Raw genomic sequence first — 576,716 nt, 5'->3', positions numbered from 1 at the left:
TTTTTTTAGATGAGTCTCCCATGCCGAGGTCTATCGTGTGCCATGCAGAGTTGCTGCCATATAAAGCATTTTAGATCTGTTCATTTAGATGTGTTATTTCTGAGATTACGTAAGTGTTATGATGGTGTGCCATTAGGAAACAGCTGCCTATGTGGCTCTAATGCCTGTGGTATGACATGATTTGCCTAATCGTGCAGAACAAAACCGGGAATGTGTACTCAGGAATTAAAAAAGAGAAGTTGATTTCTAAATCTCTCTCTCTCTCTTTTTCTTTCTCTCTCTCACTCATCAGCTTCATCTGCATACACATATACAGACAGCCCAGGTGAACTGTCACTTTTAGTTATACTCAGTCTCTCTTCCCCTCTGGCCTTTAGTTGCGTTCACACCTGGCCATAATAAGTGCTCACTACACTGTTTGATAGCTCAGGTTAGTGCAGTTATGGGATGGTATACAGTAGCCTATTAAAACAGCTGGGGTTCTTTGATATTAATATCTCGCTTTATTAAAACTGACTGGGACAACCTCATTACGATCGATGGCTGGGTCTATACAGTACACAACATATCATACACAGACACATTTACAGGCTGTTCAGTCTGCTTTAAAAAAATAAAAATAAATAAGGTCAATATACTGTACATGCGTTAGATAGACTTATTTGGTCATTGCGATAATTACTGGGACAGTACCCTTTGTAAGGTACACCTTTGTACCTAAAGGGTGCATATAAGTACTTTAAATAAGCATATTGGTACTTAAAAAGTGCATATTGTTATACATATAAGGGTACAGCTTTTTAAAGGGTACAGTCCCAGTGACAGCTTCTGTTTCTTTATTTCTGAAAGTGTACGTGCACACAATACAAAACGGTCATACCGATGTAAAGCACATATAAATGTTTTTAAATACAAATCGTAGCTTAGAATGCAAATAAGCTTGGATGCATAGCTCTTAAATGAAAGAAATGTCTAACATGTGTCAGAATCTTTCTAAATCCCAGGCTTTTGAAATACGGACGTTTAAGTGGATGACTAAAGGGGCATAACTAATTCACATGCACTTAGCCAGGCCCAAAAAGGTTTGAATCAAGAGAAGGATTACAGCTGGTACGCGCTGATCCAAATATTTGAATTATTTAAGTAAGAGGAATCTTCATTAATATATTATTGTATATGCCTTGGTGCAGGCCAGTGAGGGAGAGAGAGAGAGAGTACGAAGAGAGAGAGAGGTTTGATTATTTGACATTGCAGCTGTGAATATACAGTACAGTGAAGACGAGTATAAGAGAGTAATTAGCAATGAATACTTTTATCTCCTCCACTGTGTATATTCTGTCATGAGACACATAAAGCATAAACCTATCCTTACTTGACTCTTCTCTGCTGCAGACACTGCATTCATCTCCTGCTGGACAACAGAGAGAAAGAAGAGAGAGAGACATCGAGTGGATTTAGAGACAAAGCCATGCAAGAAAATAAGATGTCTCTTTAAAGGGGCCATGGCATGAAAATCTGAATTTTTCCATGTTTAAGTGATATGATTGGGTCCCCAGTGCTTCTATCAACCTAAACAATGTGAAAAAGATCAACCTAGTTAGTTAGTTTTGGTAAATCATTCTCTACAAGCACATCAAAAAATAGATCGTTGAAATTTGGCTCTCCTTATGATGTCATAAGGAGCTCTTATTATAATAATAATAATACCACCTCGTATTATGCACTATCCAACCACAGCACTGCCATTTAGTGCAGAAAAACTAAACTGCAATTTTTTGCACACACCTACAAAGTGGCAATTTTAACATGCTATAATAAATTATTTATATGGTATTTTGAGCTAAAACTTCACGTGTGTGCTCTGGGGACACCAAAGATTTATTTGACATCTTAAAAAAGTCTTGTGCCATGGCCCCTTTAAGATAGGCCATTTGGTGACATGTTCTAAAAATAAGTATAAATGTATATGCAACCCTGTCCAGGCTAAAGTCTAATAATCTAAATATGAGAAGACCAAGCATCAAGCAATCAAGTGCTTGATTCAACTTATTGTTTTCTATCTTTGACATGGCCTTACTTAGATAATATTTAACAAATGGAGGTTATATTTTTACAGAATGTCATTTATATCATGTAGGACGATTTGATTTACGTTAACACTTTGAGTTTAAGAACAGAAGATGTTTTTTCTCCACCATCTGCTGTTTACATGTGGGGTGTAACTGGAGTGTGAACAAAAACTACAGCTTTAACAGAACAGATGTGACACTTGGTAAATATAAGAACAAACAAAAATAGCGAGCACAATAAATACCTTAAAGGTGTTTATGATGCATGTATGAACTTTAGCCCAGGTTTGACAACATTTCATTACCTGTACGATTCACAAATTATTGATTGATGTTAAAAACAACTGTCCTTCTGAGGATTTATCAAACTCTTTGATAAACTTTTTACCAGTTTCCTCTTTGACCTGTAATGTAATAACAGCAGCATTGAAAACAATTAAAGGGACACTCAACTTTTTTTTGAAAATATGCTCATTTTCCAGCTTCCCTAAAGTTAAACATTTTATTTTTACAGTTTTGGAATCCATTCAGCTATTTTCCGGGTCTGGCGCTACCACTTTTAGCATAGCTTAGCATAATCCATTGAATCTGATTAGACCATTAGCACAAAAAATAACCAAAGAGTTTCGATATTTTTCCTATCTAAAACTTGATTCTTCTGTAGTTACATCGTGTACTAAGACTGACAGAAAATTAAACGTTGGGGTTTTTTAGGCAGATATGTCTACCACATATGGCAAAAAAATACATTTCTCTGGCCCAAAATATATTTTAAATATATTCCAAATACATTTTGTAGAATGTAATGCTCAATTGAATATATTTTTGAATTGTAATATATATTTAATTTTAAGCTTCATATATCAAACATATATTTTAAAATGTATTTCAAGGCCAAGCAAATACATGTCTAATTTTACATCCCATATGGCAAAAATTTATTTTTTGCCTAAATATAATTTAAATATATGCTAAATACATGCTAAATAAGTTAATTTTATAAAGAATATTTTTGAAGTTGAAATGTATTTCATTTTAACATTTTTTAAAACCTTTTTTAAAACAGGTTCGTAACATAAACAAAGTTTTTCTTCCAATGCGAATATATGAATATATGAAGGAAATTTTTTTTTTAATGTTTTAAAATGTATTTACTTTTAAAATATATTTCAAAATATACAAAAAATGGCCAAAAAATATATCAGTAAAAAATAAATTTTTAATATATTCCAAAATATATTTCAGCAAATATATTTTTTGGCCATTTTTTGTATATTTTGTTATATATTTAAAAATATATATTTTTTGCCATATGGGACTATACTCTCATTCTAGCGTAAAAAGTCAAGGACTTTGCCGTCGTAACATGGCTGCAGCAGGCGTAGTGATATTACGCACTGCCCGAAAATAGTCCCCTTGGTTACTTTCAATAGCAGGGGACTATTTTCAGGCGCTGCGTAATATCATTGAGCCTGCTGCAGCCATGTTACGGCAGCAAAGTCCTTGATTATTACTCCAGAATGAAATATAGTTCCTAGACATATCGGCTTAGAAAAGCGCAACTTTTAATTTTCCGTCAGTCTTAGTACACAATGTAACTACAGAAGAGTCAAGTTTTAAATAGGACAAATATCGAAACTCTTTGGTCATTTTTGAGCGCGATGCTAATGGTCTAATTCAGGAGTGGGGACCCTGGGTCCTGGAGGGCCACTGTCCTGCAGAGTTTAGTTCCAACCCTAATCAAACACACCTGAAAAATCTAATTAAAGTCTTCAGGACTACTTCGTAGTTAATTTCAGGTGTGTTTGATTAGGGTTGGAACTAAACTACGCAGGACAGTGGCCCTCCAGGACCAGGGTTCCCCACCCCTGGTCTAATTAGATTGTGCTTAGCTATGCTGAAAATGGTACCACCAGACCTGGAGATCAGCTCAATGGATTCCAAAACGGTAAAAATCGGATGTTTGACTCTAGGAGAGCTGCAAAAAGAACCTATTTCCAAAAAAAGTGGAGTGTCCCTTTAACAACACAACTGTTTGCCATTCACAATTTAAAAAGAGAACTGATCTGGCTCACAGTTGACCGCCTTTTTAATTCAATCATTGAATCTGACAGATCCTCGCCAAGCGTTCACTGTTGGCACCCTTCAGAATCTCAGCTAACATCAGCTGGGTGCTCCCTACCGTATCATTAAATACAGAGTCTCCAGCTTACCTGACGTACACTGTTTTGCATGCTGTTGCGGCAAGGAAAGACTTCAGAAATCAACAGGATAAACTTTAGAAAAAGCGATTTTGTACTGTATATCAAATATCCCGAGGAAGTCATGCTGAACAGAGATGGGATCACAAGAAAGTTGAAGTAAGTGAAAAGGATGCTAACATATGGCTGCTGCATTCAGGTGTGATGGGACACTTCTGTCAGTATGATTTATGAAAACCAAAAATGTATATGTTTAAATGATCCGATCCGACTGTGTGTTGGACTGTGTGGATAAAAGCGAGAGAGTAAGTTTGAAGGATAGAAAGATGAAACGGCCTATGTAAGTAGCATAGATAATCATAAGGCTTTCTGACCTCAGCCTACACACCGTCATACAGTAACTATAAAACAACAAGTTTTCATACGTTCTGTTTCATTTTATAAAACATATTAGTGGTAAATGATGAATTGTGATACCATGGCTAAGAGCCACATCTGCTCAATGACCTGCTGTAGGCCACTTAATAGTGTGTATGCTTCATTAAATAACCCAAGCGTTACACCGTATAGATATACGAAAGCGAAAACCTTGAGGAGAGATGTATGTGCGTGTTGCACGCCTGCTTACGCTGTAACATCCACACAAACACACTGTACAGCTGTTTGGACTCACGGCGAGTGTAATTACAGTGAATAAAACAGAGCTCATCGATCAAAAGGAGTTTACAGTCACGGACGCTCACTTAGTGCACAACCTGCAATATCTTGGCTTTTAGCATACTGGAGCGTAAACACACATCAGAACAGATGTGCCAGCACTGGCTTTGATTTGAGAATTCCGACTGCTGTTCACTTTCAGTTCAGTCGCCTCTTTTCGCACCCCTGCATTGGATTGACACGCTCCATATGGCCATATGTGTATCAGAACTGGTCTTGTGCCGGCGAAAGGCAACAGAGAAATGAGACACTCGCAGTCCAGCCCTCGGTGCCTGCTGCTAGGCTTTGGGTCGTGATCTGGACGCCGTTCCTGCACATGCATGGTGGGCTGCAAAGTGAATCAGAAATTCACAGCAAACAACTCGGGCGAACACACACACGAGAGCCCGGTATCAGTGCAACTGCCCGAGGGCCGGAAGGGAAGGTATGGCAAGGTCACACCAAGAGAGAATTCTGGTATAAAATACTAAAGCGACTGAGGACATGTGAGACTTTCTGTTTGAAATAGACACTACCATACAGTCACGTAATTTTGGGATACCTGGATGACCCACAGCCCTAGATTTGATAAAATGGAGCATCATGCATGGGATATTGTATCCTATGATGCAGTGCACTCAACCAATGTTATGTTTCAAACAGTGAAGGCGATAGTGAGGCAAATGTCAGTTACAGATTGCTTTAATGGAGGTTAAATGAAGACAGATGTACCAAGGAGAGAAATGATAACAACATTGAAGTAATTAGGTTTTACACTGTCTAATTATGACCACAGTTATCTCTCAGATAGCAAGAGGGAAGAGGAGACTAACCAGGCAAAGACTCTGTGAGTATGAATGTGTATCTGGGTACTGGATGTCAAGCTGAATGCATAATTCAGGTGTACCACCTCCTATTATGATAGGGAAGCAACATGCAGGTCAACACAGACTGAAACATGACGGAAAAGTAATATAGTGAGAAAATCACAGCCTGACAGGCCAAAGTTTGTTTGCGTGTGCAGACTTATATGTCAAGGGAATCTGATGTGGATGACATCCAGTGTTTAAGGTGAAGGTTGACTGGGTGAGTGCATGCAGAGGAAAAAATCACTTAAATTCAAGTTTGTACATTCAGAGGAGTTTTGGAGCAAAACAAACTATTAAATTCATGTCATTTCTCTAAGATCCAGACCAACACGGTTACCATGGCAGCAGTTGCAAATGTAATATTACATTTGTGCTAGACTGCTCTTTTCTGACATAGCACAATATGGTTTTACACAGGTGCTACATGGCAAATGGTTCCCCATATGATTACCAGCCAGTGAACCACTTTTAGTGCTAATTAGCCCTGTTTGTTTTTTGAGTACGATTAAAATGCTTGGTAAACTTGATAAACTGCATGATGATCAATATAGCATGTGACTTTTACAATTACATTTGCACATATGTGCATTTGCACTCTAAAAAAAAAAAGCTGGGTCTGGGTTATTTTTAACCCAGCGCTGGGTTAAAACGGGACAAACACAGTTCCTTTTTTAAATTAATCCAGAAAATTTTTATATTTGACCCAGCATTGCAGGTTAAATTAAATCACAGCCCAACAGGTTGGGTTCCTCCCGTTTTGACCCCAATGCTTGACAAACCCATGACCTTTCGAGCTGATAATGCAATAATACTTTCATTATCAGATGTGGCCGGTGACTTCCTTTTTCGAGGGCGCTCGATGCGAAGTTCGTCATAACATGTATGTACCCCATCCATCATGTGTGTGGTTCCTTTTTTCAAAATATGTGTTCTGCGTGTCGAATGATCCTATGTGCATCACGTGTCTTGTCAAAATAAGTGTCACATGACGCAACAAACATATATTTCGAAAACGCAAGCAACAAACATGACACTCTGAACCAGGTGTGCCTCATAAGTCTTGAAAAGTGAAGCCGCTGGCTTTTGATCGCCCCCTGGTGGCTGGCTGCAGTACAAGTTATAAACCCAGCCCTCTCCATTCAAAGAAATGGGACTCTGACCTAGAAAAAAAAAATTATTTACACTTCCAATAAAAATTTCCGAAAGATGGTTTTGGTCCTTGTAGGTAGTTGTTATCACGCTGATATACTGTATGTTCAATTGTTCATTTTTGTGATAAGTTTCATTTTAGCTAGTAATTTGATGCTATAGAAACGGGGTGTGTCATTATGATTGGCGTGGTTGAATTGGTAGGGGCAAGCGTTTGGGCGAAAGTTTAATACCAGGGCTCCGCCTCCTGCCCCACAGATGATTCCTTTAGTGCATGCCTTGGCTCCAAACTGATGTTTTTACGGAACATGGCGGCGACCATGGTCGGACATTTTTAGCTTCAATTCAATACAATGGAAGGAGGCGACGTCGCATCATCCATCTTTTTTTACAGTCCGAACACTTATTTTGAATTAGCGCCCCCCGGATGAGCAGTCACGAGCTGTTTATTATACATAATCTGGCTTTTTGTAAGCATGCACATGTGTGAATATCCACAAGAGAGTCTGTAAGTTCATGTGTAAACAATTTAAACTGCTGTTGGCACCTTCCAATGAGTTGTCCTCTAGAAAATATAAACATGTTTTATGCCTTTATTAATAGTGTGAAATAACGCTCACTTTCCTTTCTTGCTCTCTCCCTCTCTCTCCCCCTTGCACTGATAAAAACAGTGTTGAATTATTATAATGTAAATGCACTGTAGAGACCAAGACACGGCTGCAGTTCACAGGACAACAGGTAATTATCTCAAAAAAATTTTGTCCTTGCATAGTCCTTGCCCCTTCAAAAACCTTAGGTGCCACACATACATAAAACATACAAATGCCCTACAAATTTAAAATAATCTTTTAAACATAGGCTATAGCTCAAGTCGTGACTTTCCAAAACAGGTCATCTGTAATTGGATTAACATCCTTAGTTTGTCCTGGAACAACATAAAAAAATTGTTAAATAAAATAAGGTCTAAATCTAACACCCCCCCTCTGCTATGTAAACATGCCTCTAAAATCCAATTAATAGGATAAAGTTTGATTTCAATAATTGATTATTATCTTTTACATGACCTTCCTCAGTCAATATTAAAGATATAAAGGTTATATTTGCACAGAATGTCCTTTACATAGGATGATTTTATGTAGCAAACAATCAATCGCAAAAATACTTTAGCTGGGTTTTTAACCCATGTTTAACATATTTATTTACTATTCATATATTCATTCTTGATAAGGATAAAAGCTAAACCCAACCATAAAATCATGCAATCTTGTTCAAAGTGCTGTTTGTCCAATTCGACAAATCACGGTAAGCTACCGCAAATTCATGCTTTGTGACATACTACATTTGCAGATGAAATCTCATTGACCTTTCTGAGGTGCCAAAACAACAAGCCGCTTGACAGTTTGGTTAGGCAGTGCGTATGACTCATGAGTTTTTCAGTTTAATGCTGTATCGTGCCTCTCCGATAGCATTCAGAGTTCACTGGCACCGGAGAGAAACTCGCATCCCCGGAGTCCAGAAAAGCAGCTTCCTCAGCAGTCTGCCCCATCTCTCTCTATATTCATTATCCCCCTTTTCCTGGCAATTAGGCCTGATCTCTCACCTCTGCAGACTTCCACGTTATCCTATGCTCTGTGACAGAAGAGCTGAGAAGAAAACTCTTCGCACAGCATGGCTTTTTGCGTAGCGGCATGCGAGGGTTAAGCTGTTGTGATGCACTTACAAATGTGGCATTTTTTTTAGCTTTTGGGTGTTTTGCATGTTCAAACTAAATCTATCCATCCATTCATCCATCTATCCATCCAACCTTGGCAATGCTGAACGGGACTCCCACAAACCAGATAACACAATGTTTAAAAGTGCAGCAGTCGTTGAAGTTCACCAAATGACTCATATTTTACCAAAGGATGGATTGTATAATTTGGCTGAGGAAAGTGAAGACACGAACCCATCTGTTGAAAAGGTTGAGATTTCAGCTTCTGACTCGGATGTAAGCAAAGCCGATCTACAAAACGTTCATTACAAGGCAAAAGTTTGAGCAATGGTCATTGAAAGGTTAACAAAAGGTCAACGACCCGTCAAGCTGATCACAGAGCTGCCAAGATTGTTAGCCGTGTCCATTTAATACAGGGTGCAATGGTGAAATGTCAATTCAAGGTCGAGGTAATTAATACATACAAATCTATGTCATTAAATTTTATGCACGGTGGCCCTGTATGAACTTCTTGAAAATACTAAAATCCCTCATAGTTCTTTAAAATCCCAGTAATACTCCGTACATGAAAGCGTGCCCACTCCTGGTCTTGTGTCTCTAGAGTCCAAACCTAATATTTTTTTCTACACTTATAATGGGAACCCATGAGACTAACTTTAAGGAGTAAATAATATTACCAGTTCCCAATACATTAGGCAGAATATGATAAAATACTGAGCTCGTTTTACACTCATAGATTGTTCATGAATCTGCCATAACACTTTGAAATGTAATTTGTGAGAATTGGTAGAAAACTGTGTTAAGTTTAAATCAATCTGACAGTAAGGAAGAAGAGACTGTGCTTATAACCAGTGAAGGACTTGGAGAGAGGTTTTTTTGCTTGGTCTTTCATATTCTACAGACAGCGCATACTTTTTTATTAAACGTAGAAATATATAATTTTAAACACACTTGCACAAACGGAGAAATTATGTTTCTATACATTTTAAAGAAAAATTTGTTGCATATGCACATCTGATGCCATGATGCTAGGATGGTATTGATGGTTGCCATGGTGTTGATATGCAGCTGCTAGGGTCTTCTTGACAGTAGTGCATTGCATTGCTAGGCAGTTGTTCTGTCCTCCACATTTACTTAAACGGTGCATCTTTTTTTGTCATTTTATTTATTGGTTTCTCAAATGTTTTCTGTTTTTTAAACCATTTTCACTTGGGTTTAGGGTTAGATTTGAGATTTGCTTAAGGAGGTTATTTAATATGCAGGTTTCTCCATGTTTTTGTCTATTTTTAAGCCATGGTCGCTTGGAGTTGGGGTTAGAGTTGGGGTTTGGGTGAAGATGTCATTTTTTGTAACAAAAAGTTGTTCTAACCCTAAACACAAGGGACAATGCTAAAAAAAAGCAAAAAATTGAGAAACCAATAAATAAAAAGACAAAAAAAGATGCGCCGTTTAAGTGAATGGGGAGGACTGGCGTATATGCACGCTAAATTTGAATTTGGCGTATATATTGCACGATTTTTACAATTCACTGTAAAAACTGTTACTTAGATCTAACTCAATAAAATTAAGGCAACATTTTCCAACTAATTTTTGTAAGTTTATTGAACTAACTGATGTTTTGAGTAAGGACAACTTAATAATATGTATTAATATGGATTTCAATGAATGCAAAAATATTAAGTAGCATTTTAAGAAAAAGCAAATAAATTAAGTACAACCAATGTCAAAAATATCAGCATATTATACACAGACTTATTTAAAATAGGTACATTTTAAATGAAAAAAATACTAGTTAATGTCTTCTGATTTATTAATTAATTTGATTATTATTATATTATTTATGGTTTGTTGTTGTTCTTTTATTCCGTGAGATGAGGGCACGAAACGTTTATTCCATCAACGCACCCACTCAGTTTCATTTGGGCAGCTTTAAAGCACAACATACTTACAAGCACCAGTCTTCTGAACAATGGTAACTACAAAACTCAAAAGAAGAAACAGAAACTCTTCCAAATCTCGAAGATAAATGAACATTAAACACAGTCTTTCTTTTTGGTTTAAAACACATAAAATGGAGTTTAAATTCAAATTATATTCTCCAAATGCAGTCCCGTGCAAAGCATGATAACAAAATTATTAAATTAATTTCCTTCTTACAAATTTAAGTGGATTATACATGATACAATGAAGTTAAATTTACTCAATGATGTGTTCATTTAGAATTAGTCAAATTATTCAAACTATTCTGTCATTTTAACTCATATTTTGATTAAAAAAGATAAATTAAAAAATTGTAACACAGTTTACTCATTTTATTTAGTTAAATCTACTAAGGTGCAGAAACACTTTTTACAGTGCTATTTATACGCAACCCCCTGAGACTGGGTTGCGTTGTTAGGATGTTCGGGGTCACTTGCTTAAAATAAAAGTGACCAAGCTTCTGATCTAAATGATACACTGTAAAAAGTGACAAGTTGGATTAACTTTAAAAATACTTCAATTGGTAACACTTACAAAATAAAACATTTTTTAACTTTAAATTTTACTTTAAGTGACAATTTTAAGTTGATCCAACTTTTCACTTTTTACAGTGTATTAGCAATGCTTGGGTCCCATCTTTCCCAAGTTTTCCCTGTTTTTCCTGCAAAAAGAAAAATGAACAACTTGATTTATAATAGAACATCACTCTCCAAAAAGCACAATTTGAGGTATAATTTACACCCGAGGGACAATGTTGCATCTATAGCACAATGGTGCAGAAGAAAGGTAACACTTAAGCTTATGGTTTGTTTCAATCCCAAGTATAGACAATAATAATAATAATAGTGATGCATTAGTGATGCCAAAATAACAGGTCTGTTCACCTGAAGTGCTTTTAAATTCAAATGGTGAATTCAACAAGACTCCTAAGAGCTTTTTTAAAAAGGCAGAAAGTACAAATTGGACTTTGAAGTGAAAACGAACATCTGACGTCCCCACTGACTTGGTGTTCTGGTGTGTGACCAGTTTCTAAATATCTTCATCAACACTTTTAAACACTAATGTGAGTGTTCCTGCACCTCCGAGAGACAAACAATATTGTGTATCAGTTGAGCAGATCCCTGTGGGAGAACAGACAGAGGCGGCACGAATCCTCCACTCACGCAATGTTGTTTTGTCGTTCATCTCATGCATGTCTCATGCGTGTCTCGTGCTTTCTAATTGTTTTTCAACTTTTATTTCTTTACATCAATTTATCTGTGTAATTACTAAATAAGTACCTGTCCATTTATGATATATTACCTGCAGAGATCCGAAAGGATTTGTTTGAATTTTCTGTAACAATACAAATTGGATAATTCGTATTAATTCGAACGACCACATATGTTTTTGCATAAAAACATTGAGGTTAGTAACATTGGGGTTAGGGATGGGTTTCACTATTGTTTTTTTATAACCATATGTTTTTATACGATTAATTTTGTATGAATTAGCAACAATCTTAACTGCATTACACTAAAACTCATAACAAAAGTCTACGGGTGACAGTGGATGTACATCTGGATGTTATCATTTAATCAAAATAAATTAAGATGTACACTACGATTATCCCACAGCCTCGTGATAGCTGCTCACTGGAGATATACCAAAACACAGACAGAAAGAGACCAACGGGGACAGGGAACAATTTATATCTACAGTATCACTGGTCGACCTATACCTGCCCCCCCTCCTCAAGGGGAGAGAGAGAGAGAAAGGATGAGTGAACATTATCCTCTTTACTCCGGATTAAAACGGCCTTGTATTTGACCCTACTACACTGAATTGTGTGATTGTGATGTGGCAGGTGCTTGTGTCAGATGATACTGAAAAGGACATTAACCCACTTCACCCTACACAGAGACATATAGGACACAGGGACATTAACACTCTCACCTTACACAGACACAGAGATTTACGGCTTTATACTGAAGCCACTTGCCTCAGCAAAGAAGAACCTCTGTTGCCGTGGTGGCAGATTTAAAGTATTGGATATAGCCAGACAAATTTGTCTTAACCTGAACAATATCACAATAAACTTCAAATAAAAGATCTATAAGAAACTGTATATGTTATTGATATGAGCATTTTTAATTTTCTGTATATTCTCTTTCTCTCTCAAATGTGTATACCTGTAATTTTCTTAATTGAATGCGATTAACTGTTAAATGTCTCAATAAACTTTTAATAAATCATCTTTTGTAAGTATTTGTGTTTCTTGTTGATATATACTTTCAATTTTTATGTTTATTGGGAAATTATCTGTCTGCCTGTATACAGCGATCTGTCTGCCTGTATCTATCATACAGCGATCACGCTGTTCTAACCAAGGTCACATGTACCCCATCCAGGCCCAGCTCTGGAAAAACACACCCATGTGCAAGCAATAGATCTATCTATCTACTGTGAAAAAAAAATCAACTGTCAAATCAACATACATTTTTATGCTACTTTAACTTAAATAATTAAAAACGTGTTTTTTGTCAACTATTCACAGGTTAAATGGACACTCCACTTTTTTTGAAAAAATGCTCATTTTTCAGCTCCCCTAGAATTAAACATTTGATTCTAACCATTTTGGAATCCATTCAGCTGATCTCTGGGTCTGGCGCTAGCACTTTTAGCATAGCTTAGCATAATCCATTGAATCTGATTAGACCATTAGCATTCCTCTAAAAAATAACCAAAGACTTACAATATTTTTCCTATTAAAAACTTGACTCTTTTGTAGTTATATCGTGTACTAAGCTTGACGGAAATTAAAAGTTGCGATTTTCTAGGCAGATATTACGCAGCAGCCAAAATAGCCCCCTTACACTGCGTTTACACCAGCCGCGTTTGCGGCGTCAAAATCGCGTCTACCATGCTTAGTTTGCCGCTTGAACAGTTTGAATGCATTCGCGAAAGGCTAAATCCACTTCTTGTGGGAGGGGCAAGTGCTATGCGGTTGTCTGTTTGCAAGATGGTTGATGTTGATTGTGCATTTATCGAGAGAGTTACCGGTTTGTATTTGGTCACCTTACTATAGGGGGAAAATAAACGCTGTAGGTTGATAAACGTCACGTGACTCAAAAGTGAAATGTGTATTTACCACTTACCAGGTTGCCCAATGTCCTCACTGACACTCTTCCAAGCGAGGTCCTTTTTATTCCTGTCTCTAAAGAAATAAGAACTTGTGTCGTATAGCTCCGAGTGACTGCTCACGGACAATCAAGCGTTCCTTCATGTTGAATGAGTGACTCCGGGCGGGGCTGCCGCCACAGCACCAAGCAGGCTCATGATTGGTTAACACGGCGCAAAAATCCACCAAAGTTCAAATTTTTCAACTCGGGCATCAGCCACAACCTCGCGTCAAACGCAAAATTCACAAAAAGCACCATTCGCTTGTACCATGCCAGACGCTCAATTTGCGGCATTCACGCAAACTAGACGCACGAATGAGGCGGAATTGTGTCTACTGCGCCGCGCTAAATTCTTTATTCGCACCGCGAGACCTCCAGACGCGCGTCAATGCATCTTCACATTGACTTAACATTGAAATCGCTTGACGCCTCTACCGCGACTGGTGTAAACGCAGCATTAGAATCTTTCAATAGCAGTGGACTATTTCCGGGCACTGCGTAATGTCATTGCGCCTCCTGCTATCATGTTACATCAGCAAATTCCTTGAATATTACGCCAGAATGAGAGTATAGTTCCTAGCCAGTTCTGTCTAGAAAATCGCAACTTTTAATTTTCCGTCTGTCTTAGCACACGATGTAACAGAAGAGTCAAGTTTTAAATAGGAAAAATATCAAAACTCTGGTTATTTTTGAGTGCAATGCTAATGGTCTAATCAGATTCAATGAATTGTGCTAAGCTATGCTATAAGTGCTAGTGCCAAACCCGGAGATCGGCTGAATGGATTCCAAAACGGTAAAAATCAAATGTTTAACTCTAGGGGAGTTGAAAAATGAGCATATTTTGAAAAAAAGTGGAGAGTCCATTTAAAATAGTATGTTGAATTGACTTGCATATTTTATCTACACTCTAAAAAACAAACGGTGCTATATAGCACCAAAACAATTGCTTTGGATCGTAACGATAGAAGAACCATTTTTAGTGCCATATAGCACCGGTGAAGAACCAGTGAAGCACCAGTGAAGCACCAGTGAAGCACCTGTGTAGAACCATATAGTGCTATGTAGAACCATATGTGGTGCTATATGGCCCCTATATGGTTCTACACTGGTGCTTCACTGGTGCTTCACTGGTGCTTCACTGGTGCTTCACTGGTTCTTCACCGGTGCTATATGGCACTTAAATGGTTCTTCTATCGTTACGATCCAAAGCAATTGTTTTGGTGCTATATAGCACCGTTTGTTTTTTTAGAGTGTATCTATCTATGTCTGACTGTCATTTAATAGAAAACAGTTCTTGTAAACATCCTAAATCCACTGGGATGGATGACATACAATAGCTTGCTCATATTGCCATTAGACACAATCATACACGTATTATAAAACATATTAATCAGCCAAAAACAAATGACCTACATTTCCCTACATCACTCAATAACACAACATTATACTGTTGAAATATTAAGTGGACAATTTAACTCAAGACTTTATCTTGGAAAACAAGATCTCCATAACAAGGATATATTGCTCCTCCTATCTGTCCGTCGTCAGAGGAGCAGACAGGTAACGCAACATCAGTTTCTCTCTGATAGGAAACTAAACATCGACTCCAAACGACATCAATTATATTTTCATCACAAACCGACGAAGAGAAAGACGAGTCTTGGAGAATGCAGAGGCAAATTTGGGATTTAAGGGAGGCGGTGAGAATAATCTCTCTCTCACCGTGTTTTCTTTCCTCTTCCACCCTTGCCGACACCTCCCTCCAGCAGTGATCTTACCGACTCATGAAGAGACAGGACCGGGTGATTCGTTAACGACTTGAACATCTTCGACATCGAAACGCAGTAACTACACAAAACATTTTACGGCGCTGTCATTTGCGTATTAAGTGCCATGCGTACCCGCACGCGCTGTTTCCTGTAACATCGACCGTTATTATAAAACTTTACTTAGTGTTTTAACGGCTATTTTAACGGTTCACGTGACCGCGATAAGTCCTCATTGAAGCCTACACGAAACATTTCGGCTTTAAATTAACAGGAGTCGTCTGTCTTTAAAAAAAATCTTCTCCTCGGGAGCTTGGGAATTGTACTGATTTCCATGTCGGCGATGTTGTTTTTCATATTAATCGATACCTGAGACCTGGGGCGAAGAGTTGGAAATTTTGTGGGTTTTGTGCGGACAGCCTCACATCAAAGATAACTGAAACATATGAAACTTTTATCACACATGACTCGGATTATTGAAGATGAGACGCTTGTTTTGACGACCACAGTGGAGTAAAGTGCAGAGCACCATCACCGCACCTTCAGGATGTTCAAGCGAGGTAAGATCAACCAGATTTTGCCGTTTATCAGGTTTATGTGTGTTTTCCTTGGTGCTCTGTAGCCGTGAAGCTGAAAGTAGGTTACATTTCTATTCGTTGCGCTAGTGACTGTTTGAGGCGCATCTCTCTTTATTACTCCTCGTGATATTTTTATGTCACGTTATCTTGGGTTTATCTGGCTCCTTAAGTTGTGGCGAGCTTTGCGCCAATGAAATATTCATACACGGCACGCAATATTATCCTTAAAAATAGCCAAGCGATGCCGCACTGCAGCTGACGACCCGGAGCTTGCTGCGCGTGCCTTAACTAGTACAATTAAAAACAGTTCAAGCCAGTTAGTAATAATCGTTTAATAAACTATAAAGGTGTTGTAAAGACAATAAGAGAGTATGGAAACAGTGTTTGTGAACTCTTAATCATGTTTCTCTATAAAAAATAAGATATATACGAAATTATAAATGCTTTTTGATCTGTTTTATTGACGTCTATATCATATGTCAAGCTTTGTTTTGCTCTAAGCCCAGCATAAAAGCTGCACTTTGCAATGTATTATTTGAAGCATTTACTGGTAGTAGATAGATTTTAAAATAAACCTTGTGCAAAACAATTCAAGAAACATCCAGGTCATGCAGATTGATCGATATGTGTGTAGATGACTGTGTCCAGACGGGGGCGCTATTTTACCTCCAGTGGCAGTGTGTCACAATGCTTTTAGGAATGTAATGTTTATAAAGTTGTTACATTAAAAACTTTATAAATATTTTATCATGCCAATTAATTATTAATTAGATTTTTTGCATATTTTTGCGCTACGATGTATTCATATTTAAATATTGTGTTAGCCTATATTCATACTTAACAGTTATTTTTTACCTGTAACATTTTTACCAATGCTCAGTGCGCAGCTTCAAACAAGCCGTCATTTACTGTTCATTACAAAAGAATGTGTGGGTTTGAATTGAGGGAAGAGATAGGATGGAGAGAGAAAGATAGTAAGAAGAAAGCAAGAGAGAGTGGGGTTGTTTGTTTGCTAAAAGGCATTCTGCATAAGCTTTGCCACCAAGCCCCTCCTCAATGCGAACACACAATAACAGACAGTACAATGATAAGGAGTTATGAGTGTTTATTGTTGCCTCTGCTAGCAGCAGGAGTTTGTGCTTACAGCCCGGGGGTACAGAACGGGGTCTGGAACGCATAATAATTCTGTTTATGGGAAAGCTGTGTGTCGCAAATAGCATGTGGTTTGAAACACACTGGATGTGAATGTGACTTTTGATTGTGACACACAGTGTAATAAACTAATTTTGGTTCCTCAAAAAACTTTAAAGGTTCATAAAGAACCATTTAATTATTACTTTTACCTTTTGTGCAGCTTAATGTTAAGTGGATGGAACCACAAAGTCCGACAAAGGACATTTTAGGAATGTTTATCTTTAATAGTGTAGGCCAACAACATTTGGGATGGTGTTCGGAATGACTACATACAAATTCTGCGTTTAATCTCGTATGCAATATCACATGCTGACTGTGATCAATCATGCTATAATTCGGTACTATGGCACCCCCTGCTTGGGTGATAATGATTTTTTGCAATAGTTATATAATATTAAAAAAATTTGTTCGAAGAACTTTGTGGAAAGAGCTGTCTATTTGACATGTGGGTGGAGGGTTTGAAAAACATGGTATTACCATTGTACCATGTGAAAAAACATGGATTTTTGGAAGTCAGACAGAGATGTCAAGTGTAGATGAGATGATTCAATAAAATGAAGACTTCTGGTCTGCTGGCAGGCGATGTTGCCACAGGAACCCGCTGGCTGCTGTAATGAGCCTGTGTCTTTTCTGCCTATGTCTGCCATACCCTCTCTTAACCCCAGATTGCTGGAGGTACTCTGCAATATGGCCCCTACTATTTCCATTATCAGTCCACCTGTACAAGAGCCTGAGAAAAGAATAGAGGTAGCGAAGATTAAATAAAGGCACACGCATGCACACGCGCGCACACACAGACAATTGGCTACTGGCTGAAGCACAGGCAGGAAACAGGAGGCTACTTACCATACAAAGTGCTACTGGCTGGGCAGCGGCCCGGTGCGGCTCGTTGGCCCATTTTAATAGCTCGTTCACTTGAAAGCTTGTTTAGTCAGAGATCTCACACACAGCCAGGCACACAAAGTAAGAAATCGAGCCACATACACCCCCACCTGTGGCGTCGAAAATCATCCTTGCCAGATCACAAACTTAATCGCCCACACTTAATGATGATTCAGTGTTCTTGTGATGTGAATATTGCCTTTCTCGCTCAATAATTCAAGAGCATGTAGGTTTGTAGGTGTTTATGGCTAAAGGCATACAGGCAGTAGATGTTGCATGTGGCAAACCATTAGCGTGTGAGGAATGTGCAATGTGTTTATTTAGATAAGCTATAAGTGATCAACTTGCATAACATTAAAGGCTGTTAGTGGTTATTTAACAGGTTATCTGCAGCTAAGTGCCTTTATGTGACCGGCGCCTAATGGGCCGTATCTGCAGAGCCTTGCGAAAAGTATATGATCGCAAGTTTATAAAGATTGAGTTTTTTGCTGTAGCTCAGCTGGTAGTGCCCACAGTGCTCTCATAAAATATATAGGTTGAATGGAAGAGGTGTAACCTAACCAATAGAGTGAAACCTAAAAATATTTTTTACACTTTATATATTTGGCAGACGCTTTAATTCAATGCAATCCAATGACCTTTGTGGTGCTCACGCAATGCTTTACCAAGTTAACTCTTTCCCCGCAGGCATTTTTGAAAATGTTGCCAGCCAGCGCCAGCATGTTTTATGATTTTCACAAAAGTTTTATGCCTTCCAGAAAATGTTCTTCTTTTTATATATATATATATATATATATATATATAAACATGCAATATATCAAATGAATGAACAGACCCTCTGCTTTCAAACAAACCATTTCATCCTACCTTCATTTTTATCACCTCTCATATATGGGTAGGTTTCTTCAAAAATACAAAATTTTGAGCAAAAATCTGAAATAATTGCATTTTTGTGAAGGACTTTTGATAAAGATCAGATTCAGAGCGATGATCAAAACATACACAGAGTTTGAACTGTTTGACCTAAGGGGTTGCTTCCAGGTATGATAAGGTGAAGCACCAGTGAAGCACCTGTGTAGAACCAAATAGGGGCCATATAGCACCACATATGGTTCTACATAGCACTATATGGTTCTACACAGGTTTACCGGTGCTATATGGCACTAAAAACGGTTCTTCTGTGATTACAAGCAAAGAACCACTTTTGGTGCTATATAGCACCGTTTTTTTTTTTTTAGAGTGTTGGGTAAGATCGCCACCTGGTGGACAATAGTGGAAAAATGTATTGCCGGAAAAACTTGTCATTGGCAGGGAAGCGTTTTCTCTTAAAAGTTAACATGATAATGATGATATGTGTGTTTTAGTTTTATGTATAAGGAGACATTACATGGCAGGAGCGATAAATAGTTGTCTTGATACCCATATTGAAAAATCGCTAAATGTTAAACTTGCTGACAAACAGGTAGGGATGCACCGATACCAATACTGGTATCGGGTATCGGCCTCGATACCACATTTTCTAAAGTACACGTACTCGTTAAAAGTCCCCCGATACCTGGAATCGATACCACGGTCTGAGAAATGTCTACACTCTAAAAAAACAAACGATGCTATATAGCACCAAAACTGTTGCTTTGGATCGTAACCATAGAAGAACCATTTTTAGTGCCATATAGCACCGGTGAAGCACCTGTGTAGCACCTGTGTAGAACCATATAGGGGCCATATAGCACCACTATAGCACCACATATGGTTCTACAAAGCACTATATGGTTCTACACAGGTGCTTCACTGGTGCTTCACCGGTGCTATATGGCACTAAAAATGGTTCTTCTATGGTTACGATCCAAAGCAACAGTTTTGGTGCTATATAGCACCGTTTGTTTTTAGAGTGTATGTTTGAGCGGCGTGTAAGGGGTTAATGCCTCTTGTGTTGTCCAAAGAGGCAGAGTTTACAACAAACTGGAAAACTAGTCCTTTGTTTTTTGTTAAATTATATGACTGAAGCTGTTACCTGTAAATTTAAATCTTGTTTTTTTATTAAGTACTCGGTATTGGTATCGGCAAGTACAGAAATGCAAGTACTCGTACTCGTATTCCAAAAAAGTGGTATCGGTGCATCCCTACAAACAGGTGTAGCTCTGTTCATTTTTGTATACATCATTTTGAAGGTTTTTGTAAGAGAGGATGTGAAAATAACAAAATGATTGAAAATTTTGTGTCACATATCACACTTTTTTACTTAAGGGAGGGGTTCTAGCAGACCAATCACAATGCTTGTGGTCTGCATAGAATTAACGCACATTTTTTAGGAGGTGCGCCATCATGATACCATGTAGGGTACACATCTAGTTCCTACACTCGACGCAAAGTATAAACTGGGCTTTACGTGTTATATACACAGGATTAGGGGTGTCACAATTCTCCAAATCCTCGATTACATTTTCGAGTCTAAGGTTTCGATTCGATTCTCAATTTTTATAATTTTTTAAGCACAGTAAAATGAAATGCTATGCCATTTTAGACTAGATTTTTATGAAATATAATATCTGACCCGGAGATGCCCTGCCATGTTTGTCGTGCTGCCAGTGGAAAAATATGGTACACGCACATACCTGATAAAAAAACTTCTTGTTAGTTGAACATTCCTGTCATTAAAACACTTTGCACCTAAAAACTCGCTTTTATTGCCGTCAGACGAGATTGTAAGACTATACCTCAATAATTCATGTTTAGATGCTGTTTTCATAACTCTTAAGCAACTGAAATAGGTTGTCGTGAAACTTAAACAGATCTCAGTTCAGAGAAACGACCGGTCCTGGCACAGACACGTTCTGCTGTGCACGCGTGCGTCCTCTGATTGAGTTCAGCTGAAGGTGGGAGGCGCTTGCTGTTTTTTGTTTCCCATGTAAAGAGCAGCTCGCGTGGTGTCTCCTACATCTGCCATGCTATCTTTTAACTGGCTGTAGCTAGCTAAGTTAGAGGAGGTTGACTCGCAGTACTCAACACGTGTTTTTTTCCGCTTGGCAAGCGGACCGGATGTGACATGGGGGTGTGGCAGCATTGACGATTCCATTTTTTTATTCAAAGTTCAAGGCTGGGAATTAATTCAGATTGATTTCGATTTAAAATCGAAATCGTGACACCCTTACACAGGATGTGTGAAAGAGACCTAACTACACAATGACTGAGAAGAATATGAAATGTCAGGAAAGGGCAGAGTTATAACCCTATTTGCACATACATCACGTTATCTTTGAATCTGCTTTCATTCATAGTTCATTCATCTCATTGCTGGGTAATTACCTAAAGGTCTGTTCACGTAACATTTGTACAATCCTAAAAATAGATCCATCCAAGTGTGACCTCTTGTCATACACACGATTAACCCAAACTGTAAGCAAACATTTGGCTTTTTCTCCCTCTTTGGAGTGTTAATTAAATTTCAAGGGGCGGTCATTAGCCAATGATAATGAGAAGTCAACAAGAGAAAAAACAGAAACAATAATCTTTCGACAGAGGTTTGCCATGTCACAGCCAACTGAGAGATTAATGATGTATTAAAGGAAAAAAGAGGCTGACTCGTGCGGGAAAAGGTCATCCGTGACGTACGCTCCCTTTAGAAACGCTGGGGTTCTGTTTGTGCTTGTCAGAGAGTTGTCTACCTACCCGCGGTCTGCTGTTTGTACAGCGGAGACGAGAACTTCCTGCATGAGATTTACATTTGATTAACTTGAAGTTAACTAGGTGAAGGACTGGCGTAGAAATGAAAGTAGAGGGATTCTAATTCTTACGTCTTTGCTTGTGGGCGTGGATGTTTTTGAGTCACTCTTAAAAATAAAAATGATTCACGGTGCCGAAGAAGAACATTTATTGGCTTAATGGTTCAATAAAGAACCTTTTACATCTGAAGAACTTTCTGGTTCAAAAAAGGATCTTTGTGGTGAAAAAAATGGAAAGATCGAAATGGTTCTTTGAAGAACAAAAATAGTTCTTCTGTGGCATCGATGCAAAAAAAATAAAGTAAAAGAATATACACACAAGCATATGATGTAGATTAATATTTTAAACTAATGTTGTAGACTTTGTATGGTATAAAATTGTCAAAAAGTAATCTAACCTTGTGCTTTTAAAACATTTGGGAGCTATTCAGAAAGGATTTAAGGTTTCAGCATTTGCCTACCTCAACTGATAATGGTGGCAGACTTTAATATCTATCGAACATCACTGGATCATTTTGGTCCCTCTGAAGTCGTCCCGCTTCCTTTTAATGAAGGTAAAATACAGAATGTGCTCGTTTGAACTGCACCATCTAAAGTGAATACTTTGTCCACAGGCTCTTAAATGATTCACAGCATTAAGAAAAGATGAGAGCTTCGCCTTGATCCTGACAGTTAAAAATTGAGCTCTCATTATTACACACTGTTAAAAGACAGAACAAGGACGTATTTTTTTACCTTTCCTGCCAGACGTTCGTATCTCGTCTGGTGGCGGGAGACGGGAAACTACACACCTCGAACATCAAGGTCCTTTGACAGGAGCCGCTCGGATCTCTGATTCAACATGGCAGATTTCGATCGCCTTGAGAGGTGACGAAAGGCTCGTTCAAAGCCGTTTCTGGCTCTCTACAAAATTAGCTGAAAATCACAGCTCGGGGTGTAATGTGAAAGGATGTTCTTGGTGGCTGTCGTGTCATGGGGCGCTGTGAGTGTTGGATATGTTTAATTTCGGGTGACAGGATAAAGAAGGCACTGTCCCTTTCCTCGGCTTCTATTTCCACACTGACCTCTCTTGCACATGTCAGACCTTCGCTGATTTGGTTTGGGACGGAGATAACACATAACCAACAGAGATGTTAAAAAGCATACCATGCCTTGGGGAGGGCAATATTTAGGGCATCTTCCTTTAGTGAAGCCTCACATACCCTTTATCCACCAGCAAAGTGCTCACTTGGTGAGGAGATACTTGCGATAACTTACATAAGTGGTTCCTGGTTCAAGATTGGTAGGTTTAAGGGGCTTTTGATGATGTGCCATTTTTATTTGAGCACCACAAGTAATTTTGGGCACCATAAAAGAATATGAGGTTGAGCCGTCGACCAGACCCATCTGATGTTACTACTAATAAAATTGATCTTTGGGGGTCCCAATAGTGCATGGGCCCTTAAAATTGTCCTACCTTCTCCCCCTTAGTGACGCCTTAGCCAGAATTATCTTTGCTTTGGTAGAAATGAATTGGACAGGACCTGATTGAGCCCCACTGTTTGTAAAAAATGAGTTAGAAAGGTGGTCTTTGAAATAAATGGTAGCAAGATGAAGACGAATCAATAAAAAATAAAGTGCATGCATGTTGATTTTCTTTTATATAAAAATAACATATTAAACCAAGTTGTGGCAAGGGGCCTGATCTCTAAAGGGAATGAAATAATGAAAAATAAAAATGCACACACACAAACAAACACGAAGGCTCAAGTTTAACAATACAAACCTCTCTCTGAGTCACCCATAGTAGTATACTATAATACAGGACTTCAGATTATTTGTCCCTTGAATACATACTATGGTAGGGGCCATAAATCTGGTGTGCATGGACTAATAGGATTTGTTGTGAAGGATGCCAGATTGCAATTTTGACCTCCTGCCTTTAAATGTAAATTGCAGTGTTTTAAAAAGCTGCTGTGACGTTGCAAAGACAGTTACGTAAGATTATGGCCCTGTTTAGCCTTTTTAGTAAACCAAACTTTAGTGCAACATAAAGTAGATATTCAGTGCACTACTGTAGGTTATAAGTAATTCAGAGGGATTTGCCAGGCGTGTTTCAAGCAGAACAATACTGGCATTCGACAAAGTCACTGGGGGTGTGCGTGCAGCATAATATAGTAGATAAAACACATAGGCTGTGTTCGAAATAACCCCCCATACCCTCATTCACTATTTCCTATTTTAGTTCACTATTATAGTCCACTTGAATGAGTGAATAAAAATATGTTCATATTAATCAGTGTCTTGTTGACTAAAATATAGCATCGTTTTGAAATATGTCTGCAGCTCTTAGCAACTTTTTTGGTGGGCTTGAAAATATTTTGACCCAGCGGGGTTAATTGTAATGCTAGTGTAATTCTTCCTGTTGTTTTAAATAGGCTACACACGAATGATTGCTGGCTGCCAACAAAATAAATGTGCCGGTCTAATCAAAAATCGTTTGTCACATTTATTTATGTTCATATCTTTAATATTGATTGAATAAGGTCATGTCAAAGATTAAAATCATAATGAAATGAATGGCTAAAATCAGACTTTGATGCTCATTATCTCATATTTAGACATATTTAGACATTTGTTTCCATTTATAATTAACTTATTGTTAGAAAAGGGCTGAATGAATGAATACAGTGTAGATACCTGTTTATTATAGACAGATATATAAACAATATCCACTTCAAGTATATAGACAAAATAGTATTGAAATATTTGTCTGCAAACTGAATTTTTAGCAAGTGTTACAACTTACCCCCTGCCTGTTACAATTAACCCCACCTATGGGGTAAGTTGTAACGTTTACACTTCTGTCACGTTTGGTGTAATTGTCCAAGAATGGTAAGAAATAGAAACAAACTTCAAATGTTCATTTGTATCAGAGATGTGTGTGTTGCTTGTGTAAAAATATAATTAACCAAACTCAAAAAATTTTTTTTATGATTGAGCCAAAACCAAAAAGCGTTAGTTTGTGCCCTGCTCTCCCATACTTAGGAGTGCACCAGCAAATGGAGAACCTTAATTCTAACAGATTTGCTGCAGAACTCCAAAGTTTTGTACAATAAATTGTTTACAGTTTCTTTCTTTGCAGATATAAACGGCTTGTTTATTTGTTCTGTTTGGAGCGATCATTCTGTATAAAATTTTCCTTGTTTTTTTTCCCCATGTTGAGTAAGACGCTCACATACAAATATCTCTGTAGAAAAGGAGGGCTGAAGAAAACTAAAGTAAGTATGGTAGATAAAGGGGTATCAGCCATTTCAGGCGTTGCTCTGCTAATTTAAAGAGTGTTTCTGTTGAGACGGTTTCGCACTAGGACAGAGAGAGAGAGAGAGAGAGAGAGAGAGAGAGAGAGAGAGAGAGAGAGAGAGAGAGAGAGAGAGAGAGAGAAACCAACAGCGAAGATTACAGAATGTAAACTAATACAATACTGTATAGCGGTACACAATTATAATTTAGCTTTAAGCCAATGAGCCATTTTTTATCTCATATATGAATAACAAATAACATTAATTCTCATCACGATGCACCAACTTTAAACATGCCAAAGTACAAATTATATTTAAGAGCTTAAATTTCAGTTCCTCACGCAACGCTTTATATTTTTAGAGACAACAATTCCTTCAACACAAGGTCCCTGATCCTGGTGTTCTCAATCACAATCTATGCGTTGGCACAGGGACTTCATGCACTGTTGACGATTGATGTTGCAACACCTAGATGAGTCCATCTAAGAGTTCTCACTGTCTCATTAAAACAGAGTAGAGCTGATGTTTACAAATGGGATACCATAGACATAGCCTTGTCTGTTGATAAAGATGTAGGGCTTTTGTCTAAGATAGCGAGAACAATGGAGAGGTTGTGCGTGCAATCTACACGAGCGTGTATGTGCGTGAGAATAATTGTGTGTCACTGTTACAGCAGCCCTTAGGGGACGGCAAGGCACATGCTGCTAGAAAGGCCTTGGGGATAGATGCTCCAAATGTCAGCTAAAACACGCAATTCTGCACCAGACAGATGCAACATGCACAACACCAGGAATCACAACTGCGAGTAAAAAACATGAGGTGGGGGTTGATTCAAGTGTAAACCTAAGATTAATTGTAGATGATATAGAACATAAATACTGGCGAGAGAGGGATAAAGAGTTGAGGAGAATAATATGCAGGGACTTACAATAATGCTGCGTTTACACCAACCGCAGTAGATGTGGCAAGTGAGACGTTTAGCGCGGCACGGAAGACGCGTTTCCGCCTCATTCGCGCGTCTAGTTCGCGCGGATGATGGCGCGAATTGAGCAAATGCCGCGAATGGTGCTTTTTGTGCATTTTGCATTTGACGCGAATTTGCTGCTGACGCCCAAGTTGAAAATTTTTAACTTTGGCGGATTTTCGCACCGCGTTAACCAATCAGGAGCCTGCTTGCTGGTGTGGCGGCAGCCCTGCCCGGAGTCACTCATTCAGCATGAAGGCTTGATATTGTCCGTGAGCAGTCACCCGGAGCTATACGACAAAAGTTCTTATTTCTATAGAGACAGGAATAAAAAGGACCTTGCTTGGAAGAGTGTCAGTGAGGACATTGGGCAACCTGGTAAGACAAATAAAAGTTTTCTCAGGTTATGGTGTGCTGAAATTGCCTTAAGGAAACACCTTAGAAGACCTTGTTAGGTACTTAACAGATAAAATCAATGTTTAATTATTTACTAATTAATATGAGATGGATTAAACAAAAACCAGCGGTATGGACGACGAGCGCTTCCTGCACCGTTGTGGAAATGAGAGATAGTTAAGGGGACCCAGGAGACCTTGTGTCCTCTCAACCGCTCTCTGACCTTGGCTATCGATTCCCTCGTCTTCGCCAGCCCTCCTTTAGCTGTCAGCGTAACTTTATATCCCTTTAATGGCCGTTTCACCTGCGGCCATGGTACATTCCAAACACAAAATATGAGGTTGTGTGCGTTTTAGATTGTATTCAGACACGAAGGCCCAACATTTGCGGTGTGGGGTATCTGCCCAAGCCCAAGGCCCACTATTTACAGTACAAAGTCTTTACTTTCATTGGTTAAATTGGAAATGCATGTATGAACAGAGCGGTATTTGAGAACAAGCATTGAATGACACAACGCTGCATTGATTTTATGCTTTAGTGGTATCCGAATGACATTATTGACCCTCTTTCAGGCACTTTTAACTCACTCTCGAAGGCATTCACAGGTCGTATGGCTTGTACGTGACATAAGACGGCATTTCTTTGCCTTTTTAAATGAGCATCTAGCTTCATTAGTATTACTGTGGATAATCTATGTTCAGGAGGCTTTTATCGAGGAGTTGTTTATTGATTGAGTCATTAACGTGATCGATCAGGTTGGTTTGTAGTGCTTACAACCTCAAGCATTCACCAGATTTGGTCACACTCACGTTCGAAAATCTCTGCGCGTCTCCCTGCCTCTTTCTCAGTTTCTCAATTTCTCTCACACTCTCTGTTCCTGTTGAATTATTAAAGCATGTTTTGATTGCCAGAATGATTGGGAATGTAAGGCTGAAACTTCCAACAGCTTTTCTGCTTCCTCTGCCTCCCTCCTGTAGTCTCATCCTCGCATTAACATTGCCTTCAGATGAACCCTCTTTCTATTACTTTCTATTTTGTCTCAAAGGGATAGATGAAAATTCTGTCATCATTTAGGCTACTCACTTTCAAGCTGATTAATTAATTTCTTTTTTCTGCTGAACACAAAGTAAGAAACTGTATTTGAAGCACCACTAACATCCTGGAAGTTAATGGTGCTTTTGTTTCCTGCTTGATTACAAATATATTTGTGTTCAGAATGTACACCCACCTAAAGGATTATTAGGAACACCATACTAATACTGTGTTTGACCCCCTCACGCCTTCAGAACTGCCTTAATTCTATCTGGCATTGATTCAATAAGGTGCTGAAAGCATTCTTTAGAAATGTTGGCCCATATTGATAGGATAGCATCTTGCAGTTGATGGAGATTTGTGGGATGCACATCCAGGGCATGAAGCTCCTGTTCCACCACATCCCAAAGATGCTCTATTGGGTTGAGATCTGGTGACTGTGGGGGCCATTTTAGTACAGTGAACTCATTGTCATGTTCAAGAAACCAATTTGAAATGATTCGAGCTTGGTGACATGGTGCATTATCCTGCTGGAAGTAGCCATCAGAGGATGGGTACATGGTGGTCATAAAGGGATGGACATGGTCTGAAACAATGCTCAGGTAGGCCGTGGCATTTAAACAATGCCCAGTTGGCACTAAGGGGCCTAAAGTGTGCCAAGAATACATCCCCCACACCATTACACCACCACCATCAGCCTGCACAGTGGTAACAAGGCATGATGGAGCCATGTTCTCATTCTGTTTACACCAAATTCTGACTCTGCCATCTGAATGTCTCAACAGAAATTGAGACTCATCAGACCAGGCAACATTTTTCCAGTCTTCAACTGTCCAATTTTGGTGAGCTTGTGCAAATTGTAGCTTCTTTTTCCTATTTGTAGTGGAGATGAGTGGTACCCGGTGGGGTCTTCTGCTGTTTTAGCCCATCCGCCTCAAGGTTGTGCGTGTTGTGGCTTCACAAATGCTTTGCTGCATACCTCGTTGTAACGAGTGGTTGTTTCAGTCAAAGCTGCTCTTCTATCAGCTCAAATCAGTCTGCCCATTCTCCTCTGACCTCTAGCATCAACAAGGCATTTTCGCCAACAGGACTGATGCATACTGGATGTTTTTCCCTTTTCACACCATTCTATGTAAACCCTAGAAATGGTTGTGCGTGAAAATCCCAGTAACTAAGCAGATTGTAAAATACTCAGACCGGCCTGTCTGGCACCAACAACCATGCTACGTTCAAAATTGCCTAAACCACCTTTCTTTCTCATTCTGACATTCAGTTTGGAGTTCAGGAGATTGTCTTGACCAGGACCACACCCCTAAATGCATTGAAGCAACTTGATTAGATAATTGCATTAATGAGAAATTGAAAAGGTGTTCCTAATAATCCTTTAGGTGAGTGTATGTCATGACAGTAAGATCACAATATGTCAAGTGTGAGTAGAAACAGGCATGCAAAATGTAATTTGTTGTAATGTTGTGAAAAATATGACTGAAACATGTTCGTGACAGGTTTTGAGAGACTCACACCGTAGTACACGATTCATCCTCGTTTTGTTTTTTGGTGTATTTGCAGAATCCATCTAAGTAAAGAATTTTCTTTTCTGCTGACGTAACCAGCGAGCAAATGCGGGAAGCTAACAGCAATGATAGAAGAGTGAACTGAAGCTTTCAGCACGTCTGCTAGTTTATGTTTCTTCAACTCGGGAGATTCGGTTTTACGAGACTAAAGATAGCTCTCCCATGAAAATACTCCCCCGTGTCTGTAACTCCAGCACTGTGTGTGTATTTTAACAACATAAAGCAGCGCACACTTGGCATCAGAGCGGTTGCTTACATAATGCACTGCATTAACTCTACATCTGCCTCTGGAGCTTTGAGTCCGCACAAGATTTAGACTCAACTATATTGACTGTATGGAGCGTAAGGAGTTTGATTGAAACACATCACCTGCTTTTCTTCAAGTGAAGGCATGTTTAGTCGTGTGTTTGTGTACGAAAGAGTAGGTCAGTGAGAATAAAGCCTTAAGGCCTGCAGATAATACAGCACACTGTGTACCTACTTGCTTACTGACCACAGAGATTTCTTTCAATAATCTAGTTGTGTATGTGCGTACATGGTTAGAGACTGTCTTTTGGTGCTTCAGGAAGGTCATTGACTCTACAAACGAATCATGACTAAACTGCCAATATTAAACTCTTAGACCGAGACCTCGCCACCAAATGATCTGGATTTAGGGTCCTGAAAATACTACAAGATCCTTTTATATGGCCATGACCTTTGTCCACATTATGGAGAAAATAAAAATATAACTTCTCTGATGCAGTCGGCAGGCAGATTCTTTCCGAGTAATTCTGGCAGGAGAAACATTCAGTAGCATCTTGGCAGTAGTCGGTTATTATTAAAAATGTTCCAGACATCATGATTGACCAATGAATGACGCATTTCTTTCTGGCTAAGATTAATGAATATGAGCTTGAAATAGATATTGGCCTGCAGACCGAAGTGCTAAATGGAGATGCAGTATAACAGTAATGCTTTATGGAGAAATTAAAGTTTTTTTATTTAATCCATTTGTGGCTTTCAGGGGCTTTAGAAAATGACCGATGTTCTGATTTGGAGTAATTTCCATCATGCACATATACGTTTTTTGGAGCGATTGCTTTATTTCAGCATTGGGAGCGAATGTAACCTTATTGAGAGATTAGGGACGGCACCCCCATTTTAACACCTGTGCTCCTTTCCTTCTCATTGTTTTAATTCAAATGACACTGAAAACTAGCTGATAAATAAGGAAAGGATGCTAAATTAAAAATTATTTAAAATAATCTTTTCAAAGTCAGCTCACGCTGTATACACCCTATAAATGCTGGGTTATTTTTAGTGCTGGGCAAAGATTAATATAATAATCGCATACAAAATAAAAGTGAGTTTTTGCATTATATATGAGTGTGTGCTGTGTGTAATTCATGTATGCATTTACGAAACATATACATGTGTTTATATATTTATTTAGATTTGTATATATTCTATATAGACGGTGTCATCGGACACACGTGCGCTGACGCGATACACGTCTGGATCCGAACTTTACTTCCGGTTTCGTTTATTTTAATGGTCTGACTAGTTGCTAAACTGATCTCTTGAACAAATGCCTCATTGAAAATAACAAATGTTTTGGTTTCCTAGGTAATCTATGTGTTGTTTTTTGCTTGTTATATAAATAAACTATGTTTAAAGAACTTTGTTGTTATTTATTCTTAGCGGAGTTTACCGGAAGTTACGTGCGGACCACGACAGCCACTTATTTATGTTGTTACTGCTGAAACCGTCTATAACACATAAATCACTATAATGTTCTGAAAAACCCAAAAACTGCTCCTGTATATCTCAGTGATAGAGCATTGCATTAACAGGGCAAAAGGTCATGGCTTCACATACTGATTGAAAAATATTTAGCTTTTAATGCACCGTAAGTCACTTTGGATAAAAGCATCTGCCATAAGCATAAGTGTGAAACCAAAATGCTAATATACAGTATATAAAACCATAAAGTAGGAAAGGGTTTTGTATTGAACCAACCAAAAAATATATTTTCATTGATTACGACACGGCTAAAGATCCGGTGAATCTTAATTCACACCTCTGTAATAAATTGATATTCATCTGATTTTGCAGAGACACGTTGCTTTTATACTGTATTGAGTCGATGAGGCGACTGAACATCTGATAACGCGTACCCTTTCAGTCTGGAAGGAGAGATGTCACGTATGACATTTCTGCGCGATCTTAAGTAAGATACACAGCATAATTTATTTTCAGTTATGGACAGGTGATTTGGCTGTTATCAGATGGTTTGTTTGTGCCAGGTGTGAGCCAGCTTTCGCAGTTCTCACTTAGCTCTGAAGAGACAGATGGTCTTGTGGGTTGCCAAATCTCTGCACATTATCAGATGTGTCTGTGTGAGTACAGGATGAACTCATATTTATGTGTTGGACGGTATCTGTTTGGAAACTCCCTGAGGTATTTTTTACCTACTTTGGAAAGGATTTGGGATATTAAGCAGCTTAAGACAAGATGACAAGGATCTGACTCACTCCTGTCTTATCAGATTTGTTTGTTGTTTTTTACGGACATTGTCCCACACCATTTATACTATAGATGATACCTTGAATCATGTAGATTAGAATTTTTGCTTGGCAAACTGTAATAATCAATGGAAAAATGTACATATCTAAACGAATAGAGAGACCTGTGATGATCCCTGCGGAAAATAACAGCCAAAACTAGCCTAGACAAGCTTGACCCGCTATAAATTGGTCAAAACACCTTTGAAAACAGACTGTTTAGTTTAGGACCAGAGTTAAATGAAATATCAAGCAAACACCTAGCAACCATGCAAAACTCCCTAGGAACCATCTAGAAATCACACACAACAGCATATCATCATAGACGTGAAAAATATATTTTTTAGATATAAAAAAGTCGGCAGACTACAGCTCCACAAACCAACAAAAAAATGTCAAGAAATATTGTAGTCCTCCATTTTTGAAATCAGGTCCATTACCCTGCTGAAAAAATAGGGTGACCATACGTGCCATTCTTCCCGGACGCATCCCGTCCAGGATTTTGTGTTCGTCTTCTGGAAGTCGTTTTTGTCGACCGCGTACGTCATAGAGGATTATTATTATTATTACAGAAAAGCAACCGTTACATTTTAAGGTAAGAATGAAACTACAATTGTATATCTTATGTTTTTAACTGAATAGCGTATGCGGTCAACAAATACGACTTCCGGAAGACGCACCGAAATCCTGGACGGGATGCGTCCGGGAAGAATGGCACGTATGGTCACCCTAGAAAAAAACAGCATCAAACCAGCATGGCCCATCATGGGAATTATGCTGGTCTATGCTGGTTTAGCTGGTGGTCACCAGCATACCAGCACCAAAACACAACATATGCTGGTATGACCAGCATGGGATGCTGGTGCTAATGCTGGTTTAGCTGGTGCTAATGCTGGTTTGGTGCTGGTTTAGCTGGTGCTAATGCTGGTGCTGATGCTGGTTTAGCTGGTGTTCACTAGCAAACCAGCACCAAAACACAACATATGCTGGTATGACCAGCATGGGATGCTGGTGCTAATGCTGGTTTAGCTGGTGCTAATGCTGGTTTGGTGCTGGTTTAGCTGGTGCTAATGCTGGTGCTGATGCTGGTTTAGCTGGTGTTCACTAGCAAACCAGCACCAAAACACAACATATGCTGGTCTTGCTGGTATTGGTTTTTTCAGTAGGGCAGTCATACAAGATCAGGAAAGAAAACCTATAATATTCCAAATCAATCCATTGGTCATGTGACTTGCAATTGGGATTGTTATGGGTATTTAAGAGATATCTTTCCTTGTCTTATTTGTAAGCTGAAGAGCTGGATCTCCGAAAAGATCAAAGGAAGATCTTTACAGAGCCCGTTTACCATGAAGCTGCAGTGTCCCAAATTATAATTTTTTTGTATTGTACATTTTTCGAGCTTCAAAATATCTTAAATTATGTCAATCATTGGCCTGTCATAAAAAGTGAAAAAGGTCCACAGGTAAATATTACCAGCAGCAAGCGAGCAGATACGTGTGCGAGAGCCACAGAAAAAAACATCTGCGTACTTGTTTGTGTATCGGTGACGGTGACAATAAGAGGCCATCATTTCCCATAGTGCCTCAGCTTGCTTCTATCATTTACTCTGGTGCGGCGAGAGTAAGAGGTGAGTCTCATATCAACAGCTGTGCACAACCCAGATAACACAACACAGAAATGTCAATGCAAATTCATCAGAGACTGCTCTATTATACCATACAGATGTTCAAAAACCTATTTCAGGCCCGTACATGTGCACAAACACACACAAGGCTCCAGAGACACCGGACAATAATTGGAAAAAGAAAGTATGAAGGCCAAACCTTCATTCATTCTATTCTGTTAAATTCTTCTTGTTTGAGTAAGCAAACATTCCTTGTAATGGATGCTGTAGCTTACAGAGTCAGTCTTAAGATTACATAAAAATCAGCAGAGAGGAACAGCTACTGAAACAAACACGCTGAGTTCATTATTGTCCATGGACAAGAGGAAAGGAAGATAAAATGTATGAGAATGTGATGGAGACGTGGTTAGGGAGAGTGAACAATAGACAGAAGAAGAGAAAATGCTTCTAGGAATTAATGTCGTCAATTTGTTAACAGCCTGATCAATAAACCTCAATGTGTCTTGTAACGGCATCACCTTAGATGTTAAAACCTAAAACTAAAAAGCCAAGCTTTAACCTCTAACCGTCTTAGGGGCGAAGTATAGTCTATTTTTACATGTATGCCCACCTCCAGATTTTTTAAAACCCCATGTACATTGTATGAGTAGGTCGCACATGTGCCTACAGGAAAATGTAGTATGTAGCCCAGGAGAATGCATTGCATTTTGTCGCAGTACGTATGCGTTGAATGTCTGTGTACAAGTCAAACTATACATTGCAAGGCTGTGCATTCGACCGTGCATGTACGTTCACGGTAATACAGTTAGATATCCACATAAATGAGTTAGGCCATTAAGTAAGGGTATACGACAAAAAAGTATAAACATAACTCTTAAAAACTTCTTGAAACGTCAAACATTTCATCCTCGGAAGCGATTTCTCTGCTGAGGTCATTGTTTTGTTTATCAGTCTACAGTATGCTCGATGCCCCAGTTGGCTGCAGTGTTAAGAGTGCAAGTATGTGCTAAAATGTATAATGTGGTTTTTCACTAAAGCATTCGGGTCAAAGCTTGCAGGGCATGTTTACCTCATGGGCATTCAGAGCAATAAAACCAACAGCCCTAGAGGTCTTCGATCTTCAATAGAGTAGTCATACATGTATTGATCTGTTGGCTGATGATGTCCTCTGTGACTTCATCAACCCTACAACTGATCGGTTTATGCTTATTTGTGCAGGATTGCTAGGATAGGTGGCAGCTAACTTAAAACACTGTAAAAATCCATTTTTACAAGGTCTTTGGACATAAATGTGTGTTGGCAGTGTGTGAACGCAACAACTCTAGAATGAATATAAATCCACCCTCCTTCTTTTTTAATCCCCATTAACTTTTTCCTCGCCATTGAGGAGTCAATTAACAGAAAACGCTTCCCTGCCAATGACGAGTTTTTCCGGCAATCCGTATTTCCGCTATTATCAACCAGGTGGTGCTCTTACCCAACTTATAAAACCCGGGAACAACCCCTTAGGTCAAACAGTTCAAACTCCATGTATGTTTTTAATCATCATTCTGAATCTGATCTCTATCAAAAGTCCTTTATAAAAATATCTCAAAAAAGCAGTCTAATTAGACATGCTGTTTTGATTCTCCTGTTAATGTGATGTCACATTGATAAATCCCCACCCACAGCCACTGATTGACTGGTTAATTTTCCTTAAAAGCTTTTGTTTATTTGCACATTGTAGCGCTAATAGGCTCACTGTCTGTTGGTAAGGGAGTGAGGAGCTATAGCTCATTTGCATATAAAGGTACGCACATGAAAACCACACTTTTTTCTTCCACCCAAATAGGGGCATTTTAGACATGCTGTAACAAACAATCTGTACGGTATTTTGAGCTGAAACTTCACATTTTACGCAGAAAATGTACTGCATCTTGTAAAAATGTGCACCAAATAGTTATTATGCAAAGTTCAATGAAAAATATGCACTCGATAACCTTTGTTTGGCATTGCTATGTTCATTGTATATATTTACAGCTGTCACTGTGATCCATATTACAATAGTATAAGATCTCAGCAAAATTACACATTATCCTAGATAGCAGTGAAAGTAGATGGAAAGCAAATTAACAATCAAGACTAAATTATGTGGGCTGCTACTTCTGGTTTCATATTAGGGAATCTGAGAAAAACCATTTTCTCTTGAGAAAATCTTTACTCAAGAATCTGAGCTCAACTTGCATTCAAGTTGATACTTCAATGCACAAAACTCAGTTTAGTCCCCTGAGCTCTGAAAGAGCAATATGTTCTTTCTATGGATGAGTGCCACAATCCAGTTAATAATCAACGGCGGACATGATACGAGTTGCCTATAGAATCTTGATACTATAAAAGCTTGCATGTTTGAAAGAAAGCTGATACCAAATGATTACCAAGAGAATGACCTGACCAATTTATAAGAAGTCCTGAAGATATTCAGATGTGGCCCACGTCGCACAATACATAGGGTCCATATACAGACGTCTGAAAGTTCTGGATAGAGAATCCAGAGGTGAGGCGGAGAGGGGACATGTAAATCTGCTTTGCTTTATGCCGGATGAGGCAGGTCTCTTTGAATAATGCAGAGACAGGCTGAGCCCTCTGGTCTTTCATGGAAAGGCATGGTGGGATGTGATTAAAGATTTATACCCTCTGGTTCTCTGGAGTGAGTCCACTTTGTGGTCGAACTTGGCTAAGGTCCTTTGTACCCCTGTCAGTGGGGTCATACAGTATATAAAGAAAACAAAAAGCATAGAAGTTCAGAATACTACAGATATAAATGAATTAAATAACCAATTGTATCAGTGCTTCCCATGAAATAAAGAACGATTCTAGATAGAAACTCTTGATATATCCCAGAAAAAAACATTTTGATGTGTTGAGTTTTCAGAAGTAGGGATGCATAACGATTAATCGCGATTAATCTATAGCAGAATAAAATATTTTGTTTACATTATATATATATATGTGTGTGAACTGTCTATAATAAATTTGTATAGATAAATGCACACACATGCATGTATATATTTAAGAAATGTTTACATGTGTATATACATTTGTATATTGTGTATAATTTATATTATATATAAATACTTAAATATATATTTTTCTTAAAAATTATACATGCATGTGTGCATATATATACATAATTATTATACAAAGTTCACACACACATATATGATGTAAAAAAAAACTTTTATTTTGTTATAGATTAATCGCGATTAATCGTTATGCCAGAAGTTCTCAGTTATGTCTCATTCATGTTCAACTCAAAGGACTTTTAATAGTGTTTTGCCAATACCACATCTCAGATAAGTTGATCTTTTAGAAAGAACCTATAATCTTAAAAATTAAGGTTCCTAAAAGGATCTTAATCAGATTCTATGATTCTCTAAAGCAGTGGTTCTTAAACCTTTTCAGCGTGCGGCCACCCCTTGTGTACGGTACATTCCTTCACACACACCCAAAGAAAATGTGTGACATAACACTCGTACCGTGGGTTCACACCAGCCACGTTTGAGGCGTCAAATTCCCGTCTACCGTGTCTAGTTTGCCTCTTGAACATTTTGAAAGCGGGAAAGCAGCGCGTGAAATTCTAGTTATCGAGACATTCATGGGGAAATTTGCGTCATGGGAGGGGCTTCTGCGACTCCGCTCGCTTCCTGTAATCACGTCACTACTAGAGCAAGCTCCTGATTGGTTAATGCGGCGCATTATTCCGCGAAAGTTCAAATTTTCAACTTGCGCGTTTCCCGCGGCAACGCTCAGTTCGCGCCATTCAGGCGAACTAGACACGCGATTAAGGCGGAATCACATCTACCGCGCCGTGCTTAACACCTCATTCTCGTCGCAAGACCTTCATGCACGTGTCAACGCTTCTTTACATTGACTTAACATTAAAATCACTTGCGCTTGACGCCTCTACTGCAGCTGGTCTGAACGCAGCATTAAACTTAAAAATTTAAGTAAACAAAACACATTATATACAGTGTTGCTGTTGGTTAGTAGCCTTATTCTTCTGAGGTTTCGTTACACAGAATTTATGAGAGATTATTGTATTTTGTAAAATGTCATAAAACTTGGGCCTCCTGGCACCATTTCGCGGCCCCCAGTTTGAGAACCACTGCTCTAAAGAACCTTTAACATCTGAAGAACCTCACAAAAGTTTCTTTGTGGTGAAAAATGGTTTTACAGACTATAAAAAGATGAGAAACAAATTGTTCTTATAAAAACATTTGACTATATAAGGAACCAGACATGGTTCTTCTATGGCATCATCACAAAGAACCTTTTTTAGAACCATTATTTTAAGGGTGGATTCTGCAGTGTATAACTATTATAGTAACTATTTTTCACCCGTCACTTGCGACTCCCATCCAAGGCTGAGGGCACCTGACAGCACCGCACTCCGCTCCTCTATCTCAGCTTCACATTCATCCAGCGGACAGATTTAGGGCCGAGTACCAGCACCGTACGTCCTCCTGAAATAACACTATGCCCTTTTCACAAAGTATTTTCCTCCTCTACCATTACTGGAGTCCTGCCTCCAAACACACACGCACACCCTGCAATGGATGCAATAACTACTAGTAGATACCTCTAGACTGGACAGATATTGTGACTGGAGGTGAGAAAGAGCAAGGATAGCTTGGTAAGGTTAGATTTGGTATCGATCAGCCTTCTCAGTCTGAGACTTTTCACCACGCTTGAGTTAATTGAGGACGAAGCAAACGGAGCATGGTGCCGTCACCAGCTGCACCGCACTAATGGAAGGGGAGCTGATCTTGTCAGGGCTTTTCTCCATGTGTCTTAAGCACAGAATACCGAACAGCTAGTTAGGAATGCCTTGTGCACGCACGCAAATTGAAACTAATTTTTTTTTAGAGTATCGTTTTCAAGTTACCCTTAACCCAAGTAATAGTAGATCTGACTCTTTTGTTTCATAACTACCTATATACAACCAGAGATGCATTGCAACATTTGATAAAAGGATCACTATGAATGATTTACAGCCTTGTAGAGGCTCAAGGTTTCAAGATTGATGTGACATTAAATGAACAGATGCATTTCGAGGAGTGTGTAACAGACTTTAACGGAAAAAGACGAACTGTATCATTCTGCAATAGAGTCTCATTTTTGTGATGGAGGATTCGATCCCGGGCGGATGAGTATTATCAGTCATTTGTCTGTAATTCAGACCTTGCTCTTATCAAATGTCAAATACGGTATAAATAATCCAAGCCCAGTACATCTGCCATTTTTTTATTTGGCATTCTTAATCATAGACCCTGACGGATGATCCATTGTGTCTTTGTAGCCTTGATAAATTCAGACTTTACTGCACTTTAGGATCACTCACTTAACCAGTTAAATGTCCTCTTTATCACCCAACAAAGACTCAGACTTTTAATTTATGTCAAATATTGCCCATATAACATTTTATATTTATGTTGGTGCATTTGGCAGATGCTTTTATCCAAATTAAAGTGTCCTTATAAAAGGCATATAAAAGATCTTAGAATGGGCCTGTGATTAAAGTTTAAGATTACTGGCTTACTTAATCCCATAAAGTTCACAGATCTTTCCTATCTGAGTAAAAAAATCCAGTATACATTTTTTGAAGCGATTTTGTTTTAGACAGCTTGATTTAGTCTAAGGCAGGGGTGGGGAACCCTGGTCCTGGAGGGCCATTGTCCTGCAGAGTTTATTTCCAACCCTAATTAAACACACCTGAAAAATCTAATTAAAGTCTTCAGGATCACTTGGAAATGAAATGCAGGGGTGTTTGATTAGGGTTGGAAGTAAACTCTGCAGGACAGTGGCCCTCCAGGACCCAGATTCCCCACTCCTGGTCTAAGGGATTATATGCATAATCATTTTCTATTCAAATTTTATTTATTATTGTTAAAGGGATAGTTCACCCAAAAATGAAAATTATGTCATCATTTACACACCCTCATGTTGTTACAAACCCCCATCAATTTCTTTGTTCTGATAAACACGAAGGAAGATACTGTTAGAAATGTTTGAAACCAAACTGTTTGTGGACCCCATTAACTTCCATAATAGGAAAAAAGAATACTATAGAAGTAAATGGGGTCCACCAACGGGTTGGTTACAAACATTTCTCAAAATATCTTCTTTTGTGTTCATCAGAACAAAGACATTTTGTCAGGTTTGTAACAACATGAGAGTGAGTAAATGATGACAGAATTTTCCTTTTTGGGTTAACTACCCCTTTAAAGGGACACTCCACTTTTTTTGGAAATATGCTCATTTTCCAGCTCCCTAGAGTAAACATTTGATTTTTACCATTTTGGAATCCATTCAGCCGGTCTCCGGGTCTGGCGGTTCCACTTTTAGCATAGCTTAGCATAATCCCTTGAATCTGATTAGACCATTAGCATCGCGCAAAAAAATAACCAAAGAGTTAAGATATTTTTCCTATTAAAAACTTGGCTCTTCTGTAGTTACATTGTATACTAAGACCGACAGAAAATTAAAAGTTGTGATTTTCTTGGCAGATAAGGCTAGGAACTATACTCTCAAACTGGCGTAATAATCAAAGACTTTGTTGCCATAACATGGCTGCAGGAGGCGCAAGGATATTACTCTTGGTTATTTTTGAGCATGATGCTAATGGTATAATCAGATTCAATAGATTATGCTAAGCTATGCTAAAAATGGTAGTGCCAGACCAGGACATCGGCTGAATGGAGTTAAAAACGGTAAAAATTAAATTTTTAACTCTAGGGAGCCTGAAAATGAGTATATTTTTTTAAAAAGTGGAGTGTCCCTTTAAGCCGATAGCAGTAATATTGCTAAAAGTTATTCCATTATATATTTTACTATAAAAACGGGCTAAGATGCTTTACATTTACAATAAAAATGCATTTGCTGACACGAGTTAACAATGAGCCATATATTTTTTTTGCATTTATTGAGTAAGGTAAATAAGCCCCTTCAGTGTGATACAAGACCCTCCGCTTCGCACACTGTCGGGGCTTATTTCCCGATAATTACCGGCTGCCTCTACATTATCCCACTTATTACACGGCTACTTGCCACATAAAAAAAAAAACTGGACATGAATATGAATTTGAAACATTTTATTGGCATATTTGTTTTAAATTAAAATTTTTATCCTTCCGCTAAACTTTGCACAGATGCATAAAATGATCGTAATACCTTATTAAGATCCTCTGCTTCATACTTGTCTGTCTCCATTTTTTTCTCTTTTAACCAGTCTTTGAGAAGTTTTAATGCCCATTCTGTATTTTTTGTGTGTTGGCTTCGTAGCTGTCATGCTCTATTTTGTCAAGTTCAGTCTCAGTAAGCTCTCTGTGTCTTGTCGTTGTTCGTTGGTTGTCCAGTGTTTGTCACAAGATGGCGCCAAACAGTAATCTTTATTGGCGCGGAGCGATTTTAATCGTACATGTAGTACCGGCTATGCGTTATTACTTTGGAGCGGTTATTATTTGAAAAGATCGAACCTGCAAATGTCTCAACTGACCAATCAGAATCAAGCATTCCAGAGAGCCGTGTAATAATCTTTGTTAATGTTTGTTAATTCCAATACCGTTGTTCATATTAGTTTATTGTGCATTAACTAGATTAAATGCTAAAATTAACACAAACTAATATTAATAAATAGGGGTGTAACGGTACGCAAAAATCACGGTTCGGTGCGAACCCCGGTTTTGAAGCCACGGTTCGGTTCATTTTCGGTACAGTAAGGGAGAAATGCAAACATTAAACTGCAGGTTGTTTATTACTTTAAACTTTTTTTTACAATTTGTTTACACTTTTTTAAACACTTTATTAAAGTATAAAATATATATAAAATGAAAAAATAATAAATAAAATACTACTGCAAAGTTATTTTTTACATTATTTTATAACAGAAGGTAACTCTTATCTTAACCTTCTCTTAAACTTTTTCTACTAAAACCTTGAACTAACAAATTCAATTCCTGAATACATTTATGAACTATTAGCCTACATTTTTGCCACTAAAAATTTTCTGTTTTGATTTATTTTGGATTGTTTAACTCACAGAATTGAATTGGCTATGTACCATCTCTGTATAAAAATAATATTACTGCTCTATGTGTAACTGCATAGCAAGCAACATGATGATATACTTATTATACACTCATTTTGAGATTAGTGAGCTGCATACATAGCCATCTTTGATCTTTTGCACGTTTCTCCTAATCTTTGCTTGTGTCATCAATGTAAGCTGTGACTTTACTTACGAACCCCTCCGCAGCTGAGTAACAGCTGAGTAAGCCCGGGTTACAGCTCTTCTCTGTCCCGACCAGCTGATCGCATTGTGACAATGATATGATTGACGTGATATGCAGATGAAAAATCTGATCACGCATTCCTTATTCTTGCTGTCACAGAAAGCGCGTCTCACGAATGCGTAGCAACGAAAGACGTGCATCCTCTCACGCACTTTTGAAAGAACAAAGCAGCGCGTTGACACGCGTTTAACATGCGCTTTTAGATACGACACGTAAACGTTTACATCAATAATCAAACGGATATACAACTAAGTAAATAAAAATCTTTCTGCGGGCCGAATTATGTTATATGTTTGACAGAAGACTTGCGCTGAACGCGGAGACTTCCGCCACTTAATATGTTCGTGCGGAAACGCACGTATTATGTTCCGCACAGGCGCACACAAAATACTTTCGGTGCACGTGCGCACCGTGCCGAAAGCCCTGAACCGAAACGGTCCGGTTCGAATACACGAACCGTTACACCCCTATTAATAAATACTATAGACATTTGTTAGTAATGTATTAACTAATGTTAACAAATACAACCTTATTGTAAAGTGTTACCAAAACATGTTTTTATATAAAAACTCCCCTTTAAATAAATAAAGAATTTAGAATAGAATTTTTTTGGAATCCTCAAATAGGTTTGTCCCTCTTTAAATATGTCATAGTTTCGTCTTAATATACAGTTTGTACAGTATTGTATACCATCATTACAGTAACTTACTCTTTGTTGATTAGATTCAAAATTGTAGCACTTTTAGATTGTGACTAAAATGTAAAGGTGTTGTAAATAAAATGTATTATTATTAATATTAAAATTGTAATGTACCATATTGTCTGAGCAACAGGTAGTTGTACTGATATTTTTCGGTTATCAGTTCCTTGTCACGTCTCTATGCCTCTGGCTCTCTGTCAGTCTAATTTCAATACAATTATATAAGATTTAATAGAACTGTACGCACTCTGACCCACTTTGACACGGCTATGCATGACTGCTACATTTCCCATATAACGCTGTCTGGTGCCAGCTGGGCTGCTGGGTGTCATACGGATAGAAGAGGACCGATAGCGGTAACACTGATGTTTGAAGATCGCTCAAAGAAAGAGAGACATTGAGAGTAAATTGCCGGTTTTCATCTCAGAAAGCTCAAGACCAAACATCAGAGGCACAAATGTCTTGTGAAGGCCCTTAGAATAACATATAAAAGCCCAAACTGTGACATTGTACGCTGGCATTCAGCTTTTGAATTTTGTGCGTTTAGACTTCCTACAGCTATTCAACTTTAGCTTGTGCTTTTTCATCCCAAAAGCCCCTGTATCCAACCGTGCGCTAAAGAGGGTGAAACAGCACTGCGTTTGAAAGATCTGTTTTAAGTCATTGTTATTCATTTAGGGCTAACCACACGCAAATGATCTGCATTAAGGAATGTGCTTTATTCACAAAAATTAGCATAGTTAATATTAAACTATTGCCACATGTGAAAATCTGGCGGGAAGTGGGAAGAATGAGGATGGAGGATATGAGCTTTACAATAGTAGAGGCGTTATATTCAAACACACTGTGCTGTCAAGCACACTTACCCATTTAAAGAGCCAATCCTGTAGTGATGCCGTACAGGTCTCAGTAAAGTACACCAGGTCACACAGTCAGCAGCATGCTTCACAACCTTGCACTCAATACCGCCAGCCTGCGAGATTGTGCAATGCAAATTGAGTTCAGCACAGGTTTTTGGGCATGTTGGCGTTTTGCATAATTTCTGTAGGGAATCAGGTGCTAAAACAACAAGTGGAGAGAATAAACAATGCTATCAGCAGGGGCAAAGAAAGAAACAGGTATGACATCTGTCCGATGAGTCACACACACAATAATGATCATGGGAATGAGACAGAGGACAGTCAGGGGTTTTATTCAACAAAAAAAAAAAAATTGACAATGGTAAAAAAGAGATTACCGCACAAATGACTGCAGCTGGTATTTCCATATCTCTCTATATATACACACACATGTATATACATCTACTAAAACGGCTATTTTTCACAAAATCAATTACAGACTCACACACCTGGACACACAAACATGCCAAATCTGCTCCCCGCTGTGATATATAAAAACATCCTGATCACCGATGCAAAGCTCCTATAGGCCTATAGTCCTTCTCAGTGAGCTTCCCCACAGTGAGAGTTTCAGGTTTTCCTCTATTACACCCCACGCTTAGTGCAATCATCCTGGCATTCAGCAGTGAGCCGGAGCACAGGGTCGGCTACTCCAGCAGTGCAGGGCCAGGAGGGTAAAAACTGCAGCACAGAGGTGCTCAAAATAACCATCTGCCAGAAAATCCAATTGAGGGTGTCTGGGATTGGGTGATGTACTAAAATATTATATGTACGAATTTTAAACAGATCGGATTTGGCTAATTTAAGCCTGATTGTTTATTTGAGTCGGCTGTAACGCAAGAGTTGTAAATAGAGAGATTATGACTCAATAATTGTAAATGACTCAGAGGGACACAAAAAAATCCTCTGAGCCTTAAAAGTGTCCTTTGTTGTTTGTATTAAACAAGCAAACATTAAGCTATGATCAAGCTACTCTGCACCTGTCTCTTATTATTATTGTCATATAGGATTAGTCAAGGCAACAACATTAGCTCTGATAGGGTGCCAGCACTCTTTTCAATCCTAAATAAAGCGCCCCATTCTGAGTCATCTCTCACCCCAGCAAATATATTCATACGCAAGTATTTAGCAGCTAAGCTGTTCTTGCACTGTAAAGGCTTAATTTGTCTTTATTTAATTAAATTCATCATTAAATTATTAATTTGAACTATTATGAGAAATTTAAACAAGTCTAATATAGTCCAAAAAGACTATGAAGTCCCCTATAGTGCAAAAGATAACTTAAGCAGCATGCACACTGCCAACGACCAGCAACGGCAGAGCGACGCAATCTTATTCATTTGAATGGAAGCTTGGCGACTTCCGCCAACATGAGTGACTGTGGTTGTCAGGAAGTGGGCGTGTCCAGAAATGCGACAAAGTTGAAAAAATTTTAACTTTATGCAAATGATGAGAGACTGAGAGATGAGAGTTTATATCATCTGTCTCTCGTCAGTTACCGACAGGGCGGTTACTCAGGGTTCCCAAGGGTCCTTGAAATCCTTGAAAGTTTGTGAATCTGGGGGAAAAAAATTCAAGGCCCTGGGAAGTTTTTGAAAATTTACATACATAGATACAGGTCGTTCAAAGTGTTTGAATCTATTTTATGCAAGAAGTTTTCTGGGACAAAATTCCATATTATTCCCTGTGTAGTGTAGGATAATATCATAAAAAATTCTAGACTTTTAAGCACTGTTCGCTTTAAATGCTTATATCTTCTGTATGCGACTGTTGATTCATACCAAAATGCTTTTTTGGATAGTTGTGTTGAAATGAAAAAGTCTTGGGTTACGCATGTAACTGTTGTTCCCTGAGAAGGGAACCAGACGCTGCGTCTCCCTTGCCATACTTCCTGCGTCCCTGTAACGCCATCTTTGGCAATATTTCAGATAGCGATATACTTCCTGGCTCATGCGTCACCCTGTCTTTGTCGTTAAGCCTCACCATTGGTTGAATTTGATATACACATTCAGACACACTTACCCCTGGAGGCGTCCCCAAAGTATCACCACAGTGACGCATCGCGAGTTTCCTTGAAAGGGAACTGTAACAATGTATCTTAAAAGGTAACACAATGTAACCTTGCTCTCACTTGAAATGTGTCCCCACATTTAGTCCTTGAATTTGACGGTATTGGACCTGGAAAGTCCTTGAAGGTCCTTGAATTTGTAGTTAACTAAGGTAAGGATACCCTGTTACTTAACCAGAAATAGGAATGCCTCCTAACGCCCTCATTGTAACAGACAGGTGACACACAACGACAAAGTCGCTGGCAGTGTGCATGTATCCTACATTGCAAAACAAGCTTAGTTCAGAAGCCACTTGCCAGACATAACAATGTCAAAAAAATGGTCAAAAATGGCTTTATGCTGTCACAAGGGTAGTACCCTTTCAAATATTAGGTCCTAATATTTACCATTTTGGTATAGATATTTGGTACCAAACTGTACTTTTGAGGTACTTATAGGCACTCTTGATACCATTATGTACCTCGAAGATACTACTATGACCTTTTTAGATGCAAAGGTGTACTTTTAGAAAGGGTAACGCCCCAGTCACAGCTTTCTGAAAGTATATAAGTGGACCTGAGGGGAAAAAATGAAATGGTAAAATGTGTATAATATGAGCCATTTCTAAAATGTCAAGTGAAACTTTGTAGAAGTAATGCTGTTCATATTAAACTGTACCTACAGTGTGTGTAGAGAGAGAGGAGAAAGAGAATATAAATTACAGGCCTTCTGTGTTATATTAGCAGTTTTGTCCTTTTCACTAGTGATAACCCTCTTTAAACGGAGAAGACATGGGTTTGAACAGTGGGGAGAGCTAATTACAGGTCTGTGTAAAATGAGACCCGCTGAGACTATACGCCCCCTCCCCTTTACAATCACAGTGATTCTCTTTTTTTTACTTACCTTTTACTCACCATCTTCTTTTCATTCCTCCGCTCAGCCTCTTCCTTCTCTTCCAGGTTTTGCGAAACCGTCGACAGAGTCTCCCAGAATAGAAAAGCCATTTCTTACATATAAAGCTCAAGTAATACATTGTGAAAATCGCAGGCAGGCAGATTTGGATTAACCTCGGCTTTCCGTACATCAAAAGAAAAATGCAGTCTCCTAGCAGTCGCGTTGGAGTTATGTGCCAGAAAGAAGGGGAAGAAAACATATTTCAGAGCCATTTTTTGCATTAAATTGCTTTTCCGGTTGATTTTCGAGAATCAAGCTGCTTTTCATGGCGCTACCAAAGATGTGCAGTCACAGGCCAAAAGTTCAGCAACCTCATCAAAAGCACGAGTTGTTTTCTGAAACGGCACATTCACCGCGAGTCACGCTCACGTGTGTGTGTGTGGATGAGTCAGGCTCCAACAATATAAAAGAAAAGATGGCAGACAGACAGACAATAGATCTAAGTTTGAGGGATCTTTTGCTGTAAAAACAGAATATAAGTCAAAGCTGCAAAAAGCTGTACAAAGAGTACGAAAATAAGACTGGATCATTTAAGGCTGCAGAGAAACAGGCAGAAATAACAGTGTGGGAGTAGCTGTATTATTTGCAACATTAGAGATGTGCATATCCTCAACTTCATTACAAAGTATGTGGGTGTTAAGTGTACAATCTTATCTGACCCGGACTGCTAAAACAGACTCCCACTACCACTGAAAGTGTATAGTTGTGTGTGTGTGTAAGAGAGATTTGTAAGAGGGATAGAGCTGTTACTCCTGTGAATATAACACTCAAATAGAGCTAATAATACATTTTAACTATATATTTTGAACCCTTTTGAAAATGTTAAATGTGTATCCAAATATTTATATATTTAGCCTAAAATCGCTTAAAAGGGTACTTTTTAATAATAGGAACCATAATTTCAACCATGCAGCAAAACCTTGTACAATATGCAAGAATTGAAATACAGCAAATAGCAAAAGTAAAATAAGGTTTACTCTAAAGAGGTCTACAATATGTAATCTATATAGGGTTCTGCGCTACCCAGTTTTCAACAGTAATATTAAGTGTGCCATTCTGTTGACCTAAATGAGCATCCTCAAGGGTTGTGGATGTCACTGCTGTCCATGGTCCTGAAATCTAGATATACAAAAAGCAGGGCATTAGGAAACTCTGGAGCTGTCCTTGGTGCTGAAATGCTTTATTACATTCAGTGTGCAGTATAATGGACTGTTAACACCAAGGATAATAACTTAGTATAACGTTTAAAAAAAAATATTCTAGTAGAAGAAAGAGAATTATAGCGGTGAAGATACAAATGAACAATGTGATCATTTTCAAAGCGTTTTTTTCCAACTCATTAATGATAAAACATTAGCCAATCAATATCCCTACGAATTCAAAGAGCTTACGCATTAAAAATGGGAAAGCGCAGCGTGTTAGCTTAGTATCAGCATAACATTATCTGTTGGTGTGTCTGTTGGTGTGAGGGATAATGTAATTATCATTAAAGCTACCTTAGTTATCGTTTTTGTGTGAACAGACCTTAAAATAATGACAAGTTATACCGTACTGTGCAAAAGTCTTGTTATTTTAGAAGTTAAAATGTCCATCCATATTTATTTCTCAATCTATTTCATCAAGATACAAACAGAAAAAACAGGAAATATGTACAAAAAAAATTCAGGACTGTCTTCTTCAGGCATCGTCGGTGTTTAGTGTGAACTCTCTTGGTACTAAACACATCTTGAGCATTTTTGAGCAGAATAAAGTAAAAATAAAAATTTTTTTATTATTAGAAATTAGGATTTAATTTTATTTAGGTTTAAGAGATCCTGCAGTTTTCTGCTACTGCTTTAAGTAAAAGGGGAGTTTACCCTAAAAACGTGACACATCAGTTTACATTTTTATACAGTTTTTAATACTATATACACATTTCTTGTGTTTTCTGGTTGTATTCTATTAAAGAGACTGAGAAACAATTATATATGATCACTATTAGGGCTGTCACATGATTAAATAATCATCTCATCTCGATTGTTTGATCTCATTGCGATGATTTCAGATCACCACAATGATTGCACATCTCTCTAAAAAACACAAGGCGGAGCTGTAGCGCCTGTATAAACTAGACTAAGGTATTAGATGGCGTTCCTTAACTGACAGTGTAATGCGATACATTGCAAAACCATTCAATACAGTGGAAAAACAGCTTTTAAAGAAATTCTGCAAAACTTTGATACGGAGTATGAACTATTATCATTAAATAATTACTTTTAAATATGTGTTATGTGTATTAATATTCACTGCTAGGTAAACCTTGCTAAAATGTAATTTAAATAATCACAACAATGTGTGAAAATGATTTCATGAACAAACAAAATGTATGAGAATTAAATGTCAAAGCAATAAAACAATTAACCGTAAACCAATAAAACAATTAATCGTAAACAGGACCCCCAATGTGGGGGTTCAGGGGTCAACTGTGGACCATGGCTGAACATTGCAACCAACCCACATTATTTAATATTCACAAAAATCGTAATGAAGCGGAAGTCATTTCCGAAGCAAATTTAATTAGCAAAAATATATTTTTTGTCAAAAAAAGCAACACTATTTATTTTAGGAAGTTAACTTATGTATTTTGCAATTATACAGAAGTTGACTCTGCCTGTTATTCTTGGATAGAAAAAAATCCTCAAAACATTGAAGTGCTTTTCCCCCAAATAATTTTTCTCACTAATATTCTATATTATAATATTTAATAAAATAATTCTAATATGCATTTAAGATTCTTTTGGAGTGTTTAACTGTATTATGTATGTATATCATGCCAGTTTAATATGCCCTCAAACTAGCATACTAGACACTGTTCAGGTTGCATAACCAGAAGAAAATTGAATCTGCTCAAAATTCTTTACCTAGCAGCTTATGCAATTTTCCTCTCCACAGTCACCTTTAGTTTGCTCACTGCAGGGTACCTACAGGAAAAATGTGCCTGTACTAAAAATCACATTGCTATTAATAAAACTAAATTAAATATTTCGAAACCGAATAGTGATGATTGACAGACTATGACTTACAGCTGACCCTGCACGTGCTGCATCTACACCTGAGTCCCCTGCCATCCAACCCACAAAAAAAGCCCGTTGTGTAAATCATGTAGCCACACACAGGCAAATGAGTCTGTTAGGGAAAGAGCGCACACTAGTTAGGCCGAGTATTGAGTGGGTCCCATTGGGAAAAGGGGGGGGCCGGCTTTTTATTCCGTGTGACAGGCACACTGTGGCAGGGCTGCCCGGGGGCAGCTGCGCTGCTATCGACAGACACATTACGGATCAGAAACGAACGGAAAGAAGCCATTAGGGAGAACCAGAGGCCTAGAGAGAAAAAGCCATGGGAACCATTGCTGTAATGATGGGGTGGAGAACGAAAACACAGACAACAGCAGCTGAGATAAACGGAAAAAACTAATTCAGATGTTGAAGATGAGAGGATGAGATTAGAAAAGTGGGATAGGGTGAGTAGATGTGAGAAACAAGAGAGATTTGGTGGGAGTGAGCGCAGTAGGAGAGCCATTTAAGAGCTCTTGTAACTTTAGTGGACTATGTAAATATAAAAAGCCATTGTGCGGTAAACCTGTGTGCTGTGGGTAATATACCGGTTTAATTCACAAGGCATGGGACACAATTTGTATTGAATGTCCCTAACTGTACACCCCATGTTGTGTACAGTAGATTTACAGGGTTAATCTATCTTTTTGTCCCTAATTCTGATCTATAAACTGTAACTTGCCCTTGGCTCCACTGTGGCATCCCTTGGTATTTAAACAAGCAAAATTGTAAGGTTGAGCGGCTGAACAGGTGCATTTAGCCAGTAGCTAAGGTATACTAACTATATTCACAGCCTGACCTACTTCTGTCCATTTTTCAGATGGAAAAAGTATTTGGAACAGAAGCAAAAGTTTTTTTTTACTTTAAAGCCATTAGAGTGGGACACATGCTGTGTGTATATGTGCGTGCCTCATCTGTGAATTCCTGAAGCCCAGTGCTGGGACCCGAACAGGGGATTATGGGTAACGTGAGTTGCCAATGCTGTCATGAAAGGACATAACATGTCGCTTGCTGAGCACGCAAGAGTCTGTATCTTTAGAACAGATGTTTGTTTAATAAGGGCTTAGCTTCTATAAACACATTCTCTGCCCTCAAATGAGGTCTATGGAGTGAATTGCATTTGGACTGATGTGTGTACTGCTTCCAATGCTGGGTGTTTATCTCACCCCGGTTCCAATAAGAAGAGCAGAAAGAGAGGAAAAGGTAAAATCTATGTGTTTGGAGAGAAAGATAAGAGAGAAACGGGACAACAGAGAGCTGAATACTCTGAATCACATGGACTATCTGTCTGCTAAGCGTCTAGACTAGTCCTTGATGTAACGTTAATGAATTTTGTGGCAATGTTTGGACTTTGATATAAACTGATTTTGGAAGCACACATTAAAATTAAGTATTCCATGGCCCTCCAGCTAAATTGGCATTTGATGAAATTGTATTATTATGAGACAAATAAACAGACAAAATTAAAAATTCATTTAGTGGCCCAATGTTTTTCCAACTTATTTCTTTCTTCAGTGGAGCGCAGAAAATAAGCTTTCATTCATATTTACGCATATTCTTGCCCAGTGCCCACACATTTGATGTGTTAAATCTGAATTGAAGCTGCAAAGCTACATGCTACTTCAAAGGACTTAACACCGCTCATATACTTTTATGACACTTAATTGTCTTTCAAAACATGACAGCCATTGGTCATATGCTTTCATTAAATGAAAAAATGCAACATTGTTGAAAACACAAAAACATTTTTGAAATGACATGACACTGTAAAATGTCCTTCCATGTATTCGAGCTGTAGCCCCATGTTTAGTGAATGTGAAAGTGACGATGCATTGAACTATGATGCTAATGGGTGATTCTCACAAATCCAGATTAAGAAGGTGTCCAGCATCAGATTTTTTAAAAAGCCCTTAAAGCCAATTTTTTTGCACAAATAAGATTAAGGTCTGAACTTACTATAATCATTATTTTTAGAGGATTAATATATATATATATATATATATATATATATATATATATATATATATATATATATATATATATATATATATATATATATATATATATATAATTTATATTTTTAAATATATTATTTACATTTTTTAGATTATCATTACCGCAACATGATATTACATTAAATATATGCATTTACAAACTCATGTTTCGGTAATGAGAACTAAAAACAAATTTTTTACTTTTATCTGGAGAGAAATAAGAACTGCTTACCTGGTAGCCATCTTGAGTGTCACAGTCAATTATGTCCCTTCAAACTAATTTAAAAAAAAAATGTAAGCTCCTTGAGGGCTCAAACAATGATTGAAAATTGTTGTGGAGGATGAGAAAATTGGTTCTGGACACATTTATATTCCTTATTATTGTCTCTACATTTACCAATGATCACCAAATACCACATGTTTCTTTACTGTAAATGTTTATAGGATAACATGCACTGAAGCTTTTTATTTTTTAGATTTTTATAATTATAAATATTTCCATGTCAAAGAACCCAAATCCAGTCATGGACATTATGCGGTAATGAAAAATTTTCAATTAAATGTGGAAAATACAACAAAATTGGTTTGTATGATGTCATTTGAAATCATGTGCAAAATAGTACATGTAGAGAACTGTTTGCTTCTTATTTTGATAGCATTTACTTTAGCATTTTTTATCAAAATGTTTCATGACACCTCATAAGTCTAATTTCGCGAGAATCACCCTAATATGGGGAATACAAGTTCGTCCCACTTCCTTCCCATTACCACCTGTTCTTCTAGCATCTCGTAAATTCAAAATACACTCCGCAAGAATCCTTCATCATAATTTAGTGAAGCACTAAAGAAATGCAGTCAATACATTTACAAACATTGTTGACCCCACCTAAATCTCAATGACTCTCCCATAAAACTCCACTTGTTTAGCCAACTCGAACTGTCCTTGAACTCCAAAGCTCATCACCAAAATACCCCCCCCCCTTCCATTCATTCCGCACAGCTCAAAAAAGATATCTCAGAGGTGATTGTAGACATGAATCCCTACTTTTACCCTCCAAAGGGACCTCATTATGCAGCCATTGCGCACATCTCCTGTTCCATGTCTAATCTGGGCCACTGCAGCTCGACTCCAGGCTCTCATGTTTCACGTTCCCGAGTCTTTTTTGCAAGTTTCTGACAAAATGTGACTGGTTTCAGTTGTATCCCAGCTCTGCAAGGAACAGAGATGAATGGATTAAATTCTGCACGAGTATAAATGCAATTTCTATTTGTGTCTATACTGATTCCATGTGCAGTAAACAAGCTGCACTTTTGAATTCACTCTTGAGTATGGAATTAAATAAATGAATAAATTAAATAATTTCATCCGAATAAATACATTTGGAAATGCAGGAAACGTTTGCTGTAGAGGATATTGCAACACAGCTCTTTCTTTCTCTCTCACTCTCTTTCCGAAAAATAGACAGTGACCCACTTAAGCATGTGTGATGAGTGGTTTTCAAATGTACTTTAAATACACACACACACTCACACACAAAATAACATACAGTAATGCATACAAATTCAGATGGAGTATACATGCATGGCACACACATTTGTTTTCATGCAATCTCTCCTCTAAAAACCTCCTTTGTATATTTTTAGATTTTCATTAAAAGCGTTAGTTCAGCCAAGAAAGAAAACTTCTGCTATTATTTACCCACCCTTATGTTGTTTCAAACCCATATGCTCTTGTTTTTAACTGTGGAACACTGCAGAACTTGATGCTCAATTCCGATATTCTTGACAACCCGCTTACATCATCTTTTAAAAGAGACTCATATGCGGTATTACCATTTATACTAATTGGTGAAAAAATTAAAGGTAGACATACTGACCCAGAACAGCTTAAAGTTTCCATAACACAAGTACTGTTTCTGCGTATCTGATGTTAATCTAGGAGTACCTATGGAGTAATATTACATCCTTCATATCCTCTGAAGAGTCTAGTTTTATCAGATTTATAAAAGACAGATCAGCTTTACCCATTCTTTCCGATAACGTATGAAAAAATTCGGAAGGAGTTACGAGCTGCGGGAGGAGCGAGTCACGAGTCAACACTTTACACAACACTGAATGGATAACTAATGATTCACTACATGTTCATTTTTACATTATATGCACTTAGGCGATGATTTCCAACATAACACAGAAGTCTTTTTTACAGCATACAACTCATGACCCGGTTGAGACTTTTCAATAAAATCCAGTGTTACACAAACACATGCAAAACTCCGCTGCTATCCCTGGTAAACAAACTATATCCATTGTTTCCATAATGCTGGCTTACTTCTGCTTACATCCAAAAACACACTTCTTCTTTCGTGCCATTGTTGAGTCTTGATAAAACAAAGCTGTCACATGAAGTAATGCCTGTGACTTCTACCGTCCTCGCTTCTCGCTCTCCCGCTGATTGACGTGTGATGTGGGCATGCTTTTCCGAGGGAAATGCCCATACAAAATAAATGATACGTGTGGCTTACCCCTGAAATGTCAGCTGGACCTGTATTTTAAAATAAAACATTACGAAACTTGTACGAATCCTGACGAAGTGCTTTTTTGACACTTTGCCTATGTTTAGCATGACGAAACAACTCTATAACTGTGTTAATAAGTCAGAATGCTTGAAATAGCATTGACCCCCCAAACCACAGAGAATATAAAATGTTACGATTTGCAATGGACACAGACGAAATTATTATACAATATTTAAATGCAAGTTTATAGCACTTTAATTATGTAACAAGACCATATTTAGTACATTTACTATATTTTTTATAGCATTTTTACAAATAAGGGCATCCCCAAAGGGAGGCTTTGCTCAGGTTTGTCAGATTTTGCTCACTTTGGGGTACAAATATGTTCACAAAATATACTTACGTAGATACACACCCACCCACACCTCTTTTAATCTCAAAATTAAGTGTTGTGATTGATAGTACCATTTAATAAAAAGATAAATAGCTTCAGACAGCTTGAGGTTTATTTGGCCACAATTTCAGCAGGACGCTTCTTTTGTCAGTTTGATGTGTGTTAACGTCTGTTCGCTGTCTTATTTGTATGTGTTTGTTTTGTGGCTTTATAGAACATGACACATGTCTCCGAAATGCAGAGGTAGGCAAAGACCTGACACCCAGTCAGACTGCCATTTGTATAAAGGAGACACACACACACACACATACATACACACACACGCACGCACATGCACACAATCTTTCAGTCTCAAAATTAAGTGCTGTGATTGATAGAGGCTTTTAGAAAAACGGGCAGATCGCTTCAGAAGGCTTGAGCTTTATTGGACCTCAATTTAAGCAGGACGTTTCTTTTGTCAGTTTGATGTGTGTTAACGTCTGTTTGCCGTCTTGTTTATATGTGCGTTCGATTTGTGGTTTTATAGAACATGGCACATGTCTCCGAAATGCAAAGGTACGCCCTCAAAAATAAAGGTGCCAGATGATGCCATAGAAGAACCATTTCTGGCTGTGTGGTTCCATAAGGAACTTTTAACTATCTGTTGCACATTAGGTTCTTTGTTGTGGAAAAGATTCTAATACCATAAAAAGACTATAAAATGGTTCTTTTTTAGAACCTTTAGAAACCAAAAATGCCATCTTATATGGCATCACTGTGTAGCACCTTTATTTTTGTATGCAAATACGTTTGTGGAACAATAATGAAGCTCTAAATAAAGTTCACTCACTTATAAAGTTAACTTGCATTTCATGCAAAAAAGGATATGGTGACTAGGACTGCACAATATATAGTTCTATCATCGACAGCGCACATCACAGAACATGAATACCATCATGCAACAATTTTCCTCATGTTTCCAGACCTAAGAAATGCAAGGAAGTGAATTCTTCTCAAACAGAGATGTTAAGTCATCTGGTGAAGTCATCTAGTATTTCTCATACTGCCATATCAAACTCATATAGTAAGTAAAGGACAACAGTTTTAATTTTTGGCTGAACTGTTCCTTTAAGGCGGCAGCAGAAAAATTCTGCACATCAATATACTGGAACACAGTTCCCTGTCGACTTGATAATGTGCAGATGACAGATCAATATCTGTCTCCACTACTCTGAATCCAACAAATTGGCTTGTGTTTCATGTACAAGAGCTTTGATTATACTTCTAATTAAAGTAAGTTAATCAGCGTACAGGGACACGACGACCCGGCGCGATTGTAATTCTGTAGCACACGTTTCTCTGGACGGGTATCTCCAGCAATTAAATCAATGTCATCTCCGCTTTATGCTGCTCCATCCGGACAGCTATCGAGTTCATCCATGAAAAAAACCTTAATGCAAACAGGCAGAAACTGACATCACCAGCCAAATAAAAAAAGGCAAGGCGTAATAACGAAGCGCAAGATGTGAAGTTATTAAAAAGACAGGTGGTACAGTCAAGCATTAGTTATGTCTAAATTACGCCATGAAAAGTAGGAGGGAGGCAGGAAACTCTATTGTGTGACTTTAACAAGACAAGCAAAGAAAAAATGTGAATGAAAAAGGCTAAAATTTGCCAACCCACTGACAGCGCTTAGACAGGGACTTCCTTTTGTGCGACTCGTCGTTGCGATCAAAGCGCTAATTGTCAAAAAGCTATTTAAGTCATTTAATCTAATCTGTCATGTTTTCTTACGGTTTGTCACAGGAAGAATGCACATGACAGTCAATCAATTTCGCGAAACACTCGTCGTACGTAGTGACCCCCTAGGATATCACTGGTCCTTTGTTTCGTTACTTCGTCATTTATCATTCTTCTCTCTGTGCGTGAGCGTTTAGTTCATTTTGGTAGTTTTTGTTCCATTCATCCAGAATGTACAGAGCGGAGGAGTGATTTTTTTATGTTATTTTAATCTAATACAGAGACGAAGTGAGCAATCTCTCTTTCTTTCATTATGTGACTCAGAGGTGTTGCATGAGATCCACTCATGTCTTTGGCACCTTCAAATCTGGTAATATGCTCACAGGAAGTGAGTGTCTAATGTCATGAATGTCTAAATCATGAGCCGTGAAAGGGCTTCAGTACCTACGCCTCAAATAAGCACAGCCTCCAAACTCACTTGTTGATCTTATATAAACCTCTATTTTGGGTATAAACTTGTTGGTTGGTATACCAAATAAGGACCATTATTAACTAACAAAAATATAGGTTGGACATGAAATCACGTCAAAACTTTTTGTGTTATTTTTGGAAAACCCTTTCGAGTATTAAAGGGGACAGAGAATGAAAAACCATTTTTACCTTGTCTTTGTTGAATAATGGTAGTCTACCCACATTCACAAACATACAAAAAGTGCTAGACATGCTGAACATTTCAGTTTCATAGAAATTCCTCTTTTAGAAATGTCAGCCAGAAAACGGCCCAATCTGAAAAACTGATGCTTATGACATCACAGGCATCTCACTGCCCCTCCACTTTAAAATAATTGGCTACATTTTTTGAGTGGCAGCAAAGTCAGCTAATCAGTAATGAGATTGCAAGTTAAGCCAGTAGGGGGAGCCAAATAGGTGCAAAACCACTTGTTTAAAATCAAATCCCCCACCCTAATAGAGCTATCTGAGAGAGGTTATTAGGAAGCTTCTTAGGCATTACAGACCCAAACAAAAACATTTTTGTCTACATGTCACATCACAGAACAAGGATAAATTAATATGGTACACTTTAAAAACTGGTTCAAAAAGGGACGAACCCAGCCGTCGGGTCAAATTAACCCAGAGTATGTTTATATTTTACCCAACAACCCAGCATTTTGGGTTAAAACAACACAGCATAATTGCACCCAAACAGATTAGATTAGTCTCATTTTGTCCCAGCACTAGGTTGATAATAACCCAGCAATTCCTAAAGCGTACATGAAGATTGTGTACTCTACAAAGTGCTGTATTGTTTCAACCCATAGTTGGGTAAAGTATACCCAACCATGGTTGGGTCAAATATATGTTTTTTTTTTGCACAATATATGTGTGTTTACTTATTTTGTTTATGCAAATACACACACATGCATGTATGAATTTAAGAAACAATTACATGTGTGTGTGTGTGTGTGTGTGTGTGTGTACCTGGTAATTATCACGTTGTGGGGACCAATTGTCCCCACAAAGATAGGAATACCAGTGTTTTTGTGACCTTGTGGGGACATTTTGATGTCCCCATGAGGAAACAAGCTTATAAATCAAACAGAATGATGTTTCTTGAAAATGTGAAGTAGTAGAAGGGTTTCTGTGATGGTTGGGATTAGGGAATGGGGTAGGTAAGGGGAATAGAATATACAGTTTGTATGGTATAAAATGCATTACGTCTATGGAATGTCCCCACAAAACATGGAAACCAGAATGTGTGTGTGTGTGTGTGTGTGTGTGTGTGTGTGTGTGTGTGCGTCTGTATATATAAATACACACACACACAAAATATAGATATACTGTAGATATAGATTTTTAGCAATTTCATATTATATATAAATAAAAAAGATACATAAATAACATTTTTCCTTAATGTTTATATGCATGTGTGTATTAATATATACATAATAATTACAAACAATCGCGATTAATCTTTTGACAGCCCATGTCAAATATGGGCAAAGCCAACTGTTGGTTTATAAATAAACCAATGCTTAATTCCACAATTTTTAGAGTGTATAAACAAACTCAACCGTTAGGTTAAATTAATCTACAATGCTTGGTTAAAACTTTTGGGTTTATCCATATTTGACCCAACTATGGGTTTAAACTACCCAGTACAGCTTCATTGAAACCCAGCGGTTGGGTTTGTCCATATTTTAGTCTTATCATTATACCATGGTACAGTATATCTGATACCATTACCATACCATGGTACACAGTGGTACTTTTTAGATAATAAAAAATCCTCCTCACTCTTACTTTTTTCTTATTCAATATTTCACTCAAAAATGTCATACTCCAAAAGTGAAATGGGTTGCAAATATAATTTCATGGTGGCTTTAAGGACAGGATTGGCCAAGGGCATTGAAACATTTTGTAAAGTCGAGGGGCAACTCATAAAAGCTCTGGACTTTAAAAATACACTAATTATTTATGTGGGGGATAAACAGAAAAAATAAAAATATTTTTTTTTTTTGAGTGATTGCAATGCCTGGATGCATTTACATTTATTTATTTAGTAAACACTGTTATCCAAAGCGACTTACAGATGAGAAAGCATTTATCATTTTTTCAATGAGCTAGCATAAAGTGCAGTTTACAAGTAGTACTCTCTAAAAATGCAGGGTTGGGTCAGAAATTAACATTTTCTAGGTTAATTAAACCAAATGTTGGGTTTGTCCATATTTTATCCAATCATGGTTTTAAACAACAAAGGTTTATAGAGTAGTAATACATTCTTCACATCTCCAAAGAGTCTTTAGTTTTATCAGATTTATTGCAACACAATTAAAACATTATCCCACTATCTATGGTTAACTTACGATTCACTACACGTTTGTGTCGTTTACATCAGTGGTTCTCAAACTTGTTCAGCGTGCGTTGAATTTATATTCAATTATATATTAAATATAAATTGATATTTTATTAAGAGATAACTATCATTTCAAAAATGGCTTAAATACACACAAAACTGTATCCGCACTGCTGTGGCAGGCCATATTTTGTCCCATATTTCAGAGTCAAAAAGGCAACCTAAGGCGTGAGTTTGTCCCAGAAATACTCTGTTGCACGCTTAACTGCTTTTTTGAAACTTTGCATTGTTCAGCATAAGAATTACAACTCTATAACTGTGTTAATAAGTCAGAATGCAAAAAATAGCATACCCCCCTTTAAAATTTATCAGCGCCATTGCTTTCAAGTCTCAAGATACACACCAGTAATGTTTTATTGTAAGATATGTTTGTAAAAACCGCCTAAATGTCCTAAAAAAGCCTACTCCTGGCTTAATCTAAACCCTTTCCAGAAAACTTACACTGAAAGTTGATAAAAACTGCCTTAATCTTGTTTTCTCTCTCAGACTAACACGCTTTCTAACAGACTGTAACAGAAACTTGGCAGTACTGTGCAAAATTACACTAAAGCTCTGACAAATGACACCAAGCAGAGAAACAAAGAGGAAAGAGAGAGTTAGAGCTGCTGAAATATTTTTATGCGTTGTACATTCAGCATCTGGCTAGCTTTAATCATATTATCTAAATGTACTCAGAAATTCAATCTCTCTATCTACACACAACCCATTATGCACCTTTCCAGCCTGTCCAAATCACTTAGAGTTCATTTATTACTACGATTTGTCGAAAAGGCTTTTTCAAAATCAATTATCCATTTAGCCCGTACCCTTATTTGAATAAAGACTTGTTAGATGTAGTTTTGAGTTTAAATGCAGCTAAGAAATTATAATGCATGTTAATAAATGCTAAAAGGCCTGATCTATTAGACACCAGGCGGTGCTGGATACTGTAGTGACACCCCTCTTAAACAGACTAATACTTTAGCCCTAAACATCAGTTTGTGCTATTAGTTTTACCATAATGACCAGACTTACTAAGCAATTGCAATAATGGGCGATACTGTTACTGTCATTAAGGTTCTGGGCTGCATACTAAATAGTTGTAAGGTTAAACCCTACAAAGGACAATCTGTGAACAATCTACTGCCTGTTATAATACTGCATTCAAGTCATGTATAAAAAAAATGAATTTTGTTTCAACCAAATTACTGTGAACATCCTTTTCCATTGTGATTTCCCAACTACTGTACTTTTTTTTATAAATGCACAAAACAAACATTGCTGTTTGCTAACTGTTGTGTCAACAGGATGTGTTATTGTAGAGAAAACTCTTTGCTCTAAGAGCGTGGGCAACATAGATCAGGCTGTTGCAACATCTTAAAAAACTGTAGTGAAAAATGAGGAACTCTTCTGCCTGCTGATGAATGAGCGAGCCGGTATTATTGAGGTCCTGCTCCACTGTTCCCCTCCGAAGAACGCAAGCTTGTGTTCCCAGCACAGCGGATCATTGGTAAATTTAATTACCTTTCGGAGAGCTCTTCAATCACACGGATTAGTGTGTGTGTGATTGTGTATGAGAGAGAGTAAGAGAAATGACAGAAAGTGAACTGTATAGTATATTTTTAGATGTATGTGTGTTTGAGTGTGGAGGAGGCAGTGCAAAAAACTCATTGCTCTAATAAAATCGCCCTATTTGTGACACACTGCAAAATTCCCAGAGGCTCTCCGTATGATACACAGTCGCTGTGATTGTGAGTGTGAAGGATTTACTTAAAGGGGACACGTCACAATAATTTTTTAAGATGTAAAATAATTCTTTGGTGTCCCCAGAATACTCATTTAAAGTTTAAGCTCAAAATACCATATAGATAATTTATTATAACATATTAAAATTTACACTTTGTAGTAGGGGCGTCCTCGACTAAGGATTTACATATTCGAATTTTTCCATAGTCGACCAATAGTCGAATCATCTATGTTTGTGTGCATGGGTTGGGAGGGGGCCAGACCAGGTAAAAATTGGTAACTTTTATTTTCTTTCACAAGCAGCACACATAAACAACTGTCTGATAAAGTGACCAAAACTGTCTTTCAAGTAATAAACGAAGACAAAACTGACGATGCATTTATATATATATTTTTTAAGGTAAAATGTAAGGCAACATTTGTTTAATTATTCCTCATAACATTTTAAAGCCACGATCTACAGAACATCACACAAAAATACATTTTGATAACTAAACCTAAAAAAATAACAAAGGTGATCCTGCCTTGGAAACTCCGGCTACAATTCAGTGTTTTTATTTAATTTGGAGATAGCGCGTCAAAGCAGTCATGACCAAAAAAACCCGACAAATGAGAAATGACAAATAATTTGTGATTGTGACTGTAAATGATAAAAACTAATCTTTATATACAATTCATTAAACTTTAATTTATAACAAGAAAAACACTGAAATTAATGATTTTATAGACACTATGCATTATTATTTAGCACAGAAATACCTGCTTGCTTGCTTTGACTTTGATCATCTCTGTATTAACTTTAGATACAGAAAGACCGGATGATATTATTTATTTCAGGAATCTCTTTGCTATCATTTGAAAGTGAACACCGACTGACCATAATATTAAATCACAAGAAAGACATTCGTGTCAGGCAGAAATAGGTTCGGTGCAGATACTAGTTTCGGTTTCATCGCCGAAATAAAAAAGACGGCTTACCTGTTTTGTAGTTTAACTTTAAGATATAAAGATAAGATACAATATAACCACTCTGTTTTAAATACATTTTAAAAACTTATACTCGTCGAAAAACATCCGTTTTTTAATGTTTAGTTTGATGAACTCCTAAATATGAGACGCAGAGCACCTAGCCCGTTCGGCTAAATTACATGCGCAAGCATGGCCAGCACGCAATAGCCCAACATCGATACAACGAAAAGCTATCCAAAATTTACATACTTAAATTAGATTGGAATTTACGTTTATAATAAATACAATTTTTTTTAATAAAATAAGGTCAGAAGTAACAAAGTGCAGAACAAATATGCAAAATGCCTCAAGTGCGCGGAAACAAAACACAAGCCAAATAGTTAAATCAGATAACCCAAAGTGATTTATAAATAAAATAAAATATAGAAATTATTAAAAGAACGAAAGTCATAGTTTAATTTGCCAGCTTTGTCTTTTAAATGTCGAAACAAAGAGGCAAGGCTTTATTAACATAGAGACCTCTTATGGACGTGAAGCCCGGTCACAGGGGTTGTTGGATTTATTAACGCATTTTAAAAATATTTATTGAAAGATGCTACTTCACATATTATTTGCAGCATTATCATAATATGCAGTATATTAATATACTGTGAGAAAGCTGTTATATGTGAAATCAGATAATGTGTGCACCCATACGGCCAAAATTGAATGATCCTCATTTCATAACACATCTGCAACGATTCGACTATGAGATTGGTAGTCGAATCAGGCTTGTCCTATCGATGCATCGAATCTTCGACTATTCGGGGTCACCCCTACTTTGTAGGTGTGAGCAAAAATGTGGCGTTTTGGGTGTGTCCTTTAAAATGCAAATGAGCTGATGAAATGCAAACACTGATCACAATGATAGTGGTTTGATGCAATTCAAACTCAACTGTGGTGTCAATTATTTTTTCTTTCTCTCTCTCTGCACTTAATGGCAGTGCTGTGGTTGGATAGTGCAGATTAAGGGGCAGTATTATAATAAGAGCTCCTTATGACATCACAAGGAGAACCACATTTCAATTACTACATTTTTCATATGCTTGCAGAGAATTGTATACCAAAACTAAGTTACTGGTTTGTTCTTTGTCACATTTTCTAGGTTGATAGAAGTACTGGGGAGTCAATCATAGCACTTAAACATGGAAAAAGTCAGATTTTCATGCCATGGCCCCTTTGGCAAGGCAAGTTTATCTGTAAAGCCTGGGGTCACTGGTGTTAGGTCAATGTAATATCTCTGCCTGAAAGACCATCTTCAACCTAAGGTCTTTTACTGGTGGTTTGGCTGGTCTCCCATACTGAACCCGTAATAGCATCAAACCCCCAGTCTGAGCAGTGCAAACCAGGATAGATGCCAATCAAGACCAGGATGATATTGATTAAGCACTTGATCTTGATTAAAAGCCCATCATTTATGCACCCTAATGCCATCACGGATGTATATAACTATTTTTTTAGCCAAACACAATCAGAGTTATTTATATTGAATAATATCCTGGCTCTTGCTATGCAATGGCATTAAATAGTTAGTGTTTTTTTAAGCACACGTTAAACGTCAGTAGGCTATGCAAGATGACCACTGTAGTTTCCCACAAGATTATAAGAGACTGTGGCACTGATGGCGTGGCACTAATTAGCATATTTGTGCCTTCATCACGCCGTGTTTGGATTTGGTCTAATATAACGCCCCAATATAATCCAACCAGCTACTTTGACTGCTGTTAAAATCCTGATTTATAAACGCAACATCGTCTGATATACTGTACATTATGAGGTGATTTTGGGTATATTATGTGTTTGTCTCATTCATCAATGTGTTGTTGGTTATGAGCGCTTTTTTATTTCTAATGCGAGTGATAGTTTGATTGTAGAATGCATATAGCGCAGACAATTCGGCGCATATGTAAAAAAGTACACTGTTGCTGTTACACATAGTTACAACTACAGAACATGTGCTTGCATACCGCACTATAGGGAGGGAGAGAGCTTGCACACAGATTCACACAAGCACACAGAGAACGGTGGGAAAACACTGCTAACCTTTCGTTCAGTCATGATTCTCTGTCAGTAACATCTGTGACTGTTGATGTTTATGTGAAAAAGTAAGTACACGGAGGAACGCACATTGAAAACACTGCTTTTAATTATTTCACTCATTGTCATGTGAGAGAGGCGCTGTCAAGATGCTGAGAGAGAGAGAACGAGAGAGAGAGAGAGAGAGAGAGGGAGAACAATTAATTAAGCCGTTTTAAATATAATACTGGCGGCCAGTGTTGATTCTGTGGCGGGCCGCCACAAATAAATCAATGTATGGGAAACTCGCTATGGATCTCGTGAGTCATTCACCTAGGGGGACTTGGTGCATGACTTAATTAGAGGACTAATTAATAAAATCAATAATAATCTGTTAATAAGTTTGTTGTCAACGAATGTCATTATCAATTAGTCGGTCTGTGACTTTTTATAAAGGCTTAAAATATCAAAATTAAAGATTATATGTGACCTGGACCACAAAAAAGTCGCACAGGTATATTTATAGCAATACCCAACAATACACTTTATGGGGCAATTTTTTATGCCAAAAATAATTAGGATGATTTCAAAATCAATTTCAAAAAAACTTATGACCCGTTTTTCAGGGTCACATATTAGTAAAACTCAATATGTGGCTTTCGCACAACACATGAATATCCAGATTTAGGGTTTTATTTAGCTTTAATAAGTAAAATATGTAATTAAATATATGATTAGGTTTTTGTCCGATTAATCAGGAAAAAGATATAATCATCCGATTAATTTGTTAATCATTATCAGCATAATTCAGCGGCCCTAAAGGTGAGTACATTTTGAGGTAATTTTCGGTGAACTATTCCTAGGCAGCATTAGATATTTTGGTGTCTGTCTTTTAACTCTTCACCAGCTTTTAAAAAAAAAAAAACTTGCCAGCCAACCCCAGTATTTTTTATGATTTTCACAAAAATGCCTTCCAGAAAATGTTCTTCTTTAAATATATAAACAAACAATATATCACATAAAAGAACAGACCCTCTGCTTAAAAAAAAAGGTTTCATCCTTCTTTTATTTGTTCTCTTTTTATTAACTCTCAAATATGGGTAGGTTTCTTCAGAAATACCAAATTTTGAGCAAAAAGCTGAGATAATTGCATTTTTGTGCAGGACTTTTAACTCTTTCACCGCCAGCGTTTTTAAAAAATGTTGCCAGCCAGCGCCAGCGTTTTTCATGATTTTCACCAAAGTTTAATGCCTTCCAGAAAATGTTCTTCTTTAAATATATAAACATACAATATACCAAATGAAAGAACAGACCCTCTGCTTTCAAACAAAAAAAACCCGTTTCATCCTACCTTTAGTGGTTCTTTTGTAATCAGCTTTTGAATATGGGTAGGTTTCTGCAAAAACACCACATTTTGAGCAAAAAGCAGAGATAATTCCATTTTTGTGACGGACTTTTCATAGAGATCCCATTCAGAGCGATCTTTAAAACAGACACGGACATGCAGCCGCTTGCCATAGGGCAATACTTCCGGGTTTAAAAAGTTGCGGAAGGGCGCCACCTGGTGGATAATAGCGGTATTGCGCTACTCTGTTCCCTTTGTTTTCCTGTCTCTTTCTTCAGATGTTTGTTTCAGATCAGCTTTATAAATACAGCTGTGAAAGAGCAGAAACAGCTGGCGATCGTTTGCTGCTCCACTTTCCCGTTTTTTTAGGATTAGGAATCGCTATCGGAAGAAGTCAGATGCGCCATTTAACGACAGTGAAAGTAGCAATATAAGAGCTTCATGTGAAATACAGACTAAAATTTAAGCCATTATTCACTGATCATCTACTCTGCCAGGGCTCACAAATCTCATTTGCCCTTGTGTTAGATTAAAAAATGGCACCGTTAGGCACACCGCACCAGGTTGGACTTTATTTACTCCAAATGCCGACGGTAATCTCGCATCACATGAGTGATTGCTAGACGTCAAGGTTAAATATACACAACCACAAGCGTTATTTGTCTTAATGTGCACGGGAACCTCTGGCCCAGTGTTTAAACTACTGATTTGACAGCTTTTGTAACTCTAAGCCAGGATGACTTAGTAGACCTGTACTGTAAACACAAAACAATTTGTTTTTTCTTATGCGTTTGCTGCCTGTTTTTTTGACTCCCGGCTCCGCCGTTTGCCCCATGTCCCCGAGCTTTGCTGTGAAAGCATTCTGGTGTGAAATGGCCAACAGGAGAGACGGATTAATCCAGCATCTCTTCTCAGGTACTGTCGAGAGAATGGTGGCTACAGTGCTTTCCTGCAGTGCGCTCAAACTGTTGTATTTTATATTGTTTGGCATCCCGGGGATCTTTTTGATTTTACGATTTTTTACCTTATATTGCGGAATGATCTCAGGATTTGTTTGCTATTGATAAATGAAGCGGTTAGACACTGAAATGTACAATAGCAACGTGTGCATCTAAAACAAGCCTTTTTATAAAGAAATTTAGAGACGCACAAATGTTTATGAATTCTGCTAATAGAATTTAATTTTGTTGTTTTGAAAATTACATATTGTACCTTTAAGTAGGACTGAATCGAATAACTTTAATAAATATATATTTTTGTTGACCATGTTATGCTGTTATCTTCACTGATAATGTAGTCATCCTACCTTGTGTGGTATTGACCCCTAAAGCGATTTATATCCATATTTAAACTAAAACTTAGGCACTTCATTATTTTGAAAGAATATTCATGCGTTATATAAATATTTACAAACTAGGGAAGTTACTGTAGGGGCAGCTGAAAGTTGTATATTAATGTAATGCCACGAGACAAGAAATGCGAGTATATCGTATAATTTAGCACAGTGTTGGCAAGCACATAGCAAACCTGTTCCCTTTTTTTGTTTCGTACACAGACGCATTGATAACTTAAGAAATGTTACGCTTCATTAGGAAGCCATTTGTATGCCCTTAGGAACGACATCTCGCAAGGCATTCGTCTCATTAATTCTGACCTCTGCTGTCGCTCATAAAAACAATATTCTCAAGCATTAGTCCCCTGCTCTCATTATAGCCGAACTGACCAATAGGTGAAGAGACGCAGGTAGAGAGCATGAGGAAAGATTACAGTACCTACCGTGTAGGGCAGACCAAGGAGAATCTATACTGATTGTGTTTATAAAAGAGTTTTAAATTATTCACCGGATTATTTCTTTTAAATAAGGTCTAATATCCAATTCTGTTTGACTTTTTCGGATGATATATGCGACCCTGTCTGCTATAGTGATTTTTTGTGATTTACTGTTTTCTATATAAAATCATCCTACATGATGTAGAGTACAAGTAAGATCATGTCAAAGATTAATATCATAATTAGATTATGAGACTTTAACCTGGATTTCACATATTTTTAATGCATACACAATAATTATGCAGAATTATTATACATTATATTTATGTATGAACATTTCTAAATGCTATACTAAAACTATATGATGTACTACCCACACCTTTAACTGTGGTGGTAAAATCACTAAAAAACCTGTTTGCTCTCAAGTAGGCATGGGCCAGTATGACATTTTGGAGGTATATTAACCTTAAGCAAAAATACCACGTGGCGATTCTCACGAAATCCAGATTTAGATGTTCAGCATCAGAATTTTTAAAAAGCTCTTGAAGCCATTTTTTTGCACATATAAGATTAAGGTCTGAACTTACTATAACCATTATTTTTAGATTTAAAAAAATATTTCCTATAGAATTATTTCTATTATTTAGATAATCATTATCAAAAATTATCATTACCGCAACATGATATTACATTAAATATACGCATTTACAAATGTTTCGGTAATGAGAACTAAAAAGTTGTCTAGGTACTATGACAAACAAAATTTTAACTTAACTGGAGAGAAAAAAGAAAAAAGAACTGCTTACCTAGTAGCCATCTTGAGTGTCACAGTCAATTATGTCCCTTCCAACAATTTTTTTAATGAAAATGTTAGTTCCTCAAGGGCTTAAACAATGATTGAAAATTGTTGCGGAGGATGAGAAAATTGGTCTTGGACACATTTATATTCCTTATTATGGTCTCTACATTTTACAATGACCACCAAATACCACATGTTTCTTTACTGTAAATGTTTATAGTATAATATGCACTGAAGCTTTTAATTTTTTAGATTTTTTATTATAAATTTTCCATGTCAAAGAACCCAAATCCAGTCATGGACACGTTGCGGTAATAAACATTTTCCCCCTAAATGTGGAAAAAACAACAAAATTGGTTTGTATGTCGTCATTTGAAATCATGCAAAATAGTACATGAAGAGATGTTTGTAACTGTATGCTTCTTATTTTGACAGCATTTACTTTTTTATCAAAATGTTTTATGACACCTCATAAGTCTAATTTCCCGAGAATCACCCATATGTGTTATTTTCAAATGTCTGCGTATACAAACAACTTTCTAACTGGACACAATTTATTTTTAAGCAACAATCAACATGTTTTCCAGGTAAAAATAAAGCATTTAAATTATAATATAATCTCTAATATATATGTTTTTGTATATATATTAAATGTAAAAATCAAATCAATAACATGACTTAATGATTAAATTAATTTTGTGTAAAAACAGCTTCTTGGAAACGGTATCACCGAAATTGTAGTGGTTTTGAAACCTTGACTCTTTAAAACCTCGGTATACCTTGAAACCGGTAACCGGCCCATACCTAGTGCTTATTGCATTTACTGTATTCAAGACAATAATGTTCGAAAAACACGTAGAGAAAAGACACGTGAATTTCACATGTGCAGAAACATGTGATCACATGTGAAATGTGTTTTTGAAACATTTAAATGTGAAATCCATGTGTTTTACATGGGACTTTCACTCAAGAATTGTCTCACATGTGATTATATTATTGCACATGTGAAATTTAGGTTAAAGACATGAAATCTCTGTGTGCTGTAAGGTATAAATGTCTATGATTGTAAATGCCAGAGGTAAATCTAGTTAAAATTATAATGATATTGAACCAAACCTTCTAAATGTTAAAATAAATGTTAAAAAAGTTACAACAGCTGTCTTAACGTTCTCATACTCAAGTCATCAGACAAGAGAGGATCATGAAACAAGTCTTTCAGAAACGTATATGGCCAAAAAAACATATATGTGCATTACAGTGAGACTCTTAATGTTGCCTAATTTCAAAATCATTAAAATCACAAAATTATTGCCAATAGTATACAGATACTGTAGGCATACTATATGTGTGCATGTAAAAATCTTATCCTATATAGTAGTTATTTATAATAACTTAAATATAATGAACTTATTAGAGGACAAACATACATTTTTGTCCTGTATCATAATGCTAGTCATAATTACTCTTTTCAGACTCCGACATACTGCCACAAATCATCCAAACCCCGTGAGAATTTCCAATTTAGTCTTTAACCTCTAGTTGTTAGAGAAAGACATAAAGATGGAGGATGAAAGAGAGAGAGATTGAGAATATGCATGAGACACAGACAGAGAGAGAGAGTGCACGTGTGATGGAGAGAGGAGAGATATAGAGGGAGGCCATCTGGGAGGAGAAGGCGTAGAGGAACATGTTGTTGAGATGGGTTTATAGCCCTCTGTCTCTGCTCAGTCCGTGCCTGCAAAAACACATCAATTATACAGTGGTGCTTTTAGACAGCTGGACTGTGAAAAAAAAACCCAGATAGCATGAATATAACATAAAAGAGTCGTGTCTCTTAAAAGCTCACTGATCTCTCCTCATCGAACACAACGGAGAGTTATTGCCGCACTTCATGGAGTGAAAGCTTGTGCCGCAGCCTCGACGCGGCATTAAAGATCACATTCATGATGAAAAACTTTTAAAAGCCTTGGTAGGTGTCATCCACTGTAGAAATGTACAGAGGGATCTAAAAGACTGAGGCCGGACTTGCAATCACATAAACACTTCCTACATCAGGAAGGTTTGCCTTGGGAATGAACCAGAAAATCTTCTTGTACATACTGTAGGAGTTCATACAATACAGTATGTTCCTGTAGCTCAATTGGTAGAGCATTGTGTTAGCAGCCCAAAATATTATGGGTTCAATTCCCGTGAACAAAACAGATACCTTGAATGCAGTTTGTCACTTTGGATAAACGCGTCTGCCAAATGCATGAATATAAAATGGTCAAAGTCACAAATTCGCTTATACTTGTGACCTAGAAACATCTTACAATCCTAAAACTTTCTACTTGTTTTTAGGATTAAATGACAAAAACCCCACATTTTCAGACTTTTTACTTTAGGAGCCCACAGCAGGTCGTCTGTCTTGTAACTGAACAGTGTTCACTTTGGTAGGATGACGGTGAAAGCTTTCTTTTAATCCATTAGCGAGGAGTGGTCGGTAAAAGCGTGTGGAGAGTTGGCAGCTGTTTCATTGTTCTTGCCAGCTCAAAGTTGACGTCGCAGTTTAGATGTCTTGGGTTTGGAAATGGAAAGTCCAGTCGCTTTTGTGTGTCATTTATATTTGTCATACTAGGTCATTTTAGTTGACAGGAAGGAACCACTAATGTGTGCTTTAAAGCCTGCCATTATATAAAAGTACTGAAATGCGAATCATCATTAAGGCTAGTGGCAGCTATTGACTTGTTTAAAGACATGCCAACAAGGATTAAACGTTTTGAGCAGAAAGTTAGACATTACTTTTAGACGGCTAGGAAAAAGAGTGTGTATAAAAGTTTGTAATTTAAACAAACAACTTGGAAATATTGAATAAAATGCAAAGCGCTTGAAATCGCAGAAAAGAGAAGGACAGAATCTAAAGCAAAAATTTGGGACGATGATAGTAGATGAGTTGCAATACAATACTGTAACCTCATACAGTAAATAAAGAGATATTCCCAACGGGGCACGGTCTTAGCAACACCAAGTGTACATCATTGTGTATTATAAACGCACTGTATGTCACTTTTGATAACAACATATTTCAGATACATCATGAAAAATACATCAGACAGGTAAGCTCACACTGTATGTGCCAAGTAGCCTGGGGTTTAACTTTCTATGTCAAATGCTTTGGAAACTCCTGACTCCTCCTTACTGGCCTGTACCATAAAACAATCTCCATTCTCTCCCTTGTTTTGTGTCTCTATTTGTTTCTAACTCTGCTTTTCTCTCTCTCTCTCTCTCTCTCTCTCTCTCTCTCTCTCTCTCTCTCTCTCTCTCTCTTGCTCACTTTTTTGTGTGGGAGATAGACAGCAAGTGTCTGTGAGCTTTGTGATTACTGAATCGGCCATCCGTGATATACAACTCCTTCAGCTGTGCCGGCACACACACCAGGGTTTTTCCTGGCTCAAAATGAGCTGGAGGTGGTGCTATCCTGATGCACACATGCATGTGTACCGTGGGAATAAAATTCGGACATACTACTCACCTCGCCTACAGTTTTTCGCCTACTATATACTGTAGTATGGAAATAGCTGATTTGAGACGCACAGTTGGTGACTGAATTATTTCAACCGTTCATTAAAACAAATCAGTTTAAAAGAAAAATTCATTTTCGGGTCATTACTGGTCAAGTTGTGTGACAACACGAATGCGACTGCGATTTTAAAGTTTCATGCAGAAAACTATACTGTAATAATCTGGTGTCTGCAATGATTCACATGCACAACATCCACAAAATATAGCTAATATAGTTTCTAAGATGACTGCATCTGAAGTCTCTGTGGCATCAAGGCACGTCCGAATCAAATAGTTTGGTTTACTTCCTGTCTCTTGAGATACCTTTAATGTTTTGTACTACAATTCTATGCATGGGCAGGCGCAGAGAATGAAGGGATCAAGTTTGAAAAAATAAAATGCCGACCAAGAAAGTGTCTGGAGCCCAAATGTATTATTTACATTAATATTTTCACTTTTTATCCCGTTTTCATTTTCTAGCGAGAAAGTTTTGTTAGCACCTAAGTCAGTGGAGTAATGCCGCAACTACAGTTACACATGACAATCCACAGAGTACAACAACAAATAACCTGTCGATAGCCGGAGAAGGCATAACATTTGGAAAAAACCCTGCACAAATAAAGACACACACAATGCCTGAGTAACCAGGAAGATTCCTTATGTAGAGATGAAAAAGAAAAAAAAGTGTAACATTTGATTTGGTTGCTTTATATGCTTGTCGAATGCAAATTGGACCAAATTGGCAAATGCTGTCAGACTTCTGCCAATGATTCATGCCACTCCATAAACGCACCGTCACGCTCATTTTTACCCAATCCTGAACGCTAAATCAAGACAAATCGGCGTAAATTAACTACTAACCTGCGAGAGGAACAGACGTGCCCGCAGATGGTGCTATTTGGGCCAGGCTTGGGTGAATGCAATCCTTTGTAAATGTCAAGCAGAAATTGTTGGGAGTTTTTCATCAGACATGAAGGGGAGAGAGAGAAAGAGAGAGAAAATTACATAAATAAAACGAGGCAGGTAACAATCAAGGGTGGGAATTGATTTCAGAAGCCCATTCATGCGGAACACCACAGAGAATTTGCACATCAAAACAGAACAGTTTTGATTAGCACGGCGTGCGCACCAACACGTGCACATGCGCGAGCATGCACGCAAAACAAGATTGCAGAGTGATGAGAAATGTTTGTCCCACTGCTGATATCCTGAACCATAATTTAAGGCGGATGGACATTTTGTCTTTCCCTCGGGGAAAATCTAAATGAACACTGACCAAGTATGCTTCAGTTTACAAAAAAATATTGTGTCATCATTGCATAACATTTGTGAAAGTAAACAATTGACTTTTTGAGTTTATTTAATAAAATTTAAATGTAAACAAACTTTTTTTTATAATTAAAATATGGCGACACCTCGATAACTTTAAATCTTATTGTTTTTTTTTTGTGAAAGTTGTCATACATGTTTCATCACAAGACACACAAAACAAAATATTTAGAGGAACCAGAATTGGGAAAAACGAGCTATTTTTCACAAAATTTTCCATTTGGTAATGATAAGCTGTTCTCAGATCAGGGAACCATCATAGAAATATATTAAAACATAGAGACAGAGATCTGTTTGGAGTAAAGTTAGAAATGCACAGGAATCACAACACAAAGCTCTAAATAGAATAAAAGAAGAGATCCTTTCCTCATGAGACATGAGGTATTTTAAGACTTAAAAACTCAAAGTTTTAGACTTTTTTTATAAAGGTGACTAACTTATTCCCTGATGAGGTCTCGCTTGGCTTTATTGATCTGCATCAGATACAGATCTGCCCCTGAGCTTCAATGTTCAAGCCTTTGGCATCTTTTGGCAAGCATTACCTGCTGATTGGTTGCTGCCTGCCTTATGCTCACAAACAGCCTGTGCTGTGATTGGCTGAATTCTCCACCAGTCGCCAGGGTGTTTTCTGCCAATGCTCACTGCTGTTTCTAAAGCTTGATATCTAGAGTAGATATAGATGGAGAGAAAGATAGTAAGCGATCGAGCAAGAGAGAGAGAGAGAGAGAGAGAGAGAGAGAGAGAGAGAGAGAGAGAGAGAGAGAGAGAGAGAGAGAGAGAGAGACATTTCTAGTCCATATGTGTTTACAGAGTGAGGTATTACATAACCAGCACCTAAGGAACTCTTAGCAGTGCTTGTGGGAAAGAATTCTTGCTTTGCAAGACGTAGTGACTGGAGCCGAACCGCTTAATGTCAACAAACTACAAGATAATAGAGAGATAGAGCTCAGTCAATTTTAGTAGAGGTGAGGTGACAGGTCATACATTTCGGAAATTGCCCTGATAATTTTACCTAAAGATTTCAATTAAAATAATGAATTCTAAAAAATAATCAGTATCAAAGATCCACTGAAGTGCCATAAAATGTGCAGTTTGTTTGATTTGACGTAATTTCCACTGAAACGGGAAGTTAAGGGCGATTTATAGTCGTGCGTAGGTCCTACAGCGTAGCTACGGCGTAGGCTATCCGAAGCCTGTGCGTAGCCTGACGCGCACCTCACAAAATTTCTAACAGCGCGTCGGCTCTACGCGGACCGTAAGGGCTGTGATTGGTCCACCAGAACCCCTCCCGTCAGGTAAAAAAAGTGCGTCATAGGTATTTCCGTTTGAGACGGTGAAAACAAAGATGAGCCAAGTTGAGGAGTGATTTAACTCAAACTGAAACATAAGTCGCTGTTTATTTACATCCATCATTGCTGGTCTTCTCAAATTATACACAACAAGTTGCTATTTCTTCTTCGTTTGTGGGTTTACTTGCTTAGCTTCTTCTTCTGTGACGACTTCTGCTGCTACTGTGGTTACACGCGTGATTACTGCCAACCAGCGGTTTTGCGTGTGTTTGCACGTCGACGCGGACGGCGACGCACAAGTATAAATGAAAACCGACGCGGAACCTACGCCGTCGCTGCTACGCCGTAGGACCTACGCACGACTATAAGTCGCCCTTTAGGGCGAGGCATTTAAAGTGGCTCCTCCCCATTTATTTTTCATGCAATTCCAGCATCTATTGCTTTATTTATGACGAGAACTAGTTAATTTATACACAAGTTGATCAACACAATTAATCCATACACAGGTTGGGGAGGGGCAATTTGATATCTCCAATTCACCTACTGTAACTTGCATGTTTTCATGAAATTGGAGTACCCGGAGTAAACCCATGCTGACACAGGGAGAACCAAGGCTTTGAGCCGGTTCACGGAACGAAAACCAGAAACGTTTTATGTTTTGCATGGAACAGAAACTAAACCAGAAACTTTCAAAGAATATATGTTCCAGAATAGAAACGTTTATCTAAAATAATGGTAACCGGTTAATACCGTTATTTTTTTCGTTCTTTGACAAGATTCTGTATAATATGACTTGGTGAAGTTCACTTCCGGTCGTCGTTGACTCATTGGAGGAATTTGAAGCTTGCCACCAGCAAGTAGCCTACTCAAACCCAAGTCTCTAATTCCCAATCATAAGAGGTAAATATTTTAGGCTACCAAGTATCTCAAGGGGCCCTATTTTAACGATCTGAAATGCAAGTGCGAAGCGCAACGAGCAAGTGAGTTTGTGGGCGGATCTTGGGCGCTGTTGCTATTTTCCCGGCGTGAGAAATAACTCTTGCACCGGGCGCAAATCAATAAGGGGTTGGTCTGAAGTAGGTTCATTATTCATAGGTGTGGTTTGGGCGTAACGTCAAATAAACCAATCAGAACGCTATCCAACATTCCCTTTAAACGCAAGGGCGCAAGTTCCATGACTGGTTGCTATTATTATGACGGATTTACCAGGCGTACGCCAGGAGCGGTTCACAGCCGAGGAGACCCACGTTCTTGTAAGAGCAGTCAAAGACAGAGAAGTTGTTTTGTATGGGGATAGGAGAAACCCGCCCAAATCAGCGTAGGTTAAACAGGCGTGAGAGGAAATAGCCACAGTTGTCTCATCAGCTGGCATCACCATCGTTGCGCCAAGCGCTACAATGATGTCAGGAGACGGGGGAATTACAAGCTTGCCAGCATAAATCGGGCACGCCGTGTAACGGGAGGTGGATCTGCGTCCACCCTCACCGCTGAAAGGGTTTTGGGGTTTTGAAATCGGACCCAAGAAACGCAAGCAAGGTCCAACCCCAAAGTACTCTTACAAATCAAGTTCATATACATTAAGGTTTCTTATGAAAACATTTTAATTATTATTTACATAAAATAAACGTAATACAGCCACACAACAAACTTATGAAAATATTTTAATCGTTATTTGCATGAGAATTTTTTAACGCAGCCACACAATAAATAAAAACTATCACCACAATGCTCACCACTATGATTCCCCTTATCTCGTGTATTAATATTTTTAAGTGTAACAATTTATGATTTGCAAAAATAACTGTTGCATCTGTGTAGATTAGATGCAAAGTGTATGCGCGTTGTGCACGCTATACATTATGGTCAAGCATGCGCCCTTAAAATAGCATAATGAACAACGCGCCACTGACTTTAAACTTTTTTTTTCTGGTCAGTGGCGCAATTGTTTTTTGAAACTGCAAAATAGCATCAGGGATGGTTTGCGCCGGAACATGCCTATTTTTTTTCGCTGAACCGCCCAAGTTCATTCCCTAGTTTGCCGACGTGCGTCTGTGGAGGGAAAAACCCGCTGTGCGCCGGTGCAAAATACGAATGATACATGCGTCACTGACAAAGTCAATTGCGCTGGGTGCAAGATAGGGCCCAAGATGTTTGTTTTAATACTAATTAGTGGTGTAACGGATCGCAGTTGATCCATGATCCGTACAGATCACGACCCACGGTTCGGCTCACATGCGATTCGCGGATTAATATGCTAATTGAAATAGAGTGAAAGTCAATCATTTGCATGTGTTTCAAAGGCTTGCAAATGTTAACAATTAAGTGATTTTAAACAATTTAACTGCAAAAAGGCTCTAAAGTGAGCAATTTTCTTTACGCACAGACGCACGTGTGGTTGAATGTGTCCGGTCTAACTCCAATCAAACGATTATCCCTATGCCCTTGAAAGATCAAACTCTTGATGTATAAACTTGAGAGAGAGTTGCATTACTGAGTCTCATACTGTAGTCCATTAAAATACATTTGAAAATACTGAAAAAAAAACGTAATTTTCACTTTATGTGGAGCAACTGTTTATGCTGCATCTTCTTCCCGAATTGAGCGCCGTTTGGAATTCGTCCTCCATCTGTGTGTGTGCGTGTGTTTAAGTGGACTCAACAAATGTAGGCATGTCAGAATTACAGTTATGCCGCTTACATAATGTTGCCTTTTGTAATGTTTGATGACAAGATAGAGACTTGTAAATTAAGTTTAATGTCCTAATGATAAGCCTACTTATTTGTATGCCCCACAGCTGACATGAAAAGTTATTAACCGGTTCGGGAACTTAATTTTTTTGTTCTAACCAGTTCAGAAACGTCAATTTTAGGGTTGAACCGAAAACCGGAAACGTTAAAATACTGTTTCCTCCCCATTTTAAAAGGTGCAGAATGTGATAAAAATCATTGATCCATAATGGCAAAAGTGGCAGACTATACATTTTTAATCCGTATCCTATGAATGGGAATTTTGCCAGGTTTTGGTGCACACTAGTTTAACGATATCCTTATAGTTAACATATTTATACTAAAGATTTTATAATAAACATTCTATATTTTGTTCACGCCGCTAAATGCAATGCATTTTGGGATTGACAACTATAAGGTTACATGACAAAATGAGGTGTCACCAGCTTTTAAAAGAGCATCTCAATCTCTCTCGGTCGCTGAACTGGCAGAAATATGTCCGATTTGGATATGCGGGCGTGATACAATTGAGGTCGAGGGTCACAAATAATATCTGGTTTCAGATTAAGCGCCTCCGGGATGGAGATTAAGACCTCTGGGATTTTGTGGGTTCAGATAAGGGATAATTATTCAGCATATGTTCAGTAAAATCACTGAGGCCCAGCTTTACTTCCCCACCACAGTATTTGCTGCGGTTTACTCGGCTGTCATAGTTGAGCTATTTTACACTGCTGTGTCATCCATACAGTCAAAAACCATATTTTAAATAAGGAATAAGGAACGCTATTATTAATTGGGATTTTTTCCTTAAATCATGCAAGAAATTGTATTTGTTAGCCTGGTTAGGTAAATGCACACATGCGTTCTTCAACAAACAGGTGACTTGTGGTAGGGTAAAATACAGCCAAACCCAACCGCTGGGTTAATTTAACTAAAAATTTCCACATTTGACCCAACCATGGGGTTAAACAACTTTATTTTTTAGATTTATTAACTATATAGCAGCACTAATATTCCTACCTGGTCAAGTTGAGCATCGTAATGCATCTGTATACAACCAAAAAAACAATTGGCTCTTATGACCATTTTAAACGCATTCAAGTGGCCATTTCCTCTCCTTACAATGTCTCTGGTCTCACTCGTGCGGATTTGAGCCGCCCATCTGTGTATGAATATACAGTATGGACCCATTATGTATTCTGCATGTGGATCCATCATCTACTCTACAGAGCCATGATGGAAAAATCACTCGTGAGATACATTTTCAGTGGAGAAAAGATAGAAAAAGACATCGATGGAAGATGCTTGCATTAAAAAAATGGCAAAAGCCTATAGTGAGAGATAAAATGTGTTTTATTAAATTTTTATTACGACTAAGAGTGTCTTCGTGTGACTTGGAAAGCTTTGAGAGAGCCCTCCTTTATAACAGAGCTTGATTGTCCCTCTCACTCTCTCTCTCTCTCTCTCTCTCTCTCTCTCTCTCTCTCTCTCTCTCTCACTCTCTCTCTCTCTCTCTCTCTCTCTCTCTCAGTGTAACAGGTTTTGGTGTGTGAGGTCACACAGGGGGCATCTGAAAAATGATGAGCTGAAAATACCCTTTGGCAAGATATAAAACGGAATATATTGACATTATAGACATATACATGACATTGTGAATTTATTCATGTAGTTTCACTCAGATGATTAAGTCATGGGGAAACATATATTTGAACGCCTTTTTGTATGGTCATAAATGACATCTCTTTAATCTTTACTGATACTGTATGTGACCCTGCCTGTGAAATCCACGCTAAAGTCTCAATCTAATTTTAGGATGAAGTTTGATTTCACATTCATTTCAATCTTTGAAATAAGAAAAGAGTTAATCACAAAATCTAAGAAAACTATCTAAGACCAGCAAACCACCACAGTGTTTTTTTTATAGGAATACAAATATTCAGGGTTCCCACACCTTAGTTAACTTCAAATTCATGGACCTTTCAAGGACTTTCCAGGTCCAATACCCTCAAATTCAATGACTAAATATGTGGACAAGTAAGAGCAAGGTTACACCGAGTTACCTTTTAAGATACATTGTTACAGTTCCCTTTTAGATGGAACTTGCGCTGCGTCACTGCAGTGACATTTTGGGGACGCCTCCAGGGGTAAGTGTGTCTGAATGTGTATATCAAATTCAACCAATGGTGAGGCTTAACGACAAAGAGAAAGTATATCGCTATCTGAAATATTGCCAAAGATGGCGTTACAGGGACGCAGGAAGTAGGCAAGAGAGACTCAGCGTCTCTTTCCCTTCTCAGGGAACAACAGTTACATACATAACACATGAGACGTCTTCATGTGTCAAACACAACTATGCAAAAAAGCATTTTAGTATGAATCAACATTTGTATACGATATAAGCATTTAAAGCGAACAGTTTAGCATGCATGCTTAAAAGGCTAAAAAATTTATAATATTATCCTACACTACACAGGGAATAATATGGATTTTTTTCCAAAATGCTTCTTGCATAAAATAGATTCAAGCACCTTCAATGACCTGTATCTATGTATGTATATTTTCAAAAACTTCCCAGGGCCTTGACTTTCTCGCCCCAGATTCACAAACTTTCAAGGATTTCAAGGACCTGAATATTTCTTACACAATATGAGTAAATCAACTTCACAGTTTGTCAATACAGATAATGAACATGCCTAATGTCGAAACCCACCGTTGTGTTAAGTGGTGCTAAACTGTCGTAGTTCTCAGATTAAATGCTTGTCTTTTAGGTGCTCCCATTGGCCTGTTACTGTGAAGCATTCAATTTAAACAAGCTCCCTAATGAAGCTATGATTGGTTAGATTGATCAAGCGTTCAGTCTTTGAGCTGACCTCTGTTAAATACAGAAAATTGACAAAGCCCGACTTTAGGTGACTAAAACTGCCTGATTTGTGTAAAAGACAGCGTAAAGCCCCCGAGAACGCATTGCAGTCAGGAATGTGATAACCTGTGGTCCACAGGAATCCTTTAATCCTTCAGGTGTAAACACGGTATTGCACAGAAAACAAAAGGATATTAAATGCTGGGCATGGAATCGACCAAAGCAGAGAAAATCGTGACCATCTATAACAGCTGGCCATCAGTAATGCTTAAAATGTTTTGGCGTGGTTGGGGGTCTTTCTTCTATTCTGCCTTTGATTTATTTGATTCTTAGGTCACTCCTTGATCATTTCATTAACTGTTTGATGCAAATACTAACAAAATACCCCATGGAGGCTCAAATCCTGAAGCTGATTACAGTTTGACGGCCACTGCTGTGACAACATGAACACAAAATTACATTTTCTAAAGAAAATTATGATATTGTCGTCTCTAGATACTGTATGACCCAGGTTCCTTTGAGGTAGTGCTGTGGTCTAAGCATGTGTGTGTAATTTGTTAGTCCACAATGAATTAAAATCCCACACGATTCGATTACCTGAGAGGACCAAGATGCCAGCAAAGTCTGGATTGTGTTCAACAAACCAGATGGAAGTGGCAAAGATGGCAAAGAAATTAAAAGAGAGATATAAAGAAAGGATATTACAGAGAGTAAGCCATGCACTCTCGGTGGAAACCCGCTCGAACACAATAAAGCGCTGCAGCGCTTGTCACATTCTCTGTTATGATTACACTTTATTTCCCTGCCATCGATCAACATGAAGTCACATGCTTATCTTGCGTTCAGCTCTATCAACACTGTCATCTTTAAGGGCTATTTTAAGACCTCTATATATCTCAATCGCACCCAGCCCTCACAGCGTGGCTGGTTCTGCTGATAAGAATATATGACAGAACCCGGGATCGAATAAGCGAGCCGTTTGACTTTATTTATGTGTGGACGAGGTCAGGAATTTACAGATATCTGCATGCGTGCCTGTCACATCCACGCGGTTACAAGTGTTTATTGACTGATCAATCAACTACTTAGCGTATGCAGAAATTAGCGCATGACATCGCGATGACCTTTCACATGCTAATAAACTGTGGCGATGACAATCTAATAATCTGCTAGCATGCATGACGGAGCAGGCAGGAACGATGCAGAAAAAGTGTACACTTTGCCGGAGGGGACAGGTTATGAGCGGTGACTAGTACAACCCATCAGTGTGTTTTTAGTGCATCAAGGGAAAAATCTATATAATGCAGATGGCTTACAAGAGTCAAAACACATGAGTCGTTCTTAACCCTGGTGGGCAGAGGGCAGACAACGGTAAAGATAAATAATGCCAGCTTGTTTTCAAATACTAAATACAGGATGAATCACCTAATCTGGTACCATGAATTATAAATACAACATTCATTTTATACCTCTACAGTATACCTACATCAGTAACAACCTTATTTATTTCTATTTCCCTTGATATTATTAAAAACATTTGAAACAAAGGTAATACTGAGAATTGACTTCCTGGAAAAGCTATGAAGGGGAAACTTCTGAGAAATATGTTTTTGTGTGCAATGGTTGACTATTGAAACTAAATTAAAATGTACAGTATGTGTGTGGTTTAAAATAAATAGGACAACTTGTGTACTGCCAATACAACTCACCCACACTCACCAACGGCCAAGACAAACACAAGCAGTGCGGGAGCTGATAAAGTTTTTGTGAAAGCCCTGATCTTTAAAACACACACTCGCATACACACAAGGGAGGGAAATGAGGCAGAAATCTCTTGGCCTGGCATACGGACTCTGGACACAATCCTATCAGCCAGTTCCCTACGCTAAATCCCGCGGTTGAATATTGAAAGTGGGCTGTGGGGGCCGTGACGATGTGGATAATGGTTGCAGACATCCCACCCACGTGGATGCCAGAAGCCTTAGGAGACATGTACAAAACTCACACCCGCTACAACAAATGAGAGTGATGAAGACACGTAGCAGAAAAGCCTGCCATAATATGAGATGCACAGTGAGTGATCTGACTTGACTATGTGTCTTTTACTATGCATATATTCTGTATTAAAGTTTTGTCATATGCGACCCAGTCTGTCAAAACTCAGCTAAAGTTTTTGATGCGTTTTCTACATAAATCATCTTGCGTTATGTCAAAAACATTTTGTGAAAATATAACCTTGACATCTTTATTATTGTCTGAGTAAGGTCATGTCAAGTTTGAAATCAGTCAAACTTTCATGCTTCTGATCTCATGATTAGATTATGGGACTTTAGCCTGGATTTCACAGACATGGTCACATATTTAAACTCATCACGTAGCGATCACAAACTCTTCTATTCAGTCTTATGTTTGTGCATCACATCCTTATACACTCACCTAAAGGATTATTAGGAACACCATACTAATACTGTGTTTGACCCCCTTTCGCCTTCAGAACTGCCTTAATTCTACGTGGCATTGATTCAACAAGGTGCTAAAAGCATTCTTTAGAAATGTTGGCCCATATTGATAGGGTAGCATCTTGCAGTTGATGGAGAATTGTGGGATGCACATCCAGGGCATGAAGTTCCACCACATCCCAAAGATGCTCTATTGGATTGAAATCTGGTGACTGTGGGGGCCATTTTAGTACAGTGAACTCATTGTCATGCTCAAGAAACCAATTTGAAATGATTTGAGCTTTGTGACATTGTGCATTATCCTGCTGGAGGTAGCCATCAGAGGATGGGAACATGGTGGTCATAAAGGGATGGACATGGTCAGAAACAATGCTCAGGTAGTCCGTGGCATTTAAATGATGCCCAATTGGCATGAAGAGGCCTAAAGTGTGCCAAAAAAAACATCCCCCACACCATTACACCACCACCACCAGCCTGCACAGTGGTAACAAGGCATGATGGATCCATGTTCTCATTCTGTTTACGCCAAATTCTAACTCTACCATCATAATGTCTCAACAGAAATCGAGACTCATCAGACCAGGCAACCAGTCTTCAACTGTCCAATTCTAGCCTCTTTTTCCTATTTGTAGTGGAGATAAATGGTACCTGGTGGGGTCTTCTGCTGTTGTAGCCCATCATCCTCAAGGTTGTGCGTGTTGTGACTTCACAAATGCTTTGCTGCATACCTCGGTTGTAACGAGTGGTTATTTCAGTCGAAGTTGCTCTTCCATAAGCTTAAATCAGTCGGCCCATTCTCCTCTGACCTCTAGCATCAACAAGGCATTTTCGCCCACAGGACTGCTACATACTGGATGTTTTTCCCTTTTCACACCATTCTTTATAAACCCTAGAAATGGTTGTGCGTGAAAATCCCAGTAAATGAGCAGATTGTGAAATACTCAGACCGGCCCGTCTGGCACCAACGACCATGCCACGCTCAAAATTGCTTAAATCACCTTTCTTTCTCATTCTGACATTCAGTTTGGAGTTCAGGAGAACCACACCCCTAAATGCATTGAAGCAACTGCCATGTGATTGGTTGATTAGTTAATTGCATTAATGAGAAATTGAACAGGTGTTCCTAATAATCATTTAGGGTGTATTGAGTGTATTTATCATTATTAAATATTGAGTGTCTGAATGTGCTTGAGGACATACCGTAGCTCACTGTTCTCCATACAATGACCTTATAATTACCTATGGCATGATTATAGCAAAGTCATAATAAAACATTCTGGAGGTAGAGGAAGTGACATTGTTTGGTGTGCACGACTAACAGATGTGTCACATCAGTGTGAAAAGCCTCTTTAACACCTATGACTAAATGACATGAAAGAATATAAATTAAAAATCACTGCAGTGCGAAATTTCAGATTTGGTGTGAAAGAGTTCATAGAAATAAACTGTATTAGTGTTGCTAAAACATCTCCATTAATTGTTGTTTATAGTCTTACTGTTGGGATTTGAGCACCCTAATTATAAAATATTTTCAAAACGCACTTAAAAAAATTAAGGTTTTATAGCAGTGCCACAGAGGAACTATTTTTGGTTCTCCAAAGAACCTTTCAAGATAAATGTACACTCTTAAAAATAAAGGAGCATTACAATATCATAGAAGACCCATTTTTTGGCTGAATGGATCCATAAAGGACCTTTAAAGGGATAGTTCACCCAAAAAAGAAAATTCTGTTATCATTTACTCACCCTCTTGTAGTTGTAAACCTGTATACATTTCTTTGTTCTGATGATATTTTGAGAAATGTTTGTAACCAAAACATTTGTGGATCCCATTTACTTACATATAATTTTTTTCCTTCTATGGAAGTGAATGGGGTCAACGAACGGTTTGGTTACAAACATTTCTCAAAATATCTTCCTTTGTGTTCATCAGAACAAAAAAATGTATGCAGGTTTATAACAGAATATACATTTTTGGGTGAACTATCTCTTTAACTCTTTCCTTGCCAGAGTTTTAAAAAAAGTTGCCAGCCAGTGCCAGCATTTTTCATGATTTTCACAAAAGTTCAATGCCTTCCAGAAAATGTTCTTTAAATATATAAACATACAATATATCAAATAAAAGAACAGACCCCCTGCTTCAAACTGTTTTATCCTACTTTCATTATTTCTCTTTTTATCACCTCTCAAATATGGGTAGGTTACTTCAAAAACACCAAATGTTGAGCAAAAAGCTGAGATAATTTCATTTTTTGAAGGCCTTTTGATAGAGATCAGATTCAGAGCGATCCTCAAAACATTCACCGGCATACAGCAGTTTGCCCTAAGGCTATATTTTTCCAGGTTTTATAAGTTGCGTTATTTAATAAGTTGGGGTTTAATAGCAGTATTATGGATTGCCAGAAATACGTCATTGGCAGGGAAGCCCTTTCTCTTAATTGACGAGTTAACTCTTTAATGGCGAGAAAAGAGTTAACATCCGGAAAAAGGTCCTTCAGATAAAGGAAATATAGAAAATGTTCTTTAAAAAACCTTTGACTGTATGGTTCTTAGAGGAACCAAAAATGGTTCTTCTTTCGTTCCATACAGCCTGATACAGACGCTTCCTGAAACCTTGGTATGATAAGGGCTAAAGATTCTATACATCCTATACCCAGACATTATCTAGAAAGCAGTACTGTATATCACTTTTTTCATGGACAGTAAGCAGCGTGATCTAAGAGAACGTTTATAGAGAGAGAATTAACCACCTGACCAAACAAATTCAAAGTAAACATGCATTTCATTACATCTTGTGCACACACACAGTTTTTAACTCCCTCCTGCATTTATAAATTGGGACCCTTGGGCTCTCCATACGTTTAGCATTTACACCTGTAGGACATTGAATATACTCACACACACTCACTCAGTGATATTTAAAAATAACTGAGCTCTGCTATCCATCTTCATTAGCTGGTGGGACTGAGATATGGCGCAGACACTCTCAACAGTTAATAACATGAAAAGCACACCACGGGCCACGGGGAAAAACAGCACGGGAAAGAGAAAGCTATTAATATCCAAACACACACACACATACACAAGCGTAGTATGTACTGCCATGTTCAGCATCCAACACTGCTTTATACACATCATAACAAACATCAAAGGGAGGCTGTGTGACCTTCATCCATGCTTCTCAACATAATGAAGTTGTGTTTGGTAAACAGTGTATACTACTCTGATACCATTTCTTAACAATGCCACAGCACATTTATGTAAGGCTGTCGCTCAGCAGATGTTCATTTCTTATTCAACTTTAATTACTGTTATCACATTCCAATGCAATTCAATCCTGAATACTTCAGGCTTACAAATGAAACACTGAAATGTTTATGCATTCACCTCTGTGTGCAATACATCTAGAGAATTGCATCTTGGGTAACATGGAAATGTTAACCCTAATTGTTATCCGTTCATTTTAGCTACAATTTGAAAAAAGGGAGACTGACCCCGCTGAGATCATGCATCAGACACTGTTTTATCAATTCTTTATTCTGCTTGTTGTCTATCGCCACCATCTCTTTTTCTTCACTTTCTCATTTATATCTCAGTGGGCGAGTGAGGTTTGCTCTGACCACCAGTGTGGGTTGCGAGTTTGTGGTGGCGTTTTTCCCGCTGGTTCATTATGTACGTGCGTGGCAGATCCGCAGATCTGCGGCAGAGGTCTCAGAAATGCTTTCTTAGATTAATCTCCCCTGATGCAGTTCAGTCGAGATTACATCGCGAGCCAGCACACGTTCCAGTACTGAGTCTTTTCCAGCAGTGCTTCTGAAGCAAGCGCACATACAGGGTGGAGGTCTGGTCTTAAAAGATGGGCAAAATTTTGTTTGAAGAATAGAACAGTGCTTTGCAGAGTAAAATTTTGCATGTATGCATTTAGCAGATGCTTTTATCCAAAATTCATTACAGTGCATTCAAGCTATACATTTTATCGGCATGTGTGTTCTCATGGAATTGAACTTGTAACCCTTATGCTGCTAATGCAATGCTTTACCAAATGAGCTCCAGGAACACTCATACTGTAAATTGACACTGGCTAATGTAAATATAAAAACAAATTTGAACAACGTTTAATAGTGCATGTTTAATGGGGCCATTACGCACCATGTGTAGGTTGATGCCTACTTTAGCATGCAATGTTTACTCGATAAGATACCCATTCCGGTAATGGGCAATACTGAAAATTGCTTTGGTAAGAAAGTGTCTACTAAAAACAAGATGTGAATAAATTGCAGGGGTACCGAGAGAATTCTAGCAACTTTCTTTCAGCTCCACCAAACATGAATTTACTTTTTCACAACATCCATTCTGTTAAACAGCAGCAGATCAAACGGTGCATGAAGAGCCAATGCTCCTGCAGCATACCTATAAGTCTATACGTTGCAACATTCAGCACACCTGTATATTGTTTCGTTTTCTTTGCTTGTCTATCGTTTCTTTAGCCGATAAGTTAGCTTAAAAGAATGCCACCTTGAAATGCCCATTACAGGTGATGTAAGCATGTGCCCAGCAGCTGCCGGCAACCCAACCGTAAATGTCACTTGCCCCTCAGTCCTGTGGTGTCGGTCAATGTGAGAGAAAAACAGAAACAGGGGGAAAGAGAGAGAGAGAGAGAGTGCATGTGGGTAACACAAACCAAGGGCATCATAATACCTGCTATCATTATTAAGCACAAAATGAGTCATTACTGCATCGTAATGAGAAAAAATGCTTTAATAACAGAAGGCTATGCAAGTAAGCCCAGATGGATTCTCCAGACTTTTTCCCACGTTTTCCGTTTGGAAGAGACATCTGTGGAATTCTGTGGTATAAATAAGAAATTATACAATGTGTTATATTATTCAGAGTACTCGCTTGTATTGGTGCATAAACGCGTGATGAAATTAGATTTAATAAACAAATATGTAAGGGGTGGGTGATGTAAAGAAATTTGTGAGTGACAGTCATGCCAAATCTGCTGAAATTTTTTAAAAACACAACGATAAACTTGCATTTGATGCATATTTAACACAGCAAGCAATAGCCGTTATTTCGTGGTCTAGTGTAGCTATAGAAGCAGTTATGTTTAACCCACTTCCAGCCAACATACATATGAATTTGGTTACATGTCGTTTTTTCCGAAATAACTTGCGAGGTGTATGATATTCCATAATGTAAGCAAAGTCAACAGCGATTACAAGGTGTTTGGTTTCATTTATTTATTTACACAAATTAGTTTTAGCCTAGACATCTGGGCTGTGTTTGGGCGGCTATCACTGTGCGTTCACACCAGACGCGGTATAGGCAGCAAAAACGCACTGTTCGCACGAAGTTGGACGCTTGAACATTTTGAGTTTACTCTCTTAATCCGCGAGTGAAAGCCGTGCGTGAAATTCTAGTCATTCGAGACATTCACTGGGAAATTTGCGTCATGGGAGGGGCTTCTTCGGTCCCTGTAATCACCTCACTAATAGAGCAAGCTCCTGATTGGTTAAGATGGCACAGACATCTGCCAAAGTTCAGATTTTTCAACTCGCGCGTTTCCCGCGGCAATGCTCAATTTGCGCGGTGCCATTTGTGCGTAGCGCACCACAGGATGCCTATTCACATCTTTGCATTGACTTGTAAATCACTCGTGCTTGTCGCCTCTTCCGCGTCTGGTGTGAACGCCACATTAGACTTCTTTATGCAATGCAAAATTGGGATTCTGTTCTGGGTTGTTGCTTACTTGCAATCACAGTGCACTGTTGCATCACGACAATAAGTCTTACACAGGCAAGCGTCACAAATATATATATGAAAAAACTAGTTTTGGTTACAAAATAGTTATTGGTGAGACTTTGCAGTAGCATTTTTTGTGGGGCATGTTGAAGCTGTGTTGGAAAAACAGCAGGTGCACTTTAAATGGTAAAACTTGCATCAGCGATTCGATATCGCCTCCCACACAAACAGCAACATTTGCCTTACTAGTAAAGCGAGGCACTTATCAAGGAAGTCTTCAAGCCCTGCGGGAGTGAAGAGTGATTTAGCCTTAAAAAAAGAGAACCTGGTGCCTTATCGTTTCACGCTAATCTGATCTCAGGTCTGTGTGCTGCCTCTGTTGTAGACAGGTGAAATACTCAGAGAGGTTTTCTTTGATCGCTCAGGTGAATTGACTGTGACCAGCTAAAGTAAACTCTTACCTAACTTTAACAACTGAATTCATATTATAGAAAGTTTCTAAATTGGCAAGGGGTTGTTGTAATATCAGCTAATTTCTACATCCTTATCTCTTTATTGAGTGTGTGTAGCCTTGAGATGGAAAAACAAAAAACATAATTTGAAAAGAGATGATGAAAAACAGGCAGCAGGAGGGAGGGAGACATCAAGAGATAAAGACATCTAGTCAATGAGAAATGTCAATGACAAATGGTTTGATAATGAAGGCAAACATTTTAGGTAGAAAATTAACATTTTATCAGTAACACAAAGACATTAACATTGAGAGGATCTTTCATCACTATCGCAATAGTTTAATCAGTTTACAAAAGCTGTCTAGGAAACAGAATGAAATATCTGAAAACAACACTTCACGGACTGTCTCCCGGATTATATCTGACATCTCAGATAAACTACACAAATGTTCAGTTATATAATATATCAACATAAACTGATGCTAATACTTTTACGATCATGTCCAGACTAAAGTCTCATAATCTAAGTGAGAGGAGAAGCATCAAAATTCGATTTTAATCATTGATTCTACTTTAAAGCAACACTATGTAGTTTCCATGTAAAAATGACTTACAGCTCCCCCATGTGGTTGAAAAGCGCAACAGTGCCTGGTATCAGACACTCTTCTGCAGGCAGGGGGAGGGGCGGGGCTGTGTTTCCTACCCTCCACCGCCACTTTCAGAGTGTGCTTGTAGCAGCTAGGAGGCTGCTCAGGTTGCAGCAACATTACAATTTGTCCAGTTAAAAGTTGTTCTATCACTGAAATAATTTTAGAGAAATTATTTAAAGGTAAAAAAACTACATAGTGTTGCTTTAATTTCAATATTTGACTCGGCCAATATTAAAGGGGACATGTCACAATAATTTTTTAAGATGTCAAATAAATATTTGTTTTTCCCCAGAGCAAATATATAAAGTTTTAGCTCAAAATACCATATAGATAATTCATTATAGCATGTTAAAATTGCCACTTTGTACGTGTAGGTGCCAGCAAAAATGTGCCATTTTGGGTGTTTACAATGATGGTGGTTTGTTGCAATTCAAACTCAGTTGTGCTGTCAATTATTTTTTTCTCTCTCTCTTTCTCTCTGAACTAAATGGCTGTGCCATGGTTGGATAATGCATATTAAGAGGTGGTATTATTATAATAAGATCCCCTTATGACATCATAAGGAGAGCCAAATTTTAATTTTCAACCTATTTTTTTCATGTGCTTGCAGAGAATGGTTTACCAAAACTAAGTTACTGAGTTGATCTTTTTCACATTTTCTAGGTTGATAGAAGCACTGGGAACCCAATTATAGCACTTGAACATGGAAAAAGTCAGATTTTCATGCCATGGCCCCTTTAAAGATACCAAGGGGATTTTTCACAAACCAATATGTAGGATGTTTTTATGTAGAAAACAAATCACCAAAAATGACTTTAGCTGGGTTTTCAAAGGAAGGGTCACATATTTCACCCTCAACAGATTTGTTTCCTCACCAGAGGACACAATGGCTATGTTAACATGCACAAAATTTTATGAATCCGACTGAATTTAATCGATTGCTGGTTACGACAGTCATTGCAATCTGATTAAAATGTTTGTTTATGTGTACATTCAATATAATCCGAACCAAACGTATGCGCAAGCGCACAGCCATGGTTGCCAGATCTGTATATCAGAACCAGCCCGATAGACATTTAAAACTATCCCAAAAGCATTCCAAAGACTTTTCATAGACTAATGCTGCGTTCCAGGCAGGTTTTTAAACTCGTGAGTTACGACTTCAAAACCACGACTCACGACCCTATGCGTTCCAGGCAGCCTGTAACTCGTGTTTTTACAACCTTCTACCGGTTAAAGTGTACTGGAAAGGCAGTTAAACCCGTGACTTCCCACCCGTGAACTCGAACTAGATCGATGTACTCCCAGTTCACAGTCGTGAGTCATAGTTTTGAAGTCGTGAGTTACGGGTTACAGGTTGCCTGGAACGCAGCATAAATACCAATAACTTATCAACGAAATCCTTCGATCTTTACGCCCACAGAAAAAAAATCATCTTGTGGAAACAGTTTTTGCATCTGATTGAGAAAATATTACGATTCACGCATTTACATGCTCACTTTTCTCCTGATAAACGGATCACAGATCGGACTACACTTTCATTACGAATACTGATTTAGAGTGTTTACATAAAAGGCTTTTGAATTCGATTGAGCGATTACAAACGAGTTATTTGGTCGCATAAACCTACGTACTGGCAGCGTTCCTGAGATCTGTGACCTGCTAAGACAAAACTTACGTACGTACAAACCTTGAAACAAAAATAACCACATGTTTGCTTATACATAAAATTGCCATAAAACCAAATAACCCTGATCTGCTGTTCAGTGCATCTCTACATGGATGGCCAGATGAGCCAACACTAAAGTAATCCCTCAAACTGTCAATAAATATAAATATATTTTATGGCTTGAAAGCTGACCTGAATGATCTTTGGTTACAAATGTTCGACAGTTCAAACTTTACTAAGCAGGTTCTTGAGGCCACAGATTGCGTGATAACATTAGTCTAGTTATTTTATTCATCCTTCTTCTCTCATGCTCTCCGCAAGGCTGTCTCTCTCTACATCAAGCTACGGCACATCACTGAAGATTAGCGTCAAACCCTCAAACGCTGCTCTGCGTCGCCAAAACACGCATATCACATCCTGAAAAACTTCAGTTCGCTCAATTAAAAAAGACAGTCACACATGCAAACACACATATGAAGCACGAGCACACACACGCACAGACACCGCTGTCAGTCATAATGGCATGAAAGCCCCGCCACCCAAATATCTCCTATCCTGAGTTTTTTGAAATGATGACAAACTGACATTTGAAACCTTCAACCCTAAAATCACTCCATCATTCAACACTATCTTTTTCCTTTCTGATATTAGGGTCAGTGTAGCGAAAAGAGAGGGAGAAAGTGTGTGTTGTAAGCTGATAAATGACAGTTTCAGGGCAAACTATTTCACATCGTTTGTAATTGGACTGTGAGCACAATGTAAAATATGGCTTGTGGCAAGAGAGAGATGTTCATGTTTAAAAGCAACTTATATATACAGTGTTTACTCAGAGCTAATGGTCTCACAGTTTGCTGTAATGACTTTTAAGATTGAGGTGTGAAAGATGTTCTCAAAGAAAATGATCCAGAACACGCCGATCTAGAACACAATGGGACACAATGAATAAATCTATGCATTTGTGGTTATTTGTACAAATGGACCGAAAAAGCTTTGTAACGTACTTTTCATTTCAGGCAGTGGCCCTGCAATCATTATAGAGGTATTTTACATCGTAAACCGTTAAAATGCAGTAGACAAAACCTGCTTACATTTCAGTTTATTTTGCTGACGCCTTTATCTTAAATCAAACTATACGTTTTAACTAAATTGTTGTGTAAAATGTGGTGCATGAAACTTTGACTAGCATTATAAGACGATTTCAGGAAACAAAAAGTAATAAAAATTGCTTTACTATAAAAACCATGTCATATCATGCCAGTATGTAATTGTGGCTGTCAAAGGTTGTGATGTTTTGGAAGGGTACTGTTTATCTATTGTTTTTTAAAGCTAATGTTTTTTAAGTAACTGAACATCCATCTCTAAGAGTGCTGAGTTGAAATTAAAGAGCATGTTTATGTGGTTGTGGGAACATCAGGGCCATTTATGACCCTAAACCAGAAACCTGTCATACGGGTATATTTGTAGCAATAGCCAACAATGCATTGTATGGGTCAAAGTGATACATTTTTCTTTTATGCAAAACAAAATGAAGGTTTTATTTGCATATGTTAATTCAGCATTGGTTCTCAACCTTCATTTCAAGGCCCCCCTATTGCCCAAAACAGTATTTGAAGGCCCCCCACTCACTCCATCAATGTTTTAGTTCGAGGTTGGGATGACTAGACAGATGTACATTTATTACAAAAATAAGAACTATATTGATTTGGGTTATTTTATTGTATTTCAATCCCTTATTTAAATAATTTTGAGTCATCTTAAAGGGACACTTCACTTTTTTTGAAAATATGCGTAACAATGCTGCAGCAGGCGCAACAATATTACGCAGTGCCCGAAAATAGTCCCCGTGGTAACTTTTAAAGCAGGGGACTAGTTTCGGGCACTGCGTAATATCATTGCGCCTCCTGCAGCCATGTTACGGCAGCAAAGTCCTTGATTATTACGCCAGAATGACAGAAAGTATAGGTCCTAGCCAAATCGGCCTAGAAAATCACAACTTCTAATTTTCTGTCGGTCTTAGTACACAATAGAATTACAGAGTCAAGTGTTAAATAGGAAAAAAATGAAACGCTTTGGTCATTTTTGAGCGCGATGCTAATGGTCTAATCTGATTCAATGGATTGTGCTAAGCTATGCTAAAAGTGGTACCACCAGACCTGGAGATCAGCTGAATGGATTCCAAAGCAGTAAAAATCAAAATGTTTAACTTTAGGGGAGCTGGAAAATGAGCCTATTTTCAAAAACAAGTGGAGTGTCCCTTTAAGACCCCCTTGTCAATCTGTTGAGGCCCCCCGTGGACCCCGCCCTCTGGTTGATAAAACACTTGTTTATAGGAATGCACAATTATACTTGGGCGCAATTGTTACGTCGAACTTAGAGGCAGCGTGTTAAGAAGCTTCCTAAGGGACACTTCGGGGAACACACTTAGGAACATAAACAACTTTGGTAAGATATATCTTTTCGAGTCTTCTTAGCGTGCTAAGAGTGAGCATTATCGGGGAACCGGGCCCTGTGCTTTCTTTAACTGTCCTTATTAGCGAGCAGATTTACATTTCTGGCGCGTTTTTCATCTTTTCAATGTTGTGCCATGCTACAAAATTTTCCAAACGTGAATTCAATAATGTCATTCAGTGCATCAGAGTCAAAATGATGTAGTGAAGCGTAATTTTGAAGGAGCTGGTGGAGTATTGGTAAAAGTCTTAATGAGCAGAGATTTCACGTCAAGTCGGGAATATACTGACACTGTTGGGATCTGCACAAAGCAGATCAGCACTTGGCAGACTGAAGCGATCCGAAGTTCGAGTACTTGAATTACTGGCCTTGTTTGTTTTGGAATCTATAGGCATAAAAATGAGTGAAAGAAGGCACATTGTTCAGGCATTTCCATCATTCTTTCTATCTGTTTGTAAAGAATCAATCCCCATATACTTTTATTATATGGACAATAGTGGCCTGAAAAACTGAACCTTTGGTCTTTGGAGATACAAAAAATAAACAGTTTGCCAAAATTTTTATGTGAACTATCGCTTTAAAGCTGATTTCAAAGCACATGCATTGATGCAAGCGAATGTTCACATATAGACATATAGCCGCATTAATGACTTTTAGCCTGATAGATGATCATCCCTTTACTGGCATCCCTGTCTTTCTTTCCCATAATCTTCTAAGCTTTCCGTCTCTTTCTCTGTCCATCTCTCCCACTCGTTCTCTCCCCAGCACACCAGTCTCGTATTTTTCTTGTCCTGCTTTCTTTCTCTTTTCTGTCCTTTGGCTCTGTCATCGGTATAATCTTCACTCAGACAGCGGGCAGGCCATTAAAATCAACTCAAGCTCTGTCATTGCTTTGCTCACTTCCTGTCTCTCTTCTTACTTGTTTCCTTGTCAGCTACCATGACAGCGGCTGAAAATATTTTGGCGCAAATACGCACTTACACACACTCATGTTTCATGCATACACACGCGCGCACACATTTTGAGGGCCTGTGGATGGAAGCGCATGCACACAGACTCTTACTGTCAAATGGTTAAACCGGCTCTGAAATATTCTCAATTACCGGCTTCACGAATGGGAGGAGGGAACTGAACTCATGAAGGCACTAACTGTTCATTTAATTTCAATTAAAACCAACTTATATAAAGATTCACACACAAACACTACCATGTGAGCTGAAAAACATACAATTACTGTTGATTAAAGAGAAAACTCTTACTGAGGCAAAATTGATCAATTTCACACCAAGTGAGTACAGAGAAACATATGCAGCAGGAGAGAGAGAGAGAGAGAGAGAGAGAGAGAGAGAGAGAGAGAGAGAGAGAGAGAGAAAAAACTTTGGTTCAGTTTTTTAAATAGATTAGTTGGACTGGATAATGAAGCAATAGCAGTCAAAAGCTAGCTGTCTGTCACTGGTGCGGTTCCCTTTAAAAAAGTACACTTTGTGCCTAAAGAGTTCCTATTGGTACCTCAGAGGTACTTAGGGGTACGAAAGCTTGCATTTCAGTTCCACAAAGGTACATATTAGTAGGTACAAAGGTACATATTATGCACATCAGTACAAAATGTATATGTATCTGTACCTAAATAAAACATATTAGGATGTTTTTAAAAGGTACCGCCCCAGTGAGAGCTAGGGACCATTTTTAGTATCCACCTTATTTTTTGATGTAAATGTGGGCACCGCCATCTTTGAGCTTCTTTGTGTAAGACTTTGGTGAGCCACTAAAGCTAATCATAGTCGTATTGAAGTGTGCCGTTTTGACCGGCTTTTTAATGTTATTTTAATGTTATTATTATGAAATCCAGAAAGACTGGCATAGTTTGTGCAGTTAGGGGTTGCCATAATAACAAAACCAGACTCTGTTTTAACAACAACAACAAAAAACAAACACAAGAGCTGAATGTGTATGTGTATATGCAATGTAGGTGCACCCATGATCTGTATCAGCACATCCATCTGGTAAAACATTTCATAGAAACTGCCGGTAAACAGTAAATACAATAATTGTTTAAAAACAACTAATATTATGCTGATAAAAATATGCTGATTTGGTTTATTTATTCTGCTACTATATTATTTTTGCAAAAATGTGATTACAGTACAGAATATATGACATAAACTGCTTATTAGTTAATGTTTATAATAGTTCTTAATGTGTTTGCACAGAATTTTGTTATGTTTTAAATGAAAAAGCAAATCATTTCTTCATATCTCCATCTAGTGCGTAAGAAGCGCTGTAATAATATTTTTTATTAAACAAAAGCAATACTGAATATATGTAATAGTTTAATATGCTTATTATGGTTTGTTCAATTAACCTACAATGTGATAAATGAGAAAAATTCTGCTGTCGGACCGCGTGAAGCTTGATGTTTTGCCATAAAAACTTAAATAAGTCAATTAAAAATTGCAGTTCAAAACCTCACACCAGAGGGAAAGTTGTGACATTTTAAGCCATCGCCTGAAAAGGTTAAAATCACAAAATCCTGGTGTATTTGATGTACAAACACTCGACTGACTTTCCCATTGTAAAAACACTTGTATACATCTGTGCTTTTATATTTGCGCATTAAAGACCCGTCACCCCCGAGCAACATGAAATGATTGAATATATCAGGTCACTGCTTAATTTAAACACCCCTATTGGGTCATACATGGCAGGTGTAGTAAATATTTACCACTGTTCAAATCATGTGTGCTCCCATGACACTACCGGCTGGCTATTGAAATGGACGTCTCGCACAAAAAGGGAAATATGTCAAATCTCTTACTTCAGTGTTCGAAAATAAGGTGGAAAGGGGTGTTCAAACTTTGACTGGTAGTGTGTTAGTTTGTGAAACAGTGCTATGTATTTATTCATCTGAGGACATGGTAAATTGCACATTTTCCCCTACTTTAAATGTGAACTGGGTATATATATCAAATCTGAATGACATTGTCTTAATCTCTGCTTCTAAGTGTTTAAAATGCCATATAATTCAGCATGATAAAAATGTAATATTAATCTGGCTTCAGTATATTCACTAATAATTTTGTATCACTATCAAAGTAATTTTATTATAGCCTATTTCCATTACTTATTTTGTATCCATGCCATTTCTTTTAGTGTGAATGACCTGTGTTAAAATAACATGAGCTAATACCTGTAGCTTCTTATCTTAATCATTCCCTGGAATTATAACCGACCCCATTATAGTCATACTGCACAGAAAGAATAGCTGGCCGCCATTATTAATGTGCACCGTGATGCCACAAGATTCAGCAGCGACACTACAAAGACCTAATAAAATCTGAGTGGCAATTAAAAACGAATTAAAACACTTGACAATCAGGAAAATCTTAAATTGCGTTATGGTGAGCTATAACAGAGAACATTTGTGCTCTCTAGGCACTTCTAAAATTAAGTTGTGACTAGTCTAAAGTAATGACGAGGGATATTTCTTATACTGTAATATATGTTATCTCATTTAGTAGCTCAAGTGAGAAAGTGACACAGGAAGAAAAAAACAAACTGATCATTTAAGACTTTGGATAAAAGCATTGGCAAAGCCATGCAAAATAACTAGGACAGAGAAGCTGACCACCCTCCCTCCAACACACATTGAACATATGGAGATATTAATGTGAATCTCAACACGCTCTCAGATGCTAACTAGGAGCTTTAATTAGCGTCTGGATGGAATTTGCCATCATCCAAATGACCCAATTACTTCTTATAAAGAGCATGTTTGATTTTTTTATTTCTAAGCTCAGAGGATGTGCAAGAAGAGAGACTGATACCAGTAATGCATTGCAACACATTTTGCAATATACAGTAGCATTGTTCTTCAAAAAACATTTTAGTCAATGGGTCTTAAAAGAACCACTTTTAAAAATTAAGGTGTTTCATGATGCCATAGAACCATTTCGGGATAAAAAGTTCCATAAAGAACCTTTAACGTCCGAAGAACCTTACAGTTTCACAAACAGTTCTTTGTGGTGAATATGGGTTCTTCAAGAACCACCAAAAATGGTTCCTCTATGACATCATTTATCACCTTTATTTTCAATAGTGTACAGTATTTCTTTCCAAATTATGTCACACACAGACACAGAGAATCACATGCAAAGTTGTAAAGTAAATGTAAAGTTAAATGCATTGTAAATGCATAACAAATACTGATCATGTAAACAGACAGAAAATGAGAGAGTGAGAAACACTAGAAATCAGAATGGATAAAAGAGGAGATTGTGCCAGTCAGAGCGATTTTACAGCTGGTTGGATCTATCCTTACGTACACCTACACATCTGTCTGCGCTCCACACTTTAGAAAAAAGATGAAAGATACCTGGAATTCAGTGAACCATTGTTCCTGAAAATCCAGTGTGTGTCTGTTATTAAAATGCATTTCTTCTGTTATTAAGGATTAATGCGAATGTTTTGAGTATTGTTCCTATATTGATATTCTATGCAGTACAATACTGTAGATGTTATTTATGTCAGATTAAATTTTAAAGCACAGATGGGTGATTCTCGCAAAATTAGACTTATGAGGTGTCATGAAACATTTTGATACAAAAAGTAAATGCTATCAAATTAAGAAGCATACAGGTACAAACATCTCTTCATGTACTATTTTGCACATGATTTCAAATGACATCATACAAACCAATTTTGTTGTTTTTTCCACGTTTAAGGGAAAAATTGTCATTACCGCAATGTGTACATGACTGGATTTGGATTCTTTGACATGGAAATATTTATAATTAAAAAATCTAAAAAATTTAAAGATTCAGTGCATGTTTTACTATAAACAGTTACAGTAAAGAAACATGTGGTATTTGGTGATCATTGGTAAATGTAGAGACAATAATAAGGAATATAAATGTGTCCAAGACCAATTTTCTCATCCTCTGCAACAATTTTCAATTATCGTTTAAGCCCTCAAGGAGCTTACATTTTCAAAAAAAAAAAAAATTGGTTGGAAGGGACATAATTGACTGTGACACTTAAGATTGCTTAGCAGTTCTTATTTTTTCTCTCCAGATAAGGTTAAAATTTTGTTTAAAACTTTTTAGTTCTCATTACCGAAACATGAGTTTGTAAATGCATATATTTAATGTAATATCATGTTGCGGTAATGATAATTTTGATAATGATAATCTAAGACATGTAAATAATTTTATAGGAAATATTTGTTAAATCCTCTAAAAATAATGTTTATAGTAAATTCAGACCTTAATCTTATATGTGCAAAAAATTGGCTTCAAGGGCTTTTTAAAAATTCTGATGCTGGACACCTTCTAAATCTGGATTACGTGAGAATTACCCAGATAGGAATAAATCGCCTTAAGCATTTTGAAAATCCAATAGAACTAATACATCTACATCTGCAAACCAGGATATAATAAGAGCTTTATATCAAAACGGATTATAAAAGGTTATGCACATATTTCAGAGAGATTCAGTTATCTGAATCATTAAATTGTTTCTGTATGAACTTAATTTTTTTAACTGACATAAGATAAACATTCAAGCTCTTTCAGAATAATATTATACAGTGGGACGATCGACATCTAAAGATAATAAAATCCACCACAGCTATAAACCGAAGCAACATTAACGTAGCCAAACACATACATCAGGCTCTCGGTGCACATACTGGACATATGAAGAATTACTGCCACATCCATCAAATTACAAAGTGTCTAACTATTAACCTTCAGACAGATGTTCAGCCCACGGTACCTCCTCATCCATTACCACGCTTGTCCTCTCTCAAACAGAGAAAAGAAAAGAAAAACCTCACATACACAGACAGTCGATGGACATGGATCAGCCACATGACAGTTTTAATGAAGGTCAAATGTAGAGACTAAAAAGCAGAAATAGTGAAGAAAATCACTCATTTCCCAAAGAGACTTGACACAGTCTCTCAAGGAGCTCTCTTAGGTGCAATTGCGGTCACTTCATTCAGTTATAAAACACTCCAATTACACAAACCACAAGGCTGGAGGGTCCTTATGGTTGGCGGACATCAGTGTGATGGACCGCTTGCTGTGTTTGGACAGCTTTGCTGGTTGAGAGTGGTCATCGCTAGATGAGACTTTCATAAGAGTGCCAATGGCTTTCAATCAAAGACTGGACAGATGTCCAATAGTGACCAACATATGTTCACATCTACTAAAGGTCACTATCGTCTCACTCTTATTTATATTTATTCCGATTCCAAGGGATTGAACGTTAGAGACTCCGCTGTAAGACATCTAGCCTATATTATGTATATCTATGGGAGTACCAACACTGTAAAAAATTACTCTGGAGGGTGTTAAATTTAACCCATGAAAATTAGTTATAATTTAATTAAGTATATAAGCTAGCAAGTAAAATAAAAAATAATGGGTATATTCTACCTTCACTATCCAATTTTTAACAGTAATAACTGCAATACTAAAAAAATAAGTAACATATACCCCAAAATATTGGCCTTAGCACCGCAAAGTGCGCATGAATCAACATCCAGGCGGGACTCGAGTCACCATTTTTTCATATCATATCGGCGGGAGAACTGCGGTTTGTTGACAGGTAAGTTTTTATTTAACTTGTTGATATCATCATGAATGGAAATGTTAAGTTGGTTAACTGTAAAATCTACCAGAAGTTTAGTCATTTGCGTGCTTCTCTGTCTCTGTTGTTGACAGATTGATAGGTTAGAATATGTCAGTCAGGTTAGCTTTGAATGAAACATCGCCCAGTTCTTGCACCTGCGAATACGAATAAATATCCATATTTATGATTAAAATATTAACTTCCATTATTATTATTTACATGTCTGAATCTCGTGAACAGCGGAGCTGCTCAATATGAGTGGTTGAACTTGAGCAAGCCACGTGACGAGAGAGAGCAGCGGATCAGACGGGAGGGCGTCGAGCAGACAAACAAACAACGGTAAAGCTGTCGATGCTAGATAATTACTGTAAAAGTTTTCTTGCATTTATCTGTTAATATATTGAGTTTTGTTTTAGAAGGGATCCATTTATGAAGCCATTTTATTATTATTATTATTATTATTATTATCATTTACGGATATATACTTAACGTTGCCTTTCGCTTTTTAATGTCTGTTCAAAAAAGTATTTCGGAGTTCATATGTTATATATGAGACTTGTATATGAAGTTGAATCACTTAAAATTGAATGTAAGTACTTCTTGTTAGTGTTCAATGTTTTATGCACGTGTACTGTGAGTTATAGCATAATATGAAGTTGTATTTTTGCACTTAATAAGTTTTAAATGAAGTTGAAATGTTTGTTTGTATCGATATAGCATGCTAGTCTACTGAGGTAAATGAGATCAGTTTTTCCTCTCATATTATTGTCTTCTTTAATTTTCTAATGATAACGTGAAGAACAGTATTTAGGAATCTTGCTTTTAATGGTTTTTTAACATCTCATGAAGCCTTGGTTTATTTTGTTTTATGAAATAATATGTTCAAGAAGCTTTATGTAAAACTATGATATGTTGTATTTCACTTGAAATGTATTGGGGTTATTATACGTCCAATAATTAGTTTTAAATGTTTACAGAATGTTATTTGGTCAATAAAGCAAGCAATTTATGCAATCTTGTGCATGACTATTTTCTTATTCAACCCTCTCTGAATAAGTAATATGTAATGTTTCTTAATGGCTTATCATTATTAATAATAATTTAATAGATCTGTGCCTTAATACCAATAGGGTTAATGTTATTCATTTTTTTATAAGTAATTAGTTATGAAAAAATAGGTAGACCTTACCTAATTTTTTTTACTTTATCATAGTAATTAAATTTAGGTACTTTTTAATCAAATATATAGGATATAATTTACTCAAACAAAGTGAGTGCAAATTGTTACAACAATTTTTTTGAGTAAATTCTATAGGTTGTTTTTTACAGTGAATCTTTGCTGCGTAAAACCGAAAAATATACGAAATATAGAATATAAATATAGAAAATATACGAATCTACTTTAAACAAGTTTTGCCGATGGTTTGTGCAAAATTTGGCAGGTACTACTACTGAAAAATGTAATTCGACAGATTATTCGGAACGTAATTGTTGAAATTGTCAAGACCAAAAGGAAATCTTTATTTTTTCTTCGGATGGCATGGGTTTGATCTCTTTTCTTAGAGCATTCTTGTGATCTGCTGTCACACGCAGACAAATTCATGGCTGATGGTTCTTGACACGGGTTTCACAAACAATGTGTACTTCTGAAGAGTCTATTCCAGACGGCTTAACATCCCGCTGTGTGTCTAACTAGGATTTGATTTTAAAGGACAGTACTGTATGTGTCCCTTTCCCCAAGGATATTTAACTGCAAGCATAATCTGAAAACCAGGAACCTTAAAGGTAATGTGCGTGTTATAATAACTAGCCTAATATACAGAGAACTAAAAATAGGCTATTCGTACAAGAGCATCTGTTCATCCAGCCAATAGCAGAAGGGGGAGTTTTTGGGAAAACACAGACAGTTCATTTTTAAAGGCATTGGTGATGTTAGATATTCAGACATTGCACTCTGTACCCTAAAAGCATACAGTATAGTAGAATTTATTATCGTTCACTTTAAGGGTTGAAAAAAATGATACCTGCCTGCAGGTCCTTCCACCTCACTTTACAACCACTCGTTTTGCCACACTTTTGTCTCAGTCCCCTGTTGATGTACTACAGTGACATTTACCTTCACATTCCCAGCATCATTTTTCAAACGTACACGATCTCCCCCTGGCGTATCTCCGTTTTCACCCAGCCAAATGGACATACATACTGTACTGTATAGTATATAGCCTGCTTAGTGTAGCTGTGCGAAATTTTCCTTTTCCTTTAAATGTCACATTTTCGACAAGCAAAACAAACAGCGTGAGGCAAATACCAACACTATCCTCTCTGTAAACCCAAAATCTGGAATACATTGTGAAGTCTGTATTTTTTAAATGTTACTTTCTCCTATAAATAAATTATACTTTGGGGCAGGACTGCTTTGTTTGGCTGACCAGTGGCAGATGGGATGGAGCGAAAAAGTTGGTAGGAGAAACTTGTCTGGTTCACATCCCTGCTCACATCTCACAGCTGGAAAATTCCATTAGCTTTTCACCATCAAAAACATTTCATTTTCCAAACGAAAGAGCAATAGAAAGATAAAAGCATGAACATTTCCTTAAACTTATCCATATACGTGGCACCTACAGAATGCCAAGTAATTGGACACAGCTGAACCGTAAGCTCATCCTAGCAGAATTAAGGCTGAATCATTGGACTCTGTATTCAGGTCAGCTTTTTCCCCAAACCACTGACACTCCTGTACCTCCCCTACAGCCATAAAAAAAGAATAGGCTTCAATCTCTTCCAAGTTCTTTTAGAAAAGAAAGATGGGTGGACAGGCAAATGTGGGGGCCGTGTCTGGCATGATGCAGTGGCGTCCCCGGCTTTGATTTTGGCATGTGGCGTAGGGTGGGATTGCCCTGAGACGCAGAGGATTCATGGGGATAAGTGGCTATCTCAAAGGCCCAGATACCTTATGCTAAAACGAGAGCCTGGCAACAGTCTGAATCACAGATCAGCATGAGAGAACAAGTGAAACAGAAAATACTGTTTGTGTAGAGTTGACTCCATCTGAACACATTATGTATCCAAAATGTTTAAATGGCGTTAAAAACACAAAATTGCAATGGGCAATACAGAAAAACATACATTTTTATAATTTTTGCCATCTTGATAGCTTTAATATCATCTTTAGATTTTTTTAATTATAGTAAGTATTTAGATCAAACTGCATTGCTGTATTGCTACAGAACAGTTAGGGACTAGTTATAATAGTTGTCTGCTTTGTTGTTTTTTAAAAATGAGCATACTTATATGAACTAACAAGGAACAATATGTCTACATCATTTACAGTATAAATTTTAGTCCATATTAATTTCAGCATTTACTACTAAATTTTTAAAATCAAAAAGTTGTAACTGTTAACACTAGTTAATGGACAATGAACTAACCTGAACAATTCTATTGGTGCTCATGTATAGCTTATGGATAGAGCATTGCATCATGATTAATTTTTAGGAAACATTCATACTGATTAAAATGTATACGTTGTAATGCCATGTAGATCGCATTAGATAAAAGCATATCTACATGACATTAATGTAAATGTTTTGGCAACAATTAACATTAACAAAAAATATAGCTGCAAGCAGCAATGGCGGGCCCTTGCACGTTTTTTTATCGCTATATGGTGCCTCCGAGAAAACGATGCATGGTGGACAAGTGCATCAAGTGGGTAAATATCAGTGGGCTATTTAATGTTGTTATTGACCCATTTGGGTACTGTAGGTAAAACAAACCCAACATTTTAGACAAACGGGGGCACTAGTGAGCGACTTAAAGGCTCTCTAAGTGAATCTGCGAGACGTTAGTTATTGTTGACGTTTGAAACTGTTTTCAAACAGACGGAGCGTAGCTAACTCCTCCCCCTCCCTTCCGTGCTTTCATGAACACGCCCAACCCCCACCCCCAAATCCTTTTTGTCGTTTATTGGCTGGAATACTTTGTTTTATTTTGTGATGCTAGGTTTGGCCATTTGTTGATATTGCCGTTTGTGAAGCCTGGGCTGTCTACAGAGATCGGGTTTTTTTACAGTTTGATCAGCGGACAGGCAGCAAGCAGATAGTGAGGAGCTGTTTCCGGTATGTAACAAAAATGTTTTAATGGTCTAAAACGCTTCAATTCGCTTAGAGCACCTTTAAGAGGCACACCTATGTCTCACCTGTTTGTCCACAGGTACCAGTCGACAACTCTTATATGTGTGCCAAGTTTGAAGTTAATCAAAGCACGCCAAGAGCCTTAAATATGCCTAAAATAAAACTAAATTTTGACGCGTCGCCATGGCAACAGCGTTCAAGATATCAAAAATCAAGTCCAATGTCTCAACATCATGTTGACCACGTTTTGGTGTTAATCGCATGAACCTCTAGGAGGAGTATTTAAAAGTTCACAGCATGTAACTGTTAGCCTTAAAGGAGCATTTCACCTGTAGAAACATTAATCTTTATTGAAAGTGTGTCATATTTGTAGTCGAAATGTAACATACATTTAGAATTTGGTGCCTATTTGACCGAGAAAAGGGGTGTTTGTAGTCTCACTCCCTCAACAAAGACATTGCACTTCCTTCTTTCAATGATGCAAAATGATGATTTTTACATCATTGAAAGAAGGAAGTGCAACATTGAAATCTGTATTTCTCCTGTCTCAGCGGCAACTGAGGAAATGATGCATGACCATTCAAAAACATGACTGGGGTTCTAACTATACAAAGCTTAATGCAAATGGGTGAAGTGTCCCTTTAAATATGCTGGAAAATGAAAGTAAAGTTTGACACGTCGTCATGGGAACATCATTCAAGATATCAAAAATCCTTTTGCAATTTAGCATCTACAATGTCTTGGCATCATGTTGACCACTTCTGGAGTCATTCACATTAATTCCCTAGAAGGAGTATTTAAAGGTTCACTGCATGCAACTGTAAGGCTTACATATGCCTTTAAAATGAAAGTAAAGTTTGACGCATTGCCATGGGAACAACGTTCAAGATATCAAACATCCCTTCTCAATTTATCATCTACAATGTCTGAGCATCATGTTGACCACTTTTGGTGTCAATCGCATGAATATTCTAGGAGGAGTATTTAAACGGACATCGCATGGAACTGTCAAAAAAATTACTGACAAAAGTGACTGACACACTTTCTGGCGCCTGGTGGTGGCGCTATATCCAGGAGTCACAATAGGCACATCGATGCGATCAGAAACTTCAGACGAACAAACAATCTTATTGTGTGGCATCACAATAAGCATTTTTTTGCCTTAGATATTAGACACTTCCTGTTTCTCTGATTTCGCCATAAATTTGTTGCCTTGCCATGGCAGCACCGTTGAAGATATCAAACAGTCCAATGTCTCGGCCTCATGTTCACCACGTTTGGTGTCAATCGCATAAATCCCCTAGGAGGAGTATTTAAAAGTTCACTGCATGCATTTTTTAAACAATCCAAAATGGCCGACTTCCTGTTGGGCGGAGCTAAACTGTTTGAGGGCGAAAGTTGTTCGGGTCGATGAGATCTATATGCGCACTAACTCCCTAACGCCACCTCGGTCAAAAATAAGACATTGACCGAATGTTCTCGGCATGTATTACCATACGATCATCAAAACTTGTTTTAAATCTGATGAATCACGGCCTCTGGCCATTGACGTCAGGGTACGGAAGATGAATTGGATGGCCGATAATACGCATACATCAGATTTTAATTAATGAGTTGCTTGAGTTTTTCCCTGGTTAAAGGACATTTATCGAATATATTACACTGTAAAAAGTAAAAGTTGAATCAATAAAAAAAAAACTCAATTAGTAACCTAAAAATTAGACATTTTTCAACCTACATTTTATCACTTTAAAGTTGAAAATGTTTGAATATTTTAGGTGTTACCAATTAAGTTAATCCAACTTTCACTTTTTACAGTGTAGGATATTGACATAATGTTTTAGTGATTTACGTTTATTCATAAAGGACAGTGAAGACTAGATAGACAAACATTAAGCAAAATAACATCATTCTGTTGGAATATTATTACATGATAAAAGTTTAAAATAGCATGTGGGAAAAAGCATTTTTGACGTATTCACAGTAAATATTTGATATATGGCCAAGCCATAACACAAAATGAGTTTTTGATATTCTGTCAAATAGCTTGACCCTGCTTCTGTCATTTTTGCCCAGACTGACTTCAGTTCAGTGTGTGTGTGTAAACAGCGAGTGATAGATGAAGGCTACAGCGAGAGCTCTGTCCTGATTAGCAGTGTTTCAGCTTTGTGAAGTTAATGAATAGACATTACAGCAGAATCAATGGCGTCGCTCACGCAGCCTCCATATGAACAGGACTAATGAAAAGGGATTACACCCTTCAAACCAAGGTCTCTCTCTGTCTTCATCTTTTCAACCTGCTCTGATTTTCTGTCTCTCCCATCTCTATTTGATTTACCTGTTACCTACTTACATCTCCCTTAAAAAAGAGGCAAGAAAACAGATCAATTCTAACCCTATTATAATCAAACTTTCAGATCAGCTACGGTGATACCAAAGCCTAAAAAGCATTACCAGGCCAATAGGCACTGTACATCAGAACCTCAGGGTTTGGCTTGGCCACAAAAAAATGTGCTGAAAATCTATACAGTGTGCTAGCATGCTGAAGGTTCGATATTCATAATAGCCTTTTCATTTCATTATTTGTGCACTGAATCTATTTTCTTGTGTTTAATGAGGTGAATGTGAAGACGAGGACAAGGGTGCGTGTGTGTTGCGCCACTGGTCTGACCGATGTTTGGAAAGACTTAAGCATAAGCCTGTCAGTGCTCTTGGGTTTTTTCAATCCTTGGCAATTTATGACCAGAAGTTCACATAATCCAGCTCTGCGTACAAACACCAGTGGCCTGTTTTCACCGACGGTCCATCTTGGCTTGACATAATCAGCATTTGTATCTGTCCTAACAGGCTGGAGTTAAGCATCACAGCTTTACACGGTATGTTAGATTTGGCTCACTGTTATTACTTGGCCTTAGCTCTAAAAATACGAAGCATTGCTTCTTAAAAACCATTCAGGCATCACAACGTGTCATTTCTGTAAAACCCTTTAGTTTTGAAATTTTCTGTCGCAACTGACACCTCACAAATCAATCTGAGCGTAGCTGACCTGGGGGTTCCCCCTTGATTGGCCTAATAGCATGAACGCGCAAACCACCCGTGCGTCCCAAACTGCCTACTTCCATAGTATATAGTATGCAAAGAGTACGAGAAGTAGTGCTTTCTGCCTACTATATAGTATGGAAGTATGCGGTTTGGGACACAGGGCATGTCTTCAGGACTAAACCTGATGGGTCAAACGTTCATTACATTCCCCTTCATTCATCGCGTCAAGGCTGTCTGTTGTGATGTGTTCATCGCGTGAGTTCATATCGCGATGACGATGAAAATTCGATGTATCGTTCAGCCCTAACACTTACTATCTTTTTTGTTCAAAGAGCACCTATTACTTTGCTATAAAACAAATTTTTTTTGTATTTTTACAATTATGATAATGACCATTGTGTCCACGTCAACAGGAAGAGGAAGTAAACTATATTGCCTACAATCCTTGTGTTCATTGTAGTCCAAGTAAAGAGATTTAAGTTACAGATGATAACTCATGTCATCAAACAAATGTTTTTGAAGTTAAACATACAGTTCAAATGTGCTATTAAATTATTGAAATATTTACTTAAAATCTCAGGGGGTACTTCAAGTAAATAATTTAAAGCGGAATTGAACCCTAGACATTTAAGCCTGTTATCACAGGTAATTTATGTCCATTTTGCATTTTACATGAAATTTTTTTTTGCACGATTTCGATTTTTAGATTGATAGTGTGTTGAAGCCGAATTTTCGTAACGGTCTTTTATGGACTCAATTAACCAGAATGCAGTGCGCGAAATCTGAGTCATTAGCTCCACCCATTAACCATTGTCCGATGCAGTCTTCAGGTTTGTTGGCCGGATGACGTCAAGGTTTCGCGAGAGCAGTTTAAAAGCAAACTCCTCTGTATGATTTCGCGAATCACTCTCGCAGTACTTCGACGTCATCCGGCTGTCGATTCTTGTGGCGCCGCATGAAGTTGAACAAGCCTAAAAACTTCTTTTACCGCTCAACCTGCTCTCAAATCAACTTAAGTCAACTTGAAGTTAGCCGGCAGACTAACCCAACCAACGAGTAATTCCGCATTTTACCGTCTCTGAAGGGGAAACTACCAAAACCCTTGATAAAAGGTGACTTGAATCTGTGCAGTATGTGTATATAAGGACAACAAATTCAGGCCACCGGGAGTTTTTATTGTTTACATCAACGCGACTCTTTACTCAAAGAGATAACTCGAAAATTTGAATATGCAGCCGGCACTTTCGCTAGGAAGATTTCGAGTACTGTTTTCAACCCAGTTTTCGCGCGGACTCAGGTAATGTAAAATTGTAAAAAAATCTAAAACATAATTTGGCTTAGTTGTTGCTTGTTTTGTGTAACTGCTTGTTTCTGCATAATTAAGGGCGTGGCCTTGAGTGAAGGGTGAACTGCCACTGCTGTCACTAGAATCGAACTGGGCGTTGTTTCAGCAACCAGCCACCTTAGCTTCACTCACATCCCGCCTCTTTACCCATTTTCGGTTTTTCACGAGTGATGCGCTGTGACGCACAGCCAAGATGGTGACGGCAGGCACCGCCTACTTTTAGCTTCAAAAAAGCTCTTCACAGACCTATGGGTGACGTCAAAGACACTACATATTTATTTACAGTCTATGATATTACCTCAGAGGTACATATCTATACCTAAATGGTACATTTTAGGACCTTTTAAAAGGGTAGCATCCCAGTGACAGCTTGTGTTATAGCTTCCGACAATGTGGGATTCAAACCTGTGACCGCTGCACTGATATCACTGATAAGCTCTATCAGTTAACATTATCAGTTTTTATTACAATTAAAATCAGTACTGCTTTATGTTTTCATCCATAGCAACTAATTCCTCCATCTATTTAACTTTTTTGATTATTCAAATCACCCACTAAATGCACACATTGCAACTACTGTAGAAGACAGTTCTTGTTTTGGACATTTTGTCACTGTTAAGATGTAATTTAGCCCACTCATTTGACATTATTTTGACAGCAACATATGTCTCCAGTCTGCGAGCATAAAACCAGCAAATTTTAGAGCTAAAATTTATGCTGACAGCTTTCGCAATTAATGGCTAATCATACAAAGTGAGGATTGGTATAAGCTTGACTAAAGCATCAAATCACTGTCGATTGCGTGTATTTAAATCACTTCAATTGCAACTTTGTTTTTGCAATGCGTAAAATAAATAACGCAATAGTACGAGAACACTTGCCGTAAGCACATAACACAACACAATAATAAGGAAACAGGCAGTGTTTCACTTCCTGCTGACAGGGGCAGGAAATTGAGTTTGTTCAGAACAAAAGGAGAGAGAGGGAGAGAGGGAAACAGTGAGTTTCAGTGTTGCTACTCATTAATACGGACAGTCAGCGCTCATAAGCGTTGTCATTGATATGCATGCGATCGTCTCATCCATCTGCAGTGGCACGAGGCTGCTGCGCTATTCACTCAGACCTTAGAAAGAAATTAAAGGAGCCTTTATATTTGATCTGTCTCACTGCTGAAAGGAAGGAAAGACACGCGGTGACAGACGAGTGCTGAGGGTCCCTGACACGTCGCCGACGTCGGCCTTTCAATTAGTATCTCAGCAACAAGACATCGGCTGTCTCGCAGGGAGAAAGTCAAGCTGAAACACAGCTCATAATAATACAAAATTCACTCGCTTTCATTCAAAATAACACCCATATGAGAAAAACAAAATAGCCTGCCTTTAAAACGAAACAGCCTCACCCAACAATAAAGGTTGCATTCACTTTAATGGAAAATAAAAGGCAGCCCATAAATGCCATTTCGATTGCTTTGTGCGATTATATAGTAATAGCGAGATATGGGCTATTTTTGTAATTACAGTGGGGGGAGGCGTACAGCTATAAATACCTATGATACACATTCTTATGGTAGCAATGCTTAAAAAAGGCCTATGTTTCTTGCACTTTAAAACCTACCGGTCTCTCTCTTGTAATGTAAGGGCTACTACTGGGACCCAGCTCACATGGTGCTTTAAATGAGATAAGACATGAGGGCAAAATCGTATAGTTTAACAAAGTGGAAAATGTGTCCACTAGTGGTACGGTTTTTGCTTAGCATGCACAGGGACCCAGGTTCAAATCTTGACCCGATATAATTTTCCAATAAACCCTGCAAAATTGCACCGAACCAGCCAGTGATGACCATGCATTTTCATTGTGGGAAAAAGAGCACCTTCGTCATGATGATAACACACTTGGACAGCCAACTGTTAACCAATGAGAATTTCACACATAAGGGAATAGGCGGGCCTTAAAGGAATACTGTAGTTCAACATAAAATGAAATTTCTCTCATAATTTGTTTGGCCTCATGCCATCTTAGGTGTATATGACTTCCTTTTTCAGGTAAATGCAAACACATCATTTTATATTAAAATGCCATCATGTTATCTTTATGTGGGGTCAACATAATGAAGCTCCAAAAACCACATACAGTACCTTGTGAAAAGTGAAAAGTTAGATTAACTTAAAACATTACTTCAATCGGTAACATCTAAAAAAAATTATGAATGTAAATGCTTCACTTAAAGCAGTTATCACTTAAACATACAAGTTGTTTTTTAGATGTTGTTTTGTTGTATTTTTTTTAGAAATTACAGTACGACCGGCAGCTGTTTGCCAGTAACTTACTGTAGATTTAAATTAATGTTATTTTCTGGAAACAGTTTGTTCAAAGTTAAATTTAACATTTAACATTAACAAGTCTTTGTCTTTAAAGAATAAAACTATGAAATAACAGCCCCACAGCATGCAAAAGCATGCAAAGCATTCTGGGAACCAGAAATCCTCATCAACCCTTTTTTTCCTTCAGATTTTGGTTCCCAGAATGCTTTGCATGAGGCCCTATTTTAATAATCTAAGCACATTGTCTAAAAGCAAACGGCGCATGGTCTAAATGGGGATGTCTTATTCCACTTTTGCTAATTTAATGGCGGAAAAAATGGTTTGTGTGCCAAGTACATGGTCTAAAAGGGTTGTTCCCATTCTCGTGATGAGTAATGGGTGTGTTTTGGGCGTAACGTGCAATAAACCAATGAGAGTCTCAGCTCTCATCCCCTTTAAAAGTTGCACTCACACATTGCCGATTTCCTATTTAGATGGCAGAATTTGCAAACTAAAATACTAAGCGGAGGAAGAAGACCACCAGTTAAAGATTGATATTAAAAAATAGCGTTGTTTTCATTTGTATTTAAATTTGTTATTTTTTGGTATTAAAACCTTTAAAAGCTGTTTACTTTCAGTCTTGGAAGTAAAATTGGCAGGCTTTTAATTGATGTAAATGTATGGATTGCCTATGGTCTGTGTTATCTCAAAAAATATTTTACAATTATGGAAGAAAACGTTTGTACTCTAAAAATACTTTATTTGAAAAATATTTAAACATTTAAAAATAGATGCAATATTTGCATTTGTTTAAAGCATAATTTTTTTTACTTACTAGGCTACAGGTGAAGCTGCTCTTTACGCCTTCTTACGTCTTATTTATGTCCAAGACTCAATAATAATATTTAACATTTTAATCCTTTGATTTTTCATATTTTCAAATGTTTGTGTGCTGCTGCGCATCCATGCGTGTGATAAGCAAATCCGCGTTGTCGTCCAGTTCATAGGTGTATATTACTAACACCTCATAAAATAACAAAAACAGTATTGCGACTTTAGACCAAGTTTTTTGTTGGTCAATGGCATAGACAATTTTAGTTGCCTCAAAATAGCAACGCGCCAACAATGCACTTGAACACACCTCGTTTTCAGACCATAACGCCTATGGGGGCAGAATTGGGCGCAAATGCAGTTGCTATTTAAACAACGTTTTGCTTAACGTGAAAATGATAATTGCGCAGGGTTAAAAAACTAGCAAAAGACACTTGCGTCGCACATTGCGCTGCATTGCGCCGGGTGTATGATAGGGCCCTTATTGTTCATTTAACTTTGAACACACTTTTACCAGTAAATTACATAATATTTAAATCTACAGTAAGTTACTGGCAAACAGCTGCCAGGAATACTGTAATTTCAAAAGAATTTTTAACGGTGTTAAAAAAATTTGACCAGGAGTTTAGCGCAGTAAGTTCCCAGCACAAAATGTTACATTTAAAAAGTCAAATGGCCGTCCAAACAAAGCCCAGATGTCTAGGCTAGACATGTAGCCAAATTCAAGTTTATTTAGGCTAAATGTTGGTTACTCATAGCAGCACTACACAGGATCTATACCTGTAGTTAAAATAGACGGCGAAAACGCGACTATTTCTTACTGGGTTATATACTAATATGGTGGAATACATTAGGTAGATAAGAAACATGTAAACATTTTGTGAGTGACATGCGTGATGCAACAAAACTAGATTGCTTCCATTATAATCAACAAAGCTTTTGGTAATCAATAGTCAATCTTGCAGTGTAAGTGCGAGAAAAAAAGCGCTGAGGGAGTGAAACAGACAGCAGATAAAAATAGAACAGTTTCAAATGGACAGACAGCAATAAATGCTGAAACTGTCTCCTTCTCATCTGTATTCTGTTAGACAGGTCTGGTATGCCGAGTGTTGTTGATAGTCCAGAGCTGTTTACTCAATCCATTAGTGGTTAGCATTGGACAGTTTGCCTCTTTTGGTACTGTATATACTGTAGTAGTACATAAAAACTAAGTATATTACACAAAACCTATGGTGCATGCAATTATAATACTACTGTAGATGTTTTCCCGGTGACCTAAATGGCTAAATTCAAACCATAGTGTACTTCATTGCATTGAGATGAACAGGAAGGCTTACAGCTAGCTTTCTCCACGAATTACAGATCCGCTTGTGCCGTCTGGCCCACAATTACACCCCAACTGTATAGAAAACAGCAGTACCCTTATGTAATATTTCAATCTTCCTGTCATCTTCTTCCTCTCTCTCACCCTCCATCTCCCTCTGTCAGTCTGTTGTCTTTTTATCTCTGTATGAATCTTTTCTCTTTTGTCATTCTGCACAACATTAGTCTCAGCGTGTACGTGTCCACTTTCTCCACTTCATTTATTCATTCTGTCACCGCTGCCTACACTTCACTCCAGCTGTCATTTTCTCGCGGCTCTCTTATACGAATCCCATGCTGTGTAAAAAACACAGTGTAGCTCGAGGTGTAACTTGGTATAATGACGGATGTTCTCGGGTGAATCAGGGATACAAACTATAATAAACAAAGTTAATTACGTGTGCAACTTTCTGCTGTACGTACTGTACTTGACCGCCCCCCCCAAAAAAATTAAATGCTACATTTAAAGGCCATTGGTTGAGCTAGTGTAGTGGGACTTCTAATCTGGTAACTTGCTAAATAAAATATATGCAATACTGATAATGCTTTAATAGATCTGTTGAGGCAGATTGTGTGTGGGACAATGTGTAGCTTTGCATATATTAAAACATATATTGCATATATTAGTCTCAGTTGTCTAATATTATGACTGTGACATAAATTATCCTCAGTGGAAATTAACGGAAATATTCTCAGTGATGGATGGTTGGGACCTGTCTGGTAAGGGCCAAAGTGCCTGATCTTACTAATGAGAAGAAGAGACATCATAATATGTTTAATGTACTTATCATTATCTGCTAGCTATAATAGACTCTGTGTGTGCGTGCATGTGAAAGAGTGAGGGAGAGAGAGAAAGAAAGAGACAAAGAAAAACTGAGAACTGGAAACAAGAGATGAGACCGGAACCTTTTGCTCCGCCTCCCGGAATGTAAAAGGATTTCTGCAGCCGCCGTAATGTGATAAGAAAATCAAAGAGGGTCATTATGAAAAATGAGAATAAAGGACAATGAAAACAAAATTAGATGTGGTTGAGAAGAGAGAGAGGACTAAAGATTTGTATGTAGTTGTGTGTAGTAGCAACGGGCGCAAATGTACAAAAAACAATAGTACATATAGTTGTGGACAAAAAAAACTGTCACCCTTGGTAAATATGGGCAAAGAAAGATGTGAAAATAAGTCTACAATGTTTCTCCTTTTAAACTTTAATAAAAAAATATTTTTCATGGATAAAAATATTTGAAAGTGAAAGGATATGCACTGCCTTTTACGATATGTATTTGACACTTTTATCTAAACCAAATTACAGCACTGTAAAAAATACTTTGCTGCCTTAAATTTTTTTGTTGAATCAACCTAGATTTACAAGTCATTTCAACTTACTATTATTTATCTTGATGAGTTGTTATAACTACAGGTGAGTTGTTATAACTTATAAAATTAAGTTGACTTTTCTCTTATTTTATAAGTTGTGACAACTCATCTCAGTTGACATGACTTGTAAATCTGAGTTGATTCAACAAAAAATTTTAAGGCAGCAAAGTATTTTTTACAGTGAGTGCATTTGGGATAAACATCAGCCAACATGTATCCCAAATTTATCGGGCCATGAATTCCCCCGGAATCGACCTTGTTATTGTTAGCCCCACGCTCTGAGTTAGAGAAATACTATAAAACATCCTTATAAGATAACTAATTGAGCCAGAGATAAATTATATAATGGATTCCTTAAACAAGGAATGAAAAATTTGCGACAAGGACACACTAATATGACCAATTCTGTGATGTTAAAAGCACTTTTTATGCTTCCTTCACCACATGGCACATCTTTCACTTTGATTGGATACAACACACTAGTTTCACACCCACCAACGAACGTGAGATAAAATTAACATTTAGCACTTTGACCTGATTGTTATCGAGCGCAACCTTCAATTACGACGTTACCTTAGGAGGCATTCGAATCGTAAATTAATTATTCAATGCATAAAGTACGACATTTCAGCAAATCAATCCGACTTGAGCCTTTATTGCTAGTAAAATAATGATCTTCGCCCAGAGGTTAAAAGAAAACCGTTTCTAATCGTTCTAAAAAAGCCAATAGCAACGTTTCCAGCCAAAAGATGTCACGATGTTGGTAAGGCCGTGTCAGGTTGTCCTTAATCAGGGCTCTGTTTAACCTTCCTGTAACCCGGAGAACTGATACTTAAATGCATTTTCATTCGTAAGTGCAGCCCCGGGGAGAAAAGTCAGAGGACGTGCTTTGACCTTTTATTTAAGTGTTAATGTAACGCTTCTAAATGGCCGTATTCATGCTTGCCGGTTCTTCCCGGGAATCATGTGCATGTGTGTGCGTGCACAACGCTTACAGAGGGAGAGAGAGAGAGAGCGAGAGAGAAAGAGAGAGAGAGCAAAATAGATAAGCAGACATGCTGTCTAGAAGAGTTATTCAGACTCAATATAGCATGGTAATACGGCCTGCTTTGGCTCCAGTCCATTTTCATAATCAAATCAAGAGAATCCTATCAGACAAATTCAATTCCTAGTTGCAGCAATGGAGCTTTGTATTCACCATTCATTTTCAGAAGAATACACTTCATTTCACTGGCCAAAGACTGTAATTTTTGTTGACATTGTTGGAACATTGTTATAAAGACTTTGCAAATTGAACGCTTGGGATAGAAGCGTGTCACAGAAACAGTCCGATGTCAAACAAAAAAGCAAACATTTAAACGGGAAGGATTACATATGTATCTGGGTGCCGTTTCAAGCTGTATCACTGTGGGCGTCGGGCTGCGATGTTGAAAGCTCGATTGAAAAGGTCATCTGTCAAGTGTGTGTATACTAAGGAGCACAGGGTTAAATCAACACAAGTATGCATTGTTGATTCATGTACAAACATGTGTTGAGTTGAATCAAGTTTTATGGTAATATAGCAAAAAAAATTCCCAGTCGGATACTGGATGAGACAATACTACAGTATCTATATGATCTGATTTGATGCTCCTTCTTGCGACAGAAGCTGTGCCAGAAATGTACACTGAGCTTTCCAACCAGTTTGAATATTGTGCACCCTGTCTTTGAATTATCATACACTGTTTTAATTAAAGGGGCCATGTCACAAGACTTTTTTAAGATGTTAAATAAATCTTTGTTGTCCCCAGAGTACACATGTGAAGTTTTAGCTCAAAATACCACATAGATAATTTATTATAACATGTTAAAATTGACACTTTGTAGAGCAAAATTGTGGCGTTTTGGGTGTGTCCTTTAAAATGCAAATGACCTAATAAAATTCAAACACTGATCGCAATGGTGGTGGTTTGTTGCAATTGAAACTCAATTGTGCTGTGAATTATTTTCTGTCTTTCTCTCTGCACTAAATGGCTGTGCTGTGGTTGGATAGTGCAGATTAAGGGGCGGTATTATTATAATAAGATCTCCTTAGGGGCCAGTCACACCAATAGCGTTTATGGCAGTTGCAGGCGCCTTTTTTGAATGATATTCTATGGGCAGGGCGCGTTTGCGCGCTGTTTATGCGCGCCGAGCGCCTTGCGGTTTTTTGCCGCCTGCCGCGGACGCGTTTTTGAAGGAGCGCTGAGAGCGGAGAAGCGCCAGACGTCATTCGTGTCTTTCCATTGTCCAATCGAATGAGGGGAGAGGCGGGCCTTACGTTGTGGCGAGGGAAGTTTACAGTTGCTTTGAAGAACCGGACTCCACTCGCTCACTCTCTCCTGCGTGTTTGTGCACCTCTCATCCTCAAACAAGGTCAGAGCAAGCGTCCTCTTTTTAAAGTTTCTGCTGATATGACAGTTAACAGCAAAAGACCGCTCACGCTTCAATATTTGATTGACAAGACAGCTGACTCGGTGGTTGCTTAGCAATATGAAAAGCCGCGTCGCACTGCTCTTTTTTTTTAAAAAGGCAGTGCGTCGCGCCTTGCGTTTGCAAGCGTTTAAAGCGCTTTTGGTGTGACTGAAGCCTTATGACATCATAAGGAGAGCCAAATTTAAATTAACCTATTTTTTCACGTGCTTGCAGAGAATGGTTTACCAAAACTAAGTTACTGGGATGTTCTTTTTCACATTTTCTAGGTAGATGGAAGCACTGGGAACCCAATTATAGCACTTGAACATGGAAAAAGTCAGATGTTCATGCCATGGCCCCTTTAAGATTATTGTGACATGATGCTTTGACTGTAAGCATTTATTTGCTAAGATAGTTATTGTGCATCGCAAGTTCGCCGGTTATCCCAAAATTACAGCGCTAAAAATTTTGGTCAGTATTGCCCAGCTCTAATTTACAATAAACATAATAACTAATATATTTACTTTAACAACAAAAGACCTTTAAAACCATTAAAAAGTAATTCTCCATGTGTGGGTCATAACCTAAAAATAGGTCACGGGTGTGTTATGATGGGTTCACTGACAGCGGGGTAAAAAAAACTGCAACTGCAAATGAAATATAACCATATAATTGTGCACAGTTAGGATAGCAAATTAAAAAGCATCATTAATGTCTAAAACGTTCTGTAAGAGAAAAATACTTGACTTTTAAAATCTTTTAAAGGCTGCATGTCCAATGAAATGCAATATTTCATCTGCCACCAAATTAGGCAGACTGAAAGCCATGAAAATTTTGCAAGATAAACTAAAATATAAATCAGACTGATAAATAGGGCTTCAGTGGTACATAACAGTCTTCTGTTATGCATTTATAAAATAACATTTAAGAATTCAGTCTATGTCATGATCCCTATACTGTAGTTTTCCTAACTATGTAAAGGATGTTTTTGTTTCTTTTGCATAGATTGTAATCTTGGTACTAAATAAAATGTGGGAACCAGTGCTGTTTTACATCATAACTCATCACATGAACCCAAGTTTACAGTCTCAGTCAATATCAATCTCTTTGCAAACGGTGCATCCTTAATGAATCACACTTTCCGTCTTTTCCTCAAAATTTTCTGCAATGTGGTACACCTCTAAATCTCACTTTCTCATTCCCATTTCATTTCAACATCAAAGACCTAAATCAACAGTGAGCCAGCATAACTTTTTTCTTACACCGCAGTGCCCTTCATTTCAACCTCGTCCGTATCACATTCTTATTCCCTTCTCTTTAGCCATCAGACATGCGTGTTTTTTTTCGATAGTGGTTTTAATTTGTTTTAAATGAAAGGCTTATAGTTTACATGCACACAAAACTGATTGTGTGATCTTTAACAACATTAATTGTCTTTTGTAAATGTTTAACCTTGAATGTGGGATCTATTTAATGTATAGCGATGGTTATAGGTGGATGTTGAGACTGAGGTTAGATCTTAAATTATCAGCTCTTTAATTCCTATACTGGTAGAGTACAACACTACCAACATCAAGGCCATGGTAAATTTATGCTAATCTAAGTTGGTCTTGGCAACCAATTCGACATCACAGATTCGATTCCCAGTGAACACACATTATCTGCCAAATGTATAAATGTAAACAAACAAATCTCATTCTGCTATCTTTGCTCTTTTTTCCATAGGCTGTGGTCTGGAGTTTCTCCTGGTGCTGTGTGGTTTAGAGTTGACCCAGACGTGTCCACGTGACTGTATCTGCTACGACTCTCCCAGCACGGTGAGCTGCCAGGCTCACAACTTCCTGGTGGTTCCAGAGGAAATCCCGGCCCAGAGCGAGCGCGTCTTTTTGCAGAACAACAAGATCCAGCGACTGCTCCAGGGCCATTTCAGTCCGACCACCGTCATGCTTTGGCTGTACTCCAACAATATCTCGTACATCCAGCCTTCCACGTTCATGGGCTTCACCCGACTGGAGGAGCTCGACCTGGGAGACAACCGTCACCTCCGGTCTTTGGCTTCTGACACTTTTCAGGGCCTAACCCGACTCCATGCCCTACATCTCTACCACTGTGGCCTAATCAGTCTGCCTGCTGGCATATTCGAGGGGCTTCATAATCTGCAGTACCTCTATTTACAGGTATTTGTCGCATTTTAAAAGTTTTTCGCTCTAAATTGGGGTTACGGATCTCGTATCTTATGATTGTTCAGTAATTGTTTGTTCTGCTGTATATGACTTTGTGTAAATATACAGTACTGTGCAAAAGTCTAAGGCCTCCATGCTGGTTGTTTTTGCAATGTTATAGTGATCATATATAATTGTTTCTCAGTCTCTTTAATAAAATACATCCAAAAAATACAGGAAATGTGTATATAGTATTAAAAACTGTATAAAAATGTAAACTGATGTGTCAAGTTTTTAAGGTAAACTCCCCTTGCACTTGAGCAATAGCAGGAAACTGCAGGATCTCTTAAACCTAAATAAAATTAAATCCTAATTTTAATAATTTAAATACAAATTTTTGTCTTTTTACTTCATTCTGCTCAAAAACGTTCAAGATGTGTTTAGTGCCAAGAGAGGTCACACTAAACACTGACCATGCCTTAAAAAGACATTTAGTCCTGAAAAAAAATTTGGGGATCTCTTAAACCTACATACAATTAAATTCTAATGTGTTTAATGTTAAGAGAGGTCACACTAAACACCGATGATGCCATGTGAAAAAGTAGTACACTTCCATAGTGTACTTAAAATGCTTTATTTTCGCACACTTCTTTTGTACTTAATATACTAAAAATTCATCTTTAGTACTTCTTAAGATGTTATTAAGATCATCTAAGTGTACTTCACTGTGCTCTTTTGAGACACCATAAATATGAACTAAAATGTGCTTAAAATTTATTTATAAAATGTATTTCAGTGCCACTTGTAGTAAACTTGAACTCATCTTTGTATGAAAGTTGAGTTCAAGTTTAATACAAGTGTTAACTAAATACATTTTTTAATACAGAGATAAGGGGCCCTATTTTAAAGATCTGAAACTCCAGTGCGAAGCGCAAAGCGCAAGTGACTTTGTGGGCGGATCTTGGGCGTTGTTGCTATTTTCTCGGCGGGAGAAATAACTCTTGCGCCAGGCGCAAATCAATAAGGGGTTGGTCTGAAGTAGGTTCATTATTCATAGGTGTGGTTTGCACGTAACGTCAAATAAACCAATCAGAACATCATCCAATATTCCCTTTAAACGCAAGTGCGCAAGTTCCATGGCGGGTTGCTATTATTGTGACGGATTTACCAGGCGCACGCCAGGAGCGGTTCACAGCCAAGTAGACTGACGTTCTTGTAAGAGCAGTCAAAGACAGAGAAGTTGTTTTGTATGGGGATGGGAGATATCCGCCCAAATAAGCATCGGTTAAACGTGGGAGGAAATAGCCGCAATTGTCTCATCAGCTGGCATCCCCATCGTTGCACCAAGTGCTACAATGATGTCAGGAGACGGAGGAATCCCAAGCTTGCCAGCATAAATTGGGCACGCCGTGTAACGGGACTTGGATCTGCCTCTACACAGGACCTGACAGCTAAAAGCCAAGAAACGCAAACAGTCCAACCCCAAAGTACACTTACAAATCAAGTTCATATACATTAAGGTTTCTTATGAAAACATTTTAATTATTATTTACATAAAATAAACGTAATACAGCCACACAACAAACTTCTGAAAATACTTTAATCGTTATTTGCATGATTATTTTTTAACGCAGCCACACAAAATAAATAAAAACTATCACCACAATGCTCACCACAATGATTTCCCTTATCTCATGGGTTAATATTTTTATTGATGATTTGCAAAAATAACTGTTGCATCTGTGTAGATTAGATAAGCAAAGTGTGTGCGCTTCCTCCTTTTTTGCGCTGAACCGCCCAGGGAGCTCAAGTTCATTCCCTAGTTTGCCGACGTGCGTCTGTGGAGGGAAAAACCCACTGTGCGCTGGTGCAAAATACAAATGATACATGCGTCACTTACAAAGTCAATTGCGCTGGGTGCAAGATAGGGCCCACTATGTTAAAAGTCAATTTTAGTTCATATTTATGGTGTCTCAAAATAGCACAGTAAAGTACACTTAGATAATCTTAAGAACATCTTAAGAAGTACTAAAGATGAATTTTTAGTATATTAAGTACAAAATTAGTGTGCGAAAATAAAGCACTTTAAGTACACTATGGAAGTGTACTACTTTTTCACCCGGGTTAAGAAGACTTTTAGTCCTGATTTTTTCTTTTTACATATTTTTTCTCTATTTTTGTTTGTATCTTAAAATAGTTTGTCAAATATATATGGATGGACATTAAAACTTATAAAACAACAAGTGGTGGCGGCCTAAGACTTTTGCACAGTACTGTATATCATTTTTGGGTGCTCTTTGCCCAAATTGAGTGTGAATTTATAAAACGCTTGTCGCACTGACACAAAAACTAACTAGATACAAAACCATTTTGATGACAGCAAAAAGTGCCCTCTTGTATGGATATAATTTTTTTTTACTGTCTGTGCTCCCAGTTTCTACTGTTGCTTGGAAATTGTCAAGTGAACCCTGATAAGATCTGTTCAAAACGTTCAATGACTTCTGCGGTCCTGGCAGAAAAAAAGTCTCGCTTCAGTAAAAAGATGACCAGACCCAATATTTCGTTCTAATGGAAATGTCAAAAAGGAAACTTACTCCGTGTATGACGAACACTAGAGTGTATGAAACTCTTTTTGACATGAATTTGATTAATGGATTGGATTTGAGAAATGTAGATGAAAGAAAGAGTTAAAGCTAATATCTCTGATGTAGTATCTAATGTATGAAGTCAACTTAAAACTGCCTTTATGAAGAGGGCAAAGCAACATTTGCATGATTAGATAAACTTATACATGTTTTTCTGTAGCTGTTCTTGACTGTTGGCGTTTCTTCACCTTATGCAGAACAACCAGCTGGAGTTTCTTGAGGATGACATGTTCATTGATCTCCTCAATCTCAGCCACTTATTCCTGCATGGAAATCGGTTGTGGAGTCTTCACCAGAACACGTTCCGTGGCCTCGGGGCTTTAGATCGCCTGCTGCTTCATCAAAACCGCCTCCAGTGGGTTCACAAACAGGCTTTCCACGACCTGCGTCGCTTGACAACCCTCTACCTGTTCAACAACTCTTTACCTGAGCTGCCAGCCGAAAGCTTGGCACAGCTGCCGGCGCTGGAGTACCTGCGTCTCAACGACAACCCCTGGGAGTGCGACTGCAAGGCGGTGCCGCTCTGGGATTGGCTACGGCGCTTCCGCGGCTCCACCTCCACATTAGTATGCGTGGCCCCTCCCGAGCTGGAGGGGAAGGACCTCAAGCGGCTGACGAAAGAGGAGCTGCCTTCCTGTACAGGCTCAGAATCGCTTCATCAGAGCAAATCCAGCAACCAGGGGGATGTGGGAGTGTCACTGAAGAAAGATCACCATCATCGTCGATCACACAATCATCATCAGCCTCACCTGCCACATCAAGACCAGCACTACCCCACGCCCCCATCGCCGCTCCCCCGACCCCCGAAATCGGGCCGAAACAGAAACTGCACAAGGCACCGCAAAGGAAACAGTCAGAATGAGGTTTACAACATTAAGGAGTTAGCCAATAAGGAGTCGGACGACCAGTACGACACATCAAAACCGAGACGAAAGAACAAGTGCATCCCACGGACCTCAATGGGGCCCCCTAGCGGTGTGCAAAGAGCAAGCAGCGGGGCGGCATCCCTCTTGGCACCTTGTTTCATCATCAGCCCTTATTGCTTATTGGTGTCTCTCCTTGCCCTTATTTTCCGCTGAGCTCGTGGAAATCTCCCGTAATGGTTTTATCGAAAACTCAGTCCTCTGTGTACTCTGGCTCCTACACTTCAATGTACGAATGTGTGTGTGTGTGTACGTACGTGTGTGTACATGTGTGCGGTACTTTGCCGAGCCCCTACCGAGGGACAGCGGACTTACGTGAAGTTGCGGGGCTGGAATTAAACCAGAGGTGAAAACAAACTCTGAGACAGTAACTCAACAAATTTTGCACCTGGTTGAAAATCGTGGGCCTGTCTTTTTAATAGTCGTTGCTCTTGATAGATTAACCTGATCTATTAAACCAGGGCATATAATAACCATCTGTACATTACGTTCTTCATTACGCCTCTGCAAAAATCATTAGTTGCCCACTGGGTCAAGTTCACCACCATTAAAACATCCCAGCCTTGCCATTGACTTGCACCCAGACTGCATCCCATGTTTTCAGAGGATGGCGAGGGGGGTATGAAGCAGTTTTTGTGAAATTTAAATGCAAGCTAAGCGCGAAAGAGAAGGATTGTGTTAGTTGTGTTAAAGGATGATTTTTATCCTTAAGGCGAAATTTCATAATTATTCTTTTGTTTGCAATACTCACACATTAGATTATTCTGCTGCAGTATGCTGGCGTACTTTAATGTCGAAATAAGAAGGGTTTGCCAAAGGATTATGGGATGGATCTTGGTTTGTTTGTGTGTGTATGTATGTGTGTCTGTATGTTTATTTGTTAATTGTACCCTGAAGATAGTGTTTTGAATAAAAAAGCAGAGGGCAGATGTTATTAAGACATGGAAAGGTCACGCTTGTGCAACTGTAATATGTTTTCTAGCATTCCAAACAGAATAGCGTTTTTTCTAACAACACATTAAAATCTGCACATGATTAAGTAAAAAATGGAAATATTGAAAGATAGGAAGATAGAGGTTTGGCTGTGAAGTTACATAATGTCCACCCCTTACCTTCTCTGATCCCCTCTGCTATTGAGCCATAAAAATATACTATAGCAGAAAGAGATTATCAATGAAAAGAAACAGAGCCCCCTTTTGGACAGGTGGGGCAATTGCACCTTCCCCAACTCTGAACTGGAAATATTATGACATATCTGTCTATTGTGAAGATTTATTTGTTTGCGAATACTTTCAAAAAAACTGTATTTTAACATCTATAGGGGAGGAGGGAGTTTTGTATTCATGTAATATTTCTTTTGACATTATTTGTCAGCAACTACAATTGTGCACCGTGCTAACATCATTGCTGTCTTCCTCAGTCCGTCCTTAAATTTACTTCCTCCCCTTTTTCATCCAACTTTCTGTGTAATAAAACAACACCAGACTCGGAAGCTGTTTCTAAAGAACATTAAAGAGAAATGTGGTCTCACTGGCTGTGTTTGTGAACGCCTCAGTTTTCTTCTTTATGCAAATGCGCGGCATCTGAGGGAAAAAAGTGTAATGAGGTATTGAGATCCGATGATGTTTAGGCAGGGAAATTATTATACAAGAGCTTTTAGTTTCCTGGGCTCAATACAGTTACCCCCAAAACATTGCATTATAAATCACATCGGGTTGATTTACATTTGCCTGTTTTTCCACAGACAACGGAAATCGCCAGACTGATATATACTTTAAGCATAATCCCTTTAGGGATCCCTATTTTTTACCAGCCTGAAATACACAAAGATATCTATTGTACAGTGGTTAATGGCATCGCATTAGATAAGCATCTAGAAAGTGACACTATTTCAGCTTTGACACTAAAGGTCACGATGACCGTTAATGAATCTTGTGTGGAAAAATTCAATTTCCTACTTTCCCCCTTGGCTCTGGATGAAAAGTGATATGAGAGTTGGGAAAAAATATTTTGTTTTCCCATGCTTTTTAAACCGATAGATATCTAGGAAAAAAAATATATTTCTGTTAAATATCTGCCTATACAGGAACTTGTCTTTCTTTTCTTTTTTTCCATTTAAAACCTAACCTTCCCTTTTATAAAAGTATCTATAGACCTTTAGAATCAATTATTCCATACAAAATCTGCTTTCCGGGTTAAGGCATGTGTTTAATTACATGCAAGCTTTCTGAATATTAAAATGAAGAAGGACAATGGAGGTGAAGGAGCGGCCTGAAGAGGTGATGACTCTTCATAAAAATGAGTGCAAGTTGGCAGAAGCGAGGGAGTAAAGAAAAAGAGGAGCGTGGAGAAATTAAAGGGATCTCTGGTTTCTTCCATCTACCTATTGAATCGCTCCCTACCCCTATGCCCCCCCTTCAAGGTCCCTGGCTCCCAGATCAATCATAAATCTAATGTCGCCTGTTCCCCTAAAACTCTTACTTTCTATAATCCTTTCATCCGGCTTATTTACTAATTCAAGAATCCAAGGACACCTGGTCGCATGACGGGGTCTGACAAGAGAAGAGAGGAACAAAACAGACAGAAAAGAAAAATGAAAGACTACGGGAGAAGGTGGCGTACAGTATGGGTGACATTACAGCACCTCCTACAGGTCTGCTATATTTGTACTAGTACGACACCATCAAAAAACATCATGCTAGAATCAAATGCCTGTGGGTGATTCTAACAAAATCCAGATTTAGATTGTGCCCAGCATCAGAATTTTTAAAAAGCCCTTGAAGCCATTTTTTTGCACATATAAGATTAAGGTCTGAATTTACTATAACCATTATTTTTAGAGGATTTAAAAAATATTTCCTTTAGAAGTATTTAAATTTTTTAGATTATCATTATCAAAAATTATCATTACCGCAACATGATATAACATTAAATATATGCATTTACAAACTTGTGTTTCGGTAATGAAACTAAAAAGTTGTCTAGGTATTTAAAAAAAAAAAAGGTTGGTTCCTTGAGGGCTTAAACAATGATTGAAAATTGTTGCGGAGGATGAGAAAATTGGTCTTGGACACATTTATATTCCTTATTATTGTCTCTACATTTACCAATGATCACCAAATACCACATGTTTCTTTACTGTAAATGTTTATAGTATAACAATGCCTGAAGCGTTTTATTTTTCAGATTTTTTGATTATAAATATTTCCATGTCAAAGAACCCAAATTCAGTCATAGACACGTTGCGGTAATGAAAATTTTCCCTAAAATGTGGGAAAAAAACAACAAAATTGGTTTGTATGATGTCATTTGAAATCATGTGCAAAATAGTACATCCCTCATGGTGGGTCTTCTGCAATTTTTTCATAAAAAATGTTCAATGTTCCACCAGATTCTTCTTAGATCTATGAACTGTTATCACTTAACTAATATCCCTCTCCTAACACCAGCACAGTAGTGTTTAGGCGTTTATGAGAACACCCATGCTGGGAACCCAGACGTGTCACCTAAGAGACTCTTCAACATTCCCATCGCTCCTTTCTCTGACAAGAGCTCTGTGACTCCAGATTTGAGCGTCTGACTCCAGAATGCTCAATCTGATCCTCTTTTAGTACTCTAAATCCACTCTGCTGTCAAGTCAAAAGCTTAACTCAGAGACAAAGGGGGAAGAACAAAGTAAAAACGAGAGACTATATTTTAGGCAGCATGTTTATAAGACACTTGTTGTGTGCAGGCACTGATGCAATGCAACAAAGACAGAGAAACAAAACTTGAAATATTTATTATTTGCATGCATGTTGCTGACTGTTTTAGAAGGTTGGACCATCTTTGGCGCACATGAGCATCATACTGTATGCAAGATCTTCAACCATTTACAGACACTTTGCATAAGTCACCCAGCTGTCCCTTTAATCCACAGAAAGGATGAAGAATGGCCCATATCAGCATTCTCATTGCTATTCATATATCACAGGGAACGGTATTACCATACTGATTAAAGCACAGCTCAAAGAATCCCAAAGTTTTCCGTAGCGATATGGATATTACAATTAACAGAGTAATCAGCAATATTCCATCTGTTCCGAAGCCTCTTGAAACCTCTCTGTCTGTATCATAACCTGCCCAAAGGCTCAGCGGTTAGCAGACTGTTTCTGTGTTTTGAATCAAAACCAAAAATTTGATGTTGCCCAAAGCGGGAGGCTCTCAGCACAGAAACAACATCGGTTTGATTTAACAAAACTGAATACAGAATACAATACACAACATATGAAGAGCTCAGATGCAAAAGCTGCGTCAAAAATGAAATAATTAGTATCCGAATGCTATCGGCACATATTATTCGTTCATCAGATACTTTCACTCACACTAATCTCACAGAAAAAAGTGATATAGTCTCAAAATTTTATTAACTTGTTCCTGTCCATGGCACGAAATTCAGCCTTGAGCACGAATGTCTTTTTTTGTCTCACTCTATGAATAGTTTTTCGTGTCGGTGGCACAACTTTCTTTTTTGTAGCATTTTATGTATTGTTTTCTCATAGTTCTCATTGTCGCTTGGGGTTGGGGTTAGAATCACTTCCTGTTACATTTTTAGACACCCAAACCCCAACTCTAACCCCAACTTCAAGCGAGAATAGTTTTAAAAGCGGAAGAAAAACATGTAGAAACCAATACATAAAAGTACATACTATCCCAAACCCCAAATCTAACCCAACCCCAAGCAACAATGATAGAAAAATAGAAAAAAAATGAGAAAACAATACACAAAATGACGCAAAAAAAGTTGTGCCACAGACATGAAAAACTATTTATAGAAATTCATGAAAAGACATTCGAGCTCAAGGCTGAATTTCGTGTCATGAACACAAATAAATGAATCAAATTTTTTGTGACTATAACACGACTTTCCATGAGATCATGTGGCTTTCACTTCAAATCCGCTTAATCCCACCCTTAGGGCATTCAAAAATGCCTGTTTGTCCATTAAACCCATGACGATTTTTCAGCAAAGTCCTCTAAGTGCACAGAAGCAGAATTTAATAAACTAAGGTTTTTTTAAATGAGGTTTACTGAAAATATTAGGATATTGACTTTTTTGTGAAGTGGAGATGTATGCATACTTCGTTTTTGAGGCGAAAGGCAGTCAAATTAGTTTTTTAATTATTTCACTTACTGACTAATAATCTTTTTATTATCATTAAAAAGAAATTTCTGAACCTAAACATTAACATGCCCATTCACAAAAAACTGAAGCACTTAGAGAGATTTGGATTTGAGCTTTTTTTACGAATACCAAGATTTTTTTAAAGGAAAAAGATGACTAAGAAAAAAATTAAACCTAAAACTTGTAAGCGTATTTTGTTATTCCTCTACCGAATGTACCGTATGTTTTTACTGTATATCTCCAAACATTTTTTTTTGGTATATGAAGTATATGAAAAATACAAATGAAAACAACTGGACAGGCACATCAAGGGACTCTTAAAGATGACAAACCACCACACACTCAAGTATTACAGCAAATTATAATTCATTTTTCATTTCTAACCTACTTTTCTACTGCAGAAACACTGGACTGACATTTTACAGTACTGTATCTTTAGACATACATCTTGCATGAAAGGCAATCCACACAAACATGAGGTTTTAAACTTTCTACACATTCTTCATCTTTTCCCAAAAAAAAGCAATGCAATGAGGAGAACAAACGTCTCCAATTGGATGAGTCACGTTGAATAAACGAAACGTTTCAAGTATTCAGTTCACGTCTGAGTAAAATGGAATGCGTGATTAAAATGAGCTCATTAGCCAAGAGTCCGAACCGTTTCTCAAATCCGCAGATGATAAAAGAAGCGCTCCTAATTAGCCGACAACTGATAACATTACATCCATTCATATCGTTACAAAGAAGTAAAAAATCTGTATCTCTTTAAAGAAAAATGTAGGAATGAGAATGCATGACCTCTTTCTTCACATCGCTTCTTTGAAGAACTACAGACTTTTTACTCATGCAGATAAAAGTCAAAGTTAAATCTAGTCAAAAGTTGCAGCTCAAGAACAATTAAACAGCTAACTGGTTACATGGGGAAATAAACAGATTATAAAACATACATTTATTGAAATCAATTTGGAGAATTAGGCGCACTGTTAGAAAATGTTTTTTTAATTAGTAAAGTTCGAAAGCCTCCTGACATTTAAAAATCAATTCACTCTAAATTCTGTTAGGTTATAAAAAACTGCATTGCCAACCCAGCATAGGTTTATTTATTAACCTAGCATGTGTTCCGTCCAATATATCAAATATATACAGTGATATTACACACTGCCCGTAAATAGTCCCCTTGGTTACTTTCAATAGCAGGGAACTATTTTCGGGCAGTGCATAATATCACTACGCCTGCTGCAGCCATGTTACATCAGCAAAGTCCTTGATTATTACGCCAGTTTGAGAGTATAGTTCCTAGCCATATCTGCCTAGAAAATCACAACTTTTAATTTTTAGTCAGTCTTAGTAAACGATGTAACTACAGAAGAGTCAAGTTTTAAATAGAAAAAAATATCCAAACTCTTTGGTTATTTTTTAGCGCGATGCTAATGGTCTAACCAGATTCAATGGATTGTGCTAAGCTATGCTAAAAGTGGTAGCGCCAGACCCTGAGATCAGCTGAATAGATTCCAAAAGGTTAAAAATCAAATGTTTAACGAACATATTTTCAAAAAAAAGTGAAATATATCGCCTGGCAGTGAACTTTGAGCTTTATCCTTTTACAGGTATTATTTATGCTATTAATTTATGCTATTATAGCAACATTACACACAAACTAGGGTTTAAAAAATGGGATCAGATAGAACGTGACCTTTAACATATTAGCCAAAGATTGTGTTACTTTTTGTGTTTTGGTGATGTTGTGCCTGAGAGGAGAGGCCAAGTTTAAATGTTGTGTTTACAAACAGTATCTCAATTCTACATACTGCACCTTTCAAATATATTTTTTTTTCTAAAAATAATTTAATAATTGAGTAATTTATGTGTTGTAAGCATTATCTAAACCACTCAAACATTTTAATTTTGTGCAATGTATAATGATTCCAAGTCCTTAATTTTTTATTTTAATTGCGTAGAGGCTTTTGAATGCATATTCAGTGTTACATTAAAGTTAAGCACTTCACAACAATGACCATCAGATGAGTGTCTATACATCATCACATGTGCAAATCCATGAATGTTTCAGAGACAGACAACGATGTGAGAATGAACAGAAAGGGTGAGAGAAGAATCGAGAAGCGTTTTATTTTTAATGTGTGAAGAGCTCACACTGTACTCAGACTTTGCAGAAAGCTGTTGATAAGACAAACTAACATTTTAAAGACTGCTGACCATTTGTCATTTCTGTCCCTTTAACAGCACCTAATTAAATAGAGGTAACACTTCATGTTTAAAGCACTGGTTCAAACAAAAGTTCACACAAAAATTCAAACAATGTCATAATTTACTCATCCTACAGTAATGACTTTCTTTCCTAACTAAAATTTTAATCTGTTACTGACACAAAGTTATTGTATGGCTTAAGACTTGGAATGTAGGGCATGAGTCATGTGGACCATTTTTATGATTCTTTAATGATGCCTTCATGTAATATTGGAGCTTGATGGGCTCATTTCTCATCTTCAATTTATGAAAAAATATGGTCAGGATATTATTCCAAAAATTCACTTTTCTGTTTCACACAAGAAGGAAAGTTAAATGGGTTTGGAATGACATGAGAGGGAGTAAATTATGACCTTTTTGAGAAGGGGGGGGGGTGAAAATGTCCATTTCTATTTATAAGACACTAAAAATAAACAGCAAAAAAGCAGCCCATAAAAAGCACAAAGAGCAGAAACAATTTAGATATATACAGTACTCACACATACAGTATATCTGCAACAAATACATAAAAAGACCAGTAAAATAAAAATAGCACAACTAGTGGAAATCTAAACCGGGGATGTAAATGCATCACAACCACACATTATAGCAGACAGACATACATCAAAAATGTAATGCAATACACTTATGAACCTTTAAAACTACATGCATGGATGTTCATCTTCACTTTACAGCTCTCTCATCTCTTTGAGACAGTTCTCTCGAGATCACTATCATCAGTACGATGCATCACTGATGTATGTTTTATGTCAGTGATCTGCCTATGAAAACTGTGTTAAACACAGAGATACATGCTGCGTTTACACCAGCCACGGTAGAGGCGGCCAAAACGCGTTTTTCGCACGTAGTTGAATGCTTGAACATTTGAGTTCACTCTCTTCATTCGCGCGTGAAAGCCGCGGGTGAAATTCTAGTCATTCAAGAAATTCACTCGGAAATTCGCGTCACGGGAGGGGCTTCTGCGACTCTGCTGAGACGCCGCCACTCCACTCGCTTCCTGTAATAACGTCACTACTACAGCAAGATCCTGATTGGTTAACGCGGCGTGGAAATCCGCCGAAGTTCCTATTTTTTCAACTCACGCGTTTACCGCGGCAAAGCTCAATTCGCGCGGAACGCCCCATCAACGCCGCGCTTACCGCGTCGCAGGATAATAATCCGCATGTATTCGCATCTTTGCATTGACTTAGCATGTAAATCACCCGCGCTTGCCGCCTCTACCGTGGCTGGTGTTAATGCAGCATTAGTCTGTTCCAATAGCAAGGGACCATTTTCGGGCACTTCATAATATCATTGCGCATCCTGCAGCCATGTTACGGCAACAAAGTCCTTGATTATGACGCCAGAATGAGAGTGTAGTTCCTATATCTGTGTAGCAACTTTTAATTTTCCATCGGTCTTAGTACACGATGTAACTACAGAACAGTCAAGTTTTAAATAGGAAATATATTGAAACTCTTTGGTTATACTTGATATACTCTTTAATCAGATTCAATGGATTATGCTAAACTATGCTAAAAGTGGTAGCGCCAGATCCGAAGATCAGCTGAATGAATTCCAAACCAATAAGAATCAAATTTTTAAATCTAGGGGAGCTGAAAAATGAGCATATTTAAAAAAAAGTGGAGTGTCCCTTTAAGTTGCTTTGGATATATCATCTCCTGAATGGTTAAAGCTAAATGTAAAGGTTCACAAGCGGCCAGCTGACTTGGGTAAAGGTGTAAGAAGGCAGAGGTCATTTTAGGCAAAACCCAGCTCACAGCTAAACCGAGAGCAATGTGCAGTTGGATGAATATATACAACAATTTCTGTAATCTGAGCCTCAGGCGACACGCCCACAGAGCACCCACGGACCCTTTGCAAACTTTCTAATGCATATTGCAAACAAAAATGGCACATAGTATGTGAAAACTTTGGGACTCAGTGTGCATTAGCTCCTAAAAACAAAGCTGACAAGTTACCATGTTAATAAAATGAAAAATAAGCACGGTTCCCACACCTTAGTTAACTTCAAATTCAAGGACCTTTCAAGGGCTTTCCAGGTCCAATACCCTCAAATTCAAGTACTAAATGTGGGGACACATTCCAAGTGAGAGCAAGGTTACATCGTGTTACCTTTTAAGATACATTATTAAAGATTCCTTTCGAGGGAACTCACGCTGCGTCACTGCGGTGACACTTTGGGGACGCCTCCAATGGTAAGTGCATCTGAATGTGTATATCAAATTCAACCAATGGCGAGGCTTAACGACAAAGACAGGGTGACGCGGGAGCCAGGAAGTATATCGCTATCTGAAATATTGCCAAAGACGGTGTTACAGGGACGCAGGAAGTATGGCAAGGGAGAAGCAGCGTCTCGTTCCCTTCTCAGGACGTTTTTATGTGTCAAACACAAATATGCAAAAAATCTTTTTGTCTCAAATTTTTATGATACTATCCTATACTACACAGGGAATTACATTTTTTTCCAGAAAACTTCTTGCATAAAATAGATTCAAGCCCCCCCCCCCCAAGGATTTCAAGGACCCGTGGGAACACGGTTTCAAATACATGGTCACATAAACAGGAAGCTACTGTTCATACCTGCAGTTCTTGTATTTGTACACATGACCCTTTGCCATTGTCTCTTTCCATTAATGTGTTTAAAGCATGAATCAGAAACCGAGCAGTATTTACAGGGTGTTTTATGTGCCATGTTAACTGCCACACGGCCGCACCTTTCTTCAGACATTATATGCATATGTGACATCACAAGCATACAGATTAGCATACAGACAGCAAAGATGAACAAACGAAGGCTGAGCGAAACAGAACAAAACGTTTCCTCTGCGTGAAGGCCCGAGGGCAGAGACGGTTGCCTTGACAGGCCTCCATCACGTCAGACAGCGGCAAGCGCAAAACCGATCAGTCTCGTCAAATTTACTTCCAAGCGTGTATTTGTGCAGAGAACTGGAGGGCTCCAATGTGACGTAAACACAGCAGGGGTGGTAGACGCGTGTGACAGCTCTCTGAGAAACTAACCTGCAAACCTTTCAACTGACAGCAAATTATAATACTCTCTGGCAAAAGCAGAATTTGAGGTTATGAGACCTCGTTGAGGGCCAGGGGCCACCATATTTTTTTGGATTTATTTAAATTTCAAATTTAAATTGACTTAAATCTTGATTTATTTCAGTCTTGAAGACAGACAGAGCAGACTGGTTGTAAAACTTTTCTCTCGTTTTCCTAAGAACTGCAGGCAACAGCACATAGGCGTCACACAGAGGCAGAAATTATGCGAACAGCCACGCTCGCACAACAATTTTCTTCCGACAAGCCAGGCCAAAACCTTAGGCCATCAACTTCTTTTACTCGCAAAAAGATCCACGTAAAATCGACATAAAATCATGCTGGAATATGTAAAGGCCTCAATCTCAAGGAAGCAGGGCCGGACCCTTGAGAGAAGCTAATCCTCTTTACGCGGCTTCATCGCCTGAGCCAGATTCATTCTGAACATTTCAGACAGACTGGTACTGTGACTCATCATCCCAAGCTGAGGGAGGTACAGGCGTTTAAAAGAAGAGCCTGCAGCGGAGGGCGTGAACGCATTCTGTGGAACAGCCGTCAGGACAGCAGCTGATCGCTTCAAGCAGATAGAGGATGCTTGTTAATTTTCTAAGGATATTTTCCTCAGAGATTTGATTATTTTTTTATTTTTAGCTTTTTATAATGTGAGAAATGCCCACAGGGAAACTCATAAAGGAGGTTGTGTTATATCTAGACAGTTTTTGCTAGACAGCAATGACATTTGACTGAAAGCAAATGGAGACTTTTGCTCCATTTCCTCCAAGTTTCTTGCTTCTCGGGCTTTCAGAAGAGATTAAAATGATGTTTTAAACTGTGCTCAGCTCAGATTAAACCTAGCTATGACATTCACTTTTTAATTTAGCTTTATATTATTAGGCTACTGTATAGAAATATTTAAAGAGCATGATATAATGATATTGGCTGAATGCTCTTCGCACGTCCTATACGTTTATCAGATACTTTTAATCCACTAAATCTCTGGCTATTCAGAAATAAAAAAATTTGGGGGACAGGATCTGTTAAACGCCAAGACAGTTTTTTGGTTAAATGAGGTTCACTTGATATTGACCGAATATTTTAGCATTTTACCTTTTATTCAGAAAGGTCAGTGAAGAGTGACTGGAAGCTAATGTACTTAGAGGGTTTTGCAATGAAAGACAAATTTTTACTAATAAAGTGAGATTTGTGAAAACACAATAAAATGTCTGGGTTACTTTTAAGGCCCAATTTTGAGTTGTTGTTATGCAACCATGGGTTATAATAAGCAGTTGTTTTAAAACAACCCAGCATTGGGCAAAAAAAAAGGATCACTTACAAGAAAACATGTCAGACACACAGAGGGTTTTGCATCTGAGCTCTTCATTTGTCTCATTCGTGTCCATTTCTCCTATGGACTATTAAGAGAAACAAACTCCTACAGCAAAGATTTCAATAAAGTCTCCCGAGCTACAGTATGTACACGAATTTGGGCAATAACAATTCATCTACTTGTCCATCATCCCTAGGTCTGTCACACTTCACGTTAAATATTCAACACACATAGTATCCATGTCTCAAACTTTCTGTCATACATTTGCCTTGCTGTAATTGACAAAGTCTATTGGTCCATTTCCATACTCTGTTTCTACATCACGCACTCTCAGTTCTGTCTATCATGCTGTCAAGTTCATTCGCTGCTGTCATCTACTACTCGCACGAGAGTCAAAGACTCTTGAGAACTGCACAGGTGAGGACAGGTAGAGTTATCGCGAACCATCACTCTTCTTGTGCTTTTGGTGATATGTAATGGCAGCTTTGGCACATCAGCATTCCCCAATCAGACTAATTTAATTAGATAGCTATACACTCACCTAAAGGATAGCTAGGAACACCTGTTCATTTTCTCATTAATGCAAATATCTAATCAACCAATCACATGGCAGTTGCTTCAGTGCATTTAGGGGTGTGGTCCTGGTCAAGACAATCTCCTGAACTCCAAAATGAATGTCAGAATGGGAAAGAAAGGTGATTAAAGCAATTTTGAGCGTGGCATGGTTGTTGGTGCCAGTTGGGCCTGTCTGAGTATTTCACAATCAAAAAACATCCAGTATGCGGCAGACCTGTGGGCGAAAATGCTGTGTTGATGCTAGAGGTCAGAGGAGAATGGACCGACTGATTCAAGCTGATACAAGAGCAACTTTGCTGAAATAACCACTCGTTACAACCGAGGTATGCAGCAAAGCATTTGTGAAGCCACAACATGCACAACCTTGAGGCGGATGGGCTAAAACAGCAGAAGACCCCACCGGGTACCACTCATCTCCACTACAAATAGGAAAAAGAGGCTACAATTTGCACGAGCTCACCAAAATTGGACAGTTGAAGACTGGAAAAATGTTTCCTGGTCTGGCGAAAACAGAATGAGAACATGGATCCATCATACCTTGTTACCACTATGCAGGCTAGTGGTGGTGGTGGTGTAATGGTGTGGGGGATGTTTTCTTGGCACACTTTAGGCCCCTTAGTGCCAATCGGGCATTGTTTAAATGCCATGGCCTACCTGAGCATTGTTTTTGACCATGACCACCATGTACCCATCCTCTGATGGCTACTTCCAGCAGGATAATGCACCATGTCACAAAGCATGACATGACAATGAGTTTACTGCATTAAAATGGCCCCCACAGTCACCAGATCTTAACCCGATAGAGTATCTTTGGGATGTGGTGGAATGGGAGCTTTGTGCCCTGGATGTGCATCCCATAAATCTCCATCAATTGCAAGATGCTATCTTATCAATATGGGCCAACTTTCAGCACCTTGTTGAATCAATACCACATAGAATTAAGGCAGTTCTGAAGGCGAAAGGGGGTCAAACACAGTATTAGTATATGGTGTTCCTAATAGCCTTTAGGTGAGTGTACATTACTATATGTGATGCATTATAAAGTTAAGCATTGTGACGCAATTAAAACACAAATCATGTGAAATTTTGAGATAAGAGCTGAAAACACACTGAAATTTTCAGGGTATGTGAGTGGTGCGCAGTTTTGTGATTTTGCCTGGAGCGAGAAAAACAGAGTATGTGTGTGCTAGCTGAATATAACACGTGTTAATTGCCTGTAATGCAATTGTACGTCAAAAATTCAGTACATGCTACTGTAAGCATAAGCATTTTGAAAAAATTAAAGAACAGTGTGAAATAGTATTTGCAAGAAATGACCACAAATACTAAACATTTCATAAAATGTAATGAAATTCTGGGGGCAATCAGAGATTTGATGAGTAATTTAAAAAGACTTTATCAAGATAAACATGTCATGTCACATAAGGAAATTAGTCCAAGTATGTGATGTGCAAGTCTATTCAAATTATTTGAATCATATAATCATACTAATGACCCTCACAAAAAATTGCACAAACATGATTTCACGCAATCTTGACTCAGTTTTTACCCATCAGACTAAACGACATGGTGCTGCAGACAAAAATGCTTCAGGTCTTAGTAAATCAAAAGGCATCAGACGAAAAACATCAGATGAAACCACCTCGGACCAAAAGAATCGTTTTACACTAAACGGCCTCAGACAAAAAGCATCAGGCAAATGGCCGAGTCCAACCTTAAACATTTATAATAGTAAAAAAACTAAAGTGACATTTAAAGTAAAGCTCTAGGTAGAAAACAAAACTAAAATATTACCCTTTTTTAACTTTCTGTCAAAAGATTGAAAATATCAACTGACTGACCTGTCCCCACATCCCCATTCTCAGTACGCTCAGATTTTTTAAACTGGCTTCAGAGCGCAATGTTCATCTTTAAAAAACTCATTGAAGCATCCAAAAGATTCTGCGAGCAGCAGGAGGGGTTTCTCAACCAAGAGCCACACTGAACAAAGATGTCTTCATAGCAATGAAAAGCCAAAGAGACTCCCTCGCCTGCCTGTTCCAAAGGGTGCTGCATCAATGACAGAATCTACAGAGTTTCAATGAAGTCGGGGAGTTTGTGCGCTCGACTTCAGTCAGATCCACAGTCAGGACATAATTCAATGGAGCAAAAATACGCCGTTCAAAACAGCGAACTTAGAGAGAAATAAAGAACTTACAAATCACTACCGAAGACAAAAGACATTCTGATATTTCGCCAGAGCCTTTATCTGCGTACTACATGTAACTAGACACATTAGCTGTGTTACAAAGCTATGTAAACTGTATACATAGGCAACTGTCTTTTAAAGGGTACACGACCAGTGGCGGCCAGTGACTTCTTTTTTCGTGGGCGCTTGATGCGAATGTAGCCCGTCATGTGTGTGCTTCCTTATTTTAAAATATGTGTTCTGTGCGTCGAGTTCGTGTATGTGCATCACGTGTTTTGTCAAAATAAGTGCCTGCTGCAGACGCATCTAAAGGGTTTATGATAAAAGAGACGCTCGTGCTTGCCAGATACTCGCATAATCTCATACGTAATCAGAGTTTACTGTTAACGGAGTGTCTTGTGTGTATTTTGTGACATAAACGGTTTTGACGCGTGTGCAGCAGGCACTTATTTTGACAAAACACGTGATGCACATGGTTCACATGACGCAACAAACACATATTTTGAAAACGCAAGCAACACACATGACATGCCGAACACTTATTTTGAATTTGCGCCCCTCTGAAGAGCATTCACGAGCCGCCACTGTACGCGACTATAAACACATGCATTGCCTAATAGATTAGTGCAATGGGATTGGCTATATGACTGTGAAATTAAAGACAGTACAAATATCATAATTGTAATAATCTCGGAGGCCGGCATGTTGTTTACATCATGATATATGACGTCAAATGGTTGCAATCAAAACCCATTCGATTAACGCAACAACGAAGCAGACTGATCCCACGTAAAGTCGTGTAGTCACGAAAATTTTTATTAATTTATTCGTGTCCATGCCACGAAATGTAGATTTTTTCGTGCCTTGAGCACAATTTCTCATTGTTTTTTCCTATTTTCTTACCATTGTTGCTTGGGGTTAGAATCACTTTCTCTTATCCAACTTATATCCAAAAATATATATTTGTTGGCTTTGTATAGTAAAAGTCAGAGAAGTCACCTGTCAATATGGATGTCCACTGAGACAAAACACTTTGTACCATACACAACAATGACAAACTGTTCCTTTAAATAAAAAAACTCTTATTTGTATTGTATTGAATTATGTGGCATTTATTAATATTCTGCTAGTGGATCAAAATGAAAGAAAGGCTTTAGAAAATTATTTAATCTTTCTAGACTATAGAATATAATTACTGGCTGTGGTTTCTGACACTCAATTTTTAAATCCATGTTTGGATTCACTGCATAAATGAGAAACAACCCGAGCGGAGTCAATGCTGAATCAGGCCATTTGAGGAAAATAGCGACAATAAACATGTCAGTGTGATGATAATTCATAAAGCTCACTGTTATCAGGACCCACACACAGAGACATACTCACACTAATTTCCCATAAGCCTGTTTTGTATGCCTATTACATTAACTTATGCATGCACATGTTTACATCTTGAATGACGTTTTGAAATTGTGAGATTTTTAATTGAAATTGATCAGATCCCCGGATTGATCCTTATTAGAAAAAACAAAGTCCACATAAAATTAATGGGATATAAAATGGACTTTTCTCTGGAAATTAATACTGTAGGTCATTACACCTAAAGCCCCTTTGAGCAGAAAAGCCTGTGGCTATTACTTTCAGTTCAACTCAAAGTTTAGCATCGATGAAGCAACGATTTAATATGTTGCCCATTTTACACTTGGACTTAGTAGCCAATCAAAACGCATACACAAACCAAAACGAAACAAATGTCAGACCTGACACTTATCAACAAAAGACCTCATTATTTTCACCAACAGACGTTCGTTTGACATTTGTGATTGCTACCTACAGTATAATGAAATGAATGAACTCGTCTCTATGGTAACAATCAGTCACTAGTGATAAATGCATAAGAAAAGGGATGGCAGGCTGTCAAAAGAGAATCCAATTAAAAGCGGTTCAGGAACAGAGAGCTTGGCTTCTACATTACAAGCTCATATGAAGTTGCGCAGCAGATGTCAAATGATCAGTACAACCTGCATTAATATTATAGATATAGATTTCGTACATAACAGGATTGGGGCCCCATATACTTCAAGGGGGCACTAAGAGTGCTTAATTTCTATATTGTTTAAGTGCTAAATATTGTATTTCTCCTTTGTAGTATGACATCATGGAAGCTCAATGCACTAAAGAAATTATATACGCTGTTGTTTAATACAGTGAATCTCAACCTGTTTGATGCTTTGACTTTAATGCCCTCTACAACAAAGTTTGAAGTCCCACCTTTCAAAATTTCTGCCTAGTAAAATACCATAAGATGTTTTGTCTTATTTGAAATCATTTTGGGTAATCTTGAGGCCACCTTTGGAAGGCCGTCTACTGGACCCTGGCCCACTGATTGAGGAACACTGATATACCGTAATAATAGAATACTAAATGTGATCATTTAAATTGTATTTCAAACTGAAAATCTCATCAATTCTGGACATAACAAGAGTATCGCTACCCTCACAAACAATGGGACACAAGAGATTAAAAATGTGGAACAGTAATTTTCCAATCTAACACTGCATCCAAGTGTTGGCAACTCACACACATAACCAAACAAACAAACAAACAAACACGCACACACACTATGGAGGAGTGATTTGGCTCATGACCTCGTCTTGGCCTTGGCAGTTTTGACTGTCAGCCTGTTTGGAGTCTCACTTTTAAAGGAAGTGGCACAGCAGTAAATGCAGACATGAGTGCCAATGACCCTCAGGCCACAGTAGAGTCTTCGGAGAAAACAGGGAGAGCATGAGTGTCTTTCTTTCTATAATGGTTCATCTGTCATTCACATAACAACATTACTATAAAAGTCATAACATCGCTATAAAAGTCATTACGCTACTTCAGGGTTTATGCAGAGGCATTTTTTATACAAGCAACAAGACGCTGTGTCATATTGTGAATATAGTCACAGCTGAAAAAAGTTGGTAGGCAAAGTGTGTGCACTACTTCATTCATGTTTTATGAAACAGTAATCACAAAATAAACCAGGTTTACCAGAGTCATTAAGGGGCGGTTTCCCGGACCAAGATTAGCTTAATCCGGGACTAGGTCTTAGTTTAATTAGGAAATATAACTAGTTTTAACAAACATGCCTTTCTAAAAACATTACCTGTGTTCATTTTGAGGTAAAACAAAGGGCACTGATGTATTTTAAGATATGTCAGTGCAAGTGGTTTTCAGTTTGGAGAGCTCTTAAAAGTGTTTAAGTCTAGGACTAGTCTAATCCCTGTCCGGGAAACCGCCCCTAAATGATTAGATTTGGATGTTACTAGGGCAGAGATGATCAACCTATTTTAGGCCAGGGATCCCCACCTTATTATGCTACGTACACACCAAACGCGGGGCATCGCATTACTCGCTTTAGATTACTTGTGGGATTAAACTTTGTGTCATGCGAATTTTTTGCTCGAGTTGAATATTTTCATGCCCAAGACATGTTTTAGGCGAATAGTGCGAGTTTTCGCTTCAAACGTGGAGCCCATATCGCGTCATTCGCATCGGCCCACGCGAGGACGTGTCTGATCGCGTCTTTGCATTGACTTTGTATGTAATCTACTCACGCAAATCGTTGAACTCGCATCTGTGAACCCACAGTTATGCTACGTACACACCAAACACGGGGCATCGCGTTACTTGCTCTAGATCAGTAATTCTCAAAGTGTGGTCCGCGGACCACTAGTGGTCCGCCAAACCCCCCCAGTGGTCCGCCAAAAGATGACCTAAACTAGGCAAGTGTTTATACAATCGTCACTTATTTATGTAGATTTTTAATGCACTTGCGAAATTGTGATATCAGTTCTTGCCTTTCTGTTTTAATAACGTAAAAATGGATTGGTTGGCTAAACCAAAGAGGAGTCAAAAGAAAAGATCAAGCGTCAACTAACAAACAACTAAAATCCACAGATCTATTAGTTTTGAAATGTAATAGTTTTTGTTCATGTGTAAAGTCCCTGTAATTTCAGTGATTTTGGACATTAAGGGGAAAAAATTTTTTCAGTATTTTATTGTTACCATAGTAACAACCATAGACTTCATATACCCACCACCTCAGTTTTAAACTAATGGCTCTTTGGAATGACATTAAGTGGGACCTAGGCTGTTACAGTATGTTTAATTGCAGTTTTGTTTTTCACATGTGCAGTTTGTTGTTCATATTAAGCTGCAACTCATTTCACATTTACTTTTTCAGATGAAATAAAATTCATATAATAATTTCTGAACGTAGCATTGCATTTGTTTTGAAAAAAAATAGTTTTTGACATGAAACAGTTGCATATTAAACTTAGCTTATCCTTGCTATTTTGTTGTTTTTTGGGGGGAGTGTTAGAGTGGGATTTTGTTAGGTGGTCCTCAGAAAAAAATTGGAAGATAAAGTGGTCCTTGGGTTGAAAAAGTTTGAGAAACACTGCTCTAGATTACTCGCGGGATTAAACTCCGTGTCATGCGAATTTTTCGCTCAAGTTGAATATTTTCAGCTTGGGCAAAGACGCGTTTAAGGCGAATAGGGTAGCGCATTTGCCGCGAAAACACACGCTATTCGCCTCAAACAGGTCTTCGCCTAAGTTGAAAATATTAAACTTGAGCAAAATATTTGCATGACACAGTTAAATCCCGCAAGTAATCTAGAGCGAGTAACGCAATGCCCCGCGTTTGGTGTGTACGTAGTATTATAATGCTTACAATATAAAGATATTAAAAAATCATTCTTGTTATGCAAACAGTTAACTAGATAACTTTTTTAAACAAAACAAAAACTGGATGACCCCCTAAAGTACCACCACAGATCACTTAGTAAGGATGGATACAGTAGATAGATGGATGCAAGTAAGGAAGAAAGCAAAAATGAAGTAAGTAAGGAAAGAAAGAAAGAAAAAAGGGCCAAGGGGCTCTAAAGGCATCCAAGTTCAATTACCCAACCTTTATATAATAAAAATAGCTTATCTAAACATACTAAACACTATAACGTTAAACTTAAAATGTATATACACCAGTTTAAAGCAGTAGATGAAGTGTTGTGAGTGGATTAATTGAAAGAATACAGATGCAGTCAGAGGTCAGAGAGATAGAGGTGACCTCAAACTCCTGATAAGCACAGCTTCATTAAGATAAGAGCCAGCATGACTGCCTGTGATCAGCGCCCATGACTCCAGCGATAACCACTGCTTTTCTGTCTGCAGCAGTGAAGAGAGGCTGGTAAAACACTTCAAACTTCAGCGTAAGCTCCCAAAGAGCTTGTAATCTCTGAATGACATGAAGTTAAGTTTCTGAACGTCATAGTAGTATACTACTTTCAGAGCGAAGAACAAAATGAAGCTGTGGTATAGTATGGAAAATTCATGGTACTGAATGATAACCATATTACTACATTCAAAAACATTTCACCCTTTTGATATCGCTTACTGTATTGTTTCATTATTCATTAGACCTTCACGAAACAGATGAAGAGCAATCCACAACCATACATAAGCATTTAACTCTTCAAAGCTTTTTTTCATAAAACACAATAAAAACCTGTAAGCAATATATCTATTTTCTTCATGTTTTGACAATTTAACCAAATCTAATTGTCTTTCATCCTTTACCACCAGTAATTTTGGCGTTTTCTTTCAAAAGTGAAAAATGCTTCTTGTTTTTCTTTCATTGGGTGTAAATAAGGTCATGTTTAATTAGACACGTTTCTTTTGCAATGATGCTCAGCACATCAGAGCGAGAGAGAAGCTTCCAGAACGGGTCATGGCGAGCAGGAAACACTGCGGATATGAAAGAAGAGGTTTATTAAGAAAGCGGTAGGCAAGCAGTGATTTAAGAAGATCAGAGGGAAGCCTTGGATGTGTGTGAAATTCGCTTGACACGCTGAAATGACTTGTTCATTTTTAGTAGTGTGTTGGCAGATGCCTGAGCCTGTGTTCTGAGTGTGTGACAGCGAGAGAGAGAGAGAGAGAGAGAGAGAGAGAGAGAGAGAGAGAGAGAGAGAGAGAGAGAGAGAGAGAGAGAGAGAGAGAGAGAGAGAGAAAGAGAGAGAGAGTGCGCGTGTGTGTGCGCGTGTGTGTTAAAGCTCATTTTAGCCACTCCGATGGAAAGCAGTCATCATCAAAACACAGATTATTTTAAAAACCATTATCACTGTCATGTAATAAACTATGACTGCATTTTTTCAGAAACTACAGATATGAATATACCAAAGTATATCACAACAAGCTATTAAATTCAAACAGGAATACATTTTAAAATGCCATCCAAACACACGCCATGCAGTCTTTTCTAGGCTGTTTTATATAACAAATGTCGACACTGCATTACAATAATGTTGCACTTAGTCAATGCATTAACATGAACTAACAATAAACTATAACACTTATTAATATTAAGTTATGTTAATATCAGCATGATTAAAAATCAAAAGTTGCAACTGTAAACATTAGTTAATGCACAGCAAAGTAACATGAACAACTGTAGCATTACAAACATAAACATAGATTAAAGGGATAGTTCACCCAAAAATGAAAATTCTGACACCATTTACTCACTTTTATGTTGTTACAAACCTGTTTAAATTTCTATTTTCTTTTTTCCTACAATGGAAGTGAATGGGGCTCATGATCGGTTTGGTTACAAACATTCCTCCAAATATCTTCCTTTGTGTTCATCAGAGCAAAGAAATGTATAAAGGTTTCAAATGAGTAAATGATAATTCATTTTTGTGTAAACTATCCCTTTAATAAATGAGGAACAAATGTGCACATTAGTAGTTTCGTGCTAGCTATTACATTTACATATAGTAGCAATTACATCCTTGCTGTAAAGTGTTAGTGAAGTTTACACTCGGCATGAGTATTATGGTTTGCAACACAGCCTTAGTGCATATACTACTAATACAACACAGAAAAAAACACAAACCTTCATTAAAAACTTATTGGATATTTCTATTCATCTGCTTCACAACTCTTTCAAGAGCAACAGCAATGAAACCACATGATCTCACAGCATCTGACAGCAGACAGAATCTGTACAATAGATAATCTGCCTTAAACCTCAGCATATCAATCTTCTTGCCTTATATAAAACTTAAATTCATTGAAGATGAATAATAAATGAGTAAAGGATTGCAATAAATTACAGTTCTGAATCAAGTTACACTAAACGGAAAGAATTGCAGTTTTACTGTACTGTGGCACAGATATCGACATAGACTAATATTTTACTAGTGCATGCTGAATACCATTCCATGTGGAGAATTAGATCATGCGTGTTAAGTAAATATGAGAATTAATGCTTGTTACTAAACAACAGCCCTGTGAACCAAAACACACACTTTAAGCAGATGTTGTTGCCCTGCTAATTCATGAATATTTACTGTATACAAACATGTAAGCGATACAACTAAAGACAACAAATACATCTAGGAAGGTATTTTGTGCAGATATTTTTTTAATCATTTTAAAGATGTACATGCTGTTCTTCAGTTTGTAACGAGAACTTTCATTTACATGTATTTAACGCCCTAAAATAGTCTTCCTAGTTAACGCCTGAAGGAAGGTATTCTACTATGATCATCACAATCTCTCGGTTTCATCAGTTATCAGGGCAGAAAATAAGATACAAAGATGTGGGTATATTTTTCACCGTACTGTATAAGAAAAATTACCTATACTAAAAGAATCATAAGTGTGGCTACAACAACTATACACACTGTAATACATCTAAAGAATGGTTTTAGTACCTAATAGGTAAATATTGGTACCAAAGAGCACATATGAGTTCCTTAAATGTACATATAAGTACAACATATATACATATTCAGCCTGATCTGAATATGGTACATATTAGGACCTTTTAAATAACGATTTCTGGTTCCCAGAATGCTTTGTGTGAGACTGTTTTATAGTTTTATTCTGTAAAGACAAAGACTTGTTAATGGTTATTTAACTCTGAACAAAACTGTTGCCAGTAAATAACATATTTTTAAATCTACAGTAAGTTACTGGCAAACAGCTGCATAACTACAGGAAATTTTTTACAGTGTACAGCATGTTCCAATCAGTGGTGTACCAGAGACAGTTCACCCAAAAAAGAAAATGTTGTCATCATTTAATCTTAAAGGGATGGTTCACCCAAAAATCATTTACTCACTCTTATGCTATTACAAACCTATATCTTTATTCGAGATATTTTGAGAAATGTTTGTAACTAAACCGTTCGTGGACCCCATTTACTCCCTAGTATTCTTTTTTCCTACTATGGAAGTGAATGGGGTCCACGAATGTAATTCAGACCTTTCATGACTTACTTTAAGTATTGATATTAAGTAGTGATATTACACACTGCACGAGAATAGTCCCCTTGGTTACTTTCAATAGTAGGGGACTATTTTCGGGCAGTGCGTAATATCACTACGCCTGCTACAGCCATGTTACAGCAACAAAGTCCTTGATTATTAAGCCAGAATGAGAGTATAGTCCTAGCCATATCTGCCTAGAAAAATCGCAACTTTTAAATTTCCGTCGGTCTTAGTACACGATGTAACTACAGAAGTTTTAAATAGGAAAAATATTGAATTTCTTTGGGGTTTTTTGTGTGATGCTAATGGTCTAATCAGATTCAATGGATTATGCTAAGCTATGCTAAAAGTGCTAGTGCCAGACCAGGAGATCAGCTGAATGGATTCCAAAACGGTAATAAAAGCACGTTTTTAAGGTGCAAAGTACTGACAGATGTTCATCTGACAGGAAGTTTAATTTGATCAGGTATGTGCGTGTACCATATTTTTCCACTGGCAGCACGACTAACATGGCAGGGCATCTTCGGGTTCAAGGTCAGATATTATATTTCATAAAAGTCTAGTCTAAAAAATGGCATAGCAACATGTTCTTAAAAAAAGTAAAAACCGAGAACCGAATTGAATCGTGATCTTAGAATCGAAAATGTAATCGAATCGAGGATTTGGAGAATTGTGACACCCCTAGTCAGAAATACTAATACAAGTTCTACCTACTAGTGAACTACTGTTTTTCTGTAGACATGTGGTAGCTCAAATAGATGGAAATGAAATGACATGAGGGTTAGTAAATATTTACAGAAATGTAATTCTGTGCTAACAAATCTTTTACAGCTCAAATTATTCAGTTGCCAAGTGTTCATGTATAGCTCAAGCGTTAAAAGCGCAAAGGTCATGGGTTAGATTCCCACATAGCATGAATGCACTGCGAGTTACTTTGGATAAAAGGGTCTGCCAAATGCATCAATGTTATTCTGCAGCATTCAAGGAGCTTTGATGTTTTATTAAATGACTTTAGAGAAAAAACTATTTACAGTTCAGCCAACATAATACAGCTTTGTATTATCGTCAAGCTGTTATAATCAAGTTACACTGCGTGGGGCCTTAGCTGAATTTACAAACTACTGTACTTTAACATGTCAACATCACAATTATAATTATCTCATGAAAGGCCATAACATGAATGTTTTTACAGCAAAAAATCAACACTGCTGCTTCGGATTTATTTATAAATGTATTTAATTACGACCCGAACACACCAACGTACCGCTTAAAAATCCGAAGTGGTTGAAAGCACTTAGACTTTAACAACACACATCGCTAAAACAGGCACGTTGAAAATGAAGTGGGAAATGTAAATATGTTTGCCAAGATATGAATCACAGTTCAAGGTTAACCACACACAACCACAATCTATTTCAAATGCAAAGTGAATAGGAGAGATTTGTGGGTAACACGAACCCTTCAGGCAACAAACACATTTAGAGCTACTTTAGTCAACCGACCCAGAGAAACGGGAATTGTTGGAGTGCAGCACTTCAATAAATTCAGGAAATGTTTCTTTCCACTGTGGGGAAAAAACATGCATTTATTCTCAATAATTACCAAACACAATTAAATGTTAATCTTAAAAGGCAATTATGCTGCTGGCTGCTCTTGTTAAGTTGAAATCAGCTTAATGTAGTGTTTTCAAAACACTGTTTAATAACCGTATAACCATACATCTCAAACAGCACAATGCACGATAATAAAGATTTTTCTTAGCGTTTGCAAGTCGCATTTCTCATTGCTAAGATTCTAAGCGGCGCATTCGCAATAACAGATGCCTCGGGTGGTCCTCAAAAACAATGCTGCTACATGGCAGACAAAACAATTAAAATAATGACATTTATGTAAGAGGCCAAGGCTTCCTTCCATGCATTAGAAATGTTAAACAGCCCTGTGTTTAGAGAAGGAGCAGAGGCAACCGAGGCAAATGTGAGATCACGGTTCGTTGTGCAATTACATCACAGAGGGACACTTTGATTTCCATTCGGATTATTAAGATTTTCTTTTCTGTTTTTATTAGAATTTATTTAATTCATTGGGAAGGACGCCTAAGAATAAACTTGCATAAAAACACATGCTTATATATGTGACACACCATCTTAATCTTAATTAAATAAAAAGCACTTTCCCTTTATATGGACTGACAGCCCTCTGGGATAGTAAATATGTAAAGTAAAATGTAAAGAGATAGTAAAATGTAAAAAAAACCCTACGGCTGAAAACTCTTTCTGTACGGCAGTTAGCACATGAGATAACTAAGCCCTGGCGCTCCATAGATTCAAGCCTGGTCAGCTCTGTTTTCCGATCCTATTCCAAGCACCCTATCTTTAGCTATTTTCTGTCAATTTCTAATACATAAAAGTCAACACATTCTCAGTTCGTAACTATTTTACAACATTAGTTTTAGAGGTGGGGCTTCATTATTGCATTTTTTACACTGTGAGAAAACTGATAAAAATTGGTCCTTAGCTGTCACTGTGGCACTACGCTTTCAAAAAGTACACCTTTGCACCTAAAAAGGTCATATTAGTAACTCAGAGGTACATTTTGCTACCAAAGAGCGCTCAAAGGTACAGTACATATTGGTTCCTGTTTAAAAGGTACTGTCTCAGTGACGGGTTGGGGCCATGTTATGTTATGGCGCTTTTCCATTGCATAGTACCCCACGGTTTAGTTTAGTTTGGGTCGGGTCAGCTTACTTTTGGGAGCTTTTCCATTGGGTGCAGTACGTAGTAACCGATACTTTTTTTCGTACCACCTCGGTTGGGGTTCCAAGCGACCCGAGCTGATACCAAACGTGACGCGAAAACACTGTAGATCACTGATTGGTCTGAGAGAATGGTCACGTCATCGCTATAATGTAAATATTAGCTTTAGCTTACTGCTAGCTTGTGCTGTCTCAAGCAAACATGTTGTTATCTGTGTTCTGCTATAAGTTTCCAAACACCCTTTTAGCGATGAAAAACATCCGCATGTTGAGAATCCGGAACACCATAACAGTTTTTTCCAGACTTGCAGTTTGTGGCGGCACATTCGCGACGTGCACGTCCGCATTATATATGCTTAAATGCAACTTGAATGAGGCTCAGCGGAGCACCGTCGACTGACGCCACGGGTCAGGTGTTTGTACAGAAACTGTTATGTGAGACAGAGGTAGTTATAAACGCGATGTGCAAACATCTATTTGTGGTGGCCAATTTTAATTTTGTGGCAGACTGAGAAATAAATACATGTATGGAAATGTACAACAACGTTCTCACGTGTATGATGTTACAGCAGTAGGCAGCGTAAATATAACGACACGCCTATAATCCCTCCCACTCCGAAGTGATACTAAACTCGATGGAAAAGCTAACCACGCCAAAGTGAGGTGAGCTGACCCGACCCAAACTAAACTAAACCGTGGGGTACTATGCAATGGAAAAGCGCCATTACTGTTTAATAATTAAAGGATTTAAAGGGACACTCCACTTTTTTTGAAAATATACTCATATTCCAGCTCCCCTCGAGTTAAACATTAGATTTTTACCGTTTGGAACCCATTCAGCTGATCCTTGATAACTTTCAATAGCAGGGGACTATTTTCAGGCACTGCGTAATATCATTGCACCTCCTACAGCAATGTTACGGCAGCAAAGATCCTTGATTATTACGCCAGAATGAGAGTATAGTTCCTATCCGTATCTGCCTAGAAAATCAAAACTTTTAATTGTCCATCGGTCTTAGTACACGAAGTAACTACAGAAGTGTCAAGTTTTAAATAGGAAAAATATTAAAACTTGTTGGTCATGTTTTAGCGCGATGCTAATGGTCCAATCAGATTCAATGGATTAGGCTAAGCTATGCTAAAAGTGGTACCACCAGACCCGGAGATCAGCTGAATGGATTCCAAAACATTAAAAACAAATGTTTAACTCTAGAGGAGCTGGAAAATTAGAATATTTTAAAAAAAAGTAGAGTTTCCCTTCAATACAAGTCACATACTATGAATACATAGACACAACTGCGAGATCAGGCTGTATTAGCAATAAGGTAGCAAAAAAGTAAAATAATAATATTCATACAAACAGTAAAAATACTGATTCAACTCCTGTAAATGTTTGTGTGCACCCCTAAGGATCAAAAACAAAATTTTAGTAATGATGTCACAGAAAAAAACCTTTTCTTTCTTGTGACGCTACATTTACACGCACACACATACCACTAGCACAGTGGTTCTCAAACTTTTTCAGGGTGGGGCCCCTCTTGTGGATTGTGCATTCCTTCGCGCGCCCCCCCCCCCCCAAAGAAAATGTATGACAAAAACAGTTCTCAAACTAAACATTTTAATTAAACAAAACACTAAATTACACAGGTAGTGCTGTTAGTAGCCTTATTTTTTTGGTTTAATTACACAGAATTTATGATAAATTAATGTATTTTATAAAAAGTCATAAAACTGGGGCCCCCTGGCACCATCTCGCCCCAGACAGTTTGAGAACCACTGATTTCGCAGACGCTTTTGTCTAAAACGACATACAAATGAGGTAACAATAGAAGCAATTAGAGCAACACAAGAACAGCAATACATACACTCAAAAATATTCTAGGTTTGTTTTTAACCCAGGGCTGGGTATATTGGACAGAACACATTGCTGGGTTTAAATAACCCAAATAATGGGTTGTTTTAACCCAACTGCTGGGTTATTGTTAATCAACCATGTTGAAACCACTCAGCAGTTGGATTAAAACAACCCATTATTTGGGTCATTTTAACCCAGCAATGTGTTCTGTCCAATGGTTACCCAGCCCTGAATTAAAAACAACTCAGCATTTTTAAGAGTGTAAGTGGACTAGAACTGGTCTCATCAAGTCTAACACAGTATACAAATTAGTATTTTCAAGGGTTAGTATTTTTTTCTGTTTTTGACAAAGAATGTAAAAATAAATATAGAAAAAGAAAAGATATTAGCAAATGAGGTGTTGGCGGAAGAGATGTTTTTTAGCCGATTCTTAAAGACTGCTATAGAGTCAGCAGATCTTGTCGCAACCGGCAAATCATTCCACAGATGAGGAACAGAAGGTATGCAACAGATCTCATTTACTCCAAAAAAAAAGCTTGGTGAAAAACAGTAGGCGAAATGTATCCTTCCAGCAAAATCTTGAAGTGTTCATTTTATGGACACTTTACTATCCTGTGAGCCCCCGGGAGAGAAGTTATCCAACAAAGAAAAAGGAGAAGCGTTGTATTATTTAAAAAATGCCAGAAAGCGGTAACGCAGCTCTATTTGAATGCAAATACATATATTTAACAGCTGTTCCTTGTGGTTAAATTGAGCTTGTTTAACATCATTACAGTTAATGATTAACTTGTTATGACGACCTACATCACATGATGCATCAACATCCCAGATGTAGTAGTATGTAAATAGGTGGCTCAATAACGCACTGGAGCCACCGAGCATGGCCCCGACTGCATGGGGACGCGCCCCAGCATTTGAGAGCAGAGAATCCTACCTGTTTTTCCAAGATTTTAACGTGTTTTAATTACTTGCCATTTTTAATCATTCAAATTTGTCTGGGTGGTACATAACACATTTTTCTGTGTTGTGACAAACTGAGAACATGTTTAATATCTGACTTCAAACACTGATGGAAAATAATTTTCAATGCAGTCATACCAAGTGTCATAAAATAACGAAATTTTAAGTTAAAACCAATGAAAAACAGATAAAAATAAAACGACGGTTATAACTCGAAAGGAAATCTGCTCTTTAAAGCGTTCCTCAGATGTTCGTACACAAACATGAGACTTAAAATAAAACGCTATACTTTTCGGCTAAAGGCCTCCTTCACAAACGTCTAATGTGAGCAGCAGAGGGCCGCCCACAAGGAGAAAGCTCAAAGTGTTTTCTGTGTGACATTATAAAACTCCGTGAAATATTCTGAAGCAACGCTAACTCTCCTGTGAATTTGTGAGGTTCTTTATCTCAGCACGCTAGCAGCTAAAAACAGCAGGTGGTTTGAGTTGTTTACCGGCACACGTTTTTGACGCATGACAAATGACCGGTGTCGCACCAGCTCATACGTGACACATTTTGCATGAGTTTGGCGGGTCGTCTCCTCATGTCTCCGGGCACCCGCTCTAATGATGATTTATAAAGCTCATCGCGTCGCGGCCTTGGCCGTGCTTGTGTTTTCTTCATTTATATTCCCCTGTTGTTATTCTCCTCTTTTCTCTTCTACATGGCCTAATTTCACACGTACACACACAAAGAGGCACTTTTACTATATTTAAACGCCTTCAATCGGATGTCTCTGTTAGTATCTCACTTGTGGTTGGATTGTAGAGTATCCTACTTTAGTTTTTGGCATGGTGCTGAGTTTAGAAACATCAGTTGCAGATGATGTGAGCTGTTCAATATCCTTTCTTTTAAAGGAATGTGAGAAGTTAAAGTTTAGGATCTGTGCCATGCTGCCGATTAACACAGTAACTCATCACTCACAGATCACTCATGAAAAAAAAGAGTTTACATAGACTTGCATCCAGCAGTCTATAGCACTATGTTTGGGCCAAGCGTGCCGCACAAGCCCTGAAAAGTGAAGCCAAAACGTATCGATCGCCCCCCAGTGACTGGTCCCAGTATAGGTCATAAACCCCGCCTCCCCATTTTATTCAATGGGACTTGAGACCAACAAAAAAAATTTATTACACTTCAATTATCTTTTTTCCGAGCCTGGTTTCTGTCATTTACTGTAGTTTTTATCACGCTGATGTAAATTCAAATGTTTTGTTTTTAAAATAAGTTTGTGTTTAGTTAGTTATTTAATGATATAAAAACGGTGGTGTCACGTCATGATTGACAGCTGTGATATCGTGTGATATGCGAATTCTGCGAGAGCGAGGGCGGGGTTTTGATTTCGCGGGGTTTTCACTTCCTGCTCACTACTGCGCATGACTGGTCCCGAAATCGCTACTGCGCAGACTCAAGACCCAAGATGTCAGCGCCATATCGGGACACTGGCGGCTTCACTTTTCACCAATGGAAGGGAGCGAACGGGCGTCGTCCATCTTTTTTACAGTCTATGGTTTGAGCTATGAAATACACATTTTTAATACAATCAACTTTTTTTCAAAATTATAGCCTGAAAGAATTCTTACTGCATTGGTGATTCAGTTCCCTTGTATGTAAGTTATATCCGAATTTAATTAATCTCATCTGAACCATCACTAAACCTTTGGATGATTCAATTGAACTTTTTCCATTTAGATATGCAGCAAATACCATCCATGTCAGTAATGCATAACCAGATGTCCTTTCACCTACGCTGTGTCTCTGAAATCACATACTTATTTTTCTTGAACTGGAAACATTGAATAAGTACACTTTTAACATGACTGGTGCTACACAATGCCATAGAAGAACCATGGTTCCATATGGAACCTTTAAAGGTGACATTTCACAAGACTTTTTTTAAGGTATAACATAAATCTTTGGTGTCTGAAGAGTACATATGTGAAGTTTTAGTTCAAAATACCATATAGATAATTTTTGGGTGTGTCCTTTTAAATGCAAATAGGCTTATAAAATGCAAACACTGATCACCATAATGGTAGTTATCTATCAATCAATCAATCAATCAATCAATCAATCAATCAATCAATCCATCCATCCATATATCTATTAATCTTTCTATCAATCAACCAATCTATCTATCTCTGCACTAAATGTCAGTGTCGTAGTTGGATATGGAAGATTAAAGGACGGTAATACTATAAGATCCCCTTTCGACATCACAAGGGGAGCCAAATTTCAATGACCTATTTTTTCACATGCATGCAGAGAATGGTTTACCAAAACTAAGTTCCTGGGTTGTTCATTTTCCCATTTTCTAGGTTTACAGAAGCACTGGGTGCATGTAAATGCATGTAAATTCTGATATAAGCTTCATATTCCTGGTTTAACCCATATATACTGAGGTATGCATAAAAAATTTGAATTGCATGTTACATTTGAAGAGTTTAGATGTATGCCACCTCACTCAAAAATGAGATAATGACTGTAACTGAATGCTTTCGACACATCCTATACGTTCATCAAATACTTTTGCATCAAATCCACTTAATCCTGCCCTGAGGCCATTCAGAATATAATTTTTTGGCAGATTCCATTAAGAGTCAGATAAAAATGCCAATTAACAAGAAATCATGTCAGACGGACTTAGCGGGCTTTGCATCTGAATTCTTCATTAGTTTTTATAGACTTTACATAAATACCATATCTTAACACGTTTTTATTATTATAATAAAATTATAGGACAATATTGTGCTATCGGTTTTATTTGTGTATAAGAACGCATTGAATAGAGAGAAAGAAGAGCAGAATTGAAAAGAGAGAAAAGAAAAATCAATAAATATGGCATTACCGATATCAACACAAAAGCATAAAATGGGAGTTTATTGCGAAATCAATTCACAAATTGCTGCTCTTCATTTCAGCACGGTAAAAAGATTTGTTTATTGTGTGCCTGTGTTTGTGATATAAATAGCCTCTCAATGTTATCACTGTTTTCTGCATGACTTCTCATAGTACTTTAAACAGCACTACACACTCACAAACACACACGCACACACATATAAGGTGCTGAAGACAGCAAGAAGATGATAGGTTTGATTAACTAACAGCCAATTGTGTGTAAGTGAGGATTTACAAGTGAGGTGAATATGCAATGGAGTGTGAGGTTGACAGTCACATGGGCAGAGATCCAGAAAACCTTCATTCCAGTACAATGCCAACCCGCCTTATCAAAACACCACAGATGCGACAATAAACCAACAGAGAAACCAGGGAGACAAAGAAGAGGGGAAAGAGGGAGCATGAAAGGGTTTGGAGAGAGAGAGGGAGAGACACTTTATATCCATCTCATTACAGTAAATGAGAAACACAAACAGGGAGTGTGATGTGAACAGAGCTAATGAGCCCAGAGTGCTGAAGTAATTACATCATAGATGACACATCATCAATAAAACAGACCTGATCCTGGCGCCCACACACACATACACACACGCACACAAACACAGACCTAAACACACAACAGACAAGTTTCTGTAAAAAAAATCTCACTGTACAAACAAGATGAATACTAACTAATAATGAATTAATTGATAGAATGATTGCATTAAATATTCATTATTTACATTTTTGCCCAAAAATAGTCCCTTTGGTTACTTTCAATTTCATGGGACTATTTTCGAGCAGTGCGTAAAATCACTAGGCCTGCTGCAGACATGTTACAACCGCAAAGTCCTTGATTATTACGCCATTTTGAAAGTATAGTCCTAGCCATATCTGCCTAGAAAATCGCATCTTTAAATTTTTAGTCGGTCTTTGTACACAATGTAACTACAGAAGAGTCAAGTTTTAAATGGGAAAATATCGAAACTCTTTGGTTTCGCGATGCTAAGTGATGCTAATGGTCTAATCAGATTCAATGGATTGTGCTAAGCTATGCTGAAAGTGCAAGCGCCAGACCCGGAGATCAGCTGAATGGATTCCAAAACGATAAGAATCAAATGTTTAACTCTACGGGAGCTGGAAAATTGTGGAGTGTACCTTTAAAATATTATATTCATATATGTGTTCTCTGGAAATCAAACTATAAATAATTCCAAAAAACATTAAACTTGAACATATTTATTTTTTGCATAATTTGTGCAATATTTTAGTAACAAATAAAAACATTCCAATATTTTCCAATATATTCAACAATAAATTGCCATTAATGTTCGGCCAAAAATGATATTAAACCCATAATTTACTCACCCCCAAGCTGCATATGTCCATCGTTTTTCAGACAAACACATATCCATATTTAAAACTTTATTAATGAAAATAAATACCTTCCGATAGCGCCGCCATCTTAGTCGCGTCCGCATTCAGGATGAGAGCTTACGCAGCCTACGGAGGCTACTCTGCTGCTGCTCTGTGCCCCGGCCCTCCGAATTTGTCATACGCAACGTCACTAAGAAAAGTGCGTACACTCGTAATACTCTCTCCTGAATGCGGACGCGACTAAGATGGCGGCGCTACCAGAAGGTATTTATTTTTGTTAATAAAGTTTTAAATATGGATATTTCTACAACAACACCGTGCGTTTGGATTTAATGTGTGAAGGATGGACGCACTTTTTTGGACTTGAAGGTCGTGGACTATGGGTGGACCCCGTAACATTACATTTAATCAACTGAAAGATCTAAAACATTTTATAAAATATCCGAAAATGTGTTTGTCTGAAAAACGATGAACATATGCAACTCGGACAGCTTGGGGGTGAGTAAATCATGGGTTTAATATCATTTTTGGGCGAACTATCCCTTTAACTGAAAGAAATTGTGTCCAATTATAAGCCACATCCAACAACGATCCCGATGATTTGAGAAGAGATGCACCTTCTCTCCTCTGTTCTCTGAAAGTAATCACTTTATTGACCACACACCAATGAGCCCAATATTAATGCTGAAACACAAAAGGACTGTTTTCTAAGGAGGCAGATGTGCTGTATTGATCTTCATCGCACGCACCCACATGCCAACAGGAAAGCACACAAAACAACAACAGACGCACACGCTACCACAATCCACAATGGCAAGATGCCAAATGCTGTCAGTGGAATATGACACGCAAAAGGTGCAGTCCCTCCCAATGAAGACGCTCAGATGTGAGGACCATGGAGGGCTTTGCATACTAAATTAATAGTTGTCTACTTTAATTATTATCTTGCATGAACAATGTTGTTTCAAAACTGTCTGCTGCAGACTATCAAAGGATGTTATAAACAATCAGTCGATTACTTTCAACTTTTGGAAGGCACTTTAATACACAGCTACACTGTATTCTGCAGAGACATACAGGATATGCTTGATAAATCATAAAAAGTAATCACTGTACATTCTTTCCTAACAAACTTAACTTTTACTTATATAAATACTTACATAATATGATTGTAGACGTTTTTAGAAGATATATAGGATATCCATCAGCTGTGGCGAGAACTGGTCAATCTATAGGCTACACAAGTTAATCTATACTTTTATATCTATACCAGCTTTAAAGTGACACTCCACTTTTTGTGAAAATATGCTCATTTTCCAGCTCCCCTAGAGTTAAACATGTGATTTTTACCGTTTTGGAATCCAATCACCTGATCTCAGAGTCTGGCGCTAGCACTTTTAGCATAGCTTAGCATAATCCATTGAATCTGATTAGACCATTAGCATCGCGAAAAAATAACCAAAGAGTTTTGATATTTTTCCTAATTAAAACTGTAGTTACATTGTGTACTAAGACTGACGGAAAATTAAAAGGTGTTATTTTCTAGGCAGATATGGCTAGGAACTATACTCTCATTCCTGCGTAATAATCAAGGACTTTGCTGCCATAACATGGCTGCAGCAGGCGTAGTGATATTACGCACTTCCCGAAAATAGTCCTCTTAGTTACTTTCAATACCAGGGGACCATTTTTAGGTGCTGCGTAATATCATTGCAACTTTTAATTTTCCGTCAGTCTTAGTACACGATGTAACTACAGAAGAGTCAAGTTTTAAATAGGAAAAATATCGAAACTCTTTGGTTATTTTGAGCGCTATGCTAATGGTCTAATCAGATTCAATGGATTATGTTAAACTAGGCTAAAAAGGTACCGCCAGAACCAGAGATCAGCTGAATGGATTCCAAAAGTGTAAAAATCAAATGTTTAACTCTAGGGGAGCTGGAAAATTAGCATATTTTCAAAAAATGGTGTCCCTTTAATGAAACAATTTCTCATGCATCATGTTGACAGAGGGCGCTGAAAAATTCAAAGACTGATGTTATATTAAACAACATTAAAATCTGTGTACCCACTAAAATGAAAGATAAATGCAAATGTTTCTCTGACCTCAGTGGTCTATGAAGCTTAACCGAGCAATTTGGATTTCACAACCCAGAAGATAAAATCAGACTGAAATGTATATTTGGACAGAACATGGATCAAGAATTCATTAACATGTGGATTAAGCAAATAAAACCACACAATAAACCTAGTAGAAAACAGTCACAGTGTCTTGTTCAGCATGTGTGTTTGTGTATGTTAATGTTAATCTGCATGTGACTAAAAGTGTTTGTTCAGCTGTTTATAGTTCTTGGCTCTGATTAAAATGAGAACGTTTGAGTCCTAATTCTGTGAATATACAAACTAAAAGCCATTCAATTATGCGATAGTACAACACTGTTTTGCTCCGTCGGGGGCTTTTGACATCTGTTCACTGATGTCATTACAGCGGGCATTGGACAAATTCATTAAAAATTGACTGGAGAAACTTTAATCGTCTTTTATTGTTTTTCCCTCAGTTTATGTAATCTCATTACCAATACTGCTCACAATAGGAGCCCTCCAAAACAAGTGCGTGACTTATCTCTTCACAGCATCTTTACCATACTGTGTGAGAGCGAGTGCAGATTTCTTATTTTTTAGCTTAAGGGACCAAGCTGACTACAATTTGAAGCGATGTCATGCAAGTCAAAGTGTATCATCAGAAAATGAAAGCTGGTAACACAAACTCATGTTCCACTTTAAATCGAAACCATCTACACTTTAGGGCCGCTATAGTAAAATTGTTACCCATTTTAAAAGTTGGAATAAAAAATCTACAATAAACTCAGTTTCAAACTAACTTTGGATTAGATATCAAGACAAAACTTTAAATTAAACATTGGGGGAATAAGTCCCAGTAAGGGATCTCGCACCCCTAGGCGGCCATGTTCGCAATGCCTCTGGGCAATTCAAGTCCTATCTACTAAAATGGGGAAAGACGGACAACTCTAAAATTACATATTTTTGCCAACAATTAAAGGCGGGGTGCACGATTTTTGAAAAACGCTTTGGAAGGGGGAGGCGGGCCGAGTACCAAAACACACTTGTAGCCAATTAGCAGTAAGTGGCGTGTCTACTAACCAACATCGTTGCCTGGGTTCATATGTGTAAGGCGGGTCTATCAAAAGAAGGTCCATATTCTATTGAGCTAGGGGCATGTTTGTTTAGATGATTTCAAATGTCAACATTGGCTTTCAGAGATCGTGCACCCCGCCTTTAAACCTGACATCAACTGTAGTCTATCTTTTGTTTCTTAAGCACAAATTGTGATAAAAACACTTTATTTCAAGGCATCTTGGTTCTGGCTAGAAGGGTTACAGCTATGGCAAATCTCATGAGATGTTGGGTTTAGGGTTAGGTTATGAGCAGTGGCTTCTTTTTCGAGGGCGCACGATGCGAAGATTGTCAAAACATGTATTTAGCCCATCATAAGTGTGGCTCGTCATGTCAAAATATGTGTTCGGCGAGTCATGTGAACCAATCAAGCGTCACGTCAAAAATGTGCCTGCTGCAGATGCTTTGAAGGGGTTTATGATAAAAGAGAAGCTCGCGTTTGCCAGATTCTAGCTTAATCTCATGTGTCGCTTAAAGTTTAGTGCTAAATTTGTGTCTTGCGATTATTTCGTGAACGTCTCTTTAACACATTACACTCCGGGAGAAGGATTAGGATGATAAACAGCGGTACTGGCTTGATAGGTTTGAATTGTTAGGTTTAGGGTTAGGTTTGGCGGTAGGCGATTTTGGCCATAGCTGTATCCCATCTAGCCACAACCATTGTCCCCTATTCATAGTAAGAGGAGTGCTCAATCTTGGTATATCCAGAATCTTAGGCATAAGTGCCTACGTGAAAAACAACAGGTGACATGTGACACTGGACCACAAAACCAATCTTAAGTAGCACGGGTATATTTGTAGCAATAGCCAAAAATAAATTATATGGGTCAAAATTATCGATTTTTTTATGTTTTACATGTCTCATTAAGATATTTTGTACATTTCCTACTGTAAATATATAAATAAAAAAATGTTAGTGGATACAATGCTAAGGAGTTCATTTGGACAACTTTAAAGGCGATTTTCTCAATATTTAGATTTTTTTATTGCAGATTTTTAAATAGTTGTATTTCGGCCAAATATTGTCCTAACAAACCATACATCAATGAAAAGCATCATGTTTATTCAGTTTTCAGTTGATGTATAAATCTCATTTTCACAAAATTGACCCTTATGACTGGTCCCAAGTTACAAATAACATAACTATAGAGGAAAGTTCATTAGCAAATGTATATTCATAAGAAGTGATTTTATTTTAAATACGAATCATATGTCGGTGTAGTGGGCAGTGCTCTAACACGTCACACAAACGTTTCGCCAACCCAAGGTCAATTTCAGCATCCTCAGCATCCTTTGCCGGTCCCATTCCCCTCCCTCAGAGTGTCCCTCAGGTGTGCACAAACATATAAGGAATTTGTTGTAGTTTTCAGGAGCTCTTGGTACATACATACATATGAAATGAGAACAGAAATAACATTTTAAAAGTAAAACTAAGAAAGTAAGTAATAACAGATAAATAAGTAAAATAAAATAAACTCTCCACCCTCTACCTTCTTGTCCTCTCTTTACATTACTCTCTGTCAATTTAACTAAAAGAAGAAGAATAATTTTTCAAAAATACACGTAAACTGTTAACATAGCACGTTCTTGGAATACATCACACCCGACGGCAATACAAAAAAGAGTCATGCAAGACACAAAATGCAAGAATTGACCTACATTTTGTAGCGAATTACCAGCAGCTGTTAAAACGCAAGTATAAAATACAAATCCAATAAATCGTAAGCTGTACTCGATAACCAGATGTGTGATAAGCACCATCCCTCAGGACATCATGAGCCAGCTACAGACAAAATACAACATTAATATTCATATGCAGGCACGAAGTGGAACCAAGCTATAAACAAAATTCAATCTATTCATTTAAAATGAGGATTTTCATAAGTCGTTTCCCTGATAAAAGTTCCAACGATACTATAAAGCTCAGTCTGTGCGCTGTAAAGTGCTATTATAAATAATATTTATGTGCTATATAAGTGTATATAGGTTATATACATGGCATGATATATTCAAGGCCGTAACCACAAAGACAGGCCCAATATTTATTAGTGCTGCAGTGACTTCTTAAACTAGAACTTTTGGATCCACAACTCTCAGTCTGTGGTTACAGTCTTGAATATATTGGTTCACATTATGAACTAAATGGCATTTCCTTCTATTATATTATACATGGCATAACAAGGATCCTCAGGCATTAACACTCTAGATTTTTACCCAGTAAATCATCTGGGTAAATGGTTTTATGGAAATTATTTCTCACAAATATTATGAGGCAGTTTTTTGATCTACAGTACGCAAATGGTTTCATTTTAAATAAAGAATAAATGACTCCGAGATTTTTTTCACAGACAAGCAAACAAGAGAGACAAATTAGTCTCGTAAATCCTATAAATCCTCATAAAGGAGATGCAAAATTGTTAGAAGTTTATACTAATTCCAGGGACATTGAATAAATGCTGTAATTATACTAATGTCCTGGACAAGATCTAATTATCGATGAAGAATCTGCATGAGAGCACAGCTAGGCTTGGAGAACATTATAACTGGGTCTGTATTTAAAAGGTGAATATGTGACAACTGGTCTCAAGACAGTCCCTATTTCCCACTGGAGAAACAGTTGCGTTATTCACTAATGAGGTCCCCTGAGAGCTTGACCAACAGCAGATATATAAACACAAAATGTGCAGCCACAACCAATGAAATAATCCACTTGTATCGTGTTCAAGAGAGGCATAGATTTTAAGATTGAAAATTGTAATGTAGAACAATGTCGCCACCTATTGGAAAAATGTAAGCATGACCCATCAGTGCCTAAAGCCTTTACAAAAGGATATGCACTGACTATTATGCACTCTGTATGCATGCACCACAACAACTAAATCGATTCATAAAAATAGTTTTTCTACTACTTTGAGCGCTTAGGGTTAGCTAAACCATTAGGCTTGGCCTATTTATTACATTTGCTCGACGTTAAATTTAACCATTTAAGACACTACGTTATATTTTATGCAAATCGTTTAGAAACGACGTTTTATATATATAAAAAATATTTAATGATTTATTCGAATATTTAAACTATACTACGTTTCGATATCTTAAAAAATATTTTAAATATAAAATAAAATCGTCTTATATATGCGTAAATAGGCAAACTTGTATTTTGAAAATTGATAAAAGTCTCATCAGGAAGTCACTTTTGCTGCGAAAACCGAAGCATTTGAAGTTTCCTACCTCTCTGCAGTGCTGATAAGTATTTTGGCGGATTGTAAATGGATCTTCCTTGTCCACAGTGGGTTCAGCATGTTGAACAGAAGTGGACGACACTGGGTTCTGAAGGAAGGGAGCGATTCTCTCTCCTAACAGATATAAATGAGATATTCAACACCGCACTGTCACTTATACAGTAAGTATTTAATGCATTGTATAGCTTTTTTTGCTAGATAATTTAAATCTTCCCTGCCTAGAAATAGCAGTAATTACAAATAGGCAAATAAATTAATATTTTTGTAAATATAAACATATAATTGTGTTAAAAAAGGCTGTATGCCCTCGTTGATTAATTTTATATAGTACAAAAAATAAGAAACTCACCTAACTTACCTTTGTGTCAATTGTGTGTTTTAGCCCAGAGGACCTCAACACTTTATCTAAAATCTCTAATAAGTACTCTGTTAAAAAGTCTCCTGAGCGCGCATCTGAGTTTAGAGAGCAAGGTAACCTCAGTTTTAAGGTGAAGGATTACACGGTGGCAGCACTTTATTATACTAAGGTAAGAAATTTGTTATCTACGCAACATTTTATATAAAAATGATATAACGTTAGTCCACTTTTAAGGTGAAGTGCGAAATTTAAAGTTACAATAAGTTTTTAATTACAATTTTAAATGAAGCGACATTGTGATTTTGATGAAATGTGAACGCTGCCGCGATAAAAATATTTTTTATGTGGGCTGAGGTAACATTTACTCAACCAATGGTGTCAGTTTGAGGCGGGGCTATTTTTTGATTGACCAATGGCGTGTGTGGAAACTTGTCATGTATGCCAGTCATGTATGCAATTAAGTTTGGTGGCGCTTGTTCATTTAAATTACATACATTTATGCATTTAGTAGACGACTTATCCAAAGTGATTACGCTTAAAACTTACAAACTTCACCTTTAGGCTCAACCAAGCATGATGTTTATACTTTCCTCTTTTGATGTTTCAGGGCATTTGCCATGCTGATAAGAATACAGAAGAGCTTTCGTTGTGCTACGCAAACCGATCGGCCGCCCTTTTTTATCAGAACTGTTATAAAGTAAGAGTCAGTGTCATATTTATGAAACACAATGGCAATTAATTTTTGTGAGGGAGACGCAAAGGGGTGCACCCTACACAATTGGACCACTAAGCTTCTTTTTCTTATGCTTTTTTAAAGGAATGCCTAGAGGACATACAGCATGCTTTGGAGGCCGGCTACCCAAGCCACCTGCGGGACAAACTGATCACTAGGCAGACCGCTTGCCTGAATCACCTTAGCAAGCTTGAGATGAACTCCAACACTCCAGCCCCAAAAAATCCACCACCACCAAATCAGAAAAGAAGTGATCCTAATACCCTCAGATCACATGGCGTATCTGTTTATTTCAGCCCTGAGAAAGGTCGATACCTGTTGGCCGCGGAAAATAAACCAGCCGGTGAGGTGGTGCTGGTGGACGAGGCTTACTGCTGTGTTCTTATTCCAGGTATTAAATTCAACCCAGAAACCCAAAAGGCAAGAAAGCCGGCGTTTGACACTGAAGACAGACATTGTCATCACTGCCTAAGCCAAACATTAAACTTAACGCCCTGTACGAACTGCAGTTACGCTCGATACTGTGGAGAAAGGTGCCAAAAAGAGGCTTGGCGTCAGTGGCACCAATGGGAGTGCACTGTTGGAGCAGAACTGTTGGTCTTAGGTGTTCTGGAACATCTTGCACTAAGGGCCGCCCTGAGAGCTGGGCTAAAGGAAGTCCAAAGGGCAACGGAAAGTTCTGGCAGTTCTGTCCTTTATAAAGCCGATTCACCAATAAAATTGAACTTTGAAGGCCAGTGTTCCAAAAGCTCAGATCATACAGACTGTTATCACGGCAGCTCATATCTAGGTGTCTACAGTCTTTTACCACACGTGGATAAACATTCACCCAGCTTACGCTTTTTACTGGCAGTCACTACAGCAGTGCTTTATAAGAGGCTGCAAGATGGACCTCCACCGGTCATGTGGGCATCTCGCGAGGATGATGAAGGAACCTGGATGCCTGAGATGAGCATGCTGGGAGCCACATCTCTGAGACATATGATGCAGCTCAGGTGTAATGCACAAGCAGTCACTGCTATTAAAGTTAAAGGTGAGAGGAAAGTCTTATTGTTGTTCACAACGGGTTAACACAGACTGCTGTAATACTGGATGTATATTCTTAATTTTGTGTCAAATTCCACATGGGATTTTAAACCCCTACATCATCCACAGGCTGTCTTTAAGTTCAATTTTAGACATCAACTTGCAGCTGCGTGGACGCCACCAGAAACTTTGTTGCAAATGTGATATTTAAACAATATAAACTATTTAAACTTATTTTAGAGTCTTATTATTCTTTCATCTGTTACAGAAGAGAGTTGCACATCTGTTCAGTCCAGCAAGGAAATCCGCATCGCCACTGCAATCTTTCCTGTCCTTAGCTTGCTTAACCACTCCTGCAGTTCAAACACCAGCATCTCCTTCACTACGGGCATTGAGGCCGACCGGCTCACTCAGTTCTCTGGTTCAGAGGGTGAAGACGACAAGACATTTCATCGCGGTGTGACAGTCACTGTACGTGCTTCGAAAGACATCACAGCGGGCCAGGAGATTCTGCACTGTTATGGTATCAGACAAGTAAAATATAAAATCTAAATGTTTCAATTAAGAATAGCAGCTGTACCTCATGAAGTATTGAACTGTATTCACAGGCCCTCACTGTAGCAGAATGGGAATAAAAGAGCGACAGCGCCTCCTGCTGGACCAGTACTATTTCTCCTGCGAGTGTGATGCTTGTCAGAGAGAGCAGACAGAAAATGAAACCAATGCAGGTGTAAACACAGCGCCGGGGCTAAAGTGTGTGAAATGTGGACATTCTTTACAGGTGACTCATACGTACCGATCTATTCTGTATTATAAGTTTTGCTTGCCAAGGCAATATAAAGTATTATACTAAGTACATCTCAGTTTTCAACAAATATCAAGTTTACGTGTATAACAAAAATATGGCTTGTTGAGGAAATGTGTTACTTTTAAAAACAAATTGGGACTTCATCTGGTTTATGATAAAAATGGCAATAAAAAATAATATCATACAGGGTTCCCATGGTCTTTGAAATCCTTGAAAGTTTGTGAATCTGTTTGAAAAAATCCATATTATTCCCTGTGTAGTGTAGGATAATTTCATAAAATTCTAGACTTTTTAAGCACAAGTGCTAAACTGTTCGCTTTAAATGCTTATATCTTCTGTATGCAAATGTTGATTCATACCAAAATGCTTTTTTGCATAGTTGTGTTTGACACACAAAAACGTCTCGTGCTACATATGTAACTGTTGTTTCCTGAGAAGGGAACGAGACGCTGCCTCTCCCTTGCCATACTTCCCTGTAACGTCGTCTTTGGCAATATTTCAGATAGCAAAATACTTCCTGGCTCCCACGTCACCATGTCTTTGTCGTGAAGCCTCACCATTAGTTGAATTTGATATACACATTCAGACGCACTTACCCCTGGAAGCGTCCCCAAAGTGTCACCACAGTGACGCAGCACGAGTTCCCTCAAAGGGAACTGTAACAATGTATCTTAAAAGGTAACACGATGTAACCTTGCTCTCACTTGAAATGTGTCTACAAATTTAGTCCTTGAATTTGAGGGTATTGGACCTGGAAAGTCCTTAAAAGGTCCTTGAATTTGAAGTTAACAAAGGCGTGGGAACCCTGCTCATAGGCTTGCATACATTAAATGAAAGACCTTAGTGATATCAAGAGACAAAAGGATTACAGAGTTTGGTGCTTTTTTGGTTCCTTTGCCTTGGGGCATTACGCAACACCCTAGCTACCATACTGCAGTACCCCAGCAACCATCCAGAACATCCCACCACCTACATGGCACTACCACTGACAACACCTTTGTGTATGATGATACCATAAATCTTGTGTCATTTCAGTCAAGTTACGTGTGCTCTCGGCCATCTTGCGGTCATCCGATCACCAGCACTGAAGTCCAGAAGAGAATTCAGGGCTTGCAGAACTTGCTGGATCAAGTTTTTGATCTTCTGGAGAGAGACAGATCACGTACTGTCAATATAAATGCTTTGTCTGCTTTATACCTTTACATATATTGCCTATTCCAAATCCACCCCATTCTGCTAGCATGGATGTCCATTAACATATGTTTATGGATAAAAATTTCCTTTCCTTATTTCTCTTGCAGACGATGCCCTAAGGGTCCTTCAATCGGCCTTGTCTCAGGCAGACCTCATTTTGACAGAGACTCATCCTGTACAAGGAGAATTGGCAGATGCAACAGCCCGTGCATATGCAACCATCGGTAAGAACAACAATCCGATGTTTAAAGGGACATTCCACTTTTTTAGAAAATATGATCATTTTCCAGCTCCTCTAGAGTTAAACATCTGATTTTTACAGTTTTGGAATCCATTCAGCTGATCTCCGGGTCTAGCGCTAGGACTTTTAGCATAGCTTAGCACAATCCATTGAATCTGATTAGACCATTAGCATTGCGCAAAATAATAACCAAAGAGTTTTGATATTTTTCCTATTTAAAACTTGACTCTTCTGTAGTTACATCGTGTACTAAGACCGACAGAAAATTAAAAGATGTGATTTTCTAGGCAGATATGGTTACATTCAATAGTAGGGGACTATTTCTAGCAGTGCGTAATATCACTACACCTGCTGTACCCATGTTACATAAGCAAAGTCCTTGATTATTACGCCAGTTTGAGAGTATAGTTCCTAGACATATCTGCCTAGAAAATCGCAACTTTTAATTTTCTGTCGATTATAGTACACGATTTAACTACAGAAGAGTCATTTTTTAAAATAGGAAAAATATCGAAACTCTTTGGTTATTTTTTATCGCGATGCTAATGGTCTAATCAGATTCAATGGATTGTGCTAAGCTATGCTAAAAGTGTTAGCGCCAGACCCGGAGATCAGCTGAATGGATTCCAAACCATAAGAATCAAATGTTTAACTCTAGGGGAAAACGAGCATATTTTCAAAAAAAGTGGAATGTCTCTTTAAATTAATCTTTATGGCATTTTATAGCAACCCTGTATTGCTTCCTGCATCCCAAAAAGATACAGATAATACCTTTATTAATTTTTCCTGACAGGTGAGTGGAATCGGGCTGCATCCTATCTCAAGCGCAGCATCGTTGCCATTACAGCCCAATTCGGAGAGGACAGTATTGAACTAGGACGACAGCTTTTTAAACTGGCACAGCTGCATTTTAATGGGTAAACACTTAACTTTATTTCACCAGTGGATTAACTTATACTTTCATAGTCTTTATAATCAAAAATTATCTTTATAGTGGAGATCGTGGAGCAGCTCTCTCCGTCATCCTCAGGGCCCGCAGGCTTCTCTCTCTCCACTGTGGCCCTCACTGTGAAGAGCTACAAGAATTACAGGAAATGGAGCGCTGCCTACAGTGACTGTTGTGCAAACACAAAATGATGTTTTCAATTAAATAATTTATTCTGTAGTTATAAAGGTAATCAGTTAATAATAGTTTCATCATTTTTATTACAGACTCGGCTTCACATACAAATAAATACTTTTGGCAGTAATGTCTACATTTATCTGAAGGTATCCTTTTTCTATAGTAAACTGAGAGGTTGATTAAATGTTTTGAATCGGGGCTTTGTTCATATTGGCATTTGGCAGTATTAATTATGCAGCATGCCTTTTTGCAATCACTATGTATAAAAGATAATGTATAATGTACAATCACTAAATATATATAAGGCCTTTTGACCTCTAGGGGGCAGTCTTTAATAACTAATAACAGGACTCTGACGTACAGTAACACAACTGTATATTTAGATACCTATATCTTGTGTACTGCTTATAACTGCTTATAAGCAACTGCAAACCTTTCCAAACTTTTTAGTCTAACTCTGTCTATATATCTAAATAGATAAATGTATAGACATAGGCGTATAAATATATAAAGATATATCAATGTATAAGCTTTCCTATGTTGTTCACCTTTGCTCACTACAACCTTTAGTCCTCGTGAACATGGCTTTGTAAATGGCACTTCATTTTTGCACTGACAAAATATTAAATGCTCTCTTAATTGTAAGTCACTTAGGACTCTTGGCTATTAAAGGCTAACTGTAATTCATTCTGTATAACTGCATGGTAGTGTATATATATATATATATATATATATATATATATATATATATATAAGAAATAAGTTAGGCAATAAATACTTATGCATTGTAACAGAAGCAGCTACACTTCAGGAGAAGCTTTTAATAAAGCTGACACTTCATGACTCTACACCCACCTCCACTTGTCTCCATGCATTGGCTCAATAACCCAATAAAGACCAGCGACGTCTATGACATTTTGTGTTGCTAATGGGCTCTCGCACAACAACAGTGCAGCCCAGGGGAGCAGCTCTGCGCCCACAAGAAATTAAATCCGCTGCTTCAAAACGAATGACTGCAGATGTCGAAGTCTGCTCACTCTCCTTGGTTGGACAAGCACTGATCTGTGCTGTTTTTATCCTGTTGGATGTGTTGTTAAAAACGTGTGATTCCAGCTGTTGGTTTGAGCCTCTGGTCAAGGTTCTTGCGTCTGTAAATCTGTTAAATGGTGATGGGATAATGACTGTATATCTCAGGAGAGCAGGTGCCATATGTGTGACCTCATGGTGACATTGAGCAGCATTCAGACTGAAAATAGGCTGATTATCACGGTTGGTTATATATAACTTGGCAATTAAAAATAGAATTGCTTTACAGTTTATAAGGAATGTTTGGTTTACATTACCTTTATGCATTTTATCCAAATTACAATGAATATACAACATTTGCGCTATTAATGCAAGGCTTTACCGATTGAGATTTAAGATTGTTTAAGTAACTTTCAGAATAGAAAAGTTTTACAATAGAAATAACATTTGATACCTTAAGAGATTAGTCATAAACTTTAGGGATTTATCGAAATTCTCTATCAACGCAAATATAAGCTGAATATTAGGCCTACAATCTGTTTGGACTGGAACTATTGGTTCACTTAAAAAGTGAATGAAGTGAATTTTTTTTTAAACATTCCTATCTAATCCTTCCTATCCTACTTCATATGCTTTGTTTGACCTATTGGTCCAATTGTCAAGTCCATTTTGTTTATGGGTCATGTCTTGTCTTATACATATTTGGCATTACATCACAGCAAAATCACAGGTTACATGGGGCTGACCTTAAAAATTTGCTCATTATTAATGTCCTGCTCTTTTGATTTTAGTGCAGGGGTTCTGTATTCAGCAAAAATGCACTTATGAATTAATATCAAAAATGTACTTCCCAGGGGTTCAGATTTATTTTGACAATGTCTACAATGATAAAAGCACAAATGAGCGGTATACAGTGTCATTTATTCCAGCATGCATTGCATCTATAACAGGGGTATTCAAAATTTCTGAGAAAAAGATATGGAGTCAGATTTATTTCACCACTCACAAAACTTAAATTTGAAAACGCCACCGAATGCATGATTTTTTTTATTTTTTATTTATTTTTCTGCCCTTAAATATTAAATATAGACAATTATTTAGGTTTGGATAGATTATAAAAAAATACATTTACAGACTTTTCTTAATTTTAATATATTGTTTTATGATGTTTGAAACCTATTGGGTGTTTCTCGGGAAATTAGACTTTTGAGGTGTCATGAAACATTTTGATAAAAAAGTAAATGCAAAGTAAGAGTATCAAAATAAGCAGCATGCAGTTACAAACATCTCTTCTCATATTATTTTGCACATGATTTTAAATGACATCATACAAACCAATTTTGTTGTTTTTCCACATTTAAGGAGAAAATTTGTATTACCGCAACCTGTCCATGAATGTGTTGGGTTCTTTGACATGAAAATATTTATAATAAATAATAAAAAGTTCAGTGCATGTTATACTATAAACATTTACAGTAAAGAAACATGTGGTATTTGGTGATTGGTAAATGTAGAGACAATAATAAGGAATATAAATGTGTCCAAGACCAATTTTCTCATCCTCCGCAACAATTTTCAATCATTGTTTAAGCCAAAAATACAAAATGTTGGAAGGGACATAATTGACTGTGACACTCAAGATGGCTACCAGGTAAGCAGTTCTTATCTTTTCTCTCCAGATATAAGTTGAAATTTTGTTTGACATAGTACCTAGACAACTTTTTAGTTCTCATTGCCGAAACATAAGTTTCTAACTGCAAATATTTAATGTAATATCATGTTGCGGTAATGATAATTTTTGATAATGATAATCTAATAATGTAGGAAATATTTTTTAAATCCTCTAAAAATAATGGTTATAGTAAGATCAGACCTTAGTCTTACATGTGCAAAAAAATTGGCTTCAAGGGCTTTTTAAACATCCGGATTTCTTGAGAATCACCCTATTTGATTTAAAATTATGTGGAAAAAATGTACATGATAAGCCTCTGCTTTTTTACAATGTCTTGACATGATGTTGTCATAATAACATTTATAAATTTTATTAGCAAACCCAGGTTGTAAATATAATTGCAATATGTGGTTAATAACTAAACTGAGACTGGAAAGCATTTGCTTTGGAAATATTCATGCCTTTGTTAATAATGTAAAACCATCTATCACATCCATACAGATCACTGTAAGCACATCACTGCCGGCAGAATCTTTTGGTCAATTTTCCACCAAGTAATTCCATCAGGTAACCAGACCCGATTACAGTATGTGAACTGTCTGCATGCAGGTTTTATGAAATACAGACTCACAAATAGACTGACAGCAGAGTTATAGGAGAGATTCAGTCAGATATATGTGAGCGAGCGTGTGTGTTTTGCTGATGACGGTGTCTCAGACTGTCAGTGGAGCTGCTGGGAAAATGACAGAGCTGTCTCAACAGCCACAACGTTCAGATGTCAATCATACTCAGCAATCTACAAACCAAGGTCATCACAGGGAAAGAGTGAGCTTGGGTGGAAAGATATATCGCCATGCCAACATAGTTATCAAAGGTTTAGATGAAAAAATTATTGAAAAAACTGTTATTGAATCTGAATTGCTGTTAGATAGTAAATATAACTTTTATAATATATATATATATATATATATATATATATATATATATATATTTGACATTTTTATTATATAGTGAAATCAATGACTGAAATCAAACTTCGATGATCTGGCACTTCCTAAATTCATAATTGGTGTGAATTTTTTTTAACTCAACCCCACTGCGAAGTTAACTTAAACCTGCGAAGACGCTGCCCAACATCAGTCTGACCTTACTGATGCTGTTGTATCTAACCGAGAGCAGATCTTTCATGTGATGTAAAAGTTTAGTTGTATAACTCATTTCTAATGCCTGAGATTTTGAAATTAAATATTGACACGGGTGTAGCTTTCAGGTGCTCATATTGCCATGAAGTGCACCACTGTCAACAAATCCCAACAAAACAACAGTAAAAATCCACAGAATATTGCTGAATAAGTTATCCTCTGTGCTGTATGCAACCGATCTAACATATATCAAATGACTATATACAATACAATCAATAACCACCACCACAATGCCTCAGCTGGTTTTTGTATGCCGGATTAAAGTCATTTCAGTGCAAGGTGATATTAAAGAATAAATGCTGGAAAGATGTAATAGGGTGTCAAGATATGCGGAGGTACTAAATATGAATGCATTGTTCATTATCGCTTTCTTTGACCTAATTTGTCATCTTTTTTTAATCAGGCTTGGTGACACACTATGGCTGATAAAGCAGATTTAACCTCATCTTCATGTGCATAATAAAGTCTTCATTACGTCCACATTAAAGTCATTATTTTAATGTATGAGCCTAACTTACTAATTGAAGGGTCCTAGAGTCATTAAACTTTTATCATACAATTTCTTTTCCAGTGGAGTGGGAGCATGTTAGCTTCATTGAAGACTTCCGACCAGAAGACGATGGATGAGATAGATAGATAGATAGATAGATAGATAGATAGATAGATAGATAGATAGATTTTCCAAAGATTTGTCCATATTCATTGCAGTTCTTAAAAACCACTATGAGCTATTTTAACCATCTCCCTGGGCAAGGGACCAGGCCAGACGAAAGCAATGAAAGAGAGAATTAGAAAGGGGAATCTGAGTCAAGTTTATTTCAAAGGTGATGTAATTTCAGCCGCTGTTTTCTAAAATTGGACATCTAGGAAGGACAAAGCAAATACTCCGAATGCCATGTGCACCCAATACGAAAGATTTCCTATAAAAGAAATGCAAGCAGTAATGTTCTGAGCTGATCTTGCCTTTCAAGGACAATTGTGTTACAGTATGCAATTTAGTATTACTTTATTTAGATGTTTTCTTTAAGGCACCAAAATTATCATTGCATAATTGCATATTCACTTTTTTAATAGTTGCTGGGCACTGTCAGTGTATATCTTTAAAAACTGGAATTATTACCGTATGCCATGTCTATAAAACCAATCACTGACCGTGTTAGGACCATATACAGCCTGGAGCTCTTTCTGATGAGAACATTTTCTTTCTGTGCAAATGCTTGAGTTCTACAGTCACATCATTTGTAATTGAATTTGGGTTTAGATACTTGCCAGGCCTCACATAATTTCCAGCAAGGTCACATCTAGTGATGTAAGTAAGAGCCAGTGTTGTCTTTAGCACCAAAGCGGATCATAATAAGGTTCATAAACTTCCAGTTGAAGGATATTCACCTTTAGAAACCTATTTGTAATGTTAGCAGCGCAAAGGTTATGTGATCGATCCCAGAGAAAACATACAGTATGCTGATAAAATGTAACTTGAATGCATTGTTGCTTTAGATGGAAGTGTTTACCAAATGCATGCATGCAAATTTAATTTTCATTTGAGGAGTTCAGATGCAAACCCCTGTAAGTTGTAATGTTTTCTTGTTAATTAAGTTTTGGGTTTCGGTAATTTCGGCCTTTTATGGCAATAAAAATGTTATTAGTCATTAATTGAAATGCTTTATTTCCACAAAGATCACTTTAGTCATTTAATTGACATTTAACAAATTTGTCTGTCTTTCGCCACAGAACTCCCTAAGTGCATGTAAGCTTGTTTGTCTAAAACCTCCACTTCTAAAAAAAAATCCACTTGGACAAGACATACAGTTGTAATCAATTGCAAAATCACTAAAGATGCGACTATAAGCATTGCAAATAATGAACCACACCCTAGGGGCGCGCTGTGATCTATGTGACTGTCACATTCAGGCTGCATTCAGGTCCAATATATACACTCACCTAAAGGATTATTAGGAACACCATACTAATACGGTGTTTGACCCCCTTTCGCCTTCAGATCTGCCTTAATTCTACGTGGCATTGATTCAACAAGGTGCTAAAAGCATTCTTTAGAAATGTTGGCCCATATTGATAGGATAACATCTTGCAGTTGATTTGTGGGATGCACATCCAGGGCACGAAGCTCCCGTTCCACCACATCCCAAAGATGCTCTATTGGGTTGAGATCTGGTGACTGTGGGGGCCATTTTAGTACAGTGAACTCATTGTCATGTTCAAGAAACCAATTTGAAATGATTCGAGCTTTGTGACATGGTGCATTATCCTGCTGGAAGTAGCCATCAGAGGATGGTTACATGGTGGTCATAAAGGGATGGACAGGGTCAGAAACAATGCTCAGGTAGGCAGTGGCATTTAAATGATGCCCAATTGGCAACAAAGGGGCCAAAAGTTGCCAAGAAAACACCCCCCACACCATTACACTACCAGCCTGCACAGTTGTAACAAGTCATGATGGATCCATGTTCTCATTCTGTTCATGCCAAATTCTGACTCTACCATCTTATGTCTCAACAAAAAATGAGACTCATCAGACCAGACAACATTTTTCCAGTCTTTAACTGTCCAATTTTTGTCAGCTCATGCAAATTGTAGCCTCTTTTTCCTATTTGTAGTGGAGATGATTGGTACCCGGTGAGGTCTTCTGCTGTTGTAGCTCATCCGCCTCAAGGTTGTGCGTGTTGTGGCTTCACAAATGCTCTGCTGCATACCTTGGTTGTAACAAGTGGTTATTTAAGTCAAAGTTGCTCTTCTATCAGCTTGAATCAGTCTGCCCATTCTCCTCTGACCTCCGAACTATTCTTCAAAAAATGATTTTCAAGAAAAAAATTCTTAGTATTTTTGTCTTGTTTTCAGTAAAAATATCTAAAAAATTCTTACATTAAGATGTTTTTTCTTGATGAGCAAAAACGACCCAAGAAAATAAGACAAGTAAAAAACAAGCAAAAAAAATCTGCCAATGGCAATTTTTTTCTTGAATTAAAAAAAGATTTTTTTTTTTGCTTACCCTATTGGCAGATTTTTTTGCTTGTTTTATGCACGATATTTTTGGTCTAAAAACTACACTTATTTTCTTGGGTGATTTTGCTCATCAAGGAAAAGCATCATTATTTAAGAATATTTAGATGTTTTTACTGAAAACAAGACAAAAATACTAAGAATATTTTTCTTTAAAATCATTTTTTGCAGTGCAGTATTCTTATAGTTTTTCAGTGAATGTCTGGCCTGTAAAAACATCGAAAAACTATTTCAAATATTACATAACAGTTGAACAGATCCACTTCAGTTGTTGTAGCGAAAGTCATTTTTACAATGCACAGAAAAAACTTAGTCCCTTTAATATAACATCATGGATACAGAATTTAAAGATCTTAAGCCTTTAATACTAAGGTCAAAGCGGACATAATTTAGTCTGGCCTTTACATTGCATCTTTACACAGAAGCGGGCACAAAACAGTCTCAGGTCAACTGTATAAAGGTCCCCTAACTCTACCTCCTCAAATTGATCAGCTCAATTTTACGATTGAATGAGAAAATCAGTGCCACTTTTTCTAAACACGTTAATGTGCATTTAGATGCCATCTTGGCTATATGTACGTGTTAAAACAAACCGCATGATACCAAGACCTTGCCGTCTGGACACGGCCCACTCCGATACAACTGTGAATGACTAATTAATGTCTTTCTGATAGAGGACACCTTTTTATAAGTATCTGTTACTCTTCGGCCAATAGGCTTGCTTAACACGCAGAGTGACCAAGCAAAGATGGAATCCACCTCCATTATTAATTCACACGGATCGGGAGTAGTGTTTAAGGAGTGTGTCTCTCTGCACTCCTGCAGTGTTTTCCGCTGACCCCTGGTTTGTGCACCAAAGACCCGGCTTGATTTCAGTCTCGTTGGTTTCACAGAAGACATGCAGAGAAGAGAAGCAGAGAATCCTTTGGATCTTTTATGACTTGGAAAGTGATTAGGGTTTTTTTTGTCCGTCTCGGTGAGGCTTGTGATTGACGGGATCGATTTAAATGATGATCGATTTTCCTTCATAAAATCCATCTTCAAAAAGTGGATACAATTTAGCAGTGTATAATGACACATTCACCGATCCATTAGTGGGGATCTATACAATTAATGACCTTGAGATCAAATAATAAGCATGTGCGATTCCTGCTGAGCGTGTGACTGTGATATAAATTACCCTGTTTTGTTTTGATTGATGGAGAGCGCGCACCTGCGCCAGTGCTTTATCAAAGCAAAGCTGTTTATCACAAAGACAGACGATTTAAGTTTACGTGGTGGTCTGATGAATATAAGCCTCCTCACGAAGCCTTACATACATTTGTCTGCGCACACTCTCCCAAGTCCTTCAACTGCTTACCCTCTGCTCAGAGACAGCTCTGAAGGTCTCGCAGCAATGAGAGGGACGGCATTTACCCACAAATCTTTGCCTTTTGGGACATGAGCGGTCCCCTGATGTGAAGCCAATAGGAGCACATTGTGAACGCATGAGCTTTAATCTCCACTGACACATCGTCACTGTAGGTCACTTTCATTGCTGATGCTTTTGTGCGCAAACTCTTCATGGCAGACGTAAACCTCCTGAGAATTTTCTAGAAACTGGCTGACAGTTTAAAGCCTTACAAGGAAGCAAAAAACTAACCAGGCTTAACAATCCTGACAAAAAACTGTCAATTTACAAACCTGCACAATGTGCAATATTGAACAGAACAGTGTATAAATAGCAATCATTGTATAGTGTGGGAATATATTATTTTTATATAAGTGGAAACTTTTGACTACTTGAAAAGTTAGAAAAATAAACGTTCAATACACATGTATATGGATTTTTATATACTGAATAATGGTGTAGTTATAGATTCTGGGTAGGACAGTAATACAATTTACCGCTTTAACGTTAAGAAAAACGTTAAAGGTGTAATGTGGGATTTAGCGACATTTAGTGATTCGATTGGAAATTGCAACCAAGCTCAATTTCGAAAAGCATTGAGAAGCTACAGTAGCTGCCACAAGACAAACATGTTGAAGTCTGAGAAAAAATTGGGACGAAACATGCTTTGTTGAAAATTTTTCTGTTTAGGGCTACTGTAGAAACACGACCGCAACTTCCATGTAAGGAGACCCGCTGTGTATGTAGATAAAAATGGCTCATTCTAAGGTAATAAAAACATAATACTTCATAATTTAAGGGTTTTATACACCACTGATAATATAGTTATTTATATTATATATTTCTAAAAGTTACACATTGCACCTTTAAACTTTCATTAACACTCTTGAAATTATGGACAGAAGAGATAAGACCCCATTATTGAGAAATTGTCATGGTTACAGTCCATAAATCTTGCTGACACATTAAAGATCAGCAAGTTTGTTTCAGTGTAAATCAGCAAATAGCTGACAAAACTGAAACTATTTATAGCAACAAAAAAATACCTGAAACATGGTGCACAAAATAACCAGATTTTCACATAACTCCTGCTGTACACTATGCAAAATTTGTTGTTTTTTCCTACCCATAATTGGGTAAAATATGGACAAACCCAACTGGTGGGTTTTTGTTACACAATTGTGGGTACATATTTAACCCAATTAGGTATTAACTCTTTCCCCCCCAGCGTTTGAAAAGAAAGTGGCCAGCCAGCGCCAGCATTTTTCATGATTTTCACAAAACGTTAATGCCTTTCAGAAATGTTCTTCTTTAAATATATGAACAAACAGTATATCAAATGAAAGAACAGACCCTCTGCTTTCAAAAAAAAAAACCTGTTTCATCCTATCTTCATTAGTTCTCTTTTTATCACCTCTCAAATATGGGTAGGTTTCTTCAAAAACACAAATTTTTGAGCAAAAAGGGTGATAATTACATTTTTGTGAACAACTTTTGATAGAGATCAGATGTAGAGCGATCTTTAAAACATAAACGGAGTTCTTTCTCTTTCACATGAGGTGCTACTTCCGTGTTGTATAAGTTGCGCAAGTGCTGGATAATAGCGTTATTGCAGAAAGCCGGAAATTCTCGTCATTGGCAGGGAAGCGTTTTCTCTTAACTCTTTCACTGCCAGCGTTTTTAAAAAAAAGTTGCCAGCCAGCGCCAGCGTTATTAATGATTTTCACCAAAGTTTAATGCCTTACAGAAAATGTTCTTCTTTAAATATATAAACATAGTATATACCAAATGAAAGAACAGACTCTGCTTTCAAAAAAAAAAAACTTTCATCCTACCTTCAGTGGTTCTTTTGCAATCAGCTTTTGAATATGGGTAGGTTTCTGCAAAAACACCACATTTTGAGCAAAAAGCAGAGATAATTCCATTTTTGTGACGGACTTTTCATAGAGATCCCATTCAGAGCGATCTTTAAAACAGACACGGACATGCAGCCGCTTGCCATAGGGCAATACTTCCGGGTTTAAAAAGTTGCTGGTGGATAATAGCGGTATTGCGGAAAGACGGAAAATCTCGTCATTGGCGGGGAAGCGTTTTCTCTTAATTGACGAGATATCTCGTCAATGGCGGTGAAAGAGTTAATTGAAGAGTTATCTCATCAATGGCGGGCGAAAGAGTTAAACAACCCAAAATTTTTATAGAGTGCACAAACCTCTGATGATACACAATATCTAAAAAAGTAAGTAGTACGCCACAACAATTTTGTCTGTGTTTGTAATTTGTTCGAACACTTTTTTATCACTCAATTATTAACATTTCCTGCAACAGCTAAAACTATGTGAATGTTTTGATAATCGTTCTGAATCTGATCTCTATCAAAATTATCATTATTTCATTATTTTAATTATATATTATTTCAGCATTTTGCTTAAAATTTTGTATTTTTAAAAGTGCAGTGTGTAAATTTTTTGAATTGCAACCAATGGCTCAGTTCACTGCTCACCCTTCGCTTTCACTGCTCACCCCTCGCTTTTGAAATGCATAGAGAAGCTACAGTAGCCACCACCGGACAAACATGTCATCTTTGGAGACAACTTAGTAAAAAAAGTTTGTCCATTACGGGCTTCTGTAAAAAAAAACATGGTGGCACAAAATGGCGACTTCCATGTAAGGGGACCCTCGGTATGTAGACAAAAACGTCTCATTCTAAGGTAATAAAAACATAACGGTTCGTTTTAAAAGGTCTTTATACACCCCCGATAATATAGTTCTGTATATTTTTTATTTTGCATTTCTGTCAAGAGATCCTTCTAAAAATTACACACTGCACCTTTAAAGAAAATGCCAATTTTTAAGAAGAAAGGTTTTTCCCGTTTTGTTTGTTTTAGAGGGTTAGTTCTTTCATTTGATATATTTGTATGTTTATATATTTATAGAAGAAAATTTTCCTGAAAGGCATTTTGTGAAACTTTTGCTGCGGGGCAACTTTTTTTTTAATGCGGGGTTTTGAATTGGGAGGAGAATGGGTTAAATGGCTTATATGGTTCAAAATGTAAGGCCGCTTAGAAATCCCCCGGGAATATTAGATTCACAAGATGCGTGAGGAGAAAAGGCTGAAATCTCGGAAATCCAGGTCATATATAAAATTTTTCAATATAGAGATATTATGCATGCACATATCACGATTTTGGGTAACAAATCAACATCTCTAAAGTTTCATAATGTGATTCCATACTAAACCTAGGTTGCATCATCAGGGATTTATTAAAAAAATCATCATCTAAACTTTCTCCCACACATACTTTGCATTGTTTTGTTTATGAGAAAACTTCATGCTTGACTTACTAATGTTGTCGTGATTCAGTGAGCCTTGTTTAAATCAGCCTAAGGACAAATACAGCAATAAACAGTTAAAGGAAGGTTACCCCCATCACAATCCATCTACCAAACAGTACTTCAAAAAATTTAGTGAAGGCATTATTTTGCCAAACAGCTGAATCTGTATAAATTTAAACCAGCATAAGCGTTTCTATCTAAGCAGATATTTTGAAGGATTTGAGAGAACATGACATAGAGCCCCAGGCGTGGAGGTCTCTGCAGGTGAGACATCGATGTCCTGGTATCATCACTTGCCGTTCAAGACAACAACAAAGTGATGAGTGTGTGCATATCATTTTCAAAACTGCTGACAAGTACAAATAAAAGATAATGGATGCTCAAAATCTCTGCATTTGGTGACACCCTTGTTTACATCAAGCTGGTGGGTCAACGTGATAGCAGTAATACTATAATTACTAAGTTTGGCTATCTGTGCTCGGGTAATTGCGCTGTGTAAACACATTCTGATAGCAGATGTTATGCATGAGCACAGGTGCTCTGTGTATTACCCGTCCCCACAGATGTCCCTGTGTGATTTCCCCATCCTCCGAACAGCCGACAGGACGGCACCTTGAGTTAATGAGAAATAAAAGCCTCTGTTAATGCTTATCAGAGCAAGCAGAAGACTCGCTCAACCATAATCTGCACCCCCAAGCTACACCGTCCACCCACCAACCCTTTTGTCAGGGCCATGGGTGAAAACAAAACACACTTCAGCGTGTGTGCGTGTGTCTGACGGAGGAAACGCAATGGTGTTTTTAGTTGCAGGTGCGTGCTTGAGAAAGGAAACTGTAAAATGCATATAGGCCTACATTTAATATGCCAGTTAAGACCATTGAGGTTTTTTGCATTACGAACGCCCGATAATAATAGAAAAATAAATAACATATTAAAAAATATATTAAGTGATGTTTAGGTCAATTGTGGGGATGGTTTTTGAAATAAGAAAACGCAATACACTTATATTAAATTAACATTAGGCATTAAGCAGATGCTTTTATCCAAAGTGACTTACAAACAATAGATGTATTTTTTGTATCAGATGCTAAAATCTCATAATTTTTTAAAGCTGTATACAGATAAATAATTCAATAGTCTGGATTTGATTGTGCAAATGTATTGCATGAGTGGCTTTCTGAAAGTGTGTTGGTTTGGTTTAGTGCACTTATCGGCACTCTGGGGTGGATGTTGGAAATTTGCGGAAATGAGTGGTAAGGTTTAATGCAGAGAGTGTGTGTTGGTGAGATGGCACTAGCTGATTTAAAGTCAGTGTCGGAGTTGAGTGCAGAATGATCGGATACAGAGCAACGTTACTACTGTAAGTCAGCATGCAAAATGCCATTCACATGCTGCCAATGTACACTTTAAAGAGACAATTGCAGAACAAACACATTGTTGCATAATGTGGAACTAATGCATCTTTTTTTTTTGTAAATGTACATGCAACAAAACTCCCATGAAACTCACAGGTCTCATTTAACCCCAAAATTGAAAGGAGAAATCATATAAAAGTTATAGCTTGCCTTAAAATATATACAAACTTTTTTTAATTTTGCATTGATACATATTGACGTTATTAAAACCTTAAATATCTTAATACTGTAATGAGCCGGCTTGCTTTTCATGTTTTTTTCTACTCCTATAACCCTCTTGTTATATAGCTTTAATAATATATGTTAGTATTTTGTTTGTAATGTACATCAATAAATTATTTGTTCATTGCATTAGACTTTTATATTAGAGAAAATATACATAATAGAGTAACTACAACTACAGAAACTACTGTACAATGAACATTAATAACATGAAGTAAAATGTATTTACTATTTTAAGGGCGGTTTCACATTTGGTTCGATTGCTCCCCCCTCCCCATGCCCCCATGGACTGTGTTCACATATTATTTTTGCATCCGAACCGCGGTACGCTTGCATCATCAGCGCGTTCTCATGTTGCTTGGCAACCGCTGTAAACGAGAAGACGACAAGCGTGATTGACGAACTGCAAGCAGAGAGATGATTTCTGAATGCCAACGGACAGCCCGTTGTCATCGAAACGACTTTAGTATGTTTGGGGCAGACAGACGCAAGTGCGTTTCTGTATTATTTCTTTGAAAACAAAACCCAAGGTTTAAAAAATAAGAACAAAAGTCAAGCAAGCATTCTATGCATTTTGTTGTTAAGGAAAGTGCACGTACACAAATACACACGACTGTTCTGGTGGGACATTCCATATATTACATAATTAACAGCGGTTCACTTCCGCGATTTGGTACGATTGCGCTCACATCAGCAGCGAACCGATCTGGAGTTCACATGAACCGGACCCCAGACCACCCTTTTTAAGCGGACTCGAATACGTTTCGCGGTTCGGAAACGTATTCGAGTTCGGAAGACAGCGTTCACATCATCCAAATGTAGCCTACTGAACTCTGATGTCAATCGAACCCGGGTGCGCACCAAAAGTGCTAATGTGAAAACGCCCTTAGTCACATTTAGGAGAGAAATATGCGTAATTGCGTAAATCCTAAAAAAAAAACTAAAGGTATACTTCAACCAAAAATGAAAATTCAGTCATCTCACTCTCATGTAGGTTTATTATTATTTATAATTATTATTATTTTTATTTAAATTATTATTTATTATTTATGTAGGTTTATGTAGGCCATTGACAAGTTAGCTTGAGAAAACGCTTCCCTGCCAATGACGAGTTTTTCCGGCAATTCGTATTTCCGCTAGTATCAACCAGGTGGCACGCTTTCCCAACTTATAAAACCCGGAAGCAAACCCTTTGGTCAAGCAGTTCAAACTCTGTGTATGTTTTGATCATCGCTCTGAATCTGATCTTTATCAAAAGTCCTTCACAAAAATGCAATTATCTCAAAATTTGGTATTTTTGAGCAAAACTACCCATATTTGAGAGGTAATAAAAACAGAACAAATAAAGGTAGGATGAAATGTTTTTGTTTGGAAGCAATATATATTTAAAGAAGAACATTTTCTGGAAGGCATTAAACTTTTGTGAAATTCATAAAAGGTGGCGCTTTTCTTTTCTGGTCAACAGAATAAAGAAACTCAGTCACACTCTTAGAAAGGATTTAACATCTTTGTGCGTTAAGCACATTATGTGTCATTTTGTGTTGATTTTGTGTTAAAAGTACCACAAAGTGTGTTGTTTCAATAATAACACAGAGATGGGTGGATTCTGTTCCAGAATCAACACTAATGTGTTGTTTTTAACACATTTGTTCTAAGAGTGCAGGTTTACACAACGTGAGGCGGGTAAGTACATTTTTATCACTTTGAAGGTTCTAAAAGTGGCTTAATTTAATATTTTTTGAAAATATATTTATTTATAAACGTATTTCTTCTCTTTTATGGTGACATAGACACAGTAATAAACAGGCTGTCTTGAGTTAATACACATTAGTGGTAGTAGAAAACCACAAGTGACTCTGATTGATTTCAGACAATATAAGCCAAAGCAAGTGGAATTCCCATATAAACTAAACAGCATCTCTCTGTCTTTCTCTCTGCCTAAGGACCTCTGCTAGTATGAGTGACACTTCCCCAGCTGTGATACTCCAGACAGACAGCCTCAAGAATAACGTAATGGACCCGTCCAAGCTGCCCGTTGGAACACGATAGCTCATATCTGTTGCGCACCTCAAACCGGCTTACCATAGGTTGACAAGCACAATTAGGCCACTTTGTCAGGTACCCACTGAATAAAAAAAACATGGTGCATCACTTGATAACAGCTATCACTTAAGGCTCTAGCCTCTGATCAATTCATTATAGATGATCGCGGCGCTCCTTCTGACCAAAACGAAGTCGGTTTGTGTCATTTGAGGGTTCGATTTAAAAATGGTGATTAGTAATGCATTTTGTATGGCTAAAGGGTGGAGGATGGGTTACTGTAATGAAATCCCACAAAATCGAATTATCTCCAAGCGTTAAAAGCTACATGCTCCATTTGAGTGAAGAAAATGACTGAATGCACAGTGCTTGGGTCTGAACCAGAGTAACCTCTGATGGAACAGAATCCTGGAAACTCCATGGATGTCGAAACCCACAGCTTCGGCTTCAGCTAATTCTTTACCATCAAATGCTTTTGGCTGCATTTGTCTGCCAGAATGTGCCTGTAAACTTATGCAGAAATTTGAACAACACACAGCGGTTGAAACTATTCTCCAAAAATAGTGTTTGCATTGTAAAAATTCCTTGTTGCACTTAGATTTTAAAGTTTTATGAATGTGAAGTTACAATTAATTTCCATTTTCTTGACTACTAAAGATTTGCTATAAATGGTAAAAAATAAAGTTGAAATAACTAATTCAACTTTATTTTTGAGCAATTATAGCAACTCATCATAGAAAGTTGAAATTAATTGTAAATTCAAGTTAATTAAACTTAAACATTTAAGCTCAGCAAGGATTTTTTACAGTGTGGGGAGTTGGAGAGACTTGCAATGTGGTGAATAAAAGCTTTATCTGCCAACAGCATTATCCCCATGCACACACAGTTAGCAGGATGTGGTAACATTAGATGCTGCAGACAGGTGTCATTCACAGTACTGATTGGATTGGTTCAGTGCGAACAGATACAGAAGATCAAAAAAATGGTTTTGGGCAAATACAATCAATTGACAAAGTCCATTCAACATACCCTTGAATGACTTCAAAGTAGTTTACCTGAATACAACACAATCTCATGGCAATTTGTATTTGAGATGGCTAATTTGTACGCTTTCATAGGATTTGCTTTATAGCCCCTGTGACGTTGGGTTTAGGTGGAAGGGGGTAGGGGTGAGTTATCGTTTTCTTCTAATACTCAAGATGTTTTTGTAATAATCGGACGATTAACTTAGTACGAAATTTTCCAAAACCTAAAATATATACAAATTTCTGTGAGATCAGATGGGAACATTTAAAGGGGACAGAGAATGAAAAAACATTTTACCTTGTCATTGTTGAATAATGGTAGTCTACCCACATTCACAAACATACAAAAAGTGCTAAACATGCTAAACATCACAGTCTCATAGAAATTCCTCTTTTAGAAATGTCAGCCAGAAAACGGCCCAATCTGAAAAACTGATGCTTATGACATCACAGGCATCTCACTGCCCCTCCACTTTAAAATCATTGGCTACATTTTTTGAGTGGCAGCAAAGTCAGCCAATCAGTAATGAGATTGCAAGTTAAGCCTTTAGGGGGAGCCAAATAGGTGCAAAACCACTTGTTTAAAATCCCCCACCCTAATAGAGCTATCTGAGAGAGGTTTTTAGGAAGCTTCTAAGGCATTACAGACCCAAACAAAAAAAAATTTGTCTACATGTCACATCACAGAACAAGGATAAATACTCCGTTCAATCATTCTATGTCATCTTTAAGTCATTCTTAGTTCAGACACAAAAAAGAAAGTCGTGCTTTTATTTATAGAACTATTTATAGAAATTTGTGCAAGTGACACGAAAAAGACATTTGTACTCAAGGCACTAAAAGCTGCATTTCGTGCCATGGACATGAATAAATGAATCAAATTTTTGTGACTATATAACACTACTTTCCATGAGATTAGTTTGTCTTAGTTACCCATACAGACTACTTTATTAGTTAATCCTAAATTAAATAAACTACAGTATGCTTTATGTTGTTTGTTTAAAGGGGCCATGGCATGAAAATCTGACTTTTTCCATGTTTAAGTGTCTTGATTGGGTCCCCAGTGCTTCTATCAACCTAGAAAATGTGAAAAAGATCAACCCAGTAACTTAGTTTTGGTAAACCATGAAAAATTAGGCCGTTGAAATGTGGCTCTCCTTATGATGTCATAAGGAGCTATTATTATATTATCTGCACTATCCAAACACAGCACTGCCATTTAGTGCAGAAAGAAAGAGAGAGATAATTGACAGCACAACTGAGTTTCAATTTCAACAAACCACAATCATTGTAAACAGTATTTGCACTTCATCCGCTCATTTGCATTTTACAGTACACACCCAAAACGACACATTTTTGCACACACCGACAAAGTGGCAATTTGAACATGCTATAATAAATTATTTATATGGTATTTTGAGCTAAAACTTCACATGTGTGCTCTGGGGACACCAAAGATTTATTTGACATCTTAAAAAAACTCTTGTGACATGGCCCCTTTAAGAAAAAGTGCAAAGTACTTAAAAAAATGTTAGACCAGATTTAGCTAAAAAAAATGCATGTAATATTCAAATTCAAAATTATAATATTTACCTTTGATTTATGTAGCCTAAATATTGCAAATATATAATGTCCTGATTATAAATGTCATTGTTAATGGCTGCATGCTCATGGATTGGTAAAGTGCACACTGATTAGCAGTCTATTCAGACTACCAGTGAGCATGCATTGGTAAACTGTAAACAGGGTTAAGCAATCCATGCGTGAGGTATTCATGTACTAATACTGTAGTCTGAAGGAGTAGTCACAACATATGCTAAGCACATTGTTGGTGACTGCAGACTCGAGAGCAATAAAAACTCTTAACACTGTTAATCTAAGTTTAAATAAATATATTTTTTAAACTTGCAGAACAATAAGATGTGTAATAGTCGACATGTGATGCTTAGATCTTCTGTTGGCCTTAAGCTTTTTTTTGCTTTATGAATTGCAGTTACAAATTTTGCCAAGCAACATAAAATCCCAGTTAAAGTAGATGTTTTGCCCGTAAGCAAAGTTTTTGCTTTGACTGATGATCAGGACAGTCGCTAATGAAGGCCATGTTATGGAGTTTTCATCACAGAAGCAAACATTTTACCAGTGCATAATTTGTTTGAAAAGCTCTTAAATAAATATGAAAAATTGACAATTTCTCTGTCTGCTGCCTTCGACGTCACCGATTATGCAACACACACAAGTAAGGGCCTGCGTTTGCGTGTTTGTGACTCCATCATCAACATTGGACATAATTTTCCTGCAGTCCCAGAAGGAATAGTCACCTACTATTTATGGCGCAGGTAATTCTGCCAAAAACAGCGTCAATGCACTCACCAACTGAAAACTGCCAATGAGATGAATGTGAAATGGCAATTGTTATCTTTCTCCATAGGCGTATATCTGTTTGGAATGTTAAAATTGTATAATAAATACAGTTTCACAGAAATGTAGGAATTATTCAGTTTCAATTGCACATTATGCACCAAACAGTATGCTACTGTATAATCCATTCTAAACATAGCCCATGAGACATAATAGGTCCCTAGGGTTCAACTCATTTAGTTCAGTTTCAGGTGACACCATTGATTGGTCCCATGTAAACGTAGCATTTTGCTAGCAACATTTTGCAATATTTATAATTAGATATTGAATATTTACTCTATTTTAGAATTAGTTTAATGTTTCGACTTTTCTTTAAATAGATTGCAGATAGGTTTATCATAGGTTTATGTTACCATAGCATTTGAATATTACAATTCAACATTATCTGAGCAGTTATTAGGTATTCTTACAAATAAAGGTTCCTAAAAAGGTTCTTTCTCAGGCTGTATGGTCCATAAAGAACCTTCAACATCCACAGAACCATCAAAAGGTTCTTTGTAGCAAAATAAAGGTACCAGATCATACAAATTAAATCTACACAGATTCCTACATACATTAGCTTCATTCCTTCAAGAGTGCTCATGTAATATTGAAAAATGCACGCGTCTCCCCCCCCCCTCCATCTCTTTGAGGGGAGTCGGAAGTGGGCGAGGTTTTGCACACCTCTGGGAGACTGCTGCCGGACAGCGTTTCATCACATTTGTAGCGTAAGCGTCTTCAGGGAAGCTTCAGGACGAGCCGGCGTCACGGACCCGCTTTCCTCGATGGCTGAACCGGATTCTAGAAGCGAAGTGCCTCCGCAATATGAAGAGAATCTGATTGTTCGGCGATCACGTCCGGTTTAACCAAACACCTCACTGGTACCAGTTAAACTTGCTGGTTTTGGGAAGACATTTATTTAGTTCATTATACAATGGAAAGTAGTAGTACACCACGCGTCGGCTCTTTATTTCAAACTTTAAGGTTTTATTTCGCGGTGATCTGCTTGTGCGTTTTATCAGCTTATTCTTATGCATGTCCGTATTCGTGTGTGTGTCAGAACAAATCTGTCACCTGTGTGAACTTTACAGAGATCCAGCTGCCCTTTAATGTGTGTGAAAGTACCCAAAACTTAAGTTTAAAGGGACATAATCTCACCATTTTAACGGAGAGATCTTTTTCAGCCAACAGGACGGATATGGACTTGCGCGCGCTCTCCTTGCAGCACAACAACATACAAGTGATCAAAAGTTGCGCTTTTTGTGGGCTCCCGCGACTTCGTACCTTAGACCTGAGTAACAACTATTTAATAATCGTGTCTTCCGATGCTTTTTACAACTTGGGAGAGTTGCGTAATCTTTACCTGAACAGTACGCTGAATGTTTCGGGTGCCGAACAACTACCCAGCGCGCTTTCGACGGACAGTTTGCGTAATCTGGAGAGACTGGACCTGGCGGGAAACCATCTCAAGACCATCCCACTTTTTGGATTTGGCAACCTTAATTTAAGCACATTGGTGCTGACGAATAATTCCTTCGAGACGCTGGATAACACCAATATAACAAACTTGAACAATCATAAGGAAATACGCGTTTACTTGTCGACGAATCCATTCGAGTGCGACTGCATTCTGCAGACGTTTTACGATTGGTTGAAGAACGACATCCAGTGCGCAGACGCGAGCGGCGTGCTCTGCGCGCAACCAGACAATTTGAAGGGAAAGATCGTGGGGAAACTTGGAAAGGAGCAGCTGGTGTGCGCGAACAAAGATCTGGCGGCTGTTTCCTACGTGTTTCTCGGTATTGTGTTGGCCCTCATTGGAGTTGTGTTCCTCATGGTGTTGTACCTGAACAGAAGAGGCATCAAGAGGTGGCTCAATAACATCAGAGAGGCGTGCCGGGATCAGATGGAGGTCTATCATTACAGATATGAACAGGACTCCGATCCCAGGCTCGCAAACGTAGCCGTTTAAGTGCAACTTGATGACTTCGTCTCCTTGAACTGTTTAGGAGTTTGGATTTCAATACATTGCCAGTTATAGCAAACGCCGGCTCTTTTTTCAAGGTGTCATCAAATAACAATGAACTCTAGTCTATCTCATTGTAAATATGTGAATAAGTCTACAAATCTAACTTAAGGAATAAATAACTAATATACCCATTTATAGGAACAAACATGATGTGTGCACTTAAAATGCTGGATTGTTTTAATCCATGGTGTGGTTATACATAAACAAACACAAACATTGAAATAGGTCCATATTTGAAACAACCCAGCACATGTTTATTAAACCCAATGGTGAGAATTGTCCATATTTTACACATACATGGGTTAAAACAGCCATGCATTTTTTTAAGTGTATATTGTAAAAAAAGTATTAAGTTGATCAGAAAGATCAGTGGGCAGTGAAATACAGGTTGATGTTCAGCTATAGTGAATGTTTAAGTGCATATAGCGTGGATGAATACACATATATGCATTGATTGAATATAAATGTTTATGCCCATATTGTATACAGTGCCAAGTTCAAACAATCTAAATAGATTTACAATAAGACAAAATGAGATTCAACGTTTTTGGCAATGTTGAAATCTATACTGTTAGAAAAAGGTACAAAAGCTGTCACTGGTATGGTAACCTTTAAAACAGTACTAATATTTACCATTTAGATGTCTTTAAAGTACCACTGTCTACCTCTGAGGTACCTTTGAGGTATTAATATGCACATTTTTGATACAAAGATGTCCTTTTTTGAAAAGGTACCACCAAGCGACAGCTTTTGTATCCTTTTGCTGAGTGATTCTGACATACATAAATTCTTTGCATATAAACATCTATAGTGATGCTGCACAGTTACCTTGTAATTACAATATAGAGCAGTGACATAATAATGAAGGAATGATTTGCATCCTCAATAAAGGTCAAGATGTCAAACCATCTGCTCTTTTTGTTTATTTGGAGTCATTATATTTTTCTACCATTACAGTACTATTTTGATCGAACACCATGTTTTTGCTTCCTTGTTTGTAAAGGAAAAATGTTATTTGGAGGTCTATATAAGGTGAAAGAACAGAGATGAATTCTTCATGATGGGAGCCATATTTGTAACTACACAAAAATTTGTTCTCGCACATACATTCACAAAATGTCATTCTGATCGTATTGACGCATTTTCTCACAGAGAGCGTAATATCACTAATACGCCCCTCACCATCTCTCTTTCTCTTTAAATAGCCCGGTATCTTTCCACAATACAGATGATAGTTCAAGACAATTTGCTTCTAAAAAAAGCACAGATGCATGACCGAAGACAAATCTGTGACAATTATAGCCGAGCTGGAATTAATCTCATCACGACCATGACTATAACAGGGCAAGCTAATGTCCTATAAATCTTAGGTTTCACCCCTGAGCATGCTACATTTGCCAAGGTTTAATTACTAGGTTCCTTACCACTGCATGTTTGATTTTGAAGGCAAGGTCGGTCGAGCACTTGGACAACCCCTAATATGAAGCCCACAGGGTTTGAGCAGAAATGAGTCGGTGAACTGTGTGAAATCATTTCCCTTTAGGATCATTTTCAAAGTTGGTAATATATAGATTGAAAAAGTTTGTTTAATAGTGTTTACAGCGCTCGCTATATGATTCATTATTTTCATTAACTGTACATGGTCTCGAAACTATATCGGAAAATTACTGGTGCTGATGCTAAGCAAGAAAGTTTGGTTTATGTGCTGATGGTATTGGTTTAGATAAAAGTATATTTTCTGCATCATTCAGCATCATTCATCTTTTTCATTCTTAAAATAATAGTAAACAATTCTCAATTTTTTTAGAAAACCATTTTATTTTTAAAAGAAAACTACACAGCTGACTAATTTACATTTTAACAAAAATAAATAACCAAAATATCCCAAAAGCGAATACAAGACTTCTTTTTGAAAAAAGATGGTTCTTATTATCATCATAATAACTAACTTCCAGTAAAAACCAACACACGTTCACCAGAGATTGTGTTTCCAGCGTATAGCATAAAAGACGGTGTAGCATACAAGACATAGTAGCATACAAGACGTAGTAGCGTACGAGATGTAGTAGCGGAAGCGCAGAGAGTAATTAAAAATGCCCATCAGGAAATAGAAATCTAAAACATGGATTTAAAAGAAAATTTGGATTGCTTTATTATATTTCAATATTAAACATATATTGAGTTTTTTGGCCTGCGTTTCCACCTTCATCACTATACCACTATATTTCATATGCTAAGTCCTATGCCAGGGGTCTTCATCTTGTCTTCCTCGAGGGCCAGATTTAAAAATTGTAAATATGATGCGGGCCAAACTTTAATCTCTATTTTTACCTTTTATATATTTTTTACTTTTACAGTGTATATATAGTATATATGTTGTTTTTGTTACTTTTTGTTATAGGTCATATATTTAAAAAAAAAAACATGCATTCTCAAAAAACATGCACACTTCTTGTATTCAGTATTTTGCCTTTAAATTACTGAAAACTCAAATTTACTTTTTAAATATTTTGAAAACAATCACAGTTTAACATTGTGGGAGCCAAATGTTAATAGTTCAACTAATATTGCACAAAAAAAGTGCAAGTGTAAATAATCAACATATTTATTTTTGTTTAGCACTATCTGTAATGCAAAGCTCTTAAACTTCTTTCGTTTATAACTGTTTAACTATCATAAATTGTTACATTTCAAGTATTCACAACATATAGACAGTCTACTCCTAATGACCAAATTGCACTTCCTGTTTTCTTTTTATAATATTTTAAAGATATATAGGCTAAACCGCCTTTCCATTGTACACTACATTCTGATGCGGCTGTCAGACGTTACCCCCTAGTGGCAGTCGTAATAAAAGTTGAGTTTAATCGTAAATCCGTGTCAACATGAGAGAAGCTTATTCCAGCGCAAAAGTCTTTAATCTCTGAATATAGACGGTTTCAGCAGTAACAACATAAACAAGCGTCTGTCGCGGTCCGCACGTAACTTCCGGTAAACTCCACTAAGAATAAATAATAACAACAAAGTTCTTTAAACATAGTTTATTTATATAACAAGCACAAAAAACAACACATAGATTACCTAGGAAACCAAAACATTTGTTATTTTCGACGAGGCATTTGTTCAAGAGATCAGTTTAGCAACTAGTCAGACCATTAAAAAAACGAAACCGGAAGTAAAGTTCGGATCCAGACGTGTATCGCGTCAGCGCACGTGCGTCAGATGAAACCGTCTATATTTATACTTAAAAATTTACTTATCAGTAATAAATTATTTTAAATGATTCAAGTGATACTAATTAAGTTAAACAAAAGAAATCATAATTTTCACCTTGCACACAGTGTGTTCATTGTAATACACCGAAATACATCACTTCCGGTCGGCGTGTCACGCGGTGCAGTTGCAAGTTTATTTTTTTTTAATGCATCCAAAGCAGCTCAAATTGGGTCCAATAATGACACACCCGCAGATGGTTGGCACCCCCTTTCAGACTCATCTTCCGGTTTATCGGCCGTCATTTGTCATGAACAGTGGGAAGGTCAAAGTAACCACGCTGATTCTGAATCAGACAAAGATGACCAGCGGCCAGATGAAGATGATTGGAGGGCCGCATGATGACTAGCCCTTTCCTACGCCATATGCCAGAAGCGCACTTTCTCATGAACGCGTGTCAGTCATTACCAGAAGGTTTTTATTTTCGTTGTAATCGTGTTGATATTTTTCTTACAAAATCACATTGATTGCCCTCGGAGGCCTTTATTAACCCCATGATGGATGGACTAATGGGCTTCATTCATTTTTTTTATTAGACATTTTCTAATATAACTCTGATTTTTTTGGTCTGAAAAAAGATAATCATATAGGTGATCAAGGGTGATTAAATCATGGGGTAATTTTTGGGTGAACTATCCCTTTAAGAACGTACAGTACATCCAGGCCCTGACAAAGAAAGAGAGAGACCACTTTCCCACCCCAGTTCTTCTACTTTATCTCATATACACACACACACATTAATCATACACAAAACTCTCTGCATCTCAGCAGTGTTATTCCCTCTCCTCTTGTAAAGAAACAGACCTGTGTCTGAGACTCTGTCGGCCCCCTAAGTCCCTCGAGTGAAATTTTAAATGACTTTCTCCAATTCATGGCTTTCTAAATTGAGGAAACTTTCAAATATTTATGCCGACCAAAGCAAAATGGAAAAATAGCGAGGGATAAAGAAGGAAACGGGTTGAAATAGGCTATTTTCTCTCATAATGGCCAGGCAGTGGTCTTTTGTGTTCCTCTGGTCTTGTGCCAACTCATTTTCTAGTGCTGGGACAACCAACCATTACGATTCTGTATTATCTTATACCACAAGGAACACATTAGCATAATTTCCGCCAAGCAACACCTCAGAGCTATTTTCAGTAGATCCTACAAGTATGAAAGCAACTATTGGGGTTTTCTGACAACCCACGATGTCTGGATACGCCTTTGAATTTCGATTGTGAAGATACATCCCAAAAATGGTTAAAGGTTCTAATTAAGACTCATTAAAATCCTTATCCGATTTTCTTGTGGACAGGTGGTAGCTTTGGGAATTTCTATGACAAACCAGACCTTGTTTTCCTCATTAAATTGCTGTCTTTGAAAGCAAGACTTGACAGACAATAATTAGATTAGCAATTAAGGAACAAAAGTGACTTATGCAACTTCTAAATAAGATACATTAGACAGTTAAGTGATATTGACAACCTAAAGGCTGTTGTCAGTCTGATGTCTTACTAAAGCTCCAATCAAAACAAAATCCAGGTGGCGTTGGAAAAGGTTGAATTCACACTGTCTTTCAATGAACATGATGAATCGAATGCAAGGTTCCAATTATTATTCAGATTTGATTTTTATATCAGCATACTGTACATCACAAGTGCAGCCAGTTAACAGAACAGTTTTCAATATTGCAATAATCATTATGTTGAATGAGATCATTCTTTGTTGCTTAACAAAGAAAATAATACTTAAACATCATTATGGTGACCTCAGCTGACCTGAAAAACCCTTATGATCTGTCTCTCGGTCGCTTATTTTAGTATTATGACACCTTGGTGAGGTTGGGGAGATAAACGATTTTGCTCGGAGGGCAAACACTGTTCTGTTTACATTTCTTCTTCTCTAAGGTCATTACCTCTTGGCCTCATGAGATGAGAGCAGTGTGGGCTTAATTACAGTAAAAGACAGATTGTTTTTATTTCAGAACTCTTTTAATAATACAATGAATCATCGAATGTTAAATTACTCATTTAGTTAATATTTTTATATAAGGTGGTGTGGAGCGTGTTATTTTTCCCTTTGGCGTGTGATTATCCCAGTTTACTTGCAGATTATGACCAGTCGAAACACCTTGAGGCATTCGGTCACTAAATAACTAAATGGACATTTTATTCCTAAAAACTTTGAAAGTTAAAATGAATTACTCTTCAAAGCTGAGCAGTTAACATGAAAGAAGTGATTTTTTATTGTGGGACTACAAATGATGTGTTCATTGTTTGCTCATATAGCATTTTCATTTGAAACTGCCATCTCTGCTTGACATATTTAAATATAACTATTGTAACATAAACAGGAAGAAAATAAGAATAAGAATAAGAAAAGTAGACTGAAGGAAAGGAGAAAAAGAGAGAAAGGACGGAAATGTTTATGGTATTTTATAAATGTAACACCTGAATTAATCAAGCTCTCTAACTGTGTTCAGACATCAAAACCATCTGCAATGTAAGTATTTTTAAATCATTTGTCTTGTATCTCCTGAAGCAGGCAGGCTGTGTCATATATCTGTAAATTTGAATTGACGTAAATCAAAAGCAACTTACCAATTACTGTCACGAGAAAAAATAAACCAAAACAACACTTTTGCATTCTTGAAAATTGTATATAAAGAGTACTTTATCCTCTTTAGTACTTTAACTGTACACACTTAAAATGCTGTTCAACCCACCATGGGTTAAAAAGTGACAAACCCAAATGTTTATATTTGCACCAACAATAAGTAAAAAAAAAAACCAGCACAACCAATGAGTTTGGTTTGTCCCTTTTTGACCCAACACTGGTCAAATACGCCAGCATTTTCTAGGTATATGATTTTCTCACTTTGTATAAAGTTGTATAAAGCATTAAATTATCCCACAGGGAGATTTTGTTATTCTTACAGAAAATAAAGGTGAAAACAAACAGACTAATTAGTTATAGTTAGTTATTAGTGAAGTAAATCAGCCATTAGTGAAATAAAAGCACACTAATGAATGTCTTTTCTCTCAAGACTATACAGACACAAGAGGTATTTTCTTATCTAATGACACCTCTGGAGGAAAAATTAGGCAATATATTTCCCCAAAAAAATGGTTGGTGGAAATGCACAAAGCATTCAGAGTGTTTCCAAATTCTGGAGCAAAGGAGAACGGAGGGGTGATATTCACAACCTTTCATGTATCTTCACTGTGTTATATCTTTTATTGTATGAATTCTTTTCATTGTTGAATGTTTTAAAATATTATCTATGCTTTTTAAGAAAATGTGACAACGTCTTATGTCATCAGACAAGGTGTTAATGGTGAATTGTTATTTCTGTGGTTTCTGTACACCTGCAGGTTTTTGAGATTTCATCCAACAAAACATATAGCACTGCTATCAAGCTGGGTCATAAAAAGAGGGCAACAATGCAGATCACCCGGAACGAGCTCTCTAACAATTCCCTTATTCATCCTCCAGGGTTTTATATTGTTGGTTTTAACTCTATGGCTTATACTAACATCTATGTCATTTTCCTTTCAGTAGTTTATGTGTTTACAGTCATATCCAATGTTTTTCTCATCACCATTATTTTCTATGACCATCGTCTACATGTTCCAAAGTTTATGGCTATTTGTAACCTATCAGTGGTTGATCTCGTGCTCAGCACATCTCTTGTGCCCAGCATGATAAAGATTTACCTTTTTCTGGACAATTTTATACCGTTCAAATTGTGCCTCGTTCAAATGTTCACCTACTATGCTTTTTTAGGCCTCGAAGCCTTTGCTTTATGCGTTCTGGCTTATGATAGGCTGATTGCGATCTGTTTCCCTTTGAGACAGGAGTCTTTAAACACAAACACCAAAATGGCCTATATCATTTGTGGGATTTGGGTTTTTGGCATTGGTATTGCACTGTATGGTCCTATATCCATGACACAATTATCATTTTGTGGCTCTGTTAGGGTCAACAGCTATTTCTGTGATTTTGCTCCTGTTTTTAGGCTCGCCTGCAACGATACGTCACGTCAATGGAGTTTCGCCACTAGCCTAACTATACTCCTTATGTTTTTACCTTTCAGTTTTATTTTCTTGACATATACATGTATACTGATCACTGTATTCAGAATGAAAAGCATCCAGAGCAGATATAAGGCATTGGCTACATGCACAGAACATCTTATATTAGTGGCATTGTTTTTTTCCCTGTGTTGGTTGTTTTTAATCTTGGATTTTTTGGATTTGTTATAAACCCTAATGTAAGGGGGGTGGTCCTGTCCATGACTTCACTTCTTACGCCCTGTGTCAATCCCATTGTCTATTCTCTGAAAACTAAAGAGATTAGAAGCAGAGTTTATTCTTTGTTTACTCAGAGACGGCCTGTTCAAACACTGAAAATTTAAAGATTGTTTGTATTGTTTTGGGGGACACTGTGTCATTTTGCTTTAACGGTTGACCTGCTTGGTTTGAAGTTTCAGTCAACAATTTGTCTTTTCTAACTACTACTGATCTTGAAAATTGTATCTACTTGGTCATTTGCACTAATTTGAAGAATTTTGTTCCTTTGTTTGCCATTTTTTCAATGTATTTATATCATTTCAGTGCTTTTGGTCATTCTCAAAGTTCATAATAATTCTTTTAGATCTGGTTGCAATATAACAAGAATTAAAGAACAGTGCTTTGTGTTACTTTTCATATCTGATAATGAGTTGCAATTAATATGTGTACAATAAATATAAATATTTGTTCTCAGCATTTGGTCAAATAATCTAATATTAAGAGCAACACAGATTTGAATAATTTGCATTGTTATGTACTATTTCAAAAGACCGTCCTGACTATAAAAACTATACTTGCTTTAATCAGTTGTAGTTGTATTTAATAAACAACACAACACTTCTCTCTAGTGGACAATACTTGTAATTACTATAGCTGGTTTTCATTGCTGTCGATGGATGGATGTCTTATTTGTTGCAGGCACAGTCTTATTTAGATATTAACAATTATAGGGGTGGTTTCCTGGACAGGGCTTAAAATCTAGTCCCAGACTAAAATGCTTGTTTGAGCTGTTTTAACAGAACACAGCCTGCACTTATATATTTTAAAATATATCAGTGCTGTTGCTTTGTCTCAAGATGCACACCTGTTTGTTTTTGTAAGGTAGGCCTGTGTTTATAAAAACTCCTGAAATATCCTAAAATAACTACTGCTTAGTCCTGGCATTATCTAAACCCTGTCCAGGAAACCGCTCCATAGAGTTACTTAATTCATCTTAAATTGTTGTAATATTATCACTTGCGAATGTATTGCTCTGTATTTTTTATTATTACTGAGAATAACATTTACAAAACAACTGAAAGAGTCAGCATAATATGCAAGTGTTTAATACGTACATTACATTAATTTTCAACAGAGGATCCTGATAAGCTGTCAAGTTCCACAATGAACAACATAAGCAAAAATGTTTAAATTCATCCCTAATGTTTACGTATATAAAATTTTGCCAGCAACATTAATGTAGTGCCAGAGCCGGCCTTAAGCATCTGGTGGCCCGTTTCAATAACTAATAGGAGGCCCTACCCACATAAAACATAAGCATAATAGAGCAAAAAGCAAGGATTCCTGTTGGTTTGCATCAATGGTATATTATTTTATTACGTGCACTTTTAGCTTCACGAACAGGCAGCTCAAAAGAAATGATCCAACCTTATTTAATTACAACTATACAATTATAGTTGCCTCGCCCTTTCATGGACGCTAAATTCTCTGCTTAATTGATTTGCGCAGTATATTTTCAGCTGTCTGGGCTGACTTTAAAAAAAAACATCTCAAACATCCCCTCAACTTGAATTATTTAACAAAAGCAAACAAGTGTCTGACTGACACTGAACCGAACTTATAAATAAGGATGGGCTCCGCGTTTTTTCAGCACCGTAGACAGCTCACCTGGCGGCGAGCGTAGATTTCACCTAAACCTTATTAGAAATCCACCTTTCTGTGTTTGGGTGCTGAGAATTCCCTGATAAGTTTATCTTTGTCCAGCGATTTTGTCACCTCGTGCTCAATAAAAATCTGAACGAGAGCTGACGGCATCTATGTTCAATAGGCTATTATAAAAACAGTTTACATTGTTATGCGGGAGCAAAACAAAAATAGACGATTTCCAAGCCACTGTAAAAAAAAATCACCCCTCATTTATCTAAAGTTCTTGGTCATTATGTTCATTTAATGGAACATTGTGTGGATGTTGCGTTAGAGGAAAATGCCGTCATGCACAAAATATATTAAAGGCAGTCAGTAAATGCACACAGATGTTATACACATATTTTAAATACAATTAAATACTGCATTAAGGTTAGTATAAAATCCAATAATATTATTTAAAAAAAAACCCATTGAAATCAGTCCCTAAAATAATGTATTATTAAAAACCTGGAATCGCACTTGCACAGACAAGCCTGATGAGAGAGAGCATGGTCGAATTCAAAACTGCGTTTTTGCGCCCTTGAAGAGCACTTCGGGAAGGGAGCCGCTTAAACTTTCACTCCAGATAAAATGAAAATGACGTTGCTTTCATTGCTCTATTCTCCAAGTGTATTTTAGCGGTCACAGTCACGCAATGAGACACAATTGCGCAACTCTCTGCACAGCTCTGATATTTGAAGGGAATAAATAGGGCATATAGCGATGAGTACTTCAAATTGATATTCTCTCCATTTGTGACGGAAAATTTGTCGGAATGAATGCGCACGGGCTAACTACGACAGGTAACACATTTAAGAAATGTCGGTTTTCACAAAAATAAGGCTATTAAGCTCTCGTCTAGTGATCCCGATGCTAAAGAATAATTAAACCTCTAGAATTATCCACATGTGCACGTTTTCTTAGAGTTTTTATGAAGCACTGTGATGCTGCTGTAAACGATTCTACATTGATTTATAAAAATGAAAGAAATTACTTTTAAAAATAATTTAAATGACATATAATAAATATTAATGCAGTTCTATATTTTTTTATAAAATACATTCATTTCATATTAATAATCCGATTTCTACAGGCTAAAGCGCGTATGAACTTCCGAGAGAAAATAAAGAGCAGAAATTAATTGATTTAAAATGAAAGATATGTGATTGCTTAACATCCACAGGCACTGACAATGTGAGCTCCCCCTTGCAGGAATCATAGAGACAGAGCGCCGATATGCAAATTTGAAAACCACGCCCACCGGGGGGGAAAACAATCCAACCGTCTCCATTGACTTTGTATTGCGAGAGGCTGCCTCCTTGTCATTTCTGGCTTATAACAAAAAACAGAATAATGCCTAAAAGCTGCTGTGTGACAATATGTACAGCTAACAAGCCAAAGAACCCAGAAATAAGTTTTTATAAGCTGTCGAGCCGTAAAACCCAGCTTTTAAGGAGAATAAAGTGGATCGCCGACTACGTTTCCCCCTAGTGGACGCAGTTCTACTAATAGAAGTACTATGAAAAGTTGCCTGTTTCCACTTTTGTTTCTTTAAACGCTCGTTTTATGAGGTCGACATCTTAAAAAAAACTTATTTCTGGGTTTTTTGGCTTTTTAGCTGTACACCTTGTCACACAGCAGCTTTTATGTATTATTCTGTTTTTAATTTTAATCTGTAAATAAGTTTTTATAAGCTGTCGACCCCAAAAACGAGCGTTTAAAGACACAAAAATGGAAACAGGCAACTTTTCATAGTAATACTATTAGTAGAACTGCGTCCAATAGGGGGAAACGTAGTCGGCGATCCACTTTATTCTCCTTAAAGACAGGGTTTTACGGCTCGACAGCTTATAAAAACTTATTTCTGGGTTCTTTGGCTTGTTAGCTGTAGATATTGTCACACAGCAGTTTTTAGGCATTATTCTGTTTTTTGTTATAAGCCAGAAATGACAAGGAGGCAGCCTCTCGCAATACAAAGTCAATGGAGACGGTTGGATTGTTTTCCCCCCCGGTGGGCGTGGTTTTCAGGTTATGACGCGCGGCGCTCTGTCTCTATAGCCCCACGTTCAAACATTCTTGCGCCGGGCTGGGGCCCTCCTTTAGGGCGGGGCCCGTTTCAATTGAAACGGTTGAAACATAGCTAAGGCCGCCTCTGTGTAGTGCTTAGTTAACTGAAATAAAACGGCTTGATGACGTATCCAGCCTGCATATGCGACCTCCGGAGGATGCGGCCTTCTGTGACCGTCGGACTCTTAAAAATGTAACACATTACTGGTCCGTTGCACAAATATGTCCGTCTGAAGAGACTGTGCAGAATTAATGTAAGTCCTTGACGCTTTCAACAAAGCGTTTTTAAGACTAGTTTTTAATAAGTTTAAAATATTTGCTTAGAATATAATCACTTAACGTTACTGATATAGCGTATTATAACAGTTTTTCTTATGTTGACACCGTTTCAGCTGACGGTCAGTCAGTTTCATGCGCTTATTTTACTGATTAAAATGGCCTCGACTCCATCGCCGCACAACCGGAGCAGAAGCGAGGATGAAGATGATCCAGTGGATCAAATGATCGCCCGGACCGGCTGCGCAGAGCTGCATTACTCGCTGCAGGAGTGCATGGCAGAGAAACAGGACTGGAGGAAATGTCAGACTCTGGTTCAGAGGTTTAAAGAGTGCATGTCCACCTACCAAAACACTCGCAAAGAGCAGCTGCTTAAACAGAGAGCCTCAAACTCACAATCTGCCTGATGCACAGACTTCTGTACAATACATTTGTAAAGGACATCACTAATATCTCAGCACGTGCATTGTTTTTTAGCAGCACTGTTTGCCATTGAAAAAAACATGGATTTATCATATTGTATCATTGGAATTTCAAAGTTTTGTCTTTTATCTGGGTGTGTATGCTACTTCTTTTAAAAAGCTACCATGCACTAATATGTCATGGGTGAGTAGATTAAAGGGTTAAGCATTGGAGGAAAGGCAGTCTTGTTGTGTTTTGATTCTGTATAACGCTGCAGCTATGCCAGTCACTCAATGTAACTTTCAATGTAATTCTTCTATAAGGACATTCAGCCAATCAAAGCACAGAACTGGCATGGGCATTACCATAACAGAGGGCCATGTCAGATAATAGAAACTATATATGCATCTTGCTTTAAATGGGACATATCATGAAAATCTGACACACTTATACTTTCTGAAGAAAATCTAATCTGCAAAATTACTTGCTGCTCATTTATTTTCAGAGACACATTAGGAGGCGGTTTTCCAGACAGGGATTAGATTAGTTTTAGACTAAAATAAATGTAAGACCTGTCCAAACTGAAAACAACTTGCACTGACATATCTCAAAATACATCAGTGCCCAGTGTTTTGCATCAAAATGCACACAAGTAATGTTTTTAGAAAGGCATGTTTGTTAAAAATAGTTTCCTGATTAAACTAAGGCCTAGTCCTGGGTTAAGATAATCCCTGTCCGGAAAAACAACCCCGAAATGATTTGTATAGTTCCTATTAAAATACATTATATTCATTTCAAAATAAAAGTTTTTCGTTCACATTTGATGGTAAGAAAAGTTTTCAAATACATATATTTTATATACAGTACATAGCATTCTGCAACATATGTACCATCACACAACGATTGATTTGTGACTGCTTAAAAATGAGTGTCGATCACACTAGAAATTAACGATTGTGACCACAGAACTGCAGAATGAAATCCTGCTCATGAACAATGCTGCAATGAATGATATTAACAATGTTAATAAAGCAGCGATTATAGCAAACATTGCACTTTGAGTTACAGTCATATGGTTTTCCCTTAGGGGAAAACAACAGCAACTGATCTGTCATAAGACCTGAATTAATGTAACAAGACGGGTATTAAAAAACTAGAGGATGTTTTACACATGTATAATTCATTTGTGATGAGCTGATTTCCTAACAACAATGACTCTGGTGGCTGAGGGATAAGAGCTGTTCTATCACAAATGCTAGATGATAAATAAAGCAAGCATGTATTATATTTCAGCCCATAAAGATTACAAAAAATAGGTTACAATTACTATAACAAAGAAAAAAACTTTTGTATTCTTGAAAAGATGTTCAGAAACTTTATTTGTTTTGTATAAGTACTTCATCCTGTTTACTACTTTAAGGTGCATTCACTCTATGCACTTAAAATGATGGGTTATTTCAACACACGATTGGGCCAAGTGACAAACACAGCCTTTGGGTTAAATTAAAATGTTGACATTTGCTCCCACAAAAAAAACAACACAACGCAATGGGTTTGTCTTATTTTGACCCAACGCTTGAAAATAACCTGACTTCTGCAGTTTTTAAGTATATGATTTTCTCACTTTGTATAAAGTTGTATGAAGTATTACATGATCCCACAGGGAGTTTTTGTTATTGTTCCAGAAAATAAAGGTGAAAACATACAGACTAATTAGTTATAGTTAGTTATTGGTGAAGTAAATCAGCCATTAGTGAAATAAAAGCACACTAATGAATGTCTTTTCTCTCAAGACTATACAGACACAAGAGGTATTTTCTTTTTTAATGACACCTCTAGAGGAAAAATATTGGCAATATATTTCCCCCAAAAAAAGAACGGTTGGTGGAATTGCACAAAGCATTCAGAGTGTTTCCAAATTCGGGAGCAAAGGAGAACGGAGGGGTGATATTCACAACCTTTCATGTTTCTTCACTGTGTTTTATATATTTTATTGTATAAATTATTTTCATTGTTGAATGTTTTAAAATATTATCTATGCTTTTAAAGAATACTGGACAAATGTAATCAGACAATGTGTTAATAGTGAATTGTTATTTCTGTGGTTTCTGTACACCTGCAGGTTTTCGAAATTTCATCCAACAAAACAAATCGCACTGCTATCAAGCTGGGTCATAAAAAGAGGGCAACAATGCAGAGCACCCGGGGCGAGCTCCCAAACAATTCCCTTATTCATCCTCCAGGGTTTTATGTTGTTGGACTGAACTCTATGGCTTACGCCAACATCTATGTCATTTTCCTTTCAGTAATTTATGTGTTTACAGTCATATCCAATGTTTTTCTCATAACCATTATTTTCTATGACCATCGTCTACATGTTCCAAAGTTTATGGCTATTTTTAACCTGTCAGTGATTGATCTTATGCTTAGCACGTCTCTTGTGCCTGGCATGATAAAGATTTACCTTTTTCTGGACAATTTTATACCATTTAATTTGTGCCTTGTGCAAATGTTCACCTACTATGCTCTTTTAGGCCTCGAAGCCATTGCTTTATGCGTTCTGGCTTATGATAGGCTGATTGCGATCTGTTTCCCTTTGAGACAGGAGTCTTTAAACACAAACACCAAAATGGCCTATATCATTTGTGGGATTTGGGTTTTTGGCATTGGTACTGGACTGTATGGTCCTATATCCATGACACAATTATCATTTTGTGGCTCTGTTAGGGTCAACAGCTATTTCTGTGATTTTGCTCCTGTTTTTAGGCTCGCCTGCAACGATACATCACAGCAATGGAGTTTCGCCACCAGCAAAACTATACTCCTTGTGTTTCTCCCTTTCAGTTTTATTTTCTTGACATATACATGTATACTGATCACTGTATTCAGAATGAAAAGCATCCAAAGCAGATATAAGGCATTGGCTACGTGCACAGAACATCTTATATTAGTGGCATTGTTTTTTTTCCCTGTGTTGGTTGTTTTTAATCTTGGATTTTTTGGAATTGTTATAAACCCTAATGTAAGGGGGGTGGTCCTGTCCATGACTTCACTTCTTATGCCCTGTGTGAATCCCATTGTCTATTCTCTGAAAACTAAAGAGATTAGAAGCAGAGTTTATTCTTTGTTTGCTCAAAGACGGTCTGTTCTACCACTAAAAATGTAAGGTTACATGAAATTGTTTGTATTGTTTTGGGGGACACTGTGTCATTTTGCTTATAATGTTAACCTATATGGTTTGAAGTTTCACTCGATAATTTGCCTTTATTTACTACTACTGTTTTTTAAAATTGTATCTATTTGGTCATTTGCAATACTTCGATTTTTGTTTGCCTTTTTCAATATATCTATGTTGTATGCAGCTACAGTAACTCTTAATAGTGAATTAATCATTTAATTCTTTGCTTTTTTTCTAAAAGTTCATAGTAAATCTTTTCAAATCTGGTTGCAATATAACAAAAAAATGTGTTACTTATCTGAAAATGAGTTGCAATTAATGTGTGTACAATACATTTTGTTTCTCTATGTTTATATTTTTTCTCAGGATTTGGTCAAATAATCTACTTAATGCAACTAAATATAGAAAACAATCTAATATTAAGAACAACAGAGATTTGAATATTTGTATTGCTATGTTCTATTTCAAAATAGTAATAACTATAAAACTATACATGCTTTAATCAGTTGTAGTTGTATTTAATAAACAATACAACACTTCCATCTAGTGGACAATACTTACGCGATAGACTCTGGCTGTTTCTCAAATGGAAGGCTGCATATACTTTGGAGGTCATATATGTAGGCTGCATACAGTACGTCACACAGACTGTCTTATTTCAGAATATTAATAATGATAAAGTTTACTATCAGTTAATTTAAAATTGTTGTAATATTATGACTTACGAATGTAATGTGAATTAAAACTGAAATACACAAGGCTTGATGACGTATGCAGCCCGCATAAGCGACCTATGTGGCCTTTTGTCGAACTCTTAAAAATGAAACACATTTCCGGTCCGTTGCATGAAATATGTCCGTCTGAAGAGATTTTAAAACATTAATGTAAGTACTTGACGCTTTCAACAAAATGTTTCTACGGCTTTTTGCTAAAATATAATCACTTAACGTTACTGATATGTACGAATAGTTTATAATAACAGCTTTTTATGTTGACACCGTTTCAGCTGACGGTCAGTCAGTTTCATGCGCTTATTTTACTGATAAAAAATGTCCTCGACTCCATCGCCGCACAACCGGAGCAGAAGCGAGGATGAAGATGATCCAGTGGATCAGATGATCGCCCGGACCGGCTGCGCGGAACTGCATTACTCGCTGCAGGAGTGCATGGCAGAGAAACAGGACTGGAGGAAATGTCAGACTCTTGTTCAGAGGTTTAAAGAGTGCATGTCCACCTACCAAAACACTCGCAAAGAGCAGCTACTTAAACAGAGAGCCTCAAACTCACAATCTTCATGATGCAAAGATTTCTTTACAGTAAAATTTGAAAGGACATCGCTGATATCTCAGTTTCTTTTCAAATACGTTCATTGTTTTGTAGCAGCACTGGTTGTTATTGCCTAAATTATGTACAATATATTAAAAACATGAATATTTCATAATATATCATTGGAATTTCAAAGTACAGATTAATTTTCGAGCTGGGGTGTATTATACTTCTTTTAAAAAGCTTTGTAAAGGCCACCATAAACTTATCTGTCATGAATAAGTAGATTATAGGGTTAAGCATTGGAGGAAGGGCAGAGGTCAATGAGAGATTAATAATCCTATAGTGTTTGTTTTCACAACTGCTATAAAGCCTATGTCAGACAGACATGCATATAAAGCTCTTTGACAGTCTTGTGATTCTGTATAATGTCGCAGCTATGCAAGTATATAAAAAGACAATAAAGCATCTGTATTCATCACAAACTTTATTTTTGCATACTGACTTTTGGGCACTATACTTTATAGTGTAAAAGTAAGTGATTTTGTCGAGAAAGATTGTTAAGGCACACGATTTACCATATAACAAAACAGTTTTAGTTGGTCATTTAAAAATCTACTTAAAAGAAAAGTTATTTTAGTCATTTTGAGAATTGAATCTGTAATATTTTGTCCCATTAAATTTAGTTTATGAATTAGAAATCTCTTGTTTAGTTGGTACAATCTCAAAAATATACATACAAAAGTTGCCACTGAAGCTGTACCCTTTCAAAAAGTACACATTTGTACGTAAACAGTACATAGTACCTCAAAATAATATATTTGTACCCAATGCATACATATCTTTACTTACATTTTAGGACCTTTTAAAAGGTAGGCTACAGTCCCAGTGACAGACAAAACAAATAGTAAAATAAGCAATAAACAAACCTTGAGGCATTTGGGCTCTAACCTCTCAAAGTTTCAATGTACTAAAGGAGGAACACTGCATTATTTGACAGAAAACTTCACTCACAATCAAAAAGCAAGCTAAACACGTCATACATATTTGAAAAGCTCAGATACAATCAACACAGCAGGTACAATTAAATTAGTATGGTTTATAGGCATTTTTTTTTAGCCTTTTTCAGGAATGCTTAGGGGCCAACTGACTAAATAGGAATTATATTACTGAAAATTTTGTTTAAAATGAATAAACCTTCAAAGCTGAGCAGTTAATATACTGTAAAAGAAGAAATGTGTTTTTTTATTGCGGGTCTTTCCAAATAATGATGGTTATAGATGGTTATGTGTTTTACATCACTGTTTGCTATATAGCGTTATGGTTTTCATTTGAAACTTTGCTTGACATCTTTAAATATAGCTATTGTAAGATAACAAGGAAAAACTAGGTGAAAGACTGAAGGAAAGCAGAAAAAAAGAGAAAGGAAGGAAATGATTATGGTATTTTATAAATTTAACTAACTGTGTTAACACATCAAAATCATCTGCAATGTAAGTCTTTTTAAATCAGTTGTCTTGTATCTCATGAAGCATGCAAGCTGTGTCATATATCTGTAAATTTGAATTGACGTAAATCAAAAGCAACTTACCAATTACTGTCACAAGAAAAAAACACTTCTCATTCTTGAAAAGATGTTCATAACCTTTATTTGTTTTATATTTTCAAGTACTTTATCCTGTTTAGTACTAAGGTGCATTTACTGTATGCACTAAAAATGCTGGGATATTTCAACACACGACTGGGCCAAAAATTGACAAACACCGCTTTTGGGTTAAATTAACCCAAATGGTTACATTTGCCCCTACAATTAAACAATGCAACGCACTGGGTTGGGTTTGTCTCTCTTTGACCCAATGCTGGGTTGAAAATAACCTGACTTTTACAGTTTTTAGGTATGATTTTCTCACTTTGTATAAAGTTGTATAAAGCATTAAATTATCCCACAGGGAGATTTTGTTATTCTTACAGAAAATAAAGGTGAAAACAAACAGACTAATTAGTTATAGTTAGTTATTAGTGAAGTAAATCAGCCATTAGTGAAATAAAAGCACACTAATGAATGTCTTTTCTCTCAAGACTATACAGACACAAGAGGTATTTTCTTTTTTAATGACACCTCCGGAGGAAAAATTAGGCAATATATTTCCCCAAAAATGGTTGGTGGAAAAGCATTCAGAGTGTTTCCAAATTCAGGAGCAAAGGAGAACGGAGGGGTGATATTCACAACCTTTCATGTATCTTCACTATGTGTTATATTGTTTAATTATTTAAATTCGTGAATGTTTTAAAATATTATGTATGCTGTCTAAGAAAATGTGACAAATGTAATCAGACAAGGTGTTAATGGTGAATTGTTATTTCTGTGGTTACTGTACACCTGCAGGTTTTCGAAATTTCATCCAAAAAAAAAACAAATCGCACTGCTATCAAGCTGGGTCATAAAAAGAGGGCAACAATGCAGAGCACCCGAGACGAGCTCCCTAACAATTCCCTTATTCATCCTCCAGGGTTTTATATTGTTGGTTTTAACTCTATGGCTTATACCAACATCTATGTCATTTTCCTTTCTGTAGTTTATGTGTTTACAGTCATATCCAATGTTTTTCTCATAACCATTATTTTCTATGACCATCGTCTACATGTTCCAAAATTCATGGCTATTTGTAACCTATCAGTGGTTGATCTCGTGCTCAGCACGTCTCTTGTGCCCAGCATGATAAAGATTTACCTTTTTCTGGACAATTTTATACCGTTCAAATTGTGCCTCGTTCAAATGTTCACCTACTATGCTATTTTAGGCCTTGAGTCCATTTCTCTATGCGTTCTGGCTTATGATAGGCTGATTGCGATCTGTTTCCCTTTGAGACAGGAGTCTTTAAACACAAACACCAAAATGGCCTATATCATTTGTGGGATTTGGGTTTTTGGCATTGGTATTGCACTGTATGGTCCTATATCCATGACGCAATTATCATTTTGTGCTTCTGTTAGGGTCAACAGCTATTTCTGTGATTTTGCTCCTGTTTTTAGGCTCGCCTGCAATGATACGTCACGTCAATGGAGTTTCGCCACTAGCACAACTATACTCCTTATGTTTTTACCTTTTAGTTTTATTTTCTTGACATATACATGTATACTGATCACTGTATTCAGGATTAAAAGCATCCAGAGCAGATACAAGGCACTGGCTACGTGCACAGAACATCTTATATTAGTGGCATTGTTTTTTTCCCCTGTTTTGGTTGTTTTTAATCTTGGATTTTTTGGATTTGTTATAAACACCAATGTAAGGGTGGTGGTCCTGTCCATGACTTCATGTCTTTCACCCTGTGTGAATCCCATTGTCTATTCTCTGAAAACTAAAGAGATTAGAAGCAGAGTTTATTCTTTGTTTGCTCAAAGACGGTCTGTTCTACCACTGAAAATGTAAAAAATTTTGGGACACTGTGTCATTTTGCTTTTAAGGTTGACCTACTTGGTCTGAAGTTTCAATCAATAATTTGCCTTTAGTAACTACTACTTATCTTTAAAATTGTATCTACTTAGTCATTTGCAATAATTAGATTTTTGTTTCTTTGTTTGCCTTTTTATGTTGTATGCAGCTACAGAAAGTCTTCATAGTGAATGAATCATTTAATTCTCTGCTTTTGGTCATTCTTAAAGTTCATAGTAAATCTTTTCAAATCTGATAGCAATATATTAATAATTTTTGTTACTTTTCTGAGAATTAATTAATGTGTGTACAATAAATTTAGTTTCTCTATGTTTATATTTGTTCTCAGCATTTGGTCAAATAATCTACTTAATACAACTTAATAAAGAAAACTAATATTAAGAACAACAGAGATTTGAATATTTATTTTATAATATTAATCTATAATATTTACACCGTTTTAGCTGACGGTCATTCAGTTTCATGCTCTTATTTTACTGATAAAGAGTGCAGGTCCAGCTACCAAAACACTTGCAAAGAGCAGCTGCTTTAACAGAGAGCCTCAAACTCACAATTGTCTTGACACACAGACATCTGTACAGTAAAATTGTAAAGGACATCACTAATACCTCAGTTTCTTATCAAATACGTGCATTGTTTTGTAGCAGCACTGGTTGTTTTTGCCTAAATTATGTTCAATATATTAAAAACTTGAATATTGGAATTTCAAAGTAGAGATTATACTTCTTTTAAAAAGCTTTATGAAAGCCACCATAAACTCATCTGTCATGAATGTATAGATTAGGGTTAAGCATTAAAGGAAGAGCAGAGGTCAATGAGAGATTAATATATAGGCACATAATCACACTAGAAACTGTTTATGATGACAATGTACCTCCAGAAGGAAAGTCTGTTTATGAAAATGAACAATGTTACTCTGGGAAGTATTCAAGATAAACTTACACCAAAAACTGTAAAATGACTTTTCCTGGGCGTTTATATACTGAATAAAAGAAGATAAATCATGGGTCATATTACTGACACCGTAATTCTACAGAGCCAATCATAGCACAGAACTGGCATGGGCATTACAATAACAGAGGGCCCGATCAGATAATATATGTATTACATATAGGAATCTTGTTTTAAATTTAAAAGTATTTGGAGGATTTGGAAAATGTTGCCTTGCATGGTGTTTATCCTCATTGTTATTCACATGCAGAAAGAGAAGGGCACTTCAAGGGCTCTGCCCTTCGAAGGGAGTATGGCATAGGGATGCTCACTTCTGTTTGGAAAATGGCCCTAAAGTCCCACATAGACCTTCCTACTAAAGGTCTTCTTGGGTCCACTTAGATCTGAAAACCTGAGGTATGACCCGAGCTGGTTCGGTTCTAAAAGTTTCACGTGTGCTTCAGACACAGGTCAGGCCTCGGCTCATTTAAAATGAATGTGTTTTTGCCAAAAAGACATGATAAAACCCTGAACTATCCTGCATGTGTGCATTGAGTCCATTTCCAACCCCTCCTCTGTTTGCCAAGAGCGCTTGCGACACCGTGTAGCTGGCGGTAGGTTAATTTTCGTTGAGACAGACCTGTCAATCAATTTTGAATGCACATTTTAGGGATTACCTTGGTGTGGCCATCAGATAACAAAGAAAAATAAATTAAGCTGTGGGTTAAATTGAATGCGAAGCCAACAGGTTTCTTTCTGTCTGACTGGTGCGTGCAGGGCTGCAGACTGCACACATGTCGGTGCCCTTTACTATGGGTCCAGTCGGGTTAGACTTGGGTCTAATTTTCTTGGGTTTGTCTCGGGTCAGGCCTGTCTTATATAAGATAAAAAACAGATATAATTTGTTAATTAAAATATAAGTATTATGTAGTAGTAGGTTACATCAGTAACTGTAGGTAAAAATCAAATGTAGGCCTACCTATTAGGCCATCTTTAAACTTAACTAGCTATATAGTTGATGTTCGTTTTGTAATATTAATTATATTATACAGTATGGTATTGCCTTTAATATATTTTTCATTGTTTCTTTTATTTGGTTGATTTGTTTGTATTCTTTTTAATTGCTTAATGCTTGGGTCCTTTCTTATATTGTTTTCTCTGTATATTTATCTGTTGAATTAGTATTGTTCCAAATATTTTTTATAACTTTTAAAATTTGTATGTATTATTGCTTTGTGACAATTGTGAAAATGTCGGGTATTTTTTTTATTAAATAAATATTTTAGACTTAATTGATTCTCTCTGTTTTTTCTCTCTGTTGGAGGGTTGGGGGTAGTATTCATCTGTATTCATCACAAACTTTATTTTTGCATACTGACTTTTGGGCACTACTTTACAGGTGGAAAGTAAGTGATTTTGTCGAGGAAGATTGTTAAGGCACACGATTTACCATGTAACAAAACAGTTTTAGTTGGTCATTTAAAAATCTACTTTAAAGAAAAGTTATTTTAGTCATGTTGAGAATGAATCTGTAATATTTTGTCCCATTAAATTTAGTTTATGAATTGGAAATCTCTTGTTTAGTTGGACCACTCTCAAAAATATACATACAAAAGTTGCCACTAGAGCTGTACCCTTTCAAAAATTACACATTTGTACGTAAACAGTACATAGTACCTCAAAATGACGTATTGGTACCCAATCCATACACATCTTTACTTACATTTTAGGACCTTTTAAAAGGTAGGCTAACGTCCCAGTGACAGACAAAACAGTGGAGCTATGACAAAAGAGTTTATTTTCCAACCACAAATCCCACATAATCATTATGCTGAATTTATTACGCAAAACTTTGTTTAAAATGAATAAACCTTCAAAGCTGAGCAGTTAACATAAAAGAAGAAATGTGTTTTTTTTCATTGCAGGATTTTATAAAGTATGATAGATGGTTATGTGTTTCAAATCACTGTTTGCTGTATAGTGTTATGATTTTCATTTGAAACTCTGCTTGACATCTTTAAATATAATTATTGTAAGATAAACAGGAAAAAAACAAACAAGGGAAAAAAGGACTGAAGGACAGGAGAAAAGAGAAAACTGAAGGAAATGATTATGGTATGTTTGAAATTCACATCAAGTAATCAAGATCTCTAACTGTGTTCACACATCAAAAGCATCTGCACTGTAAGTCTTTTTAAATAATTTGTCTTGTATCTCATGAAGCATGCAGGCTGTGTCATATATCTGTAAATTTGAATTGACGTAAATCAAAAGCAACTTACCAATTACTGTCACAAGAAAAAAAAACTTCACATTCTTGAAAAGATGTTCAGAACCTTTATTTGTTTTATATATTCAAGTACTTTATCCTGTTCAGTACTTAAAGGTGCATTCAATCTATGCACTAAAAATGCTGGGTTATTTCAACAAACGACTGGGCCAAAAGACAAACACAGTGTTTGAGTTAAATTAAAATGTTTACATCTGCCCAAACAATAAAAAACCCAACACAACGCTGGGTTGAAAATAACCTGACTTTTACAGTTTTATAAGATTTTCTCACTTTGTATAAAGTTGTATGAAGTTTTACATGATCCCACAGGGAGATTTTGTTATTCTTACAGAAAATAAAGGTGAAAACAAACAGACTAATTAGTTATAGTTAGTTATAATGAAGTTAATCAGCCATTAGTGAAATAAAAGCACACTAATGAATGTCTTTTCTCTCAAGACTATACAGACACAAGAGGTATTTTCTTTTCTAATGACACCTCTGGAGGAAAAAATCGGCAATATATTTCCCAAAAAATGGTTGGTGGAATTGCACAAAGCATTCAGAGTGTTTCCAAATTCTGGAGTAGAGGAGAACGGAGGGGGGATATTCACAACCTTTCATGTATCTTCACTGTGGGTTGTATTTTTATTGTATAAATTCTTTTTATTGTTGAATGTTTTAAAATATTATCTATGCTTTTTAAGAAAATGTGACAAATGTAATCAGACAAGGTGTTAATGGTGAATTGTTATTTCTGTGGTTTCTGTACACCTGCAGGTTTTTGAGATTTCACAAAAACAAATCGCACTGCTATCAAGCTGGATCATAAAAAAGGGCAACAATGCGTAGCACCCGAGACGAGCTCCCTAACAATTCCCTTATTCATCCTCCAGGGTTTTATATTGTTGGTTTTAACTCTATGGCTTACGCCAACATCTATGTCATTTTCCTTTCTGTAGTTTATGTGTTTACAGTCATATCCAATGTTTTTCTCATCACCATTATTTTCTATGACCGTCGTCTACATGTTCCGAAATTCATGGCTATTTGTAACCTATCAGTGGTTGATCTCGTGCTCAGCACATCTCTTGTGCCCAGCATGATAAAAATTTACCTTTTTCTGGACAATTTTGTACCGTTCAAATTGTGCCTCGTGCAAATGTTCACCTACTATGCTATTTTATGCCTCGAGTCCATTTCTCTATGCGTTCTGGCTTATGATAGGCTGATTGCGATCTGTTTCCCTTTGAGACAGGAGTCTTTAAACACAAACACCAAAATGGCCTACATCATTTGTGGGATTTGGGTTTTTGGCATTGGTATTGCACTGTATGGTCCTATATCCATGACGCAATTATCATTTTGTGCTTCTGTTAGGGTCAACAGCTATTTCTGTGATTTTGCTCCTGTTTTTAGGCTTGCTTGCAATGATACGTCACGTCAATGGAGTTTCGCCACTAGCATAACTATGATCCTTGTGTTTCTCCCTTTCAGTTTTATTTTCTTGACATATACATGTATACTGATCACTGTATTCAGAATGAAAAGCATCCAGAGCAGATATAAGGCACTGGCTACGTGCACAGAACATCTTATATTAGTGGCATTGTTTTTTTTCCCTGTGATGGTTGTTTTTAATCTTGGGTTTTTTGGATTTGTTATAAACCCCAATGTAAGGGTGGTGGTCCTGTCCATGACTTCATGTCTTACGCCCTGTGTCAATCCCATTGTCTATTCTCTGAAAACTAAAGAGATTAGAAGCAGAGTTTATTCTTTGTTTACTCAGAGATTGTCTGTTCAACCACTGAAAATGTAAGGTTACATGAAATTGTTTTGTTTTTGGGGACACAGTGTCATTTTGCTTTTAAGGTTGATCTACATGGTTTGAAGTTTGAATCAACTATTTGCATTTACTTACTACTGATTTTTTAAATTGTATCTGCCTTGTCCTTTGCAATAATTAGATGTGAAGAATTTTGTTCCTTTGTTTGCCTTTAATTTAATATATCTATGTTGTATGGAGCTATGTCTTATAGTGGGTTTATAATTTCAGTCTTTGCTTTTGATCATTCTTAAAGTTCATAATAAATCTTTTCAAATCTGGTTGCTATATAACAAGAATCTGTGTTACTTTTTTATATCTGATAATGAGTTGCAATTAATATGTGTACAATGAATTTTTACTCTCTGTGTTTATACATTTGTTTTTGGCATTTGGTCACATAATTAGTACAACTTAATAAAGAAAACAATCTAATATTAAGAAAAACACAGATTTGAATATTTGTATTGTTATGTACTATTTCAAAAGACCGTCCTGACTATAAAACTATACTTGCTTTAATCAGCTGTAGTTGTATTCATTAACCAATACAACACTTCCCTCTAGTGGACAATACTTGTAATTACTAGAGCTGGTTTTTATTGTCGATGATGGACTCGGGCCGTTTCTCAAACGGAAGACTGCATCCTTTAGATGTCGCATTTGTAGGCTGCATACATCTCATGCAGTCTTATTTCAGAATATTAATAACAATTACAAAGTTTACTACTATGCTTCGTTAAAATTAAAACATTTTTTTTTCTTATGTACAGTCGTGCTCAAAATTATTCATACCCTTTGTAAATATGACCAAAGAAGGCTATGAAAATAAAACTGCATCATTAATACTTTTGATCTTTTATTTAAAAAATCTACAAAAATCCAAACTTTTATTGGAGAATAATAATGGGTGAAAATCTCATTATGAGAGAAATATTTTTCAAATCTCTCCAGATCCTTCAGATTCCAGCTCCATGTTGGTGCTTCTTCTCTTCAGTTAATTCCACTCATTTTCTTTAGGGTTTAGGTCAGGGGACTGGGATTGTCATGGCAGAAGCTTCATTTTGTGTTCAGTGACTCATTTTTGTGTTAGTTTTGATGTTTGTTTTGGATCATTGCCCTGAAGGAAGATCCAACTATGGCCCTTTATATGATTTCTAACAGGGACGGTCAGGTTTAGATTTTTTTATTTGCTGGTATTTCATAGAATCTATTTTGCCATGTATCTGATCAAGATGTCCAGGACCTCCGGCAGAGAAATAGGCCCACAATATTAAAGATACAGCAGTATATTTCATTTTACACAAGGGGTACATTTACCCATGTGTGCACCAAACTAATGTTGAGTGTTTGCTGCTAAAAAGGTTTTTTTGCTTCATCTGACTATAGGACATTTGAAAGTAACTGACACTACTGGAACTTGAAATGGGATGGGTTATATGGTCAGATGAAACAAAAACCAGTTACTCAGGTATTGCTATATAAGCAGTTTAAGTGCAAGAGAAACAATCTGTGTTTATCAAAAACTATAATAATACCTTAAAATCATTTGTCTTGTATCTCCTGAAGCAGGCAGGCTGTGTCATATCTGTAAATTTGAATTGACGTAAATCAAAAGCAACTAAATAACTGTCACAAAGAAAAAACACTTTCACATTTTTGAAAAGATGTTCAGAACCTTTATTTGTTTTATATATTCAAGTACTTTATCCTGTTTAGTACTTAAAGGTGCATTCACTGTATGCACTAAAAATGCTGGGTTATTTCAACACACGATTGGGCCAAGGGACAAACACAGCGTTTGAGTTAAATTAACCCAAATGTTTACATCTGCCCAAACAATAAGTATGGGTTGGGTTGGGTTTGTCTCTTTTTGACTCAACGCTGGGTTGAAAATAACCCGATTTTAACAGTTTTTATGATTTTCTCACTTCGTATAAAGTTGTATGAAGCATTAAATTATCCCACAGGGAGATTTTGTTATTCTTACAGAAAATAAAGGTGAAAACAAACACACTAATTAGTTATAGTTAGTTATTAGTGAAGTAAATCAGCCATTAGTGAAATAAAAGCACACTAATGAATGTCTTTTCTCTCAAGACTATACAGACACAAGAGGTATTTTCTTATCTAATGACACCTCTAGAGGAAAAATTAGGCAATATATTTCCCAAAAAATGGTTGGTGGAATTGCACAAAGCATTCAGAGTGTTTCCCAATTCTGGAGGAGAACGGAGGGGTGATATTCACAACCTTTCATGTATCTTTACTGTGATATTATATTTTTTATTGTTTAAATTCTTTTAATTGTTGAATGTTTTAAAATATTATCTATGATTTTTAAGAAAATGTGACAAATGTAAATGTAGTGTTAATAGTGAATTGTTATTTCTGTGGTTTCTTTACACCTGCAGGTTTTTAAGAAAAGAGCATAATAACAATGCAGAGTTCACCGGACGAGCTTCCCAACAATTCCCTTATTCATCCTCCAGGGTTTTATATTGTTGGTCTGAACTCTATGGCTTACACCAACATCTATGTCATTTTCCTTTCAGTAGTTTATGTGTTTACAGTCATGTCCAATGTTTTTCTCATCACCATTATTTTCTATGACCAGCGTCTACATGTTCCAAAGTTTATGGCTATTTGTAACCTATCAGTGGTTGATCTCGTGCTCAGCACTTCTCTTGTGCCCAGCATGATAAAAATTTACCTTTTTCTGGACAATTTTGTACCGTTCAAATTGTGCTTTGTGCAAATGTTCACCTACTGTGCTATTTTAGGCCTAGAAGCCACCTCTTTATGCATTTTGGCTTATGATAGGCTGATTGCGATCTGTTTCCCTTTGAGACAGGAGTCTTTAAACACAAACACCAAAATGGCCTACACTCTAAAAAAACAAACGGTGCTATATAGCACCAAAACAATTGCTTTGGATCGTAACGATAGAAGAACCATTTTAGTGCCATATAGCACCGGTGAAGAACCAGTGAAGCACCAGTGAAGCACCAGTGAAGCACCAGTGTAGAACCATATAGGGGCCATATAGCACCACATATGGTTCTACATAGCACTATATGGTTCTACACAGGTGCTTCACTGGTGCTTCACTGGTTCTTCACCGGTGCTATATGGCACTAAAAATGGTTCTTCTATCGTTACGATCCAAAGCAACTGTTTTGGTGCTATATAGCACCGTTTGTTTTTTAGAGTGTATATCATTTGTGGGATTTGGGTTTTTGGCATTGGTATTCAGCTGTATGGTCCTATATCCATGACGCAATTATCATTTTGTGCTTCTGTTAGGGTCAACAGCTATTTCTGTGATTTTGCTCCTGTTTTTAGGCTCGCCTGCAATGATACGTCACGGCAATGGAAATTTGGCACCAGCATTACTATAATCCTTGAGTTTCTCCCTTTTAGTTTTATTGTCTTGACATATACATGTATACTGATCACTGTATTCAGAATGAAAAGCATCCAGAGCAGATATAAGGCACTGGCTACGTGCACAGAACATCTTATAATAGTGGCATTGTTTTTTTTCCCTGTGTTGGTTGTTTTTAATCTTGGATTTTTTGGAATTGTTATAAACCCCAATGTAAGGGGGGTGGTCCTGTCCATGACTTCACTTCTTACGCCCTGTGTCAATCCCATTGTCTATTCTCTGAAAACTAAAGAGATTAGAAGCAGAGTTTATTCTTTGTTTACTCAGAGACGGTCTGTTCAACCACTGAAAATGTAAAGTAACATGAGATTGTTTCTATTGTTTGGGGGTTTTTTTGGCGGGGGGCCCTGTGTCATTTTGCTTTTAAGGTTGACCTACATGGTTTAAAGTTTCAATCAATAGTTTGCCTTTACTTACTACTACTGGTTTTTAAAATTGTACCTACTTGATTATTTGCAATAATTATATCTGAAGAATTTTGTTACTTTGTTTGCCTTTAATGTAATATATCTATGTTGTATGCAGCTACAGAAGGTCTTCATAGTGAATTGATCATTTCACTCTTTACTTTTGGTCATTCTAAAAGTTTATAGTAAATCTTTTCAAATCTGGTTGCAATATAACAAAAAATGTTGTTACTTATCTGAGAATGAGTTGCAATTAATGTGTGTACAATAAATTTTGTTTCTCTATGTTTATATTTTTTCTCAGGATTTGGTCAAATAATCTACTTAATACAACTAAATAACAATATAGAAAACAATCTGATATTAAGAACAACAGAGATTTGAATATTTGTATTGCTATGTTCTATTTCAAAAGGCCGTAATAACTATAAAACTATACATGCTTTAATCAGTTGTAGTTGTATTTAATAAACAATACAACACTTCCATCTAGTGGACAATACTTATGCGATAGACTCTGGCTGTTTCTCAAATGGAAGGCTGCATACTTTGGAGGTCATATTTGTAGGCTGCACTTCACACAGAAGTCTTATTTCAGAATATTACCAATTATAAAGTTTACTATTAGTTAATCTTAAATTGTTGTTATATTATGACTTGCGAATGTAATGTGAAATAAACCAGGCATATGCGACCTCCAGAGGATGCAGCCTTCTGTCAGAACCCTTAAAAATTCAACACATTTCCAGTAGGGTTATAGGGTTACAATAAAATTTTAAAGGACATCACGGCCATCTCAGATTCTTATCAAAGCACATGCATTGTTAAAAAGCTTTTTAAAAGCCACCATAAACTCATCTGTCATGAATGAATAGATTATAGGGTTAAGCATTGGAGGAAGGGCAGAGGTCAATGAGAGATGAATAATCCTAGTGTTTGTGTTCAAACACGCTCCTAAAGCCTACGTCAGGCAGACATGCATATAAAGCTCTTTGACAGTCTTGTGATTCTGTATAACATCACAGTTATGCAAGTATACAAAAAAACAATAAAGCATACTGGGAACCATATAAGAGTCACAAGGCTAAGAAAGCTCAGTACATAAGTTATTGCTGCAGGCGGATCTAAATATAGGCACATGATCACAATAGAAACTGTTTATGATGACAATGTGTCTGCAGAAGGAAAGTTTGTTTATGAAATTGAACAATGGGCCTATTTAAGATAATCTGACACCCAAAACTGTAAAATTACTTTCCTGGCTGTTTATATACTGAATAAATAAAGATAAATCACAGGTCATATCACTGACACTGGGTGGCAGTCAGGTTGGACTCGGGTCTAATTTTCTCGAGTTAGTCTCGGGTCGGTTCTTTCTTTTTAAATTTTTTTATTTATTTATGCACATCGGGTTTTGGTAAAAAATTATTTGGGTCATTTCAAAAGTACACAAACACAAATATTATATTTGAGGAATGTTTTAATGACAAAATTATTTTACAACATCAAGTCAGCCAGTCTAGCAGGCTATTTTGTGAATTCTCTAAATATATATAACTTTTATAATATATCATAACATTAGTAAACACAGAGATGTAAAGGCAAAAATGTATACTTTTCTGTACTTCCATACTGAAAGGTTAAAGTACAAAGAATAAATCTAGATCTATTTATAGCTTCTCATTTATTCAGTTTCACATTTATTACTACAGAGGTGTTTACTTTGTTTCGTTTATACAGATCTTTTATAGATTGCATGACCTCTTCTGTCTTTAGGGTGTATATGATGGGATTCAACATGGGTGGTATAATCTGTGTCAGGGAAGTATTAATAATACGGGCATCTGGATCAATAGATGTTGAGATAGATTTAACGTTTACGCTTAAAATCGGGAGATAAAATATAGCCACTAATGCAAGATGAGAAGTGCATGTTTTCATGGCTTTTTTACGATCTGCACCATGCGCAAGTTTAAGCAGTGCTGCGGCAATGCACAAATATGAGATGGCAACCAGCAACACTGGCATGCAAATCAAGAGACCAAATGAAATATATGCTAACAAATAATTGATAAAATTACTATTACAGGAGAGGCTAATGACAGGCCCGTGATCACAGAAATAACTATTGACCGCTGTAGATCTACAAAACGACAGCCTGTTGATCAAACCTGCAAGTACAGCAAATAAAGCAAATGAAAAAATCCACATTCCAACTATGATGAATGACATGGTTGATTTGGTTATGATGGCATGATACTTTAGTGGATAACAAATAGCGATCAATCTGTCAAAAGCCAAGGCGAGCAGCGTTAAAGACTGCAGGTTCATGAAATGAAATACAAAAAACATATTTGTCAAGCATTCAATATATGAAATGTACTGATGCTCAAACAAAAACATATCCAGGAGCTTTGGGATCACAGCCGAGCTTCCACACAGATCAGTAAAAGCCAAGTGAAAGACAGCAATGTATTTGGCCGTGTGAAGTCTGCGGGCTAAATAGATGACGCACATAATGAAAGAATTCCCAAAAACAGTCACAGCATAAACCACACACAAGAAGACATAGTAATACTTTGCTTGTGGAAAATTTGAAAAGCCTTTGATGAAGAATGTAGCAGGACGGACAAAGGTGGAATTTGCAGAAGACGCTGACAGGGCGGTCAAGTTGCTCATTGTCACCTGTGACAAAGAATTGATTTTAGAAATGCAAAAAAGTACAATGATTTCATTTCAGGTCATAATGTATATGTCAACACAAATTGCTTGGATATATTGTGAACACTGACCGTAGGATACAACGCAATGTAAACATAAGGTTGTATACGTCAGCATGCACAGACATATGCATACTTTTGTGTTTTGTATTGTTAAATATGTCTAGATTCTATTTTTTAGAGATTGCTACATTTATTTAAGCATATATCTTACATTATGGATGGGATTTATTTATTGTATGTATGTATGTATTTGTATTTTAATAGCTATAAATTCTTGATTTAATACTCTGTAATTTCTGTTTTTTAACTTTACAAGTCTAACCAGGGACAGGGGTTGCAAATTACTCATAGCTATTAACCTGTATGCATGGCATCTACTTTGTATTTTTATAGAGCAATGTTTTATGCATTTTTCCCTGCCAAATAAACATTAAATAAATAAATACAATTAATAATTATAGAAAGGCTGGCACCGTGGCACTGAAAATGAACCATTTGTTCAATACACTGGTAAACAGAACTGGAAATAAACTTTGTTTTATATATATATATATATATATATATATATATATATATATATATATATATATATATATATATATATATATATATAAATGTTTTTCTTACCTAATCACAATATAATGTGACACATACTTATACTTTCAAAAGAAAAAATAAATAAAATATTTGTATAGTCAAAATTAAATTACATAATATTCATTTTAAAATTTAAGTTATTTAAAATTTAAGTTATTGATGGTTTGAAAAGTGTTCAAATACATTTTTTATACAGTACATAACATTCTGCAACATATGATAACACAACTGTTTGCTCTGTGACTGCTAAAAAATAAGTGTTGACGATTAGAACGATTATAACCACAGAACTGCAGAATGAAAGTCTGCTCATGGACAATGCAACAGGCAGTGATCTGTCATAAGACCTGCATTAACAAAACAGAACAGGTATTAATGTATTATAAATGTATTATTCATATGAACTGATTCCCTAACAATGAATCTGGTGGCTGAGGGATAAGAGCTGTACTCTCACAAATGCTAGTAGATGATAAATAAAGCAAGCATGTATTATATTTCAGTCTATAAAGATTACAACAAATAGGTCAAAGTTTCCTGGAAAAGAAATAATGCAGACAAAAAAAAATAATAGTATTTGTTGTGAGGTATACCAGAAAATCAGAAAATCCAGCAGTGGTGTCTTGTATTATCTTGTTTGGATAGAAAAGCACTACAGAATGTTATTCACTATAGATTTGTTAACATCATTTTTAACTCATGAATAGTTTGTTTAGCAAACATTACATCACACAGATGTTGTGGTTAATACATCAAGTTTAAGATAATGAATAATTTAGGCATGGTATACTCACAGAAAGGTGAAGAACAGCACAATAATATCTCGTGGATATTTGCTCTGGTGATGAACTCTTTTATTATATATAGAGAGAGAGAAAGAGAGAGAGAGAGGTGTCAATCTTTCAGCCTAACTGTGACCAACTTAACCAATGACCCACCTCTTCAGAGCAGTTAATTGGGCAATCAAAACAAAGGTTTACATTTAAGTTTGATTCATTGATTTAAAAGGTGCATTGTGTAACTTTTAGAAGGATCTCTTGATATAAATTCAATATATTATACAAAACTATATGATCAGTGGTGTATACAGACATTACAAAATTAATTGTATTGATTTATTATCTTAGAAAAAGACGTTTTTTAACTACATACACTGCAAGTCTCCTATAATGGAAGTCTTTTTTTTACAGTTGCCCTAAACTGACAAACTGTTCTATAGAGCACATATTGTCACTACATTGTGTAAGATTGATGATGACTTGTTTGTCCTGTGGCGGCTACCGTAGCTTCTCTATGCGTTTCGAAAGGCAGGGGGAGCCGTGGACTGAGCCGTTGGTTGCAATTTAAAATCTTACCACTAGATGTAAGTTCAGTTTGGTCTGATTTAGAGGTCTTCACGTGTCCACTTAGATCTGAAAAGCAGAGGTCCGACCCGAGCGGGTTCGGGTCTTAAAGTGTCACGTGTGCCTTGTACACAGGTTGGGTATAATAATAGTGGCATTGGGTCACAGGTTATTTAGAATAAATATGTTTTTGCCGCACGAGACAGCCCAAACAGGTGAACTATTTTCCAACGTTGCCGTGTACTATATAATGTTTACAACGAGAACTACAGATCGGCTGCCAAACCTCCCTTCACATAGCGTTGATTCATGTTCGCCGTCACCCCTCGTCTTTAGGAAACCAAAACATTTGCTATTTTCGACAAGTTATTTGTTCCAGAGTTCAGTTTAGCCATTAGTCAGACCACTCAACAAACAAAGACCGAAAGCGTAACCGCGACAACGCGCATTCATCTGATGAAACTGTCTATATACATATGGGTCCAGTATGCATACATTCTGTACATAATACATTTCTATAAACCAGTGGTTTTCAAACTTTTTTAGGAGCGACCCTAATTTAAAAAAATACAAATTATGCGACCCACACTCTACCCCCCCCCCTTAGTAGCATGAAGCAGGGCGGGGCCGAAAGCCGTCATAGTGGAGTGAGCCCGGTGAAACGTGCACGCGCGCATCTGTATGTATTACCTAATGAGCAGACCCGACGCCAGACACAAATTCACGGATGGGCATTTCATTTTTTCAGGGGGCACAAATGAGATCAACCTCACTGCAATTCATAATATCATTAATTATGAAAATGGGCAAAAAACAAGGAAGAACTGACATACTCAACACAACCGAGGAGTCTTAAAAATTGGACCTAGCCTATACTGAAGCAGTCTAAAAACACGTCGCAGGGCTCGACATCAATGCTTGTCCGCTTATCAGGGACAAGTAACGTTAGATTAAAACGCCAATAACAATCACCAAAACACGCTAATGATTCAACATCCTTTAGTCTCAATGTTGACTGTTTTTGTGGTTTCAGCAGCGAAAATAGTTCAAAGATAACAGCAGAACCATAACGTGTCAGTCTTACTGCAAAACTCAACCGTGTCGTAACGGTGGCGCTTTGCTTAGCAAACAACTAAACATTTCCGCGCTCACTTTCGACAAACCAATCAAATACATTAAAAATATATATTTTGTTAAATCAGACCAAACACATTTTTATTTAGGAGTTTTTATTTCCCCTTGCATCATTTAAAAAATGTCTGTGACCCCGTGCGCAATTTAATCTGCTGTCTATGAATTTAATACAGTAAGCTGCGCACGCACATGGGTCATGTGACACAGTGGTGGAGTATTTTTTTATTTAGTGTATTTAAAAGATATTTTACTGTGCTTTTATTCAAGTGTGTTGTAATTATTATAGTTTTTATAATAAAATTGAATAAATTATTTTAGTAACATTTTTTTGAAATCTTTCTTGGCGACCCAGTTTTTAATTTCCGCGACCCACGAGAGGGTCGCGACCCAGGGTTTGAAAACCACTGCTATAAACTGTCACTTGACCCATGTGTCGATCAAGAAATTTCTGATGAGACAAAGGAGCAACCATGTTACCTTTGGAGACAAGTATATGCTTTAGAAATCTTTGAATAATTCTAGGACAGAGCTCTGTGTTTGGATCTAGGACTGGTTTCTTACGTTGTTGTTCATTTTATTAGATTTATTACATTATACAGCATGGTATTGCCTTTAATGTACTTTTCATTGTTTCTTTTATTTGGTTAATTTGTTTGTATTTCCTTTAATGCCTTTAATGCATTTAGGTCCTTTTTTATATTGTTTTCTCTGTATATTTATATATGAAATAGTATTGTTCCAAATATTTTTTATAACTTTTAATATTTGTGCGTAATATAGCTTCATGACGATTGTGGAAATGTCGGGTATTTTTATATTAAATAAATATTTCAGACTCAATTCTATTCTCTCTGGTTTGGAGGGGTTTGGGTGGGGTAGTATCCCAATAGTTCAAGATTTTGGAAGTGGTTTTTATACCAATGGGGACACCTGACAAAATCTTTGATGTGATTACTTGACAATAAATGGCTGCACTATGGTAGGATACCTCAGCAAGATTGGTATTAGGGATGCTTAACGATTAATCGCGATTAATCGTTAGCAGAATAAAAGTTTTTGTTTACATCATATATGTGTGTGAACTGTGTATAATAACTTTGTATAAATAAATGTACACACATGCATGTATATGTTTTAGAAATGTTTACATGTGTATATACATTTGTATATTTATGTATAATTGATATTATATATAAATATAAATACTTAATATATATTTTTTTTTCTTAAAATTATACATGAATGTGTTCATATTTATATATATACATATTTATTATACACAGTTTACACACATATGTGATGTAAACAAAAACTTTTATTCTGCTAACGATTAATCGCGATTAATTGTTTAGCATCCCTAATTGGTATCATCATATTCAAATTGGTATAATTCTAGAAGTATCCTATCGATAAATACAGTCAGTGGTACTTATAGATACTTCTCAAAATCATTGGTGTATACAGAAGTTTCCTAGTACAGACAAATCTCTTTTCATGGCGTGCATGACGTATTAACAACATTAGTTACTCAGGTTTAGTTTACACGGGTGTTGTTATACAAGCAGTTTAAGCACAAGAAAAACAATCACAAACTATATTTTTGCATACTGACTTTTTGGGCACTACTTTATAGTGTAAAGTGGGAAATTTTGGTGAGAAATATTGTTAAGGCACATATCTGAAATATTTTGTCACATTATATTCAGTTTATGGACTGGAAATCTCTTGGTGATTTAGTTGGTACACTCTCAAAAATAAAGATACAAAAGTTCCCTTTCAAAACGTACTCATTTGTACCTAAACAGTGCATAGTACCTCAAATCTACATATTGGTAGCCAATGCATACATATCTTTACCTAAATCAGTGGTTTTCTTTTTCAGCGTGCGACCCTCCTTGTGTATAGTGAATCCCTTCATGCCCCCTTGAAGAAAATGTATAACATAAAACATTACAAAAGTTAAAATTGCAATTACCAAAACACATTCAATTATTCAATACCATGCTGTTGGTTAGTAGCCTTATTTTTCTGAGATTTATTTACACAGAATTCATGATTAATTCATGAAAATTAATTTATTTTATAAAATGTCATTAAACCACTGACCTAAATGGTACATATTAAGAGCTTTTAAAAGGTAGGCTACCGTCCCAGTGACAGCTTTGACAAAACAGTGTAGCTATGGCAAAAAAAGTTTCATTTTTTATTTTAACAAATCACTTACATCAAATAAAAAAAAACAATTTACTAGGTTTTAGCTTAAGCTTTGTGCTTGCAACACAAACAAAAATACAAAAAAGAAAAATATTATATTACAATATTATTTATATTATAATAAATTTATTTTACAACATCAAGTCAGTCCTGTTCAACAGGCCATTTAGAACTTTCAAGAATATGGATATACAACAAAAACAAAATTTCTTTCATAACATTAGTAAACACAGAAATGTAAAGGAAAAAATATATGCTTTTCTGTACTTCCACAATGAAAGGTTAAAGTACAAAGAATAAATCTAGATCTATTTGTAGCTTCTCATTTATTCAGTTTCACATTTATTACCACAGAGCTGTTTACTTTGTTTCGTTTATACAGATCTTTTATGGACTGCATGACCTCTTCTGTCTTTAGGGTGTATATGATGGGATTCAACATGGGTGGTATAATCTGTGTCAGGGAATTATTAATAATACGTGAATCTAGATCAATAGATGTTGACATAGATTTAATGTTTGCGCTTAAAATCGGGAGATAAAAAATAGCCACTAATGCAAGATGAGAAGTGCATGTTTTCATGGCTTTTTTTCGATCTGCACCATGCGCAATTTTAAGAAGTGCTGCGGCAATGCACAAATATGAGATGGTAACCAGCAACACTGGCATGCACATCAAGAGACCAAACGAAATACATCCCATCAAAAAATTGATCAAATTATTATTACAGGAAAGGCTAATGACAGGACCATGATCACAGAAATAACTATTGACCGCAGTAGATCTACAAAACGACAGCCTGTTGATCAGACCTACAAGTAGAGTAAAAAAAGCAAATGAAAAAATCCACATTCCAACTATGATGAATGACATGGTTGATTTGGTTATGATGGCATGATACTTTAGAGGATAACAAATAGCGATCAATCTGTCAAAAGCCAAGGCGAGCAGCGTAAAAGACTGCAGGTTCATAAAATGAAATACAAAAAACATATTTGCCAAGCATTCAATATATGAAATGTACTGATGCTCAAACAATAACATATCCAGGAGCTTTGGAATCACAGCCGAGCTTCCACACAGATCAGTAAAAGCCAAGTGAAATACGGCAACGTATTTGGCCGTGTGAAGTCTGCGGGCCAAATAGATGACGCACATGATGAAAAAATTCCCAAAAACAGTCACAGCATAAACCACACACAAGAAGACATAGTAATACTTTGCTTGTGGAAAATTTGAAAAGCCTTTGATGAAGAATGTAGCAGGACGGACAAAGGTGGAATTTGCAGATGATGCTGAATAGGAGACCAAGTTGCTCATTGTCTGGTCTTTTATGTCACCTGTGACAAAGAACTGTTTTGAGAAATACAAAAACACACAATGATTTCATTTCAGGTCACATGCATATACACTAAATTAGTACAATTTTGCGGCAAGAATTTATAGCAGGTTGAACCCAAACAAAACAATGTTTTACATACAGTAGCATTCTGCAACATACAGTATAGTATGTGCCATCACACAACTTGGAAACTGTTTGCTTTGTGACTGTTGAAAAAAAGGTTTTTGATCACAGCAGAAATGAACGATTATGAGAACAGAATTGCAGATTGAAAGTCTGCTCATGAACAATGCTGCAATAAATGATATCAACAGTAAGCAGTGATTATAGCAAACATTGTTACAGAGTTAAAGTCATATGGTTCTCAGGGGTAAACAAACAGCCACTGATTAACATACAAGACAGACAGGAATGTTAGACAAATGCATAATTTATATGTGATGAACTGATCCTTTAACAACAATGACTCTGGTAGCTGAGCTACAAATGTTGGAAAGAATGCATTTATTTCAGTCAATAAAAATGATAGAAATTAGGATGGAGTTTCTTGGAAAATAAATAATACAGACAAAAACCAGAAATATATATGATAGTATTTGATTTGAGGTATGCCAGATAATCCGGCCGACAGGAAGGAAAATTTCCGTTTTAAATGCTTTTATCATTCAGGCGCTATACAGAATGTTATTCACTGTTGATTTGTCATCATCAATTTGAGACAAGAATAGTTTCAAACATTACAACACAGATATTAATACATCAAGTTTAACATCATATATACTTTAGGCATGGCATACTCACGGAAAGGTGAAGGACAACACAATTATATGTCGTGGAGATTTGCTCTGGTGTTCTGTACTGTTAAATGATCTTTTCCTGAACTGTTATATACTGCAGAGGTGTCTTTTCAGCATATCATTAACTGTGACAGTCTTAACCGAAGACACACCCCTTTCAAAAACACAGTACACGCAATGACAGTGATCAGCAAATGTAAAATGTTAAAATCCTATAGATTTCGTTTTAGATCCGTTTTGTTTTGTTCTCTGCCCTTCTGCATTTGTCACTATGAAAGTTTGTAAAGTTTTAAATATTGATATTTTTCTTACTGATATTTTCTCTGTGAGATTGATTTCTTCTGTGAAGGATGGGTGAATGGACTTTTTTGGGCTCTTTTATATCAGAAGCACCATTAACTAAAGCTTGGAACAGCCAGTACATTTTCTAGCATAATTCTGTGTTAATCTGAAAAAAAAGTAATCATATACATCGAAGATCGCTTGAGGTTCAGTAAATCATGCGATAATTTTGTTTTTGAGCGAACTAGACCTAAATCTTTTTAAGTAGCCTACTTCTAGAAGCAAGTCCTTCTGTAGGTTATACTTTTACTTAAGTAAAAATCTGTCTTTACAACTTTTACTTGTAATGGAGTCATATTTGAACTGTAGTATCTGTAAGTAATATAGAGTTGTGCATTTTGTCCTCCACTGCACATATGAATTATATGGGTGACTGTGAACTGCATATTTCAAAAATGTCATGCCGTTTTGTTTGTCCACAATGACTACAAAGTAAATTTCATTGTACATGAGAAAGAATTAAAACATTTGTGTATAATATTTAAGTCATTTTTAGTTTAAAGGTCAATGAGGTATATGTTAAAAGTTATCTCATGAAAGTTCTGCAGTGAAAGCAATGCACACAGTATACATTTTCCTTTGACAAATCATTAAATGCCCTAATTTGTAAGCTCCTGCTTAATGAATAAATACAAATATAAGCAATATTTTTACTTTCCATGAGAAAAATTATAGCAAGAATGTATATCTATATTAACAAGGAAAAAAACCACAAAGCAAATTTACTTCCTACTTTCACCAAAGAGGTTTTAGAATTTTGGACTGCTTGCAATACAATCTTTAAATTTTGTGGCTGTACTTTTAAGTAATTTATTCCTACTGAAAAATAGTTTAACATTTTCACAAAAGACACTGAGATATAAACTGCTTCTAGATGACAATATAACTAAATGTTTTTACAAGCTTAAAAAAATGTAAACGTGATAAAAGTCAACAAAGAGCAAAATGAAGAAGGGACATACATTTAGCATGACACCTTTTTAATTCAAAGCCATTAGCTGAAATGTTATTACACAAATTTTTAGTGCTTGTTTATTCTGTCAATCGAATCAAACCTTTTGCACTGATCAGAAATTTTAATTCTTTCTTCTATATTTTATGTTTTCTTCTTTAGTAATTTTCGTTTTGTTTCGTTTATTCAGATCTTTTATGGATCGCTTGACCTCATCTGTCTTTAAAGTGTATATGATGGGAATTAACATTGGTGGCATTATCTGTGCCAGGGAATTATTAATTATCCGGACATTTGGATGGATAGATGAAGTCAATGCAGCTGCAATATTGTTGCTTAAAAGTGGAATATAAAAAATAGCCACCAACAAGAGATGGGAAGTGCAGGTTTTCATGGCTTTGGTCCGGTCAACATTTTGGGAAATCTTAAACAAAACCAGAGTGATGCAAAAATATGAAAGGATGATGAGTACAAGCGGCAAACAAATCAGTAAACCAAAGCACATTCTTCCCATCATTAAATGTATTGAATTATCACTACAACCAAGTCTATGCATAGGGCCGTGATCACAGAAATAACTATTGACCACTGTGGATCCACAAAACGAGAGTCTAGTGACCAAACCTACAAGTACAGCAAAAATAGTCACAGAAAAAATCCACATAAAAGCTATGATCAGACACATGAATCGTTTGGTTATGATGAAATGGTACTTTAGCGGAAAACAAATAGCTATTAGTCTGTCATAAGCCAAGGATAGTAGTGTTAAAGACTGAAGGTTCATAAAATGAAATACAAAAAACATATTTGTCAAGCAGTCTTCAAATGAAATGTATTGATGCTCAAACAGAAACATATCCAGGAGCTTTGGGATCAAAGCCGAGCTTCCACACAGATCAGAAAAAGCCAAGTGAAAGACGGCAATGTATTTGGCTGTGTGAAGTCTGCGGGCCAAATAAATGACACACATGATAAAAGAATTCCCAAATACAGTCACAGCATAAACCAAAGATAAAAACACATAATAGTATTTTGCATGAGGAACATTCAAGAAGCCATTAATAAAAAAAGTTGCAGGACGAACAAAGGTTGAATTTACAGAAGAGTCTGAATGCACTGAAGACATGATACCTGTAAAAAGATCTGTTTAGAGAAATACATTTAGATTTACATTTAGTCATTTAGCAGACGCTTTTGTCAATGATGGAGAAAACACTGTATTTATGCATTTATGAACCAAACAAGCTTGGACATTCTTGATGTAATATTACTAAATAAATAAGTTGACTTATTGGATAAATAATAATAATAACTTTATTTTGTATAGCGCCTTTAAAAGTAATTTCTCAAAGCGCTTTACATAAGCAAAATTGAGATACATAAAATAAGCATAATAATACAAATGACAAAATGCAATATAAACAATAAGTAAAAAGAAGAATAAATTATAACTAACAAAAAATAATTATAATAATGAAGGTAGGATGGTTCATACCTTCTCCAAAGCTCTCACCATGTTATTATTCTGCCAGCTATCAAAGATATTTATATTAGATTATTCTCTTGAGCGTAGACTAGTTCATAGTACAACCCTTCTCCCTAAAGACTTGTGGATGAAAGTGTTACATAATAAAAACTATGTAGTCTTATATATGGGGAAACAAAAGAGATCAAAAATGGGGAACTCAAGCGTAAGTTATTTAATATTGCACACAACAATGCAACAGTTAAACATACATTTTTAGAATCAAAAGTTGTATCTGTTAACATCAGTTAATGCACATTGAACTAACATGAACAATTGTACTGACAAAGATTAATAAATGCTAAAAAAATATAATGCACATTAATTCAATCTAGATAACGCATTATGATGTTAACAAATACAATCTTATTGTAAAGTGTTACAAAGAATAATACTTATGGAGATATTCCCCTAAAAATTACCCCATGACAAACTCACCCTCAAGCCATACTCTAAAATATATATATTTTTCAGACAAAAACAATCAGAGTTATATTAGAAAATGTATAAGTTTTATAAATGGTGCTTCTAATCTGAAGCCTGTGCATCATTCAAAGAAATAATTCACACAGCTCCAGGGGGTTAACAAAGGCCTTCTGCCTGCAGTCGTTGCAATTTTGTAAGAAAAAGATCAATATTTAAAACAAACTAAAATAACTAGTGAAGAGCCCCAAAAATCCGCATTTTAGATTTCTATTTCCTCCTGACTGGTGTTTTGTTTTGCTCTCTCTGCTTCTGCAATTCGTGACTATGTTTGTAAAGTTTTAAATACTGATATTTCTCCTACAAAATTGCAATTGATTGCCATCAGAAGGCTTTTATTAACCTCCTGGAGCCGTGTGAAGCTCTGTGAAGAATGGATGGACTTTTTTGGACTTTAAATCAGAAGCACCATTTACAACCATTACAAAGCTTGAAACAGCCAGGACATTTTTAGTATAACTCTGACTGTGATAGTCTGGAAAAGATTATATACATGGAAGATGGCTTGAGGGTGAGAAAATAATGGAGTCATTTTCATTTTTGGGTAAACTATCTCTTTAAGTACTTCTAAAAGCAAGTAACAGAGTTGTGCACGTTGTCCATATCTGCATAGGGAAGTATTTACAGTATATCTGACTGTGAACTGCATATTTCTAAAATGTCATTGTTAATTGATGATGTGTGTGACATTAGATATATGCCACTAGGTGTCAGTATAATTGTATTGAGACAGGGAATCAGTTGAGCTTCGAACATGAGGTGATGTGTGGTGGCCGTGTCTTTGCTCTACTATAGCTTTAAAATCTCATTTGTGCATGCACATTTAAAATTGGCACTTTGCGGGTTACACTAAGTTACCATTTTTATTCTGCTCTTTTCTCCCTTATTATTAGTGAAGGGCTTATTGCGCCATCAGCCAATCAGCAGCTTGGATGTTATTTTATTGCGATTTTGAATATATTTATTATAACGCTTTTCCAGCATTTACAGTATGGCTATATTCATAGCTAGAACTGGTTAATCTATAAACAGTTAGTCTGTACACAAGTTGGGGAAGCACAATTTGGCATCTCCAGTTTACATAACCTGCATGTCTGTGGCCTATGGGAGGAAACAGGAGTAGGGAGCACGCAGAGTAAACTCACACTGATACAGAGAGAAACTCCAGCCAAGGCTCAAACCGGGGACCTCATGATACTCACTGTCACTGAACCACTGTGTCAGCCCATTTAACATATTAGTGCTCATGGATTCAAATCATGTTCAGTACTTATCTCACATAATCACATTTTATTTTCCACACTGTTTTGTTTGTCCACAAGTGACTACAAAGTAAATTTCATTGTGCATGAGTAAAAATCAAAACATTTGGTTATCTGTTTAAGTTCCTCTTAGTTTAAAGATCAATGAGTAAATTCCTCCAGTGAAAGGAATGCACACAGTATACATTTTCTTTTGACAAAGCATTAAATACCCTCATTTGTTATTCACAGATAAAGCTTAATTAATAAATGCAAATATAAGCAATATTTTACTTTCCATGAGAAAAATTATAGCAAGAATGTATATCTAACAAGGAAAAAAAATCACAAAGCAAATTAACTTACTACTATACTAGGTTTTAGGGCTTTTGCCTGCTTGCAATACAAGATCATAACTGTATAGCTGTACTTTTAAATTATTTATTCATATCACATTAAAAATAAGACACTAAGATATAAACTACATTCAGATGACTATATGACAAAATGGCTTTTAAAGACAAATACATACTTTAAAAATCCTAATGTAGTTGATAAAAGTTAACTATAGGAAAATGAAGCAAGAACATGAATTGTGCATGACACTTTTTTACCTGAAGCCAATAGCTGAAATGTTATTAGACATTTTATTAGTGCTTGTTCATTCTGTCAATCAAATCAAACCTTAAACACTGACCAGAAATCTTAATTCTTTCTTCTATATTTTATGTTTTCTTCTTTAGTAATTTTCACTTTGTTTCGTTTATACAGATCTTTTATGGATTGCATGACCTCTTCTGTCTTTAAAGTGTATATGATGGGATTTAACATTGGTGACATTGTCTGTGTCAGTGAAACGTTAATTATCCCGACATTTGGTGCGACAGATGAAGTCAATAGAGCTGCAATATTATTGCTTAAAATTGGGATATAAAAAATAGCCACCAACAAGAGATGGGAAGTGCAGGTTTTCATGGCTTTGGTCCGGTCAATATTATGGGCAATCTTAAACAAAACCAAAGCGATGCAAAAATATGAAATGATGATGATTACCAGCGGCAAACAAATCAGTAGGCCAAAGCACATCCTTCCCATCATTATATTTAAGGAATTATCATTACAACTAAGTCTATAGATAGGCCTGTGATCACAGAAATAACTATTGACCACAGTGGATCCACAAAACGAGAGTCTAGTGAGCAAACCTACGAGTACAGCAAAAAAAGTCACAGAAAAAATCCACATAACAGCCATGATCAGACACATGAATCGTTTGGTTATGATGGAATGGTACTTTAGAGGAAAACAAATAGCAATCAGTCTGTCATAAGCCAAGGATAGTAGTGTTAAAGACTGCAGGTTCATAAAATGAAATACAAAAAACAAATTTGTCAAGCAGTCTTCAAATAAAATGTACTGGTGCTCAAACAGAAACATATCCAGGAGCTTTGGGATCAAAGCCGAGCTTCCACACATATCAGAAAAAGCCAAGTGAAAGACGGCAACGTATTTGGCCGTGTGAAGTCTGCGGGCTAAATAGATGATACACATGATAAAAGAATTCCCAAAAACAGTCACAGCATAAACCAAAAACAAAAACACATAATAGTACTTTGCATAAGGAACATTCACAAAGCCATTGATGAAAAAAGTTGCAGGACGAACAAAGGTTGAATTTCCAAAGGAGTCTGAATGCACTGAAGACATGATACCTGTAAAAATATCTGTTAAAAGAAATACACTTGCATTTATGAACCAAACAAGCTTGGACATTTTCTTTTGTAATATTACTAAATAAGTTGACTTAAGACAGGATGGTTCATACTCTACCTTCTCCAAAGCTCTCACCATGTTACTATTCTTCCAGCTATCGGAGATATTTATATTTGACTATTCTCTTGAGTGTGGGCTAGTTCATAGTACAACCCCCTCTCCCTAAAGACTTGTGGATGGAAGTGTTATATTATAAAGAATATGAAAATGTAGGGGACATGTGGGATTACAAGACAGATCAAAATGGGGAACTCAAAAAATGTATATGGTAAATGGACTGCATTTATATAGCGCTTTTAACAGACATATGGCCATCCAAAACGCTTTACAATTAGCCTCACATTCACTCACACATTCATACACCGACGGCGGTGTCAGCCATGCAAATTTTTTAAAGGCGCGTCAGTTCTACGCGGACCGCAAGCGCTGTGATTGGTCCACTAGAATCCCTCCCGTCAGGTAAAAAAACTGCGTCAAAGGTATTTCCATTTGCGACGATGAAAACAAAGAATGGCCAAGTTGAGTTGTGATTTAACTCAAACTGCAACAAAAGCCGCTGTTTATTTATTTCCATCATTGCTGGTCTTCTCAAATCATACACAAGTTGCTGTTTCTTCTTCGTTTGTGGGTTAACTTGCCAAGCTTCTTCTTCTTTGACGGTTGCGCTGCTACTGTGTTTACACGTGTGGATACTGCTTACCAGCGGTCTGCGCGCATGTTTGCACGTCGACGCGGATGATGACGCAAATGTATAAATGAAAACCGACGCGGAACCTACGCCGCTGGATCAAAGCCAAACTTCCAGAGAGATCAGAAAAAGCCAAGTGAAAGACAACAATATATTTGGCAGTGTGCCATTTTTATTTTTGGGTGAACAAGTACTTCTTTAGGCTACTTTCACTCAAGTAAAATCTCTTCACAGCTTTTACTTGAAGTGTAGTATCTGTACGTTTACTCAAGTAATAGAGTTGTACACTTTTTCTACCAAGTATTTATATCTGACTGTGAACTTCATATTTCTAAAATGTCATTGTTAATCGATGATGTGTGTGACATTAGATATATGCCACTAGGTGTCAGTATAATTGTATTGAGACAGGGAATCAGTTGAGCTTCAAACATGAGGTGATGTGTGGTGGCCGTGTCTTTGCTCTACTATAGCTTTAAAATCTCATTTGTGCATGCACATTTAAAATTGGCATGTTGCGGGTTACACTAAGTTACCGTTTTTATTCTGCTCTTTTCTCCCTTATTATTAGCGAAGAGCTTATTGGGCTAATCAGCAAATAGGATGTCATTTTATTGCTATTTTTAAATAGATTTATTATTTATTAACATTATTTCAGCATTTACAGTATGGCTATATTCATGGCAAGAACTGGTTAATCTATACATAGTTAGTCTATACACAAGTTGGGGAAGGACAATTTGGCATCTCCAGTTTACATAACCTGCATGTCTGTGGGATATGGGAGGAAACAGGAGTAGGGAGCACCCAGAGTAAACTCACAGTGATACAGAGAGAAACTGCACAGAAAGACCTCCTGACCCAGCCAAGGCTCAAACCGAGGACCTCATGATACTCACTGAGCCACTGTGTCAGCCCATTTAACATATTAGTGCTCATGTATTCAAATCATGTACAGTACTTATCTCACATAATCACATTTTATTTTCCACACTGTTCATACAGTAGTCTGATTTGTTTGTCCAAAAGTGACTACAAAGTAAATTTCATTGTGCTTGAGTAAAAATCTAAACATTTGTTTTTCTGTTTAAGTTCCTCTTAGTTTAAAGATCAATGAGTAAACTTATCCAGTGAAAACAGTGCATACAGTATACAGTTTCCTTTGACAAAGCATTAAATGCCCTCATTTGTAATTCACAGATAAAGCTTTTGCTTAATTAATTAATAAATGTAAATATAAGCAATATTTTACGTTTAATAAGAACAATTATAGCAAGAATGTATATCTAAGAAGGGAAAAAAATCACAAAGCAAATTAACTTACTACTATACTACTAGGTTTTAGGACTTTTGCCTGCTTGCAATACAAGCTCTTAATTCTATAGCTGTACTTTTAAATAATTTATTCATATCACATTAAAAATAAGACACTAAAGTATAAACTACTTTCAGATGACAATATGACAAAATGGCTTTTACAGACAAATACATACTTTAAAAATCCTTATGTAGGTGATACAAGTTAACTATAGGAAAATGAAGCAAGAACATGAATTGTGCATGACACTTTTTTACCTAAAGCCAATAGCTGAACTGTTATTAGACATTTTATTAGTGCTTGTTCACTCTGTCAACCAAATCAAACCTTTTACACTGACCAGAAATCTTAATTCTTTCTTATATATTTTATGTTTTCTTCTTTAGTAATTTTCACTTTGTTTCGTTTATACAGATCTTTTATGGATTGCATGACCTCTTCTGTCTTTAAAGTGTATATGATGGGATTTAACATCGGGGACATTGTCTGTGTCAGGGAAATGTTAATTATCCCGACATTTGGCACAACAGATGAAGTCAATGCAGCTGCAATATTATTGCTTAAAACTGGGATATAAAAAATAGCAACCAACAAGAGATGGGAAGTGCAGGTTTTCATGGCTTTGGTCCGGTCAATATTATGGGCAATCTTAAACAAAACCAGAGCGATGCAAAAATATGAGATGACGATGAGTACCAGTGGCAAACAAATCAGTAGGCCAAAGCACATCCTTCCCATCATTATATTTAAGGAATTATCATTACAAGCTAATCTATAGATAGGCCTGTGATCACAGAAATAACTGTTGACCACAGTGGATCCACAAAACGAGAGTCTAGTGAGCAAACCTACGAGTACAGCAAAAAAAGTCACAGAAAAAATCCACATAACAGCCATGATCAGACACATGGATCGTTTGGTTATGATGGAATGGTACTTTAGAGGAAAACAAATAGCTATTAGTCTGTCATAAGCCAAGGATAATAGTGTTAAAGACTGCAGATTCATAAAATGAAATACATAAAACAAATTTGCCAAGCAGTCTTCAAATGAAATGTATTGATGCTCAAACAGAAACATATCCAGGAGCTTTGGGATCAAAGCCGAGCTTCCACACATATCAGAAAAAGCCAAGTGAAAGACGGCAACGTATTTGCCTGTGTGAAGTCTGCGAGCTAAACAGATGATACACATGATAAAAGAATTCCCAAAAACAGTCACAGCATAAACCAAAGACAAAAACACATAATAGTATTTTGCATGAGGAACATTCACAAAGCCATTGATGAAAAAAGTTGCAGGACGAACAAAGGTTGAATTTCCAAAGGAGTCTGAATGCACTGAAGACATGATACCTGTAAAAAGATCTGTGTAGAGAAATACACTTGCATTCATGAACCAAACAAGCTTGGACATTTTGATGTAATATTAGTAAATAAGACAGGATGGTTCATACTCTACCTTCATCAAAGCTCTCACCATGTTAACATTCTGCCAGCTATCAGAGATATTTATATTAGATTATTCTCTTGAGTGTGGGCTAGTTCAAAGTACAACCCTTCTCCCTAAAGACTTGTGGATGGAAGTGTTATATTATAAAGAATATGAAAAACATAGGGGACATGTGGGGATACAAGAGAGATCAAAATGGGAATTTAAAAATGGGGCGTATAGTTTTCTTATTATGTAAAAAAATGGCAGAAAGAAGTCTAATGTAAATATTAAAGGTGATACTAAGAGTTATGGAGCCCTATCATGCACCTGTATAGGCGCAATGCGTGACGCAAGTGTTTTTTGCTAGTTTCAGCCCGATGCAATTATTATTTTCAAGTCCAGCGTCACATTGTTTAAATAGCAATTGCGCCCATGTGAAACGAGGTGTGTTCAGGCGCATTGTTGACGCATTGCAATTTTGAGGCAACTAAAGCAGACTACGCCATTGACCAACGTAAACCTGGTCTAAAGTCTAAAATCAATTGGTAAATTGTGCAATATTGTTTTCCTTTTTTAAAGAGCGCATTAGTGATATGCATCTATAAACTGGGCGACAACACCTATTTGCTTTTAAAAGGGATGGGAGATGAGACTCTCATTGGTTTATTGCATGTTAACCCCAAAACACAACCATGTCTCATTACGAGAATAGGAACAACCGCTTTAGACTGAACAAATAACACTTGCATCCCCTTATACAAAGCAAAAAAAGAACACCACCTTACTTATTAAGGGCAATCCCTCTCTCCATAAAATATATTTCTGTAAAATGCAAATAACATCCGACACCAGCACTGAACAGTACAGTATCATGCTAATGACACAATATTTTTTTGTAAGGTAAAAAACTGTGTGTTTGTTCATTAAGTGTATTAACAAAGCCCAGAACATACACTGTAAAAAGTGTTTCTGTCCCTTAGTAGATTTAACAAAAATAAATTGAGTAAACTGTATTAAAAAAATTTAATTCTTGTTTTTTTAATCAAAATATGAGTTAAAATAAAATAAAAATTGGAATAAATTGATTAATTCTATATGAACACATTATTGAGTAAATTCAACTTAATTTTATTATCTATAATCGATTTAAATTTGTAAGAAAGAAATTAACTTAATAATTATGTGTTAAAACTAAATGAATTATTTTAGTAAACACAACTAGGCAGTGGACTTGCAGTTCCCAGCATGCTTTGCATGAGACTGCATTTGGAGAGTGAAATTTGAATTTAAACTTTTTTTGTTTTGTTTTTTAACTATAAAGAAAGACTTGTTAGTGTTTAATGTTCATTTATCTTCAATATTTGGAAGAGTTTCTGTTTTTTCTTTGAGTTTTGTAGTTACCATTGTTCAGAAGACTGGTGCTTGTGCATAGACTGCATACTGAAGTATGTTGCGCTTTACAGCTGCCCAATACGAATCTGAGTGGGTGCGTTGTTTGAATAAACGTTTCTAGCCCTCATCTCACGGCATAAAAAACAACAACTAACCATAAATATGTTACCTGTACCAAGAAAAGTAGGTTTATCTAACTGAGTAATACTAGTACAATTAGTTAACTCAACTCAATTTTATTGCATTCATATTAAGTAATGTTAGTGTGTTCAATATACTTAAAAAAGGTTGCAAGTTGACTCAACCTAAAACTTCCCATGCAGTCACTTGCCTCACTTTTTATAAGTTAGATCTAGGTATTACTTTTTACAGTGTAGCAGATGAGAACATTTTTATGTAATTTTAGTTTTGTTATAGAATTTAATTGAATTGAATCATGTTAATACATTGCCCATATACAGCTGAGGGATCAAAAAATTTTTGCCAAAGGTTTTTAAAGTAATTCTTGCAGCTGACAACATAACAAATCAAATATTTGTAGTGAACATAAGTACAGAATATTATTCCTCCTAATACATTTGCTCTTTATTGTCTGTAATATTTTTCACTTTGTTTCGTTTGTACAGATCTTTTATGGATTGCATGACCTCTTCAGTCTTTAGAGTGTATATGATGGGATTCAACATTGGTGGTATTGTCTGGGTCAGGGAATTGTTGATTATCCGGACATTTGGGTTCAAGGATGTTGTAAAGCCAAGAATATGAATGCTTAAATATGGAAGATAAAAAATTGCCACCAGCAAAAGATGTGACGTTAAAGTTTTCATAGCTTTGGTTCGGTCACCTCCATGTGCGATCTTACGCAAGGCCAGAGAAATGCAGGCATATGAGATGATTATGAGTATCAGTGGCAAACAAACCAAGAGACCAAAGGACAATTTTGTAATCAAAACATTTATGGAATTATCATTACAAGCTAATATATAGACAGGGCCGTGATCACAAAAATAACTATTGACTACATTAGTTCTGCAGAAAGAAAGTCTATTCACAAAGCTTACATATACAGAAAAATATGTCACAGAAAAAATCCACATAACCGCTATGACCAGACACATGCTTGTTTTGGTTACGATGGCATGATACCTCAGAGGAAAACAAATAGCGATCAGTCTATCATAAGCCAGAGCGAGTAATGTTAAAGACTGCATGTTCATGAAATGATATATAAAAAACATACTTGTCAAGCAGGATTCATATAAAACATCCTGATGCTCAAACAGAAACATATCTATGAGCTTTGGGATCAAAGCTGAGCTTCCACACATATCAGAAAAAGCCAAGTGAAAGACTGCGATGTATTTGGCCGTGTGAAGTCTGCGAGCCAAATAAATGACACACATGATAAAAGAATTTCCAAAAACAGTAACAGCGTACACCAACGACAAAAACACATAGTAATTTTTTCCATGTGGGATGTTAGAAAAGCCATTAATGAAAAAAGTTGCCGGATGAACAAAGGTTGAATTTACAGAAGAGTCTGACTGCACTGAAGACATGATACCTGTAAAAAGATCTGTTTAGAGAAGTAAACTCAATGACAGAGAAAACACTGTATTTATGCATTTATGAACCAAACAAGCCGTTTGGATGCCATTGCAATATTACAAAAAAAAGTTGACTTATTGTATGAAGGTAGGGGTGGTTCATACCTTCTCCAAAGCTCTCACCATGTTATTATTCTGCCAGCTATCAGAGATATTTATATTAGATTATTCTCTTGAGCACGGGCTAGTTTATAGTACAACCCTTCTCCCTAAAGACTTGTGGATGAAAGTGTTATTTTATAAAGAATATGAAAAACATAGTCCTCTATGTGAGGCTACAAAAGAGATCAAAAATGGGGAACTCAAAAAAATGGGCTTAATGTTTTCATTTTGTGTAAAAACTCACTGGCCACCTGAATGAAAACGTGTTTGTGCCGTCTTTCTGCAGAAATGTATGGCCTTGCTTCGGTCAACATCATAATGCATGCTCCACTGAAACTCATAATATGAGATGAATATGAGTATCAGTGGCAAATCAATTAAGAGACCAAATGTTAATTTTTTTCCAATGTAATGTTAACGGAATTATAATCTATTGAAAGCGTCTGTGATCACAGAGAGTCACGCAGCCCTAAATGTAAACAGAAATGAAGCTATTGGCTGGGCCTAATTATAGAGGATGAACCCCAAAATATCTCTGACACCCGCAAAAGTAAACGTTAATGGTGATACTTAGTTTTAATGTTTCAATACCAATATATTTTTTTAAATGAGACCTGCAGTATTTGTCTAAATACTTGCATCCTATTATACAAAGCACAAACAGAATACTGAACATATTGGGGCGGTTTCCCGGACAAGGATTAGTTTAATCCAGGACTAAGTCTTAGTTTAATTAGCAAATATAACTAGTTTTAACAAACATGCCTTCCTAAAAACATTACCTGTGTGCATTTTGAGGTAAAACAAAGGGTACTGATGTATTTTAAGATATGTCAGTGCAAGTTGTTTTCAGTTTGGAGAGCTCTCAAAAGTGTTTAAGTCTAGGACTAGTCTAATCCCTGTCCGGGAAACCGCCCCATTATGTTTATTCTAAATATCCCCTACTTAATTAGGGCAATCCCCCTGTCCATAAAATATATTTTAATATATTGCCATTACCATCAGACACCAGCACTGTACCACTGTACTAATGGCACAATACTTTTTGTAAGGGAAAAAACTGTGTGTTTGTTCATTAAGTGTATTAACAAAACCCAAATCATAACATGAGCCGATGAAATCTTTTCATGTAATTTTAGTCTTGTAATAGAATTTAATGGAATTGAATCCTGTAAATAAATCGCCCATATACAGTTGATGGATCAAAGTATAAAAAAGCTGGGTAAAAGTTTGCCAAATGTTTTTAAAGTAATTCTTGCAGCTGACAACATAACAAATCAGATATTTGTAGTAAACATACAAGTACAGATTATTATTCATGCAGAAAATGAAAATTAAATAACAAGAATATTGAGAACAAAATGCACCACCAACTTTTTCTTACACATTGCAGAAGATGTTAAACCAGTATTCATCAACCATTTCGCTTCTTAAGTTCCACCTAATACATTTGTTCTTTATTGTCTGTAATATTTTTCACTTTGTTTCGTTTATACAGATCTTTTATAGATTGCATGACCTCTTCTGTCTTTAGAGTGTATATGATGGGATTCAACATTGGTGGTATTGTCTGGGTCAGGGAATTGTTGATTATCTGGACATTTGGGTTCAAGGATGTTGTAAAGCCAAGAATATGAATGCTTAAAAATGGAAGATAAAAAATTGCCACCAGCAAAAGATGTGAAGTTAAAGTTTTCATAGCTTTGGTTCGATCACCTCCACGTGCAATCTTACGCAAAGCCAGAGAAATGCAGGCATATGAGATGATTATGAGTATCAGTGGCAAACAAACCAAGAGACCAAAGGACAATTTTGTAATCAAAACATTTATGGAATTATCATTACAAGCTAATCTATAGATAGGGCCGTGATCACAAAAATAACTATTGACTACATTAGTTCTGCAGAAAGAAAGTCTATTCACCAAACTTACATATACAGAAAAATATGTCACAGAAAAAATCCACATAACCGCTATGACCAGACACATGCTTGTTTTGGTTACGATGGCATGATACCTCAGAGGAAAACAAATAGCGATCAGTCTGTCATAAGCCAGAGCGAGTAATGTTAAAGACTGCATGTTCATGAAATGATATATAAAAAACATACTTGTCAAGCAGGATTCATATAAAACATCCTGATGCTCAAACAGAAACATATCTATGAGCTTTGGGATCAAAGCCGAGCTTCCACAAAGATCAGAAAAAGCCAAGTGAAAGACTGCAATGTATTTGCCCGTGTGAAGTCTGCGAGCCAAATAAATGACACACATGATAAAAGAATTCCCAAAAACAGTCACAGTGTACACCAACGACAAAAATACATAGTAATATTTTCCATGTGGGATGTTAGAAAAGCCATTAATGAAAAAAGTCGCCGGACGAACAAAGGTTGAATTTACAGAAGAGTCTGACTGCACTGAAGACATGATACCTGTGAAAATATCTGTTAAGAGAAGTAAACTCAATGACAGAGAAAACACTGTATTTATGCACTGATGAACCAAACAAGCCGTTTGGATGCCATTGATGCAATATTACAAAAAAAATAAGTTGACTTATTGTATGAAGGTAGGGGTGGTTCATACCTTCTCCAAAGCTCTCACCATGTTATTATTCTGCCAGCTATCAGAGATATTTATATTAGATTATTCTCTTGAGCACGGGCTAGTTTATAGTACAACCCTTCTCCCTAAAGACTTGTGGATGAAAGTGTTATTTTATAAAGAATATGAAAAACATAGTCCTCTATGTGAGGCTACAAAAGAGATCAAAAATGGGGAACTCAAAAAAATGGGCTTAATGTTTCATTTTGTGTAAAAACTCACTGGCCAACTGAATGAAAACGTGTTTGTGCCGTCTTTCTGCAGAAATGTATGGCCTTGCTTCGGTCAACACCATAATGCATGGTCCACTGAAACTCATAATATGAGATGAATATGAGTATCAGCAGCAAACAAATTAAGAGAACAAATGTAAATTCTTTTCCAATATAATGTTAATGTATTTATAATCTATCGAAATTAGGGATGCTTAAAGTATAATTCCGGTATTTAACACTTTGAGTCTCATTTCTGGTTTGTTTTGGATGAACTACAGTGATGGACACAAACATTTTGACAATGGGTCGTGTCTTGAGTTTTTGACTCGTTTAGAAGCGTCTCTTGACTGCTTCAGAATGGAAGTCAATGACCATGCACAAACATGTCATTAAAACAACACTTAACGTTTATTTTCAAAACTGTACTACTCACCGAGTGGTTCGTGGTGTTCGTTGATGATTAAAAACAAATATATTGGCGCAATGTATGATTTCAATCCGTGTTATTTGCTATAGTGGAACAATTTTTTTAGATACCTCACAACCGCGTATATACTTCCGCTCTATATTTGAGTCGGAAGCTTTAGCACACTCCCAACCACTTGATGGCGACAACAACCACTTTGCCATACAAGTACGCTCGGTGTCTAGCGTATAGACAGTAGGGCTGTCAAATTTGAATTCGAATTTCGAATATTCGTCGAATGTAAAAAAAATATGCATATTCGAACGTAAAACTTTGCATTCGAATTTTACCTGTGTCAGGAAGCTCACGCAACGTGATAATGCATAACTGACGCGGATTGTTATACAGAGCGTTAGCGGCTCAGCCAACTATGCGGAGCAAGCCAGCGTTATTCATTTGAAAAATAGCAAGAAAAGACAGTGGGGATTACGAATCGGACAGAATACATATTAAAAGGGCTGTGTGATGCTGCTTTGGTTTTTGGAGCATCAACTGGAATTCAACCGCAAAGTGAAACTAACTGAGATGAATTATTGTCGTCTGCTTCTATAGCCAGTTTTAAAGTTTAAAATAACTGATCAACACAAAAGTGCCATAATACAGCTGCTTGTTTAGCAACATTAAAACATATGTGCATCTAGTCCACACCGCATATGAGAGAGTTGCAATGTAACGCCGCGGTGGCTTTATTTTAACTGACTGGAAACTTGACTTTCACCTGGACATTTGATATGCAAGTTTTTCATCAACATTATCTGCGTGAAATATAAACATGATGATCATCTGCCACCTCGACTGTTTCAGCACGTCCTCTATTAATTATGGAGAGTTTTACGCTTTATTAACGGCTTCACTCAGCGCGTAAGTTAAACATTTCTCTTCTGTACTTTATTACTCGCATATATTTCTACATATTTTCAACCAAGGAACACACAAAATATAATATAAGTTGTTGTGAATAGCGTTTAAGCTTGACAAAATTTAAATGACTAATGATCTTTCCCACTTATTTTGGCTTAAATAAAGATTAATTCGTTTTCATACTTTATTAGAAACACGTTAATTTATCTACTTATATAAAATGCCCTATATTAATATGCATTGTCTATGTATGGCATTCATTTTGTACATTTACAGGTGCACAACTATACTGGTTAATTTTGATTTCATTAGTAGTGTTTATAACATTCGTTTTAACAAAAAATATGCTGTGCATGATTATATTATTGGGGCTTTGTGCTGCGCCCTCTTGTGGGCTTTTAGGAGTATTTTCTCAAAGATAAAGTAGGTCTTTATAATTCGAATATAATTCGAATTTTATTATTTTTCAAGGACGAATTTCGAATGTACTTGTTCAGCCATTTTGACAGCCCTAATAGACAGTCACAATCGAGCTCAACTTCAAACCTAAAGCTGGTCACTGAGCCATTAAATATGTAGGGCTGTTCCGAATAAAAATTTTTGAGCTTCGAAGCTCTAGTAGAAATCAAATTGAATATTTGAAGCTTCGGAAGGAGGGGCTGAACATATTTTTCTCTTTAATAAAGGCAGGAATCTCTCTGTGTGTGTGTCTGTCTACAGTTTTATTATGTGGCGGATGTGTTGCTGCGGACCTAAGGGAGTGTAGTACATTTTTTTCGTGCAATACGGACATGCGACACGTTTAGAATTAATAAACTTTAAAAATACTACAGAACAGTGCAAGCCGGAAGCGGCGTGCCTGTCACGCGTCCTGCGTGAACAGCATTAGTGAAACAAAACACAAGAGCAACACTTTTAATAAGGTAGCCTAACATTTTTTCTAACAAACAAACATTCCCGTATCAGAAATAAGCAGCACAGTAATTACTGACAACATAAAGGGTAGGCTATTTAAATAAAACAACGAAAATAAACGAACGAAGTTCAACAAACTGTAATAAAACGGTAGCATACTTTCAAAATCAAGTTTATTTATAACACTTACAATATCCAATGTGTTTTTTTCATCAGCAGAACAATAAAGAAGATCTTTTGCAGAAACCCCAGTGCTCCGTCATGCAAGTCAACCGATCCGAACACTTTAAGATCTAAAGCATATATATCCAATACAACAGTAATCCCCCATAACTCCGTGTGACATATTGACGTCTTGTGAAGCAAATCAATCAGTTTTTGCAAGAAACTGAACGTTGTTTACAACACTATTAGCATGAATGCCAAAGCAGGAAGCGCGCTTTCCATTCGAGGCGATCACTTCCACTGGTGGCGTTTGGTGGCTGTTGGCTATGGATGTTGGTCTCTCTGCGCCACCTATCGTGCGGGGGCGTGAAGCGCACTTCCTGCTTGGCAAAAGCTCTGCATTAACGCTGTAAAATATTTATATATATATTCGATTCTCAAAACTGAAAATCGAATGTCAACCCACGTAACGAATATTTAAATATTCTGGTCCAGCCCTACAAATATGGGAAAAATTTCTTCTGAGAGAAACCGAGCGAAAAAACTACAACCACATATAAACATACCCTTTTCTGTTTCCCGGCGGCGGAGTGATATATCAGCGAGCAATGAGTCTTCCTAGAAAACTCAATGGAATTTTACAAAATGCCAAATAAAACACGACAGAAACTGTATTTCGCTACACAACTTGTTTTTAATCATCAACGAACACTACGCACCACTCGGTGAGTAGCACAGTTTTGAAAATGAACGTTAAGTGTTGTTTTAATGACATGTTTTTGCATGGCCATTGACTTCCATTCTAAAGCAGTCAAGAGACGCTTCTAAATGAGTCAAAAACTCAAGACACGACCCATTGTCAAAATTTCTGTGTCCATCAATGTAGTTCATCCAAAACAAACCAGAAATGAGACTCAAAGTGTTAAATACCGGAATTATCCTTTAACGATTAATCGCGATTAATTGTTAGCAGAATAAAAGTTTTTGTTTACATCATATATGTGTGTGAACTGTGTATAATAACTTTGTATAAATAAATGTACACACATGCATTTATATGTTTTAGAAATGTTTACATGTGTATATACATTTATATATTTATGTATAATTTATATTATATATAAATATAAATACTTAATATATACATTTTTTTTCTTAAAATTATACATGAATGTGTTCAAATATATATATATATACATATTTATTATACACAGTTTACACACATATTCGATTTAAACAAAAACTTTTATTCTGCTAACGATTAATCGTGATTAATCGTTAAGCATCCCTAATCGAAAGCATATGTGATCACAGAGAGTCACGCAGCCCTAAATGTAAACAGAAATCAAGCTATTGGCTGGGCCTTATTATAGAGGATGAACCCCAAAATATCTCTGACACCCGCAAAAAGTAAATGTTAATGGTGATATTAAGTTTTAATCTTTCAATACAATTTTTTTTAAATGAGGCTGGAGTATTTGTCTAAAGACTTGGATCCCATTACACAAAGCACAAATAGAACACTGAACATATTATGCTTATTCTAAATATCACACTACTTAAGGGCAATCCCTTTTTCCATAAAATATATTTTAGTAAAATGCAATTACCATCCGACACCAGCACTGTACCACTGTACTAATGGCACAATACTTTTTGTTAGGGAAAAAAAATTTGTGTTTGTTCATTAAGTGTGATAACAAAGCCCAGATCATAACATGAGCAGATGAAATCTTTTCATGTAATTTTAGTCTTGTAATAGAATTGAATGGTATTGAATTATGTAAATAAATCGCCCATATACAGTTGATGGATCAAAGTATAAAAAAAAACTGGGTAAAAGTTTGCCAAAGGTTTTTAAAATAATTCTTGCAGCTGACAACATAACAAATCAGATATTTGTAAACATACAAGTACAGATTATTATTCATGCAGATAATGAAAATGAAATAACAAGAATATTGAGAACAAAATGCACCACCAACTTTTTCTTACACATTGCAGAAGATGTTAAACCAGTTTTCATCAACCATTTCGCTTCCTCCTAATACATTTGTTCTTTATTGTCTGTAATATTTTTCACTTTGTTTCGTTTGTACAGATCTTTTATAGATTGCATGACCTCTTCTGTCTTTAGAGTGTATATGATGGGATTCAACATTGGTGGTATTGTCTGGGTCAGGGAATTGTTGATTATCCTGACATTTGGGTTCATGGTTGTTGTAAAACTTAGAATATTAATACTTAAATATGGAAGATAAAAAATTGCCACCAGCAAAAGATGTGAAGTTAAAGTTTTCATGGCTTTGGTTCGGTCACCTCCATGTGAAATCTTACGCAAGGCCAGAGAAATGCAGGCATATGAGATGATTATGAGTATCAGTGGCAAACAAACCAAGAGACCAAAGGTCATTTTTATAAACAAAACATTTATGGAATAATCATTACAAGCTAATTTACAGACTGGGCCGTGATCACAATAATAACTCTCGACTACATTAGTTCTGCAGAAAGAAAGTCTATTCACCAAACTTACATATACAGAAAAATATGTCACAGAAAAAATCCACATAACCGCTATGACCAGACACATGCTTGTTTTGGTTACGATGGCATGATACCTCAGAGGAAAACAAATAGCGATCAGTCTATCATAAGCCAGTGCGAGTAATGTTAAAGACTGCAGGTTCATGAAATGATATATAAAAAACATATTTGTCAAGCAGGATTCATATAAAACATCCTGATGATCAAACAAAAACATATCTATGAGCTTTGGGATCAAAGCCGAGCTTCCACACAGATCAGAAAAAGCCAAGTGAAAGACTGCGATGTATTTGGCTGTGTGAAGTCTCCGAGCCAAATAAATGACACACATGATAAAAGAATTCCCAAAAACAGTAACAGCGTACACCAACGACAAAAACACATAGTAATATTTTCCATGAGGAATATTCACAAAGCCATTGATGAAAAAAGTTGTAGGACGAACAAAGGTTGAATTTACAGAAGAGTCTGACTGCACTGAAGACATGATACCTGTAAAAAGATCTGTTTAGAGAAATAAACTCAATGACGGAGAAAACACTGTATTTATGCACTGATGAACCAAACAAGCTGGACGTCCTTGATGTAATATAAAAAAAAATAAGTTGACTTATTGTATGAAGGTAGGGGTGGTTCATACCTTCTCCAAAGCTCTCACCATGTTATTATTCTGCCAGCTATCAGAGACATTTATATTAGGCTATTCTCTTGCACGTGGACTATAGTACAACCCTTCTCCCTAAAGACTTGTGGATGAAAGTGTTATATTATAAAGAATATGAAAAACATAGTCCTCTATGTAGGGATACAAAAGAGATAAAAAAAATGGGGAACTTAAAGAAATGTGCTTAATGTTTTCTTTTTATGTAAAAACTCACTGGCCACCTGAATGAGAATATGCTTGTGCCGTCTTTCTGCAATTTCCGCAGAAGTCTATGGCATTGCTTTGGTCAACACAATAATGCATGGTCCACTGAAACTCATAATATGAGATGAATATGAGTATCAGTGGCAAACAAATTAAGAGAACAAAAATAATTTTTTTCCAATATAATGTTAATGGAATTCTAATCTATTAAAAGCATCTGTGATCACAGAGAGCCACGCAGCCCAAATCTAAACAGAAATCAAGCTATTGGCTGGGTCTAATTATAGGCAGAGAATGAACACCAAAATATCTCTGACCCCCACAAAAAGTAAATGTTAACGGTGATAAGAGTTTTAATGTTTTAATACAAACATCAACACCAGCACTGTACCATGCTAAATGGCACAATACTTTTTGTATGGGGGAAAAAGGATTGTTTGTTCATAAAACAAAGCACAAAACGTAACATGACCAGATGAGAACCTTTCATGTAATTTCAGTCTTGTAATAAAATCGAATAGAATTTAATACTGTAAATACATTACATTAAAAAAACTGGGTAAAAGTTTGCCAAAGGTTCTTAAAGTAACTATTGCAGCTGACAACATAACAAATCAAATATTTGTAGTGAACATACAAGTACAGATTATTATTCACGCAGATAATGAAAACCAACTAAGAAGAATACAATGTAGATGTATATTCATCAGCCCTTTCGCATCCTCCTAATACATTTGCTCTTTATTGTCTGTAATATTTTTCACTTTTTTGTTATATAATAAAGAATATGAAAAACGTCTTGGTTACGTACAGGGGCGCCGCTAGCAATTTTGGGCCCTATGAAAAAATAGGGGGTCAGGCCCCCCCATACCCATTTCGTACCAAACATACATACCTACTGTAGCTATTCAAAATCTTTGTTTGTAATTTTTATAATACATAACTATTTATTTTGCTATTGTTTTGACCACAGTTATCAGTATTTATAGATACCTAAAATGTCTGCAGCTAAGATAATTTATTGTGCAATGCAAATTTAATTGAAAAATACAGTACATTAAATCAAATATTCAGAGAAAATGCAAAATTCTTAAAGATTAAAGATAAATGTGACCATGCCTGTGAAAACCCAGCTGAAGTATTTCTTTGTGATTTACTGTTTTCCACATAAAATCATCCTATATAATGTAAAGAACATTTGTGAAAATATAAACTTGATATCTTTAATGTTAACTGAGTAATGTCATGTAAGCGATTGAAATCATAGTGAAATTAATGCTTGAAATTAAACTGTGATGCTTTTTATCTCACAATAAGATTTGAGGCTTTAGTCTGATTTTCAGAGACAGTCTTAGTGACATACTGTATACTTGAGCTGTTACACACATGACATTGTAACATTTAAAAATGGCGAACAACAACAATGCATCTTTTCTATGTACATTCTGCCTGAAATAAGACTGGGTCAACAATGCTTGACCAAAGCGACGTGGTGAGCTTGAACCTGCTTACATCACGAGGCATTTTTTGGACCCAACATTCAATAGGAAAATTCAACTGCAGTAGCCACCGTTCAACCTGAAGAGGGCAGCACTCAGACGTTTTTACACCATACATTGTAGTATTGAAACACTTTATATCCAAATGTCATAAAACTTACTAAAATCAATGAACAGCACTAATAAAACCCCATTCTTACATATCATTAACTAAAAAAAGATGGTTTAGGGTTTAAGAAAACAGCTATACTGTTATTAAATGATTCTTCAGACTGTTTTTTAATCAACGGGGCTCTAAAATGAAATGAATGACAACTATAGCAGATTATGACATAGATTTCCATTGATTTCTTAACCCTGTTGCAAGTTGAGAAGCTTTAATATACATAATTTGACTAGTTTAGCCTTAGTTGCATTTCAGTTTTATCACAACCAACTCGATTTACGACTGCATAAAAATACTTCCTTGGCATATTGCGTTACAAAACAAAACAGTGTGTAACCGATCGCATTTCTAGTTTATGTTAATTAGCTTATACGGGCTACGTTAATTAAACAGCTTAAACAGGGCTGACTTCGCGTTAGAATCATAACACAAAACAGGGAACGTAAATCACCTTGTGTTTTTTTAAACTGAGGTGAACAGAACGAAGACTTTACAGTGGAAAGAAAACTGCATTGTATTGCTCCAGCGTCACATTGTGTAAACTGCATTTATAGTAAGGAAGTGCACATATGCAGATATCATAGGAAATAGCAGTAAATACACACACCTTATTCTCTTCTGAAGTTCACACGCACTGTGAGACCGTGGATTGAAGACGGCGCTCAAACGCAGAGTAAAGACGGGGCGGAGCTAAGAGGGCTCAGCCTAAGGGGGTTGCGTGTGCGGCACAGTCCTTGGCTGGGGCCCACAAAAGTTCATGGGCCCTTAGAATCGTCCTAACTTTCCCCCCCCCCTTACGGCGCCCCTGGTTACGTATGTAACCCTTGTTCCCTGAAGAAAGGGAACGGAGACGTCACGTTGTGACCGATGAATTGGGAACTCGCTAAAAAAAACAATCTACTTTGAGAACTACTAAAACGCCAATGAACTTGGCATGCAGGTATTTGCATAATGCCGGCGCCGCCCCGCCAGGTGCGTATATAAGCAGCAGGTGCAGAATACCAAAATGAGCTATTTCTGCTGAGAAAGCCGAGCATCAGTGCCCGGCCGGTAATCAGCAGTGAAATAGAGAAACTTGGCGACGAGACGTGACGTCTCCATTCCCTTCCTTCAGGGAACTAGGGTTACATACGTAACCAAGATGTTCCCTTTTAGTCGGTCACTGCGAGGTCACGTCGTGACCGATGAATTGGGAATCCCTACCAAAGCGCCACTAAAGCTGACCCTTCCAGTGTCTGTGCAAAACCCCTCCAAATCCACTAAGGAGACGGAGAATTAGGTTCTAACGCAGAAGGCCGGCCACTACTTGTTTCTTAACCCATGATAGTGAACCAGCAACTGGGAAGCGACCTGACTGAGCAGAGTAGGAACGCAGCGGAAGCCACCCCCGGTGGGGTATGGGTGGTACAAGATATGAACAAGCGACATGCGAGGTGGTTCTCAGTGTTCCACCAGATAAGGAGAGAACACAGGAGGAGAGCAGCTCGACACGAACACTGTAAAACCTAGTGAACATGTTAGGTGGCGCCCAACCAGCAGCTCTGCAGATGTCTGTCACCGAGGAACCACAAGCGAGTGCCCAAGATGAGGCAACACTTCTGGAAGAGTGTGCTCTCAAATTAAAGGGCCATGGGGTGCCCTGTAGTTTAAAGCTAAGGGCAATAGTGTCTACAATCCTCTGCTTGTTGACAGCTTTCCCTCTCTGCTGACCATCGTAACAGACAAAGAGCTGGTCTGAGGTCCTGAGACTTTGAGTTCTGTCGACATACAACCGCTATGCGCGTACAGGACATAACAAAGTCACAGTTGGGTCTGCCTCCTCCGGGGGCAGCGCTTGAAAGCTCATCACCTGATCTCTGAAAGGAGGGGTGGGAACATTGGGCACGTAGCCTGGCCTGGGTCTCAACTTTACACTACAGAAAGCAGGTCCAAACTGAAGGCACGACTCGTCGACTGAAAATGCAAGGTCCCCTACCCTCTTAACAGAGGCAGATGCGAGCAGGGTCACAGTTTTCATAGTGAGAAACTTCAGACTCACAGACTGCAGAGGCTTGAAAGGGGCAGCCTGGAGGGCTTTCTGTACCATGGACCAAGGAGGAATAGAGGGAGGGCGCGAAGGATACAGCCTTCGGGCACCTCTTAAAAACCTAATAACCAGGTCGTGCTGACCCACTGATCTACCGTTTATTGGGGTATGATGAGCGGATATCGCAGCAATATTAACTTTAATGGTGGAGGGTGACAGCCTACCGTCCAACCGATACTGAAGGTATGAAAGCACGGCACTGATGGGGAATTTTCAGGGGTTCTCTCGTTTAGAGGAACACCAGTGGACGAACAGGTTCCATTTTAGCTCGTAAGTGTGTCTCGTAGACGGCGCTCTCGCTGCAGCAATAGTGTTAGATACCACCTGCGGTAAATCACTTAAAACCTCCGCGCGTTGAGGGACCATATGTGGAGATTCCACAAGTTGGGGCACAGCTGCAATTTCAGCAGAAGTTTATGGCGTTGCTGTGGTCAACACAATAATGCATGGTCCACTGAAACTCATAATATGAGATAAATATGAGTATCAGTGGCAAACAAATTAAGAGAACAACTGTACATTTTTCCCAATATAATGTTAATGGAATTATAATCTATTAAAAGCGTCTGTGATAACAGAGAGTCACGCAGCCCTAAATGTAAACAGAAATTAAGCTATTGGCTGGGCCTAATTATAGAGGATGAACCCCAAAATATCTCTGACCCCAACAAAAAGTAAATGTTAACAGTGATACTAAGTATATGTTTTAATACAAACATATTTTTCTAAATGAGACTTGCAGTATTTGTCTAAAGACTTACTGTCAGAATCCTGTCAAATAGAACTAGACATTAAAACAAGACAAGATTCTGACAGAATCCTGACAGTAGCATCCCATTATACAAAGCACAAACAGAATACTGAACATATTATGTTTAATCTAAATATCACCCTACTTAATTAGGGCAATCCCCCTGCCCATAAAATATATTTTAGTAAAATGCAATTACCATCTGACACCAGCACTGTACCATGCTAATGGCACAATACTTCATGGAAAAAAATGAGTGTTTGTTACATAACATGAGCAGATGAGAACCTTTCATGTAATTTCAGTCTTGTAATAACCTTCAATGAAACAGAATACTGTAAATACATTGCCCATATACAGTTGACTGATAAACTTATTCAAAAAACTGGGTAAAAGTTAGCCAAAGGTTTTTAAAGTAATTATTGCAGATGACAACATAACAAATCAAATATTTGTAGTGAACATACAAGTACAGATTCATGCAGATAATACAAATCAACTAAGAAGAATACACTGTAGAAGATTTATTAACCCAGTATTCACCAGCCCTGTAGTTTCCTCCTAATACATTTGCTCTTTATTGTCTTTAATATTTTTCACTTTGTTTCGTTTGTACAGATCTTTTATGGATTGCATGACCTCTTCTGTCTTTAGAGTGTATATGATGGGATTCAACATTGGTGGTATTGTCTGGGTCAGGGAATTGTTGATTATCCTGACATTTGGGTTCATGGCTGTTGTAAAACTTAGAATATTAATACTTAAATATGGAAGATAAAAAATTGCCACTAGCAAAAGATGTGAAGTTAAAGTTTTCATGGCTTTGGTTCGGTCACCTCCATGTGCAATCTTACGCAAGGCCAGAGAAATGCAGGCATATGAGATGATTATGAGTATCAGTGGCAAACAAACCAAGAGACCAAAGGTCAATTTTATAAACAAAACATTTATGGAATTATCATTACAAGCTAATCTATAGATAGGGCCGATATCACAATAATAACTATCGACTACATTAGTTCTGCAGAAAGAAAGTCTATTCACAAAACTTACATATACAGAAAAAAATGTCACAGAAAAAATCCACATAACCGCTATGACCAGACACATGCTTGTTTTGGTTACGATGGCATGATACCTTAGAGGAAAACAAATAGCGATAAGTCTATCATAAGCCAGAGCGAGTAATGTTAAAGACTGCATGTTCATGAAATGATATATAAAAAACATATTTGTCAAGCAGGATTCATATAAAACATCCTGATGATCAAACAAAAACATATCTATGAGCTTTGGGATCAAAGCTGAGCTTTCACACAGATCAGAAAAAGCCAAGTGAAAGACTGCAATGTATTTGGCCGTGTGAAGTCTGCGAGCCAAATAAATGACACACATGATAAAAGAATTTCCAAAAACAGTCACAGCGTACACCAACGACAAAAACACATAGTAATATTTTCCATGTGGGATGTTAGAAAAGCCATTAATGAAAAAAGTTGCAGGACGTACAAAGGATGAATTTACAAAATCAGACTGCATATTCCGGCTAAGCTGGATCCCCTGCTATCAAAAACTGTTAAAAGAAATACAAATACAGAAATTGGAATAAAATGCTTCAGGTTCTTTGTTATAAATATAATGAGCATATATAAATTATAATAAATGAATTATAAAAAATAGAAATAGAAATTGAGTCATTGCCGTAAAATCAATAGAGGAACATAATACTCTACCAGCTCTGAATCTGCCACTGTCTCACTATTCTACCATCTATCGAACATATTTATATTAGATCGTTCTCATCAGCTTGCCACCTCCTACATGTATAGAGAAAATCTTTGCAAGCACATGAAAGCGAAACTGTCACTCAAAGCTCAAAGTCAGCAGGTTGCGAAATTATGAGAATTTTGAAAACTTTCCATGGAAATACACAGAAATATATGGCACACAGATGAAGATGGGTCAGATGTCGTGAAAGCAAATTTTTGAATGCAATACAGGTTGTATAAATTACCCAAAATTTCCAAATAATTTCGGAATTCCTTTAATTCCTTACACTTTTCAACTTGGAATATTTCTAAAATTTCCGAGCTTTGCAACAGAAGGAGTAACTTAACCCTTTTTAGACCTAACCATATGCATTTCAAAATGTGCTTTCACAAATACACAAAGGTGGCTCATGATGCCTTAGGAGAACCATTTATGGCTAAATGGTACCTTAAAGATCCTTTAACATCTGTTTTAAAAAAGGTTATTTGTAGTGAACAAAAAGTTTCTTTGGATTATTAAAAGAAAAGAAAGAAATTTTTTAACTGAATGGTTATTTGAGGAATAATGAATGGTCCCCCTATCGCAGTGAAGATCCTTTTAGGGGCGGTTCACATTTTGCATCTAAAACCGAGCGGAAAACTCGAACGACGCTGCGAGTGCGCCGCGACCGCATCACTTCCATTATGAGCACGCATACCGCGCACATACATTTGAAATAGCAAACTTGTGCATGCAAAAGACGTGAAATGTCAATCGCCCCTTAAGCAACTTTATTTTTTAGAATGAAGGCCTGTAGTCTGTATCTTTAACATGGGTTTACACAAAAAGCTGCTGTATTGTATTGAATAGTACTAAAATAATATGGTCAGTTTCAAGGTCAGTTTATTTATACTGTATAGCACCTTTCCAATAGCCAAAAGGCCAAAGTGCATTACATAAAGGTAAGTACAAAATATAACAGAGGAAAATTAATAACACCAAGAGAGAAAAGCTAAGGAAAATAATAAGTCTTTAAAAGAGACTTAAAAACAAGTCTTAACTAATCAGATATTTGTAGTCAACAAATAAGTAGTACAAACTGCCATTCCTGAGGATTATCAACTAGATGCTGTTTATAATGAAAAAGCACCTCAAGCAGTTACATTACATACAACCAAATAATGCTACCTTAATTCATTTAATTAAAATTAAGAATCAGAAGGATTAAAAAATACATGGCACATGCAAAGTGCAATTTTGAATATATTCACATCTGACCTCTTAAAGTCCCCCTGTACTGTAAAAAAATGCAGCATAAACTTAAAATAACTTCAAAATAAATTCAACCTACTATTTAAGTTTTGGCTTGTGAAAAAAGTTGACATAACCTTAAAGATTTAGTTAAACAATTTTATAAGTTAAAGTGACAAAAATATATAGACTTCACAAAAATGCTGCATATTTTTTACAGTGTTACTTGAAAATTAAGCTTTTATTGTTGTTTATATGTGTTGTTTTTTAACATGCTTTAAGACAAATAATGTACAAATTCACTAACACCAGCACGCAGGAAGTCTAATTTGCATATTCATATATGTGGTCTGTGCGGTGCAAATGAGTAGAGGCGGGGACTAATTTGCATATTCATAGATCGGCGTATCCACAAGGCAAGGTTGTAGTTTTAGTCAAGCTGTTTTAAAGCATGAAGAAATTACTGTCACAAGAATAAAAACTTTTACATATTCTATTATGATGCTCAAATATTAGTTTTAAGTGATGACATTATCGACTACAGAGGGATTTAAATATCATGAATCCCGCAACTTGCAATTAAGGCAATGGAAACAAACATTTCCCAACAATTCTCACTTGTTCTTTCACCCAGAACTTACATGTGAATTTGATGACAGACACTTTGTTTGAACAAATGCTTTGTTCACAAAAGTAATGTACTTGTATAATATTTGAATGGGATTGCAATGCTTAGGGTAAGGTATAAACAGAACTCGGATTGATGAAATTAGGTGTAAACATGTAAACATACCTACTAAACCTGCACATATCTAAACTATTAGTAATGCATTCAGTTTTTTAGTTATTTTATGGATTGCATGACCTCTTCTGTCTTTAGGGTGTATATGAAGGGTTACATTTGTGCCCCTGGCATTTGGATGCATTGATGTGGTTAAAGTTGCAACATTTATGTTTGAATGTGGGAGAACTTCAAAAATTTACACCAGCATGCAGGCTTAAATGCTCAGATGCTTAGCTAATGTAAACCCTATGTTCAAACCATCATAATTTGAAATTGCTGCCAAAATTATTTATATAGTTCTTGAACAAAGTAAACCAACAGGTTGCATTCCAAATACAGTAGGGCTGTCATGCTTACAACACAAATTGTGCACATATTATTTTTTTGATGTTTAATTCTAATAATTTAATAAATGTTTTATATTACATACAGTACATTATACAAGAAGTAAGCCAAATTTGTTAATGTTGAACATTTTTTGAATGCTAACATTCATTTATATTAACAGTCATTTATATTAATACATTTTTATCAACATGGACAGAGTGTTATAATACACATCTGACATTGTAAAGGATAAAATTAAATTTCTTACACAATAATAAAAAGGTTTAAAATAAAAAAAATATGATTTTTTTTAATTTCTCAAATCGTGTTAAAAATTTTGTTCCATTGTAACGTTCACTTTGTTTCGTTTGTACAGATATTTTATGGATTGCATGACCTCGTCTGTCTTTAGAGTGTATATGATGGGATTTAACATCGGTGGCATTGTCTGTGAGAGGGAATTGTTAATTATCCGGATATTTGTATTTAGAGATGTTGTTAGAGCTGAAATATTAATACTTAAACCGGGGAGATAAAAAATTGCCACCAGCATGAGATGGGAAGTGCAGGTTTTCATGGCTTTGGTCCGGTCTCCACCATGAGTAATCTTAAGCAAAGCCACAGCGATGCAAACATATGAGATGATTATACATATCAGTGGCAGGCACATCAAGAGACCAAAGCAAATATTTGCCATAATATTATTTAAGGAATTATCATTACAAGCTAGTCTATAGATAGGGCCATGATCACAGAAATAACTATTGACCACAGTGGATCCACAAAATGAAAGTCTAGTGAGCAAACCTACAAGTATAGCAAAAATAGTCACAGAAAAATTCCACATAGCTGCTATGATCAGAAACATGGCTGATTTGGTTATGATGGCATGGTACTTTAGAGGAAAACAAATAGCGATCAGTCTGTCAAAAGCCAAAACAAGTAGTGTTAAAGACTGCAGGTTCATGAAATGAAATACAAAAAACATATTTGCCAAGCAGGCTTCATATGAAATGTATTGATAATCAAACAAAAACATATCTATGAGCTTTGGAATCAAAGCTGAGCTTCCACACAGATCAGAAAAAGCCAAGTGAAAGACAGCTATATATTTGGCCGTGTGAAGTCTGCGAGCTAAACAGATGATACACATGATAAAAGAATTCCCAAAAACAGTCACAGCATAAACCAAAGACAAAAACACATAATAGTACTTTCCATGTGGGATATTAGAAAAGCCATTAATGAAAAAAGTCGAAGGACGAACAAAGGTTGAATTAACAGAAGAGTTTGAAAGCACAGAAGACATGATATCGCTCTGCTGTGTTTGTGTCACCTGTAATAAAGATTTGTATTTAAAATTAGATTATTTAAATTATTTACAGTCATGAGCATATTAGTGTACTGTGTAAACAAATATGACTATAATCACCAATAACAAAATATGTCAGAATTACTCATCTATAAAGAATTGTTTTGCATTTCTTATTGTAAAATACTATTATTACATTATAACAAAGGCTATAACAAAGGTTAACCAAGTCAACAAAGAGACAAAAAGAAAACACATGGTTTTTACTTTAACTTTTCCAAGGCGGGCTTCCTGTCAATATAACCACTTTCAAATACTGTATCAGACACATTTATATTAGACCATTCTTAAACAGCAAGTGTATAGAGACCTTCCCCTTTTAGACTTGTGGAGGGGGCAGGATGACTATAATTTCTAAATAAAGCATAATTTGCTTCCACATAAAAATGCATAGATTCGATCTTAATCAAACACTGACTTGTATGGTAAAAAAAAGTACATAAAGTTTGAGGTGTTGGAAATGTTCAGTAGACAGTAAACATGTCACAGTGAAAGTGCATGCTGGGAAATGGAGCCCTGCCCCAGGACCAGAGGCATCACAATATAATATAAAAATGTAAAAAGGATTAAGGGACGCAAGAATGCTGCACTAAAAAGTGATCTTTAATAAAGTCAGCTTATTCATATTCCTTAAAATGATTCCAGAACATTACAGGATTTTAAAATTAAATTATAAAATGAACATAATTATTTAAAAAAAAAATCAAAATAAAACACTAACAAAAATATTTCTATTTGTTTAATTTGCATGTCATATACATGTACATAAAACTACTATAAAAAGGTTAAAACAGAAATTAGACTACAAAAGACCAAAGTTATTTGGATTCGCTGGATTGAAAAAAATTTAATGAAAGGTATGTCTTGAAGAAGAAAATACATGACTGCAAAGTGAGTAAAGTACGCTCTACTATCCACAGTCTTCAGTCAGAACATTCAGTCAATAAAGTTATCTAATTTTTGATGGAGGGGTCATATAGCGGCTTTTGCATCTGAGCTCCTACCTCTCCCACTTCTGATAGTTTTACTCAGATTTCTAATCTGTGCAAATTGCCTGTTAATATAACAAACGTCCTGTGGTAAAGTTGCACTACTCCATCTACTCTTGTAAAATTAATTCCGTCCAAAAATGGCTATACATTACATATGTGACCCAGTTTGTGAAATAGAGGTTTAAGTCTCTTACTGTACACTGTTAACGATTTCCCTGTATTTTTACAGTACGGTACTGGCAGCACGGTTGCCAGTAAGTTACTGTATTTTGGTTTTACAGTACTGTACTGTAATACCATTTTACAGTACACAAACTAGTACTGTATAGTTACAAAGCAGTACTGTACTGTAATTTTACAATATTTTATTACAGTAGTCTATTTTTACAGTAATTTACTGTAATGTCTATATTGACCCATAAATACTATTTATTACTTATTACAGTTAATACAATAATATTATATAAAATAGCTAGAGATTTAGGTTTAAATCTATAGTTATTAATATGGTAAAAATGCTACATTAAAACATAATGAATTAAAAGGCAATCCAAGCAATGTATGTATCAAAATTTTATTAAAAAAAAAACATTTAATTGAAACAAAACATATTTAAAACAAGATTTTAACAATAATAAACATATAAACAAGTTAAATAAAATAAAATCAACAAGTATAAACAAGTTTGGAGACCCCTGCTGTAACATATTTAACTCTGGCAAATAGAACACTGGTCAATAGTTTGAAGTTTTCAGTTTAAAGTCCATCATCGACTAAAAGGTAACATTTCACTGTGGTAAAAAGAACACTGGCCCATAGTTTTAAATATTCTACTTGAATTTCATTTAACACTAAAAATAAATGCATTAAACTGTGGCAGACAGACCACAGTGGCCTTTACTTTGAAGTCGTCCATTCGAACTCAATCAGGGACTGCATGAAGCTGTTCACATGGGGGTCAATGGCCACAGCTTTTCTCTGCACCAAGTTCCTTGTCTATTTGCTTGCTCCTTGTCTGGATGTGCACTTTTTCCCATCTTTGGAATTAATTCTATCCAGAAACCTGTTAGAAATATCATAAACATTAAGTCAACAAATATAAGATAGAAAAAGATTCTTAAAAAAACTAAACTCAGCCTTGAATTTACCCCTATTCTGAAACCTTTTGCTCTTATTCTACTGTTCCACACCTAATTACATAAAAATACAGAAGATTCACTTACCGCTCAACAAACTCTTTCCTCAATGGACAGCATCCACATGGATCATGTCATGATTGAATGTCCTGAACAGAAAGTACAATTGTTACTGATTTGGACACAACTTTTTATTCTGAAAACAAAATCTTTTGTCAATAAAGTCCAGGGACACCTCTGCTAAATAAATACAATTATTAAATTAAATTTCTTATAACCAAAGTCTGAATATTTCTGTTTGTATATTTCTACATGGCAAACTAAGACAATTGTGTACATGTTGTGTATGGTCGTGTTACAGTGTTGTGTGTGGGAATTGTGAATGAGTGTATACATGGGTATTTAAAGAAACTGTAGTGGTAAAGTGCAAACTTACCGAACAATGTGCTTGGTGTATGTCTGGTGTCACCCGTGTGCCTCCACATCTGCCTTAACTCCTGAAAAGTGCAATGACACTGATGTAAACTACAAATAAAAAGTGATCAGCACATTCCTGTGTACTTTTACATGTGACGTGAAAGCATTTAATATTGCAGTCAAAAAAATACATGACTTGTAACTGTACATCATGTACTTGCCTGGTGCCTTTAAAGATGATCCATCTTACCCAATCCGACTTACAAGCAATGGTAAGACTGTAAAAAAGACAAATGTTAAAAAATCTGTTAGCCATAGAAATAAGTAGACATTGTGAAGGAAATGGTAAAAGAAAACTTAGTAACACTTTACTATAAGAGTTTATTCCTTAACATTTGGTAATGCCTTAGCTAATATGAACTAACAATGAACAATATATTTTACAACATTAATAATATTTGATAAGGTTCATTGTGCAGAGACAAAGTGATTGATTTAAAAATGTATTAAGTGTTTAAATCTAATATCATGCTATGCTAACAAATAAAACATTACTGTAAGTTTTAAGTCAGTTGTAAAACAAATATATATATATATATATATATATATATATATATATATATATATATATATATATATATATATATAATATATATATTAGTTGTTATATTATATATAAATATCTAAATAAGTCTTTTTTAATTATTATTCTATAACATCTTGTCTACAGAAAATCTCTGAAAATGTCTCGTTTAGTGCAGAAAATAGCGATTTATAGTGACAAGGTAAAAAGACTGTCCCTTTAATGTTTTACCCGGACGGCTGCGGTGTAACACTATTTCACGCAAAGTTTTTTAACAAGTTAGTAGCTAGCTGCTCACTTTAAAGATAAACATGATCGCCTAAATCTGAGCAATCCTGGTGATGCCAGTTTCCTACACGATGTTATAATGGACTATTTTACATCCAGAGTTGAAGAATCAGATGACAGAGACGAGAAGACAAAGGTACGTAAATGCGGAGCCCATTCTCTTTTCGTGCATTGATTTGATGTGTTTTGGAAACTTATATACAGCGTGTAATGCATCTGAAGTGGTGGAAACAATATGCCATAAAAATGTATTGGACAACTTACTGGGCGTGTAAAACGCTTAAGAGAAGATATTCTCTGCTTTTGTTGATACACCGTAATATAATAACAACAACAATAAGCGCGGCAATCCCTTTCGTTCATCTGATATTAAGATGAGCCCAGGTCTGAATTATATTTGGTCGAAGTTAAAGCTGCGATGAGTTCGATGCATGTATCCAGTTAAATATGAGGTTTCTTGTTTTCACTTCTGTGGAGGAGTTCGGTACTATGCTGTGTACGGGGTGTCAAGTCCTATCTGTTTACAACCACGAGTCAGCCTTGCCAAACAGTCGAACTTAATACTTTTCTCTGACGCTAACTGAACGGATGAAACGCCGAGATAAACGACCGTTATGCTGGGACCGCAAGACCGCGCTGGCGGGTTGTCTTTGTCCATTTCGTTAAAAATAGTTTCATTGTCACCACACTTTCAACACAATATAAACTCACCAAACCGTCATAATTTAGTTAAAACAACCCTATATTCATTAAAAAAAGGTGTAAAGCGAGTTAAAGCAGCGGTAGACATCTGTGTGTAACGTTAGCTTACTTTCTGAGGGAGATTGAAACTTTGTTGGCGACCGTTTTTCTCTCTCATTGCACGTTTAAAACAATATTGTGACAAACTATTGACAACATTCTTAAACTAAAAATTAAGTTTTCATGAAACAGAAATATTTCAAACTTACCGAACTGACAGAAATCAATCGTCCTCCTTCAGCTGCAGCCAAGAGTTGTGCTCTCCCTCTGTCTGTGTGATTTGACGTTGGCGCACTTTCTCTGATTATTGCAAGTACACCTGGCACATTACAGCAATGGCTACAGCAAGGTTACATCAAGACCAAAATATACTGTAAAATTTTCCCGCTCAAACAAATTTACCCAGAATGCATTATGAACTGCAGTACTGTACTGTAATGTACACATACAGTATAGTACTGTGGATTTTTACAGTACAGTGCTGCTAAATCTACAGCGACATCTAACAGTGTAGTCTAACTACAAGATTAGGAGTCTAAAGTCCATATTTTAAAGATCTAAGTGTAGGGTCTAAAGCACACAGTCTAAAAGGATGTGTTCGAATCCACTTTTAACTACTTTAATAACGGATAAAATGTTTTGTGCATCTAGCACACAGTCTAAAAGTGTTGTTCTTATTCTTGTAATGAGTAATGGGTGGGTTTCAGACATAACGTGCAATAAACCAATGAGTCTCATTTCCGATTCCCTTTAAAAGTTGTGTTCACACCATGCCAATTTCCTGTTTAGATGGCGGAATTTGTAAACTGAAAAACTAAGCGGAGGAAGAAGACCACCAGTTTAAGATTGATATTAAAAAATTGCATTGTTTTTATTTGTTTTGACATTTTTATTTTTTATATTAAAACATTTGGTTCTCTTTAACTTCTTCCACCCTGAAGCTATTTTGGGGATTTTCGCCTGGATTTGGCCTACCCAATTTCAAAAGCTTCCCATACCCACATGCAGAGGTTTACATACAAAAGTTTGGTATCATTTTACAAGAAACCCTTTGAAATTACATAAAACACTGTTAAAAGTGCTCAACATGGTTGTATGTGATATCAGTCCTCTAATAAACACAAAAATAAATAGGTGCTTTTTGATGTTTTTTTTCTAAAGTTTTTATTTGAAAGTGTATAACTCTGGCCCTGGGTATCTCAGGTCCCTGCAGACAGTTTTGTTTGATTCCAGCAATTGTCAGCTTACAGAGGAAAAAGGAATTTTTTCTCTATCATAATCTATGCAAAAGTTATTTTACATAATCATAATCTATCCATAGATACTGAAGGGAGGAATAATACCCTTTTTGTATACAATTTCTGCCTAAAAACATTTGAAGTGTCTCCATAACCACATACAGTGTGACGACTTTTAACCTCTTCAACCCTGAGGACCCTGTCCCGGGTCCATATGTATTATTCCACATACAGTGGAATAAATGCAATTTCTTTATATCATTTTAAAGAAAACCCTTTGAAGTTTCATAAAAAGTTTCATAAAAAGCTGCTGTTTGTGACCAATTTTGTTATTTATGTTGTTTTTCATATGATGAAACACCAAATTTTCTTTTTTATGTTGTAAACACTGTCTTTGATAGTGTATAACTTTGGTTCTGGGTTCTCTAGCAGACTGCAGACAGTTCTGGTTGTTACCAGCAGCAGACAGTAAACACCCAAAAAAAGAATGAACTCTTTATCATGTCGCATTCAAAAGTAATTCTCATTTTACTGAAGGGTGTGAAAATACATTTTTCATATAAATATTAATTTTTTGTTTTGCACATATAATAAAAAGCAAGGGACTAATAATGCACACAACCAAAGAAAATGCTGTGAATGGACTCATTGTTTAGAGTAGGACCTAAGATAAAAGATGGTGTATCATTTGTGGCTATATGTGCTATCTGAGGCAGTTCACACTCAAGTTTCCCATATGCTTACAAAATACAATTTTTTACCTCATTTTTCATTCGAGGGTTGTTGGATATGTGTTGATAATAGATCAAAAATAACACTGCAGCATTATTCCTGAGAATGAGAGCTTTCATTTGATATAAGACTTGCCCATGTTTGTCATACTTGAAAAATATGAAATATGTGAATATTAAATCATATAATAAATTGTCGGGGGGGTGATAGTGTAAATTAAGTGTAAATAACTTTCTTATAGTAAAACATATCTCAAAGTGATGCATATCTGCAGAAAGTAGAGAGTCTAAGCTTTCAAACAGTATCTCATATGTGTTACTGGGGTCCATGACGGAGCATTAAAGATTAAAAGAATATTTTATATTAAGTCAAAATACGAAATTCTGGACCCGGGACAGGGTCCTCAGGGTTGAAGAGGTTAAAAGTCGTTTTCTTTCAGTAATGGAAGTAAAATTAGCATCCTTTTAATTGCTGTAAATGTATGAATAGCCTACACGGGTATGTAATCTATGACAGCATATCTGTGCCAAAAAGAACCGAGCACATCTCTGTTACCCGCATGTGCCCAAAATTGATATTGCGAGAGCATAACAGATCTGCACGCAAGGAAAGATTGCGAGCCCTTTTTAAACCCTTACGCGCGCATGCCATCTCATATGCTCCCAGTTCAAGCACACGCGTGGAGATGTGTCTCACAGCATGCGCAAAATCTAAAAAATAATCTTTAACATTTTAATCCTCAAATTTTTATATTTAAAAACATTCATTTGTGTAATAAGCAAACGCGTGTTTTCGTCTCGTAGGCGTATATTACGTGCTCTTTAAATAACAAAAACAATATTGCGCAATTGACCTCACGTTGTTTAAATATATATATATATCAGTCTATGTGTAAAGAATGAATGTAATATACAAGTTTCACTTTTTGAATGAAATTACTGAAATAAATAAACTTTTGATGATTCTAATTATATGACCGGTGCTGGTACAGTATAGAACACTTCATGTTTGATTCTTATAATTTAATAAATGTGTTATATTACATACAGTACAGTATACAGAAAGTAAGCCAACTGTGTTAATTTTGAACATTTGTTGAATGCTAACACACATTTTTATTACATGAATATTCACATTTTTTTAATTTCTCTCAGTGTCTTTAATATTTCGTTCCATTGAAACTTTCACTTTGTTTCGTTTGTACAGATATTTTATGGATTGCATGACCTCGTCTGTCTTTAGAGTGTATATGATGGGATTTAACATCGGTGGCATTGTCTGTGAAAGGGAATTGTTAATTATCCGGATATTTGTATTTAGAGATGTTGTTATAGCTAAAATATTGATACTTAAACTGGGGAGATAAAAAATTGCAACCAGCATGAGATGGGAAGTGCAGGTTTTCATGGCTTTGGTCCGGTCACCACCATGAGTGATCTTAAGCAAAGCCACAGCGATGCAAACATATGAGATGATTATACATATCAGTGGCAGGCACATCAAGAGACCAAAGCAAATATGTGCCATAATTTGATTTAAGGAATTATCATTACAAGCTAATCTATAGATAGGACCGTGATCACAGAAATAACTATTGACCACAGTGGATCCACAAAACGAAAGTCTAGTGAGCAAACCTATGACTATTGCAAAAATAGCCATAGAAAAAATCCACATAGCCGTTATGATCAGAAACATGGCTGATTTGGTTATGATGGCATGGTACTTTAAGGGTAAACAAATAGCGATCACTCTGTCAAAAGCCAAGACAAGTAGTGTTAAAGACTGCAGGTTCATAAAATGAAAAACAAAAAACATATTTGCCAAGCAGGCTTCATATGAAATGTATTGATTATCAAACAAAAACATATCTATGAGCTTTGGAATCAAAGCTGAGCTTCCACACAGATCAGAAAAAGCCAAGTGAAAGACAACAATATATTTGGCCGTGTGAAGTCTGCGGGCCAAACAGATGATACACATGATAAAAGAATTCCCAAAAACAGTCACAGCATAAACTAAAGACAAAAACACATAATAGTACTTTCCATGTGGGATATTAGAAAAGCCATTAATGAAAAAAGTTGAAGGACGAACAAAGGTTGAATTAACAGAAGAGTCTGAAACCACAGACGACATGATACCTGCTGTGCAGTGTTTGTGGCACCTGTAATAAAGATTTGTTTTTAGAATTAGATTATTTAAACATGACATTACCAGTCATGAGCACATAAGTGCGTAAACAAATATGAATATATTGAACCAGTAACAAAATATGTCAGAATTACTAATGTTTAAATTGTTCTGTATCTCTTATAATATTTTTACATTATAAAAAAATTACCAAGGTTAACCAAGTCCAGAGAAAATGAAAAAACACATGATTTTTACTTAAACTTTTCTAAGGCGGTCCTCCTGTTAATATAACCACTTCCACGTAACAGACACATTTATATTAGATCATTCTTTAACAACAGGTGTAGAGACCTTCCCCTTTTAGACTTGTGGAGGGGGCAGGATGACTATAATTTCCAAAAAAAAGTAGAATGTGCTTCCATATAACAATGGAATGAAAAATTTATTAATCAAACACTTCAGGGACTTCTACAAAAAGTACTTGAAAGTTTGATAAGTTTTTTAAACAAAACCTTTAAGGACAGTAGACAGCAGTAGATGGTAAAATGAAACACAGGGAAATTAAGTCATGCCCCAGGACCAGAGGCATCACAATATACTTTATTAATGTTAAAATGTATGATAAGGTAGGAAAAACATACAATTGTGTGGACTTGAAAAGGGGTTCCCATAATGGGGGGGGGGGTCATGAGTTAATGAACTTTCAAAACAAAACCTCTAAATAAAACACTAACAAAAATTTGCTGGATTGATGAAAAAAATTAATGAAAGTTATGCCTTAAAGAACGTTCTGTAAAAAGTTTGCAAAAACAGCACCAATGCGAGTACAATAAATTCTACGATCCACAGTCTTACACTTTGTCCAACAACCTAAATCCAAATCTATTCAGATATGGAAAATACACCACACACTAATTCAAAACATGACTAAACAATTCTAGGATTAGAATATGAAGAGTTCATGCAAAACCTTTTAAGTGCGTCTGACATGTATCCTTGTAAATTAGCATGTTTTTATCAGACTCATGATGGATTCTGTTAGGGATGCGCGATAATTTGCATGCGATATCATGTGCATCTCGTCAGTAAAGCTGGTTCCTTGATAAGTAGTAAGTAGTAAGTGTAGTTTACTACACAAAGTCTAGTTCACTGACAAGCTGGGCCATATCGCATACATACCGCAGGCGATACGTCCGTGATAATTAATGCGAAATTGCCCCGATTGTAAGTGAACTACGGCTTTGTGTAGTAAATGCTGCTCCATCTGAAAGCAGGTGATGACGATTTACTTCTAATCACAAAATTGGCTTCACTGACGAGATTAGCAATGACAATCACATGCGAATTATCGCGCATCCCTAGATTCTGTCAAAATTTCTAAATGGCCTGAGGTCGAGATTAAGTGGATTTGAAATCTAAAGAGGGTCGCACACCAGACGAGAAGTGCTGTGCCATTTATCTAAAAATAGAATATATTATTTTCTATGAATGGACACACACCGGTGGCGTCTGATGACAGCTGCTCAAATCCCTGCCACGCCACAGAGCGGCACTCACATAGTTCAACATATAATAACATTATTTGTCCCAAATCGTTAACAATTAACATAGGCAGCTTACACATATTTTGCATCTTGAAGTTGCAACAGTCAGTTGACCAATCATGGCGCAGAACTATGAAGGTATATTTGGTGCAAAACAACTGCACACCTGTGACAGTGGAATTTGTATTTGTAGAGATTATCCACACATGTGTATCAGTAAATTTGAAGTCACAGATGAAGAGTTGCAAACTTGTAGATTTTTTTTCTTTCCCTCAAATACAACACAACAGTTACACATTCACAAATCCTTCAGTGCAGCTGCACAAATCCCATTTTACAAATCACAGATTAAGAAACTCACAAGCTCACGTTTTTTGCTACAACTGCTGCAGTAAATATGGTGCAAAACCTACTTGAACACCTGCATCAAAGTATGTGAAGTCACACACAAATTTTGTACATTCGCAAAATCAGTTTGTGCATCTGTGCGACGAGAGTTGCATGTGTGTAAAAAAAATTTTTCACAAATTTTTTTTTCTTTTTGAAATATTTTCTAGCACAAACACAAGTAAATAAATACAACTGCTTGAATCTGCTGCTACGAGTTTCAAACACTCTTTTTCGTGTGCTCTCTGTTTTGCACCAAATATCTCGAGATAAATGGTGCGAAAGTGATTTGTATACCTGTAGGCTATGTTCAGCACTGCCCACCAGGTGGCGCCTGACACTCACTGAAGCAGAGTTTATTAATTACCAGCAATGTTTCAGCAAGGTAAATCGCCTTTATCGAGGTATTATTTTCACCAAGTGGAGAACAATATAAATGGGAGTGCTAATTATACACAGATGAAGGTAATTACATACAATATTCCAATGATTCATTAGTAAACAAAATATAAGTTCCATAAATCTCAAACCATCAATATAAGTAGATTAAAAATACAAGCAGCAAATACACACATAGGCCTACATTTAACTAAGATACATGCTTTTTCTTCTAATATACTAATTTGGATGATTATTTCTGTCTTTTTGAATCGGGTTACTGAACAACTAAATTCTTTTTATTATTATATAAACTGTTGTTCTGATTTCTTAACATTTACCATGGATGCTAACCCAAATCAAATCAGCTTTTTAGACTTGTGGGTAGCTTGTAATTTTTTACATAGGGATCCGATTAAAAAACCTACAGCTCGTCATACACTATTGAGAGTGGATTCTTATTGTCATGAGCAGGGCTGCGTTCCCCGAAACCTTCTTAGCTCTACGTCGTTCTTAAGTTGTACCTTAAGCTGTACCTTAGCGTTAATACGTGTTTCCCGAAACGTTCTTAGTTACGTATCACTGCTGTAAGGCGTTCGTTCGGAAGGTTGGTCTGGAGCACTCTTAGCTATATCTTATCCCACTTGACTCCGCTAGGGGCCATCACTGTGATAAAAGCTTGTGTAGATTGCAGTCTATATAACTAAATATCTGTAAAAAAAAAGTTGAAGTACACTCCGTGTTAAATTAGGCAATTTTTATTTTATTTAAAGAATAAAATATTCACATAATTAGACATTATTACACTGATGGTTGTTAGATTTTTCATATTTTTTTTCCAAAGGAACATCAGCTTCGAACTATTATTACAGGCTTAAGAAACTATTAAAAAAGAGTTTGGGTGGAGGAGTTGGTGAAACTATGGCATGCAGCTACACAGCGAATCTCACTAGTTCATTTGTGCATTTCAAATCCGTTAAATCTTTAGTTTACCGGCTATTTTAGCTGCAATAAAACAAATCAAGTAAAATCGCAGACCACGGGAGCACATTCATCACGAAATCATAATTGTTGATTTCCCTAAATATTATTATTGATGTTAAGTCGACTTTGCATCGAGGTTTTTTAATGTTTTCTAACTTTGAGGCAGCTGCATGCCATATTCTTTATAAACAGTCAAAATAAAATGCTCCACTTGATTATTGCTTGTATGAGGTCAACAAATTTTCCACATTAAAACTAATCAAAGCTAAAACCTAAAACAATCATAATATATATTTATATATCATATTTTTATGTTATATTTAAGGTAATCAGACAGGCGCGGCTCCAGAAATGCGTCCATTAAGCGTTATCTGCATTGTAAACGCGCTGCTTGCGCAGTGTCCAAGCACATAAACGCGTGAACTAATGAACAACAATTTGTTTTTATATATTTTAAGTGTAATGCCAAGCCAGGTGACTTGCAACCCCTAATATAAATTATCCTTTAAAGTGAAGGAATAATGGATGCATTGGAGCAGTTTATGCATTATACTTTTGGACATGAAGTTGCGAGTTTTGCATGGGTTTGATATAAAATAAAATATATAAGGTTTATATTTAGTTGTTTGCAATTTGAAATATTTTTACCAGATATTCCTAATAAATGTAACTTGAACTATTTCTGAAATGTTTCTTTAATAAATAACACCGCTCTCTCATAACGCAGCGAAGTACCTATTACATAAAGTGAACAATTGATTGTCGAGCAATCGATATCAACCCATTCAGCACCATCGCCATGGACAGCACCTGGTAACGTCGTACGTAAGAAAGTATACCTTAAGAAACCCGCTAAGGTACAGTTCGGGAAACACGCCTAGAAAAGGTATATGTGTAGTTAAGGTTTAACTTAAGAGTCTTCGTAGCGCGCTAAGAGAGAACGTTATCGGGAAACGCAGCCCAGGGCCGTACAGAGGATTTTATAAATACCAAGGTCCATATGTATTTTTCTAAAAGAAACATTTAAAATCCTTACATTTTACCTGCAAAAAAGAGTTAGACCCTGTAAAGTGAAACAATCACACTAACATAAGCACGCTAAAATACTTACCTGTTCCCTTAAAGAAAGAAGAGTTAACTCAAAAGAAAACTAGAAACAAATAGCTTAAAAATAGTTAAAGCAACTGTTCTAAAAGAGCTGATTAAAATTTAATAGACCGGTCTAAGAACAAAACTAACCAGAATAAACCCATACTTAAACCAGTTAAATCCATTTAAACTTATTTAAATAAGAAAATATTAAATATAAAGGATTTAAAATTATTTATTATACATATCGTACTGTAAATATTTATTGATTATTTATTGACATACATCTTTTACTATAAACATTTATTGATTATTTATTGATCTACATTGATTATTTATTGACACATCTTTTACTGTAAATATTTATTGATTATTTATTGATCTAAATTTTGTACGGTAAACATTTATTGATATATTTATTGAATCATCTATATTGATATATTTATCTAATTATTCTATTTATCTTACTAACTTACCTATTCCATTTGTATTCCTGTTCAGTAAACTGCTAATTAATTTATATAAGTTTTCATGTCTCATGTGTCTTTTCTATAACATACACCACTCAACAAACCTAGAACTGGTCCAGTAGCATAGTTATTACGATTGCAGTGACATAAGTGCTACAACTGCATTTTGTTGAACTTAATCATCCTATAACTTCATTATTGTATATAGGAATTGAGAGGGTATTTTCATCTAGAAGGTGAGGTGAGTTGGACCAATTTTTACTTAGACAGGAGGCCTTTTAGGTATATAAAAGCCTATTAGGTATATGTAGGCCTATGTGTGTATTTGCTGCTTGTATTTTTTAATCTACTTATATTGATGGTTTGAGATTTATGGAACTTATATTTTGTTTACTAATGAATCATTGGAATATTGTATGTAATTACCTTCATCTGTGTATAATTAGCACTCCCATTTGTATTGTTCTCCACTTGGTGAAAATAATACCTTGATAAAGGCGATTTACCTTGCTGAAACATTGCTGGTAATTAATAAACTCTGCTTCAGTGAGTGTCAGGCGCCACCTGGTGGGCAGTGCTGAACATAGCCTACAGGTATACAAATCACTTTCGCACCACTTATCTCGAGATATTTGGTGCAAAACAGAGAGCACACAAAAAAAGAGTGTTTGAAACTTGAAGCAGCAGATTCAAGCAGTTGTATTTATGTACTTGTGTTTGTGCTTGAAAATATTTCAAAAAGAAAAAAAATATTTGTGAACAATTTTTTTTACACACATGTAACTCTCATCGCACAGATACACAAACTGATTTGCGAATGTACAAAATTTGTGTGTGACTTCACATACTTTGATGCAGGTGTTCAAGTAGGTTTTGCACCATATTTACTGCAGCAGTTGTAGCAAAAAACGTGAGCTTGTGAGTTTCTTAATCTGTGATTTGTAAAATGGGATTTGTGCAGCTTCACTGAAGGATTTGTGAATGTGTAACTGTTGTATTGTATTTGAGGGAAAGAAAAAAAATCTACAAGTTTGCAACTCTTCATCTGTGACTTCAAATTTACTGATACACATGTGTGGATAATCTCTACAAATTCAAATTCCACTGTCACAGGTGTGCAGTTGTTTTGCACCAAATATACCTTCATACAGAACCCACCATCAGTTCCGTCATATAGTCCACTGATTGTGTTGCTGTTTATTTATCTTGGAAATGTTGTGACAATTTGACACATTATTATTCATACAAAAAGAGGTGGTGTGACATTATTGTTAATTCTTGTAATGTTTCCAAAATTACTTAAAGCATTTAGCAGACACTATTATCCTAAACTATTTAGAAAAATAAGAGAAACAACATAGTGATTCAACTTAAGCAGGCCAGACCATGAGATCTGCTAAGATACAAAGTATTTACCAACATTAACCTTTACAAGTTTTTTCACTGATGATTACCTACATATTAAATACTATAAAGGTCTGGCTATATGAGAATAAATCACCTGATTTTATGTTTTCGTCATATGTCAAAAGTTTCTAAAGGACAGTCTGTCCTCAAATGTTTGGTTGTGCCCTGGGTTAGACATCACCATGTGTTGCATCACCTACGAAAGGTATGTTTCAAACAATAATGAGACAGTTACTAATTACGCAACTACAATAACAATGCGTTTTCTTCTACAAATCTCTGGAGTAGTTGATACGAGACCCAAAACATTTCTAACTGATGTCTCAAAGCTCATTAGTGTGAAGCAGCAGTCAAAAAAACAAGCACAGTGTTACTCACAATGCCCCCAATAGAAGAACAAAACAGAAACAGAGGTGCCAACAGTGACACTATGACTTGATATCTAGGGATATGGTACCATTGAGCATATTTAGAATTTGTTTATGCCATTGTTCTGAAGTATGTCGCTCAAACGTTCCCTAAACGTCCCTAAGGTCTTCTCAAAATGCCATCTTGATTTGATAATGCATCAAGACAAATTCAAATCAATTCAACATTTCTATATAAACAATTGTTGTTCAGCATAATAAATTGTTTTATTTTGGTAAGCTAAAAACTACTAAAACCAAAAACTCGCATGTAATTCTGACTCTAAAAAAGATTGGGTTGTTTTTAACCCAGGGCTGGGTAACTATTAGGCCGAACTCATTTCTGGGTTAAAATTACCCAAATAATGGGTTGTGTTAACCCAACTGCTGGGTTGTTTCAACATGGTTGATTAAGTTGGGTTAAAACAACCCATTATGTGGGTCATTTTAACCCAAAAAAGTGTTCTGTCCAATAGTTACCCAGCCCTGGGTTAAAAACAACCCAATATTTTTAAGAATGAATGATAACATTTCTATCACCTCCTCTTATTCCTTTTTTTGACAGCAATGTCAAGTAACTTACACTACAGGATTTTTTAAATCCTGGCCGATTACACTCTAATAATGGCTGGGTTATTTTTGATCATGTGTAAATATTAGACAGAACACACAGCTGGGTTCAAATGAACCCCAACTCAACCTATGTACCATTTGGTAATTTTTAACCCAGCAGTGTGTTCTGTCCAATATTTTCCCATTATGGGTCAAAAATAACCCAGCCATTTTTAGGGCGCACTCACACTATCCAAACCGCACTCAGGCGCGTTTGACCCCTAAAGCGCGTTTTGGTTAATTGCGCCCTGGCCAGCTTGTAGAGGTGGGCTGGAGCGCTGTTCACTTAAGCTCAGGCCCGAATGGCTATAGTGTGAGCGCAATCGTGCCTAGGGGACAGGTCAATTGCGTGACCACTCACCTTCATCTGCCTTCTTAAAAACCTTCTGATACACGCAGCAGGGTTAGGTGAATGTCCGAGCTGCACACGTGAAAGAACAACTAAGCAATGCAATGGCATGTGAGAGGGTTGTGTGTGTTATTGCGCACCAAACGACTCAGAATAAAAAACACAGACTTAGGGCCCTATTTTAACGATCTGAAACGCAAGTGCGAAGCGCAACGCGCAAGTGAGTTTGTGGGCGGATCTTGGGCGCTGTTGCTATTTTCCCGGCGTGAGAAATAACTCTTGCGCCGGGCGCAAATCAATAAGGGGTTGGTCTGAAGTAGGTTCATTATTCATAGGTGTGGTTTGGGCGTAACGTCAAATAAACCAATCAGAACGCTATCCAACATTCCCTTTAAACGCAAGGGCGCAAGTTCCGTGGCGGGTTGCTATTATTATGACGGATTTACCAGGCGCACGCCAGGAGCGGTTCACAGCCGAGGAGACCGACGTCCTTGTACGGGGGAATCCCAAGCTTGCCAGCATAAATCGGGCACGCCCTGTAACGGGAGGTGGATCTGCCTCAGGACCTGACGCCAGCAGAGGACATCGCTGCGTCCACCCTCACCGCTGAAAGGGTTTGGGGGCTTTGAAATCGGACCCAAGAAACGCAAGGTCCAACCCCAAAGTAGACTAACAAATCAAGTTCATATACATTAAGGTTTCTTATGAAAACATTTAAATTATTATTTTCATAAAATAAACGTAATACAGCCACACAACAAACTTATGAAAATATTTTAATCGTTATTTGCATGAGAATTTTTTAACGCAGCCACACAATAAATAAAAACTATCACCACAATGCTCACCACTATGATTCCCCTTATCTCGTGTATTAATATTTTTTAGTGTAACAATTTATGATTTGCAAAAATAACTGTTGCATCTGTGTAGATTAGATGCAAAGTGTATGCGCGTTGTGCACGCTATACATTATGGTCAAGCATGCGCCCTTAAAATAGCATAATGAACAACGCGCAACGCGCCACTGACTTTAAACTTTTTTTTTCTGGTCAGTGGCGCAATTGTTTTTTGAAACTGCAAAATAGCATCAGGGATGGTTTGCGCCGGAACACGCCTCTTTTTTGCGCTGAACCGCCCAGGGAGCGCAAGTTCATTCCCTAGTTTGTCGACGTGCGTCTGTGGAGGGAAAAACCCGCTGTGCGCCGTTGCAAAATACGAATGATACATGCGTCACTGACAAAGTCAATTGCGCTGGGTGCAAGATAGGGCCCTTAGTGTTAAGAGAGCACTTTACTTCCTGCTTTGTTCAAAACAATCACATCCTAATGACGAAAGCGGGCCCAGGCTCGAATCGATAAAAGAAGAGTTTAAGTGTATGCTTCTGGGGGAGTAGGAAGGGGGGACAATCACACTGGGGCATGGTTTGGTTTGGTTAATGTGAGTGCACCCCTGTAGTGTATAAAATCTGGTTCTCTCAGATCTTAAACATGCTCCCACTACAAGATTTACCCTTGGTTATTTTCAATAGCAGTGGACTATTTTCGGGCAGTGCGTAATATCACAACGCCTGCTGCAGCCATCTTACATCAGCAAAGTCCTTGATTATTACGCCAGTTTGAGAGTATAGTTCATAGCCATATTTGCCTAGAAAATCACAACTTTAAATTTTTCATTGGTCTTAGTACACAATGTAACTACAAAAGAGTCAAGTTTTGGTAACACTTTATTTTACGGTGTCTTTGTTACACATGTAATTATTACAGTAATAACAGTTAATTATGCATAGTTACATGTAACTAATCCTAAACCAAACCCTAACCCCAACCCTAAAGTAAGTACATGTTGTTAATGATTATTACTTCGTACTTAAATATATAATTACACTGTAACAGTGGTGCCGTAAAATAAAGTGTGACCCAAGTTTTATAGAAAAAATATCGAAACTCTTTGGTTATTTTTTAGGGCGATGCTCAAGGTCTAATCAGATTCAATGGATTGTGCTAAGCTATGCTAAAAGTGCTAGCGCCAGACCCGGAGATCAGCTAAATGGATTCCAAAATGTTAACTCTAGGGGAGCTGTAGAATGAGCATATTTTCAAAAAAGTAGAGTGTCCCTTTAAGAGTCTGCTAAAAATGCTAGAAATCATGCCTGATGCACTTCATGTAATCAGTTGCTACCCACCTCTGCTTATAAAGCACTTTTGCATTGGATAAAAGTGTCTGCCAAATGCATCCATTTATTAAATGTACTTGTTTGTTTAAACTCTGGCCTTTATAGATAGCTGGACTGTATCTGTGACCTTCAAAGACATTCTGTGAAGTTTTGGTTTATTTGAGGCTACTAGGAAACCATTAAGTGGGTCACACTTTAAGGGGACATGTACACCAAGAACTTTTAAACAATGGCCGGCATATGGTTTTAATTATTTACAAAAAAAGCGCTTTGAGCTTTTGAAAAATTCCAGTAGCTGGCATTTCGCACTGAGTGCCTGCAAGATGCGGTTTTTTTTCATGCTCAGCACTGAGCACCCAGAGTTGAAAAATGTTCAACTTTGGAAAAAAAGGCTCAGCTCATCAATGTCAGTTTTCACTCGACTGTCCATTCACAGTGGAGGGTGGGTGGGACAAATATCACAATCAACCAGCGCATCATTCAACAACTAATAAACAAACCAGAGGTATCATAGCAACAAAAGTGCTTAAAAATATTGAAGACAGAACATCACAGATACAAACACACATCTCTTCAACTGGATGAGTGGAACATTTCTGATAAATATCATATATCTATCAACTTTTACTGGATCTTAGTGGGTCTGATTAATTCCTAAAGAATAGAATTATTAGTTTTAGACACTATTCTTTTCTTCATTTTTGGAATGAACGAAACACTTTTTGTAATTCTCTTAAAGTTATTTTTCAACTTTTACAGTTTTCATCATCTTGCCGTAACAGACGTGGTCTGCATTCTCCTGCCATTTTCCTTCATCAAAGCTTTATTTATGTGCATTTACGAATACATTGAGGCTCTAATTGACTTTGGATTAACATCTGTGCATACTTTATGCTTGTTTTAATTCTGTTTATATATTTGGGGGTGGTTGGCTAAAATGGCAAATGTTAACTACACTGTAATAAATGTAACCAGCTTTATAATCACTGGATTTGATCACCTGCAAAACCAAAAACTCCTTGGATTCCTCATCTTATTAGCCTACATGCTCATATTGTTTGGGAACAGCTTAAATCTGTCCATAATCTTGACTGCCAGACATTTACACAAACCAATGTACATATTAATCTGTAACCTTGCTATTGTTGACATAATGTACACCTCTTGCAGCAGTCCAACCATGATCTCAGTGCTGCTGGCTGAGATTAAAACTGTTTCATATTACTCTTGTATCTCAAGGATGTTTTTCTATCATCTTGGTGATATCACAGAATGCCTTGCTCTGACCTTGATGGCAATAGACCGACTTATTGCAATTAGGTTTCCTTTAAGGTACCACAGCATTGTAACAAATTCACGAGTAATTCTGCTTATTTTATTAACTTGGATCGCTGGATTCAGCCTGATGGGTTTTGCAATATCTGTGGTAGATAGTCTTCCATACTGCAAGGCTGTCATCAGATATGCTTATTGTGACAGTGCTTCTTTGATCAGAGCTTCTTGTATTGATCCCGAACCTTTTTTTTTCATCGGTGCAATGATAAATTTGTGGCAAATCTGTGGACAGTTTTCCTTTATTTTCTGTACCTATGCTGTGCTGGCATACACTGTGGCCAAACTTACCAACAACTCAAACAAAAAGCAAATGATCAACACATGTGTAAGTCACGTTATTGTACTGCTCAGTTATTTTGCTCCAAAACTGGTCTCTGTTTTACTAACTCGAATAGGAGTTGTGCTAACTTTAACAGAGAGAAATGCACTACAGATTGTTGCAGCTTTGACTTCACCTCTAATAAACCCAGCAGTTTACTCCATCAGGACTAAAGAGATCAGGAAACGATTAGCAGATGTGTTCCTATTCAAAAAAGTTGCACCAATTCATTTGAAGACAAGTTTATAAAATTTGTCATATGCAAAGTTGTTATTTATGTTTGTGACAATCTTGCATGTTTTTATAATGTTGTTTATTATCTTGCACATTTTACAGACCATGTAAAATAATGCTTAGGTTGATTTTATGTGTTGCATTGTTTGCTTTCAAAATAAAAATTTAAGGGGGAAAATAAACGTTATTTAATGACATTATGTTTAACAAAAAGTTTCACTGCACTGGCACATGCCTGCTAAACCTCTGATGTATGTATCTATTAATAAAATTTTACTTCAAAGAGAAAAAATTATGTATTTGAATAGTTCCTATACATTTAAGGCTGTAATTTAAAGTAATGTAAGCCAATGGCAATTCATATGCAATAATAAAACAGGTATAATACATTTTAAAACAATAACACAGAACTGTTTAGAAAGAAAATCTTTATATTTAGAAATGCAACACTGTTTGAGGTGTCTTCACAACTGAAAAAAGGTAACATGTGCATACACAATATTATTACCGGTATCACCACTAGACATGTTTCCATCACCATGATATTATGCACATTTTGAAGTATTGCATCAAAAACAAGTGATGGAAACGGCAAATTAATTCTAACGTAGCGAACATGAAACTCCACGGGACTGACCGTCTAGCGGTTTCAATTACTCACACACCATAAACACACACGCACGCACGCACACGCACGCACACACAGACACACACAGACACACACACACACTTGATTGTTTTATTACAGTAAACAAAATTATAAATGCAATACTTTTTTGTGTGGCTTACACAAAAGGCCTATTTCACTCAAATATTGTTTACATATCTGTCTAAATCTGTGTTAGAGCCTTTCTTCTTCACGTGGTTCGGTCAATCGTGCCCTGGCCGGCTTGCAGAGGTGGGCGCGCTCTTTAGTTCGGCTCAGACCCGAAAAGCTATATTGTGAGTGCAATCGTGCCTAGGTGCGATACAAAAGGAGAAAGGTCAATTGCGCGACGATTCACCATCATCTGCCTTCTTAAAAACCTTCTTATGCGCGCAGCAGGGTTACGTGAATGTTTGTGCTGTACACAGACAGACCAGCTAAGCAATACAATGGCATGTGTGAGGGCTGGTGGTTCCTTAGGTTCCTTTTAGTACCGTTTATGGGTATACAACACATTAAAATGTTGTAGCTTTTTAATATAATATTCTGTATCTTTAAATGGATAGTTTACCCAAAACAAAAAATTCTGTCATTATTTTCTCACTCTCTTTTTGTTCAAACCTGTATAAATATTGGAAGATATTTTGAGGAATGTTTGTAACCAAACCGATCTTGAGCCCCATTCACTTCCACAGTAGAAAAAAATACAATGTACTGAATTTTGGTGAATCTGATTACTGATTATAGTTCTGGTGCAAACGCCTCAAAAAGAAGATAAAGATTGTAACCGAATAGTCTTGACATGTACTATACATTCATCAAATACTTTTGCATCAAGTATGGTTAGAATGTCCTTAGGACCTTCAGAAATACATTTGTTTAGGCAAAATTCTTTAAGAGTCTGCTAAAAATGTTAGAAATCATGCCTGATGCACTTCATGTAATCAGTTGCTACCCAGATCTACTACTTACAGTATAAAGCACTGTTGAATTGGATAAACGTGTCTGCCAAATGCATCCATTTATTAAATGTACTTGTTTGTTTGAACTCTGCCCTTTACAGATAGCTAGACTGTATCTGTGACCTGCAAATACATTCTGTGTAGTTTAGGTTTATTTGAGGCTGCTAGGAAACCATTAGGTGGTTCACACTTTAAAGGGCCATGTACACAAAGTACAACCCCAAATCAGAAAAAGTTGGGGCACTGCAGAAAATGTGAGTAAAAAAGTAATAGAATAATTTACAAATCTCATAAACTTATATTTTATTCACAGTAGAATATAGACAACATATCAAATGTTGAAAGTAAGAAATGTTGAAATGTCATGCCAAATATTGGCTCATTTTGGATTTCATGAGAGCTACACTCTGACAGGATTTTTTTATACCCAATCAAGTTGCCAATTGCCCTAATAAGTTGCAAATGGGTCCTTCAGCTGTTCCTTATATGTACATTTAACTTTTCCTGCCTCTTATTGCTAACTGTCCCAACTTTTTTGGAATGTGTAGCTCTCATGAAATCCAAAATGAGCCAATATTTGGCATGACATTTCAAAATGTATCACTTTCAACATTTGATTTGTTATCTATATTCTATTGTGAATAAAATATAAGTTTATGAAATTTGTAAATTATTCCATTCCTTTTTTACTCACAATTTCTACAGTGTCCCAACTTTTTCTGATTTGTGGTTGTAGTTTTAAACAATGGCCAGCAAATATTTTTATTATTTACAAATAAAGTGCATTGAGCTTTTGGAAAATTCCAGTTGCTGGCATTCCGCACTTTCATGCTCAGTACTGAGTACCCAGAGTTGAAAAATGTTCAAATTTGGAAAAAAAGGCTCAGCTCATCAATGTCAGTTTTCACTCGACTGTCCATTCACAGTGGAGGATGGGTGGGACAAATATCACAATCAACCAGCGCATCGTTCAACAACTAATAAACAAAGCAGAGGTATCATAGCAACAAAAGTGCTTAAAAATATTGAATTCAGAACACAGATACAAACACACATCTCTTCAACTGGATGAATGAAACATTTCTGATAAATATCATATATATCAACTGTTACTGGATCTTATTGGATCTGATTAATTACCAAAGAAAATAATCATTGGTTTTAGACACTAAACTTTTCTTCATTTTTGGAATGAACGAAACTCTTTTTGTAATTCTCTTAAAGTTATTTTTCAACTTTTACAGTTTTCATCATCTTGCTGTAACAGACGTGGTCTGCATTCTTCTGCCCTTTTCCTTCATCAAAGCTTTATTTATGTGCATTTACGAATACATTGAGGCTCTAATTAACTTTGGATTTACATCTGTGCATACTTTATGCTTGTTTTAATTCTGTTTATATATTTGGGGGTGGTTGGCTGAAAATGGCAAATGCAAACTACACTGTGAAAAATGTGGACAGCTTTATAATCACTGGATTTGATCACCTGCAAAACCAAAAACTCATTGGATTCCTCATCTTATTAGCCTACATGCTCATATTGTTTGGGAACAGCTTAAATCTGTCCATCATCTTGACTGCCAGACATTTACACAAACCAATGTATATATTAATCTCTAACCTTGCTATTGTTGACATAATGTACACCTCTTGCAGCAGTCCAACCATGATCTCAGTGCTGCTGGCTGAGATTAAAACTGTTTCATATTACTCTTGTATCTCAAGGATGTTCTTCTATCATCTTGGTGATTTTACAGAATGCATGGCTCTGACCTTGATGGCAATAGACAGATTTATTGCGATTAGGTTTCCATTAAGGTACCACAGCATTGTAACAAATTCACGAGTAATTCAGCTTATTTTATTAACCTGGATCGCTGGATTCGGCCTGGTGGGTTTTATAATATCTGTGGTAGATAGTCTTCCATACTGCCAGCCTGTCATCAGATATGTTTATTGTGATGGTGCTTCTTTGATCAGAGCTGCTTGTGTTGATCCTGAACCCTATTTTTTCTTGGGTGCAATGATAAGTATGTGGCCACTCTGTGGACAGTTTTCCTTTATTTTCTGTACCTATGCTGTGCTGGCATACAGCGTGGCAAAACTTACTAACAACTCAAACAAAAAGCAAATGATCAACACATGTGTAAGTCACGTTATTGTACTGCTCAGTTATTTTGTTCCCAAGCTGGTCTCTAGCTTATTAACTCGAATAGGAGTTGTGCTAACTTTAACAGAGCGAAATGCACTACAGATTGTTGCAGCTTTGACTTCACCTCTAATAAACCCAGCAGTTTACTCAATCAGGACTAAAGAGATCAGGAAACGATTAGCAGATGTGTTTCTACGCAAAAAAGTTGCGCCAAATCATTTAAAGACAATTTCATAAAATTTGTCATAAACAAAGTTTTTCATGGCTGTCTGTGACAATCATGCATGTTTTTATAATGTTGTTTTTTGCAATTATCTTGCACATTACAGACTCTCAAATAATGCTTATGTTGATTTGATATGTGGCAGTGTTGCTTTAAAATAAAAATTTAAAGGAGGAAAATATACTTTACTAAATGACATTATGTTTAACAAAAAGTTTTTCTGCACTGACACATGCCTGCTAAACCTCTGATGTATGAATCTCTTAAAGGCGGGGTGCATGAACTCTGAAAGCCAATGCTGATATTTGAAATCACCTTTTCCAAAGTGTTTTTCAAAAATCATGCACCCCACCTTTAATGAAATTTTACTTTAAAGAGAAGAAATTATGTATTTGAATAGTTCCTATAAATTTAAGGCTGTAATTTAAAGAAAATGTAAGCCAATGGCAATTCATGTGCAAATAATACAGGTAGACCTTTTAAAACTGTAGAATTAGAAAGAAAATCTTTATATTTAGAAATGCAACACTATCTGAGGTGTCTAAACAACTGAAAAAAAGGTAACATGTGGATACACAATATTATTTTCACCACTAGCCATGTTTCCATCACCATGATTTTATGCGCATTTTGAAGTATTGCTTCAAAAACAAGTGATGGAAATGGCACATTTATATTAAAAATTACTGAGGACCTCTCAATGACTTTGCACTGTTTTCATATCATATTTTTGATATTTTCTGTTCCTTTTCTCTAATCTTTTCCTTGAACAAACCTATTAACATTATTGTATTACAAGCAAAACATACAGTAATGTGAGCAATTTATGGGCCTTTACCCTTAATGGGCGTTTACCCTTAATGGGCGTTTCACATGGTACACGACTGATTTCGCCGCTTGCAACGGCCTTAAGGACCACCTAAAATGTCCATATAATCTTTTGACATATGTTAAACTATGTTTGACATTTCAGAGCTCAAAATTGTGACAATTTTGGCTGCATGTTCTACAAAAAAATTTATTGTTGTGATTTAAAAATATATTTCGGAGCATTTGTGCAAATGCAAATAATTGTTGTGGTCTGACCTGTTTTTATTTCTTTATGAAACATTCTCCTGTGAGCTGATACAGTGACAGCTCCATTGATCTATTTAAAGAGTAACTAAACCCTAAACCAACTTTTTTTAGTTAATGATCTGTAAGAATAATGCTTTATTACTGTTCATTGATTTTATTACGTTTTATTGACATATGGGTATAAAGTGTTTTAATACTACAATGTATGGTGTAAAAACCTCTGAGTTCTGCCCTCTTCAGGTTGAACTGTGGCTACTGCAGTTGAATTTTCCTATTGGATGTTGGGTCCAAAAAATTACTCGTGACGTAATCAGATTCAAGCTCACCACGCCCTTGTTACGATCTCACCACACACTAGTTCGTCCCCTTTATCTCCGTTGGGATCTGCCCACTTTTCTTGCATTTTTTAAATATTGCCAGTGGGTGGAGTCAGGCTCTGACCAGGGGTTTAGTTACGCTTTATCAATAACCAATGAAACTTCATCTTTATATTATTTTAGATTTAATCCATCAATCACTCAAATACACTGCACTCACGTGACACAGAGCTAGCTTGTGCAAACAATGTTATCCAATAAGAAATGATTTTAAGAAATAATGTAAATTAAAGCTGCAAGCAGCGATGGTAGGGCCCTCGCATGCATGGGTACCCTATGGCCTTAGTAAAGCAGTGAACCAGGGGGATAAGAATTTAAGTGGGTAAATAAAGGTGGATATTCAAAGGAAATATGATGTGCCACACCTCCTGTGTGCAGCAGGTGGCGCTAAGATTGTAACTGATTGTTGTTATATTGATGTGTTCAGGCCAGGAACCTTGTCAAACATATGAAGTCTGTGACAGGTCAGACAATGTATGCCTGAGTTACAACAGCTTTCTCATGGTGAAACATCAAACTTGCCAGGCCGCCACTGACACGCCCATTTAACGAAAATTCAAGATCTTCATAATTTATCATTGTGAAGTCCTTAAGTTCAGACTGACCAAATTTGATGATGATCTGAATACATTTCAATGAGCAGTAAATAACTGTGTAAAACATGGCATTTCCCGCTGCCAGCAGGTGGCACTATAACGTTTACAGAATATTGCCATGTTGATGTGTTAAGGCCAGGACATTTATCAAACATGGGTAGCATGGGTCAGATTGGACATTTTAAGCCTGAGTTAGAACAACTTCCTGTTTCATTGCGAAACACAGACATTTATCAGGCTGCCACGGACACACCCTCTATCGAAACGTCAAGATCTCTGCAATTTAGCATCGCAAAGGCCTTTTAATGATACTGACCAAATATGATGATGATCATTAAAGTATGAAGCCCAGAAATGGCAAAATTTGCAAGCTACAGAGAAAATTTAAAACCACTTCCTGTGGGGTTTAGAGCTTGGCTCCAAGAGACTTTTTGTAGGCCTTGGGGTGATACATGATCCTGTCACATTTTGTATCTGTATGTTTACCGTAGCGGGGGGGCTACTGTCTTGAATTTTTGTAGGTGGTGCTATAGAGCCATTTTTACACCCCCAGTTTTGAAGCCAATTTACATAAAAAGTTTCACCACATTTAACACGTATGCAACGTTTTATAACTTTTTGAGCTTATTAAGGCTGTCAAAAATGTGATTCGTTTAGCGATACTTTGCGAGGCCACCACGGACACGCCCTTTAACGAAAATTCAAGGTCGTCGCTATTTATCATCACAAAAAATATGGAGATTAGACTTACCAAATATGATGTTAATATTAGGGATGCACCGAATATTCGGCCACCGAAAATTTTCGGCCGAAAATAGCCCAAAAGAGCATTTTCGGCTTTCGGCCGAAAGACATTTATCACCGAAACAATACGGCCGAAATGTTGTGATGACGCAAACAGAAACCGCGCCCTGCACGTGCTTGTCTGAAGCAACATGTATGCGGCGTGGATGTATTTAACCGCAAAAAGGCGCTAAAGTACGCACAGAGGCACATGCGGTTGTGTCCGGTCCAGATGTGATCATCACAGTGAGTACGCCCTTCAAAGATCAGAAGTCTTGATGTGTAAACTTTAGAGAGAGTCGCGCAAATGTGTCTCATACTGTATAGTCCATTAACATACATGTGCAGAATAAAGCAATGAAAAACAACGTAACGTTTTTATGCTGCGCTGTTTGGGATTCGCCTTCGTTCTCTGTGTGCGCGCGCGTTTCAGTGCCCTCAATAGTGCACACACGAGTGAGACGCAAACAAGAGAACGTAAACTCTTTCTGTTATTGACAGGGCACATATAAACAAAATAATCTCCAAAGTATTCTTTTTCTAATAAAAACATTTGTTTATGTCTTAAGTGTATGTATAGATTACAGTCATAAACCAGTCTCTGCTTATTTAAAGAGACACCTCAATTACTTAAGTCTAACAAAGAGACAAATAACTCTAAAAATAATAATATATTTAATTTATACATTAAAGACAGTGTTATGACTCATTTAATTCGATTTCTGTACCTAATGCTAATGTTAGCCCTTATTAATGTGCAGCTTTGTTCTTTTTTATAAATGTTTGTAATTTCTTTATTTGTTATTAGATTTTCCCCACCCCCTTTTTGCTGATCTGAAAAATAATCCGATCCGTGCCTCAAAAACTGTAATGTGATCTGAACCGTGAGTTCTGTGATCTGTCACACACCCCTAGTAAAGGTAGTACACAGTGATAGCCATAAATGCATTTGTACTAATAATTGGCATAATAATTTATTTCGGTGTTTCGGTTTCGGGTTTTCGGCCTTGGTTTCCTCATTTTCGGTTTTCGGTTTCGGCCAAGAATTTTCATTTCGGTGCATCCCTAGTTAATATGGTTAAATCTAGTGATGCACAGATGTGAAAATTTTGGCCGATACCGATAACCGAATATGACTCTTGTCTGTTATGGCCGATTCCGATATTTGCCGATGCCGATATAAAAAACAAATCTTTTTCCAAAACACTTTTTTTAAACTTTTGTAATTTATTTCCAGAAATGACTGATTGGGCACCTTTACCCATGTGCAAAATGTCATCAATTAGCTGATTTCCCATATTCTTTGTAAGGTTCGGGATGCTTATTTTTTAATTGGGTGATTAAATTGGTTGTATTGAACAATTTTGCCCGAACTCCCCCTCGCATCACCCAGCCCTCACTTGCATACAGCAGCAGAGGTGTCCAGACTTTTTTGTGTGGTGATCTACTTTTAAAATGATAAAGCCGACATGATCTACATGCTAAAAAACACTTTAAATGCGTGGACTATACTGCATATATCTCTACATTGGATTTAGGGCTGTCACCATTACTCTATTTTTTTAGGAGTTTCCTGGAGTACATGTTGAGTACTGTTTAAAATAGCGGAAATACGGTTTAGTGAAACAAACTAGAAGTAAAATGACAATATTATTAGAAGCATATAAATCAGCACAACACTGCCGCTCTCTCTCCCTCGATCGCTCGTGCGCGCGCACACACACCCTGGGCTCGTGGATCAGTGCCTGAAGAATCCGATGCGATTGCATCCTGGTAAATTTCGGAAGTTTACACGACTGAGCGGAAGCGGGCAGGCATAAGATTTATAAAAACACATTTGAGAAGAAAGGCACAGCAACTCAAAAAGACTTTGTTTCACAATTACTCAGGGGTGTCCAGACCTTTTTGTGTGGTGATCTACTTTTAAAATGATAAAGCCGACAAGTTCTACATGCTAATAAACACTTTAAATGTGTGGACTATACTGCATATATCTCTACATTGGATTTAGGGCTGTCACCATTACTCTATTTTTTTAGGAGTTTCCTGGAGTACATGTTGAGTACTGTTTAACATAGCGGAAATACGGTTTAGTGAAACAAACTAGAAGTAAAATGACAATATTATTAGAAGCATATAAATCAGCACAACACTGCCGCTCTCTCTCCCTCGATCGCTCGTGCGCGCGCACACACACCCTGGGCTCGTGGATCAGTGCCTGAAGAATCCGATGCGATTGCATCCTGGTAAATTTCGGAAGTTTACACGACTGAGCGGAAGCGGGCAGGCATAAGATTTATAAAAACACATTTGAGAAGAAAGGCACAGCAACTCAAAAAGACTTTGTTTCACAATTACTCAGGGGTGTCCAGACCTTTTTGTGTGGTGATCTACTTTTAAAATGATAAAGCCGACAAGTTCTACATGCTAATAAACACTTTAAATGTGTGGACTATACTGCATATATCTCTACATTGGATTTAGGGCTGTCACCATTACTCTATTTTTTTAGGAGTTTCCTGGAGTACATGTTGAGTGCTGTTTAACATAGCGGAAATACGGTTTAGTGAAACAAACTAGAAGTAAAATGACAATATTATTAGAAGCATATAAATCAGCACAACACTGCCGCTCTCTCTCCCTCGATCGCTCGTGCGCGCGCACACACACCCTGGGCTCGTGGATCAGTGCCTGAAGAATCCGATGCGATTGCATCCTGGTAAATTTCGGAAGTTTACACGACTGAGCGGAAGCGGGCAGGCATAAGATTTATAAAAACACATTTGAGAAGAAAGGCACAGCAACTCAAAAAGACTTTGTTTCACAATTACTCAGGGGTGTCCAGACCTTTTTGTGTGGTGATCTACTTTTAAAATGATAAAGCCGACAAGTTCTACATGCTAATAAACACTTTAAATGTGTGGACTATACTGCATACAGTATATCTCTACATTGGATTTAGGGCTGTCACCATTACTCTATTTTTAAGGAGTTTTAAAAAAATCCTGGAGTACATGTCGAGTACTGTTTAAAATAGCGGAGATACGGTTTAGTGAAACAAACTAAAAGTAAAATGACAATAGTATTAGAAGCATATAAATCAGCACAACACTGCCGCTCTCTCTCCCTCGCTCGCTCGCGCGCGCGCGCACACAGACACAAACACACACTGGGTACGTGCATCAGTGCCTGCGAGAATGCGATGCGATTGCATCCTGGTAAATTTCGGAAGTTTACACGACTGAGCTGCAGCGGGCAGGCATAAGATTTATAAAAACACATTTGAGAAGAAAGGCTCAGGAATGCAAAAAGACTTACGTGTTTCACAATTACTCTTGGAGGCATGGAGCACCATGAGGATACACAGTTAACTTATGTGCGATCTACCGGCATTGCCTTTGCGATTGCGATCGACGTATTGGACACCCCTGTCATACAGCATAGTGAGGATCCTTTTTAGACACTTTGAGGAACGACCAGGCAAACGACAGAACCTGCTTCAGCACACGTGTAACGTATGCGCTCATGCAAAAACAAACATCCTCGCCCCCACACTCACATCTCCTACAAATACAAATACACAGGAATGATTATCGGCCTGTTCACATCGGCCCAATTTTGACATCGGAACGATGCCGATGTGTAAAAAATATCGGCGGCCGATATATCGTGCACCACTAGTTAAATCTCCAAGAGCAGTAAGCAGACATGGGGACTTGTGACTTGGTGACTTGGACTCGAGTCGACTCGAGTCACTATTTTTGTGACTTGTGACTTGACTTGACAAAAAATAAAATACTTGAGACTTGAATCGGACTTGGAAGTTGAAGACTCGGGACTTGACTTGACTTGAGACATGATGACTTGAGTGTTAAACACATTATGTTTTCAGTTTGAATATAAACTATATAAATTATTTAAAAAAATAAAGTTGACCCAGCTGGAGCGCAGGCTAATGGTGTTGTCATGACTGAATCACAACATTATCATCAGTCATGCCCTCTCATATGCACACGCACACCACGCCCACTTACTGTAGATCAGATATCAACATGTCAGCCGGAGGGGTACCGAGGGTCATGCTTTCGGCTTCAACAAGATGGCAAAAGACGAACAGTGCGTTGCAAGACATGCAACATTAAAATCACGGGCAGCCAAACGACAGCCTCAAAGCGGTACAAGATTTGCCTACTTTTTCTAAGTTTGCCACCTGAACACACACACACACACACACACACACACACACACACACACACACACACACACACACACGCACACATACACACACACAGAGAGAGAAAAATGACTTGATTCTACAATGTTAGGGGCGGTTCACATGTCGCGTCTTTTGCACGCTCAAGTTCGTTATTTCAAATGTAGGCGCGCAAACGGAAGAGACGCGCATGTGGTGCGACACGCTCGTTTTTTCTGGGCGCATGTTTGAGAGAGAGAGAGAGAGAGAGAGAGAGAAAGAGAGAGAGAGAGAGAGAGAGAGAGAGAGAGAGAGAGAGAGAGAGAGAGAGAAATGTAACAAAGTTTAATGTTGTACGTAATCTGTGTTTGAGAGAGAGGAAGGTTTTCAGAGAGGAGTCTGTTGGATGTTAAGCCGTTATTTGTTTTATGGACTCAATGTTGAAAATTTCAAACGTTTCAAACACGGTTGGCAGAAGTGAAAAATAAATAATTTATGAAGTAACTATTTTGTTTGATTCCATGATGTATTTTACTAAACATGAGTATTTACAATGCAAATCCAAAAATCCGAATTATTGTAATTTACTGATAGTTACTTTCTGTATATCTTGTCCTTTCACTTTATTAAGATCAGATTCTGCAAGTAAAATTACAATAATAAGGTGACTTGACTTGGACTTGACTTGACCTACTACAGGACTTGACTTGACTTGACTTGACATAGCCTGTGACTCGACTTGACTTGACTTGCCCAAGAAAAAAAAAAACTTGGGACTTACTTGAGACTTGAAGGTTCAGACTTGAGACTTACTTGAGACTTGCACATGTGTGACTTGGTCCCATCTCTGGCAGTAAGTCACAGCTTAAAACATGGTATTTCCTGCTGCCTCTAGGTGGCGCTATGGCTGTTACTGAATTATGCCATGTTGATGTGTTCAGGCCGGGACCCTTATCAAACATGTGAAGTCATGGGCAGATCGGACAATGTATGTCTGAAATAAAACAGCTTCCTGTTTCATGGCGAAACCACTCCTTGCCAGGTTGCCACTGACACACCCTTCAACGAAAAGTCAAGATCTTCGCAATTTATCATTGCAAATGGCTTAAGATCAGTCTGAACAAATATGATGACGATCTGATTAAATAGTAAATCACAGCGTAAAACATGGCATTTCCTGCTACCTCTAGGTGGCGCTATGATTGTAGTTGAATATTGGCATTGAAATGTGTTCAGGCCAAGACCCTTATCAAACATGTGAAGCGTGGGGCAGATTGGACATTGTATGCCTGAGGTAGAACAACAACCTGTTTCATGGCGAAGTTGCCGAAATTTGTCAGGCCGCCACGGACACACCCTTCAACGAAAAGTCAAGATCTCCGTAATTTAACATCACAAAGGCCTTTAGATGACACAGACCAAAGATGATGATGATCTGATTAACTCTATGAGGACTTTGTTAAAAATACGTAGACTGGAAATGGCAAAATTTGCACAGAAATCACAGAGAAAATTAAAAATGGCCGACTTCCTCCCAGACCCCACCCACCTGCCACAACATATGACCGGAAGTAAAGAGAGATCATTTCGAGGAGTGGAGGAAATTAGCAATTTTGATTATATATTATGAGGGCACATGAATTAAAAAAAAATTAAGCTCATAGATAAGAAATTTGTAAAAAAAAAAATACAATATTCCGAAACAAATTAAAGTTTTTTATTTCAATTTCATTGTGACTTTAACCCTCAAATGCTCCTCGTTTTTAGTTTACACTTCTGGCCCTTGGGGTCTATATGAACCCAAAATTGAAAGCATAATTGTAAGAAAAATATACACTTTCAATAATACAAATAAGGGATTTGAAGTGTTTTGAGAGATTTGAAGTACTTTTGTACCTGTTTACCGTTAAGTTCTTCAACTACACTATTGGATTGCCTGAAAAATATCATTTTTTTATGAAAATTCACATAAATTAGGTGTTGAATTCAGCCATCGGTTTTTAGAAGAAAAAAAACATAAAAGAATTACAGTTTAGGAATTAAATCATATCGACAAGCAGATGCCCATAAAGACCAATTCATTTTACTGGATATGGACAACTGCTCACTTTAGTGATACATTTTGTGAATTTATGTTTATATAAACATTAGGAAGGACATTAAAAATAAATATTATTACAAATAGTAATTTTTTATAGTTTTTGATGAACGATTTTTTTATACATATTTGCTGGTGCTCCTGACTTTGAAAAATTTTGGAGCAACAGTGCTACCTAGTAAAAACAGTTCATTTTAAGACCCAGCCTTGGGCTTTATGAATTATGGAGACTGTAAACTACACAATTGCAAAGCCATTCTTTATTGTTTTTGTTTACTTAAGGCTGCTAGGAAACCATGAGGTGTGACAAACTTTAAAAATATAAAAGACAGAACATCACACATACAAACACACATATCTGTTCAGCTGGATGAGTGAAATATTTCTGGTAATACAGTATATATCTACTCTCGATCAGATCAATTCCTAAAGAAGATTAAGGGAATTATCAGCTTTGGACACTATTCTTTTCTATATTCTGGGAATGAGTGAAACTCTTTTTGTATTTTTCCTAAAGCTACTCTTCAACAGTTTTCATCTTCTTGCCGTAACAGACGCAGACTGCATCCTTTTGTCATTTTCCATCACTGAAGCTTTATTTCTGTGCATATATGAAAACATTGAGACTCTGATTGACTTATCTGTGCATAATTGATGCCTATTTTAATTTACTTCTGTTTATATTTGGGGGTGGTTGGCTGAAAATGGCAAATGCAAACTACACTGTGAGAAATGTGGACAGCTTTATAATCACTGGATTTGATCACCTGCAAAACCAAAAACTCCTTGGATTCCTCATCTTATTAGCCTACATGCTCATATTGTTTGGGAACAGCTTAAATCTGTCCATCATCTTGACTGCCAGACATTTACACAAACCAATGTATATATTAATCTTTAACCTTGCTATTGTTGACATAATGTACACCTCTTGCAGCAGTCCAACCATGATCTCAGTGCTGCTGGCTGAGATTAAAACTGTTTCATATTACTCTTGTATCTCAAGGATGTTCTTCTATCATCTTGGTGATATCACAGAATGCATGGCTCTGACCTTGATGGCATTAGACAGACTTATTGCGATTAGGTTTCCATTAAGGTACCACAGCATTGTAACAAATTCACGACTAATTCTGCTTATTTTATTAACCTGGATCGCTGGATTCGCCCTTATGGGTTTTATAATATCTGTGGTAGATAGTCTTCCATACTGCCAGCCTGTCATCAGATATGTTTATTGTGACTATGCTTCTTTGATCAGAGCTGCTTGTGTTGATCCTGAACCCTATTTTTTCTTGGGTGCAATGGTGAGCTTGTGGCCAATCTGTGGACAGTTTTCCTTTATTTTCTGTACCTATGCTGTGCTGGCATACAGCGTGGCCAAACTTACCAACAACTCAAACAAAAAACAAATGATCAACACATGTGTAAGTCATGTTATTGTACTGCTCAGTTATTTTGTTCCCAAGCTGGTCTCTACCTTATTAACTCGAATAGGAGTTGTGCTAACTTTAACAGAGCGAAATGCACTACAGATTGTTGCAGCTATGACTTCACCTCTAATAAACCCAGCAGTTTACTCAATCAGGACTAAAGAGATCAGGAAACGATTAGCAGATGTGTTCCTATGCAAAAAAGTTGCACCAATTCCTTTAAAGACAATTTCATAAAATTTGTCATAAGCAAAGTTGTATTTCATGGCTGTCTGTGACAATCATGCATGTTTTTATAATGTTGTTTTTTGCAATTATCTTGCACATTTTACAGATTATCTCAAATAATGCTTAGGTTGATTTGATGTGTTGCACCGTTTGCTTTAAAATAAAAATTTAAAGGAGGAAAATATACTTTATTTAATGACATTATGTTTCTCTGCACTGACACATGCCTGCTAAACCTCTGATGTATGAATCTCTTAAAGGCGGGGTGCATGAACTCTGAAAGCCAATGTTGATATTTGAAATCACCTTTTGCAAAGTGTTTTTCAAAAATCATGCACCCCACCTTTAATGAAATTTTACTTTAAAGAGAAGAAATTATGTATTTGAATAGTTCCTATACATTTAAAGCTGTAATTTAAAGTAATGTAAGCCAATGGCAATTCATGTGCAAATAATACAGGTAGGCCTTTGTAGAATTAGAAAGAAAATCTTTATATTTAGAAATGCAACACTATCTGAGGTGTCTAAACAACTGAAAAAAAGGTAACATGTGTACAAACAATATTATTATCACCACTAGCCATGTTTCCATCACCATGATTTTATGCGCATTTTGAAGTATTGCATCAAAAACAAGTGATGGAAATGGCAAATTTCGATAAAAGATTACTAAGGACATCTCAATGACTTTCACTGTTTTCATATCATATTTTTGATATTTTCTGTTCCTTTTCTCTAACCTTTTTCTTGAACAAACCTATTAACATTATTGTATTACAAGCAAAACATCCAGTAATGTGAGCAATTCATGGGCCTTTACCCTTAATGGGCGTTTCACACGGTACGCGCCAATATATAGTTATATAGAATATTTAGTTCTTTTTCAAACGGAGACGTGCGGAAACCGGCAAAACGGGTGCGGTTACAGAGGTGAAGCGGAGTTGGTCCTTACGCCTTGCCTGTGCACCTAAAAAAACTGTCCCTTTTATGGACATGACTCTTCATGGCAGGCGCTGTTGAAGATAAACATTTTTTCCACTAAATGCCGCACAAAACGCTTCCACTACACAAGAAAAGCTGTAGCAATGCGGGGTTTTCGCTGCTTGCCGCGTACCGTGTGAAATGGCCTTAAAGCTCACATAACACATGCTGTTTCTGGATTTCTGATGTTAATTTGGAGTACCTATAGATGGTTTCATCGGACGCACGTGATACACGTCTGGATCCGAACCTTACTTCCGGTTTCGTTTTTTTAATGGTCTGACTAGTTGCTAAACTGATCTCTTGAACAAATGCCTCGTCGAAAATAACAAATGTTTTGGTTTCCTAGGTAATCTATGTGTTGTTTTGTTTGCTTGTTATATAAATAAACTATGTTTAAAGAATTTGTTGTTATTTATTATTAGCAGAGTTTACCGGAAGTTACGTGCGGACCGCGACAGCGGCTTGTTTATGTTGTTACCGCTGAAACGGTCTATAGAGTAGTATTACATCCTTTACATCTCCGAAGAGTCTTTAGTTTAATCAGATTTATAAAAGAAAAATTAGCTTTACCGATTCTTTCCGATAACGTATGAAAAAATTAAGAAGGAGGAGTTACTACCGCGGGAGGAGCAAGTACAAGTCATGCAACACTACAACACTGTTTAACTTATTATTCACTACATGTTCGTGTCATTTATAATATATGCACGCGCCTATTTCCAACATAAGAGAGAAGTCTTACTTACCGCTTGTAACTCATGACCCGGTTGGGACTTTCAATGAAATCCAGCATTAAACAAACTTACACGCAAAACTCCGCTGCTACCCTGGATAATAAACTATATCTATTGTTTTCATAAGGCTGGCTTTCTTCTCCTTACATCCAAACACACTTCTTCTTTCATGCCATTGTTGAGTTTTGAAATTAAACAAAGCTGTCTCTTGATGTGAATGTTTGTAAGTTCTATCATATCCCGCTGATTGACAGGTGGGCGGGGTTTTCCGGGGGAAGTGCCTTTAAAAAGAAGTGATACGTATAAAAAAAACCCTGAAACGTCAGCTGGACCTGTAATCGAAAAAAAACTTTCCGAAACTTGTACGAACCCTGGCGAAGTGCATTCAGCACATTAATACTTTGTAACACGCCCAACTGCTTTTTTGACACTTTGCCTACGTTTAGCATGAGGAAACAACTCTATAACTGTGTTAATAAGTCAGAATGCATGAAATACCCTTTAAGGACCACCTAAAATGTCCCTACAATCTTTTGACATGTTAAACTATGTATGACTTTTCAGGGCTCAAAATCGTGAACATTTCGGCTGCATGTGCTCCTAAAAATTAATTGGTGTGATTTAAAAACATATTTGGGAGCATTTGTGCAAATGCAAATAATTGTTGTGGTCTGACCTTTTTTTATTTTTATGAAACATTCTCCTGTGAGCTGATACACTGACGGCTCCATTGATCTATTTAATAATGCATAACCAATGAAACTTCATCTTTATATTATTAAATTTAATGCAGATTTTAGATTTAAGCCATCAATCACTCATACATTGCACTCACATGATACAGAGCTAGCTTGTGCACACAAGGTCAGGCACGTGCAGAGGGGGGGCCGGCGGGTGCCCAAGCACCTGCCCCTTTACCCCTGGATGACCAAAGTGCCCTTTTTGTCAAGGCATTTTTTGTAATTAAATGCCCTTTTGTGAAGGCCTGCCCAATCTAACTATTAGTAAAATTAATAAAAAATAATTTAGCCGCAAATAAAATTAGTCACATGATGACGTATTGACCTTTTATTGGACCATCTCTTTAGGGAAAGCTCACAGCGCTAGCAGCGCCCACACGTGCACGACACGGTGCGCAGTACAGGGAGGATCCCCCTCGAGCCGGCATTGAACCGAAGCGGTATGCTTGTTATATTATTATTATTTTACGAGAACAACGTGAGGAGAGCATGCACAGCTTTTGTTTATTGCTGTCTGTGTGTATTAACATCTCTAGAACGTTAGATGCAAACAGGGCTCTCAAGTCTCACGCATTTCAGCCTTCACACGCCACACCTTGTATTTCTCACGCTGAAAATAAAACATTCTTCCCATATAAAAACAATGGATGAGGCAAAGGCAGGGACGTTCTCTGCCGGAAGTTCATACAGGTAGCTGTCTCGAGTTTTTAGGTGCGCTCAACTTCACGCAGCAATGCAAGAACCGAAACGCACATGACATCAAAGTACCGCGAGAAATATTCGGGAAATCATACGGAGGAGTTTGATTTCAAATCGCTCTCGCGCTGTTCTAATGTCATCCACCTGTCACGCAGAGTTTGTTGGAAGAGCAAGCTCCGATGAATACGGTAAAAAAACTCTTAATTTTTGTATCACATTGAATTTACGATTCCTGGACTCGCCTTTGAAAAAAGACAATGTGAGCTGATGTTGGGTAATATAGCCATACTCGTGCTAAATTATTACCTCAGTCAAAAACTCTCCAGCTTTGCAACCAGTTTTAGTTTACCTGAAAATAAAGAAAGTACTAGAGGCTTCATGAAATGAATAAAAGGAGATATGAATGTCATTATTTTATTGCCCTGTCATAAAGGCATCAAAGTGTGCAAAAACACAACACAAACACGATTCAAAACTAAAATATGTAGGCTACTCTCTTTGTATACAAATTTCGAACAGGATTAGAATAGAATAGAATTATATTTACAACAAAAACACAAGCCTGTAAACGTAATAATATCTTAATGTTGTCACAATGCAATATATAATATCATATAATTTCAAAACTGCATATACTGTGTTGACACACACAAACACTAAATGAAATGCACTGTAAGTCGTTTTGGATAAAAGCTGCTGCCAAATGCATAAATATATAGATTTAAAACTCAGTCTATATAGATTTTTCTGTCTCACTCTATTTGCAAGGAAAATAAAGAAAAACATTAGACTTATCATCTTTCTATTCTGTATTACTTTATTATTTGTTTCAGTTGTGTGCTTGCGTGTCGGCGAGCAAAGTGCCCTTTTTATTCTTTGAGCACCTGCCCCTCCAATAGTCTCTGCACGGCCCTGCACAAGGTTATCCAATAAAAGATGACTTAAGAAATTATTTAATTTTTTTTATTTCTTAAAGTCGCTATGAAACAGAGGTATAGTAATTGTCTTATTTTCCCCATGGTGACGTATATCCGAGTGAAACGGCTTCTGAAATGAAATAAGGCAGGGCTGTGCCTAAATTCGTTCATGGAGAACTGATTGGATCATTTGAAGTTGGGTCATGTTGCTACTTGCTAATCACTGTGATCTTTTCCCGGACCCCGCCCACCTGCCACAACATATGACCGGAAGAAAAAAGAGGTGGTTTTTCGAGGTTGAGGAAATTAGCAATTTTGATTCAATATTATGAGGGCACTGAATTTAAAAAAAAATTATGAAGCTCACAGATAATAATTTGTAAAAAATACAATATTCCAAAACAAATTACAGTTTTTTTATTTAAATTTCATTGCGACTTTAAGCAATATAATCACACTAAAATTATTTGTACACTCTCAGAAAAAAGGTACAAAAGTTGTCTCTGGGGCAGTAACTTTAAAAAGTAATGTACACTGTACCTAAAAGCTTCTATTGATACCTCAAAGGTAAATATCTCTACCAAAATTGTACATTTTAGGATCTTTTTAAAAGGTACCATCCAAGTGAAAACTTTTGTATCTTTTTTTCTGAGATTGTACTTTCATTTATAATTTAAGCCAAGTTTTGCAGCACTTTGACAAAATGATGATGAAGTTGTGTTGCTCTTATAATTTTCAAAAGATGCTCCTAAATATTTGCTGGTGCTCCTGACTTTATAAATTTTGGAAACTTAGAAAAACTTAGAAAAACAGTTCATTTTAAGACCCGGCCTTGGGCTTTACGGATTACGGAGACTGTAAACTACACAATTGCACAGCCATTCTTTGTTGTTTTGTTTAGTTAAGGCTGCTAGGAAACCATGAGGTGTGACAAACTTTAAAAATATAAAAGACAGAACATCACACATACAAACACACATATCTGTTCAGCTGGATGAGTGAAATATTTCTGTATTCTGTATATTTCTGTATATTCTATAATACAGTATATATCAACTCTGGATCAGATCAATTCCTAAAGAAGATAAAGGGAATTATCAGCTTTGGAAACTATTCTTTTCTTAATTTTGGGAATGAGCGAAATTCTTTTTGTATTTCTCCTAAAGCTATTCTTCAACAGTTTTCATCATCTTGCCGTAACAGACGCAGTCTGCCTCCTTTTGCCATTTTCCATCATTGGAGCTTTATTTCTGTGCATATGAAAACATTGAGACTCTGATTAACTTTGGAAATTTATCTGTGCATAATTGATGCCTATTTTAATGTACTTCACTTTATATTTGGGGGTGGTTGGCTGAAAATGGCAAACTACACTGTGAGAAATGTAACTAGCTTTATAATCACTGGATTTGATCACCTGCAAAACCAAAAACTCCTTGGATTCCTCATCTTATTAGCCTACATGCTGATATTGTTTGGGAACAGCTTAAATCTGTGCATCATAATGACTGCCAGACATTTACACAAACCAATGTACATTTTAATCTGTAACCTTGCTATTGTTGACATTATGTACACCTCTTGCAGCAGTCCAACCATGATCTCAGTGCTGCTAGCTGAGATTAAAACTGTTTCATATTACTCTTGTATCTCAAGGATGTTTTTCTATCATCTTGGTGATTTTACAGAATGCATGGCTCTGACCTTGATGGCAATAGATCGACTTATTGCGATTAGGTTTCCATTAAGGTACCACAGCATTGTAACAAATTCACGACTAATTCTGCTTATTTTATTAACCTGGATTGCTGGATTCGGTGTTATTAGTTTTATAATATCCGTGGTAGATAGTCTGCCACACTGCCGGTCTGTTATCAGATATGTTTATTGTGACTATGCTTCTTTGATCAGAGCTGCTTGTGTTGATCCTGAACCCTATTTTTTATTGTCTGCAATGATAAGTATGTGGCCACTCTTTGGACAGTTTTCCTTTATTTTTTGTACCTATGCTGTGCTGGCTTACAGTGTTGCCAAACTAACCAACAACTCAAACAAAAAGCAAATGATCAACACATGTGTAAGTCACATTATTGTACTGCTCAGTTATTTTGCACCAAAGATGTTCTCTATTTTCTTAACACGAATAGGAGTTGTGCTAACTTTAACAGAGCGAAATGCACTACAGATTATTGCAGCTATGACTTCACCTCTAATAAACCCAGCAGTTTACTCCATCAGGACTAAAGAGATCAGGAAACGATTAGCAGATGTGTTTCAATGCAAAAAAGTTGCACCAATTCATTTAAAGACAGGTTCATAGGATTTGTCATAAGCAAAGTTGTTTTTCATGGCTGTTTGTGACAAACTTACATGTTTTGTTGTTGTTGTTGTTGCAACTATTTTGCTAATTTTAGAGACCATGTCAAATAATGCTTAGGTTAATTTGATGTTGTTTGCTTTCAAAATAAAAAATTAAAAGGAGGAAAATATACTTAATTTAATTTTTAACAAAAAGTCTCTCTGCATTAACACCTGCTAAACATCTGATGTAGGAATCTCTTAATGATTTTTACTTTAAAAAATAAATAATGTATTTTAATATTATTAATTTAACGTAATGTTAGCCAATGGCAATTTGTGAGCAAATAACAGGCATTTCAAAAGAATAACACAAAAATTGTTTAGAATGAAAACAATTTCATTCTAAATGTTACACAATATTAATATAACCACTGACACACTCACACACCACACATAAAAAACACCCTGGATTGTTTTATTATATTATTGTTTTCATATCATGTAAATGATATTTTCCATTCCCTACCCTAAATCTCTTTCTTGTACAAACCTATTAACATTATTGGATTTAAAGCAAAACATTGTGAGCAATTCATGGGCCTTTACCAATAAGGCCCACCTAAAATGTCACTACAATCTTCTAATTTTTTTTTAACTATATTTGATCTTTCAGGGCTTGAAATCACAACCATTTTGTCGCATATGCTCCTGAAAATTAATTGGTGCAACCTCAAAAAATATTTGGGAGCATTTGTGTGAATGCAAATGATTGTTGTGGTCCGACCTGTTTTTATTTCTCTATGAAACGATAGACAATTTTTGCCTCTTTACATTATTAAGTTTAACACAGATTTTAGATATTAGCCATCACTGAATCATATATTTTTTATTTAAACAAAGTTTTGTAATGCAGCAGTTTGACGAAAAATAAAAATGCAATGTTTAGATGAAAATGTATTTGGTTGTGTTTTTCAATTGATTACATTTGAAAAGACTGATTAAATTATTACATTTTGGGGTGATTTCCCACACAAGGATTAGCTTAAGCCAGGACTAGGCCTTAGTTTAATTACAAAATATAACTAGTTTTAACAAACATGCCTCACTAAAAACATTATTTGTTTGCATTTTGAAGCAAAACAAAGGCACTGATGTATTTTAAGATATGTCAGTGCAAGTTGTTTTTAGTTTGGATAGCTCTTACATTTATTTTAGTCTAAGACTTGTCTAAAGTTACGCCTCCTATATCAGCCGGAGCTTAAAATGGTTTAAAATGTTTATTAAAATGGAAGGCTTAAAAATGCATAATCACTGTCTGATTATTGTGAACAACTGAATAAAGTTTACATGTAAATACACAACATTATTATCACAACTACTACGCTCACCTACAACTGTGGTGAGCAAAGGTGAACATCAGTTTACAGATATTAAAGTAATACAATTTGTGAATGTCCTGTAAGTTAGATATACTTTTAAAGCTGTGTGGACATGTGCGTGCGCAAGGTGGGCTCTGGAAGAAAGTATAATGTATCTCTTTTGTCTGCTGTGTTTTAGACTTCCGCATCCAACATTACACAAAAGGAAAATGTTTCCGCGCATTTGGATTCCATGATTGTGTCCGCGTTTTTCGCATCGCGGAAATTATAGGGCCCAACTTGCCTCATCTTTACTGTGATTGTAAACAAGACCGTGTTCAGCATCCGGAAGTGCCTGCACAGCATTACGCATAGTGTGTAAACATTATCAATCACTTATTGAAATGTCATTATCGTTTTAAAGGTGCAGTGTGTAAATTTTAGTGGCATCTAGTGGTGAGGTTGCGAATTGCAACCAACGGCTCAGTCCACTGCTCACCACTCGCTTTTGAAATGCATAGAGAAGCTATGGTAGCCGCCACCGGTAAAACATGTCATCAACGGAGACAACTTAGTAAATAAAGTTTGTCCGTTAAGGGCTTCTGTAGAAACATGGCGGCACAAAATGGCGACTTCCACGTAAGGGGACCCTCTGTGTATGTAGATAAAAACGTCACATTCTAAGGTAATAAAAACATAACGGTTTATTATAAAAAGGTCTTTATACACCCCTGATAATATAGTTTTGTATATTATTTTGCATTTTGGTCAAGAGATACTTTTAAAAATTACACACTACACCTTTAAGGGAAAATTATATCAAATAATTATCGTTATTGAATTATTGCCCAGCAATACAAGTGGACTCATGTTTTGGGTTTATTTAAGCCTGTTATTGTATTAGTCTATAGTTCTTGCAAATTTAAAGGAAGTTAGCTGGTGATTTTGTTGTTTGAGCAACCTGCTAGCTAGGTTTCACATGCCTGTTGATTAGATATAATTGTTGAGCGCTCTGCTCACCTTATTCATGTGCATTATTTACATGCTACAGTAGTTACACTCCTTTAAGATAATGTAATTAATAGTGGGAAATAATCAGTTTTTACAATTTTTGCGGCATCTATCATCGTTCGCCAGATGTTCTACAACATCTGCTTTAGTTTGTGTTTATTAACCCTTTAGTTTCACTTCATCACGCAGCTATTCCTATTAGAGGTATCGTTCAAAACATTGAATTCATTAATAATCTAGTATGTGTTCATTTTCTGTCATAGTTTCTTCAAAATTAAGTTTTATTTGAGTGTTTTAAATAAAAATATTTAAATTTTCATCATGACGCGTAAGCCCTTCCCCTTTGATTACCAAGCCCGGCCCCACCCACTCGCCCAATCGTACCACCTTTACTAACAAATTTTCTGCAGGAAACCCTGGCCCCGATTGGCGCTCTACCTGCAACGCTGCTTGTGTGAAGGCAGCTGCTGTTGCTGCGTGGGAGCGGGGGCGGAAGCAGAATGTAACATGAGGGAACTTAGAAACCCCATTTTTTGGCATCCTCATGTCAGCCAGACACATCCAGAGATTTGGTTCTTTGACCCCAAGTGTGGACATCGCACTGCCCAGGCACTATGCCGTAAACTTTTTTGCACGTAGTCCCAAGTTACTGTAGTTGAAAGCGCTCAGTTCTTGTAGAACCACTGGGTCATGCCCACCGCTATAACCATACGGCTGGATACTGTGAATGATTTGTTACTATACTTGTCAGAGCCTTTGCCAGGTCTACCTAAATTACTAAATATATTGGAAAGATTTAGTAGTTTAAATCTTAAAAAAAGTAAATATTAAAAAAAAACGAGTAATGCCAATCAACCCTTGCAAAATCTGCATGATTATTTTAATTTTTAATAGTTTTACATAAACAAACATGTTATTTTGATACGTTTTTGTGGATGGATTATCTTGGCAAAGGAGAAGTGCTCACCAACACAGATTTAGATGGATTTGTGAACAATATTTGACAAAAATAGGCCTTTTGTGTGCATAGAAAAAGTCTTAGATCTTTGAATTCATCTCATAAGATAAGAGGGCAAAAAATGTGTAATTATGCATACATTCCGTGTAATTATGCATTACATTTTCAGCTTCGTACTTTAGTATATATTTGTCAAATCCTTTGACAGGTCTTCCTAAATTACTAAATATATTGGAAAGATTTAGTATGATATAAGTAAATCTTTAAAAAAAAGTAATGCCAATCAATGCATGATTATTTTAATTTAAATAGTTTTAAAACATGTTCTTTTGATGCGTTTCTGTTTCACTTTTTTTACTGCACTGAACCTTCTAATATATAGACTAGGGATAAACATCTTTGAAATTACGTTCATGATTTACTTTATCATGGCTGCTAGGAAACCAAAGATGTCTATCAAAGTTTTAAATATAAAAGGCTGGACATCACACACATACATACACACATACAGTTTACCTGGATGTGTGGAACATTTCTGACGATTTACTCTTACTATATATCATATTATATGCAACACAACAATGGACTAAAAGAAAATATTGTTTTACAAAGGTTTTTTACTTTTTTTTAGAATGAATGAAACTCTTTTTGTACTTCTTTTAAAACTATTCTTCAACTCTTACAGTTTTCATCATCTTGCCGTAACAGACGCTGGCTGCATCTTACTACCATTCTTCTTCATTGAAGCTTTATTTCTGTGCATATATGAATACATTGAGGCTCTAATGGACTTTGCCTTCTCTTCTTTTCATACTGTGTTCAGGCTGAAAATGGCAAATGCAAACTACACTGTGAATAATGTGGACAGCTTTATAATCACTGGATTTGATCACCTGCAAAACCAAAAACTCCTTGGATTCCTGATCTTATTAACCTACATGCTCATATTGCTTGGAAACAGCATCAATCTGTGCATCATCTTGACTGCCAGACATTTACGCAAACCAATGTATATATTAATCTGTAACCTTGCTGTTGTTGACATTATGTACTCCACTACCTGCAGTACAACCATGATTTCAGTGCTGCTGGTTGAGATTAAAACTGTTTCATATTACTCTTGTATATCAAGGGCTTTTTTCTACCATCTTGGTGATTTTACAGAATGTATGGCTTTGACATTGATGGCATTAGACAGATTTATTGCGATTAGGTTCCCATTAAGGTACCACAGCATTATAACAAATTCACGAGTAATTCTGCTTATTTTATTAACCTGGCTTGCTGGATTCGGTGTTATAGGTGTTTTAATGTCTGTGGTAGATAGTCTCCCATACTGCCAGCCTGTCATCAGATATGTATTTTGTGAGCAGCCTGCCATGGTCAGAGCTGCCTGTGTTAATCCCGAACCCTATTTTTTCTTGCCTGCAATGTTAAGTTTGTGGCCAATGTTTGGACAGCTTCCCTTTGTTTTGTGCACCTACGCTGTGGTGGCATATAGTGTGACAAAACTTTCCAGCACCTCAAGCAAAAAGCAAATGATCAACACATGCTCAAGTCACCTTATAGTCTTATTTAGTTTTTATGGTCCAAAAGTGGTGTCTAATTTATTAACTCGGATAGGAGTTGTGCTAACTTTAACAGAGCGAAATGCACTACTGATTGTTGCGTCTCTGATTCCACCTCTAGTGAACCCCACAGTTTATTCAATGAGGACTAAAGAAATCAGAAAACGATTAGCAGATGTGTTTTGGGGTAAAAAAGTTGCCCCAATTCGTCTTAAGGCAGGTTCTTTAGGTTTGTCATAATAGATTTACTGCATGTAAAAATTGTACAGTTTGTTATTATTTTGCTTTGTAAATCTAGACTAGGCCAAACATGTGTAGATACAATGTACTGCAGAAAATATTTTTTGTACTAACAAGCTTGTTATAGAAGGAATATATATTTGCACAGTAGGTTTGTTATATATTTTTCCCTTACATGAATAAACAATTACATCAATTACTGAATTTATAAATTCTATAAAAACATTTGAGAACTAGGATCTTCATTGTCTTTAAAAGCTGAAAAATTTGTATAATGTTCCTATTTAAGGACCATTGAGAGGGTACTTGTGTATAATAAGATACAAGTTTGTTGTTCTACTGAAATATTTGAGCAGGAACTACTGGTATTGGTTCCAATATTTCAAATCAGTTACCAATTAATAATTTAATATACTGCAGTCTGGAGCATGTGCAAAACATCAGTATAAAGTGTATAAAGACATATACAATATCAGAAATTGTTTCTACATTTATGCATTTAGCAGATGCCTTTATCCAAAGAGACTTACATTGCAATATAAACTGGTATACAGTACTGGTTAGCTAAACAGTTGGCTAAACGGTTTCCCATGAAATCTTTTAATCTGAATGTGTATGTAGTTTATTTAAAATTAATTTTGCAGTTAATTAAATTAATTTTGAAATAGGTGAATTTTAAAGCAGACAAAAAGGGCCCAGAACAGAGATGAACTCCTTCAACACTGTTTAAAATGAATCTCAGGATAAAACCTTAATAAGCTTCTTGATCACAAGTATCACTAGTCAAAGGGTGACTACACTGCAGATGACAAAATACAACAGCTTTGATTTATTTTGAATGCTTTAGTTGCATAAAAATTCTTTTAGTTACTTTTGTGTTATTCAAAGTTTTAATTCAGTATTACTCTATAACATGGAAAAATATAAATATATTTTAGGATCAATGAGAACAGTTCTATATGTCTCACTCTGATACACAATTTTGGATTATGAAATGTTGATGTTTTATAATAAACACCAAATCTAACAGCTAATCCTTATAAAATGAACAAACTCTGGATTGGCCCAATTTCTAACCACAGCAGACAAAAGACATCTCTGTCCAATCACTCCCTCTTCCAGGACCTCATTCCTGACCTTTACCATAACTTTGATTTAAACCCATGCCTTCCTGATGCATGACACTTAATATTTAACCATAGACTTGGCTATGTGCAAAATTGCATGCCCACTAATTATAGATACACTGTCAAAAATAAAGGTACAAAGCTGTCACTGGGGCAGTACCCTTCAAAAAAGGTCCTAATATGTACCATTTTGGTACAAATACGTATCTTTGAAATGCCAATATGTACCTTTGAAGTACTAATATGAATTCTTTGGGTACAAAGATGTACCTTTTTGAAAGGGTACTGTCCCAGTGACAACTTTTGTACCTTTATTTCTGAAAGTGTACTGTAGATCCCTTTGAGAGTATAACATTAGCTGCAGTCAAACAGTATAAATAAAATAGTTTGCTTGGTTATATTAATAGACAGTTAATTAATTGTTTTGTCCTGTCATTTCCCAACAGGGATATTAATGTCATTATCTGTTATTCATCAGTGTATTAGGTCTCTGGCACCATTGTGTACTTAAGAAGGAAATTTTTACAGGCTTTGAATAATATTATAATGATAAAACTTATTGATAGATTACTTCTAAAGATTAGCTCCAAGTGCTCTACAAATAATTTAAACATGCTGCATGGCAAAGTATTGTGGGTAACACAATTTAACGTCATGTAAAATGCAAATGATAAATGGTAATTTTACTGTCTGTGTCTGTCAGACGCTGGCTTTACATGAGTGGCTTTTCTTAAGGAACACCTAATTTAAAAAACAAAGATTTTATAGGTTAACACCAATTATTTAAAAATTCCAATAATTTCAACATTGTGTACCACTATAACTTAACGCCAACTTCTTTAAAATGAAAGTTTTTATATTTAAAAATGCATCAGTATTTGAGGTGTCGGAACAACTGAAGAAAGGTAACATGTACATAGACATCATTATTTTCACCACTGACACACTCAAATATGCACAAACTGGATTGTTTCATTATATTAGAAAGGATCTAATAGAAACTGTTTTTATATCCTGGTTTTGATCATTTCTGTGCCCTACTCTTAAACCTATTCTTTAAACAAAAAACTATTGACATCATTAGATTTTACACAAACCATTATTTGAGCTTTTTATATGACTTTAACACCTAAAGGAATAGGTTTGATTCAATGTACAAATTTGTTCTCACTGCCTTCTAACATATTTGACTACATCTGTGAGAACTTTGGCTGTTACACTTGTAGTCAAACTTGTAGACTGGTTTTCTCTATTCCTCTGCTTTATAAAATATAAGTACTGACATTTACAGTGATTAATAATTCTGCGTTACATTTACAATTAAAACAGCCAATTCTTTTAATATACAAAGTACCAGACAAGGCTGCTATCTCCACTTCTGTTTTGCAGTTGAGCCACTAGAATTTGTAGTGCTGATAATGACAGTAAAACTTTGCTTTTTGCTCATGATTTGTTACTCTATTTGTCAGATCCTTTGCCAGGTCTCCCCAAATTACTAAATATATTGGAAGGATTTAGTGGGATATCTGGAATCGTCAAAAAGTTATGAGTTAATGGCAATCAACAAAGCTGCTGCAAATATTTGTTTCAAACTGATTTCTTTAAGGTAGGTTTCACATTTGGTGCGATTGCCTGGTCCGAACCCGAGTTTCGATTGCTCCCCCCTCCCCATGCCCCCCATGGACTGTGTTCACATATTATTTTTGAATCCGAACCGCGGTACGCTTGCATCATCAAGCTGCAGCCGGCGCGTTCTCATGTTGCTTGGCAACCGCTGTAAATGAGAAGACGACAAGCGTGATTGACGAACTGCAAGCAGAGAGATGATTTCTGAATGCCTCCGCAAAAATTGACGTCGGCGGACAGACCGTTGTCATCGAAACGACTTTAGTATGTTTGGGGCAGACAGACGCAAGTGCGTTTCTGAAATATTTCTTTGCAAACCATAACAAAGGTTTAAAAAAATAAGAACAAAAGTCAAGCAAGCATTCTATGCATTTTGTTGTCAAGGTAAGTGCACGCTCACAAACACACACGTCTGTTTTGGTGGGACATTCCATATAATATGTAAATAACAGCGGTTCACTTCCGCGATTTGGTACGATTGCGCTCACATTAGCAGCGAACCGATCTGGAGTTCACATGAACCGGAACCAGACCACCCTTTTTAAGCGGACTCGAGTACGTTTCGCGGGTGCGCACCCGAGTTCGGAAGACAGCGTTCACATCATCCAAATGTACCGAACTCTGATGTCAATCGAACCCGGGTACGCACCAAAAGTGCTAATGTGAAAACGCCCTAAAAGTCACAAAAATTTACACCCCGCATTTGCAAATTCTGCATGATAACTTTTTTTTATATAAATTGTTTAACTTTTTATTCCTATTATTTACTTCACTAAACCTCCTAGTATATGGATGTACATCCTTAAAATTACCTTTACGATTTACTTCATCATGGTTGCTTAGGAAACCACAAGATGTCTGTCAAAGTTTCAAATATAAAAGGCTGTACATCACACACATGCATACGCACATACAGTTTACCTGGATGTGTGGGACATTGCTGACGATATACTCTCATATCACATCATATGCAACACTTAATGGATTGGAGGAATTTCTAAGCAGGATTAAAAGAAAAAAGTGTTTTACGTTTTTTTTAGAATGAATGAAACTCTTTTTGTACTTCTTTTAAAACTATTCTTCAACTCTTACAGTTTTCATCATCTTGCCGTAACAGACGCTGGCTGCATTTTACTACCATTCTCCTTCATTGAAGCTTTATTTCTGTGCATATATGAATACATCAAAGTTCTAATTGACTTTGCCTTCTCTTCTTTTCATATTGTATGTGAATTTGTTTAGAGTTGGGTGGCTGAAAATGGCAAATGCAAACTACACTGTGAAAAATGTAGACAGTTTTATAATCACTGGATTTGATCACCTGCAAAACCAAAAACTCCTTGGATTCCTGATCTTATTAACCTACATGCTCATATTGCTTGGAAACAGCATCAATCTGTGCATCATCTTGACTGCCAGACATTTACACAAACCAATGTATATATTAATCTGTAATCTTGCTGTTGTTGATATTATGTACTCCACTACCTGCAGTACAACCATGATCTCAGTGCTGCTGGTTGAGATTAAAACTGTTTCATATTACTCTTGTATATCAAGGGCTTTCTTCTATCATCTTGGTGATGGTACAGAATGCCTTGCCCTGACCTTAATGGCATTGGACAGATTTATTGCGATTAGGTTTCCATTAAGGTACCACAGCATTGTAACAAATTCACGAGTTATTCTGCTTATTTTATTAACGTGGGTTGTTGGATTCGGAGTGATGGCTGCTATAATATCTGTGGCAGATAGTCTTCCATACTGCCAGCCTGTCATCAGATATGTGTTTTGTGAGGATCCTTCCCTGCTCAGAGCTGCATGTGTTGATCCTGAACCCTATTTTTTCATGACTATAATGTTAAGTTTGTGGCTAATGTTTGGACAGCTTCCCTTTATTTTGTGCACTTACGCTGTGGTGGCATATAGTGTAACCAAACTTTCCAACACCTCAAGCAAAAAGCAAATGATCAACACATGCTTAAGTCACCTTATAGTCTTATTTAGTTATTATGGTCCAAAGGTGGTGTCTATTTTGCTAACTCGGATAGGAGTTGTGCTAACTTTAACAGAGCGAAATGCATTATTGATTGCTTCCTCTCTGATTCCACCTCTAGTAAACCCAACAGTTTACTCCATCAGGACTAAAGAAATCAGAAAACGATTAGCAGATGTGTTTGGAGGTAAAAAAAAGTTTAGCACCAATTCATCTTAAGGCAGATTCTTTAGGTTAGCCATAGTAAATTTACTGTGTGTAAAAATTGTACAGTATGTTATGATTCTGTTTTGTATTTCTAGACTAGGCAAAGATGTATATATGCTGTACTGCAGAACATCTTTAACAAGCTTGGTTTGTTATAAATTTCTGCTTATGTGACACAAATTGCATTAATGTTAATAAAAAAACAAAGTCTTTGATCTCAAAGAAATGACACCAATGAATATATAAACTCTTTAAAAGCTGAAAATATAGGTGTAATGTTCCCATTCAAGTACCCCATTGAGAGGGAACTTGTGTATAATAAGGTGCCAGCTTATATTTTTTGCTCAACTAAAATATTTGAGCAGGAACTTATTGTATTGGTTATAATATTACAAATCAGTTCTGTATTTCTCATTGTATAAACTGTGAAATGTTGATGTTTTATATTAAACACCTAATATAACAGCGGTTTGAATTATTGTAAAATTAGTAAACTCTTGGCCAAATCGTAACTACTGCAGAGACAAAAAACTCTCTGTTCAATCACTTCTCTCTTCCAATACCTTATTTTTGGCCTTTAGCGTACCTTTGATTTAAAACCTGTGCCTTCCTGATACATGACACTTAATATTTAACCACAGACTTGTATATATGCAAAACCGCGTGCCAACTACTCTCTGATCACTAAACTGCTACAGATCCATTGATAGAGTATAACAGAGTACTGTAGCTGCAGTCAACCAGTACAAATTAAATAGTTTGCTTGGTTGTATTAATAAACAGTAAATTAATTGTTGTCCTCCTGTCATTTCCCAACAGAGACATTAATGACATTAACTATTATCAGGAGTGTAATAGGGCCCTAACACCACTGTGCACCTAAGAAGTAATGTCAATGCTAAAATGGGAATTAAGATGCTTTGGTTAATGTTATAATAATATAATTTTTGTATAGATTACTTCTATAAACAAGTAGCTCCAAGTGCTCTACAAACAAGTTTTCATATAAATTTAACCAGCATCAATTATCATTTACACATTATTTATACTTTGTGTAAAGCGGGTGCAAGCAAATGTGTTATGGTAAGCCAACAAGCTGGTAAATCACGAAACCATAAGAAATAGTGGATGAATTTTAATTTAATTGTAAATGTATGACATTATTTCTGAATACCAGCCTACAGTCCTATGAAATTTCAATTCAAGCTTAGTGTTTCTAATGAGGAACACATTAAAGATGATGTAATGGGTTTGCGTGTAATCAAACGCAATCACCATTTCTACTGTTGTTTATCTCCAATGCAATAACATACTTGCAATATGCCCTTAATTTGTTCTCTGGAGATACTAGGCAGACCATTAAGATTGCATTTTAGGATCTGTCTGGCATCTTCAGGGAGCAAATTAAGGGCAAATTGCAGATGTTGACAGGAAACCAAACCTGAGAGAATTCTCAGTGACAACATTCATTAACATAGACAATGGCACCAATAAACCCACAAACAAAAAATCAAACTAAGTTACCTATGACACATCTATGACCTTTAACCTTCATCACGAACGATAAAGATCACAATTCCAAGCATAACTAACGTTAAATCAATTATTAAACTGTAACTTACTGAGTCATATCGAAAACTTCACACAGGTTGTAACGTTACTGTCTCGTGCCTCGGTTTATCAGAGCCTCATTGTATTCACTAACGTTACAGCATTGCGATTGTGAATGCAAAATTGCTTTTACACAATGCTTATAAACAAGTAAATGGGCATCGAGTAACTTACTATTCGGAGAAAATCCAGTCAGCTGGTCAGTCAGTTTTTTCCTGTTTTCACTTGAGGCAAACGAATCCACTTCTTCTCGTTGAGGAAACCACGGACCTTAAAAGATTGGTGATGGAACAGTTTTATTTATTATGAAACCGTTAACTTAACAGTTATTCATTCCAGTCAAGTCCAGCACCGAGTATAATCCGAGTTTTCCGTTCTTCCCTCCAATCTTATTGGTAACACAAAAATATCGCATTTGACCATTTCCACTACTATAACGTTTCAGCAGGTTACGTAGTACCGTCAGTATGTGGCGATAAGTTAATATTTTTCTGTTTGTCCATTTTCATGCGGTGCTGCGCAGACTGACAGGCATAAGTATCGCGAGAGCGATTCGAGACAAATGCTTAGGAAGCGTACTCGCGGGACTATGACATCATAAGCCGATCAGTCTGCGCAGTGCGGCGTGACGTCGAACACCAAATGTGTTCTGAGCGATTTACTGTCATTAAATTGAGTCGTAAAGAGAAACATTTATATTAGGAATTGAGTGAAAAGATGAGGTAAAATATTTACATAAATTTCAGATTTTAAGTAGTTTGTATGTCGTCTGTTCTGTCATTTTCTGTAAACTGGCCAATTCGTATATATTTCATCTGGTGCAGAATCTTAAATAGCCTATCTAAATGTAACCATTTTTGCTTTTATTGATTTATTTTAAAGGATGTTTTTTGTTTATTTTTGGCTTTAAATTATATTTTAAATCTCAGATGTGAACATTTTAATTGCACTTTGGGGCGGTTTCTCGAACAAGGATTGGACTAGTCCTAGACTAAAATAAATGTAAGAGCTGTCCAAACTGAAAACAACTTGCACTGATATATCTTAAAATACATCAGTGCCCTTTGTTTTGCCTCAAAATGCACATCAGTATTGTTTTTAGTAAGGCATGTTTATTAAAACTAGTTATATTTCCTAATTAAACTAAGGGCTAGTCCTGGTTTAAAATAGTCCCTGTCTGGGAAACCACCCCCAAATGTACTGTAATAATTCTCACACGTTACATAAATAAACTATTGTAAACAAGGTAATGTTAACTGAAAAAACATTTAATGGTTCTTAACAATCTTGTATATACGTCATCACGGCTGCTAGGATACCATTAGTTTTTGTTACACAAGAAAAAAAATAAAAGACAGGGCATCACACACATACAGTAGCCTACATCAGTTTAACTTGATAAGGGGTCCATAGCAGCCCCCTTTAGAATTGCATGCAATTTTAACATTTACTGATTTAAATTTCAATTATGTTTATGGATTTAAGGAATTTCTAAATTGAAGGAAGACCAAAAAATATTATCAGTAAAATGAGTGAAACTCTTTTTGTATTTCTCTTAAAGCTGTTCTTCAACTCTTACAGTTTTCATCATCTTGCCATAACAGACGCTCACTGCATCTTACTACCATTTTCTTTCATTGGAGCTTTATTTCTGTGCATATTCAAGTACATTAAGGCTCTTACTGACTTTAGCTTTTCATCTGTATGTACTGTAGGCCTGTTTGAATGTAATGTTTTAATGTAAATTGCACGTTTGAGGTTGAGTGGCTGAAAATGGCAGAAGCAAACTATACAATGAAAAATGTGGACAGCTTTATAATCACTGGATTTGATCACCTGCAAAACCAAAAACTCCTTGGATTCCTCATCTTATTAACCTACATGCTCATATTGCTTGGGAACAGCATCAATCTGTGCATCATAATGACTGTCAGACATTTACACAAACCAATGTACATATTAATCTGTAACCTTGCTATCGTTGATATAATGTACTCCTCTACCTGCAGTACAACCATGATCTCAGTGTTGCTGCCTGAGATTAAAACTGTTTCATATTACTCTTGTATATCAAGGATGTTCTTCTACCATCTTGGAGACATCAAAGTATGCATGGCTCTGACCTTGATGGCATTAGACCGACTTATTGCGATTAGGTTTCCATTAAGGTACCAGAGCATTATAACAAATTCACGAGTAATTCAGCTTATTTTGATGACCTGGATTGTTAGTTTCACTGTAATGGGTGTTGTGACATATGTGGCAGATAGTCTTCCTTACTGTCAGCCTGTTATCAGATATGTGTTTTGTGACTATCCTTCTATGATCAGAGCTGCTTGTGTTAATCCTGAACCCTATTTCTTTTTGCCTACAATGATTAATATATGGCTGTTTTGTGTAGAGTTTCCTTTTATTTTGTGCACCTATGCTGTAATGGCATACAGTGTGGCCAGACTCTCCAATAACTCGAGCAAAAGGCAAATGATCAACACATGCTCAAGTCATCTTATTGTCTTGTTTAGTTATTATGCACCAAAGATAGTCTCTAATTTACTAACTCGAATAGGAGTTGTGTTAAATTTAACAGAGCGAAATGCAATATTGATTGTAGCCTCTCTTGTTCCACTACTAATACACCCCACCGTTTACTCCATAAGGACTAAAGAAATCAGAAAACGATTAGCAAGTTTGTTTTGGGGTAAAAAAGTTGCACCAATTCATTAAATCACATTTCTTATTGTGTACTTGGGTCAAAGTTTCTTTAGCTTATTTTATAAAATAGACCAAAGGATACTTGTATAAACATGTTATATTGTGTGAAGAATAAAAAATCAATTATGGAAAAATATTTGGAGTTCTGCTCATTTTTAAATGACCATATCAAAGAAATGTTAATTGTGAAATGCATGTTTTCAAACAAATTACATGCTTGATCAGTAATATAAAAAAAGTAAAAAGCATTGTGCATTTCTTTCTTTTTAAGAAATGAAAACTGTTAAGAAACAAAATCTTTCAGTCCCAAAAGAGCTATTAACTGTTTAAATGAATCATATTAAATAATTTGTGTATTGGGATCTAAAGTATGCACAGTAGTATAGTATGCATAGTAGCTTCAGGGAGTACAGGGGTTTTGGGAACATTATCTACTAATCTAGTGGATCATTTAGAAGGCCCTTGTGCCTACAGTATTAATAAGCCAAGAAAATGCACTGAGCTGGAAGGGAATGGTTTGAATGCCCACTGAAATGTTATTTAAAAATACTTAAAGGTGCTCTAAGCAAATTCATGCGTTTTAGGCCATAAAACATTTTTGTTTTATACAGTAAACATCTCCTCACTATCTGCTAGCTGCCTGTTCCCTGAACACACTGTAAAAAACGCGGTCTCTGCAGTGTTGCCAAGTCCGTTTATTATAAGCGCCTTTGGGCTTGTTTTTCTGTAAAATCACTTACAAATATTGGTAGTCACGGGTCGCATTTTTTTGGGGCGTTTGTTTTTAAAGTGTAGTTGCTTATTTGGGCTTGATCCCAGCTCCATAATAAGTTGTCAATCAGATATTTTCTATATGTTATTTAGACGTAGGAGTTTGTTTAGCCTGTTCTCTCTGTCCTTTCCCCATATCCTTAGAAGACTGCAGAGTTTTTCCCACCCACATCCTGCTTCTAATTGGCTCTGACCCAGATGGAAACGAGTACTAGCCAATCAGAGGCAGAGCAGGACAATCTGTTTTTTTTCTCGTTAGGAAAACGTAGTCAGTGAGCGACGTAAACTTTAAATTAATGTGCGTGAGTTGCGACTGATGGTGACAGACTGGACTGTAGGAGAGTTTTTTGGAGGAACAAATGCGTGGGACAAAGTGAGGACAAAATATGGGGAAAAAAATAACAAACACTGGGAGAAAGAGAAAGAAGGAAAAGAAACGATTTAACATGTCGTATGGGACAACTCAAAACAAAGCATTGTGCAGAGTCTCAGTTTAGTGTGAAATACGTGCACACCATGTGGACCTAGTACAACATGCTAGCACAGAGAAACATAAAAAAATGCAGCACCATTCTCCTTAATGAGCCTAAAGGACATGGGGGGGTGTAGAAAAGTCGCTTGTTTTGGGCTTGTTTTCACAGGTCTTGTTGCTTATTTGTCTTGCAAGATCTGGCAACACTAGGTCTCTGTAGACAGCCCAGGCTCCACAGACTGCAACAAAAACAAAGTGGTAAAACCTACCACCACGAAACATAACAAAGTGTTCCAGCCAATAAATGACAAGAAGGATTTGCGAGTGGGGGTTTGGCACGTTAATGACTCTTTCAGGAAGCACTGAAGGAAGGGGGAGGAGTTAGCTACACTTCATTTTGTTTGACAACACTTTGAACGTCAACAAGAAGTGACATCACACTGATTCGCTTAGAGAGCCTTTAAAAGTTGAAACAATTTAAGGCTGCAATGTTGTCCTGTGTTTCTTTACCTTTTCTGGCTTCAGTCCTGACCTATGCCACAACTTTTATTTATTGCAAATAACAAGGGGTCTGGGTTTCACTGGCTAGCATTGTTAGCTAAAATAGAAAATTTTGTTATTGTATTTATTCCAGGAAAATTAAAGGCTGACAACTTGCACTTTTGTGATAATTAAGATTTTGTGAATGTAGGCTGTAATTCTATTGAATGAAGGGCCCCATAAAAGGTAAATGTCCAGGGCCCCTAACAGTGTTAATGCGGCCCTGTGCACATGGTTCACATGACGCAACAAACACATATTTTGAATTCGCGACCCTCAGAAGAGAAGTCACTGGCCGCCACTGGAATAACCACTACTGTAAAAAGAGCATTAATGTGACCCTCAGGTAATCACAGCCTCATTGTATTCACAAACGTTACATCATCGCGATTGTGAATGCAAAATTGCTTTTACACAACGCTTATAAACAAGAAGTAAATGGGTATCAAGTAACTTACGATTCGGAGAAAATCCACTCAGCCGGTCCGTTTTTTCCTGTTTTCACATGAGGCAAACAAATCCACTTGAGCTTCTTGTTGTGGAAACCGCAGACCTTAAAATATTAGTGATGGAATAGTTTTTAGTTCATCCCTCCAATCTTATTGGTGACACATCAATAATATTGCATTTGACCATTTAAGCTTATATAACATTTCAGAATGTTACGTTGTAACGTCAGTAGGTGGCGATAAATTAATCTTTTTATGTTTGTCCGTTTCATGCGGTGCTGCACAGACTGAAAGGGAAATAGCAAAATGGTACATTCACACGTGGCTTAAGCGTTAACGCTTCCCATTCACTTTTAATGGGTGACGTCATGCATTGCCGAACTGAATTGTGGATCCATCGGCGTCGCTTCAGTGCCGTTGCTCGCGGCAAAAGTTGAACATTTCTCAACTTTTCAAGCGGCAACGCGTGCTTCAGCCGATCAGATCGCCTTATGCAAATAACCTAAGCAGAGCCAGCCAATTACGTTTATGGAAGACCGGAGTATGTGTACCGGCCACTGTGATTGGCTGTTGTCCACGCTTCAGACAAGCCTTCCGTTAAGCATTAACGCTTACGCCCCATGTGAATGTACCATAATGGCGCATTCACACGGGGCGTAAGCATTAACGCTTAACGGAAGGGTCTGTCCTAGACTAAAATACATGTAAGAGCTGTCCAAACTGAAAACAACTTGGACTGACATATCTTAAAATACATCAGTGCCCTTTGTTTTGCCTCAGAATACACATCAGTAATGTTTTAGCAAGGCATGTTTGTTAAAAAAAGTTATGTAGTTATATTTCCTAATTAAACTAAGGCCTAGTCCTGGCTTAAACTAATCCCTGTCCGGGAAACCACCCCCAAATGTACTGTAATAATTTTTACACGTTACATAAATAAACTATTGAAAACAAGGTAACTGTAACTGAAAAGACATTTAATGGTTCTTACGTCATCGTGGCTGCTAGGAAACAATTAGTAATTGTTACGCAAGAAATATATAAAAGACAGGGCATCACACACTTACATCAGTTTAACTTGATAAGGGGTCCATAACAGCCCTTTTTAAAATTGCATGCCATTTTAACATTAACTGATTAAATTTTCAATTATGTTTATGGATTTAAGGAATTTCTAAATTGAGAGAAGACCAAAAAATATTATCAGTTTTTTTATGAATAAAACTCTTTTTGTACTTTTTTAAAACCTATTCTTCAAGTCAGTTTTTGTCATCTTGCCGTAACAGCGGCTCACTGCATTTTACTACTATTTTCTTTCATTGGAGCTTTATTTCTGTGCATATTCAAGTACATTAAGGCTCTGACTGACTTTAGCTTTTAATCTGCATGTACTGTAGGCCTGTTTGAATGTAATGGTTTAATGTAAATTGTATGTTTGAGGTTGGGGGCTGAAAATGGCAAATGCAAACTACACTGTGAAAAATGTGGACATCTTTATAATCACTGGATTTGATCACCTGCAAAACCAAAAACTCCTTGGATTCCTCATCTTATTAACCTACATGCTCATATTGCTTGGGAACAGCATCAATCTGTGTATCATAATGACTGCCAGACATTTACACAAACCAATGTACATATTAATCTGTAACCTTGCTGTCGTTGATATAATGTACTCCTCTACCTGCAGTACAACCATGATCTCAGTGTTGCTGCCTGAGATTAAAACTGTTTCATATTACTCTTGTATATCAAGGATGTTCTTCTATCATCTTGGAGACATCAAAGTATGCATGGCTCTGACCTTGATGGCATTAGACCGACTTATTGCGATTAGGTTTCCATTAAGGTACCAGAGCATTATAACAAATGCACGAGTAATTCAGCTTATTTTGATGACCTGGATTGTTAGTTTCACTGTAATGGGTGTTGTGACACATGTGGCAGATAGTCTTCCTTACTGTCAGCCTGTTATCAGATATGTGTTTTGTGACTATCCTTCTATGATCAGAGCTGCTTGTGTTAATCCTGAACCCTATTTCTTTTTGCCTACAATGATTAATCTGTGGCTAATATTTGGAGAGTTTCCTTTTATTTTGTGCACCTATGCTGTAATGGCATACAGTGTGGCCAGACTCTCCAATAACTCGAGCAAAAGGCAAATGATCAACACATGCTCAAGTCATCTTATTGTCTTGTTTAGTTATTATGCACCAAAGATAGTCTCTAATTTACTAACTCGAATAGGAGTTGTGTTAAATTTAACAGAGCGAAATGCAATGTTGATTGTAGCCTCTCTTGTTCCACCTCTAATAAACCCCACCGTTTACTCCATCAGGACTAAAGAAATCAGAAAACGATTAGCAAATGTGTTTTGGGGTAAAGAAGTGGCACCAATTCATTAATTTACATGGCTTATTGTGAACTTGGGTCAAAGTTTCTTTAGTTTATTTCATAAAATAGACCAAAGCATATTGTATAGACATGTTGTATTGTGTGTGTAGAATAAAAATATATTATGGAAAAATATTTGGAGTTCTGCTCATTTTTAAATGACAGTATCACAGAAATGTTAATGGTGAAATGCATGTTTTTTAAAAACTAACATGCTTGATCAGTAATAAAAAATGAAGTTAATTGTGCATGTCTTTCAGTCCCAAAAGAGCTATTAACTGTTTAAATTAATTCTATTAAATAATTTGTGTATTGGGATCTGAAGGATGTACAGTAGCTTCAGGGAGTACAGGGATTTTGGGAATATTATCTACTAACTTATTAATGGATCATTTAGAAGGCACTTGTGCATATTGATAAGTCAAGAAAATGCACTGAGCTGGAAGGGAATGGTTTAAATGCCCACTGAAATGTTATTTAAAAATACTTAAATGGTTGAAACAATTTCAGGCGTGTTTCTCTACATTTCCTGGCTTCAGTCCTGACCTATACCATTAGTCCTAACTTTTATTTTTTGTACATAATAAGGGCTCTGGGTTTTACTGGCTGGCACTGTTAGATAACATAGTTGGAGTGAAATTAAATACAATTAAATACAATCAAATCACAAACAGACCATTGAAAATTTAGCAAAGCCAAATAAGAATAACCCAGTGGCAGCTGGGGATTTACTCGTCATGTCAAAATATGTGTTTGTTGTGTCAGGTGAACCATGTGCATCATGTGTCTTGTCAAAAGATGTGTCTGCTGCACACGCGTCGAAAGGGTTTATGATTAAAAAAACCGCTCACGTTTGCCAGATACTCACTTAATCTCATGTGCAATCAGAGTTTAGTGTTAAGTTAGTGCAGGGCCGCATTAATGCATGGGCTTACCTGGGCTTGTATTTATTCAAGCGCATTAAAAATATTTATTGAAAGCTACTTTTTCACATATTATTTACACAGCATTATCATAATAGGCTGTATATTAATATATTGGGGAAAAGCTGTTATATGTGAAATCAGATAATGTGCACCCTTATACAAACTAAAATTGAATGATCTTCATTTCATAACACATCTGCGACAATTTTGTTATTTCATTTATTCCAGGAAAATTGCATCAAAGTTTGACTTCAGTCTTTGATTTTTCTTTATTTTCAATCTTTGACATGGCCTTATATTAACAATATTAAGGTTATATTTTTACAGATGATTGTAGAAAACAGTAAATAACAGTACTGTCTCATGCCTCAGGTTATCAGAGCCTCACTGTATTCACTAACGTTACCCATCGCGATTGTGAATGCAAAATTGCTGCTTATAAACAAGAAGTACATGGTTATGGTTATCAAGTAACTTACGATTCTGAGAAAATCCACTCAGCCGGTCAGTCAGTTTTTTCCTGTTTTCACGTGAGGCAAATGAATCCATTTGAGCTTCTCGTTGAGTAAACAAACGAACCTTAAAAGATTGTTGATGGAATAGTTTTCAGTTCATCACTCCAATCTTATTGGTAACACATCAATAATATCGCGTTTGGCCATTTCCGCTAATATAACATTTCAGCATGTTACGTTGTAACGTCAGTAGATGGCGATAAATTAATCTTTTTCTGTTTGTCCGTTTTCATGTTGTACTGCGCAGACTGACAGGCATATAGCATAAGTATCGCGAGAGCGATTCGAGACAAATGCTAAGAAATCTTACTCGCGGGACTTTGACATCATGAGCCGATCAGTCTGGGCCTTGCCGCCTGACGTTAAACATTAAATGTGTTCTGAGCGATTTACTGTCATTGAATTGCGTCGTAAATAAATAATATTAGGAATTGAGTAAAAAGATGAGGTAAAATATTTACATAAATTTCAGATTTTAAGTAGTTTGTATGTCGTTTGTTCTGTTATTTTCTATAAACTGGCCAATTTGTACAGGTATATTTCATCTAGTGCAGAATCTAAAATAGCCTATATCTAAATGTAGCCATTTTTGCTTTTCTTGATTTATTTTAAATGAAGTTTCTGTTTATTTACGACTTTAAATTATATTTTAAATCTCAGATGTGAACATTTTAATTGCACTTTGGGGCAGTTTCCCGAACAGGGATTAGACTAGTTCTAGAATAAAATAAAGGTAAGAGCTGTCAAAACTGAAAACTACTTGCACTGACATATCTAAAAATACATCAGAATGCACATCAGTAATGTTTTTAGTAAGGCATGTTTGTTAAGGTGACCAGACGTCCCGGTTTTCCGGCGGGGACAGTGCCGTTTTTTGGTGTTCTGTCCCCGGAAATGTCCCCGTTTTAAAGCACGTCCAAAACAACCAGCAAATACACTATAAAACCCGATCAACATGTAGTCTTTGTAGTACCAGACCGGACCAGTCATGTAATGATTATTTTCACCAGTAGAGGGAACCGCGAGCTACACTGATTTTTTGTTGCACGCCACTTAGCGAAAAAGAATTTACTATGAGACACACGAGAAAGCGTCATCAAGTTATCATCAATCAAGATATGAAAACAGTCAAAGTTATCGGGGGTTAAGGTACTAACTACTCATGTTTACATTTTGTATTATTTCTTCTGTTTTTAACATTTACAATGCTATGTAATCAGCTGAAGTACCTTAGAAGTAATTTCATGTCATGTCATATATGTGCACTGAATAAAAAAAGGGAAAAATAGATTTAGGCTACAGAAATATTGAAAACAAGACAGAAATACTAAGTAAGAAAGTCATTTTTGCAAAAAAAATGTTTTGTCCCCATTTTTTTTTATTTATAGATAACAACAAATGAGATTTTAATGATATTTTGACCATTGAACTAGTAAATGTCCCCGGTTTTCATTTAAAAAATCTGGTCACCTTAATGTTTGTTAAAACCAGGATATATTTTATAATTAAACTAGGGCCTAGTCCTGGCTTTAGCTAATCCCTGTCCGAGAAACCACCCCCACAATGTACTGTAATAATTCTCACACGTTACATAAATAAACTATTGAAAACAAGGTAACAGAAACTGTAATTGAAAAGACATTTAATGGTTCTTACGTCATCGCGGCTGCTAGGATACCATTAATATTTGTTACACAAGAAAAATATAAAAGACAGGGCATCACACACTTACAGTACATCAGTCTTGATAAGGGGTCCATAACAGCCCCCTTTAGAATTGCATGCAATTTTAACATTCACTGATTAAAATTTCAATTATGTTTATGGATTTAAGGAATTTCTAAATTCAAGAATGACCAAAAAATATCAGTTTTTTTAATTTTTTTAAATGAATGAAACTCTTACAGTTTTCATCATTTTGCTGTAACAGACACTCGCTGCATCTAACTACCATTTTCTTTCATTGGAGCTTTAGTTCTGTGCATATTCAAGAACATTAATGCTCTAACTGACTTTTGCTTTTTATGTACTGCAGGCCTGTTTGAATGTAATGTTTTAATGTAAATTGTATGTTTGAGGTTGAGTGGCTGAAAATGGCAGAAGCAAACTACACTGTGAAAAATGTGGACATCTTTATAATCACTGGATTTGATCACCTGCAAAACCAAAAACTCCTTGGATTCCTCATCTTATTAGCCTACATGCTCATATTGCTTGGGAACAGCATCAATCTGTGTATCATAATGACTGCCAGACATTTACACAAACCAATGTACATATTAATCTGTAACCTTGCTATCGTTGATATAATGTACTCCTCTACCTGCAGTACAACCATGATCTCAGTGTTGCTGCCTGAGATTAAAACGGTTTCATATTACTCTTGTATATCAAGGATGTTCTTCTATCATCTTGGAGACATCAAAGTATGCATGGCTCTGACCTTGATGGCATTAGACCGACTTATTGCGATTAGGTTTCCATTAAGGTACCAGAGCATTATAACAAATTCACGAGTAATTCAGCTTATTTTGATGACCTGGATTGTTAGTTTCACTGTAATGGGTGTTGTGACATATGTGGCAGATAGTCTTCCCTACTGTCAGCCTGTTATCAGATATGTGTTTTGTGACTATCCTTCTATGATCAGAGCTGCTTGTGTTAATCCTGAACCCTATTTCGTTTTGCCTTCAATGATTAGTCTATGGCTGTTATGTTTTGAGTTTCCTTTTATTTTGTGCACCTATGCTGTAATGGCATACAGTGTGGCCAGACTCTCCAATAACTCGAGCAAAAGGCAAATGATAAACACATGCTCAAGTCATCTTATTGTCTTGTTTAGTTATTATGCATCAAAGATAGTCTCTAATTTACTAACTCGAATAGGAGTTGTGTTAAATTTAACAGAGCGAAATACAATATTGATTGTGGCCTCTCTTGTTCCACCTCTAATAAACCCCACCGTTTACTCCATAAGGACTAAAGAAATCAGAAAACGATTAGCAAATGTGTTTTGGGGTAAAGAAGTGGCACCAATTCATTAATTTACATGGCTTATTGTGAACTTGGGTCAAAGTTTCTTTAGGTTATTTCATAAAATAGACCAAAGCATACTTGTAAAGACATGTTGTATTGTGTGTAGAATTAAACATAAATTATGGAAAAATATTTGGAGTTCTGCTCATTTTTAAATGACAGTATCAAAGAAATGTTAATGGTGAAATGCATGTTTTCAAAAAACTAACATGCTTGATCAGTAATAAAAAAAGAAGTAAAAAGCATTGTGCATTTCTTTCTTTTTAAGAAATGAAAACTGTTATAAAATATTTCAGTCCCAAAAGAGCTATTAACTGTTTAAATGCATTCTATTAAATCATTTGTGTATTGGGATCTGAAGGATGTACAGTAGCTTTAGCCTCGTACATTCATTTCATTTGTACAGAGAGTCTGGCCACGCTCCATTGCAAAGCGTTACTTCCGTTAAGGAGGGTTCTCTGTTGAAGTTTAAAACTATTGGATCTGCCCAGAGTCACTCAGGATCTGCCATAGGCGATCGATCGCTAACGTATATGATGCGCCGAAACCGTCCGGAAACAACAAGTCAGAATAATCAGACAAACAAAACTTAGCAAAGCGGATAGCTTTTCTCACGTCTTTCTCTACTGCCATTACTGAACTACAACTCAAACTGACGCACGACCTCAACGTCATCGTTCTTAGCCACCCCCATCTGTTCGCTGAATGGTCCTGCAGATTTTTGCAGGAGAAAACGAAACTCTACAGAGCAGTCCCAGACGTACTACTGAAGCGAAATGAAAATTAAGCGGAAGCACGTAGGAGGGCGGAGCCAGGCTACAGTAGCTTCAGGGAGTAGAGGGATTTTGGGAACATTATCTACTAACCTATTAATGGATCATTTACAAGGCCCTTGTAATTAATAAGTCAAGAAAATGCACTGAGCTGGAAGGGAATGGTTTAAATGCCCACTGAAATGTTATTTAAAAATACTTAAATGGTTGAAACAATTTCAGGCCGCAATGTTGTCCTGTGTTTCTTTACTTTTCCTGGCTTCAGTCCTGACGCCACAACTTTTATTTATTGTACATAATAAGGGATCTTGGTTTTACTGGCTGGCATTGTAAGCTAAAATAGTTTGAATGAAATTAAATCAAATCAAATTAAATACAATCAAATCACAAACAGGCCATTGAAAATATAGCAAGTGTAGCATCCCTTTGCCATAAAGTCCAATACTGCTGAGGCACCTGGGAATGCCAAGCCACTTGCTTACATATAAGCTGACCAATCTCTCCAGCTTTTCCACCTTTGAGAGTGGGACTTCCAAGAGGGTTGGTGGCCAAAGGAGATGTGGAAGTATTCCATACAGCATGCACCAGAACTTCAGCTTGCCTGGAAGCAGGATTCTGTCGATGTTCTCCAGGCCACTGGCTACCTCCTTCCTAAGCTGCTCTACTTGCTCTTTGTCTTCAAGGGAGGCATCATACCAACGACCTAGACTCCTCACTGGCTTTTTGGAGACAGTTGGGATGGGTTCCTCGCCAATGTGGAAGTGGTGGTCTGACAGCTTCCCCTTGATGATGGAGATACTTCTAGACTTGCTTGGCTTGATCTTAATGCAAGCCCTCTTAATGTTTTCCTGGAGCTAACTTAATAACCGTACAGTGCAAACCTTGGTCGTGGTGAGAGTTGTAAGGCCAACTGTCCATCTAGAGCCCCGAATGATGACCTCCATTGCCAGGGGGAAGGCCAGTGGGGAGATGGTGCAGCCGGCCATGATTCCCACTTCCAGGTGTTGCCAAGCTGTTGTGTACTCTGCTGTTGTCACACAGAGTAGGACACCCTTGAAGTAGGCCTTGACAAGGGTTGTGAGAGCTGCCGAGACTCTAAAGCAGTGATTCCCAAACTTTTTCAGCGTGCGGGCCCCCTTGTGTACAGTGCATTTTTCGTGGCCCCCAGAAAGAAAATTTATGACAAAACAGTTTTAAAATGTAATATTTTAATTAAACAAAACATATAAAATTATACCTAGTAGTGCTGTTGGTTAGTTGGCTTATTATTATTTAGGTTTAATTACACAGAATTCATGATAAATGAATGTATTTTATAAAATGTCATAAAACTGGGGCCCACCTGGCACCATCTTGCGCCCCCCCTGTTTGAAAACCATTGCTCTAGTCAAAGGCTGTCCACAGGAGGTTGTGAGGGACTGAGCCAAAGGCATTTGCGAGATCCAGGAACACCACTTAGTGTGTGTTAGTAAAAATCACTTTAGCTGGATTTTCACAAGTATTAAAAATTGAATATGTTAATTAAAGATAATAAACACTACATTAGCAAAATTGTTTTTTGTTCAGTCTGTTCCCAACAGAGCCATTAATTGCAATACCTATTATTCAATTATATATAGTCTATTAGGACTTTGGCACCACTGAGACTTTATATAGTTTATTCATGCAATAAATATATGTAGCCTATATGATGTTTTGAACTACTGGTTTTAGATTTAAATTAATAAAATGTATGTAATATAAACACCCTTTTTACAACCTTTCACCTAGACTTATGTGGGTTGTCACCAAATGCAAGACTCTCAGACTGCAGAAGCAATGGATCAAACTGATACACATTCTCTGCTTTTTGTCTGTAAACAATAAATGCATCAGGACACAGTTCATCACTTAACACTTGTGAGATAGTTGTCCAAGTATGGTCACATTAAATTAAAAGGAATGTGCCATTGAGTTGGTAAATTGAATATCTTATAGCAGGTAAAAGTACAAGTATTGAATACATAATAAATAACACTTTAATTAATGTTTAATATTTTTAACAACACAAATTAATGTTAATGTGACAAATACAGGGTGTGACATCAAATCTCAAGAGTTTTTCAGTGTGTTTATGGGTGTCAGCATTAATTGGCATTGTCACTGAATTCCTCCGTGGCAGGCTTCCCATGTTTGGTGTCCTATTAGCATTCCAATGGGATTACCTGTCTGTTGTCTCCAGTGAAAAAATTAAGGTCATGTAACAAAGATGTTGACACTATTCAGACAAACAACTTTGAAAATGTTTGTACTGCTTGGTTACGTGTAAACCCATGAAAGCACACCTCACGTCAATCAAGCTGTTATGAATAAGAAAATGTAGCTTAGTAAATGATGATGTATTTATATTAAACTATACTGTTTCCACTAACATCACTCAAAAATGATTAGCACTTTATGACAAAATATTAAACAGTGGCATTTATTTTAAAAGAGTGGATGATATGAAGTCAATGTATAATATCAGCCCTGACTCTGTAGTGCACTTTAAAATGAGTCTTCCTCTGGAAGTATCACTTACAGTTAGCTTAAGTCTTAAATGTGTGCTGTTTTATGTGGGACATTACATTTATGTATTTAGCAGACAGTTTTATCCAAAGCGACTTACATTCAGCCTATCCAGTTCATCAGTAGGCCATGTGTGTTCCCTGGGAATCAAACCCATGACCTTTGCACTGCTAACACAAGGCTCTACCAATTTATTTACAGAAACCTACAGTTGTATTAGACTGCTAGATACTCACATCACAGTAAAAGCTATGAAACTGTCACACGATAAGAATTAGCTAACCAAACTTTAGGTTATGAATGACATTTAATCCCTAAAGCCACCCTGACCATATCATCATCATCATCATGGAAAAAGTTGTGTTTGCCATGAAGTACATAGCACCAAGCACTATATAACAGCCCATATGATAGACAATATTGTATTTGTCATCACTTAGAGCACAGGGTCAACATACTGTATCCATCTCAGGTGCAGAATCTATTTCTAAACATCTATGTGTTTATAATTTTGATTTGAATGCTTATTTAGTGGTTTCTTATTAGAATAAACAAGAAAAAGTGTTGTTTTAGCAAGTTAGCAAGAAATATTAGAAACACTTTACAATAAGGTTTCATTTGATAACATAAACTAGATATGTTTAACATGTTGATGAGCAATTCTTCTACAGCCTTTATTAATCTAATTTATTACTAGTTTATGTTAATTTACTAATGCATTTTTAAACTGAAAAGTTTTATCTGTTAACATTATTTAATGGGCAATTAACAATTATGTTGGTATTAACTATTAACAAGGATACGAAGTGCTGTAAATATATCATTATTAGTTCATGTTCATCTACTGTATTAACTAATGAAAAGTGAATAGAAAAGTCAGTGTTAACATAATGTTGCTAAACTATTGCTCTTTTATTTGTTAATATCATTTTTGTCTTATGATCTCTCCATGCAGGCTTTTCCAAAATGTTATTGAAGAACTGGACAACAATCTCCGAGTTCATCATCGTGGGTTTCCCTGGACTACATTCAGACTATTATGGCCTTGTTTCTACAGTTTTTTTCCTCATCTACATCTTCACAGTGGCTGGAAACACTTTCTTTCTAGTGCTGTTTGTCACATCAGAAAGCCTCAGAAAGCCCATGTATATTATCCTTGCCAGCCTGGCGCTGTCTGACATGTGTTTCTCCACTGTTGCTTTACCTAAGATCATAGCAAAGTACTGGTTTAATGATGGAGCGTCTCCTTTTCATGCTTGCTTCTTCCAAATGCAGCTCATTCACTATTTTGGGACATTAAACTCTTTGATATTGATGATTATGGCCCTCGATCGCTATGTGGCTATTTGTTATTCTCTACGATACCAGACCATTATGACACACCGGTTAATGTACATCTTCAACATCACGGCCTGGATATCCGCTTTCATCGCCCCTACTATAGCCACGCTGCACAGCCAGCAGCTTCCTTACTGTGGTCCAAAACTTATAATTCATTGCTACTGTGACCTCATTTCTATTACCAACTTGGCCTGTGCTGAAAACAGTCAGCAGAAGTTGGTCGCTTTGGGTGTGGCTCTTTTTGTCCTCCTTGTTCCTCTAGCGTTTATCATTTATTCATATTGTCACATCATAGTATCTGTGATGAAGCTGGCAAACGCTCAGAGTCGCTGGAAAACCTTTGCCACCTGCAGCACGCAGTTGTGCATCATCGCTCTGTTTTATGTGCCTCGTTGTGTTGTGTATGTAACCAGCACATTGCAGTTTCAGATGGGCACAGATTTTCGAATACTTCTCATATTGCTCTACAGCCTCATCCCACCTCTGATAAACCCATTTATTTACTGTTTACGTACACATGAGATCAGAAAAATTGTTATAAGGTGGTTAAACAAGCAAAGAGTGATTCAAGAGACAGCCAGGATTAATGTCATTGCTATGTAAAAAAAACTAAGGCCCGTCTAAGAACCCTTAGATTAACTAGAATTGAAGACTGTTCTGTGTTCTGTGGTGTTTTCTGTTAGAAATGCAAAGACAAATGTTTAATGATTTCAGTTAAATAACCAAATGATTTGTTGTTTATGCATTACATTGTATTCATCTATTTGATTTAATTGTGGTAAAGTACTTTTGTACATGGCTTTACAAATCCATCTACTCTGAGCCAAAAAAAAGGATAAAAATATCTTTTTTGTTATGACAGCATCAGTAACAGCTGAATCAAACTAAAGAAAGTTTTTTTCTTTACTAAAGTGCCATAATATTTAGCATGCAGCTCAGCATTTCATATAAACCATTTTACAATGAAAACAACTCTTATAAGTGCGAAATTATGACAGTTCTTGTACAAAAAACGTATTTTCTTTGTATGTAACATTGCTTTTTTAAACAACAAAAGGCCTGTACAGTATTACAGGACGACATGTGTCTGTGTGTTTGTTTGTTTGTTTGTTTGTTTGTTTGTTTGTATGTATGTATGTGTGTGTGGAACCAAACAAAGATAGTATTACCAGTCTTTTTTTTTACTTTGTAGGGAGATTTTTTGGTCCTTGTGAGAAAACAAGCTTATAAATCATCCAGAATTAGATTTTTATAAAACAATACAAAGTTAGGGTGTTCTAAAACTTATATTTCAATACTACTACTTACTACTTGTCCTTCTTGTTCCATTAGCATTCATCAAAAAAATATGATCCTCTGTAAGATTTTGCTTTAACACTGATTTTGTTGCTTTGAACTCTTTAGTCACACTTAAATATGAATGTCTTTGAAAGAGATGTAGCACCAATACACTATTCAAACAAAACATTTTACAATAAGAAAGTTCAAATAATAAAACAATTATTTATAATTAAAGGTGCAATGTGTAACTTTTAGAAGGATCTCTTGACAAAAATGCAATATAATATCCGTAACTATAAAACACCGGTCAATCTACCTCCTACTGGTGACCAAGAGTGAATGCGCACAGACACGGAATACATACACACATTTTACATTTCAAACATACCCGGGTATGTCACATAACCAGATATCTGGAATACGCACCAGCAGTGGCGGCTGGTCAATAGAGGGTGCTAGGGTGCCGTCCAATCCGGGCCACACCATAGACTGTAAAAAAGATGGATGTAGAGTCTGTGACATCACTCATAGGTTTCTGAAAATCGTTTTTGAAGCTTAAAGTAGGCGGTGCCTGTCGACGCTATCTTGGCTGCGCGTCACAGCGCATCAGTTGTGTATATCCGAAAATGGGTAAAGAGGCGGGACATGGGTGAAGTTGAGATGGCTAATTGCTGAAATCACGCCCCCTAGCTCGACTCTATTGACAGCAGTGGCTATTCACCCCTTACTCAAGTGGCCACGCCCTTAATTATGCAGAACTTTAAGGCTTAAAATAATTTTAATGGATGGGTGACAAAAATATTCACCCCCTAACAATTGTCATGAAGGGCAAAATTAGCTATACAGACCCAAAACAATTTTTGTACCAGGCTGTAAACATGTTATTTTCTACTGTAAACTTGGGCGTTTTAACATGGAGGTCTATGGGAATTGACTGCCTTTTGGAGCCAGCCTTTAGCGGCCAGTTGATGAATTGCAGTTTAAATCACTTCCTCATTGGCTTCATCAGAGCTTCTTCCTCGGGCCACACACACACAAAAGTAAAACTTATTATTCATAAATCATTATTTTGTAAATGATATAAATTTATATTTATATGGTGTGACACAGAAAATAATCTGTGAAAAATATATGCTTTCCCTGTATGTCCCCTATGCCTGTCTGCTCATCTCAAGTTCAGCTGTGGGGCCCACAGGAGGCAAGTCTTTGTAGAAGTTTAGCCAATCGCTGATTCAGAAAGTAAACACATATTATGTGTTTAGCCAATCAGCGTCCTCAAATCTGATCCGAGATGGGCAACTTTTCTGTTGCCCCAAACGGCTAAATTCAGGACTGAGGGATGGGGCGCAATTTTCACTATGTGACAATGGCGGTCACAGTCTACATTGTTCACCAACTTATTCCAGGCAAACTCTATCAATAGCCTCTTTCACACAGTACTTCTAGTAAATTACCATGAATTTACCAGAATGAATTTACCAGTAAATACAAAAATGTGCTGTTCACACATGCAGTGACGTTCTGTCTTTTTACCAGTAAGACATCATTCACACATTAGTATCAAAATACCGGTAAACTCGGAGAGAAAGCGGAAGTTACCTGTGGCGCGCGGCCGCGAGCTCCGTGTCGTATTTGTACACAATGGCGGGTTATGACTTAAAATCGTCGGTCCGTATTTTGTTGTTTTCACATCTGTGGCAAACAGTCGTGAAGTTGCTCGTGACCAAACAACATTGCGTTAGGCGGCGTCAAACGGAACCTGTGTTTGCACATTAGGCTTCACCGAGGGTGTGCTAAGGACGTCGGCAATTTGGCAAATATATGGTAAGCTGTTTTAAACAACCTTGAAGAAATGTGGATGTTAAGTTCAGTTGTGCTCGACTTTTAAGCAGCATGGGTGTGGAAACGAACGTAAACAGTGCGGTGGTAAACGCGTCATCTGTTTAAAAACGTTCTGATTGGCCCGATCTGTCCGCGCGGTCTGACGTCGTCCGTTCTAAATGCCGGTATCCTTTATTTTTCGTTCACACATAGCGCTTACCGGTAAATTACTGGTAATCTTACAACCTGTCTTACTGGTAAATTGGGAGCACTGATTTACCGGAAAGGTTCTGTTCACACATGACATGTTAACTGCAATTTACCAGTAAATTACCAGTAAAGACTGTATGTGTGAAAGGGACTAATGTCCGTTTGAAAAGATAACTTTGACAGAAAAACTGTAAGTAAGAGCTGGGTCCAGATCAACCTGACCATTACCAATGCTTATGGTTCTCTCCCGTTCTTCTTTATCAAGGAGTTGTGTACACTGGATCCCTAAATATTTTACTATGACCATGGTTTTACTACAAATAAATCCTTAAACATGATATTTGTAGTAAAACTGTGGTTATACAAATGGTAATCAATCTGCCTAAAAACATGTTACTACACTTTTACTATAACAAAACCATTTTCTAAATCTGAAGAGCCCTTTTTCACCACAAATAACTCTTTGTGACACAGAAAGGTTCTTTAGATGTTTTTTATTGAACCATTTAGAAGCACATCAAATTGTTAATAATGTATTTGATGTTTACACAAATGCAAAAGGCACCACAACCATTAAGCCCCAAAGCTCAACCTACTGTAGTTTATGATTTTTTTTCCTTTATTTATTTGAAAAAGACAATGCACATCAATCAACATTTTTTGTTTACACTCAAATGATTGAGTGTTAAAATTAATTGTAATGCAGCATGACGTGGATGACATTACCCTAGACAGCACTGATTCTGTACTATAAACCAAAAACAAACCCTACACTGTTGTATAAGATTGCTAGATACTGGAATCGTCACAGCAAAGCTATGAAACTGTCACGCTATAAGAATTAGGTAACCAAACTTCAGGTTATGAATGACATTTAATCCCTAAAGCCACCCTGACCATATCATCATCATCATCATCATCATGGAAAATGTGTGTATGACATGAAGTACATAGCACCAAGCACTATATAACGGCCCATATGATAGACAATATTGTATTTGTCATCACTTAGAGCACAGGGTCAACATACTGTATCCATCTCAGGTGCAGACTCTATTTCTACACATCTCTGTGTTTATTATTTTGATTTGATTGCCTATTTAGTATATATTGTATTAGATTAAACAATGAAAAGTGTTGTTTTAGCAAGCTAGAAATATTAAAAACACTTTACAATAAGGTTTCATTTGATAACAAACTACAATAGTTAACATGATGATAACCAATTCTCCTACAGCCTTTATTAATCTAATTTATTAATTACCAATGCATTTTTAAAATGAAAAGTTTTATCTGTTTACATTATTTAATAGGCAATGAACAAACATGAACAATTATGTTGGTATTAACTATACACAAAGATACTAAATGCTGTAAATATATCATTATTAGTTCATGTTCATCTACTGTATTAACTAATGAATAGAAGCTTACAGTAAAGTCAGTGTTGCTAAACTATTGCTCTTTTATTTGTTAATATCATTTTTGTCTTATGATCTCTCCATGCAGGCTTTTCCAAAATGTTATGGAAGAACTGGACAACAATCTCCGAGTTCATCATCGTGGGTTTCCCTGGACTACATTCAGACTACTATGGCCTTGTTTCTACAGTTTTTTTCCTCGTCTACATCTTCACAGTGGCTGGAAACACTTTCTTTCTAGTGCTGTTTGTCACATCAGAAAGCCTCAGAAAGCCCATGTATATTATCCTTGCCAGCCTGGCGCTGTCTGATATGTGTTTCTCCACTGTTGCTTTACCTAAGATCATAGCAAAGTACTGGTTCAATGCTGGAGCGTCTCCTTTTCATGCTTGCTTCTTTCAAATGGAGCTCATTCACTATTTTGGGACATTAAACTCTTTGATATTGATGATTATGGCCCTCGATCGCTATGTGGCTATTTGTTATTCTCTACGATACCAGACCATTATGACACACCGATTAATGTACATCTTCAACATCACGGCCTGGATATCCGCTTTTATCGCCCCTACTATAGCCACGCTGCACACCCAGCAGCTTCCTTACTGTGGTCCAAAACTTATAATTCATTGCTACTGTGACCACATTACTATTACCCATTTGGCCTGTGCTGAAAACAGTCAGCAGAAGTTAGTCGCTTTGGGTGTGGCTCTTTTTGTCCTCCTTGTTCCTCTAGCGTTTATCATTTATTCATATTGTCACATCATAGTATCTGTGATGAAGCTGGCAAACGCTCAGAGTCGCTGGAAAACCTTTGCCACCTGCAGCACGCAGTTGTGCATCATTACTTTGTTTTATGTGCCTCGATGTGTCGTGTATGTAGCCAATATATTGCCGGTTCAGATCGGTACAGATTTTCGAATACTTCTCATATTGCTCTACAGCCTCATCCCACCTCTGATAAACCCATTTATTTACTGTTTACGTACACATGAGATCAGAAGGATTGTTATTAGGTGGTTAAACAAGCAAAGGGTGATAAAAGAGACAGCCAGGATTAATGTCATTGCTATGTAAAAAACAAAGGTCTGTCCTTTAATGAACACTAAGATTGACTAGAATTGAAGACTGTTTTCGTGTTCTATGGTGTTTTCTGTTAAAAATACAAAGACAAATGTTTAATGATTTCAGTTAAATTAACAAATGATTTGCTGTATATGCATTACATTTTGTTTGTTTATTTAATTGTGGTAAAGTACTTTTTTACATGGCTTTTCAAATCTATCTACTCTCGGCCAAAAAAAAGGATCAAAATATATTTTCTGTTATGACAGCATCAGAAAAAGCTGAATCAAACTGAAGTTTGTTTCTAATAAAGCTTTTTTTCTTTACTAAAGTGCCATACTATTTAGCATGCAGCTCAGCATTTAGTAAACAATTTTTACAATGAAAACAACTCTTATAAGTGCAAATTTATGACAGTTCTTGTACAAAAGAAAACTTCAATATTATATTGAAATGTATTTTCTTTGTATGTAACACTGTACTTTTAAACAAAAAAAAGGCCTGTACAGTATTACAGGACGACATCTGTGTGTGTTTGTTTTTATGTATGTATGTGTTTGGAAGACCAAACAAAGATAGTAATACCAGTCCTATTTTGACTTTTTTGGTCCTTGTGAGAAACCAAGCTTATAAATCATCCAGAATTATGTTTTTTGAAAATATAAAATAGTATTAAGTTACTGTGGTTCAAAACATAATTCAATGCTTCTGTGACCACATTTCTATTTGCCAGTGCTAAAAACAGTCAGTAGTAGTTGGTCACCCTGAGTGTGAGATTTGTTCTCCTTGTTCCTCTAACGTTTATAAAACATGTGATCTTCTGTAAGATTTTGCTTTCGGCTTTAACACTGATTTTGTGGCTTTTGAACACTTTAGTCACACTTAAATACAAATGTTATTACAGTAAAAGAAATGTGGCACAAACACACTACTCAAATTAAACATTTTACAATTAGAAACTTTAAATGATAAAACATGTATTTATAATTAAAGGTGCAATGTTTAACTTTTAGAAGGATCTCTTGACAGAAATGCAATAGAATATACATAACTATACAACACCTGTCAATCAACCTCCTACTGGTAACCGACAGTTCACCCAAAGATGAAAATTCTATTTGTGAAAAACCAAACCGTTTGTGGACCCCATTAACTTCCATAGGAAAAAAGAATACTATTGAAGTAAATGGGGTCCATGAATGGTTTGGTTACAAAAATTTCTCAAAATATCTTCCTTTGTGTTCATCAGAACAAAGAAATGTATACAGGTTTGCAACAACATGACAGTGAGTAAATGATGACAGAATTTTCATTTTTGGGTGAACTATCCCTTTAATGCGCACACACACAGGGAATACATAAAGACATTTTTCATTTCAAACATACTCGGGTATGTCACAGAACCAGCTTTTTGGAACACCCCCCATACAGCAGGGGCCACACACACAAAATAATAAAACTCATTATTCATAAATCATAATTTTGAAAATTATATAAACTGATATTTATATGGTGTGACATAGAAAATAATCGGTGGAAAATATATGCTTTCCCCGTATGTATCCTTAAACATGGTATTTGTATTAAAACTGTGGTTATACAAATGGTAATCAATCTGCCTAAAAACATATTACTACACTTTTACTATAACAAAACCATAATCCAAATCTAAAGAACACTTTTTCACCACTAATAACTCTTTGTGAAACAGAAAGGTTATTTAGATGTTTTTATTGAACCATTTAGAAGCACCTTTATTTGTTAATAATGTATTTGATGATTACACAAATGCAAAAGGCACCACAACCATTAAGCCCCAAAGCTCAACCTACTGTAGTTTATGATACCAAATGATTGAGTGTTAAAATGAATTGTAATGCAGCATGAAGTGGATGACATTACCCTAGATAGATGATTCTGTACTATAAACCAAAGACAAATCATACACTGTTGTATTAGATTGCTAGATACTGGAATCGTCACAGCAAAGCTATGAAACTGTAACGCTATAAGAATTAGGTAACCAAACTTCAGGTTATGAATGACATTTAATCCCTAAAGCCACCCTGACCCTATCATCATCATCATCATCATCATCATCATCATGGAAAAAGTTGTGTATGCCATGAAGTACATAGCACCAAGCATAGCCTATATAACGGCCCATATGAAAGACAATATTGTATTTGTCATCACTTAGAGCGCAGGGTCAACATACTGTATCCATCTCAGGTGCAGACTCTATTTCTACACATCTCTGTGTTTATTATTTTGATTTGATTGCCTATTTAGTGGTTTCTTATTAGAATAGACAATAAAAAGTGTTGTTTTAGCAAGTTAGCGAGAAATATTAGAAACACTTTACAATAAGGTTTTATTTGATAACATTAACTACAATAGTTTACATGATGATAACCAATTCTCCTACAGCCTTTATTTATCTAATTTATTATTATGTTAATTTACTAATGCATTTTTAAAATGAAAAGTTTTATCTGTTTACATTATTTAATAGGCAATGAACAAACATGAACAATTAATTTGGTATTAACTATTAACAAGGATACTAAATGCTGTAAATATATCATTATTAGTTCATGTTCCTCTACCATATTATAATGAATATAAGCTTACTGTAAAGTCAGTGTTGCTAAAATATAGCTTTTATTTGTTAATATCATTTTTGTCTTATGATCTCTCCATGCAGGCTTTTCCAAAATGTTATTGAAGAACTGGACAACAATCTCCGAGTTCATCATCGTGGGTTTCCCTGGACTACATTCAGACTACTATGGCCTTGTTTCTACAGTTTTTTTCCTCATCTACATCTTCACAGTGGCTGGAAACACTTTCTTTCTAGTGCTGTTTGTCACATCAGAAAGCCTCAGAAAGCCCATGTATATTATCCTTGCCAGCCTGGCGCTATCTGATATGTGTTTCTCCACTGTTGCTTTACCGAAGATCATAGCAAAGTACTGGTTTAATGATGGAGCGTCTCCTTTTCATGCTTGCTTCTTCCAAATGCAGCTCATTCACTATTTTGGGACATTAAACTCTTTGATATTGATGATTATGGCCTTCGATCGCTATGTGGCTATTTGTTATTCTCTACGATACCAGACCATTATGACACACCGGTTAATGTATATCTTCAACATCACGGCCTGGATATCCGCTTTCATCGCCCCTACTATAACCATGCTCCACAGCCGGCAGCTTCCTTACTGTGGTCCAAAACTTATAATTCATTGCTACTGTGACCACTTTTCTATTACCAATTTGGCCTGTGCTGAAAACAGTCAGCAGAAGTTGGTCGCTTTGGGTGTGGCTCTGTTTGTCCTCCTTGTTCCTCTAGCGTTTATCATTTATTCATATTGTCACATCATAGTATCTGTGATGAAGCTGGCAAACGCTCAGAGTCGCTGGAAAACCTTTGCCACCTGCAGCACGCAGTTGTGCATCATCGCTCTGTTTTATGTGCCTCGATGCGTTGTGTATGTAGCCAATATATTGCAGTTTCAGATTGGGACAGATTTTCGAATACTTCTCATATTGCTCTACAGCCTCATCCCACCTCTGATAAACCCATTTATTTACTGTTTACGTACACATGAGATCAGAAGGATTGTTATTAGGTGGTTAAACAAGCAAAGTGTGATTCATGTCGCTATATAAAATACTAAGGCCTGTCCTTTAAAGAACGCTTAGATTGACTAGAATTGAAGACTGTTTTCGTGTTCTGTGATGTTTTCTGTTAAAAATACAAAAACAAATGTTTAATGATTTCAGTTAAATATCCAAATGATTTGTTGTTTATGCATAACACATTATTCATCTATTTGATTTAATTGTGGTAAACTACTTTTGTACATATGGCTTTTTTTAAACAATTTTTACAATGAAGACATTTTAATAAGTGCAAATTTATGACAATTCGTGTACAAAAAAACTTATTTTCTTTGTATGTAACACTGTTTTTAAAACAACAAAAGGCCTGTACAGTATTACAGGACGACATGTGTCTGTCTGTGTGTTTGTTTGTATATATGTGTGTGGGGGACCAAACAAAGATAGTAATAGCAGTCATTTTTTGACTCTGTAGGGAGATTTTTTGAAAACAAGCTTTTTAATCATCCAGAATTTGTTTTTTGAATATATAAAATAGTACAAAGTTACTGTGTTCCAAAACTTATTCAATGCTACTGTGACCACATTTCTATTGGCCCTTGAAAACAAAGATGTGTCCTCCTTGTTCCTTAAGTGTTCATGAAATATAAATGTTATTAATAGAAATGTAGCACAAACACATTATTCAAACAAAAAATTTTACAATAAGAAAGTTCAAATGATAAAACAATTATTTATAATTAAAGGTGTCATGTGTAACATTTAGAAGGATCTCTTGATAGAAATGCAATATAATATACGTAACTATAAAACACCTGTCATTCAACCTCCTACTTGTAACTGAGAGTTAATGTGCACAGACGTGGAATACATAAAGACATTTTAAATTTCAAACATACCCGGGTATGTCACATAACCAGATATCTGGAATACGCCCCAGCAGTGGCGGCTGGTCAATAGAGGGTGCTAGGGTGCCGTCCAATCCGGGCCACACCATAGACTGTAAAAAAGATGGATGTAGTGTCCGCAATGTCACCCATAGGCTTCTGAAGATCGTTTTTGAAGCTTAAAGTAGGTGGTGACTGCCATCACCATCTTGGCTGCGCATCACAGCGCATCACTCTCGTATCTCCAAAAATGGGTAAAGAGACGGGATTTGGGTGAAGCTGAGGTGGCTGGTTGCTGAAACCACACCCCCCAGCTCGACTCTATTGAAAGCAGTGGCTGTTCACCCCTTACTTAAGTGGCCACGCCCTTAATTATGCAGAACTTTAAGGCTTTCTATAATTTAAACAAATGAGGTACAAAAAAATTCACCCCCCTAATAGTTGTCATGAAGGGCAAAATTAGCTTTTCATGAATATCAGCTGACGTCACTCACATCTCAAACTTGTCTTTCGCCATTTTGAGTATATGAAGTAGTCGCAAAAGAACTAGAAGCTAGGGATGCTCCGATCGATCGGCCGCCGATCGGTATCGGCCGATAACGTCATTAAATGACTCGATCGGTCCTCGCTAAATTTGCCGATCTCATAAACCGATCTTTCTGTTTACCTTTGTCAACATAGGGCTCCTGAATGCGGCTGCAGTCAGAGACCATTTTTACGCAATGCGAGCATTTTTATAACCCATCGCTCGTGTGTGACATGAAGATTTGCATTTCTCTCTTTGCGTTTGCAGAGATAAGCGTATTTTCTATGAGGACGCGATCTGATCAACAGCGCGACGCGTCTTCACATTCCCATCAAACAGCGTATACAACACACATCTATCGCGGATAATTGCATCCTCATGCCAAAAGTTTATTATTTGCATGCGTTTTAAAGTTTGAGCGTTTAAACTTTCATTTTCCTCACAGCTGCTCTTGTCCGTGTACATCCGGCGCATGCACACACAGAAGCCTCAGTCATCAGTGCACGTGAACAGAGTGATCTCTCTCACGTCTTAAAGCTACAGTATCCTAATTCTTCTCTCAATAAAATCACTTTCTGCTCTTCACTAAAGAACTGTTATACTTCATACGAATGCGTGTATGTTTAATTCATACAGTTTAGACTTTGAAGTGTTTTATTTTTATCACTTTTAACAGACATAAGACTTTTTAAAGGCATATTCAATTTCTCTTTGCAGAAGAAATATTTGTTGTGCTAATTTTTTGATTCTCTATTAAAACAATAATAAACCTAATTACTGCAAGTAATATAACAAAGGCAACATCTGTGTTATTATTTTATCTAGAAAAAATGTTACCAGTAACAGTCATCAAAAAGCTTGCACATCAGCTTGAAAAATCGGTATCGGCATTGGTATCGGCCGATCACGAAGACAACAAATCGGTGATCGGTATCGGCCTGCAAAAACCCTGATTGGAGCATCCCTACTAGAAGCTATGCCTTCAATATGTTGTGAGCATCAAAAATCGCTATTTTTACAACACTAAGGCGGCTCGACACAACATGATATTTTGTTCGAAGTATCACCTGTGTCTCTACAAGTGAACTCGAGCATTGAGAGCATTGTTTGTGTACACAGAGTTTACTAAAAAGAAAGTCTGTGTACAACTCACTTTGGTTGTTTTGGTGTCTGCTCGCCGCCATCTTCAAGATGTATCGATCTCCGAATGCGATGTAAGTAGAGAGGAGAGTAAAGATGGATTGCTCCTAAAGCATAGTTCCATATAAATGCATGGATAATTCGTTGTTTTGTCGCAAATAAAAAACAACATTGGCCTTCTAGTTGAAAAAGGAGCCTCATATGAGATTCATTCATTCGCATTCGGAAATCGATTCTTTATGTCTGGCAAAGATGGCGAGCGGACACCATATCAGCCAAAGTCAGTTGTTCAAAACCTTTTTTTTTTGTAAACTCTGTGTACACAAACAATGCTCGAGTTCATGTGTAGAGATCCAGGTGATACTTCGAGTAAAGTTTCATGTTGTGTCGTGCCTTCTTAATGTTGTAAAATAGTGGTAGTTCACTAGCAGCAGACAGCGTCTGGAAGAACGCATCATTGATCGAGGAGGGAATCACACCCTAACCAAGATTTTTTTTTAAGTAGCGTTTCTTTTCATGACAGTCGAGGTGTGAAATGTTGTCTTTCATAGCCATTTCCTGTATCTGTAAGAATCATAGACAGTTAAAGATAAGAAATCCGTAAATCGTAGCAAGCTATAGCCAATGCTTGTCAGTAGCCTACTGGTACTCCGAGATGAGCAACTTTTCTGTTGCCCCAAACTGCCAAATTCAGGACTGAGAGATGGGGCGCAATTTTCACTATGTGACAATGGCGGTCACAGTCTACATTGTTTACCCACTTATTCCAGGCAAACTCTATCAATGTCCATTTGAGAAGATAACTTTGACAGAAAAACTGAAAGTAAGAGCTGGGTCCAGATGTTTAGGGTCCCTAAACATTTTACTATGACCTTGGTTTTACTACAAATAAATCCTTAAACATGGTATTTGTTTTAAAACTGTGGTTATACAAATGGAAATCAATTAGCCTAAAAACATGTTACTACAGTTTTACTATAATAAAGTCATAATCTAAATCTAAAGAACCTTTTTTGGCACAAATAACTCTTTGTGAAGCAGAAATGTTCTTTAGATGTTTTTATTGAACCATTTAGAAGCAAATTTATTTGTTAATAATGTATTTGATGTTTACACAAATTTATATTTATTCTGTAGTATAAACCAAAGACAAATCAAACACTGTTGTATTAGACTGCTAGATACCGGAATCGTCACAGTAAAGCTATGAAACTGTCATGCTATAAGAATTAGGTAACCAAACTTCAGGTTATGAATGACATTTAATCCCTAAAGCCACCCTGACCCTATCATCATCATCATCATCATCATCATGGAAAAAGTTGTGTATGCCATGAAGTACATAGCACCAAGCATAGCCTATATAACGGCCCATATGAAAGACAATATTGTATTTGTCATCACTTAGAGCGCAGGGTCAACATACTGTATCCATCTCAGGTGCAGACTCTATTTCTACACATCTCTGTGTTTATTATTTTGCCTATTTAGTATATTTTATTAAACAATGAAGAGTGTTGTTTTAGCAAGTGAGAAGTATTAGAAACACTTTACAATAAGGTTTCATTTGATAACATAAACTACAGTTAACATGATGATGACCAATTCTCCTACAGCCTTTATTAATCTAACTTATTACAAGTTTATTTACTAATGCATTTTTAAAATGAAAAGTTTTATTTGTTCACATTATTTAATAGGCAATTCTATTAACTATTATTATTTAATAGTTAATGGTATTAACTATACACAAAGATACTAAATGCTGTAAATATATCATTATTAGTTAATGTCCATCTACTGTATTAACTAATGAATAGAAGCTTACAGTAAAGTCAGTGTTGCTAAACTATTGCTCTTTTATTTGTTAATATCATTTTTGTCTTATGATCTCTCCATGCAGGCTTTTCCAAAATGTTATTGAAGAACTGGACAACAATCTCCGAGTTCATCATCGTGGGTTTCCCTGGACTACATTCAGACTACTATGGCCTTGTTTCTACAGTTTTTTTCCTCGTTTACATTTTCATAGTGGCTGGAAACACTTTCTTTCTAGTGCTGTTTGTCACATCAGAAAGCCTCAGAAAGCCCATGTATATTATCCTTGCCAGCCTGGCGCTGTCTGATATGTGTTTCTCCACTGTTGCTTTACCTAAGATCATAGCAAAGTACTGGTTCAATGCTGGAGCATCTCCTTTTCACGCTTGCTTCTTCCAAATGGAGCTCATTCACTATTTTGGGACATTAAACTCTTTGATATTGATGATTATGGCCTTCGATCGCTATGTGGCTATTTGTTATTCTCTACGATACCAGACCATTATGACACACCGGTTAATGTACATCTTCAACATCACAGCCTGGATATCCGCTTTCATCGCCCCTACTATATCTACGCTGTACAGCCAGCAGCTTCCTTACTGTGGTCCAAAACTTATAATTCATTGCTACTGTGACCACATTTCTATTACCAATTTGGCCTGTGCTGAAAACAGTCAGCAAAAGGTGGTCGCCGTAGGTGTGGCTCTTTTTGTCCTCCTTGTTCCTCTAGCGTTTATCATTTATTCATATTGTCACATCATAGTATCTGTGATGAAGCTGGCAAACGCTCAGAGTCGCTGGAAAACCTTTGCCACCTGCAGCACGCAGTTGTGCATCATCGCTCTGTTTTATGTGCCTCGATGTGTTGTGTATGGAGCCAGCATATCGCAGTTTCAGATCAGCACAGATTTTCGAATACTTCTCATATTGCTCTACAGCCTCATCCCACCTCTGATAAACCCATTTATTTACTGTTTACGTACACATGAGATCAGAAGGATTGTTATAATGTGGTTAAACAAGCAGAGGGTGATTCATGTCATTGTTATGTAAAAAACGAAGGCCTTTCCTTTAAAGAACGCTTAGATTGACTAGAATTGAAGTTTTTGTGTTCTGTGGTGTTTTCTGTTAGAAATGCAAAGACAAATCTGTGCGTGCGTGCGTGCGTGCGTGCGTGCGTGCGTTTGTTTGTGTGGAGGACCAAACAAAGATAGAAAAAGGCCTACCAGTCATTTTTTGACTTTGTAGGGAAATTTGTTATTTGAAAATATAAAATAGTAGAAAGTTACTGTGGTCCAAAACGTATAATTCAATGCTTATAATTCAATAGTTCCCATGAAAAGAATAACAGCACGCCAGACTAAACAATGGCATACGGACTTACAGTAGTTTCTTCAATTAACCACTAGAGGGCAATATTTCCTCATAATTATCTTTGTGAAAAGGCCGCTGCTGCTCATCTATCTCATGAAAGTAGTTGAAACTAAACCAAAGAGGGAAGTGAGCAAACTTTTTCTTTATTCTTTTTGAAAGACCAATTAATGAATGTGGTGGCATTTATTACATCCAAATAAAAAACTGACAACTTGCACTTTGTGATTATTAAGATATAGGCTGTAATTCTAGTGGATGAAGGGCCCCACAAAAGGTAAAGCCCAGGGGCTCTTCTGTTGATGCGGCCCTGTGCACATTGTTCACATGATGCAACAAACACATTTGTTGAATTAGCGCCCCTCAGAAGAGAAGTCACCGGACGCCACTGGAATAACGGAAATGTGACCCTGACTGGGAAATCCAAGTCTCTTAATATTATAAAAGCATCAAACTTTGACTTTAGTTTTTGATTTTTATTTATTTTTAATCTTCGACATGGCCTAACTCAGTTATATTAAAGTTATATTTTTACAGATGATTGTAGAAAACAGTTAATCACCAAAAATCACTTTAGCCATGTATTAAAAATGTAATATGTTAATTGACGATAATAAACACAAAATTAGCAAAATTGTTTTTGTTTAGTCTGTTCCCAACAGAGCCATTAATGGCAAAACCTATTAATCAATTATTTATAGTCTATTAGGACTTTGGCACCACTGAGACTCTATATAAGATTAACTACTGTTTTAGATTAAGATTAATAAAATGTAAGTATCTTAAAACATTGAAAAATAAAATATGACATTCTGTATATAATATTAACCCAATAGATAAGTATTAAATAAATAATACATAACACTTAAAGTTTGTAATAACAAGAATTAATGTTAATGTGATACATGGTGTGACATCAAATCTCAAGAGTTTTTCAGTGTGTTTATGGGTGTCAGCATTAATTGGCATTGTCACTGAATTCGTCTGTGGCAACCTTCCCATGTTTGGTATCCTATTAGCATTCCAATGGGAATATCTGTCTGTTGTCTCCAGTGAACAAATTAAGGACATGTAACAAAGATGTTGACACTTTTCAGACAAACAACTTTGAAAGTGTTTGTACTGCTTGGTTACGTGTAAACTGATGAAAGCCATCCTCATGTCAATCAAGCTGTTATGAATAAGAAAATATAGCTTAGTAAATGATAATGTATTTATATTAAACTATACTGTTTCCACTAACATTATCAGGCATGTGATTTGGTATAGTATACTAAAGTTTACCATTGTTTTGCAACCAGTAAAATTTAAATATGTTAACCTGTAACTTATTAATCTAACACACAGTCTGTGCTGGGTAAAAGCTGGATCAGATTGTCTTCAGCTTGTTAATAGTTTGTGGACAAACAGGGCCACACTCAAAAATGATTTGCACTTTATGACAAAATATCAAACAATGGCATTTATTTTAAAGAAGTGGATGAGGTGACACATCAAAGTCATCCACCAAATGGCCTAAAAGAGGAGCAACAGTTTTTGAAGTCACTGTATATCAGCATCTGTAGTGCACTTTAAAATGAGTCTTCCTCCGAAAGCATCACTTACCGTATAGCTTAAGCCTTAAATGTGTGCCGTTATATGTGGGACATTTACATTTATGTATTAGAGTTTTATCCAAAGTGACTTACATTCAATCTATCCAGTTCATTAATATGTGTGTTCCCTGAGAATCAAACCATGACCTTTGCACTGCTAACACAAAAGCTACAGAAACCCACTGTTGTATTAGATTGCTAGATACTGGAATCGTCACAATAAAGCTATGAAACTGTCATACTATAAGAATTAGGTAACTAAACTTCAGGTTATGAATGACATTTAATCCCTAAAGCCACCCTGACCCTATCATCATCATCATCATCATCATAATCATCATCATGGAAAAAGTTGTGTATGCCATGAAGTACATAGCACCAAGCACTATATAACAGCCCATATGATAGACAATATTGTATTTGTCATCACTTAGAGCACAGGGTCAACATACTGTATCCATCTCAGGTGCAGACTCTATTTCCACACATCTCTGTGTTTATTATTTTGATTTGATTGCCTATTTAGTATATATTTTATTAGATTAAACAATGTTTGTCCTGTTTGATACGACCTAATTGTTGGTCTTTTTTCCTACGCACCTATTCACTACAGGTGTGCGATGGAGTTTGTTCATTAATTAGATTAAACAATTAAATTTTAGCAAATTAGCCAGAAATATTTGAAACACTTTACAATAACCTTTCATTTGATAACATAAACTACAATTATGTTGGTATTAAATGTTAACAAAGATTTTAAATGCTGTAAATAAATCATTATTAGTTCATGTTCGTCTACTGTATTAACTAATGAATAGAAGCTTACTGTAAAGTCAGTGTTGCTAAAATATTGCTCTTTTATTTGTTAATATCATTTTTGTCTTATGATCTCTCCATGCAGGCTTTTCCAAAATGTTATTGAAGAACTGGACAACAATCTCCGAGTTCATCATCGTGGGTTTCCCTGGACTACATTCAGACTACTATGGCCTTGTTTCTACAGTTTTTTTCCTCGTCTACATCTTCACAGTGGCTGGAAACACTTTCTTTCTAGTGCTGTTTGTCACATCAGAAAGCCTCAGAAAGCCCATGTATATTATCCTCGCCAGCCTGGCGCTGTCTGATATGTGTTTCTCCACTGTTGCTTTACCTAAGATCATAGCAAAGTACTGGTTCAATGCTGGAGCGTCTCCTTTTCATGCTTGCTTCTTTCAAATGCAGCTCATTCACTATTTTGGGACATTAAACTCTTTGATATTGATGATTATGGCCCTCGATCGCTATGTGGCTATTTGTTATTCTCTACGATACCAGACCATTATGACACACCGATTAATGTACATCTTCAACATCACGGCCTGGATATCCGCTTTCATCGCCCCTACTATAGCCACGCTGCACACCCAGCAGCTTCCTTACTGTGGTCCAAAACTTATAATTCATTGCTACTGTGACCACATTTCTATTACCAATTTGGCCTGTGCTGAAAACAGTCAGCAGAAGGTGGTCGCCGTAGGTGTGGCTCTTTTTGTCCTCCTTGTTCCTCTAGCGTTTATCATTTATTCATATTGTCACATCATTGTATCTGTGATGAAGCTGGCAAACGCTCAGAGTCGCTGGAAAACCTTTGCCACCTGCAGCACGCAGTTGTGCATCATCGCTCTGTTTTATGTGCCTCGATGTGTTGTGTATGGAGCCAGCATATCGCAGTTTCAGATCAGCACAGATTTTCGAATACTTCTCATATTGCTCTACAGCCTCATCCCACCTCTGATAAACCCATTTATTTACTGTTTACGTACACATGAGATCAGAAAAATTGTTTTTAGGTGGTTAAACAAGCAAAGGGTGATTCAAGAGACAGCCAGGATTAATGTCATTGCTATGTAAAAAACAAAGGTCTGTCGTTTAAAAAATGCTTAGATTGACTAGAATTGAAGACTGTTCTGTGTTCTGTGGTGTTTTCTGTTAGAAATACAAAGACAAATGTTTAATGATTTCAGTTAAAGTGCCATAATATTTAGCATGCAGCTCAGCATAAACAATTTTTAAAATGAAAGCAACTCTTATAAGTGCGAATTTATGACAGTTCTTGTACATAAAAATTCAATATTATATTGAAATGTATTTTCTTTGTATGTAACACTGTACTTTTAAACAACAAAAGGCCTGTACAGTATTACAGGACAACACATGTCTGTGTGTTTTTTTGTATGTATGTATGTATGTGTGTGTGTGGAGGACCAAACAAAGATAGTTAGTCACCCTGAATGCGAGATTTGTCCTCCTTGTTCCTCTAGCATTTATAAAACATGTGATCTTTTGTAAGATTTTGCTTTAGGCTTTAACACTGATTTTGTTGCTTTTGAACTCTTTAGTCACAATAAAATAGAAATGTAGCACAAACACACTATTTAAACAAAACATTTTACAATAAGAAAGTTCAAATGATAAAATTATTATTTATAAAGTTCAATGTGTAACTTTTAGAAGGATCTCTTGACAGAAATGCAATAGAATATACATAACTATAAAACACCTGTCAATCAACCTCCTACTGGTAACTGAGAGTTCACCCAAAAATTCTGTTAGTGAAAAACCAAAACGTTCGTGGAACCCATTAACTTCCATAGTAGGAAAAAAGAATACTATGGAAGTAAATGGGGTCCATGAACGGTTTTGTTACAGACTTTTCTCAAAATATCTTCCTTTGTGCTCATCAGAACAAAGAAATGTATACAGGTTTCTAACAACATGAGGGTGAGTAAATGATGACAGAATTTTTTAATTTTGGGTGAACTATCCCTTTAATGCGCACACACAGGGAATACATTTTCAATTTTAAACATACCTGTGTCACATAACCAGCTTTTTGGAATACACCCCCGGCCAGCAGTGGTCAATAGAGGGCGCTGTCCTCCCTGGGCCACACACACAATAATAAAACGTATTATTTATAAATCATTATTTTGTAAATTATATAAATTGATATTGATATGATGTGACATAGAAAATCGTCTCTGGAAAATATACGCTTTCCCTGTATGTCCCCTGTCTGCTCATCTCAAGTTCAGCTGTGGGGCCCACAGGAGGCAAGTCTTTGCAGAAGTTTAGCCAATTGCTGATTAAAAAAATCATCACATATTATGTGTTTAGCCAATCAGCGTCCTCAAACCGTTCATGCACCCCATTCACTTTCATATTTCGTATTCTTTTTTCCTACTAATGCAGTGAATGGGGTCCACGAACATTTCTAAAAGTCTCTTCAATTGTGTTTATCAGAACAAATATATTTATACGGGTTTGTACAAACATGAGAGTGAGTAAATTATGACAGAATTTTCATATTTGGGTGAACTATCGCTTTAACTAGTGGTGCCCCGATAACTTTTCTGAATCGCCAGCCGATATTATTCACAGCTATTTCATGTACTGCGGTTTTTGATCAGTAAGTCCTTATCGATCTGAAATTAGTGATGGGCGATTTTCAAAGAACGCTTCATGAGGTTTTGAAACATTTACGAATCTTTCGTTTCGAATCATTGGTTAGGAGCTTGTTTCAAACTGGCCAAAGTCACGTGATTTTAGCAAACGAGGCTTCATTACTTCATAACTGTTTCGAAACGTTTCGAAAATCTGACAATTCACCATTGGGGGAGTTGATCACAAATGACCAGTGTAGGTGAACTCGGGTCAGTTTTATTATAAAAGTTCATAAAACATTCATACTTATGACTAATAACACTACTATTTTGTCTACTTTTTATTTATAGACAGATTTAAGGACAAAATGTTCATTTTAATGATTTGTTTGTAATAAATTAAACTAAAAACACAGAATACACTTTTAATTATGTCTTAATTAAATAAATAGTTATTTTTCTTAAAAACCTATTTTTATCTTGCTATTATTTTGTAAGAAGTGTCAAATGTTTGGAAAGATCTTGCTGCTTTTACACTATTTTGACCAGCAGGTGTCGCCAGCGTGTATGGTGTTTCGAACGCTTCAAAACTGAATCAATTTGCGAAGCAATTGATTCAATTGATTCGAAGCTTCGAAAAGCTACGTTTCTCCCATCACTCCCTGAAATTACTGTTGGTTTGAGTAGTTTAAAACATGCATTTGAAAAAGCAATATTCGTCAAACATAATTGTTATACATATTCTTTATGATCATAAAAATACCTGAAAAGGTTTGAAGAACAGTAATATAAATATATCCTTAAGCCATTTCCTTGAGCTGTGCGTGTCTGGTTCTTCGTCTGCAGCGCATATTGAGTTTCTGCACGAGCGCGCCCTCTGGCGTTTGGATATAGCGGCATTTCACCGTAATTCATTGAGAAGCATAGCAAGCATCATCGGCCAATCGATCGGATCGACTTTTAACATTTTAAATTAATATACCATTATAGTCATTATGGTCTTTAGAAAAATATTTTTAAGGAGGTGGGGTAGTGCACAATAGATCCCTAGCTGTGGCACAGCCTAAGCTTTTGTCTTTAATGGCATTTTTTCCTTACATTACTTTTACAGTAGTTTTGAAACCAGTACTTTTACACTTTGTCTTGTATAAAAAGCTTGAATTGATACTTCAACTTCTACAGAAGTCTTTTTAAAAACCTAGTATCTATACTTCTAATTGAGTATTGAATACTTTTTCCACCTGTGAAAACAATGGTAATTTTAAGGCATTTCGTTATATCAGTTGCCCTTTTAAATGTCTTTGTGAAACAGAAAGGTTTTTCAGATCTTCCTTATTAAACCATTTAGACAAAAAAAGTTATTCTCTGGCATTGTAAAGCACCTTTATTTGTTAATAATGTATTTGATGTTTACACAAATGCACAAAATGCACCTCAACCATTAAGCCCCAAAGGTCAACCTACTGTAGTTTATAATACCAAATGATGAAGTGTTAAAATGAATTGTAATGCAGCATGACGTGGATGACAGTACCCTAGATAGCACTGATTCTGTACTATAAAACAATGACAGTACAAACACATCATAAGCATTGATTAGTGAGGGAGGTGAAGTTAGATCACTGATAGTGACATAACCAAGGTAATCTATCGATTGAGAAAATTTTTAAATACAAACAAACATTATAAACAACAATATTCATATGTACATAACATATTTAAATTTGCTAATTGTTTTATTATGTTTCTTCAGAGTGTACTTCAGTGTGATTGTTTAATATAATCAATGTAATCTTTATTTTAATGTAACACTTGTAAATGTTTGCTATATGTTGTAAGTATGTTACAGAACAACCAAACTACAAGTTCTGTTGTGACAGAGTTTTTCATCGTGGGCTTCCCTGGACTCCCACCCAAATATTACAACCTGATGGCTGCGGTTTTACTCTGCATCTACTTGGCCATACTTACCGGCAACTCTCTCATCGTGGTCCTTTTTATCATCGAACGCAGCCTCCATAAACCAATGTACCTTATCATGTTGAGTTTGTCCTTGTCTGATATTGGTTTTTGCACTGTTGCCCTGCCAAAAGTGATTTCTCGCTATTGGTTTAATGATGGATATCTAGCTTTCTACGTTTGCTTGTTACAAAGACAGCTGATTCATTACTTTGGTACCTTAAACTCTCTTATTATGATGGTCATGGCCTTAGATCGGTATTTGGCAATCTGTTATCCACTGAGATACCCTGTATTAATGACTAACCGTACTATGAAAATTTTTATAGGTCTTTCCTGGGCCACCGGTTTTATCGCCCCGACCATTTCCTCAATGATGACGGTGCAAATGCCTTTTTGTGGGCCAAATTTGATCCTTCATTGTTTCTGTGACTCTGTGTCTATGAATCAGCTAGCCTGTGCTGACATCAGACAGCAAAGTCTTATATCGTATGGTATAGCAACGTTTGTTCTCCTAGCACCGTTCTCTTTCATTATCTTTTCCTATGCAAATATTCTAGTGTCTGTGCTCAGAATAGCAAATGCACAGGGCCGGCTGAAGGCACTTTCCACCTGTACAACACAAATGACTATCATTGTCATCTATTATGTGCCACGGTTTGCTGTTTACACCATGCCTTACATACCGAACACTCCGTTAAACAGCAGTCAGAAAATCGCCCTTGTTATGATTTATAGCCTCCTTCCACCTTTAGTAAATCCCTTCATATACTGCATCAGAATCAAGGAAATCAGACAGTTTTTTCTTAAATGGTTTGTGCAAAGGAACAGAATGAATTCAAGGTTCGATGGGGTGACTTTTTCCTAATTGACATTATTTTTCTGTAAAGGTCTTATTTATTTTTCATTTAGGTAATGATTATGTATTTAAATATTTAAGGGCATTCATAATGCCTAAAAATAGGAATGTTGTCATGTAACCGTTGTTTTAAAATGCACAGGTGATAATAAAGAGAGCAGATTACAATACTGGATGTGGACAGATTTAACACTTGAAAAATGTTATGAAAATATTGTATATGGAACTGATCAACAAAAAGTATTTCTTCTAAATAACATGCAACCACAGATAATGATTTTTGAAAGATACAAATTTAAAAATGTATTTAAAAAATAATGTTTAGGTTTACTTCATTTTTGTTCCACCGTGCATTATTATTAATCTATTTATTTATATGTTTGTTTTTATTATTATCTAAGTTATGTGTTACTGTTAAAAGTTAAGATGTTTATTTGATTTTTCTGCCAGCATTCTACTTAACAGAGAGACACATGTCACATTGTATGAATGCTATTATGTGAGTTAAGCGTTAGTTCAATCAGAAGGACAAACAAATTCACACATACATGATTCATTTCAATATCTTAATGGCGAAATACTATATACATAAATGTAAATTCTCTGGGCGAAAACCATGCTTTAAAGTATTTAAAGAAGAAATTGTACACTATGTTGATCTAATATTACCCTCAAAAAAACAGAAAGCCTCTCAGGTTCTAAAGGCATGTAATTATTTTCATATTTTTTATATAATATTTTGTTTCCCCCCTAGCAACAATGTCTTTATTTTCATTTTAAATTATTTAATTTTGTGTTATTTTTGTTCATTTTCATACAATTTATATTTGGATACACTGCTGTAATATTTTTATTGCTGTCAATTATTCAATAAAAAAAAGTTAAGCATTAGTTCCTGTAAGTAACCACCAGATGGCGCCCTTTCCTCTGATTCACCTATTTGATAAAGTCTGACATTGTGTTTTCTGCCAAAAGTAAACGACAGAATCATCTATTTATTTTACGTGTGTGTCTGTGTAAATAAAATCATTGTATCAAAACATTATATGGAAAAGATGTGATTATACAGAAGATTATTTTTGTGTTCCCATAAAAAAATTACAGCACGCCGGACTAAAAATTGACATGCTGTAGTTCCTTCAATTAATCACCAGAAGGCGCGCCATTTCCCCTAATTCACCTGTACGCTTAAATGTTTATTCGATCTCATGCGGCGCCGCAAGAACTGACAAGCAGATGACGTCAAAGTTCCGCGAGACGATTTGATAGCAAACTCATCCGTATGATTTCTCGAATCGCTCTCGCGATACTATGACGCCAACCGCCAGTCAGTTCTTGCTGCGCCCTGTGAATTTGAATAAGCCTAAAGTCTGCTCCTCCACTTCCGGCTTTTCTTAACTTATTTTAGACAACTGTAAAACTGGTGATTTGCAAGGTTTTCTAAAAAAATTTTATTTTCTGCAAAGGAAGAATCATTTAGATACAACTTAAAATTATGTTATTCAAGTTTGATCAGGCAGCATAAATATGGACATTGTATTGGGTCTTTGTTGTATGAGGAAAACAGATTTCCCAGCTTAGACAAATGACCACAGTTTTTAAAATAAATCGTGAGGATGACATGTTTACAAACTTTCTTACCTCCTTGAAGCGTCCGGCATACGGGCCTACTTACACACTTACATTCATTTGTATCCAAGTATCCTCTTCCCCAAAACTGAGTTTTTTTTACCATCATTGTTGAAAAATAGCTACTTGTACAGTAGTTTCTTTTTTTACGTTCACATGAAAAGAATAACAGTACGCCAGACTAAACATTGCACACGCACTTACGGTAGTTCTTTCAATTAACCACAAGAGGGCGCTATTTCCTCAGAATTATCTATGTGAAAAGGCCGCTGATCTATCTCTTTATAGTTTTTGAAAATAAACCAAAGAGGACATTGAGCAAACTTTTTCTTTATTCTATTTGGGAGACCTATTAATGAATGTGGTGGGAAAAGTACAATACTTGTGTCGTATTAGTAGGAGTGACTTAAATGAAGATGTTGATAATGCGTAACGTGGTGCAAGTTGAAGCCATTGTGGAAGGAAACCTGCTGGTTCGCAAAATGTACATGTGAACTTAGGATGTTGAAATAGCTTTCTTATTTTAAGTTATTTTTAATTCACTCGAAAACAAAATAAAAACAAAATATCTCAAGTTGAATAAGCTTATGTTGCATTAAATGATGAATCTCAACCTCCCAAATACGTTTGTATTTAATAAACAGTTTAAGCAACAGAAGCTGTATGAAGAACTGAACCACTTTATGCTGTGTTAAGGAACCGTTAGCATAACATTATGTGTCGATTAATTGATTGAAAAAACAACAACTATTTTAGCCTTTAATTGTCCGAAATTGAGTGATACAGATCTAAACGAAAGTTAAATTTATAAATACATTTATTGTTGTTAAATATACGTTGTATATTTTCTTTTTCTTTTCTTTGTTTGTTAATACGTAATGAAGTTTCCCATCATTTAAACGACATAATTATCAAATGGTGTAATTCTTTTTTGTGCCACTAGATGGCGCAAAAGTCTTACAAAATGAACAGAACTGCAGTGTTTATGTGTATCATAAAAGAAGAAAAAGGTCGACCTTAATTAATATTATTAATATTCTTTATATGAGTAAATATGTGACTATAAAATAACTTTTAATTATCCATATATGCAATGTGTTTTTTTTTCATATAAATGGTTTGTATTTTATTACACACAGCTACTGTATGTGAAAACCGTGAAAACATGAATCAAGAAATATTTCACTTCAAGATTTTGAATGCTTTTATTCAGTGTATAGATGTATTTCCATTTGTAGTTTAGAGAATGAGAAGCATTAGTTTTATTTACAATTATCTTTTAAAAACTTCAGCTCTGTACAGATTTGAACCCTGATAAGGACCAATATTTTTCATACCTAGTGCGATGTTAAAAAGCATAAAGCAAATACCACAAAAAATAAAATAAAAGAAATAGGGCAAGAAAAAAGATATCAAATTATGAACATTAAAAAAATAAAACACAGTACAGTAATTCTTCAGCCATTAGAGGGTTTGTTGCTGTTAAGTACAATACATTGTCAGCAATTTACTGATCCAAATGCTAATGAACTAACTGTTTTAGACTATCATACACTAGACACCAATATATATCAACAATCTATAGTTATGTTCTCTATAAGATTCATATTAAATATACTCTACACATATGTAACCTTCCAATACAATTCCCATTTGGAAAAATATTAAAAAGGGATGAGAAAAAAAATTACAGATTTATTCGAAACAATTCATGTTTCTGTGTTGTGCAAACAAATTTCATCTTTAACAAGGGAGGGAAAATAGAAACCGAGCCAAACTTATCCATAGTTATCTTCTGGCTCGAAACCCAAGCATTAATTTACACCATTACACTTACAAAAAAGTATTGGGTTTAATTTTTACCCCAGCTGAATGAGAGCAGCTTAGATCTAACTATAGGGCAGATACAACACTGGCTGGTCAATTGAAGAAGCAGTAGTCAAATGTTACTGTGCATTATTTAGACTTCCCAAAGCGGTCACCAATACCAACTCCTGGAGAGCTGCAAATTTCCTGCCAGAAGTAAATGGTCGCCCTGTCATAACATGTCAATTTATAAACGCATTTTAGTTCAATATGGAAAAGTATAATAAACATTTCTACCGAATTGTCATTGACGTTTATCAGGCACTCTCCAGCACTAAAATCAATAAACTACGCATGTAAATTAGTGATTAGCATGTCGACAGTCTGCTAGACTGTAGCTGGGATGCATGGATACAGAGGTTAAACCACCAGTGAGCATGTGCTATCATTTCAGACGTAGATCACGGCATGCCGTTTCACCTCTCGATCACATCCGTTGAGCGTCTGGTGTTTCGTTCAATGCGATAAGTTCATCAGACCCTGTGTCAATTAATTATCTTCTCCTCACACATCTTCCCCCTCCCAGCCTGGAAGTGAAGAATCGAAGGCTTTCACGTTGCATCATTAATATTTACTATGGGCAATAATAAAAAAGGAAAATAAGGGACTTCTCCATGTGCAAACTGGGAGAAGGGCAGGACATTTTTGTCTATGTGTGTATATGTTTACATCTGAGCTCATGTGCACGTGTGAAGGTGTTAGAAGGGGTGAGAATGTGTGGGTGAGGGTGGTGTGCATCTCATTATCTGCTGCTCTCAACAATGGATTTTTTGGACATCTTTTGGCTTTAATATGGAGAAGCTGCTTCGTATGAGCAGCTCTAGAATCAAGTGCTGTCCTCCGTCAGGTGTGATTTTCCTTTCTGGTCAGGTGCTTGTGGGAGTCAGGTGTGAGTAGTTGTGTTTATGAGCTTTCAGCAGCATGGGCGAAGGATAACAGAACGCACTCATTCGGGGATGGAGGGACGTATTTACAGGATCACACAACAGTTGCTCTCTCCAGTCTTTTCACGGTTCCTCTGACCTGAAATATAGACGCTTATTTTAACAATGATCTTAATAAACAGGTACAGACAAACAATGGGTCTCATTCACTAAGAATGCGTACGCACAAATTTGTTCGTAAAATGTGCGTACAGACGTTTAAACTTACAAATCATGATTGTCATACTAAAATGTATTTGAAATGTATGCAAAACGTAAGAACAACTTAGACCACATGTATGCAATAATTATGAACAAGGAAAAACATACCCAGGTAAAAAAGTAGTACACTTCCATAGTGTATTTAAAGTGGTTTATTTTCGCACACTAATTTTGTACTTAATATACTAAAAATTCATCTTAATTACTTTTTAAGATGTTCTAAAGATTATCTAGGTGTACTTAGTGTGCGAAAATAAAGCACTTTAAGTACACTATGGAAGTGTACTATCACCTGGGTATATAAAATATATAACACAGATATTTATTATAGGGATCTTTTTTTCTTATTCATGATTATTGTGCACATGTGGTCTAAGTTGTTCTTACGTTTGTGCAAACATTTAGAAGAAATTTTAGTATGAAAGTTAAAACGTCCGTATGCGTACGCATGCTTAGTAAATGATACCCAATGCCTATCTAGACAGCATAACTTATTATACTACATTTTATGATAATGCTGACGATGCAATCCCATAATGCAATGCGATGAGCTCAGTGAAGAAAATTATCTACGATAATCATCTAAGTAACATCAATGGCAATGATGTATTACAATATTATCAATAAATGCAACAGAAATGCTAATTATATCGAATATAAATTGACTATTTAACCTTTTGCGTGTGTGTTTTGATAAACTGCTGTCTATGTACACTGTTAGAGAAAGGTACAAAAGCTGAGATGGTACCCTGTAAAAAAAATCCTAATATTTAGGTACAAAAACTTACCTTTGTGGTACCAGTATGTACCTCTGAGGTACTAATATGGACCCTTTAGGTACCCTTTAGTGTATTACTTGAAAGGGAACTGCCCCAGTGACAGCTTTTTTACCTTATTTCTGATAATTATTTAAATAATTTATAAGGTTTTATTTTGATTAAAGGGATAATTTACCCAAAAATGAAAATTCTGTCATCATTTACTCATCCTCATGTTGTTTTAAACCTGTATGAGTGTTTTTTTGATGAACACAAAAGCAGATAGATTGATAAATGATGGTAAGCACAAAGCTGCCGTAACCATTGACTTCTATAGTAGGATAAACAAATATTATGGAAGTATTTTGATAAATGAATAAGATATTTTGATAAATTATGGTAAGCACAAAGTTGATGGTACCCATTGAATTCCATCGTATTTGTTTTTCCTACTATGAAAGTCAATGGCTACAGTCAGCTGTGTGCTTACCATCATTTATCAACAGTGTTGGGGTAACACATTACAAGTAATGCACATTAGGTAATAATATTACTTTTCTGAAGTAACAAGTAAAGTAACGCATTACTTTATAAATGTACACATTAATATTTGAGTTACTTTAATAATGCAAGTTACTTTTCATTTTAATGAATTCAATTTAAAAATAAAATAATGTACTGAATTAAACTGAACATATTAATGTAGATCATAAAAAACACCTGCAAGGACTGAAAGAGATCAAGCCTCAGCCAAGTAAGAAAAAGTAAGTTAAAAGTAACTTAAGCATTACTTTCCATGAAAAGTAACTAAGTAGCGCAATTAGTTACTTTTTTAAGGGGGGAGAACTTAATATTTTAAAATTAAAAATATCTTTCCCCAACACTGTTTATCAAAATATCTTCTTCTGTGTTCATCAGAAAAAAATATTCGTACAGGTTTAAAACAACATGAGGATGAGAAAATGTTGACAAAATGTTCATTTTTGGGTGAACTATGCCTTTATAGACAGCAGACAGCAAAGTTTTGGAACAAAGTTTAATCTTCAACAGTAACAAATAAAACAGAAAGCACCGAGCGCTCTTGCAATATGTAAATATGATTAATAGGAAATAGAAACTCAAACAGAACTGAAAATAGCAACCGAGAGGATTATTCGCATTATGAGAAAGGTGCTTTTACAGCTATGCAAATGACAACTTCGTACTGAGATTATAATTTCAGACTTACATTTAATTACAATTTTTACTGAATACACTCTATACGGCTGCAATATAAAAAATTATTCAACAAGAGATTTGCAGGAAGATTATAAGCGACCAACGTATACATGCATAAATTCTCTTTATTTTTCAGAAAATTCCTTCATTCCAGAATTTTAACATCCCTAATATGACTGCATCACCGTATAATTACCTATAACCAATACATCGAAAGCTTTCAGGGACTGAAATACTCCCGGGGCCGGAGAATGACGCACGTATAAAGCAGTCATATTTGTACAAAGTGATGGCTGCATCGAGGCAGGGAGCGTGTGAAAAGTGAGCTAAGAGCTGACAGAAGAAAAGAGGTCAGACCGGTTACCTTGGGAATTTGGCTCGGGCAGCGTCTCTCTGGCAACTAAATGCATCACTGTGGTTTTTCCGAGAGGCAGTTTTAAAGCTGTAAGAAAAAAAGGAAAAGAGTGTTGGGTTGAATGGCCACAGAAAAGACTAATGTAGCCGAACATCACAGAGACTAATGACATCAAAGCACGTGGAGCACTTTGCAAGAGGATGAAGTCTGTGTAAGATTTCAGTCTGTCCCATCTGAAGAGACTACTGGTGATGCCTTGACCTACAGCCCTCTAAGCTCATCTTAACTGATCCAGGTGTTAGCCTAGCTGTATTACCAATTGATGCTTTTTAAGCAAATCCAGTCTGTGTTCCAGCATCACATCTTTGGCAAGAGCAGTTCAGGATTTAAAGCTGAACTTAGAAGATGAACTTATAAATACTATTTATTACTTATTGCTCAAAAATACTTGGAAATGCACCCAGCCAAAATATACTTAGAATTTTTACAGTAAACAGTCTGGGAAACTTTTCACAGGTCACAGATATTTACTGAAACCCTCATTTATTTGAAGAGACACTAAAAGCATATTTATTTGAGTGGAGGAGATATTAGCATACTAAACTACTCGACTAAATGTGTCGACTAAACATAATTTAGCCAATATTGACGTGGTTATTCTGACAGCATATAAAAGCTCTGTTACTTTCATTTTCATAGCTCTGTGTTGGTTTCCGCACCCATAGTGAAATTTTATAGGTAAAAAATCAGCATAACTGCACATAAACATCAAATCTGTTTGCTTGACACATTCAGCATGGACAAATAACTTGTCAGTAGAAACTTATTGTGTCACAGTGTGATGCCTTCTATATCAAAACTGCTACAGTATAACAAATAAAATACTGTCAAAATATGCTAAATGATTTATGAAGTGCTGGATGATAAATTGACAGATCGATAGATAGATACAGCGAGGAACATAAGATACTGACTGGGATAATGACACAACATTTCCACCAGATGTAGCCATCAAGCCAAATATTTCATACAAAGAAATGAGAACATTTAAGTATACAAGTTGAGTCATAATAAATAAAGTGAAATGACACGGGTCAGATGAAAAATCTGTTACTGTTATTCCAGGATAGATAGATAGATAGATAGATAGATAGATAGATAGATAGATAGATAGATAGATAGATAGATAGATAGATAGATGGATAGACGGATAGACGGATAGACGGATAGATAGATAGATAGATAGATAGATAGATAGATAGATAGATAGATAGATAGATAGATAGATAGATAGATAGATAGATAGATAGATCACAAACACAACCCACTGACAAACCTACATAATCTTTTATTCCTGTTTGAGGAATGGCGAAACGAATAAAAAAAATGTTTCCTGTTCATGTCTAAAGAATTTCCTCTCCTCCCTGTTTTCATTCCCTGATGACAGATCCCTTGACTGCTCTTCCCATATCTTTACTTTTTCCTCCACGTATCCCGGTCTTCCGCAGAACTTCCATCAAAAGCATTCTGGGAATTTATGTGTTTGTTTAGGAAGTTGATTCTTTCCACATCTTGGAAGCTCTGCGTAGACTGTAAAACTAATTCCTCGTACCTCTAGACAATCGAGTGAACTTGAACCACACCCTTGAACAAAATAAACCACCGTAAAGCCAAATTAAATATCTGCGTGTTCATAACAGCCCACACGGACGTGGCTGATTCTGTATTCCACACGCAACACAAGGCCGAGCTTCAATGTCAAACAGCCAATGCGTGACAATTCAAGATCAAGTCTGATTAATTCAGTCCTCTAAATAAATTAAAGGTGAACGTGTAATTTCCAAATGGAATCTAAATGTTTGATTGTAACAAAATTGGTTTGGCTCAGCAAATGAGAACATGCTTGGAGAGGGACTATCTGTTTGGCAGATGGAAGCATGACACAGCTAAATGTGTAATATTAATAATTTTAGTCCTGACCTATATTTTTGGCTTTGTTCAATTTAGAGGAATGTTTTATTAAATAATCACAGAGACGAATGTATGCTGTGATATTAAGAACATGTGGGGTCGCTCACCTCCTAGTGTCACATTGCCATGTAGGAATCGGCCCTGGTAGATCAAACGTAAGATGTTTGGACTGCTCACCTGTTCCTCTTCCCAGTCTGTTAGAGAAAATAAAGACAAGACAGAAAGTCAGAAATCACGAATCTTTGCGTTTGATCCCATTCCTAATCTCTATTAAGTCTTGAGTGAGCGTTGCATCACTGTCAGAGTATATTACACCCGTGTTGTGTCATTAAAGGGGACATTTTATAAGACTTTTTTAAGATGTCTAATAAATCCTTGATGTCCCCAGAGTATGTATATGAAGTTCAAAATACCATATAGATTATTTATTATGTCATGTTAAAATTGCCACTTTGTAGGTGTGAGCAAAAATGTGCCATTTTTGGGTGTGTCCTTTAAAATGCAAATAAGCTGATCTCTACATTAAAGGTCAGTGCCGTGATTGGATAGTGCGGATTAAGCGGCAGTATTATCCCCTTCTGACATCACAAGGGGATCCCAACATCCCAAACATCCCAAACTTCAATGACCTATTTTTTTACATGCTTGCAGAGAATGGTTTACCAAAACTAAGTTACTGGGTTGATCTTTTTCACATTTTCTAGGTTGATAGAATCCATCCCAATTATAGCATTTAAACATGGAAAAAGTCAGAGATATATCCCCTTTAAAACCCACTTCTCCTACCAGTATTCAAAATCGCGTTTTATTTAGTTTTAGACTGTTTCTCTTTATTCATCTATTAACTTTTTTATTCAACCCACTCCTCTAGGAAGCCAATCTAAACAGAGACTCAGTCACAAGACTCAAGGTCATCCTGTGTCCTCAGAAGGTCCGCCTCTGCTGTGCCCATCAGCTATGAATAAAACAGGCTAATTCAATCCCAGACCACCCTTGATGGGATATTTGGAAGTGTTTGACAAAGGCTTTCTACAAAATCTCATACATTCTAAAGAAGCGCTGGCATTTAGCATGTTCCATTAACTTGGTTTACTTTGATGTCCCGTTTTTTGACAGCATTGGAGGCACCACCTTCTTTTCTGATGGTATACAATAACTATATTTAAAGAGGACATTTCCCAAGACTTTTTAAGATGTCAAATAAATCTTTGGTGTCCCCAGATTACGTATGTGAAGTTTTATCTCAAAATACCATATAGATAATTTATTATAGCATGTTAAAATTGCCACTTTGTATGTGTGAGCAAAAATGTACAATTTGGGGTGTGTCCTTTTACTGTGCATTCAGACCGCCACCGGCGAGAGCGTCAATAAAAGCTCTGGCTGCCCTGACAACGACGCTAAAGAAAAGTTGTAGTGGACGCTCTGACGCTCGAATGCATTCTCTGAACTCCTCTCAGGCGGAGGTTTCCGCCTTCCGATTGGTTGCCGGTGAACATTTCCGCCTTCCGATTGGTTGCCGCCGAACCGCGTCATATCTCATTACCATAAAGTTGAGCTGATTTCAACTCTCCTCGACGCTCACGCTGTACATGACGCGCCGCGCCGCTGCTCGCCGGAGCTCGCCGCCGGCTCTCATTGAAAATGAATCACTTCCGGCCACTTTGACGCTCTCGCCGGTGGCGGTCTGAATGCACAGTAAGTGCAAATTAGCTGATCTCTGCGCTAAATGGCAGTGCCGTGGTTGGATAGTGCAGATTAAGGGGCGGTACTATCCCCTTCTGACATCACAAGGGGAGCCAAATTTCAATGACCTATTTTTTACATGCTTGCAGAGAATGGTTTAGCAAAACTAAGTTACTGGGTTGATCTTATTCACATTTTCTAGGTTGATACAAGCACTGGGGACCCAATTGTAACACTTAAACATGGAAAAAGTCATATTTTCATGATATGCCCCCTTTAAATAACAGTTTCATGTTTTGAATTTTGTTAAAAACTATTCATATGTTGTTACAAACTTATTATAAATACCAACATGTCAAGTTGTGCCCCAAGACACCCAGAAACATTATTATTTTGTAGTATGAAGTATGAAGAAAGATCTGTAACAACTTAGCTAAAATCATTTTTCATGATTCACTGTTTTCTACAAAAAATCAGCATAATGTAAAGAACATTCTGTGAATATAACCTTGATATCTTTAATATTGACTGAGTTAGGTCAGGTCAAAGACTGAAATCAATATAACAAATCAATGAGTGAAATCAAACTTTCATGCTCCTAATCTCAAAATGACATTATGAGATTTTAGCCTGGATTTCACATATTCAATTATCTAAATGTGTACAAAAATTGTACAGGGGATCACATTTGTCAAACCATTCAACTCCCCAAGTTACTATCGGAACAAATAATTTTAGAAAGTTCAAGTATATAACCACAAACCAAGCCAATAGGTACATTCAATAGGTACGGTACGCCCAGGTTCCAATTCTAGTTTCAAATATTATTTATGCTGTACATTTGTAAATTGGAACACAGTGTATTTTTTCCCTCAATGATGTCATTGACTTAAGGTTAATGTGCAGCCCTATTCAGGATTACCACCCCATCAGACAGACTGATTTGTCTGCAGCACAGATTATCTGATAACAGAAAAGGTTGTAAATGATTCCAGACTAAAGCTTAAAACATCATCATTAGTCTTCTGATCAACAAAAAAAAAAAAAATTCCTTCAGGCTTTATTGTCATACGCGTTTTACAGTGTTAGTTGCCAGTGACACGTACCCATTGGCCAGTTGTCGTACACGTGCTTGGCGATGTCTGCCGCGGAGTCATTTGGAGAGAACAGGAACTCTTTTGTTTTTCCACTAACTAAGATGAGCCTCAAGTTGATCTGTAACACAAACATAACAAAATAATGTAAGAATCTCTTGCAGAACCCATGCTATCCTTCTCCTAAAGTGGGGTTTTCATCCCATTGCATGTTTTCATTTATAAAAGATGCGTATGTGCTGATGTCTGACGTCTATTCCAGAATGCAACCAGAGAGGTATGCAAAGTTGCTAAAATAACGCCAGATACTTGGCTATCGACAGGAACATGTGGACTCAGCAACCACAAAACTGCATAAAGCTTAGCATATCTAAACAGAACAAAACCGCCTGTCATGCACATTTGTTTTTTGAAAAATGTTGGCTAATATGATGATGCTTTCGGCTACCAAGCCTACAGAACCTTCAAGTCAGTCTCTCACATTTGACTGTGTTTAAAGGGGCTATGTCACAAGATTTTTTTAAGATGTCAAATAAATCTTTGGTGTTCCCAGAGTACACATGTGAAGTTCTAGCTCAAAATACCATATAGATAATTTATTATAACATGTTAAAAAATGACACTTTATAGGTGCGAGCAAAAATGTGCCGTTTTGGGTGTGTTCTTTAAAATGCAAATGAGCTGATGAAATTCAAACACTGATCGCAATGATGGTGGTTTGTTGCAACTGAAACTCAATTGTGCTCTTTCTCTCTGCACTAAATGGCTGTGCCATGGTTGGATAGTGCAGATTAAGGGGCGGAGTTATGACATCATAAGGAGAGCCAAATTTCAATGACCTAATCTTTCACGTGCTTGCAGAGAATGGTTTACCAAAACTAAGTTACTGAGTTGATCTTTTTCAAATTTTCAAGGTTGATAGAAGCACTGGGAACCCAATTATAGCACTTAAACATGGAAAAAGTCAGATTTTCATGCCATGGTCCCTTTAAATCGTGGCAGAAAATCATGCACATGCAATCTTGGCACAGATAAAATATTGAGTTAATTCACAGCACAAATTTGAACACTTGGTTTTATTGGTTTTATAAGGATGAGGCCATTAAATGAACAGTTACTTCCAACTGAGAGATTCATACATTCCCTATTGTATCTTTAATTCAGTGAACGTCTTTGATGATTGCGAACTACCAGTGATTCATCTGCACGATTATGCTGTTTGTGCTATTACTTCAGCAATATAATTTGAAAAACATCCATTATCATGTTCATATAGATCACAAAGTGCTGTTCAATTAAAATAAGAGCAGAAGGCCACACGCTGAGAGAGAGACAGAGACGCACAGAGAGATAGAGAGAGAGAGAGAGAGACAGAGATGCTCTGGGCAGTGCATGTCCAATGCACGTGTGTCACTACGCAAGTTTGACCCCATGTGTCTGACATCAGAGATCCCAGTATTTTGCCCCGCCTCTCACACAGTGATGTAACCAGCAGATGGAAACAAAGATCCTCCTAAAGCCCTTTATAGTATCAGATTAGAGCCGAGAGCAAGGCTGTTCAAACACCTCATCCTGAGAGATCAAAACACATCACACCACATTACATATTCAAACACATCTTTGAACTAAAGACTCACACATTAATACAAAATGGCGTAGCCTAAATAATACATGAATGATGAATGCACACGTACAAACATCTGATTCACAGGGGCTTCACATGAGTGTGTTTATCCTTATTTTATGAAGACAGCAAACATGCAGGAAATCATCTTATAAAATAACATTCAGCACACATTTAGCCTCTAAAAGACCTGAAGCCTGTTTGCATATCTATAAGAAAACAGGAAAAGGAATTAGTGCAAGGTGCAACTGAATTGAAGACTCGCTTCCTTAAATCAGTATTCACATCCTCTATATGTACAGACAAGAATCTGCTGGCCCGCTACATATTTGTGCCCTGGCAGCAAAGTGTTAAGAATTATCTTTATTGTCTTTAATGTCTAGTTAGTGTAATAATACAAGTTCTGTTTTCAAAACTAGTCCAAAAAGTGTTGTATACAAAGTACATCCCAGCAAGCAAAAACTGAGACAGTAAAATGATGGCTAACTGTAGACCCAAATATAATCCAGCTATGAGTAAACCGCTTCTGCCCTAAATAACCTTAAATTTGGTTTCATGCCGTTTTTTCCGAAATAACTTGGAGATGTACTATGTTCCATCATGTAAGCAAAGTCAACAGGTGTTCAATGTGTTTGCTTTCCTTCCTTTTACGTGTTTTAAGCATATACGCTAGGGGTGTAACGGTACGCAAAAATCACGGTTCGGTGCGAACCCCGGTTTTGAAGCCACGGTTCGGTTCATTTTCGGTACAGTAAGGGAAAAATGCAAACATTAAACTGCAGGTTGTTTATTACTATAAACTTTTTTTTACAATTTGATTACACTTTTTTTTAAACAGTTTTTATTAAAATATAACACATAAAATATATATAAAATGAAAAAATAATAAATAAAATATAACAGAAGGTAACTCTTTTCTTAACCTTCTCTTAAACTTTTTCTACTAAAACCTTGAACTAACAAATTCAATTCCTGAATACATTAATGAACTATTAGCCTACATTTTTGCCACCAAAAATTTTCTGTTTTGATTTATTTTGGATTGTTTAACTCACAGTATTGAATTGGCTATGTACCATCTCTGTATAAAAAATAATATTACTGCTCTATGTGTAACTGCATAGCAAGCAACATGATGATATACTTATTATACACTCATTTTGAGATTAGTGAGCTGCATACATAGCCATCTTTGATCTTTTGCATGTTTATCCTAATCTTTGCTTGTGTCGTCAATGTAAGCTGCCTGTGACTTTACTAATGAAGCCCTCCGTAGCTGAGTAAGCCCGGGTTACAGCTCTTCTCTGTCCCGACCAGCTGATCGCATTGTGACAATGATATGATTGACGTGATGTGCAGATGAAAAATCTGATCACGCATTCCTTATTCTCGCTGTCACAGAAAGCGCGTCTCATGAATGCGTAGCAACGAAAGACGTGCATCCTCTCACGCACTTTTGAAAGAACAAAGCAGCGCGTTGACACGCGTTTAACATGCGCTTTTAGATATGACACGTAAACGTTTACATCAATAATCAAACAGATATACAACTAAGTAAATAAAAATCTTTCTGTGGGCCGAATTATGTTATATGTTTGACAGAAGACTTGCGCTGAACGCGGAGACTTCCGCCACTTAATATGTTCGTGCGGAAACGCACGTATTATGTTCCGCACAGGCGCACACAAAATGCATTCGGCCTTTCGGTGCACGTGTGCACCGTGCCGAAAGCCCTGAACCGAAACGGTCCGGTTCGAATACACGTACCGTTACACCCCTAATATACGCATCATCTATTCTTGGACTAGACATCTACTAGACTTTCACTGACAGCCCAAATTTTTGTTAAAAGCATTTAAACGAATAGTTAATCCGAAATAAAAAACTATTCTCATCATTAATTTCCCCTTATTCCATCCAGTACATATATGACTTCGGTTCTTCTTAGTAACATAGATCATCACAGTAAATTTGAATATATACACAGATAACTTTGAATCTTGCATGCCTTGCCATTAAACAAGCATATGAACAACACACATAAACTAGTCATGTGAATTTGAGAACCAATGAGATTTGAAGTTATTGACGTGTGGTAATATATATTTGCGATGTATGCAAATGCGGCATAAATAGCAAAAAATTTCCATATTAGTATTTTTGGTCACACTAGAGCTTTTTGTGAGCAAGGGCTACCACAATGAATAAAACAATCTGGAGGGCTACTTTTTGTTTAACTTGTTGATATGTTTTATTAGTGTTTAAAGGTGACATAGAATGAGTGAACGGGGTATTTATCCTTGTTCTGTGATGTGACATGTAGACAAAAAAATTTTTGTTTGGGTCTGCATTGCCTTAGAAGCTTCCTAAAAACCTCTCTCAGATAGCTCTATTAGGGTGGGGGATTTTAAACAAGTGGTTTGGCACCTATTTGGCTCCCCCTACTGGCTTAACTTGCAATCTCATTACTGATTGGCTGACTTTGCTGCCACTCAAAAAATGTAGCCAATTATTTTAAAGTAGAGGGGCAGTGAGATGCCTGTGATGTCATAAGCATCAGTTTTTCAGATTGGGCTTGACAGCATTTTATTTTAAAATGATCATTTGTGTTCAACTATATGTGTATATATGAAGAGTTTGGTTCCAAAACGCAATAAATCCATTTTGACAAATTTTGGTAAAAACGTGTTTTCTATACCAAGAAAGTGTCAAGATGAAAACCACTATTTTCTGTTACAAACTTTCACATAGCATCTTTAGGTTATAAAAACATAAAAAATTCAAATCCATAACTTGATTTTCAAAGATTTATTATAAAAACTGATTATTTTTTCCACAAAATGCAATAAATCCATGACAAGTTTTTATTCAAAATGCTATAAATCTATTGAATCAATCGCCTATATAAATGTGCATTCATCTTCGCCATGTTATATTCATTTAGTTGAACAGTTGTACACACTAATGTTTTTTTTTTAATCAATGTCATTAATCAAAACACTTACTTTGTGATTTTAAGAACACTGTCATTGCTGCGGTTATACTTGACGTCTTCGCTTAACGTTTTTCACAGCGATCAGCTGTAAATTTTTTTGGTCTTGCTCGATTTTCGTTGACTTTGAGTAAAATTGGAAAGTTTTTCATAAGATCCCCTGGGGTCAATGTGTTATCATGACAGAAACTTGATGCTGTCGGTCCGGGCAAACAAGCGATCGTCTCCCAAAGTGCCTCTTTGCGTAAATTATTAGATGTTGATGACTTACGTTTCTTTCCCGTCACAGAAAACCATCACAGGTTTATCAATGCTATTAAAGTATTATTTTGTTTTTGTTTGTTTGTTGATCATGAAGTACAAAGTAGGTGAGGAAAACTAGAACTCCGTGTACTCAGCACGCCGCCATTGTTTGTTTACATTGCGTGGAATGGTGCGCTGTAATCTGTGGAGTGGATTTATGGCATTCTGTTAAAAAGGAGGAGTGGCGTTTATTGCGTTTTGGAAAAAAGGGAGAAAAGATGACAGAATAACACGGCGGATATTGGATTTTGCGTAAAATTAAGAATTTACTTTTTAATACTGACCTGATATAATACTGGTTCTGGCAGTAACTCATTTTTTTCAAAAATGGCGTTTATTGCGTTTTGGAACCAAACTCTTCATATATATACAGTGCCTACACAAAATCATCATATCCCTTTTAAATAGTTACTCTTCTTGCCGTAACAGCCTGAAATTAAAACCCATTCCAAAAAACGTTGGCAGCTTTATTTACAAATTTTGTCTTACAACATCAAACCAATGAAAGAAAAATGACATAAACCGACAGTTCTACAAATTAATAAAAAACTAAAATAACAAGGTTAGAAAAGTAATCAGCCCCTTGATTTAATGCTTTCTAGAGCCAACTTTTGCTTTAATTACAGTCATCAGTCTTTTTGGTTCTGTGTGTACTAGTTTTGCACACCTTAATTGGGGAATATTTGCCTATTATTCCTTGTAAAAATTGCTTAAGATCAGTCAAATTCAATGGTAAGTGGCAATGGGCTGGTCTCTTCAAGTCCATCCACAGAGTATCTATGAGATTTAATTTTAATCTATGAAATTTAGCCACTCAAGGACTTTCACCTTTGTATACTTAAGCCATTTCCTTGTTCTTTTGGCAGTATTATTGTTGTATCACAAGGTGCCCATCTTCAGCTGTCTAGCAGAGGGATGCAAGTTTTCCTCAAGAATTTAAATGTACTTGGCAGCATCCATTATCCCTCCAATCCTGATCAATAGCCCAGTCCCACAAGAAGAGAAACACCCAACAACATAATGCAGCCACCACCATGCTTCACAGTAGGTATGATGTGTTTTAGGTGGTTTGCTGGATATCCTATTCACCAAAAATAGCGCTTGGAGTTCCGTTCAAAAAGGTAGTGCCTTTTGCCAAATGGCATCAGCGTCTTCCAAGTGTGTTTTTGCATAGTGAAAATGAGACTGGGCGTGGCACTTTTTTAAGAAAGACTTCTTTTGTGCCACACTGCCATATCAGTCAAGCTTTGTAAGAGTTGTCACATGCACAGATCAACCAGACCCAGCCATAAAGCATTGTAAGTTCTTCAAAGTTGCCTTTGACCACATGGAAGCTTCTCTTATCAATGTCCTTTTGGCTTGGTCATCAAGTTTTGATGGACGTATGCTTTCTACTTCTTAGTGATGCTCTGGATAGTACTCAAAAGGTATAGAGCTTAAGCCTTGAAAATGTTTTTGTAGCCTTCTCCTAACTTTATTCCGGAGGTCTTTTGAAAGTAATTTCCCAACCATGGTGTATTCTTTGCAGTACCATGCACTACTAACAATGTAATCTTCAAGAAACAAGTAATCAGTTATGAAAACCACTACAATTGATGTCAAGTAGGGCCTGGCGTTTGATTTAGAAATTAGAAGTCTACCGGAAGTTGTGTTAAGTCCACAAAAGACGTTTGTTTATATTGTTGCTGCTGAAACCGTTTATAGGATGGCATGAGGGTGAGACAATATTCATATTTGGATAAACTACTCTTGTAGCATTGACTTTATTGGTCAACCACCAAAGTAACAATTTTTTTCCAAAATGCAAATATCGGAAACAAATAAGACTGTGTGTGTCTCTCCGATAAGCACACACATAGAGCTGGCATTTCCCAGAAACTGGCTAATCAAAACATCAGGATAGCACTGCTAACCCAATGCAACACCTCCTAGTTTCCATAGAGATGGTAACCGTGGCAGCCGTTTCTCTGTGAGAGTGCTGACCTGCATCACCTGCAGGCAGACACTTTCTTCATCTCTCTCTCTCTCACTGTATCTCATCTTTATTGTGTCACTCTATCTTTTCCACATCTTTCTTGTAATGATGACAGATTTCAAAAGTTTTCTCTTCACCTGGTGAATGCCAATGAGCTGCGCCCGCGAAACTGACAGACGTTGATTTAATAATATGTCTCCAGGCGTGCAGTACGCAGGAAGGAGGAAAGGCTGTCCTGATCTCAAAAAAATGTGTTTTGGTGGGATACGTCTGTTCTCACATTTTTCTATCACCCTCCAGACAGTGGAAGTCGTCTCTAGGGTGAGCAGGGAAAATGAGGTATGAGGTAATGCGACAGGTAGCGCACCCTCTGAGGAACTTCACATTAACCTCGGCAGTAAAGAACCGCTGGGGAATGACATCATAAGCTGTCGTGATGTTCGCACTGATATTCTGGCTCTGGAGCAGGTGGTTCCCTCTCAGGGCATATAGCAGATGCTTTGCAAGCTAATCTTACAAGACAACATGAAGTTGAACTATTTACTTCTTAATTATGATCCTGGTCGTACTGTGCAAGATTCATTGGCAGGTGTGAGGATCAGCAAGGATTTTATCTCGACACCTGGTTCTCAATATAATAACACTATTTTTTTATTTATTTAAATATTTTTAAATATTTTGATATTTTAATATTTTTCTAATATTTATGTTTTTATCCGATTAGTCGATTAATCGAAAAAGTAATGACCGATTAATCGATTAAGAAAATAGTCTGTTCTCCATGCATTGCATAAAATGGTGATAAATCTCCTAAAAAAATAATTGACCCTGCCTGTGAAATCAACCTAATAATAAGATTGGGAGCATCAAAGTTAAAGTGGAATTAAAACATTGATTTCAACCTTTGACATGATCTTAGTCAGTTTCAACAAATCAAGATTATAATTTCACACAGAGTTCTTCTTCACATTTTAGGATGATTTTATTAGAAAACAGGCAGAGTCTAATGTGAAAAATAACCTATAAATATTGACTCTTCATATAACAATACGATTTCCCCATTCATATTTATACGTACACATTTTCCAAATAAAACACTTATTTATCAGAATGTAATAACTATCCTTTTTTGATGTCGTCACCAATCCCTATTTCATTTCTTAAACCCCCCACACCTGGTGCAAATCTGTTTTTCAATACACATTTTTTCTTACAAAATATTGTTTTTATCCTTAGATGCATCATATAACTAAAATTTAATAGGTGTTAAATGCCATTTAACGTTAAACTTTTCAACAGTCCAGTCCACTGTTGCATTATAACAAAACACGCCAAACAATCCCAGTGCAGGAACCCCACGCTTTAGCAATAAACCCTACAGAGGGAATCTTTGATGTAATCACCCCCCCCCCCATCGCTCTACTATCCACATAAACACACACTCCTTAGGGCACAACCGAGACGTAACACCTCACTCTTGAGGCTAAAGAACAAATAGGATCTTTGTGGAAAATATGCTGACGTAGACTGTATTTGTATCAGACACAAACATACAGCTTAACAACATTTATGCATTTGGCAGATGTATTACAAGCTATACTTTTTATCAGTATGTGTGTACCCTGGGATTGAACCCATGACATTTTGTGCTGCTAATGCAATGTTCGACTGCCACTAAGTAGAGTTTTACAGGAGCACTTTTAAAAATGCAGCTGCTCATTTTTCAAATGTGACAAATATCTTATAAAATAAAAAGCACATTTAGTGCATATCTGTTGGCTTTGTGGTCCTTTAAGGGCTAATGTATGTATCAAAATTTTGTTCTTGCAACAAAAGGACCCCGAAACAGTGTTGGCACATTTTTTGCAATTACTCATCTCCTCAAAAAACACAAACTTCTGACTTGAAGCAACAAGTAGCAACTAATGTTCATAACTGTGACATAAACTAAAGGCTACTGGCTATTTAAAAACAACATATGGCCCACTACGCCATCCAGTTTCAGCAGGACATTCAACACAGGAGTGTGACTGTACTTTGGTGCAATGGCATGCAATGTTTGTTTAATTTGATTTATATAGCACATTTAAAAACAGCAAGCACGGCTGACCAAAGTGCTGAACAAAGCATAAAACTGAAACACAAAGCAAACCACCCAGTCGTAGCAGAAACTCGCAATGAGTTAAAAGCCAATGAAAAGTAATACATTTTGGGAGATACTTTAAAAGCACTTAGGGACCGTGCTGATCGGATATGAGCCGGAAGACCGTTATCCACAGCCTTGGGCAAGATCTCCTCTCTGCTTTGACCGTTATTTGGGTACAGAGAGAAATCTATGTTCACTAGACGTCCAATTATATGGAGTATCTCAGATAGATAACTCGGTGGCAACTTATTTTGAGATTCAAAAACAAAAATAAGTATTTTAGCTTATGCATCTACTGAAGTGATTTCTACTACAATGGTTAACAGATATGAGTTCTTCAAAAACCAATGCCAACTGACAATAAGTAGCAAGCAGGAAGGCCAATTTAAAACACGTATAAAAATGTAATAGGAAAAAATATTATATACAGCACTACTCCATCTTCAAACTAAACTGAACTGAAAGACGTGGATTAAAAATATGTGTATACAATTGCATGCATCTGCAACACCTGGAGTAATTTTTCCATGGAGGACCAATTGAATTGATGTTGCTGAAACAGGTGCCTTTGGTTTGCTGTAGTTAAAAAGAGACCGATTTAAGGGGGGGAGTTTGATCAGCGGAGTCTGTGCCAAGAGACACAGTTAGAAAGAGAGAGAGCGAGCAAGCAAGAGAGAGAGAGAGAGAGAGACAGAGTAATGAAAGTGTCTGATGGTTTTGAACTAAAAGCAGCCACAACAAATGCTGACCACATAGGATGTGACTGTCGACCGGCTTTGCCCGTCTCAGAATAGAGGTCTACCAGATTGTTCTGGGAATGACATTTATGAAATAGAGAATGGACAGACACACACAGCACTTATGCAACCGTACATCAATGAGAACAATATCAGAAACGATGCCTCCCGCTGGGATTTGTCCAGTTTGGGAAGAGAGGAAATTAGCAAGCTCTATGGCAGGATCGGTGTGCTGGTGTAAGCCGGTTTAAGACAGAGGACGTCACGTTCCAAAACAAGTTACCTGCATCATGCCTGGAAGGGCCAGTTGGGATTAAGACCACACAACTTTGTTTCACCTGTGCCATTAGGATTTAAATATATAACATCCGTGTTTAACATCTATGGATCTTCAGTGTATAGGGCAACAAACATGTTGCTCAGTATGGGCTGTTAGGCACCGAGACACTTGGTATTAATCTGTCTCGAGTGATCTGATCGTAAGTGGTCAGCCAAGACAGATTTTCGTCTGCACTTGCTATTGGCCTGAATCTCAAATGCATTTCTAGTCCCCACATGTGATCAGATTTCATTGGTTAAAGTTTCTCTTATTTTGTGACTATATTTATTGTGTCACATCATGTGTTGTTGTTTTTTAAAGCAGTACCTAGCTGGCAATTCTAAAAAACTTTGTTAATCTGCAAAGATAATGTTACGAATGTATTACGTAAGCAGGCACTTCCCCGATGTTGTTTGGGACGTATTGAGGTTTGCACTGCGGATGCGATGCGGCCAAATGACTTCCTGAAAATCTTCAAAAGCATTGAGTGTTTGGATAACAATTTGGCAGACCAAAATGCCTCAGATCTCATTCATGCCTGTGATTCAGATTAAAACACCAGATATAAATGTGGCTGAAAAAATGGGGAAGCTTTAACATTAGGATAAACTAAGGTATCAACGCATCACACCGAATTGTGATAACAGTAGAGATGCACAGATATCGGCCAATAATCGATATCGGTCGATTAAAGCAATTTTTGTACACTATTAGCGTATCCGTTTTAGTACACGTATTAGCTTATGGCCGATATATCCTGTCAATCAAAAGAGAACAGGAAAATGCAATGAATTTGAGCTCTGTGTATACTAGAAAATGTAAAGGAACATCACTAGCTTAATGTTCAATATTTATGGTCATTATATGATGAATAACATTCAGAATCAATATATATATCAATATATATATCAATATATATATATCAATATATATATATCAATATATATATATATATATATATATATATATATATATATATATATATATATATATATATATATATATATATATATATATATATATATCGGCAGATATCAGTCTGAATAATCGGATAATGGTGACAAAATGGAATATCGGTACATCTCTAGATAACAGATTTGCGATATACCTCGGTCAGATACAATGCCTGTTTCAGAGTCGACCACTGTGCACAAACTCAACCAGTCATAAACAAGCAGGATGGAAATGGTCCGTCATCCATCTTTTTCCTGACAGCAATGTCGCTTTGAGCCATCTCATCTTTGTCTGTGTCTTCTGAAGTGGTTTTGAAGGCTGAGATCACACCCGCTAGTCTCCTTCATCAGTCGAAGTGTTTCTCCCACGTCTGAGACAGTGTAAAGTCTGAGCTTTTTAGAGAAACTTAATCAGGCTATGAAAATGGGATTTCTTTTTCTAGTTTAAAATAGGCTGTAAGAATGTGTGCCCTTTACTGTAAATTAACAAGCAGTTTCTTATCTTATCTGAAGTAAACTGACCCTGACTACTTTCTTGAAATACTTCTTGATATATTTCTTTGTAAATGATTAATCTATGCAAACAATATTTGCCTTCATAATGTTTTATCAAAACATGTCAAACAACATTTTGGATGACATCACCAAGCCCTTCTGATTTACCACCTGTCACAGAGTCACGCCCAGCTCACTTAACTGGTCCAATGTGATATGAAACGCTCACATTATTCAATTAATTCCCTAAAGACAGCTCTGTCCTACATTTTAATCCTGGATATCCTGTTTCAGGAACAAACAACCAATAGTAATTTAAGTACATAAATTTTGCCCTAAAAAGTTAGTTAAAAAGCATTTTCATATTGTCACTTTGTACAGGGAGGAATACAGAAGAACAGACCACAGGTTTCTGGCATGTTTTGTCAGTTAAAGTACAGCATGTACAATCCAGTTTTTTCGATTTCATAACGTGAGCCAGAACAGGTTGGTCAACTTCATGGAAGAGATCCGATTCTTCCTCTAGCGAGAAAGCCAAAACCGCTGAGCGCAGTAAACCACCCATTGTTTGCGTGGGGGATTTGCATAGATTTTCAATTTTTTTAGGTCACCTTGACCTTTTTCCTTGTGAAGAGAGTGTGGCACACATGGTTTGGTTGGCATTAACTTGCATTAGTGGGGATCCAAATTATGAACTTTTACAAAATAAAATAAAATCGAGAAAGGGCAACAAAACAAATTTGATCATACCTATATCATTGGTCACCAACTCTGTTCCTGGGATCTAATTTCCTGCAAAGTTCCCCTCTACTAATCAAACACACCTAAACCTGCTAATCAAGCATTTCACGGCTACCCGAAAATTAGAGGCAGGTGAGACTGCGATATTAAAAGACCAGATTCAGTATTTTTTTATGAAGCATAGGCTTGTATGTATAGGCAATACATACTGTATAGTATACATAGGTAAGACGAGCCCAGGATATTAGAGGTAAACTGATTAATCGGTTTTGCTGATTAATCGGCACCAATAGTTCATTGGTGAAACAATCGGCTATCAGCAAAATATCCATGGCCATGGTTTATCCGAGTGCGACGATTGCTTCATATCATTATGAATTAGTTAATTTGCTGAATAGATGCTGCATTAGCAGGAACCTAATTTTGTTGTCAAGACTGACAGGACAATAATATTAGTTAGGGATGCACCAATACCACTTTTTTGGAATACGAGTACGAGTACCTGCATTTCAGTACTTGCCGATACCGAGTACTTAATGAAAAAACATGATTTAAATTTACAGGTAACAGCTTTAGTCATATAATTTAACAAAAAAACAAAGGACTAGTTTTCCAGTTTGTTGTAAACTCTGCCTCTTTGGACAACACAAGAGGCATTAACCCCTTATGCGCCGCTCAAACATAGACATTTCTCAGACCGTGGTATCGATTTCAGGTATCGGGGGACTTTTAACGAGTACGAGTACTTTAGAAAATGTGGTATCGAGGCCAATACCCGATACCAGTATCGGTGCATCCCTAATATTAGTAGTAGTACCTCAACAGTTACACAAAAATACTTGCAGATAAATCCAACCGAAATGTTAAATGTCATGATTTTTACAATCGATTTGCATAAGTAAATTTTTTAGCTGGTTACTTTTATCTATATTTTGAGAAAAAACGCTTCCCCGCCAATGACGAGATTTTTCGTCTTTCCGCAATACCGCTATTATCCGCAACTTTTTAAACCCGGAAGTATTGCCCTATGGCAAGCGGCTGCATGTCCGTGTCTGTTTTAAAGATCGCTCTGAATGGGATCTCTATGAAAAGTCTGTCACAAAAATGGGATTATCTCTGCTTTTTGCTCAAAATGTGGTGTTTTTGCAGAAACCTACCCATATTCAAAAGCTGATTACAAAAGAACCACTGAAGGTAGGATGAAACGTTTTTTTTTTTTGTTTGAAAGCAGAGGGTCTGTTCTTTCATTTGTTATATTGTATGTTTATATATTTAAAGACAAACATTTTCTGGAAGGCATTAAACTTTGGTGAAAATCATGAAAAACGCTGGCGCTGGCTGGCAACTTTTTTTTAAAACGCTGGCGGTGAAAGAGTTAAAAAAACTATCGGTCGATTAATAAATTTTCGACAAATAGGAACCCACTTAGTTATCGTATCGGTAAAATCCATTATCGGTAGACTTCTACAGAATATACACACAACAAGTTTCACATCAAGTGTTTCCCATAATAAAACATTACAAAAACAATGCATTACACAGCATAAGTATAAGGTATTAAGAAAGTAATATGAAAAACTAAACTCAGTAAACATCTTAAAAATAAAGCATATTATATGTACAAGCAAGCACACTATGTAAACTAGGACTATGTAAAGCATACTATGTAAATTTAGCATGCTTAAATACGTAAACTGTTATGCACAGGCTCGACTCGTACGCATGCTCTAACCCTTATTTTTTTTATAAAACCTGATATGTGCGTGGAAAATTGCTTATGCACATTTCAATGACCATTTGGGGCATACGCACGCATTATAAATGAGTCGCCTGGCCATTTATTAATATGTTATGTCCTTCAGATGTGCATAAGACTTTTAAATTGTCATTATAAGAAGCCCTGCACAGGATGAAAGTGATAACCGCATTAAATGACATGAGATCTGAAAATAAGATGGCCCATTTAAACACGTGAAATTAAAATGAGAAAGGAGGCTCTAGTGATATTTTAAGGGCCCTGTGATTGTCTATCTTCAAGACCTCTAAAGCTGGCTCAAATTCATGCAGGAATTTGTGAATTGACTCATATTCATGTGTACACACATACACGGGCAAACATGGCATGTACACCAAACGAAAAGAGCCTGGATGTTCTGATGTGCAGTTGTTTGTGCATAAAGTGATTGATTTTTCTGTCAGCAGTGTCTCGTATCCATTCCAAAGTGAGAAATGGAGTGAAAAAGAGGGAGATGTATTAGACAAGCAGACAGACAAAATGACAGGTGGCTGGAGGGCAGAGTTGTTCAGAGTAAAGCAAGTTATAACATTCTGCAAGTATATGAGAACCATTTACTTTCTCTAAAATAACATGAACAGGTACAAGCATTAAAAAGTGAAAGGGTCTCTGCTACAAAATGTAGTAGCTTAGTTTCTCTTAACGCTTTTTTGAACATAATGTTCCTACTTCTTAATATATCTTAGAGGACGTGCATATATGCTTTGCTTTGCTTTCAGATTTCACCCGAAGCTTTTGCACTTGAAAACACAAAAACCTTTCCCGCTCCCTTGATACATTTTTCCCATGATGGACTGGTCTCAATAGCTTTTTGAAAAGCGATCGTTTCGCAGTAATTTCCTCAAGATGTCTACAACGTCCTTTAGCCATTATCTCCGTCTTCTCTCGACTCACTTGAACGAATCGCATCGCACCCATTAGAACCAAAGAGCTAGATTTTGCTTCCGTACTTAATCACGACCACAGCAAACTAATAGCTGTGGTCTCAGGCTGCCCAGATGCCCCATCAGCAGTTTGAAGGACAATCACTCACACATCTCACCGGAAAATAAATCAAAGGCTTGGTAATATTACAGAAATAAATACAGGCCTGTCTGATAACACGGCAATCACAGTCACGTAAGTGGTCATCTTTACACTAGTGATTGTCTTACCTGTGATAAATACATATGCGCATGGTGAGCTCAGTGGCATTGAATATATTCAACCTAGAATCAGTGACATCTCGAGTTAAACTGAAATAAGATATATTCAATAAGCTTTAAGGTCAATGAGACACGTCTTGAAGGTTACACATTTCCCTGGTTAGAAAATATCAATATGTGTTTTTATTTAGTTTAGTATTTCAATTGCTCAAGTTACATACAACATGAAAGGTCAAATTATCATTTAAATGTTTCATTTTTACAAATATTATGTTGCAGTTCCTTATTAAGCCACCCAGGTGGTAAGTAACCTAAACTAATTTTTACCCATATTTGGCAGGTGTTAATTTCCAACTTAATCACATGGGAAAAATACCTCCTTTAAACGGTGGCAATTTCGCATTAATTCATACAATGTAAATAATACAAAATTGTATGATTGTCTGAATAAAGCACAGATGAAAACCTACCACTAACTCCAATGTCACATGGCAAAAGCAGATCATTCTAAAATCTACGAATGAGATTTGAACTAATTCACACAAAATACCTACATCGTAAAATAGATACGCATTACCATAAGACTGTGTTGCACCCTAAATACAGATATTAGTGCCAAAACATGATATCAAAGGGAAAATAGAAGTATAGAGAAAAAAGACACAAGATAAGAGAGAGAGAGAGAGAGAGAGAGAGAGAGAGAGAGAGAGAGAGAGAGAGAGACAGATGAAGGCAGGCAGCCTCCTGCCCTGCAGGCCCTGTCCACGTGCCTACTGCTGAAAAAGGGCAGACATCTGCAGAAAGAGAGAGAGACGGCGAGGGGGAGGGAACTCAGTCACTTCCCTTCCCAAGTTCCCATCATTTAAATGGCCTTCTGATAGAAATGGTCTTTTGATAGTATTGAATTTCTACTATGTATAACAAAACTGAAGAATACCCTCTCATTTATATTTCTACCATTCACATTTTCTCAAACAATATAACCACAGCACCGCAGGTAAAATTCATCGCACCTTTGTGACTTAAAGTAGCTGCTGATAAACCGCTTTTTTTCACGATTTTACATTTCCTTTGGTGTGTAAGTGCGTATTAGTACGTTAACGATATGCAAAAGGTGCATACCCCAAAGGAAACGTTGACGCGAGTTATTGTTTCCAACATAAACCTCTTTTCTTGGACTATACAAACACACGGATTGTAGGCAACAGTTTACTTCTCTGGGATTGGTGATGTAGACAAGACCGCCTGTAAGTTAACTCCTGTTAGGATTCCATTGTGCGTGAAACTTTCAAACATGGTAAGGAGCGTCACATTTCCGTGATGTCAGAGGTATTCAAACCAATATTTTAATATCGGCATCGGCCAGAAGTTGTCTGTTTAAATCGGTATCGGCCCAAAAAATCCTATCGGTGCATCCCTAGATAATGCACAATGAACTAACATGAAAAACTGTATTGGTAACATTAGCAAAGACTAACAAATGCTGTAAAAATAGTCAACAGTAGAAGTGGATCAAAACCCTTCATAAAAGTTGTCTTAAAATTTTGAAGAATACCGATTCTTGTCTTGATTACATTTTCTGATCCACTTCAAATGTTGACTAGTGTATATTCTTCATTGTTAGTTCATGTTAGCTTCCTTATTTACGCTACTTTAAGATTTTTACACTTTTTTATTTTACACATACAATACAACACAGTACAATAGCTGTGAAAAAAATCTAATTTAAAGCCATTTATAATTAAACAAATGCATAAATATCAAGACACAAGTTGAATTCCAGGGCGATGTTTTAGTAATATCGCCCAGCCCTACTGCATACCTCTAGGTTCGATTTAAAGCATGGATTAGGTCATATCTTACGTACATAAAAAAAACATTTGGCTAAAAAAGCGAGAGAGGTATGTAGAGGCCTGCAAGAGGAGGAAGTTTTGGGCCGAGATCTGAATCTGTGACTTCAATAAACTACAAAGAATACTTGCGCAATTATGTCATAAAGTCCAGCAAGAGCCAGAGTTTACAGTGGAACAACCCATTACTGTCAACCTCTGCCCATCTTACACAAATGTTGGACATCCGTCTCTGGAAACATGCAAATGCAAATATGTTGATTCATGTCCAGCAGTGAATATGAAATATGACCGCAAAGTCAAAACAACTTATAAGAAGACATTGAGTCCTATTTACACAAACTGACGTTGAATCACTTTCCATGTGAGTGTGTGCGTGCGCGGGTGTGTGTACAGGCACATCTCTCACAGAGCTGGTGTAAATTGTCTTTTAGTCGACTGAAAGGCTCCTTTATTGAAGGAGTCTGAGCTACTTCCTCCCCCATCCCTCTTTTTCTCTCACTCTTTCTCTCTCTCCCGTTAGCCTTTAACCCTTACTGACCCACAGCACACTTTTATTTATTAATTTTCCTATTTTTTATAATTCAATCTCTTGCTTTTGCCGTGTAAGATCAGGCAGTGTTTATCTTTAGTTTGGGGACGGAAGAGGGTCTGCTGTCACGTAACAGATGTTACAATGGCATGATACTTTCCCAAAGAGACTGACCTGTATGTTTTCTGCTTCCCTGATCAGATCTCTTGTTTTGCACTTGGTTATACAAGTATGCAAAACTATTGATGACATATATGGTTGAACTGTAGCCTTTACATACATACATACATACAGTACATATATATATAAATATTATATTATATTTATATAACTACCACTTCCATTCGTAATGTAAATGTGTTGCACATTAAACTTACAATTGATTTGCATGATTTCACAGACAAGGCTTAGCTAAAGCCAGGACTAGGCCTTAGTAAAATTAAGTATGTTTTATCAACATGCCTTAAAAAAAGTCTTTACTGGTGTGTATCTTGAGACAAATCAATGGCACTGGCATATTTTAAGATCTGTTAGTTCAAGTTATTTTCAGTTGAGACACCTCAAACATGTATCTTAGTCTAGGACTAACCTTAAGCCTGTGTCTGTGAAACCGGGGGATTTTCATATATAGAGGACTTTAATTCTTTCTGTAAAATAATAAAAGTCACTGAAAGTGCTGAGCAATGCTTCTCAAGTGTATTCACAATAGCCACGGGGAGGTCTCTCCTCGTGTGTGGGGATATGAAGTTCACATCCCCCATGACAGATTCAATACTAATTCACTTCTAAACACAGAGGACATGATACAACATGAAACCACCCAAAATGACAAAGACCTGAGCATTAAGTTCACCTTTACACTTCTGGGTCTGTCTCACGATTGATCAAAGCGAATGTCAATCAAAGGGGAATATCCGATGTTGCACCTATAAGCAAACTGCTTCCACAACATTACTTGTTTCTTTGAAAGAATGGGAGCTTTCTTCAAAAAAAGCTCATTCACTAAAATGCCTACCCACAAGATGTGTATACACACACACACTCTCATACACACACACAAACATCCCATTGTTTGGCAACCCAGCCCCCAACTTAACACCCCTCGGACCACACAATGCAAAGTTTTACCTCATGGCATTTCATCCTAAAACTGAACGTGCTGTTCCAAGAGACCAAAAATAGACACCCAAACACTAGTACATATATATGCTGTCATGCATTTTCTCTATATAGTCTGTTTTGATTTCTTCTTTACAGACCCATATGAAACCCTGGGTATTTCCCATAGGGATTGATGCTATACATGCTTTAAAGTTTTCAAAGTAACCCTAAAAAGCTATCTCAAATAATGCATACAGTTTGTTCTTCCTACCATTTCTGGTACTTATTTTCTTGGTAATGCCGTGAGAAAACTTTCTTGCTTTGGACATAAATAGATGCATTGTCATAAACAGGGTCAGATGGTATTTCTGTCCTTAAAGTTAATCAACAATAGACCGCGTTTGTCTTTTAATATCTACAGTTACGGTACAAGGAAGGGCAGATGATCCTTTCAGCACTTCAGTATCAAACTCCAGCCATATGTAATAGAAGTACCAGACAGACAAATGAATGTGCACTGTAAAGGCCAATCATATCACATCAGCCCCCATTACTTCAAATTGAATCTCTGCAATGTCAGTGTGTCTCGTGTGTTCAGTTTGACAGCCTGACCAGCTGTTTGGCACATTCAAAGCGTGCTCATGTAACATGGGACATTGCTTTACAGTTAAATGCTAAAAAAATGTGTCCACATTCGCCTCAATATTTTAAAAACGAAGAAATATTAGTTTAATGTACTGAGGGTTATTATAGCTTTAAAAAATTTGGGCATGACCTCAAACCACAGACCTTCTGGATACAGGACAGCAGTATTACAACCACCCACTAATCTGTTTAAGCTCATGTCATAGTGCAAAACTTAAACTGTCATTCTGCAAAGATGCAATTAGGCTTAAACAGATGCTATGGCGTCATTCTCTTCACAAAATGACTTTTTGGTCTTATTGTTTGGGATTTCCTTATCCACCTGTACACCACTGGTATCAGTTAATATATCTTTAACGTTGCATTAATGCCTTTCCTGCTAGAGTTTTACTGGAACAAAGAGGTGGTATAACCAGTACACATATGCAAAACATTTTTGACACATACATTGGAAATTTTCGTTTTTTTTTTTGGCAGATTCCTGACATTTACCATAACTTGGTTGTTCGTATTGAATCTCAAATACTTTGTAATATGCCTATATAATTAAATCTATACAAATGATGTACTTAAATACAACAGCTGCTCAATGGCACATAACAAAAATCTTTTAAAAAACAAATATATGCAGCGTATAAATGCGTTCTTACCATGTCAGCTGCGATATTGGCCGTCATCTTTAAAATGTGCTCGGTTTTGATATTCACTTTAGATCTGAAAGTTCTTCTTCTTTCCTTTTTTTAGTAAATAATTAAGTTTTGAAAGCAGGTTAACTTGCGGCAAAGCAGTTGACCTGGTCTGGTATTCCTGTAGGTTGCTGGTCGAGGTAGTTACGCGCAGGAAGGAATCGGGTTTTCTTCTTCAGGAATCGCTTTTGGCTGCTCGCTTTGTCATGATATAAAGTTAAAAACGTGGGAATAATTTCTGAATTTTACATTTACGTAGGAGGACCCCCTCCCATCCTGAAATAGAAAATATATATTGGGAAATAATGTGCCTACGCCATAGGAAAACAAAATAATACAATTCTGCGCTCGGTTCGTATCGTCAAACGCGAACGTTTTCGTAAATACGTCGAGAAATGAGTTCCAAGCGAGTCCGCGATAGAAAAAAATAGAGCGTCGGCTGATCGAAAAAAGGAGTTAATTCGAGGGGTTTTTCAATCTTATATCCGTCTTCGTCTGCGCTCCGTCTCTGCTGTCATCCTGCCTCAGAAAAACATGGCGGCACTTGACGAGGGGGAAAGGCTGAGCGGGGGGAAACCGGAGCTGGTGAGGCAGATAAAACGGCGCGATGTCTATCCCTATGTGTGTGCGGATGAATACACCCTCCAGCAGTTAAAGGGGAAAGGCGGAGATAGAGAGAGAGTGAGTGAGAGAGAGAGAAAGAGAGAGAGACGAGCCCACGAAACTATGAACGTCGAGATACATTTCACAATAAACGAATTAGTGGAATTGATTTGGGAACTTTTAGCAAAATGATTTATTACGACTTTATAAACTTCAGAAATCCTGCGGAAATGTCATCATCAGCATATTGTTTGTTTTTTGTTTAAAAAATGTGCAGTCAGCATCTTGCATTGTCTGACTGTAGTTTAACTGTGGTATTTAGTGGGACCATAGTAACCACATGTAAAACCATCTCATCGGTTAGGTCAATGTAACTAGGGTTTCTATGACACCAGCTATGGTAGGCCGCCTATTTAAAAATAGTGCCACACATTTAAGTTAATTATAATCTTATGTAAAAACAAAATGTACGATAAGCCAGGCCAATCATTCCCAAATAAACCCTGACATGGTAAAAACAACTTTTGTATAATCTTAAAGATATTTGCTGTGATCATGACCATCTGAGGGTGCATTATTGAGATCTGAGAAATTGTTTTTATTTTATGTGAACATTGGTCATAATTGAACTATTGACCAATCAGAATGTAGTATTTAGAACCATGTGATTTAGAAAAGTAACACATATAGACATGGCATATAAATGTGCAATATTTTTACCGAAATACCACTACAGTTTGTGTTACTGTAGCAAAACCAATGTATTTATATTAATAAGATATATATTTTTGTTCCCCTTTTGTTATTGACTTTGGCTTTGAGTTTGTTAACCAATGCATTCAATCAGGGCAATTTGTACCGATAGCTATTTTATGAACAAGTTTATGTGTCAATCTGTGTCTGCATGTTTGTGTGTGGCAGTTTCAGTATATGTGTGGCCTTGCTTTAGAAACATGAGGTCTAGATCTGTGTTGTTGACTCTGCATATTGTTTTGTGTGGTGCTTAAAGGAATTCATTGTGACATTGGGTGTCAGACCCACAGAACCTCAAGAGGATTAACTACTTAATCTGTCATTGATGCTTCAGCGCTGCATCCAAAAACACTTTTGTTTTCCTCTCAAGACAAAATACAGCCACAAATACTTGCAGAACCACTCAACTTGTGAATAAATAAAAATGCATAGGGGTTTGAAACCAGTGTGTTTGTGTCTATAGTGGAGTGGCTGCTGGGTCGACGGAGATCTTTATCCGTCTGTGTTTGTGACTTTGTTGATGTTCAGACAAACATGTAACTACTTCCTTTGTTTGATTGTGAACTTTAATCAGCATAATAGCGTGTTTACATTTAAGCCAATGAGTACAAACTCGGACAAGAGTTCAAGAAGACAGGGTACATTTGACATACTGTACTTACAAATGCACACAGAGGGAAATCAATTACCTGGGATTAAATGACATAGGAGAAGTCCTTCTCTGTTACGTATAGTCAGCTCTGGACCAATAGTCAGAGCTAAAGTGAGATTACTTTTGGAATAAGCACAGACATGGTAGCTTAGCTCAGGCCTGAGGGTTTTATGTAGTTGACTTTGATAAACAATGACTCGTAATCCTGCGTAAAGGAGAACAATGCAAACTACTGTTAGATGCACTGTACGTGCATTCATTGTAATGTAAATAATTATAAGCAGGCCACTTGATCTGTCCACTGTTTGTTGTTTTGTACATTGAAACAGTCTTGTTATTTTCTGACACTGTGTGGTCCGCCCTTTAAGCAGAAATAATAGCTTAGACTTAATAGAGTTGTTATTTTAATGCTTCATGCAAGTATCCGTTTTGTTTCATATGTTTCTTGTAAAATGCCTTAGAAAAATAAACTTATAATGAGACTAGGATTGCTATTAGTTCTGATGAATTTCTTTACATTTAGACATTGTTGAGATCCCCCATGAAATTGAGATTCCCATGGTTTTTTTCTCAGTAGAAGAGCATGAGCAGCAGGAAACATACAGATAATCTCCATTTGTTTTCCATTTAAACTAATTGCCGTCTAGGAGAGAAAAAAAACTATGGTGATAAAGTTATCTCATTTTTGTTTTTATTTCCTACAAGACAAAATAAACCTACAATAAAACAGTCAAAAAAGCATATCAGAGTTGGAATGGAAAAATCTGAAAAATTCAAAGTGGTGCTTCTGGTTGATTATTAACATTTTGGCATTTAAACTACCTTGAACATTGATCTTTGCTTATGGCGGTGAAACACGATAATCACATCTTTGCTGAGATTCACAGTAAATAGTAAGGAACTAAATTAGCCAATATATTTAGAAAGGTGTGTGTGAGACCATAAAAAGTGGTTAGTCCAAACAAAAACCTGTTTATTCTTCATATATAAGTTCTGAACTTTTCCATAAAGCTCTTCACTGTCCCGGTTTGGGTTCAAAGTGTGTTTGAATGGTTAGTTGAAGTACAAGCTTCTGTACTGTACCACAAGTTTTACTGTGTGTGCCTTTTGCCCAAATCGCCATGGCAGCCACCATTCTCTGTTTTTCTTTCCAACTTCGAAAGAAACTTTCTGGTGTACTCCCCAAACATTTCCACAGTTTCAGTCTGAGCTTTAAAACTGGCTTTTCATAATACTTCTTAAAGGAGAAGTTCATCCAGAATTTAGCATTATTTATTTATTCTCTGGTCATTTTAAAAAATACTTTTCTTTCTTCTGTGAAACACAAAAGGAAATGTTTTGTAAAATCTCCGAAAAGTTTTTTCCATCCAATAAAAGTAAATGAGGGTGGATGATGTTGATCTATAAAAATGACTAAAACGTATGAAAAATAGTCCATATGACGTACGAGCCATAATTTATTCCAGAAATTGTATGCTTTATTCACTTAAAATCTTAACGCCCCATCTATCCATATTCACTTTTATTTTATAGAAAAACTTTTTAAAAAAGTGACATGTTGAAAACGATAAGAAGATGTGTATATTTTTGTATAAACTCTCATTTTAATATGTTGCTATATTACATCTGACATCATTAGATATATAAAAAATAAGGTTAATCTAAAAACACTTATAATGCAACTCTGATTCTTATTCTGACACAGCCATGAGATCACAAGTTTGGTTTAGTTATGACTTTATGTGTTGTTTCAGTTTTTAAAATTTCTCAACTTCATTATCATTTTAAAGGTCAGGGTTACAGAGGAGTTTTTGTACTTGGTTCACTTAAAGGTGGTGACTTCACAGTTTTAAACATGACTGGATTCATTTTAAGCCGAAACATAGATGTCATTGTAAAGCCCGCCCAGACATAAGATTAGTGCGTACCAGGTCGGGTGTGGCTATAATGACAGTATTACCTCATCACAACAACTGCAATGCATACACTGTTCTATAAAGGGTGGAGACCCTTTGTATGTTTCATCTGTTTATCTTTACCGTACTCATACAATGTCGCTTAACACGGCAAAAATCGACTGCATGTTTATAAAATGTGTAGCTAGTGTCTTCAGTATGAGCATGCTTTTGATACACAGTCAATAAATACTTAATAAATACTTAATGCATTTAATATATATATATATATATATATATATATATATATATATATATATATATATATATATATATATATATATATATATATATATTAATATGTATAGCCAAGTGATTTAAAAATCCACTACAACGTTTTGCACAAATGCCATATTTAAAAAAACTCATCACAAATGGCTTACTGGCTCCCACTCGCAGGAATTGGCTACCATCCGGCTTTTTTGTTCTCACTCATCAGTCCAATGGTACTTTAAGATCTTAACTTTAAAAGTGTTTTAGATAAGGAAGATATCCAAAATGTGTACTCTTGGGGGTCTTTCAGAAACAATGTTTGGAACGTAAATTGAACATGTCCAATACTTTAAGCCTAATGTTTATATTCTCCCATGAAATGGTAAATGATTTGAATATTGGATGGTGTCTTGTAATCACACATTGGCCAGACAGTGAAACACCTGTTTCTGGCCAACGTGTGATTACAAGACACCATCCAATATTTAATTATTTGTGGATGCTTGAGTTCTATTCTGTTTGTATAAGTCTCCCTCTATATACCACTATGATTCCTGTGTTTGGTTGTCTGGTATTGTTGTTGCTTGGAAGTCTTTTGTTTTCTGTTTCTGGAGTTCCTTGTTATAGATTACGCAATAGGATCCAGCCTTCCTTGCCTCGTCATTACATTATTATGTTTAGGAGACATGTCAACGTTCCCTATATGTTCCTTTACCTTTAACCGCACTATATCCACCAAGCAAACATGGGTGATAAGTGTGTGACATAACAACACTTCACAGATGATACTCCATGTGGCTTTTTAATCGTCTGTGACATCATGCTGACATCTTTCAGACAGTTGTCTTTAATACCACTTAAACCTGCCTCATTCATGGAAAAATCCCGCATTAGCTTGTGCAGCTAGGGGTTGGTGTGACCGTAACCGAAAACCTCAACACCCCTGAAAACGTTCTGTGTTCCTTTGACATTTTTAACAATGACAGGAAGTCACAAAAATAACCAGACTACCTCATAGGACCTCCATTAGCATTAGCATAATGAGCATCTCTATCTCATAGCTGCCCAGGTTGAATATCATTCCACGAAATGATGGTCATCCTGTACCTCAGTCGGGAGATCATTGCATTAGAAGAGCAAAGGTCATGGGTTTATTTCCCAGGGAACACACATACTGATAAAATGCATAGTTTAAATGCATCGTCGCTTTGGATAAAAGCATCTGCCAAATGCATCAATGTAAAATATCACATGTGCCTAATCATTCTAAGTTAGGGCAGATGGCATCCATGCAGTCCTCATGCATTAGTGCAACTATTTCACATTTGTGTTCTGTTTAGGGTACTGCTGTAACTTATTCAGATAAGCCTAGGTATTATACTTTGTTAATGGTAGTTTAATATTGTATGTACTGTAATAGCACATACTTTACATCCACATCCCCTGTAGTGACCCCTGCAGGGCTGAATGATAATCACTCTCAAGTTAACATTTCAGTAGGTTTACTGGAAGCACTTAAACAAACTCTCTTTATCAAACGCAACTGTTTGCGATTAAAACGCCATGTGTGCCGAGCACTTTTGTAAACCAGGCCCATATTTAGGGGTTAAAATGTTGCCAGAGGTCTCACACTGTATTGTTTACGTCTGTTGGGCGTGGGGTGTTATCATCGGGAAGAATGTCTGGCTCAGCCTTCGTTAACAAACAATGTTGATTAGGGCTAATATTGTTTAGCTGTTTCTCCCCTTCAGGGATATCCTGTATCTGACTAACAATGTTACAGCGCAGCGGTTAGGCAGAACATACTGGTATGGTCTAATGAGACGGGGACCCGTGTGATTTCAGTTTTGGCTCGGTTTCTCATTGTGGCCCGGAGCCCAGAAGCAGCAGTTCTGTCTGATATTGTAGCGAGACATGATTGTAGACTTCTCAAAAACTACTTGGTGCAATTAATTGTAGTTGGTTTAGCTACAGTTGGGGAGTGCAGAAGATCAACCGGAGGAGCATTGCATTAGCAGTGCGAAGGTCATGGGTTTGATTCCCAGTAAACACATAGTAGTGAAATATATATTTTAAAATGCACCGTAAGTCACTTATAATATAAAATAATACACTTTGTTTCTGTAGATCAACTGGTAAAGCATTGCATTAGGAGCGTAAAGGTCATGGGTTCGATGCCCACTGAGGACACATACTAATGAAATTTAAACTTTGAATGCACCGTAAGTGGCTTATAATATGATATAATACACTGTGTTTCTGTAGATTAACTGGTAGAGCATTGCATTAGCAGAACAAAGGTCATGGGTTTGAATACCAGTGTACACACATACTGATAAAATGCATACTTCGAATGCACCTTAAATCACCCTTTTAATATAATATAAGATATAATACTGTGTTTCTGTAGATCAACTATTGGAACATTACAGCACAGAGGTCATGGGTTCGATTCCCAGTGAACAAACATACTAATGAAATGTATACTTTGAATGCAACATCAGTCACTTATAATATAATACAAGATAATACACTGTGTTTCTGTAGATTAACTGGTAGAGCATTGCATTAGCAGTGCAAAGGTCATGGGTTTGATTCCCAGTGAACACACATACTGATAAAATGCATACTTCGAATGCACCATAAATCACCATTTTAATATAATATAAGATAAAATACTGTGTTTCTGTAGATTAACTAGTGGAACATGGGTCATGGGTTCGATACCCAGTGAACAAACATACTAATGAAATGTATACTTTGAATGCACCTTAAATCACCCTATAATATAAGATATAATACTGTGTTTCTGTAGATCAACTGGTAGAGGGTTCCATTAGCAGCGCAAAGGTCATGGGTTCGATTCCCAGTGAACAAACATACTGATAAAATGTATACTTTGAGTGCAACATAAAAGTCACTTATAATAAAATACAAGATTATACACTGTTTCTGTAGATAAACTGGTAGAGCATTGCATTAGCAGTGCAAAGGTCATGGGTTCGATTCCCAGGGAGCATACATACAAATTAGATGTAAATTTTGAATGCATAGTAAGTTGCTTATAATATAAAATCCGAAAATACACTTTGTTTCTGTAGATCAACTGGTAAAGCATAGCATTAGCAGGGTAAAGGTCATGGGTTTGATTCCCAATGAACATACATACTGATAAAATGCATACTTCGAATGCACCATAAATTACCCTTTTAATAAAATATAAGATATAATACTGTGTCTCTGTGGATCAACTAGTGGAACATTGCATTAGCAGCGCAAAGGTCATGGGTTTGATTCCCAGTGAACACACATACTGATAAAATGCATACTTCGAATGCACCGTAAATTACCCTTTTAATATAATATATAATACTGTGTTTCTGTAGATCAACTAGTGGAACATGGGTCATGGGTTCGATTCCCAGTGAACAAACATACTAATGAAATGTATACTTTGAATGCAACATCAGTCACTTATAATATAATACAAGATAATACACTGTGTTTCTGTAGATAAACTGGTAGAGCATTGCATTAGCAGGGTAAAGGTCATGGGTTTGAATCCCAGTGAACAAACATACTAATGAAATGTATACTTTGAATGCACCGTAAATCACCCTATAATATAAGATATAATACTGTGTTTCTGTAGATCAACTGGTAGAGGGTTCCATTAGCAGCGCAAAGGTCATGGGTTTGATTCCCAGTGAACAAACATACTGATAAAATGTATACTTTAAGTGCAACATTAGTCACTTATAATACAAGATTATACACTGTTTCTGTAGATAAACTGGTAGAGCATTGCATTAGCAACACAAAGGTCATGGGTTTGAATCCCAGTAAACAAACATACTAATGAAATGTATACTTTGATTGCAACAGAAGTCACTTATGATATAATACTAGATAATACACTGTGTTTTTGTAGATCAACTGGTAGAGCATTGCATTAGCAGAGTAAAGCTCATGGGTTCGATTTCCATTAGCATACATACCAATGAGATGTACATTTTGAATGCACAGTAAGTCGCTTTTAATATAAGAAAATACACTGTGTTTCTGTAGATCAACTGTGTTGCATTGGCAGCGCAAAGGTCATGGGTTCGAACCCCATGAACACACATACTAATGAAATATATATTTTGAATGCACTGTAAATTGTTTATAAGATAATATAATACACTTTGTTTCTGTAGATTAAATGGTTCAGCATTGCATTAGCAGAGTAAAGGTGATGGGTTCGAATCCCAGTGAACACACATACTAATCAAATCTTAAATTTTAAATGCACCTTAAGTCGCTAATAATATAAGATAATACACTCTGTGTCTGTAGATCTACTGGAAAAACAATGGATTAGCAGAGTAAAGGTCATGGGAAAAACATTGGATTAGCAGAGTAAAGGTCATGGGTTCGACACCCAGTGAACACACATACTAATCAAATCTATATTTTAAATGCACTTTAAGTCGCTAATAATATAAGATTATACACTACGTGTCTGTAGATCTACTGAAAAAACATTGGATTAGCAGAGTAAAGGTCATGGGTTCGACACCCAGTGAACACACATACTAATCAAATCTATATTTTAAATGCACTTTAAGTCGCTAATAATATAAGATTATACACTACGTGTCTGTAGATCTACTGAAAAAACATTGGATTAGCAGAGTAAAGGTCATGGGAAAAACATTGGATTAGCAGAGTAAAGGTCATGGGTTCAACACCCAGTGAACACACATACTAATCAAATGTATATTTTAAATGCACCTTAAGTCGCTTATAATATAAGATAATACACTGTGTCTGTAGATCTACTGGAAAAACATTGGATTAGCAGAGTAAAGGTCATGGGTTCGATTCCCAGGGAACACACATACTGATGAAATGCACCTTAAGTCGCTTCAGATAAAAGCATCTCCCGAATGCATAAACGTAAATATATCCCGCACAAAAAGATAAAAGAGCCATAAGTACATTTGACATAATTAGCCTCCATTTTCATAAAAGCAAACACTGATTGAATATTATTACCCATGTGTGCTTTTTGTGATCGTCCTGTGAGGTTTCAAACAGGTTGTGTTAGGTATTTATTTCAGGAAATTCCATTCTCTCTAAGGCTTTGAGGGGGGTCACATGTGTAAAACAGGAAATCTGGTGACGAAGAGCAGCGACTAACAAAAGCATCGTCTCTTGGGAGATATTAGAATCTGTAACACAGCTGAGCTCTGAAACTGAGAGCTGAAGAACACAAAGGTTATAGTATCATATGTATCACAGTAGCGTTCTTAAAACTCCCCTCCCTTTAAATCGCACAGATTCATTTGACCGTTGAAGGTCAAATTGGTTTTTTATTCCAAAAGTAAAACTGACACAAAACATAAAGAAGATGAAGTTGAATTATGTAATAATGTACAAATCACACACTGAATTCACCCATTAACGTTTTTTTTATTTTGAATATATTATATATATAAAATCCATTAAAGCACCTACATCCGTTGGGAGCCAGATGCTGTGGAGAGATAATTGGTTAGAATCTATACTACTAAGTCTTTAAGTCTACCATTAACTGAAGGTTTTCTCTAGAATGCATCTAATGATTATGAACCAACAGGATGGGTAAAAATAGATGCATAAGACGCCCTATAGAACATCTGCCTTTAATCCAACACCCCACACACCAGCATGCAATATTGCAACCACCAGCCGTACAGTCTTCTTGTTTGATATGTTCAGCGGTTATTTTACATTTACGCATTTATCAGATGATTTTACCTAAAGCGGCTTGCATTTAATCTACATTTCTTTATCTGTATGTGCCTTAGGATTGAACCAATTACCTTTGCATTGCTAATTCAATCTACAAGAACAATATTTTTCATACAATGCATAAAATTACAAATGTATTTTAATAGTCATTGGAGCAGCTGGCCTGTAGTAGCTGTGTATAGTGACCACGCTACAGAAGTATTGACTAATCCCATGACTGCCGGCCTTCGTGTCAGCCGGTCCGACTGTTCTCCATGAGTCTGATTCATTCACACTCTCTTTGCATACACAATTGCCGTGCCATTGCCATCTGCGTCTGCACATGTTAGCTCAGTTTAATATATAGGCTACTGTAATCATAAGACTCTGTAAATTAATGCATGATTTAGCATAAAATTATATAATTTTTTCATGCCGAACACAAATTAAGATGTTCTGAAAAATATTTGCAACCAAGCATATCTGTTGCACCACTGACTTCCATAGTAGGAAAAAAAAGAATACTATGAAACTCAATGGTGCCCCACATTTTTTTTGTATATATCTTTATTTGTGTTCAGCAGAAAAAATAAATGTATACAAATTCGGAACTTGAGGGTGAGTAATTCAGAATAATAAAACATTTCTGGTTTGAATCCATTATCTGAATAAACAAGCAACCTAGTTAGACCAATTTGTGTTTTATGCACCTTTAGAGTGCACTTTCCTAGAGTTGCATCTCAGTGATGGCGAAAATAAATTTCAGACAAGCCTTGGGGCTGAATACATGTTGTCATGGTAAGTACAAGAACTTAAAACTAAAAAGCAACATCCACACACAGCCTACATTCACACTTGTAGTACACATCCCACGATAACACTCATCCCCTTCCCAAAAACTGAGTCACACCCTTCTGCCGCTATACAGGACAACAGAACACACTGTATTGATAACTATAATGTGTCTAAAGTGCTTACACAATAACAGGATATTCAATGAGACAAAATACAGGATTGGACTTGATTTTATCCATCAGAAATTGATGAAAAGTGAACGTTCAATTAGAGAATAGAACCAGATATGATTGCAAGCAATTCAAAGCATTACATTGAAAGCAAGAACTTGGTATAATGTGAAGTGATGAATTGAGCACATTAAGACTGGAAACATGTGAGCATAGCAAATGGGGATAACTTGTCAGGCTTCTGGCCAAGGGGCAACATTGAATCGGAAGAGAATAAATGTTAGTTTTATTATGAGTGTAAGTCTCGTAAAACAAATAAAACACATACAGTGCGAGTGTCTACACACTATAAAACATACAGCAACCGCAATAATGCATGTTACAAGAATCATTTTCACAACCTTCACAGATGTGAAACTTAAAACAACATGTTATTAGCAATCAGGTTATTTCCATCCATGTTAGCAGACTTAAAACTGAAACGCTACGAGTAACTAATAAAAGTGTCTCAGTGTCGTACCACAGACTGCACCGGCATCTGGTGCATTTTTGACAATAAATGATCCGGGCATAAACAAACACAGCAGGACATCACTTCCACAACAATGTTCAGTAGCATCTTCGCATAATAAAGTGTCTTAAGACATTGTGTCTTTTTCAAGTATTGCTCCATAGTGGACCGTACCCAAGGGAATTCATACTATCCTCTGCATGGTTTTCTTTATACCGACCCAAACTCAGACATCCAGGAGACGTATTTCTCCAGGTCAGCGGCTGAGACAGACTTTGATATCTTTTTGAGTGTCAGCTCAAAGTCCTCCATGGTGACTGGCATCTGGAGTTCATCTTTAGAAAGCGCCCGGATCTCCTCCGGGCTGAGACCTTGGATTCGTCTTCTCATGGCCATCATTGATGCATCTCTGAGACCACAACCACGGTTTATTCAGTCACATTTACACTACAAATCTAAATGTACAGCCTCATTTTATAGTTTATTATTATTAAGACCTAACATGACCTCAAAAGTGGTTAAACAATGATAGATGCTTTTGTATAAAATCAGTAATTGTACAGTTATTGTAAAAGTGTGCAGCCACCATTAAGTTCCTCTGAGTCTGACCATAGTCACCATATTTTATTCATCATCGACAATTGAAACCCAAGGCACACCACAGTACAATTCTATTGAACGCACTGTGCTTTAACCCCTCACAGCTTCATTTCCATTATATGTAAGATAGGACTGTGATTTTGTCACTTTGCACTGCGTTACGCTTTCAGTGAGGACAGAAAAATACTCTAAATCGGTCCAATTGTATATAGTTAGGACGAGATGTAAAGTCTAAATGAGAAAACATGCTGTACCTGCAGACGTTTGTGATGTCAGCTCCTGAATAACCCTCAATTTTTTCAGCGATGAGCGTCAGATCCACATCAGACGCCAAATCAACTTCTCTTAGGTTGATCTTTAAGAGTTCTGCCCGTCCTTCAGCTGTGGAGTTCAGGAACATTTAGACTCATTTTTACTCTCAAAACAACATGTAAACTATGTAATAGAATAAATGTGTAACAGCCGTATGTTGACTATATTTAATTTTATCAGCATTTGAAGAATGATCAATAAAAAACATGACAAGATTTAAAAAAATGTTAAATGCTTATAAAAGTGTTAAATAGTCCTTTTTCATCAGTGTTGTGGGTAACGCATTACAAGTAACGTGCATTACGTAATAATATTTTTTTCTGAAGTAACAAGTAAAGTAACGCATTACTTTATAAATGTACACATTAATATTTGAGTTACTTTTTTAAAAAAGTAATGCAAGTTACATTTCAGTTTAATTAACTAGATAAAAAAAATTACTGATTACAAAAAAGTTTGAGTCAGAAACAGAGATGGCAGGCGAGAGCTTGAAATTTTTCTGATAGAAATATGCATATTCTGAATGAAGAACTTCTCAGTCATAAAAAAAACAAGTTCTGAAAGAGATCAAACCTCAGCCAAGAATGAAAAAGTAACGCATAAGTAACTTAAAAGTAATGTAACTATTACTTTCCATGTAAAGTAACAAAGTAGCTCAATTAGTTACTTTTTGCGAGAGTAACTTAATATTGTAATGCATTACTTTTAAAAGTAACTTTCCCCAACACTGTTTTTCATCATAAATATTAGCACAATTCTGGGAATTTTGGAAACTTTTCATGAAAATTACATAGGGATACATGAGAATTGTGGCACGTGGTTGAAGATGAGTCAGATTTTTGTACGTGATACAGTTTGTATAAATTACCTTTAATCAAGTATCCAACTAGGAATATTTCCAGAATTCCTGTGCTTTGCAAGCCTACTTAATCTACTTGACTAAAATGTTTCCTAAGGTATGTTTAATGTTTGAAATTACTTTTGTAGACAAAATATAATAGTGTTAACATAATATCTTTCATTAGAAAATTAAACACTATTATTTTTTACATGGATGACAAAGCAGCCAACAGGAGCCCAGAATAGATGGAAAGTCCTTCAATGTGATTTCAAAATCATCTCAGAATAAGACCTCAAACAGCTGCTTGATAAAATGCCAAGAGTATCATTTTTCAAATGCTAGACAAAGGATGACTACACTGAAGATGATGAAATATAACATTGTTCTGATCTATTTTGGATGCATTTAGTCACAACATAATTTCTAGAGTTTATCCACATTTTATTGCAAGTAATCCTGTGAATAACTAATATGTAATGTATGTGACAAATAAACATATTGAACGGAAATAGCCTACTTCATAAATGTCATAGATTTGATGACTATTAATAAAAAAAGTATACAATAAACATTTGAATGGTGAGTAATTCCTTTCAAAATTTGAAGGTTTTTCCATTAGAAATATTAAATTTAGCCACATTTAAGTTGTAAAACAGCACTATAACTCTAACAAGAGAGTTTCATCAGACAATGAAACATCATGAGTGACTCATACAAAGACTAACTGAATAGACCGAATTAGTCAGGCTAGTCGATTTATGAGTGGGTGACATGAGTGATGAAATCAGAGAAGCCGTGACTGCCTTGAAAATGTTTTTCTGATGTTTGTGTGTACGTGTGTGTGTGTGCATGTGTGTGGGTGTGTTTGTGTTTGTGTTAGATTACCAGTGGGTAGTGGAATGTAAATTCTCTTCTCTAGTCGTCTTCTCAGAGCCTCATCGATATCCCAAGGGAAGTTAGTGGCAGCAAGGACCATTACCATCTTGGAAGGATCGTCGTTCTCTAGAGCGCCCCCTACACCTGTTGCCAAGACACCATGTGGTGTTACAATGAGTCTGTGAGATGAAATATATAACAACAGCCAACTAAACTCACCATCCATTTGAATCAGTAATTCTGACTTTACTCTGCGACTGGCTTCATGTTCGTCTGATGTGCCACGCCTGCCACAGATAGAGTCGATCTCATCAATAAAAATTGTCGTGGGGGCATAAAAACGTGCCTGTTGAGGACAAGAATAAAATAAGAATAATTTGACTACAAATTACATAAATACCAAGCCAGATGAAAATCATTTATATGTATAGCCTATTATAAAACACATAGGGGCGGTTTCCCGGACAGGGTTTAGATTAATCCAGGACTAGCCCTAGTTATATTAGGACAAACATACCTAACAAAAAAAAATACTGGTGTGCATCTTGACACAAAAAAATGTGTCAGTCAAAGTTGTTTTTAAATTAAGGCAGTTCAAACATGCATTTTAGTCTGGGACTAGCATAAGCCCTGTCCAGGAAACCGCCCCATAGTTATGCCTTTAAAGGAAATTCTGTTATCATTTACTTATTTTTTGGGTGAACTATCCCTTTAAATTCTGATTCTTTATGAACTGCGTGCATGTATGTTTTGTACCATGTCAGATTATTCATACAAGCTTTTATACGTATTATGTTTTTGTTTCGTCAGAAAACCACTCACCATTTCAAAGAGAAGCCGTACAAGTTTCTCTGATTCTCCTCTGTATTTGGAGGTGAGGGTAGAGGATGACACATTAAAAAAAGTTGTGCCACATTCGGTAGCAACCGCTTTAGCCAACATGGTCTTCCCTGTGCCCGGAGGGCCCACCATCAGCACCCCCTGAAATTTAAAGACGACAACAACAACACATATTGGTATCGTCTTTGCATGGGCACACGCTACGAGCCAGTGCACGAAAACACAGATACAGCTATTGCTTTGTGGAAAAACACATAAATTGAGCAGATGGCATGTGAAAAACAAACTGAACTAAAAATATTTCACCAGTATCTAATCTGTGGTGAGTTCTAATGAGAGTTTTGTGTTTGAGTATATGCCATCTGCCCTGTATAATAATGAATTAGTATAACAGCGCCCACTAGTGGACCAAAATATGATCACAAGAATTTGATAAGCTTACACCTAATGACACCTAATAAATATTGGCATTAACCCATAACATAATACTTCAGATTATGTATCCTTATGTATGTGGGATGTCAAACTCCGACATAGAGTTCAAACATATTAACCTTCCATGGGCGACGGATCCCTTTGAAAAAGTCTGGCATCCACATTGGCAGGACCACTGCCTCTCTTAGTAGCTTCTTGGCATCTTCTAGATCTGCTATGTCATCCCTGCAGGCACAGTAACACACGACAGCTTGCCTGAATCACGGTCCAAACTGCCTTTTGACTGGCAGCTGTCGCTGACTCAACACATTACTTATTTGTCTCTGTTAAAGTATGAAAACTAAACTACTACATTCCTAAATAAACAACTAAGGCTTAGGCCCAGACAAAATCTGTTATCATTTGCACACATATTGACTGAAATCTTCAGACTTTTGAATGTCAGTTATATGTTAATCTATCACTCCTCATAATATGGCACATAAAGGTACATCATGTCTCTAAATACCAGTGGATATTGGGATTTCGGGACACAATATCTCTTTCCAAGGCATCCACCAGGTCGCTGTCATAGCCTGTGCCATCAAACTTCCTCTGTTCTCCTTCACCAAGACCTTCCTGGGCATTTTTCTTACTCTGTAACACATCAATAATAAGTATTTGATAAAAGGCCACAGGGTATTTTGTTAGCATTTTATGGACATTTAAAATACACCTGCAATATGTAACTTTTTTTATTATTAAAAGTAAAGCTATTAAGCAAGTACATAAAAAATAAGCAAAAATGTTTTAAATGGCCTCTCTGCCTCTAGGTGATTCCCAAAGATAAACATATTATATTGACTTTTAATTTAAGCTGTCAAGTACAATTTCCCTGAAAATATCAGTATGACGTGATTTGAGTTTAACCCACATAAGAATAAGTACGTAAAGTAACCTGCAATTAAATATAAAAATTTTTAATAAAAATGGTGACACAAAGGCAAAAGTTATGGGTTGCAGGGTACATTTCACAAGACTTTTTTAAGATATAAAATAAATCTTTGGTGTTCCCAGAGTACTTATGAAAAAGTTTAAGCTCAAAATACCATATAGATCATTTATTATATATAGCATGTTAAAAATGACATTTTGGGGTGTGTCCTTTAAAATGCAAATGAGCTAATCTCTGCACTAAATGGCAGTGCCATGGTTAGACAGTTGCAGATTAAGGGGCGGCATTATTATAACCAGATCCCCTTCTGACATCACAAGGGGAGCCAAATTTAAATGACCCATTTTTTCACTGCTTGCAGATAGTGGTTGACCAAAACTAAGTTACTGGGTGGTTCTTTTTTCATATTTTCTGGTTGATAGAAGCGCTGGGGACCCAATTACAGCACATAAACATGGTAAAAGCCAGATTTTCATGATATGTCCCCTTTCACTTATATTTTCATTAAAACATAAATTGTCTGGGTTTCAATATAATTTTGTAATACAACTTTTAAACTACACTAAACCAACTAACCTTTTCATCTTTAACTCTATTTCCACGGCCATCGCGGGTGATTGGTCTTTCAGCTTTGACATTTGGCTGTCCCCTCCCCACAGGTCCACGATGCTGCATGGCAGGCGAGTCTTTCTTCTGAGGCTTTGATACAATGATTGGTTTCTTGACCTGAGCAGGTCCTCTGCAAACATATAGAAATGTTTGTATGTAATTAGTGTATAAAAAAAATCACATGACAGCACATGCAAACAACTTTTGCATTGAAGAGAACCCACTATATTTTTATTACATACATGTCTTTCACAGTTATGCTTCATGGATTCAATTCAAATGGTTGGTGTATGCATGCTATTTATATTTTGAAATAAGTGCATGAGTATACACCATAGTGACAGTATTATGACAAGTAATGTCTGCCACGCTCTGCAGCTCCCAGAACTCCACTGGGCTTTCGGTAATCAGCTGTCTATTCTACCTGTGCTCCGCCGGGGTTGGGGGAGGCCAGACATCACGGTCCCTTGGGCCCTCTTCAGGCTGAGGATTCGGGAAATCAACTGGTTTATCCGTCTTGAAACTCTCCAGGGTATTTACAATGCTCTTTACCTGCTCATATTCCTCTGCCAGCTCCTGTCGAACCTGGATATAGAGAAGAGACAGCTACATTGAAGTAAAAAAAATCTCCATAGAGGTGACTGATTATATTAATTCTGACACAAACAATACTCTTGGGGTATAAATAAGAAAGTGTTATATATTGTATTCTATACATAATAGTATGTGTACTATAAGCAAATGGATTGCATAAATAGGAACATATCAGCTGTATTCATGCTACAATAAATATCTGCCTTACTTGTTGCCATTTGGCTTTCTGGGCAGGATCTCTTAGCGACTGGCAGTGCTTATGGATCTGTTGTATAACACCTTGGTAGTAAACCATGGATGAGTCGTAGTTTCCGAGCAATGCATATTCTCTTCCTTTCTTAGCATTGTCACAGATCTCAGTAAGATTCATGATGAGAACAGAGTTGCTTCAGCACTTCAATGCAATGCAGTTTACAAGTTGATCAATGATCGGTGATGTTTGTTTGTTTGGGACTGACTGAAGGCCATGAGTCCTAAACAAAACAGAGATAGAGATAAGAAAACAGAGAATGAATCAATAATTGATGATGACAGTAGAAAAACCACGTTGTGGATTTACTGATAACAGTCACGGGATTTTAATATAGGGCAAAGCTGCTATTACGGAATTAAAAGCTATTAAAAGTAAAACACAATCTAACAAACCAGAATCAGTTATTCCATATGATCATATTTGTCACATCGCGCTTGTATCTTCAGTACACAAACGTCACTTTTTACATCTTCACCTGGGATTTGTAGTTTTCCTCTCGTTGGCCTTCAAATACATTTGATTAGTGTACGCCACAACACAGAACTACATTACCCATAATGCAACAGCGCAAAATGGAAAGAATTAGGCCAGCGATAACAAAAAGGATTTGCAGGAAATACATATATAAACCGCAGGTTTTACTTCATAACCCATTCTGGGAACATGCGATGTGAAAATCATTTATATTTTAATGCATAGATTTCAATCGAATTAATTTATTCTTACCTTTATTCGAAACAGTTTTGCATTCGGCTGGAGCGCAGTCCGTTAGCCCTCTGATGTTGCCATAGCTGCGGACAGACGCTGAATGAAAGATGAACGCGTGCATGTGCTGTGGGCGGTGCCGGTGCCTGAATAATGACGACTAGTGTGATAAACATGTATGGGACGACAAATTCCTATACCTTATTATGTCATACACCATATTACACGTTATAACATATTTTAATATGCACGTTGTTACTGTCTTAATTATCGATTATAATTTGACAATATTACAAAATAAATGTGTGGAGGCTGGGGATAGCTGTCACCTGCGAAGTTAATGTATAAATTAAGGATTTTTTATATTTATGTCAGGTTGCTGCAAGTTTGAAGTCACCTGTGTTTCACACAAGTTACAATTTCACACGATTTATCAATAACAATATATCTTTTGCTAAACAAATTTATTTTAAGTATGTTGCAATTTGCATTTGATACAGCTGTGTTTGTTAGGGTCAAATATAAATAAACACCGGCTGTTTCTCTACAGAGTTTGTGTATAATGTGGTATTCATTTCCTATTTGCACCATCCGGAATATAATCGTTACGGCCATAAAAACGTTCAGTGGTCAGTTTTGTAACATGCATAATTTCTTAAAAAATTAAACAATCATAAAATAAGCGTATTAAAAGTCCTGAGTTGTTGAGTGAACATGACCACACATGAAAGTAGCATTAACTTACCACACGATGGCGCGGTTTACCGTTGTAATATGCAGTTTAGTCAGAAAAACAGCAGGCGGTTCGGATTAATCGAGCTTTTCATCTGGCGATACATTCGTGTTCATTTTAAGCCCCTTTGTTTTGTCACGAAACATGTACAGGTTTAAAGATGCTTTTACTGACGTACTGTATCATACATTCAAAACTCCTCTACTGCTCTTCTACAACCTGAAAGAAACACTGTGATGGGCCCTATTAAAAGCATTTAAATATAAAGCCCCATACAGTCTTAAAAATGAAGGCTTTTAAAAGTGCTCTTTGCAGTGATGTCATAAAAACAGATCAAGGTTCCTAAAAGAACCATTTTTAGTCTTTAAGAACATTTTCCACTACAAGAACTATGGTACTATAAATATTAAAGGTTCTTTATGGAACCACATAGTTAAAATGGTCCTCGATCATTAATTACTTTAAACTTATTTTAAATAATCAACTAATACAAGGAACTCTTTAAATACTTTCTAGTAAGGCCTTTCCACAAATGGTTGGTGAGTTTATATTTAAAAAATAATATTCAAACAAACTTATTTAAAAAAAAGTTTATTGATGTCAGAAGCAAACAAGAATGTCAACAAAACAATTACATTTTTTATCATTTCTGCAATTACAGTGGTATTGAAAATACAGTAAAATAACTTTGATACGGCAATTTACTAATGATGATAATATTTGATCTGGAAAAGAGTCAACAAAAAAGTACATTAAGATATGAACTACAGCCTCACATGAAACTAGGTTGTGTGCTGTGCACTTCTAAAACTCCACTGAACCCCAAAACAATTTTACAACCCTTTTTTGATTTGAACTGCACCGGGCAAGGATAGTGGTGTCAAAACCATCTAAAGGAAAATGTAACTACGAACAAAATTAAGGGCTGGGGCATTTGGACAAACACAAATGACACTTCTGTAGTGTTAACTATACAATAAAGAAAAAAAGAAACTGTACAGCTTAAAAACATATCATATACACAGCCTTATTTTTTTTTTCTTTTCAAATGTTTTATTTTATTTACCCATTTTATGGCCTTAGTAAAGTGTACAGGAGGGGTTAAATGCTTTATAGACAACAAGCTAAGCTCTAAGCGTTATTTATCTACTCGTCATCTTCATCGTCGTCCTCATCTTCCTCCTCGTCTTCCTCATCATCGTCGTCATCGTCATCATCAGCCTTGGCAGGGGCTTTGGCTGTGCTGACTCCCACTTTGCCCTTAGAGCGATAGGCAGCAACGTCCTTAAATGATTCAAAAAACATATGTCAATAATGAAACTTTGATTCAATTGTTAACTGGAAAATTGGGGTCCGTTAGAGTCTCTTACCTTCTCATACTTCTCCTTCAGCTTGGCTGCCTTCTTCTCATATGGGTGCTTATCCTCAGATGCCGTTTTGTTCCACAACTCCCCAAGTTTTTTGGCCACATCTCCGATGGACAGACCTGGGGTCTCTTCCTTTACCTTGGGTCGGAACTCCGCGCAGAAAATGAAGAAGGCAGACCTTAAGTAGAAAATAGACAAAAATTGATCATGGATATTCTTGGATGCTAAATGATTCATTACAAACAAACAAACAAACAAGCAAAGTTCTTACGGGGGTCTCTTGGGAGCATTGGGGTCCTTGAACCTCTTCTTCTTCTCGCCTTTGGGTGGAATGTAGTTCTTCATCTCCCTCTCGTAACGTGCCTTGTCGAGTTTGGCCATATCTTCAAACTTCCCTTTTTCCTTGGGAGACATAGTCTGAGGAAGGAAAAATATCAATTGTTTTAGGTTGGATTTAATACAGTGTGTATTAAGCGAATAAAAAAAATAAATGCGGAACTAACCTTCCATCTCTCAGAGCACTTTTTGGAAAACTCTGAGAAGTTGACCGTGGCCTCGGGATGCTTCTTCTTATGTTCCTCTCTGCAGGTCTGGACAAAGTATGCATAAGAGGACATTTTGCCCCTTGGCTTTGTTGGATCCTTTCCCATCTTCGCTTAGATATCCTTAAAAAATAAAAAATAAAGGAAAATTTCTGAATTATTTTATTATTCTTATATGCAAACTGTAATTTGAGTTTGTAGCTCAAACCTCTCCAAAACGACATCAAATAAACTGTAACAGCTAGAAATTGTTTTTTCTTTAAAATCAGCGCTACGTATTTAATTGTCATTTTATTTAATGTAATTTTTCGGAGGCGCACATTAAGTTTTCTTTCAAGACGAATTTGTCATTTTTTTGACGAAACGTGAAAAAATAGATCCCTTTCAACATTGCTGTTTTGACAAAAAAAACTTTCATTTGTACTTTTAAAACGTATAAAAGTTATTATAAATACTCAAACTTTTCGAGGTAATGTTTATTTTTTAAAGTTAAAAAGGGTTAAAAACAATAAAAATAACCATGTCGAATAAAGTTCTTTTATATGCCAAAGTGCGCGTAATATCGCAAAACACGCGAAAAATTCTTATTTATCAAGTTCACTTTCACTATGTTCCCCGTTGAAAACAGCCTATTTCACTGTATGTACCGTTCAAATAGCAATGGCGCACAATCCCGTCTCGCTAAAGGAAAGGAGGTCAACAACGACGGCAATATTTCTTCTTCCATTTTGTGCGAAAGCCTTCTTCATGAAAGAAAGTCCCCCTAAAATGTCTCCACCCGCCTTCCTGCTCGCTTTTGGACACGACAAACAAACGGAACGGGTCGGTTTTCCTGACCGAAAATTGTTTCCTTCGCAAAAAGCCTAGTGCATTCGCCCGGTGTATAGTAATACATTGGGTCTGTGCTGTGTAGAGTTTGCAGTGGGCTCGCAATGGCCGCTTGTCTTCATGCACTAACACTGAGAATATGGCTCCTTCTCTTTGTGTCAGCGCTCAGCCATTACACTGCTTTGCAATAGGGGGGAGCAGCGCGACCGCATTACCTACCTCACTTTAACTCTCATTTTAACATCCTTCCCACGCACGGAAAAATATGAAAATACCCGCGTTGCAACGACGAAAGATGACATTTTTATTTTCCGCCACGAAAAAGCAGCATTTTGAGTCCGACGGGGTAGAAAACACGATCTAAAAAAGTTGAAGCGAACTGCGCCTGCCTATGCTCTGTGGCTTTGCCTTGTTTCCTATGCGAGTACAGTCAGCCATTACAGTAAAGCGCAGCTCCTGAGGTAATTTTTATCCGTCCGTATCTTTGTCATTTTAATTTTACCAAACCTAAAAATGCATACGCATGTAAATGGCGTTTTACATTAATTTTTTTGCTGGTCTGTTTTTTTTCACCCGTATCATTTTTCAGTTTTCTCCTGACAGACATCCCTTGTAAAGCGCTGCAATGGCTTCTCGCTGGCACTATCACCGTCCACAGACCTTGTTTGTACGCAATTCTGTCACCTAGTTGTCCGCTTAACGTTAAACAGCGCATTTTGAATAGTATGAATAAATTTTATTTTGCGCATTTTCGGCCATTTAAGCCCTCGAATAAAATCGACACATTTGTCTGAGAATTTTAAGGCGTATACCAAGCTAAATGAAATTAAAAAGGTTATTTTCATTCTGAGGGGATAATACCCGCGTTTTAAACGTTTTCTAAAAACATCCCTCATTATCGAAAATGCTATTTTATAACACAAATTTATATTTCTTACGGTTTTCTGGCCTTTTCTTGTCATTTTTGTACTTACCTCACACTTTGAAATGTCTACAGGCTGACACTTTCCGCTGTCTTGTCTGGATAGTGAATGTACTGCAATGGCTGTATGTGGATGTAATAGCTCTACGCAGTAGTCTGCTCTCTCAGCCCTCTAGCATTACTCTCAATAGGGCTTCCATTCGATTGGCTGCCGCCACGCCGAACATTTACGCGATTGGCTGAACCCTTTTCATTGTCCTAATAACAGCACACCAGCGATTGGTTGCCCTTTGTGAAACGTCATGAGTGTTTTAAATGGCGGGTTAATACAAAATCCTGAGCGAGTGTGTGTATTTCTTGTCTAGGCTTAAAGCAAAGGCTGTGTATACTGTGTTGGCTGTAGTAGTACTGTGTTCTATGTGCTCCATGCGAAGTGCTGCATGAATGAGTGGGTCAGTGTGAAGTGTCAGTGCTTGTATGGAGTGAAGTGCTCAACGAAAGAGTGGTCGTTTCGGCGGACGCTCCGCTAAGATCAAACACTGTGTAATTGTCAAAGTCACGTTTTAACGAAAATTATGCAAAAATTAAGTACATTTATTTTAATGCATTAATCGACACAATTTATTTTGAGCATCAAAGGCTAAACAATTACATAGTTTTAAGTTGATACAGTGTGACACAACGTCATGGGATGGGGTACAATTCTGCATTGGTCCTTGATTTGAATATTTAGAAGACCTCCAAGACGACTGTAATTGATCAGATTTACAGTCTAAAAATTGCCAAAATCGCATTGCCAAACTCAAAGAATACTCCAACTATTTATATAATAAGTTAATTTAATAATTTGGTGAAACATTTAGATGTAATGATTGTGCTGGATTCCAATAAAATTAAAGTGATAGAAATCTCTAGACTGATAACTGTTTTATGTCGTTTTTAATATGATATATATTTTATCTATCTATCTATCTATCTATCTATCTATCTATCTATCTATCTATCTATCTATCTATCTATCTATCTATCTATCTATCTATCTATCTATCTATCTATCTATCTATCTATCTATCTATCTCTTTTGCGAAGTGTTCCAGTAGCAAATCTGGTAAGAGCGCGCGCTCGCAACACCGCGTTCGTGGGTTCGAAACCGTGAATATATCTAAGCTGGCACGATCTGTACCTTAAATGCTATGTAAATTGGCTTGTCTTATGTGAAAGTGTACATCAGTCGCAGGAGGAAAAGCTGCCATGGTATTTGCATAGATATTCTGATGCTCATTGTTGGGGTAACATATGCATTTATATCTGGGCCATAATTTAGGAACCAAATTAATTTCATACCATAAGCACACAGGGGAACTGACGCCTATGTATGTTAATGACTACCCCTTGGAAAAAATATGCAAATGCATACTGTGAGGAATGGGGGACCGCAGATTAACCGCCAAGGGAGCCTGGTGGAAAACTGATGCCCATATAGCCTATCTGTTGTTTCACAGGGACCAGCTGTAGCGCACTACGACTCCATACAGGCGCTTCGCCGCTTAAGCACATGGCCATTGACGCGCAGGCATATGCTGTGTGAACACACAGGCGGTTTACAGATACTATGGCATTATTGGTTCGTGGTTAGGGGCGTTTTATACAGCCATGTTTATTATTAGGTCTAGGGTAAATATATTTATTACATACAATCTTTTTTTGTTTGTTTCATTAGTCGCGTTTGCTTAAATATCATACATATACCAAACCAGTTTATATGAAATAACGAGAATAATGTACTAAAGTTTGAAAAAGACATTTAGGTGTATAACACTCCGTGCTACTAGATCAATCAAATATCACAGAGACGATCTAATGGCGCTTGCTTTGATTAACGCAATTTGGTGGGTATCCATTTGAAATAATTTTACCGCGTAAATTAAAGTACTCAAAATTTGCATTAGCATTTTCTTTGTTTAACACAATTCTAGCTGTTAGTTATAATTCGTTGTTTATAGTCTTGACTTCTTTGCATGTTGTTTTATTCAATCCGTGCTGCTGCGTAATTTGATTCCATGTTTGCAATTGTTTACAGTTGCCGCGGTCCACCACTTAATCCAGACGATGGCGCTCTCGTGTCGCACAAGAATTTTTGTAAAAACTTTATTTAAGCTTCCATTAAAACCGGAAGTGGTACGTTGAGCGTACGATCGGTAGCATGCACATGGAAATGTCTCTAACCGGCGTTCTCGAACTACCAAATGCTTCTATGAAATCAAGTCTGGATCTTCTCTACATTCGAGCTGTCTTTGAGGTATGTGTTGGTTTATGAACCTCGCCTGGATATTAGGTTGTGAATGCAATCAAGTGAAAAGGTTTGTTCGATCTGCTCATTACTATGTCAAGCTAGCGTTCGCGCATGGTAGAACTCAACAAAGAAACAATAAATATTTATAGACTGCTTTATTTATGCATTTAAATTTGATGTTTTAATGCATCATATGGCGTTTTGGAGCATTATGACAGATCCTATCGATCTATATAGTTAATTACTACACTTTTACTATATTGAAACCATGGTAATTTTCTTAAGGGTTCTCCCAACATTCCATTAAGAATTTAATCTAATGTATAAAACTGCATTCTGCATCTAAGGTAACCTAAAGCTCTAACAATTAATTGCAATCCCTTATAAAAATTAACCAACAGGCTTACGCTTACTACAATAATCAAAGTTTAACCGTGATATTTAGTAAAATTATGGCAATGCAATTGGTTATCAACCTTTCAAAAACCCATTTAGTGTAGTAGACCCAAATGTTATAATTGTAAGTCACAGCAATGTTACTGTTTTCACATGGAAACTCAATTGTGTGATGGTCAAGTTAGTTATTCCTGATGATGCTGACTTATGGAGTCTCAGAGTTTATTCTCTCTCACTGCAGCGCGTGAGCCAGGTGACACGATTATGTCGGGTTTTTGGCAACAGGACTCATCAGAGAACGGAAACCTCAGTGGCATGAAAATGAACGGCGAGGACACTGGTATAGGAGGTCCAACCCCAGCAGTGGTGGGGTATTTGGGAAAAGTCAGTTGTACTCAGTTCTCTTCCCCCTGTCACTTGTGCAAAGCTCGCTGACTGCCACCAAATTCATCTCTATTGGAGATTGTATGGAAAACTAGTTGAAATTTGACCCCACGTCCCAAACAAAAAACAAGAGAAACACGGAAATCTGTAAAAGGCGAAAGAAAATAAAAATAAAATACACTTCTTGTAATTGTGCATCCATATGCATTTGCTTTATGTGAGGACTATGGTGTTTTATTGGGTTATAACACATTTTCTTTGTTTTGTGTAGTGTGACGACAAAAATGCCTCACCTGGAAATTGTCCTTGGTGCTTGGCAAAGGGTCAGACAAATGCCCTACGGCATTACTCCATCAACTTGGAGGAGACCATTTTGCTCTGTACAAGTCCAGCGGTAAGCATGTTCATCATAAAGTTATTTTTTGACATCTTGATCTATTTTCTGAAAATTGGAACTCTTTTGATCTAGATCTGTTTTTTACATCTATGATTTGGTTTCCTTTCTTGCAGTGCCTTTATCCCCTGGTTAGCAGACCTCTGGAAGATGTCCGTGCTAGTTTGTCTAAAGATGGAGAGGGATGCAAAAGGAAAGCCTCGGTCTTGTCTGTTGTCGAAGACTTGTCCTCCCCTTCAAAGCGCTTAAAAGATGAGAACCTGGACACATTGTCTGCTATCGAAGACTTGTCCTCTCCTTCAAAGCGCTTAAAAGATGAGAACCTGGACACTTTGTCTGCTGTCGAAAACTTGTCCTCTCCTTCAAAGTGCTTAAAAGATGAGAACCTGGACACTTTGTCTGCTGTCGAAGACTTGTCCTCCCCTTCAAAGCGCTTAAAAGATGAGAACCTGGACACATTATTGTCTGCTGATCCTGAGTCACATGATCTCAATAGTTGCACTCTTTCGAATCACACTGAAATGTTGACCGGCGACCAGTTGATGCTTGAAAACAGCATTGTATCTGTTAATGGCACTGAGAAAGAAAATCCCGAAGATGAACCTAATGTGGATCTACATTTGGGTGGCGAGAAGGATGGTGGTGTATCTAGTACTCAAGACGAGATTGAGGAGGTGATGGAATTAGATGTTTCTGAATTGGATGAAGCTGTGGAAACATCAGAAGAGTTGGTTCCTTTGCATCTTCCTCTCTTCTGGAAAAATGAAAATAACCTGTGTTGGTTGGATACGTTATTGGCAATGCTTGTAAACAGCAGGACGATCAGAGAAGCTCTGTGTCGTGATGTAAAGCGAACAGACTCTATAATCAGGAAATTTTATTCAACGTACGATAAGACGTGTGCCTACGTAGAAGCCAAAGAACAGCAGTGGGATGGTAAGTGAATGTAAAATTTGTTTAAGGGATTAATGAGAATTTGTTTTCTGTAGGACCAGTTATTAACATTTTTTTGGCACTTTTTATATAAAGTGTCAAGAGTTTGTGTTTCCATTTCCCTTAAAATTGTGCAAAGATGTCAATCTAGCAAAAGCTCCCATTTATCGGGAAAACGTTTTTACTCTCGGCCGGGTAAGATGGCTATTTCAGGCAATTTAAGAAAGGAATAAATTGCAAAAGTGAAATAGAAACTTGCTTTTACGGGTCACTTCACATGAAAATTATTTAAATATGGTGGGCTATATTTTGAAAATATTGCTAAAGTTTTGTGCAAATCTCTAATGGAAACCAGGCTTCAGACTGATGTGTGGTGTTATCCATTAAACAGCTTTCCTTACAAGACGTGTACCAAAAAATAACTTTTGATATATGAATTTGTAATTTGCAGTTGTTTTGTGGTAATCATGATTAAATTGCATGCATGAATTTTAGGGCTGCATATCGATTAATCGCGTTTGCAGAATAAAAGTTTTTGTTTACATCATATGTGTGTGTGCTGTTTATAGTAATTATGTATATATAAATACACAGGGATGTGATGGAAAACACGCATGTATTGTTTTAAGAAAAATATATTTAAAATTATAGATTAAATATTTATATATATTATATTAATATAAAAATGTATATACACAGGTAAATATCTATGTGTGTGTGTGTATTTATTTATACATAATTATTATACACAGTACACCCACATATATGTAAACAAAAACTTTTATTTTGCAAATGATTAGTCGCAATTAATCTTTATGCAGCCCTAATTGTGTTATTACAGCACATAGTACACACATTCATTTTGTTAGGTACTAGGGATGGGACGGTATGAAAATTTATATCATGATTATAGTGACCAAAGTTATCACGGTTATCAATATTATCATGGTCTTGTTAAAATTGTTTGGTTTAGTTCACCCAAAGCTCACTTAGCTTCCATATTTTTTTCTACTATGGAAGTGAATGGGGCTCATGATAGGTTTGGTTACAAACATTGCACAAATCAGAACATTAATTTTTGTGTAAACTATCCCTTTAAATCTTTAAACAGACAAGGTAACCAGAGTCCCTGCAAGTATCCTGAATGAAGCGGAGCGACGGCTTTCTGCTCTTCGAATGTCTCTCTTCAAACTCCTTCAGCCTACACTCAGATGTGAAATTGGTAAGAGATTTTGGCCACAAAAAATTAAGTTTTTCTAATGAAATTTTTGTAATAATTGGTCTTTCTGTCCCACAGGTCAGGAGGAAACGCCTGTTTTTGCTCTCCCTCTTCTTCTGCGGTCAGATAAATGGGCTCAGGATCTTTTCCAGCACACCGTCAGCTGGGAATTTAAATGCAAAGGCTGTGGCCATTCTCTCAATGACAGGTACTTAAAAGATTCTTCTTTTTTTACTTGCTCATCTCATGTGCCCAGATAAGGCTTTGGTTGACCACATATAACCACATGTAGAGATTTTACAGTGTTAACTTCTAGTCAAGCGGCTCTATTAGTCTGTGATTTGGAAAATGCTAACCTTAGCCTGATGGCATTAAAGGGAAACCACACTTTTTTTTAAAGTAGGCTTATTTTTCCTAAACATAGCTTAGCACAATCTATTAAATCTGATTAGACCATTAGGATCGCACTTAAAATTAACCAAAGAGTTTCAATATTTTTTCTATTTAAAAGTTAACTCTTCTGTAGTTACATTGTGTACTAAGACCAACGGAAAATTAAAAGTTTTGATTTCTAGGCCGAAATGGCTAGGAACTATACTCTCATACTGGCGTAACAATCAAGGACTTTTGCTGCCGTACCATGGCTGCAGCAGGCGTAGTGATATTACGCAGTCCCCGAAAATAGTCCCCTGGTATAAAAAGTAACCCTTTAAAGGCATACGATCCCACCTTCCCATTACTACAGTTTTTCTGCCATTGTCGCTGTTGTCTGCACAGCGTACATGAATATGCAGATGATGTATGATGTCTGCGTGAACAGGCTGCGCAGTGGTATGCAAACACACGCTGACTGGCAGAATGAATGAAATGACAGAGCGAACATTTTATGGTTCCACGCCTTCCACAGATGATATATATTTATATAAAAAAAAATACATTTAGATCACTTAACATAGTGATTGCTCTCAGAATATGATGACACTTTAACCATCATAATAACAAAAAAGGTTTTGTACAACAATTTATGGTATCCACGGACTTCCATATTATTTGTTTTTCCTACTTCTTATAAACATGATATGTGAAAAAATATAGATTTATGTACATGCATGTAACGCAACCCTTCTTTTGTCCTAAAGTGTTGAGAAGACTCTTACGACATTAACTCAGATTCTCTCTCACTGGCACCCGCTGAACGCAACCCACCATGCTCAGTGCAGTAACTGTAAACGTAAAAACCAGAGGAGGAAAATGGTGCTTGAGAAGTAAGATTTTTATTTTTATTTTTTTTTATTTTATTTTAAAAGTCTGCATTTTACCAAGTTACTAATACTCACATTTCTTGCAGGTTGTCCTCCGTGTTTGCTCTTCACTTCGTGGAGGGTCTGCCAAGAAAAGACCTCTCCAAATATTCATTTGAGTTCCAGGGCTTACACTACAGTGTTAGCACTGTTATCCAATACAATAAACTCCTCAAGCATTTTGTCACTTGGATCCGCCAGAGTAACGGTGAGCCTCAGTTTTTTACTCATGCATGCATGTTTGGTTGGTTATCCTTGTACAATGAAAACTATTTTGCTTTCAATGCATTGCTTGTCTTTTTAAATGAAAGCATGTTTTATATGCATTAATGAACCACTATGAAGTTTAAACATAGCTTTTTCTTTCTCAAAGGAACATGGTTGGAACTTGATGACTTGAAATACCCTCGCAGCTACACCCACAGAAGGTTTATGGTCCCTGCCAAAGAAATTCACATTGTTTTCTGGGAGGTGGAGTCGGAAAATAAAGATGTTTCAGAGATCTGTCCACCAACACCTACATCAGTCACGAACACTAACAACAAACAGCAGCATAAACTGTCGCATACTGCAGCCGATGACTCCCTAAATTCGGTGACTGTAAGTGAGGACACCGACCATAATGCTGCCAGCACCCTAGATGCATCTATAGGCAGCACCACCACATTACTGGACCCCTTTAAGGGACTTTCAGAGACAGATGTTGTGACTCTCACTTTGGTTGAGGAGAATTCATTAACAGAAGCAACAAAGTTAAAGAGTCCATCCATTGTATCCGCATCTAGTTCTGATTCTCCAAGCTCCAAGAAGCCCCAGAGATGCAGTTCTGGTCCAAAGGAACCTAATTTGGTAACGCAACAAATACCTCAACCCTCAGCGAAGTCCTCAGTAACTTTAGAAACACAAACCCTTTCACCCCTACCTTCAATTAATAAAAATCAAGGCGGACTTCAACACCTTTCATTACTTCAGCGGCATCCTTCTTTCCAGTCAACTCCAGTAAGACCTCCTGCTCCTGTCCCGAAACCAAAACCCAAACCCATTCTGAAGTGTGAAACCAATGAAGCTCAGCCAGCAAAGCCAGCTGACATGTATGGCGGTTTCTTAACCAAGAAGATACCTGCTGTGCCTAATCCAGGTGGAGCTGGGAACAATCCTTCCTTAGTACCTCAACAGAAACCAGTCGGGTTTCAAGGAAGCGGTAAGGTATCCGAGGTCCTCAAATTAGCCGGTAAGAAAACTCCAAGCATTACGGCCGATAACCAGCCCATGAGCACTACGGAAGCCCTCAGGCTGCAGCTCATGAAAAAGCTCAAGGCAAAGAAAAAGAAACTCGCCAAGCTAAACCAACTTCTGGGAGTTGCAGGAGAATCTGCACCCACACCGGACAGCACAGCCTTGTCTTCGCCATACTCCGTTACTTCTAGTACCGTGGCCTACGACAATCCAGAGTATGACCAGTTCTTTGCCGAGCTGTTGACGCCTGCGACGACCGCGAGCAACCTCTCGCCTGATAGCTCGGGTCTATTGGATAGCTTAAGCAACCAGAACGGAGAGGCAACCAATGGAGGTTTACATGCAAGTTCTACTATTGCACCTGTGGTGCAAGAACAAAGTCTCCGTTACCCCTCCTCTACTAATGATTCTGCAGTAAATGACTTTATGAATGCAATCGAAGACTTTATACCATCGAAAATGGAGCAGACTGCAGTTGAAAACACAGATTTTAATGCATTAGAATTATTTTTCTGATTTGGGCCTTGAGTTTTTATGCCAAGTTATTCCTAAGTATTCTTCTTTTGCAGTTTTGTTAGGAAGACCTGTGCATGATCAGTTCATTGAATCATATTTTGAATCATTTTGTCTGATTCACTTTAAAGATAGAACAATACATTAAATGAAGATCAAAATAATGCAGAATGTAAAGTTTTGTACAGTAGTGTACAGATTTTTTTGTCTTGGATGTTTTTTATGGTTATCACAATATTTAAAAAGTTTGTATTAAATGGTCTCCAAAACAGAATTTTGTTGTTATTAACTTTTTATGTGAGTCTTGCATGTAATTTCGTAGGGATAGTTTACTCCAAAATAAATATGTTGTCACTGTTGTTTTTAAGCTGTATGAGTTTCTTTTTTCTGTTGAACACAAAATAAGACATTTTTATAAAAGATGCAGTTGATGGGTACCCACTGACTTCTATAGTATTTGTTTTTCCTACTATGCAAGTCAGTGCTTACCATCATTTATCAAAATATTTATAGACCCAAAGAAACTTGTACAGGTTTAGAATGACATGAGGGTGAGTAAATTATGACCAAATTTTATTTTGTTGGTGAATTATGCCTTCAATGTGGCTTTTTCACAACCTTCACATGAAATGTAAAGGCCTCTGACTCAGATGTTTAGGTATTTTAGTCAAACCTCTACTTATTTTAGTTTTTACTAAAATGAAGAAATGAATCAGTGCATTTTGTTTACAATTGACTGTGTACAAAAATTTCAGTAAAAATACCTCTAGGCACTGCATGAACTTTGAAAGCATTTTCTAAATTATTAACATTTATACCATAGATTGAGCTGAATTTCATATTTTAAGTAATAGTTGCCAAGTTCAAATCACAATTTGACAAACATAAATACCCCTGGTACAAATACTAGAAATGTTAAAGAGGTCATATTGAGATTTTTCACGTTATGTAAAATAAGTCTTTGGTGTCCCCAGAGTACATATGAAAAGTTTAAGCACGCTCAAAATACCCCACAGATGTTAAAATTGCCACTTTGTAGGTCCTAGAAAAAATGTGCCGATTTTGGGTGTTTCCTTTAAAAAAGTGACAAAAACGGTTTGGCAAGATGAGAATCTTTAAAAGCATACAACAGGTTTATTTCAATGCACATAGTGTATTTATGTTGATTTTATGCTATAAAAATTACACTTGCATCATTTTTATGAAAGTTAAGACTGAAAGGACCTGAAAATGTCAAATGGTGTAACCACCAATTGTGCCAAAAAATGAGAAATATTAAATATTTTATCCGCCTTGATGGCATGTAAGCGTAAACATAAAAAATAATTTAAAAATATTTCATTAATTATTTCTAATTAAATGTAAATTTTAATGCATTTTTGTAATATTTGTCCTGACATATGCTGTAAAATGTTGTTTTATAAATAATCTTTGTCAAATTATGTAAAATAAAATATGTAAAAAAAATCATATAACACTAAACTAGATGATAATATTATATTATAAAAAAATGTTTTTTTTTTCAATAATATATTTATATTTTCATAAAAAATATACTAGTTCCGCCAATTGACACAAACTGGTAACACCACATTGACATTTTTGCAATTATCCCCCAAATATTCTTTCAAAATGAAATAAAACCAGACTACATCTGGACTAGGTTTAGACTTGGTCCTCAAAAAAGAAAATTTATGCAAGTAATCTGCAAATTTATTTTGAAATTTTAACCCTTTTACATTTAATTGAACCAAACGAAAATAATTAAAGGTGTAGCGGAAGATTTTCTCAAATTTTAGAAAAGAACCACCTTCTCCATTTAAAAAAAATGCAATTTCGCAACACTCCTGATTGACAACTAGGAGGACCAATAGTCTTGATGATCCACCCAATAACATGCATAACATCACGTCATTGACCCAATACTGATCACAATGATGTTGGTTGAAATTGAAACTCAATTGTGTTGTCAATTATTTTCTCTTGGCACTTTATGGCAGTGCCGGGGATGGATAGTGCAGATTAAGGGGTGGTATTATTGTAATTGGACTTCCTACCTACGTCACAAAAGAGGCGAAATCATTTTTTACCTAATTGTTTACAAATTGTTAAGTTACTGGGTTGATCTTTTTCACGTTTCACACAAAACGTGTCAAACTAGCTCTTTATGTTTAGTTTCTAAATATAAATGTGACAATATCAAAAGCAGTACATTTAAAAGGCTACATATGAAAGTTTACATAGTGAAATGTTTCTTTTTGCATTTCAAGTGAATTTAAGTGAGCTCTATTTGGATAACTAAACAATGCACATTTGTGTATTTTTTCAACTATATAGTCATTCTAATTAATGTAATATTAAATTATATATTTGTTAATATAATTTTGCCCCTTGTTACGATGCTTAAAATGAAATCAAGTTCGTAAGGATTTTGAAGTGCTTGTGATTTGGGGTTGTTAGAGCTAATGAAGCCGCCAGAGGGCAGACTTTAGTTACAGTAAACTACATTGAGCGTATGTTGGTTAAACGGTATTTATTTGTGAAGACTGTTTCTAACGGAAAAATAAAAATAGATTTAGCTTTTAACCGCATTAAGATCCAAACTGTGAAAAGCATGGGTTGTTTGTTTAAATGAATCTGTTAAGAATGTAAAACTAAATGATGATAATATAATATGCACTAATTCTAAGTCCCATAGGTGCCACATGTGAAAATACTGTTAAGTTCCTAGATATTATAGTGTTTTTAACCTAACTGTAGTAAACACTAAAGTATATTACAGTATTTATAGTTTATCAATTCACCTTAAGTTAATACTACAAAACACTATTGTATACATAAACAAAGTACAGTATTTATTTTAATATGCTCCATCCAAATCTCCTACTATATATTATATAGGCCTACTAAAGTATACTACAGTACAATATTATTCATGTGGGTTTCATCAAATCTAAGCAAATTTCACACCCAGCTATGTTGCTTTCTCCTTTAAACGTTTTTTAAAAAGAGAAATTGCAATTTTAGCATTAAGCAGAAGTGAAATGATGATGATAGATAAAGGTGACCCTCCTACCAGGAAACACATCAGTTTGGGGGTTGATGTTATCACAGCTTCTGTTACTCAGAGAGAGATCAGACAACGCTCTGTAACAGACATATAGCTCAAACAGAGACAAATCATGGATGACGCAGTGCTGGAAAACATTTTCTTACTGGTCTTGGTCACTCTTTTGAGCGTCGTTCAGAATGGTAAGACAGTTTGAATATTTTTATCTTTACATTTTATTAAATGTTTATGCAGAACATGTTTTAAATACACCCAACAGAAATGAGTTTATAATGTGCACATGCATTGCAATCAGTAATGATATATATTTGATATTATAATGATTTCTCCTCTAGTATTCTTCGCCCTAAAGGTCGAGAAAGAATGTAAGGCCAATACTTCTAAGCAGCAATGTGCTGGGTTCGAGCGCCTGTCTTGTGCCACGTGAGTTACTTCTGGTTTAACAATTTTGTTCATTAAATATTGATTTTGACTTCTTTAAATGGCCAAGTAGCAAAAAGGGACTTGTTTATGATGTTGAATAGACTCATGAAATAAATGTTATTTGCCATATGTTTTCATAAAGCGACTTAAAGTTATATTTTTTGTATTAATTTATGTTCCCTTGGTTTTGAACCCATAACATTTGGAGTGCTACGCAATGCATTAGCTACAGGAACATAATGGTGCAACATCTTTTGCATAATGTCCACAATGATTTTCCTGTTATGTGTGTAACTTCCTTCTACATTTACATGCTTGTGATCATATGTGCATGGAAGTTATATAATAATTTTAAATTTAGAGTTTAAGGTCGCACATCTGTGAAAATGAATGCAATTCTTTGTGAAAGAATAAAAAAATCCTATATTCAAGCGATTTAAGAAGACGTTTTTCTTTAAATTTATTCTAAAATGTTTTCGCTTTTTAAGAGCCACAGCTATGATTTTTGGGCCCTTTGTTGTTGATGTGTTGTTTATAGTGTTTGACAAGACATTGCAAGTGGATGAGGTAGAGTAGTATTTTGACATACTGACATTTCAGTGCTGATAAACTCGATTACGCATCTGTTGAAATCCATGTTTGCTGCTAGCGTTAAGATGCAATCTCATGCAGTCATTACTAACAGGGGAAGTACCAATGGTTTTGCAATATATTTTTGACACCAGGAACATGGTGTCTAGTACAGTTAATTCCAGATTTATGAATGAAGATCTTTTTGAAACTATTTTAAAGGGGACATTTCACAAGACTTTTTTAAGATGTCAAATTAATCTTTGGTGTCCCCAGAGTATGTATGTGAAGTTCTAGCTAAAAATACCATATATATATATAATTTATTAAAGCATGTTAAAATTTACACTTTGTAGGTGTGAGCAAAAATGTGCCATTTTTGGGTGTATCCTTTAAAATGCAAATGAGCTGATCACTGTACTAAATGGCAGTGCGTGGTTGGATAGTGCAGATTAAGGGGCGGTATTATCCCCTTCTGACATCACGGGGGGAGTCAAATTCCAATGATTTATTTTTTCACATGCTTGTAGAGAATGGTTTACCAAAACTAAGTTATTGGGTTGTTCTTTTTCACATGTTCTTGGTTGATAGGAGCACTGGGGACCCAATTAAAGCACTTAAAACATGGAAAAAGTCAGATTTCCATGATATGTCACCTTTAATTCAAGCTTAGTCATATAATTGGTACAAACTTATAATTATAATGATCTTTCTTTATTTATAATTATGTAATTATGTTTTTTTAAACAGCCGAAATTGCATGGATACTTACCCCACCTTCCTGGCAGTAATGTGGTGTGCTGGTATCTGCCTTAGTCAAGGTATCTTATGTTTCATCTTCAAGATATCAAGGTTATATTGTGACAGAATGTTCTTTGCGTTATGTAGGATGGTTTTATGTAGATAACATCATGTAAAAAGTGATTTGTTGGTTTAAGTAATAATACAATCTATAAAAGTAAGTTATCTGGGTGCCTTTGAATTTTGAGTTAATTCAACTTTAAAATATTAGTGTTTTTTTTTTTAAGTTGGTTTAAAGTGAGTTTAAGTAAGTACTTTAAACAAACTTTTAAAGTGCAGTAAATAAATAAAAAAATGACATTAGCTTTGTTTTCACAGACTGGGTCACATTTAAAGGGATATTCCACTTTTTGAAAATATGCTCATTTTCCAGCTCCCCTAGAGTTAAACATTTGATTCTTACCGTTTTGGAATCCATTCAGCTGATCTCCGGGTCTGGCGCTAGCACTTTTAGCATAGCTTAGCATAATCCATTGATTCTGATTAGACAATTAGCATCGCACTAAAAAAAATAACCAAAGAGTTTCAACATTTTTCCTATTTAAAACTCTCAAACTTGTGTAATAATCAAGGACTTTGCTGCTGTAACATGGCTGCAGCAGGCGTAGTGATATTACGCACTGCCCGAAAATAGTCACCTTTTTTACTTTCAATAGCAGTGGACTATTTTCAGGCAGTGCGTAATATCACTACACCTGCTGCAGACATATTACATCAGGAAAGTCCTTGATTATTACGCCAGAATGAAAGTATAGTTCCTAGACATATCTGCCGCAGTAGTCACAACTTTTAATTTTCCGTCAGTCTTAGTACACGATGTAACTACAGAAGAGTCAAGTTTTAAATAGAAAAAATATCGAAACTCTTTGGATATTTTTTAGTGTGATGCTAATGGTCTAATCAGATTCAATGGATTATGCTAAGCTATGCTAAAAGTGCTAGAGCCAGACCCGGAGATCAGCTGAATCGATTCCAAAATGGTAAGAATCAAATGTTTAACTCTAAAGGAGCTGAAAAATGAGCATATTTTCAAAAAAAGTGGATTGTCCCTTTAACACCAGGAGTAAACAATGTTATGGTAGTTGTTACAACTTAAAGGGGACATTTCACAAAACTTGTTTTAAGATGTCAAATAAACAGGTATTATCACATTCTGACATCACAAGGGAAGCCAAATTTAAATTACCTATTTTTTTTACATGCTTGCAGAGAATGGTTTACCAAAAACTTAGTTACTGGGTTGTCAATTGTCTTTATATTTTCTAGGTTGTTAGAAGCACTGGTGACCCAATTATAGAACCTAAACATGAAAAAAGTCAGATTTTCATACTATGTCCCCTTTAATATTTATAATAAAAAAGTTATGGTTTGGTAACACTTAAAGAGACAATATTTTAAAAATGAAAGGTCTGCTGATATTTACACGTCACTATATTGTGGTGGGAAGTTAATGCATGACTAACAGAGTAAAATGATTTGAATTTCCTAGTTAATATTTTGTTATGACCAACATGTAAATGTTTGTCTATATGCGTAAATTGTTTTTGAATAGCTTGTGGGAGTAAAAGAGTTTCCAGCAAACTAATGAGTCACCCATCACAAACAAACAATACTATACCTAAGACTAAGAGAAACGAAACCTATGCTTAAGAACTGTGCATTTCTTGTTAGCCACTGAAAGGTCACAAAACTAGTCAAGCAACCTAACAGGTTTTATTAAATGTTAAACTCTATTTAAAGTTACTTTAATTGCCGTAATAACATTGCTAACAAGACTTCAATGGGATTTGTATAAAATCAAAATCTTTTGTTACAGCTCCGGCCGCGTTTGCTGGTGTTATTTACCTTGTGGTCCGACAGAAGTACTTTGTTGGCTACATGGGGCAGACGTGCCAGAGGTAAGATTTACAAATCAGTGGATAACCAACATCTGAAACACATATTTTTCTTAATGCACTATTTAAAATAAAGGTGCTTAAAAGGGTTTTCACAATGATGTCATATAAGAACCATTTCTGGTTCATTAGGGAACCATTCATAGGTTCTTAAAAAAACATTTATTTTTATAATCTGAAAAACTTTTTTTACACATCGCTGGGTTAAAAAAATGACCCAATGGTGGGTTGTTGTTACTCAACACAACCCAGCACTTTTAGAGTTAGAAATTAGCCAAATGATTTAGCAACAAATGGTTCTTAATCTATGGCATTTTGAAGCACCTTTATTTTTAAGAGTGTGTCTAAAACAGCAGGACATCAAATGTACACTGGCGAAAAGTTACAAACCCTTGGGTTGTAATATAAATGCTTTGTGTTTAAACCCAAAATGCTGGGCTGTTTTAACCCATTATTGGGTCTAATATAAACAATACAAATTTAACCCAACGGCTGGGCTCATCCCATTTTGACGCAACGTTGGGTTGAAAATAACCCAGCATTTTTGTGAGTGTACAGTAACCCCAATAAACTGAAAATATAGGTAATGTATTGTGAATACAAATACTATTTATTACATCACTGCAAAACCGCGATAAGCTCTCTTAGAATCACAGAGATGACATGTAAAAGATAATTTTACTCTGTCAATAAATATTTACTTTGTATTAACACTTTATCTGCAACGTTTCAGAATATCCCCATGATCATTTACAGAATTTAAAAACCACAATATATGACAGATGTCTTTGTTTTCCTGACAGCATTCCAGGCTTTCTCTTTGGGAAGCGTATCCTCTTTTTTCTATCACTCATGTGTATTGTGGGAATCATAAACTACCTGTTGCTCAACTACGGTGGGAATGATTACAAAGGCTACATACAGACCATCACCCAAGCAGCATCAACCCTCCTGCTTCTTCCTTAAACTGGTTAAATGAATTTACAAATAAAGAGTGGTCTCGATGATCTCTTTCATCTTATGTTTGTGGTTGTCTAAGGATGTGGTTAAGAGTGTGAAGGCGTTTACAGAGATGTTAACAAGCATTTATTTGCTAAATGTTATTTACAGTCATCCATGAAAATGCTTTAGAGGATATATAAACAGTTCAAATGAATATTACTTTTATATAATGTATTACTATAGTATTGTAAAAACTTTGTTTGTTGTGATTATTTTCTTGGAATAAACAGAGATGATTTACAAAATTGACTCTTCTACTCCAACAAAATTTAACATCTTTTACATGACTGGTGTCATGGGCAAATAAAGTTTTACAAAAAAAGTGCTAAGGTGCTGAGTCATTTAATGAATTTTAGTTCTCATGATTTCTTCATCTGTGGTCTTCAATACTAGTGTTGTCAGTAGATGTTTGTCTCTTGACCTCATTTCCCACAGTAGGAGATCTACAAAACCATGTCAAACACTTAATATCTACAATGCTTACAATGTTTCAATCATTTTGATCACTGCTTATTATTTCAAACCCACCTTAAAATCTCGTTTGCTGAAACCAAACCAGTAGGGAAAGTCGAAAAGTGCATCAGAATGGTAATTGATAGTAAAATGTGTATTTTTCCAGGTGGGCTTCACTTTTTCCCCATCTGTAAGAATTCGAAAGTTGTCGCCTATCCATGTCTGTAAAGCATTCCTAATATCAACCTAAAAAAAAAAAAAAACTGTTTTAATATATTATCAAATTTCATCAATCTAAAGAAAAACTCAACTTATATGCAAATCATTGAATAATCAATGTTATATTATATAACGCTCAATACATCACAGATCATCTTACATTGACTGTATAGCTCTCTCCAGCAACAGATGATATGGTTGAATTTAAGCCCTTCTCCATCTCCCATCTGATCATGGGATGACAGCCGTTGATCACCACCACATAGAAGCCAAGAGCTGTATACGGTAAAAAGGATGTATACAATAGTGTCATAAAGATATACAGTACAATTAAACATTCACTTCAGCAGGTGTGACGTACGTTATAACACATTTCCTGCCAAACCATTTTATGACTTACTGTTAATAGTTAATATAATCGAGACCGTATGTCTGGGGCTAAAATGAAAGGCCTCCAAAAGAGTGAAAGCATAATGGGCATCGCTACTATATATTTCAGTGAGGATTAATAGTCATAGAAATAATTGGTATTAATTTAATTAAAGTCTGTTTATGACAGCTAGATGATAATTAAAGGAACAGTATGTAAGAAATTTATATCAATTAATCATAAAATGTCCCTGATATGTCACTAGACATTAAGAAATCATTTTCATTTCAAATACTTATATCACTCACAACAGTGGTTTGGCCAGGATATTATCATTTAAAAAGTGGAGTTGCAGCCCTCAACTGATGTTTATGTTGTCGTTTTGTATATTGGCCACCAGCTGTGTGATTGCAGTACCAGTTTTAGCCACACGTTTTGTGATTGCAATACCAGTTTTGGCCACAATCCTACATACTGTTCCTTTAATTATTTATTAATAATACGAGTAATCTTCACAAACCTTACGATTTCGTAAGCATTAAAATAGGCCTGTATGATTTCCCTTAAAGTTTTGGAAACTGCACAGAGGTTGAATAACATGAACAATAAAATCTTAAATATAAGAAAATATGTTCATTCAGAGCTTGCTCATTGTTTTACTTCATACCAAAAGTGTTAAATACGGCGTCAGGTCTGAATTTTGATTATGGAAGAAAAAACTTGAATGGCGTACACATAGTTGTTACACCCATGTCTGTTATCTGATGTATATTTTAAGCAACAGTCTGTCATTCTGGCATGGTTTGCTAAATGTTTTCCCCCATTCATTTTTAATGGTTAATGTTACTAATATTAATCATTTAGAGATTTTTTGAGAGGTCTATTAATTCAGCAGGATAAAGTTGAAAAAGGTTAAAAATATGATAAAAACGTGATCAAAATATATATCAACTATATTTTGTCTTAATAATTTGCTCTAAAAGGGCTTAAGATTGATTCAAATTAGTTTGTTCTTAAGTGAATCAAAATTCTGACTCATTTGATTCAAAATATTTATGTATAAGATAAATGTGTAGGTCTAGTGGTTTTTATCATTACAGTTTTTATAGTAAAGTGTGTAATGTTAAAAACTAATATGAATTTCTCTAAAAAGAAAGATTTAATTAAGAAAAAAATATTTTATGCATAAAACTAATAGGCCTGTTTGGTTGTGTAGTTGTGTAGTTAAATTTTATACATGAACATTAACATCTTTCGGTTTATGGTGTGTGTCAGATAAATAACTGAATAGCTTAATCTTTTTCTTTACCAGGTTTCAAATGGTATAAACCAAGAGGTTTCCAACCCTGCTCCTGACCAGAAGTAGGGTTGGAGTATAAACCGTTATGAAAACGAACCATGAATTTACTACAATTAAAACCAAAAACGACGTTTACTATAGTTAAACAATAGTTGCCACAAAATACGCATGTTTGTGCTAGAAAAACTATGGTTACTGCAAAAAACCTTGGGATAGTTCACCCAAAAATGAAAATTCTGTCATCATTTATTCACCCTCATTTTGTTACAAACCTGTATAAATTTCTTTATTCTGATGAACACAAAGAAAGATATTTTCATTATCTTCATATTTCATTCACTTCCATAGTAATAAAAAATAATACTATACAAGTAAATGGGGTCCACGAACGTTTTGATTATATACATTTCTCAAAATATATTCCTTTGTGATCATCAGAACAAAGAATTTTATACAGGTTTGTAACAATATGAGGGTGAGTAAATGATGACAGAATTTTCATTTTTGGGTGAACTATCCCTTTAATTTGTCGTAAGGGTAAACAAGCTTTTGCATTAGATGCATAGTAGTTAATCTACAGGTTAAAAAGTCAAGAATGATAAATTAAACGGCACACATTTATTTCCTACCTGGATTATTCTTATTATGTGTTTTTGCATTTGTGTTAGCGCATGCAGACACCATCACGTATATTTTCTTTGCGAGCAGTTGATTCCTGAGGTTCGTGTACTCCCCCAAGTTGCGCACTGTGATTTTCCTAAACACATCATCATCACGAGTCAAAAACATGCTAAAATTAAACTTAAATATGCATGTTATTATATAAGATATATAAAAATGCATTTACCTTCCAGGTGATTGACTGAAGATCACTTTGCCTTTGCTCGACTGAAACTCATCGATAAACACGCACGACTGACTCGGATCGGACTTGACGAGTCTGTAACCAGAGCGATGTTCAACGTTGAAACCGTGAGGCGGGTTACCGAGAAACTTCTCGACCTCGATAACATCCATTACAAACGAATTGTTATTTTTCTCCATGTTTGCGCGGTTTTTCTCCTTGTGTCCGATATGGCAGCATCAGACATCCGACGGCTCATCTGCTTCTGCTGAATTTTGTGGGCGTGGGGCGCGTTTATAAAATTCGCGAGACAAAAGAAGCTAGAAGTGAGTCATAGGTCGAGTCAATCACTCTTTCAAAACAGAGCATGTTTACAACCTGCCGACGTTTAAAGTATTTGCTTCCTCATTCTTAAACTCATTCGTGGACTTGAGATAAAAACCTTAATCGATGCACATTCCCTTTTCATCCTTAAAGAGACAGGAGTGGAAGATTAGTAGGAAAACAGCACGCGGGCGCGCGCACACACACACACGCACGCACGCACGCACGCACACACACACACATACATACACATACATACAGTTTAAGTACATAATTATTAATCTTTATTACTGGGAATCTATTTATTTATTAGATTCACTGGTAAAGACAATTTATGTGGCCTGTTAAAAAAAAAGTAACAATCATCTAAACCTGGGGTTTTAAACTGGATGACCACTGTCTTGCTCCGTGTAACGTTACATTGAACAGCTGGTTCAGGTTTCACTTTTGTGCAGAGTTTAGTTTAAGTCTTACTTAGACCGTTTCTCAATCGTAAACTGCATTCTCCAGAGGTCGCATTTGTAGGCTGCATTACGTCATAAATCCCGTTTTTTCAATCCGAAGGCTGCATCCTCCGGAGGTCGCATATGCAGGCTGATACATCATCAAGCTTTTTTATTTCAGTTAACTGAGCATAACGTTCGCAAATCATTAGCATATTACAACAATTTACGATAAACTTAAAATAGTAGTCAACTTTACAATTGTTAATATTCTGAAATAAGAAAGTCTTGATGACGTATGTAGCCTAGAAATGCGACCTCCGGAGGCTGCAGCCTTCAGATTGAGAAACGGCACAAGACTGTCTTATCTCAGAATATTAACAATTAGGCCTATAAAGTTGACGGTTATTCTAAGTTAATCGTAAATTAACTTAATATGCTTATGACATTCTAATATAGTGTTCAGTTAACTGAAACAAAACGGGCTTGATGACGTTTGCAGCCTGCATATGCGAACTCCGGAGGATGCATCCTTCAGTTCGAGTAACGGCCTCAGTTAGACTGAGCTAAACTCCGCACAAAAGTGAACTTCCACAATTAGGCCTCACAAAAATACAAACGTAGCCCAATTTGTATAAGCAATTTAAGCACTTTTATACTATGGACAGAAGCATGTCTTAATTCAGTCATGAGATCTACAACTAGCTCACAAGCATACAGACTATGCAGGAACGCATGCGTTTTCCCACGCAGTTTCCGCCTACAATTTACGTCATCCTAAAGACCTCGATTAGCTGGTTAGGTGTGTTTTATACTAGGCATCACAAAACTGTATTCAGTATGAAGTCACAAAAGCATGCGCACACTGTCAGTGGAATTAAATCTTTTTATAGCAATTACGCAGATGTAGAAATGAAAGTCAAACGCAAACAAGACAAGTAACAAAGAGAAGTAAAAAAATTTATTGCAGTACTTGCTCCTCCACACATGCTTGGGGTCTCTTATCCCGCTGTGGGGTTTACAGACCCAAAACCTGACCAAATACATCAAAAATCTACATTTACAAAAAACCCTCCCATCAATGTAGGCAACAGATACCGCATGCTCTGCTTTCAACTGAATAAATTATGTCCAAGAGACTCCATTATACAGCACAGAAACCAGAATAAAACAAAGCAGAGGTGATGTTTAAAAGTTTATTTCCCTGGAAATTGAGCTAAACTAAAGAAATCCATCCGGTTAAACTCCAAGGTCACTTTATTAAGAACATCAACAGACTAATTTCCAACATTCACTGTAAGTTTATTTCTTTAAACAGTTTTTTTTTTGTCAGAGATATAAACATTTTTCGTTTCTGTTTTTTTGTTAAACTATAATACAGTGGGGGAAAAATTCAAACAACCGAGTTGCTGCACAACAGCGACGAAGCTCCCATATGATTCGTTCTGTTCCGTTTAACTTAAAAGATCTTTCACATCTACAGTTCAGAGCTAAAATCGTCCCAATTTGGCCAGTTCCACATTGGGTCTTAAAATGGGTGCGTCTGCGATACTCTTTTCTTTTACATGTAGTTTACAAAATGCTAAATCCTGATAAAGTTTGGCTGCCGAGAGTCTGTCGGATGTAACAGTTCCAGAGTTATCACAGATTTAATTAGCTGGAAGATCCTTCCTTGGCCGCGTACAGTGAACGTAAAGTCTGCGCCACTTTGTTGGTCAGTTTGTGTGAGCTCGTCAAGACGATTTTCTTGTAAATAATGTCCGACTCCTTTATAGTGTCCACCCAAGGCACCGATTTTCGTCCGACGCGTTTTTTGGCTTCCGCCCAGGTGCCAGAGTAGGAGCCGGCCATCCAGCGAACACTATAGCCTGTGCTCGTCTTCTGAATGACACGCGCTATCTGCGGCCGATCCTTGTGTTTGGGACAGAAGATAGCGATGACATCCTTGGCTTCTACAGTTTTGTTCATTTGACCCGACGCTTCGGAATCTCCACCCTTCTTGGATCGCCGTGATGACTAGAAGAGAAAAGCGAAGGGACAGATATGAAACAAACACGTCGTAAAACGTTTTTCGAACACTAGGATGTGGGTTGTTCTTACCCCTGGGGTCTTTTCGTCAGCATCACTGTCGTCGTCATACGAATCGGCAGTGTGATTCTTGGGGCTGGTGGCTCCTAGCAGAGCGGTGATGGCTTTATTTCTTGCGTTGGTGCTGGCTGAAGCTTCACCCTCTTCTTCTTCTTCTTCTGGATCCAGGTGCTCCATCAGTACCTTAAACTACAAAGTGGACCAAAGTCAGAACATCTGGACCGCTCAAACATAGGGCTTACATTAAACAGGATGATTTTTTGTTATTTCCGCGTACATCTCAAATCAAAAGAGGTAAGAATATTTACATCTAAATACTGTCTGACGATTCTCCTCTTCACATCATGCGTAAGATCTGCATTAGACAAGCTGTTGGTCAGGTAGTCCAGCGTCTGCTGTGGGTTGAAATGCACTTTGGCCTTCCTGTTTACTGCCTTATCGTAAATCTTTGCAGATTCTGTAGGCGAGTACTTCTGAATTTTACTGCGAAAGAAAACACAAATGTTACAGACATTCAATCTGTAAATCTTGTTCCATAAACAATCTGCATCGACAATCAAAACGAACCTATCAGAGAAGCCGTAGAGGTTCTTAAGGTGCTGCTTGAGCATGAGCAGAAGCAGGATACCCTGAGATGCGTTTGCGAAATCCAGCAGGGGATCCGGGTTGTCAGGGAGACGCTCCATCACTTTGTCAGCATCCTCTGTGTCGAGGTCTGAATCAGAGTCCGAGCCCACAGCTCGCCTGGGTTTCTTGGGGCGACGGATGACATCATCTTCATCGCTGCTGCTGCTGCTGCTGCTATCGCTGCTGCTTCCCCTGCTGCTTTCATCCTCGTCTTCATCTTCTTCAGAGCCACATTTTTTCCCTCTCTTCTTCTTTTTCTTCTTCTTGTTCTTTTTCTTCTTTTCTTGTGGTTTTGGTTCTTTCAGCAACGACTGAAAGAGAAGAGAATGTTGTTAGGAGATTGTTTCGTGCCCAGCGTGAAATTAAAGAACCGTTTAATTTGTCAATGTTCCGATTTCTCCTTGAGTTTAACAAATATTGATTTGGAAAAGTAGGATAAAAAAGAAAAAAAAGACAGACTTTCACTTTTTGACTTGGTTTCCTCAATCTTAACTCTTGCGCTGCCCGCGTTTAAAAAAAAAAGTTGCCAGCCAGCGCCAGCATTTTTTATGATTTTCACAAAAGTTTAATGCCTTCCAGAAAATGTTGCTCTTAAAATATATATAAGCTTACAATATAACAAATCAAAAGAACAGACCCTCAGCTTTAAAAAAAAAAAAATATTGAGCAAAAAGCTGAGATGATTCAATTTTTGTGAAGGACTTTTGATAAAAATCCGATTCAGAGCTTGCCCTAGGGCGATAAGTTGTGGAAGTACACCTAGCGGTATTGCGGAAAGCCAGAAATACTCGTCATTGGCAGGGACGCGTTTTCTCTTAAAGGTGCAGTGTGTAAATTTTATCACCATCTAGTGGTGAGGTTGCGATTTGCAACCAACGGCTTAGTCCACTGCTCACCCCGCGCTTTTGAAACACATAGAGAAGCTACGATAGCCGCCACCAGACAAACATGTCATCGTCGGAGACAACTTAGTAAAACATTTTTTCCAATTAAGGGCTTCTGTAGAAAAATGGCGGCACAAAATGGCGACTTCCATGTAAGGGGACCCTCGGTGTATGTAGATAAAAAGGTCTCGTTCTAAGGTAATAAACACATAACGGTTCATTATGAAAGGTCTTTATACACTCCTAATAATATAGTTTTGTATATTATTTTGCATTTCTATCAAGAGATCCTTCTAAAAATTACACACTGCGCCTTTAATTGACGAGATAACTCGTCAATGGCGGCGAAAGAGTTAAACATCATAAACTACAATTAAACAAAGCAAAGCAATAGGTTAGGAACAATTTAGGGGGCAAGTAAAAAAGGCAGAATATTATGAGACAACAGAATTAATAGTGAAAGGTATGAAGTGGTACAGTCAGCGTCAAACCTCTTTAAATGACTGCATCAGGTTGCTACCAGACACCGACAGGGTAATGTCTACGTGATGCATGATAAACAGCGGCTCATCCTGACTTTGATAAGGGAAGCAGGCCAGGTTGTCCGCGACAAACAACAGCATGTTCACGTCCGACTTCTGCATGAAAACGAAGGAACAAAACATTATAGGACATCTCTCAAACACTGAAAAAACAAAGATCGATAGATTAAGGGGATTTTTCCATATTTTACAAAACACTAACCACAAGGAAATACTGTACCACTTTTAGTGGCTGAGCTGAGGGTAACAAATAAACAAATGAGCCACTGACCGAACTGTCATCGAACAGGTTGAGCAGCGAGATGAGGAAAGCCCTTCGGTGTTGTCTGTTGCCTCGCACCATGGTGTAAAGATGAGAACACAGGGCCCCGCTCGTCTCATCCTGACGGAAACCTCTGACCACCACGTTTTGGGAACCCACGATGGCCTGTTGTACCTGATAGGACATTTTCAATCCCGCCACGGCCTTCATCTGTTTCAGAAGCACATCATTTCATGTTTAATTTTTCGTTGTCACGCACAGCATGTACATCAGCTGTTCAAATGCACTCACGTGAATAAACCCGCTGTATTTCTTGTCGATCTCCACAAGCTGCTGATCGGCTTTATTCCTCATTGTGGGTTCCGAGTCCGTTCCCATGGCGATAAGGTATGGAACGCACTGGAACGGAGGGATTAAAGGTTATTAAACCAAAGATGCTTTTAGACATGTGATATTTTGGGCAGCGTGTACGCACCTGCACGGGGTGAATGAGACCCTGGTTGAGGGTCAGGGCGATGACGTTTAGGGCGAAGTGTCGTACGCTGGACTGCGTGTGGAAGAAACTCTCCAGCACCTGCTTGAGGTAGAGCTGCATGATTGAACTGCTCATGCCAGATGAGATGTCACCCATCTCCTTTAGGTCTTCTTGCTTGGCCGTCTTTTTCCCTGCAGGAATCAAAACAATGGAATAAGCTACGGCTATTGACCTGAAAATTGGTGATGCTTCGTGGCCTTGATGTTCTTAAATTGAGACCCAGAAATATTCAGACTCTCATCCAACTCACAAACAAAATTTAACAGATATCAATCTTTGCAATTTACATCTTTAAACCCTTGTGGGTGTATAAATGTCTACAAGACAAAAAACATCCAGTTATTTGAATACAGCTTAGAAAGGATTTGTTTCACTGATGCGCCCCCTGGTGGACAAACCTCTATTAACCAGCAACATACAGTATGATAACAGTCTAGCATCTAAACAAGAGACATGAACAGCAGATCATCTGCTGTTGCAAACTTGGACCCAGGTGGACACTTACACTCCCTATCGGCCTCCTGCATGCGCGAGTCCTCTTCCTGCAGGTACGTCTGGAGGTTCTTCAGCACCTGGATCTTCAGGTTCACAGATGTCTTCCTGTCAGCCAGAAGACTGTTGTAAAGAGTTTTTATGTCTGGACAAAACATCAGCCCCGGGTGCTGGATGCACAGAAACCCTGGAGAACCAACAGAGGACGGTTTTGATCACCTTTAAGATGACAACAAGAACTTTGGCGATGAAAGAGCAGATATTTACCTAAACCTATGATAGCCTTGGTCTGCACCTCCTCGTCCTCGTTCTTAGTGAAATACAATAGCAGCTCCATCACTTTGTCTTTTATGACCACCTGAGAGAGGAAAAGACCAAATGCCAGACAGATTTGAAGGTCAATCTCATTAAAACATAAAAAACATTTTGCATTGTGACATTTACATGATTGACAAATTACCTTGGATATTTTACTTTTCAGGTTTTTTGTTTCAAAATAATTATGAATTAAATGCACACAAATACAATATTACATTAATACAATATTACCCAAACACAATATTACATTAATAGAAATCATCAAGGTACAAACCTTACTACTGCCTTTAAACTCCTCTTGGTCAAAGTCAAAATGTCTACACAGCGCCCCCACAGTAAACAGTGACCGCAGCAGCGGAGGTTTATTAGATACCAGAACGCCGCTGTTTGGATCTTCCTGATGCTGTAACTTCAGTTTGTTCAGTGCTCCTTCACATTAAAAAAGAACAATTTTATTAGTTGTGAAACACTAAAAAAAATCATTATTAATCGCTATAAAAAAACCATCATCATTTACTTACCATAATACCGATTAAAACAAGCCCAGACGAACTTGAAGTTATGGGTGACCTTGTTGACAACCGCACCGAGACAACTTACACAGTGCTGCACAACCTGTGGAAGAGAAAAACGAACCATGAATCTTCTGGTGTACAGACAAGCAAAACGTCAGAGCCGCCAATTCATTCAATTTAACTGACCGTCATGCCGTATTTGATGATCAGTTTCATCAGATCTTCTTCGATAGTAGTGAGAAAGTTTTCACTCGGATGATCCATCAGAGGAACCACAAGCTCCAGGATTTTAGCCACATTGCAGATCACCATGAAATCACTCTGAGTCTGTGGAGACACAACACAACGTCTTGCCATCACTTAATATGCCCTGATTTCTTTATGAAAGCACAGCTTAACATTTTAGTTTCAGACAAAACTATTGGGCATTTACTATATCATTTGTAAGTTTCTCAAAGACTGTTAAAGTAATATATAATGCCATTTTCATGTTTTAAAAGTGGGCTGAAGTCAGTTTTAGTCTTTTCCCACTTTCATGTTTTCATTTTATTTAAATTAACAAAAAGGTTTTAATCATTTTTATGAATTAAATAAGTAAAACAGATAACAGGGACAGTTTGAGAACTTCCACTCTCTGACTGCTAGGTGGCAGCACAACATCATTTAATTAAGTGGTTCTCAAACTTTTCAGCATGCGCCTCCCTTTGTGTAGAGTGCATCCCCCAAGGACAATTCATGACATAAAACAATCTCAAAATTTGAAATTTGATTACACAAAATCAAAAAAATGTTTTATGCATTTTATAAAATGTCAAAACTTGCCGCCCCCCCCAAGGAAAAAACACTGATTTAATTCAACACGAAGGACCGCTTATACTTACATTACACTTGGTGGTCAGGTAGGGCTGCATAGTCATGGCATGCTTCACCATCAGATGTGGTCGGATCTTACTAAACAGGTACAGTGTGGTGATACACGCCACCAGGCGGTTTGATGTCAACCCCTTATTGTCACCATCTGTGGAGCAACAAGACAGAAAACTCACTATGTGCACATCAGGGGTTAAAAACCAAAAACAATGTTTAAGAGTAAAGTCTGTACCTGCGAGAGATTCCTCGTATTTGAGAATATGCTCCACCAGACCGTCCACCAGCTGACCGCAAGCCTTCTTGGCTGGTTTATAAGAAGCGCTCTCTTCCGACTTCAACAGCTAAACATCAAATCAATTAAGATATAGAGTATGTTTTTATATTTTTTAACTATACTATTACATTTAATTATCATGTAGAGAATATTTAATACATTGATTCTCAAGTTCGACTGAGCTTAAAACGACTGAGTGGTACGACAACCAATCAAAATTGCTGATGAACCATCAATAAGCAACTCACGTTCTGCAACAGCTGCTCGAACCAGTCGTACCCGGTATCCCTGCATGCAGAGACCTGAAAGAAAATGATTCACGTCAGAAGGGGCGTACAGCGATCAGAGACTATATATAGGACATAATGTGTCAGCTGGGTTCTATCGGAAGACTCTTACCACATCTGTGATGTTAAGAATCTTGCGAGTCATCGCCTCTTTATCATGATTCGGTGTGGGAGTGAACCACAGCTTCTGAAACGTCTCGTTCACCAATTTCTGTCGGATAAATCAGATTGGCTATAATAAATACTGGGGGCATTTATAATTCTCTTAGCTTTGAAAGCAAATTAGATTCTCAAAAATATAAATCACAAACCTTGATGCCCTCCTCATCATTAACCCTCCGGATCATCTTGACACACATTTCAGTGACTTTGTTAAAGGTGGGCTGCTCCAGACAGATGTCTCGAAGGATTTTAATAACCCTCTTCCTCACGCTGATGCCCGTGTCCTAAAAGCACATGACAGCAAAGATCAGCCCTCGTCCCATACATTTTCCTAATTTACTAGGTAATATCAAAATGTATATAATCTATTAACTGATGAGGCACGAACCAGTATTCGTTCGATAAGCATGTCATAATACTGTTCGGTTAGCTGCGGTCGACTGAGTACAAACCGACCCAACAGCTCTACAGCAGCTTCTCTCACACTGGTGGAGTTATCCATCAAACGACCGTGAACTCCCCGTTGCATGTCCAACTGCAAACAGACGACCGTTTTAATGAAATCAGAAACGCTTTGGGTTTTTCCAGTGATTTGAGAAACTGTGCTTACCCGTGCTAGAATGCTAGGATCCACTGCTACGACTTCAGAAAGACATTTCATTGCTTTCGTTCTCACTGCGATAGCACTTTCACCGAGGACTCTCAATATCTACAAATAAACACATGGATGTCTGTTATGGTCACTTGCACTGTGATTTTAAATCGGACAGATGCAATGACCTCTCTTACCTGTGTGAGATAAATATCAAAGCTCTGTGCAAAGGGCCTCATGGAGGCCAGATATCGCACGATAAGACACGAGTCCTCATAGTCCACAGTATCTGAGTTTCCTCTGTAAAAACATGGGAGAGTTGCATAAATATCACTAAGCGTAACACTGAGAATGAAAATAAACTGTTGAAAGTTAAATGTCTGGGAAGATTTGATGAAAATGCTAAAATAGTTTGGAAACAGTTTTTTTGAAACATGTTTTTTTCATTGGTAAAAAAACATGAAAGAAGAAATGTTTTGAATGCATCAATGATTTTAACTAATTTCCCACCAGGCGTTTTTTGAAAAGTTGCCTGTCAGCATTTTTAGTGATTTTTAACAAAAGTTTCAAAAAATGCCTTCCAGGAAAATTTTCTTCTAAAAAAATATATAAATATACAAATAAATCAAATAAAAGAACAGACCCTATGCTTTCAAACGAAACGGGAAAAAAAAGTTTCATCCTATCTATATTTTTTTTCCCGCTTATATAAGCTGAAATAATTGCATTTTTGTGAAGGAATTTTGTTAGAGATCAGATTCAGAACGGTTATCAAAACATACACATAGTTTAAAATTAGTAAATAAATTTTTTGCTTGAGTTTTTTATAAATTGGGTAAGTGCGCCAACTAGTGGATAAGCGCGGTATTACAGATTAAGATAAACCTCATTAGGAACACGTTTTTTTCTCTCTTAATTGACGAGATACCTCCTCAATGGCGGGGAAGTAGTTAAACAAATTTTACCCTAAACTTATATATGTAGTATGAAAAAGAAATGAACAATAGACACAAGCTAAAAAAACTAAAAAGATTGTACCTTAGTGTGCTGAACTTTGATGGTGTGGTCTTGACAACAGACCGGAGGAACTTCTTGCGTGCCTCGGCTTTCTGTAAGATCTCACCAGTAGTCTCGATGTCCTTCGCATGGTGCGATCCATCGGGCGAGTCGTCGTCTCGTTGCGATTTCATGGCTTTCTCTGTTTCCATGCTGGTGTCCCTGAACCACTGTGCGATGTAAAACTTGCGTGCAAACTAATAGACAAAGACAACAAATCTCATATACAGATTTCCCCTTTGATCTCTGATCTTTACAATAAATTCAATAAGAGTTGGGAGTATCTACAAAGAGATGTGTGCGGTTAAAGCTGCCATGTTTACGTAAAAAACTTCACTTAACTTTACCCAAAAAGCAACTTAACCAGCCTGTGTTTATACAAAAGACTGATAATCAAGATTGAACAAATCTCCATGGAAAAACTAGGGCATTAACTTCTACAGAGAAGACCACCACCATTGTTCTCACCACAAGAGCTGGATCAGTCTCCATGTTCTCATTCAGGTAACTCAACAGAGCCTTTTGTAGCTGCTGAACCTCATCACTACCAGAATTCTGTAAAGCACAACATGAGGAATTAATATCAGCTTCATGGAGGGATGTTATGCAGATGGGCGGAGTCTAACATCACCTCTTCTAAAATGCGGTTGATGGACCGCTGATCCATTTTGCTGGTCACCGAATCTTTACGAAGACGTGCGGCCACGGTGCCCAGATAATCCAAAGAAGCCACTCTCAAAGCCATCTCTGTTTGTTTATTACTGAACTGGTGAACCTACACATAGAAAACAGAAAAATATGAGCATACGATTGTCAAAACATACGGCCTAAAATAAATATCTATGAATAACAAGCCAAGAACTTACCAAAAGCCTTCCCAGAAGGCTCAGTAGCAGCTCTGCAGCAGGCCAATCAGGTTTATTTACAGTAGACAGAAGATCCTGAACAAAGTTTTCAAACAGCGGCCTGTAGTCATCCTCACCCTGCTTACTGCCGCATCTTTAATAAAATCAGTTAGTTAGGATGGGGAACAAGATTATTTCCACCAAAGCTTCAAGTTCGTTCAAGGAGTGAAGAACAAAGTTGAAAATCATAACACAAATTAAATAAAGCATTAAATGAATGAAAACCAGTACTATAATTAAAAGGCACAGGTGCATTGCTGAGACCTTGTTGACAGAAGGGCATCAGAAAGGAATAAAGCAGGTGTTTTCTGAGATTAATTCTAAACATCTTGACAGATGTGCTTGTTTAAATTTAAATGAGTTTGGGTCATTTTTTGATATAAATAAGACAACAGGCTGGAATGATTTTAGAAATGTTTCCCGTGTTGTGTTTTGAGAACGTGCACTTACTTTTTGAGGAAAACTGAGAGGAAGTTTTGTGCTGTTCTCATTGCCGTCTCATAGGAGTTTGTGATCACTACATCCTGATCAACCTGATATAAAGGAAAACAAAATTAATATTTAATATAAAAAAAACCTTTATGAAGAATTAAAAGTAGGAGGTGCATTAGAGAATAGCACAAAATGTCACTGTTGAGTGTGAAGTTTAATCATATGTGGCCCTGGACCACAAAACCAATCATAAGGGTAAATGTTTGGAAGGTGAGATTTATACATTATCTGAAAGCTGAATAAATAAGCTGTTTGATGTATGGTATGTTAGGTGGAATCTAAGGGTGCCAAAAATAAAAAAACTGAGAAAATCGCCTTTAAAGTCTACTCAGAAAAAAGTTTTGATATATTTACGGTAGGAAACTTACAAAATATCTTCATGAAACATGCTCTTGAAATATTATCCAAATAATTTTTGGTATAAAAGAAAGTAATTTTGACCCATATAATGTACTTTTAGCTTTTGCTGCATATGAAGAGTTTGGCTCCAAAACACGATAAATGCCTTTTTTTTTTTAGCGCCAAAATCAGTGTTATCAGGTCAGTATTAAAAATTAAATTCTTCATTTTACGCAAAATCCAAAATTCGCTGTGTTATTGTGTCACCTTTTCTCCCTTTTTTCCAAAACGCGATAAACACCACTCCTCCTTCTCTGCAGAATGCAATAAATCCGCTCAACCAATCACAGCGCACCATTCCACGCACTGTAAACAACATCTACTTTGTTTTCCGTGATCAACAAACAAACAAAAACAAAATAATAATTGATGGCACTGATAAACCTGTGGTGTTTTTCTATGGTGGAGAAGAAAAGTATGCTATCAAAATGTAATAATTTATGTGAGAGGCACTCGGGGGAAGGAAAAATGTCAGCTGTTGCTTGTTCTCACACAAAACCATCAAGCTTCTGTCATGCTTACACATTGACCCCAGGAGATCTTATGAAAAACTTTCCATTATTTTACGCAAAGTCAACAAAAATCGAGCAGGACCAAAATATTTGACAGCTAAAGTTCAGCGACGACGTCCCAAGGATGACAGCAGCAATGACAGTGTTTTTATATGACAAAGTAAGTGTTTTGATTAGGGATGCTTAACGATTAATCGCGATTAATCTATAGCAGAATAAAAGTTTTTTGTTAACATCATATATGTGTGTAAACTGTGTATAATAAATGTTTATATAAATATGCACACATGCATATATAATTTTAAGAAGAAAAAATATGTATATATTAAGTATTTATATTTTATACATATATATTTATAATATAAATTACATAAATATACAAATGTATATACACATGTAAACATTTCTTAAATGTATACATGCATGTGTGTAGATTTATTTATACACAGTTTAAGTTATACACAGTTCACACACATATATGACATAAACAAAAATTTTATTCTGCTATAGATTAATCGCGATTAATCGTTAAGCATCCCTAGTTTTGATTAATGTTTTTTTTAATCCATGTATAACACTAGCCAACTAAATTAATATAACATGGCAAAGATAAATGCACATTTGGAATTTTAAAGTATTATTCAAATATACCCATGCTACTTATGATTTGTTTTGTGGTCCAGGGTCACACATGAGAACAGAAAAGTTTAATAATTCGAGTAATTCAGCAACCCTTACCTTCCTGTCTCTATCATCATCTGAATCTTTCTCATTAGGCAGATAGACCACACACTGAATGAGCTGCAGAACCAGGGCTGTCACCATCTGAATATACATGGGCTCCCCATCCATATCACTGCTGTTCAGTCTAAACACAACATAACATAACATAAATACTCAGGCCTGGAAGGTCTCTGGTAAATAAAAAATTTGACCAAAGCAGTCACCTGAAGTTTCTTAGGTTTCTCTTGGTAGTAGGCAGTCGGGCGAGAGAGGTAAAGATCTCTTCTAGGATCAGCTGCCTGTGTTTCTCATATCTAGAGAACACCTGGGAACCACAAAGGATAGCAGCGTTAGGCACAATTAACATGGGGTAGAGGAGAGAAAGCTAAAGTGCCTCATACTTACAGCCGTCACCAGCGTAATGGCACAAAGCTGCAGCTCGCTCACGTTCTCTACGAAGAAAGGTGTGATGCCCAGCGATGAGACCTGCGGGGAGAAAATAAAGTGTTGAAATTCAAGTCCAATTTCCTTCTTTTATTCAGTTTTTCTCAAAAATGTAGATGGAAGCAGCAGTCAGGTATCCGGCTCTCACCTGAAGGATGGTCGTGTCCGTCATCAACTGAATTTCCAGCAGTTCAGAAATGTTACTGATGACATCACATACTTTATTGTACAACATGACGGTTACTCTCTGCTTATGCGTTGAGCTTTTTGCTCGCTTGGCTTTCGAGCTTAGCGTTCCACCTGCAGAAGGACAAAAGACAAACATCAGGTGTAAGAATAAAAGAATAAATCAGGTTATATCACACGTTTGCACCTGGTTAAGACACAATGTAAGTTGCAGGACTGACCACCATGAGGGTTCACCCTGTAGACGGGGTCATACTGCGGATAGAGCGTGTTCTGCAGGTGGAACTTTGTGTACTGTAATATCCTCTCGATAACATCCTCGATGTACACGGCTTTCGGCATGCGTGGTGAGGTCATGATGTTAAGAGCCATCAGACAAGAATCAGCAGATTTGGTGACACGTTCCATGATGAGGTCACGCCACAAACGTTCCTCGTCATCCTTGTCGTTGCTCTGAAATCAAACAAAGAGGAAACCTATCAATGAGAGTCGACCGAAGTGACCTAAGTTCATACCAAAACCACAACGATACTCACATGATTCAGGAGAGTGGAGAGCTTTGCACCATCCTGAATGTTTTTCTCCAAAATGCTTTGGACCTTCACTAACTTATCAGACGGAATCTGAGGAGAAAGGCAATGTTATTCAATGTGAATGAAAATTAAGTAAATTAAGTGAACATAATCGATAATACTTCTACATCATTTTATCATAATTTACTAACCCAAATGTATATGACTTTCTTCATTTAGTGAAACACAACAGGTTATTTTATGCTTTTGGAGCTTTGCTATGTTGTGCCACATAAAAGATAACATGACAGCACTTTAAAAAATATTTTTTTATTTGTGTTTGACTGAAGAAAGGACATCATATACATCTGGGATGCCATAATGGTAAACAAATTATGAGATAATTTTTAAGGTTAATTTCAAGATATACTTATAAATTTTTTAAATTAACATTAGTTAATGCCGAATTAACTAACATGAACAAAAAATGAACTAGGGCTGCCTAATGATTAGTCACGACTATTAGTTTGCAGAATAAAAGGTTTTGTTTACATAATTATTATATACAGTACATCCACAAATATTATGTGTATATAAATACAAACACGTGCATGTATAGTTTTAAGGAAAAATATATTGATATAATAAATACTGATATTTAAATATGATATAAATTATATGTAAATATACAAATGTTTATACACATGCAAATACTTCTTAAATATATACATGCACATATGTGCATTTATATGTACATAATTAATTATATACATTACAAACAAAATTAATATGTAAACAAAAACTTTTATTCTGCAAACTTTTAGTCGCGATTAATCGTTAGGCAGCTTTAAAATGAACAACTATTGGTATTGACTAACAAAACCAAAGCCTAAAGAATGCTGTAAAACTTAAGATAATGATCTTAACTTATTATAAAACATTTCCAATAATTTTGTCAGCTTTAGGGAGTACACTATAATACAGATGCCTTTAGTGATAACATACATTGACTCAAAAATTTTTTTATTTCATGGCAAATGTGACTCTGGACCATAAAACCAGGGTAATTTATTGATATATTTACAGTAGACAATTTACAAATATTGGAACATGGAACATGATTTTTATTTAATATCCTAATGTTTTTGGCAATAATTTTGACCCATGCAATGTTTTTTGGCTATTGCTTCAAATATACCCATCCAACTTATTTTCAAGTGGTTTTGTGGCCCATGATCACAATGTTGTATTAATAGAGAAGTTTCAATGAATCTTCATCTGTGAAGTGCTGCTTGACAAAAACCACTCATTCCAGCAAAGAGAAGATGCCACCCCACCTTATGCATGATGCCCATGGCCTTTATTTTAGCAGATTCGCTGCTTAATTCAGAGAGCTGGTGTTTTCCAAGCAGTAGCTCCTGAGGGATCTCATCATCATCTGCAGCCATAAAAAAGCAAACACTGGGTTCATTAAATCGGTTGGTTAAGGTGTTCTCGCACCCAATCTCAGATAATGATAATTGATAAATCTATTTTTCCGGTACAATACAATAAACAAATACACTGTAATCTCTATACTTTTATGTATACCTAATGATGTCAAGTCCACATCTTCCAAGTTTTCAAGCATATTGTCAATACTGGTGGAAAATCTTTTGAATGTGGATGAGTCCATCAATTCTGTGAAGAGAAAGGGGGAGTTATTAAAGTTCTCATTATGTCGTATTGCTCATTATAAACGTCACACGTACCTTCCTGAGTCAGCTTGGGCTCGTACGCTCTTCTTTTTTTCAGCTTTTCTTTTTTCTTCAATCTTCTGGCAACTGGGGTTGAAAGACAGAAAGTCAGACTTATACCAATAAGGCTGCACGATAAATCGCATGCGATATCACGCGCATCTCGTCAGTAATGCCGGTTCCTTGATTAGTATTAAATCACCATCAGCTGCTTTCAGATGGAGCGGCATTAACTACACAGAGCCGTGGTTCTCTGACAAACTTGGCCATATCGCTTACATATCGCAGGCGATACATCCGCGATAATTAATGCGAAATTGCCCCGATTGTCAGGGAACTACGGCTCTGTGTAGTTAATGCTGCTCCATCTGAAAGCAGCTGATGGCAATTTAATATTAATTAAGGAACCGGCATTACTGACGAGATGCGCATGACAATCACATGCGATTTATCGTGCAGCCCTATCTACCAATATCAGGGATGAGACACCTTTCATAAACGCTATCTAACATCTCACAAAAGGGTCACTTACAGTCATTTAGGCTGGGAGGGGGTGAATCCTCATCCGAGCCCGATGAGCTTCGATCTCTATATCGACTGCTTGAACCTCTGCGACTGTCGTGGTGTCCTCCGCTCCGTCTGTGATCTCCAGAACCTCTCCGGTCCCTTTCTTCACATTCCCACGTTCTATCTCTGTCTTTTTTCGAACGCTTTGGGGCCACTGAAATTCACAGAGACCCAAAATCAAACTCTGAAACTAAAAGCTTAGCAAATTATATGCTTTTCACACTTCAAAGGCATAGTCCACGTTTTCTAGACCAAATCATTCAGTTGTTTCTGAACTAGTGCAACTAGTGTCTATTTCAACTTTCACTTGTTTTTGCTTTTTGATGACATTAGTACTACTAGAAGCTGTTTACCAATGTTAAAAATTAAAGAATTAAAGAGCTCCGGTGCAAAAGCCGCTAAATGCCAAATCCGTAAAAAAATTAGATAATGAAATTAACTGAATGCACTCGTCACATATATGTTCATGTAATACTTTTGCTTAAAATCCACTTAATCCCACCCTCAAGCCATAAAGAAATGCTGGTTTGATGGGAGAATCCATTAGGAGTCTGCTAAAAAAAGTTAATTTGCAAGAAAACATGTCAAACACACTTGGGTTTTGCATTGGAGCACCTAAATTTGACCTACAAACATCTACAACATTACTTACCATCGTCAGAGTCACTGTCTTCACTTGAGCAGGCATCTGCATACTTGGGCTTGTCATTTGTGGAGCTGCGTCTGCGTTTATTCACCTTCACCCTTTCACACAGTGGCAGACTAGGGTCCAACTCTGCCAGCACAAAAGGAAGAAGGTCCTTTAACAAGGATTGTTCATGTTCCAAGCAATTTTTTACACAACTAACCAAACACACTTCAGCCATAAAACGGCCATTTTTACATATCAATATGACAAATAACTCACCTGAGAACGATTTGCTGTAAAAAGACTTGCCCTTGCTTGATTTTGAGCTGCGAGAATTTCTGATAATCCTCTGCACCTCATCAATGGAAAGTTTCTTTAGAACCACAACAGGTTTAGCGCCCTTATTTATTTCCTCCATTAGGTTCAGTTTCTCCAGTTTCACACGTGGCTCAGGAAAAAACTGTACAGGACGCTGCAATTCCGTCATGATATTCCCATCTTTGTCTCGTTTTAACTTAGGAATGACAAAGTTCTTTAATGCACCTGATTTACCTCCCAGCAGATAAGTGGGAAATTCTGCAATCTTGGTGTCTGAGGATGGTGGTTTGTGTCCATCAATACGGTTCTTGATGTCTCCGCTGCGTTTCTCATCTTTGTTGTTGGGAGTTTTGACAACTTGTTTCTCGGGTTTCATTTTGGATTCTACTCCTCCACGAGGTTCATGTTTCACTCGAGGACTGTCAGGCCCCAATTGCTGCTCAGGAGACGGCTTGTCCAGGAGCTCTGTAGATTCTGTATGGCGCTTTCTTTCTTTATCTCGCTCCCTGTCTCTTTCCCTGGCTCGATTCCTCTCCTTGTCCGGATTCCTCTCTCGCTCCTTGTCCGGATTCCTCTCTCGCTCCTTGTCCGGATTCCTCTCTCGCTCCTTGTCCGGATTCCTCTCTCGCTCCTTGTCCGGATTCCTCTCCCGCTCCTTGTCCGGATTCCTCTCCCGCTCCTTGTCCGGATTCCTCTCCCGCTCCTTGTCCGGATTCCTCTCCCGCTCCTTGTCCGGATTCCTCTCCCGCTCCTTGTCCGGATTCCTCTCCCGCTCCTTGTCCGGATTCCTCTCCCGCTCCTTGTCCGGATTCCTCTCATGCTCCTTGTCCGGAATCCTCTCCCCACCCTTGTCCCGATTTCTCTCCCGTATTTGGTTCTGATTCCTCTCCCGTTCTTTGTCCCGATTACTATCCCGTTCCTTGTCTTTATCCTTCTCCCGTGCCTTGTCTTTCTCCTTCTCCCGCACTTTTTCTTTCTCTTTCTCCCGCGTCTTGTTTTTCTCCTTCTCCCGCGCCTTGTCTTTATCTTTCTCCTTCTCCTGTTCCTTCTCTTTCTCCTTCTCCTGTTCCTTCTCTTTCTCCTTCTCCTGTTCCTTCTCTTTCTCCTTCTCCTGTTCCTTCTCTTTCTCCTTCTCCTGTTCCTTCTCTTTATCCTTTTCCCGTTCCTTGTCTTTATCCTTCTCCCGTTCCTTGTCTTTATCCTTCTCCCGTTCCTTGTCTTTATCCGTCTCCCGATCCTTGTCTTTATCCGTCTCCCGATCCTTGTCTTTATCCGTCTCGCGATCCTTGTCCCGATTCCTCTCCCGTTCCTTTTCGCGATTCCTCTCCCGTTCCTTGTCACGATTCCTCTCCCGTTGCTTATCTTGACTGTGTTGACGATTCTTCTCCTGTTGTTTATCTTGACTGTGTTCCACTTGATTGGATGATTTGGATGTATCCTGCTGGCGGATTTTGGAGCTTTCTTTGTTCCGATCTCTATGCCGCTCTTCTTTGCTGTCTCGAGTTGACTCCGAACATCCTTCTTGTTTTTGTGACATTTCATGACCTTTACCCTCAGTTCGGATTTTGGAGCTTTCTTTGTTCCGATCTCTATGCCGCTCTTCTTTGCTGTCTCGAGTTGACTCTGAACATTCTTCTTGTTTTTGTGACATTTCATGACCTTTACCCTCAGTTCTTACTTTGTCAGGTTTACAGTCATGTCTGTGCTTGGAAACATCTGATCTCTTTTCCGAACTGGCTTTGTTGGAGATCTCCCGACGGTTGTCGCGTTTGTGTTTCGGAGTCTCCAGCCGCACATCTGAAGCATTTTTCTGTGGCGTTTTCACCTGCTGCTTGATGAACTCGGATCGTCCATCAACCGTTCGCTGCACCTCTCCATCTGACTTTGATTTGAGCCGTAATACTCCGGTGGACTCCGAGCCATCCTCTGGCAGTCGCTGGGCCTCTGTCGCAGGAACAGGACAAGAGTCTAGTGGCCCTTCCACCCTGCCTGCCTGCTGCAAGTCAATACTGACCATCAGGGCAGGCCGGCTGGCTCCATTGCTAGCAGCACAAGCCTCTTGAGGTACCAGTTTGTTTACAGCATTACATCCCCCTCCCACCCCAGGTGTTCCAGAAACGCCCGCAGTGCCCCCAGCTCCTGGTTCCTGGGGGTACGAATCTTGTTTTCTCTTCTTCAGAGGTTTATCTGTAGGGTTTAGAAGACCACAGTTTAGAAAATGTATTCAGATTAATTATTATAAGTTCTGAGAACAAAGTGAGCAGTTCCTTGTCGTGCAAAACTTGCAACTTCAATTCTAGGTGGTTGCCAAGATGTTAATATGAGGTTGTTAGCATTCTAGGTGTGTTAGTCGTGTGGTTTCTGGGTTTTCTTCAAACAGTAATAGTAACAGAACCTTAGCAAGCACTAGATCTCATTTAAAATAAAGCAATTAACATAGGAAAGAAAAGTTTGTACATATGAAGGGCTAAAAAGAAAACACACACCTTTATCTTGAACTTCTTTGGAGCACCGTTCTCGTTCGATAGCAGATTCCCTCTCAATCCTTTCTATCTCAGCCAGAGCATCCAACTCTGCATCATCGTATGGGGTCCCACTAACTAGCCCAGGTTGCTTTGCTGCAAGTGCCCCAGTGTTTTGTAGTACAGGGACCTGCTGGTTAACAGACTGCTCCCCTGGGAGACACTGGGCCGCAGCCAGACGCTCCTGGGGGTTCCGTTGGTACGGTGAAGTACCGCAAGACAGTTCATTTTCAGCTTCTGAGCCACGTTCCACCGCCGGCAACGGCTCTGCAGACTGCTCTGTCTCTGCGTGCTTCACACGAGACAACTTAATCGTTAGCTTGGTTGAGTCTTTAGAGGGGGAGCTGACAATATCATACATGGCACCTTTGCTTCCCTCCTCTTTCAATAGTTTTTTTTGCTTCTTTTTCCGCTCGGGGGAGTCCAAGAGGAGGTCGGGAGCAGCATCTCTTGGGGAGGTGTAGGGCGGAGGAGACTGAAGAATTAGGGGTGGCCGAGATCCGACTAAAATTTAAACAACGAAGGAAAAATTAGACCAACATGATGTGTCAACAATTAGGTGTCCTTATTAAGTATTTGGAAACTAAACTCAAGAATGCACGATCACCTTCACATTACATAACACTGTATCCGTTGTAATAAAAATGTGGCTTTTTTTTTGAAAATTGGATTAAGATTTTGTAGCTACTGCAAAGTTTTGCAATTCAAATGTCCAGTTATTTCTCTAATTCCACTGTTCTAAACATTAAGTTTCAATGCACCTTTCGGGGTTTCTTCACTTCCAGCAGGAGAACAGACTGAGCGAACAGGAAAGGAGGCATTCCTCAAAGCGGGGTCACTCTCCTTTGAAGATAGATAACACGAGTATGAAAACGTGCCATTACTACGGATCAGCACCCGATTAAACAACAAACAGCTATTTTGTCAATACCTCTGTCAGCAAGTACTCACATCATTTCCAAGTCTCTGGACAATGCTGATGTACTCATCATTGGAGCAGTGCCTCGAGTTATGGTTGGAGTTACCGGACACTTGCCCAGAGACTTTGTTATCATGAATGTTTCTCATACCTCCAGGAACCACTGGACTGGATACAGACACTGCAACACAAAAAACAACACTTACTAATAACTTAATCTTGATGAACATAACAATAAGCCAAGTGAGGATGTAACACTTTTTTCACGTTTTTTCACATATCCAGATTACATTAGTTAGCCGACTATTGAGCCTTAAGGCATCTTACATTACACAATCAAAATGGAGACAATTCTCTTGAGGTTTAAAATAGTGTTCGCATCAGAGAGGACAGCACAGACTCACCTTGCTGGATCTGGTGCTGAGAGTAGCTGGGTGGGTGGCTATACTGCAAGTAGCCTCCTGGGCTCTGTGGGGCGTACGGGCTGGGCACTGGACTGTTTTGCTGAGGCATGTACCTGGTACCAGAACCCGTTTGAGGTTGAACGTATCTGCTGTAGAGGAAGAGTAGACTTGGTCAATATACAGACTGAGATACATAATTGTCTTGTAATTCACATAGCTAAAACCCAAGTAAGATCCTTATGCCCTTGGTATCACTAACTAACATGAAACTGGATCAATACCTGGGAGGGCTCGGAGTTATAGTGGTTTGCTGATAGTTTGACACCGGGCTTCCGTGCATTGAATTTTGAGGCATCTTGTAGGGTGGTATCATTGGCTGTTGCATTAAACCTAAAAAACAAAAATAAAATGTTATTAACAAAAATGGGCCATCCTGCTTGACAAGATCAGTAATAAAGTCTACAAATAGCCAATATTTTGTGAGAAACCTTTAAATCTCTGACTAAATTTGTATGCACCGAGTTAAATTTTTTGAATGTGAAAAGTAAAAATAAAGGCATATAATAATGTAAAATACTAAAAATAATTTAAAAAAGTGATCATATCACTGTGAAGATCACTCTGGACTAAACAGTGTTATCCCTATAGTTTCTTCTTACCGCCCTGAACCCCATATCGGGTGGGCGTACTTTTCTCCCTGAAGACATTGGGGTTCCTAGACAGCACCGTCTGTAGCAGTAGAGGCACATCTCCTTCCGGGTCATCGCTGCCCAGGTTGTCTTTCAACTCTCTGGTAAAAGAGAAAATCATACCAAATAATGCACGCATATCAAAATTTTTACTTCGTTTCAAACAGATGCTTTCTTACACAAGAAATGTATAAGTAATGCCAAACTTATTGGAAAATCGAAAGTGGGATACTCACATATGTTCAGTGGACACCTGATTGAGGCTGTGTGCCAGCTGAGAGACGAGAGCATCGTCACGTCGAGACAGCAGACAACTGACCTCCTCGGCGATCCTCCCATTATACAGCAGGCTCTTAGTGGTGGTGGCAGGGAGAGGGGAAGGGAGCGGGAGCTGATTTAACACTGACAAAAAAACAAAAAAAATCTTGAGTTATTCTCATCCAGTCACGACAGCAGATGTGAAACAAAACAGCCCGGTCATTTATTTAGGGGTACCCGTTTCAATACAGCTAAGTGTGAATGTATTCATACATCAACAAATATTTCAGTGTGAATTTTAGGTACATACTACTTATAACAAATAATAATAACCACTTATAACAAACAGCTTAACTGTTTCAATGTGTGCCCTGTTTTTTTTTCAGCATGTGTGCCCTGTTTTTCTTCAATAAAGCTTTTGTTATACAAATTGAGGACTTACGGTCGGTGAGGCTTGCGATCCCAGCGAGAGTGGTGATAGGAACATGAGGCATATCCCCATTCATGCTGAAGAAGGGCAGGGAGCTTGCGTGGATGCACAGGTCGCTGCTCACTTATCCACCTTTACATCTTTTGCTGCAAAAACAAGGACGAGAACACAATGGGGCTGTTTACACTTGGTATTAAGATGTGTTTTCATCGATCGGATCACAAGTGGACGAGAGAGACACATGACGTTTACACCTGGTATTTTAATCCGTCTCTTTTGTCCACTTTCGACCGCTTCTGTCCTGAATACTGTGAGGGGACGGTCCGTGAGACTGTGGGCGAGTCTCTCTGCTGTCATTCAAACGCGAACGGCAGTAATTATGAGTTTATATGGACGTAAACTAATATTATGTCGGAGTCTGCTGCTTGTTTAGCAAGTATACATGCTGCACAGTGTTTTGTACGTTTATATGTTGGAGCGTTCTCTGAATTTCCAGCGCAATTGATGAAATAGGATCGCGCAACTTTCACGCTTTCAAAACGAAACTACGGAGAACACCCGCAGTAGTTTTATCAATGAAAGGCTAAAAATAGCGCTGTTCATCGTATGTTTACCCCAGAAGTCAAAAAAGACGTGAAACTTGTGTTTAATACCTCAGATTAGATAAATGGGCGGAGAGAAGGCGTTCGCGTGTGGCTGTTCGAACACATTTAACCACATTTGCGTTCCGCAACTCCAAAGCGATCTGATCGAAAGTGGTTTCGACTACCTCTGGATGTGGTTGAAAGTGGTCGAAAGTGGACGCGTTCAAAACGTTTTGAACACCGTTTACACCTGGCATTATTGTCATCCACTTGTGATCCGATCGACAAAAACGCATGTTAATGCCAAGTGTAAAAATCCTCTACGACATCATCAGGGTCGGAGATTATAGATACAGTACATGCAATGGATTAATAGCATATCTTTCCTTTTAGAAACATATCGAAATAATAATGAAAAGGTTATATTTTATAACAAATATTCAAAATCTTCTTCAAGACAAGAAGCTATCAAGCTGGAAAGTTAAGCATCCACCATCAAGTAGTTTAACTGATGGTGCTCCTCAAATCTGCAAGGTGCAAACCATTGTTAGTTATCTGAATACACATTGGTCCATGCAAGTATTACTTTGAAGTGTCAAATCAAGAAAACTGGCACAATTAAAGGATCAATCAAGAACTAGTACACATTCACTAATGGATACAACCTAATAACCTAAACTTTCTTATTTCGAAATCAGCGTGTGTCCCTAACAAAGGAAGTCACTTTCCATATATTAAACTCATTAAAAATTCTAGCAAGGCTTTACTTTTTTTGTGATCATAGTGAAAATGAATTCATGTCAATAAAAAACTTTGATGTTAAAGCGTTCTCAACTGCATTATGCACTGAACAAAAGACGGATCAAGCATGGCCAAAACTACACCGGCATCTGTTCATCGAATGGCCTTTATTTTGTCATTGCCCCTCCCCCTTTAATGCTATAACCGCCTCAAGTCCTTTAGAAAGGTTTCCCAGCAGGCATTCTAACACTGAACAGACGGGTCTTCCCCAAACCGTTACAGCACATTTAAAAGAAGCTCAAGTTTGGCAAAAGCATGCACCCATTGCTGCCTGACCCACTCGAAACCTGCGGATGCCTAGAATTATGCAACTGAAAAACATTGCTATTGACCTCTGGCAGATGCTTTTATACAATGTGACTTGACCCTGGGATGGAACAGCTGACCTTTGCACTGCTAACCCAACGCTCTTTACAAGCTACAGGGACACCTAGGAAATGTTTACAAATACAAATAAAGCAATTTTTGACATTTTAAGCACAACTTTACTGATATAACAGGATTGTAAATTGCAGAACAATCCGCTAACTCTACAAGTGGCTCTGGCACATTTAAATGATATATAAACTATTCATTGTATAAATAATACAAACATATTTGCACAAACGTAAACACACAGGTGTAAGAGAAGACACACAGATAAAAATATTAGACTATACAAGCATGTACACCCCAATACAGACCAATATGATTGTATTGACACTCCCAGTTAACCAGATTCTGACCCTTGATAGAAAACATGACACATGCGTCCAACATTTATCATCGGCTGCTTCAATAAAACACCACAGCAATAAAAAAACATCTGTCAGTCTTTTAATAAATGTAAACAATTCTGTTTGCAATCCTTTTTCTGCATAATCAAATATTACAAACCTACAATCTGGTGAAAAAAGGCAACTTTTAGTTTGTAGTGTTTTCATTGTGTATGTTTTAATGCTAAAGCTAACACAGCATCTCATTCATTCATTCATTCGTGTTTACTATCTTCCTTCTAACATAATTTAGCTGTGGAAAAACATCATTTATTTTTTACACAAATTGTGTTTTTATAGGTAAACCTCCTAATTATGTTTTATAATAGATTTTATATGGGGCATCTAAAGGTAACAGCACTTTACCGTTGACTGTTTACTCCGGTTGTTTTTGAAGCATTTTTTCAAAAAAGTTTAAATAGCGTCGAGAATAAAATCATGTCTTTATAGTTTTAACAATAATAAGTTAAACATAACGATTTTCACACAGTTTAAGTCCGAAATGTAACGTAAATCACAAACAACGCCACACAGCATCTAAGCACAAGCAGGCAGCTAACCGCCAGCTAACAGTAATGCTAACTGTGAGGAGAAAGTCAGTTAGTTTTCGCTTTATTGTTTATGACTCTTCATAACTTTTCATTTAAAGACTTTCCTTTCGCATTATGCATCATTTGTATTTACATTACTGGCCCCACGTGTTTTATTATGCTGTCATTGACATGTCTGATATCTCACTAGCATTGTATGCGTGGATAAATTATCCGCTAAATTATTCCTAAATAGGTTATTGTTATTATTTTTAAAGCATGGATAAATAACAGTAAACAAACTACCTGACAGGTTCGCACAGACACGCATGTAAGGTTCTCCTTAATAAACGTAAAGTCAATCATCGCCAGCTGCAGGTACAGCACTTTAAATCTGAATAATTCATTCACATTCCGTTCACATGTCCTACAAACACCGGTGATGAATTTTAGCACAGTAATTCTGTCTAAACACTGCGACTGAGATATATATATATATATATATATATATATATATATATATATATATATATATATATATATATATATATATATATGAAGACTGAGATAGATATATGAATTAATAGATTCAACGATTACACGAAGGTTAGTTTTAATAACATTAATGCATATGCTATTATTCATATTTTTACCCTGACTGATATAATAATTATAATGCTCTAAAATTAAAGTATTGTTAACTCTATCTGCTGTTTATAATGCACCCCATTAATAATACTTCTGACAAATACATTTTGCCTTAATATAAAAGTGTGTTTACTTTGATGCATATATGTTTTAATTAAAAGTGATATTGTTTGTTCTGACAGATCAGTAATGTTTGCTCTAATATAATATATATATATATTGGTATAAGAGTACTGTTTCCTTTGAGATACATTTAATGTAAGTATTAGTAGTATTGTTTACTTTGATATATGTATATTAATTATTTCTCCAAGAGGACAGTTTTGATTACTCTGACAGAAGCTGAATTAAGTATTGCTTCAAAAGGACAGTAGTGTTTATTTTGTAATATGGTGTATTAATTTACTTCAAAAGGACAGTATTGTTTACTCTGATAGATGATGAATATGCTTTGCTCTAACAGGGCAGTATTGTTTACTCTGATCTGGTGGGCTTTAAAACTGCAGGCCTTTATTGCTCCATCACCCGTGTTTTGGTTCAGCTTCACACCTGCATATCCGAATAAGCAAACGAAACGCTCCAGTCCTTTAAAATTGCCCGTCTGGCCTTTTTGCACGCCAAGCATCCGAACCGCGGATTCGCCTGCGGGCCTCACGGCGGATCGGCACCGAGCTAACGCATGCTAACACCGGGCGACTGCTCAATAACACAGATAATCTTTTGTAAAGTCCGATGCACATCACCCAACACCGGGCCACCTTCTTCTACCTCTCGTACCTTGCAAAACTAACCAGTGCGTTTTACCTGAGGCTCTGCTGTTGAAAGGTGAAGGTGGAGGGGTTCGGGCTCGCTGTGTCCCTCTCACAACAATAATCCGGGTCGCACCGCTTCCTCTCACTGCAAACATGAAGACTGACGGGCGGTATGCTTTCCTCTCACAAGCGCTCGCGGAAGATCGCGCTTGAGTCCGGACGACGGTGGAAAGGTTTCGGTACCGAAAAGCTGCTGGGCGATCATAAAAGAATCCACACAAGAGTCTCTCGCAGAACAAAATGCCGACCGGAAGCACTGCTGCAGGAATGACTCCCTCCACAGGCGCCGAACCAACCAGCAGCGACCCGCCGACTTCCGCCGCCTGCTCTCCTCCCCTTCCCTCCTTCTCCCATCCTCCGCTTCCCATCTCTGCTGTACCCTCTCATCACCTCTGCTCTCCTCCATCCATCAACTCCTTCACACTTTTTTCCTTCTCTCTTTCCTCAGATCCCTCTCTCCACCCCTCACCTATATCCTTGAAGTTACAAGTATTTCGATGATTTATTGCCATAGCATGGCTCTTATGCGTAAGCTATCTCAATACAAAACAGTGACTTAAAATATTATTTTGAAGAAGTGACATTAGTGCTGTTATTAAAATATATATTAAATATTTAAATATACTAAATAACAGAAGAGTAAATTAAATCAATAAGAAACAGACAACACAACTTTAACAACAACTGTATTCAGAACATTGGGATTATACAATTATATTAAATACAGCTTAATGTAATAAGACAATGTTTCCCCGACGTAGAAATGACAAGATTCTTTGGTTTTAATATTAAATTAGTTTATTTGTTAATGTTGGTACACACGGATCTTATTAATGGGGCAAGAGCGGCACCTAACGGTAATGCACAAACGTACCACATAAGCTTTTGAGGGTTTTTAGATGATAGATAGATAGATAGATAGATAGATAGATAGATAGATAGATAGATAGATAGATAGATAGATAGATAGATAGATAGATAGATAGATAGATAGATAGATAGATAGATAGATCGATCGATCCACACACTTAATAGTATGTAGTATTAATAACAAAAAGTATGAAATAAAGACATGTGCAAATGGTTCTATTTATAAAATTTTGTGAAAACTGGGGTGAAAGATGCATTTATGGTGCAAAGTGTACATTATGGTTTATAATAGTGAGCAAAGTCTGTATTTTTTGCCCCCAAAGTGGAATAAAAGATCACCACAAACACCATATGGTTACTGTCGCAAAACCATGGTTTAATTATGGTTACTGTAGCAGAACCGTGGTTTATTTATGTTAATTTATGTTTTTTTTTTTACTATGGTTCATTCTCATAAGGACTGTGGTAGTGCTCTTTTGGGCAAAATAATTGTTTAATTACATTGCAAGGAAAATATGCTTCTCTGCTATTTGTATCTTTGGGTACAAATGGCATTTGGTGCAAAGGACAATATTTATGTGGAAGGAAAAAATGTACATTTATTTTAGTATTGTACCTTTACTGAAGATGCACAGATATTTTTAAAGTACCACCACAGTGACAAACTCATTTGTGCCTTATCAAAATGTGCCTTGTTTCATTATGGGTTTCTTCACTTTAAACCAAACCTTTTCCTGTCCTTTACAGCGCATTGCTGATTGCTTTTTGACAGTTTTCACAATAACATATGGCCGTTTGATCTATCATCTATTAGAAAATAGGTCTGAATGTGAGACTTATCACTTTAATATTAATTTAAACTATAGACAATCATTGTCCACAAGATGGAGGCAAATATCCACAATAACAAATATTTAATTGGTTACAAAATTCGTTTTTTTTATTGTGAGGTATCAGCACTTTAGATTCCTTTATATTTGCTTTTTAAACATTAATAAATACATATAGGAATTATGTAATTTGCTACCCAGTTAATTAAATTGTTTAAAGACCAGGTAATCCAGCCTTAAGCTGGTTGGCTGGTTTTAGATGGTCTTTTCAGTCAGGAATAGAGATAATTCTTTATTGACTAAGCTAAATGAAGTGCATTAATAAATTGCACTAATAAACTAAATTAAATTCAAATTCAACATGCATTCAATTTTGGCTTTTTTGCCTTAGAATCAAGTGTCCGAGCAAAACACAGGGAGTACCTTAAATTACATAATAATACTAATAATAGACATCTACTCAATAACCAATCTGACAAAGGTTTCACACGATGCATCGCCATTTTATTCAAAACTATATTTAACAATTACAATCCATATAGTCATGTTGTACAATCTTATATTCTATAGAATGTCTAATAATCCATTTCATTTTGAGGGACTTCACAGGAAATATACAGCAAATTAAGCTTTTTTTAAGGCAAAAAAACAACAGATTACAGTTTCTAGTAGTAAATGTGAATTCAGCTTGTGTATAAAGCATTTATTTTTAAAATGTTGTATGGCATTGCAATCACAGGGCTCTTAATACATAAACATTTAGTCCCTATTCTTGTTAATAACCACTAGCAGCTAAAAGTTGTTTTTATTTATTATTCATGTTAGCAAATGACAACATAAGGGTCAGAAAATCTTGCAGAATAATAGAAAACAATAAAATCTCATAAATGCAAGTGTGTAGAGAGAATACTGCAAAGAAACTCAAACATCTGTATCTGCTGAAATACTAAGTAATATTAATAAGATATAAAGATGTGTAAAGCAGCTTATAAAACTAAATATAACTGTCTGATATTTACAGTTTGATATATTTTATCCGCAATGTTTAGATGATCATGCATACGGATCTATCCCATGCCAAAATGGTAATATAAACAAAATGTAACAAATGTCTGTCTGCTGATCAGATGAATAATTTACAGTGAGAAAATCAAAATGTTTGCTTAAATCCGTCCAGTGTATCACTTTCTTTTTTTACTTGCTGCTATTACCCATACACCAATGCCCTCTGTACCCACATAGTCACATTTCAACTAATTACAATTATGAAAAATTAATATAAAATACATTTTATAATTTGTTATCATATTTTCTGTAAAGGTAAAACTCTCCCATCTTATCAAGTTATCAGGGATAATCAAGAGAAGAATTGCTGTAAAAGGACAAAATGGGAACACATGATAAAAAAAAACAAATCTGAAGAAATGAACAGTCAACAGGTACAGTAGCTTAAACCTTTCAAAAACCTTATCTTCCAGAAATATCTTCATACATAACTTACCATTACTTTCAACCAGTTTGTCTGAATATCATTTTCATTGGATGCATAAAGTCAGTTCCCTTCAGTTTCATAACAAAGTAACCAAATACAGCTCTCCTTACACAAAAAGAAATCACATTTATATGCACTTGTTCACAAAAATTGACAACCAGAAAGTGTCCAAATACTTTTTGCCCTAACTTTGAAAAATAGATGTATTTTTTTTATATCTAAAACCCAACAAACTTTTTGTTTAAAATATTGTGCTATATTTCTTCAAAATAATTGAAACTTGGTCTTATATTTTATTCTACAATTCGAATACTGTCTAATACTTCATGGGGCCACTGCAGGTGCACAAACACACGCTCACACAAATCCTTGGTTGGACATATTGGACAATATTCGGACTCTACATCTTGGTTTCACTGTCTGGTGGCTTCTCGTTCTCATATTCGTTCTCATGAGGGATCATCTGATAAGCTTTCTTCACTTCGTTTTCCTCTAGCACAGAGCTTCCCAACTCCACATCGCCGCCCTGAAGCTCATCTTGGGACAGGAACTCCACAATTCCAGCTCCTATGGAGTCTCCCAGGACATTGGTCGTGGTGCGCAGTCGATCCCTGTGTGTCCAACATAAAAGGGGATTAAATGAGATGAAAACACAATTATTATGTATTTTGCTCTGTGTTGCACATGTTTTTGTCATATATATATATATATATATATTATATACCATATACCATATACATGAAAAAATATTGTTGTATACTATAGTGTTTAAAATAGTAAACTCTTCCTAGATACTTCTACTTACTATAGTAAATATTATAGTATACTACAGTATTTATTACACTTTATATATTTACTATAGTTACTATTACAGAATACTACACTATACTACAGTTCGCTATAGTAAACACTATAGTATACCACTTTTTTCATGTGATTAGAGGCCAAAAGTTTCCAACTTTTAGTTCAGTTTTCATCCTAGTTTTAAAAGAGGCTCCTTTAGCTGTGTGGAAAAGGGGATCTATTTGGAATGATTAATTTGGCCAACCTAATTACGTTTCTATGTTAATACCAATTGAATTACATGAAATTCACAAAAAAAATGGAGCGAGTCTCATGGGTGTATATCAAAGTGTGTCACCTGGGTTGATCACAGAAAAAAAGTAGGCAGTCCCAAATAAGATGGAATATATCCAGATGCACTTAGTTTTTCTTTTATCTTATTTAGCTAATGTTTTTTTTTTGCAAAACCACATTTAAATCAGTACTTGGGGTCACTCACAAGAACCAATCAACTGCGATGATGAGGCTGATGTCGTCAGTCGGGAGTCCGACAGAGGTCAGTACAATCACCATGGTGACCAAACCAGCCTGAGGGATTCCTGCCGCCCCGATGCTTGCAGCAGTGGCTGTGATGCTATCACAGAAATAAATCACATCCAAACATTCAGATTTTCATTGCATAGTGTATAATTTTAAAGGATGATTAGGAAAAAATCTCACCTAATAGTTATGATCTGGCCGAAGTTCATTTCCATGTTGTTAACCTGAGCGATAAAGATGGCTGCCAGTGCTTCATACAGCGCAGTTCCATCCATGTTAATCGTAGCCCCGACAGGAAGCACGAATCGTGTCACACGTTTGTCGACTTTGTTATTTTCCTCCAAGCATTTAAAGGTGACTGGGAGAGTGGCCGAGCTAAGAAATAAATGAATGGATTGAGTAAAAAGATAAAAAATTTGATTCCTGCAAAGGTAAGGTCGCGAACCTACCTGGAAGATGTACCGAGAGCCGTGATGAGGGCCTGCAGTAAACCGGTGATGAAGATGACTGGGTTCTTTCGTGTGATGACGAAGTACAAAGTTGGGAGGACGATTATGCCGTGTATCATAAGACCAATTATGACCGTTATCGTATACATGCCCAACTGTCCTCCCATCGCGGTGATATCATCCATCTCCACGATTTTTCCAGCGATCAGAAAGAGGATACCGATGGGTGCATACCTGAATGTGGTGATTTATTTCAATGTTAATTTCATTGAAAACTGAAAAGCCACCTCAGGGTACTTTACCGGAATAGTTTACCCCCAAAGAAATTCACCATCATGTTGTCACAAACCTGTAAGATTTTTGAGCAATGTTTGCAACCTTTTTGAGCACCATTGACTTCCATAGTAGTATTTTTTTCTACAATGGAAGTCAATGGTGCTTCTGTTTCCTGCTTGATTACAAATATCATTCTTTTCATTTGTAACAACATAAGGGTGAATAAACTTTTATTTTTTTTGTGTGAATTATCCTTTTAATGGCTATTTGTGTGCCTGGAATCACTCACCACATAACAATAGCAACAAGTCGCATGATGGCCTCGTTGAGCGAGTCAAAGAAGTCTCTTAGAGCCTCTCCTTGTTCCTTCATGTTCCCAATGATGAAACCGAAGCACATTGAAAACACCACCAGGCCGAGGGCATTTACCCCGTTGGTGGTGCCAGGCAAAGGAATAACCTCCTCTTTGGTGATCTCCTGGGTTGCGTTAGTTAGGTTAAATATAGAGTCATTAACTAGCACCTTTACTTGTATGGTCCTCTTGCCGTACTGGGTCTTGAACTACAAGAAGAAGGAAAGAAAATGGGACCAGATGTAAAAATACCAATGATGTAATCAGTTTGCTTCATAAATTTTATTTACACTGAAAAAATATATGTATAATCTAAACTGAAGAATAAAAATAAGAGTACTTTTTTTGTGATTTACTGTTTTCTACATAAAATCATTGTACATAATGTAAAGATCATTTCTGTGAAAAAAAAGTATAACCTTGATATCTTAAATATTGACTGAGTAAAGTAATGTCAAAAATTGAAATCAATGTAAATACAATAATTGAAAGCAAACTTTGATGCTCTAAATCTCATCATAGATTATAAGACTTTAGTTTGAATATCACAGACAGGGTCACTTATAAAAGTTTTTCTGATTTTGTAAGGATTTGATATTGAAAGCATAACTATTTATATCTAAATTCATTATTTATAAAATGACTTTTCAGTATGTCTTTTTAGACGCTATCTTGGCAAATTTCGTCCGGAAGGACGGCGAACCGCTGTCAAACTCTTCAGTGTCTTTGTGTGGCCATTTCTGTCTCATTATCTCCAACTGCGGCACCATCACAACCGTGCCAAAGCTCTGCTCAGTTGCTCCAAGTACAACTGCGGTTCAATCTCATTAAAATGATAAATGATAAAATAGCTGCCTGTTCCTCACACATTTAGTTAACCAGCATGGGGCAACAGAAGGGAAAATGAAACAATGTCAAATATTAGTACAATTATAATTTCACGCCCTCTCAAAAAACTATTTTGGATCCAAGAGTGATGAATGTTTTTGTCATCAAGCCTAAAATCCTTTTGTGTGAAGAACAGCAGTTTTTGAGCTTCTATAACTTAAGTTCAATGATGTAAATGTAATTAGGAATTGTATAAAGATGTTTGCTGCATTATGCACCAATATGGATAAAATACAATGAATGTTGCCACAATAGAAAATATTATTGCATCATATGTTAAGATCTGACAAATCTAACAAAGTTTTAAAAGTGGTAGATTTTAAGATAGACGTTCATTATTAATACATTTTTTTTTACATTGCCTTCATGTGGAAAGCAATAAATATTTCATAGTTGATTGAAGTGCATGAGTATTTGCATGCAAGAAAATATGAATTTTACCTGTTGAGTGCAGGCCTGAACCAGATTGGGTGGAAACATGTTTCTGCAACAAGAGTGCTTGTATTAGCGTCACTGTTTAATGTGAGTACTTTGAAGTAAGTGACAGGTTGTCCCATTACCTGATCAGATCTAGGAAGGCATCTGCGGGGCTGATCTCCGCGATCTTCTGCTGTTTGGCGAATTCAGCTTTTGAGCCTTTGCCTGGATGGATGATCAGGACCATAATGATGCCGATAAACACCGCGATGAAAGTTGTAGTCATGTAGTATATGACCGCACGCATGCCCATCTTTCCCGACGCACGACTGTCCAGTGCTGCCATGCCTGGAGAGAACGAATTTGCATTTAGCATTTAGAATATTAAAGCTGTACAATATTATTATACAATAGACTTTTCTGCCTATCCATTTTGTAATTATATCATATTGATACCAAAATAGCACCAGGACTTTATTTTTTTGTTAGTGACGAATAATAAACGTTTTATCTTTTCTTAGTGATTCACTTCAAAGAGACTATTTTATAAAGGTCTCTTAGTGTTAATTGTATTCCTCGTAGACGTCAGGAGTAAAAAGACTCTGACTTGCCAAAACAAATTACGATTAAGTTTGAAAGAGACGAGGCCGTTCAGCAGTCCTGGTTCCTGGAGTAAAGGAGAATGCAGCTATTGTTTAATCCTAGGGGCCCAAACTTCAGCATCTTTTAAAGTTCAACCCCTCACTTCACAATTTCCTACTCGGGCTCTCTCGACAGCACTCCTCTATTTGCTTACAGGCATTCGCTCCTCTCTCTCTTTCTCTCTCTCTCTGACAGGCCTGGGAAATTCCTCCACCTGCCCGGGTTTAGATGGTCATGTCACTCTCTATATGTCTCCACGGTAACAGCAAACAGTATCCCAATGGGCTTGCATCTTATTTAAGAAATGATTCATGTTGTGTATCCTCCTCACACCCATACACAGCAAATTCAACATATGAAACATCTCTTAAATTATTATTATCAGTCAGTTAGAGTTTGCATAGATCTCTTTGTCTTTGAGTTAAGCTGCTGTCATTTCTGCTGTTTCTTTGTATGTTGAAGTGTAGCAGCAGGAGGGTGAATGGGCTTTTCTTTACAACCTCATGACTTTAACCAAAGCACAAAGACGTCGCTGTCTACAAACCAGAAAATAGTGCCTTGTAACACCTGTTCCATTTTCTTTCAAATGATCATTTATTTGTCATTGTCATTCTATTAACTTTACGTTTTGTCATTTCTGTATGGCTAATCATCTTTGAGATACTTTGAGATACCATTCTTGAGCTGCCGGTTTTTGATTTTTCCAAAACTGCTGTCCACCAACATCATCACATTTTCAAGTCCTGATTTCAACGTGTTTCATACCTGTAATTAAACTTGAGACCAATAGAGGAAGCACCAACATCTGCAGCATTCGCATCAATAATTCTCCAGGAAAGGAGAAATACTTCACTTCTCTGTAGGACATCTTGTACGGCCTCAAAGCAAATCCAAGCGTGATGCCTGAAAACATACCAGATGCTTAGATATATACTTTTTAGATTTTAAGAGTTTTTTAAGAGTCATAAGAGTCAATGTGGTATTTGTTTGGGGATGGATTGTAAATTTTTATACATTTCCTTATGAATGGTACATTTTGGGTTAAATATGTGTGTAAAGTTGTTCATGTTTTTATCTAAATCTCTAATTTTATGAAGTGATGTGTGCGTTCTAAAAATGCTGGGTTATTTTCAACACATCGTTGGGTCAAATATGGCTAAAACCAATCCATTGGGTTGTACTTAACTGGGTTGTTTTCAACCCGAAATGCTGGGTTATTTTAACCCATTGTTGGGTCACATATAAAAAAATTCTGGCTTATTTTATGTTATCGGCTGGATTTGTTCCTTTTTGACCCAATGCCAGGTTGAAAATAGCCCAAGTTTATGTGATCCATTGATGGTTTTATTTATAATAAGCTAATTATTAATGATTAATAATACAATTGCTATTATTATTATCATATTCTTAACTTATCAAATAGATCCAGATAACAAAAAACAATAGAAACCATCAAAGAAATTCTAATGGATTTAATAATTATACCATATTGTATTGGTTTTAATAATGGTCTATGTGGGTCTGTGTTGGAATGTTATCTTGCAAATGGGAATTAACCAACAGAAGACTATTAAATCATACTGAAATAATGCCCAAAGCACACTACATAAATGAATTGTGTAATGGTTTAAGTAGTAAACAGCTGATGGTTCATAATGTTGTTATAAATATTGTGTATCAGCAGTGATGAACTTTTACTAAAAAGGTGTTATCCGCAAATAAACTAGCAGAGCTCACTAACCAAAAACCACGGCTCCAACAGTAAACAGCACAAAAGCATTTCTCCTTAGAAAGGTCTTGACGTCATCTTTAGAGATGTCCTCCACCGTCTTCCTCGCTTTGAGGGACCTGGCCTGAATTCCCTGGCGGATCTGCTGCACGCGACTGCGCGCGCGCTGCTTCTCCCCACTGCTCTTGGTCATGTTGGTGGTGTGGGTCTACACACTGGGATCAAACAAGCTTCAGGTGACCCTACAATAAAAACACAAAACAGAATTTATCAAGCCACAGGCGTTGAACTAGAAACCAAATCCTGTATGGAATTGGGACACTATTTGACACTTATGTCAATATATGGCACATTTTTGTGAATTAACTCTGCAATTAAATGAAACTAAACCAAGCAAGAATGCAAATTTGAATTAGATGAAATCTGTTTTAAAACATATAGACTAGACATTAGCACTGTAGAAAATATTAAAAAACAAAAATTTAATACCTATAAAAAAAGAATAAAGCACACTTTTGCGTATTTGACCTTGATAAGACCAGGAGACCTCCAAAGAAAAGATTCAAGACCTTACAGAGATACTTCATTACAGTTTATGATCCTTACACTGGCACACAGCTACAGTTCAATTCACTTGACTAAGGAACTGAATCTGTGAATGATGATCTAGTAAATACAAATGCTGTAATATTGATTAAATGTATAAATTGTAAACCTCAATGCCTGTGAAAACCCAGCTCAAGCCATTTTTGTGATTTACTTTAAAAGCAAATTAAAGTTTTATATCTTTAATATTGACTGAGTAAGGCCATCTCAAAGATTGAAATTAATAAACAAGCTTTGATAATCTCATAAATAGATTCTGAGTCTTTAGCCTGGATTTCACAGACAGGGTCTCAATACATGTTTGTGGTGGTATCAAAAAATATCTCCATCAAAACCAGTAGCAAATAGATGAGTTGCTTACCTGTTTCCAGTAAGCTCCTGTGCAGAGAGATGCCCAGAGTGATCAGTGTGAGCCAGTCTGTGCTGGGAATTTAATCATCTTCCACCAGTAAGAAGCTCCTGATACTCAGGATTCTTAAAAGGGGAGGAGCTTACTGACTCTTCAAATGGGGCCCAGTGGTGGCACATGATGGGATGACAGAATGCTCATTTCTTTTGTGAAATATATTACATATATATTATTTATGTAAAGCTATATTGAGAACTATGTATTCACAAACCATTAAATAATATTCTTCTTAGGGGCCATGAGGTGGAAGACATCCCAGGTTATTAGGGTGGAGTGTAGTTATGTCTCAAGGAGAAATCTAAACCCACATTTTACATTTGGCAGATGCTTTTTATCCAAAGTGGCAGTGTGTATTCAAGCTATACATGTTTTTGTATGCGGGATCGAACCCATGACCTTTGTGTTGCCAATGCAATGCTCTACCAATTGAGCCACATGAACGTGAATCCTAAAAGGTTATTTTTTTTCAAGGACATAGCACAATGGCCCTTTGCTCTTGGCAGATCTGTGAACTAAATGACATCGGTTGTGGAACTTCCTGCGGAGTTGTTTCACACACTCACCTCTCTCACAGACCCGTCAACCAAAACCGTCCTCATTTAGTGTGTGTGAAGTACTCTCACATGAATCTGTATGCTTTCAGTCAGGGGTGACGTCATCCCTTACATCCAATTTACATATCTGTTAAAAAAACTAATAAATGCACATTCAACATCTGAGCAGTAAGGTACAATGTATTTACAGTATCCCATGTCCTTCATTATTTTTCATGGTTAATATCTAAAAAAAAAAATGTATTAACGCATTAATATTACCCTTCTTATACAAAAGTCCCTGAATACAGCATACACTGAAATAAATGTTAGGAATTGTATAAAATGTATTTTTTTAGTGAAGTTGCTTTATTGTGTCATTTCTGCAGCTCACCCGGTCATAACATTTGGCAGCCCCAAAGTTCATGGGTTTGATAGAACACACATACAGATAAAATGTATAGCTTGTAACACACTGTAAGTCATTTTGAATACACTTTGTGTATGTACAGATGATACATTTGCTCCAGGCTTGCGGTCCAGAGGAGTCCATGTGAGTGATGTTATGATGTAGGTCTCTGTCTTTTCTCAGATTGAATCCCATCCTCTTCACTGAGCTCTTGGAATGTCTCTGCTTTTGTCCGGGTCTCTGTGAGAGTAATCATAAACAGAACTCGCCTTGAATGTCTAATTTGGACCAAACACTTCCAGAGCAGCGTCCCCCCCACCCCTTCGCTCTCTCCCCCTGCATCAGACAAAAGACATGAAGTACAAAAGAAGCTTTCAGCCATACAGTTTTGAGGGAGCGCATTTGAAGACTTGTGGATTTTAGGGAACCAGGGCAGTTGTGGGAGTGCACTGCGTTCCCAGAACTTGTTGAGTCTGAAGGTTTGGATGAAGTTTAATGTAGAGCAACCAGGTCTGCGGGTGTTGCGGCAGATTTAAAGGGACAGTTCACCCAGAAATGAAAATTCTGTCCTCATTTACTCATCCTCATGTTGTTCTAAATCTGTATGAATTTCTTTTTATCTGATAAACACAAAAGAAGATATTTTGTAGCTGATTGTAACCATTGACTTCCATAGTAGGAAAAACAAATTTTATGGGTACCGTCAATGGTGTGCTTACCATCATTTATCAAAATATCTTCTTTATCATTTATCCCAATACTTCCATAATATTTGTTTTTCCTACTATGGAAGTCAATGGCTACAATCACCTGTGTGCTTACCATTAGTGATGCACCGATGTATCGGCCGCCGATATTTATCGGATGATTTTTGATGAATTTGAAACCATCGGCATATCGGCAATGGCACGAGAAAGGCCGATACCGATTTTTTATTAATTAACTGCATAAAGAAATCCATTATATGTAAAAAATGAGTTAATGTTGTTAATAAAATAAATGCTGAATAGCAAAAACCACCTTTGAAGGTTGTCATGCTGTCTTATTATATTTGTTTTAGCTTAATTTGTGCCTCTCCTATTATGTTGGTCAGTTAAATGTTAATTAGATCCAATCCATGTTCAGTAAAAATAATTTGATGCAGAAATAAACTAGCTTATAGACCAACTGTATAGTATTGTATACAAGTGGTTAATATCGGTATCGGCCCAAAATTACCCTACTTACCATGATTTATCAAAATATCTTATTTTGTGTTTATCAGAAAAAAGAAATTCATGCGGGTTTAGTGAATGAGAAAATTATGACAGAATTTTCATTTTTGGGTGAACTATCCCTCAAACAAAAGTTCTCTATATCTAGTTAAATGTAGAGATAATCTGTGCCAGATTTATTCGAGCAGTGCTGAGTTGGCTGTTGGGTCTCTCTGTAAAGTTTCAGGGGCTTTTAGAAACCCACTGTGATGAGCAAACTCAGTGTGTCTGCCTGCATCACCCAGCAACCATTCAACCCATTAGCAGAGATTCGGCTTATTCACGAGGCATTCAGCGCATCCACAGGGATGCCGCTTTGTGTAATGAGGCTCTTTGCCCTCACAAAACAAAACATCACAGATAAAAAAACATGCAAATATCAAAATGGAGGAAGGAAGAGAATAATCCATATGTGTGTCCCTGTGTCTCACTTATGAGTTTTTTTTTTTTGCAAAACATTTAAAGAATTTGATCCTGTGGGAGAACATGCTTGAAAAGTTTCCTCATAATATGTTAACATTTAATTCTTCAGTCAGGATCGATTTTTATTGTTCAAAATCATAAAACAAATCTGTAAAATATTATTCATTTAAATTATTTTACAGTAAAACGCCTATACAACGTCACTATTATTTAGTTTATGGTAAATCTACAACATTGGGGATATTAAATTTTACCAAAATACAAAAAATACATTTCAAATATTATTATTTTTGTCATTTCAAGAAAAAGTTAAATATTTGTAAATTACAGCAAATATTTTTACATTTAAATTAAATTAACAATAGAGAGGTGAGGTTAAAGTTTGGGCAACAAAAAAGTGAAGTTTAGGCAAAGTTTAGTCAAACTAACTTAATTACAGGGCAAATATGCAATACTCCTGACTCGATCATTACGAGATGCTGTCTTTATATTTTAATAACAATCACTTTTATAACCATCTTATATGTTTTCTTATCATGTATTTGCATTATACTGTTTGGCAAAAACTTTGATTACAATGTATTTCAACCATTTTCCTTTCCGTCTGCGATGGTGAACTTGAGTGGTCATTTCCCACTTCACATGACCTCAGTCTGACCTCACTGTGACCCATGAGCAATCGCTCCCCCATAACTTGATTCACACCAGCATATAATTCAAAGGATGAAAGGATGCTGTGGATTTTCCTCAAAGCCTTTTGGAGAAACTGAATTAAAAGACAAAAGGCACTTCCGAGTTCACACGCTTGGGAGTGGTTCAGCATCCTCACAGCAGGTTTGTGATCAGCCATGATGAAACACATATTGCAGCATGAGACTAATGAAGCGGAAGATTTGTTGTTTACTAAATTATAAAAATGCCAATAACCTTTATAATTATAGTTGGAAACAATTAATTTGGGTGATTCTCACGAAAATAGACTTATGAGGTGTCATTAAATATTTTAATAAAAAAAGTATCAAAATAAGAAGCATGGAGTTACAAACATCTCTTCATGTACTATTTTGCACATGATTTAAAATGACATCATACAAACCAATTTTGTTGTTTTGTCCACATTTAAGGGGAACATTTTCATTACCGCAACGTGTCCATGACTGGATTTGGGTTATTTGACATGGAAATATTCATCATTAAAAAATCTAAAACATAAACTATAAACATTTACAGTAAAGAAACATGCGGTATTGGTGATCGTTGGTAAATGTAGAGACAATAATAAGGAATATAAATGTTTCCAAGACCAATTTTCTCATCCCTCAAGGAACTAACGTTTAAAAAAATAATTGGAAGGGACATAATTGACTGTGACACTCAAGATGGCTACCAGGTAAGCAGTTCTTATTTTTTCTCACCAGATAAAAGTTGAAATTTTGTTTGTCATAGTACCTAGTCAATTTTTTAGTTCTCATTACTGAAACATGAGTTTGTAAATGCATATATTTAATGTAATATCATGTAATGATAATTTTTGATAATCATAATGTAATTTTTTTTATAATTCTATAGGAATCCTCTATAAATATTTGTTATAGAAAGTTTAGACCTTAATCTTATATGTGCAGAAAAGGGCTAAATCTGGATTTCGTGAGAATCATCCATTTGTGATTTTGTGATATCATAGTTCTTACATGAAAGGGCATTAAATACAGGTTATGAGCAACAAACTTCTATTCTATAAAGCAGGTTCCATCACTTTTGGTTTAAGTCTTTTTTTATAATTAATAAAAAAATATTAAATATGGAACTGTTTTGTTCAAGATGCACTACCAAAGATAGGCATAACCAATGTCGATCAAATATGCCAATTGATAAAAAAAATATTTATTTTTCTTCTTCTTAATATTCTGATATTAAAATAGAATACAAAACCAAAATGAAACAAAAGAAGGTACAAAAGTTGTCACTGGTACATATTAGTTCCTCAAAGGAACGCATTGGTACCTTAGAGGTACATACTACATGTCATATCTGTACCAAAATGATACATATTAGGACCTTTCTAAAAGCAGTGACATCTTTTGTATCTTTACTGAGAGTGTAGCTGTTTCCCTTTAAAGGCCAATAATATATTGTCATTACACTTTCTCATAACACCTTTATTCCGGTTTGTTTAAGTTTGCCACAAAGTTAAAGTTTTGTAGATGGGTGAGTTATTTTGAAACGAAGTAAATGAAACATTGAGCAAACATTGGGTTTATGGGTGTAAAGCTGACACAGTGAGCTTTAAAGTAACTTGAACTGTCAACTTTCTACATTCTGGATTTGGAAAAGGCTCCCAATGAACTGATGTCATTGTCTTCAACAGAAGAGACCACGACATAAAAGCGAAAGAAAAAGCCACAAATTTACATTTCATTTTCAGGTCTGAGTAAATTGGCCAAAACAAGCAAGCTTTTTTTAAGGGGGCCAAATTCGGAGGGTTCTCACCCACGACATTATATCTGTTTCCCTCCCAACACCCTCACGCTTTATTCTTTAACTCTCATTCGTCTATACAGACTGAAAAGTTTGAATATGTGAGCACTGTTAACATGCAGAGAAGAGCGGCATTAGTATTCAGCTCACACTTAAGCTGTAATGAGATCCAAACAAGTAAATCCTCTTTCATAAATCATCTCCAAGTTACCACATCTGATAATACAAGTAACAGAAAACACACAGATGAATCAAAACGAAGAATGCGAGTGTGAGATTCAAGAAAATGTGACAATGTAACACACGTTAAGGGTTTTTAATTTCGGTGTTGCCATGGTAATGCCACTATCTGCGATACAACGTGGGATCAGATGGTTAAAGTTAAAAAAGGATTTGGTTTAGGGAGGCTCACACTAACAGGGATCCCAGCCGAGAGTTTTGAAGTGAAAGCCAGAAACTTTAAAAGACTTAAACATGAACTGATGGGGGAGTAACCCGGCACATTGGCCTTGTTGCGAGATTTTCTTGGAATGATGACCAGGATTTTGAACAGAATAAATTTGAATAGAGAATAATAAAGAATAAAAATATCAGTCATTTGGATTTTATTTATAGCATAGGATCTTAACCTTTTTGATTCCCAGGAATATTTGAATGGGGCACTTAAAATTTCTACCCATATAAAATATCCAAGAGCTTGGAATAATAAGATTTGCAACACTAAGAATTATCTTGATAATTAGATGTTTTCTCTTATTTTAAATATTTTTAAGTCGGTCCACTAGAGAGGCCTCTAATAAAAAAAATCTTGCTGTTTGACCAATTTATTAGTAGTTTTGAGGAGGTTAAAACTTCTGATTTAAAAGTTCATGTTTAAAGGTGGGCTAACATTTAAGCTCACTTAAATGTTATTGCTTATTCAAATTTGAATAATTTTACATTTTCCCAAAAAGTAAAATTCTGTCATCATTTACTCACTCTCATGTTGCTACAAACCCGCATAAATTTATTTTTTCTGATGAACACAAAAGAAGATATTTTGAGAAATGTTTGTAACCAAACCGTTCGTGGACCCCATTCACTTCCATAGTTTAAAAGAATACTATGGAAGCAAATGGGGTCCATAAAGGGTTTAGTTACAAACATTTCTTAAAATATCTTCCTTTGTTGTTCATCAGAACAAAGAAATGTATACAGGTTTGTAACAACACGAGGGTGAGTTAATGATGACAGAATTTTCATTTTTGGGTGAACTATCCTTTAATTTAAATAAATGCTTCACTGACATATCTTAAAATCAGTGCCATTGTTTTGTCTCAAGATGCACACAGTGTTGTTTTTGTAAGATTTGAAGTCCTTAGAAGTCCTAATACAACAAAGGTCTAGTAGTTAATCTAAACCCTGTTCGGGAAACCGCCCCCTAATCTTATCTCATGGGGTTAATCTCTTAGATTAAGCCAGGACTATGGGGAGAAGTCCTACAAGCATTTCACTAGTCGTACTGTGTATAGTTGTGTATGTGGCCAATAAAATTTAAAGCTTGCATTCTCTTCTATCATAAATTGGGCGCAAGTGCCACCATGTGGTCATCATATGAACTACAGAGCGCCTTTTTTCTTTAACGTCTTTGAATAACTTAATCATTATGGCCGATTCACACGGTACGCGGCAACCGCGAGTGTTTAGTTCTTTTTCAATAGGAGACTTGCGGAAAGCGGCAAAACGGGGGCGGTTACAGAGGTGAAGCGGAGTTGGTCCACACGCCTTGCTCGTGCACCCAAAATCCTATTCCTTCTCCGGACATGTTCATGACAGGCGCCTTTGAAGATAAACATATTTGCACTAAATGCTGCACAAAACGCTTCCAATACAAGAGAAAAGCTGAAGCCGCGCGGCGATTTTGCCGCTTACCGCGTACCATGTGAAACGGCCATTATTCATAACACAGAAGGCAGATTTTTAGACCCCTATGGTATCTGTTAGTTTTTTTATTATACGGTAAATCTTCTTTGTGTCTATGGCAGCCCATAGAACCGTACGTAAGAAAGTTTTAGTACGTAGGAAAGTTATGAAATTTGGCACACTGATAGTTCACTCCAAATAGTTTCCAATTACCACAGCAAATTTGGGGTCGCTAGCACCACCAACAGTACAAAGTTTCACTCACGTTTTTGCTTATAACTATGGGCGTCGGAAGCACAGCAATGTGGGTGGGTCCAAAGCATTTACTCGAGTAGATTTTCTTGTATTCCGGTGCCTTTAAATGAAACATTTGCTTTAATAGTCTAAAATACATCTTTGTTTACCTTGTTGCGTCGCAGGAGTAGCTACAGTTGTCGAAAGTAGTAAAAACACGAAATGGAGTTTAAATTATATAGACTCTAAATGAGTCAAGTGGAATGGATTTGTGGAAGCAGCAGCGGGGAAGTCAGAGCTGTAGCTAAAATGCAGAACGGATTTTAATTTATTAGGGCATTGCCTCGTGGAATGGATTTGATTGACGGCGCTCTGACAACAGACATATGCACTAAATTAGAGAAAAAGTGAGGGGGTCCAATATAGTTGGTTTTAAAAAGTGGTTGGGTCTTGTCCCATCCATATGTAATGGTTTCGACGTTCATGGTTATAACTTCTAATATTCATAGAAACGAATTACTTTGGATCGTGCCGATTCGATTGTACCCTTTGACGTCAGTTCCGGTCATGAAAAATTTCCCCGCAAAGTTTTTTTCCTGTAAAATAGCCATCCTATAAATATTTTTTTTGCTTGGTTTTATATTTTTACCTCATGGAAAGTTAAACTTTCATGTTGCTTATTGTCTTTTAAGCACAACTCCTCTAAAAGTGTATTTTCTGTTGAAAATATTCCATCATTATTAAACAGGTTTCATTTAATTTTTTTTATTATGACAAATGTACAAGATCGTAAATTATATGAAAGAAATTACAATACAGTTAACAAAAACATCCAAAAGGGGAACAGACAAACACAAAAGACATTTCTAAAAGCTAAAACCAGATGGCATCTGTCCATTTGCTGTCAATCTACATCAGCCAAATATCTTAAAACACTGGGGCTGGAATCCTTTATTGAATGTCATCAGATTGTGAAATACAAATATATAGTATATGATGATAAAGGCTGGGCCACAGCTTCAAATCAATCTCTGTACCTTTGTTTTTTTATTACAAGCATTATTCAATACTGATGTTCAAAAACATATCAACACACTTTAGCTAAGTACTGTACCTAATGGTGCTCTTGAGCTTTAGCTATAAAGTCAGACTAAATTTCTGATCTTAATGTATTTAAAGTGGCACTAAATTTGTTAGAAATTTGTGACTTTGTTTTCTCTAACCTTGATTCCCCCAAAACTAGAACATAATGTGCATGCCAAGAATAAACATTATTTTACAAGACATTTTTACATAGCTTTTGCCGACCACAGACATCCAAACAGTTACACTTTCTTGGGGTTTGTATCAGATGTTGGTGTCCTGTGAGAACGGATCGTTCTTGGAAACGTTTTAGCAATCGGTGAAAAATGCGACGGTAAGACTAAAAACTTTTAAAGGAAAAAAAGACAACCAAATGTATCAATGAAAACAGTCAAGACATGCCCCAACTCACTTTGAACTGGTACAAACGTACCTACAAAAACAAATTATAAACAGCTGCAATCATAAAGGACTGCTATGTATAGTTTAAATGATTTAAAAATGCTTCTAATATGTTACAGCAGAAAACTACAGATATACACACAAGGATAATGCAAGATTATACCAAGTTTCTCGGATGTCGCAGCAGAGGGGCTGAAAACCTCCTGAAAGGGTCAGAAATCATTTTGTCACCAACAATAAACCTGTCATTAAAAATACACGATTCAGTAATGTCAATCAGATGACCATGAATCTCTTTCTGCGTATCTTGTAAGAAAAATGTATTGCTTTATAAGTGATGAAAAGAAACAATGCCAACACAATCAGTAAGTAAAAAACAAAGATTTCAATGGTTATATTTATATATTTATACAACGAAAATGGTTTAATATAGTGCATTAAACAGACACAAAAAGGACTGGTGGAAAAAGACAAATCGCTCTGAAGAAATATCTGCATGAGATGAACTTCACTTAACTTTGTAATGTGAGGAATCGCTCATCAAAATAAATATAGCACATCAGAGTGGTAAAAGTGGAAGTTTTGGCATTTAATGCGTTCACAAGCTGCCAGATTGAATAGTGTTTGAATCGAAATGAATCAAAATAACAAATCATCTATGTGAAAGAACTGAATTTAATGGGTTTTAGTAAGTCGCCATTAGAAAATAAGCAATGCACAAGAAACAATCCAATGTTCTTGCTCTAACGCTGGAAGCAGCCGTCTGACCAAGCAATAACTTTAGTTACAAATTACACCTTTAGTAATAATAAATAGTATAACAAAACAAAGCTTATAATGACATCACTTAATAAAAATCGTCTCCCACCAAAAGACACTACAAAATCGGTAGAAATTTGACATCCACTCCAATTAGATTATAAAGGATGAACGTTTAAAAACGGCCTCAGTTGGGAACTAAACGCTGAACGTATTTGTATTTTCATGGAAAATCTAGCAAACTTCACTAAAATGCAGCTCATTTTGCCTCGTGGCCCCTAAACGCTAACCCTGCCCACTTTCTGCTTCCAGCATACTAATCCCGCCTACTATAGGACCCGACTCCACCCACTTCCTCTTCTCTCTGAATGTGCAACTGACAGAAGTGGAATAAATCAAAACTCACATCGACTCCAAAAATAAAGTCTACGTCAGACATCAGATTTATTAATGAGCGTGGCTATGTGATTAGTGTAAAAAGAGGTTTTAGAGGTTGTTTCCAGAGAGAGTTTTGTCTGAGATGCATCCCAAAGATATCTCAGGGAAGTCTCTCAAAAGGAATTTCTCCTTTCTGCGATTTTTTGATCAATTAAATATGTACAGCTTTAATAATGTGCCGCTGATGGCCTCCGCCGTATTCTGTCCTGCTGGCACATTTAACAAGGATTGGTGACGGGATCCAAGAGGAAGTCAAGATCATACAATATGGATGATGCTGACCGTGGACAGCGTAAGATGAAAAAGAGAAAAATAAGATTTCGATGTTGAAATACGAAATGATTCACGGCCTTACAATTGTTCACTGTTGCAAACATAGTCTACGAGGTCTGTAACGCCCAAGAGGTCGTCTTCATCTTCATCTGGCTGGGCCATCTCCAGGCCGTTTGCTGCCATGGATACGGCTGATGGAGCATTGCTGTTTTTAGGCGGCACCCCTACCCCGGGTCGAGATATGAGACCCTCCAAACTTTTTATCGGGCTCTGTCCATTCGTGGATGGAAGCTCCACCAAGTTGTAGTCCAGTGGACTGGGCCCTTTGGAGACGGTCTCCTCTGTGTCCTTCTCCGGCGGGCTCTTCTTCACCTCCTCAACCTCGCTGTCACTGTCGTCTGAATCGATTCGGTTCACGCGCTTGCGCACAGGCCGCTCCTCTTCATCAGATTCGTCTGAATCGCCATCATCGTCGTCGTCTTCCGACTCCCTCCGCCGTTTAAGAGACAGACGTCTGCGTTGTTTTCTGGATTCTTCCTCGGATGAGTCTCCTCTTCTCTTCTTGGGCTTCCTCTCTTCTTCATCAGAGTCTCCAGACTTGAAACTAACTGCATGAACCAGATAAAAAAGCGAAAGCCGCATTTAATCAGAATCTGTTTTTTGGGTTGCTAATGTGTTCATAGTGTTTTGAGTGTACACACACACACATATATAAAATAGGTAAAAGTATACCTGTAATTTCAAATTGAATTATTAAATTGATCTAATAGATCCTATACTTAAAAGCACTCTTTTTCTTCCTTCTTGGGCAACCAACCAATCACAGTCTTCAAAAGATTTTGTCACACGTAGAAACGGGGTCAACCCCGCCTCCTCACTAAGATAAAAGTTTTTGTTCTTTTCCTTACTCAGAGTTGCTCTCAGATCAGTCCCGAATCGCTCTTAAGCTAAGACTCCTACGTAAAAGTTTTTAACCTAAATTAAGAGTTTTCTGAGAGGACTCTTAGCATCTTTAAGAATACGGGCCCTGATCTTTCAGCTTACCTTCGCTGTCAGAACTGGAAAGGTGTCTTCGCTTCTTTTTGTCTTTGTTGGTGCTGGCCTGTGAGCCATCAGAATCGGAGCTTTCACAGTAATTCACCTGCTGCTTACGGCTCCTGTGGGACCGGCGACAGCGGACATCCAGATCACTGTCACTGAATTCACTAGAGCCTTCTGTCGCTGCAGGAAAACACACACCATCAGGATACACAAAATAACACAAACCCTCCAAGAGAAATTAGTAGAGACATTAAACCACTAAGGGATACTACAGCCAAATATCAAAATGACCCCATGATTTACTCACCCTCAAGCAATCCGAGAAACATGTCCATCACCTTTCAAATGAACACATTTCGAGTTATTTTAGTAAATGTCCTTACTCTTCCAAGCTTTATAAAGATAGAGAACTGGGATCAGGGAACACCTTATGATTTTGAAGCCCCAAAAAGTGCATCCATCCTTCACAGAAATAATCCACACGGCTCCAATGGGTCAATAAAGGTCAATAATCAACTTTTTTTTAAAGAAAAATATCCATATTTCAAACTTTATAAACTATAATAACTAGGTAACGGCGCCATCTTGGACTCACAAGAGTTTTAGTTTTAGTGTAGTGAGCGTTAGTTGCCATGGATACGTTGCGCAGTGACTCTCGTGAATGGCGTGAGTCCTAGATGGCGCTGTTACTGGAAGCTAGTTATTATAGTAAATAAAGTTTAAAATATGGATGTTTTTCTTACAATATTGCATCAATTACCCGCAAAAGACCTTTAATAACCCCATGGAGCCGTGTGGATTACTTCTGTGAACGATGAATGCATTTTTTGGACTTCAAAGTCAGAAGTTGTTCCCCGGTCTTCTCCCATCATAAGCTGGGAAAAGCAAGGACCTTTACTAAAATAACTCCATATGTGCTCATCTGAAAGATAACGGACATGCGTATCTCGGATTGCTTGAGGGAGAGTACATCATGAGATCATTTTGATGTTTGGCTGGAGTATTGCTTTAATTCTTATCAAATATTTAAATACATACCGAGTTTGATTGCTATTCCTGCAAAATGCCATGACGTAAATGAGCGTGAAAATCTCACCCATCTCATCTTCTTCCTCCTCTTCGTCAGTTTCCAGCTCCTCATCATCAGAGTATCCTTTTGGTCTGCGTCTATTGCGTTGCGGTCTCGTTTTTCGACTCCGAATTGGCGACTGTCTGCATGAGGGTTTTATTCGCGGACTGCCGCAATCGCTCGCAAACTTGCTGTCTTCTGAAGATGGAGCATCGGCTTCGCTCTCCGCCTCATTATCGGTCACTGCAAACTCCTCCTCTTCAGAACTGCAGACCAATCAGAGAACAACACTCAATGTTTCTGGATCAAGCCTGTGACTTTCACGACAAATAAACCTTGGTTATCGTATTAATGTAACGTTACCTATCGCTGAGCCGGAACTCGTCCTCGCTCTCCTCCTCATCCACCGTGGTGTCGCTGTCCAGATCGTTGAGACGTCGTCGTTTCTTCCGCTTTTGGTTTGTGGGCGGTCGCCGTGGCCGTCCGTTCTCTTTCCCGTCCTCCTGCAGGATGGTGGACATGTCCTTCCCTCTGTGGCCTGTGATGTTTGCCATGTCCTTTCCCCGGCCGGTTCCTGTTTAAAAACACCCGGTTGAAGTGCATGTGTTTGAATGCATGAGGTGGGGACAGCAGAGCACAAGAGCTTAAAGGAAATGTTCTTCTACCTCCTCCCTCTGCCTCTTTGATGTCTTCCTCAATCGCCTCTTCGATTGCTTCATCAAATTCATCAAACCTGACCAAAATATCAGCATGATAAACAGGCTAGATAATATATACGCATGTGTGTATATACAAAAATAATGTATTATCTGGACTGTTATATTATAAAATTATGAATCAACAACAGAAGGGATTAAGATTGTGTAAACGTTGACGGCAAATGACCTGTACCTGTAGCTTATGTATTTTTTGGCCCTGGTTGACCTTCGTCCCCAACTTTTGCTCTTCTTCACCTCTTTTTTCTCCTCTTTCAAAGGCTCCACTTCTTTTTCTTCCTCTGCTTCCACCTTCAAAAAAAGCATATAAACAATGTATTTATAGGTGTCGATTATTTCTTTCTTTTCTTTTAAACGCCATACCAGCTTCTAAGGTTATATTCATGGCGAGAATAAAGTGTAGTTAAATAAAGGAAGACTAGAAAAGGTGTTTAAAATTTATTTCCTCTAGAAATCTTAAAACAATGTTTGAAATTACAAAAAGTTGAAATTAGGGCAGCAAAACAATTAATCACGACTAATCGTTTACAGAATTAAAGTTTTCGTTTACGTCTTATATGTGTGTGCACTGTGTATAATAATTATGTACATATAAATACACACATGCATGTATAATTTTAAGAAAAATAATATATTTATATATTAAGAAATAAAATAAAAAAATAAATAATATATATATATATATATATATATATATATATATATATATATATATATATATATATATATATATATATATATATATATATTATTTATTTACACACACATAATTACTATACACAGTACACACACACACACACACACACACACACACACACACTATGTAAATAAAAACTTCAATTAATCATTTTGCAGCCCTAAAGCATTTTAATATATAAAAATATACAAGTAATACTAGAATTGTAAGCACTTACGGTGGGTGTTATGATGTTCTCCAAGCTGATTCCAACATACACCAGCCGCTCTTTCCTGTAAATAAAAATCGAAATCATTGCATTTCGTTCACTCTTGAAATCTAAACACATTTTGTTTTGTAACCATTTGGCCTCAACAACTGATTTCACATTTACAAATGTGCATTTTCTTCAGACTGAACAGCTGAATTGTGGATAAAGTTGTATATAACTTTTTTCTGACTCCGTCTCATCTTTATTCACCTTCTTTCTGCACGTTCTTTCTTTTTTAAGGCGGCGTCTAGGTTCTGCAACTGTTCTTCAAGTCTGTCGCAAAGCTGCTTCTGCAAGACAAATAAACATCACCCGATTAACAATGAAACTGTTTTTGTGCATTTCTGCTAAACAAATGCAACTGCATTTACTCACATGCTGGCATGGGGGGCAGAACCATTCCCCATCTGGAATGATCATGAGCGGCGGTCGCAGACAGGCAGTATGATAGCCGCTGTCACAGGAATCACACAGGAGTATCTAAAGAAACAAAAATTGAAGATCAGTTGCCCCGCCAACTTGGGAGAGTAGGTCAAAGCGGTTTTTGGATGGCAGACGCACCAGTTCGGGTTGATTGGGAAGGCCACAATGTTTGCAGGGGTCATCGTTGGGTTCACCATCTTCTGATGAAGAGGTAGATGAGTCGGAGCTGCGACGCTCTCTGTGTCTGTTCCTCCTCTTTCTGGTCTTCTCCACCTTGAAATCTTCATCGCTGTCATCATCCTCCTCCTCCGTTTCCTCATCGCTTTCACTCTCCTCTTCAGTGAAATCGTCGTCTGAACCTTTCTTTTTGCGCCTTGTACGAGACCATCGTGTCCGCTTTCGGCGCCTCCCGCCCTGATGGGTTACATACAATTTGGTTTAAATTCAACTACGCAATATAAACCTAAAAACTATAGTTTGGAACTTTTTTAATGACCAGTGCCATAAGACAAACCACCTAAATATATATATGTTGCACTACCACTTTTTTCCAAACTAGTATGCCTGGTTAAGTCCATGTCGATAATCATAACATGCGAAATATCAGTGTACAAAAGCAATGTACCTTAGGTTTTGTTTGGCCATCAGGTTCAGTCTTCCTGGGTTTCTTCTGTACAGGCTCTTCTTCCTCCCTTTCCTCGTTTTCTTCCTTATCCTTTTCTGATGGCGAAGTCGCCTGCTTCCGCTCCGCCCTCCTCTCCTGGATCTCCACTTGCTTAGCAGTGGGTCTGCAGATTCTGGGAGACCTTCTCAAGCATCTGCCGTCGGTCGTCTCTGACTCTGAATCCCCCCTCGCCTCCTCTCTCTGGAGTTCAGCTTTCCGTCTGTGAGCTGCGACCTTGATCTTTGAACGTTTTCCGTCCCGTGGCGCTTTTGAAGACACGCTGTAAGTTTCTTCTTTTTCCTCTCCTGCTTTAACCTCTTCCTGACCCTCCTGAGATTTGTTCGAAAGCCCCTCTGGACTTTTGTGGCTGGTTTCTGATTGAGCATCGCTTGTTTTCGATTCTTCTGGGGAAACTTTGGTTTTGTCCTGCTCGCGTTGTTTGTTTGGGACTGTTTCGTGATCTGAAGCAACATTAGATTCCTTTTTCTCCTTTGTTCTGGTTTCATCAGATTGAACCTCTTCAACTTTAGTGGTCTCCGAAACAACGTCCATTTGGTTATCCGTGCTCCTTTCTTTTGAATCTGCTCGCTTTTCATGCTCTCCACCTGAGGAAGGTTTGGATTCACTTTGTTTTTCATCCGTGCTCTTCAGATTTTCAACTGGAGATTTTTCAGAGCTGTTCGCAACTTTACCGGTAAGATCTTCTTCACCCTTGTCTTTCTTATTTGTTGCAGCTGTATCACATTTTTTCTTAGAAGGCACGGTCTCCGTGGATTGTAGGATGGCCGGCTTACTGGTCGAATCACAAACAGATGAATTTTCAAGCTCACCAGATGCCAACTTTGGGGAGGCAGACTGCTCACAAGCTTTGTCTTGAGGGCCATTCGTGTTTTCAGAATGTTTGGAGGAAGCGGACACAATTTCTGCAATAGTTGAGAGCTTGTCTTCTTCAGACACATGCTGTTTTTCAGAGTTTGAGACAATTGCGGCTGTTTCTGATTTGGTGCATACAGATACAGATTTTTTTTCTGTGGTGCTGTGCTGAGGTTTTGTTTCTTCTGTTCTGCAGCTCGTATGACGCTCTTCAAGATTTGAGATATTTTCTGACTTTTCTGCAGGGGATTTTGGTTTGATTGTTTCATGGGAAGAGGATTCATCTGCTTTACAGGGCTGGGTCTTTTCTGTCTCCATTGCAGCAGTCTCTTTGGACACAGTTGTTGTTGTTGTCCGTTGTAACTGATCTTGTTTCTCATGGTCTGTTTTGGAGTCATCTGTGTCTTTGGATGGTTTTTGACCTTCTTGTATTTCTTTCTTGGTCTCTTCTCGAGGGAGATCCTTCTTGGGCTCTTCTTGTAGGAGATCTTTCTTTACCATTTCTTCTGGTATGTCTTTGTTCGACACTTCGTTTGGTGGATGCTTTATTGATTCTTCTTCTTGTAAACCTTTCTGAGACTCCTCTTTCGGTAGATCTTTCGTTTTCTGGTCCTTTGCAGCATCCATATCAACCACACTTTCACTCTTGGGCTTGTTTTTATTTTCAGTTATGACTTTAACACCATGCGCCTTTTCTGACTGCTCATTGACGGCTGGTGACTTCTGTTCTACAGGGACCTTTTCTGGTGGTTGACAAGGTTCCGATTTCTCCTTGTTTCCCTCTATGACACTAGCAGAGGGTTTATCCACTTCCATCTGTTCTTCAGCACACGATCTGGTTTCACTGGTGTCCATCTTTTCCTCTGTCAAATCTTTCTCGTTCTCCTTTTTAGATTCCTCAGACACACAAGGTACATTTTCTGAATGCTTCTCCATTGTGTCTTTTTGAAGACTTTTGGACTCTTTTTGCGCTTCGTTCTCTTTTTGTTCAGAATGGGGAACATGGCCGTTGATCTTATCACCACTGGATCCATTTTCATCATAAGACTTCTGCGATTCTTTTGCAGGGGCGACAGGTGCTTTTTTCAAAGTAGTGGCACCACCCACACTGCTATAGTCAAAATTTTCACTTAGTTTCATCTCTCGCTTTTTCAAAGGTATTTTCGCTTGATGGTCATTTTTAAGGGCTCTCTGAGTGTCTTCTGCAGTCTTTCTCTTTATCTCCTCCATCTGTTCTGCATTCTGCGTAGGTGTTGATGAGTCTTTGACTTTTGTCTCTTCATCCTGTGGTTCTTCTTTGATTGGTCCAGCAATGACGGCAGTGCCGTTCGGCGTCTCTGAAGGTTTCTGCAGCTCTTCCTTCGCATTTTCTGACGATGCTTCAACAGCTTCAGTGACCTCTTGCTTTACATGTTCTTTCTCCAAGATGTTTTCCTTATTTTCAGATGGATCAGGACATGCTGTGTCTTTTGACTTTTCATCTTTAATCTCTGCTAGAAACAAAAACCACACTTGAATCGAAATGTGAAGTGGTCGAGATTCAGGTTCCAGTTTATTTCAAATTTTGGTTAATACAAACATATTTGGCCATTACACAAAATCATACAAATTTATTTTATTTTACAAAGTAGAACTAACATCATGGAAATAAAACGAAATTAAACGTAAATAAAAATTATGAAAGAGATCGCTTTTAAAGTTGGGGATCAGGTGTAAATGCACAGAAAACAGGATGCTTCACTCCACTTAGGACATATGTTTAATTTTGTTAGCTTAAATTTTATTTTTTGCAGATTTATCTGCCATACCTTCACATCCCTCCTCCTTTTTGTTCTCCTCATCATCTGGGCTCGGACTTTTATTGGATGACCCCTCCTCCTGATCCTTCTTTACCAAAAGCGCTGGATCAATATGTGTCTTCAGTAGCCCAACAATCTGAGCTAGGTCATCTCTATTTCTGCATTAAAAAGAAAAAATAAAGATTTGTTGTTGTTTTAGAAAAACATTTGCCTATATCTATTATTTATCTGGTATCACCATTTTTTGGCAAATTAGGATAAAACTATGTCCCATCGTTTCACTCCAGATAGATGAAGGAATCCTCACCTTACTATACACTTCCAGGAGGAACCATCCAGATCATCTTGTTCTTCCACATAGATCCTTACATTGTGGTCTTGGTCCAGTTGAAACCAGTACATGAGGCCGTCTTTGTCTTTGCCGATGGGCTGAAGACGCATTTTATCAGGGTCTTCTTCGTTGATGGCATTCTTAAACTTCACGTTGTCATCAAACTGACATTCACACAAGTACTGTTGAGAAAAAAAGGTATATTAATAAACATAAAAAAACACTTTTCATCATAAACTTTACAAATGCATCAATTCAGCTGTGTGCAATTTAATGAAATTTTGACTCGAAGTTATGCTTGACATGCAATGCAATTTAGTGTTGTGTGAGTGACATCAACATATTTTAATATAGGTAAGCAAACAATGGTGCAATGCATTTTTCCACCCATCTTACCTTTAGTATGCCCGTCTTACATTCGACAGTCATCTCTCGATAACCTTTCTTTTCCAGCTCCCACGCCCATGTGGTGTTAAAATCCTGACAGACCTACAGCACAAAGCAGGACCATCAAAACTTAAACAACTAACTTTTACACACTCATGATACCAATATTGACATTGGACTTCACATTGTTGATCCCTGAGGTCTTTTACATATTTATTCACATTTAAATAGCCAATAACTCAGTCATGTATATAAGTTGTGTATATGTCCGAGGTTTGACAAAAGTCCGGTTCATATGACTGACTCACCTTAATGAGATACTTCTCCCATCTGTCTGCTGATACAGATTTGCCAATTTTCCTCAGTAACTTCACGTGAAGGTCCACAAGGAGCTTAGGGACTGTGGAAAATGTATCGAGAGTAAATTAAAGCACAATTATTATATAAAAAATTTTATACAAGTTTGTTTTCATAGCATTCATGTTTTCAGGCACACACATTAGGTTAAGTGCACCTGTAGCACAACTGGTAAAGCATTGGGTTAGCAGCGCAAAGTCATGGATTTGAATCTGAGGGAAGACACATACTAATGAAACATATAGCTTGAATGCACTGTAAGTCACTTTGTACATTATAGGTCACTATTACCGAACATTTAGGGTCAGTTTCCCAGACAGGTTTTAGATTAATCCAGGACAAGGTCTTAGTTAAATTAGGACATTTAAGTAGTCTGTACAAACAAACCTTACAAAAGGCACTGTTATATGTTAACATATGCCAGTGCAAGTTGTTTTTAAATTAAGATTCATTTATTAATCTAATTTACAAATAAATACTACAGTATTTTTACACATGACAGTGACAGCATCAGCTCCTACAAACCATTACAATGGTAGCTGTAGTTTCTGCCAAAATACCACAACTTCACTACATTTACCACATTTAAACTGTAAGTAGCATAAAACATTTTACACAAAATTAAAAAGAAATATTGATAAGAGATTGTTTTCAGAAATGTCATGCGTATCTTTATTTCTCAACGAATATGTGCATAAATGTGCTTTAAAACAACAGTGTTTGTTTACTTCCACTAAAGTTTGACTATTGCATCTCATATTGTTATTTTTCCCTCCCAGCAGAGAGAGAGAGCAGGAAGTTTACACGTTCTGCGCATGCGCGTTGCCCACATCGCACCAATTCATGCCAAAAAATTATTTACGTAAAATAAGCACTCATATTTATTTCCTCGCGTAACACGCGTCATTATACGCGGACACGTTTGATTTTTCCGCTGCAAAAGGTCACTTATAAGGCCAAATGAAGTACCAGCGTGTCTCTCTGCGATGTGATGTACACATAAAGCAGAATAAGACGCAAAACACCGAAATCAAAGGCAGAAACGGTACGTTAAAGACACAAACGGCGACAATAACACCGACACTGGCCGCGGGAGCAGCAAGTGACGAGATAAAGCCGAGAGTAAATGCATCAAAAGCGGCTTGATAGCAACAATGGAGGAGCGGCTCACCCGTGCTGCTCTCCTGCAGACTGCGCTCGAGCGCCGGGAACGAAACCTCCGGTAAGTCCAGCAGAGGTCCATACCGCTCCAGAAACGAGCAGATCACGGCGAAGCTCGGGCACAAACCCGGGGAAGAACCGTCCGCTGCCTCCGAGGCAGACATTATTCCGAACCGAGCTGCTGGAGGACCACAACCTCCCCACAATGCACCGCGACTATGGCAGGCACATGGACCACAAACCCTTGCGGCAGAGACGGTAAACTGATGTAAACAAACTAGCAGTGCCCAAAGAAAGAAAGAATAAAGAAAGAAAGGACATAATATGCAATGAATTAAACCGTCTCTGAATATTAAAGGAAAATTTGACTTTGTCAGAGTAGAAACATGACTCTCCGGTTAACTAAAATAACTTTTAGTTTATTCGCTTGTTGCTTTGAAATATTGTACTGAATAATAAATACGTTGTGTAAATTAGCTCCTTAGCAATCTGAACTCACGTGCAATGTGTATGTGTACGTCATATGCAATGCATTCAACATCGCGCCATGCGGGTTATTAAATCCATGTATTATAGGTTACCAGCAGATGGCGATAGTCTCTCTCTCGCTCTCTCTCTTTATTACAACTAACCCTTACCTTAAATCTTTTTGATGCTAAACTTAATGTTTTAGTACCACATTAATATTAGCGACAATGTAGACATTTAAATGTATTAATGTAGCAGACACTTTTATCTTTTTTATTGTAAACCCAGGCATTAAAAATAATAAAACACATCTACACAGGCTGCTTCACTAAAACTGCTAACAGTAGATTTCTATTTTGAAATGAGTGTAACATCATACTGTGCATTCATAAAGCTGATAAAGAGCTGGAGGTATTTAGTTAATTGTTAAAGGTCTATAAGACCTCCAGCTGTTACATTGAAGCTATTTATGTGTTCTGCATGAGGTGGTCCTTTCCCCTTCAATGAGGTTTTAATGATAAGGAGGGCTGAGAGTTTTCCAAACATCTGATTGGCTAATGCTGAATTCACTTTACAGGCATTGTTTGCTGTTTAGCACATGTTGCATAATACATAATTGAGCTTGTGGGTATGTCTATCCTTTATGTAACTAAAGCAGATTTACCATCTTTATAACAAGACATGTTAAGAGTCTGATAATAAGGCAGCATTTTCATTGGTCGAGATCGCAAGGCAGAATCACATATTTTGCTGAATCATGCTGGTAAATTTTAGGCTCTAGTAAGTTTCTTTTTTAAGGCACGATATCTGAAGTTTTAGCAAATGGCAATGTCTTTGTACACCGTTTCTAAATAAGACCGTAAGACCAAGACCACAATAAAATGATTACATGTAGTCTGTTTCAGCGTGATTTAATGTGAAAGCGCTTATTGAGGATCTGCCACCCCTGAATCATGTCTCAGTATAAAGAAAGGCGGGCATAAATAGCTAGAGTGCCACTTCTGTAGGAAAATATTTGGGGGCAGGCAGTCGGACAGCTGACAAAGCAATAGCAACCAGAATGAAGTGGCATGATGGAACGGGCATATTAATTTGGAATGTGAAGGGCAGATTAGTTAGGCTTACAGCTCTGGTTGCTAAAACATTGAAACATAAGGGACTTCTTGAGAAGACCACCAATGTAAGGTGACTCCATGATCAACCCTGTCACCAGTGTAAACAATATACAGTACTGTAAAGCACTGACTATAATGCCACCATTAGATTATTTGTCGTTGCAAGGGAATATATATATATATATATATATATATATATATATATATTTCTTATTTTCCTTATTTTCATAAATGTCAGTTTAGTCATTAATTGTTATCAAACACATTTGTCTTTCGTTGCAAAACCCTCTAAGTGCATGCAAGCTTTTTTGACAAAAACTCTACTTCCATGCACAAATCCATGCAAATGATGAAATGATAGAGGTGCTGTTTAGTGGCTTTTGCATCTGAGCTGTTCATATATATATATATATATATATATATATATATATATATATATATATATATATATATATATATATATATATATATATATATACATTGGCGTATCTACATTTTGGGGTAGTTTCCCGGACAGGGCTTATCCTAGTCCCAGACTAAAATGCATGTTTAAGCTGCCTTAATGTAAAAACATCTTGTACTGACACATCTTGACGTACATTAGTGTTATTGTTTTGTCTCAAGATGCACACCAGTAATGTGTTTTGTAAGGTATGTCTGTAAAATCTAATACAACCATGCTTAGTCCTGGATTAATATAAACCCTGAAACTGACCCACATTTCTTGAATTTTCTATTTGCATTTTAATAAAGTAAGCAGGAGTGTAAAACTTTGCCAAAATCAGTAAAGCTGTTGGTGGCCTAAGAGTTTTGCACAATGCTGTATACAATTATTTGTCATCTGAATTTTCTTAACATCTTAAACTAAATTTTAAAGATTTTGTTGATAGTTTAAACATCTTACATTCTTCTGCTCAGCTGTCACCTATTGGCCCCACTGAATGTCATTGTGTTACACAATGTGGTATTTTTAGAAGATTTATTTGGTAATAAAGAGGACACTTGAAATGCATTGAAATATTTATTGTTCTTTAAGGTGGATTTTCCAAATACTTGCTGTATCATACTGAATGTGATCATTTGTGTGTCCTCATACACTAAAATAGGCTATTCAGATGCCAAACCTTCAAATGCAAAACCATCTAATTGCGTCTATATGTTTTTTTGTATATAAGCATTTTTTTATCAGACTCTGATGAACTCTGTGATAAATATATATATTAGGGTGACCTACTGACCTTTCTGACAGTACAGGGAGATGTATTTATAGATGTACTTGTGCTTTTCAAGAGAAGTATTTATTTTAACTCACGCCAGGTCTCAGCAGCTTCTATGTATGGTAGACATTAATTCATGTCTGCGTCAATCGTGGATGTATCTAGTTTCAAAAAGGCGTGTGTCTGTCTGACAGTGGTTGTTTACCTCTTTCAAAAGCGAAAAGATCACAGGGTGCATTGAAGAAACTGGTTCTATCTGGATGCAGATAGCACAAGACATCAAGTTCACACACCAGTATGATAAATGGCATTATTTAGACACAAATCTTGACACTGCAATAAGAACAAATGTTAAGTATTATAACAATAGGATTAAACCCACAATTGCACCATTATGTTTTTATTCAAATACTAATGGAAACATACTCTAGTAGTTCATTGGTCCAGTGGATTAGTAGCTAAAACAGCAAAGGATGTACTTGTATATTTCTTTTTTCTTTTCAGCAAATCTATTTCCAACCCCAGCTTGCAGCAATGCAAGGGACATCACACCATTTATTGCAACATGATAATGGCACGGTGATGTAACTGACATTTGTGCTCAAGTCAAATGGTGGTGACCGATTTCTATATTTTTAAGTGTTCCTAAAACTCAGATTTACAATAAATCTTCTTTAATTTGTTTGTGATTTCTTTAGATTTTTTATTAAGATCCCATAACATTTTGCATAACAAGAGGACAAAAGTACAGCATGTCCCCTTTCACAGTCAGAGCCTCGTGTTGGTCTAAACGTGATCCAGTTTGATCTGGACTACTTTATAGTCTTGATTTACTGCAGATGCTTCACACTCATTGGTTGTCATGAGTGGTGTTTCCTGTACAGCATTATCCAATGTTTACAAGTTTGGGGAGGAGTATTTTGGCACATATTGTTTTCCTCTGATGTGATGTACCTTACATGATATTTTGAAGTGTTGGTCTAGTTCTGTAAGATCTGTCCAATAAAGAAAAACATCTATGGAAAAACATCATGTCTTACTTTCCAGCACTGTAAATCTGATCTGTTCTTTTAAAAAGCAGAAGTTATCAATAAGCGTCAGCAATAAAGGCAATAGGGACAAGCCCACTAGTTGATAGGATGAACATATAACCCCGGCACACTCCTCAACCAATCAGATCGTACTCTCATTATAGTGCAGATTCCCCCCTGGCTGTCAGCGTTCCAGAAATGTTTTGAGAAGTGGAGGAAAGGTGACACAGTGCTGGTACAACATATGACTGTGCACAAACATGTGTGTTTAGGAACATCTATTTTTAGTATAACAATTAATAAAGAAGTGAAATAAAGTCATTTTTTTCTACATAAACTTGTTCTATACATAATGTAAAGAACATCTGGTAAAATATAACTATGATATCTGTAATACTTACTGAGTAAGATCATGCCAAAGATTAAAATTAATGTAAAATTAAAATGTTATGCACCTATAATCTCATAATTGGATTATGAGACTTTAGCCACAGACAAAGTCTTGTAAAACAAGCAAATAAATAAACATTTGTAATACATGATATTAAATATTACTGTAATAAAAATATTCAGCACCCCTTAAAATATATAACATCTGTAACACCTTACAAAAAGGGCTGTATTCCCTAATATTAGTTTTAATGCCGATGATACATTTTAAAAAACCATTGTAACTGTTAACATTAGTTAATGCACAATAAACTAATATAAACAACTGTATAAGAATTAACTAACACTAACAATGATTAAAAAATTCTGGGTTATTTTTTTTTAAATTAACCCAGAAAATGATTACCTTTGACCCAGCAATGGGTTAAATCAACTAAGCATTTTGGGTTGAAACAACCCAGCATTGTTTAAAGTGTTCATTTAAGGTTAATGTTACCTAATGTATTTACAAATATTTACAACCTATTGCAAAGTGATCCCAAAATGTCCTTTTAACTAATATTAGTAGTAGTGACTACTAGTACCCTATCTAGTAAACAAGTGATCCGTGTCATCCGTCACAAAAGTTAAAATTAGAGCCATGTGTGATGAAAGGGAAAAAGCGAGACCGGCTTTAACTGGCATACACGGACACCTATAAATTCGGAGTTTGACAGACTGGTGGCATTAGTATCAGGAAACACACTTGCTGGATTAACCTATGAATGGGAATAATTCTTTCACTTTCCGTCAGTAGAATTTGGATTTACAATTTCATTATAACGCAAGGTTGGTAAGCAAGGCGTATTTTATTATATTTGCTCGATATTTTATGAGTATTATTTTTTGAATTATTACATTTTTAAGTATAATCAGTAATTTCAATTTAGTATTTTGATAAATGATGAGTTTCTTATTTAAACTTTATTTATAAGTTACAGCACCTTACTGGTCAAGTTAGAAAATACTAAGTTGAAATGCCAATTAGATTTTACTTAAAAATGGCAATTTTTTATTTGGTCCTAAATGCTGTTTTTTTTGTAGTTTGTGCTGCTGTAATGCTGCGTTGGGACACTAAGCCACAATATTTTATGGCCAAAAGTGTTAAGACATTTAGTACAGAAGACAAAAGAGTAATCCCTTTGGAAGAAACTTGATCGTGAATCAGCTGTCTGCTGAGGTAAATTAAAGCCTGGAAAATGTTTTGAATAAAAATCAACATGATTCGTTTGGTGAATCTTATCTATATCAGCCTGGTTCTCTTTTCTTTTCCAACAGGTTGCCACAGAAAACAACAGTGAAATCTTTTGCTGACATTTCTCTATTCAGTTAAACATGGTTGGCTTCAAACCCACCGACCTGCCACCAACCGCGGCTGTCAAGTTTTTTGGAGCTGGTACGGCAGCATGCTTTGCTGACCTGATAACATTTCCTCTGGACACAGCAAAAGTGAGGCTTCAGGTGAGCACTTCATGGAGAGGTCTAAATGATTCAATCAGTTCCTAGCAAGCAATTTTGTATCTAAAAGAAGCCTAATAGCCATCCAACCATGCACAGCCCAGACGGACGCCTAGTGTAACCATATCCCAAATATAAATAAAATAAAATAACTACTTTTCAGAAAAATACCTGCCATGGCTTTCAACAAAACATCATCTTATTTCAGATCCAGGGAGAGTCGAAAGCTGCATTAGGATCAGAGGTGGCAAAATACCGCGGTGTGTTTGGCACCATAACCACTATGGTGCGTACAGAGGGCGCAAGAAGCCTGTACAACGGGCTGGTTGCTGGACTGCAGCGACAGATGAGCTTTGCATCTGTTCGCATTGGGCTTTATGACTCAATGAAGCAGTTTTACACCAGAGGTTCTGAAAGTAAGTATCAGACTGCTCAGTAAAGAGATTGCACTGATGCTAACATTTCATTAATGGCTTTTTTATTCTCAGGTGCAGGTATTGTAACTCGCTTGATGGCTGGCTGTACCACTGGGGCAATGGCTGTAGCTTTTGCACAACCTACAGACGTTGTAAAAGTGCGTTTCCAAGCTCAAGTAAGGCAGGCGGACGGTGTAAAAAGATACAACGGCACTATGGATGCGTACCGGACTATTGCCCGCGATGAAGGTGTTCGTGGGCTTTGGAAGGGTGAGTTAGACTTTTGGGAATTTAGATTATATATTAAAGTTGGACTGATGGAAATTAATTAAAAAAACTTTTTAATTTTATTTTAGGGTGCATGCCAAACATCACAAGGAACGCAATCGTGAACTGCTCAGAGCTGGTGACTTATGACATCATCAAAGAGCTCATATTGAATTACCATCTTATGACAGGTAGGCTATGATGCTTATAGAGGTTGGTTTCTCTGCAAAACATATTGCTTGTACTTATTGTTTGTCATGTGCCCGCTTTAGATACCCTACCCTGCCACTTTACTGCTGCGTTTGGTGCCGGTTTCTGTACCACGATAGTGGCGTCTCCGGTAGATGTGGTGAAAACTCGTTTTATGAATTCGAGTGCAGGCCAATACAGCAGTGCACTTAACTGTGCGCTTACTATGATCACCAAAGAGGGACCAGCAGCTTTTTATAAGGGGTAAGAAAAGCATGCACTCAATTTTTGGTATTTACATATATCGGTGTACTTATTCTTACAAAGACTTATAACTGTGCCGTCTTCATCTTAATTTGCTAAAAGGTTTGTGCCATCCTTCCTTCGTCTCGGCTCTTGGAACATTGTGATGTTTGTGTCGTATGAACAAATCAAGAGATCTCTGACGAAATTGCAGCACTCATGGGAAGCACCGTTCTGAAAGGAATCGCAATTACCGATTTTGATTAAAGCAGGTGTGATAGTTCAGTTCAAGTCCTGAGAACAGAGGATTTCCTGGGTCGCCAGGTTAATTTTTATCTGTAAAAATGGCTGCAGTTGGTACATATCACTACTTTTAAGGCCAAAGGTCAAGTTACGAGACATATGGCGGGCCGGGTACAAACAAAATTTACTTTTTGTCGTAGTAGCTTCAGTGATTTAGGGCACTGAGGCATAGTGTTTACATCTCCTAGGATCAGCAGTGTTTGTCTTCATTGTTATAGTTTACATTGTAACATTTTTTGTATTACCGCACTTTGTATTCCTTATTTAGAAGTGACTTTAAGTTTTGGCCAAATGAATAAAAATGTAAATTTTTCCTGTTAAAACTATTTATGTATGTTTATGAATGTAAAGAACTGGGTCCATCGCTTGAATGTCTACACTACTGTAAATTAATAAATGTACATTCTTGACAAATAAACCTTGTCCGTTTCAGTTTCTATCATAAAAGCGACAGACACTCTAATTTGCATCGATTGTGGAAACAATTACATAATTTGCATATTATTTCCAAAAGTCATTTAATCAATGACATAATCAACAGGGAGTCTGACACTTAGGGAGAAAATGCTTGTGACTTGCAAGTAAATGCAATTTGAAATGCTAGTACTGTAGCTTTACACTGACTTAACAAAGGAGCAGGAGAGACAAACAAAGCCTTCGTTCGAACCAAGTTGTGAGTTTCAAAGCTCCAGGAGCAGAAAGAGGAGATGCATACGTGTCCAGTGAAACATAAGGCTCATTCATATATGCAAATTGTAAATGACAAAGAGCAGTTAATCTATAAATGTTTGCCTCTATAGACAAAAAAGACTATAGCCAGTAGTTGACTCTGTCTTTACAAGTGATGCGTTATTAAACCGCACCCAGAGGTAGAAAGGCATCAAGGTTCATTGGATGTTTGTTTAAAGCATGTTCCTATAGCGATACATTCATTTAAAAGCGTGTGTTATTGACTGGGTGGACAGAATTACAGCTATTTTGGGCTTCACACACACCTTCTGTAATTTAAGGTGCTGACTGATCTGATTGAGAAACTGTCAATATGAACACATAATACAGAGCAACAGTGTGCAGTGTATGGTTTGTGCATAATATATCTCAGGTAAACACAATTACTTTTTTTGCATTGGGGCTTTACATTGCCTAGTACAGTTCCACACGAACACACACAATAATCAATAGTTTATGGTACTTCTTTAGCCTAAATTCACAAATCTGCAGTGTTTACACAGATTTGTGAATTTAGGCTTAAGAAATACTATGTAAACTATTGATTCTTGTCTTATGTACTTGAGGAACATGTAAAATGAAGCAAAAAGATTAATAGAAAGCATGTAGATGCAGTTCTAGTTAGAACCAACCGCATGTGCATGTGTGAGCCAAAATGTTTAATAAAAAACATATGTGCAACCTGCATCACGATTCATAGTGACTCAGCGTTTCAGTTTGATATATATTTATGAATTAAAGACATTTAATTAAATAAAAAAACAAGGCTTCTTTTTATTTTATAATTTTGTAAACCTTTGAAATAATTTTTTAATCTAAAAATGTAGTTAATATAAGTTTTATATTTTTATATCTACTGTCAGACTTGATCAACATCAAAATGATTTCTAATTTAATAATCTAAATAACAAACAAAGAACGAAACACTCTGTTATGAACTTTATGAAACCGGTAAATTCCAGGAAGGCGCGTCACGTGACCAGCTCGATAAAAGCGCACCCGCATCGAGCACAGCTACACAAACACCTACGTTTCAGTGCGGCGTTTACCGGAAAAAGTGTTTTCTTCCAATTTAACGTTTTTATTCCAAGACAGTTTACCTTTTTCTCGTTTGAGGTAAGTACACGTTTTCATACCGCGTGTAGACGTTCCCACGTGCTTTTAAGTCTTTTATTTGAATATTGGGGAAAGATGCTCTAACATGTTTCTTTGTCTTTCAGACTTTGGATTATGTTCTTTGTTTGTACGTTTTCTACACGTTTCTCTATGGAAGAACATCACGACGAAATTCAAATTGAAAGTCGTTTTAACCAGAGAGACGCTTTCAGAGAATCCTGACCGGTCGGAGTTCCTCAAGTGAAATAGTGTTCATCCAAAACGGTTCGTAGTTTTATAAGTAGTTTAGTTTTTAAGTATATTTTCCCTATGATTTTCATTTTATTTTTAATATCTAACGTATAGTTAGTTTAAAACTCCGCGTCATCATGACATAATCTTCGTGTGAACGTGTATGCTTCCTTTGTGCGGTAGAAAGCCAACAAAGACAACCGGATGTTTAAATAACCGTGACGTCATCACTTTTGTTTGCGTTATCGAGAACACGATGTTCCTGTTTTCTGTCCGCCTATCTGTTAAGACAATTAACCTTATACCTACATTTAATAACCAGAGGCTTTGTTCCACTCCAGATGGTTTATATGCAATAAAAGTTACCAAAGTTTGTGGTGTACAATTATTACATGAATTAAATGTAAAATGTGTGTCCTTTTTTTCACGCTTAACTATATAAGTGCGACAATTGTCATATGTATATGAGTGATTTATAATTTTATGTACATTTGGTATAAAGACTTTATTTTATTAATTTTGTATTCATTTTCATTGATCAAAAATTTTTACAGGCCACAACAATATAATATTTAGTGTGAAAATTGTCCTATATAGCTTAAAATCATGATTTAGTATCAATTATATTATTTGCTGATTATCGACTAGCATATACCAGTATTGTGTTTTGACCCAAATACAAATAAAATGACAAAGTGAATCTGTTTTTCCAGATTTGGGTGGAGTTCATCTATCTTGTTCTTCATTGCTTTTCATCACCTCATCTTTACATTCCCGTAATTCCGTTTAAAACTAAACATGGTTGGATTCAGAGCTGGTGATGTGCCCCCTACAGCCACCGTCAAGTTTGTTGGTGCAGGGATGGCAGCCTGCATCGCAGATCTGGTCACATTTCCACTAGACACAGCAAAAGTTAGGCTTCAGGTGAGTTTCTGTTGCATGAAATTTGACTACTTGATTGGGTGACCCCCCCCTTCCTTTCCCCTGAACAGCTGAGCCAGCAGCTGCGTCCAAGATGACGAACGGATGCATGCGACCCGCTGGTTCAACTCCCGATAACCAAAACCATACTTTCATTTAAGGTGATGGTGTTAAGGTTGCACGCGTACTGACATCAGCTTTATCTATTTCTTTCCTCACGCTTGCCACGAAAGCAGGTTCAGGCCTTGGTGATTATCCTTGCAGACCCCGGATCGTTGTGGAGCCTTAAAAGATGAAGATGCCCTGTTTCTGTAAAGTTTCTTCTATCTACATTTTTATTTTGTACAGATTCAGGGTGAAGCCAAAGGTCCTGCCAACCCAGGGCATGGTCCGATGAAATACCGAGGAGTGTTCGGCACGATCAGCACCATGGTTCGTGTTGAGGGGCCACGCAGCCTCTACAACGGGCTGGTTGCAGGACTGCAGCGTCAGATGAGCTTTGCGTCTGTACGCATTGGCCTCTATGATTCTGTCAAGCAGTTCTACACCAAAGGTTCCGAACGTAAGTGCACTTCTTAGGACAAACTCTTTGTAATTTGGCTAAAGGGATGTGTGGAAACATTAACACGTGCAATGCGTTTATTGTTCTTCTAATAGATGTAGGGATTGGCAGTCGGCTACTGGCAGGTTGTACCACTGGAGCAATGGCAGTTGCTATGGCACAACCAACAGATGTGGTAAAGGTCCGATTTCAGGCCCAGAACGGCTCTGGTGCCAGTAAACGTTACCAAGGCACTATGGATGCATATCGGACCATTGCAAAGCAAGAGGGAATTCGTGGTCTGTGGAAAGGTGGGGAACTGCAAAAAATGTGATTTCTATTGTTAGCACACTTTAGTCCTGCTCTAAAATGTTATTGTCCCCCTCTTGATGCTTAAGGAACTGGACCAAACATCACCCGAAATGCCATTGTAAACTGCACGGAGCTGGTGACCTATGACCTCATCAAAGATTCACTTCTAAAGTCATCCCTGATGACTGGTAAGTTTATGTCGCAGCAGGCAATGCTACTGCAGTTGTAGACACACACTTGACACTTTTTTTTTTTTTTTACAGATGATCTTCCCTGCCATTTCACATCTGCTTTTGGAGCTGGTTTCTGCACCACTGTTATCGCTTCCCCTGTTGATGTTGTGAAGACAAGATACATGAACTCCGCCCAAGGCCAGTACAGCAGCGCCCTCAACTGTGCTGTTGCCATGTTGACTAAAGAAGGACCAAAGGCTTTTTACAAGGGGTAAGACTTCATATGATTCTGACTATAAATTACTTTCCTGTAATCTTTGGAGAATATGTGCTAAACATGTTTTTATCTTTCAGATTCATGCCATCATTTCTGCGGCTGGGCTCCTGGAATGTGGTTATGTTTGTCACCTATGAGCAGCTGAAACGTGCCCTGATGGCAGCTCGCCATAACTAGGTCACTCTTTAAGCAGCAAACACAGCTAGTTGAGCTTTGCTGGCCCATCTTTTTTTTTTTTTTGCTTGACTGTTTGACTTGTTTACACGTTTGCTAATTTTATTTGGCTTTTTATGCATGACTCAAATCTTTCAATAAAACTGAGTCTATTCTACCAGTGTCACTCTCTCTTTTTTAAAACTTAAGTTTAATGGAATAATTCATGACAACTGTGCAGACCTTAAGCAGTCATGATGGATTTTGAGAGCGCCTGTTTTAGAAGAAGTTTCTTCTCAGCTGAAAGCTTGTCTGGGAATTGTGTAATAAAGCGAATGATTAGGTCTCCTCTTCTGGATGGGCTGTTGGCAAGGGGCATTCCCTCCCCGGTCACAACTTTGGTGTACTCTGGGCTGTAAAGGCAATTAAATTAATTGGTTTAAAAATATTCTATACTGTGCATTACATAATCAGATTAACTGCTTTACCATTACCACTGGGTGTGCTAGCCTGTTTTCTATAAATTGAGCTTAACAGGCCAAATATGCGAGAAGGTTGGGGTACTCACTGCACAATGTCATTAATTGGTATGTTAAGAAGCCTGCCATCTAGTGTCTCAACTTCCACTGAGAACCCAGTCAAAGCCTATAAGCAAAACAAAATAAAATGTATACATTATTAAACCACATTTATTTTAGCTTGCAACTTGCAAATGTATTCAAAGAAACATTGAAATAGATTTCTGCTAAAAATAATTGTGCTTTAACACCGCATCCTATAGCAATGCAAACATTTCTCACCTTCTCGAGAGAGATATGTTCTGTGTAGCACAGGTCATCATTCTGGCGGACAAAATGTGGGTGACGCTTTTGTCTTATGACAAAAACAATATCTGCTGGGATATTGTTCGGTCCCTGTGGAAAAAAAAGACCTTAACAGTGTTAGAACTGTTCTTCGCAACAACTGGAATAACAAAAATGAAATATTCAGTCATACCTGGTCCCCTTCTTTAGGAAATGTGATGCGTGTCCCTTCGTTCCATCCTGGTTTAACGTTAAAGGTTAATATTTTGTCCCTGATGCTGGATGTGTGTCCATCTTCATTCATCACCTAAATTAAACTAAAATTAATTTTCTCATTTGCCAGCCTTTGATAACCTGTATGATTTATTTGTTCGCATAACTTACCCGACGGGATATCTTAATTTTTTTAGTGCATCCATAGTAAAGGTCCTCCAAAGCTAAGTGCAGGTCTCTCTCTATTGGTGGATCCTGGATTTTTTCCTTTTGTCCACGCAGGCTGCTGAAACCTGTGTTTACCTCTTTGCCGTCTGCAGTGTAGAAATCTGTAAAGGTATAGTAAAGCAGATAATACATAGTTTATTAATCTGCATCTGGGACCCTTCAAAACACAAATACATTATGACCATGACACATTTAATTTAATAGATTTTAGATAACTGACTCCGAATTGTCTTATATTATTGTCTTAACCTGAAGACCCACTAAAATAAAACCACCTGTTGTGTCCTACACAATAATTAACCTGCAAAGGGATTATCTCCACCAAAAAACTGTCTGAATGTTTCATCTGCATTTCCATGGTAGACATATCCTGATGTCCAGGCACCATTGACACCCAACACAGATGGGATGCCTCCTTTTAAACCCTCTTCTCCAAATTTGTCGTAAGTGGCCTTCTTGCGTGCTAAAGTGAAAAAGAAACACAAACATGATGAGGTGGTTTCCCAGACAGGGTTTAGATGAATCCAGGACTAGGCCTTAGTAATTTTAGGACATTTAAGTAATTTTTACAAGCAAAAACATTACTGATGTGCATTTTGAGACGAAACAAAAGCACTGATATATGTTAAGATATGTCAATGCAAGATGTTTTTAAATTAAGGCAGTTCAAAAATGCATTTTAGTCTGGGACTAGGGAAACCATCCCGATGTGTATTAAGTCAACTGCTGTGGGGTTATTCCCTTACAAAAAAATATTGTGACGACACCTTGGTGATACTATGAGTATCATGTCGTAAACATAGTAAGTAGTTTATCGGTGTTTTGTGTGTATTTTGTTTACTTACGGTCGCTCAGGACATCAAAAGCCTCCGCGAGCAGAGTGAAGAGCTCGGGCGCGCGTGCGTGGCTGTTGCTTCGCGGGTGATGCTTCAGCGCGAGCCGCCGGTACCTGAAACCAACATAAACTCCAGTTTTTGCCTATTTTAATATGTGTTTTATGACAAATTCAGGAAAAGCAAATCAAACAGAACTTACGCCTTCTTAATGTCGAAATCAGTGGCATTGTTATTTATTTCCAAAATAGCGTAATAGTCTTTGCCCATCTCTGAACTGTTTAACTTTATATTTAAACTTTGGCACAAGAACACAATCCCGTAACCCAATCGTCACTGAAAAAAGAATTCGCACTTGTGAAGATGGTTTACTGATGTGTCGACAACGGTAGGTTGCTATAGAAACGTAGCCAGGATATCTGGGTAATGTAGTTTGGAGTTAAAACAGTTGCTTTGTACTTAATCGTAGTTTACACATGATATAAAGTAAACTCATATGTATTAATACATTCCCATGATACAGAAAAATCCCATTTATTACTTAGTATCACGTTTGAAGGGATAATTTACCACAAATTAACATTTTGTCATCATTTACTGATCATCACACCCTTTGGGGCCCAAAGGGGTTGCACCATTTTTTTTTTAAATTATTCTAACCCTGTACAAGTTTCTTTATTCTATTAAAGACAAAATAACATATTTTGATAAATGTGTAAGCAGTTGATGATATCCATTGATTTCGATAACATTTGTTTTTCCTACTGTGGAAGTCAGTGGGTACCGTCAATTGTGTTTGTATTTATCAAAATATCTTCTTTTGTATTAAACAGAATAAAGAAATTATACAGGTTTAGAACAACACGAGGGTGAGTTAATAATGACAGAATTTTCATTTTAGGTGAACTATCCCTTTAAGAGATTAGTAAAAAAAAAATATGACCAGATATTTCAAAATTGAAAAGGTTTTATTTTGTTTACACATTTGTTAATTACAGCACATGTAGAATAGAAAACTGATGAATAACAATATTATTTTTATGAAAACTTTAATTTATTTATTAGGTATTCATTTTTGCAATAAGCCCCTCAAGCTCAGGTCTTGCTTTGAATCTGGACTGGAAATCTGCTTCAGTGTGCTGGAAATACATAAAACATGTCAAATTAAGTCAATACGTATAAAAGTAGACATACAATAATATAAACGGGTGCAAGATTTTTTACCTGCTTCACACAGAGCTGTACACCCTCAGGCTGGTTTTTCAGAAGCACTTCCATAAATATGGGACAAAGAGTTGCCTTCATTGCACTGATCTAAACAAAGTGTAAAATGTCACCAATAAATACATCATCTATTAACATGTTATAATTGTAAAAATAATTTATTAAATAATAATAAACTTAAATTGTGTATTAATTCTACCTGAACAACACGTTCATGGGTTTTCAAAATCCCATCCACATACATCTTTGTACCTTGGTCCTGCATCACCATGACCTCTGTGCTTTTCGTAGGCACTGCATAGCTTTAAATGCAAAGTGCATATAATTATTTTCTTCGCTTACAGTATAAATCACAGGATGTAAAGTTTATGCCTGTAGAAAATATCTCTCACCTCTCTTCAACTTTTATGTCTAAGTGATTGCAGAGATTGTGAATGTACTGAGAATAATGTTCCACTAGTGTCATGTCATAACCAGAGACACACACGTTAAGCACACCAAACTCTGTGTTTGTCGGTGCTTTGATCTGCTTCATTTGGATTTTGTCTTTCTTCTTCTTTGGCTGGACACAGATAATATCAGAGCTGTTATTCAAAGCATCCAAACATGTTGTAACCATGATCAGTAGAGAGACTTACCATTGTTTTTGGAATAAGATGTCTGTACCTTCCAATGCCATGTGTCGGCATTGATCTATACTGTCTGTTAGTCAGCAAGACACCTGGGTGGACATAAAAATATTATTTAATTACTGACACTGACAGTTACTTGTAGATTAAATTAATCAGAATATATCAAACCAAAAGACAATTTTTTTGCTCTTACCCCAAGGCATATTATGTGTGGTTAATAATTCAGGTCTATAACATGAGACATAACATTACAGGTTTTAGTTACATTTTATCATTATTCTACTATGAATATATATTTTAAAAATAATAGAAATATTTAACACAGTATGTTGACACCCACTGGACTGAGGTTGCTGCGCAAGCCAGTGCTCGTGTGTTCTGAAGCATTAAAACCTGCGTGCAAAAAATGACAAAAATATCCAAAACTAGAACACTGATAATCCTCAAAAAAAATAAAATGACAGGAGCAGTTACAGTTAAACCACCCAGCACTGCTCTGATGTACGACCTTGGAACATAAAAACAGCATCTACAATTACAACACGCCAAAAGTTAAGACGTCAAACAATGTATACTGTACCTTTTTCAGAAAGTGGCTCATTTTTCCAGAATTAGCTTTAAAATTCAGCAAAAATGTTTACAAATGAAGCATTTGAAACGCATGCACTGGGTTTTGTCTTCTTCACTTGTCTCACCAAACGAACTAACTCGCGTTGACAACAGAGTACTGCCACCTGCTGGCGCATAAGCGCCACTTCTTTACTTTTTATTAATAGAGATGTAGTCAGATCAGCTTAATTATTGTTCTTTTTAAAATGTATGAGTTATAGAAAGTCAGTGTAAAAAAATTAATGTTTGGTTTGGTATAGTTTATATATGTTTGGCTTTATTTTGGCTTTATTTTGCATGTGATATTTCTAAATCACTACAAAATTGTAAGTATATATATATATATCAAAAAATTTGTTTCACAACCTATTGAGAATGAGGACATGCGTCACGGTAGCTTGCTGTCACGTGACAAATTGAGCCCGTCCACCATTTTGGGAGGGCACGCTAACGGTTGCCAGGAGCAACAGTGTATGAGCAATTCAAAGACGGAGCGGGAAAGAGCAGAAATTGTAATATAAATTTCGAGGAAAATTTAGCAGAAATGGAGAAGAATGCGGCAAAAGGGTCCTTACAGGGAGAAGCTTACAACCAATGCCAAACAGAGGTATTTAGAGAAGCTTTGCGGATATTAAAAACTTTGATCCATACGAGGTGCCTGCAGCTGAATGGAAGAGAGACCTAGACTCTTTACCACTGCACGTATTTGGAAATTGTTAATTACTTGGTTTTCGGCATCAGTTATTACACTATGCAAGAATTTAAAAGCCTGAAGTCATTGGAAAGCTACGAAACATTCTGCTGCGGCTGGGTGCGCGACTTGGTCATCTAACGTTACAAGCCTTCAAATTGTGAAAAATAACATTGTACTGGCAAAGGTAAGTTGCTTCACCTTTAGTCAAGTCACTTTTATTTATATAGTGCTTTTTACAATCCAGATTGTATCAAAGCAGCTTAACAGTAATAACAGGAAAATAACAAAGTTTGCTTCTGTGGATCAAACAGTGATGTATCATCCAGCTCAGTTAAGTTCAAATGAAGTAGTGATATATATAATGTTCGTTAATGTATTACATGCAGTGATGTACATTTTATGTCTTTGTAAAAGAGTACAAAAATAGTGTCAATGCAGGCAGATGAATTTTTTTTATTGAATATAAGGTGAATATTATTTTGTATGTTAATGAGTTTTAACACACTCTCATCGACTCGGAGATGCGGTCAAAAGTAATGTCCTTTCTTCTTACATCCACCCAAGAAATCCGACGTCGTCTTGTCACATCGGAGACATACTCTCCTTGAAACTTTTTCCATTTAGGGAAACGAAAAAACCGTAACAAATGGTCCCTAGACTTTCCACGGCAATCGTGGGAGACACTGGTGCAAATTTTTTACAGAGCAGTGTTTTCCAGGCATTCTAAAATAGCGCGACAACTCCTCTACTACCAATACAAACAATGAACGAGTTTGACGGGTTACCACCCAAAATGGTGGAAAGGGGAGGATGACTCGGTCTCTGGGGGCGGGGCACTGTGTCGTGACGACATCTCCTCATTCTCAATAAACAGGATCAATGCATAGGTTATTTAAAAATTGTTGTGAAATGGTTCAACATAAAATGTGAGACCAATATGATTTGGTTTAAATACAGCTAACAAATAAAAGTATATTTTGGCACTCAGTACAAGGGTTGACAAAACGTGCTGAGGCTGGGCAGTGACGTTTGTGAACGTGACGTGGCGTATGAGGAGCTCAATCTAGCGTGATAAACGTCCCGCCTTCTTACCATATATAGTCAACATCCAGCTTAGCCGGTTCCGTCTATAAACTGTTGCAATTTTCTTCATTAAATTCATTTTGACTAGTTAAAAAATAAAAATAATAAAATGCATTTGGAGTGTCCGAATGATACAGTTGAGCAAGACAACAACATTTTATTCATTATTAGCAACACAGGAAATAAATGTATCCAAATATAGGCAGTCAACAGCATACATTAAAAACATTGTCATACTAATTTATTATCTAGCACTATGCAAAGTATTAATAAAATGTATTGCAGCATAAAATATAAGAACAAAGATAAACATGAAAATGATTAATCATTTCAAATATGATGCAGTGTTATACAATAACAATTATAAAATAACAAATTTAATTAAATATTTATGCAGAAAAAAGCATAGCACAAAATTTAAATCAAATATTTGCTAAGTAAATAATTTGACAACTTGTAGGATGCTTGTCAGTTCATTACACAGTAAAAAATCTCTATTGGCTGACCCTAGCTGTCAATCACGGATCATGTTAGGTTGAGAGGAAGAACTTGGCCTGAACGGGTGGCTGTTTGAGACCCCCAAACCGAGCTAAATTAGGGACAACGGGATATTTCGTATTCATTTTCTTAGTTGGAATATTTAGTAAGTTATAGCAACACATTCACACAGTCGTTAGGCTCAGCGGAACCGAGAGCATGTCTGGAGGAGGAGATTTCGGCAACCCTCTCCGCAAATTCAAGCTGGTGTTTCTGGGAGAACAGAGCGGTGAGTTGTCTGTTCCTGCATTTATTTTCTCTTTCTTTGTCTGAATATCTTTATAATGCATGTGTTTATATGTGTATGTCTAAGATTGTGTGTATGTGTGTGTATCAAGAAGCGCTGGAGTTTGTGTATATATTGGAGATATGTGTGTGTCTGCGCATGTCTAGGAATGCCAATCTTTTTGGAGTGTGTTTCTGTGATTATGGGATGTGTAACATTATATCCAAAAGTGTGTTTACATGTCTAGTTTACATTTGAGAGTTTGAATGTTTTCTGGAGTGTGTATCCTAGATTGTGATTGTGTGTGTTTTGTGTGTGTGTATTTGGATGCGTGTGCATTTTATAATTGAGAGTTTGTGCTGAGATGTATGAGCATGTGTTGGAATGTGTGTGTGCGCGTGTGTGTAAAGGAGGGGTTGTAGAGGCATCTTATTATGGTTCAGTTTTAATGCCTGTACTTCTACTTTTGTACACTCTCATTTCAAAACATAGTCAAACTTGAGGTTATACTGTCTGTTTAATGTTTGAGCTGTCACTTTCAATAACAAGATGCACTACAGGTGTTTGTCACAAAACTGTAAGTCTTGACACGTGACTACATGACTCAGATCAGTGAGTCTTGGACCAGTGAGTCTTGTTATTTTTCCTGTAAGGTTGTGTAATGTTGTTATTACATAGATCTGTTCATCATATGTTAAAATGTATTTGGTTCAATGATGTACTTTGACTAACATTGTTAGTCAGCAAGTCTTGTCGAAAGTTTGTCAAGCAGTAAGAATAGTATGAAAATGATCCACAAGTCAGTAATATTTTACGCTGGATGTCTTTGTTATGCAGCAAATATGTGCTTTAAATTTTTCCTGGCTATTGTTAAAAAATCTTTGATATTTCTGTTAAAAAATATTAATAAATAATATGTATTTAACATTACTTTAAATATTTTGAAGCCAGAGACAACACTGGCGTGTAAAAATATAAACTACTTATTGGAAGTGTAAATAAATAAAATACTTTTTTCAATTTTTAAAAAATAAAGCTAATGTAACTTATGCTATGTGTATGGTAGAGTTTAAACTCTGAGGAAATCAGCCATTAGACAAAATAATAAAGAAAGTGTAATTGTTGTTTTACAGCATTATTAGGCCTAGATGCATGTACAAATTGTTTAGCCTTTTTCTTGTATTTTGCAAATTTAAATGGAAGATTTACATCACAGATATTCAAAGCAATTTGCATGTATTTACATACACATCTTTCTATGTGTTTATTCAATGTGCTATTTTTAGTTAAAGTCGGGGTGCATGATTTTTGAAAAAAACCTTGGAAAGTGGAGTCAGGCCGAGTAACGAAACACACTTGTAGCCAATCAGCAGTAAGGGGCGTGTCTACTGACCGACATAATTGCCTGGGTTGCATATGTATGGGGCGGGTCTATCAAAAGAAGGTCCAGATTCTATTGGGTTAGGGGCGTGTTTGTTTGGTTGATTTCAAATGTCAACATTGGCTTTCAGAGATCATGCACCTGCCTTTAAATCTATTGCATGTGCACTACATGTGTCAATTTAAAATCAGTGATTAATGTGTTGAAGTTTGTAATTCATCATTTATTTTAAGACTTTTGCTAGAATATCTTAGTTGTTGTTTTATAAAGGGTGGACACAAATGTAATTTTTATTAAATTGTGCAAAACAGACAAGAACCACGATTCTTGGTCATCGATAAAATGTATACTGTAACCTGTTGTTAGCTGCTTTGGATAAAATGCTGCTAAATGCAAAAGCTAAATGCACAAATGTAAATAGATTGCATTTGTAATCTGCATGTCAGCACGATATACAGATGTCATGTTGTAATAGTAAGCTCATGATATTAATTTTTTCATTTTGTTTTGCAGTGGGGAAGACATCATTGATTACCAGATTTATGTATGACAGTTTTGACAATACCTACCAGGTGAGTCCCAATTCTGTTACTTTAAACAGATTGTTTTATATTTTAAGTATGATGTACAGTAAAAATGTAATATTTTTCTTTGCATTTTTGACTAGGTCTGCGTTTACACTGACCATAAAAACTCAGTAGAATTTTGTGTGCCAGAACATACATTTCTTATCAATTTTTTCTTTAATTTTCAGGCCACAATAGGAATTGATTTCTTGTCAAAAACAATGTATCTCGAGGACAGAACAGTAAGTTGTTTTCATCCTACCAATAAATGCACACAAGCTTTCGATGTTTTCTTACCATAAGCGTTATACATGTTGTTTAAATCCTTAAAACATTTTATTCTCTGTAATGTTGTTGTTGAATGATTTAAATTTTTATCGTATTTATTCAAATTTTGTAACTTCCATTGTTCAGATCAGCAAATTATATAAAATTTTCTAAAATATTGCAAACAAATTTACTGCAATACGCTTATCATGAATTTTACCTTAATGCATTCATTTGTAAAGTACATTAATATTTATTTGCTGTTTACATTGTGAAGCTGAAGAGTTTTTTTAACCCAAGAAAAACAGGCTATGTCATTTTTGTCTGGTTTTATATCTGTATGAAGTGAATAGGCTTTAAGCCCAGCTGCACTACTTCCTGGACTTCAGCCAGCTCCTTGTTTCCTGTCTGCCATTATTGGACAAACTGATTAATCCAGGTGTGTCTGATTATTGTTGTTGTGACTACTGAGGTCAGGCACACCTGGATTAATCAGTTTGTCCAATAATGGCAGACAGGAAACAAGGAGCTGGCTGAAATTCAGGAAGTAGTGCAGCTGAGCATAAAGCCTATTGGACAGCTCTAACGCGGTTAAAACTCTGCATGGTGGAAAATTTGGGATATTGTTGGGTGTCAAAAGCTAACATGAATTTTAACATAAGAAACAAAGGAGCCACTCTTGACCGGTGTGTCCATTGTCCCAGCTCCTGTCTGTCTGTCTGTCTGTCTGTCTGTCTATCTATCTGTCTACAATACTGTGCAAAAGTTTTAAGCCACCATCACCACCAGACTTTTTGTTTTAGAAGTTTTAATGTCCATCCATATTTATTTTTCAATCTATTTTATTAAGATACAAACAGAAAATACAGGAAATATGTAAAAAAAAAAATTCAGGACTAAATGTCTTCTTTAAGGTATCGTCTGTGTTTAGTGTGACCTCTCTTGGCACTAAACACATATTGAGCAGAATGAAGTAAAAGACTAATTTCCTTATAATTATGATTTAATTTTATTTAGGTTTAAGAGATCCTACAGTTGCTTGCAATTATTGCTCAAGTGGAAGAGGAGTTTATCCTAAAAACGTGACACATCAGTTTACATTTCTATACAGTTTTTAATACTACATTCACATTTCTTGTATTTTCTGGATGTATTCTATTAAAGATACTGAGAATCAATTATATATGATCACTATAACATTGCAAAAACAACAAATCTAATTCTGGCATGGTGGCCTAAGCAAAGTACTGTATATCTGTCTATCTATCTGTCTATCTTACTTGTGTAAAGAATTTAGCTGTCTTGTCGTGAATAGCAATTTTACCCTTTAGCTTTACCTTAATCTGCAGTCCTGATAATATGAGCTTGTTTAAAGATCTAATCTAACCCTAATCCATAATCATATGCCATACATTACATACCATAACCCAGTTAAAGAAACATTTACATTAAGAAACAGATTTATTGCAAGTTAAGTCATTTAATAAAAAAGACCTAGCTTTTGATTTATCATCCGTTTTGAACTTTTCTAGGGTGATAAACTTGTGAATTATGCCTTACCAACATAATATCTGTAGGAGATGTTATAAACTAACATTATGCTGCATATTCTCGGTAGATTTAATATGGCTGGAATGATAAATCTTGCAATTCTGCTTACTATGCCTCTCAATGAATTATAGTGAAATTCTGCTACCTAAAAGGCAGAGGGCGCTTTCGTGCAGAAACTTAATATGCACCCCAGAAGAAGTAGTACCAATTACACACGCGAGTCCAGGATCAATTCAGAATTTATATAAGACAGGTATTATTAGTATGAATCGCGATTAATCATCCCAGCCCTCATTAACTTACATTAAAAGCATTTCTTGAAGATCCCATCAGAAGAACTGCAGCCCATCCGAGGAAACCTTTCAGCCCACTTTGCTTTTTCATATTCCTTTCATTTCATTCTATTTCTTTATATTTTATTTCTCTTTAAGCTTTTCATTTCCATGTTTTTTTCCTTTATCCTCCTCCGTTTCTTTTGTTTGTCCACGCACACAGATCAGGCTGCAGCTCTGGGACACAGCAGGACAGGAACGTTTCCGTAGCCTCATTCCCAGCTACATCAGAGACTCTGCTGCTGCCGTTGTAGTTTACGACATAACAAGTAGGTATCTGACCCGCTGTGCGTCCAGTTCCCCTCCTCTTACCTCTTCCTCTTCCCATTTCTCCCCCTCTCTCTCTCCTCTGGATCTCTGGTGCTAAAATGAATGCTTAGGTCCGGCTGCAACTTTGGGACACAGCAGGACAGGAGCGCTTCCGCAGTCTGATACCCAGCTACATTCGGGACTCTACGGTTGCAGTGGTAGTCTTTGACATCACAAGTGAGTGTGGATCCTCCCAGGAAAACTTATGGACAAGGAAGAATGTCTGTCATTGCAACGCCATTTCTTTTTTTATTTATTTACTTTGTCTTATGTCTCTTTTCAGTTTCACATTCTTTGCTTATGTTTCCTTTTTTGTGAATTTGTTGTTAAATTTGTATGTTTCTTGTCTTTGGCAGTGCTAAAAATGGACCAGACATCTTTGTTTTGTGCTGTATGTCTTTCAAATGCCAGATGTTAGTTACTTAATAAATTTGAGTTACTAGTAACTATACAGTGTAATGGTTTGTACATTATGGCAGTGATTTTGGACCCTGACTGCACAATACAGAGATATTTTTACAATAATGCATGTCGATGCAGAAATATTATTATATTATTTTACAGACAAATAACATGTAGTAGATGCAGATGTAATTTTTTTACAGATGAACATTTTCCACAGATGTCTTCCTGTGATGAACTTTTAAACACTGAGATGCTTCTTTCTTTCCTCTCCTTTTATCCTTGTGTTATTTTTCTGCCTTGGATTTGTGTCCCTGTCTATGATCCTAGATTTTCTTCATAGATCTCCTGTGGCCCTGAATTAACCCAGTGTTTCTGACATCTCCCTGACAGATGTCAACTCATTTCAGCAGACCACTAAATGGATTGATGATGTCCGAACAGAGAGAGGAGGTGATGTCATCATTATGTTGGTGGGAAACAAAACAGATCTTGCAGATAAAAGGTTTGTAAGAATGGCTTTTATTTTCTATTGAAACACCTAGGAAGCGTACTATATGTTTGCTGAATTCATTTAAACACAATGTACTGTTTTGGAATTACGGGTTTTACATTAATGTATATGAATAATAAATGAAGCTGTTTACATGTTGTAAAGATTGCATGTTTGGTTTTGCAGGCAAGTTTCTATTGAGGAAGGAGAGAGGAAGGCCAAAGAACTTAATGTAATGTTTATTGAAACTAGCGCTAAAGCCGGATACAATGTTAAACAGGTGAGTGTGTTGTGTGTGATAGATCTAACTCATCCTGTACAATTTTTTTAAATCAGAAGTAATTATATTAAATTATATTTTGGTCAATTAATGTCTTGGGAAATTTCTAGATGTTTCATTTAGAGCGACTAGACAGATGGGTGGTAAACATTTTAGCTTTTTCTGTATGCAAACAAAATCCCCTTTTTCATATTTTGAGAGTTTTAACAGTGTGACTTTCTTTCTGTTATGTTTGTTTTTATCACTAGTTGTTCAGGCGTGTAGCAGCAGCTCTTCCTGGTATGGAGAGCACACAGGACAAAAGCAGAGAGGACAGTATCCTACAAAGTTGTTCACATGCATACATTCACATACTTATTGTTATTGAAATGCCTTATGTTCAAAAATGTCACTTCATTGGTATTAACAAATTTGACTGTCTTTCGCTGCAAAACCCTCTAAGTGCATACAAGCTTTTTTGGCAAAAATCCACTTCTTTGGACAAGACGTAGTAAACAGTTGCAAAATCACTTAAAGGTATAGCGAAAGGTTTTCTTTTTCCGGGTGGATCATCTAGACTTTTGATCATCTAGACTTTTGGTCATCCCAGTTGTCAATCATTCTGGTGATATGTTGATGTAAGGCTGTCATACGTGCTTGCCCCTAGGTTCGCTTTCTGCACATGCGCACTTTCAGGTGTATATGTGTGGTGGTCTACGGTTTCAGCCATTCATTGAAGCTCGCGTTCTCATCGTGTTTTTTCAAAATGTCTGAGGGTCGCAAGAGAAAAACTATCTGGCGTGAACTACCGTAAAACTTCAAATAATAGCCCGGGCTTTTATTTTCCCAAACCTATCATCACACCAGGCGTCTAAAAGAGACAGGCGTCTATAAGAGACAGGCTTTTAATTTAATTGTTCCAGCATGACAGCAGGAGGTTACCACATATTACGTTTTATTTTTAATTTGAATGTGTTTAACAAATTAGTTTGTGTAATAACAACAGTCTTAAATTATTGGCAGTATAAATATAGCAAACAAGGATATGTTTTTTTTATTGGTTGTTGCGTGAAATCTTACCCAGATACAACAGTGCTATTTTCTGATTGGCTATTGTGTAGCCTCTTTCTCTTTTTTTGTATTGGCTCGCTCGACTAGAACTCTAGGGAAGACGGGCTTGATAGAGAGAGAGAGAGCAGTGCGGCCAGATACATTTTGGCGCTGCAGCATATTAAATATGATAAATAGTGTTTCCGCGCGAGAAATACAATGTGTGGCGGGAGTGCATGCATGACAAAAGACTGAAAGCCCGGCTATTATCAGCGGCCTCAAAACACTACCGGCCCACAGGGAAAAGTCCCGACTCCCGATTGCCTCTTCGCTACTGTCATCATCACCTCAATCCTGGCGACGAAGCTCGTTGTGTTGTCATAGTGATGAGTAACGGAACGACTGCGGCTGTTACGTGACATCTACAGGTAATCAAAACTTTAGCGTGTGTAATCTGCACCATAGAATTGTCTTAAACAGACTATCTGACGGGTTTTAGAAGATTAAATACAACCCGAAACTAAAAAACAGACCAGGCCTTTATTTGAGACAGGCGTTTATTTACCCAAACCTGTCGTCACACCAGGCGTCTAAAAGAGACAGGCGTCTATTTGGGACCCGGCTATTATTTGAAGTTTTACGGTAAAAGCACAGGTTGGGCTTCCCACGCGAAGTTTCTACTCGACAGGTAAAGTTTGGCATGCTATTTGGAGAAATCCATTTAAAATCACTGCTAGTAAAAGTAGATGTAAGCTATGATTAGCGATGCTAGCCCTGGCACAAGTCATGCACCGCGCAGACACGGTAAACATGCTGACAGCAACTTGTAAACAGAGCGAAGAGAAGAACTAGGCTCGTGCATGCTCTCTCTCGTGCACACGTTTAATAGGCGTTCCCTCTCTGGAGCAGTGTTTTTTTTTTAAGTGGAGGGGCTGGGCGGTTCTTTAAAAAAATTTGGTAAAAACTTCCGCTATACCTTTAAGATGCAACTGAAAACACTGGAAATGATAAAATTCATAATATAATATAAAAAGAAACTGCAGAACTTAGGGGGTGCTGTGATAAATGTGGTTGCCACATTCGTGTTGTATTCAGGTCCAAGCACTCACAAGTGACGTGAGTTTAAATGTCATTCATTGTCGTTTTACATTCATCTTACAGGCACTTAGAGGACTTTGCTGAAAAATTGATGTGGTGTTTAATGGATTTTGCCAACAAACCAGTATTTTTTTAATGGCTTGAGGATTGGATTTAAAGCAAAAGTATTTGATGAATGTATAATATGTGCCGAGATTATTCTGTTTATATCTTTATAATTTTTGAAAATCCTCCCTTTTCCATGGTGTCGATTTTTAATTTGAATAATTACTTCATTACAACTTTTTATATTTATACAATGATTTATGAAAACATATGTAAGTTGACACTTGAACCCCCCCTACAGAATGTTCAGACCAAGTCTACCAAATCAGTTTTTTTCCTTAATTCAGTTTCTTTCAGTGATCGACATAAAATTGGAAAAGCCTCCAGAACAGCCGGTCAGCGAAGGCGGCTGTTCTTGCTGAAGGTCGAACCTTATTTGTGTGCCGTGTCTCTCGTCGCCCTTTCAGATGCTCTAAAACGCACCCGTAGCATCTCTCTGGATATTTTGCAGAAGCTCCGCCCACCCGGAGGAAGTCAAACACTACCTGCCTGTCAACCTTGTTTCTGTGGTTACTGCCGACTCACTCGAATGACTTAAAATCCAAAACGCTCTTGCTTTGATGTTAATTGTTTCCGTTACTCTTGCACCCTTCGTGGTGTTAATGTTCACACTCGAAACACTTTTTATTAAGTGTCATTTGTGTTTATGCTTCTGTATCTACAGAGGCCTCAGTTCTATTTTATGTACATTAAAATAATACTTATATTAATGTAACCATGATGTGAATAGGAGTAAAAAAGAGCTGAATAAATAAAATTACACAACTAATATCTGGGAATAAAACATGTAGCCACTGTAGTGCTTTTTATGAGATTTCATTACATGTGGCTAAAGGTGTGTTACGTCCGTAATATTTTGTCTTGAGTTGGAAGAAAGGAAAACGTAAACATCAAATTTTACTGGAGTTCAAGTGAACCAAGCTCTCTTTCTTTTTGAGCATCCAGTTTCTCTTGGCTATGTTTGCCCTGGATGCCATTTTTATCAAGCTTATTTTTTCTAATTTGGAAAATTAGAAAGCCTATAGCTTAGTTAAGAGAAATACAGTTATTTCAGAGAAGTATGTATATTGAGGAAAGTATCAGATTCAGTTTAATAGATAATATTCAGACATGCCTTGAAGGTTTTGATTTATTGGGCTTCCACTGGATTTGTTTTTTTTTATTAGCATTGTAAAGTTTGATTTGTGATGTTTGATACACTAGATTTAGTTTGTTTGCCTTTATGATTTGCAGAATCGACCCTGAACCCTAATATTTATTTGTTCTCTGTCTTTTTTTCTTTTAAAACACTGTATTGTTTGCATACTGTAAATCATAGGCACGTATGCTATTGATATTAAACATGGCGGCTTTTTTTACATACAGTAATATGTTTGTCCTCGAACTGCACTGAATTGATCTAATCCTTTTTAAAGTTCAACAAATGCAGTGTTGTTTGTATTTGCTTTCATTTTCCACCAGTTAACGTTCACCATTGCTAGTTTTGTTAAAGCTACTTGATGCATTTCAAACGGATTTTAACCAGAACTGTTTTGCAGCGATGCTTGACACAGACTCTCATTATTTGCACTGCTAAAGTATACCAGCATTCAGAGTCATCCATAATAAAATTCTGTTTTGCAACTACAAACATTTTTGTGCATGGATTTATTTCTTTGTACTGTTTGTAAATATTTACAGAGGTTTTTTTAAGGACATTTTTTGTTATGGGTCATTGGTTCTAACCCAGGAAACACACATACTGATAAATATCTATACCCTAAGGTATGCACTAATAAGTTGCTTTGTAAAAAGTGTTTGCCAAATGAGTAAATGTAAATTGAATACAAAGTGAAAAGCCAATCTCCAGGTTTGGCGCTACCACTTTTAGCATAGCTTAGCATAATCCATTGAATCTGATTAGACCATTAGCATCGCATTAAAAAATAACCAAAAAAGAGTTTCGATATTTTTCACATTTAAAACTTGACTCTTCTGTAGTTACATCATGTACTAAGAACGACAGAAAATTAAAAGTTGCGATTTTCTAGGCAGATATGGCTAGGAACTATACTCTCATTCTGTCGTAATAATCAAGGACTTTGCTGCCGTGACATGGCTGCAGGAGGTGCAATGAGTTCCAGAAAATAATCGGCATAGAAAACTTTTAATTTTCTGGCCTTAGTACACGATGTAACTACAGAAGAGTCAAGTTTTAAATGTAATATAGAAAAAATATCAAAACGATTTGGTCATTTTTGAGCGCAATGCTAATGGTCTAATCAGATTCAATGGATTATGCTAAGCTATGATAAAAGTGGTTCCGCCAGACCCGGAGATCGGCTTAATGGATTGCAAAACGGTAAAAATCAAATGTTAGACTCTAGGAGAGGTGGAAAATGCCTATTTTCAAAAAAGTGTAGAGTGTCCCTTTATTTTTAAATAAAAAGTTTGAACGTTTTATAGATTGCAAAAGAGTTTTCAAGGTTTCTCTGTCCCCTTAAGTAATTCAAAGACATTTCCCAAACCCTGATGTATTTGTTTCTCATATTCTAGGAAAGTTACAATTGGAGAGCAGTCAAAGGTCTTATGGTCATTCACAAACCTCATGCATATGTAATTTAAAATTACAATATTCCTGGAAAATGTATAAATAAAAATTCGTACCTGACCAACAGAATATATATCATGGACAAACATAAATACATTATATTTAAAAAAAAATCATAGCAGCAAAGAAATATTTCTTGTAGGCTACTTATTTGTGTGCTTAATCATTATGCTAACAGAATTATTGCCATTGTTTAACTGAACTAATCACGTATCAACTAAGCATGCTACCAAGCAATTTACCCAGAATGCTTACTGTATAACAAAATGTATGCATTAGCTGACGACTTGATCCATACTGAGTTTAAAACAACCACAGCTACTGTATATGCTAATATTTACATGTTTATATGCAAGAAGAAAGTAGTTTGCTATCACTGAGGTTTGATCATTCTGATGTCTGATTGGCCATTAACAGAACCAGAAGGGCATCCACAGAAGTGAGCGCATTGCTGCACCTGCAGCCATTCCAGCTAAGAGACCGAGTGCGATCTGCTCTCCAAAGTTGTTGTCGTAAGTGTCTCTGTGCACCCACACATGCTGAGTTCCTGTGGAGATTTAGAGGTAAAAACCAGCTGAAATGTCTCAGGTTTATGGAGAAGTTTACAGTCTTGCAATATTGAATAGATGTGTGTGTGCAATACTAATCTCAAGACATCCAATGGCTTTCAGTTATGTTTGTAATACAAATACTTTCAAAAAGGATTAAATATATATGTAGTTGTCGATGTATGAAACAAACGCTTTATATAGGATGAGTGCTTGCATATTACCTCCACAACCTTCTCCTGGCATAATGTACACCGCATTGTGGCTGTTAATGGGAACAGTCTGGTAAGTATCATCACAGGGATTGTAAGTGTAAACCTGTGGCAGAAACTGATGTAAATTCATATGGATTTAACCTATACATTTTATCAGTATGTGAATTTCCAGGAAACTATATGACCTTGGTTGTGCCATGCTGTACAATAAGGAATAAATACAGCAAGCAACCAGTTACTTACAGGATTTCTTTTAGCTTCCAAAATAGTGAGTTTCCAGGCTCTGAATAAAAAAATAGATAGAAATCATTCGGTGGGGCTTTTTTTGTGGGAGGGGTTGGGTTAGAAGGTCAAAGGTCAGGACTTACAGGGCCTCATCTTCACTGTTGGCACACAGGGTCAGCACTGAACCATCCCTCACATGAACCACAAGCAGATTCTCTCTTGGATGAGTCTCAGGTGGACACACACCTGCCCACATAAACATCAACTTTATATTCAAACATTACCAAGCTGCATTATATATCATATAGGTTTCCATTTGTTTTAATTTAAAAAAAAAATAATGGTTTGCATTGTCAGCATCACTGTTTATTGTGGAGCAATATTAAATCTGAATATTTCTGTATAATTCAGTGGTAAGGATTATGATTTTGAACCCAGGGATAGCAAACAGGTTGCTTTGTATAAAATTGTCTGCCAAATGCATGTAAATGAATTCACACTCAAATGGTTCTCACCTGCACATTCCAGTCCAGATTTGACATTAACACAGGTGGGCTTCAGATTCACTCTGGTCTCAAAGTCTCTTCTGCTTTCAGTTTTATAAAACATGAAGCTCCCGTCTATCCACAGGTCACACCAGTTCAGTTTCCAGCGTTTGAGAACTGAAGCTAAAAGGACAAGGTCAGATTGTTACTTTATTAATTTCAAACCTAAAATATGATTAACTTGGGTAACACTGTTTTCAAAAACTTTTTATTATTTGTTAATGCCAATACAGTTAATCATGTAGTTTATTGGGCATATGTTACAACTGTTTTTAAAACTACAATTGAATTAAAAATGTATTAGTAAATGTTGAAAATAACATGAACTAAGATTAATGCTGTAAACATATTATTCTTAGTTCATGTTAGCTAATGCATTTACTAATGTAAACAAATACAACCTTATTGTAAAGTGTCTCCATTTTCACACTGCTATTTTAATAACATATCTTGTAAATTACAGCAGTTTCTTTCTTAATTTTCTCTGCTGTTTAAAGTCTTGGCCAGGGGTTCCCAAACGTTTTATTTCACGAACCACTTGTGTTGAATGTGCTTATTTTTATCAAATTTGACACTAATGTGTGATTTGCATTTGGAGGTCGGCTTGTTTGGTACCCACCAACTTATTTTCAAGTGTAAATACAAGGAAAGACACATTTTTTATTTTTATTTTCCTTTTTATTTTATTAATGAAATGTAAGTTTAATTGCAATATCAAAATATCTAATGGCATAACATCACAATCATTGACATTGCTTTTCATTAGATAGACTGATCTGTTTTTGTTGTATTTGCAGCTTTGCGCGACCCAGCATTGCCCACTATGCGACCCACGAGTGGGTCCCAACCTACAGTTTGAAAACCCCTGATCTAGGTAAGCACAGGTCAGCTAGAAGTCCCTTACAACTAACCATTACTGTACGTACTATAATAACACAGTAAGTAAGAGGATTACTGTAAACAGTGTCTGTCAGACCTTGAGTTTCATAACAAATCTCTAGAACAGTCTCTGTCCTTTCATCAGTTCATCTACATATCCTCTGAGGTCACTTTTAAAAAATAAAAATTTTACTCTCAAAATCATATTCAAAAATTTTACTCAGTACTCAATTTTATTTTCAAGTCCAAACGGTGTTCTTGTTACATTTATGGCATATCTTATACTCTAAATATCTGTAAACATGTCTGCCACTTACATTGTCTCCAGAGCCAGCCGGATTTCAGCAAAGCCATTGGGCTGACCAACTGCTACAAAATAAACCACAGTATTTCTGATAATGTGGGTTTTGTTGGATGTAAAAGATGTAAGAGCCGGTGAGTTTGTTTGTCTCAGCAGTCTGTGAGAGTGTTGTTGTGAAGCACTGGAAGAGTTTGATGACTCTTCCTCTAATCTCTAATCATGTGAACAGCTTCACTTCACCAGTAATCTCAGATTATAGGACCATGTGAACCTGCACTGTTCGACGGTGGAATATTCTACCCTATTTCTACACTGAAAAAAAATTCTGTAGAAATTACAGTATTACTGGCAACTAGCTGCCAGTAACGTACTGTAGATTTTACATTTATGTTATTTACTGGCAACAGTTTGTTTTAAGTTGAAACATTTTCAGTCTTTATCTTTTACAGTAAATTACTGGCAACCAGCAGCATAATTACAGCAAATTTTTACAGTGTTTCTCAATATCTTCCTTTTGTTTTTACTTATTTTAGTTTAATCTGATAAAGGTCTCTTACTCAAACACACACACACACACCCACCCGCACGCACGCACGCACGCACACACACACACACACACACACACACACACACATTCTGGTTTCCATGTTTTGTGGGGACATTCCATAGACGTAATGCATTTTATACTATACAAACTGTATATTCTATTCCCCTTACCTACCCCATTCCCTAACCCCAACCATCACAGAAAACGTTCTGGTACTTCACATTTTCAAGAAACATCATTTTGTTTGATTTATAAGCTTCTTTCCTCATAGGGACATCAAAATGTCCCCACAAGGTCACAAAAACACTGGTATTCCTATCTTTGTGGGGACAATTGGTCCCCACAACGTGATAATTTTAAGTGCATCATTTCAAACGTTAAGCACGCAGTTGATTTTGCCATAAAAATTAAGAAATGGGTGAAGTCTGTTTTTTAACATTTCCTTTTTTACAGGAAACTTCTATCAGACACTTTGATTAGTGGAGATGTGGAGCTTCTGCTAAAACGCTGCTTGATTCTGCATCATCCGTTTACTTCAGAAAAGCTTAAAAGCGCTTTAGGTAAGAAACTCAGGGCTGTTATGCCTGTAAAACATGCATGATTTACAGACAACACTATGATTTGTTTCCAGTAGAGAAAAACTAGAGAAAGACAAAGTTGCAGTGCACAAGACAAGACGTTAAATACAACAAAAGATAAAATACAAAGGCTTACACAATTGATAGTCCAAGAGTCAGTGAACTGTCATGTTGCTACATTTAATTATCCTCGTGTGTAATTCCAGGTGAAAGCATTCTGTCCCAGTGTCAAATTTTGTCGGATGATGGTATCCGAGGCTACTACAAAGCAGGGTACAGAAACCTGGTGTCCGAGTACAGCCGCATGGGAATCCTGGATCAGAATCAGCTTGAGCGTCTGGATGAGTGGGTGACTCAGGATCAACACGAGGACGTTAAAACTGCGGAGTACAGCCAGCTTCTGGAAGCATTAAAGTGAAAATGTCTAGTGTTAAAAAACATGTTTTCTTGATAAAATTATGTTGATGAAGATGATCATTTTAAAAAGTAAAAAAAGATTGATTTCTGCAACTGAATTAGTACTTACTACAAACAAATTACATAGAAAGTAAAGATATTTTGTTGTGTTGGTAGATCATTTCGAAAATTTGAATCATTAATCATTAAAATTCAGTATTAGTAAAATGTCTAGAATTATTGTGTTTAAAAAAATTACACTCCTAAACATAGGGGCTAAAACTGTTTTTGGCAGAGATGCCATATAAGAACCAATTTTAGTTTCCCTTGTAAAGACTCTTTCAGATCAAAGGTTGTTAAAATAATTATTTCTTTCTTACCTTTTCAAAGTCTGTTAAAACAAAGTCTGTTGAACCAAACTGTAATACAATGCACTCCACAATCTGGATTATAAACTCTTGCTTCTCAAAAACTCAAAATTTTTGTGTGCTTGCTATTTCATATGTCTGTGTTATCACATATGGTTGTTAATGAGTCGTTTCATAAAATTATAAAGATATAAAGTTAATTATAAATTATAAAGTGAATATGCCTAATAATAAACATGATTGTAGCCTCTCATAATAACAAATACAGTATGCAGGAGTTGAAATCTGTCCATTATGATCAACATTTATTCTAGGCAAAGTCAATTTACCATCTTGCATTTTCCACCAATTTAGGGTAACCCTTGTTCCACTGACAATTATTTATTAATTATAAACTATTTCATATCCCATAATAGTATACTTTAGTATTTTCTCTAATAAACTTCCTGTACCTACTGTGTCTACCTTGTTATAGCATTATACTATTATTACTATTGTTTTACAGACTGCCAAAAAACACAGACAGGAGAAGTAAATTTATCGTTTATGCCGACATCCACAGACCACAGGTGGGTTGACAAGCTGCTAGGGTCACTATCAAGCAGAGGTTTTACTTTCTACTTAAAAGTATTTTTTCAAGTATTTGTATTTTATCAGTGTCTTTCTTTGGAAAACATACATTCCAATGCATATCATAATTTTTACTCTATTACATTTCATAAATACAAGATTTTATTTACATTAAAAATTTAAGTACATTAACATACTTTTACTCAAGTAAAAGTACATAATTTTAATGTTATAAGGTATTAAATACATTTTTATATGCAATATAAAATAATACACAGTATGATTCTATATGCTTTAGAATTTAGTTAAGTAAAAATTTTCCCAAGACAAACACCCTAATATTAGTAAAGCACAAATGCTTGGAAAATGTAACTACTGTAACTATAAGTATTGTCCACCTCTTCTATCAAGTCCAACTAAATTCAATTTAAGATGATAATAGTCAGTTTTACTGGCATTTTGGCAGCAGCCGCTATGAAAACCAGCCATTTTGTTGAACGTTTGCCATTCAACAGCATAGATATGTATATAAAGGCTAGATGGCTCAAGGCGGAGTCAGCTGTGTCGTCACTTGGCGGCCATCTTAGGTCAGTGCTGCCATAGTGCTGCTCCCTGCTGCTGTGGACGGAAGGTGAGTGACATACGCCAACTAAAATGCTCGTAACTTGCTGAATTCTTGACGGATTTACAAACGGTTTGGTTTTTTACAAACGTTATTAACGTGGCTATAATTCTGGATGCTTTAACATGTTTCATGAATTTTTTATTTATTTTTAGTATACGTATTCAGTGTCATAGGTACATCTTTGACGTTTATAACAAACCAATCCGTTTGAAAATCGGTAAAAAATTAAGCAAGTTATGGTCATTTAAAAGTACCTGCATCATTAAAACTCAATGCTACGAGTGAGCGAGCGCCCTGTCCTAAGATGGCCGCCAAAATGCGGACGTTGCACTCAATTGGCCATCAGCGCGGACGAGCCATCTAGCCTTTATATACATATCTATGTTCAACAGGGCGTGCTCCGGCGTGGTCACGTGGAAAGGTGACGTCAATTCTCGTGTGGAATTCATCACTTGCACTTTCACTTTCACTTCGTCGTTTTACAGCAAACTACTACTGTTACAATGAAGACAAACGGGTTCTTCAACAAAACGGAGATTTTTTGTTGCAAAAATTAAAGAAATGTCACCTTTTCCGCATTATAACGAGCACGAGCGCCAGTCGCGTTCTTGTACGAACATATATGCCGAACGTAGTTGTTGTCACTGATAAACTCGGCAGAACAACTGTTGGTGTATCTGAAGAAGTTTCAATATACATCTCGTCATCTTCAGTTGGTGTTTCTGTGAATATAAGCAGAGTTTTCAGCACTGTTACCACAGGTATGGCTATTTGCTACTTATTTGTCAAGTGGGGGAAGCGTAACTTTTCAGGTAACACTTTACTGTTTCATACTACAGTTACACCGAAACTAATGCAGAACTAATGGTAAATGCTGCTGAATTAACACTGTAGTTACTACTAATGATAACTTTTAAGGAAAAGTGATTAAATAAATAAGAATTAGTTATAATAATATAATATTATAATTATTTATTTATTACAAAAGTTACCACTTAATCATTAATATATTAAAAAACACAACTCTTCAGTCATTATTTACCAAACTCATAACAATAAGGAGGGGTTTCTCAAAGGAATGAGAACAGAAAACTGCAAACAGCTATTAATGAATGAAACAAACAAATTTCTTTTATTTTGTGTCTGCTAAATTCAATATCTACGTGCTGAAAAATCCAGATAGGACCAGCATAAACTGGTATCTGGTTTTAACTGGTTTAAGGTGGCAGTAGCTGGTTTAAGCTGTTCCTCCCAGCCTGCAAAGCTGGTCAAGCTAGTGGGTAAGCTGGTCTTCCAGTCTGATCAGCTAAGTCCAGCTAGACCAGCTTAAAAAGTGACCAAAACACAGCTAGACCAGCTTGCTACACCAGCAAAACCAGCTTCAGTAGGGTGTGCATCGATTTGTACAAACAGAGACATATTTGTGAATTCATTGATATTATTTGTATCTTTATTTCAGAATTTGTGCATGCATAAAAAAGAGGATGTGCATTTGTGGACCAGGCGACGCGAATGCATTCATCCTGTTGAATAGGACAATCCACACACACAGCTGTGCCTAAGAAAAGCAGTCACCCCTAGGTGGCAGTCTTGTGACAAATGTGTATGATGCTGTCCGATGTCGATTTGTGCTACCTTGTCAGATTTTGCTACCTCCCATAGAAAACATAACCCCTTCTAACCCTACCTAACACCTAAACCTAAGACAATGCGAGGAAAGGATAATCTGAAAGGTACGATAACATTTCAGGATACCAGGCACCATGGCCGGTTTTAGGCATGGGCAGGGTTGGGCTAAGCCCACCCAAACGTCTGTCTTGCCCACAAAATTAGAATTTAGTCAAAGACAGCATTCATATATTTCACAATTTATACATTGGTTAAAAGCAATCTGAGGCATGCTATAAAAAGGTTTGAGGTTGTCAGCTAAACTGACATTTACACAAGCCTGAGGGCGCACTCGTGCAGAGACAGACTAGTAGTACACCCTTATAAGAGCATATAGCAACCCTGCTGCTAAAAACATCCAAAGAAAGATGTTTGACAGGTAAAACAAGAAAACAATAAACATGATGTATCTTAACCGGTGTTCTTCCTGTCATTTCAGGCATTTCTATAATAATACTGTATATAACAATACTGTATATTTATTACATTATTTATTTATTACATTATTATTAATAATTTATTTTAATTCATTATAAATTTTATATTATTACATTTCTTACATTATTAATACTCCCCTGCCACTGAGATGGGATACATTTAGTTATAAATAATATAATTACCTTGCATCACTGTTAAAAACCGATCAATGTTTTATGTAACAGAATTTCCTGAAAAATGGGTGTACGGGTTTCAGTCGTGAATCAGACTCCTTATACCTGGTACTTTGCCACCCAGAATCAAGAGGTAAGACATTTTGGTACATTGACTGCACAATCTGAACTTTTCATGTTAATTAAATCACTGCTTTTCTAATGGAACATATCATTCTGCTCCCTAGTATACACGTGTCAATCCTGGCTGCACTAAATCATATAGGGAAAGAAGGAAAATCCATCGTTACATCTACATTAGATATGAAGATCATACATGGGATAGCTTTAAGTACGAGTTCAACACCTATAAATGTAACCCCTCTTTCATCTTAAGGGAAATCTTCGAACGATCGGAGATTGAGTTGCACTGCACCTCCGAGGGTGGCAGGCGTTACTGTCAAAACTACGGTATGTTTCTGCAAACATACTGTATTCGTTTTGTACTACACTATACAACCCAAAGTATGTGTACCCCTGGCCACCACACATACTGTATACACTACAAAATAGTCACAAAATTGTCCCAAGCTCTCACGGGGGCGATACCCTCTCTAAAAGTACACCATTGCACATATAGAGCGTTCATATTAGTGTCTCAAAGGTACATATTTGTACCAAATGTATACAGTAACCAGCTTGGGATCATTTTTTTACCTTTTTAATTACATTGCTTATTGAACATCCCATTCCAGATTTATTTCCCCATTGCTGTTATTTAAACCCCACTCTTCTTTCCACTAGATTTTGTAGCATGGCTGTGGGGATTTTTGTTCATTCACTTACAAGAGCATTAGGGTCAGACACTGATGTTGCATCTGATAATATTTTTAAACAGGAAAAAGGTAAGAAGATGAAAAGCAGAAACACTAAGAGGAGAAAAGAGGCGTTTGGAATGGAGAGCTTTGTCAAAAGGAGCTTCACAGAGAAAGTGAATCAACCAGACTTAGGATGCAACAATTATAGATTTTGTTGGGACAATTATATGTCTGATGAATAATCACGATTGTACCATTATTATGTATTCATTAATTTTACTAAATGTATTTATAAAATCAAATCACATGAACACACTTTTGAACAATTGTTAAAGTCTTTTGTATTTTAAGTTTTCTGAATTTTTTTCTACAATTCTACAAAAACTTGAGTAATAAAATAACCTAACAGTATAGCTGCCTTTTAAAGTATAAATAATATAGTCCAGATGTGTTCATTTTAATTATCTTTTTAATAAACACATCTCTTCCCCATTACACAAAGACCATATAATGAAATGATCCTGCAAAATGTCAATATGACAGACCCGACTAACAGACGCAATTCCAGTTTGACGTGATGCTCATCCCAGACCCGGCCCGCCTGGTGCCCATCCTCATGTTGCCCAACTGATGACTTCCCATACAGTGCCCCCCAATCGTTCCTTGCAGCTTTGTTAAATTCTATAATACAGTTATGTCCTGTAACAGTTGCGTGAATTATATTTAATGCAATAAGTAACACCTCATCATTGTCTAGACACTTTCTTTAGCATTTATTATAACAATTAAAAATCACATTCTTTAGCTTGCTTTTATACAGAAAAACTATGGAGTGCAGCTGAGAAATGGCCCTCCCGAGAAGGGTTTTTTCTCTATGAGTGTGTTCTTATTTTAACCCCACTGTTGGCTTGCTTACCGGTTGACAGTAGCTTAACTTTTCTTTTGTACAATACTGCTTTCATTATTATGGTCCAAAAATTCATTAGTTCATAAGTATTAATTATTACATTATTTGTTTAGTAAATACATTTGAATACATCCATGTACTTCATTCTAAACTATATTCAAAAATTCTCATGCTTGCGTTGTTTTTGGTTTTCTGTTTCTACTCCATGTTTGAACAAGGAACAATTGTGAAAAGCGCTATATAAGTCAATTTTAAACAATAAATTTTGAAAACAATATGAACTATCATTTTGGTGGAGTGTATGTAATGAGTTATAAAATGACAATTAAATATGCTTAAGAGTCACTGTGAGATCTGTGTTGGCTCATAAGAGAATTAGGAGTTGAAATCTGTACATAAAGAATACATATGGGTAGCCATTGTTCAACTGAATAGGCTTTTCTGAATAAGTTTAATAAAGAGGCATTATTTAGGAAAAAACAGTTCATACAATATAGATTGCTGTATGATTTCCCTTTAACCATTTTATTGATAATTGCATTGTGGGTAAAAAGTAGTGAACAAATGTATGGAATGAAGTTGGCAGACACCAAATATAGTGCGCTATACAGGAGATAGGGAGCGATTTTGGACACAGCCCTGATTTAACTTCTTCCACCCTGAAGCTATTTTGGCGAGTTTTACCTGGATTTGGCCTACCCAATTTCAAAAGCTTCCCATACCCACATGCAGAGGTTTACATACAAAAGTTTGGTATCTTTTTACAGGTAACCCTTTGAAATGACATAAAACACTGTTGAAAGTGCTAAACATGGTTGTATGTGATATCAGTCCTCTAATAAACACAAAAATAAATAGGCGCTTTTTGATGTTTTTTTTTCTAAAGTTTTTATTTGAAAGTATATAACTCTGGCCCTGTGTATCTCAGGTCCCTGCAGACAGTTTTGTTTGATTCCAGCAATTGTCAGCTTACAGTGGAAAAAGGAATTTTTTCTCTATCATAATCTATGCTAAAGTTATTTTAAGGAATAATACCCTTTTTGTATACAATTTCTGCCTAAAAACATTTGAAGTGTCCCCATAACCACATACAGTGGAATAAATGCAATTTCTTTATATCATTTTAAAGAAAACCCTTTGAAGTTACATAAAAAGCTGCTGTTTGTGACCAATTTTGTTATTTATGTTGTTTTTCATATGATGAAACACCTAATTTTCTTTTTTTATGTTGTAAATACTGTCTTTGATAGTGTATAACTCTGGTTCTGTGTGCTCTAGCAGACTGCAGACAGTTCTGGTTGTTATCAGCAGCAGACAGTAAACACCCAAAAAAAGAATGAACTCTTTAGCATGTCGCATTCAAAAGTTATTCTTATTTTACTGAAGGGTGCGAAAATACATTTTTCATATAAATATTAATTTTTTGTTTTGCACATATAATAAATAGCAAGGGAGTATATATGCACACAACCAAAGAAAATGCTGTGAATGGATTCATTGTTTAGAGAAGGACCTAAGATAAAAGATGATGTATCATTTGTGGCTATCTGTGCTATCTGAGGCAGTTCACACTCAAGTTTCACATATGTTTATAAAAGATCATTTTTTACCTTATTATTCATTCGATGATTGTTGGATATGTGTTGATAATAGAACAAAAAGCCTTATTCCTGAGAATGAGAGCTTTCATTTGATGTAAGACTTGCCCATGTTTGTCATATTTGAAAAATATGAAATATGTGAATATTAAATGATATAAAAAAAAATATCGGGGGGGGGGGGGGGGGTAATAGTGTAAATTAAGTGTAAATAACTTTCTTACAGTAAAATATATGTCAAGGTGATGCATATCTGCAGAACGTAGAGACTCTAAGCTTTCAAACAGTATCTCATATGTGTTACTGGGGTCCATGACGGAGCATTAAAGATTAAAATAATATTTTATATTAAGTCAAAATACGAAATTCTGGACCCGGGACAGGGTCCTCAGGGTTGAAGAGGTTAAAAAACTAGTAAGCTCTAAGTCAATGGTTGTGTACAACTAAAACAAACACCGATCACCATAATGGTGACTTTAAATGAAATAAAACATCAACATCTATACCTAATAACTGAATTATGTTTTACAGAAGATTCAGAAAGAATGTTTTATAACAGTTTTCAAGTTATAAAAGGAATGTTTCTTTATCATTTACAAGCAAAAATGTAAATATAGAAAACAGTTGTTTTAAACATTGTGTGAACATTAAAACATTGTCATAACGTTTTATAATTATAGAATGTAAACTTTTTGTTACGTTCAGACAGCCAAGAAACATTTAAAAACTGGACACTTTTCATGTTGGCAGAACGTTTTTGGGAACATTGGAAACATTCAAGGAACTAAGCTGTTAATATGTAGATATGTAACGTTTTAGTCCTGTCAACATGTTAATATATGCAGGGCTCAACGCAAATAATTTTTTATACTGGCCCGATTGGGCCAGTGGTTCAGGTTTTCACTTGCCCTGCCAAAATTTTCACTGGCTACAATAAAAAATGTCAGTGGTACATATTTAAAAAAATTATTATTCAAAAGTCAAATATAATTGTACAACAGACATGTTCCAGCGAATAAAGGCTCCCAACTTTTCTGCTTTACCTGTAAACTGAGAGCAAACTGTGCAAAATATTGCATCGTTTCTTTCATCATGTTTTAACCAAGTAAACGTCTGCTTCCAAGATGTTAAATAATATACATTGATGAATGCCGGATCGGGCAAGTGACAATACTTTTTACTGGCCCGAACGTCTCTCACGGTTGCCCTGGGCCACCGGGCAGTCGTTTATGTTGAGCCCTGATATGTTTCAGTGTGTATGGAGATGTAAGTAAGTGTACGTGTGGTTCAACCACACTCCATGTAAAACCCACACATATTCTCATGAGTTTACGTTTGTGTAAAGCTGTTTAGTTGAGATCGGCAAATATGCCTCTGCATGAAATTCTGCAACTAAAATCTGGTGACTTTGTGGTAAACCTGACGAGGAAGCATTGGAAAGTCAAAACGTGACAAGGACCACTGTGTTGTTAACCACACAAACAGCACTAAAGGTCACTGAAAGAGCTACATTGGTCCCAGACCCGAATAAAGAAGTAGAAAGCAGAACAGAGGCTATGAGAAGTTAACTGAATTGATCAATCTTTAAAAAATCAAACATTTTCCAGAAACGTTACATGAGAAAATAAACAAACTCTCACCTTAACACAAGCAGTGAAGCATATGTGATCTATTAAATAACAAAGATAGACAATCTTTTAATCTTAATGTTTTCTAACAGCAAGATATTATTTTAGTTTAGTAGCATCTTTAAAAAAAAAACATTAGATGATACATAAAACACTTCATTCTTTAAAATTAGTCCATATGAAAAGTGAAACTGCTGTTTACACTTAGGCTTTTGTCAGACACTTGTCAAAAGAAACTTACAATGCATTAAAGCTATACATTTTTATATCACAATTTTTCTATTAATATGTCAGCACGTGTGTTCCCTGCACTTTAAAAATGACTGAGTTATTTTTGACCCATAATTGGTAAATACTGGACAGAAGAACACAAAGCAGGGTTAAAATTGACCCAATGCTGAATTGTTTTAACCCTTAATTGTGGATGAAAACATTCACTAATTTAAACGGCTGTAACATGTATCAGATGAATATTTTTTCAAATTGTTTTGCATGAAAATCTGTTAATCAACCCCAGTACTGATCAAAACTACCAAATCTTTACAAAAAGTCCATGATTTTAACTCTTTAATTGCAAAGTTCTAAGTGGTGTCACTGATTTAAGGGGAAAAAACACAATTTGACTGATTTTCAATATAAAAAGTGATTTTTTAAAACCTTTTTCACAGTCGCATGTCAAATATAAGTAAAAACATTGATGCATTTTTAGTTTTTGTGAAGCATCAGTTTTTATTTTTTTCTCCCTCAAATGCCTCAATCATTATAGTGGCTGTTTTTGCTCCATTGACTTCCATTATAACGGCATTTTTTTTATTACAAAGCCATGACATTTTATTATCATGCATTTTTGAATGTTGGTGGTTTTTCCATTTGCAAAGAGGTCAAATTTGTAATTTTTACTGTTGATCACCATGTTGCACTATTAACCCTTTTGTAGGCCTGTGCAAAAATAGAGCTTAATTTCTACATTGTACATTGAGTTATATATGGAGTTTTGTCCATAATAAACGCATATTATTGTGTGTGTGTGTGTGTGTGTGTGTGTGAGTGCACGTGCGTGCGTGCGTGTACCTGGTAATTATCATGTTGTGGGGACAAAAATAGGAATACCAGTATTTGTTTGACCTTTTGGGGACATATTGAGGTCCCCATGAGAAAACAAGCTTATAAATCAAACAGAATTAAGTTTATTGAAAATCTTAAGTAACATAAAATTTTCTGCGATGGATGGTTGGGTTTAGGGTTCGGGTTAGGGAATAGAATATACAGTTTCTACGGTATAAAAACCATTACGCCTAAGGAATGTCCCCACAAAACAAGGAAACCAGAATGTGTGTGTGCATAACATTTAGAACATGTCTGTGTGCAGGTTAAAGCTGTTCAGTTGAGATCAGAAATATGCCTCTGCATGAAATTTGTGGTTCTGGTAAATTTGTGGTAATTAGGGACCTGATAAGGAGGCATTGGAAGGTCAAGAGGTGACAAGGACTATGGTGTTGTGAACAACACAAACAACACAAAAGGTTACTGAAAGGGCTACATTCTTGCACATTAACCACAGAATTAAAGTCCCAGACCCCAATAAAGAAGAAGAAAGAGGAATGAGGGCCGATGCAAAGAGAACTGTAACCGACTCGTGGACACACTTCCTACCGCTGAGAGTAGAAGAATATAGTTGTCTTAGCAAATTTTGTTGTAGCAAAAAGAACAGAAATGCATTAATATTGATCACAAATAAGTAAGAATATGCTGTTTTTTTTTTAAACAGATTGGCTTTAAAAAGAAGGATGGAGTAGGTAATATGTTAGGTACATATTCTTGTTTCCATATTTCTCATTACAATGAGAACATAAATGAACTGATCAATCATATAAGCATAGCCACAAAAGAGCCAAATGAGATGTCTTTATTGTGAGGTAATTCGCTATAACCTATGGAGAGGATATATTGGTTAATGAATGCATTTCTCAGGGATTATTGTAATAGTGATAATGTTGTTTACTCCATGAACAATTCAGTGTCTCACCAGCCATATAAAGAGCATAATCAGAACCTTGGTTTCTATAGTGGTGAGATAACAAGACCACATTTTAAGCAGGTTGACCAACAAATTTCTGAAGAGAGTGATGCAGAGTAAATACACTAATTTGGAGTGTTATTAAACTATTATGCTTGCTATTCCAACTGATATGTGACATGTCTATCTGTCGCTACATTTGCAGGTTTGTTATTACCAGATAACAACCTCTGCTGCAAATCATTTTTAAAAGTAGGCATAGAGTTTAATATTACTAAAAATTAAATATAAATATGTCTATTAATAACATAAATGACATTATATTCAGATGATTAAATCAGATATTGTGTTTGTGATATTTGAATGTCTTATCTTAAAGGAACAGTATGTAGGATTGTGGCCAAAACTGGTTCTGCAATCCCAAAACTTGTGGCTAAAACTGGTACTGCAATGCCAAAACTTGTGGCTAAAACTGGTACTGCAATCACACAACTGGTGGCCAATACACAAAATGACAACCTAAACATCAGTTGAGGGCTGCAACTCCCCTTTTTAAATGACAATAGCCTGGCCGGACCACTGTTGTCAGTCATATAAGTATTTGAAATGAAAATGATTTCTTAATGTCTAGTGACATATCAGGGTCATTTTATGATTAATTGATATACATTTCTTACATACTGTTCCTTTAAAGGGGACATTTCACAAGATTTTTTTAAAGATGTAAAATAAATCTTTGGTGTCCCCAGGGAACGTATGTGAAGTTTCAGCTCAAAATACCATATAGATAATTATTTATATCATGTTAAAATTCCCAACACATAGCACCAGTGTGCTCACGGCGACCCGAGTTCGATTCCCGTCTCTGAGGTCCTTTGCCGATCCCGCTCCCCTATCTCCACCCAACACTTTCCTGTCTACACTCCACTATACTGTCTAAATAAAAGCCTGAAAAAAGAAAAAAAGACAAAAAAAAAATTCCCACTTGCAAAATTTGCAGTTTGGGGTGTGTCCTTTTAAATGCAAATGACTTGATCTCTGCACTAAATGGCAGTGCCATGGTTGGAAAGTGCAGATTAAGGGGTGGTATAATCCCCTTCTGACATCACAAGGGGAGCGAAATTTCAATGACCTATTTTTTCACATGCTTGCAGAGAATGGTTTACCAAACTGGTTTGTTCATTTTTACATTTTCTTGGCTGATACTGGGGACTCAATTATAGCCCCTAAACATGGAAAAAGTCAGATTTTCATGTTATGTCCTTTTAAAGACCTAAACAGGTTTTCCTTGCAGAATGTTTGCATTCGTTAAAATAAGCAAATATCGTATTTTAAATCAATATGTAATGTTCCTTAATTTACTTTGATGTAAATAGCGTGTAATAAGTGGGATAATGTACAGGCAAGCATCTTAACCATTAAAATTGTTTATACGCTGCTGTAGTGTCTGGGCGCACTTACACTAGTCAAACCAAAACGCACCCGGTTTAATCACGCCCTGGCCAGCTTTCTTATCTTCTGTAGCAGACGTCCTGTTTTTTGCAAAATAACAAGTACACTGTAAAAAATAAAGGTACAAAGCCATCACTGGGGCAGTACGCTTTAAAAAGGTCCTAGCATTTAGGTACAAATATGTATCTTTGAACTGCCAATATGTAGGCTACCTTTGAAGTACTAATATGCACTCTTTGGGTACAAAGGTGTATCTTTTTGAAAGGGTACTGTCCCATTGACAACTTTTGTACCTTTATTTCTGAGAGTGTATATAGCCAGGAGAATTGCAAGAGGACATTATTATCTCGAGTTACAACAATCTGGAGCTTAACACATTCAAAACTGTGAAGATGATCGTGGACTTCAGGAGAAACCCCCCTGCACTCCCCCCCCGCACTCACCATCATGAACAGCACTGTGACTGCAGTGTAGTAATTCAGGTTCCTGGGCACCACTATCTCTCAGGACCTGAAGTGGGACACTTAAAAAGGCCCAACAAAGATTGTACTTCAAAGAATTTTGAACTCTTGCCATCTGGTCGATGCTTCATAGCACTAAATACCAGGACAGTCAGGCACAAGAATGGTTTCTTTATCCAAGCAATCTACTTCATGAACAATTAAATGTTCTCCCACTGTGCAGCAATAATAATATGTGCAATTACCCTATAGAGTATGTATATAATATGTGTATTCATATGTTGTTTTATTATTTTATTTCTATTCATATTTTTATCTTTATTTATCCATGTCGTTTTTGTCTCTGTCCACTGGAAGCTGTGACACAATTTTTTTTATTTGATAGGGAAAATGCTCATTTAGCTACAAGTAGTTTCCTTCTGTTGTCCATAGCCAGATCTTAACAGGCACCCTAAAATACAAAAATCAATAAAAATAAATGTAATAAATACAATAGCAATTTAATAAATCCAGCAAACCAATCAAACAAACATTATATTGTTCACCTGACCTAACCCTCCACTTTATTACAGTACACAGTAAATAAAGTATAAATACAAAGAAGAAAAAGCAATAAAAGAAAAAAATATATAATGTTCATGGACTTAAATATTTGGTGTAAGGTTACAATTAAAATTGTCCCCAATCCAAGATTTAAGTTGATTTTTAAAAGTGGAGAGATTATTACACTCCCTTAATTCATTGGGCAGACTATACCAAAAAATTGTGGCTCTGACAGAAAAGGTTGTATTTCCAATCCTACTTAGTATATATTGAACTACGCAGTCCCCTCTGGTGGTTGCAATGTTGTTTTATTAGCTTGCGACCAGCTAGTTAAACAGTAAGAAAAATGTGGAAATTGATAATCGCTTGCAAGAAGAGCTTTGCAGCCTTCATTAGATATGGTCTTATGTGCTTAAAATTTGCCAGGTTAAATTTAACAACATTGGCAACATTTTTGCATGCTTTTTTAATAAGAGTTGTGAATTTAGGATGATTCCCAGATATTTAAAGTCAGATACCACTCTCTTGGTCAACAATTACCTCAGGGTCAGTAATTTGTTTTGCAAAATGCATACATACTGTTTTACTCATGTTCAGGTGTAAACATGAATTAGTTAGCCAGATAGATAGATACCTTGCTCCTGATATGTGCAAACAACTGAGAAATGGGTGGATTGCAACAAAGGAAGAACATGTGATGTTTCGTATAGGGAGTGGTTTTTTTCATCTATAAGTACTTGGAGGAAGCTAAGAAGCATTGAGCTCTGAGACAGAACTTTACTGTAATCATTGCTCCCAAGATCTTGTTAAATTGTCTATCTTTATCAAATAGATAAAATACTAAAAGACAAACTTTTGGTCATTCAAGGCAACTTAAGTCACTTTGTCACTGATTTCGGCAAAAACTGTGTGGTTGAGGAGATTTCAACATTCTCGTCTCCGTCTTCAGAGTTTCAAATCTGCTTTCCTTGAAGTATTGAGTGAGTACAGTTTTTTGTTTTGTTTTTAAATGTAGCGAACTGAAGTGAGTTTAATCGGTTTGTCCCTTAAACACAATGGACAAACCGATTCAGTGAGCCCCAGCAAAAACAATACACTGTAAAAAATCCATAGAAATTACAATGTTATTGCAGCTGGGTTGCCGGTAATTTACCGTAGATTTAAATTTATGTTATTTACTGGCAAGAGTTTGTTAAAAGTTGAATAAGTTTTAAATATTAACAAGTCTTTATCTTTACAGAATAAAACTATACAATAACAGCCCCATGCAAAGCATTCTGGGAACCAAAAATCATCATCAACCTTTTTTTGTTTTTTGCTTCAGATTTTGTTTCTCAGAATGTTTTGCTTGATGCTGTTTTTTAGTTTTACCATGTAAAGACAAAGACTTGTAAATGTTAAATGTTCATTTAACTTTAAACAAAATGTTGCCAGTAAATAACATACTGTACATTTAAATCTACGGTAAGTTACCGGCAACCCAGCTGCAATTTCTACAGATTTTTTTTACAGTGTAGCCTATTCTTAAAAATAAAGCACTTATAAGTGCCTTTTCTATGAGGAATCGTTTTACGAAAGTTCATTATTTTCGTTTCCCAAAAACGAGTCCCTATCCATTTGTCAAGTGCTGAAATGGCACCTTAAGAAGGGCTGGAAGTGGTAGCACTTGGACTACTTATCCTCACCTGATGTGGACGTGGTAATATTGTTTGCTTTCCATGATATAAATCATATCTTAAAGTTCCAATAACAGCCAGCTCGAATCAATAAAACTGTTATGATTTTTTTAAATAATATTATTCGTTAATATTATTCAATTTCTATAGGTGCAGACACAATGTTTAAGGTACTTTGCACAGGGGCGTAGCACACTCTTGATTTAAGGTTGGCCACCCCGTTGGGCAAAAAGCAGTTTGAAGTCAAATGTGCTTGACTTGACGCCGCACTACCCAGACTGATTCTCGTGTTAATTTGATATCATTCACCAGTCCGTCTTAACGCCGAATTAAGTTAATTCTTAATGCTCTAAAGCTGGCTAACCATTTACTGGAAATGAGAATAATGTTTGTGTCGTGGAAAAATAATACGAATACCAGGATCTGTCCATCAGAGATGATTTATTTACTTGTACAAGGACTCGACACATAACGACCGTGAAACGATATGTGAAGAAGTGAAGAATCTCAAATCCTTCCTTCATTATATACTGACATTGAGTTTGTACCACCCCCCCCCCATGCTATTCGATCAAAACAACTCCTTATTAGGTGTAGTTTAGACACTTCTGGGTGGTTATATTTACTCTACTTGTATCCAGGCAGACGATACGTAGGTTTTTTAAGCACATCATCACACAAACAAAAAACCACACTTGCACCTTGCCATACTTCCTATCCCGAGCTCTATCGAGCTAGACTTCCTGTCCTAGACTTCACCCCACGCAGATTAAAATGTCATGACCGACATAAATCATACAATGAAGAATACAAAAATAATATAAATGCATAAAGAATAAATTTCCATTACAATTCCACCCCAATGTCCAAATGACATTTTTATCCAGACTTCCCTGCAGGCTTTTACGCTGCTCTCAGAAGCCCTTCGTTTAAACATTGATTGTAATACTTTAAGGAACTCGACCAGTTCAAACTCATCCTTCCCCATTTGATCCCCTTCCTCTAATTTACACAGTCATAATTACCATAAAAAGCGATCACCTTGGTTGTTATTAGATTGTTAATGCACTTTAAAACAACATTTTTAAAGTAGCAATTTACTCATCCCTTGTGAGCTTGCCTTAGGTTTTCAACACATTATTAATGCAATAACACAAGTGACAAACCACACATCAAAAAAACATAGATTTCTAAAAAACAACATTAAAGATAAAATGAAACATCAACACACCAAAGCTTACAGGCTGGCCAGTGTAAACATTTCTATATCATGAATCAGCATTTGAGCAATCTCACTGTGAGTATGTTATGCAAATCACTAGTGAGCTAAACATAGTTAATTATATTCCTATATGTGTATGTGTAAAATTGTGTAAGCATGCAGATCCTCTTCAACCCAGGCAGCCCATCTTTAGCCGTAGAGGGTCGTGTGAGGGGCGAGGTTCCACTAGCACCTCCTCATTTGCAGAGCCCTCCCACAACTATCATCCTCATTTTGCTCCTCAATTTTATTCTCAATTTCCTCCTGTTCGACCCGTTGGTACATCATTTTAGTCATACCTTTATCAATTGTTTTCTCGATGAGACCTCTTAATAAATGGTATGCAACAACATCCACACCAATTCAAAATAGCAATCATTACACCTATTGACAACAACACAGATGAAATCTACACACTCCATTTACCAAACCACTTTTTTAACATGGAATTGAAAGGATGATCTACATACAGTTCCACGCCCTTCAGGAAAATACTCATAGAAATAAAAAAATTAGAAACAGGTGTGGAGGAAGGGAATTGCCCTCGAATGCGCATGCTCAATAGAACATTTTGGCTATTTTGTGTCATTTTACTTAAATTGGTTCAGTTGTGTGAACTTTACGTTTTAACTTATAAACAACAAGTAGCTATTTTAAGCAAACTCAACATTTTAATTAAAAATAAGTAAACAGCATTTTCATAGTAAGGTATACTTTTTGATTTTACAGATTGTGTTCTGAGCTTTACCTTTACCAACATATTGTAGCAAAGTCAACCCATCTGGGAGGTTTAGGGTGGACAGGCTTTTTGCCAGGGCTTAGTGGTATATTATAGTACTCACGATAGCCCCGGCAAAGGTTAGTGAACATGAATCTGCGGCTGGCGAACATTAACGCAACCCGAAACTGGCTGTCCAGATGTACTGGCACTGAATAAAACACATTGGAAATGTCCACGGTCATGTAAAATGCGGTGCTCTGTGATATTTGTAACAGGATGGTATAAGGGTTGGGCACGTTCGGAGCCCTTGCTTCTACAGCCGCATTTACTGCCTGTAGATCTTGTACAAATCTCCACTAAGTGGGCTCAACTTTTCCTCTAATTTTCTTTACCGGAAATATTGGTGTATTTTCCGGTTACTACGAGCATGGAATAATAATTCCTTTTGCGAACAACGAATCAAAAACAGGTTTGATACAGTCCTCTGCTTCTTTTTTGAGAGGATCTTATGGTTTTCACTGGCGAAAATCACTCTTTGGTGTGATCTTTACGGACGCACATGATTTAATGAGACCCACATTATACTTATCTGTGGCCCACTGATGGAGTGGCATCGTGGACCGATCCACCCCATGTGTGCTGCCAACTGTCGCTGCGCTGCTATTCCCGGCGCTTTCGCAGAGAATAGCTCTGGTATGCGGTTCTCCGCACACCTAAGGATGGAAAATAAGACATGTCATCATTTTACATATGCCAATTTGCGGCATTTGTGCATGCACTTACTATAGGGCCCACATACTCCCTTTCATATCAGTAGCTTTGGCCAGTGATATGTAAGGACCAGCATTTGCAACATCATACAACATAGAAGCACATTTAGGAAGCATCACACTCAATGCAGCCCAGGCCTCATTCCAGTACAACCAATTTGTGGTCAACTGATCACCAGACTGCTGTGCCCACGCCGCTTGGTAATCTGCTTCGATTTCCCAGGTGACATGAGCTGTGCAGTGCAAATCTTCTGGTGACATAAAATCTGAGGATGGGCGTGTACATTAGTGTGTTTTCAAACCAGCATCACTCTCAGGCCTCTCCCCCACAAACACACTGAGGCACACTTCCTTACACAGAGTCACATTCAACCCAGTCACTTCATCACACCATACCGTCATGTGCAGTTTACACATGATGTCTCTACCGAGCAAGTTATATGGGCAAGTTCTGCTAATTAGAAAAGAGGTAAAAAAAGAAGTTTGATTATGTTCATATATACATTGTAAAGGTTGAGAAAAAGTTTCTTTAACAACATGCCCTGTGGCACTGAGGGAACATTTTTCATTTTTTTTTTTATCATCTGTACAGATTTGGGCATATAATCAGCAATATTGAAGTGGGGGCCCCTGAATCTACAATAAAAAGAATCTTTTTGCCTGAGATAGACAATAAAACATATTGTAAACTTTCAAATGGTTTTCTTGCAAAAGATTATTTAGTATCACAGAGTAAAGTAGGAAAAATACTTCTTACCCCGGCCAAGCATTCTTCATTGCGACAGAGCATAAAAGAACCTACTTCAGTCTCCTCTCCACCGGCCCCCTCCCCGCTATTTAGCACATTTCAGTCTGCATGAGGTTTTTGAACTTTTAGTTCGGGGCATTGATCTTTCCAATGATCCATTGAATCACAGTTGAAACATCCGCGTTGCTTCCACCGGCCGTTCCCTCGTCCCCGTCCTCTGCCTTTACCCCTGCCCCTTCCTCTGTGGCCGCCTCTCCCCTGCGGGTTAAGTGTTGGAAAACCGGAGTTACGATCCTGTTGTTGTCGATCGTTAAGGGTGCATTGCATCATGGTGAAATTCATATCTTGTGCCTCCCTGTTCTTTTTGAGGCGTTCTTGTTTAAGTCTCTTCTCGTGGTGTTCCGCATGTCTCACCACTTCCTCCAATGTGGCCATTTTCTCCCCGTCCAGGGTAGCTTTGATAGGTTCAGACAGTTCAATATCTAGATTTCTCATGAAGTACATTGGTAAGTGCATACTGTACGCTGGGTGGGGTTCATTATTGGGCATTTTTGCAGTTATGCCAGAATGTCTCTCAAAGTCTTTTTCTAATCTTGCCAGGAAATTACTCACAGTCTCTCCATCTTGTTGTTTGCACGTAGGAGTCCAGTGCAGCCACAGCGTGGTCATAGAGATAGGCAGGGGGTATTGGTGTAGTTGGCAGCACGGGGCTCCTCCGACTGCTCCATTTTGATGTTCATCGTATGGGGGTGATGTCGGCTTCTGAGGTAATTGATTGTTTTCGGAGAGGGTTTGGGTGTACAGGAGACTGGAAGTGCGACCCACATTGCCAGGTCCACTCAGGTCACATACATCACAGGAGGAAAAAGAAGAAGAGTCACTATAAGGCATTATTTTAAAATACTGCTTATTCAATCTTTCTTCAGATTCTCTAATGAACATATCCATTACTGTTAACAATCTACCTTTATTCTTAGAATGATCTTTCTGTATTATTTTGTCTCTGAGCTCTTTATTTTTAGTTACACTGAAACTTATTTCCCCATATTTTTGTATCAGAGGTATGGTTTCTATCCATCCTCTCCCATAAGTTCTTATTAAACCGGTTTCATCTCCGACAGACAATCCACTTTCCGTGTTCCATTTCGGACGGGGAGCGCTACTTCCCGTGTTTTCCATTATCTACAGGCGGATACAATTCCGTAAGTAATTTTAGAAGAGACCCACTCTTCAATTTCAGGAGAGACCCACTCTCAAACTGTTTACGTCACTTTACTGTAATTTCGGAAGAGACCCACTCTTCAATTTCAGGAGAGACCCGCTCTCAAACTGTTTACGTCACTTTACTGTAATTTCGGAAGAGACCCACTCTTCAATTTCAGGAGAGACCCGCTCTCAAACTGTTTACGTCACTTTACTGTAATTCTAGATAACGTATTTTTATTTACCGTATTATCTCCACTGGTTCGTCTGGATCCCGTCACCTTCGGATCAGAGTCAACGCCCACGTCCCTTCAGCTGGGGGTTTGGGTCACCTCTCCTATCTATGGTGAGTTGATCAAACCGTTGACCCTTTCCTCGGGTTATTGGGATCCCATCCTCGTCGCCAAATTGTCGTGGAAAAATAATACGAATACCAGGATCTGTCCATCAGAGATGATTTATTTACTTGTACAAGGACTCGACACATAACGACCGTGAAACGATATGTGAAGAAGTGAAGAATCTCAAATCCTTCCTTCATTATATACTGACATTGAGTTTGTACCACCCCCCCCCCATGCTATTCGATCAAAACAACTCCTTATTAGGTGTAGTTTAGACACTTCTGGGTGGTTATATTTACTCTACTTGTATCCAGGCAGACGATACGTAGGTTTTTTAAGCACATCATCACACAAACAAAAAACCACACTTGCACCTTGCCATACTTCCTATCCCGAGCTCTATCGAGCTAGACTTCCTGTCCTAGACTTCACCCCACGCAGATTAAAATGTCATGACCGACATAAATCATACAATGAAGAATACAAAAATAATATAAATGCATAAAGAATAAATTTCCATTACAATTGAAATGCTATACAGTTAGGCTCGAAAGTTTGGGCACCCTTGCTAAATGAGCAAATAAAGCTATAAAAAATAATCTATAATGTTTCTTCTTTTAAGCTTTAAAAAAATAAATAAATATATATGTTTCATTGAAGTAAAACAATTGAAAGTGAAGGGGAAATTACATTACGAAATAAATCATTTTCTCTAATACTCACTGGGCATAAATATGGGCATGCCTTTATTTAATCCTACCTCCAATTGCAAGGATACCAGCTCAGTATCTTACTTATAATGTCTGATGAGTTGAAGAATTCATGGCAGGTGATCTTAGATTATTCCTCCATACAGAATTTCGCCAGACCCTTCATATATTGCTGCTCTTTACTCTTCAGTCATTTTCTGTATGATTCAGGTCAGGGAACTGGAATGGCTATAGCATGACCTTGATTTTGTGTAATTTTTTATTTACTTTTGAACCAATGTCTTGATGAAAGATTTTACCATGATGAAAGCTTTTACCATGGCAAGTTACTTTTTTATCTGTTGGTAGTTGATATAATCCATGAAGCAATTTGTCTGAATAAGATGTCCAGGACCTCTGATATAAAAGTAGGTTCAAAACAATGAAGATCCAGTAGTATATTTTCCTGTAGACATGGAGCCATTGATGTGTTGAAATGATGAAATAAAAAAATACCTTGGAAAAAATCTTCAGAGTAGAAAGGCGCCTCCTGTCAAATTTCCCACACTCTTAACCCGGATATTGTCTTAAACAATGAAGTAAACATCACTTAATATTTTGTGTTTTGGACCAGTGCTTAAAAGGTTTAGTTGGAGCAAAAATCTGTGTTCCTGTGCAGGCAAGTTCAATTCAATTCAATTCAATTTTATTTATATAGCGCTTTTCACAATTGTCAATTGTTGCAAAGCAGCTTTACATGAGTAGATGTAGAGGAGAAAGATAGATTGCTGTCAAACATTACGCCTAAATTCTTAACCGTGGAAGATGGCACCATGCAGCCATCTATGGGCAACTTGTAATCTGACATATTATGTTTGGAGCGATTTGGTTCAATAATAAGTATCTCAGTCTTATTGGAGTTTAGCATAAGAAAGTTACTGGTGTGTTTCGCTCGGATGTGACGAGATGTAAAGCTGGGTATCATCCGCATAGCAGTGAAAACTTATGTTATGTTTCCTGATAATGTCTCCTAGAGGTAACATATATAGCGAGAATAGGATAGGGCCTAGAACTGATCCCTGAGGTACGCCGCATTTAACGGGGGAGTGATAGGACTCTTCCTCATAAACAAAGTGATATTGATTGGTTAGATACGATCTAAACCAGGCTAGCGCCTGACCACTGATGCCAACATAGTTTTCTAGTCTATTGAGTAGGATTCTGTGATCTATTGTGTCGAAGGCTGCACTAAGGTCTAGTAATATAAGGATTGAGATTTCACCACGATCGGATGTTAATAGGAGGTCATTTGTAACTCTAAGCAGCGCTGTTTCTGTGCTATGGTGGGGCCTGAATCCTGATTGGAAATTTTCATATGTATTATTATTCGCTATGAATGTGCGTAGCTGGCTTGCCACTACTTTTTCTAATATTTTAGAAAGAAATGGTAGATTTGAGATTGGTCTAAAGTTATTAAGATCTCCCCGGTCAAGGTTTGGTTTTTTAATGAGCGGTCTAATAACTGCTAGTTTGAAAGCTGTTGGAACGTATCCTATTTCTAGCAATGAGTTAAAGATATTAAGTAAGATATTTAAGTTATTAAAGATGTTTCAAGTGTACACATGTCCAAAAATATCTACCAGTTTATAACTGTTTATTTTCTGTGTTATATATTATGTGATGTGTTTCATTAAGGAAGTCATAGTTTAGCCCTTATATGAACGAATAATGGTAGCAATATTCCGTTTAGAAAGTAATATGCAATATGTAACATGGCAATGCATTTCTGTATTTAAATTTACTATGCCCATATGTGCAATGTTTTGCAAAATTAAAATTAAATGATTTAATTTAGATTTGTCATTTGTCTAAGTTCAACATTAAATGATTTTACTGTTAAATATTGACCCATGTTTTAATGTAACAGAATATCGTGAAAAAAATGGGTGCCCAGGTTTCAGTCAAGAATGAAACTCCTTATGGCTGGTACTTTTCCACCCAAGACAGAGGGGTAAGAATGTTTGCTGCATTAATTACACAAAATGAACTATGCAATTATTAAATCCTTCTTTATTCTCTTACACTCTGCAGCATAACTAGCTTTTTTTGCAGAATTCGGCTTGTGTGAATTTAAAAGTGAGAGTGAGAAAGTTGCCTTTGTTGCATTTTATTTTAGTTGTTTTGACCTGCACATGTGAGACATATTGCGGTATTGTTTGGCCATGCTCACAGAAAAGTGACACAGAAGTAGTTATCACACAGAAGTTATGAGTAAAGGGATATGATGTATGTTTTTCTTTTACAGAAGACATTTCTGTCTTTGTGATTCGTTTGACAATTATTATAGGTTATGTTACGTTAAGTGTTAAATAAACTATGTAGTGATATTCCTGAGAGTGAGACCTTTAATTTGATATATGGATCATATATTTTGTGATATGAATATGAAAATTAATATTATTTTTATGATTTTTGTAAGGGGACATTTGGGAGGTTGGAAGAAAAGATGAATTTAGAAAATATTTTATGTAAAAAAGCAAAATTGATCCCATTGCTCAGTGGCACAGCGGAAGGGCATGCGAGCCTGGGACCCCCAATTAATCTATTTATGACGTGAAAAATGTGACTTTTATTTTAGTACTAATTATTATCCACAGGTTTTTACAGATCATACTGCTCTTAAGGTTTTTATCAGTCCCTGTCATGGCCATTTTCCTTATATTCTTCATTGTTTGCCGGTTTGTAAAGGACATTACTATGTACTAGTAAGTGTCACGGCACTGGTATGCTCTCTTTAAGGACAATGTGCATGAATTCCACTGATATGATTATGCGGCAAGGCCCCGGCCCCCCCTTTATTCTTGCGTTGCCTACACATTTTGTGCTATGCCAGACAGCTGAGGTTCTAAACTTCCCAACGATACCATATATGTCTAGTTTTGTGCTTCACAACTTATGAATTTTTAAAATAAATAAATGCAGTTTTGGACCCACTGGTGGGTCTGCAGAGTTTAAGAGGTTTAAAGACATGCTCAAGTCAAATAATAACTGATAGCATGACATAATGTCTCACAACAATGTGTGTCTGTTCTTCACAAGTTATTTATTCACTGCTTTTCTAATGGAAACTGATTTATACTTCTGCTTCCCAGTATGAATATGTGTATCCTCACAGCACAAAATCGTTTGAGGAGAAAAAGCTAGTCCATCGTTACATCTACATCAGATATGGAAATCACTCATGGAATAGTTTTAGTTATGAGTATAACACCCATAAAGGGGACACCTCTTTCATCTTAAGGGAAACCTATGACCGTTCCCAGATTCAGTTGCACTGCACCTCTGAGGGAGGCACTAAATACTGTCCCAACTACGGTATGTTCCTGCAAACATATAATTTCTGCACTACACTACAGCCAAAAATATGTGTACCCGACCATCACACTTACTGTATATATGGGCGATTATATAATAGCAGGTACATTTGGTGTCCAAAGTCTTTATTTTTTCTGATTATATTTTTATTTTTTAATAAAAAATGATGTATGGACTGTATAAAAAGGCATCCGAGATTTTGACATTTCAGCTTAGACCGCCAAAGCAAGGCACTACAGGGATGCAAGGAATGTGGCAGGGAGACGCTGTCTATGACTTAACACACTAAGACGAGTCTGAAGACCAGAGTCTAAATGGTAGAAAGCAACAAATGTAAGCAGAGAAGACGAGCCTGCAGGGTCACAAATGTCCACCATAGACTGAGTAGAGTGCACCCTCAACCTCAACTATTCACCTACTCAAAGTCAACTTGGTCCCCAGAAGACATTTCTTGGGCGAACCAAAGCTCACAGATAACTGCTCAGGCTTTCTCCACTGAGCAGTCCTATGAACCTATAAAAAATGCTCGCACCAAATTAAGTCCTTCGTTGTCAGTGCTCATAAATAGGGCATAATGCATAGAGCATGGAGAATAATTGGCCCCGGCACATTATTGAGAACTTTCGGCACATAGCCTAGCCTGGGATACAAAAAGAGCTTAACACCACTAAAACAAATTCAAGGCACATAGGGGACAACGGCAGGGCCGGGAGATCTCCCACTCTCCTCAAAGAAGAATCGCACCCCCCGCCTGAGATAGAAGGTCCCTCCTGACTACGATTCCAGAACGAAGGGGGCTAGATGAGTGGGGAGAACCAGAAAGGGCAATATGGTTTCTTCAGATGCGAACAGATACACCTCTCCTTGGCCAAAAACTCTCCATTCCCGGGCCTCAGCCCCTGCCTCGACAGAATGTGTGCTCCCTGATTCAAATGTCCAAGGATGTAAACTGCGCTTAAAGAGCACAGTTTTCCCTAAGACCACAGGAGAATTTGACGTGCCATCTTGTAAAGCGGTGCCACAATCCGGCTAAGAGGATTGCATAGATATGGGTAGGGGAAAGACGTGCCTGTATTGTAGCGGAATCCCAAACTGCCACTAGAAAAGTGATTATCTGTACGTAGAACGCACGTCTTTTTGGCATTGTGCATCCACAAACTTAATAAAAGTGCAGGGAGATATAGCCAGGTCAAATGGAAAAACCCGATACTGGTAAGCTACGCCCCCAAAGCAAACTTCTCATGTTGGATTGAGACATGAAAGTGAGCATCCTTGAGATCTATTGTGACAAACCAGTCCTTTGATCTGATTTGCATCACAATCTTTTCAGTGTCAGCATCTTGAACTTGAGCTGCATCACTGAACGATTTACAAGTCTTGTTCCTTTTTTAGAACAATAAAATAATTTCTCTCATGTGGAGGTACACTTCGTCAGCCTTCTTGCACAAGACTGTATTCGTTTCTTGCTCCATCACCAGAGCCAGCTGGGGGCCCACCATGGTGTGTAATACCAAATTGAAACAAGGCGGGCGACATAAGTGAATCCCATAGCCCTGCTCCACTGTATATAAGACCCTTTTTAACATGTTTGGCAAATGCTTCCCCTATGCCAAATGGTCTACTAAGGGAACTAGTCCCTCAAGTCTCTGGTGTATTGTACATGTCAAGGACTGCGGTTGCCTGCTGTAAGCACCATAAACTAAGGTGTGAGGTGCTTTACTTCGGCAGGGGCTACCCTCGGCCGTCCTCTCTGGCGAGTTAGGACATCCTTTTAGCTGCCCTGTCAACACTGTTACTCTACCTTGGTAATAGAGTTTGACAGTAACGAAATTGACATTCACTAATTCAGCCGACAGGAAATCATGATTTTCAGCTTTATTAGACACATTTTACAGACAATAAATTATATTTTGTTATGGACTGTAACATCTTGTGATCCTTAACATAGGGGCCCAAATTATTAAAATAATCAGAAATAGTGTCATTTATAAAAAAAAAAAAGATGAACAATAAAATTACTTTGGACACCAAATGTACCTGCAATTATATAATCAATTCATAAGCTTATTGAACATCAAATTTCTAATATATATAGTTATAATAAGCTCCACTCTTTTGGAAAGGATTTCCACTATATTTTGTAGCACAGCTGTGGGGATTTGTGTTCAGCTACAAAAGCATTAGTGAAGTCAGGCACTGCTGTTGCATCTGATGATATCTTATAACAGGAAAAAATGAAGAAGATGAAAGGCAGAGACGGCAAGAGGAGGAAAGACGACGTTTGGAACGTTTACAACGTGAGCAAAGGATTCAACAGGAGCTGGAGAGAGAAAGTGAATCGTCAAGACTTAAGCTTTCTCGAGCAACCGAGCGGCTTCGTGAAAAGCAGAGCTTCAGAGGTCTTAACCAACATCACAAATTCTCTCAGGTGCTTCATCAGCAAATAGAAGATGATGCTGCAGCAATCGAGAGAAACGAGGTATGACTTTAATTCGATAATAGGTCAATTATAACTAAAATATAATTTTTTAATGATACACATTTTTTGTTTTGCACATTTATTTATGTAGGTTATTGATGTTGAAGAAAAATTCAAAGAGCTTTTGTTAAAGTACCAGATCAAAGAAGACAATGAGATACAGAACCACCAGATTTGGGACAGGATTAAGACGCTCCAGAATGAACTTACAGTTCAATATTGTACAGAAAACAACCTTCCAGTATGGTCTCAGTTTACCTTTGATCATGCTGTTGGATATAATGAACTGTCACTTACTGAGATGCTCACAGTTCTTGAGGCATCTCTTCAGTTCATTCTGCATAGTAGCACTGAAGATGCTAAAGATGATGGAGATCAGCCACTTGGCTTGGAGAAGAAGTACAACTTTCTGTTGGGTTTAGTGGAGCAGCTTCATGCCACAAATGCAACTTTGGCAAAACGTATTTTACTTAATATACTTGACATGATTTCAGAGCTTTCACCACAAGGTAGAGATATTTTGGGTCAGATATTGTTCAACAGAATCTGGACACCAACCGAAATAATGCTCTTTCTTTGCAAAAGTCCAGCCATCAAATGTGATCAACTCGATTCAGTTCTCCACACAGCACTAACCTATCACTTGGACTGCGTCCTCGTTCTCTCTGCCCTTACGTATGAAACCCCTTTAATGTTTCTTGAAGAACAAATAAGAAGTGTCAAGGAAAAAGATGCTGATACAATTGTGAAGGAACTTCGTGAAGCGAACTGCCCAGAGAAATTATTGGTGCTGTTAAAGGATGTGCTTAGATACATGGAGTCAGAACTCCCAAAATATCAACTGGAGGACCTCAGCGTGGAGCAAATCAACGATTTGAAAAAGAAAATATCATCTCTTGATCTTACAAACCCAGATATTAACACTCTAAAAGAGGTATTGATTGGAATGTCAATAGCAGTGCAAGACTGCTCAACAATCATCACACAAGACAACACAAAGATTCAAGGCTATTTTCCGAGACGTACACAACTAGCATCATTGCTTTTGCTCCTCCTGACACAGCTGACAGGAAATAAAGGATGTCTTCTGGAGATTGGCACAGGTGAGGGCAAATCCTGTATCTTAGCCATGTTTGCAACAATTCTGGCCATTCGTGGAACCAAAGTGGATATTGTAACAAGCTCTCCGGTTCTTGCCCAACGTGACCAAGAAGAGTGGAAAAAGTTTTTCAATATGTTTGGTGTCACCTCATCTGTAGTACCTCCACGTTCCTCAAGTGCCTGTTCAGCAGAGGAACAGGAGGAATGTCTGAGACATGCCTACAGACAGCAAATAGTATATGGCACAGTTGGAGTCTTTGCAGCAGACATACTTAAACAAGAATTTGAGAAGAGGACTGTTCGTGATAAAAGGCAGTTTGAGCTTGTAATAGTGGATGAAGTGGACTATATGACTTTGGACAATGGAGTTCAAGTGACATTCTTGTCTCATGAATCTAGTGGATTTAGGCATGTGGAGCAAATTCTTTCCAACATATGGGCCATGATATCTACATGTCGACCAGTAGAAATGCTTGAAGCAGGGGAGATCAAATGGGCGACCAGTATACAGTACCTTCATAAAGCTGTAACGACAGCCGTTATGGGACTGGAAACATCAAAAAAACTTCTCAGCAATTGAGATCTTGTTGCCTGGAGTGACTTTGGGCTTCTACACCCAGGAGGATGTTGAAATGATACATCAAGCTGACAGCAGAAAAGAAAATGAAGACAATTTGAATGAGGATACAATGTCTAAAGCTTTTTCTGAGATCATGAAGAAACTTGGAGTTTCACAACAATATGATCTTCTGACTATATTTGAGGAGGTTTTGGAGAACAGTGTGGTATTTAAGTGCTATTCTTTAGAAAACAACAAAGCCAAACGTTTTGAAGATCAGGAAAAACAAGGCGAACTTCATGTGGAAGTGCTACTGCTGGAAGGAGGACTGGCGTGCGAAATCATGTCTGAGAAATCGCTCATTGATGCCACTGTAAGTACAATAAAGTCATCTATCAGATACTCAGATAACCTCCAAACAGTTAAAAGAACCGACAGCTTCATTGTCATCCCTGTTTTCTTGAAAAACTACGTTGAGAGTCAGTTACCAGTTTTGGTTGAGAATGCATTAAAAGCCGTTGAGATGTCACAAGGCCGAGAATACATGATCGACACCTCACCGGCCGCTGAAAGAGACGCTGCTGACAGTCATGACAGACAATACGATGCAATAATTCCAGTAGACTTTAAAGCGAGCGGCGTGCTGGAGAAAAACAAGAAGTGGGGTAACGGTCTGCAACAATTTTTGGAGTTCAAGCACCAACTTACGATTTCGCCGATATCCAACGTGACAAACTACATGTCAAATTTCCATTATTTCCAAAGGTACCTCAGTGGAAGTGGTATATTTGGTGTCTCTGGTACATTAGGAGGTAAGACAGATTGGGACTTTCTGGAAAAACATTACAAAGCAAAGAGCTACACTGTACCTGCACATCGCCATAAAAGGGTGACGGAGCTTCCGGTCATCCAGGTGAAAGGTGGGAATCACCAATGGATCCAGACTATTTGTGAAACTTCATGGAAAGTAGCAGATAGAGGACAAGTTGTATTGGTAATTTGTGAAGATGTTAAAACAGCAGATGAACTGCACAAGAAAATACAAGACGGAGGCAGATTAAAGCCAGAACAGATTACTCTGTACACAATCAGTGAGAAACACAACATTGAAAGACAGAATTTCTGTGCAGGCAGAATCATCATTGCTACAAATCTTGGTGGACGAGGAACAGACATAAAGGTTGATGAAAGTGTGAATAAGTGCGGGGGTCTTTTTGTTCTTCTTACTCACTTTTCACCCAACCGAAGAGTCGAGAAACAAATATTTGGTCGCACGTCTCGTAAAGGCAATCCTGGGATGGTTCAGATGATTGTGAACTGTGATCATCTTGCACCAGCTTACCAAGGTCAGTCTGTGGAAATCATGCGCCAGCTGAGAGAGGATTATGAAACAAAACGAATCTGCGACATGGAAACTGACGAGCTGGTTGAAATAAACCTAAAGGAAAATCTGTTCTCCACATTTTGCAGATTACTACAAGACTTTGATGGGCATTACACACAGGAAGAAAAATCGAACCCCATAGAACTGGATCCTAAAAAAATTCCTGAGTGCTTCACACGTTATCAGTCTAAGTTTGACTATCAGCCCGCCGTCAATGCTTTGAAAGAGTCTTGGGCCTTATGGTTGACCCTTCATGAGGATCACATCAACAGACATGATGACTTCAAAGAACTTGAAGCAGACCTTATCAAGACAATAAATAAAACAAGTGAAAAGCTGCTGCGAGGAGAATGCGATAACTTCTACGATCACGTCAGACAGGCAATTGTAAGAACTGATCTACATTGCCGAGACAAAAACAGCAACGATAATGGAGCGAAATGCTATTGGCAAAAAGTTGTGGACTTTGACCCGCACTACAAGGCTGTGGCACTCTATAACCAGGCGTACATCACCATCAATCTTGGTAAGGGGAACTATAAGGCAGACGCTATGAAACTGCTGGAAGACGCAAAGACATCCATTGATGTCTACATCTCAGAAGTCTCAAACACAATGGTGTCTTGTAACCTATCAGTCACTGGTAACAAAGATCAGAACTCGAACAGCAACAACTTTCAGAGTCAAATGGAGGCCAGAATGAACATCTTTAAGTCTTGGATGACATACGTTGATAATGCATTGAATAAACTAAAAGAGCTGGAGGAAAACAATGATGATGCCATTACAGAGGACTGCTCGGTTTACATGCTGTCTGAAGAAAAGAACTTCATTGTCAACAATGAGCTGAGATTGCTGTACGACTATGGACTGGGAATTGTTTTCGAGGTAAAAAAGAAACCCAAGTTCTGCATCAATGGTTTGATATGTTTCCTACTCGGAGCGGTGCAGGTTTTTGCTGGAGCTCTTATTTGTGCTCTGACACTTGGAGCAGCCAGTCAGATTGGAATGGGTCTGATTTCAGAAGGGGTGTCAGACATGATCAGTGGAATAGAAGGGATGATAAACGGCACATTCAGTTGGGCTTCATGGGCAATATCTAAGAGTGTCAGCATTGGGCTTTCTTTGTTAACAGCTGGCTTTAGCGTTATCAAGAAAGCAGTTACTGGCGTATTTAAAGCGACAAAAAGCATCCTCAATGGTACAAAGTCTTTCTCTGCTGTTGCATCTGAATTCATGAAATCAGGAAAGGCAGTATTTGCCTCGGTAAAAGAATCTGCTAAGTCCAGTTTATCAGCCCTCAGTAAAGAATCTTTAAAAACCGCGATGAAAAACATGTCTTCTTCAACAGTGCTCAAACAGAACTTAAAAGTTGTTGCTAATTATGCTGTTAAGGAAATCGGGAAACAGTCCATCATCAATGCCATGAACTACGCGATCGATGCGGCACTTCAGGAAGTCTTTAAGAATATTTTACGAAGAAGCTTTGAAGATGTGGTCACTTCATCTGTGAAGCAGAACAGCAAACTGGATCAGACTCTTGAAGAGTTCATCAGCTCCGCCATTCCGAAAGCTGCCTTGGAAAAAGAGAATTATAAGATTGATCCGAAATATGAGGAGGAATTAAAAAAATCTGTTGGGGTGCTGTGCGAAAAGATAACTCCTGAGCTCATACTGGACTGTACCAACGCACGAGAGGTTATCAGCAAACTCTCAGAGGTGTGTAAAGAAGCAACAGACCTAATGAATAAAGCCAAACTGTCTGGTGTACTTGAATCAGCAAAGCTTGCTCTGAAAGTAGCAGAGAAGTCAGTAAATCTCACTCAAATTTTGGGCGCCATACCAACAAAGGAGATCATAGACTGCAATTTTGTTCCCGAATTACTGGAGAGCATCAATAAGCTTCAGAATGAACTGGCAAAGTATGACCGAGATGGACGACACAACTTACCTGACGTACAACGCCTTAAAAGAGAACTTCTACATGATATCTCTAAGAATGTTTCTAAGCAATTCATCAGTTCCTGTTCTGAGCATATGAGCGCTTTAATGACCAACAGAGTTAAAAATCAGGTAAACAGTGCAGCAGGACAGGCTGTAAATCGTGTCATGAGCAGAAATAAAACTCACCGTTTCTTCGATGACCAAAGGGAAAAACACAACAAGAAATCCACAAGCCACAAGGAAGTAAAAGGTCTGTCAGGTGTGGACCAAACAAAGTTGTATACAAAGTATACAGAAGATATATGCAAAGCCAATCAGTCTGCTACACCCCTCGACATGTACGTGCTTACAAAAAGTAACCTGCTGGGTGGAAAAGGAATTCAACTGACTGTCGTCGATGGAAATGGAAAACAGCTCACTGAGGAGCGTTACCCGGGAACCACCAAATCAGCCGGCGATATAAAACTGAGATTAACCAAATCTGCAGAAGCCACAAATCCATCACAGTAAGAGCATTATACACCTCACGTATAGAAGTTAGGTGACCAGATTTTTAACCCAAAATGTGGGGACATTTCCTAGTTTAATGGTCCAAATATCTTTAAAATTGTATTTGTTATTATTATCTATGATTTAAAAAATGTGGATAAAACTTTTTGAATGTTTTCATCTTTTTATTGTTGTGGGTTTTGTGGAGAACAGAACACACAAAAAAAAACAGGATTGTCCCCGTAAATTGGAAACATCTGGTCACCTTAGTATAGAAATAAGTTTCAGTCTGAAATATATAAACTTTGTGTACTGAATGTAGTGACTTTTAATTTTAAAACAGAGCCGGTGCACAGCTGTACAGCGGCCATTTTGATATAACACAGGACGACGGCATGATAATCAGCGTCAAATCGGATCATCAGAACGCTTTTTATCAAGCTGTAGTGCAAGCAACTGGCAGCACGGCTGAAGACCCAGAAAAGGGATCTTTGGTGCTACGTGAGAAAGTGAAAAATGAGGTGAGTACATTCATATCTGACTTCTTCATGGGACAAAGTCTTCACATCCTAAGTGTGAAAAACAGATTCTACACATCCTAAACAACCCAACTTTTCTTTACCACTGACACAAGAGACTCCATACATGTGAAACAACGTTTCTTTCAGGAAAAAAATGTTTTTTTTTCATAGTTCATAGTGTGTGAATGTGTATTTGACCGTGTCCTGTGTAGGATAAGTGGTAGGCCAACATACGTTTGATGAATAAAAATCCCATTCCTGTCCCATCATTAAATGTTTTTCAGTCACCTCCACATGCAACAAGAAATGATTGTGTTTAATCTCTTCATTTCTTAATAGATCCAGACACACCTTGAATTGTACACACCCATGCTTGCCCTTCAGATGGGATACGAAAACCCCAGAAAATACAAGATAACTGGAGGAAGCAAGGAGACAGACACTTCATTGCAGGAATACTTGCAGAGCGTTAAATTGATCAAAAGTGAAGAACGTATCCTCATCAAAATGTACCATCTGGGATTTGTTGGTGAATATACAAGGTAAAGAATCTGATTGCTGTCAAATTTTGAGCCGTTGTTGCAATTCACAACCTCAAGTATTATTGCACTTTGAAGAACTAAAACGTATGCAGTCGTCACCTGCCCAATTATTATACAAAATCAACAGGTAGATAAAAAATACTTATATTAGCTTACTAGCTTCCTAAAATGGTTCCATAGGGAACTTATAAAATTTTTAGAATCTTTTCATTTTAAGAGTGTAGGATTGATAAGCAGATTTTGTGCAAATTTTATTTTAACAAATTGTCACATATTCTTATTCTTTTCTGGCAGTGTCCAAAATGCTCGAAAGTCCAGTAAGAACGCTACTGGGACATTTACCACGAGCCATATACCACCGAAGGACTCCTTCAGACTAGCTCAGATGTCCATAGAAAACTCAGCAAACGAGTTTAAAAATAAAAGTCCAGAGCTTTATAAACTAATCAGCAGCATAAAAACGGACAGTAATGGACAGAACCTGGTTGCCATGGAGGTTCTGGGACAAGATCACAGACGAGCTTTAACCACGGGCCCGAGCAACCGGTCACAGATGGCCAGGTAACATTTAACCTCAGCGATTATGGATGAAATCCTAATGCAACACAATTATACAGAATTCCAATTGACACTACAGGAATTTGGAGTAATATTAAGCACTGAACATTTTAAGTGCATCATTCCAAATGTTAAGCACGCAGTTGATTTTGCCATAAAAATTAAGAAATGGATGAAGTCTTTTTTTAACATTTCCTTTTTTACAGGAAACTTCTATCAGACACTTTGATTAGTGGAGATGTGGAGCTTCTGCTAAAACGCTGCATGATTCTGCATCATCCGTTTACTTCAGAAAAGCTTAAATGCGCTTTGGGTAAGAAACTCAGGGGTGTTATTCCTACAAAAACATGCATGATTTACCCTCCAGATGACACTATGATTTGTTTCAAAACAAAATATATGAAATACAAAGCATAACACAATTGATAGTCTAAGAGTGAATGAACTGTCATGTTGCTACAATTAATTATCCTTGTGTGTAATTCCAGGTGAAAGCATTCTGTCCCAGTGTCAAATTTTGTGGGATGATGGTATCCGAGGCTACTACAAAGCAGGGTACAGAAACCTGGTGTCCGAGTACAGCCGCATGGGAATCCTGGATCAGAATCAGCGTGAGCGTCTGGATGAGTGGGTGACTCAGGATCAACATGAGGACGTAAACACTGTGGAGTACAGCCAGCTTCTGGAAGCATTAAAGTAAAAATGTCTAGTGTTAAAAAACACTTTCTCTTGATTAAATGATGATGTTGATGAAGATAATCGCTGTTAAATGTAAAAAAAGATTAATTTCTGCAATTGAATTATATGCAAACAAAACATATTAGCAAGTAAAGATGTCGTCTTGTGTTGGTAGATTATTTCAGTAATTTTAAGCATTCATGTCTAAAAAATAATGATAAAAAGATCATTTAAAACTCAGTATTAGTAAAATATCTAGAATTATTATGTTTTGTTAAAAACATTACAATACACTCACACAAAAAATATAAGTGCTAAAACAGTTGGCAGTGAAGCCATAGAAGAACCAATTGTGGTTCCTCAAAGAGCTTTTCAGATCAAATGTTGTAAAAAGAATTTTTTTTTACTTTTTTAAAGTCTATAGAAACTTTTCCCACTACAATTAAAATTTATGGAACCATACACAAAGATGGAATTGGTTAAAATGTAAAGGTTACACTTTGTCTATGGGCTACCACATTTGACGTAGTTAAGAGAGTACTTTCTTTGAAGTAACAAAACCTGCTTATCTGAATGCTTGTGTGTTAAATCAGTATGATTTTTTTATTTACGTAGATGTTTTTACTGTATACTAACTGTTTACTTCAAGGTACATTCAGTAATTCTTAGAAAAAATTACTTGGATTTAAATTAACACCCGAGATCAGGGTTGTCATAGATTAATCAGTACTTGTTGTTGTTAGAATCAGTATATTTTTTTGATAAAATGACACATACATTTAAATGTTTTGTTACTAATCTACATTAGGCTGGTGAATGGATTTATACTTGTAATTGATCTCATTTTGGCCATTAAAATTTTGATATTTCATTTTTGTGCCTATTTTGTGTTTTTTAAAAAATGAGATTATCATCTAAATGATCGTTTTGATTAACTTCAAACTTTTTTAAATAGCAAAATGAATCTCTTCGGTAAAGAATAACTGATGTGTTTTTTCTGCTGCATGCCCAACAGTCACTAAAAAATAAAGAGAAATTGCGCCGTATTTCATTGCTCTATTTGCTAAGTGTATTTTAATCGGCCACACTATAAGACACAATGAGATCGTAACAAGGGCGTGGTGAGCTTGAACCTGCTTACGTCACGAGTAATTTTTTGGACCCAACATCCAATAGGAAAATTTAACTGCAGTAGCCACCGTTTAACCTGAAGAGGGCAGCACTCAGACGTTTTTACACCATATATTGTAGTATTTAAACCCTTTATATCCAAATGTCAAAAAACTTACTAAAATCAATGAACAGCACTAATAAAGCATCATTCTTACAGATCATTAACTAAAAAAAGTTGTTTTAAGGTTTAGTTACCCTTTAAGGGAGACATGTCGGCTGTGTTTCTTATGAGGCAATGACTTTGGTGGCATAAAAGCAGCTCAAGGAAACACATTCGGACAGCCTTTATAGGCAGTTTAATGTAATTCTGTTTGAAATATTATCAGAGAGTGCCTTTGTGATAAGGAACCCATATTTGCAACCTACAAAACTAATTTCTAGCTAGAAATGCAATCAAAAAGTGTAAAAAAAAAAAAAGTAAAATTATAACCTTATTTACACTAAATTTGTGCTCCAGCCACTTTCTTGGCTGCCATTTTATTATTTCATACTTGGCCAGGCTCGATCAATCCCAACCCCTGTGCACATTTACGTATAGAATTGTGGGACAAGAAGATGATGACGGTATCTCAGGATACTGGAATAAACTAAACATTGGATTCGGCAGTACCTTGATGCCTCTGAAGGTAGCATTTTAGAGATTTTAGACGAAGCCGCTGACATTCTGGAAAGAGGTTGTTGACTTAAATAAGGAGATATCTAAAACATTCTGGAAGGGGGTATGCGACAAGGACTAGGTTGAAAAACACTTCCATTGACAAAAACAATTAGATACAATTAAAATATAGTCGCAAATAGTCAAAACAAGAAAAGTTTCGTTCTGTACTTATTTATGTTCTCTTTAATTACATTGTTTCATTAGATAAAAAAACATTTTAAGTGTGAAAAATGTAAAATCTGGCAACAAGAGTAATATCAACATTGGGTCTTGATGTCCGACCAACCTTGGGTCTTGACCTCAGATCAACCTCAGATTTTGATGTCAGATCAACGTTGGATTTTGACATCAGATCAACGTTGGATTTTGACTACATTTACTTTGTTACATTTACTTGAGTAAGATTTTGGAAAATATGTACTTATTCATGTTCTCTTTAATTACATTGTTTTCATTAGATAAGAAAGAGTTTTAAGTGTGAAAAACTTAAATCTGGCAACAAAAGAAATATCAACATTGGGTCTTGACATCAGATCAACGATGGATTTTGAAAAATTTTGTAAAGCATGAGTCAGATTGGACATTGTATGCCTGAGTTAGAACAACTTCCTGTTTCATGGCGAAGACGGCAAAATTTTCAGGCCGCCACAGACACACTCCAATGAAAAGTCAAGATCTCCGCAATTTACATCGCAAAGGCCTTTAGATGACACAGACCAAATATGATGATGATCTGATAAAATCTCTAGGGGGCGTTTGTTAAAGTCCGAAGCCTGAAAATGCCAAAATTTGCACTGAAATCACAGCGAAAGTTCAAAAAGGCAGACTTCCTGTGGGGTTTAGAGTTTGGTTCCAAGGGACGTTTTTGTAGATCTTGAGGTGATAGATGACCCTACCAAATTTCGTATCTGTACGTTTTTCGTAGCGGGAGAGCTGTTCTGTTGAAATTTTGCAGGTGGTGCTATTGAGTCATTTCTACATGCCCACTTTTGATGCCTTTACCACATGTAAATTTTCATCACTTCTGATATGTGTGCAAAATTTCATGAGTTTTCGAGCATATTTAGGCCCCTAAAATTGCGTTTCATTTTGGAGAAGAAGAAGAAAAAGAAACTGAACAAAAACAATAGGGCTTTGAATTGCACCCACGGTGCAGGAGGTGCCCCGGCCCTAATAACACATTCTACAAAATATAGAAAATATATATTTTTTTATTATTGGGTGAACTATCTATTTTTAACATCTGTATGTGAGATCAGATGTACTATATAACATGAAGTCAAATTTCCTGTTGATCAAATGTGAAAGATGGCGTGACCACCACCAAGGTCATTGCCTATAATTAATCCAATGTATGAACTCATAAAATGTATAATGAAAGCTGCCGTGGATAAAAGCATCTGTTGAATGCATAAATATAAAAATAATTCAAAAAGACAAATGAGAATGAAGACTTTATGTGTGTTTATTTTCTGAGTTGACAGATTAATACAGCATTCATTGTCTCTTGCTAATAATATGAATCCAGAAACCCTTTCAATATTTTACTCCAGTTTAACAGGGAAAATACATTCAAATACAACAGGATCTTTGGTAGATGCATAACAATTCTGAAGTTGTATTTTATCGCATCATGTTTACTGACACTGATCACTAAAGATGAAAAGCCAAAACAACCGTCAACTTTATAAAGATTATCAGGTGAACTAATGTTTTTACACATTTATCCTTAAGTGATAAGGTCTCTGATTAGATGATGTTTCTTCAGACATATTACAGCGTCGCTGTCACAGTCATTGTTTGTTTTCAGGATCAGTCGTTCCCCACCACCTGCCTCATTCTTTCCAAAAGGGTTTCAGATCACATTTAGCTGGAGAAAGCCTGCTTTGAATGATGCTGTCTACGGCTTAGGCAGCAGGGGACGCACATGGCTGGCCATGTCATTGAAGGAGATCGGAAGATAGTGTCACAGGAGTGACGATCTTTTAGGCGGAACCAAAAATTTGGAAAGTTTTGGTTCCGCCCGGATGTTTCCGCCCGGGCCGGGAAGAGAAAACACCGGACATCCGGTAGCACCGCGAGGGCTGTAATCAGCCAAACTACGGACAGCTGTGAGTTATTAACAAGAGCGCCGGGTGATTGGACGAAGGCAACACCCAGGCAGATACTTAAGAGCAGTTTAAACCACAGTTGTTGTTGTTGTTAGGACGAGTGTTGGTGTGTGCTGCAGCGCTGAGTTAAACTCACCGGGTACGCCAGTCGGATTACTGGACTCGCTCTCTCTCTCTTTGTGCATCGTGGGATTTCGGCTGATGCAGATATTGAAGACCTTACGGGTTGGAAAGTAAACGGAGACTGACCTTGTAGGAATGAAGTGAAAGAAGACGGAACGTGCTATCGTGAGTACCCATCTGTGTAGTGGTGGTATTGACGACTGGAGAAAACGTTATCTGTGTAGCTGGAATTATCATACGGAGGAGTTAACCTAAGGAAACGTGAGATAACCGAAGCACCACAGTCGTGAGTAAACGAATTCATTCATTGAGTGTACCTTGTATATACTTGACCTGGATATCTTTTAAGCGCTTTCCAGCAAGAGTGGGTGGCCCTGCCCCTGAGTCAGCGTGGTGGGTGAGCCACCGGATCTTTGTGTGAGACAGCCACAGTGACGGAAAACAACTGCTAGGCCGTGTTACCATCTCCACATTCTTGCCCAGAGCGAGGCGAAGGAAGACGGGCGTCTATTGTGTGCACTGAGAGTGGTGGGTGAGTCTTGGATGTAGAAATTTCACTTTGAAGTGGTGCTGTGTATATTGCAGTGAGATTGCTGTGTCGTGTCTGACGTACCCCGCCTCCAGTCACTCGCTAGGGGCGCTGAAGAGGAAAACGGATCCTAGAATAAACCTGTGTACGATTATGCTGTGAGTGTGTTTCAGCCTTAGAAAACCACGGAGTAGTTCCTGAAGTACTTTCGTAGCCAGACGCTTGGCGGACTTGTGTTAGGAGTGGCGGTGAAGACCTGTACGACAGGCGGTGTGAGTATTACCAGTTTCATTGCTACTTTACCCGTGTGCCGTTTATCATCACAGAGACAGAGGCGAAGGAGGTCCGCTGCCCCGAGGTCTCTACAAAGGGGCGCCCCGGTCCGGTGTTCGATTGCCAACGGGCGTCGAGGAAAGGGCAGCGCTCGACCCGGTGTGACGGCGTGACACTCCCGCCCCTCTGGGGAACCAACGAGTCAGCCGAGAGGGTTTGGTCCCCGGCGCTATCTTGGAAACCACTGTCGGTCGATGCAGTACGCCTAGCCGTGATCGTAAGTCCGCCACCCCGAGAAGTAGAGCATAACCTGTTCAGTCTGTCCATCAATAGGGAAGAAAGCTGTCGTCTGTGGAAGAAGAGAGAGAGAACCAGTGTGAGCTCCAAGGAGACCCGTTGTGAAGGAGAACCATACGTACCAGAAGCTGTAATCAGCGAAGAGGTGAGAGAACTAACCGAGAACGATTCACTGTGCCTTTGTGTCCCAGCTGTTGTCTGTGGAAGAAGAGAGAGAGAACCAGTGTGAGCTCCAAGGAGACCCGTTGTGAAGGAGAACCATACGTACCAGAAGCTGTAAACAGCGAAGAGGTGAGAGAACTAACCGAGAACGATTCACTGTGCCTTTGTGTCCCAGCTGTTGTCTGTGGAGGAAGAGAGAGAGAACCAGTGTGAGCTCCAAGGAGACCCGTTGTGAAGGAGAACCATACGTACCAGAAGCTGTAATCAGCGAGGAGGTGAGAGAACTAACTGAGAACGATTCACTGTGCCTTTGTGTCCCAGCTGTTGTCTGTGGAGGAAGAGAGAGAGAACCAGTGTGAGCTCCAAGGAGACCCGTTGTGAAGGAGAACCATACGTACCAGAAGCTGTAAACAGCGAAGAGGTGAGAGAACTAACCGAGAACGATTCACTGTGCCTTTGTGTCCCAGCTGTTGTCTGTGGAGGAAGAGAGAGAGAACCAGTGTGAGCTCCAAGGAGACCCGTTGTGAAGGAGAACCATACGTACCAGAAGCTGTAATCAGCGAGGAGGTGAGAGAACTAACTGAGAACGATTCACTGTGCCTTTGTGTCCCAGCTGTTGTCTGTGGAGGAAGAGAGAGAGAACCAGCGTGAGCTCCAAGGAGACCCGTTGTGAAGGAGAACCATACGTACCAGAAGCTGTAATCAGCGACGAGCTGTCATCTGTGGGAGAAGAGAGAGTACAAGTGTGAGCACCAAAGTAACGAGTCGAGGAGGAAAATTCATACTTACCCAGCAGCTGTAGTCGGTGGAGAGGTGAGGAGACTCTCGGGAGAACGATCCACTGTGTCTTCGGGTCCCAGCGGTAGCCTGTGGAGAGAAAGAGGAACAGGAAAGGAGAGTGAGTCGACAACCAAGGAGCTGCGTGGGAAGACGGCGGAGTGCCGCGAACTACACGCAGGTACACGGACGGGAAACAGTACATACCCATATTCATTGTGATTTTATTCTGCCTCCAGGAAGGAAGAGGAGCGCGCCACGGGCAGAGGGAACCAGAGGCGGGAGCCCGTTCCCCGACGCAACTTTCACCCCCCTGTCACTCACTTGCTCGTGGCCCTTGGAGGACAGATTCAGACATTAGTTTTAATTTCCCTTTCCCCAAATCCCCCGAATCTTTTAAATATTTAAACAAATAAAGAATATTTTTTTATACTTACCTGTTCCTCGTTGTTGTTTGGTCATTGGGTTGGTTTTGGGGACCTCCTCGAGGTGGGAATTTAGAAGGGGCGTGGCTTAACCACTAGCAGCCAGCCCCTGGCTTGTGACAGATTTTGGCGTAGTCGGCAGGATCCCACCTCGAGTTGAGTAACCAGACTAGCCCAATGACCGACAACGCGGGGCCCGCAGCCCAACCCCGTGCGGTGCCTGTCTTTATGGGTAGCCCTTGGGTCCAAAAGTATGGAGGGATAGAGTCGGGAATACGACTAACGGAATGGAAGGCCCAGTTGGAGTATTTAGCCGACCTGCAAAGCCTTAGTGTAGCCCAGCGGCTCCAGTTCGTGTTAAACTCCTTAGAGGGAGAAGCGCGGCGAGAAGTACAGGCCGCCCCTGAAGCTGTCCGAGCCAGTGCCCAAACTATATTTCAGTTCCTTACCGAGCAATATGGTGACCACACCCCCGTAGCTGTCCTCCGTTCCCAATTCTTCAACAGTAAACAAGGCCCCCGACAACCCATTAGAGCTTTTGCCCTGAGACTGCGAGAACAGTTCACCCGGCTACAGGCCCGCCGCGACCATGGATTGGGAGATGGCGAGACTTTGCTGCGCGACCAATTCCTCCTGGGGATGAAAGAGGGCCCCGTGAGACAGAGTTTGAGGGTCCAGTTTCGCAGAGACCCCGACCTCACATTTGAAGATCTAAGGAAGGAGGCGTTAGCCTTGGAGGGCGACGAGGTCGAGGTGAGTGAGACCCCAGTATGTGCAGCGGTAAATGAGAGTGTGCCACCACCACCAGAACGCACGGATTGGAAGCAGGCTCTAAAAGTCGAACTGTTGAAGGATGTCCGGGAGCAGATGTCAGAATTATCTAGAACTCTTCTGGGAGAGCTGCGCCAAGGTAGGGCGCGGGAGGAGCCAAGGCCGGCACCCCGGGAGCGAGTATACTCGGAGAGGAGCCGAGAGCCGCCGGGACGCCCAAACCGTTATAATCGACCCCGTTTCGAATGGGATGACCAGGGACGACCAATTTGCAATCGTTGTGGGGAGCCTGGACATTACAGTCGTCAGTGTGGGCCTCGCAGGGCATCTGAAGGGGGTTTTTAGGACGACCGGCCACAGTGGGTCGTGTGGCCGGGACCCCTCGAGAAGACCCGGGAAGGAGGGACAGCTCTAGGCAGCAGATGATCGGGCATAGCCCGGTGGCAGAAGTAAGAGTGTGTGGCAAATGGATTCAGTGCCTGGTAGACACGGGCTCACAGGTAACGATGTTCGCAGAAAGCCTCTCCAAGGAGGTATTCGGACAGGAAGGAACACGAGGAACAGAGGCCCCCTGGCTGACGTTGAAAGGCGCTAATGGCCTAGAAATCCCCTACATTGGCTATCGCCTGGCGGATCTTGAAGTGCATGGGGTGGTCGTCCCCCAGAAAGGTGTGATCATTGTTGAAGATAGGTGTTTGGGCGCCCACCGAGCCCTATTGGGCATGAATGTCCTCTCCGAATGCTGGGAGGAGATATTCCAGGCTAGGCCTGGTCCGAGGATTTCACCCACTGAGAGACCCAAGTGGGAGCGTGTAGTGGCCGACTGCCGTCGGGTCCAAATGAACCAGGTGCGTAGAAATCGGGAGGAAGTGGGAAGAGTAATGTGTCGTTTTGCTTTGTCTATTCCCCCTAGGAGTGAGGCTATCGTATGGGCAAGAGTGCCCCTTCGAGAAGCGAGCCCAGAGGAGTGGGTGTTGGTAGAGCCACATACAGACTGCCCACAAGTGGAGGTAGCACGGGGACTAGCGGCGGTCCACCGGGGGAGAATCCCGGTAAGGGTACGGAACGAGCACCCCTATGCAGTACAGCTACACCGGCATCAACGACTGGCTCGGCTGACGACGGTCACACCCCACCAGGTGAGGGAAGAGAGAGACGTCAGTTTTCGTCTGGTGTGCCCCACTGTGATCGAGGTGGCCCTGACCCAGTTGGATGCCCCGGCGAGTAGCCAGGAGGGAGGTGTGCCCAGACACCTAGCGGGTGAGTCACTGCAAGGGGACAACCTGGGACAGGTACAGACACAGAAACTGCAGGCACTCCTTCGAAAGTGGCAACATGTGTTTGCGAGGCACGATGAGGACTACGGGTGCACCAGGGTGGTGGAACACCACATCCCCACCGGGGATGCAGGGCCGAGTAGGGAGAGATATCGACCGATTCCACCTACCTTGTATGCGGAAGTACGTACACTCCTGCAGGGCATGTTGGGCCGGGGCATTGTCCGAGAGAGTAGCAGTCCCTGGGCGGCCCCCATCGTGCTCGTACAAAAGAAGACGGGAGCCTGGAGGTTCTGTGTGGACTATCGCAAGCTGAACCTGGTAACCAAGAAAGACGCCTTCCCCTTACCTCGAATCGAAGACTCCCTTGCTAGCCTCACGCAGTCAGCCTGGTACTCCACCTTAGATCTGGCCAGTGGATATTGGCAGGTGCAAGTAGCCGAGGCCGACCGGGAGAAAACCGCCTTCGCGACCCCGTTCGGACTATTCGAATGGGACCGGATGCCCTTCGGACTCTGCAACGCTCCAGCCACCTTCCAACGCTTGATGCAACGCTGTCTTGGAGGTCAGTTGATGGAGTCAGTACTGGTGTATTTGGATGATGTGATTGTGTATTCCCCAGATTTCGATTCCCACCTCCAGCACCTAGAGGAAGTCTTCCGAGCCATGGAAAGGTACGGGCTGAAGCTGCAGCCGGACAAATGCCACCTGTTGCGGCGAGAAGTGAAGTTCCTGGGCCATGTGGTCAGCGCAGCGGGGGTGGCCGTGGACCCCGAGAAAGTCTCCGCAGTTAAGGATTGGGACGCGCCTAAGACTGTGAGGCAAGTACGATCCTTTCTGGGGTTCGTGGGATATTATAGGCGCTTTATTAAGGATTTTTCGAAGATTGCCAAGCCCCTTAACCAGTTGCTGGTTGGCACGGGACGAAGCCGGGGCCATGGATCGCCCTCTATTAACTGGGACAATGAGTGTGAGATGGCTTTTCAGAGGCTGAAGCAGGAGTTGTTACAGGCCCCCATCTTGGCGTATGCTGACTTTTCTGAACCTTTTGTCTTATATACAGACGCGAGCAACCTGGGATTGGGGGCAGTATTGGCCCAACGGCAAGAAGGAACAGAGCGGGTGATCGCTTATGCGAGCCGGAGTCTCCATCCGGCAGAGAGGAACGACGCAAATTACAGCTCCTTCAAGCTGGAACTGCTGGCCCTGAAGTGGGCCCTGAGCGAAAAGTTCAAGGACTACCTTTGGGGAGCTAAGGTAACAGTCATCACCGATAACAACCCTCTAGTACATTTACAGACGGCGAAGCTGGGGGCCGTGGAACAGCGATGGGTGGCTCAGCTGGCCAACTTTGATTATAAGCTGCAGTATCGGCCGGGACGAGAGCATACGAACGCGGACGTCCTCTCAAGACTACCTGAGGGAAAGAGCCCCAGACGCCAGGGGTATCAAAAGGAGGATAGCCGTGAGGAGGGCTACATGATCGGGGCCGTGGAGGCGCCAGGAGGTCAGCAGGAAGCTGCACCAGGGAATTGGGGGTGGGACCCCCGCCGCTGGATAGAGAGGCAGGCCCAGGACCGGGACGTGTGCCAGGTGAAAATGTGGGTAGAGCAGAGCAAACGGCCAACGTCGGCGGAAAGATTGGCCCAGACGGAGACTGGGAGAAGATTACTGGGGCAGTGGGAGAAGTTAGAGCTACAGGAAGGAGTGCTTTGTAGGAAGACCCGCGACCCGAAGTCGGGCGAGGAAGTGAGCCAGATCGTGGTACCCGCCGACCAGGTAAACGCATTAGTCACAGCCTATCATGACCAGTTGGGACACCAGGGACAGGAGAGGACCGTATCCCTACTACGGAGATTCTTTTACTGGCCTGGGCTGGAGGCGTCTGTGCATGACTCAATTCAAGCCTGCCCCCGGTGTACACTGTTTAAATCTAGACGAGAGGCCCGAGCGCCGATGGTACCCATCCATGCAAAGGCCCCCCTCCACATAATGGCAATGGATTTCCTGACGCTGGGCCGTCCCCAGGACCGTTATCAGAACATCCTGGTGATCACAGACCTGTTTACTAAGTACGCCTGGGCGGTCCCGACGCTTGATCAGACAGCCAACACCACCGCCACAGCTCTATGGCGCAATGTGTTCCAGACATTTGGATGTCCCGAGTTTCTGCACTCCGACCAAGGGACCAATTTCGAATCTAAAGTAATCCGTGAGTTGTGCCAGTTGTATGGATGCACTAAAACCCATACGACATCATATCATCCCCAGGGAAATGGAAGCTGTGAGAGGTTTAATCAGACCCTATTGGGACTACTGGGGACGTTGGATCAACGACAGCAGAGCGACTGGGTGAGTGCTTTACCAAATCTTCTGCAAGCATACAATAACAGTGTTCATAGCACGACGGGGTATGCCCCCACTTACCTGATGTTCGGCAGACACGTCCGGATGCCCACTGACCTGGTCCTGGGAGTGGCCGCGGACCGGGAAGAAGTGAGTGTGACGGAGTGGGTGGGGCGCCACCACCAGCGGTTACATTTTGCATATGAGCAAGTGTCAAAGAAGATACAGACAGCGGGAGAAAGGAACAAACGGTTGTACGATCGGACTGCTCGAGATGCCCCCCTGTTACCAGGTGAGAGGGTCCTGGCGAGGGATAACCGGCGACAGGGAAAAGGAAAGCTGAGCGACCGCTGGGAGGCTATCCCGTATGTGGTCTGTAAGCAGCAGAGGCCGGGACAACCGGTGTATACCATCCGGCCCGAGGGAAAACCTGGGCCCGAGCGGGTGGTACACCGAAACATGCTTCGCCCCTGCCCGAACTACCCCGAGGCTGCGAAGGAAGGGCCCATGGAACCAGTACCGGCGGCCCCCTGGACGGAGGGATGGGCTGTGGTACCGGGTCGACCTGTGGTGGCGCTGCCCCCGGCGGCTCAGATGCAACCAGCGCTGGCACCCGAACCGGTTGAACCTCCAGCTGCCCAGATGCAGCCAGAGCTGGCGCCTGAACCGGCCGAACCTCCAGCTGCCCAGAGGCAACCAGAGTTAGCACCCGAGCCCGTTGAACCCGATTCACCCGTGAGACGTTCCCAACGGGAGAACCGAGGACGCCCCCCGGCCCGGTACGGTGAGTGGACGACACCGAGGCATTCCAGGGACTAGAATGCATTGGCGGGGGAGGATGTCACAGGAGTGACGATCTTTTAGGCGGAACCAAAAATTTGGAAAGTTTTGGTTCCGCCCGGATGTTTCCGCCCGGGCCGGGAAGAGAAAACACCGGACATCCGGTAGCACCGCGAGGGCTGTAATCAGCCAAACTACGGACAGCTGTGAGTTATTAACAAGAGCGCCGGGTGATTGGACGAAGGCAACACCCAGGCAGATACTTAAGAGCAGTTTAAACCACAGTTGTTGTTGTTGTTAGGACGAGTGTTGGTGTGTGCTGCAGCGCTGAGTTAAACTCACCGGGTACGCCAGTCGGATTACTGGACTCGCTCTCTCTCTCTTTGTGCATCGTGGGATTTCCGCTGATGCAGATATTGAAGACCTTACGGGTTGGAAAGTAAACGGAGACTGACCTTGTAGGAATGAAGTGAAAGAAGACGGAACGTGCTATCGTGAGTACCCATCTGTGTAGTGGTGGTATTGACGACTGGAGAAAACGTTATCTGTGTAGCTGGAATTATCATACGGAGGAGTTAACCTAAGGAAACGTGAGATAACCGAAGCACCACAGTCGTGAGTAAACGAATTCATTCATTGAGTGTACCTTGTATATACTTGACCTGGATATCTTTTAAGCGCTTTCCAGCAAGAGTGGGTGGCCCTGCCCCTGAGTCAGCGTGGTGGGTGAGCCACCGGATCTTTGTGTGAGACAGCCACAGTGACGGAAAACAACTGCTAGGCCGTGTTACCATCTCCACATTCTTGCCCAGAGCGAGGCGAAGGAAGACGGGCGTCTATTGTGTGCACTGAGAGTGGTGGGTGAGTCTTGGATGTAGAAATTTCACTTTGAAGTGGTGCTGTGTATATTGCAGTGAGATTGCTGTGTCGTGTCTGACGTACCCCGCCTCCAGTCACTCGCTAGGGGCGCTGAAGAGGAAAACGGATCCTAGAATAAACCTGTGTACGATTATGCTGTGAGTGTGTTTCAGCCTTAGAAAACCACGGAGTAGTTCCTGAAGTACTTTCGTAGCCAGACGCTTGGCGGACTTGTGTTAGGAGTGGCGGTGAAGACCTGTACGACAGGCGGTGTGAGTATTACCAGTTTCATTGCTACTTTACCCGTGTGCCGTTTATCATCACAGAGACAGAGGCGAAGGAGGTCCGCTGCCCCGAGGTCTCTACAAAGGGGCGCCCCGGTCCGGTGTTCGATTGCCAATGGGCGTCGAGGAAAGGGCAGCGCTCGACCCGGTGTGACGGCGTGACACTCCCGCCCCTCTGGGGAACCAACGAGTCAGCCGAGAGGGTTTGGTCCCCGGCGCTATCTTGGAAACCACTGTCGGTCGATGCAGTACGCCTAGCCGTGATCGTAAGTCCGCCACCCCGAGAAGTAGAGCATAACCTGTTCAGTCTGTCCATCAATAGGGAAGAAAGCTGTCGTCTGTGGAAGAAGAGAGAGAGAACCAGTGTGAGCTCCAAGGAGACCCGTTGTGAAGGAGAACCATACGTACCAGAAGCTGTAATCAGCGAAGAGGTGAGAGAACTAACCGAGAACGATTCACTGTGCCTTTGTGTCCCAGCTGTTGTCTGTGGAAGAAGAGAGAGAGAACCAGTGTGAGCTCCAAGGAGACCCGTTGTGAAGGAGAACCATACGTACCAGAAGCTGTAAACAGCGAAGAGGTGAGAGAACTAACCGAGAACGATTCACTGTGCCTTTGTGTCCCAGCTGTTGTCTGTGGAGGAAGAGAGAGAGAACCAGTGTGAGCTCCAAGGAGACCCGTTGTGAAGGAGAACCATACGTACCAGAAGCTGTAATCAGCGAGGAGGTGAGAGAACTAACTGAGAACGATTCACTGTGCCTTTGTGTCCCAGCTGTTGTCTGTGGAGGAAGAGAGAGAGAACCAGTGTGAGCTCCAAGGAGACCCGTTGTGAAGGAGAACCATACGTACCAGAAGCTGTAAACAGCGAAGAGGTGAGAGAACTAACCGAGAACGATTCACTGTGCCTTTGTGTCCCAGCTGTTGTCTGTGGAGGAAGAGAGAGAGAACCAGTGTGAGCTCCAAGGAGACCCGTTGTGAAGGAGAACCATACGTACCAGAAGCTGTAATCAGCGAGGAGGTGAGAGAACTAACTGAGAACGATTCACTGTGCCTTTGTGTCCCAGCTGTTGTCTGTGGAGGAAGAGAGAGAGAACCAGCGTGAGCTCCAAGGAGACCCGTTGTGAAGGAGAACCATACGTACCAGAAGCTGTAATCAGCGACGAGCTGTCATCTGTGGGAGAAGAGAGAGTACAAGTGTGAGCACCAAAGTAACGAGTCGAGGAGGAAAATTCATACTTACCCAGCAGCTGTAGTCGGTGGAGAGGTGAGGAGACTCTCGGGAGAACGATCCACTGTGTCTTCGGGTCCCAGCGGTAGCCTGTGGAGAGAAAGAGGAACAGGAAAGGAGAGTGAGTCGACAACCAAGGAGCTGCGTGGGAAGACGGCGGAGTGCCGCGAACTACACGCAGGTACACGGACGGGAAACAGTACATACCCATATTCATTGTGATTTTATTCTGCCTCCAGGAAGGAAGAGGAGCGCGCCACGGGCAGAGGGAACCAGAGGCGGGAGCCCGTTCCCCGACGCAACTTTCACCCCCCTGTCACTCACTTGCTCGTGGCCCTTGGAGGACAGATTCAGACATTAGTTTTAATTTCCCTTTCCCCAAATCCCCCGAATCTTTTAAATATTTAAACAAATAAAGAATATTTTTTTATACTTACCTGTTCCTCGTTGTTGTTTGGTCATTGGGTTGGTTTTGGGGACCTCCTCGAGGTGGGAATTTAGAAGGGGCGTGGCTTAACCACTAGCAGCCAGCCCCTGGCTTGTGACAATAGCTGGAAATTTCCTCCCTAGGAAAAGAAACAAGCTGGCGACCCTGACGATTGATGTACTCTTAGAGTACCCAGACACCACCTTTCACTTTGTGGGAAGAAGCTATGTCACTGAAATTGATGTTGTGAAGATTGGTTTCTTGATATAGGGTCACATCCCTTCCGCCATAATTCACATGTTCAAACAGCTGGATTTCAGGGTTGCCCAGGTCAGCTGTGACTACCTTGAGAGAAGAGAACATTGCTTTGTCCTCAAGGACAGGGTACTCTCCCTCCTCGAATACCCGCTGCTTTCCAACAAAACACTTGCCATAATATGCTACCCATGGAGCGCCGATGACTTTCAGAGATGAGATGACGTTGTTGAAGCCCTTGTCCTCCAAGTCGTGGACATTGTTTTTGAATTCAGCTGTTCTGCCCTGAAAGCCCTCTTTGGTATAAACAATGATCTTGCTCATTTTGAAGGATGATTTGAAGAGATCAGAGACAGGAGAATGCAAGTGCTTCTGAAGCAGCTTCTGGTAGCTCTGCTGGAAACAGTGACTGTCATCTGGTGTGCAGAGCGGCTTTTTATACCACAAATCCTTTACATTGCGAAAGAGTGAATGTTGTCCCACACCCTTTTCCATTTAGCCCAACGCAATTTCTCTACAATGGCTTCCTGAGAAAAAAAGATTTTGACATTTTTCTCAAGAATTTTTTTTTTCAACAACTTTTTAACCAATCCATACTTAAATTATATCTCTCCAGCGTTTAAAAAAAATTCCAGCCAGCGCAAACATTTATGATTGTTTTTCACAAAAGTTTCATGCCTTCCAGAAAATGTTCTTCTTTAAATATATAAACATACAATAGCCTATAATGTTTTAAGTAAAAGAACAGACCCTCTGTTTTCAAATAAAAAACTGTTTCATCCACTGTATTCTTTTATCACCTTTGAAATATAGTTTTCCTCAAAATAAAACAATTTGAGCAAAAAGCTGAGATAATTGCATTTTTGTAAAATACTTTTTTTTTACAGATCAGATTCAGAGCGATGATCAAAACATACACGGAGCTGCCTTAGCTTCTGAGACGCCAATGGCAGAAATAGAGGTAATAACAACCTCCTTCCAAAGATATTTTAGTTTTTGTTTTAGTTTTATTTTAATTTAATCAATATTTTAAATTAGCTTTTAATTTTTTTAGCTTTCTTGTCAATTTTTGTTTTAATTTCTAGTATATTTTTCATTTGAAAAAATTTTTTTATACATTTTTTTAATTGGCTAAATTAATTTTATTTATTAAATATTGCTATTTAGGTTACTGTTTTATTTCGGTTTCACTTAATTTTAGTGAATTATACTTTTTTCAGTTTATTTAAAACATTGCTACTTTCTTTACTTTAAGTTTTTCAATTTATATTTAGGCTTACTTTTTAATTTTATTTTACAGGCTCGTTTAATAGTTTTTGTTAATGATAATAACCCTGCTCTTTGCAAAGCCTGCATTACATTGTGACAGATTCATGAATCAATTTGTACTGACATGTGAGATACAAACTATGTATTACAACCACGGAGACATAATTACAGCGCACAACAGCTGCCAGGGTAACACTGCTCTTAACCTTCACCACTCCAAAACACCAAACGTGTCCCACAAAACTTAAAGTATAAAAATAAAGTAAATAAAATAAAGTCAATAAAATAAATAAAGGCTAAAGAAAATCTACACGTTTTCATAAAAATAGTTTTATTTGTTGTGAAGTAACGTTAGTGTCTTACCTGATAAAACGAAATTTCCTATCAGATGAACATTCCTGTCAGTGCAGCATAAAACGCGCTTTATACTGTCGGGTGAGATTCTGTGAGCCTTAAAGGACAAGTTCGGTATTTTACACTTAAAGCCCTGTTTTCAGATTGTTTATCATGAAATAGAATGGTTTCGACTGAAATTTGGACATATGATGCTGGCCCGAGAATTTTCGGGTGTTTATTGTATCACCTCCCACCTCTATAATGACTGTATAGGTGCACAGGAACAATCCTTCCAACTTTTGTTTACAAAGACGTGAAACTCACCGAGTGGTCAGGGGTGTTCACTGATATGCTCACACAAAAATCGCTGCAAAAGATGCTTTCCAACAGGTGTTTTACCATTAGTTGTAAACTTGTGGATCTATTTTTCCAAACGCCTCACACCCGTACATTCTTCCGTTGAGAGCTTGAATAATAGATACTCCAGGCCAGTTGGTGGCGATAATCCGCCTTTGCCAATTGTAAGAATAGAAACAACGTTCCCGGCGCGGAGTAATACCGTACCTCACAGCACATCTAAAACAAGTCAATGGAGTTGGACAAAAACTACGATAAAACCTGTTGGAAAACATCTTTTGCAGCGATTTTTGTGTGAGCATATCAGTGAACACCCCTGACCACTCGGTGAGTTTCACGTCTTTGTAAACGAAAGTTTAATGCATTTTAGAAAGGATTGTTCCTGTGCACCTATACAGTCATTATAGAGTTGGGAGGTGATACAACAAACACCCGAAATCATATGTCCAAATTTCAGTCAAAACAGTTCTATTTCATCATAAACAATCTGAAAACATGGCTTTAAGTGTAAAATACCGAACTTGTCCTTTAATAAGTAGCCTATGTTTAAATGCTGTTTTCATAACTCCTAAGCAACTGAAATAAGTTCTTGTGAAATTTAAACGGGTCTCAGTTCAGAAAAACGACCGGTCCTGTCAGACGCCGATGTGCTGTGCACACGCGATCGCGCGCTCTGATTGAGTTCAGCTGTGCGCGGGAGGCGCGTGCTGTTTTTGTTTCCCACATAAATGGCAGCTCGCGTGTATTTAATCTATTTTGACTTATTTAAGGGAAACTTTGAGACTAAAAAAGTTTTAACAAGCTAACCTAAATAGAAAAGGAAATGAATGTTTATATAATTGTTGTGACGGATGTCAGCGCCAACGCTCCCGGTACTTCCCATTCACCCGCATATTAACTACATTCCCCATCATGCACTGTGACCCGCTGATTACACACCAGCTGCAGCATATCAGCGGGTCTATTTAACCTGGGACTCTGCCACTTGAACTTTGCGAAGTCTTGTTTGCCCTAGCAGCATTTCTGAGCGTTTTCCTTGTGTGTACCCGTGTTTGATTTCCTGGTGTTATTTTGGACTGTATCTTGGTTTATTGATTCTTGCCGCCTGCCCTGAACTTGGACTGGATTACGATTACGACTGCTTTCTGCCTGCCCCGATCTTGGACTGATTTACGTTTATGATTGATTGCCGCCTGCCCCGAACCTGGTCTGTTATATGTTTATGATTACTTGGATTTGCCCATTGTTTACCATTGTTTGCTGTTTGAAAACATCAATAAAGAGTTGCAAATGGAACCTAACCTGTCAGTCTCGTCACAGAAGACTTCGCCACCACAGGCTCCAGCAACCGTGGCACAGCTTTCAGGCGAGCTGTCAACACAAGCAAACATCCTGGCGGCTCATCAACATCAGTTAGTTCGACTGACATCTCTCACGGAGGAATTAGTTCGCTCTGTGCAGAGCTTAGCTACATCGGCTAACACCGCCGCTACACCAGTTCCCACGCCTCCGCCACCTCAACCCAGAGCCACGCCCCTGGCTTCAGTTACACCCCGTCTGGCATTCCCTGAAAAGTTTGATGGCACCCCAGATCGATGTAAAGGCTTTCTCATGCAGTGTGAGCTTTTCATCGCCCAGCAACTCAACATTTACACTACGGAGGTTAGTAAAATCTCGTTGATTTGTTCTTTGCTTACTGGGAAAGCATTAGAGTGGGCTACGGCATTATGGGCAGCTGGCAACTTTAACCAATGTACCTTTGATGAGTTTAAGAACACCATGCGAGCAGTGTTTGAACACCCAGCAGGAGGTCGAGACCCAGGTGAACAACTACTCTCCCTTAGACAGGGGCGCCGCTCAGCGGCTGAATTCGCTCTGACCTTCCGCACCCTCGCTGCACAGACCAACTGGGTTGAGGATACATTGAAGACATTGTTTCGTCAAGGTTTAAGTCAAGAATTACAGTCCGAGTTAGCCTGCCGTGACGAGGGGAGGAGTTTTGATGAATTCGTCAAGCTGGCTATACGAGTGGATAATTTAGTACGCAGTCGCAGACCAGTCCGAGTATTTGAGACTCACACGACTCATTCAGTACCCTCATCAGATACGAGTGAACCTATGCAAGTGGGTAGAGCACGTCTCACGGCGGATGAGAGAGAACGCCGTTTTCGTCAACGTCTATGCCTGTATTGTGGTGAAGCTGGCCATGTCCTTGCTGTCTGTCCCTCACGACCAGCTCAGACACGCCTAGGTCGGGTGAGTGCATCTATACCATCTGCTACATTTGAATGTATGGAAGTTCCCGTCTCATTGTCATGGCAACAAAGTAAATTCAATACCAAAGCACTACTCGATTCCGGGGCTGCGCGAAACTTTATTGACACGGGTTTAGTGAAGTCTCATGGAATCTCAATAAACCCTTGTGTACCCCCTCTTTCTATTGCAGCGTTAGACGGACGACCATTGGGCACCGGTCACGTCACGCATATCACACAGAGCATCACACTTGTTATCGAACCCGACCACACAGAAGAGATTGTCTTCTATGTCATCTCATCTCCTCATAATCCAGTTATCCTGGGCTTTCCCTGGTTGCGTCTACACAACCCACTCGTTTCTTGGAAGGAAAAGAATATTCTGAAGTGGAGTGATAAATGTAGGAAATCCTGTCTGAGTAAGTCACCTGATCTCTCTGTGTGTACATCACAAATTAAATCAGTTCCCAGTTTACCTGACAATGTTCCCCACGAGTATTCAGACCTAGCTATTGCATTCAGCAAGATCAAAGCCACCCAGTTACCACCTCATCGAACCAGTGATTGTGCTATTGAACTGTTACCCGATGCTGTGCCACCTAGAGGACGCATCTTTCCTCTATCCGAACCTGAACAACAAGCCATGAAGAAATACATCGCAGAAGAACTTGAGAAAGGCTTCATACGTCATTCTACGTCACCAGCCTCTGCAGGGTTTTTCTTCGTGGGCAAGAAAGATGGCAGTCTTAGACCATGTATTGATTATCGGGGTCTGAATGACATCACAGTGAAATTCCGCTATCCCTTACCTCTAGTGCCTGCTGCTTTGGAACAGCTACGCAGCGCCAAGATTTACAGTAAGCTGGATCTCCGTAGTGCTTATAATCTCATTCGTATTCGTGAGGGGGACGAATGGAAAACAGCTTTCTCCACCAGCGATGGTCACTACGAATATTTGGTGATGCCCTTCGGTGTTTGTAATAGTCCATCTGTGTTCCAGTCCTTTATTAATGATGTGCTCCGGGACATGCTCAACCGATTCGTAATCGTTTACATTGACGACATCTTGATTTACTCTGATTCCCCAGAACAACACGTCGTCCATGTCAGAACAGTCCTCCAACGCCTCATTGAACATCAACTCTACGTGAAAGCAGAAAAATGTGAGTTTCACCAGTCATCTACGTCCTTCCTGGGGTATATCATAAGTCCAGACGGGGTGGCTATGGATGAAAAGAAGGTGGAGTCAGTTCTACAGTGGCCCAAACCCACTACGGTAAAGGAACTCCAAAGATTTCTGGGATTCGCTAACTTCTATAGAAGATTCATCAAGAGTTTCAGTATGGTTGCTGCACCTTTAACTTCACTTGTGCATAAGTCTAATCACAAGCTCTCATGGAACCCGGAAGCCGAAGCCGCCTTCAGTGACCTCAAGACCCGCTTTACTTCAGCCCCCATCCTGCATCATCCAGATCCCGAGAAGCCTTTCATAGTCGAGGTGGATGCCTCGAATTCTGGAGTGGGCGCGGTATTATCACAGAGACAAGGTAATCCAGGCAAAGTTTACCCCTGTGCTTTCTATTCTAGAAAACTGAATCCTGCTGAGAGAAATTATGATGTGGGTAACCGGGAGCTTTTAGCTATGAAGGCGGCCTTGGAAGAATGGCGGCATTGGCTAGAGGGCGCCAAACACCCTTTCCTGATTCTCACAGACCATCGCAACCTGGAATATTTACAATCTGCCAAACGTCTCAATACCCGGCAGGCAAGGTGGGCTCTATTCTTCACTAGATTTCAATTCACTATCACATACCGACCTGGATCCAAAAACACCAAAGCAGATGCATTGTCACGTATCTTTGATTCTTCACCCCAGCCTGTTTGTTCCGAGCCCATCATCCCACCCTCCCTCATTGTAGCTCCTGTTCAGTGGAATGTTATGCAAGAAATAAACCAGCTCAACAATGCTAACCCACCACCAGCGGAATGCCCTGCGGACCGTACTTACGTTCCCCCTTCTCACAGGAAGCAGGTCATTCAATGGGTACACACATCTCTCTCTTCGGGACACCCGGGTATTAACTCAACATTGGTGATGCTGAAGAACAAGTTCTGGTGGCAGTCCATGTTACCTGATGTCAGCGCGGTGGTGAACGCCTGTACGGTTTGCGCAGCCAGCAAAACCCCACACCAGAACCCAGCTGGTCTTCTCCAACCCCTTGTGATCCCACAGAGACCATGGTCTCACATAGCGGTGGATTTTGTGACGGATCTGCCTAGGTCTGATCAGTGTTCGAATTATGTCAAAGCTTATGGGGGGTCCCCTAGCTAAGCCCCACCCCCTGGCCAAGCCCCACCCCCTTATCATAGGGTCGCTGTGATTTCACAAAGTAAGATGTGATCGTCCTTGATCAGTAATCATCTGATCCTGGTTTTAATCAAGGAAACCCCAAATTACCCTTAACTCAAACTCTTAAAAAAATTTTACCCCTCAAATTAGTGTGAAACACTGGCAAGGGCAGAAATTTTACACAGAATAGGGGTGAAATAGGGTGGACCTCATTTTTAAATTACATAATTTTACTATAAAGTATAGTAGTGGTTAAATGGATTACATTGCGTTTTTTGAGTCATAGATCGAATACTTTTCAGATCAGCAAAACTGGGGGTGGGAAAATAACATAAGAACAAATTAAGAAATTATGAGCATAAAAAATAGAAAAGAACAAAGTTACAAATAAAGTAAGATATATTTAGGTACATAAATAGAATCAAATGAATAATAACACTGTCTTCTTCATCGAATAATTAATCTGTTTTTAGATACAGAAGTGATTTTCCTTTGTTTTCTGTTGTTTAATTAATATAAATGACTGATAAGAACTGCTGCTTTCAGACCAACACAAACATCTGATTTCTTTCTGAACTGATTGCACTTACTTTAAAACATAACTGAATGTTTTTATGAGAATAGGTGCCAAGACTGTGGTATTTCCAAATAATTTTGTGTTTGCATGCTTTAGGAATCGCGCGTCTCCGTGCGTCCGCTTATGAGTGTTGCGTCCATTTAAGTATGTGTGCGCGACGCGTCCTTGTCTTTGCGCACATAAAACAGCCCACTTTAACATCTTCCGCTCAAATTGTTAAAAAATCGCTTGCATGTTAAAATTTGCAAGGTTTAAAAAAACACATGCAAAAGATACTTTCTATAAATATAGTTATTTATTTCTGAATGATGCGTATTTGAGCGATAAACAGGGCCAGACGAAATATGTGGACGTTTTTTGCTTTATCTCTGGAAATGTTTTGGAAAAATCTGCTGAATTCTGCAAAATGATTTTAAATGTTTTAAAAATTATATTAGATAATTTAAGCTATAAATATTACAAAATTGCATCTAAAATAATTACTTTTTAAAGGCTTAAAATGAAAATGAATACACCAAAGCAATGAGTCCTCTGAATTAAACCGGACCAACATGAAGCAGATAATGTGCTTGTCAAAATAGAATTATAGTTTGTATATAAAATGACATGTATTATTGTTTATTTTGTTATATATTATAGCAGCATAAAAAAGCTTGTATTAATACGTTCTCATTATGAATTAAGCACGTATGAAGATAATTTCATCATTTTTACAACGCAATGTAAACTTCATATTTAACATAACAAGAGAATTCATCTTGTAAACGGATTTGAAATGATGATGTGCTGCTGAGTGCCGACTGTCGCGTCACATAGATGACAATTACAAGTAAGATCTGCTTAACTTAGTGATAAGTTTTATTTCATCTGAAATATCAAATGGTCGTGTTCTCTATCATTAAAAACAATCACAGCAAACACGCACAGGGTTAATGTACTTGTCAATGCCGCTCACAAACGCGCGTATGTGTGCTTGTCGTCAATGAGGGTTGGTCACAAACCACAAACACGCTCAAGTGGAATTTATGTGCCCTGGTGTTAAGTATTAAAGAGACTATCATTTATTATCATTTAAGCGTAATTTCTTCTGCTTCCCCAATAAAATATTTTGTGTGACTGGGTGGACCAGCCGTCAGACTGAGAGGATAGATTTGCTACTGTTTGTCTGTCAATTCCTCCAGAAAACAGCATGAGGCGCACTTGCGAGTTTATTTATTTCAGACAGAAGTCATTTGAATTAGTTTATTGTGAAATTGGGACAAATAAAGACAGTTTCGCTTTGTGACACGCAACATGAGAATTTTAAATTCATGTAGTATTTTAATTTTAATAAAAACCAGGGGACCCCCCTAATTTATATTTTTGTGCTTTATGGGGGGTCCCTTAAGGCTTATAGGAGGTCCGGGACCCCCCCAGACCCCCTTCAATTCGAACACTGGGTCTGATGGTAACACAGTGGTACTTTCGGTCATTGATCGTTTCTCTAAAGCATGTCGTTTTATCCCTCTGCCCAAGCTGCCATCCGCCATGGAAACTGCTGAACAGCTACTTCACTGTGTGTTCCGGTATTACGGGTTGCCTGAGGACATCGTATCTGACCGGGGTCCACAATTCACGTCCAAGGTATGGAAAGCATTCTTCAAAGCTTTAAACATCAACATCAGTCTTACATCCGGTTATCACCCACAATCCAATGGTCAAGTTGAACGTCTTAATCAAGAATTAACTAAGTTTCTCAGAGTTTACTGTCACAAGAATCAGCATGACTGGTGTCGCTTCCTACCTTGGGCGGAATATGCACAGAATTCCCTTAAGAAAACTTCCACGGGTCTCACTCCATTCCAATGCGTCCTGGGATACCAACCACCCATCTTCCCTTGGGACGAAGAACTCGCAGACATTCCGGCCATCGATGCATGGTTCACTCGAAGTCAGCAAACTTGGCAAGAAGCTCACGTTCATCTGTCCCGAGCCATCAGGAAGGTCAAAGAAAAAGCGGATCGACATAGAACCCCAGAACCCCACTACGAACCTGGTCAGTTGGTTTGGCTCTCGTCCAGAGACCTGAAACTTCGTCTCCCATGCAAAAAATTGAGTCCCAGGTATGTTGGTCCTTTTAAAATTATGAAACAAGTTAATCCTGTCTCCTACCGTCTTGATCTCCCCCCTAATTACCGTATCTCTCCCACTTTCCATGTTTCCCTGTTAAAACCTGCCGAGGACCCGGGAGCGGCTGTAGATTCTGGAGGATCAGGGCCCCCTCCCATCATGGTGGACGGAGAAGAGGCCTATCTGGTCAGCGAGCTGCTGGACTCCAGACGTCAGGGCTCCAACCTGCAGTACCTCGTCAACTGGGAGGGGTATGGTCCCGAGGAGAGGTCGTGGGAAAACGCTAACAACATCTTGGATCCCAACCTCATCCATGAATTTCACAGACTACACCCGGATAAACCTGCCCCGCGCCCCCGAGGTCGTCCTCGAAAGAACACTTCCCGCGTCTGGAGCCGCTCGCAGGGGGGGGGGCTCTGTGACGGATGTCAGCGCCAACGCTCCCGGTACTTCCCATTCACCCGCATATTAACTACATTCCCCATCATGCACTGTGACCCGCTGATTACACACCAGCTGCAGCATATCAGCGGGTCTATTTAACCTGGGACTCTGCCACTTGAACTTTGCGAAGTCTTGTTTGCCCTAGCAGCATTTCTGAGCGTTTTCCTTGTGTGTACCCGTGTTTGATTTCCTGGTGTTATTTTGGACTGTCTCTTGGTTTATTGATTCTTGCCGCCTGCCCTGAACTTGGACTGGATTACGATTACGACTGCTTTCTGCCTGCCCCGATCTTGGACTGATTTACGTTTATGATTGATTGCCGGCTGCCCCGAACCTGGTCTGTTATATGTTTATGATTACTTGGATTTGCCCATTGTTTACCATTGTTTGCTGTTTGAAAACATCAATAAAGAGTTGCAAATGGAACCTAACCTGTCAGTCTCGTCACAATTGTAAAGGTAATGAAATTACCTCCCTGGGACGTTGCCATTAAGTTATGAAATTACCAAAATAGTACGTATGTATTACATAACTGGAACGTACTTGGTTATCTTGCGACGTAAGGAGACCGTACTGGCGACGTGGTGATTTGGTACTGTAATGGTAATAAAATTACCTCCATAGGACGTAACAGTTACGTTGCCAGCTGGTAAGTCATGAAATTTAAAAAAATAATTATGCAACTAGTACGTTGTGTGTTAGCTGGGATTAGGGCTGTCACTTTTTATTCGATATTCAAATATGCATTCGAACATGACGTGAAATATCTCTGCTGAAAAAAACAATAAAACCATACAGAAAATTTTGAACGGTTTCCATTAAAATACCAATAGGAATCATTAGCTTTTACCATTAAAACCACTTCATTGTAGTGTGTTTTGGGCCATATTCCATTAGAACCAATAGATAGAACCAATAGAACCAATACATACCATTAGAGACCAACATGAACCTAATGTGCATGTCATGATAGAATTATAGTTTGTATAGAAAATGACATATTATAGTGTTAAATATTATAGCAAAATAAAAAGCTTGTGTTAATACATTCGCATTATGAAATTAGCATGTATGAAGATTTCATCATTTTTACAATGCAATGTAAACTTTATATTAAACAACAACAGCATATGTCTTGTACACCGATTTGAAATGATCATATGCTGACTGTCGCGCGTCACATAGACGACAGAGTCAAAGTGAGATCTGCTTAACTCAGCGGTAAGTTTAATTTAATCTCAAATATCAAATAGTTTGTGCTCTCTATCATTAAAAACGGTCAAGCAAACAGCACACGCAGGGTTAATGAACTTATTGTTCGGCTCACAAACGCGCGGGATAGGCCATGTATGTGTGCTTGTTGTCAATAGTCCCTTTCACACATACAGTCTTTACTGGTAATTTACTGGTAAATTGCAGGTAACAGGTCATGTGTGAACAGAACCTTTCCCGTAAATCAGTGCTGCCATTTTACCAGTAAGAGAGGTTGTAAGATTACCAGTAATTTACTGGTAAGCGGTATGTGTGAACACAAAAATATAGATTACCGGCATTTAGAACGGACGACGTCAGACCGCGCTGACAGCTTCGGGCCAATCATAACGTTTAAAACAAATGACGCGTTTATCCCCGCACTGTTTACGGACATTTCCATACACATGCTGATTAAAAGTCGAGCACACCTGAAGTTTACGTCCACATTTCTTCACCAAAGTTGTTTTAAACAGTTTACCATCTAATTGCCGAAGTCCTTTAGTACGCCCTCTGGAAGCCTAATGTGCAAACAGTACTGTTGTTTAAGACGCATTTTCGGTTTGACGTCGCCTGTTGTTGTTGTTTGGTCACGAGCAACTGCGCGACAGTCAGCGACCGTTTACCGCAGACGTGACAACAAAACAACAAAACACGGACAAAAACAACACTGAGCTCCCCGCGCGCCACAGGTAACTTCCGCTTTCTCAACCAATTTACCGGTATTTTGATTCTGATGTGTGAATGATGTCTTACTGGTAAAAAGACGGAATGTCACTGCGTGTGTGAACAGCACATTTTTGTATTTACTGGTAAATTCCTTCTGGTAAATTCATGGTAATTTTCCAGAATTATTGTGTGAATGACGGGCTTAAATCTGCAGAATTCCGCAGAAAACTCATGCGGGCGTGGATTCTGTTTGGGCTTGCGGCGCTTGCCCATAGCCTTTGTCTTATCAGATGCAATATCAGATTGCAATATCAGATGCATTGGTGTTGTGGTCTTACTTAATTTTTCCAGTTAAGTTGAGATGTCTCAAGGGTGTGTTTCTTATCAATTCTTGTGAAACCACACCCATTTTCCAGGTTACATACAAAAAAATCAGTATTTTGTTACAGGTCACTGATTCTTGAAACTTTGGCAAAAACATGTCCCACTAAGAAGTGCTAATTCTGTTGGAAATTAAAAAAAAAATTCATGAAGAAAAAGAATCAATGTTATAATAAGGGGGTCCTTTGCACATATGTAAGTGTAGCAGGATGACGTATAGCGTAGTTATTGGTTGACGTGTGGCAAATCCAGGAACCAATTAGAGAACCCTTTAGAGGCTATAAGAGCTCTGAGTGGGTTGTGAACGTTAAGCGTCATCCAGCGGTACCGCCCTTTCGGTGGACGCGGGTTTTTATGAATGGATGGTAAGTGTTGGTTGTATTCGTAAATTCGTGTTTGTATTAATGTTTTTAATTAACGTGATATGTTGCTGGCAGGATAATGATCGCTCCGTGGGCTGTCTCATCGCTGTGGCGGTGTTTTATAAATGTTGGATCCCTTTTGGTATGTAGCATATAGTCGTTATTTTGTGTGTGTGTGTTTTAACTTAATGAAGTGTTCTGTGCCTGGCAGGTAACATGCACACCTTCAGGGTGTCCGCAACCTAGTAAATGGGGCGGAATTTGACTCGTCTGAGATGACTGCACTGCTGCCTTGCCTGGGCTTCGATTCCTTATTTTAGTTGTACCACACGTTCATGACGCGCATGGCGACCACGGCTGAGTTCAAGTCCTTACACCGAACCGGTGTTTCGAAAGCAGTAATTGCGTTTCCTGGTCATCTGCCTGCGTGAGGATGGTATTTTAAAAAGGAAATTCCGTATTGAACTCTTTGCGGTATG

At 37.3% G+C, this 576,716-nt stretch overlaps 50 protein-coding genes, 2 long non-coding RNA genes and 1 pseudogene across 65 annotated transcripts; 31 read left to right on the top strand and 22 right to left on the bottom strand.

Moving 5' to 3' along the window:
* Positions 1-15,387: 15,387 nt before the first annotated feature.
* rtn4rl1a (reticulon 4 receptor-like 1a) lies at positions 15,388-123,492 on the top strand. 2 transcript variants are annotated; one of them, XM_065260552.1, is made up of 3 exons: positions 15,388-16,162; positions 117,961-118,412; positions 121,240-123,492. In XM_065260552.1, exons 1-3 carry the CDS (start codon positions 16,150-16,152, stop codon positions 122,119-122,121), a joined length of 1,347 nt encoding a protein of 448 aa, XP_065116624.1. In that variant the 5' UTR covers positions 15,388-16,149; the 3' UTR covers positions 122,122-123,492. The 2 variants fall into 2 exon arrangements, with proteins under 2 accessions (XP_065116624.1, XP_065116625.1); XM_065260553.2 differs by lacking the exon at positions 15,388-16,162 and adding an exon at positions 81,233-81,435.
* A 37,679-nt stretch (positions 123,493-161,171) lies between these two features.
* On the top strand, positions 161,172-167,333 carry smyd4 (SET and MYND domain containing 4). Of its 2 annotated transcripts, XM_065260554.2 has the most exons (10): positions 161,172-161,305; positions 161,527-161,671; positions 162,110-162,199; positions 162,320-163,268; positions 163,530-163,784; positions 163,870-164,042; positions 165,105-165,231; positions 165,371-165,487; positions 166,298-166,421; positions 166,499-167,333. In XM_065260554.2, exons 1-10 carry the CDS (start codon positions 161,172-161,174, stop codon positions 166,617-166,619), a joined length of 2,235 nt encoding a protein of 744 aa, XP_065116626.1. In that variant the 3' UTR covers positions 166,620-167,333. The 2 variants fall into 2 exon arrangements, with proteins under 2 accessions (XP_065116626.1, XP_073672112.1); XM_073816011.1 differs by lacking the exons at positions 161,172-161,305; positions 161,527-161,671 and adding an exon at positions 161,964-162,027.
* Positions 167,334-186,071: 18,738 nt separating this feature from the next.
* On the top strand, positions 186,072-188,212 carry tpbgl (trophoblast glycoprotein like). The gene has a single exon (XM_065256650.2). It carries the CDS (start codon positions 186,302-186,304, stop codon positions 187,337-187,339), a length of 1,038 nt encoding a protein of 345 aa, XP_065112722.1. The 5' UTR covers positions 186,072-186,301; the 3' UTR covers positions 187,340-188,212.
* Positions 188,213-194,091: 5,879 nt separating this feature from the next.
* LOC135746603 (olfactory receptor 2AT4-like) lies at positions 194,092-195,065 on the top strand (annotated as a pseudogene).
* A 6,354-nt stretch (positions 195,066-201,419) lies between these two features.
* LOC135738566 (olfactory receptor 1L4-like) lies at positions 201,420-202,758 on the top strand. The gene has a single exon (XM_065256669.1). The coding sequence runs from the start codon at positions 201,563-201,565 to the stop codon at positions 202,535-202,537; it is 975 nt and encodes a 324-aa protein (XP_065112741.1). The 5' UTR covers positions 201,420-201,562; the 3' UTR covers positions 202,538-202,758.
* Positions 202,759-206,035: 3,277 nt separating this feature from the next.
* LOC135738586 (olfactory receptor 1L4-like) lies at positions 206,036-207,348 on the top strand. The gene has a single exon (XM_065256687.2). The coding sequence runs from the start codon at positions 206,274-206,276 to the stop codon at positions 207,246-207,248; it is 975 nt and encodes a 324-aa protein (XP_065112759.1). The 5' UTR covers positions 206,036-206,273; the 3' UTR covers positions 207,249-207,348.
* Positions 207,349-211,576: 4,228 nt separating this feature from the next.
* Positions 211,577-212,293, top strand: LOC135746608 (olfactory receptor 6Y1-like). The gene has a single exon (XM_065265238.2). It carries the CDS (start codon positions 211,577-211,579, stop codon positions 212,291-212,293), a length of 717 nt encoding a protein of 238 aa, XP_065121310.2.
* A 2,704-nt stretch (positions 212,294-214,997) lies between these two features.
* Positions 214,998-216,073, top strand: LOC135746614 (olfactory receptor 2T2-like). Its single transcript, XM_073815937.1, has 2 exons — positions 214,998-215,182; positions 215,513-216,073. Exons 1-2 carry the CDS (start codon positions 214,998-215,000, stop codon positions 216,042-216,044), a joined length of 717 nt encoding a protein of 238 aa, XP_073672038.1. The 3' UTR covers positions 216,045-216,073.
* Positions 216,074-217,746: 1,673 nt separating this feature from the next.
* Positions 217,747-310,855, bottom strand: LOC135738739 (olfactory receptor 6F1-like). 2 transcript variants are annotated; one of them, XM_065256811.1, is made up of 3 exons: positions 310,765-310,855; positions 220,269-220,325; positions 217,747-218,839 (listed from the first exon to the last, which is right to left on the bottom strand). In XM_065256811.1, exon 3 carries the CDS (start codon positions 218,831-218,833, stop codon positions 217,835-217,837), a length of 999 nt encoding a protein of 332 aa, XP_065112883.1. In that variant the 5' UTR covers positions 218,834-218,839; positions 220,269-220,325; positions 310,765-310,855; the 3' UTR covers positions 217,747-217,834. The 2 variants fall into 2 exon arrangements, with proteins under 2 accessions (XP_065112883.1, XP_065112872.1); XM_065256800.1 differs by lacking the exon at positions 310,765-310,855 and adding an exon at positions 223,809-223,888.
* On the bottom strand, positions 224,351-225,486 carry LOC135738597 (olfactory receptor 6F1-like). Its single transcript, XM_065256692.1, has one exon. The coding sequence runs from the start codon at positions 225,484-225,486 to the stop codon at positions 224,488-224,490; it is 999 nt and encodes a 332-aa protein (XP_065112764.1). The 3' UTR covers positions 224,351-224,487.
* Positions 227,724-228,725, bottom strand: LOC135738613 (olfactory receptor 1500-like). The gene has a single exon (XM_065256696.1). The coding sequence runs from the start codon at positions 228,723-228,725 to the stop codon at positions 227,724-227,726; it is 1,002 nt and encodes a 333-aa protein (XP_065112768.1).
* LOC135738623 (olfactory receptor 1468-like) lies at positions 231,554-232,555 on the bottom strand. The gene has a single exon (XM_065256702.1). It carries the CDS (start codon positions 232,553-232,555, stop codon positions 231,554-231,556), a length of 1,002 nt encoding a protein of 333 aa, XP_065112774.1.
* LOC135738636 (olfactory receptor 1468-like) lies at positions 234,976-236,149 on the bottom strand. Its single transcript, XM_065256709.1, has one exon. It carries the CDS (start codon positions 236,041-236,043, stop codon positions 234,976-234,978), a length of 1,068 nt encoding a protein of 355 aa, XP_065112781.1. The 5' UTR covers positions 236,044-236,149.
* LOC135738648 (olfactory receptor 1468-like) lies at positions 238,023-239,012 on the bottom strand. Its single transcript, XM_065256719.1, has one exon. The coding sequence runs from the start codon at positions 239,010-239,012 to the stop codon at positions 238,023-238,025; it is 990 nt and encodes a 329-aa protein (XP_065112791.1).
* Positions 240,604-241,593, bottom strand: LOC135738658 (olfactory receptor 1468-like). The gene has a single exon (XM_065256725.1). The coding sequence runs from the start codon at positions 241,591-241,593 to the stop codon at positions 240,604-240,606; it is 990 nt and encodes a 329-aa protein (XP_065112797.1).
* LOC135738669 (olfactory receptor 1468-like) lies at positions 246,316-247,426 on the bottom strand. The gene is made up of 2 exons (XM_065256737.1): positions 246,456-247,426; positions 246,316-246,334 (listed from the first exon to the last, which is right to left on the bottom strand). Exons 1-2 carry the CDS (start codon positions 247,424-247,426, stop codon positions 246,316-246,318), a joined length of 990 nt encoding a protein of 329 aa, XP_065112809.1.
* LOC135738680 (olfactory receptor 1468-like) lies at positions 252,871-253,848 on the bottom strand. The gene has a single exon (XM_065256742.1). The coding sequence runs from the start codon at positions 253,846-253,848 to the stop codon at positions 252,871-252,873; it is 978 nt and encodes a 325-aa protein (XP_065112814.1).
* Positions 256,749-257,729, bottom strand: LOC135738693 (olfactory receptor 1M1-like). The gene has a single exon (XM_065256749.1). It carries the CDS (start codon positions 257,727-257,729, stop codon positions 256,749-256,751), a length of 981 nt encoding a protein of 326 aa, XP_065112821.1.
* Positions 259,475-262,456, bottom strand: LOC135738706 (uncharacterized). The gene is made up of 4 exons (XR_010528765.2): positions 262,159-262,456; positions 260,357-260,615; positions 260,008-260,069; positions 259,475-259,847 (listed from the first exon to the last, which is right to left on the bottom strand). It is a non-coding gene; the product is annotated as an uncharacterized lncRNA (long non-coding RNA).
* On the bottom strand, positions 265,060-266,058 carry LOC135738714 (olfactory receptor 1M1-like). The gene has a single exon (XM_065256762.1). The coding sequence runs from the start codon at positions 266,056-266,058 to the stop codon at positions 265,060-265,062; it is 999 nt and encodes a 332-aa protein (XP_065112834.1).
* On the top strand, positions 276,796-277,761 carry LOC135746621 (olfactory receptor 6N1-like). The gene has a single exon (XM_065265264.1). The coding sequence runs from the start codon at positions 276,796-276,798 to the stop codon at positions 277,759-277,761; it is 966 nt and encodes a 321-aa protein (XP_065121336.1).
* Positions 280,778-281,743, top strand: LOC135738723 (olfactory receptor 6N1-like). The gene has a single exon (XM_065256774.1). The coding sequence runs from the start codon at positions 280,778-280,780 to the stop codon at positions 281,741-281,743; it is 966 nt and encodes a 321-aa protein (XP_065112846.1).
* On the top strand, positions 291,557-292,522 carry LOC135738732 (olfactory receptor 6N1-like). The gene has a single exon (XM_065256787.1). The coding sequence runs from the start codon at positions 291,557-291,559 to the stop codon at positions 292,520-292,522; it is 966 nt and encodes a 321-aa protein (XP_065112859.1).
* LOC135746632 (olfactory receptor 6N1-like) lies at positions 297,948-298,907 on the top strand. Its single transcript, XM_065265277.1, has one exon. It carries the CDS (start codon positions 297,948-297,950, stop codon positions 298,905-298,907), a length of 960 nt encoding a protein of 319 aa, XP_065121349.1.
* Positions 303,046-304,023, top strand: LOC135746640 (olfactory receptor 6N1-like). The gene has a single exon (XM_065265288.1). It carries the CDS (start codon positions 303,046-303,048, stop codon positions 304,021-304,023), a length of 978 nt encoding a protein of 325 aa, XP_065121360.1.
* On the top strand, positions 308,035-308,991 carry LOC135746645 (olfactory receptor 6N1-like). The gene has a single exon (XM_065265302.1). The coding sequence runs from the start codon at positions 308,035-308,037 to the stop codon at positions 308,989-308,991; it is 957 nt and encodes a 318-aa protein (XP_065121374.1).
* A 1,508-nt stretch (positions 310,856-312,363) lies between the features above and the next one.
* Positions 312,364-313,314, top strand: LOC135746654 (olfactory receptor 10G4-like). The gene has a single exon (XM_065265312.1). The coding sequence runs from the start codon at positions 312,364-312,366 to the stop codon at positions 313,312-313,314; it is 951 nt and encodes a 316-aa protein (XP_065121384.1).
* A 3,674-nt stretch (positions 313,315-316,988) lies between these two features.
* Positions 316,989-319,205, top strand: LOC135746665 (olfactory receptor 6N1-like). Its single transcript, XM_065265324.1, has 2 exons — positions 316,989-317,929; positions 319,154-319,205. Exons 1-2 carry the CDS (start codon positions 316,989-316,991, stop codon positions 319,203-319,205), a joined length of 993 nt encoding a protein of 330 aa, XP_065121396.1.
* A 2,257-nt stretch (positions 319,206-321,462) lies between these two features.
* Positions 321,463-322,413, top strand: LOC135746676 (olfactory receptor 6N1-like). The gene has a single exon (XM_065265333.1). The coding sequence runs from the start codon at positions 321,463-321,465 to the stop codon at positions 322,411-322,413; it is 951 nt and encodes a 316-aa protein (XP_065121405.1).
* A 4,278-nt stretch (positions 322,414-326,691) lies between these two features.
* LOC135738745 (olfactory receptor 1E16-like) lies at positions 326,692-327,669 on the top strand. Its single transcript, XM_065256823.1, has one exon. It carries the CDS (start codon positions 326,692-326,694, stop codon positions 327,667-327,669), a length of 978 nt encoding a protein of 325 aa, XP_065112895.1.
* A 4,229-nt stretch (positions 327,670-331,898) lies between these two features.
* Positions 331,899-332,876, top strand: LOC135738751 (olfactory receptor 1E16-like). Its single transcript, XM_065256837.1, has one exon. The coding sequence runs from the start codon at positions 331,899-331,901 to the stop codon at positions 332,874-332,876; it is 978 nt and encodes a 325-aa protein (XP_065112909.1).
* A 2,706-nt stretch (positions 332,877-335,582) lies between these two features.
* On the top strand, positions 335,583-336,539 carry LOC135746684 (olfactory receptor 52K1-like). The gene has a single exon (XM_065265343.1). It carries the CDS (start codon positions 335,583-335,585, stop codon positions 336,537-336,539), a length of 957 nt encoding a protein of 318 aa, XP_065121415.1.
* Positions 336,540-340,958: 4,419 nt separating this feature from the next.
* LOC135746694 (olfactory receptor 1E16-like) lies at positions 340,959-341,918 on the top strand. Its single transcript, XM_065265352.1, has one exon. The coding sequence runs from the start codon at positions 340,959-340,961 to the stop codon at positions 341,916-341,918; it is 960 nt and encodes a 319-aa protein (XP_065121424.1).
* Positions 341,919-344,616: 2,698 nt separating this feature from the next.
* Positions 344,617-345,785, top strand: LOC135738754 (olfactory receptor 1E16-like). The gene has a single exon (XM_065256852.1). The coding sequence runs from the start codon at positions 344,744-344,746 to the stop codon at positions 345,719-345,721; it is 978 nt and encodes a 325-aa protein (XP_065112924.1). The 5' UTR covers positions 344,617-344,743; the 3' UTR covers positions 345,722-345,785.
* Positions 345,786-349,093: 3,308 nt separating this feature from the next.
* or30bu1 (odorant receptor, family 30, subfamily BU, member 1) lies at positions 349,094-350,080 on the top strand. The gene has a single exon (XM_065265362.1). It carries the CDS (start codon positions 349,094-349,096, stop codon positions 350,078-350,080), a length of 987 nt encoding a protein of 328 aa, XP_065121434.1.
* A 2,806-nt stretch (positions 350,081-352,886) lies between these two features.
* Positions 352,887-382,474, bottom strand: ubl3a (ubiquitin-like 3a). The gene is made up of 5 exons (XM_065260555.2): positions 381,797-382,474; positions 361,806-361,914; positions 359,121-359,207; positions 357,052-357,129; positions 352,887-354,589 (listed from the first exon to the last, which is right to left on the bottom strand). The coding sequence occupies exons 1-5, from the start codon at positions 381,821-381,823 to the stop codon at positions 354,537-354,539; spliced, it is 354 nt and encodes a 117-aa protein (XP_065116627.1). The 5' UTR covers positions 381,824-382,474; the 3' UTR covers positions 352,887-354,536.
* A 10,300-nt stretch (positions 382,475-392,774) lies between these two features.
* katnal1 (katanin p60 subunit A-like 1) lies at positions 392,775-400,383 on the bottom strand. 2 transcript variants are annotated; one of them, XM_065260557.2, is made up of 12 exons: positions 400,262-400,328; positions 399,928-400,039; positions 399,491-399,755; positions 399,113-399,273; positions 398,656-398,818; positions 397,654-397,781; positions 397,265-397,370; positions 396,693-396,851; positions 396,090-396,216; positions 395,880-396,014; positions 394,096-394,222; positions 392,775-393,650 (listed from the first exon to the last, which is right to left on the bottom strand). In XM_065260557.2, exons 3-12 carry the CDS (start codon positions 399,650-399,652, stop codon positions 393,452-393,454), a joined length of 1,467 nt encoding a protein of 488 aa, XP_065116629.1. In that variant the 5' UTR covers positions 399,653-399,755; positions 399,928-400,039; positions 400,262-400,328; the 3' UTR covers positions 392,775-393,451. The 2 variants fall into 2 exon arrangements, with proteins under 2 accessions (XP_065116629.1, XP_065116628.1); XM_065260556.1 differs by lacking the exon at positions 399,928-400,039 and having other exon boundaries at positions 400,262-400,383.
* A 1,165-nt stretch (positions 400,384-401,548) lies between these two features.
* hmgb1a (high mobility group box 1a) lies at positions 401,549-404,839 on the bottom strand. The gene is made up of 5 exons (XM_065260558.1): positions 404,685-404,839; positions 402,844-403,005; positions 402,612-402,757; positions 402,344-402,518; positions 401,549-402,257 (listed from the first exon to the last, which is right to left on the bottom strand). The coding sequence occupies exons 2-5, from the start codon at positions 402,988-402,990 to the stop codon at positions 402,120-402,122; spliced, it is 606 nt and encodes a 201-aa protein (XP_065116630.1). The 5' UTR covers positions 402,991-403,005; positions 404,685-404,839; the 3' UTR covers positions 401,549-402,119.
* Positions 404,840-406,777: 1,938 nt separating this feature from the next.
* Positions 406,778-413,647, top strand: uspl1 (ubiquitin specific peptidase like 1). 3 transcript variants are annotated; one of them, XM_065260560.2, is made up of 9 exons: positions 406,778-406,931; positions 407,563-407,705; positions 407,977-408,099; positions 408,216-409,035; positions 410,144-410,254; positions 410,330-410,459; positions 411,391-411,516; positions 411,600-411,760; positions 411,926-413,647. In XM_065260560.2, the coding sequence occupies exons 2-9, from the start codon at positions 407,586-407,588 to the stop codon at positions 413,302-413,304; spliced, it is 2,970 nt and encodes a 989-aa protein (XP_065116632.1). In that variant the 5' UTR covers positions 406,778-406,931; positions 407,563-407,585; the 3' UTR covers positions 413,305-413,647. The 3 variants fall into 3 exon arrangements, with proteins under 3 accessions (XP_065116632.1, XP_065116631.1, XP_065116633.1); XM_065260559.2 differs by having other exon boundaries at positions 406,801-407,705; XM_065260561.2 differs by lacking the exon at positions 407,563-407,705 and having other exon boundaries at positions 406,809-406,931.
* A 2,752-nt stretch (positions 413,648-416,399) lies between these two features.
* alox5ap (arachidonate 5-lipoxygenase-activating protein) lies at positions 416,400-421,028 on the top strand. Its single transcript, XM_065260564.2, has 5 exons — positions 416,400-416,553; positions 416,707-416,794; positions 418,115-418,185; positions 419,982-420,063; positions 420,864-421,028. Exons 1-5 carry the CDS (start codon positions 416,484-416,486, stop codon positions 421,024-421,026), a joined length of 474 nt encoding a protein of 157 aa, XP_065116636.1. The 5' UTR covers positions 416,400-416,483; the 3' UTR covers positions 421,027-421,028.
* A 95-nt stretch (positions 421,029-421,123) lies between these two features.
* LOC135742494 (mesenteric estrogen-dependent adipogenesis protein) lies at positions 421,124-424,740 on the bottom strand. Its single transcript, XM_065260562.2, has 5 exons — positions 424,252-424,740; positions 424,034-424,161; positions 421,895-422,010; positions 421,591-421,761; positions 421,124-421,505 (listed from the first exon to the last, which is right to left on the bottom strand). Exons 1-5 carry the CDS (start codon positions 424,446-424,448, stop codon positions 421,485-421,487), a joined length of 633 nt encoding a protein of 210 aa, XP_065116634.1. The 5' UTR covers positions 424,449-424,740; the 3' UTR covers positions 421,124-421,484.
* Positions 424,741-425,954: 1,214 nt separating this feature from the next.
* Positions 425,955-451,565, bottom strand: nipblb (NIPBL cohesin loading factor b). 2 transcript variants are annotated; one of them, XM_065260565.1, is made up of 47 exons: positions 451,286-451,565; positions 447,176-447,309; positions 446,712-446,877; positions 446,446-446,576; positions 446,068-446,176; positions 445,787-445,935; positions 445,415-445,563; positions 445,225-445,306; positions 444,428-444,967; positions 441,903-444,128; positions 441,648-441,770; positions 440,961-441,149; positions 440,444-440,515; positions 440,283-440,372; positions 440,030-440,130; positions 438,717-438,803; positions 438,402-438,633; positions 438,143-438,294; positions 437,956-438,036; positions 437,775-437,875; positions 437,566-437,695; positions 435,875-435,957; positions 435,386-435,518; positions 435,151-435,294; positions 434,988-435,074; positions 434,502-434,716; positions 433,661-433,763; positions 433,482-433,580; positions 433,260-433,406; positions 433,021-433,155; positions 432,822-432,920; positions 432,671-432,724; positions 432,381-432,489; positions 432,160-432,296; positions 431,465-431,605; positions 431,285-431,378; positions 431,038-431,192; positions 430,713-430,803; positions 430,459-430,632; positions 429,894-430,084; positions 429,710-429,817; positions 429,428-429,628; positions 429,106-429,252; positions 427,671-428,041; positions 427,412-427,586; positions 427,116-427,292; positions 425,955-427,031 (listed from the first exon to the last, which is right to left on the bottom strand). In XM_065260565.1, the coding sequence occupies exons 2-47, from the start codon at positions 447,237-447,239 to the stop codon at positions 426,669-426,671; spliced, it is 8,907 nt and encodes a 2,968-aa protein (XP_065116637.1). In that variant the 5' UTR covers positions 447,240-447,309; positions 451,286-451,565; the 3' UTR covers positions 425,955-426,668. The 2 variants fall into 2 exon arrangements, with proteins under 2 accessions (XP_065116637.1, XP_065116638.1); XM_065260566.1 differs by having other exon boundaries at positions 446,476-446,576.
* A 1,910-nt stretch (positions 451,566-453,475) lies between these two features.
* On the bottom strand, positions 453,476-461,687 carry slc1a3b (solute carrier family 1 member 3b). The gene is made up of 10 exons (XM_065260567.1): positions 461,529-461,687; positions 460,574-460,803; positions 459,598-459,735; positions 458,334-458,538; positions 458,215-458,257; positions 456,823-457,094; positions 456,258-456,491; positions 455,989-456,183; positions 455,768-455,902; positions 453,476-455,096 (listed from the first exon to the last, which is right to left on the bottom strand). Exons 2-10 carry the CDS (start codon positions 460,752-460,754, stop codon positions 454,886-454,888), a joined length of 1,614 nt encoding a protein of 537 aa, XP_065116639.1. The 5' UTR covers positions 460,755-460,803; positions 461,529-461,687; the 3' UTR covers positions 453,476-454,885.
* Positions 461,688-469,563: 7,876 nt separating this feature from the next.
* rsf1b.1 (remodeling and spacing factor 1b, tandem duplicate 1) lies at positions 469,564-481,893 on the bottom strand. Of its 3 annotated transcripts, none has more exons than XM_065260568.2 (16): positions 481,542-481,791; positions 480,322-480,413; positions 480,023-480,115; positions 479,603-479,808; positions 479,305-479,453; positions 476,585-478,989; positions 476,098-476,373; positions 475,912-476,016; positions 475,747-475,826; positions 475,504-475,558; positions 474,765-474,880; positions 474,539-474,606; positions 474,237-474,447; positions 473,901-474,139; positions 472,808-472,984; positions 469,564-472,371 (listed from the first exon to the last, which is right to left on the bottom strand). In XM_065260568.2, the coding sequence occupies exons 1-16, from the start codon at positions 481,693-481,695 to the stop codon at positions 471,842-471,844; spliced, it is 4,956 nt and encodes a 1,651-aa protein (XP_065116640.1). In that variant the 5' UTR covers positions 481,696-481,791; the 3' UTR covers positions 469,564-471,841. The 3 variants fall into 3 exon arrangements, with proteins under 3 accessions (XP_065116640.1, XP_065116641.1, XP_065116642.1); XM_065260569.2 differs by having other exon boundaries at positions 476,585-478,986; XM_065260570.2 differs by lacking the exon at positions 469,564-472,371 and having other exon boundaries at positions 472,832-472,984; positions 473,843-474,139; positions 481,542-481,893.
* Positions 481,894-486,446: 4,553 nt separating this feature from the next.
* ucp3 (uncoupling protein 3) lies at positions 486,447-489,085 on the top strand. 3 transcript variants are annotated; one of them, XM_065260571.1, is made up of 8 exons: positions 486,447-486,580; positions 486,836-486,971; positions 487,070-487,252; positions 487,458-487,665; positions 487,738-487,935; positions 488,022-488,123; positions 488,205-488,385; positions 488,488-489,085. In XM_065260571.1, the coding sequence occupies exons 3-8, from the start codon at positions 487,127-487,129 to the stop codon at positions 488,600-488,602; spliced, it is 930 nt and encodes a 309-aa protein (XP_065116643.1). In that variant the 5' UTR covers positions 486,447-486,580; positions 486,836-486,971; positions 487,070-487,126; the 3' UTR covers positions 488,603-489,085. The 3 variants fall into 3 exon arrangements, with proteins under 3 accessions (XP_065116643.1, XP_065116645.1, XP_065116644.1); XM_065260572.2 differs by having other exon boundaries at positions 486,467-486,584; XM_065260573.2 differs by lacking the exon at positions 486,836-486,971 and having other exon boundaries at positions 486,464-486,580.
* A 1,275-nt stretch (positions 489,086-490,360) lies between these two features.
* ucp2 (uncoupling protein 2) lies at positions 490,361-493,298 on the top strand. The gene is made up of 8 exons (XM_065260574.1): positions 490,361-490,512; positions 490,617-490,776; positions 491,457-491,667; positions 492,013-492,226; positions 492,322-492,516; positions 492,604-492,705; positions 492,781-492,961; positions 493,045-493,298. Exons 3-8 carry the CDS (start codon positions 491,542-491,544, stop codon positions 493,142-493,144), a joined length of 918 nt encoding a protein of 305 aa, XP_065116646.1. The 5' UTR covers positions 490,361-490,512; positions 490,617-490,776; positions 491,457-491,541; the 3' UTR covers positions 493,145-493,298.
* A 63-nt stretch (positions 493,299-493,361) lies between these two features.
* On the bottom strand, positions 493,362-495,576 carry dnajb13 (DnaJ heat shock protein family (Hsp40) member B13). The gene is made up of 8 exons (XM_065265372.2): positions 495,400-495,576; positions 495,210-495,313; positions 494,666-494,827; positions 494,308-494,465; positions 494,117-494,230; positions 493,921-494,034; positions 493,689-493,765; positions 493,362-493,533 (listed from the first exon to the last, which is right to left on the bottom strand). The coding sequence occupies exons 1-8, from the start codon at positions 495,465-495,467 to the stop codon at positions 493,365-493,367; spliced, it is 966 nt and encodes a 321-aa protein (XP_065121444.1). The 5' UTR covers positions 495,468-495,576; the 3' UTR covers positions 493,362-493,364.
* A 585-nt stretch (positions 495,577-496,161) lies between these two features.
* On the bottom strand, positions 496,162-497,771 carry mrpl48 (mitochondrial ribosomal protein L48). The gene is made up of 8 exons (XM_065260576.2): positions 497,634-497,771; positions 497,394-497,446; positions 497,247-497,281; positions 497,060-497,142; positions 496,814-496,983; positions 496,621-496,723; positions 496,422-496,511; positions 496,162-496,336 (listed from the first exon to the last, which is right to left on the bottom strand). The coding sequence occupies exons 1-8, from the start codon at positions 497,652-497,654 to the stop codon at positions 496,259-496,261; spliced, it is 633 nt and encodes a 210-aa protein (XP_065116648.1). The 5' UTR covers positions 497,655-497,771; the 3' UTR covers positions 496,162-496,258.
* A 2,180-nt stretch (positions 497,772-499,951) lies between these two features.
* Positions 499,952-509,645, top strand: rab6a (RAB6A, member RAS oncogene family). 2 transcript variants are annotated; one of them, XM_065260578.2, is made up of 8 exons: positions 499,952-500,205; positions 502,097-502,155; positions 502,338-502,391; positions 504,680-504,785; positions 505,404-505,515; positions 505,690-505,783; positions 506,032-506,098; positions 508,313-509,645. In XM_065260578.2, the coding sequence occupies exons 1-8, from the start codon at positions 500,136-500,138 to the stop codon at positions 508,375-508,377; spliced, it is 627 nt and encodes a 208-aa protein (XP_065116650.1). In that variant the 5' UTR covers positions 499,952-500,135; the 3' UTR covers positions 508,378-509,645. The 2 variants fall into 2 exon arrangements, with proteins under 2 accessions (XP_065116650.1, XP_065116649.1); XM_065260577.2 differs by lacking the exon at positions 504,680-504,785 and adding an exon at positions 504,463-504,568.
* A 1,218-nt stretch (positions 509,646-510,863) lies between these two features.
* plekhb1 (pleckstrin homology domain containing B1) lies at positions 510,864-513,371 on the bottom strand. Of its 2 annotated transcripts, none has more exons than XM_065256862.1 (6): positions 513,335-513,371; positions 512,109-512,261; positions 511,737-511,839; positions 511,612-511,651; positions 511,378-511,471; positions 510,864-511,152 (listed from the first exon to the last, which is right to left on the bottom strand). In XM_065256862.1, the coding sequence occupies exons 1-6, from the start codon at positions 513,369-513,371 to the stop codon at positions 511,016-511,018; spliced, it is 564 nt and encodes a 187-aa protein (XP_065112934.1). In that variant the 3' UTR covers positions 510,864-511,015. The 2 variants fall into 2 exon arrangements, with proteins under 2 accessions (XP_065112934.1, XP_065112942.1); XM_065256870.1 differs by having other exon boundaries at positions 511,387-511,471.
* A 3,501-nt stretch (positions 513,372-516,872) lies between these two features.
* On the top strand, positions 516,873-521,286 carry LOC135742708 (uncharacterized). The gene is made up of 4 exons (XR_010530123.2): positions 516,873-517,163; positions 518,733-518,814; positions 518,909-519,131; positions 519,559-521,286. It is a non-coding gene; the product is annotated as an uncharacterized lncRNA (long non-coding RNA).
* Positions 521,287-528,742: 7,456 nt separating this feature from the next.
* LOC135742735 (uncharacterized) lies at positions 528,743-543,031 on the top strand. The gene is made up of 5 exons (XM_065260580.2): positions 528,743-529,064; positions 537,424-537,507; positions 538,649-538,871; positions 541,100-541,350; positions 541,442-543,031. The coding sequence occupies exons 2-5, from the start codon at positions 537,439-537,441 to the stop codon at positions 543,029-543,031; spliced, it is 2,133 nt and encodes a 710-aa protein (XP_065116652.1). The 5' UTR covers positions 528,743-529,064; positions 537,424-537,438.
* LOC135742719 (uncharacterized) lies at positions 543,030-550,112 on the top strand. Its single transcript, XM_065260579.2, has 6 exons — positions 543,030-546,844; positions 547,171-547,348; positions 547,688-547,890; positions 548,185-548,451; positions 548,655-548,761; positions 548,937-550,112. The coding sequence occupies exons 1-6, from the start codon at positions 543,084-543,086 to the stop codon at positions 549,146-549,148; spliced, it is 4,728 nt and encodes a 1,575-aa protein (XP_065116651.1). The 5' UTR covers positions 543,030-543,083; the 3' UTR covers positions 549,149-550,112.
* Positions 550,113-576,716: the final 26,604 nt, after the last annotated feature.

The sequence above is a fragment of the Paramisgurnus dabryanus genome, chromosome 10, assembly GCF_030506205.2.
Source record: "Paramisgurnus dabryanus chromosome 10, PD_genome_1.1, whole genome shotgun sequence".
NCBI classification, from domain to species: Eukaryota; Metazoa; Chordata; class Actinopteri; order Cypriniformes; family Cobitidae; genus Paramisgurnus; species Paramisgurnus dabryanus.
This window is presented reverse-complemented; position numbering and strand designations above follow the sequence as displayed.

What these genes read in the sequence shown, in the direction of transcription:
- ucp2 (XM_065260574.1), top strand. Translation starts at nt 491,542, where the DNA reads ATGGTTGGATTCAGAGCTGGTGATGTGCCCCCTACAGCCACCGTCAAG. An exon ending in CTACACCAAAGGTTCCGAAC is followed by an intron (nt 492,227 to 492,321) that starts GTAAGTGCACTT and finishes TTCTTCTAATAG; the next exon opens with ATGTAGGGATTGGCAGTCGG. An exon ending in AATTCGTGGTCTGTGGAAAG is followed by an intron (nt 492,517 to 492,603) that starts GTGGGGAACTGC and finishes TTGATGCTTAAG; the next exon opens with GAACTGGACCAAACATCACC.
- LOC135738680 (XM_065256742.1), bottom strand. Translation starts at nt 253,848, where the DNA reads ATGCAGTCTGATTTTGTAAATTCATCCTTTGTACGTCCTGCAACTTTT.
- LOC135738648 (XM_065256719.1), bottom strand. Translation starts at nt 239,012, where the DNA reads ATGTCTTCAGTGCAGTCAGACTCTTCTGTAAATTCAACCTTTGTTCAT.
- LOC135746694 (XM_065265352.1), top strand. Translation starts at nt 340,959, where the DNA reads ATGTTATTGAAGAACTGGACAACAATCTCCGAGTTCATCATCGTGGGT.
- LOC135738658 (XM_065256725.1), bottom strand. Translation starts at nt 241,593, where the DNA reads ATGTCTTCAGTGCAGTCAGACTCTTCTGTAAATTCAACCTTTGTTCGT.
- LOC135746654 (XM_065265312.1), top strand. Translation starts at nt 312,364, where the DNA reads ATGGCAGAAGCAAACTATACAATGAAAAATGTGGACAGCTTTATAATC.
- rtn4rl1a (XM_065260552.1), top strand. An exon ending in TGCAGTACCTCTATTTACAG is followed by an intron (nt 118,413 to 121,239) that starts GTATTTGTCGCA and finishes CACCTTATGCAG; the next exon opens with AACAACCAGCTGGAGTTTCT.
- LOC135746621 (XM_065265264.1), top strand. Translation starts at nt 276,796, where the DNA reads ATGGCAAATGTTAACTACACTGTAATAAATGTAACCAGCTTTATAATC.
- LOC135746676 (XM_065265333.1), top strand. Translation starts at nt 321,463, where the DNA reads ATGGCAGAAGCAAACTACACTGTGAAAAATGTGGACATCTTTATAATC.
- LOC135738566 (XM_065256669.1), top strand. Translation starts at nt 201,563, where the DNA reads ATGCAGAGCACCCGGGGCGAGCTCCCAAACAATTCCCTTATTCATCCT.
- or30bu1 (XM_065265362.1), top strand. Translation starts at nt 349,094, where the DNA reads ATGTTACAGAACAACCAAACTACAAGTTCTGTTGTGACAGAGTTTTTC.
- LOC135738669 (XM_065256737.1), bottom strand. Translation starts at nt 247,426, where the DNA reads ATGTCTTCAGTGCAGTCAGACTCTTCTGTAAATTCAACCTTTGTTCGT.
- LOC135746614 (XM_073815937.1), top strand. Translation starts at nt 214,998, where the DNA reads ATGATAAAAATTTACCTTTTTCTGGACAATTTTGTACCGTTCAAATTG. An exon ending in AACACAAACACCAAAATGGC is followed by an intron (nt 215,183 to 215,512) that starts CTACACTCTAAA and finishes GTTTTTTAGAGT; the next exon opens with GTATATCATTTGTGGGATTT.
- LOC135738597 (XM_065256692.1), bottom strand. Translation starts at nt 225,486, where the DNA reads ATGAGCAACTTGGTCTCCTATTCAGCATCATCTGCAAATTCCACCTTT.
- mrpl48 (XM_065260576.2), bottom strand. Translation starts at nt 497,654, where the DNA reads ATGAGCCACTTTCTGAAAAAG. An exon ending in ATCTTATTCCAAAAACAATG is followed by an intron (nt 496,984 to 497,059) that starts GTAAGTCTCTCT and finishes ATCTGTGTCCAG; the next exon opens with CCAAAGAAGAAGAAAGACAA. An exon ending in TACAGCTCTGTGTGAAGCAG is followed by an intron (nt 496,337 to 496,421) that starts GTAAAAAATCTT and finishes ATGTATTTCCAG; the next exon opens with CACACTGAAGCAGATTTCCA.
- dnajb13 (XM_065265372.2), bottom strand. Translation starts at nt 495,467, where the DNA reads ATGGGCAAAGACTATTACGCTATTTTGGAAATAAATAACAATGCCACT. An exon ending in TTTTGATGTCCTGAGCGACC is followed by an intron (nt 494,828 to 495,209) that starts GTAAGTAAACAA and finishes TTTTCACTTTAG; the next exon opens with CACGCAAGAAGGCCACTTAC. An exon ending in AACATATCTCTCTCGAGAAG is followed by an intron (nt 493,766 to 493,920) that starts GTGAGAAATGTT and finishes TTTTGCTTATAG; the next exon opens with GCTTTGACTGGGTTCTCAGT.
- LOC135738745 (XM_065256823.1), top strand. Translation starts at nt 326,692, where the DNA reads ATGTTATTGAAGAACTGGACAACAATCTCCGAGTTCATCATCGTGGGT.
- LOC135738739 (XM_065256811.1), bottom strand. Translation starts at nt 218,833, where the DNA reads ATGAGCAACTTGACCGCCCTGTCAGCGTCTTCTGCAAATTCCACCTTT.
- tpbgl (XM_065256650.2), top strand. Translation starts at nt 186,302, where the DNA reads ATGGAAAGTAGTAGTACACCACGCGTCGGCTCTTTATTTCAAACTTTA.
- rab6a (XM_065260578.2), top strand. Translation starts at nt 500,136, where the DNA reads ATGTCTGGAGGAGGAGATTTCGGCAACCCTCTCCGCAAATTCAAGCTG. An exon ending in ACAGATCTTGCAGATAAAAG is followed by an intron (nt 505,516 to 505,689) that starts GTTTGTAAGAAT and finishes TTGGTTTTGCAG; the next exon opens with GCAAGTTTCTATTGAGGAAG. An exon ending in CCGGATACAATGTTAAACAG is followed by an intron (nt 505,784 to 506,031) that starts GTGAGTGTGTTG and finishes TTTTATCACTAG; the next exon opens with TTGTTCAGGCGTGTAGCAGC.
- LOC135742719 (XM_065260579.2), top strand. Translation starts at nt 543,084, where the DNA reads ATGATACATCAAGCTGACAGCAGAAAAGAAAATGAAGACAATTTGAAT. An exon ending in TTTGTTGGTGAATATACAAG is followed by an intron (nt 547,891 to 548,184) that starts GTAAAGAATCTG and finishes CTTTTCTGGCAG; the next exon opens with TGTCCAAAATGCTCGAAAGT. An exon ending in AAAGCTTAAATGCGCTTTGG is followed by an intron (nt 548,762 to 548,936) that starts GTAAGAAACTCA and finishes GTGTAATTCCAG; the next exon opens with GTGAAAGCATTCTGTCCCAG.
- hmgb1a (XM_065260558.1), bottom strand. Translation starts at nt 402,990, where the DNA reads ATGGGAAAGGATCCAACAAAGCCAAGGGGCAAAATGTCCTCTTATGCA. An exon ending in AATGCTCCCAAGAGACCCCC is followed by an intron (nt 402,519 to 402,611) that starts GTAAGAACTTTG and finishes TTTCTACTTAAG; the next exon opens with GTCTGCCTTCTTCATTTTCT. An exon ending in TGAAGGAGAAGTATGAGAAG is followed by an intron (nt 402,258 to 402,343) that starts GTAAGAGACTCT and finishes GAATCATTTAAG; the next exon opens with GACGTTGCTGCCTATCGCTC.
- LOC135738623 (XM_065256702.1), bottom strand. Translation starts at nt 232,555, where the DNA reads ATGTCTTCAGTGCATTCAGACTCCTTTGGAAATTCAACCTTTGTTCGT.
- LOC135738636 (XM_065256709.1), bottom strand. Translation starts at nt 236,043, where the DNA reads ATGTCCAAGCTTGTTTGGTTCATGAATGCAAGTGTATTTCTCTACACA.
- LOC135738751 (XM_065256837.1), top strand. Translation starts at nt 331,899, where the DNA reads ATGTTATGGAAGAACTGGACAACAATCTCCGAGTTCATCATCGTGGGT.
- slc1a3b (XM_065260567.1), bottom strand. Translation starts at nt 460,754, where the DNA reads ATGACCAAGAGCAGTGGGGAGAAGCAGCGCGCGCGCAGTCGCGTGCAG. An exon ending in TTCAGGCCTGCACTCAACAG is followed by an intron (nt 457,095 to 458,214) that starts GTAAAATTCATA and finishes TTCTTCTTGTAG; the next exon opens with TTCAAGACCCAGTACGGCAA. An exon ending in GCTCTCGGTACATCTTCCAG is followed by an intron (nt 456,184 to 456,257) that starts GTAGGTTCGCGA and finishes TTTATTTCTTAG; the next exon opens with CTCGGCCACTCTCCCAGTCA.
- LOC135738723 (XM_065256774.1), top strand. Translation starts at nt 280,778, where the DNA reads ATGGCAAATGCAAACTACACTGTGAAAAATGTGGACAGCTTTATAATC.
- rsf1b.1 (XM_065260568.2), bottom strand. Translation starts at nt 481,695, where the DNA reads ATGTCTGCCTCGGAGGCAGCGGACGGTTCTTCCCCGGGTTTGTGCCCG. An exon ending in TCCTGGAAGTGTATAGTAAG is followed by an intron (nt 479,454 to 479,602) that starts GTGAGGATTCCT and finishes TTTTTAATGCAG; the next exon opens with AAATAGAGATGACCTAGCTC. An exon ending in TCTGCCCCCCATGCCAGCAT is followed by an intron (nt 475,827 to 475,911) that starts GTGAGTAAATGC and finishes TTTGTCTTGCAG; the next exon opens with AAGCAGCTTTGCGACAGACT.
- katnal1 (XM_065260556.1), bottom strand. Translation starts at nt 399,652, where the DNA reads ATGAATCTTACTGAGATCTGTGACAATGCTAAGAAAGGAAGAGAATAT. An exon ending in GGATCCGTCGCCCATGGAAG is followed by an intron (nt 396,852 to 397,264) that starts GTTAATATGTTT and finishes TTTAAATTTCAG; the next exon opens with GGGGTGCTGATGGTGGGCCC. An exon ending in TTACATTCCACTACCCACTG is followed by an intron (nt 394,223 to 395,879) that starts GTAATCTAACAC and finishes TGAACTCCACAG; the next exon opens with CTGAAGGACGGGCAGAACTC.
- uspl1 (XM_065260559.2), top strand. Translation starts at nt 407,529, where the DNA reads ATGGAGTCTCAGAGTTTATTCTCTCTCACTGCAGCGCGTGAGCCAGGT. An exon ending in TGGTGGGGTATTTGGGAAAA is followed by an intron (nt 407,706 to 407,976) that starts GTCAGTTGTACT and finishes TGTTTTGTGTAG; the next exon opens with TGTGACGACAAAAATGCCTC. An exon ending in TTGGATCCGCCAGAGTAACG is followed by an intron (nt 411,761 to 411,925) that starts GTGAGCCTCAGT and finishes TCTTTCTCAAAG; the next exon opens with GAACATGGTTGGAACTTGAT.
- nipblb (XM_065260565.1), bottom strand. Translation starts at nt 447,239, where the DNA reads ATGAATGGGGATATGCCTCATGTTCCTATCACCACTCTCGCTGGGATC. An exon ending in CCGATATGGGGTTCAGGGCG is followed by an intron (nt 446,177 to 446,445) that starts GTAAGAAGAAAC and finishes TTTGTTTTTTAG; the next exon opens with GTTTAATGCAACAGCCAATG. An exon ending in ATGATGATAGAGACAGGAAG is followed by an intron (nt 435,958 to 437,565) that starts GTAAGGGTTGCT and finishes CCTTTATATCAG; the next exon opens with GTTGATCAGGATGTAGTGAT.
- alox5ap (XM_065260564.2), top strand. Translation starts at nt 416,484, where the DNA reads ATGGATGACGCAGTGCTGGAAAACATTTTCTTACTGGTCTTGGTCACT. An exon ending in TTTGAGCGTCGTTCAGAATG is followed by an intron (nt 416,554 to 416,706) that starts GTAAGACAGTTT and finishes TTTCTCCTCTAG; the next exon opens with TATTCTTCGCCCTAAAGGTC. An exon ending in TGGTATCTGCCTTAGTCAAG is followed by an intron (nt 418,186 to 419,981) that starts GTATCTTATGTT and finishes CTTTTGTTACAG; the next exon opens with CTCCGGCCGCGTTTGCTGGT.
- LOC135742494 (XM_065260562.2), bottom strand. Translation starts at nt 424,448, where the DNA reads ATGGAGAAAAATAACAATTCGTTTGTAATGGATGTTATCGAGGTCGAG. An exon ending in ACATAATAAGAATAATCCAG is followed by an intron (nt 422,011 to 424,033) that starts GTAGGAAATAAA and finishes TACCGTATACAG; the next exon opens with CTCTTGGCTTCTATGTGGTG. An exon ending in TCAGCAAACGAGATTTTAAG is followed by an intron (nt 421,506 to 421,590) that starts GTGGGTTTGAAA and finishes ATGGTTTTGTAG; the next exon opens with ATCTCCTACTGTGGGAAATG.
- LOC135746640 (XM_065265288.1), top strand. Translation starts at nt 303,046, where the DNA reads ATGGCAAATGCAAACTACACTGTGAATAATGTGGACAGCTTTATAATC.
- LOC135738693 (XM_065256749.1), bottom strand. Translation starts at nt 257,729, where the DNA reads ATGTCTTCTGTGCTTTCAAACTCTTCTGTTAATTCAACCTTTGTTCGT.
- ucp3 (XM_065260571.1), top strand. Translation starts at nt 487,127, where the DNA reads ATGGTTGGCTTCAAACCCACCGACCTGCCACCAACCGCGGCTGTCAAG. An exon ending in CAGCAAAAGTGAGGCTTCAG is followed by an intron (nt 487,253 to 487,457) that starts GTGAGCACTTCA and finishes ATCTTATTTCAG; the next exon opens with ATCCAGGGAGAGTCGAAAGC. An exon ending in TGTTCGTGGGCTTTGGAAGG is followed by an intron (nt 487,936 to 488,021) that starts GTGAGTTAGACT and finishes ATTTTATTTTAG; the next exon opens with GGTGCATGCCAAACATCACA.
- LOC135738714 (XM_065256762.1), bottom strand. Translation starts at nt 266,058, where the DNA reads ATGTCGTCTGTGGTTTCAGACTCTTCTGTTAATTCAACCTTTGTTCGT.
- ubl3a (XM_065260555.2), bottom strand. Translation starts at nt 381,823, where the DNA reads ATGACGGCCAATATCGCAGCTGACATG. An exon ending in CCAATATCGCAGCTGACATG is followed by an intron (nt 361,915 to 381,796) that starts GTAAGAACGCAT and finishes TTTGTGTTACAG; the next exon opens with ATCAACTTGAGGCTCATCTT. An exon ending in GCCCGAGCCAAATTCCCAAG is followed by an intron (nt 354,590 to 357,051) that starts GTAACCGGTCTG and finishes TCTATATTTCAG; the next exon opens with GTCAGAGGAACCGTGAAAAG.
- LOC135738586 (XM_065256687.2), top strand. Translation starts at nt 206,274, where the DNA reads ATGCAGAGCACCCGAGACGAGCTCCCTAACAATTCCCTTATTCATCCT.
- plekhb1 (XM_065256862.1), bottom strand. Translation starts at nt 513,371, where the DNA reads ATGGCTTTGCTGAAATCCGGCTGGCTCTGGAGACAAT. An exon ending in CGGCTGGCTCTGGAGACAAT is followed by an intron (nt 512,262 to 513,334) that starts GTAAGTGGCAGA and finishes TTGTCCTTTTAG; the next exon opens with CTTCAGTTCTCAAACGCTGG. An exon ending in AACAGTGAAGATGAGGCCCT is followed by an intron (nt 511,652 to 511,736) that starts GTAAGTCCTGAC and finishes TTTTTTATTCAG; the next exon opens with AGCCTGGAAACTCACTATTT.
- LOC135746608 (XM_065265238.2), top strand. Translation starts at nt 211,577, where the DNA reads ATGATAAAAATTTACCTTTTTCTGGACAATTTTGTACCGTTCAAATTG.
- LOC135738754 (XM_065256852.1), top strand. Translation starts at nt 344,744, where the DNA reads ATGTTATTGAAGAACTGGACAACAATCTCCGAGTTCATCATCGTGGGT.
- LOC135746645 (XM_065265302.1), top strand. Translation starts at nt 308,035, where the DNA reads ATGGCAAATGCAAACTACACTGTGAAAAATGTAGACAGTTTTATAATC.
- LOC135746632 (XM_065265277.1), top strand. Translation starts at nt 297,948, where the DNA reads ATGGCAAACTACACTGTGAGAAATGTAACTAGCTTTATAATCACTGGA.
- LOC135742735 (XM_065260580.2), top strand. Translation starts at nt 537,439, where the DNA reads ATGGGTGCCCAGGTTTCAGTCAAGAATGAAACTCCTTATGGCTGGTAC. An exon ending in TTTCCACCCAAGACAGAGGG is followed by an intron (nt 537,508 to 538,648) that starts GTAAGAATGTTT and finishes TCTGCTTCCCAG; the next exon opens with TATGAATATGTGTATCCTCA. An exon ending in CAGCAATCGAGAGAAACGAG is followed by an intron (nt 541,351 to 541,441) that starts GTATGACTTTAA and finishes TTATTTATGTAG; the next exon opens with GTTATTGATGTTGAAGAAAA.
- LOC135746684 (XM_065265343.1), top strand. Translation starts at nt 335,583, where the DNA reads ATGTTATTGAAGAACTGGACAACAATCTCCGAGTTCATCATCGTGGGT.
- LOC135746665 (XM_065265324.1), top strand. Translation starts at nt 316,989, where the DNA reads ATGGCAAATGCAAACTACACTGTGAAAAATGTGGACATCTTTATAATC. An exon ending in TGGGGTAAAGAAGTGGCACC is followed by an intron (nt 317,930 to 319,153) that starts AATTCATTAATT and finishes ATGGCCTTATAT; the next exon opens with TAACAATATTAAGGTTATAT.
- LOC135738732 (XM_065256787.1), top strand. Translation starts at nt 291,557, where the DNA reads ATGGCAAATGCAAACTACACTGTGAGAAATGTGGACAGCTTTATAATC.
- LOC135738613 (XM_065256696.1), bottom strand. Translation starts at nt 228,725, where the DNA reads ATGTCTTCAGTGCATTCAGACTCTTCTGTAAATTCAACCTTTGTTCGT.
- smyd4 (XM_065260554.2), top strand. Translation starts at nt 161,172, where the DNA reads ATGGATCTTCCTTGTCCACAGTGGGTTCAGCATGTTGAACAGAAGTGG. An exon ending in ACCGCACTGTCACTTATACA is followed by an intron (nt 161,306 to 161,526) that starts GTAAGTATTTAA and finishes TGTGTGTTTTAG; the next exon opens with CCCAGAGGACCTCAACACTT. An exon ending in TCTGGAGAGAGACAGATCAC is followed by an intron (nt 165,232 to 165,370) that starts GTACTGTCAATA and finishes TTTCTCTTGCAG; the next exon opens with ACGATGCCCTAAGGGTCCTT.